The 445,545-nt window shown below is 41.9% G+C and overlaps 2 protein-coding genes and 1 long non-coding RNA gene across 6 annotated transcripts; 2 read left to right on the top strand and 1 right to left on the bottom strand.

Moving 5' to 3' along the window:
- Window positions 1–2,926: 2,926 nt before the first annotated feature.
- Window positions 2,927–10,593, top strand: LOC133132311 (uncharacterized). The gene is made up of 3 exons (XR_009709115.1): window positions 2,927–3,036; window positions 9,992–10,095; window positions 10,237–10,593. It is a non-coding gene; the product is annotated as an uncharacterized LOC133132311 (long non-coding RNA).
- Window positions 10,594–18,149: 7,556 nt separating this feature from the next.
- On the top strand, window positions 18,150–48,306 carry lig3 (ligase III, DNA, ATP-dependent). 4 transcript variants are annotated; one of them, XM_061248367.1, is made up of 21 exons: window positions 18,150–18,440; window positions 19,402–19,976; window positions 20,178–20,306; window positions 20,749–20,952; window positions 21,676–21,827; window positions 29,729–29,895; window positions 35,041–35,118; window positions 35,266–35,434; window positions 35,756–35,911; window positions 36,208–36,339; window positions 36,433–36,512; window positions 37,255–37,342; window positions 37,710–37,787; window positions 38,812–38,935; window positions 40,858–41,000; window positions 41,100–41,174; window positions 41,351–41,497; window positions 42,671–42,818; window positions 43,615–43,718; window positions 46,213–46,299; window positions 46,577–48,306. In XM_061248367.1, the coding sequence occupies exons 2-21, from the start codon at window positions 19,427–19,429 to the stop codon at window positions 46,808–46,810; spliced, it is 3,045 nt and encodes a 1,014-aa protein (XP_061104351.1). In that variant the 5' UTR covers window positions 18,150–18,440; window positions 19,402–19,426; the 3' UTR covers window positions 46,811–48,306. The 4 variants fall into 4 exon arrangements, with proteins under 4 accessions (XP_061104351.1, XP_061104350.1, XP_061104353.1 ...); XM_061248366.1 differs by having other exon boundaries at window positions 18,150–18,562; XM_061248369.1 differs by lacking the exon at window positions 18,150–18,440 and adding an exon at window positions 18,600–18,843.
- Window positions 48,307–66,597: 18,291 nt separating this feature from the next.
- LOC133133863 (double C2-like domain-containing protein beta) lies at window positions 66,598–322,488 on the bottom strand. The gene is made up of 9 exons (XM_061250126.1): window positions 321,997–322,488; window positions 221,038–221,117; window positions 139,267–139,341; window positions 123,875–123,984; window positions 96,068–96,194; window positions 86,361–86,518; window positions 74,656–74,737; window positions 71,368–71,464; window positions 66,598–70,027 (listed from the first exon to the last, which is right to left on the bottom strand). Exons 1-9 carry the CDS (start codon window positions 322,316–322,318, stop codon window positions 69,891–69,893), a joined length of 1,188 nt encoding a protein of 395 aa, XP_061106110.1. The 5' UTR covers window positions 322,319–322,488; the 3' UTR covers window positions 66,598–69,890.
- Between the last annotated feature and the right edge of the window lie 123,057 nt (window positions 322,489–445,545).

Below are 445,545 nucleotides of genomic sequence, written 5' to 3'. Positions count from 1 at the left end.
TTGCCTCCTGTTTTTCAGTGCACTCTTCCTCTGAATTTGCTGAGGAATGAGAAAATGACCTTCATCTCAGTGAAGAAGCAGATCAACCATTCTTAGTAAAAAGCAGGAAAGTTTATTACAGTCAGGAAAATGTTCCAAACAGCAATGGTGTTTGGGGTGTTTATAGGCTTACATTTGCATGTATTCAAATCAGGGCTCTACGCGCCCTGGGGCGCAGTCAATAAATTTAGGGGCACAGTCAAAGTAACATTTTATTGTACTGTAACGTTGCACAATAATTTAACATTGAACACAAAAACCCACCCCGCACGCACACACGCACACTCACTCACATACATACATACATTCATACATACATAGACTGCTCTGTCAATCACTGTCAAAGAGATGTCAGTCCACAATCAGCTCGCTAGTCAACGGTGACCATTTCAGGGGCCCAGCTTTTGTAGAATGGTCGCCTTGAACGTTTTGAAGACAGCCACTTCTCCACACATGTGCTGGGGTCAAAGCTTTCCAGAGAGGGTCCTTCTGTGCTGATTCTGATTAGATCCTCTGTTGTTGAGACATGTAGACTGCTTCTTGTGGAATTTTTGATGCGGTTTTGTGCCGAGAACCCCCTCTCACAATGGACAGTTGAGATTGGAAGGATCAGCATGATCTCCACGAGGTGCAGTATGTTCTGAAAAATAGCAACGTTAAAATTGATAAGAACAATAACCAAACCTGGCAAGTACACAGTCACAAAGATGGAGGATGGATAAATTGTGTGTTTTTTAAATTACCTTGTAGTCATCACAGTAGGGCTCTTTTGTGAGCAATGTCTGCCACAAGTTGCTGTAGCACTTGTCACTGAAGGTGTGTCTTACAAGGGCCTTGAGTCCCTGCCACTCTCCTTGAACCTCTTCTATCTGGCATCCAGATCTGTAAGAGTGCACAGCAAATGGTTCCTTGTCTGAGACCCACAAAGAAACAGCAAAAGAAATATTAGCACAATGTAATGTTAGTCAATCACCTTGTGAGAACCTCTCCAAAATGCCTCAGGAGGGCATCCACTTTCTCAGTACCGTAGTCCAGTAACTCATCTTCAGCATCTGGCCATGCATCGTGATGATATATCTTGAAGGAATGAATTGCAATGCAGGCTGGACCCTGGCTCTCGCTCTCATCATCAAGCAGGCTACCGAAGCGGGACTGGAGGGCCTCAACAGCAATGGTGATGACCGCACTGATGTTCTGCTTCAAGCTGTGATGACCGAGGCCAGGTTCCCTCAATCCAGACACATCTCCAGTCAATGGCATTCCCTATGAAGGCAAAATACAGGACAATCCTAAATATAATGTGGATTGTTGTAGCAGTCTCTTTTGTCTGATAGAACATGGATAAAAATGCACTCGCATCTGAGTAAATGATTTCTCTTAGTCATCATACAAGACTACAATAACAGCTCCATTTCTCTGCTTAAGTTGGGCAGGTTGTTTGGCTAATATCTTATCCTAACAAACCTGAAATGTGACCTCATCATCATGTTGAAGACAGGCTAGGAACTTGGATAGCATGCCACCTCTCTTAGGCCTAGCTTGCATGGCCTCTAATGCGGTCACTGTCTTCCTGAGCTCAGAAATGGCTTGCGGGAGAATGGGTTGTTCCTCTGTAGGGTGCAGCTCAAGGTGGTCAGCTCTTGAAACACATCAGCCAGAAAGTGGCTGAATGCACAGAACTTCACGGTTTTCATGTCCTTTGTTATCTAATGAGCAAGAAAATATTTTACATTTGAAAAATATCTTAACCCTTATCCGACTTATTCTGTATAAGTATAATAATGTATTGAGGAAACTCACCTTCTTTGCTCGTCCTTGTATGTCAGCATTGGTTGCTGACGATGCCAGGTGATCCATATGGTGATGGGTGACGGGGTACTGACCACTGTCCTCTGCCAGGTTCCCATCTTTGGCAGGTCGTAGGAAGACACTTAATGCTCGATGAATGTGTGGAATCCACCTTGTTCCCTTTACACTAGAAGGATTGCATACATGCACGCCAAGTTGCTCTCCAAGGGCTTTCAGCTCCCTTCTGGACTTGGGGCTAAAGTGATATGTCTTCCATACTAGATGGAGTTGATCATACACTTTAGCAACCATTGGATCTTTTCATTGCAGGTTGAGAATCGCCAACTCTAACCTAGTCATACAGAACACACAACACAACAAAAAATTGCCACCTAAATGCAAATCAGGGGAGTAAATATTTGTTAAATATATACATACGTGTGTGTGTGTGTGTGTGTGTGTGTGTGTGTATATATAAACTGACCTGTGTGGCATGCAATGGATTGGAACCACATGTTTTCCAGCATCCCTCTGGAGCAGAGCAATAACGCCACCATGGATCCCCAGATTCACGGAGGCACCGTCTGCACCGAATGCCACACATTTCTGCGTCCAGTCTCCATCTGAGCCGAGAGCATCAAAGGCAGCCTTTGTTGCACCTAGTGTACCTTCAATAATAACCAGATATGTGAGTTAGAGCAGGAATTATTGTTTTGTGTATTGCTCCCACATATTAAAATGATAAAAGAAATTTAAAAATAACATGCAATTGTAATTATTGATGTTAAATGAACTCAACACTGATTTCATGTAAAATAATATTTGTATATTTGTATTTTAAATTGACTAACGTTACATAGCTTAAAAGAACTCATTGGAATAACATTAGCCTACATATTTCTAATAACATTAGCCTACATATTTCTAACAAGTTTTACATAAACGCGGTTAGGCATAATAATAAATGTTAAAAGGTGACTCACCAGCTGCGTGTGAATGCTCCAGCATCTGCTGGCCTACCAGGCGATTTACAGGCTTCCCCTCCTGTATGACTCGGACATAAACGATCTCACATTCGGTATTTGATACGTCAGTGTCTCCATCAATAAGGACTGACGGATACCGAGCAGCTGTAACTTCCTTGGCCAGCGTCTCCCGTATGTCTTCGGCAATCTGCCCAATCATTTCTGCGCACCTTACATCGTTATCGTAAGTTGGATTGATATCAACCAAGTTTTTTTTGTGAAGCAGAATTTTGTGAATGGCATCTCTTCTTTTGCGATTAAATAGGCGATGTTGAATTTGATTTTTAACTGTCGGCGGGCATCTTCATTTTGATGATGAATTTGTTTATTGACTGCTGATTGAATTGTGCTTGCACTCGGCTGAGTTGTGTTAACGAACGCATCTCTGCAACGTAAGTGACGCTTGCTTTCGCTGTGTTTAACCACAGCATCTCGTTTGCAGTGTGGGTTGCCACTAACGAACATGGTAGCGCCGGCTAGCTGACTACCAGCCTTTTTGCAATATTTACATGTCATTTCTTTCCTGTCCTTATCGTATTCGAGCCAGGGAAAAGCTTTTATCCATTCCTTATTAAATTTGTATTGACGACATGCCCTACCAACAATAGCGCTGGCCGAGCTCTCTCTGACTGACTCATCATCACCGGCATCGTCACTGCCAGACTCCACATCGTTGGCTTGATTATTCGAGTCAAACCTCTCTTTCTTGGACAAGGAGGGCCCTGCACTCTCATCCTCCTTTTCCAACTCTGTATTCTGTCTCACAAAATAGCTCGCTATGGTTTTTTTCATTGTGAAAATCAGCTCATCCTAGGCGAGGCTACAGCTCTCTGTTTTGGCAGGACAGCGCTGCTACAGTAGTTGAATGATGCGCGAGCTGCGCGGGAACGTATTTTGGGATTTTTTGAGAGGTGAGGGTTTTTAAACCAGCATTATGATTGTGTGAAAATTCACAATTTCCCAAAGTGTATGTGCGTTGTTGAAGTACCGTTAATGTTTTAACGTAAAAAAAATAAATTAAATAAAAATCCCACTCGCACGCGTGTGAGCAGTCATTTTGTTTCACTCGCACATGACAATTTCCACTCGCAAATGCGAGTGAAACGCTCGCACTGTAGAGGCCTGATTCAAATATATCTACAAAACAAGTGTAACGTCTGATTGGTGGTAAGGAATTGAAACCTTGAGGAACCTTGAAACTGATTATTATATTATCATATGTGAAGTGGTCCAATACACAAATTCATCTGTCTCCCAACAGTCCCTCCTTTTTGACACAACATGAATTCCATGGTGAGGTCAATTTTAGTTAAACTCTTTAGTCATTGTTCAAGGTGGGGGCGAAACCTGTTTTAGGAAAAATTCCCCCACGTCCCCTTATGGGCAAACAAGATACTCCAAGAACATGACTCATAAGAGAAAACCCCTCGGGTTTCTTTATTGCTCACGAGAAGTGATGGGTACAGACATTATTGGTATGCCACGTGCAGCTGAATGAGGTATCAGCCCACAAACATAACAGCTGGTTCTGTTGGCATGTTTGGCGGTCATTTCTACTAGTTGCATGTTCATATCATTACTGTCCATGTCACAGCTCCCGTTGAGTCCTACAACAGCGATCACTATGATGAGTGCCATTTTTTCTTGCGTCAGGGTGCATCAGACTTGGTGTGTTGTCTTGTAGAGTGATTATCTAGTGCAGGAGTCCGCAGCAGCGTGGTCCGGAAGGTAGGCGTCTGCGGCGGCGTGGTCTGGCACAGGTGTCCGCTCCAGTGTATGAGGGAATGAGAGAAGAGAATACAACTTGAGTGTAGTATCCAAGTACCTCCCCGGTGAACTGAAAAATTCAATTTGGTTATGTACGAGTGTGTCGGCACCTGATTAATGAAGGCTGCAGGTGTCTATGGCAGCATGGTCTGGGTCAGGCATCCTGTAAACAAGGGGAAAGGCCAAAAGCCACAGAATCCAGGCAAGAAGAATATGCACACCTCCATGGGGACTTGTCATTGGAGGGTTGCGCCTTGGGTGTAGTGGCTGGGCATTTTGTTGACCAGTGTCCTTTTTCTCCACAGTTATAGCATACATCTTGATTCCCGTTTTGGTGATCATAAACACGCCTACTTCTCTCTTGGTCCCTTTCCCTGCATTGACAAGCGCAATGACCCTTTTTTCCTCACTTATTGCAGTGTACATTAGTGTCAGAAGAATTGTCACGCACAGCGGCAATGGGGTGTAAAGCGGAGGCATTTCTGCATGTCTGTTCTAAGCGAGAAGCCCACGCCACAATATCATTGAAAGAATAACCGGGGTTTATGCCGATTGCTAATACCTTCTCAATATGTGGGACAGCGACCGCTAATAACTGTTGAGTAAAGGCAGCCACATTTCTATTGGGGTCAGGGAAACCACTATACGTTTCAAATGCTTCATACTTCATGTCAGTGTATTCTGCAAATGACAATTTACCCTGTGTTATTGCTGTGAATCAATGCCATTTAGGTACACCTTTCCCCAATGCAATTTTTACAGCCCCGCCAAAATCATCAATCGCCGTTTGAAGCTCAGTGCGATTTGCCCAGGGGCCTGATGCCCATATTTCCTGTTCTGGCTTAATTTTGTTCCAACTCGAAGTGGGGCACTTAGCGCGCACGATCGAAAACATGTCTAAAGGATGTAATGACATGCTTTGTTGGAGCTAATTTAATTGTCGCCAAAATTGTAAGTTATCGTCATGTACATCAAGACTTGGTAAATCTTTGTATGTGGTCAACGTGAAGTCGCTGTTCATGGCCTCTACCTCGGATTTTCGTAACCATAGCGGCCATAGGAGCTACATCTGTATTTTTACCCTGATAATATGATTGATCGGTTATCGTACATTACATTACATTAATGGCATTTAGCAGACGCTCTTGTCCAGAGCGATGTACAACAAAGTGCATACCCATAACCAGGGATAAGTGCGCTGAAAGACCCTAGAGGGAAGTACAATTTCAACTGCTACCTGTACAACAACGATAAGGACCAAGGCCTATTTTTTTCCTCTTTTTTTTTTCTTTTTTTTACGAACAAATAAACAAACAAACAAAGAAGCAAAAGTGACCAAACTTAACTATCCAAATACTGCTTACCTAGCCAACTAAAAATACCGAGACACAAAGTAAATCACAAAGACAACAATTAAGGATCACAGGGAGGTACGTAGGGATGGGGAGAGGTGCTGCTTGAAGAGGTGCATCTTCAGTTTGCGCTTGAAGGTGGGGAGAGATTCTACAGTTCTGACCTCAACGGGGAGTTTGTTCCACCACCGTGGAGCCAGAACAGACAGTAGTCGTGAGCGTGAGGTGGAGGTTCGGAGAGGGGGAGGTGCCAAGCGGCCGGTGGAGGCTGAATGAGGAGGTCTGGCAGGGGTGCAGGGTCTAAAGATTTTTTGTAGGTAAGCTTGGGAAGACCCCTTAACTGCTTGGAAGGCTAGCACCAATGTTTTGAATTTGATGCGAGCCATGACAGGCAGCCAGTGGAGGGAAGTAAGCAGGGGGGTGATGTGTGAGTATTTGGGAAGGTTGAAGACCAGACGAGCTGCTGCATTCTGGATAAGTTGGAGGGGTCTGATGGCGGACGCTGGGAGGCCAGCCAAGAGGGAATTGCAGCAGTCCAGGCAAGACAGAACCATCGCTTGGACCAGGAGCTGAGTCGAGTAGGGGGTGAGAAAGGGGCGGATTCTCCGTATGTTGTATAGGAAGAACCTGCATGACCGGGTCACCGCTGCAATATTCTCAGAGAGGGACAGTCTGCTGTCCGTCACCACGCCGAGGTTCCTTGCATTGGGTGATGGCATGAGTGTGGTATCCCCGAGGGAAATGGAGAGATCCAGGTGGGGAGAGGTATTAGCAGGAATGAATATCATTTCAGCCTTGCCTGGGTTGTGCTTTAGATAGTGGTTATCCATCCAGCTCTGGATGTCACTCAGGGCAGAAACCTATGTATCAGATGGTGGGAACGAGATGAAGAGTTGGGTATCATCCGGATAGTAGTGATCACAGGGCCAAGGGAGCGAGTGTAGAGAAAAAAAGAAGCGGGCCTAGGACTAAGCCCTGGGGAACTCCTGTGACAAGGGGCCGAAGTGTCGATACCGTACCAGCCCAGGCAACCTGGAAGGAGCGACCAAAGAGGTAGGACTCAATCCAGTCCAGGGCTGTGCCACAGATCCCCGTTGCTGACAGGGCGGACAGGAGGACGGAGTGATCCACAGTGTCGAAGGCAGCAGAGAGATCTAGAAGAATGAGGACAGAGGAGAGGGAGGCTGCTTGTGTGGCATGGAGTGACTCACTGACGGAGAGGAGCGCGGTCTCTGTCGAGTGGCCAGATCTGAAGCCAGACTGATGGGGGTCTAGCAGGTTGTTGTTAGAAAAGAAAGAAGAAAGTTGAGTAGAAGCAGCTCGTTCTATGGTTTTAGAAAGAAAAGGAAGAAGAGATACCGGGCGGTAGTTCAGGATGATGGAGGGATCCAGGGTAGGCTTTTTTAGCAATGGAGTGATGTGGGCCCTCTTGAAGGATGCTGGAAAACAGCCGGAAGACAGGGAGGAGTTGACAAGGGAGGTGACAAATGGGAGAATGTCTGGTGTGATAGTCTGGAGAAGAGAAGAGGGGATAGGGTCAAGGGCACAGGTTGTAGGGCGGTGGGAGAGCAGGAGTTGAGAAACATCAGAGTCTGTAAGGGGGGAGAAAGTGGAAAAGGAAGGGATGGGGGGGAGGGCACAGTAAGGGGGGCGGTGGTTGTAAAGGATCTGCGGATGACTGACCTTCTCATTGAAAAAGTCAGCAAAGTCATCAGCAGCGAAGGAGGACTGAGGTGGAGGAGGCGGTGTGTTGAGGAGAGAGGAGAAAATGGAGAACAGTTTCCGGGGGTTAGAAGCGGAGTTCTGAATTTGTGTCTGATAGTATTTTGCTTTGGCGGCAGTGACAGCAGAAGAGAATACCGCCAGGAGAGACTGGTAAATTGTGAGGTCTGAAGGGTCTCTGGATTTTCCCCATTTCCTCTCCGCTGTGCGGAGGCTGCTCCTGGAGGTACGGAGGGTGTCAGATATCCAAGGACTGGGAGGGGATGTGCAGAGTCAGTGGGGAGTTCGAAGAAGAATTCGAGAGGGGGGAGTGAGGCGGTGACAGTGCCGGCAAAGGAAGAGGGTGAAAGGGAGTGGAGGTTACGGCGGGCTGAGGAAGTGTGGGTGGGAGGAGGGGGAGGAGGATGGGGAGGAAGAGGGAGGGAGAATGAGATGAAGTGGTGATCAGATGTATGCAGAGGGGTAACCGTGAAATCGGAGCATGAGCAGTTCCTCACAAAGACAAGGTCTAGGACATTGCCCGCCTTGTTGGAGGAGAGTGTTGCAGGGAGAGGCCGAAGGAGTGGATTAGTGGTAGGAAGCCTGGGAGGCTTCAAGGTGGATGTTGAAGTCTCCAAGGAGAATCAATGGGGTGCCATCCTCAGGGAAGGAGCTGAGAAGGGTGTCTAGCTCATCAACGAAGTTTCCCAGGGGCCTGGAGGACGGTAGATAACAGCGAAACTACAACACCTGGTTGGAATGATGCACTTACTGACTAAGGACAACTTTCGCGAGTCTAATATACGCTAGTGTCGCTCTGACACGCCTTTTTAAATCGCCTACAATTGCTCACAAGCAATATCAAATCAAAGCTAATCTACTGATAAATTCCACAGCTATTTAAGACAAACGTTCAATCACTCTACAGGTATGCAACTAGCAGAAGTGATTAACAGCGATCGAGACAAACAAACTGGCTCAAGCCCTATCCCTTGCTGTTCAAATGAGCAATTTAAAATAAATTCTAGAGGAAAATCCGCAGCAAAACTACAACACCTGGTTCGAATGATGCACTTACTTTTTATAAATTTGCTCTAATTGTCTACAGACATTTTGGTGGCCAAGTACAGTGGCATGGAAAGGTTTTTGCCCTTCTCTATTCTTGCATATTTGTCACAGTAGTTTGAGATCTGGAGACAAGGGAAACACTAAGGGAAACACAGTAAACACAAAGAACATATTCAAAATTACTGTTTAATTTATTTAATTAAAAATGATCAAACACCTGTATCACCCCTGTGATAAAGTAATTAACAAGACCTTTGGTTGCAACACCTTTAGCAGCAATAACTGCAACTGAATACTTCCTATAGTTTGATTAATTCAGACAAATTCATAGGTTTGGTATACCATGATCAAAGGAAATTCCAGAAGAGATGAGAAAAACGTTCTTGAAATCTATCAGTCTACAAAGGGCTACAAAGCCCCGCTGAACCATAGTGATAGGGATTTGGATAACTCTTGGAAGAGTGGTGAATCTTCCCAGGATTGGCCAGTCTACCAAAATTCCTCAAAGGGTAAATACTTTTTCAGAGGGGTGACGTGTGTTTGATAATGTTTTTCATTAAATAAATAAAACAATAATTTTTCATAAAATATGTTTTGTGTTTACCCAGTTTCCCTTTGTTGAATATTACATTTAATCAAATATATGAAACCATTCAGCGCAACAAATATGCAATAATAGCGAGAATATGCAGGAATGTGCAGGGGGCAAATACTTTTTCACGGCACTATTAACAAACCCAATCAGCTTGCTATCCCATGTTCTACGGTCACTGAAAATAGTTCCTTGTCCCTGGTGTCTTTGGATGTTTTCCTTGTAGTGTTGACCCAGGGCCATGCATTGAACAGCCTTATCCTGCAGCAGCGCATTTGAATAACATATATGGCCAGTAATACATGCAGTTTGTTAGCAAGCTCCATGTTAGCTACTCCATTTTTGACGATTTGAAACTCCGACTTACCGAAGACATTCGTTGTACCAAGTTGATTTTTGGTTTGGGTCTCCCCTGTTGTTTAACACTCAGCCTTTTTGAACAGAGACACTTTTTTTTGCTCCACAAAGGGAACTGTCATTGTCATGATAATTTAACATTTAATAAAGATATGTGATACGCATGTGAATTATTATTATTTATTTTTTTTGGTGAAGCACTGCTTCTCATTGAGAAACCTCCTCTGGTCTGTGGGCATGATGGGTACACCTACTATAATGATTTTAAAAGCTGTATTATCTGTATTGTATTTTGGCATTAGATGATTACTTGAGGGCAAGACAAAAGATGAGGGCATCTCTGCACTGTGAGACCAATGATTTACAGTCAGAACATGACGATGGGAACAGAAAAGAGAAAGTCGAAGTGAGTAAAAATTTCAGCTGGGCCTAAGTTACATGAGAACAAACAGAAGTAATTTGTTTTATCAATAAATTCTTCCTAATTCATAAAGATATGGATTAACATGTTATGTATTTGTCTTTTCCATATTACACACCACTTCAGTGATGACTCTGATAGCAGTATCAAGCCCCATTTGTTCCTCAGCAACTCATCTAAATCCTCAACCATCAAAGAGTGGATTTGAGGGACATACTTCAGCTGCTGATTTTCAGATGATTGTAGAAGCCCTTACTTTCAAGCCCACATTCAGGTTTGGGAGTGGTTACGACCCTATCCCCTGCACTCCTAAGCCTTTTACATTTTTATCCATCCAAAATGTTTTAATACATGCATTGGCATTGTCCCTCTGATTTGCAGTGGGCTCCAGAATTACTGGCACCCCTGAATGGCGATGTACAAAAAAATAAAAATTGTGTTACTCAAAGTGGCATGTGAAAAATACTGTACTTCATTCATGTTTTAATGGAACCAACAAACAAATTTAATAAAAAATCAATTTAAAAAATGTAAACAAAATCAAGGTTTCATAATTTGTTGTGACAGCACCCATAATACTTTGCTGTAATAGAGGTAATCTGGAAGGGAAATACTTTTCCACACCACTGTATATTTGTGGTGGGATGTGACTTGTCCACAGAACTGTTTTGGCCAAAAGATTTTAGAATGTAATTTCTAAGCTCATGAATAAATCTTTCGCCTCAATAAAAACACAAATTTCAGAAATTTCCCAAATTTGTTGTGTGCAGTTACTACTACGCACAGTGGCTTCAGAAAGTATTCAGACCCCTTCATTTTTTGCACACTTTATTATGTTGTAGATTGAATTTTAAATAGGACACAATTGCCATTTATGCCCATCAATCTACATTCACTAACCCATAAGAACACAGCCAAAACATGTTTTTAGAAATTTTTGTAAATGTATTAAAACTGAAATCTCATGAAATATGTAAAAATGGCAATCTACAACATAATAAAGTGTAGTAAATTCTGAATTTACTGAGGAATGAGAAAATGACTTTTATCCCAGTGAAGAAGCAGATCAGCCGTTCACAGTAAAAAGCAGGAAAGTTTATTATACAGTCAGGAAAATGTTCCGAAAAGCAATGATGTTTGGTGATAAATTAAATTAAATTAAATTATTCTGAATTTATTATAGCAACATTTGTCAGTTACCATTTCATTTACACCTAAAATGATTGTACCTCTAAGGTGTTTTAGAATAACATAACACATTAAATGTAAATGAATAGGTTATGTGGTTTGCAGCTCAGGTTCAAGAGGATTGGTTATTGATCATGTCCACATTTTTAAAATCTCTTTTAGCTGCTCAGCTTCACATTTTGACCCTTTTAGAGCACATGAAGCAAATGCCCTTGTAGCAAGATTGGAAAATTACATCATCCCAGGAGACAAGCCAGAGGAGATCAGCTTTCCCCTGAACAGCCTAGCTGAGGTAAATGATTTTGAAGAGTGGCTGATGGACCCAAAAAATGGAATGCTGAAACAAAATATGATAAGATTGGGAAATACTGTATACCTAGAGCATTAGAAATTACTTGTGTGGTATACAGTGCATCTGGAAAGTGTTCACAGCGCTTCACTTTTCCCACATTTTGTTATGTTACAGCCTTATTCCAAAATGGAATAAATTCTTTTTTTTCCTCAAAATTCTACACACAATACCCGATAATGACAACATGAAATGGGTTTTTTTGAAAGTTTTGCTAATTTATTAAAAATAAAAAACTAAGAAATCACATAAGTATTCACAGCCTTCAAAATTGAGCTCAGGTGCATCCTGTTTCCACTGATCAACCTTGAGATGTTTCTACAGCTTAATTGGAGTCCACCTGTGGTAAATTCAGTTGATTGGACATGATTTGGAAAGGCACACACCTGTCTATATAAGGTCCCACAGTTGACAGTGCATGTCGGAGCACAAACCAAGCATGAAGTCAAAGGAATTGTCTGTAGACCTCCAAGACAGGATTGTCTCGAGGCACAAATCTGGGGAAGGGTACAGAAACATTTCTGCTGCTTTGAAGGTCCCAATGAGCACAGTGGCCTCCATCATCTGTAAATGGAAGAAGTTCGGAACCACCAGGACTCTTCCTAGAGCTGGCTGCCCGTCTAAACTGAGCAATCGGGGGAGAAGGGCCTTAGTCAGGGAGGTGACCAAGAACCCGATGGTCACTCTGTCAGAGCTCCAGCGTTCCTCTGTGGAGAGAGGAGAACCTTCCAGAAGGACAACCATCTCTGCAGCAATCCACCAATCAGGCCTGTATGGTAGAGTGGCCAGTTGGAAGCCACTTAGTAAAAGGCACATGGCAGCCTGTCTGGAGTTTGCCAAAAGGCACCTGAAGGACTCTCAGACCATGAGAAACAAAATTCTCTGTTCTGATGAGACAAAGATTGAACTCTTTGGCATGAATTCCAGGCGTCATGTTTGGAGGAAACCAGGCACCGCTCATCACCTGGCCAATACCATCCCTACAGTGAAGCATGGTGGTGGCAGCCCCTGTGCTGTGGGGATGTTTTTCAGCGGCAGGAACTGGGAGACTAGTCAGGATTGAGGGAAAGATGAATGCAGCAATGTACAGGGACATCCTGGATGAAAACCTGCTCCAGAGCGCTCTTGACCTCAGACTGGGGCGACAGTTCAGCTTTCAGCAGGACAACGACCCTAAGCACACAGCCAAGATATCAAAGGAGTGGCTTCAGGACAACTCTGTGAATGTCCTTGAGTGGCCCAGCCAGAGCCCAGACTTGAATCCGATTGAACATCTCTGGAGAGATCTGAAAATGGCTGTGCACCGATGCTCCCCATCCAACCTGATGGAGTTTGAGAGGTGCTGCGAAGAGGAATGGGCGAAACTGCCCAAAGATAGGTGTGCCAAGCTTGTGGCATCATATTCAAAAAGACTTGAGGCTGTAATTGCTGCCATAGGTGCATCAACAAAGTATTGAACAAAGGCTGTGAATACTTACGTACATGTGATTTCTTAGTTTTTAATTTTTAATAAATTTGCAAAAATTTCAAAAAACTTCGTTCATGTTGTCATTATGGGCTGTTGTGTGTAGAATTTTGAGGAAAAAAATGAATTTATTCAATTTTGGAATAAGGCTGTAACATAACAAAATGTGGGAAAAGTGAAGCGCTGTGAATACTTTCCGGATGCACTGTATTTTCGTCACCATCCATACCGTTTCTATTTATTTTGACTTGTAACTCTTACTTTGACTGTGAACATGTAGAGTGGTCACTGCTGCCCTCTGCAATTATTTTAAACCTAGCCTATAGTTTCAAAGGCATTTTAAGTGAGAGATTTTTTCCTAAAAAAAATTTATAATTCAAATTCAGAATCAATTTCTTTTAAAAAAAAGATATCTTTTCTGGCTGCCATTGGAGGATCTGACACAAAACATGGAATATTTTGGCACACATTTTTTCAGACTGTCGCCAAATGTATTAACTGGAAAGGACTGAATGGGAAGAAGGCATTTGCAGTTGCGCAATGGTGCTCTCTGCTTCCCCCTCCTCATTTGACGTCAGTCACATAGACTCCCCGCCCTTCAGAAATCCCCCCAAAAGATTTGTTTTGTAAAACCCCACAGCTAACCCAATGACGGAATTTAGCGGGGGCCGAAGGGGGTTTTGCGTGATTGTCCTTCTGGCGTTGCTGGGAGAACATTAGTTGGGATAATTATTATCCTCCGTACAAGAACAGAGCACAATTATGTTTAAGAATATACTGGGTCCGTTGCCATGGGTCGGATATGGATTGACCTGCCCCATATCCCGCTTATAGCTGGCCAGAAACGGATCAGTGCAATTCTTAGTATTCTCCGTTCTCAAACGGGGCCGTATTGTACGCTTAGTGGTTACTATAGTTTTACTCGTTTATCTGACTCCATTTAAAATATAATTTAGAAATTTGGGTTTGCAACTTACGCGGACCTCGGGAGTGATTACATTCGACTTGTACCTGCGCCACCATTACTCAATAGATGCTCCCGGGATTAGCATTACTGCTGAAATCTCAGTTTGGTGGAGAACTCAGAGGCTGCGGGTCCAGTCAACACAATACATGCAAACCTGCCATGATAGTTGCGAGCCCAGGTTGGCGTAGCATTAACTGGGCTCCTTAGAGCTAATTTGGCAGGAACCAGCGCCGTAACGCCCAAGGGTTCCCTTCGCACCAAATCACAAGAGCCGTGCGTCACCCGACCCTTTAAGGGACAGAAATTGCTGGCCGCACAGCTTAGAACTACCACAGGTGTACCGCCCCGCCGATCGGTCGGTCTTCGGCCACCATTTCCCCCTGAGTATTCAGTTGTAACTTAGGCTGAAAAGGTACAAGATGAATTAGAGTCATGGAGATCACGCAAGTTCCAAACAAAATAGTTTATTCGCAGACAGGTAGGTTATTAGCTTTAGAATATCACAATCAAGTATAAAATACACAAATTAAGAATAGAGATAGAGTAAATAATCATACCTAGCCTGCTTGGACTACACACAAACACAGAGTATAGAATATGCCGTATGGAAAGTCGAATACGATCTTCCTGATACTTACATACACGTACAATATGCTGTGTGGGAAGTCGAATACGATCTTCCACTGCTACACATACATACATACATACATACATACACAAGACATGTTGTGTGGGAAGTCGAATACGATCTTCCCAGATTGGTCTGTCTCCCTTGCTTTTATGTCAAATCATACGTTTGAAACCAGGCGGCAGTGCCATAAATCAACCTGGAGGGGTGGTCAAATCTGGAATTTAGACCCCTACCGTTGGGGGTTGTTGAGTAGGGAAAATGAGATGATTACCAAGAGAGGACGTGTAGGTTTTCCCTTGGGATACTGAAACTATAGTTTATTAAATTCCATTTGGTATGAAATGTATCTCATCCGATTCCTTGATTTTATCAGATCACATCCATACCAAACAGATTACCCTTATGTTTTATTATGTTGCAGTTATCATGAAACTTCCCTCCTGATTATCCATTCCTGTTACCATTACATAAGACTTAATGCAATAATACAAGGATCACATGGGCAATGTTTTCAAGGTGTTACCGGGTCTATTTACTACAATAGCAGTTTTGAATATTTAATCCAAGAGAGCAGTCACCGGTGTAATGACAGCAGTGCCCAAATGAGGGCACTGTGGCATTGTCCGGAGTCTTCCCCCTTGGAAGTGACCAGGTATGGGGTCACAGGGAGGTCACCAATGTTCGGGAGGATTCTTTTCTCATGACCCAACTGGCCTTGGACCACTCATACATCTTAACTCCCCAACAGGTAGTCTAAACAACATTGAAACCCCAGCTCTCAGGCCCCTCACAAATGGCAGCCCTTCCTGACCTTAACCACTATGCTACAGGCCACCCCATCATATCTATGAATGCTGTAGTTGGGAGTTTTCATGATAACTGCATTATGCTGTAAATATGTCTTTGTGCCTCTCATGGTAATATACCTTTTGGATAAACCTGATTTGGGTGAATGAAAGGAAAGGAGACATCCCAGACTGTTTGGTTTCTTCTCCTTATCTCCGAAATCCAGGCCTTAGTTCTTGACCCTAAAAGTGAGTCACCCATCTATAATTTACAGCCAGGCCCACCAGGCAGGGGGCTAAAACACATGGCTTCTACAGAGACAGCTTTTGCCCAGTTTCCCTGAATAGTTATGATATCAACGGTAGACTGTTACAAAAACTAGACCATTACACCAGTCGCACTGAACCAATCAGAATAACACCAAACATCACTCTATTCTGACCTGGGATTATCATGAAACATCTTTATACCATCTCCAATATTCCTGTTCTGGAATGTGAGAAAAGGGGGCCCCCAGGGCCCAAGAAGGCGCCTCTAAGAATCCTTCTCTAGCTCTCCCCCACAGGCATGTGTGCAAACGGTGGGTGCTAACAATGTATGCTCCAGGAGGGGGAAGTCAGCAAGCTGACCAGCGCATGAGACCAAATGTTACTTATGACTGGCTTACAGTTTCACTCAAGTATAGACCTATGTCAAATCGCGGAAGCAAGTGCTGCTCTAACTTCCATTTCAGCTGGTCTTTAAGTGTCACTTATTCTCAACATAGCTATACATTCACCTCCATAAGTATTGTGAGAAGGCAAAACTCTTGTTTTTACGAATGTATAATCAACAGATCCACTCCTAGGGTTTAATGAGGTTACCTTTGCCCGTGACTGAAGTCATACAGTGCAGCTGTTATAATAGATATGAGAGCATTATCTGTGAAAGAAATAGAGTAGCTACACATCATTGCACAAAGCAGCTAATCAAAATATATCCATAATAAAAACAAATGTACTGTAAGGAAGTGTCATGTGTCCCAACATGCAACAGAAAGAGACATTGCTGCACATGCCATCCGCTGGTTCAACCTGACCTCTGACAGAGGAGGAGGACGTAAGGCTCGAGCCATGGCACCTGAGAATTCTGGGAAACTAGAGATCTAAGTCTGTTTTAATGTTAATTTGTTTTAATAGTTTTTTAAATATATAACGATTCTGTGATTTTTAAATTATCAATCAAATTTTTTTTTTTTACATTGTTCAAAATAGTTTAGCCTTCCGATTGGTTCAGTATGGGCCAGTATGGGTTGTACCTTTAAACTGTATTTGACTGAATAAATGTAAAAAATTGTACTAATTTGCCAACAAATTAAAATTACTCAATTTGTTTCCAATTAAATAACCAACACTGCAAAGTGGTATGTATTCTTGCCGACCTGTGAAGTCCCCCCCCCCCCCCCCCTTTATGTAAAGTTACTTGCATTTATCCTCAGGCATTCAGATTCTTTTGTTTTATGCTCATTAAAATGATGAAAATATACTGAATGGTGAATGCATTAGCAAGGTACAATAGGTAAGATTTTTGTGTTAAAACATTGTTACAAGACCATTCCCTTCCTATCCTTGAAAAAGGCTCACTGACATGTTGACTCACCCTCTGCCTGTGTTTATGTTCCTTAAATTCAGGTTTCAAAACGTACAGTTGACGGGCCATCACTCTGTACCAAAACATTGTACAGCTGTACAACAATTCAAGCTCATTGGTTGAAAATCGGTTCTAATTGCCACTGCAAATGGCGTGGAGACTTATTCTTATTCTATTGCTTATTATCCAAGTGAAGACTACATATCTAGTTATGAAACAATAAACTTTTCCACGATATTATAATTTTTTGAGATGCACCTGTGTGTGTGTGTGTGTATATATATATATTCAGATACATCTCAAAATATATAAAGATATATTCATATGCAGGCAAAACAGAATTATTCAGCAGACGCTCTATTATGTGTACAATGAGATATAGGCCTATATATTATAGTATACCTGTGTATACAATTGGGCCTACAATGGGCTAATTATAGTTTTGAGACCATTGATAATGTTTGGCCAGCTAATTATTCTTTGGATTTTATGTTGGGGGTATATGAGACCACTATAAAAACTATAACAGTCACTACAAATTCATGGGAATCAAGTCTGATACAATAATAATAATAATAATAATAATAATAATAATAATAATAATAATATTATTATTATTATTATTATTATTATTGTAATTAGTAGTAGTAGTAGTAGTAGTAGTAGTAGTAGAAATAGTAGTAGTACTGGTATTGGATACAAGAGTTTCTGTACCAAGAGCTTCTTCAAATTACATTATCATATTTTATTCAGGGGTTTTGATACAGTTATAAATTCCATTGCAGAGATGTTTATTAAGACAGCATTTATGAGGAATGTGTAAAGCGTTAAGTTGTGAATGTCAGTACTCGAACAGACACGAGAATAATTTGGTGTCTGTCAGACCATTCATGAATTGTATCTTGTAATAAATTATAAGATATAAGTCTCATAACTTCCTTGTGGGTGGTGACAGCTTTGAGCAAGTAGGCTCTTCGCTCAAATCAGCGGAAGTCGTTTCCCATAATGCATGCAGTCGGGAGAGAGCAACTGCGTCGCGGCCCTGAAAATTGAGCGCCTCGCTCACGTGAAATTTCCGCGGCTCCCACAGGCGGATTTCCAGAGCAAGTCGGACAACATTCTAACCGTCATGCAATGCGTTTTGAAAGGCGGTGGTCAAAACTGCGCAGGCCTAGCTCATCTCAAACAAGCCTGATATGTCTTGCGCCCTCCTACATCCCACAGTCCGATGCCTCTTCGAGAACTGCGTGAACAAAAGAGTAACGTGGCAAGAATTTAAAGGGAAACAAATACATATTGTAGCTGTAACGTTGGCGTATGTAAAGATTACACTATTAACGTAAATAGCTGGCTAACTGTCTTGTTTGCGTAATGGTGCCGGATAGTGGTGCAATTCGTCACCTTAAATAATAAAAGTACAATCGATGAACGGGACTGGTAAGGACAAACAAAGGAGAGAAACTGTCTATTTAAGCTAGCTAGCAAGCAACATGTAGTAGTTAACCATGTTTGGCTGTAAGTTATTAGCTTACTAACCCTTGCTAGGAAGAACAGACAACGCGTAACTAACTCTTATTAAATGCATTGTTGAAACAGTTCCGCGCTTGCTAGCTGTGACGTATCGTAGGATAGCATAATCATTCCAGGATCCCAGCGAGCTTGTAATGCTAATAATGTTACTAGCTGACGTTAGGTTACACTGAAATCGCAACGAGCTAGTAAGATAGGCGTCGAACTTGTAGTAAGTGTCATAGCTCTTATTTACCTGGCATACACCATACTGAGACTGACGCTGAATGTGTCGTTCAGTATTTTCAGACATATTAACTTGATGGCTGTAATGGGTAATGTTAGCTAGTGCTTCTTAACTGAGGACAGACACACTTGCTATCTAGCTAGATAGCTACCTAGCCAGATGGTTTGGCAACTCAATTTCTTCAGCTCTTAACGATTAAATACGTTGCAACCCTGGCCGTATGTGTGCTCCTGGACGTTTCATTGCGTAGTAACGTTAGTTAGCAGTGAATTATTTGTTTCGTTAGCTAGCTAACGTTAACCACTTTTTTTAGCCTGACGATACTCGGGTAGAAAACTAAAACAAAAAAATGTATTTAGTTACGACTGTACATTGTGTTACGATTGAATATTTACTCATTAAAACACATAATCGAAATATGTTGTTGGTTCAGAAGACAATAGAGTAACATTATATATACATATGTAAACATTTCTTCTATACAATCTAACGTTTGTGTCTCCCCCTCCCTTTTTATTAGATGACGACACAAATAAAGATCTTGGATGCTCCGACATTCCATTTACAGGGCACGACAAATATTGCTCATAGTCCCATTGAGAAAGCAGTGTGGGAATAAACCTTACTGGCGAACTCCTGAAACTTTTCACTTCTACCTGTGCACACGGTTGTTTTCGCTTAATCACATTGGTGGCATACTCTTCAAACCTGGGCACACTTATCAGTTCACCCAGGCACCTCAACTCTTCAGCTTCTCCATTAGACGTTTCCGAGCCTCCTTGTCCCAGTTCAGCAGCGATTGGACAGGAATGGCAGAGCAGAGGTACTGTGTGGAGTACGCCAAGCGCGGCACGGCTGGCTGCAAGAAGTGCAAAGACAAGATCATGAAAGGGTTGGTGCGTATAGGTAAGATTGTGCCAAACCCCTTCAGTGAGTCGGCGGGTGAGATGAAGGAATGGTACCACGTGAAATGCGTATTCGAGAAGCTTGAGCGTGCGCGGGCAACTACGAAAAAAATCGAAGATATCACGGACCTGGAGGGCTGGGAGGAACTGCAGGATGAGGACAAAGAACTGATCAATAAACACGTGGGAGGTAATGATGCTTTTTCTCATTGTCGCATCAAAATTAGTTTTTATTTCAATTCTGTGTGACTGCCAAAGTGAGATAAATATCATAGGATATTTTTTGGTGATTCCCTGATATTAAACTGATTTACAGTCACGTTTTCAGTTGTTTTTAGACTTGCTGTAGGTTTTGGTGGATATCATTTGTGTCTGAAACTCATTGTGATAGATTTGGCTGCGAAGACAAACGCCAGCCCAAAGAAGAAAGTTCAAGCGAAGCTGAACAACAGCGGAGGAATAACATCACCCCTTGCTGATCCATCTGTTAATGCCCCCAGGAAATTCTCTGGCTTCACTGGTTAGTAAGCAGCCCACACTAATTATGTGGTGGTTTAGCCATTTATTAGGCCCAAATGGTTTTGTAAACAGCCCAAGATACTAGCCTCGGTATTGATACAAAATTTATACTTTAGGGGGTGGAAATTTACCTAGAATGACTCATAAAATGAAACTGGAAATCAAGTATTTTCCCCAAAAATATCTTAACAAGCAAAATGACACACCGACATTCATATTGTGTAATTAAACCACAACATGTAATGTGTTCACTTGGGGATAAAGAAGTTGCCTAGTTCAGATAATAGCCCACTAGTGCTATTAATAGTGCTTTGAGTTAAGAAACAAGTAGTTTTAATGGGAAACAACCTGTTATGCCCTCTAATCACCACTGTCCTTGATATGGAAAGATCCCTTTGGTGATGTGTGTATGTGGAAATGTATTTGAACTTCTCTCCAATCAGCTACCAAAGCAGGGACCAGCCCAGGCCCCTCTCCTGCCAAAACCAGTCAAGGGAGCACACTGTCGGCCCAGATGTGTGACCCCACGCATAAGGACTGCTTGCTCAGGGAGTTCCGTAAGCTGTGTGCCATGGTGGCAGAAAAGCCCAGTTACAATGTAAAGACCCAGATCATCCAAGACTTCCTGAGGAAAGGCTGTGGTGGGGGTAAGTACATTCTGAAGACGCATGTGTGACCCAAGGGTTAAGCAATGAAACACCATCTCCTTAGAAACATGATTAGGGAAGCATGCTCGACATCTGCTTTGTTGGTGAGCAGAGTACTCATTTTAGACTAGTACCAGCTACGATTATTGGCTTTTGTTCTGAGCACAAGTTTTGTACTAGTAATTGGATCATTATCTGTGATCGGAGAATTAGCCTTCTTTATTTATTTTTTACATTGGCTGTAGTAGCTGTACATCAGTGATGAATGTGTAACAAAGTTACGAAGTTATGAGTAAAAATTACTGCCTGCTGCCATTTCCGTCATTACATTCTATTACATTACATTACTGGCATTTGGCAGGTGCTCTTATCCAAAGTGAAATGCAACAAATTGCATACCTATCACCAGGTACAAGTGTGCTGCAAGACCTTATAGCAAACTATCTTATAGCAATGTCTTTTGTCCATTGTAATTGTGTTATGTAATTACTATGTATCTTGTTACATGTTTTAACATTGTTTGCATGCCTTTGGTCCGTGCAGTTATATAATAATGGGAAGCTTTTTTTAAAACCTTTATAACCGACTTCCTGTACATCCCACCTTGCAAGTTTGAGTGTAATATACTGTGTGACACTGAAGCAGGACTGGTAGCCTTACTGAAAATCCAGTACACTTATGACAGACCTGAAGACCTTTGGTTTTCCGTCACTCTACCTACAGATAAGTTCAGGGGAGACCTATACCTGACCGTGAAGCTGCTTCTCCCAGGAGTGGTCAAGAGTGTGTACAACCTGAACGACAAGCAAATTGTCAAGCTTTTCAGTCGTATCTTCAACTGCAACCAGGAGGAAATGGTGCGGGACCTGGAGCAGGTTGGTATCCAGCTCTCAAGTTATCCTACTTTTTTTTTTTTGTGTGTTCCATTGTGTGTCAGTGTTTATAGATGTAAACATGCAACACTTTTGGCACCCAAACACCCATATGCGATGCTTGAATACCGAGCAATGGGAAGTCATTCCATCTAATGCTGAGTGATTAGTGTTTTTTGCCTACGTTTCGATTTCCAGTTTTGGAAAATGTCGTTTTTCTATTTCATTTAGTTCAGAATTTCACCTTTTATTTGCTCGTATTTGCACCTAGATGTGTTAAACTACTTAGAACGTAATAGTTATGTGGTCTTGAACCTTTGGTATCAGATCACCCAGTTTTTAGGTGAGCAAACGTACTGGAACAGGGAGTATTTAGTGGTTTCACTGAAACTGTATACTATTGCTTATTATCCAAGCGAAGACTACATATAAATCAATACACTTTCGGTAGCAATGGATATTTGTAAATTCAGGAAGCTAATAGCTAATTTGCTTGTTGCTACCGCTAACAAACTGGTATCGTTTTAGAACTAGACATGTAGCCTATTCTTTGCTTGGATAATAACCAATAGTATACAGAGTTTCAGTGATCGCAGAGTTGTCTGGAGTGCAATATGGGCAGCTGCCAGTTCATTTTCTCTCTGTACGTGTTCAATCATGCGTGTTTAACTAAACTTTTATTTGTCTCAAACTGTTAGTTAAACTTTGTAGTTTGTAGACTATCATATCTTAGTTGTATAGCCTGCTACTTACCTAGCCATATGTTGCTTGCTCATAATATAGTTGGTTAGCTAAAGTGAAAGTGAAAACCTCAAAATTAAAATGTAAATATTGTTGTGTAGCACACTAAAGTCAACATTTCATCATCATTTTCTTACTAGAACACTACGAAAAAATGGCAGGCTCTGTCGCGTTTGTCACTGTCAGCTTTCCAAAACAGTGCATGTGAACACTGAACTTTATAATAACGCTTTATAATTTTCCGTTATTCATAGACAGTGGGAAGTCAGTGTTGTGGCTTGAGGGTGTTTGTTGCTGCAATTCCTCTCTTGACCGTCTGCAATTACCTATTCTACCTTTAAACCAACTTTTGCCAAGCAACTTTTATCAATTAAGCCAAATACAAAAACTGTTAGAAGTGGTTGGTCCATCAGCATTAGAAAGGTCACTTAAGAACATGATAATCATCTCTGATCTTAGGGTTTAGTGGGCCATGGAATTACACCTTAAAAAGTTAAGTGAGCTATTGAATGCATGTGTGAATGTTGTTTGTTTAGTCAACCTGCTTCACCCAAGACTAAGGATTAAATACAATAGTGTCTGCTGCGCCTTTTTCAAGTTGCTGCAGCAAAGTCTTGATCTAAGTGGGCTATGGAATTATGAAAGCTGTCGTGAATGCCCTGTGTTGAATAAAATGTGTGACCAAGAAGTCAGTTCTATTAAATGATTGTTTATACAGTACTGTGCGTTTTAGTCAGGTGTGAAAAAAATGCTGTAAATTTAGAATGCTTCCAAAAATAGAAATGTTAAGTTTATTTTTATCTATTAACAAAATGCCGAGTGAGTGAACAGAATAAAAATCTAAATCAAATCAATATTTGGCGTGACCACCCTTTGCCTTCAAACCAGCATCAATTCTTCTAGGTACAATTGCACAAAGTCATGGATTTTGTAGGCATATAGTCAAGTATGTGATTAACCAATTACCAAACAGCTAATGATCATCAATTTAATATGTAGGTTGAAACACAATCATTAACTGAAACAGAAACCGCTGTTTAGGAGGGTTAAAACTGGGTGAGGAACAGGCAAACTCTGCTTCCAAGGTGAGGTTGCTGAAGACAGTTTAATGTCAGAAGTCAAGTCAAGTTTATTTGTATAGCACATTTCATACACAAGGCAATTCAAAGTGCTTTACATAAACAAAAATTATGACAGAGGAAAACGGCATAGGGGGAGAAAAAGAGCATAGAGAACAGAATCATAAAATAGACATATACAATAGACATAAGATGAGCATAAAAAAAAGACAATAAAAAAGTGTAAAAGTAGTGCATTTTAGCGTCAGAGTGCAGTAGTTTAGCAGCAGTTAAAGGCAGAGGTAAACATAAAGGTCTTTAGTCTATTTTTAAAGATAAGTAGAATTGGGGCAGATCTAAGATCTTCCGAGAATTTATTCCAGTTATGTGTGGCATAGTGGCAGAATGCAGCTTTCCCATGTTTTATTTTGATCCTAGGAACAGCTAGTAGACCGGTCCCTGATGACCTAAGGGCTCTAGAGGGTTCATAGTGTAGAAGCAATTCAGAGATGTATTTTGGGCCTAAACCGTTAAGTGATTTATAGACCAGTAACAGTATTTTAAAGTCTATTCTATGACACACTGGTAGCCAATGCAGGGACCTGAGAACTGGTGTAATATGTTCAGCTTTCTTAGTCCTTGTTAGAACTCTAGCAGCAGCTTTCTGAATGAGCTGTAGTTGTCTCAGTGCTTTTTTGGGAAGGCCTGAGAAAAGACTATTACAGTAGTTTAACCTACTAGAAATGAAGGCATGAATTCGTTTCTCTAGGTCTTGTTTGGACATATAGCCTCTAATTCTTGCAATATTTTTTAGGATGATAAAATGCAGATTTTCTTATAGACTTGATGTGGGAGTTAAAATTGAGATCAGAGTCAATAACGGCAAGATTTTTGACTTGATTTTTTGGCTTAAGAGATAAGGACTCAAGGTGTACAGTAACTTTAAGCCTTTCTTCTTTGGCACCAAAGAAAATTATCTCTGTCTTATCTTTGTTTAGTTGGAGGAAATTCTGGCGCATCCAGTCATTTATTTGGTCAATGCACTGACACAGTGAGTATATAGGAGCATAGTCACCTGATGAGAGAGTTATGTATAGTTGGGTGTCATCTGCATAATTATGGCAAGCAATTTAGTTTTTTTGCATAATTAGGCCTAGTGGGAGCATATAAAGGTTGAATAAAACAGGTCCTAAAATAGATCCTTGGGGTACCCCACGTGTCATACTAGTTTGGTCAGATGTGTAGTTGCCAATGGAAACAAAGTAGTTCCTGTCTTCCAGATAGGACCTGAACCACTCTAAGACCGTGCCTGATAGCCCAACCCAGTTTTCCAGTCTGTCCAGTAGTATTAAGTGGTCAACAGTATCAAAGGCAGCGCTAAGATCCAGTAACACTAGAATTGAAGTTTTGCCTGAGTCAGTGTTCATACTAATGTCGTTTATAACCTTAGTGAGCGCCGTTTCGGTGCTGTGATGGGGTCGAAAACCTGACTGGAGTTTATCTAGGAGATCGTTTGAGGTTAAGAAGTTAAGTTGTTGGTAGACAGCTTTTTCAATTACTTTGCTTATAAAGGGAAGATTTGATATTGGTCTGTAGTTGCTAATTACAGAAGTGTCAAGGCTACGCTTTTTTAGTAGGGGTTTAATAACTGCAGTTTTCAAGGACTTTGGAAAAATGCCGGTTAGGAGGGAGCTATTAACTATTTGCAGTAAGTCGGTCGCCAATCAGCTGTAAACACTTTTAAGAAAGCTTGTTGGCAGGGTGTCAAGGCAACACGATGATGACTTAAGGCCTTGTACAGTTTCCTCAAGAGTTTTGTGGTCAATGGCACTAAACTGGGTCATGCTTATTGAGCTACTTTTCTGCAGGTGCAGTGGTGTTACATCTTTTTTTAATGTGGAACCACTAATACTTTGTCTGATGTTTTTAATTTTATCTCTAAAGAAGACGGCAAACTCAATGCATTTGACAGCGGAAAGAAATTCAGGAGCTGTTTGTGGCGGGGGGTTAGTCAGCCTATCAACAGTGGCGAATAGAGTGCGAGCATCATTAATGTTTTTGTTAATAATGTCAGAGAAGAAGGATTGTCTGGAACTTTTCAATTCTAGATTATAGGAGTGAAGACTTTCTTTGTAGATGTCATAGAAAATGTGAAGTTTAGTTTTTCGCCATTTACGCTCAGCTTTTCTACACTCTTTTTCTTGGTCTTTACGGAAGCAGCATTCCTCCACGGTGCTTTTTTCTTACCAGAGATTGATTTCACCCTAACAGGTGCAACAATATCAATAACATTCAAGATTTTTGAATTGAAATTGTCTAGGAGATCATTAACAGAGGCTGAGGAGAAGGTAGGTGTCAGGGAAATAGTCTCCATAAACAGCGCACTGGTACTCTCATTAATGTGTTGCTTTTTAACGGTTTGCGATCTAATAAGAGTGTCAGGGGTGATCTTCATTTCAAGAAAGATGCAGAGATGGTCAGACAGAGCGACATCAATAGCCGATACAAACGATGACTTAAAACCCCTTGTGATAAATAAATCCAGTGTATGGCCCCAGTTGTGGGTGGGCCCTGAGACGTGCTGTGACAGACCAAAAGTGTCAAGTAAGTTATTCAGTTCTTTGGCATTGTTATCATTGGGGTTGTCTATGTGAATGTTGAAATCTCCTGCAATAGATATACAGTCATGTTCCATGGAGATTATGGACAGTAGTTCAGCAAATTCATCAAAGAAGCTATTAGAGTACTTTGGTGGTCTGTATATGATCAGGAGTAAAACAATAGGAAAACATTTCAGAACAGCAGCAAGATATTCGAACGAGGAGAAGTCTCCAAATGATACATGCTTACATTGAAGCATGTACCCCCCTTTCTTATCAACTCTGGGGGCATCAATGAAGCTAAAATTTGGCGGAGCTGACTCAGTCAGAACAGTCACTCTGTTATTCAGATCAAGCCAGGTTTCAGTGAGGAACATGATATCCAATTTATGGCTAGTAATCAGGTCACTGATTAGGAGAGATTTATTTGACAGTGATCTCACATTGAGCAGTGCAGCTTTTATAATTTTAGTGTCAGGAATTTGTGACGCCTGCTTTTCAGGCTGTCCCTGGGGAATAGATATTAGGCTTGATTTAAAAAAAGAACGTGCTGATAAGTGAGTCTTCGCAATCGGAAGATGTCCAGCAGTGCCATCAGCTCAGAATTGGCAGACACCAGTGGTACCCAGGTACACCCATCTAATGTGCAGAGAAGTATGGTCAGAAGTGGTTTTCATGGAAGAATTGCGGCAAAAAGCAATACCTCCGATGTGGAAACAAGGCCAAGCGACTCAACTATGCACGAAAACACAGGAATTGGAGTGCAGAAAAATGGCAGCAGGTTCTCTGGACTAATGAGTCAAAATTTGAAATATTTGGCTGTAGCAGAAGGCAGTTTGTTTGCTGAAGGGCTAGAGAGTGGTACAAGAATGAGTGTCTGCTGGCAACAGTGAAGCATGGTGGAGGTTCCTTGCAAGTTTGGGGCTGCATTTCTGCAAATGGAATTGGGGATTTGGTCAGAATTAATGCTGAGAAGTGCAGGCAGATATTTATCCATCATGCAATACCATCAGGGCGGCATCTGATTGGCCCCAAATGTATTCTGCACAGGACAACGACCCCAAACATACAGCCAATGTCAATAAGTATCTTCAGCGTAAAGAAGAACAAGGAGTCCTGGAAGTGATGGTATGGCCCCCACAGCTGCCTGATCTCAACATCATCGAGTCTGTCTGGGATTACATGAAGAGACAGAAGCATTTGAGGCTGCCTAAATCCACAGAAGAACTGTGGCTAGTTCTCCCAAGATGTTTGGAACAACCTTCCTGCCGAGTTGCTTCAAAAACTGTGTGCAAGTATACCTAGAAGAATTGATGCTGTTTGTTATTTATTTGACTTAGATTTTTCTTCCGTTCACTTCTTCTGTTCATGCATTTTTGAAAGCATTCTTATTTTACAGCATTTTTTCACTCCTGCCTTTTGCACAGTTCTGTATTTATTATGAAGTGGTTTTTATGTTTTTTTGGTTCATTACATTACATTACATTAATGGCATTTGGCAGAAGCTCTTATCTAGAGCGAAGTACAGTTGATTAGACCAAGCAGGAGACAATCCTCTCCTGGAGCACTGCAGGGTTAAGGGCTTTGCTCAAGGGCCCAACGGCTGTGTGGATCTTATTGTGGCTACACCGGGGCTCGAAACCCCAACCTTGCGTGTCCCAGTCATGTACCTTAACCACTACGCTACAGGCTGCCCTCGTTTTAAGAAGATTAATATATTTAAGAAAAAAATGTGACCTGCTCAAAAAATCTAATAACAATACCAAAGTTATCTTTCTACTCCAGATATCCCATTGTATTTGTCAGATGGTAGTTCTGTGAGTCTGGAAGACTACTGTCAATTGTTATCTTATGTATCAACCCTTTAAACCTATATTTTTCCTCTGAACATTGACTCTTCACCTTAAGACATGCATAAAAGCAAATAAATTTGAGTGAAGTCAGATGAAACCAATAGCTTCATTAACTTCTACCCACAAACGCACCTGGTTGTTTGCCAGATGGCTGCGGAAAGCTGGCTGGCCTCCAAACGACTCGAAACTCCATTGCTACCTCCTCATCTCACGTTTTTTACATTTAGATTTTAAGCAGCAGAAAGATGTTTCAACAATAACCCTTGAGTACCTGTGCAAATAAAACTAACATTATACAGAGGTCTGGGTGAATACTCTATTCCGAATGACTGGAATGTGTGCGTTAAAGCTCGCAAAATGCAAATAGTATAGAAGGCAACCACCGCTACATAGGCTTCGAGTAGTGTGTTCCAGCAAAAATGTTTTAAAGTCGTACACTAAATTATATGCACCACAAATGCAAATATTCAATTTTCTGCCATCATAAATGGATATCTGACACTTGAAAACAAATCAAACAAAACGAGTAACATGCCATGAGTATGCCTACAACTAGGGATACCCTAAAAACTCTGGTGAGAAACATAGGCTACTGTATATCGTACACGAAAGCCTATGTTCACGAAACAACCACTCAACTTAAAAAACTTAAAAGTTTTGACAGATTGCATGTATCCATCTGCTGAATTCAGTAAGCAACTATAATTAGATTACTTTAACTGGCTGCATACAAACTCACATATTATATATGCATACAGGTTCATCGTGGAAAAGTTAATTTTGTCCGTAATTTAATTCAAAAAGTTCAACTTTCATATTCTAGATTCATTGCACATAGTGAAATATTTCAAGCTTTATTTGTTCTAATCTTGATTACGGTTTACAGCTCATAAAAAATAAAATAAAATAAAAAACCCCAGTAACTCATAATATTACAATACTACATAAGACCAATCAAAAATAGGATTTATAATACAGAAATGTCGACCTTCTGAAAAGTATGTTCATGGGGAAGACTGTTGACTTGACAGTTGTCCGGAAGACACTCTGACGCTCTTCACATTGCTGTTCGCAGAATGCTGTATCAAAGCATATTCATGGAAAGTTAACTGGAAGGGAAATGTGTGGTAGGGAAATGTGCACAAGCAACAGGGATGACCGCAGCCATGAGAGGATTGTCAAGCAATGCTGATTCAACAACCGTAAACCGTAATCATCAAGATTAAACTTTTCAACGATATTCAAGTTTTCTTTAGATTTACCTGTACTTTGCAGGCAGTTTTTCTTTAATGGCTTCTAATCTATCTATAGCTTAGCTATGCTACTAAACTTGCTAGGTTGTTAATCTGCCTCGATTAGTCCTCTAGTTCAGCCATCCAGGCATCACAGACCTCAGGCTATTCAGTGGCTGATTTTGGTAGATTAACGCCATGTACAGTATATGCAGTTAAACTGCTCAACCAGTTTCCACCGAATTCTGCGGAAATTGGTGGCAGCATTTGTCCAAAAGACTAATGTTCTTTCTAAATGGGTGATGCACTTTGGCTTGACCTTGGTATATGCATTATCTCTGTTTGGAAGAAGGTTATCGCTAGATGCTTGGTCAGCCATTGAAGCATCATCTGTTTGTTTTTCTCTTCCACCACGCACAGGGAGACGTCTCTGAAACAGTCCGGATCTTTTTTGAGGACAGCAAGTCGTTTCCCCCAGCGGCAAAAAGTATCCTGACCCTCCAGGAAGTTGATGCCTCCCTGGTTCGTCTGGCCCAGCTCACCAAAGAAGATGATCAACAGAAAGAGTTGGAGACCATATCTAAACGGTCAGTTGAATGTATTCATATTCATATTTTATGATTGACAGCTGTTCGTATTGTGCGCGGAAATGAAAGTGCATGGTTGTAAAGTATGTTTTGTGTTTATTCAATTGATGTATATTTTATTTTGATTGCCAATTGAATATTATAATTATTCATATGCTATAAAAACACAACAGGAATCAACATTAAAATGGGTGATGTTTCATTCCGGAAATCCTGATTAATTAATGCTAAAAGGTACAATAGCTAAGTGAATTCTGGAAGGAAGCAGCTTGTAGAACTAGCTCAAATACATTCAATAAAAGTACTTTAAAGAAAAGCTGCCTACGAAATCATTATATGTAGCTACTCATAATCTGTGGTTGACGGTGCTAAAACTGCTGCCTTCCAGGCTTCACTGTGGGAAGGAAAGTACCACTCTTTTTGGCTCCTGTTTAATGTCAAACCATTTTCTTTTTACCTGCTGTGTAGGGCGTTACTTGAGAAATAGTTTAAAACAGCTAGGCTATATATTAACAGGCTTTACTGTTCCCCAGCTCTGACAATTCTCTGCTTACGCTATTAAATAAAATAGGTTTTTGACTTTGACCATTTTGTCTTCCATTAACAGAACTTCAATCTTTGCTTCAGAGCTATCTTTTTAAATACCCGAAATTCCATGTGGTATTTCAGGGGTGTCAAATTATGCCAATCACAAATTCTGTGAACACGCCTTTGATGTACGATTACTTGGTATTTAACAACATATACACGTGGATACGAAAAAAACCTGTGTCTACATGTTTGATAAATCCTGCAGAATTTGTTAGCTCGGTTCCGATCACATTACATTACATTAATGGCATTTGGCAGACGTACAACAAAGTGCATACTCATAACCAGGGATAAGTGCGCTGAAAGACCCTAGAGCAGGGGTGTCAAACTGAATCCCCAGGGGGCCGCAGTGTCTGCGGGTTTTTGTGGTTTCCTTTCAATCAGCTGCCAGTTAAGGCCTTGAGGACAAGATGTGTGGATACTTTAACCAATCAATGACTTGAATGAACCCAGAACACCCCAAAAACCAGCAGACACTACAGCCTTCCAGGACTGGAGTTTGACACCTGTGCCCTAGAGGGAAGTACAATTTCAACTGCTACCTGCACAACAAAGATAAGGGCCAGGGCCTATTTGAATTATTATTATTATTATTAATTTTTTTTTAAACAAACAAACAAACAAACAAAGCAAAAGTAAGACCAAACCCCTTAATTAGCCAAACACTGCTTACCTAGCTAAACTGAAAATACTGATGCACAAAAAATTCAATCACAGAAAGACAACAATTAAGGTTCACAGGGAGGTAGGGAGGGACAGCCAGTGGAGGGAAGTAAGCAGGGGGGTGATGTGAGTATTTGGGAAGGTTGAAGACCAGACGAGCTGCTGCATTCTGGATAAGTTGGAGGGGTCTGATGGCGGACGCTGGGAGGCCAGCCAAGAGGGAATTGCAGTAGTCCAGGCGGAACAGAACCATCGCTTGGACCAGGAGCTGAGTCGAGTAGGGGGTGAGAAAGGGGCGGGTTTTCTGTATGTTGTATAGGAAGATCCTGCATGACCGGGTCACCGGCGCAATGTTCTCGGAGAGGGACAGTCTGCTGTCCATCACCACGCCGAGGTTCCTTGCACTGGGTGATAGCGTAAGTGTGGTATCCCCTAGAGAAATCGAGAGATTCAGATGGGGAGAGGTAATGGCAGGGATGAATATCATTTCAGTCTTAGCTGGGTTGAGCTTTAGATGGTGGTTGTCCATCCAGCTCTGGATGTCACTCAGAGATACGGGCTGAAACCTGTGTATCAGATGGTGGGAATGAGATGAAGAGTTGGGTATCGTCCGCATAGCAGTGGTAGGATAGACCATGTGCAGTGATAACGGGGCCAAGGGAATGAGTGTAAAGAGAAAAAAGAAGCGGGCCTAGGACTGAGCCCTCGGGAACTCCTGTGGCAAGGGGCCGAGGTGTCGATACCGTACCAGCCCAGGCAACCTGGAAGGAGCAACCAGAGAGGTAGGACTCAATCCAGTCCAGGGCTGTGCCACAGATCCCCGTTGCTGACAGGGCGGACAGGAGGATGGAGTGATCCACAGTGTCGAAGGCAGCAGAGAGATCTAGAAGAATGAGGACAGAGGAGAGGGAGGCTGCTTGTGAGGCATGGAGTGATTCACTGACGGAGAGGAGCGCAGTCTCTGTCGAGTGGCCAGATCTGAAGCCAGGCTGATGGGGGGTCTAGCAGGTTGTTGTTAGAAAAGAAAGAAGAAAGTTGACTAGAAGCAGTTTGTTCTATGGTTTTAGATAGAAAAGGAAGAAGAGGTACCGGGCGGTAGTTCAGGATGTTGGAGGGATCCAGAGTAGGCTTTTTTTAGCAGGGGGGTGATGTGGGCCCTCTTGGACGATGCTGGAAAACAGCCAGAAGACAGGCAGGAGTTAACAAGGGAGGTGAAAAATGGGAGAATGTCAGGTGTGATAGTCTGGAGAAGAGAAGAAGGGGATAGGGTCAAGGGCACAGGTTGTAGGGTGGTGGGAGAGCAGGAGTTGAGAAACATCAGAGTCTGTAAGGGGGGAGAAAGTGGAAAAGGAAGGGATGGGCCTAGAGGGGGGGGAAGGGCACAGAGAGGGGGGTGGTGGTTGTAAAGGATCTGCGGATGTCTGTGACCTTCTCATTGAAGAAATCTGCGAAGTCATCGGCTGCAAAGGAGGACTGAGGTGGAGGAGGCGGTGCGCTGATGAGAGAGGAGAAAATGGAGAACAGTTTCAGGGGGTTAGAAGTGGAGTTCTGAATTTGTGTTTGATAGTATTTTACTTTGGCGGCAGTGACAGCGGAAGAGAATGCTGCCAGGAGAGACTGGTAAGTTGTGAGGTCTGAAGGGTCTCTGGATTTTCCCCACTTCCTCTCCGCTGTGCGGAGGTAGGGGATGTGCGAGGTGACTGAGACAAGGGGACAGGGAGTCAAAGGCGGAGGAGAGAGATTAAATGAGGGTGGCAGACGCAGAGTCAGTGGGGAGTTTGGAGAAGGATTCGAGAGGGGGAGAGAGGTGGTGGCAAAGGAAGAGGGTAAGAGGGAGTGGAGGTTACGACGGGCTGAGGAAGTGTGGGTGGGAGGAGGGGTAGGAGGATGGGGAAGAAGAGGGAGGGAGAGGGAGAGTGAGATGAAGTGGTGATCAGATGTATGCAGAGGGGTAACCGTGAAATCGGTCTAGCTGCAAAAAAAGCTTAGTAGGGTAGGATACTGCAACAGAATGGAATTCAAAAGTGGATATGGACAGGTCAGAGAGGGGGAGAACAGAGAATTTCCATGAGGGGGAAATTAAAAGACCAGTACCACCGCCATGGCCCGAAGGCCGGGGAGTGTGAGAGAAGGAGGATGAGATGGCAGCGGAAGTGGCGGTGCTGTTCAGTTCTCAGTTAGGGCAAGGAATTGTAGGGACTGGAGGGAGGCATATGTGGGGATGAAGTCAGCCTTCCGAGTGGCACACTGAGTTCCATAGTCCCCCTGTGACCGCAATGTCCTCACAGGGGGTCAGCGGGGGGTAGCTGAGGTTCGAGGGGTTCTGACGCCGTGGAAGCCCACGTTGCAGGGGGTGTCTTCGAGGGAGAGTGCAGACTGGGATGGGGTGAAACATAACATAAACTGGGACGTCGCTCTGAGCACACCTATTTCAATTGCCTACAATCGCTTACAAGGAATATCAAATCAAGGCTAATCTACTGATCACACATACATTTGCACACGGATTTCCAAAAATATTGATGAATGAGGCCCAATGTAGTGATCGGTTTTCTCACTACATTGGGCCTTAAACACTAGAGCCATTTTCACTTTAAAATTACTTCAACAACGTAAATGCTCTCCTCCCATGACCAAAATAGTTGGGGTTAAAGTGTCTGTGTTTTTTAAATTAAAAAATTAAAAAATCATCACAAAAATCCCTGTGCCAGCCAACTGGAACTGGGTACTGGTACCCAGCTGTGAATGTATCCCTCTCCTCCATTACATTACATTGCATTAATGGCATTTGGCAGATGCTGTTGAGCAACTGAATCAGTCCCTCCATTTTTCAGAAAAGCAAATGTAATAATTTTGGCCTGTGACTAATGCACTCCACGATATCTGAATGACTGGCTCTTTCATATGAATTCCTCAATTGAGTTATCAAACCAAATGTTGCATGGACAGTCCCCTCCCCTCATTTTGGGGTTCTTCATAACTCTCACAATGTTTGCTGTTGTTTTCCTTGGTCGACCTGTTCAATTTCTGTTGCTCAGTATGCAAATAAAAACGTACAGCATTTACATAAATGGCAGTGTATAGATCGGCAAATATACCACATTTTCTTTTAGCATTGCTTTCCCTGAGAAAAAATAAAACTTCACCCCAAGCCATTTCTGTTTGAGGTGAGCTGGAGGTTGTAGTTTGCAACTCCCGGTGCTTTTATTATTATTATTTTTTTCTTTTTCTCGACAATTAACTTTTCTATTTTCCGTATTTCTCAAGACTCGCACGTATGTTCACTTTGAGTTGTGACTGGTGATGATACCATCCCTTTATTTTGGCTATGTGTTTAAATAGACACTATAACATTACTAAATGTCCCCGCTCTCTGGAGTTCTTCTCCACTGGAGATTAACTACACATGCAACAGAGTGTTTGGGCTATGGGGGAGGGGCCGAGCTCTCCACTGTGAATGAATTGGGGTGTTCTGGATTTACAACACAAGACAACAACATTACTAAATGGAATGCAGCCCAAAAATCTTCCTTTAGTGTTTTCATAATTATTGGGATCCAAAATCTTAATCGAAAATAAAATGATTAATCGGCCAGCTGAAAAAGACAGCTGTGAAATGCAACATATTTCTCTGCTGTCCCCGTTCTCACAAAAGGGAACTTTTTGGTTTGCTCATACGTGATGTGCAAGTGTCCATCAATACAATGTTACAATGTTACAAATGTTTCTACAGTGTTTCCCAAATGGATGTTTTGTCAGTAGTTTATCTGTAAGAAAAGATGAGGCAGACTTATTATATTATCTGATGTGTATTTGGTTGTATTTTCCTGTTTAATCTTTTTGAACTAGTTCACCTCACTCCTCAAATTGTCATTGTCTTTTCTGTTCCAGATGTACAGGAAATGACCTCAAATGTATCATAAGACTCGTCAAACACGACCTGAAGATGAACTCCGGAGCTAAGCATGTGTATGTTCTCAAGGGATTGTCACTTCCTGTACACTGAAAGACTGCTGCACATAAGTATAAATTCAGCTCCTTGACATTGTTAGGCATTGTTTGCTATATTCTTGCTTTGCTCTGCCCTGAAAACTCTGCTTCCGTTATCCTTCACAGCTTGGATGCTGTGGACCCAAATGCCTATGATGCATTCAAGGCCTCTCGTAACCTGGGAGATGTGATTGATAGGGTGCTGCGAAACCAAATGGAATCATCCAATGGCTCCGGTCCCAGAAAGATCCTGAGTGTGGAGGCCACCCTGATGACACCTGTGCAGCCCATGCTGGTTGGTACATCTTTTTGCAATGCTCCACAAAAACCCATAAACCACATGGTAATTGGTGCTCTTAGGATCTTTAACTACTTTTTTTCATCACGACCAAAACAAATTTTGGCTAAGAATTCAAGCATCTATCTTTTAATTATTATTTTTTTAATTAGAGTAAAACCAAAACATGGAAAATACCTGAATAAGTTCCTGTGTTCGGTGTCTTTTCTCCTCATTTGTGACTTGAGTAGTTGCATGGTCATGTCAAGGACAAGGAGAAAAGGCACATTCAATCGAGGCGTTCAGTTTCTGTTCATTAAACAGTTCTTTTGCATGCAGGCGGAGGCATGTAAATCCGTCGACTACGCCATGAAGAAATGCCCCAATGGAATGTACTCTGAGATAAAGTATGATGGGGAGCGTGTGCAGGTCCACAAGAATGGAGATCACTTCAGCTACTTCAGTCGCAGTCTTAAGCCTGTACTTCCGCACAAGGTGACATCACGAAGTGGCTAGTTTGGCCCTTTCATTTACACCAGAACATGGTTTGAATAAGGCAGATTGCTCCATTCATTCTCAGAGTGATTTTATGCTCACCACCTTTGTTAACTGAGTTAATTCTATTCTTTTAATTTATTTCCTAAATTTTTGTACCCAACCTGAAGTTTTCATGATCTATTTGTGCATCATTTGCAATATCAAGGTTAAAGTAAGGTTCCATATTCAAAGTTCTGAATATGGAACTTCAAGGCCGAGAACAGCAGCTCTCTCATGCAATGACTTATTTTCAGGTGGCCCATTTCAAAGAGTTCATCCCGCAGGCGTTTGCAGGGGGTCATAGCATGATTCTAGATGCAGAGGTGCTTCTTATTGACACGAACACCAGCAAGCCCCTGCCCTTTGGGACCCTGGGAGTCCACAAGGTCAGGAAGTGGTTGGTTAAGGCAAATGATTGATTTACAAACTTTGTACAAAAGGTAAATGGATACATGATGTCTCTACTCTCTCAATTCCAGAAAGCAGCTTTCCAAGATGCCAAAGTGTGCCTGTTTGTCTTCGACTGTATATATTTCAACGGTGTGACCCTGATGGACAAGTAGGTTTCTATAACTGTTCCCCCTCTTTTGTCAGAATACATTAATTGCATTTGGCAGACGCTCTTATCCAGAGCGACGTACAACAAAGTGCAAAGTGCATACCCATAACCAGGGATTAGTGCGCTGAAAGATCCTAGAGCAAAGTACAATTTCAAGTGCTACCTGCGCAACAAAGATAAAGGACCAGGGCCTATTTGATCATCGGATTTTCTTTTTCTTTGTGTTTTTTTGGTTAAAATCGTAATCTGCAACACATAAATGTATGAAGAAACGGCTTACCTAGCCAAACAAAACATCCTAATACACAAGTAAATATCTCAGGTAAAGACAACAATTAAGGTTTACAGGGAGGTAGGGAGGGACAGGGAGTGGTGCAGCTTGAAGAGGTGCGTCTTCAATCTGCGCTTGAAGATGGCAAGAGATTCTGCTGTTCCGACCTCCACAGGGAGTTTACATAAGAAATTGTAGAATAAATGCTAATTCGAGTTTCACCGTTTTGATAATGGGTGGTCAGCTCTTAATTTCAAAATGTAAACACTGATTTGACATGTGCAAGGAAATGTGTTGATCTATGCCAATTGTGCCTCCTTTTCTATTAGTCATGCTCCTATTCATGTTGTAATAATAAAGTTAATTCAAGTTATGTGACTTTCATAAAGAATTCAAATGCATTTAAACATTTGAGGCATAATTTTGTTGAATATTTCACTGTTCAGTAGCTGTAATACTTGTGTCCACCAGGCCCCTGCATGAGCGAAGAAAGTTTCTTCAGGATAACATGGTGGAGGTTCCCAACAGAATTCTGTTTTCCGAGATGAAGCATGTCACTGTAAGTAAAGTCAGTTCACAAGTCTGGTAATGTAATGGTTTCTATTTCAACCAATAATGGAATGCTGTTGTGTATCTTCAACGGCTATGTAAACTTAAGGAATTTATATGAAGGGCTTATCAAGCACTTCAAATTTGCTTTGTACGCCATTAATTTGTGTGTTTAGTTGGTGCAAAAATCAAATCCCTCAACTTTAAATATAAAATACCTCAAAATATAAAGATACAATTACTCCTGTCGGGTATAACATTGAAGTAATTTTGAAGTAAACAGTTGAAAGCTTGATGTAGTGAATGAACCTTTGTAAACTGTATAAAGTAAGTGGGTACTGTGTTCTTTGTGCTTCCCACTGTATCTCTGGTTCTAGAGAGCTGCAGACCTGGCTGAGATGATCACTCGAGTTATCAGAGAGGGCCTGGAGGGGCTGGTTTTGAAGGATATCAAGGTGAGCTTCTTTCAGCCATCTCTCAAGTGCTGGTAGCGCAGAATCCAAAAACCCTCTTGAGGATAGACAGTGCAAGGCCAAGGCTTGACATTGCAGGAATTTTGAATGCCTGTACACTGTAATCTGAATTTACCATTCAGGGTGGTTAAGGCTTCAGTTTAAGTTTAGCTTTTGTTCGAGTTCAATTTCAAATCCCAGGAGATCAGTGACTGCTATTAGCTGCACCTGTGCACCAGCTTATTAATGCAAATATCTAATCAGCCAATCGTGTGGCAGCCACTTGATGCATAAAAGCATGCAGACATGGTCAAGAGGTTCAGTTGTTGCTCAGACCAAACCTCACAATGGGGAAGACGTGATCTAAGTGAGTTTTACCATGGAACTATTTTTAGTGCCAGATGGGGTGGTTTGAGAATCTCAGAAACAGCTGATCTCCTCAGACTTTCAATCAATCTCTAGTATTTACAGAGAATGGAATGGAAAACAGAAAACATCCCATGAGTAGAATCTGATGAGAAAGGTAAGAGGAGAATGGCCAGACTGGTTCAAGCTGACAGGAAGGTGACAGTGACTGAAATATGTAGAAGAGCATCTCTGGACACACAACACGTCAAACCTTGAAGTGGATGTGCTACAGCAGCAGATGACCATCAGGTTCTGCTCTCCTATCAGCTAAGAATGGGAAACTTTGGCCAATGTGGGCACAGGCTCCAAAAATTTGGCAGTTGAAAATTGAAAAAATGTATCTCGATTTGCAGATGGCATAAACAACATTAATCCATCCTGCCTTGTATTAATGGTTCAGGCTGCTGGTGTGGTGTAATGGTGTGGGGAATGTTTTATTGGCATACATTAGGCCTCTTAATACAAATTGAGCAATGTTTAAATGCCACAGCCCATCTTCTGGTCACTTCCATCATTTTTATATGGTTTTAACTCCATACTGGTGCCACGATGGCATATAATGACTTTTTGTGAATGTTTTTTTGTTGCCTTATACAGCCTGGTGTTTTTCTTTCCTTAGGGCACGTATGAGCCAGGGAAGCGCCACTGGTTGAAGGTAAAGAAGGACTATCTGAATGAAGGGGCCATGGCTGACACTGCTGACTTGGTGGTTCTAGGCGCCTTCTACGGCAAAGGCTCAAACGGTCAGTATGCAAGAAGCCAATTTTTTTATTTTTTTTTTATTTTTTAATTCTTCTATTCTGGTGAATCCCTATTAAGACTGACATTGTTTTTAATGATCACCTGACCAGCATGCAAGAGTACACGCATATACTGAGTTCTGTAATTATTTGGACAGAAACTATTTCTCTTCTTTTGGCTCTGTCCAGCACATTGGGTTTGAAATGAAACAATGAATATGTGGTTAATGTGCAGACTGTCAGCTTAATGCGAGGATATTTACCTCCGTATCCCTTTTTATACATAGTTCCCCCAATAAGATGTACATGAGATGACATCTGAATTTCAGCTTTTATGGTGAGATACAGTATTGAAATGTGACTGACAGGTTGTTCTTGTCCTGTTAGATTGATTGGTTAAACAATAAATAGTTATGAATATCTACTCGTGATTTTAGCCTTGGGTTTTGCCTGTGAAGACTGCATTTGTGTTAGAAAAGATGAACCAACATGAAGACCAGAGATCTGTATTTGGGAGAAAAGCAAGCCATTTTGAAGCTTAGAAAAGAGGGGAAATCGCTGGCTTACTGAGCAACAGACATCGAACAGGTTGACAAAGGAAAACAACTGCAGTTGACAGAAACATTGTGAGAGCTGTGAAGAAAAAGCCATAACATCAGTCAGTGACATCACAAACATGGGCTTGCAAGGCTGCTTCTGGAGTAGGCTCACTAATCTTTACTTATGATGTAACTCATGATGGTAGCAGCAGGATGAATTCAGACAACTTACGGAGAAATGTGTTCAAACTAATTGGGAGGAACTTCATGCAGCAAGACAATTACCCAGAACACACTGCCAACACAACAAAGGACTTCATTAGGGATGAAAAGTGGAAGGTTTTAGACTGGCCAAGTCAATCACCAGACCTTAACCCAAGTGAGCCAGACTTAAAAAATACTCCCTTTGCACCAATTGGGTGTAGTGCTACGTCATTCTACACCTTCTATAGGGTATGCATAAGTGAAGCTCTGAGACTATTCTCCTAGGTAATGTTCTTTGCTAGATTAAAAGCAACAGCAACAACCTCAGAATATGGCGTGTCTCCTATATAGATTGCAGCTTTCACACATGAGAATGTTAAGAATCAACAAATCCTCTCTGCATCTATGGGGATAGTCAGCAAATTGAACGTTTTCATTTCTGCTGGGCTGAACTATTTTAATTCGACAGGTCTCTCTAATCAATGGACTGTATCACAAAGCAGGAAAACCGATTTTGTCGTAGAAGTTCACCAAGTAAAATCCGAAACAGTGGTTCCAGTTAATCTTCCACTTTTGGAAGGGTTATGGGTTTTACTCTGAACTTATCCAGCAAACTCAGTTAGTCCTGCTCTGTGATTCGCTCCCACAATGTTGTGCTGTCTTTGACATACAGCTTCACTAAAATGTTTTAGTAATTTGTGGGGGCATATTTTACGGGACATGATTAATGTCAACAAATAAAATGGTAGAAGTAACCTTATTCCGGCCAAGCAACGCACACTGCTTGGCAACATTCGCTTGACTGAACGTATATTACCAAATATTAAGTGTTATTTATTTTCATTTACTTTAATACTCTCTGTTCCAATACTTTTGCTCACCTAAAAATTGGGTGGTCTGATGCCAAAGGCGCTATAAGTAGTTTAACACATCTATGTGTAAATACCAGGAAAATAAAAACAGTAATTCTGAACTCTTGTCTCATGTTCATCTATTTATCTCAACCCCAAATGTATTCAGTGTCTTACAAAAACAAAGGAATTGGCCTTGCTGTTCCATTATTTTTGGACGGTTCTGTAAAAGCATATAGTTTTCCCATATGTATTCCCAGAAGCAGCATATCCAAGGCTATTCCAGTGCCAACAGCTATTGGACTCTCAAACAATGCATTTCTCTCTACAGGGGGTATAATGTCCAGTTTCTTGATGGGCTGCTATGACCCGGATTCTAAGAAGTGGTGCACAGTGACCAAGTGTTCTGGAGGGTATGATGACGCCACTCTGGCCAGACTACAGAATGAGCTGGACATGATCAAGATAAGCAAGGTTACTAGTGTTACCGTGGATAGTTCTGGCATGGTGTGTGCATATTTTCTGATAATGACTAGGTGCACCTGTAATTTATGAATATTTGTCTATCAATAGGATTTAAGCAAAATCCCGAGCTGGTTGAACATAATCAAGAACTACTATCCAGATTTCATTATCCGAGATCCTGAAGTGAGTATTAAAACTCTTTTTCAAGGTACTGGCAGATGTGTTTTTATGCGTGTGTTACTTGTGTATCATGTTTTTATACTAGTAATAGTCTAGAAATATAAATTATTTAAAGGCACAGTTTATCTGCAGCAAGTGCTCCTCTGACCCATGCACATGCATATTTCTCACCTGCTTAGAAAGCCCCGGTGTGGGAGATCACAGGGGCGGAGTTCTCCAAATCCGAAATGCACACGGCTGATGGCATTTCCATCCGCTTCCCTCGCTGCACCCGTATCCGTGACGACAAGGACTGGAAAAGTGCCACGAACCTGATCCAGCTCAAAGTACAGTTTGCCCTGCCACAGTCTGCTGAGCATGTCATTACACATTCCTGCCATCCCAAATAGTTTATTGTACCCCACCAGATGAAATTGGGAGGGGGGGGGACTATGGATCGGTCTCCATCGATTGTTTGTTTTTGTTTGTTTGTTTGTTTGATTGTTTGTTCGTTCATTCGTTGGTCACATGGTAGTATTATGTGCCATTATTACTTGCTTCATTTTGGAAGCAGCCAAGAACTGTTTTCAATACTGAATCTCATCACAGGTCTTGCATGTCATTTATTTAGTTTTTAAATATTAATACATTTAGTTTAGCCATCATGAATTAGCCTTCATCGCTGTCTTATGAAGCATAATGTTTGTACAGTAACTTGGCTAATGAACACTTGTATTCCTGAGATGCCTACCAACTTTGTTATATCCTGAATTCATTCGTTTGATTGCTCGCTACCTTTGATAATGCAGAACATCCTTGGGGTAGGAATGTTGCTTAGCTTAGGATATATCAATATATGTTTAATGCCCACAACTTGTGACCATTTTTAGTTCTATTTCAATGTTTCTTTGGGGAATGAAACAAACATCTTATCGGCAGGTTGAAAGGTTTGATTTTTATTTTGGTTTAGAAAAACAACCCCAATGAGGTGGATTTCTTATGCTTTGCTAAATATTATACAAGCGCTAAACGTACAAGTGTCACACGAAAACGGTATCCTTCAATGCAAACTATTATCAATATATTATGGGTACCGGTATTTACAATAGGTTCATTGGTTCTTGGTTACAGTCTATAGTTAACTTGCACTCATGTTTTCTTGTTAGCCTACTCCCTACTTCCTAACACAGTAATGGAATGTTGTTAGTGGGCTACTGTATTAATATTAATCTGGCTAAATTGGTCGGATTCAAGTCATAAATGTGAACTGAAACTTAATCAGTGGCAATAGCTGGGGCATTCTTCTGCTATCTCAAACTATTATTGCAGCTCTAAAATCAAGGCTTGTTTTCCTTCTTTTCCCAAAAGCAATGATGACTAAATAGTAGTAATCCTCAGATCATTTCCAAGCACATATTGACAGAAATATTCACACACAGGTTCACGGGCAGTTGTATGACTTTTACTGAACCTCCATTGGAATAAGAATGTTCAAATCTGTGGCTTCTCTTCTCACAAAGGAACTCTACAGAGTTTCAAAGGAAAGGTGTGATTTTGAGATCACAGGAGGATCTTCAAAGGGCAGCAATGACAAGAGCTCCTCTGGGGGAGATAGCGGAGGAAACTCTCCCTCCACCTCCCAGGCAGCAGCCATGCCCAGCAAGGCTGGTAAGTGTCTTGTTCTCCAGATTGTTACCTAACCAAGGTTGTCTCGTATCTGTGTATAGGATTGGCATGGTTTCTAATTCTTCAGTTATCTCTTCCACATTTTTGAGTTTCCCTGGTTTTTGTTCAGTACCTTAAGTTCAGGTTGATTACATTTAGCTGTTAATTCAGCACTCATTTTGATTTGCCGTAATTATGATTTATAATTTATTTATCTGATATCCAAAACGGTTGATTAAACTAAGCCGGGGACAATCCCCCCTTGGGCAATGTGGGGGATTGTGCAAATCTTATTGTGGCTACACCGGGTTTTGAACAATTAACCTAATGCACCTTAGCCGCTACGCTACAGGATTAGTGAAGACGATCGGAAATCGATTTTGTCGCTGTTTATTTCAAAGCAAATCACCTGGTATTACAGGAGTAATTCAGGCATATGCAATGTACAACGGTGTGCCCCTGGTCAAAAAGCCTTTTACAATTAATATTAAGTGAACAGAAGTGAACCTGACCTCTAAATAGTACAAAGTTAATATTTACATTTTCAGAATTTAAAAAAATGGAAAAGGACCTGTGCAAAAGTTTGGGAACCCTATCAGTTAGTACGTAACTCCTCGGGCAAATTTAACAGCTTGTAAATGCTTCCTGTAGCCAGTCTTTCAATTCTTGCTTTTGGAATTTTCCCCCATTCTTCCTGGCAGAACACCTCCAGCTCAGAAAAATTCTGTGGCCTCCTTGCATTTATGGCATGTTTGAGATCTCTCCACAGATTAAAAAAAAAGAATTGTTTGTCATGCAGGACGTGGCAGTGCTCCCAAAGCAAAGTCAGTGAAAAAAGAGACCCCCTCCCCAGTCCCTGCAGCCAAGAGGAAACCTCCTCCTGAGGAACACAGTGCACGGAAGGTAGGTTCCTCCTGTTTATTTGCATATCCATCCAAATAAATACCCCCTCTCTGCTAACAAACTAGAGGTGGTTAGAATAAGCCTCAGGTGGCAGTTAGGTAATGGGTGTAGATGTTGAATAGCATGGGTATGAGCACGGAGCCTTGCGGGATGCCATTCTTGAGTTTCCGTACCCTGCTGGGTTGGCTAATGTTGGAGTGTATTCAGAAACTGCAGTTGCTCAGCATCTTTTTTATTTTTATTTTCTTTTATTTAACCTTTATTTAACCAGGTGACTCTCATTGAGATACCTGGCCCAGAAAAACAGCACAAAATTACAGACACGCATAATTACATCATAATACATCACATTAGTACAAATAAAGGAATCTAAAAATGTAAAAAGAAATTAAGAGGAAACATGAAGCGAAAATTATTTAGCGAGAGAAGCTCCTTCAGTTTCATTTTTCTTTGAAGCTCATTCCAGGCCAAAGGGGCAGACAACTGTGGAAGGTTTTTTTTTTTTTTTTTTTTTTGCCAAACTCAGTTTTTTTTGGTTTTGAGAATGAAGCTGGAAGTTGGCATTTTGTTTCAGGGTATTGAATGAACATAGTGCTTGTCTGAGATGTCACTTGCCTGGAAGCTGCCTTTGATGTCTTGACACACGTGTCACCTGGTCTGCTGTGGACTTCCTGCTGCAAAAACCAACTTGTTCTTTGGGCAGCTGAGGGTCGATTGCTGGCTCCTGATGCATCTGGTGGAGGTGCACCAGGATCTTGTACGGAACACACTTTGGGGCCATCATCAGGCTTGTTGGCTTCGCAGGGCGATTACCTTGGCATAGCACCATATCTTCGCCAACCTTGAGTAGTGGTGCCACCTGGCCCGTACAGCATAAGGAGCTGCCACCCTGGTGTTCTCCACTGCTGAGTACTGTGCCCCTGTCTGGTTTCTTAGCCCCCATGCCAAAAAGCTGGACGCAGCACTGAACCATTTCCATCTACCTGCGAGCAACCCCGGTTAGCCAACTGCCCGTACTAGCTGGCATCGTCCCTCCTGATGTGAGACATGACGCTGCCACATTGAAAGGCAGTTGAGTGACGACCACAACAAGGTTGTCATAGGGACCCCACAACACGTGCGCCTCAAGTCCCGGCACCCCTTCTCTGCATGCCCACGAGCTGCTACGCACAGCACCGGTAGATGTTTCCAAGGACGCCTGGCATCTGCTGAACCATCAAAGCTCCCAACAGTTCGTATGCCTCCCTTTAGATGTCCTGGGGCAAGACTGAGGACTGGCATCGGACGCGTCCTGCGACTCTTAGGCCATTCACACCGGCAAGGCTCCGTGACCGTTCTGGTTCCCGAACCTAATTTTGAACTGGCCGGCACGTTCAGACTGAAAATAAATTGGTTCAGAACCTGAAAAGTTGGGTCTCATTCATTCATTCAGTCATTCATTATCCTAACCTGCTTATCCTGAACAGGGTCGCAGGGGGGCTGGAGCCCATCCCAGCACACATTGGGCGAAAGGCAGGAGTACACCTTGGACAGGTCGCCAGTCCATCGCAGGGCACACACCATTCACTCACACACTCATTCCTATGGACAATTTAAACTCCACACAGAGAGGCCGACCGGGATTCGAACCCAGGACCTCCTTGCTGTGAGGCGTATGCATGCGTATGCATTAAGGAGATGAGCGCATCTTCCAGTGACGCTCCTAGATCACATGCATACTGCGGTTCTAGCCCCCGTGTGCCCGTTTGTTGCATGCGATGCATGTTTCCTAGGCAGAATGTGTCGTGTGCCTGAAAATAGTCTCAGAAGGCTTTGTACATCTGGCCATAAGTTTCTTTGCCACAGATTACAAAAATACACAGTTTACAGTGTTGAAATGGATTCATTGAAATGTCTAACACAAATATAAAAACAGACTAGAATACACACAAATTCTGTTGAAATGGGAACATAAATAAATTCTAAATTGGATTAATGCGTTCACCTTGCTCCTTTACCATCCTCGTATCAGACTTTTTTTTTTTTTTATCTTTGCTTTTGTCGATAGAACAATTGCTGATTTAAACTGGAAGTAACAAATTATATTGTATCATCAAATGAACGTACAACTTGAAATGCCTCACAACATAAGCTATTCCTCTCTGAGAATCAAACAACATGGAACAGTAATCTTAGCCTACCCACAGGACAACCAAATTGTACCAATAAATGCAAGGACTGTTTTTAATTGTTTTCACGTTTTTTCGTGCACGGTTTCAGCTTTGGCATTATGGAAAAACATTGAGGTGCCCCGGCCCATATTATTAATACAGGCAAACCCAGAATATTGCTGTAGAGACTCCCACTGTCACAGATTCACAGGTGTAGCTTTGGGTGAAGGGACTGGAGTTCGTAGTCTTGTCCTAGCGCCCTTTTGCATTTTACACATTGTCCTATGTTTACTGTAGCAAGAGGGAAGCATTTATGTTTTGTACCCTCTTGTATTTTATTTCAGATGAGAAAGACAGAAACCATACACAGCAATGGGCAAAGCAAACCGAAGACTGCCCCTTCCCAATCAGCAGAAAGCAAAAAGGAAAAGGTTTGTATTTCTACTTGACCTGGGTCAAACGGGCAATTTTGGATGGAAATGATTATCTGTGCTTGATTGAACTTGCATGTTTTGCACTTATTTCATAGGTTCCAATACACTAGACTCGTTTGGTAAAGCATAGAAAATAATTGAATCCAAAACAATTACGTGTTTGACCCAGGTCTGATTTCTGTATAGTATTAAACCAGTGATATCCTCTTTTGCTTTTTGAAATACATGGGGTAAATGTCATTGAGTCTGTATCTCTCCCTCCCATCTGCATCAGACCTTACTGGACATCTTCAGTGGGGTGAAGCTGTTCCTGCCAGAGTCCGTACAAGACTATGTGAAACTGCGGCGGTATTTTGTGGCCTATGACGGCGACCTGGTCCCAGAGTATGATGCTGCCTCAGCAACCCACACGCTGTCCATGCCTGAGGAAGACAGCCAGGCACAGAGAGTCACTGCCAACTGGATCTGGGAGTGCATCCGGAAACGAAGAGTGGTTCCACCTTGTTGACTGCTTCTCCCCCAGCAATGAGAACCCTAGGGGACAGGAACACAACCACGTGTACAACACAAACACAGCTGACTAGTTTCACATGTGAAAATTGAGAATTATAAACCTGTAGTCATCTATACCGTGAGGCAGTTTGAGATTGAAGTAGATAAGTACCAGTGTACGTAAACCGCTCGAGGGGGGGTAGATGGTAAATGGTAAATGGCTGGCATTTATATAACACCTTTATCCAAAGCGCTGTACAATTGATGCTTCTCATTCACCCATTCCCCCATACACTCACACACCAATACCATGCAAAGTACCAACCAGCTCAGAGCATTTGGGGGTTTGGTTAGGTCTTCCTCAGGCATAGTTCAACACACCCAGGCTGGGATTGAACTGGCAACCCTCGGACTGCCAGGCAACTGCTCTTAACCACGTGAGCCAATGTGCCCCCCTTGATGGAATTGGGTGAAGGTTTGTGATTCAGGAGTGTCCCCGCTTTGTAAAATGAAAAGATATGTTGCTGGCAAGCTAACGTCATATTTTCAAATTACATTTAAAGTATAATTAACTTTGTTTGGTTTGGTTGGGTATATTACAAGAATTATATTTAGATTTAGTTTTTTTTATTTATTTAATGTTTGTTTTAGTCTTGTGTTCGGACTTATTAGAGTAGCATACGTGATAATGTTGACCAGGGCCAAGGAGGCAAGTTGTAACAGTATAAAACACTCCCAGGTTTGCATTCAGGTCAAGTAGACCATTAGTTACTTTTGCATGATACAATGTATAGTTCAATGACATGCAACCATGATCTGTAAAAATCCATTCTTTCCCACCAGCAATTGGTTTGCTGATCACCTAATTGTAGTACACTGGAACTTGCTGCATGCATTTCTCATATTGGTAGCAGTTGGTCAGTAAGAACACCAACAATCTTAGGGCTATTAAAGGAAAGAGAACTCAGATGAAGTCTTTAAGGCTTTTTCGTACACATGACTGAGAGCCCAAAAGTTACACACCGCATTTTTTACTTGATTTTTATGAGATAAAATTAAACCCTGATCCAATATTTCTCTCAGCTTTGTGACATCAAAGGGGGAATTTGCATATTTAAAGTTTCATGTGCACAAACAAACCTGACAAGACCAGGTTGTTTTTTATGACTGCTGTTTTGTGACAAAAGTAACAAAAAGTATAAATTTTCATGTAGAATGGACTATGCGTGTACATCTGCTGGCACTCAATAATACAATTATTTAACGCATTTTGGACAGTTTTTTTTTTTTTTTTTTTTTTATTCCGAGGGGAAACATCAGTTGCAAGTTGTCAATGTCTGAACTAAGTACATATGTGCTGGGAGGGTGTGTTTTCCTTGGGGTGTACTGTGAAGAACCCTTGCCTTCAAGTGCCGATGTATGATCAACAATTACACTTGTCAAAAGAGTTTCTGTACTATGGGAACATTTTCACTGGTGTTTGGAAAACCAAATAAACATCTTAGTTAAAAATTTGTTTTTCTTTCCTATTTTTGCAAAAATAAATTGATGACGCTGGCCAATAGCAGGCAAGCAAATAAAGTGAGAAGTGGGGTGTTGAACTGCCATTCTACCAACCATTACATTTTTATAAAACTAAATCTAAACAAAATTGTATTTTGTTATGCAATTAATAGTTGTCCAAGACAGTCAAGAAGAGCTTTCTGCCCATAATGTTTTTTTATATCTGCGTTTAAACATCTTTAAGGCATTAATAGTGATTTGCCATGGATACAAACCGATGCATGACCAAAGATACTTAAACCATCTGTAGAAATTGATTTAATTAACATTTGTCAGATGTTTAGTGCATTCAGTCAAATCATTCACTAGACACTCCTAATGCACTTTTAGATTAGATCTTTTTTTTATGCATGTTAATTTATATGACCGAGTGTTAGAATCTAGTTCGATGAGCCAGAATGACCTACGAGTCATCAAAGTTTGCACATATTGGACCCCCAAGCCTACCTAAAGACCATATCTTCAAAAAATAAATGTTATTGGAAAGTTTTCAAAGTTCTACACAATTTCAATACTTTTGTTCCAAAATAAATGAATGTGCAATGTCGGGGAAGCAAGGATAAAGTATGCACACACACACACCTCTCCTCCTTTGTTGAACACATGCACACATCCCTACCTATCCTTAGTCAGCATTGTTCTCTGTGATTAGATTTAATAAATTATCTTATGAAACCCGGTGTCTGTTTTGGTGTTGCATGACATGAGAGCCGAGTCGATGAGTAATTTAATGAGACTAAATACTCATTTCAGTTATACACTGCTTCCCTTACATATTTGGCACCCAAGTGAGGACAGACGTATACGTTTCAAATAATCATCCTCACCATTTCGTAGAGCGTAAAAACCATACACAGCGGTTCCAACAAAACATATCCATGTCAAGACATTCAGCAATCTGAATACCGAACGAAAGTGCTATTGTGTGCTTGAACCTCTCACTTAACCTACATATAGAATATATTTTATGTGATTTAAATGAATAATTATCATTAAGAATGACAAGAATCAATAAATTCACCAAATTCTTGAATACGTCAGTCCAGTAAACTGGTGGAATCGACCAACAATTTAAAAAAAAACCCATCAGATCTTAAGATTAAATTAAGAAGCAGACCGTTGGAATGATGAATACAAATCATACTTTGTTGAATGTAGGCTCACTACTTCTATTTTACAAAACAGGACAATAGACAGGACATTGTAAATACCAGAAAAGACCTGATAAGCCAGACCTTGCCAGGGTATTGCCGCCTTCCACTTTCAGTGCCTCCGGCACAAGGTAAATCAGCTAGAAAACTGCTGCTTCTTCTCCAAAGATCCAAATTCTAACCCACAGACTACCTTAAATACCTTAGCCTGGCTACCCATGGATGCTTGCCCTGATTGGGTGATGCTGAGGTAAGGAGTGGAAGGAAGGGGGAGGTCATACTTCTTTATGGCAAGAACTAGACTACTTAGGAGGACAAAGCAGAGTTAAGCACCATTATTTTATTATGAAAAGATTCATGGTTTTAGTCTCTTCTTAACATCCCTGCTAAGTCCTATCCGACAATTGACCTCTCACTGATTGTTGAGGACTTTGTAGTATCCTCCTCCCATTCGGCCAAGAATCATGGGGTGACTCTTGATAACCGCCTCACCCTCGCTCCACATGTATCCTCCACTGCCAGAACCTGCAGGTTCTTCCTCTACAATATATGCCGTATCCGCCATCTCCTGACAGAGAAAGCCACCCAGCTCCTAGTCGAGGCACTCATCATTTCCCGCCTGGATTACTGCAACTCCCTCCTAGCCAGTCTCCCAGCTTGTGCCATCAAGCCCCTCCAGCTGGTCCAGAATGCTGCAGTCCGCCTGATCACCAGTCAGCCCAGGTCGGCTCATGTCACCCCATTCCTCATTGGCCTCCACTGGCTTCCTTTTACCGCACGCATCCGCTTCAAGGCCCAAGTGCTGGCATTTCAGGCTGCTAAGGGGACTGCCCCACCTTACATACAATCCTTAATCACTCCCAGCTAGACCATTCCGGTCTGCCAGCTCTGGTCATCTTATGGTTCCCTCACTACAAGCACCTGGCGGTCGAACTGCACGTTCACGCCTGTTTTCCGTTCTGATTCCTCAGTGGTGGACAGCAGAATCCCCCCCACCTATTTTGACTAAAAACACACCTTTTCAAACCTTAGCTTAGTCCTCCCTCCTGATTCCCCCCCCCCCCCCCCCCCTTTCTGATATCCCTCTTGTCTAACCCAAAAAAAGTGGCACTTACGATAACTGTATGTTTGTTTAGAACAGCGCTGTGGAAGAACCTATGCACTTGTAAGTCGCTTTGGATTAAAAGCGTCTGCCAAATGACTCAAATGTAAAATGTAAATGAGACTAAACATGAATGTGTTAGGAGGTAATCCCTCTCAGCTTTTGAAGACCTAAAGTTTTACTTCTGCTTCCCACAACAGAGGTCATATTTGTGGATAAATAGTTGTTAAATCTGGTCACAATCTCCGTCTACATATTCCATATAATAAAACCAAATTGCATTGTGTTGGTTTCCGCTTGAATTATACTCCGGTTTCCTCCCACAGTCCAAAGACATGCAGGTTAGGCTGATTGGAGAGTTTAAATTGCCCATAGGTATGAGTGTGTGAGTGAATGGTGTGTGTGCCCTGCGATGGACTGGCGACCTGTCCAGGGTGCATTTCGCCCAATGTATGCTGGGATAGGCTCCAGCCCCCCTGCGACCCTCTTCAGGATAAGCGGGTTAGGGTTTTCAGACTCCATTCCCAGCAAGATTTCAGGTATTCTACCCGGAGAGAACAGTACTATATAATTATGTGGAAGAGGCAACCAGGGATATGGCGAAGAGAGAGCTGTCAGTATCCATCATCAAGTCAAGAGGCACTTTTACACCAGATTCAACGCTTATGGTGGCAAGCAAACAAGAGACGAGGAGACCATGGAAGCGCCGACTTAACATGGGGATACAAGGAAAGGCTTCAGGCTTTTACACGCCAGGATAAGGACTAAACATGACTCAACTGTTGTTGGCTACAACAGCTGGCATTATGGGAGAGGTGTTGGTAAGATGTTCCACTTATCGGGGTGGTGGGATTTGACTTTGTTTTTGATAACTAGGCTACTTTTTAATACTGCACTTATTAAAATGGTTGGGTGATTATGTTTAGATGGTTAAAACTTACAGTATCATCTGTATCATGCGGACGAGACTCATACTTGTTAAGCCGAGAAGGAAGTAAGCAATACACTATATTTATTCTGATAACTAGGGCCTCTCTCCATACGGGGGGAGAGGCTATCCCTGAAAGCTCTTATACCATCAAGGCTCAGTCAGGGTTGTAACTGAGATCCCACAATTGGAAGTCATTTATTTGGTTTTCAAGCTTCATTGTATGTTTTTGTTCATGTTGGTTTGCTTTTGCACTGCTGTTGTTTGCCGTAAGTAATGAAGGAGTCGCTGATCCCTACCCTGCAGTCTACCTTTAACTGGGCCCTTAAGGAGGGCAAGATACCCCCTCAAGCAATTATATCGCTGATAAGAGGGTAAGGACAGACTTGAGTGTGGTCATTTTAGACCTGTAAGTGTCCTAAACCAGGATTATAATTTTTTTACGTACATATTGGCCAAAAGAGTAGAGAGAATTTTCCCACAAATAATCATCTTAGACCAGACAGGTTTCATTCACCAAAGATAAACACAAGATAACATTTGATGAATCCTACATATAATCAGACATATATTGGAGCAAAACTTCAAAAGATTCCAATGGAGGGAAGAAGGGTGAAACTGATGAAGGATTAAATGCCATGCATGAAATATGAAAAATTCTACAAGTCCTGGAGCATCTGTTGAATAAAGTTACATTTTTGGAGAATATGACATTTTATTCAGTGATGAATAACCTTTTCATTGCAATCCAAGTGAAATTAGTGAACCTGAACATAGAAACCTAATACTAATTGCTCATTTAAAATCAAAGATGTTAGGTGGACTGCTGAAGTTTGCCTCTGAAGTCTGCAACTGTTCAGTTGAATTTGAAGTTTTGAGCAAGTTTAAATGAATGTTTGTATTTTTAACCTCTTCTTTATGTCACCTCAGTTAAATATACATTTTTGTATTTAATTTTAAAAAATGGTCCTCCTTTTCTTCTTGTAATTTCTTGAAAAAGGGAGGTTGTGGTCGTTATAGTGTGACAAATGTTTTTGTAGAACCACATAACATGTATCTATTGTGTCCTATTTCTGTGTTGATCAAATTGTATTGTGTGTGTTAACGAGTTCCACCTGCCGACTATTTAGTGTAAATTCGATTGGTTGAAATGAGAAAGAGAACACACACAGTTATTGTAGTTAGCATGGTAAAAATAATAAGAATTCTCTACTCCTAGCTTCTTTCTTGCAAACCATTATACTTTTGAAGACTTGTAAGATGACATGGGGACAACAGGTTTTTTTATCACAGTTGTGCATTTGAAGAGCTTATGAGTTTTTCTCTGGCTGTTGAATACAGAGCAGTCCCAAAACGTGAACGTAAATGACGTAATGACGTCACTTCGTGATGACATATATGGGGGCATGCTCACGCAACCACATAGTCAGCACCAATAATATTTGGGTCGTTCCGGCGCTTTGGACTTACCACAGATCTGGCATACAATGCCTTGATAATAATAAACAAAACAAACAAAAATCTTTATTAAAAATATTTTATTTAAAAGCTCACATTAACCACCAAAATGAAAAAAAAAGACATTCACAACATACTACACAGGCATACTATACAAACAGTTTAGAATATACAAAATCTAAATGACAACTAAACAAAGTTTTTATCTTATCATTTTTGAAACAGGACTTCTAAATTATTCAAGATCAGTCTTTTCTTCTTCATCAGACACATTTGGTGTTGTTTTGGGAACTGTTCTGTAAAGTTGTCATACAGGTTAACTTTCATAGTGTCAGAGGATTTCAAAATGGACTTTGCCTGCTTGGTCTACTGGCTACCTCCTCGTAGCATCTTCTTAAATCATACCAGTTGCAAGCGTCACACAAAACACGCGTTCTGTAATGCAGATGCAATCCTCATCTTTCCAACGGTTGAAAAATTGGGGCATCGCCATCTATGGAAATGTGATACCTGCAGCCAGGACCCTCCTCACGGGAAGAAACCCACACACGGTGTAGAGAGCCTCTTGATATTGCGACAAAATCAAACAAACTCTTGATATTGCGGCAAGATCTTTCTTTGGACCCAACAGAACAGTTTGCTGCATGGCCCCAGCTTCCGATGAGGTAGGTGTTGAAATATTAGACATGGTAGATGGGTAAGAACTGGAACAACCAAATTCTGTATACACAGAGCTGACAGTAAAAGCATCAGCTTTATACACAACATGAAGAGCGGATTCGTGTGGCCACTTTTCACCGTATGTCAGCACTTGCGTCCCCAGAAACGTTACTTTTAAAAATCCCTCCTCTCCATACCCTCCCCGCTTCATTAGTCCCCCATTCGCCAGTTAGGGGTTTATCCAGTTGGCTCCGCCCCCAAAATTTGTATCGTTCTTTCAGCATTTGTGCCATAAATGAGGTGCCTTGATCTGTGAGAACACAATTCAGAAGTTGCATGGATAAATACATTGTCTTTTTGTTTTTTTCTTAGCTCAGTTTTATCGCTCATCTGGCCAACATATCTCCTGTTTGGTAGAAATATAATGCAAATAATTTCATCCAGACATATTTATGGAATCAAATATCCCTCGGTTATTCAATTCAATTCAATTCAATTTTATTTGTATAGCGGTTTTTACAAAGGGCCTTTGTTGCAAAGCAGCTTTACAGAATTAGAAACCGGGCCCCAAGAGTACGCCTAGGGCAACAGTGGCAAGGAAAAGCTCCCTGGAACAGGAAGAAACCTTGAGCAGAACCTGACTCAGTAGGGGAACCCATCTGCCGCTGGTTAACACCGGTTTGTAAAAACAATGGTTTTAAACAGAAAACCAGATTAAATAAAAGTTCATAAATGTCCAATAACTTGAAGCACAGATGGCAGGAACACCAATGGGTGGCAGTGTCAGGCAAGGGGACAGGCTTGGTGCTACAGCTGTGGCAGGAGGGAGTTGTGCGGCTGGTCTTAGGCTGGAGCTCCAGGCCAGGAGGGGGTGCGCAGGAAAGTTGGGCTAGCGCTCTGGGCAGGTGCCCAGAGCAGGTTATGAAGCTGTGATTGTTTTCTGACTAACATTGAAGTTTTTAACATTTTTTTTCCCGGGACAATACCTAAGCAAATGTGGTCTTAAACTTGAACTGGGAGGTCATTTAAGTACCTAACTAACTTAAAACATGCCAATATTCTTGTACGGGGTTTCCTACCCTTTCCAACACAGTATAATATTTCATATTCAGTTTAAGAATAAGTTAAGCAGCCAGCTGCGTGTATTTTTGTTTATGTTCCCCCCTCCCTTCTGGGGCAGTATACTGAAAACTGGATTTAAGTCATACTGTGTGTGTGTGCAAATTGAAGAACTATCAGAAAGCTGGTAGGCCTTCCACTCTCTTATTCTGTTTGATCAAATAAATGAGAAAGTTAAACTGAAGAATAGCTATTGTTGTTTTTTACTGGGATCTGTTTCATCAGACGATGCTCACCTGTGATATGTTATTTGTGAATTTTTCCCCGCACACCATTCAGAATTTTCTTGTTTTGGCTTTGAAAAACTCCTTTGCTTTAGCATCATCGTTTAGGATCATTGTCTTGGAGGCATTTGGTTGAACTGTAGTAGATAAGAGGCTTCAGAATTAATTAATTCAGCAATTGCACCATCGATGAAGACTTGCTCATCCTGCCAGCCGTGTAAATGGTTCTCGCTTGTCCCGACTGCGGACCTTCTCCACCCTAGCTCCCCAGTGGTGGAACAACCTCCCCATCCCCATAAGAACTTCCTACTCTCTGCCCATTTTCTGCTGCAGTGAGACTCTTCTCACTGTGCCATAACTCTTCTGCAGGAGTCCCCTAACTTATTGTCACTTGTTTTTCACCTGTCTATCTTTACCCCCTTGTATTTTTTTACTGTAACCTAGGACTTTTGAATTTCTCTGAACGGTTATTTCTCAAGTTGTAGTTGTCTTGGTATGGTAATTACAGGCTTGGCCTATCTCTATCTTATGTACTGGACATATGTTCTGGGCTAACAACCAATCCCATTTGAATTGTACCTTATCTGGCGTGTTCATTTGTTTGATGTATGACCTTGATATGCACGGTTTTGTATGTGTCTGCATAAGGAAATGTAATGTAATGCTGCTGAAAGAATATGGTATGGTAATAAAAATAAACATTTTTGCTATATCATTATATAATTTGTATTTGAGATCAACAGGCAATCAGCTAAAGGTACAATAGCTAATATTTTTGTGTTAAAACATTGTTACAAACCATTGGAAATCCCTTCCTATCATTGAAAAAGGCTCACTGACATGTTGAGTCACCCTCTGCCTGTGTTTATAGTCCTTAAATTCGGGTTTCAAAGTGGACATATGTTGGGCCGTCAAATGTATCAAAACATTGTACAGCTGTACAGCAATTAAAGCTCATTGTTTGAAAATCAGTTCTAACTGCTACAGCCAATGGCGTGGGGGCTTAGTTTGATTGTCCGCGTAGCTGCCCAAATTGCACTCCAGACAAGCAATCACTGAAACTCTATTGCTTCTTTTCCAAGCGGAGACTACATATCTAGTTATAAAATAATACCAGTTTGTTATTGGTAGCAACAAGAAAGTTAGCCTGACGAATTTACAAATATCCATTTCTGATGAAATATAGGCAATACGAACATGGTAGCGTTGTGCTTCAGGGGTATATTTGTAAATTCAGGAAGCTAACTAGTAATAGCTCATTTGCGAGTTGGTACTTATAGTGTCGTGGTTCCCCAGGCCGACAAAGTATCAGTCCAATTCCAAGAATACAATCCAATTCGTATAATCAGGAGTCTTGCAGCAAAGTGTTGAATAATAGGCTTTTATTCCATCAGATGGAATCCGATCACGAAAGCAGTGGTAATAGGCGGAGCACACACACACACATTGCAACATAGTTTGCGTTTGCGTGGGTTTCCTCCGGGTACTCCGGTTTCCTCCCACAGTCCAAAGACATGCAGGTTAGGCTGATTGGAGAGTCTAAATTGCCCATAGGTATGAGTGAATGGTGTGTGTGCCCTGCGATGGACTGGCGACCTGTCCAGGGTGTATTGCTGCCTTTCGCCCAATGTATGCTGGGATAGGCTCAAGCCCCCCTGTGACCCTGTTCAGGATAAGCGGGTTAGGATAATGAATGAATGAATGAATTGAATTAAACCTGTTGTGACCAGCATAAAACTTAATGGCGCATATATGATATCTATGCTACTACTTGCTTGCCGGAGTTACTTCAAAATTGTACTCACATGAGAGCAGCTTAACGAGGTAAGTACGTAATTTTGAGCTGAAATAATAGCATTATTGCTTGTACTAAATGAAATTATTTATAAATAGCAAATGCAACTTAAATGAACTTAATATTGGTATTGGTCTTCAAAAAGAAGACAAATTATATAAATTATTTAAACAACAGAATGACAACAGTTACACTCCCATCAAATCACACAAACCTTAGTGTGGGATTTCTCTAAACACAATGGTTGTTGTAATTAAACACTTCAACTTCTCAATGAAACATTTCCTGTTATTAACCATTTAACATGGGATTTCAGGCAAAACATTTAATACCTTAGTCTGCCTCAAGCAAAGTACAGGTCTTTCAAGGAACACCGTTTTAGTTGTGGGTTTCCCTTTTTTGTCAAATGTGGTGTTACTAACCAGCAATCTTAGTTCTCACCCTACCATCTCACCCTGGATAGATTTCTGTGATTCTGGCCAGCTTCTATGCGTTGCATGGTGCCAGATCATCTTGCAGAAGGACAATGTCGTTGACCTTCAAGTTCCTTCTGTTCTTGAGCCACTTTTTTCTTGGTTGTAAGTTTAAAGATTCTTTCTTCCATCGAGTCCAAAACTCATTGGCCAAATACTGCAATCCACCTCTTTTGATAGATAAAGATCAAGATAAAGATCTTCTCTGACAAATTGTCCAGGTGGGGGCAGAATGATTGTGGACTTCATTGTAAGGATGTGGTTCGGAGTTAAAGGTTCAGGTCCGGATGGGTCATTCAAATGTTCAGCGGTGAGTGGCCTGCTGTTAATGATGGCCATAACCTCATACAGGAATGTCCTTAAAGAGGTACTGTCAAGCCTTTGTGCTGACTGGTCGAGAATAGCAGTAAGAACACAGTAAGAGGCAAATATGGTTCTTATTTGCCTCTCCCTGACTCCGCCCATGTGACTTGCAGCTGGAGGGTTCATAAGAAATTCACATCCTAGAGCCTTCACTCTTTCTTGATCCATTCCTTTCATGAGTTCTGTAAACTCTCTCCTTGCACCAACAAAATTGGTTCCTTGGTCACATCTTAGTTGACGAACATTTCCTCTTATGGCAATAAACACTCTTAAAGCATTGATAAATGCATCAGTTGTCATGTCATCAATCAGCTCTATGTGTATGGCCCTTGAACATAGACAGGTAAGCAAAATCCTTCCTTCCTTCTTTAACATAGATTGGACCAAAACAGTCTATGCCAGTGTAAGTGAAGGGTGGGGTTGTTTCCATTCTATCTTGTGGTAAGTCACCCATTCTTTGTTCTTCAGTATGTCTTCTGTACTTTCTGAATTTGACACATTTGAAGATGTATGACGAGACTGCACTGCTGCATCCCAGGATCCACCATCCATTAGCTTGCAGTTCGTTCATCGTCATTCCACGTCCTTGATGATGTACCTTTTCGTGAAGGTGCTTCATAAGCAAAGCTGATATGTGGCTGTTCTTTGGAATATTGCCAGATGCTTCACGTGTGGGTGCAACGTGGCTTGACTTAGGCGTCCTCCCACCCTTAGGATACCTTCTTCGTCAAAGAATGGACTTAACTTGTACAGCTTACTGTCTTTGGTCTTGGCATCTACTTTCTTTAGTTTCAAGCTCTTTATCTCATCTGAGAATGCTTCTTCTTGAACTAGCTTGACGGTAGCAAGTTCTGCTTCTTTCCTTTCTTCTAGGCTTGTACTTTTGTTGGTTCTTTGCTTCACACCTTTGTATTCTTTGACTTGTCATTTCAATCTGGCTACTGCTCTTACTCCCCTTGACCAGTCAGAGAATTTCTGTAGGCGATCCAATAATGATCTGTCTTCCTTTGCCTTAGTGTTACACACAAGAGCCTTGCAGAGTTCAGGATCATCTTCTTTGATTTCTCCCACCTTGCATTCTCTTCCAAAGAAACCTAGGTCCTGTGATCCAGTTTGTGGTCTTAAGTTGCTCTGTAGTCAACCTTGAGAGGCATGATCTGCTGGATTGTCCTCAGAGGTAACATAAGCCCATTGTTCAGGCTTTGTACTTGACTTGATTCTCTGTATGTGGTTGGCTACAAACACTTGAAACTTTTTAGCGTCATTCTTTATGTAGCCTAGAACGACTGTGGAATCCATCCAAAAGAACTCTTGCAGATCTTGGATTTCTAGCTCATTCCGGAGCATGTCGCTGGTTTGAACTGTAACAACTGCTGCAGAGAGTTCAAGTGTCGGTATAGTTGTGACATTAGTTGGTGAAACTCTTGACTTTCCCATTACCAGACAGCAATGGACTTCGTTTGACTTGTTAATGGCTCGCAGGTAAGTACATACACCAAATCTGGAGATACTTGCATCTGCAAAATGGTGAAGCTCATACCTTTTAACATTGCCAAAACTTGGAGGTAAGAAACATCTTTTGATTTGCATTTCAGCCAGCTTGGGTAGGTCTCTGATCCAGGACTCCCACTGAGGTCTTAGGTTTTCTGGAAGTTCCTCATCCCAGCCGATCTTCTCTCTGCACATTTGCTGAAGTACTCATTTCCCCAATAGGATGAAGGGTGCCATGAATCCCATAGGATCATACATATAAGCGACGGTAGAGAGCACACCTCTTCTTGTTAGCGGATTGGGTTTTACTTGAACTCTGAATTTGAATGAGTCAGATGTGATGCACCACTCTACTCCAAGAGCTCTCTCCATATGCGGTAAACTCAAGGTCATGTCTAGATCTTTGATTGCAGCACGTTCTTCTTCTGGGATGGTTGCCATCACGTTCTCACTGTTGGAAACAAACTTGTGGAGTCTTAACTTGCCAGCGCAGCAAAGTTCTCTTGATTCTTTGACAAGTTTGATGGCTTCCTTCTCAGTTTGAACGCTTGTCAGACCATCATCTACATGGAAATTTCTTTGAGCGAAGCGTATGGCATCTTCGCTGAACTGACCTTGCCCTTGTGCTGCCAGATGTTTTAGGCCGAAGTTGGCACAGCCAGGAGATGAGGCTGCTCCAAACTCCAAAAGTAGACCTTCATTCTGTAGATTGATGGGGTGGTTTCCAAGTTGTCATTCTCCCACCATAGGAATCTTAAATAATCTTGTGTTTTCACATGAAACTGGTGGAACATTCTTTCGATGTCACACATGACTGCAACAGAACCCTTTCGGAAGCGACATAAAACACCCAACAATGTATTAGTCAAGTCAGGACCGGTGAGCAGATAGTCGTTGAGAGATGTTTCTTGAAACTTGGCAGAACAGTCAAATACTACACATATGTTTCCTGGTTTCTGTGGATGATACACTCCATGATGTGGAATGTACCAAGCTGAATGGTTGTTAATTTCTTCCTCAGGGACCTTCTCTGCATCGCCACGTGAAATGCTGTCTTCCATAAAGTTCACATGTAGTACCTTTGATCTTTCCTTAGTCTCCTTTCAAGACAATTCAAGCAGTGTTTTGCGCATGTCTTATTGTTAGGTCATTTCGGTCTTTCCTCTTTGAACGGTAATGGCATTTCGTAGTGACCATTGTCCTTTTGTGTGTTTTCTCTCAACTTCGACAGGAACTTGAGATCATCTTGAAACACAGGATCATCTTCTCCAGCTCTTTCTGAGAAGTCGGATCCGAGGAATCTTATGATGTCTGAGGGAGTCATTTCTGTTACTTTGTTTCATCTCACATAGTGTACTTCAGTTTTGAGGTTGACAAAAGGCTCCACACCTGGTGTTACTTGCCTCACTACTATGCGATGGGTGATTCTGATGGCATCGCCGTAGTCTACACAGGGATTTCCATGGCCAACAATACTCCATCCAAGGTCTATACGCTGTGCATAAGGCTGATTATCTTTGCCAAACACAACTTCCCTTGGAAGTAGGGCTTCTGAGCAATTGTACCCAATGAGCAGAGCTTACTTGAGAGCTTACTACTGTGGTTCTTGAGGTCATAGTAGAGAGCTTGAGCTTGATTTGTTCTTTGTTTGCTTCCAAAGCTTCAGCTACTTCACTTACAATAAAGGTTATGTCGCTTTGAGAATCTAACAGAGCATATACAAGGACTTCTTGTGCTGGTTGAGTTGTGGATGAAAGCCAGACAGGAATTATTGCAGCTGTTCACATGTTAGCTTCATCAAGTATTACTCTATTTGAAGAAGTGGCTGTGGCGGCCTGTAGCGCAGTGGTTAAAGTAAAGGACTGGGACATGCAAGGTTGGTGGTTCTAATCCCGGTGTAGCCACAATAAGATCCACACAGCTGTTGGGCCCTTCAGCAAGGCCCTTAACCCTGCATTGCTCCAGGGGAGGATTGTCTCCTGCTTAGTCTAATCAACTGTATGTTGCTCTGGATAAGAGCGTCTGCCAAATGCCAATAATGTAATGTAATGGTTGTTTCCTTGTGTTGTGTTGATTGAGGTTTTTCTTTATACCTTTCTTGACTTATAGTTGGCTTTTCTTGACTTGAATTTTGCTTGGCTTGTCTTTTTTCTTCACGTGAGAGCAGCTCTTTGAGTAGTGACCAGACTTGAGACAACCAAAGCATAGCCTTTCAGCTTGAACAAATTTGATTCTGTCTGAAACTGCTTTCTCCATGAACTTCCTGCATTTGTGCAAAGTATGCCCGTTCTTCTCACAGAAAAGGCATGTTATAGCAGTATCTTCATTGGAACTTGTGGTCAGTGTCTTTGCTCCAAAGCATTGATGTCTTTGGAATTTTGTTTTTTCAGCCTCACCTTGTTTCAGTGACTGCAGTGATGAGACAGGGTTGCAGGCAATTTTTGCTTCCCTTGTTATAAATTTGACAAATTGGCTGAAGGAGGGGAATTGGTAACTTTTTTCTTCTACTTCGATAACCTTCCGGTTCTATCTTGCTGTTAGCCAATCCGGTAACTTTGAAATAATTTTTTCATTACAGTCATTCAGAATTTCCAATGCCTTGATGTGGACCATGGCAGCCTCACAACTACGGAGAAAATCAATGAATTCTCTGAGCTCAAAGCTGTCCTTAGATCCCATCTTGGGCCATGTTTGGAGCTTGTCTCTGTATGCTTTTGCAATTGTAAATGGGTTTCCGTATCTCTCCTCCAAAATCTCCCATGCAGCAACATAGGCAGATTCGATTCCGAGTAGGAAATAGCCATCAAGTGCTTTCTTAGCTTGTCCACTTACATATCTACGGAGGTGGTATATCTTCTCCTTGTCTTGAATAGTCTTCTGGTCGATCAGTGTTTCAAAGGAGAGTTTCAGTCATTGTATTTCAATGGATCCCCACTGAATACTGAAGGTTCAGGAATTGGAATTCAGTTTGCATGTAAAGCGCCTGTCAGCAGCTTAACGAGCTGTTGTACTTTCATTTGAGGTGGTCACCGCTTGTGGTAGGGGAGACATATGCAGGGACAGAGGACTTGTGGGAACAGACACTTGGTTATCTGCTACTATCTCATGTTCTAGTATGTCTTTCCGCTCTTCTATGGCCTTCACTTGATCGTACACCTGCATTTTCGCTCGTGCTGCATTGAGATTTTTTGTACGTCGCTCTGGATAAGAGCGTCTGCCAAATGCCAATAATGTAATGTAATGTAATGTAATGAGACCTTTTACTGCCTCCAAATGTTTCTCAGTTTTTCCTCCAGAGTCCTTTGTAGAGCCGCATGCTCTTCTTCCTGTTGAGCTTTAATCATTTCACCTCGTCTGCTTCTCATTCTAAATGACGCTTTATGATCAGCTATCTTCTTTTTAGCTTCTGCATCTAGGCGCTGTATTTCCAATTGTTCTCTTTCTTGTTCTTGTAACACTTTCAGAACAGCTTGGCTTGCAGCAGCGTCAGTGGCAGCTTCTTGTCGTTTTACAGAAGACCTGCTTGAATGCTCTGAGGCGCCTTTCAAAATAGAAGCAACAGAACCCGATTTACAGGTGCTTGAGCCGAAGAGAGAGCCTGCTTCCGGCCAATCTTGTTCTTCTTCTTTTGGAATCCTTCCGTCCAGTCGACTTGAGGCTCTGGATACAATGAGCTTAGAAATCTCTACACACAGATCCACTCTTTGATGCGTGGCCTGGTCTGGAGTTGAGACTTTATGTAGTTCATCATAAACATGTTGGACATCACCAATGATATCATTAAGCAGATCATCAGATAAAGGCTCTGATAATTGTGATAATGGTTGCTTAGAAGATTTAACTTGTGTTCTCCATTTGTCGTAAATATAGTTAAACATTTGTTGAAGTGCTTTAATTTATTTGGCTTGCATTTCTCTACCCTTCTCTGTTACAGTTCTGGTTCTTTGACTTTGTCTTGGCTGCTGGGCTTCAGCACCACTCACTCGACTTTCAGGGCTGTCTTGGGAATTTGCACTATCCCTAACCTGAATTGTAGGCTCACTTGGTTCTGACATTTTTTATCACTACTTTAAATTGACCCAATTTCGTAAAAAGAAAATGTAAAGGTAAATAAACCATCTACATCAACTTTTAACACTTACTGAAATGTAAATGTCACTTAAATGTAAATACTTTATAGCTTAAACAAATCAAACAATATTTAAATTTACACTCTATATATATATAACACACTTCAGAACTCTTTGGCAACTTCAATATCAAATGGCAAATAGCTTTCACTTATTTTTTAACTTTGGCACCATAAGTCTCTATAAATTGCCAGCTTCAATCAAATTACATGAGCAAATAAGTCAAAACCACACACACCAAAGCTAGCTATCATGCACAGTCAAATCCTTTGGCAAACCTTTATGAAAGCCCTCTTCTTAGACCACTCTTGACTTATTAGTGTCCAAGCTCTTTAAAACTGCGTCTTTCTTCCTTATGTGCGTGTTTTTGGCTCAACCGACAGTTCTTCAATAACATCCCCTGCGCGTAGCTATATCGTGACAAGCTGGCTGGTCCATTGAGCTTGCCACATCATCACTTAATGCACACTCGCGTCAATGGACAGTACGAGTTTTCACTGTAACTCCCTTAAAGCACGGGCAGACACAAGTGGCTTTCTTGCTACTGGTTTATTTGAAGGCTTCTCTCCAAATCCACCGTGAAACTATACACAATATTGACAGGAAAATATTGAGACGATGTTAGCTTAACATAAAACAATAGCATGCACAGCATGTGAAATAACATTTATCAAGTAAAATACAGACAAACAAAACAACATACCTTGTTGGCTGCATGCTATAAAAGAGAATAGTCTTTAAGTCTTCCTTATTAAAGTTCACAAATGAAACCTGTTGTTTCAATAATTGCACTATTGCTTGTACTAAATGAAATTAGTTATAAATAGCAAACTTAATATTGGTATTGGTCTTCAAAAAGTAGACAAATTATATAAATTATTTAAACAACAGTTACATTGCCATTTTACAAAAAGAGCTATTTTCCATTTTCCGCTCTAGTTAGGTATCTAAGCTAGCCAGTAAGGGATCCTCTCTCTAAGGTGAAATGGAGTAAAGCTAACTTCTTGTTTCCTAACAGCTGGGTAGTTATGTTTTGTGTATTGTGACAGTTAGTGATAGCTACATTTTGTGATGGGTTAAAAAGAAAGCTGATGGGTTATTTGAGCCTTAAAAATATTGAAGCACAGTTCACTGCAGTTGCATACCGGGGACCGGGGTTCGATTCCCGGTCCTGCCAAAAGCCAAGTTTGGCTGGCTCATGTGGAGCAGCATAATTGGCTCCCTGCTCCAGAGGGAGGGACTTAGTAGATCGCTGCACAACAAAAAGCACCTCGGGCACCTTGGAATCACGGAAGACGAGCGAGACGAGACGGCTTGGCTACCAAATTGGGAAAAAAATAAAACTAAAAAAATAAAATAAAATGTTGAAGCAGTGCTGCATAATGACATTTATGACCATGGCCTTTGGTTGTTGGAGTGGGCATGTAGTGGGGTAAAATATCATGGATGGGCCCTGTTTAAGCCTAGCCTAGTACAGTGGAAAGGTCCCAGGAACCCTGGTTCAGGTACTAGGTTTGGCCCTCAGTGGAAAGGAGTTTTTTAACTTTTTTTACCTCCACCATAAAATACAAATTACAAAATACCTTTTTGAATTTCAAATATATATTTCAAATATATGTATCAGAAATACTGCCCATCCCTGAGTTTAGCAGTGCAGTTCTGTTGGTGAAGTCTACTGTGCACCATAGTCTCCGACACATTCACGCCTGCCTGCTGAAAGAGTGTTTCTGATCTGTCAGACACGTGTTTGGGGACTTGGGTACTTCGTCAGTCGTCAATTGTAGAGCTCTTCCTTTGCCTACAGCAATTACCATTTTGAAATCTGATAAAATGTAGGCTAACAACAGGAAAATGCCCAAAATGTTAATTTAGTAAAAGTAATAAAAGTAATTTTTCTTTGTCATTCTGTGTCAAAATCCATAACGCTGGAATTTCCCCTACGTATTTTTTGATCTGATCTCGCCGACAGTCCTGTGTTGTGAGGATAGTCTATCCAGGACCTGTACAATTATTAATATTTAAAAAAGTAAAGACCACCCACCATATTTCAAAATGCATGGGATCTATTCCTATACAGTGATACCTCACAGTACGAGTTTAATTCGTTCATGACCGAGCTCGTTTTATGATTTACTCGTTTTACAAATGAATTTTCCCCATTGAAATTAATTGAAATATAATGAATCCGTTCCAACTCCCAAAAACCACCCAAAAATCATTTTTTATGGGTTTTAAAACAGAAAAGGTGTAGTTACAAGAAAAATTCTAAAAACATACATGCGTTCCTTTCTCATGTTTATCAATGATTTCCTTCTTCTATCTATCTATCTTCTATTCTATCGTAATCAGCTTTTTCTTCTTCTCAGCACTGTTCTTTGCGCTAACCTTAGGACCCATGGGTAACACAACTAATTATTATAAAATAATAGCAAAAGATGCACAAAACAAAAAAAACCCACTGGGAAAACACAATAGGGATGCTTCCACAACGAGATATCCGCGTGAACTGAGCGAGCGGTGGCCGCGCATGTTGGGGGAGCATGTACGAGCTCAGCACCAACTAGCGGTCGCTGTATGAACCTCGCTCGTACTGTGGATTTCCACTCGTACTTCAAGACAAAAATTTGCACGAGCCTCGGCTCGTACAACAAATTACTCGTACACTGGTGCACTCGCACTGCGAGGTTCTACTGTATAAGTTTCACCACATGCAGTACCATGTAATTCCAGTGGAGGGGAGAATGGTGAAACTGATTCTCCAGTATGATTACATGCCATGCATTCTTAAATATGGCAGTTGGTCTTTTTAAAAAAAGATTTTATGTGAAAGATTCTTCAGGTCCTGGAGAATCTGTTAAGATAGACGGTCATGAACACCAGTACCCCCCGCCCCCCTCCCAATTTCATTTAAAAATGATACTTTTGAATGCAATTCACTTATGATTATATGCCTATTTAAGTACACATATCATATAATGACATATTAAGTAGTTAATACAGTTTGAAGCATTAGATCTTGTACAGTAAAGTTGACTGTAGTCTACTGCCAAGGTGAAACGCACAGGGCTATGCATGACTTTCAAAAGCATCAATCCATTTCACATTAGATGCCATGCATTCTTAAATATGGCAGTTGGTCTTTTAAAAAAATTTTATAATGAAAAATTCATGGCCATGCATAAAGATCCCACTCCCACATTCTTTTAATAACAGCGGGGCTCCGTAGGGCAGAAACATTTAAGTTATACATAACTAATACTACGACCTTGAGTGATGCAGGTTGACATGCGTGCCATTAAATAACTGACTGTTGGTAAGTCATTGGTATGAAATGAAATCCACCAAGGTTGGTTCTCTACTTTATTGAACGCGGATTTCCAGTTTTATACATACAAATAGCACACAATTTGTCATAGTAAAAAACACAATTTGAATACTCAAACATTAAAAAAGTAAACAAACCAAAACAAAGCAGAATTCTGGGTTCTGATAGCACATTTTTGCACTTTTATTTCAATAAACAACAGGACTTGAATATAGAAATTATCTGAAACTGTGCACCAGTAAGCTTGTGCTTGATGAAAATTAAACTGTAAAAATAGACATTCCTATAAAGTTTGATGTAAAGAGAGGGATGCATGCAGCCCTTTACAACCTCAAATGGACAAGATCTCCATTGAGCACAATCTTTATCCAGAGCAGGATAACTAACTAATCATAAATACACTAAACAATAAGCATTTTCCAAAATGACTTTAATAAATTAATAAAAATGGCTAGAGATCCAGTAGAAATTACCTCTCCAATTAGCATTAGTGAGTGAGCTTCCTGTTATTGTTTGGACGAATAATAAGCATGTTTAGTCTGCTAATTTTTTCCTCATTCTCCATGTTTGAGTTCAGCTCTGGCTGCAACAACTATTATCGACCATTAAATGAAAATACTTAAAACAAAGATGCACAAATTCAAAACTTTCTTACATACGTGTAAGCTACTTCTATGTGACTTTTAAACAATCTAACAAGCATGGTGCCATGTTGTCCATGTTGATGGCAAACTGGCATGTCTTCCACCAATCCCCATGCAGCCCTCTAAGTTGCCATCCCACTTGCCCCTCCCAGAAACCAGGATCTGCTATTTTTCTTCCCTCTCCTCCCCTGGGACAGCCTTTCAACTCAGCCTTGCACACCTGCCTTCACCATCACACAGCATAACCGCACACTGGCCATGTGTCATCAAGTGGGAAGTACTCACAATTCAAACTACAATGTCGGACAATAACGCAGTGACCAGAGTATTAATGTGCCAAATGTGTCATTTACATATTAAAAGCTAATATTGATCAAGGGAACTTTGTAAAGTGAGCGGTGCAAAAAATACAGTTACAAAAGAAAAGGCACGATAACTTGGCCATTTGGTGCAAGAGTCAGGTGAAACACTCGTATACTTTATTTTCTGTTTCAGAGAACCACCTAAATATGCAATTAATTGCCTGAGTGTTGAAAAACAAAACAGAGACAGATGTTTTTTCTTTTTTTCACATGCAGTCACATCTCCAATCAATACAGCAACTTGACGGGCAATGCGATAGCGTTCAGAGGTACAAAAGGTTTGTCCTAGAAGAAAGACTGACATTCTTGTAGCATCCAGAGTAGGTTTTTTTTTTTTCACAGAAAAAACAGCAGTATCAAACATATAGCAAAGTCAGTTCATGACAAACTGAGAACATCTGCATGCATTGTTTTCATAAATATAGAGGTTGAGTACAAAGGCAAACAGATTGCAAAAAAATTTCACAAACGTGGCAGCAAGAGTGAAAGCCTGCCTAGGTGAGGTGGTCTGAATGACATCTCCTGCAGGAAAGGGACAGGGCTGAAGAAAGGGGTGCAGTAGGATAGAGTGCCTGACCACAGTGATTGGCAGAGAAGAAGAGGTGGGGCAATCAATATGCCCACTGACTAATGACCTTCTGAACAAGCAGTGTCACCATTCCTGGTACAAGAGGGCAGGGAGAATTTGTTCGAAAATCTTAGGCATTCATAATTAAAACAAATATGACAATCCCTGCAATTTACAAGGATAATATAGTGGATGCCTATTATATCCTATTGCGTTGAATCATACAGAATGAGATTTAAATCTAAACTTAAAATCAGTGATCCCAAACATAAAATATTGAAGTATATTACACGGATGACCGGAACTGCAAAATTATTGTCAAAAATATGATTCTGTCTTTTATTACAAAAGCTTACATGGATAATAATTATTATTAGGCCATAGAGGTCAATGGGTGTTGAGGGATGGAACTAATTTGGGAGCTCTGATGATGAGCATTTAAAGTGCCATTTAAATTCTTTGCTTGTAACAGTTTAGTTCCAAGTTCAGACTATTGGAAAGGATAAAGCAACAGAAACTGTCTTTTAGTTTCTAATGATCTCTACCTACAGCAGGGTTGTTGTTCCACTGCATCACATGAAGTCATTGACATTTTGCTGCAGATTTTTAAAGGTCACTCACCCTTTCCCCCACACTTTAGTATCCACTTAAATGACGATTGGCTTTTCACAAACCCTGAAATGGCTACCTTTTACTGAACATTCTCTTTGTTAGAACAGCACTTAGGTGGACATTCTCTGAAACATTCCCCTGGAGTGACTTGCCAATAATGTATATTCACTTGATGAACTGACTGGGGTGTTTTACATTATACATTACTTAGAAAACATTTTAAACATATAAACAACAAGATAAAATATGATCTTTAAAAGCTTTAAAGAGCTTTGAATATTTGACCTCCAAATACTGTGGTGTGTCCATAGAATTGGTTGCCATACAAAATTAACATTTAATTTCTCAGTCTTGTGTGTGTGCATGTGTGTGTCTGCATGTCTTTTTGGAGAGCATAAATGAGTGTTGGCTCACATCCCACAATGGCTTACGTGCATAGCTACAGGTTATGTGGCATCGTGTTTTGGTAGCCTTGTGATTTTCAACATACTACTGACAAGTTCAGCACGACATCAACAATAAACAAATTCTTCCTATTTTTATCCATTCATTTTTTATATTCATAGTAATCTTACATTTTCCTTTAGTTTTAGTGAAGCATAATTACACTTATGTTGAAAACAAACAGCTAGGCAGAGAATCACTTGCTTACTCATTACTTGAGCTGGGTAGTCAGTAAGAAAAAACGTAGACAGCGTTCTAGCTCACGCACCTACAATTTCACACTTAGTGCATTGTGCCAGGAAATATGACATTATATTTTCCATGCAAGACATTGTGGGATGTGCGGCCAACATCCTCTGCTCAGACAGTAAGTTTTTATGTTTTCATCTTGAAACGCACTGTATGATTCCACTTCTTCTCTTTTCCCAGAGTAAGTTCATAAGTTCTTTTCCTCATTGACCCATAAGCTACATCATATTATGAGAAAGAACCCATTCTCAGACAAAACCTTGAGGTGAAAAGAGGCAGATCTGGTACCCATCTCCAAAATGAGAAACTGCTGGAATGTATTTGTCAATCAAAGCAGAGCTACACTCAGATCAGGCCCGAGGGCCATTTAGCCACAAAGGCAGGGGATTGGAGGTTGAGGGCTGGGGAAGAGAGGTGGAGTAGGCAGGGGTATCTTTAGTCACTGAACACAGATCCAGGCAGTTCATTGGTCAGTGTGTGCCAGCGCTCGATTTTCTTGTCCTTATTTTTGAGGCAGTCGAACCAGTGTTTCAGTCTCTCTCCATTGGCATTAATCCCCAGGGAAACTCCGCCTGCAATGTGAGACAAATTCCCAAGTAACAATGTGGATTGCGGTTTAGCTCAAGATAAAACTGTAGAACCTCTGGACCAGCTATTATAATCCATTTGTCTGCACTGCTTGAAGGAGGGGAACACTTTGAATAACCCCCTTAACCCTCCACTCCCAGGGAATAGTGTACTCAATCTTTTCTACCCCTTTACTTGGATTAATTAGTGCTTCTTAATATCACAGTCAGACTCATGAGATGCAGTGGTGTGCTTCAGCTTGAATGCAGAGAGACTGTCTTTAGAAGTAGGGTTCTCACGATACATGAAATTAAAGGGGAATGACTGGGACTCACCCTCATGACACATACACTATGATTGAGACAGAGAAAATCACTCCTTGTGAAAGGAACCCTTAAAGGGTAATAAACACTCAATTGTTTTTTTTGTAAAGCTGAGTGTCTTCCTTCCGTTTTATAGTTAAAATCATATTGTTTAAAAAAAAATGTAATAAAGCTGCACCAGTCCATTTTGTGCCAAAAAAAAAAAGAGCCATGCGCTGTCACCCTGACTGAAAAGTTTCATTTGAGCCACGCCCCATTCCATGATGTGGCGGCAGGTCAAAAAATTTTGACTTTGACTTGAGCAAATGAATTTCCCACCTTTGCCCCTCTTGTTGATAGGTAGGTCTATTCAAACCAATTTGCAGAAGGGGAAATGTTAGCTATGTGGTGATAGAGACATTTTCTGAAATAGATATGCAAAGCTAGACTACGTAAAGCAGCAAAAAATAAAAGCAACAATGAATTGTTGTGTATGTTACATACGTTCATTTTATAGTGCACCAAGCTAGAGCAGTATTTCCCAGATCCAAATTTTTTGTTTGCATTCTGATTTTGATTAATCTATCGCCCCTCTCCCCACACTTCCAAATCACCTTTTTTATTTCATGTTTCATTATTCTTTAAGTATTTCTAGCAAATTAGCCTGTACTCTCCCACATCAGGCTGGTTGATGGCCAGTAGCCTGTCACACATGCCCCTGTAGCAGGTGCTTGCCCAAAAGGGTGTCCGGACAGGAATTGCAAAATCATCTTCCTCTCAGTGGACAGACTGTTGGCAAAGGGACAGGTGAAAGCTGCCTGGATGGTTTGTGGTGTTGAAACAGAACTGTCTGGAGAAGGGAGGCTCCAAGAACCATGTGGACATCAGCAGGGAGGCGATTCCAAGCTAGACTTGTCAGCCCCAGCTATGGTTGTCTACTTTGTATGTGACCTTCATGGGGAACATAGTAGACCATGATATACAGTACACCATATCCACAGTCATAGTTTCACATGACCAAATAATCACTGAAGAAAGCCCACCTATGAAGTCATTGGACTTTCCAATGTCATAATCCCACACTGTCACCTCCAGGGTCTTTTTGCTGAGCTCTGCATACTTGATTTCATAGAAGAACTCCTGCATCAGAGGAGAGTCAACAAAAAAAAACAGATAAGTGACCACAGACACAAACAGTCAGGGTAAATGTTGGCAACAGCAAGTTAGTGATGCAGATATTGCATTGTGAACAAATAGATAGCAATCACAAAAAGGGAAGGAATAAAAAACGTCCTAGACATGTTAGCATCTCTTCCAAAATGTTGATACAGCTAGTTTATGTAAACACAACCCAAATTATGTTCGAGTGTTGTATGTTCAGTAATCCAATGGCTTAAACTATTGCAAGAAAAACCGGCAAGTGCATTGGGTGCATGTGGTCTTAGCATTTCAGGCCTCTTCCCTGAGTAGGATAATTGAATATCCAACCATATAGTACGTCTCAACAATAGAACTCATAATGAACTGTGAAAAGGCCAGTTTGCAGTGCTGGAGCATATGAAAGGAGCATAAAGAGAAAGTATGACTTGGAATGTAATGTGATCATCATTACTCTGAGCTGAGTTCCTGCACACTAAAAGTAAAAAAAGATGCTTGATCATTACTGTATGCTCAGCCCACTTAAGTAACCCACTGCAGTGTAACTCAGCATGTTTAGGGTGATAGAAGCCTGTATGAATTCTGTCTGCTGTATCTTGTGATACAGCTCATCCTTACTGGGACAATTCAGGTGAAATATATATCAATTAAGACATTACAATTTTGCCTCCCCCTCTCCGTTCTTCTGCCTCCCGCTCACTACAACTGTTTGTTCTGGCTCCACAGTGGTGGAACCAACTCCCTGTGGAGGTCAGAACAGCAGAATCTCTTACCACCTTCAAGCGCAGACTGAAGACACACCTCTTCAAGCTGCACCTGTAAACCTGTAAAACCTGTAAACCTTAACTGCTGTTGTTTTCTTGTGTGATTACACTAGGCTGATACCTTTTCTAGATTTGTTAGGCTAGGTATGCTGTTTATTGTTCAATATATTTGCATGGTGCAGTATTATTTAAGAATAAAAAAATAAAAAAATACAAAATTGATAATTGATTGATAATATTGATAATTGATAATAATTGATATTATATTATTTTGATTGATTTGATATGATATTATAATTGATAATACGCCCTAGTCCTTATCTTTGATCCTTCTAGGGTCTTTCAGCACACTTATCCCTGGTTATGGGTATGCACTTTGTAGTACATTGCTCTGGATGTCTGCCAAATGCCATGAATGTAATGTAATGTAATCTGTGCATTCAATGGACATGTTTGTGATTGGTTACACCGCTTATTCCCTGAATAGGCTACTGCAGTTTTGTGGCTCACTTGACATGGCAGGAATGACTAAATGGAATGCTATAATCGCAAGGTTTGGAACCTTTTACAATTAGCATATCACTGTAGGCCAAATCGTGATTTTGATTAATATCACCTATGAATAATTGTGCAACCGTAATCAACCAGCTGAGAAGCCAACTGTCCAATTACTCTTGGTCCATTAAAATTGGAGGACTATGTATAAAAACGGAAGTAATTTCAACACTGATCACCCGACCTGAATGTAAGTTTCCAGACATTTTTGGGACTTTTTCTAAACCATTGCCATGCTTGTCCTAGCTACAACAGGTTTTCATTTCAGATGACTCAAAGTCAGTATCAAGCTTCCATTGGATATTTGTACTGGACAATAGCTGCATTGTCAGGTATTGACCATTCATCATCTAAATGCCTGATGTTCTTCTTGATGAACTGCCTTGTGAGCATTACTAAGCTAGAAGTAATGCCAGCAGGCTGGTAGATTAGCCATGGACTTAGTTCATGAGCAAGATACTCAATGTACCATCTTTCTAAATTAACACAGTACTTTACAGGAGTTCCAGTCAGGTTTTAGATCTAATCACAGTACAGAGACCACTCAAAGATGGATAATGATCCTAGATCATGATCCTAGATCATCAGTGCTGATGCTAAGAAGGTTTCAGTTCTTACTCTTTTCGTTTTGAGTGCAGCTTTTGACAAAATTGAATATTCTAATCAATCGCCTTGAAAACTGGGTTTTCAATTTCTGGTATATTCATTTGCACAGCTATGCAGATGACACACAACTATACAATGCAGTTGAGGAAAATGATCCGAAAGCATTATGTTCCCTGACTACCCGTCTGTCTGCAATTAATCAATGGATGAGCAACACTTTTTGGAAGTTAAATGAAGATAAGACAAATACTTTTAGTCGGCCCCAAAGCCAAAAGGGATGCACTTTATAAGAGGTTAGGAAATTTGTCTCCCCAGATTAAATCAGACGTAACAAACTTGGGTGTCATTTTAGACTGATCTAAGTGCTAAACCACACATTAACAAGATAAACCACAATGTGCTTGCCACCTGAGAAATATTACCAAGGTACGGTCATCTTTATCAAGATAGTTAGTCCATGCTTTTAATTTAAGTATGCTGGACTATTGCAATGCTCTTTTTTTAAAATGAATTAAAATGTTTTATCCTGTTTTGTCTGCACTGCATTGGCTCCCTGTATCTTTTAGAATTCATTTTAAGATTTTACTTCTATTTTTACTTCTTTTACGTCTACAAAACTCTGAACGGTTTAGCTCCTCCTTACATTTCAGATGCGCTTTTGTTTTATGTCCCTTCATGAGCCCTCAGGTCATCTGCAGCTGGTGTATTAATTGTTCACCATGGCTCACAAAATAAAATTGGGGGTGCCACTTTTAAAAGTGTGTAAAAATAAACATCAGTCTTATTTATTTGTTGTGTGGATATATTTCCACAATCACAGTGTTTATTATTTAAATTGTGTATTATTTTATCTACAATGTCCTGTCTTTGTAATTATTTGGAATTGGCTTCATGTAAAGCACTTCGGGCTACATTTTATGCATGAAAGGTACTATATAAATAAAGCTTATTATTATTATCATTATTATTATTATTATTATTATTATTATTATTATCATGGAGGCACATGTATAAACCATACTGTGAGAGGTAGGAAGTTTCAAGGGCATTGAAGAGATAAGTAAGAGGCTAAGAAGATGGCTGTGGCTAAACTGACTATGTCTGGCTCTAACATACTGCATCTTATGGAATCATTGTTCAGCACTGCTGTCACAAGCACATGCAGAAATACACAACTCAACAAAGAGAGGAAAACAGGAGGAAAAGAAAAAAGAGGGAGTGAAAGGGGCAGAGTGAGAGAGATCTTACCTCATTAAATTCAGGGTTGAGAGTTTTCTTCTTGACAGCAGTCTTATGCTTTGACTTCTTGTTTTCATCAGGTTTTAGGTATCTGCAGACATGAAGCATAAAGGTCAAACTCCCAAAGACACAGTGATCTTGATTAGTCATGCCTTTACCTGTGCATGGTCTCAAGTCACATCAACAACCTTCAGTCTGTGTTCCATGGAAGCCCTTTGCTCATTATTGAATTAGATCACATTTTGCAGATTGAAAAATATTACAATTTCAAATGTGTAGGCATTACTTAATGATTATTTGCAGAGGCTACACAGAGTATTGCAATGACAATGAAGGGAAGACACTGCTAACTCAAAAATTTATGAGGACAATATAACCTCATGCAGTTTAAGCAGACTGATATAAGACAGTCACATGAAACAAGGTCTCTGAATTTGAGGCATCAGAGGCTTATGTTCTCAAACACAATACCGTGTTTATAGATAACTGAATTAAAGTGAATCTCACAACAAAGCCTGCCATATGCAGCACTGAGAAGCAAAGATAAAAACCTCAATTTGGCTGCATCCTTCATTCAAATCGGTTGACAACAAAGCAGATCGCAGCAAATAAACAGTGTTGTTTTTACTTGTGGATCCAGCAGGGGGCAGTGATGTACTACTGTGGTTTTTTAGTTTTACAGCAACACAAATAAGATACAATTTCAATTTGCAACTATGCTGTCAGACCCAGTTTTCACAATCCTTTATCCCTTGTGGAAACTTGTAAAGTATGAGCATCCTCCACCTTTACAACACCACAGAATGCCAATGACATAATGTAATTGTAACTAACAATAGTTACTGCTGAAGAAATGTCTGAATTCCTTTTACATGTACTAGGATGTGTCAGGCTCACACTGTTTATCTGAACTGAAATTCAGACTGCACTTGTCTGCAAATGTCAGTGGTTGCTTGCACGGTCAACAAAAAAGAGAGCATGATTCATGATCCATCTCCATTAGGTTAGGGAAGCCATGACTGGGTGAAGCTACCTGAAGTGGATCAACATCAGAAGTGTTGCTGACATGCAGCTGTGATCAACAGCAGACAGCTCCCCAGAAACACACCCTGCCAAGGTGAGCACAGCTTCTTCAACAGTCTCCCAACCTATGTCTGTCCTACCCCAGCCTGCACAGGAAAACGGTTGCCATGTTCTGTGTCTGTGACTGGTGGCTGGGATGAAGTGGGTGAGGGCAGAAGCCTTCTGGACATCACCACTCAAAGGAGAGGATTTATACAGCACTGCAGGGTGCAGGTTTTCTCACCTTGCAAAAAAAATCCAGTTTTCAATGGATGTAACTGAATGAAATTGTCAGATCTGAATAAAAACCTGTCGACCAGACACCGGAAATAGAGATTGAAATCAAGCATCTATCTGCATGCTCTGGAGAAGATGACCACCACTGCTCCTTGCTCAGGCAGAGGCAATTTGGTGTCTATGGCTGTTTATATGCCCCCATGTGGGCAGTGTCCCCCAACTGTCAGACTGTTGGAGCCACAAATTTAAAATTGCACTGACAGATTAATGTGAGTCTGCATTTACTTTTAGGTTTTTATATGTGCGTGTAAATTGTAATTAGCCTAATTCCCTTTCCATGGGCTTACAAGACACCCATCATCCGTCTCTGTATGCAGTGACAGGGTAATGGAGCCCCCTCCCCCATCACAGTGGCTTTTGCTTGAGAGAGTGTAGGTGGCCAGGCTTATTATATTGGGACAAAGAATCCAACATTTCTTACTGTTTACATTTTTCATCAGATAGCATTTGTCATGTAGAAATGGTCTATCGGCTATTAATGCAATGAATGTCTCGGAAGAAATGGATAAGACCGAGTGCTTTCTTGAATGAATAAGTGCATTGAAGGCCTTTACCCTTCATGGAATATACAGTGTTACACTAAAAAGTTATTGTCGCTGATGCATTTATAATATGGTTGGAAAATCTTTGGCATTTATATAGCAAACTATTTGATGCTGTACTATTGATGCCTTTCATTCATACACACACTTACACATGGTGATTGGCTGCCATTCAAGGCACCAACCATCTTGTCAGGAGCATTTGGGGGTTAAGTGTCTTGCTCAGGGACACTTCAACGCACCCAGGGCGGGATTGAACCAGGAACCCTCTGACTGCCGGACGACTGCTCTTACCACCTGAGCCAATGTCGCCCCAGCGGGAGCATGTAGAAACACTGCCTTACAATGTACGCAGGCAGTGCTTAGTTGTAGGCTACTCCTGCATGGCTCAGTTTCTGCTTGCTGACATGTGTCAAAACTAGCTACTATCTACAAGACAGTGATTCAATTGATGTGCATTTTCCATGCCGTTCACACATCATTAGTCGAGAAATACTTGCGGAAAAAAACATTAGCCTAGTCTATAGGCCAACTTGCATGGTGCTAAAATACAGATTTGTTAATAACTCTTAATTAAATTTTCTAATTGCCCTGCCACTCATGAGAAGTGCGCTGTTATTAAATGACTGTGTCAGCACATAGGTGTTTAATCTGTATTAAAGCCATAAAGCCGTTGATTTCATCCAGCTACAGGGATGTGCTAATGCTACATATTCAGCATACAACGAGAAGATGTGCATGAAGACGGGGAGTGAGAATGCTGCTGGAGCCACCTGCTGCCGAATGGCACAAGCGGGCTAGTTCAGTTATATATCATAAATGTTCTTAAGATGTAAATTAAGATGTAAATGAAAAATATATTTTCAAACATTATATAGGTTGACTGTAGGGACTCCATACACCTACAGGTTTCACTGCCTTGTGGGCTAAATAAATGTATCTGTGGTCCGTGGATAAACCAACAAGGTCTATCACATCAAAAGATAATCTAGGGATGTATAGTAATTAATTACTGGCTTTATCCAATGTTCTGGAAAGATATGCAAATTAACACATATTTTAAGTAGATAATGCATCATTTGCATATTTAAACATAAAAATTCAGAAAACTTTTAATACAAAAAAATAATAGTCTTTATGTAAGTAACCAGCTGAGGAAGTTTCATGGTGATATCTATTAGGTAAAATGTTTTACCCTTTTTAACTTTTCTGGTGGAGCCAAAAAAAGTCCCCTGCTATATTTTGCTCCCCTTCGCGTTATTTGCTCGTAGCTCGGGCTGTGGTTGGGCTGTGGTTGATAGAGACATGTTCGTTATGTGCCTGAGTCTCCTGAACACGTAGAGACCAACCCCGAGTCGATCAGAGCTTCCTACACTGAGCTATGGTAACTTTCCCGCACCTACTGCACAATACCTCCGGAAAACCGCAAAAATGAGGCATTCACCGGTAGGGGGTAGGTGCGGAAGAGTGACCATAGCTCGGCCTAGGAAGGTCTGATCGACTCGGGGTTGATCTCTACATGTTCAGGAGACTCAGGCGCATAACGAACATGTCTCTATCAACCACAGCCCAACCACAGCCCGAGGTAATAACAGGCTCATGTCTCTAGCACCCCCACAGCCCGACCTACAAGCGAATCATGCGAAGGGGAGCAAAATATGGCAGTTTTTGGCAAAACTCCGGTTTTGAACAAAAGCAGTCCATACCTTTAGGAGGTGATAACCACTAATAAGCTGCCAAACCAAAAGGTCTATCATATCAAAACATAATCTAGGGATGTATAGGACTAAAAAAATCACATCTAGAATTTGCATCTGGGAAGCCACACAGTAGGGATCCAAATGAGAGAGGGAGCCCAAGAAAGCATCGCATCTCTGTCAGGACTTCAAAGGGTTCCCACTTGAAATGGAACAGGAAACCCTGACCATTCTATGACCCTAAGACTCCTAGCCAGCCCTTTGCCTTGCCCTCCTAAGCAAGATAAACAGAGCACACTTGGAGCCCGGCTTCATGCATGTCATCCAGCGAAGGTGTGAGAGCCACTACCTGATGTCAAAAGTGGTGGGACAGTGATGGGGATTGTCAGCCACTCCGAGAGGGACTGGGACTGCTAGCCTTGACCTCAGGACAGAGATTAGGTGGGCGTGCTTAATGGAAATCCACTGGAAGTCTGGAAGATTATTGGCATTGAGACCCATATAAAATTATTTAATCGTAAATTATTTTAGCAAACTTGCTCATTGTCCACGTGATTAACCCCTTAAGGATTGGGCCGGTAAATGTTTTTTTTCTGTATTCATTCCTTTTTTCACGTTTATCGTTTGAGTTAAAACGGACAGTTCTAACTGCATAACCTATTTCAAGATGCCATTACTTTAGCAACAACAGTTCCATATTTTGTACAATGTGTGGGAGGGAAAACAAGTGTCGGGGGACCTTGGTTTCTGTGCATTTTGGAAATCTACATATGACATTACGATAGTGTCAGTGTCTTTTCATAGCAAGGGCCAGTGAACAAAATGCAAAAAAAAAGAGTTTCTAATTCTAAAAAACATGGAGAAACATTGATAGAATGTCCATTGTTTACTTAGAATTTCTCTGGAGGAATGATCATTGTTGTCCATTTCCCTGCTGCATACTTCTACAGAAGTACTTGTACATATGAATGCTATTATCTACATATATTTATATATGCTCTCTGGAACATGATGATGCCATGAACAATCGCTAATGCATTTGTGAAGAAAATTCCTTACCCCCATTCATGTGCAAGAAAAAACAGTACTTCTACTCAGCAAAGAACCAACTACAGGCATGTTATTAAAGTGACAGTACAAAATATAGTTTTCAATTCAAATGGCTGAATGGTTAGTCAGAAAACCAGGTGGGATATTTGGTTCCATAAATATGTATGTATAAAATTATTTGCAAAAAAAACTTATCATCATAACCCTGGGCGGACAGAAGAGATGGACGCAGGGAGGTCGGGAAATTTTGGTTTTCACTGGAATTTTATTTCTCTCACAGGAGCGGGGAATTGGTGTCACCCAAACGGGTATGAAAAGGAAGATTTCCTATATTATTTTCCTATAATACCTCTATTAGGCTATGTCCAGCCTCTTGCCCAATTATGAACTACTTCTTTCTTGTGTTCAGGTAATCGACACAGGCGACTTCTAGCTACAGTGCGTATGTAATGTTCTATAAGGCTTGTTTTTCCTGGCTGGGGTGATAAAACGTCAGCAACCTCTGTCACACAATCATCACACCTCTGCTTGTTGTTCCGGAGGCTGTCAAATGGGACCAGACAGGTTTTAGATGAGGAATTTCTGGTCCTAGCAAGGCAGGGTCAACCTCTCTCCACAATTTTAGAAAATTGAGATGGTAGATCTGACATGCCCCTCCTCTATCAGAACGAATAACCTCATTGTCTACACTCCCTAATCATCGAAAGTTCAAAAGGTCTTTGCCTCCTGATGAGTAATTTGGAAGTGGACGACAGGAGTAATACTGTGTCTCCTGAATCGAATCTTCACAATGGCGCTCCCCTGTGGTATTGTATATAAAATATGACATGATTTGTCCATATTCCGATCCCCTCAGCAGGATTAACGGTAGGTGGCCAGAAGTAAAGGGTTAATTTAAATTATAGAATGCAGATATGCACCAAGCTAGATTCCTGGCTGACTACCTTCAATCTAAACAACTGATATTAGGTTAAACCATTCTTAAACTGTGTTAGCTCTGCTCACCTTTCTTTTGAAAATTAGAAATTTGTTAGCAGCTAGTTATTTTCCCTCAGTTTGCTTTCTTCTTCTTTCCTTCTTCTTCTTTTCCATTTCTTATATTAAAATGTTTTATCTTTAGCTCTTCAATCTTAAATCTTAAATCTTATCATTTTAAATAAACATTTTCCATTTGGCTAACTACAGGGTGCCTTGCCTAGTATGTCTGGGAAGTTGGGAAATCTACATGGTATTTGGTTAATGACTAATTTTATTTGGCTATAGAAGGATATTGCTTCCTGAGGTAACTGGGTAACGATAGCTAGCTAGGTAATGGTGATGACTGTAGTGTACTGGTTAAGGTACATGACTGGGACCCGCAATCTACACAGCCGTTGGGCCCTTGAGCAAGGCCCTAAACCCTATATTGCTCCAGGGGAGGATTGTCTCCTGCTTAGTCCAATCAACTGTACATCTCTCTGGATAAGGTGTCTGCTAAATGCCGTTAATGTAATATAATGTAATGATGATCGTGATCATGTTGAATAATAAATAGACATTGTATCAAGCTCACATTTGCTATGAGTCATTTTTGTAACTGAGTTATATGTATTTTTTAAATATCATCACTAGCTAGCCTCCTAGCTGCTAGGAACTGTTTCTCCATTGACATGCATGACTTCCTGTCATTCTGTTGGTCGAAAAAATCCAACAAAAGTTCAATCGCATCCAAAGCCCCGGTTGGACACAAATTCTCCGCATTGTACTGGGTTGGAATATTTGTCATGGATGATGTGGTTTTTCAGTTTAATTTAAATTATGACAGGGTTTTGTTGTAAACAAATAAAATGGGCTTTGCTTTTACATTTTAATATTGTCAAAGTGCGTACATTAACTTGAAAATGAGAATACATTTTTTTAATGTACATTTAATATGGGCACAGATATGCTTCCATATATGTTAGGGATGTAACTTGAACTTGATTGCATTGTTTGGATTTAATGGATAATGCCTTCAAAACAAATCCAAGCAGAAGCCGTTTCTTTCACCCACTGATGAAAGAAACTCACTCAAAAATGTTTCTAAACTGCAGAGCAAGCCCATCTGTATCATTGAAAATCAAAAAATATGTTTCTGTTTTGGATACAGCGTGTACTAGGCTACAAATCATTCACATGTTTTACTGGCCAAAATAAGGCTGAGCTATATCACACTACTTTGGGTGTTTTCAGGAACTATATTCTCCAATTGCAATAATGTTAACAATTCAGAATCATCCATATCAACAACCTAAATAACACTACATACTAGCTAGCTAATATATTTAGGTAACTAACTTCATGACCAAGAGTTACCTGTAGCTGGTAACGTCACATAACATTGAGTTCAGTGTGACTTGCTGATCTTATCGGCGCTAGTACGATTAAGTTTCATTTTTTAGGTTCTAAAAAGAAAAATCACACTGTCTGGAAATTACCTGTCTAATGAATGGTTTTTAAAATTAAATGCATTGATCTCCAATCATTCTGTGGGTGCTCTATTTAGTTTCAACAGTGGACGCTCCTTTCTGCTGTTGTACAGGTACAGATACAATCGGAGCAAAAGCCTTACTCTTCATTTTTTTCACCCACTGGCTCAGAAATAACTGTAGGGGGCAAGCCCATCTGCATTACTGAAAATCAAAGAATATGATGCAGGTTTGGATACAGGGTGTAGGCTATGAATCATTTGCGTGTTTTACTGGCAACAGTAAGGATGAGGTGTATCACAGTATTTTTAGTGTTTTCAGTAACTTCATTCTGTGGTTGTAATAACGTTAGAATACTTGATAATGGTCTATATCATCTACCTACCTAGCAAACGGTACATACTAGCTAATATATTTTAGATAACTAACTATCATAATTAAGGTTAGCTGTAGGTTTCATCTGCATCTCAATTGCTGTTTTTTAAACTGTTGTTTTTCATCAGTGAATGTCACAATGTCTTGAGCTATATTGGGAAATGATAACCACAAAATATAATGTTGCCTTAGATATGTGCTCATACAAGAATTGACTCTTCATGCCTGAAACTGAAACTGTTTTAGGAACTGACTCCAGCCACTGCTAGAGATCATTCACACTTCTACTGCTGGAAGGAGGTCAAAATCTTCCAAGGTTTCATATAAACCCGTATCTTTTCTGGTGCATGAATTCCATTTGCAGCTATAATTACTGTTCTACGTATTCTCATCATAATGACTTTCTGTTAACTAAATTAACAATGGACAACTTTAATTAGTTCTGTATCAATTGATTAATTCCCATATGCATCAACCAAGGCATTTTCACATTTTTTAATTACAAAAAATTGGTTTTGAGCTTCATAAATGGGCTTCACATGGCGGCCTGTAGCGTAGTGGTTAAGGTAAATTTAGGTAAATGACTGGGACCGGCAAGGTCGGTGGTTCGAATCCAAGTGTAGCCACAATAAGATCTGCACAGCCGTTGGGCCCTTGAGCAAGGCCCTTAACCCTGCATTGCTCCAGGGGAGGATTGTCTCCTGCTTAGTCTAATGAACTGTACATCGCTCTGGATAAGAGTGTCTGCCAAATGCCAATAATGTAATATATAAATGATGTAATTAAACCGATAATATCAGCCCATTAAATGCATACCTAAGGACAGTCTGTAATGATCTACTAAAATGGCTAAATCATTGCTAAACCACACTTGTCTTACTTGTATTGGTCTTCATATTGGACCATCTCCCATTCCATGCTAGAAGGATCCAGGAGATATAATGAGTTAAGATTGACAATTGTCCCAATGAATACAGTAGTAATGGCACCAGTGTAACTCTCAGCCAAGTTATTAACTGCTGATGGGATTTAAATTCATGATACATTCGGATTTGGATTCACCCACAATTCATAAGTGCGGGAAAATGTCACATTTTCTTCACAAAAAACAGATGCATTGTATGCATGTAACATAATTGATCTTTCTGCATAATTACTCACGTTTGAATTTGAACCTTTGCGCCTTTTAGTAGCAACCATAGCAACACCCTATGCTGTATTTCATGCAGCATAGTTTGCTAAGACTACAGTTCCGCATGTTGTGGCCTTTGAGTTTCACTAATTCAGGCTCATCGAACGAAACAAAATGATTGCAACGAGCAAAATGTAGAGAATTAAAATAAAAGATGGAGGACCAACCACGTGAAATTTCAACAGACATTTGAAAACTCATACGGAAAGGTTTACTAGGTCAGTTTACTAGCACTGGAGCTGATCCCACCGCTGTTCACTGTTACCTTAACATAATTAAGCTAAACTGTTGTGTTGGCTAAATGACCTGTTTCAGACTAAGTATGATGTTCGTGTCACTGTCAATCAGCATAACAAAAGTGCATATCGCATTGTACCGATGTTGGATTGCATTTCAAATGGTTGATCTTGAAAAGTTTTGCAAGCTAGAGAACCACACGTGTAAGGTACAGTAACGTTAAAACAAACTTGTCCAGGTTGACTTGAAAAGCCCTGTACATTTTAATTGTCAACATAGTTCAAACAAGCAGCTGCATTTTCAGTTTTTCATCAAGGGTTGCACTATTTTTAAAAAAAACCTTTCAGAATGGTCTTTAAGATCGATATGCAAGCAGGACAGCAAGTGATTTTGAATGTCTTGTTAGGTGACGTTATGTGCTAGTTGCATGGACATTGTTTGGTATTCCAGTGTCATACAAATATGAACTGAATTTTCGAGAGAGCTTGTTTGTAACTGACATTAACATTAAAAGCTACCGTAGAGTTTGGCATGTACTGTAGTTGCATGCGGTTTTGAAATTATTTCTAATTTTACTATCGAGGTTTTCCTATAGCATAATGCAGATGTAGTCCCAAAATCATAGATCCCAATTTCTTGCATAAACAATATCTAGCCTCATTTAATTTTTTTGAATTATTATTTGAAGTAAATGCTTAACAGTTACCTTTCAGTTAAAAATTAAAAAGTATGAGTATATTCATAAACAAATACTGCAACGTGATTAAAATTTCAACACTTTGTAACTTTGTTTAGAAATAAAATTATGATTATTATTCCTAGTCCTAGACTAAATTTAATTGGAGATTATCTATACAAAGCTGCATTTAGTCCAGGATTAATCTTAATCTCTGTCCATGTAACAGGCCCATATTTTGTTATTGACCATCATCTTATATTTACCACCCATGGTAAGGCTTATATTACGTCACATGACTCACACAGAGTTCCTAAAAAATAGAATGGTTATTTACTTCATCTCATTTTTTGATATATCAATTACCTACCACACCAGACCTTAGGTTGTGGCAAGCCTTTGTCCAGCCATCTTGAAATATGACTGGATTAATATTCCATACCCGTTGACGTTAGTGCACAGATTGTAAAGCAGATTTTACAGACAGCGAGTATGTTTTTCTTAGAATGAGTTTGAAAGGGGCGGCACGGATGGTGCAATGGGTAGCACTGCCGCCTCACAGCAAGGAGGTCCTGGGTTCGAATCCCCGTCGGCCGGGGCCTCTCTGTGCGGAGTTTGCATGTTCTCCCCGTGTCTGCGTGGGTTTCCTCTGGGTACTCCGGTTTCCTCCCACAGTCCAAAGACATGCAGGTTAGGCTGATTGGAGAGTCTAAATTGCCCGTAGTTATGAGTGTGTGAATGAATGGTGTGTGCGCCCTGCGATGGACTGGCGACCTGTCCAGGGTGTATTCCTGCCTTTCGCCCAATGTATGCTGGGATAGGCTCCAGCCGCCCTGCGACCCTGTTCAGGATAAGCGGGTTCAGATAATGGATGGATGGATGGATGGAGTTTGAAAGGGTCAGGAATTAGCAAAGCTTATCTTGAGTAATAAAAAAAACAAAGACATACATTGTCTTATAAAACGAGCCTACTGTCACCGGCACCTTCAGTAAGGAGTTCTTGTGAAAACACAAAAATATGTAGGCTAAATTATCTAAAATCTCAATTATTAATCCACTATTCCTCAAATTGAATTCACAAACCTACCAAACTCATCCTGTAAACCTACCTACCGTAAAGTATGGTTCTCTCTGTGACACTTGTCACTTGATAGGGAAAAATAACCATCAAAATGATGGGGCGACATGGCTCAGGCAGTAAGAGCAGTCGTCTGACAGTCGGAGGGTTGCTGGTTCGATCCCCCGCCCGGGCTGTGTCAAAGTGTCCCTGAGCAAGACACCTAACCCCCAAATGCTCCTGACGACCTGGTCGGCGCCTTGCATGGCAGCCAATTGCCATTTGTGTGTGAGTGTGTGTATGAATGGGTAAATGAGAAGCATCAATTGTACAGCACTTTGGATAAAGGCGCTATATAAATGCCAACCATTTATGTACCAAATTCTGTTTTGGTAAGTCTATTGTTTGGCCTTCCTTATTTCCCAGCCTCATAATGGCTTACTTGACTTTCATTAGCACAACTCATGTTGTCCTCACATTTGCAAACAGTAGCTTGTTGACAGACTCCAAAGGCCATCAAAAGCATTGACTCAAGAAAGATATTGAAAGCATTCTTATACCTGAACTAAGGAAGCGATTTAATACACCTGATCACCCAATATTGAGGTAAATACCCTCAAATTAACAGTGACACTTTAATTTCAAATCCAATGTGTTGAAGTAGTAAAATAACAGAAATTGTACCACTGTCCAAATACTTTTGGACTGCACTATATGTTACATGAAGGTGAAAATTGAATAAAATAGGGAATACGTTGTTAATGGCCACAATTCTGGCAACTGTGGTCTTTAACACCTTTACCGAGGGATTCCACACTAGAGATCAACAGGCTTCTACTTCTGTACTATGTGCTCTCGGCTGAAGCTACTATGTGCAGACAGCACTGATCCAGGAAGTTCAGGATATGATGGAGCAGAGCATTGGTCTCTTGTGCCATGAACTGTTGGCTAATGGGATAGCAAGGCAATTACAAATGCTAGACCAAGTCCAAATAAAACTTGGGTTATTTAGAGTCAAGCACGGTTGACCTGAGCACTGTCTAACCACTGAAGTGCTAATAAGCACAGACAGTTATACTCACGTTTTGACGTAAGGGTCGGAGAATCCATTTGCATCCATGGCGGCCAAGTGGGCACAACGGACAATGCCCACGACCAGGCCAGATTTCTGGGAGCTGTACTTGAGGGAGATCATGATGCGACCACGCTCCTCCAGGGACTTGTCGTCAGTCTTGTCAATCTGTCAGGGAAGAGGGGAGGCAGAGACTGTCAATCAAGAAGGACAAGGGGATACCCTGCTGTGATGGATGTCAATCCCCCTTCTTTCTCAAATCATAAAGAAAGCAAATGACGGAAAAAAGGAGAGAGAGGATATTGTAGGGGTCCTCGCACGGGCTCCAAATTATGTAGGGTCCTTGCACGGGGTTCCAAATGATGTAGGGTCCTCGCACGTAGAGATTTTACTCTCTACGAAACCCGGGGCGCCAGTTAATGTTATGTAGCAGTATAACTGCGAAAAGTAATCAGTCTCATAAAATTACTGTTCAGAAATCAGAAATCTCTAACCACAAATTTAGTATTTTAATTAATAATTAACATAAACATAAACATACCGATAACCTGAAGGTTGGAAGTTCTTCGAAAGACTGCTTTAACTCGGCTCTGATGTCTATGTGATTCCAAAACGGACACCGGGGTTTAATAAAATATATTCATTAAACAACGTACAAACACAGAACAGATAAACTAACGGGAATTAGTAGGGGAATTTAGGGTGTGTGTGTGTGTGTGTGCGTGCGTGTCGCTTGAACAAAGGAAAGGTAAAAGTGGGAGTAGCTAGCTTGGGTAAGCTAGAGTTCTGGGTGTGTTAATGAGTATCCGTGTTAGCTGTGAGAAGAGCGACTACTTGTGTAGTTCACTCTATATATGCGCAAAAGACGACGAATCAATTCACGTACATACACGGCTAACAAATACATTCAAATGATAAGACAAAGCAAATATTGAAACACAGATTCAAAATAACAGTTAAGACTAAGCTAACACTGGCTATGCCTGCAAATGCTTGTTTAGTCTTACTGAGTCCATATGCATTGCTGGATCCAAAAGACTTGCTGTCCTTATAGGAGCCGCGATGGTGCTGTGAATGTGTGTCCTGGAGAGGTGCGCAAAGCTGGGACGTTGTTGTCCGGTCCGCTCGGTTACTGGAAGGATGTTCGTGGAAAAGTTTGTTGCTGTTTTTCTTTGGTGAGCTTTGCAGGGGTAAACTGATGTAGTGTTCCGCGTACACCAGTTTCCACTCGCTATAGGCCACAAAGTTACCGCGAGGTAACTGGGTGTGTCCGTAGTCCTGGTAGTGCGCTGTGCAGCATTCAGCCTCTGTCCGAGTCTCGGAGCAGATGAGCTGAAGCGAATGGCCAAAAAGGGTGCGTCGAAGAAGTGGGCGAAGAGAGTGAAGAGAAGAGAAGAAGCAGAAGAGAGATCCCAATAACGTGTCTTGCTCTTATACAGGAAAGTTTATTGCTCCCGCCATTACGGGATTGGCTGAACCAAGCTAGACGTCGGGGTGGACGTCGCGGAATTGTCCTGTGGGAATGTGGAAGTTGTAGTTTCTACATCCCCCCTGTGATGTCAGGATGCGGCTGAAGCTAGTGTTCCTTGAGAGCACAAAAGTCAGTTCACAGTCCACAGGTCAAGTACATTTGTTCGGTAACACAGTTCACAATTGACTGACAAACATCCAGGCATTTATCAACAATTAACTAAACTGGTATAAAACACATGATACAATGTGAAACACTAAGGTCGAACAGTGAAAACATTGTCACAAAACATAAGAAACCTTGGTGAAAGGGTTAGTCGTTTTGTTAGTTATTGGATGGCGTCCAGAAGGTGGAGGAATGACCCAGCCACAAAAATGTTCAGATGATGTAGGGGTCTAGGATGGAGAGGCTATAGCCTTTGGTAGTCTTGTTCAGGCTGACCAATTGTTCTAGTCCCTGGAGTCAGGTTGCTGACGAGGGTTGTCATCTGATATATGAGGGGACATTTTCAAATTAGGACAGCTTTCTGTATCCAAGTTTAACCTTATGGCTGTGTCATCAGGAAGGAAATGGAGAGGTGGTCTCATTTCTAAATGATGAGGTAAGCTCACAAGTGGTCATGTCGTACTTGGGGAAGACCTGGAGTAAGGCACACTGTGGTGTGGTCTTGTCGTACTTGGGGAAGAGCTGGAGTAAGGCACACTGTGGTATGGTAATATACTTGTAAAGATTACACTGTAGTTCCTACATGCAATACTTTACAATGGTTCAGTAGGTGTAGAAAGAAGCAATGAACGTTTACAAGTTATAACAGGTGTTGGATTTAACTCTACAGTACCGACTTACGATCTGCGTTTGCTGCTGCTACATGCAAATCTAAGTGGCTGTTGTAAACTACCAGTTTATTTTGCCACCCCCCTTTGGTAGGAAAGGTGTGCAAAAGAAAGTGGTCAAAGCTTCAGCTGGGAGTCTGCCTGTGAGGAGACCACGGCTAAAGATCAGTCTTATTCAACGTCTTTTGATGGAGGTTGAACAAGACCAGATAGCTCTTTGGAGTGGTTACTCAAGGCATACACACTACTGAACAAAGGTTAGAGGCTTTAATTGTCCTCAGAGGAACTGAAGAAGCTCTCTTCAGACAAGGTATCTTCCCTATCAGAGTCATGCTGGTGACTCTGAGGCTTGGGCCTACCGGGTCGGTCTTCTCTCTAATTCCGGCTGGAATCAGAGTGTGAGAAGCGACCACGGTGGCTCTTAACCGGGAACTTACTCACATGCCGTTGTTTTGAGCCATTAGACTTTAATGGGGCAACTTGGGAAGTGCTGGCGGGCTTGGTTGGAACAACGTGCTTAGCTGTTTCCAATACCTCGTTCCTGGGCACAATCCTTAAAGTGTCCCAGACCATTTGGGCTTCATTTCTTAATTCAAGGGTTGAGTGTTGGCCCCTTGAAAACAGTGAAACATGAGTTCGGACACAGGGGTGCAGGTTGTGCACAAAAAGGGATTTGAAGGCTTGATCTTCATCTAAGCCTGGTCCGTTTCTGCCCTGGAAAAACGCATGTTTAAGACGTTGGTAGAAGTCTTTTGGTCGTTCTGTAAGGCTATGTTTAACCTCCACAGATTTGATCATGGCTGTGGCCTGATCAAACCATGGCAGGTACTCAGCTACCAATGCTTCACAAACCTTAGGATAGCTAGAACGAACCTTAGGTGGAAGTTGTTCCATAAATGTATGGATCTCTCTAGTAGAGGTTTTCCATACAAGTCTTACCTTTTCTCGATCGGTTGCCCTGGGCAGATCCGAGAGACAGTTGTCAACTTCACTCAGGTAACTCTGAATGTTAAATTCAGAGTCCTTGGGGTCAAATGTGTGGACATACTTAACCATGGCCTCTAGCTCCTCAAAGCGAAGACCATGTGAAGTTGCACTAGTCTGCCTGTTTGGGGAAGGAGAGACTGAAATCACATTTGAATGTGAACACGTTTCACGTGGAACTCGACGTCCTCGGTTTGGTTTAGGGGGCGGAGCTGCAAAACAGTCATTATTCTCACAATCGTTGGCAGAATATTAATTGTCACTATCAGTGTACTGTACAGAGCTGTTACCTATCCTCTCAGTTATAAAGGGAAAGCTAGCGGGATTAGCGTTGCTTTTTGTGTGCCCAATTAATAACGCAGAATCTCCAATACCGTGTCCACGGGAGGGTTCTCTGACCTCCTCGCTAGACAGGTAAGCATGGAAGGTGCAATCCTGTACTTTCCTGACTGTTTCTCCTTTGCGGAGATGGACCACCATTGGGATGGAGTCCCCCCTTTCCCTCTCTAGGGAGGAGGTGGACAGACCATTGCAAGGGTGGTCAACAACACTGCAATCTGAGGAGACTGAGGAATCTCCATCAGAGCAAGCTGTGGACCTGGGATCTGACAAACCCGAATCGATTTGTGACCCTCCTTCCCCCGCCTTGTGGTGTAAGGAGGAAGCGGGAGAAGCTGGAGTTGGGCAAGCATGAGAAAGCAGGCTTACAGAAGAGAGTGGATGTGGTAGCTTGTGGCATCCACTCTTCAACTGAAATAATTCCTCTCTGTAAGAACAAAGATCTGATTCAGCTGAATGCAGATCACACAAGTATTCTACTGCTTTCTTGCCAACAGTTTGAAGCTCAAGTAAAACAATAATGCAATAATTGCACCACTCAGTGGCTTTAGGTGGTTTTGAATTGGTCATTTGTTTAGTTTTGGACGATTAAATCGGAAAACGCGAAATCGTGAGTATAGAAAAATCTATATCAAACAAGCCTAGTGTTGTCCCTAAAATTCTGCCTTCAAAGAATAAATAATAAACTGTCATTTCATCACCTCCTGGTGGCTGAGCTGAAGATGGAAGGATGTGGGGTATGGTCAATTAAAGAACCCTCCACCCTTGGCATAGAGGGGAGTGTGTTATGGCCCGCCATCCTGAAACTAGATCAGAGGTTCACGGCACAGATTTGGACAAGCCTACAGTATATTAGCCATCCATGGCTGGACATGGACTGTTTGAGAAGTGCTTTACAGGCAGTGGTAATTTTTCAGTTAAACAAAGAAAATGTCTAATTTGGGAGCCTGCGCAAAGCATGCATGGCCTGGCAATCTCCTGCCACAGGGAAAAGCACAGGCACATTTCTGACAACAATATGTATTGCCTATGTTAAGCCTGCTTTGGTTTTTTAAATATTCCCAATGGCGTAAGACCAAAAGAACAAAAAAGCATGAACAGTAGAGAAAAAGACTTGATGAAGTGTAAAGCCTTTAGCTTGGCAGCATAAAAGAACAGTTAAAAATGAGGAACAAGTGACCACTGCAGATAAGACAGAGAAATTGCCCTTATCAGTCAGGCACATTTACTTTTGAATAGAAGCCATACAAATCAAACTCTTTGAGGTTTTCTTACTTCCATCTGTGCTCATTGCTCATTCAGTGGTCTACACAAAATAGCCTCAGCGTACTCCACATTAATTAGAACTAGAAAAAATTCCAGGGAAATTTTAAGTGTGCTGCTGCTGGTGCCCATCCCTCACACAAACACAGACGTAACCCACAATTTGGTCCTCACAAAAATGGAGAACCTCATCTATACACTTGTGTGTGTGTGTGTGTGTGTGTGTGTATTTGCCCTTATGATAAGTTCATAGGCCACACACACACACACACAGATCTAAAACAAAATTTGGTCCTCAAAAAATAGACATCCTCATCTATACACATGTTCTGGGCAGTTGCTAGGGTGTTCTGGGCGGTTGCTAAGGTGTTCTGGGCGGTTGCTACGGTGTTCTGGGTGGTTGCTCGGGTGGTCTGGGCAGTATAAGGGTACAATTCCCAAGGTGGCGTTGTCTGGCTAAGTATGGGGTGCTCAACCACACCCACCCTCCTGTTACAGTTAGCACAACCATTAAGACATGGACATAGAAATAAAACAGTTAAAAACCTCGGTATTTTCATATAATGTGGACAGGATGGAGTCAGTCAGCTAACTAGCTAGTTAGTTAGCCAGTCAGCTAACTAGTTAGCCAGTCAGCTAGTTAGTTAGTTAGTTAGTCAGTCAGCTAACTAGTTAGCCAGTCAGCTAGCTAGCTAGTTAGTCAGTCAGTAAGTCAGCTAACTAGTTAGTTAGTTAGCCAGTCAGCTAGCTAGTTAGTTAGTCAGCCAGTCAGCTAACTAGTTAGTTAGTTAGCCAGTCAGCTAACTAGCTAGTTAGTTAGTTAGCCAGTCAGCTAATTAGTTAGCCAGTCAGCTAGTTAGTTAGTTAGTTAGTCAGTCAGCTAGCTAGTTAGTTAGTCAGTCAGCTAACTAGCTAGTTAGTTAGCCAGTCAGCTAACTAGTTAACCAGTCAGCTAGTTAGTTAGTTAGTCAGTCAGCTAACTAGTTAGCCAGTCATCTAGCTAGCTAGTTAGTCTGTCAGTAAGTCAGCTAACTAGCTAGTTAGTTAGTTAGCCAGTCAGCTAACTAGTTAGCCAGTCAGCTAGCTAGTTAGTTAGTCAGTTAGTAACAGTCACTTAGTTAATCAGTTAGTCAGACCGTCAGTTAGTTAGTTAAGCTAGCTAGCGCCGAAGCTAATGTTAACTAGCGCGACGAAGCTAACGCAAGCTAGCGCCGAAGCTAACGCAAGCTAGCGCAACGAAGCTAACGAAAGCTAGCACCAAAGCTAACGTCAAACAAATCGCTGTATCTTGAAAACTATAACTCACATTTAAAAAAACCGAGTGAACCGAGACTTCAGTGGCGAGATCGATCTATGAGATGTGTCGGTAGGATTTAGAATGCAGGAGTTGTGGCAGTTTAAAAATCGCCATATTTTATTTATTTTACTCTGCAGTTTACCACTCAGATAACATGGGATGCTAGCCAAGGCGCTAGCTATTCCGGTCACAGGCTGTGAATGCTGCGGGGGGGGGGGGGGGGGGGGGGTGAGCTGAGTGTGCTGGTTGCCAAGCAACCAGGGGCTCGTGCATGTTCTGTGTGTGTGAGAGTCTCTGTCTGTTAGAGATCTAGGAACAAACTTTTTTTTCTGACATGCTCGGGTTTAAACGCTTCTCTTTCCAAAACTATACGTCATATTTTAATGTGAGTGACAGGGTGAAAATATGAACAGTTTGATACATAATATGTCAAGGTACTGTGAAAAGTGAAGGAGTAGCGGCAGTTTGTGTGTACAACTTTGTGTAAATGTTTAACTGCGTACAACTTTGTGTAAATGTTTAACTGCTTACGGCCTGAATGCTAGTGGTGAAGCTAACTGGCGCTGGTGCCGAACAAATCCATGTATCTTCAAAAGTATAAGTCAGATCTAATTTATATTTTGTATTTTGAGCGACCCAAGACTTCAATGGCGATTCCGATCTATGAGATGTGTCTGTAGGATTTAAAATGCAGGAGCGGTGACAGTTTATAAATCACCATATTGTGCCTACTTTACGCGGCAGTTGACGCTGATAACATTGGAGTCAATGAGAGCTGGATCCGGCACCCTCTGCACTTTTGGGCGATTTATTAAAAAACCGTTGTTGTTGTTGTAGAGTAGAAGCTGTGGGAGAAAGATGAGAATTGTCACGTTTCAGGTCTGTCTCGCCATGTTTTATGTTTATTCATTTTGTATTAGTCTTGTATTGTCTTATCATGTATTATGTTAGCCTAGGTTCGTCATGTTGTTTAGTTACGTTTCGTTACGATTTATTTTCTTGTCATGTTTAGTTATGTCTCGTTACGATTTATTTTCTTGTCATGTCTAGTTATGTTTTCGTACGATTATATTACCTGGTTATGTTGAGTGGTTATCGTCTTAGTTTCGCTTTGTGTTATGTTTTGATGCATGTTTATTGTTACGTTAACTGGTCGTTGTTTATGCATACACTTTTACATGTTTTTCCGCAAACCTTGCGTTCTGCCTTTTCTCTCTCTCTCTCTCTTCCTGTCATTCACTCCCTAATTGTTTCCATTTGTCTATTTACTAAAACTACTAACGCTAGATCAGGATTGGGTAGAAACTAACAAACTAATCATGTGTTCATGTTGCCTTACGTTTCTCGTGCATGTCATTTACTAATTTACTAATGCTAGGGCAGGATAGGTTTATTACTAACGATTACTAATCTCCTTGTTAAACTTGTCATCTATCGCACCTGTTTTCTATTTCCTTGCTACGCTCTAACTAATTGTCTGCACCTGTCTACACCCGCATTTATAGCCCAGTCGCGCTACTGTTCACTGCGAAATTGTCTGCCTCTGTTTACCACGCAACTCTTGAGCATTTACTACCATTGATTACACGTTATGATCCAAGTCTGTTTACCGACCATTGTTTATTGATTTCTGTTTTGTGACCATCGTTTGTTTTTTGACTACGTCCTCGCCTACCGCTTTTGTACTTTTGCTTCGCTGATTGTTTCATGGTTTCGACTCCCGCTTCGCCCACGACTACGCCTCTGCCTGCCGTCCGTCTGTTCATCTGCCCCGCTGACAGCTCTCCTGCTACCGGACCTCCCTGCACGTCTACCGACTACAAGTTTGCCTCTTCCCTCGGCACCATGCTTTTTGTTTGTTTACTTTTTGTTTGGCTGGATCTACGTGTATGGACTTTGCTTGTGTTGAATACTCTCCTGGGATTCGTCCCGAATAAAGCCCTGAGGGGTCTTTATATTACTATTGTTTCTGAGTCGTGCATTTTGGGTCCAACCGCCACGCCCCGTCTCAGAACAATTTCGCCACTATGGACCCTGCTGACTCAACTGCCATGTTCCACGCCCTCCAGGAACAAGGAGCCATCGTCCGGCAGCATTCACAAGGAATCTCCGAGCTTCATCTGGAGATTCGTGAACTGTGTGCAGAGATGAGGAGGCTCGCCGTCGCGGTCCTGCCACAACCACGGGAGGAACCCACCCACCCACTTCCCCGGCGGTCAACCCCTTGGGAGCCTCGCAATTCCGGGAACCCCAACAACCCCCTCCGGAGAGGTTCGGTGGAGAACCTGAGAGGTGCAAGGCGTTCCTACTCCAATGCGAGTTTGTTTTCAAGCAACAGCCCCAGACCTACAACAGCCACGACCGTCGGATAGGCTATGTGATGGGACTGCTCAAGGGGAGGGCGTTGGATTGGGCTACGGCGGTGTGGTCCGGGGATTCTTTTCCTCTTCGTTACCCAGTCTTCGCCGATGAGATTCGGAAGGTGTTCCAACACGCATCCAGTGACCAGGAGCCATCCCAGAGACTGATTGCTCTGCGCCAGGGACGGAAGACCACGGCAGATCACTCCATCGACTTCCGCACCCTCGCACGGCTACTAGTTGGAACGATGCAGCATTGGCGAATCTCTTCCTGGCCAGCCTGAGTGAGACACTCCAGGACGAGTTGGCGCGACTGGACCCCATCACCCAGCTCGACCAACTCGTGCGCACCACGATCCGCCTGGACAACCGTGCCAGACAACGCCGGTCGGAAAGACCGATCCTTCCCGGCAACGCGTACCCCAGGCAGGGGCCGGTACCAAGATCTCTACCGAGGAACGAGCACGCCGCAGAACCACCGGCTCGTGCTTCTACTGTGGGAGGCCGGGTCACACCCAGGCTCGGTGCTCCTTCAGGACCAGGCGACCAGTAGAGGTGAGAGCAGTCGACAGGCATGAGGGTTCTGACAGAGACAACCATCGTCCCATGCTCACCACCCTGCTGATTCTAAGATACCACCCTGTCTGCTACCAACAATCATTCCACGATCAAAGTCACTGAAATCAAATTTTTTCCACATTCTGATGGTTCATGTGAACATTATCTGAAGCTCCTGACCCGTATATACACGATTTTATGCATTGCACTGCTGCCACACAATTGGCTGGTTAGATGATTGCATGAATAAGTAGGTGTAATCAAGTAAACGTGCTCAGTGAGTGTATGTATAATAAAATAAATAAAGCTGGGTGGTGGTACTACACACTGTATCCCACATATGCATACCACATACTTATTTTTTCTTTTACATAATAAAGGTGGGCTTATCCTACAAACATTTCTGATCTGGTGGGTGGAAAAAAAAAGTAAAACAAGACTTCTGCTCGGATTGTATCTATATGTGTTTTCACGGCATTATCTGTTCAATCTGAATAATGTAATCGTATTCGGTTATTTCCCTAGTAGTGTGCAGACTGCTTTTTCTCTCTTAGTTCTCAAGATTCATCTAGCAGTGATTACCCTATCCCTACCCACAGCCCAGACACTTACAGGCAGCTGTTTCTCCAGGCAGTTATAGAAGTTCTTAGTTTGGTTGGGCTTGAGTTTCTTCAGTGGGATCCGGGTCTCTCCAATGAATTCATTGTGGCGGAACTTGTCCTCATCGCACACTGAAATCCTGACAGGGTGAGAGAGAGTAAGAAAGATTAAGGAACATACAGTGAGCAAGATAAAGAATAAGTAGAAAGAGAGAGTAGAAAAAATGGGTGGAAAAAGTATGAAAAGGGCTGGTGGCTTGACAACCTGAGAGCAATGAAGGGATAGGATAATGTGGGAAAGAGCCACATGGGAGACATATCAATCATTTCATAAGCACTTGATCATTTGAAATGCTCTTCTGTGAGGGAGTTTAAGGCAGAAACTCAAACACCATACAGCCAAAATATACATGATATATTAGATATAAGGCTGCAAAGAAAGGCCTCCTATAGACATGAGCTCAAGCTATATCCTTCATAATTCACCCAAATCCTATATGTTGTTGCTTTTGTTGTTGTTGTTGTTGTTACTATTATTATAATTATAATAATTATTATTGTTAATATTATTATTATTATTATTATTATTGTTTTTTTTAATCTAGCAGAATTTCTATTTCTATTTAGTTTACAACAAGATATGGTTTCATGCAGGAGGAAAAAACATTTGATTTGCTCCACTGACCGATAGAGAATAGAGAGCACATTCACACAAGGGTACACTGCTGATATTCTTTTTTTAAATAAACTTTCTTTTGCATTGCATTCCCTCAGTGTGAAATTAGTTTGTCTAGGCTGTTTGGTATGACAACTGAAGCAAATTGATCCACAGAACAAAACAGCTTTTGTACATTTAGATTTGACTAAAAAAAAAAACAGCTTTTATTTTGTACATTTAGATTTGACTCGAAAGGGACAACCCTAATTCAGAAGCTGCAATGGAACTTTCCAGAGCAGTCACCTAAGGACAGGTGGCACAAAATAAAGAAATTATATATAGTTTTAGGCAGGTGTTAAAGGTGTATCAATTAACAAAAGAAAATTTAAATCATATTTGGTGTGACCACTCTTTGCCTTCAAAACAGCATCAATTATTCTAGGTATACTTGCACACAGTTTTTGAAGGAACTCGGTAGGTAGGTTGTTCCAAACATCTTGGAGAACTAGCCATACCATCACTTCCAGGACTCCTTGTTCTTCTTTAAGCTGAAAATAGTTCTTAATGACATTGGCCGCGTTTCCCGAACGTGTTAAGAACGTTCTTAAGCTAAGAACGTTCTTAAAGACCTTCTTAGGCCTCCCGAAAGAAGCAAACGCGTTTCCCGAAACACCTTCTAAGCCTAAGATGATCTTTTGTAAGAAGGGTCCGGAGCGTTTTTAAGAGCCTTCTTATCTCTTAAGAACGTTCGCTATCGGGAAACGCGGCCATTGGCTGTATGTTCGGGGTTGTTGTCCTGCTGCAGAATAAATTTGGGGCTAATCAGATGCCTCCCTGATGGTATTGCATGATGAAGTATCTGCCTATACTTCTCAGCATTGAGGAGACTGTTAATTCTGACCAAATCCCCAACTCCAATTGCAGAAATGCAGCCCCAGACCTGCAAGGAATCTCCAACATGCTTCACTGTAGCCTGCAGACACTCTTGTACCGCTCTCCAGCCCTCCGGCAAGCAAACTGCCTTCTGCAACAGCCAAATTTTGATTCATCAGTCCAGAGAACCTGCTGCCATTTTTCTGCACCCCAGTTCCTGTGTTTTCGAGCACAGTTGAGACACTTGTCCTTGTTTTCACGTTGGAGGTATGGCTATTTGGCCGCAGTTCTTCAATGAAGACCACTTCTGACCAGACTTCTCCACACAGTAGATGGGTGTACCTGGGTCCCACTAGTTTCTACTGGATGATGGCACTGCTGGACACCTTCTGTCTTTCATCTGCTGCACTAAATTTCCTTGGCCGAGCACTGTGTCCACGGTCCTCAACATTGCCTGTTTCTCTGTGCTTCTTCAACAGAGCTTGGACAGCACATCTGGAAACCCCTGTCTGCCTTGAAATCTCTGCCTGGGAGAGACTTTGCTGATGCAGTATAACTACCTTGTGTCTTGCCTGTGCTCAGTCTTGCCTTGGTGTATGACTTCTGACATTAAACTGCCTTTAGCAACCTCACCTTGGAAGTAGAGTTTGGCTGTTCCTCACCCAGTTTTAACCCTCTTACACAGTTGTTTCTGTTGCAGTTAATAATTGTATTTCAACCTACATATTAAATTGATGATCATTAACTGCTGTTTGGTATAATTGGTTAATCACACACCTGACTATACGCCTACAAAATCCCTGACTTTGTGCTAGTGTACTGAGAGGAAATGATGCTGGTTTGAAGGCAAAGGGTGGTCACACCAAATATTGATTTGATTTAGATTTTTCATCTGTTCACTCACTGGGCATTTTGTTAATTGATAAACAATAAACTATTAACATAGTATAAGCATTCTTACTTTACAGCATTTTTTGACACCTGCCTTAAACCTTTGCACAGTACTGTGTATATATCTATATATATTTACTTCTGAAGCAAATAAAAGCCTGGATATCAGAGATGATCATTAGAAAAAGTTCTAGGTACCCGAAAGCTTAAAAATGTATATTAATTAAAATCATATTTTATGAAGTAAATATAATCTGATCAGCAAAATAATTCATGTTGGTGCAGTGAGCCAACCCATGATAAATCAATTCACATTTACCCTTTTCATACATGTCTTCATCTAGTCTCAAATTCCTCAAATTGCCTAAAAGCACTGATATGAGTATAATGATGCATATTTAAAGACCTATGATAAAATAAACCTCATCTATTCTCCTGTTTGAAAATTGGCTGAAGACGATTAAAATGAAAGTGCTATTTTGGTCAGTGGAAATAGTTTTTAGCAATGTGTGGAACTGACCAACAGCAGAAGTCCTAAATTACTTACTGCATTCCTTTGTAATCATACAAGTGATGAGCTGTGCAATAACCTATGCTCACTCACATTTAATCACTATCAGTTTCCTTCATTGGGAGATTTCTCGTGGTGCTATTGTTGCGCATGATATCAAAGAATAGTCGATCCTATCATGAATTGATGATTGATTACATCTATCTTCGTTCCATATCTAGTTGACAATTGCCATGGCAATATTTTTTGTTCTTCTTATTGCCAGAAAAAACAGCACTGTGGTGAATTTTAAGCTCATTCAATCCATGAATATATTGGTCTCCTACTAAAATAGCCTGTGTTTTCACTATATTACAGTTGTGTTCAAGAAAATAGCAGTACAACATCAGTAACCTGATGAACCACTGTTATTAGTAGTTGTAGGAGCCAAATAGCCATTTTTGTTTATATTTAAAGAATAATCATTATAATTTCAAGACTTCCCATATTTTTTGTTATAGTTCTGATTTACTGATTTTGATTGACAGATGGCCACTGATTGGCAATCTTGGCCACACCCATAGGAATGGGGTGTGGTGCAAGTTAACAAAGGGAAGTGAGAAATGTTTGGGGAGGGATTGAGTCCTGGCTTTAGTTGAGAGCAAACACAGTTTTCTAACCACCACATCTCATCTCATCGCATCTAATCTACAGTTTATGTCCTAAACTTCTATAATCTTACATCTATCATCAATTTTCTCTTTCACACACACACACTTGACATTGTTTGTTCATAGTGCTGGCCTACAACGTTTTGGTAGGATTTATTTGTTTGGTTTATTATTTTCAAACAATGAACATGAGCATGGAGCCTGGATCTACAACAAAGGTGCGTTAAAACAATCTCTTCTATTGCTGGGGCAGTGGCTATAATTTTGAAACGGAATAGCCACTACATTAAGTTAGAAAACTTTTTGCTTTGGATTTCCCTGCACTACTCCTTGGACACGGGACATGAATGGAACAAAGCGATCAGCTGGAAATAACAGATGTAACTGGACTTCGGGACAATAGGTAAAAACAAACAATATTGGATGTGCAATGAATCATGCTGAAGCTATCATTGTATAAGGAATAAGGAATTGTTTGTTATTGGATGTTGCTGTTGTTTAAATCGCAGATCGCTTGTTTGATTGTTGGATGTCTCGCGGAGGACGCCGTGGTTTGAAATTGCGTGTTTGTATGTTGTGTGTTGCGCTGCTGCACAGCAGGGCGTAACGATAGCCAGCATCAGTGCGTCTGATCAGCGCTACTGAATGCATTTGTATGTTATTGCGAATTGTGCGTTGTGGCTTACGTAGGCTGCAGGGTTATTTCTACGTTTATTGCCGGCGCTATGTCTGATTTGAAGGAACAGCCGGAGGGCGGGTCTGAGCCTGTAGTGGAGCAGCCCGCTGAGGCTGATGAAGAGGAGGTAACTCTATTGAAACTGATTCACTCTTGTAGAGGAAAACTGGGAGTGTTATCACGTAAGCAGAATGAAATTCAAACTCTGTTGGATGATAAATATGGAAAACCTGCCAAAAACACCATAAAGCTGAAGTGTGAAGTGCTAGAGAGTGCACTGGAAGATTTTGTGCAGTTTCAAAATGCTGTATTAAAGTTAATGTCAGAAGAAGAAAAAGAGTATGACCAAATGGACTGGTTTGAGCCTAAAATAAAGAGGTTCAGAGAGTTTTTGAGAGATGTGGAGAGAAAGGTGGAGTTGGCTGCTTATGAGGAGCAGCTTTTAATGAACGTCATGAAGAGCTTCCTGATGTACAGCCAGAAGACAGTGTGTCACACAAGGGGTCTATTGTCCGAAGTACTACATCCTCAACCAGAAGATTAAAGGCACAGGCTGAGGCAGAGAAAGCAGTTTTATTGGTTCGTGCAGATATGCTTGAAAAGAAGCATCAAATGGAAATGGAAGAAGCAAGCCTCAAAGCAAAGAAGGAAAGATTGCAAGTGGAAGCTGACTTAGCTGAAACTGCTGCAAAATTAAAGGTTCTGGAAGAATATGAAGTTTCATCTCAAACGTCTCAAGTTGATATAAGGAAGACTCCTCCTGATGCCATGAATGCTTATCTGAAGCAAGCGGATTGGAAAAGGACAATTAGAACACTGGAGAAGTTTAACCCCTCAACACCCGCAGCCTCAGAAGAGCGAACACAAATAGAAAGCCAAGTTCAACACAGCATTCATCATGTAGGACCCATTTACACCAGCTCAGGTGGTGTTAGAACCAAGACTCATCAACAGCAACAACCTGTGATGTCTGCAGGTGGCGCCACTTTGTCTGGTATTGGTCTTGATCATGGAAATACAAATGAGATTTCTGAGCTCATTGTGAAGCAGCAGCGTTTGTCTTTGCTTCCAGTCAAAGCAATAACAGCATTCTCTGGTGAACCACTGCAATATCAGTCTTTTATTCAAGCTTTTGAACACTGCATTGAAAGCAAAACTGACAGCAACCAAGACCGACTGTATTTTTTGGAACAGTTCACAAGTGGGCAAGCAAAGGAACTAGTTCGTAGTTGTCTGCACTTAGAGTCTGTAATGGGATACAGGGAGGCCAGGAGGCTTCTATTGGATAACTTTGGCCATGATATGAGAATCACAGCTGCCTACATGGATAAAGCATTGCTTTGCAAAGACCATGTGTATTCTGTTCAGGAGACCAAACACTGGAGTTGTGTAGAAAATTTCAAGCAAGACCACACAAAGAAAAGGTGGATTTTCTCAAGTCCAAAGGTGTATGTTTTGGATGTTTAACATTGGGACACATGAGCAGAGAATGCAAAAAAAGGCTCACATGTGCCACCTGTCAAAAGAAACACCCCACTCTACTGCACATCAGGACCGAAGAGGATGGCTCTCACAAAGAAGTGAAATCTGCTGTTGAGACGCCCAAAGAAAAACTGAGCAGCGCTCTGGTTTCCACAATCGGTGACCATACTGGGGCCGGTAAAGATTGCGCTCTTTCCATTCTGCCTGTACAGATTAAACATGCCAAAGGGAACAAGGTTGCTCAAACATATGCTTTTTTGGACCCTGGTAGTACTGCGACATTCTGTACTGAAAAGTTGATGAATGAGCTCAACATCCAGGGTCAGAGAACAGGAATTCTTCTAAAAACAATGGGGCAGGAGAAACATGTAAGCAGCTACAAAATAACTGGACTAGAAGTGGGCAGTCTTCAAGATGACACATTCCTGAAGCTGCCAGAAGTATACACTCACTCGGAAATTCCTGTCACGAAGGGAAACATCCCCACACAGGACGACATCATGAAATGGCCATACCTCAGTGAAGTTCAGCTGACTACTGTCGATAAGGAGGTAGGACTGCTCATTGGACAGAATTGCCCAAAAGCTCTGGAACCATGGAAGGTTGTGAATAGTGAAGGGAACGGCCCTTTTGCAGTAAAGACACAGCTTGGATGGGTAGTAAATGGACCACTCAACAGCAGCCCCTGTGGATGAAAATGGACGGCCATATTTGAAGGCAAACAGAATCTCAATTTCCAACATCCAAGAACTGCTTGTTCAACAATACAATCAAGATTTTCCTGAACAGCGTCACAGTGAGAAAAGTGAGTTATCCGTTGAAGATAAACAGTTTCTCAAGAAAGCTTCTGACTCTGCTACATTAAAGAACGGACACTACTACCTCCAACACCCTTTCCGAAAGGATGATGTGAAGATGCCACAGAACCGTCACATTGCAGAACAACGTGCCCTTAACCTCATTAAGAAGTTCAAGAAAGACCAGGCGTTATAAAAGCTTCATGGACGGGGTCATACGGGAAGGTCACGCCGAAAAGGTTCCAGACAACCAGCTGCAAAGAGATGATGGACGGATATGGTATATACCACACCATGGTGTGTATCACCCACGGAAGAAGACCATCCGTGTGGTTTTTGACTGTGCTGCCACATACAGGGGCACATCTTTGAACAAAGAGCTGTTACAAGGCCCAGACTTATCCAACACGCTGTTTGGAGTTCTTCTCAGGTTTCGGCAGGAACCCATTGCCATGATGGCCAATATAGAGGGAATGTTTCATCAGGTCAGAGTACCACCCGAAGATGTCGACTTCCTTCGTTTCCTTTGGTGGCCTGATGGTGATGTAACCAAATCACTGGCGGAATACAGAATGACCGTTCACCTGTTTGGTTCGGTCTCATCTCCTAGTTGTGCAAGCTATGCCCTGAAGAAAACAGCGGAGGATAACCTGGGCAAGTACAATATAAAGGCTCTCGATACCATTAGGGAAAACTTTTACGTGGATGATTGTTTAACATTAGTTCCCAACGAGAGCCCTGGTCAAAGACCTCAGAGATATCTGCTTAGAAGGAGGATTTAGATTGACCAAGTGGGTAAGCAACAGCCGTGCTGTCCTGTCCTCACTGCCTGCAGAGGAAAGAGCAAAAGAGGTGAAAGAGTTAGATCTGGACAGGGAGAACCTACCTGTGGAAAAGGCACTGGGAGTCCATTGGAATGTAGAGACTGACACACTCTCATTCAGAACAGCCACAAAGACTCAGCCAATCACCAGAAGAGGTATTCTTTCTGTAGTCTGCTCTGTATATGACCCTCTAGGATTCCTTGCTCCTTTCATCTTGACGGCAAAGAACATACTTCAAGGGCTGTGTAAATCCAACTGCAGCTGGGATGAAAAGATACCGGATGTATTCGCTATACAATGGAAAAGATGGCTCACAGACCTGAGCCAACTCACTGATTTCTCTGTTGACAGATGTATAAAGCCAAATGGATTTGGTAAGATAAAGTCTGCACAGCTGCATCATTTCAGTGATGCCAGTGAGTCAGGGTATGGTGTTGTCACCTACCTGCGCCAAATAAACATCATCGGTGAAACTCACATCACATTCATCACAGGCAAAGCAAGAGTCTCACCGCTCAAGCAAATGACCATCCCAAGACTTGAACTAGCAGCAGCAGTCAGAATGGATGTAATGCTGAGAACAGAACTTCAGATTGTGCTGGAAGAATCTGTCTTCTGGACTGACAGCACATCTGTTCTGCGCTACATTGCTAATACAACAAAAAGGTTCCACACGTTTGTGGCAAATCGAGTCTCCGTGATCAGAGAATTGTCAGCAACTCGGCAGTGGAGGTATGTGAGCTCCAAGCAAAACCCGGCTGATGATTCCTCACGGGGCATGACCGCAGAGACATTCTTGAAATCTACAAGATGGATTCAGGGCCCAGAATTTCTTTGGAAGGATGAAAGTCTTTGGCCAGCACTGCCTAAAGAGCTGAGTCCCATTCCCTCAGATGACCCAGAGGTCAAAAAGGAAGTGGTGGTCAATCACATTTCAATGAAGGAGGAAAAAGATCCTACAAGCAAGTTTTTGGAACACTTCTCAAGGTGGAGAGATGTTAAGAATGCAGCAGCATGGATGCTGAAACTTAGACAAACCCTACAACAACTGAGCAACAAAAGAAAAGAGTTTACAGAAAAGCTCAAGAATGGTGATCGCAAAGAAACCGTTGAACAGCAATTGAACAAGTTCAAAGGAACACTGGAAGGCCAAAAGCTTTCAGTTGATGACATGACACAGGCCGAGAAAGCAATAATCAGTTACAGTCAAAGTCAATGCTTCCCAGAAGAAATTTCCGTTTTGAAAAAAAGAAATCCTCATGTAAAGAGAAGCAGTGCCATCCTCAGGCTAGATCCAGTCTTGGAGGATGGATTGTTAAGAGTTGGAGGAAGGATAAGCAAGTTAGCGATGCCACAGGAACTCCTGCATCCAGTCATCTTAACTAAAGAGTGTCACATTGCCAAGCTCATTTTGAGAGACGTTCATGAACGAGTTGGTCATGGAGGAAGATGCCATATGCTCTCTCGCCTGAGGCTGAAGTATTGGATCCTACATGCCAACACAGCAGCAAGAAAAGTCATCAATGAATGCATGTTTTGTCGTCGGCAAAGGGCCAAAGCAGGAGAGCAAAAGATGGCTGATCTGCCCAAGAGTCGTATCACACCAGACCAGCCACCTTTTACATTTGTTGGTACAGACTACTTTGGGCCAATCGAAGTTAAGCGTGGACGAAGCTATGTGAAAAGATATGGTGTGATATTTACGTGTTTATCCAGCCGTGCCGTACATTTGGAAATGGCTTCGTCTTTGAATACTGACTCCTGCATTAACGCAATCCGCAGATTTATCTGTAGAAGAGGTCAAGTTGTGGAGATGAGGTCAGACAATGGCACAAACTACGTCAGCTCAGAGCGTGAGCTCAGAGAAGCTGTTAAGGAGTTGAACCACAGCAAGATTGAGAACACCCTACTTCAGGATGGGATAAAGTGGATCTTCAATCCTCCTTCTGGGTCCCATCATGGAGGAGTGTGGGAGCGCTTGATACGTCAGGTAAAAAACATACTTACCTCTGTCATGAAACAGCAAGCATTAGATGATGAAGGCTTATAGACGCCACTTTGTGAAGTGGAAGCGATTCTCAACGACCGTCCAATAACAACTGTGTCAGATGATCATAATGACTTGGAAGCCCTCACACCGAACCATTTGCTTCAGCTTAAGGGAAAGCCAATCATGCCACCCGGACTCTTTCACAAGGAGGACTTGTACTCCAGGAAAAGATGGAAGCAAATCCAATACCTAGTTGATCTTTTCTGGAAGAGATGGATCAAAGAATATCTTCCTTTATTGCAGGAACGCCAGAAATGGAATATCTCAAGGAGAAATCTTGCTACTAATGATGTTGTGCTCATAGTGGATGACACTGCTCCACGCAGCTCCTGGTTGATGGCCAGAGTTATCAAACCGTTACCAGATGCAAAGGGTCAAGTAAGAAGTGTGCTACTGAAGACAAAGACGAGCACATTAGAACGCCCCATTAGTAAGCTATGTTTGCTACAAGAAGTGTTCATATAAAGAATGAACGTTATGAAGTTATGAAGAACCTTTAAGTTTTGGCTCCTGATTTAAGTGAGAATAATTGTTTTGTTAAGCACAGCCACAATTAGGGGCCGGAATGTAGGAGCCAAATAGCCTTTTTTGTTTATATTTAAAGAATAATCATTATAATTTCAAGACTTCCCATATTTTTTGTTATAGTTCCGATTTACTGATTTTGATTTACAGATGGCCACTGATTGGCAATCTTGGCCACACCCATAGGAATGGGGTGTGGTGCAAGTTAACAAAGGGAAGTGAGAAATGTTTGGGGAGGGATTGAGTCCTGGCTTTAGTTGAGAGCAAACACAGTTTTCTAACTGGAAATGCCCCTGAAATGGGTGTTTCAACAAGACAACAACCGCAAACACACAAGTAAGCGAGCAACATCTTGGTTCCAGACAAAAAGGATTGAGGTAATGGAGTGGCCAGCTCAATCCCCTTGACCTTAACCCCATTGAAAACTTGTGGGGTGACATTAAAAACGCAGTTTCTGAAGCAAAACCCAAAAATTCACAGGAACTGTGGAATGTAGTTAGTTCTTCCTGGGCTGAAATACCTGTTTCTAGGTGTCAGAATTTGGTTGACTCGATGCAAAGCAGATGCACAGCAGTTATCAAAAACAATAGTTATGCAACTAAATAATAGTTCATTCATTTAAATTGAAGTTAAATCTTGAAATTTTTCTTCAGTTTATATAGTTTGAAGAGAGTTTGAAGAGAAAAATATCGACACTGCCATTTTTTTTTCAACAGATTAATATGCCTTTTCTTTGGTTCCTGTAAAAGAATAACGCAGACTTGATAAAATTTGCTTAATGCTTTGATGTGGAATTGAATGTGTAATGTTTCCACCACATTTGAAATATTGAACTAAAAGATATTAAAAAATATTTGGACTTTATTCACTATTTATTTAACACACTGCTACAGGGGCGGCCTGTAGCGTAGTGGTTAAGGTAAATGACTGGGACACGGAAGGTCGGTGGTTCTAATCCCGGTGTAAGATCCACAATAAGATCCGCACAGCCATTGGGCCCTTGAGCAAGGCCCTTAATCCTGCATTGCTCCAGGGGAGGATTGTCTCCTGCTTAATCTAATCAACTGTATGTCGCTCTGGATAAGAGCATCTGCCAAATGCCAATAATGTAATAATGTCTATTTATTTGAACACAACTGTACCATTCACAGCACAGCTGTTCAGTTTGTTCAAGGTCTGAAACTACCTGTGGCAACAAGCGTTTAAAACAAGCTTCTGTTTATTAGGCAATAATAATAATAAATACATTTAGCCTATTTGCATAGTGCACTTCATTGTAGATCAATATATTTTCTGTGAACATGGGCACCTTTTCCTCCTCCTCTGCTCCTATCACCTGTGGGGTGCCTCAAGGCTCCATTTAAGCTCAGATTCTCTTTTCTTTATACATGCTCCCCCTTGGTTCTATTATCCAGAAACATAACATTGCTTTCCACTGCTACACTAATGACACACAGCTCTATCTCCCTCTAAACCCCAGCAACAATTGTTCGTTACAGAATCTTTTTAACAGCCTCGTGGACATCAAATGCTGGATGGCACAGCGAAAGAGAATTGAGAAAACAATTCTGACTGTCATTGTGTGCACCATCCCTCCCCGGCCCTTCAGTCAAAAAGTGAACATCAAAGAAAAAGAAATACATCAAAGGCATGTGCGTCAAGCATCAAATTAATGTTTGTTGGAATTAGGAGCTGGCCTGAATCTGCTGGCCTTCACTCTGCCAATAAGATGTCCAAGCACAAAGGAACAAACAACTAAAAGACAAACACAAACGAGAGGCTGATCTGTTGAGCAAAATCCTGAAATGAACCAAGTTTTTTTTACCATCACCAAGATGACACGCCTGCAGATGCAAAAATCTATCTACTATAGTCCATGAGCGGAGTTGTCAGTGAAGGTCAACTAACTAATGCTAACAGAGATTGATGCTAGTAAACATTGTTTAGCTTCATTTAATCAACCAGAGAAACAGCCTAGGCTGATATTGATAACATTTGATTACCTTGCTGAAACACAAATGTAAGCAATTTAATATCAGGATAAACTTCTGTCAGGTAGTACCACATTAGTCTGTTAGTCTGTCATTGTCCTTTCTGACACATAAGAGCTTTAGACCAGCATGAAACCACAGATGCCGAGCGACCACCAATGTTGGCTAATGTTGTCTAGCTTAATTTAGTCAACCAGATAAACTGCTTAGGCTGTTGATAACAGTTAATTACCTTGCTAAAACACAAATGTAATCAATTTAACCCTCCTATTATGTTTGGGGTCAATTTGACCCCACACCGTGTTTGGCATCTCTTAAAAACCAGTTAACCCTTTTTTACATTGATACTGTATGATTTTTCTAATTTTCTAATTCCAATAGTAAAAATGCAAAAACATAATGCTATGCTTAGTCCTGTACCAACTTGGCATACAAATGTGTTGTGCGGTGTTATTTCGACCCTCTGTAAGTGTATAAAATGTAAGAAAACATACAACCATTTCTTTATTTTCTGATTTCTTTGTGAATGATTCTGGTGGCACTTTCCCATACAGGTGCCAAACTTTCACTTACTGTTCCTTATGCTCTAAATTGAGATGTTTCTCACAGATTTTTCATATATAGTAATTTGGGAGACAATAAGAAGGCGACACACTACATGTCAACATTTTTCTATTGCAATATGTGTGTGTTTATTTCAACTGTTGGGCTCAATTTGACCCCAAATGTAAAACTGGTCATAAAATCTGAACATAATAGGGGGGTTAATCAATGTAATCAACCTCCAAGGAATTGCCACCTTAACACGGTAGAGAGCTATGTTGTCTGGGGCATTAGCTCCTGGTAGGGTCTCCCAAGGCAAATTGGTCCCGGGGTGGGCGATTCAGACAAAGAGCGATTCAAAGACTCACAAGCCACCGGCTGAGCGCCACTGTGTTGGAGTTTCACCCGGGGAACGAGAGGGTTGCTTCTTTGCGACTACGTGTCTCTGGGGGGAAAGCTCTGACTGTCGTTTGTGCTTATGCGGCAGTTCTTGGAGTATCCGGCCTTCTTGGAGTCCATAGTTCTACTGGGTGACTTCACTGCTCACGTAGACAACAACGGAGAAAGATGGAAGGGGGTGATTGGGAGGAACGGCCTGCCTGATCTTAACCCGAGCGGTGTCTTGTTATTGGACTTCTCTGCTGGTCATGGATTGTCCATAACGAACACCATGTTCGAGCATAGGGTGGCTCATGAGTCCACTTGGTACCAGAGCACCTTAGGCTGAAGATTGATGATCGACTTCGTGGTTGTATCATCAGATATGCGGCCGTACGTCTTGGACACTTCGGTGAAGAGAGGAGCAGAACTGTCAACTGATCACCACCTGGTGGTGAGTTGGATGAAATGGCGGGGAGGCTACACGGTAAACCCAAACGTGTAGTGAGGGTGAACTGGGAACGTCGGGTGGAGGCCTCCGTCTGCAAGATCTTCAACCTCCGGAGGAATTTCTTGTGCATCCTGCGGGAGGCTGGGGACATGGACCATGTTCATAGAATATAGAAGCAAAGTTCAGTTTGCTGGTAGTTTGAATTTGCGTGTCAACGAATAAACACAGATGAAGAAAGCCATGGAATAAGGGAATAAGCCATGGCACAGCTACAGATTTAAAACACACAGAAATTATTTGTCAACTATTGTACTGTAGCATTCAATTCCATGCAGTGTTTGAATTCCTAACCCTCCGAAATGGCTGCAGACTGCTTGCTTGTACGGCTGCAGCTTATGGATTGAATGTACACAGCGTATTGTAATATTTTGTGCAGCATTTGTCCAATGATGTATTGCTTTGTTTATTTTTAGATACAACATAGTGGAAAGCTACGTTCAGTTTGCTGGTAGTTTGCCGGAATTTGCGTGTCAACGAATAAACAATGATCTTCTGTGAATCTTAAGAAACAACATAACGTTACAATAAGCCATAACTCAACCAACAGCTACAGCAATGTGTTGATAACTCTAACACTGTAGCATTCAATTCCCTGAGGTGTTTGCATTTTAAACCCCCTGAAATGGCCAGTGTTTGCTCAAACTACTTAAGCTAGTTTAGAACCGCAATAATATGCCTGGTCATGGACGCTCATGAATGCATTTCTTTAAATCTGAGCTTACTATTTCACCTTCAGAAAAAAATATATTGGTGATCGGTTATCAATTTTTTGTAACCGTTTACAAAACAGTTTCAGTTAACCGGTGAAATGTTTAACCGTTCACACCCCTATTTTCTACATGGTGAAACCAAAATGTATAAAAATGCAGGGCACTGTATGTAACACCCAGTAAGAATGTACCTGATTACTTTGTTCAGGCTTGTTGCAGCATAACTGGACATGGAAGGAGTTGTTGGTAAGGGAGCTATGCAGGTTGTCATTCATACTAAGTATAGGGAAGCTGTTATCAAACTTTCCTAAACAGAATTGCAGGTCATTTAGGAATCAAAAAGACATATAATGGCATTTTGCACAGTTTTTTTTTAGAGGCTGTGGAATGTATGGAAGAGCTTGTCATACATGTCAGTTTACTTGTAAACGGAATCAAACGGCACCTGCCACTCCCCTTAACCAGCATTGGAGCCTGTATTCTCTTATTTGGTTTTGGACTGTGTTGGCCCTCTTTCAATTTCCCGATTTTGTTCCCAGTTATGGGTCTGTGTCCTCTAGGGTAGGTCGGATGGTCTTAGGCAGTCCTAGAACGTACAAAATATGGCTCTGCTGCAATAGAGGTTTTAGTTTTATCCCTAGTGGTTTATCCCTAGTGGAAGAATATATGTACAGTGAAAAAAATATGTTTACAATGAGAAATACAAACCAAGTAACTACACACAAACAAAAAAGATGCTTTCAAAACAATGGCACAGCTACACTCTGGCTCTTAACTCAAAAAACAAAACTCCTCTTTCTACCATAAAAGAAAGTCAGGGCTCCTCAAATGTTTAGCCCCTCCCCCAGGAACATACAAACAGTACTATTTAATATCCTCACTCTACATAGGTGATTGCAGCTTTTGTCTGCACAGCTACTGTTCAATATAATTAGTAATCACATAATTGGGATTACATCATCCCATACTTCAGACATTTATGTGTATGTTATTTTGAATTCGCGATTTAACTGTAAGGGTCCGAATATGGAGTGGATGTGTTGCGTGTGTTTGCCCTGGGAAACGTGAACTAGCAGCCGGGTATGCACCCCCAAACTTAGCGCACTCTATGGAAACAGTGGTTTGAATTGCAGAATCAAAACGAAACAAACAAACACAAAAATGATACGATTATGGGGGTTTGGTGTAGTGTGCCGCTTACAGTCAGGGACAGATCCCTCTCTCACAGTCTGTCTGTTCTGGCCCCACGGTGGTGGAATGACCTTCCTGTTGATTTCAAGCAGCAGTGTCTCTAACCACTTTCAAACACAGACTGAAGACTCATCTCTTCAGGCTGCACCTTTCCCTCCCTACCTCACCAGCATGATTAGCCTTGTATATGCCATAGATTATAATGGCACTTATATATAGTTATATATAGATAGTTTTAGATATCGTATTGTTGTGCTCTGGGTATTCTAGCTGCCAACCGTGGTATGCTAGTTCGTAAATTGATGTATTCTTCAAGGGTTTCAATTGTATCTGTATGATCACGCTAGGACTAGGAACCGTACTGTCCTCTAGGGGCCTCTTCACACTTCCTGTGTTCAATCTGTGCTTCATTGTACATCACTCTGGATAAGAGTGTCTGCTAAATGCTTTGTAATGTACTGTAATGTGTCAACCTACTTCATTATCCTGAAGCCTATCATTTACGTTCCATTACCAAAAAGTCTATTGTAAAGGCTTTGACCAACTTTATGAGTATTCTTGGCATATCTGCTCCAAACAGTTTGCTAGGGTGTTAAAATAGAAAATCCAGCACAATGCATCAAGTGCTTACCATACCCAAAGTCAGGGTGCCCTCGAGTCTTTTTCTCTGGACCTTGCGTTCCTACTGCATGGAGTTGGGCAGTGATTGGGGAAGATCATTTGCCATGGCTGATGCTTTCGCAGTGGGCTTCACCTTGTCTTGTGTATGTGAGACCGCTGGGCTAGTGAGTGGAGTTTTTGGTTGTTATGTGTGCGTTTTGAAAGAGCATGGTCATGGAGAAAAGCCGGTCGTACACGGGAGTTCATGCAATTTTCTTTGGTGCAATAAAGGACTCTGTTTTTGTAGCAGAAATGAGCTGAGTCGTTAAGTTAGGTGTTAAATAATTATCGGCTTCGGCCCTGGAATCGAAAAGGAAAAGTGGTTTGGTTCCCCTATGTCTTCCAACTATGGTTCGCAGACCAAAGCAGGAAAAAGTAACACCTTGAAAACAAATAACAATTTTTACCTGATTCATGTCATCTGTGAAGTTGCATAAAAGTTGAGGTCTAAAATAAGGAGCCGTTCTTGCTAAAGCAATGGTATCGTGAAATAGTTTATGTAAGGAATAATCCACAACAAGGTGGTCATTACATGGTTTTAAGGCATGTAATGTGCTTTACACAACCATGTAATGACCACCTCGGAGTGGATTATTCTGCTTATACCATGCTCTTTTACCAAGGATAAAAAGATAAGCAGGGGTCATCAATATCTTTGGTGAATTCACCCTCAAAATAAAACTTTTTTTGCTGGCACTAACTACTTCAGGCTGCCACTGTTTTAGCATGTTGCTATGGTTACATCTGTTGGTTAAGTTCTGATCAAAATAGAGAAGCTAGGCAGATGGTAAGTCCGGATTTGAGTATTGTGTTGTAACTGTGTGCTATTTATAGAAAAGTTCTTAAATATCAAAATCATCTTGGGCTACACATTACACAACTACAGTCAGGTCCATAAATATTGGGACATCGACAGAATTCTCCTCTTTTTGGGTCTATACACCACCACAATGGATTGCACAAACGAACAAGATATGCTTTAACTGCAGACTTCCAGCTTTAATATGAGGGAATTTACATCCAAATCAGGTGAACGGTGTAGGAATTACATTATTAATTATTGTGCCTCCCACTTTTCAAGGGACCAAAAGCAATGGGACAAACTAACAATTATAAATCAAACTTTCACTTTTTAATACTTGGTTGCAAATCCTTTGCAGTCAATTACAGCCTGAAGTCTGGAACGCATAGACATCACCAGACGTTGGGTTTCATCCCTGGTGATGCTCTGCCAGGCCTCTATTGCAACTGTCTTCAGTTCCTGCTTGTTCTTGGGGCATTTTCCCTTCAGTTTTGTCTTCAGCAAGTAAAATGCATGTTCTATCGGATTCAGGTCAGGTGATTGACTTGGCCATTGCATAACATTCCACTTCTTTGCCTTAAAAAACTCTTTGGTTGCTTTCGCAGTATGCTTCGGGTCATTGTCCATCTGCACTGTGAAGCGCCGTCCAATGAGTTCTGAAGCATTTGGCTGAATATGAGCAGATAATATTGCCCGAAACACTTCAGAATTCATCAGCAGTCACACCATCAATAAATACAAGGGAACCAGTTCCATTGGCAGCCATACATGCCCACGCCATGACACTACCACCACCATGCTTCACTGATGAGGTGGTAAGTTTTGGATCATGAGCAGTTCCTTTCCTTCTCCATACTCTTCTCTTCCCATCATTCTGGTACAAGTCGATCTTTGTCTCATCTGTCCATAGTATGTTGTTCCAGAACTGTAAAGGCTTTTTTAGATGTTGTTTGGCGAACTCTAATCTGGTCTTCCTGTTTTTGAGGCTCACCAATGGCTTACATCTTGTGGTGAACCCTCTGTATTCACTCTGGTGAAGTCTTCTCTTGATTGTTGACTTTGACACACATACACCTACCTCCTGGAGAGTGTTCTTGATCTGGCCAACTGTTGTGAAGGGGTTTTTCTTCACCAGGGAAATAATTCTTCTGTCATCCACCACAGTTGTTTTCCGTGGTCTTCCGGGTCTTTTGGTGTTGCTGACCGGTGTGTTCTTTCTTTTTAAGAATGTTCCAAACAGTTGATTTGGCCATACCTAATGTTTTTGCTATCTCTCTGATGGGTTTGTTTTGATTTTTCAGCCTAATGATGGCTTGCTTCACTGATAGTGACAGCTCTTTGGATCTCATATTGAGAGTTGACAGCAACAGATTCCAAATGCAAATAGCACACTTGAAATGAACTCTAGACCTTTTATCTGCTCCTTGTAAATTAGACAATGAGGGAATAACACACACCTGGCCATGGAACAGCTGAGCAGCCAATTGTCCCATTACTTTTGGTCCCTTAAAAAGTGGGAGGCACATATAGAAACTGTTGTAATTCCTACACCGTTCACCTGATTTGGATGTAAATACCCTCAAATTAAAGCTGAAAGTCTGCAGTTAAAGCACATCTTGTTCGTTTCATTTCAAATCCATTGTGGTGGTGTATAGAGCCAAAAAGAGGAGAATTGTGTCGAAGTCCCAATATTTATGGACATGACTGTATATCACACAATTTAGCCAACATAGCCAGCTTCTCTATTTTGTGCTGGTCATAGCTAGCCACTAAAGGAAAAGACTATACATAACTGAGAGTTGTTCATTTACAAACAACCATTTCAGAATGTCACATAGTAGCCAGCAAACTAGCAAAACATTAGAGCGCTTACAGCTATTAATAATATATGTAACATTACTGTACTGCACTACACAAAACCATTTCACAATTTGTAAACGCAAGTCGCGTTATTGGCATGACAAACGCGTAGTCAATAAAACAAGCCTTTTAATTCGTATCACATTGATGGCATTGGGGCTCTTCTTAAGTTGCAGCAAATTGCAGGCAGTGTATGAATTTAGAATGGTGATAAGGCTTGTGCGGCACTACCTGCCAAACGTTAAAGGATTATACAAATTTAATCACAACCTAGCATCCAATCAGAATCAAGTATTCACCAAAACTGTGGTATAAATAAATATAACCATTTGTTTTATTGCTTTCACTGTTAAAAATGATTGAATGGAAAGAAACACATTCTGGCCATGTGGTTTAAGAGATTAAACGGGTCCTACGTATTAAAATGACATTATCATAGCAATTTTAGGCATACGTCACTATGCGAACGTCATGAAATGTTTAGTTCCATCAACAAGGCCTGCAGTTAAAAGAAAGGACAATATTTAAAATAAAAGTCCCAGAAATGTGCATTATTTAAACATTTTTAAATGTTATATTTTTCATCCAAATTAAAAATAAAACCAGAAAATTCCCAGGTTAAAGTCAATAAACTGAAAATTATGAGCCTTATCTGTATTGATGTCGGTTGTTGTTTTTGGGTCGCCAGATGGCGCCCTTCCAAGGGTAGGGGTGTTACGACCCCGAGTAGGTCGTAGTACCTCCTGCTCATGTGGTTTCCTTTTCTTTTTTATGTTTTATGTTGCAGTTACAGGAGCTGGCCAGGAGTTTTGGGCAGGGGCTGACCTTGATTAGAAATGGGGACCGCCTTGGGACCCCCCTACAAATATCACCCCCAGGGCCACTGTCCTGGGGGGCTTTCTTATTCCTTTCCTCTTTTGTGCAGGGTAATTTTCCGTAAGTTGGCTTTATTTTTGTTACTGTTAATAAATTAACTATTTTTTTTTTTATACCTTGTGTTGTCACCCTTTTGTCATGACTTTTACCGATGGTTGTAATACTTGCCATAGCCTACTGTGCTGCATTTTTGAGTCTGTGGTGCCACAATCATGTTAATTTGGCTACTCTTAAATTCTACGACTCCACTGCTGTAGGCTACCCACAACTCTAATCAAAATATGTAACAGTCTTAAAAACATTTTTATAAACGTAAAAAAAGCTACAGCTATAATGCAGGATTTATTAGTAAAACAATTTTTTACTATTACTATTAAATAGGAGGAGGTATTTTGGCTGGGGCCAGGCAGGGTCCAGATCTGTACTCAAACAGCAGCACAAGCAAATAATCTGATAAAATCCCAGCATTTAAAAAGTGTTGGGTTGCAGCAGCTACAGAGCTCTGTGAAATACAGGCTTTAAAAGTTAAAATAATGACTGCAAGAAGTTCAACTTGGGAAATAAAAAATGCCTGCTGCCACCACCACAATTGTGCCACCTTTTGTGTGTAATGGAAATTTTAATTAATTTTTTATTCGTGGTTACCTACATTTTCACTTAAGTTTTGCCCTGGAACAGTAATTAATCAGTTTTCATGTCTTGTTTTTATTTTCATTACCATTTTCAAGCATTGGTCCTGATCATTTGGGTGTGTGTTACTGGTTCTAGATCAGTGCTTGGGGGAGGGTGGCCATGTTTCATCGACCTGTGACAAAATTAGAAGGTGCTAACTGGCCCCTATATGTCCTATTCCCATTTCAAGCAATAATACATTTACACTCTTACCCGTGCCTTCATAATGCAATCACTCTCTCTGATTCAACACAGGCTTGCAGTGCGACGACTGCAGAAGCCTGCCAATCTGTGCTGCAGACTCCTGTTTCATAGCGATACATAGACATCACCCACTCTTCCCTTTGTCTCTCCGGCATCACTCAAACACTGATGAGAGCTTCATGTGCAATCTGGTATCCTGATAAAAGATTTGCTCAGGAAGGGCAGGTGGGCAAACAGATGGGCATGGTCAGGGGGAAGCACTGAATCACACACGCTCCGGGAGGATTTCATATGGTCCGAGAAGTGGGTGATCGCAGGAAGTTCATTACATTCGATTAAACGTGAGGAAGATTATTTGGTGCATGGCAGCAGACCAGCTAATATCTTCCAGGTAGAGCAAATATCCAAACTAATTTCCAGAAAAATATGACATACAGCAAACCTATCAAGAATACAATATATACTAATCCTATCAAAGTTTAGCAGGTAGTTTAAGTTGTGCTTATCACCCAATAAAAATGCACATGATCGCAGAATTTTGTCAATAAAAATATAATTTGTTAAGGAGAATATATTGTCATATAGACCAATGTCATGTCAGCCATCATTGGTTTACATCAAAGACGGAAGTGGCTGCGAAAAGTCTGGCAGGAATAATAGAGAATAATGGGGGAGACTGGCTTACAGTGAAAATAAAACAAGCTTGTCCTGCCAAAATAGGAAGAACCAAAATCAGGAATGTTTTTTTAAAGGATAACTGAAAAAAATAATAATTTGAGGCTTAAAGGCATACTATTCAAGATTTTCACCTTGAAAATATGATGAACCGCACATATACTCAGTCATTACTATGATAGATTGGCAACATGTATCTGTGTTCACTTCTGCCCAATACCTTGCTTGTCTACTTGTATTTCTTATTCTGAAAACTCCTCGGGCGATTTCTGGGTGTGGGCCTTTTTATTTTTGTACTGTATCTGAAAAGCATGTGTCCAATACACTGAACTCATATGCTCCATGATCCAATAGAAGGAGGGCAAGTGGAGATTTGTAAGAGAATAGCCTTGGTGGCTAACCATTCATCAAGTGGCTGGGCAGCGTTTGGTAACATTGATCAGAAGAGAGTGGTTGTCCAGCTATCGGAGAGTTGTCGGTTCGATCCCGCCCTGGGTGTGTCGAAGTGTCCCTGAGCAAGACACCTAACCCCCAATAGCTCCTGATGAGCTGGTTGGTGCCTTGCATGGCAGCCTATCACTGTTAGTGGGTGTGAGTGTGTGTGTGAATTGGTGAATGAGAGACATTAATTAAAAAGCACTTTGGATAAAAGCGCTATATCCATTTACTCCAGACTCGATTCAGACTCGTTCAAAAATGACAAATGATGGTTTTGGAATGGCCACCACAGTCCCCAGACTTGAATATTATTGAAAATCTGTGGAGAGATCTCAAATATGCCTGACATGCAAGGGGCTGAAGAATATATCTGAGCTAGAGGTGTTCTGCCAGGAAGAATGTGGGAAAATTCCAGAGAACTGAAAGACTCTTGGCTGGCTACAGGAAGCATTTCAAACTATTATAGTCCCAAACTTTTTTATTATATAGAATTGAAATAAAAACTAATGTTGCTTAGTAAATTGAAGAAATGTGTCATGTTTAACATTGTACCATTGAGAGGTCATTGTAAAAGGCTTTTTGAACAGGGGTTCCCATATTTTTTGCACACCACTGCTGTTGTTGAAATTATATATTCATGTGATTATTTCATTATTAATTACTTATCATATTATTAATTGCTTATCCTTTACTAATTTCTTATTTTATTATTGGTTGCTTCTGCTGGAATGATCCAGAGTATATACACTTATTAAAGTATCATAACTTGCTTTGTGCTACTCAATATTATTTTCTGTAACTGTGTGAGTGGAGATGTCTCTCCCTGTCTGTACCATGGGCCTCCAAGGCCACGGCCATTAACTGTGTGTTCTGGATTATCTTGTCTTGGTGCCTGAGAGCCTGCAGAACCAAAAACATAATACCTCATGACAGAAGCTACCATGGGAATTATCTTCCTAGAAATAGGGAGTTAAAACAAGATAAAATAGATTATTCTCAGACGCGCAAGTTAATTGCACAGGCCCCTGCGTATGTCATGCTGGAATGTTTTGAGAACATGCATCTGCATGACGTACCTTGAAGGGGGAGATATGAATAAACAATCTATAGTAAGGAGAAGAGCGGTGGATTGTCTTTGAATATTGATTATCAGAAATATTAATGAATACTAATGAAGGGGCGTACATTTGTTGCGCTCTGTGCCTACATATATCCAGACAAAGGTCCTGGAACCTTTGTCCTTGTTTTTGCATGTAACTTGGACCCTATGCGCATAGTAAAGATCGGATTTTATTTACTGTCTCTGTCTCTCAGTGTTTTCTTACAGGAATAAATTAAAATTCCCACCACAACTGCAACAATACCCTGTGACAGTTCTGCATGTTGTAGCCTTTGGATTTAAAGAATTCAGGTTCATTGAGCCAAATAAAATGATTGCAACTTTTTCAGCATTAAAATAAAAGATGTGAGAGCAACCACATCAAATTTCATCAGACATTTGAAAACTCATTTGACATTTGAAAGGTCAGTTCAGCAGCACAGATGCCACCTCTGTTCACTTAGCTAAACTGTTGGCCAAATTGCGCATTTCAGACTCAATATAATGTTCGTGTCACCGTTTATTCAGCATCACGGAAGCACAAAATTGCTTATTTTGGAACAAAGTTGGCTTGCATTTATAATGGTTGATGTTGAAAAGCTATGGACCTTATTCACGCAGCTGCCATCTTTCTCTCATCTAATAGGAGTAACATTCTGTGCTATCACTGCAGAATTACGGGTTATCAGCTGCTCCAAGCACTTCCCATATTTTACCAACTCAGCCAGTTTCGTTTCAGATTATTCCAAAATGGCGTCTCACATGAATTAAGTGAATGCAAGCTAGGTAGAGAACCACTAGTGTAATATAAGAACAAACTTCTTCAGGTTGACTTGAAAAGCCCCTTCCATTTTCTTTGTCTACGTAGTTCACACAAGCAACTGTGAGTCGGACTCTAGCTCAGAGACTTGAGAATTGACTTGGACTCATCCCTCAGAGACTTGAGACTTGACTCGGACTTGCATTTGATGATGTGGTTAAAATCTATAAGTAGTAACATATATTCATGAACAAAAATATTTAAATCTTGTCTCATATATTCTTGTTGAATGACTTGGCACATTGCAATAGGCCATGAGTAGTTTAGAGCTCAGAGATAGGCAAAGTACAAGTCAACAAAGAAGGTACCAGGCTAACATTTGTTGGTGAGGGCGACATGACCTGGGCATGGACAGGCTGCCATCTTGACAGGGCATAGTCTGAAGACCTGAGATGATGGTGTGATTGTAGCTACCCATAATTAATGTGGATTTCAGAGTCTGGTGTAAACAGGAGTGTAGGGTTTAAATCTTTGTAATAGGTCAAAACCTCTTATGACACTGCATATAAAACTATTGATGTAATTGCCCTGCAGACTAACTCCGGTCTTTGGATTGTGATAAAGACTGTATTCTTTTGGATTACTTTGCCTCCAATCAATTGCTACCACAATGACTTATGAAGATCTCTGTTGATTAGCAAAGGTGTTATTCAATTCTAATCTAAATTCAGTTTTGTACATCAGCTGGCTAGTCATGATAGCTGGGCCCCACTGCACAGTACTACTGCTTATATTTTTTTGTCTTATTTCCTCTCCTGGGCTCCCAGACTTTCAGAAGACTTGAGTTGATAAAAATAAAAGCACCAATGAATTGATTCATTTGTAAGTATGCTTGCTTATGTTACAGAATTTCTTCCAGGCAGGCAAGTGCAAACTGAAATCCACTGTTGTTAGCAGCTGTGGCTAGTACTAGTATGCAGTAGTTTTGTGTTTCATTTGGCGCTTCTGCCTCCCGAGATCTGCCAGGCAGCGGTAAAGTAATTACTTGTTTGCAAACCACCACCATATGTTAGCGCACTAATCCACAGCGGTCTGACGTACTTGCAGGTTCCGACAGTAGGGGGGCAGCAGTGAAAGAGCTGAGTCTGTTTCCGGAAGTAATACAGTACCAAAATACTTGCCAGAGGGAAACAGACATTATGTTTTGTTTTCCTGGTTCCTTTCCTGGTCACAGCTAGTTAAGACATTTTAATATTTAACAAGCTATACACACAAAATGCTACTGAAATGCAATAGCGTTTCAAGGGGGTTTTCTGCAACCAGTTAGTGCACATGCACAAGAATGACATTAGTCAATAATTGCATGATTGTATAAGAGGCCGTCTAGGCCATATTATGCTGAGGGATGACGTTTTTTTGCTTGTTACCTCATTTCTATACTGAACCAGGAAGTTCAGGAATGACACAATCTAGATCCTTTTGACTGAGATTAACTACATTAAGCAAAAATTTACTTTGATTTTCTTTACAGGAATTGTTAAGGCACCATGATTTTGATACCTATGGTTTTTTGGTTTCAAGGAGGCGCAAGTGTGCCGTCATGCAAGGTATGCTGTACCTAACCGATCACAAAACGTCCAAATGGCCCGAACACTGTTTAAAGGGCATATTTTTTCCTCAGTGCTCAGTTTTACATGCACAAAGAAAAGCTGTATGGTCACGGTGTTTAGTGAAACTAATAGAGACATTAATGCAGTTTAAACTGCCTTGGATTGAGAGGAACTCATGCACAGAGACCAATCATTATGAGCCGGTGGAGGCACCGAAGCATGCTTGTTTCATTGAATGTTTTCCCCCTCTGCTCAAAACAACTTCACATGCATCATTAATTATTTTAGTCTTGTGAGTGCCCCGTGGAGCTGATAGTTAAATTTACATTTTGATGTTTACTTGTCACACTCACAGTGCAAGAGAGAAGTTGTTGGCAGTTTTGTAATGACGGATACAACAGAATGACTCAGGATGATTAGTATAACCAAGAAGTATGCTGTACTTTTATCTTAAGAGAAAGACAGAGATACTCTCTCCAAGTCTCTCCAACTGCCCTGCCCCTGCATGTGGATGAACAGTTTACTGTTCTGTGTCTTATTGGGGTACTATCAATCCAGGATCACTGTCATGGTTATGTGCACCCCTCTCATGACCTCTTTTAGATATGCTGCCATAGAGGTTGTAACACTCGCAATCACGCTGCAAGTCAATTGTGGTTTCATCTGTCCAAAATACCTTTTTTCCAGAACTCTGCTGGGTCTTTTAGGTATTTCTTACCAAGCTGTAACCTGGCCATCCTGTTTTTGTGGATAACTAGTGGCTTGCATCTTGCAGTGTAGCCTCTGTAGTTCTGTTCCTGAAGACTTCTGGGGACAGTAGTCACTGACACATTCACATCTGCCCCTGATGTATCAGATAAGTGTGTTTCTTTATTAGGGTGAGGATTCTTCAGTTATTACTGTAGAGGTCTTCCTTCGACTACCAGGTCCAAAGTCATTACTGAGCTGACAAGTGCTATATTTCTTCTTAATGATGTTCCAAACAGTTTATTTTGGTTACTGACTGTCTCTGGCTGGTATATACAGGGATGACAAGTGCAAAATCAATAAAATAGTTCATTACAACTAAAATATTTATTGCTGCAATTGTGGCTACCTCTAATGTTGGAATAGGAGAATAAATTATAATTTCAAGCAAATCTAAGAGGGTTTCCATGCAGTTCAACTCATTTTTGCTGTGGCCAAATTTTGCCAACAATCATAGTTCACGGTTCTCTTGATTTGCTTTGATTGGTTAATACAAATTATCCTAACACATAGAAATATTGAGTCTTGCAATTCCTCCCATAGAAGCTGTGATTCTTTAATCCAGGCTAGATGTAGGCAGCTGAATTTGCCAAGGTAAAGACTGGGGCCAAAACATTCAATTTTCATTCAAAGGAGACACAAAAGGGGTCCCTAAGGGAATGGGAGCTATCTGCCCTCTCCAGGTCTATTGCCGTTCTGGCTTCACCCTTTCATGCTCTTTTCTCTCTTAATTTCCAATCTTCTCAGATGGAATCACTATGAAGTCAACAGATCTGCTTGTTTGATGGTGGAAGCCAGACATAGTAATCCTTTCTTTATCACTATTATATCAGCACAGAGATGAGAGGGATTTTGGAGCTGTGTACAGGTTTGTGGGGCTGCTGCCAATATTCTAACGTGTTGTTTCTTCAATATAAATTAAGCCCTCCTATGGTTACTGCTGCTTCTGCTTGGGATATGCATTTTGTTAGGCATTTATTTGCATGGATGATAGGAATTGTTCTGAAGCCAAGGTCCATAAAACAGATTTTTGTTTCCATGGAAACTGGCAAAGACACTCTAAAGAAAATCTCCAGCGCAAACTGCCTGTGAATCATCAGGTTGGCTCACCTTAAATAACATACAGATGCATGAAACACACACACATGCTCCCATGTACAGTCACACCTGTACACACAATACACACAGCCACTAACACATGCCCATTAAAAATACCTCAACATACACACCTATTAACACACATGTACATATGCATAAAGGTCTCATGCTACAGTAACACATCTATCATTTTTAAATGCCAAAACCATGGCTCATTGCCTGGTCACCTTGCCTCTAGACATATATGTAACCAGTCATTATTATTCTCTGCTAAAAGCAGGTAATATATACTCCTCTGAAGGCACAAAGAGAAGAAAAGAATGACTAACAAAATCAGACTAGTGATATTGCAATGCAATGTCTCAATGGTAATTCAATTTCATACTCTTTTTCAATCTCATTTCACAATGAAGTAAAACCTGTGCACTCCACTCCAATTACTGTTATTCACCCCCCACCAAGCCAAATTAAATGGTTTTACAATAGGTAACGTCGACTCACAAGTCTGTCTGCAGTGTCAGCGATTTCACCTGACAAGCAGCCATGGCTCCCCACTTCTCTATGCAAATACATGCAGATTACAAGAGGCACAAAACAAAAGAACCAAATCTTTTCAGGCATACAGTGCTGCATTCTGTTGGTCAATATCTCCCTGGTCTCTCCCTCAATCTCCTTTGATGGAAGGATTTAATGAACCAACCATGTCCGGTCGACTTTGTCTCACAAGCTGCCCAACCAGGTGGGGATGGTCACCAGTGCAAAAACGGGTCACTCACAATGTGCGCTCCTAGATTGTGTGTGATGTTTTTCTTGCGCAAGGTTTTTCAAAACAGGGCACCCATGTTAAAAAGGGCAACCCCCCGACCTCAACCACACACCTTAAATGCTTTCAACTCACTCATAATTAATGAAAGAATGACTAGTATTATGTAGAGCAGCAATGTGTAGCAGGATGAGCATACTCTTGTAGTTTATGAATTCAGTTTCCAGTGTGTTGGTTTCACATTCTGAGTGCATGTATGTCTTTCAATGAAACGCCGTAAATAGAGATGGAGTACCTGAGTGTTTTTCGAACCATATCTTCATCAGTGATGCCATAGTAAGTCAAGGTCTCACTCCAGACAGGGTTTAGGGTGTTGCGCAAGGTCTTTGTGCGGAGCTTGTTGGCCTGAGACAATGAAGAAAAATAAGAACGTTAAAGAGAAAGAAGAAAGAAAAAGCAATATAAAAAAGGAGATAGACATACATAGCTATTCAAGTGAGTGTATGGAGTAATCAATTAGATTTATTATTATTGTATATTTATTTTACAATACAACAGACATGTTATGGAGGCAACAGCACAAAGGTTAAACTTGTTAGGATGCAATGGAGCCAGAGCCTCTACCTTCCTCGCACACACATCACAACTTCTTTTTTGCCCAGTAATGCCATGTTTACAATAAAAACACAAAAAAGTCCAAGCCACAGTACAGTAGCCCTTGACATCACAACATGTTTGATCATTTGTTCAATTCCAGCATGCTAAGAGTTACTTCTGCTACTCCAACAAGCAAACAATACAAGATATGTATTCTAGTTTTATGTATTGTAACTACATATGTAACTATGGTTCCTCATTAAAATACAACCCAGTACCCCCAACACTAAATATGAAATATGACAGGCATCTTAAAATATGCTGAGAGTCTAGTGAAGTAGACGGCATCAGGAGTACTGTACCATTTTAATAATTACTCATCAAAATTGGTGTATTTTTCTTTAGAATTTTAGTTTGATTAAGGATGATACACTTTCTGGGGTTTTTGATATTATTTCATTTTTAGATGTTTTTGTTTTTGACTGGCGCAGGAAGTTTTTTATGTTCACTGAAATATATTTCATATTTAGAAAATACTGAGAATTTGCCAACATGCTCTAAAGGGGCATGGTCTAAAGTAAGGAATAGTGCTGAATGACACCTAACCCCCCAAATACTCCTGATAGCTACTTATGTCATTAAAAGTTGGGCTAGTTGTCACGTTTCATGTTTGTCACGTCATGTTTCATGTTTAGTCATTGTCTTAGTTACGTTATTGTCATGTCACGTATTATGTTAGTCTAGTCTCGCCTAGACTGTTATGCTTTATTTCCTGTTACATTTAATTTTCATGTCATGCTACGTTTCATGTTTAGTTGTTATGATTTAATTGTTAGTCTTGTCTTATCACATTATATAGTTTATTGTCATTGTTTTGCAGACTTGTTATGTCACAATTTATGTTTGTTTCATGTTATGTTCTGTTCCTTGATTAGCATACACTTTTTTGTGTCTTTCTGCAAACCTTGCATTCATGCTTTCTCTCTCTCCCTTTCTGTCACTCATGCTTCCCTAATTGTTTCATTTTCCTGTGTCTACTTACTAATCTACTAACGCTAGATCAGGATTGGGTAATACTAACATTCTAACCATGTGTTCATGTTTTCCTTACATTTCTTGTGCATGTCATTTACTAATTTACTAACGCTAGGGCAGGATAGGTTTATTACTAACGATTACTAATTATCTTGTTAACTTGTCAATCCTCCACACCTGATTTCCATTCTCATGCTGCTCTCAAGCTAATTGTCTGCACCCATCTACACCTGCATTTAAGTTCAGTTCCATGTAATTTCTTTGCAAAATTGTTGCCTCCTGTTTGTCAGTGCACTTTTTAGCGGTGTTGGCAAGCTATTGTCTACCCGTTAAGAGCCAAGCCTGTTTATTGACCAGTGTTATTGACTGTTTTGTTGACCATTGCCTGCCTGTACCACAAACTTTGCCTGCTGTCTTTGTGTTTCTGCCTGCCACCCGCCTGTACTTCTCCCCCTGCTGACAGCTTTCCTGGTTACTGGACTTTTTGCATGGTGTACTGATTACGAGACTGCCTGTACTGTACATTGGTTTTGGCTGGATTTCACGTGTATGAACTTTGCTTGTTTTTTGACTACGCTCACTGGACATTCCCTGAATAAAGCCCTGACGGGACTTTATTACATCCCTTTTGTCTGAGTCGTGCATTTTGGGTCGGCACCCGTCTCACTAGTCCTGATATGGGAGGCTTGGTCTTATAATTTTTTGGGGCTACTAGACAGTGTCACAACACAGGCGATCTACCAATGCTAAACAAAAACAACCACTTTAAGTTTACGAAAAATCAATTAAATATTTACTGAGCAATTCCCTGTTCTAAATCAGCGGATCCAAAACTGCTTTCATTGAAGGAACAAAATGTGTTTACCTAGACAGTGCATCAAATTGTAGGATTTGCTATTTCTCAAAGATGTTAATGGAGACATCCACAGGGAAATTTGTGCTCTGTGTGAAACTACTAGAAGTGGGTGGAAACAGTGATTCAGCATAGTACTGCAGTATGATACAGTGGCGGCAAGTATTGATAATCTTTATAAATATATGTGTTATAATGCACATTCTTGTGAACTTATTTGTTTTGCATTCAAAATTAAAAGTTATTAGGAAGAGAGGTCCCCAGTAACCTATGTGGGTCAGACTGAATCTGGATAACAATCACTGCCATCCTGTAATAAACATGAGTTTACAGTAGGGCTTTCAGATAAAGTGATAGCCTAATGCAAAATATTAATAAAAAGTTATTAATGCATTAAAAAGAATACAAATGGCTGGATTTTTCCTTTGACCTCCCATAATCCCATTGCTGTGTGAAAGGCTATTTTCACTATACAGAAAAAGAGGTAGTCTGTCTCAGCGAGTGAAACAGTACTTGAAGTGGAACCGTACATAGAACCAGTCTGTTCCAGAACATCCCGTTTTTGTTCCAAGCTAATGTTGGATTCTGTTCACAGACATACACCGTTGGGTAAACAAAGATGTTTTATAACCCTCATTTTGCACCACACACGGAACAGCTTCAGTGCGTATCCAGCATGTAGGATGCAGCACAGCAAGCTGCACCATATTTTACACTGACTCTGTCCATTTTTATTCCAGTCCTATGTGGAATATAGTTTGTGTAGGCTATATACATCTAAACAATTACTGTAGCAACAATGTTTTGATTTAAGGTCATAGAGCTCTCATATATCTCCTAACCAGGACAATAAACTTTTCCTTGTCCATTTTTTGACAGAATAAACAATTAACAATAACAGGCATTTTTAAAGGCTGTATATTTTATTGTTCCCAAGGAACCACATAGAGTATGTCACTAATTAGCTGCTCAGAAGCTAGTGACAGTTTATTGGCAGATGTTATAACAGTTGCTATGAAGTTACAACTGGTTAACTCCAAGTCGGAGCTATAAGTGTATAATATAATAATAACTTACATTGAACTTACATGAACTTTCACAATAGTCGATACATACGACCAACTGGATATTAACACGAAAAAAGGGTTTCTAAAGACAAGTCAAATAATTTAACCGATTAGCATTCATGCTTCAAGAAATCAAACACACTGAGGGCCTTCTATGTTTCCAGTGTACTTTGGCTAGATTAACTACTATCGATAGTTTCTGTTGTATATTTTCTAATTCAACCAGCTCCTCTGCAAGTATAAAACAGGACAAGACAAAATGTAATGTACATTTTCAAAGTTTACTTTCTGGAGAAAAAAATTTAGTCGCTTAAATAACCATTGGCAGGATCTAGGGAACACGCAGTCATACGGTGATAAAACGTAAATGAGATCATGTACAGTAGGCTTTCCCCAAAAAACAGGTTCCACAATTATTGGCACCCTGGGCAAAGATGATAGCCATGAGTCTTTTCCTATAATTTCTAATACAGTTAGATAACACATTTGGAGGGATTTTTGACCAGTCCTCCAGAATCATTGATATCCTTGGGGTAACTCCGTCTTCAGTTAAGACCACATTTAAGCCTGGAGACTGAGATGGCCATTGTAGAACATCAGAGATGTGCACAAGTCATCAAATGCAAGCCTGAGTCAAGTCTCAAGTCTCTGAGCTAAAGTCAAAGTCAAGTCTCAAGTCTCTGAGCTAGAATCTGAGTCAAATCTAAAGTTTCCAGAATGGTGCAGCCTAAACAACAGTATGGCTATAGAAATTCATCACGAATCCTATGCTAATTGAAGATATATTTTGTATATGACATCAAGTGTGTGACAAATGAAGAAACAGTATTATCAGGGGCACACAAAAGATAGTGGTTATTTCTTTTATTTATTCATATCATATAACTACCACACCTGAGCCAATGTTTTGGCAAAGACTTTCTCAAGATTGCGGGAGAAAGGCTTACCAAAACCTCACGTCTGATGTGGTAGGTAATTGATATATCAATAAATAAGATACAATAAATAACCATTCTATTTTTAAGAACTCTGTGTAACTCATGTGACATAATGTAAGCATTACCATGGGCTGTAATATACAATGATGGTCAATAACAAAATAGGGGCCTGTTACATGAACACAGATTAATCTTAATCCTGTAATAAATGCAGTTTTGTATGGATAATCTCAAATTAAATTAAGGCTTCATCTGCATCTGCGCCTCAAGAATTCTAATTCTAATTATTTGTAAACTAAATTACAATTTATTAATCTATTATTAATATACATTTACTTTTAAATTTTTAAATGAAAGGTAACTGTTAAGCATTGACTTTTATCATTCTAGCTATTGTTTATGCAAGAAATCAGGAGCTATGATTTTGGGACTACATCTACATTATGTTATAGGAAAACCTTGAATCCTAAGGAATGCCATTGGACTATTGCATAGTAAAATAAATAAATCTTTACAAAACCTCATGCAACTACAGTACATGCCAAACTCGGGTTCTGTGGTAGCTTATAATGTTAATGTCAATGACAAACAAGCTCTCTCGAAAATACAGTTCATATTTGTATGACACTGGAATACCAAAAAATGTCCATACAACTGGTATGACAAGACAGCCCAACAATGTCCAGAGCCTTCAGCATCTCAGGGCGAATCTCATCCACACCCGGCGACTTGCCACTGTGGAGCTTTTTGACTACCTCAGCAACTTCCGCCAGGGATATAGGTGCAGACTGCCCCGAGTCTTCGGGCTCTGCCTCTTCCACAGACGTGTTGTTTGGGTTCAGGAGCTCCTCGAAGTGCTCTTTCCACCGCCCAACAACATCCCCAGTCTGGGTCAGCAGTTCTCCTCCCCTGCTGAAAACAGCCTGAGACAAGCCCTGCTTTCCCTTTCTGAGTCATCGGATGGTTTGCCAGAACTTCCTTGAGGCTAACCGAAAGTCCTTCTCCATAGCCTCCCCGAACTCCTCCTATACCCGGGTTTTTGCTTCAGCGACTGCCAAAGCCGCCGCCCTTCTGGCCACCTGGTACCCGTCTGCTGCTTCAGGGGACCCCCGGGCCAGCCAAACCCGAAAGGCCTCCTTCAGTTTGACGGCCTCCCTCACCGCTCGTGTCCACCAGCGGGTTCTTGGGTTGCCGCCCCAACAGGCACTGATGACCTTCTGGCCACAGCTCCTGCTTGCTGCCTCTGCAATGGAGGCTTTGAACATGGCCCACTCGGGCTCCATGTCCCCAGCCTCCCCTGGGATGCATGAGAAGTTCCTCCGGAGGTGGGAGTTGAAGACCTCGCGGACGGAGGCCTCCGCCAGATGTTCCCAGTTCACCCTTACGACACGTTTGGGTTTACCGGGTCTTTCCGGCAGCCTCCCCGGCCAATTGATCCAACTCACCACCAGGTGGTGATCGGTTGACAGCTCTGCTCCTCTCTTCACCCGAGTGTCCAAGACATACGGCCGCAGGTCTGATGATACGACCACAAAGTCGATCATCGATCTTTGGCCTAAGGTGCTCTGGTACCAAGTACACTTATGAGCTATCCTATGCTCGAACATGGTGTTTGTTACCGACAATCCATGACCAGCCCAGAAGTCCAATAACGAGACACCGCTTGGGTTAAGATTGGGCAGGCCATTCCTCCAAATCACCCCCTTCCAGGTTTCTACGTCATTGCCCACGTGAGCGTTGATGTCGCCCAGCAGAACTATTGAGTCTCCGGGTGGCACCCTTTCCAGGATGCCGCCCAGTAACTCCAAGAAGGCCGGATACTCTGAACTGCCGTTTGGTGCATAAGCCCCCAGCAACAGGTAGTCGCAGAGAGGCGACCCTCTCGTTCCCTGGGTGGAACTCCAACATAGTGGCGCTCAGCCAGTGGCTTGTGAGTATCCCCACACCCGCCCGGCACCTCTCACCCTCAGCAACTCCAGAAAAGAACAGAGTAACAAGAAATAAAGTCAGAAATAAAACCTCCTGTGATATTTAAAAATGCATGGCATCTAAATCAGTTTCACCCTTCTTCCCTCTGCTGGAATTACATGGTATTGCATGTGGTGAAATTTATGTTGGAATAGATCCCTTGTATTTTTAAATATGGCAGGTCTTTTTTTAAATATGAAAAATTATATAGCCGTGATCATGGTATGTACTAAGATATTTTAATCGTGAAAAAATTGGTTTAAGCACGTGGTTTTAATGTTATGGCTGATCCGTGTATGTTTTTGGCTTGTTGTACTTCAATTAACATAACTTCAATATCTGCTTCAGAGAAGCTTTTTTCTTTATTCTAATATCTCTTAAAAAAAATTTAAAAATTGTAAAAATTTATGCTAATCACAATTTATGCTAATTGTGCACGCGCCTTTGATTCATGATTACTTGGTATTTTAGCGTACAGTGTCTATGCGTCTTTCGTGAACACAGCAAACGTAGTTAGTTAGTTTCCGATCCCACATACATTTGCACACGGATTTCCGAATATATTGATAAATGAGGCCCACTGTGCGGTGCCAAGATTTAACAAGTATTTAACAAGTATTTAACAACTTATAAATTCACATATCCCTTCCCAACTTATAATTACATCGCTAGTTTCTTTTTTTTTCTGAAAATAAAAACTACCCTACAAAACCAGGGCGAAAATCACAACCAAAAATGAGTGCGTAAAGGCTAGCACTCCTACCCCGGACCGGGGAAAACCCAAAATAAAAGTACAACCCAGTATAAAAGACTGGGAGAACAAAAATAAAGACTCAGGAGTCGCAGCTCTGAAAAAACACACTAACCAAAATACAAAATACCGGGGACAACGTCCCTCACCCACGGACTCACACGAGCCGAAAACAAAAAGAAACAAAGAACAAAAGAACCTACAGGAAGGCGGTCGCAGTGTACACACACTAGCGCGCAGACCCCTTCCTTACCTTTTCTGATCACAAGGAGAACCCAGAACCAGCACAATACCTGACTCGTTAAATGCTGAGTCTACCATGTGCTAATACCGGCTTAGGTGGCAGAGCGAACAGTGACACCGAAGCGAAGACTGAGGGGAAATGAGGGCTTTAAATACCTTCAGGAGGTAGACATCAAGTAGGCACTAATGACCACCAGGTGAAAGTAATAAGCCCCCCTGGTGGCCACAACTAGTACTACCTCCAACCCTGACCGGACCCCGCTTCTAAGGAGCGGCCCCAGACGCTCCTTCAGCCCCCCACCTGCGGAACTCATGGATGAGTTCTGGGTCCAGAATGTTCCTAGTGGGAACCCAACAGCGCTCCTCAGGGCCATAGCCCTCCCAGTCCACAAGGTACTGTCTACCACTGCCCACGCGACGCTCAGCCAGGATGCGGCGCACCGTATAGGCCGTACCCCCGTCAACTAATCGTGGAGGCTGGTGAGCACCGGTTTAAGGCGTGAGATGTGGAAGGTGGGGTGGATCCTCATGGACCGGGGCAGTTTGAGTCTCACCGTAACTGGGTTGATCTTTTTAACAATACGGAATGGACCCACGTAGCGGGGGGCGAGCTTCCGCGACTCCACTCGCAATAGCAGATCGCGAGTGGACAGCCACACCCTCTACCCTACCCTGTAGGAAGGAGCCGACCGGCGATGTCTGTCGGCCAGTCGCTTCTGGGTAGCAGTAGCCCGTAGGAGTGCCGCCCATACTTTAATCCAGGTGCCTCGGCACCGCCAAACAAAAGCCTCCGCGGAGGGCACCTCGGCCCCCTTCTCCAGTTCCGGGAACAATGGCGGCACGTACCCAAATTGAGCCTTGAAGGGTGAGAACCCAGTGGAGGCGTTGCGCAGAGTGTTGTGTGCGTACTCGGCGAGCTGACGACTCCAGGACGTGGGGTTGGCCGCGGCTAAGCACCGAAGTGTGTTTTCAAGCGTCTGGTTTGTGCGCTCCGTCTGCCTGTTGGTCTCAGGATGAAAGCCCGAGGACAGACACACTGAGGCCCCTAACCAGGAGCAGAACACACGCCAAAACCTAGACGTGAACTGGGGTTCGCGGTCGGACACCACGTCCTGGGGCAAACCCTGTAGTCTGAAGACGTGGTCGACTACTAACCTTGCGGTCCCCGCCGCCGAAGGTAGTTTTGGTAGCGCCACAAAATGATCCCTTACTATGGGCACAGACCGGACATGCGGCCACAAACCCCCGAACCCCCGAACCCCAGCGGGCACAAAAAGGCAATGAGATGGACCCCCTCCTGGATCCGGCTTGAGGCGCAATGCTCCTCGCACCGCCGCCTCCACCTCCCAAACCACTGGCGCTACTATTTGCTCCTCAGGGATGATAGGTTGAGGAGTGTGCTCCCTGTCAGTGTTATCAAACACCCTGGAGAGGGCGTCGGGTTTCGTGTTTTTGGAACTGGGACGGTAGGTCAGAGTAAATGAAAAGCGTGCAAAGAATAGGGCCCAGCGGGCCTGCCGCGAGTTCCGTGTCTTGGCAGTCTGTATGTATTCTAGATCAGTGATGGGCGCGACCACCATGCTAAAACCTCTGATAAAACGGCGATAAAAATTTGCAAACCATAAAACCTCTGAACCTGCTTTATTGACGCAGGAGTAGGCCAGTTCTTAACGGCCGCTACTTTCGTTGGGTCCATTTCAATTCTCCCCTCAGACACAATAAACCCAAGAAAAGATACGGTATTCGCGCAAAAAATGCATTTCTCTGCCTTGACAAATAGGCGAGCCTCCAAAAGACGAGTGAGGACCTGGGTCACGTGCTGAATGTGTTCGGTGAGATTGTTGGAGAATATTAAAATATCGTCCAGGTAGACAAACACAAATCTCTCCAACATCTCCCTGAGCACATCATTCACCAGTGCCTGAAATACTGCGGGAGCGTTAGTGAGACCGAACGGCATGACTAGATGTTCGTAATGCCCGGTGTGGGTATTAAACACCGTTTTCCACTCATCGCCCTCGCATATGCGTACAAGATTGTACGCATTACGGAGGTCGAGTTTAGTAAAGACAGATGCAGATTGCAGGCGCTCGAACGAGGAGTTCATTAGCGGTAGGGGATACCTATTTTCAATGGTTATCATATTCAACCCTCTATAATCTATGCAGGGTCTCAGGCTCCCGTCCTTTTTTTTTCACAAAAAAGAACCCGGCGCCCGCTGGTGACGTAGATGGTCTAATAAACCCGTTAGCTAATGCATCGCGAATGTATTCGTTCATAGCCTTGCTCTCCGGTGCCGACAACGAATACAGTGACCCCCTAGGTGGAGACGTTCCAGGGAATAACTCAGTGGCACAGTCATAGGGTCGGTGCGGAGGTAACGTAGTGGCTCGCTGTTTGCTAAACACCTCCGCTACCTCCCTATATTCCCTGGGAACATTCTGCGGGAGAGGAAACGCAATCGCCCCTATCATCCGCCCCTCATCTCCACTGTCAGAGTCCTGCAAGGATCTCTCAGAGTCCCGGTCAGTGACATCACTGACCTCCCCCTCGTCCACGGGGGGACTCCAGTCACAGACGGAGTCCCATTCCTGACTCTCCGCCTGCTCATCCGACACCTGAGGACTAGCCTGAGGGCTGGGGAACCCCCTAGCCTCCTCCTCGCCCCCCTCGGAGTCTATATCGGTCTCTACGGGTGGAGTTGTGGGAGTGTGCGTCTGCTCAGAGTGATTGGCGCACTGTGCCAAAAATGAGTGCATAAAGGCTTGCACTCCTACCCCGGACCGGGGAAAACCCAAAATAAAAGTACAACCCAGTATAAAAGACTGGGCGAACAAAAATAAAGACTCAGGAGTCGCAGCTCTGAAAAAACACACAAACCAAAATACAAAATACCGGGGACAACGTCCCTCACCCATGGACTCACATGAGCCGAAAACAAAAAGAAACAAAGAACAAAAGAACCTACAGGAAGGCGGACCCTTTCCTTACCTTTTCTGATCACAATGAGAACCCAGAACCAGCACAATACCTGACTCGTTAAATGCTGAGTCTACCATGTGCTAATACCGGCTTAGGTGGCAGAGCGAACAGTAACACCGAAGCGAAGACTGAGGTGAAATGAGGGCTTTAAATACCTTCAGGAGGTAGACATCAAGTAGGCACTAATGACCACCAGGTGAAAGTAATACGCTCCCCTGGTGGCCACAACCAGTACTACCTCCAACCCTGACAGGGGGAAGGGGTGTGGAGAGGAATGTCCCAGGAAGAGACCCAGACTCTTTGCCCAACCTTGTCCTGAGGGGCGGGGCATTGATGGCGGTTAGCAAACCTCTTCATGAGGCTGACATGCCGCAGAAATGTGGAGCATGCCCTCTTCCAAGTGCGCCGTACTCACCAGGAGTTGAGCTGCAGGAACCCTCTACCTCTCTTTTCCTCCGGAAAGAGATGAGGATGGTAACCCAGGCAGCAGGCAAATGGAGACAGCCCAGTAGCAGAGACGGGTAGGGAATTGTGTGCATACTCAATCCATGAAAGAGACTCCATCCAGCCGGCAGGCGACTTCTCCACCATGGAGTGTAGGCTCTTTTCCAATTCTTGATTGAGTCGCTCTGACCATTTGTTTGAGGGTGGAAATCAGAGGATAGCTGTACCTTGGCCCCAACGACCAGAAACAACTAGTGAATTGGGGCCCCCTGTCTGAAGTGACCTCCAGGGGTAGGCTGTGCAGGCGGAATACATGAGTGACCAGTAGTTCCACCGTGGTGGAAGGTAATTTGGGAAGGGGAAGGATGTGGGCAGATTTTGAAAACTGATCAACTATGGTGAGGATGATTGTCATACCCTTGGAAGCAGGCTGACCCATTATGAAGTCCAGAGCTATGTGAGACCATGGGCAGTGCAGAATGGTGAGGGGTTAAAGTAGTCCCTGGTTCGTGGACTTGCCCCGGGACCACAAACCCAAGCAAGTGGACGGTGGGTTTGTGGAATTCACACTTCTCTGCTTTTACGTACAATTGGTTCTCCAGGAGACGTTGAAATATTCGCCAGACATGTTGGACGTGCTCTTCAAGAGTGGGGGAGAAGATAGACAAAGGCGAAGGAGGAGGTAATATCTCGCAGAACGTCGTTCACCAACGCCTGGAACACAGCCGGCGCATAAGTGAGCCCAAACAGCATCACCAGATACTCATAGTGGCCCTTGGGTGTGTTGAATGCTGTCTTCCACTCATCCCCCCTCTCTGCTGCGCACCAAGTGGTAGGAGTTGCGCAGGTCGAGCTTGGTGAAGTAATTGCAGCTCTGCAAGGAGGTGAAAGCAGTGTCGATGAGTGGGATGGGGTAACGGTTTTTAATAGTGATATCGTTCAGTCCACGATAATCGATATAGGGGCGGAGTGATTTATCTTTCTTTCTTTTATAGTCTCCATGGCCTTGGTTTCAGGGGCTGACAGGGACAAGAGTCGCCTAGAATCTGGATGCAGATTGATGGCACAATCGTAAGCGCGATGGGGCGGAGGAGAGCTGGCATGGGATTTACTGAAGACTTTGTGGAGGGTACGTTGGTCAAGTCAAGAGGCGCTTTCTCAGGACAGGACAGAGGAGTATGAGCTGGAAGCGGAGTGGAGACAGAAGAGGTGACAGCCCGGGCTCCAGCCTGTGATGGTGTCATGAATCCAGTCAATTTGGGGGTTGTGTTGTTGGAGCCAGGGATGTCCCAGCACCACTGGAACGTAAGGAGATTTATTTGCATGGATTCGGGTGCTGAGTGAGAACTGCCGCACTCCTGAGCATCGGAATCCCAGAAGGCAGTCCATTCCATTAGTAATGTGAGTTTCAGGAAATCTGTTAATTTTATACATTGCATGAACCTAATAAGTTGTTTTTCAAGATAAAAAAGTTATTGGTCTCATTTATCTCTCAAAAAGCTCACAACAGTGTTGTTGCATATGCATGGTGACTTCGCAATTTCCTAAAAACTGCTGACATGCACCACTCCGAGTTATATTCGGAATGTAACTAATGAGATGCTTTCTAAAACTGAAAGTCCAGTGCCTGTGATTATCTTATATCACCGCATTCTTGTGTTTGCTAGCCCACAATGCTAGTAAGTATTTAACCATATCACCTTACCCTGAGCCAAAAGTGGTCATGTTTGATATGGTTAGCTCTTAAAAATCATAACAAACATCAAAGGACAAGCTATCTCATAGACCTATATATTTATCTAGGTTGACAAAGTTTGTTTAGTATTTTCTAGTTTGTTTGGTACTGTAACACGACCCCCGAGGTTCTTCTTTCTACCTAAACTTTAGGCAAAACAAGTGCATACAGTGTCCATTGTATCATTAAAAATGTTATAATGGAATCAGTATATTAAGCTGGATTTTTTTCATGTCGCTTCTTCCATGCTGAGGGAGCAGCATAGCTGAAAGCTTTTTCACCAAAGCCAGTACGTCCTTTTGGAACATTAAACAAAATGAAGTCAGATGATCTCAATGCATATGAATTTGTGTTCGTCCACTCTAGCAAAGAACAGAAATACAGTGGGAGCTGACCAATTACAGCTTTATAAATCAAAATTAACTAATGGTATTGCCTACGGGCTGAGAGTGAGGGCAGTCCAGCTTTCTTATACAGGGTACAGTGATGTGTACAATAAGTAGAGTCAGTCAATTTTTACCGATTTAACCGCACATGCCCTTTTTTCAACAATGGTGCTTTACGGGTGCTTCTCGCTGATAGCTTAGCTTCGATCAAACGTCTTTGGACTGTAACAGCACTTTATTGTACAGGTAATTGTAGATCATTTAGCTGAGCATCCTACAATTTGCTGCACTTCTTTATACTTTTTACCCTCTCCAATCAACTCCAAATCACTTTTTAATCAAATGACGTTAAAACCACCCAAACATTTGCTTCCCTTCTTCCTTAATAAAAGACAATTAATGACACCCGTTTTTTCACAGAATGAATTAATTCTCAAATTAAACTCCATACTGCTATTATTTTGAACATGCCCATTTCAATGAATGAGTCAATTACTCAGAACAAGCAGCGTGCATGTCATGACAGTTGGGTCTGTTGTTTTTCTATTGTAATAGAAAAATGCTACATCTACAAGTAAAGTATTTGCCATGCAGAAATATCACTACTACTAATAACAGTGGTTCATCAGGTTACTGATGTTGTACTGCTATTTTCTTGAACACAACTGTACATGTTTGATTGTGGTTCCTTTCTCATGCTGATGGAATGATCCACCAATGAAGTCAATAGAGGCATCTGAATTCTTGATTGTAGAGAGATTCCCTCTGAAGAATTTTACATGTAAGGTAAATAAACTGGGTAATCTCCAGGTATACTGGGTTCAATATTCAGAGTGCTGGACCACTAATAGGGTAACTGAAAGTTTTAGCTTCAGTTATAATTGAATGTGTAACCTTCAATATAGTTAACTGCTGCTTAAGTAAAAGTGGCTGGACAAAGTGTCTTTAACCTGAGACCACAAAGAACTAAGCTACCAGAAGGAAGTTCACCCCTTCCAGTTAGCCTAGCTGGAATTGTGTCAATGTGGATATTTGGTGACACAAATCAGCAAATGCACTCGTCCCCAGGGCAGCTATGCTCGCCACAATACTGGAATCATGACATTTCTTGCTTACAGTTGTTTTTCAGACATATGATTGCCCATCATGTCATGTAGGGCCACAGGCGGGCAAGATTTCCATAACATCTGCTCAGTGAAGATGGTTGGTTTCTTGACGCATTTGGGGAGGATTAGTGGAATCAGAGCCATTAAGTTCCACAGGGTTATGTCGCTCTGGATAAGAGCGTCTGCCAAATGCCATTAATGTAATGTAATGTAATGTAATGTAATGTCAGAAAGGAAGCCTGAAGCAAGAAACTGACAAAAGGCCAACTTTACATTTATTGAAGTGAGCTGACCACACGATTGCATGGAATTGCATGTTTTCCAGAAGCTGAACATGAAGAAGCCTAATAAAAGGCGTACTTTATAGACAAAAACATCTACGCCCCTATTCACAACCCCACTTTAGTAGTGACCTTCTAAAAAAGCCATTTTAAAATCCACGAAACTAGGCATGAGCTCCCTGCCCAGTAGAGGAAATAATCTGGTAGAATCTCCCAAAAACAAAAGCAGTAGTACTGTGTAGTGGGACCCAGCCATCATGGCCCGCCAGCTGACATACAGAACTTAAATTAGTTAGCTAATAACGGCAGCTACCTACTGTAATTTTACAGAACATTAGACAGCCACTTGCTTAGCTAATGGTTAGCCACCAAGGCTAATCTCTTGCAAAGGCAGCTCACCACTGTAGTAGCCAATCCATACACGTCTCCTCATGCCCTCCTATTAGATCATAGAACATATTCAATGTATTAGACACATGCTTTTCTGATACAGTACAAAAATAAGGGCCCAGGCCCAGAAGCGGCTTGAGGAGTTTTTAGAATACTCGTAGACTAAAAACAAGTAGGTATTGGCTGAAGTGAACACAGACACAGCTTGTCAGTGCATCATAGTACTGACTGAGCATTTTGGTTTTGTAATATTTTAAAGGTGAAAATCCTGCATGGTATGGCAAGAAAAGTATTAAAAATACCTAAATACCAATTTCTTTATGGAGGTCTTACAAAGAGGCAAGCAGAAGGACGAGATGCCAGCAGAAATCCAAGGAGAAACATCTGGAGCATGTTACAGTATGGCTGCCACACATTATCTAACTCTGATAAGGATTGACATGTTAAAACAAATTCACATGTTAAAACGTCTCTAATTGATCAAAGAGAGATCACCCTATGACCGACTTAACACTTAACACTAGCATTTTTACATCCAGCTGGTGCAACCGGCCCCAGTAAATCTTTTAGGTCCAGAATGGCATAAACCAGAACAGGAGGAAGATATGAGGCACAGGTGAACAATGAAAATATCAGTCACATGCAACCACACAAACAATTAACCAACTAACCAATCCAACATAATGCTCAACCAAACAAACAACCAACCAATCAATCAATCAATCAAAAATGCAAGTCAATCAAATTATACTCTCTATATATCCCCTGTATGGATGAGATTCAGTAAAGTCCACAAAAGGATCACTGAAAGACTTCCTTATATATGTGACCAGCAGCTGCATGAGCCCAGAGGGCTAACCAGAATCTTCCCGCCTGCAAACTGTTGGTTCCATAGAAGGAGATATAATTACCTTACTGGCTCCTGGCAGCAGGTGCAGCTTAACATATGGATCTGATAGACCATTGTGATCCATTGGTTTGAGCCCCTGTTTGCAAAATAAAGAAATAGTTATTATAATGCATTTGTTAATTTCTAAAAGCACTGTAGTAAATACCAGTTGAATACCAAACACATTTCAGCTTTTGCAATCAGCAGCTTGACTGAACAACACACCTCAACAGAACCTCTCTCTCTCTCTCTCTCTCTCTCTCTCTCTCTCTCTCTCTCTCTCTCTCTCTCTCTCTCTCTCTCTCTCTCTCTCTCTCTCTCTCTCTCTCTCTCTCTCTCTCTCTCTCTCTCTCTCTCTCTCTCTCAGTTTACTGTAAGAAACTATATGAAATTGCAGGATCATTTCTTGATGCTCCATGAGCCATGTTTATGGTGGTCAGGTGTCACACAATAAGCACAATATGAACATGTGAATTTTATTCTTCCTTGTATGCATATGCAATTCTTGGACTGTAATTGTGGTTGGTTGTTGGAATGGAAACCAGCATACACACGGGTACTTCAGTGCCTAACCACTGAACTATCACATAAGAAAAGAGAAGACACTCTCCAGGTCCATATACGTTTAGGTTAACTTCCCTGCTGACTTCATGAAGAACAACAGGACATTTTGTAGATTTGATTTAGATAGGATGTGATTCTAATGGAGACAGAAGGTACAAATGCAAGGCATTTTCTTTCTTGGGCATAATGAAATATATTTTCCCTTGATTAGGGGAACTTGCTGAGAAAAGGAAACGTATCAGATTTATATCGTATTTATTTTGGTCTGAGATCAGGTTTATAATGTGAAAACATGATTAAGAATTGGAAAATCAAATCTGGCATTCTCTGTAATAGTCATTGAATGAACACACTCAGGCTACTGTATGCACACCCTCAGTTAAACACACACACCCACACACATAAAATAACATCAGACATCCAAATTGTCCTACGCTTTCATTCCTAATAAATAGTTTGTTCACAGACAACCTTTCAGACATGCCAGAGGTGAGTGGTGCCATTGAAGCAAACAAGTTGTCAAATTCAAGTGTATTTGATGATAGCAAACTATACCTGCTCTGATTTATGAAGAACGCAAAGGAGTACTGACAGATACACATTTTAAACAAAGTCTAATTATAACATCTGGGAACACTGGCATCTGAAAAAAGAAACTGCAATTATTTTGTGCCAGTCCAAATGTGCAATGCTTGAGGAAGCTTTTCACGATGGCAATTAATTAAGGGGAGAGTCGGGCATATTGTCACACTTTTCACTCTTTTTTTACATTTCTTGGGCGCAATACATCACAATGGAATAAATGTCATACCAAATCAAAGTCTCAGGCACATATTTTGTATTCACATACTTCATATCTTTTTTCAGTTCAGTTATAGACAGTTAAGTAGAGGTTACCGTGGGTAAGTTGTAACAATATGTGGGGTAAGTTGTCACATTGGAATTTTCCTGGATTGGATTGCCTGGTGTCTTATGTTTTTGAGTCTTTTTGAGTTTTTTCCCCCTTTCATTGTTCAAGTGTGAAAGTGTCGTAATTTCCTGAAGCCACAATTTTGATTCAACCTCCGTCTTCTTCCAGAATATGAAAATCAATTTCTTTATAAATTGATCTTTTCCATGCTTGGTGTCAGAACAACTCAGTTTTGTTTATATTCAATAAAAGCAACAACATTTGTTCAGAAAGAAAGTCACGGCACACATGTCACCTGTAATTATAGGTGGTATTTATGTGGAAATTACTGGTCGTAACATAACAGCAAGGTCTACTAAGGCCCAACATTTTATAAGTCTTTCATCCAGAGTGTCCTCACTTTTTGTACAGTGCCAGGGTGGTGAGGGACAGGCTAGGCAACGTGGTACATATTAAAGGCAAGATCACTGTTATGCCAGGGGGAACAGAAGAACCAAAAGCAGACAGGGGTGCAGAAAAAATGGCAGGTTTAATTGCAAACGCAGGGGCAGACAGAGCGGAGTCAAAAAACAGGCCAAGGTCAAAAACCAGGGGGTCAGTCCAACAAGGCAGAGGTACCGATATCCACAACAACCAAAGAAGAGTCCAGGGAAGCAGGCAGGGGTCAAAACCGCAAATCTAGATAAACAAGGGCAAGGACTCAGGAACAAGGGCAAGGACAAGGAAACAAGGAGGCTAGAACTGGGGGAAGGAATAAAGGGCTCAGGACAAGACGAACTAGCAGCATGCAACTGAAAAGGACAGGTATAAATACACAGGGAAATGAGACAAACTAGACAAGGCATGGGAGTGAGGGCAGTCTAACAAATAAACATCAAGTGAGACACATGAAAGGGTAATAGGACAATAACGAGGGAGAAACGAAAACGCGGACTGGATTCACAAAGACACACATGTTCCAGATGGATCTGGTGATCATGAGAACAACACGCCTTCTTCAAGCCATCTCGTCTCATAGCCTGTGACCATGACTTCAAGTCGATCCTACTAGCCCTGCCGAGTCCCTCCCTCGGAGCGACGAGCCAATTATGCCACTCCACGAGAGCCAGACCTCGTGTGCACCTGTAACAAACTGATGCCTGCATCAACGTCCGTTACTTTAACTGTACCACCGCCTGATAGTATAGTTATATACAGTTGCAATCGGAAATATTCAACCCCCCAAAGATTGTAAGGATTTAGAACTTAAAGCTTTTCTGAAGAGCTAGATTTTGCTTTGAATTACCTTTTTATCAGTTGAGTGATACATAAAATGAACAAGGAAAATGCATGATGTAGTATTCCTCAGTAACAGGATATTTTGTTAATATGGCCATGTCACGATTATTCAACCCCTATATAATATTGATGTTTTAAAAACCGCGTGCTAGTCTATATAGCCCAAAGTTGAGTTCAAACATAATTAAGCCTTAACAACCCTTAGTTTTCTTCAGATATGATGATCATCAACCCCACCCATGAATGTGTTCAAGGTCAGTTGCAACCATGGTAAAGACTAAGGAGGTCTCCCAAAAGCTGAGAGAAGAAATAATTTAATTGCACTAGAATTAGGTATAAGAAGAGTTCCCAAACATTGAACATTCTTAGAGACACTATTTGCAGAATCATACAGAAGTTCTGTATGTTATGACACGACAGCAAACCTGCCTGGCTGTGGGAGAAAGGCCAACATTTCATCTGTATATAATGCCAATCTCCTTGCTACTTTGAAATCTGGCTTTGATTTAAACTTTTTTTGAAGTGCTTGTTCTATGTTTTGCACATCCGGACAAAAAAGCAGTCAGTTTTGTCCTTGCAATTGTATACAGGCCACCAGGGCTATACAGTGGTTTCTTACTTGAGTTTGCCGATTTCCTTTCCAGCCTCGTTGTTAATTCAGATAAAGTTTTAAGATTAATTAAGATTTTAATATTCACATGGTTAGTGAAGGTGATCATCTCAGATCAGCATTTCTGTCTATCACTGAATCTATTGGCTTTGATCAACATATACATCAGTCCACACATTCCCAGAACCATACTCTCGATCTGGTCTTAACTTATGACACAGAAATAGCAAACATAGCAGTCATGCCTAATAATCCTGTCTTTTCAAATTTCACAAGTTTTTCATGTGTCACCAGATCCTACTTTCTACTTTAGTTGTAAGCTTTCCTCCAGGACTGCAAATGCTTTTATTAATGAGCTTGTTTGTGCACTGTGGGGATTTCCTTGGCTCCAGCCAAAATGCATACACAACGAGCATTAACTCAATTGATCAGCTGACTGACAACATAAATAACATACTTTGCAGAACCCTGGATAATATTGCACGTCTTAAGAAAAGAAAAGTTGGCCATAAGAAATTAGCACCTTGGTACAACATACTCATGCTCTCAAGCAAGTTTCACGCCAACTTGAGCGCAAATGGCGCTCTACGAAATTGCAGGTATTCCTCCATGCCTGGAAAGATAGCCTGCTAACCTACAAACATGCCCTCTCCACAGCACGTTCATCATATTTCTCTACCTTAATTGATGAAAATAGAAACAATCCTAGGCACCAAACTGTTGCCAGATTGACTAAGAATCATGTTGATCCCTGTGTCTCAATATCGTTTAGTAGCAATGATTTCATGAATTTAAAAATCAGGGACAAGATTCAAAGTTCTTCTGCCACCCCTCCTATAGGGTCTGTTCTTCCATCCACTCAACACATAGATGCACAATCCTCAGAACGACCGATGGCCTATCTGAACTCTTTTACTCCAATAGAGCTTGTTGAATTTAATACCATAGTTAATTCTTCAAAATCTTCTACTTGTCTTCTAGACCCTATCCCAAAAAAGCTTTTGAAGGAGCTACTACCAGTGATTGGAGCAACCACTCCGACATATTGTCAATGGTTCTTTAGCATCTGGACACATACCACAGACTCTTAAACTTGGAGTCATCAAACCACTTCTTAAGAAGCCAAACTTAGATGTGAATGATTTGTCCAACGACAGGCCCATTTCGAACCTCCCGTTTCATTTCAAAACAACTTTGTTCATTTCTGCACCCCAATCATATATTGGAAGTTTTTCAATTTGGTTTTAGACCCTTCCACACCACTGAAACAGCCCTGGTCAAAGTACTCAATGATCTACTCCTCGCTTCTGACAGTGGCTGCATCTCTGTACCTGTGCTTCTAGATTTAAGTGCAGCATTCAACACCGTTGATCACCTGATCCTGTTGGATAGACTTGAAAATCTTGTAGGCCTCCGTGGACAGGCTCTCTCTTGGTTTAGATCATATCTATCAGATCGATATCAATTTGTGCACTTTAACAATGACTCCTCTTATAAATCCAGGGTTAGATACGGAGTACCACAAGGATCTGTGCTTGGGCCCTTGCTTTTCTCTCTATATATGCTTCCCCTGGGACAAGTTATTCGCAAACATGGCATTAACTTCCACTGCTATGATGACGACACACAGTTGTATTTATCAGTCAAACCTGAGGAAGTTGTCCAGCTGTCAAAAATGGAAGCTTGTCTTCAAGACATAAAGAAATGGATGAATCATAACTTTCTTTTGCTAAACTCAGATAAGACTGAGATAATGGTAGTGGGGCCCAAGTCCTTCAGATGTAAATTATCTGATGATATGCCAAACATTGATGGAATTTGCATCACCTCAAGTGCTGTCATCAAAGACCTTGGTGTTACTTTTGATCCAGATCTTGCGTCTGATGCACATATTGAAAACATCTCTTGGGTTGCTTTTTATCACTTAAGGAATATCTCCAAAATTCGGAAGATACTGTCCCTAGATAATGCAGAAAAGCTAGTGCATGCTTTTGTTACCTCAAGATTAGACTACTACAATGCTCTTTTGTCTGGATGTGCAAATTCCTCTCTGAAAGGGCTCCAGCTGATTCAAAATGCAGCAGCTCATATTCTTACTAGAACAAGGAGATTTGTGCACATCAGCCCAGTGTTAGCTTCACTTCACTGGCTGCCTGTTAAATTCCGAATAGATTACAAAATACTACTTCTGACTTTTAAAGCCTTACATGGGCTTGCCCCTCTGTACTTAAAAGATTTACTTCATCCTTATACTCCCTCACGAATACTCCGTTCGCAGGGTGCAGGCCTCCTTGTTATTCCGAGAATAACTAAAAGTTCCATAGGTGGCAGAGCCTTTTCCTATCGTGCTCCTTTCCTGTGGAACAAATTGCCTGCTCATGTTCGGGGTGCAGACACTATCACCTTATTTAAGGTTGGATAAAAACATATCTCTTTTGTCTGTCCTATAGTTGAGGGGCAGGAGTGGGTGGCTGGCATAAGCTATAGAATCTCTGGTGGACTTGGCGGTCAGTGCTGTCAGTGGATCATTGTTGGTAATGCTTTGTTAAGTATAACCAGTCATAGTCTGATGGTGACCGTCTCAAGCCTGCCCTCATGGATGTGTTGGCCACTGCCTCTGTTTCCCTTAGCTACGCTGCCATAGCCTTATTCTGCCGGGGTTCTCCTTATCGCACGCAGGTACCTCTCCCTCCTGCTGTGATTGACCAATTACTATCTGGACCCCCTAACAATGTTACTTTCCTCTTCTCCCCGCTCTGCCCGGAGCGCTAGCCAACTTTCCTGCGCACCCCCTCCTGGCCTGGAGCTTCAGCCCAAGACCAGCTGCACAACTCCCTCCTGCCACTGCTGATTCAGCTGTAGCACCAAGGCTGTCCCCTTGCCTGACAGTGCCACCCATTGGTGTTCCTGCCATCTGTGCTTCAAGTTATTGGACATTTATGTACTTTTATTTAATCTGGCTTTCTGTTTAAAACCATTGTTTCTACAAACCGGTGTCAACCAGCGGCAGATGGGTTCCTCTACTGAGTCAGGTTCTGCTCAAGGTTTCTTCCTGTTTCCAGGGAGTTTTTCCTTGCCACTGTTGCCCGAGGCGTACTCTTGGGGCCTGGTTTCTAATTCTGTAAAGCTGCTTTGCGACAAAGGCCCTTTGTAAAAAGCGCTATACAAATAAAATTGAATTGAATTTAATTGAATTGCCTTAGCCATCTGTTCTGGACAACTAAGAAAAACCCCTGTGTTACTGCAAAACACCTACAGGATGACCTGATGGAGGCCAGGACAAATGTGTCAGTGGCAACCATAAGAAGAACACTAAACAATCAGAGACTTCATGGGCAGACTCCACGACGCACTCCACTCTTGACCAAAAAGCACATGAAAGGTTGATTCGAATATGTCAGAAGGAATTTGGATAGGCCTGGATTAGGGGTATGTCTGGTGTAAGAAAGGCAAAGCTTATGACCCGAGGAATACCATCCCCACGGTCAAGCATGGAGGTGGGTCAGTGATAATTTGGGGATGTTTTTCTGCTGCAGGCCATTTTGAGGAGGAAGGTGATGCCTTCTGTAGGGAAACTTTCTGTAGGGAAATTGAACCTTGGTGATCATTGGACTCTCCAGCAAGACAATGATCCCAAGCACACCTTCAAGTCAACCAAAGCTTGATTAAGGACTCTGTCCTGAAGTGGCCTTCTCAGTCCCTGGATTTAAATCCCACTGGAAATCTTTGGTGGGATTTAAAGAAAGCAGTTGCTGCATGGAAGCCATCAAATATCAATGACCTGGAAGCTTTTGCATGTGAAAGAATAGGCAAAGAAATATTGCCCAAATAAATATTCGGTGAAAGAATAAATATTCTTTCACTGTTTAATAAGGAGGCGGCACGGATGGTGCAGTGGGTAGCACTGCTGCCTCACAGCAAGGAGGAGTTTGCATGTTCTCCCCGTGTCTGCGTGGGTTTCCTCTGGGTACTCCGGTTTCCTCCCACAGTCATGCAGACATGCAGGTTAGGCTGATTGGAGAGTCTAAATTGCCCATAGGTATGAGTGTGTGAGTGAATGGTGTGTGTGCCCTGCGATGGACTGGCGACCTGTCCAGGGTGTACTCCTGTCTTTCGCCCAATGTATGCTGGGATAGGCTCCAGCCCCCCTGCGACCCTGTTCAGGATAAGCGGGTTAAGATAATGGATGGATGGATGGATGTTTAAGGCTTTTTGGTGTATATTTTCATTCAGTTCTACTCAAATCAACGTAAATGAGGGGATTGAATATTTCTGATTGCAACTGTATAAAGGTGCAGTAGTTTTCAAAGGTGAGGGCAGTTGCAGATTGAAGAGCTATAAAGTGGTGGGAAATTGTGAATGGAGTTTGAATGCTCTATTGCATGATCTAGCGATTTGTTCAATAGCATCTTTAGTTGTCAGTGAGGGGAAGGCAGTAAGATATAATTATGGCATTCAGATGAGAGAAAGATGCAGAGGATATGGCCAGATTTTGCGGTATACAAATAACTTTTGATTTAGAAGTCTGCTAATATTGTGGATATGTGGCTTATATGTGAGGAGAGAATCCAAAGTAATACCCAGTTACGTATAGTGTCGTGAGCCCCAGAACCCCGTGCCGAGCTCAGACCTCACGTTCCCACGAGCAGTACCCCACGAGGAGGTGTCTCGGAGACAAACTCTCTTTTCCTTTAAGTACTTTTGAACGTCCTGGAGAACTGGTAAATTCTACTGAACTTCCAGCCCAGTCTCGAAGTGGTGGTGTGACGCAACGCTGTTATATGATTTCCTGTATTCACTGTATTCCTCTAAAAGACCCTTTCTTTATTAATTCATCCTCTCTCAGATATGATTATAGTCAGATATACTTTATTATAATCAAAAGAATAGAGTTATACAGCTCACAGGTTAAATATCATCTTTCAGTTTGCTAATCACATACATTGCTTTATATTCTTTCAACCGTATACCGGTGCCTTTACGTGATTCACATAAGGTTCATATAACCCCTTTCCTTTTCTAATTCACCGTTCCACCAGATGTTAATATCAAGATACACCCTTCAAATATCCATCCTCTTTGGCCTTTACCTTATCCTATAACTCCCCCTTCAGGGAGATAAAAGCTACTCCTAGAATATTGTGGGCACGAACACCCCTAAACTTTTCTACTTTATTCCTACCTTATATTGTATCTTACTGAAAAATAAAAAACATAAAAATGAAAGGAAACTTATAACTTTTAAATCACCTAACAATGCTACCTTCTACCATATATAGTATCTTACTGAAAAATAAAAGACATAAAAATGAAAGGAAAGGAAGATAATGTTGAACTTCTATGTACTACTTTTCCTACTTTTACAAGTAATATAGATTATAATTACCACCCATGCCCTAAATATAGCTGTCTCGTTTTCCGCGCGATTTGATCCCTCCTCCTTGTTGTTGATGTGCTCTTTGAACAGCTGCATTGGTTTGGGAATCAGGGGCAGGATCAGGACCCGGACTTTCGAAAGACGTGACTTTGCTCCAGTCACTGGCTCCAATGCTGCAGATGTCCTTGGAGACAGCCTTCACCTGCACTTCGTACCGCGAGTGCCTGTTGTATGGGATGTGCACTGGTGTGTCCGGTAAACTATACTTCTCCTGCCAGTCAGAGGACCCGCTGCTTCTGTAGCGGTACGTGTACTTCCAGCAGTCTTCGAACACGTTGGGGGGGTTGCAGTGCAGCCACAGCATGTGGCTCTCCTCACTGACACTGAGGTTAGGGGGGGGAGGCTTCAGGTTCTTGCGTGGGTCCAGCAGGAAGGTGTTCTGTAGCGTGGAGGGACCCTGCCTCCTGTTCAAGAGGATGTGAATTTCGGTGAAGTCGGGCAGCTTTCCATGCAGGTGACAGCCTGTTTTATCCTCCCCGCTGTAGATGTACAGCTACCCAAGGCCTTCATTTCCATATGCTTATGTCAGTAGTAGAGCTGGAGGTCTCTGGTCCCGTCTGTTGGCCGCCAGGTGCAGTTCATGGCTCCAAGCAGGTCGTAAAAGCACTTAAACTCTTTCACCAGCTTTTCTGTATGATGAGGGATGCGCATGAACACCTCTTCGCTATCAGTCCTGTTGCCACAACTCTTGGGCTGAGTCCGCACCGCATACATCACTCCGTTCTCCATATCCAGACATTCCTGGTAATGCGTAGATTCCTCCGTGCGGGACTCCAGGTCGCCAGCCTGCCCAGCTGTTACTGTAATGTGGTATTGAACGCTACACGTACTGCTGTTCAATTTCCAGGTCAAGTTCAAGTTGAAGTTCAAGTCATTGGGGAATTGCAGATACACATCACTAGGCAGAGGGAGCGCGCCACTCCAGCTTGATTATAGTTGTCCTGCATTGCTCTCTCCTCAACAGCCCTTAGATATCTTGTTAAGCGAAATCCTAAGAGGCTTTTTTAATGTCTAAAAGCTCACTCCTTATATATCCTGAAACTTGTATAGAAGTGTACTTATTTTGGTAAGACATTCATCCAGAAATATCCCCATTATACTGAGTGGGAAAACACTAGCTCTTATGCAACTTATTTAATGAGCCTATTCATCACTGTTATCTGCCTCACTGTCATAGTCTCTCTTAGTCTCTTGACAATAGGTGTCTGTGATGTTGAGTGGATGTTGTGGCAAAATGATGGGGATATTTATGGAGAGTTGTTTTTGCCCTGCGATGGACTGCCGACCTGTCCAGGGTGTATTCCTGCCTTTCGCCCAATGTATGCTGGGATAGGCTCCAGCCCCCCTGCGACCCTGTTCAGGATAAGCGGGTTCAGATAATGGATGGATGGATGGATGGATGTTTTTGGAGACTAGAAACACATACACTCACTTTTCGTTGTATTTATAAACAGATGATTTGCATTGAGCCAATTGCATAGAGAATGTAAGTCAGCTGTTAATTTGGAATTTATTTGGGGTTTGCATCTGAACCTGAGAGAAAAAGTATCATCAGCATATAAAAGACAGTTTGCATGCTGACATACTGTGGGCAGATAATTTTTGTAAAACAAGAATAATAATGGTCTGTAAATGGACCCTTGAGGTACCCTAATTTTACATGGGGATGAAGTGGATTTGGCATGGGAAATCTGTACAAGCTGAGTTCTATTTGTTTGATGGGATAATAACATTTGGACTAAGGAAGTCGATAGGTTAAAGGTCTGGAGTTTGTTCAGCAGTAGTGTGTGATTGACTGTGCCAAATGCCTTTCTGAGATCTATGAATACTGAACTTGTGATATTCACATTATTTATGATGAGCGGATATGTTCAGTGAGGTAAAGGGAAGCTGCCAGATTTGATGGAAACCAAACTGGAAATCTGGAGGTAACTATTTCTTTCAAGATGTTCCATGAATTGATTTGTTAGATTTTTTTCCAGAGGTTTTGACATTACTGGTAAAATGCAGATTGGTATATAATTTTTTTTTGGAGTGGAGTAATTTTAGAGGGTTTCCAGTGTGAAGGAAAAATTGATTTGTTCATGCCTAAGTTAATGAGGTGATGGAGAACTGGAAGAAAACAATGTAGGTATGATTTAATAAAATTAGCGTTGAGATTGCAGATGTCTAAAGTATTGGAGTTGGGAGTGTATTGTATTTATAATTAATTAATGGGCAACTTCAGAAAAGTGGAACGAATGGGAGTTGTACATTTTTGCAGAATTATGAGTTACTTGGATATTTTAGAATTGTCGTTTGATGGAATGGCATACACACATTATAATCTGGAAAAGACTAGGAGAAACAAGGCGGGTGAACTGAATGACAGAAATGAATGAAGACTAGAAAGTGAGATGGAACAATAGGTATGAAAACAACACATGAAACAGAGAATGTTTGTTTGAGCTTCTGTAACTTTCTTTTAGTAATATTTGTTGTAAAATCCCAAAGGGTTAACTTTCAGAAGAGACCAGGCTTATGTCTGTGATCAAAAGGGCTCAAGAATGGTAGCCATTTTAATAATTTTTTTATTGTGTCAAGAAAAGGGGCGATACTTAAGGGGTTAAGTTTCAGCACTGTCAGAAAATATTTTCTGTCATTTTATTAATTTTAAAAATGTAAAAATAATTTCCCTGTTCTGTTATCTAATATAATATTTCAATACTTTCTGAAGTTTTAGGTTTTTGCCATAGTATCATATCATATTGACCATCATTGTAAGTCTCTGTGATGCTTTCCAGAGTAAAAAGCCTTAACATAGTTACAGTGTTCTGTCTCTGTCAGGTGAGGGTTTCCAGAAGTGCAAAGGGGTTAAAATGGGTGCTTTTGAACAGAGGGTGACAAATCACCTATATCTGATACACACTTCATCACATTGCAGGATCTAGCAAGACCCAGGATTGCTTTCACTATGGGGTCCCTGTGTTCCTTCTGTGGGAACATTGCAACCCTAAAGGCTGGGTCTTCCTGAATTTTAGCTCAGTAGTGTAGTGGCTGGTGGGGTCTTCAGTTAGCAAATCCAGTGGGCACATCTGATGTTTAACAGACATAGTTACTGCTAATTATCACAGACAGGGCTACAAGTGACAAAAAAAGGGGGAAAATGCGAATCACTTCTTGGTCCGCATTTATTGCTTTTCTGGTCAGCCTTTTATCAGTTTGATGCCAAAGAATGGGGCCAGCTCCTGGCATCCAAACAGTATAGCTCCCATCATTGAGGGAGAAATTAAACTACACAGAATAGCACTTTGGGTCATTCTCAGCAGAATTTTGCTTATCCTTAGGTGTATTGTATCCTTAAGTATATTTGTTGTGGCAATCTACTGTAGTGCAGGCATCAATGTGTCAATTGTATGTGCATTAGTGTGGGTATTTCAATTGGAAAGAAAATAGCATGCTGATAATGTACATTTAAAACACTTCAATTCTACTGCTGCAAGTGAGGTCTTTTGGCAGTAATATCATGTGCCACATGGCTATCCCGTGCCCTGTGGTTGTTTCCCACTGTCTTTAAAAATAAATATTGTGGTTAGATAAGACAAGCACTGGGCGACATCAACTGCCACGCATTCATTTTTTCTGTTTGTGGATGCAAATATCACATGCTTGGGGCAGCATGGGTTTGGCGTGTGCAGATCATACTGGTTTTCTCTCCACGTCTTCTTTATTCTCCAACCGATCAAACAAAAAGTCTCATTCCAGAATACGCTCAGCAACTTAATGCAAACTGCCCCACATTTCACATGGAGGCGATTGTATTGAACAGAAACAAGCCCGTTTTTTCACACTCATTCCTGTGTACGGCAGATTAGCTCTGTTACAAATTGCATACATCTGACAGTGTTTTCTAACCAAACAAATTGAATGACACAAAGAGGTTAAAATCATGTAAATCTGGTGACCTTACAAATTATGTACATGGAGAATACCATACATATGGAGACTACAGTACTTTATGTTAGATTTATAACTTGATTCAACTGATGCAATTAAATAAGAGGATAGCCTTGATGCCTCCTCTGAGGCAGGCAACTAATATGATAAAGTAATGGAAAAATTAGAGGAATGGTATCTCATTAAATATCAGGAGGCACTACATTCCTACTTCATTCATATTCTTTGTTACATTTCACTTCCAATCATTTCCATGATTGTCAATTGTGCCTGATAACATTAAGCCTGTCTACAAAGCAGTCTGTCCCTGAATTAAGGTCTCTGAATGGGACACAGCAGGTTAGATGCGCACCAAAACTAGCAAAAGGAGTAAGCACAAGAAAACTACTAATTATATTAATGTTCTACTCCCAGAGATCTTCTGCCGTCAACAGCTCAGCAGCTCAGTGCCAGCACTTGTATTTACCAATATGATCGTAAGAAATACACTTGCTCTTGGAGTTGGTCTGCTTATCCAAGTTATTTCTGCTTTTTCCTCAAATGTTGATACGCTATGCTAATATCAATTGTGCGAGGACACCCAGTTCTAGAATCCTGGCTATGCCACTACACATAACGTATATATTATTTTGAGATGCAATGGTTAGAGTGTGGGGATTTACAAATGCGCATATTGCTGAATATTGAAACGAAGCTAGAGAAGTTGCAGTAGACACGGAAGAAATGCACTTACTCATGACGTCCATTCATCCGTGATGAAACATGTTCCGTGATGGAAAATAATGTAAAAAAATAAAGAAGTAAATAGCCTATGTTTCTGTAGGTCATTGTATCGTGCTTTACAGTTGGCGTTCTCGCACATGGCATTGCCCCTCCCTTGCCAGGGAATAATTATCACCTTGTTTGAATTTGAATGAAATGGGCAGGAATTTGCGCAGGGCAAAACTCACATATTAATGAGTAAAGATTGAGAAATCGCAGTGGTCTTATCTAATTTAAAACGTTTTAAAACTATAAGTTATTTGTCAATAAGTGCATTAAGAAGTCAGGATTCTAAGTGTGATATCCTAAGTATTAATAATAGAAGTACTCTGTGTTAATGTTAAGAATGCAATAGTACTGCCTAATGAGTTAATGTGTTCAGTGATTAGTTGCCTACTGTTTAGATGTTGGCCAGTAGATGGCGCTCATAATACCTGGCATAGAGCAGTTCTATGGTAAGCTACGGTAGAAGAAGTCCAGACAGGTGTGTCTGCGTGTAATGCACAAGGCTGATCATCCGTTAAATGAAAGGTCACAATCCTACCACACGGAGTGGACATTCTTTTATTTGAAGATGTAACACTAAGGTTTTTGTCGATATGTTCGTTGCATCTGTATGGTAAAATCTCACAAAGTGAATCATCCAAATAGAAAGGAAAGTTGATCTGATCTTGTCCGACCCCAGAGGATTAAGCATTGTGCTTTATTTTAAACTGTAGCGGACATGGTTACTTTTTGCTTTTCACGCGACTTCTAAAATCTTGAATTTTACCATCCTATAACACTGGGCTACCTTTGACAGTTCAATGCGAGTTCTTGTGATCATTTCATTATCCCATGTAATGGTAAAAAACAAAACAACAAAAAAGCAAGAACAAAATGACATTTCTGAGCTTTCGGTATTCATGAGATTGTGTTTTTGAGAAACATGGGCATGATTTCATGACCTTTTTCCCATTAATGCATTTTGAGATGCCTGATTAAGCAATTCTGATCACAATGTGTGCTAGACCACCTCGCCAACTGGTTTGTCAAATCCGATTTTTGCTCGTCCACACCTGTCATTTAATGCAACCTCGCATGATTGGATATTTTAAAAATGCTAAGAAATCGGATTTAAAAGAGTAGTGTAACCGTAGGCAATGAGTTCTGGTGCTGAGCAGATGGAGCTTGCTGCTTCAAAGGCCATCTGGTCTTAGCAGCCTGAGGCTCCATTTCAGAATCACACTGCCTGTTTCTGCTTCTCTTTAAAAAGCAATGTCTTCTTCAAAGGTGATTTAGACCCAGTAGTGCTGGCAGATGTGTGTGTGAAAACAATATTTCCATTCTCTTTGATAGCACTCAAAGTTCAACGGTTTCTGAAGTCAGCGTATGCCTGTGTATGTGCCTGCGTATGCTTGTGTCAAAGCTTGTCCGTGCACATGTGTGCGTCAATATGATCTGGAAGTTAAAAAATAATCACAAAAATGGTGCGACTGTCTAATTACATACGTTACACATTCTCCCTGCTAACATGAATGGCAACATGAAGTGATTCACTTGAGATGCAATTGGTACTGTAGCTGATACAGGTGTACTGCATTTCTGACAGACAGGCTCTGGTTCAGTTAAGTGGAATTTAGTTGAAGTTTTTCAAGGCTTTTGGAATGGTGTGATAACCGTAGAGGGGGATCTGGAGGGAATGGTCCTTTAGTTAGGGGCAGCCTGTAGTGGCCTGTAAATGACTAGGACAGGCAAGGTTGGTGGTTCGAATCCCAGCCACAATAAGATCTGCACAGCCGTTGGGCCCTTGAGCAAGGCCCTTAACCCTGCATTGGAGGATTGTCTCCTGCTTAGTCTAATCAACTGTATGTCGCTCTGGATAAGAGCGTCTGCCAAATGCCAATAAGGTAATGTAATGTAGTTTCTGGGGGGGGGGGGGGTTGTTGAATTGTGAATGCATTTAGGGCAAATTAATATACTAATGAACCAAAACATGACCACTCATAGATGAAGCAAATAACATTGAATATCTTGTAAGTATGGTGCATGTCAAGGTCTGGGATGGATTAGATGGTAAGCGAACCATTGGTTCTCGTAGTCGATGTGGGAGAAATGGGAGTGACTTTGACAAGGGCCAAATCGTGATTGGCAGACAACTGAGTTGGAGCATCTCCAAAATGGCAAGGCTTGTGGGGTGCTCCCGGTCACCAGTGGTGATTACCTACCGACAGTGGTCCAAGGAAGGAAAAACCATGAACCGGCTACAGGGTTTTGGGCGGCAAAGGGGCAATTGGATCATTATCCGTGACGATATTATTATCATTATTAAGTCATTATCCATATTATTAAATAGCTGACTTTACCGATTGAAATGAGAAATTGTGCTGATCCAAATGAGGGCAGGGTTCACATATAACATAATATGTTTCAACAAAACATACACGCGCTTAGAAAAACTTGATTTTACAATTAGTTACCCAGTGTGTCCCTTCAAGTCATTTCAGCATGCAAGTTGCGGAAGACTAATCTGATTTCTGATTTAGAATATAATTTGTCTATTAATGCAAGCAACACTGGCAAGCCATTTGCCATGTCTGTGGCTCACAGGTCACAGTTGCGCTTTCCCTTGTGTATTGGTAAAAAGAAGAAAAACAATTCAGCTCCTTATCTGTTTTACTGGATTAAAGTTCTACATTGACATGTTTTTCTTTCCTTTGTGGGCTTTTGTCCCATGTAGGCAATGTCCCGGCATTGTCCCCAACATTCTACATACGATCGTAGGTGAATCAGATGCTCAGATTCATTACATTTATCAGTAACATTAGCTAATTCTACAGAAGACTCCGATAGTGGGCTATGTTACATTAGCAAATGTTGCTAGGCTATCAGTATAAATTCATTTGCTGGCTACTGCCGATACAATATCAACTTGTAATCACAAGAGCTGAACTGTATGATGAATAACATTTGTTTTATATCTAATATCGTAGTTAGATAAATACTAAGTAGTGTTGTGGCTGATTCCTATTGTACCAACAAGGGTATGAATACAGTGAATATACTTGTGTCAGGTCAGAGCAAATGTTGTGAATTAGATTGCTGATATGCATTGTGCTGTTCTGTATAGAACCAGTCAAATGTTTGGGCACACCTGCCTATTTTGATTAATGTTTTACCACGTTTTTATAAGTTTCAACATGTTGTAATTACACATAGCCCCCCCCTCCCCATTTTAGCACTAATGCCTGGTTATGGGTATGTACTTTGCACTTGTATGTCGCTCTGGATAAGAGTGTCTGCCAAATGCCATTAATGTAATGTAATGTAATATGGTTATTTTCAGATTGTCCTTGAAGCGATACTACACTCAGTGAGCACTTTATTTGGTATTTATTAGACTTAATTGTTTTACTTTTTGGTCTTCTGCTGCTGTAGCTTATCCACTTGCATTGCGTGTTCAGAGATGCTCTTCTGAATACCACTGTTGTAATGTGTGGTTATTTGCAGTACTTTCACCTCAGTGAGTATATAACTCTGCATTTGATTGGATCTTGATGGGCATTTGGGGGTGGGACTAGATTCAGCTGTAAATTATGCTGTACAGTATGGAACACATTTGTTTTGGCTTTAAGTCATCAAGGGTCCGAGGTATCAAACCAGCTTCAAACAACCATGTTGTAAGTAGATATACAGTAGATACTGCAAGCGTTGTTCCCCTGAGTAATTCTTCCATTGAGTTCAACAGGACATTTGTCAGGAGAAATGTCCCTTTGTCGTATCTACAGTATATACACTCACTGAGCACTTTATAAGGATCATGTTTACTTTACTACACCAACTTATTAATGCAATCTAATCAGTCAATTGTGTGGTGGCAGTGCAATGCATACAATCATGTAGATACGGGTCAGGTCTGGCCTTTGACCAGTCTGGCCATTCTCCTCTGACCTCTCATTAACAAGCCGTTAAACTGTTCCTCTTTTAATGTGCAAATGGCCTTTGAGCTCATGCACACAGTTCCTTTAGTTTTTTATATCACAAACTGAACTTACATCTACTGCCTTTTCACTATCACAAGCCCATGCCTCTTTTGCCCATTTTGTCAATTGGGCTCCCCGGTTGAACTTCTGAGCCCTTAATTCTCTCTCATCAAATATTATCAGCTTAAATTCCAAGATAAATATAGGCTAATGTATTATGCAGTATGTAGTATCGTCACTGGCTTTCCTCACATATGAATTTTGCTTGACAGCCAGGTGACTGACTGCAGCATGCAAACAGAAGTCAACTTTTGGCCTGGTGCTAGCTTTCGCGGTCTTTTAATTTATTAATTAAATTAATTTAGTGGGTTGTTGAAAATGCTGCGTATTATTTTTAAATTTCTCTAAGTATACTCTATACCCTCTCTGCCTTAGATTTAGTGTTATGTACTGGGCCTTTTCATTCTGAACGTTTGGATTGGAGATTGTCGCTTTATTCCATAATTTTAAGGTTCCATTTAAAACAGCATGAGAGTTGGAAACACACAGTTGGTGTTAGTTCTGACTTCAAGGATTTAATTGCCAGTGTAGAAAGTGACACTGTAATGTTTCCGTATCTGTCCTGTGTGTATTTATGTTTATTCTTGTTATTTATTCATTTTTGGTTATTGTTTTCCATTACAGTTCTCATTTATCATCCCCTGTTATGTCTGTGTCTGAATGTTTACCAGCCTAGTCACTCCCCTGTCTGCGTGTCCCACTATTCGGGTGTTTACGGTAGTTTTGGGTTTTCAAACATTCCTTCCAAACTCATGATTCTTACTTCCTGCTTTTCTTGGTAGTTAAATGTTGTAAAGCACTATTCTTACGAACTACTACTAATCTAGGTATTGTACAGTACTAATTTGATTAATACACTTACTGTCTGTCTAACTAACAAACTAACAATCACTTTTATTGGGTAGTTCACGTAACTAATTCACTCACGCAATCTCTTAGTTTTTCTGCACTGTTCTATAACTCCGCCTCCCTATGCTATCCCTAATTACTCGCTTAGTTTCAGCAAAGTGTTCTCTGTCTCTGACTATCACTACGTCTTCAATCTATGCAAATGTCTACTCCCTAATCCGGAGCCGTATGTTTTACATGTTTGGTTACGTGCATCCAGTCCGCGTTTTCGTCTCCCTCCCGTTATTATGTTATTACCCTATTATGTTTCCCCACCTGTTGTCTATTTGTTTAGCCCACCTTTTTCCCCAGCCCCGCCTAGATTGTCACCTTCCCTCATGTATTTAAACCTCAGTCTCTGTTTGAACCAGTGTCAAAACATTGATCAGTTATAGTGCCAGTAGTTATAGTTATAGTTATAGTGAGTTGCCAGTACGCCTATTTCTTGAGATTCATAAAGACACCCTTTGACCTTGTTTTTCGAGCCTGCCTTACCCTGTTGTTTTGTTTGCCCTTCGGTTTTTCTGGTTTCTGATTATCTGCCTGTTTATATTATATTGCCTGTTTTCTTGACCATTGTTTTGCCTGTTTTCTTGACCATTGTTTTGCCTTCTGTCTTTGTCTTTGTATTGGATCTCCTGGCTACAAAATCGGACTAATAAAAACTACGTTTTTGGATTATCCGCTGGTCTGCGTCTGGGTCCTCAGTGACGTATGTAACAGACACTCCCCCAGTCGCTAACTTAGTTTACCCTGATGGAGAGTGTGCCACTCAGAGTGCAGAAGCATTTGATGCCCCTCAGAGTGAGTGTGACATTGTGCTGTAACTGAGCTTGCTACAGGCTAATCTGACTGCCCTCTTCCTGAAAATGCAAACTGTCCTTAATGTATATAATATAGTGACACAGGAAATAGTTGAGCACTTAAATCAGTTATTTTCATTGTCACAGCCTCTGGTGAAGGAGGCACTCAGCAGTATATTATTGAAACATGGCCACACCATTAGCAATGCAACCCTTGATAAGGCTGTTGATGGCCAGTAATGTTTTTGCCAGGGGTGAAGAGTTGTTAACTTCTAAACGAAGGAAAAGATTTATTGAGAATTTATTGAAATTACCCTATTGTCCTTCCAGTGCCATATTCCATAGATCCCCATGGGTACACAGCAGTGTATGTACCAATCATTCAGATGTTTAAACACACTGATATTATGAGCAAAATCCAAGAATCAAATTTTTCTCAGCCAGGCCATTACATATCACATGAAGATGGCTCATATTTCCAAGATAATTGCTGTCCACTGGAGAGCTTAAACTGTCTTTACTTTAGCATATTAATGAGCTAGAACTAGTGAATCCTTTGGGCACGTCCCAAAAGATCCACAAACTCTGTACCATTTATTGGGTTGTTGCCAATCTGCTGAGTAAATACCATTCAGCTGGAAGTCCTATGCAAGGTGCCTGACCTTCAGAGGTATAGTTGTAGAAGTGTGCTAAGACCTTTGTTGCAAGATATTTGCACTCTTGAACATGATGGGGTATTTATTGAGTCCATTTGGCAGTCTGTTCAGGGCACTGTCTTTTGTGTTGCAGCTGACAATCTGGGAACCCATGCATTGGCTGTTTCAGTACAGAGTATGTCTGTAGATACTGTACAGCCACACAAGACCTGTTTCAGACACATGAGGTTGTACAGAGAGACCATAACCTTATTGTGCAGGGTTAATGGTAATGGTTGGAGCCAGTTTGGTGTGAAAGCAGACTGTGTGTTGTGCCAGAATTTGGAACATTTTCACCCAACCACTGGTTTTCCTCCTGATGTGTTTCATTACCTTTTTGAAGGCTTGTATCTGTTGAGTTGGCTCTTTGCATCAATAAGATAATACTTAAGACATAGCTCATTCTTGAGTATCTAAATGAGAAAATAGCTTCTCATTTAGATACTCAAGATGGACATGAAAATGCTACAGTGTGTAGATTACTTCCTTTGATGGTTGGTAGTAAAGTTCCAGAAGGCGGTGCAGTATGGGCAGTGATAATGGATTTGAAAGAAGTGGTAGAGCTTGTGTTACAGATGAAACTATCCAGTACATGTGATCTAAAATAACTGATCACTGACAGATTCTCCAAGAAGTCTTTCTGGGGTTCAGACTACATCCCAAGCATCACTATGTTGAGCACTACCCAGAGCTCACCAGACATAATGGGCCACTTGTACACCTCTGGACTATGCATTTGAGGGGAAACACTGTTTTTAAACACAGAACGTCAAGAATGTCCGAAAAACACTGGCTACCAAGCATCAAAATATAGTGGCCTCTTACCTCAGTACACCATCATTCTTCAAACCACATACATGGACATCAAGTGTTAACTCTATCCTGGTTGCAGCACTATCTGAAGTAGCAAGGGAGTTTGTTGAACAAGAGACCAGAAGATATATAGCACATTAAAGGTTACTGTAAATGGCACTGATTACTCTGTTGGTATATTTGTGTCTGTGGGAATGGATGGTGGATTCCCTCAATTGTGTTAATAAGTAAGATCTGTTCAATGTTAACTTTCTTTGTAGGAAGTATAAGGTCATGCTATGTGGAACAATAACTCATATGTACTTTCCTCAAGCAACCTCTCTGTCCATTCATTGTCAGACCTTAACCCTCAGGGGTCTGAGGGAAAAATTATGAAAACTGGTGACTGGCCCATCCTCTGAAATTTGTGATATTTTAATCATCTTTATATACAGTGATTCCAAAGTGGGCGGCACGGATGGTGCAGTGGGTAGCACTGCCGCCTCACAGCAAGGAGGTCCTGGGTTCGAATCCCCGTCGGCCGGGGCCTCTCTGTGCGGAGTTTTCAGCACAAACTCATCTACAATAATATGGTCAGAATCATATGTTGGTTGTTAATTGCTCTAGAATCACACAAAATATAAATAGTAGTAGAACAGGAATGCTGTAAAAACACATACTAATCTATTGTAACAAAAATGTTTGGATCACTGAAATTTGTTCATTTAGGTCTTGGGAATTAAAAGATGACAAAATATTGAAGCAAATCCAATCAGAAGTCTAAAAGAAATTATAAAAACCTAGTGTTGTCACTACTATTTTTCAGCACCAGTTGACAATGGGAGGGCTAATGACCTTTCTTCAATGATGTGGTATGCGGTCCTGCCAGGTAAGTAGGTTTTTCATACCTGGCCTGACCTCTCCCTACCTCAAAGACAAAGCCTTTCGACAAAGCAATACTCAGTCAGCCATTTTTTTTTGATTCAGGAATTTATTGGAATCACCACACAAACTACATACAATGAAGATGCCATTCACAAACACCTAAAAGTTTTGCGTGCCATTTTTCAAAACAGTTCCTGTTTAGCTGCAAGCACAGGGGGAGATCACACGTTGCACTTCCACAGAGTATTGTTTTTTCCCCAATGTCCATCCTGCAGAGCATGCATGTTTAGCAAAAATGCAGAGTTGTTATTTTGAAATGTAATGGTTTGAATCGTTCATAAATTCAGAAGAGTGGTAACTTACAAACATGCATTACTGAATATTCAGAAGAAAACAGAAAAGTTACAATCGTATTTACCAATTTGATCGTAAGTAATTCACTTGCTCTTGGAATTGGTCTGTTTAGTGTAGTTATTTCTGCTTTTCCCTCGAATGTAGAATCCTGGCTATGCCACTACACACCACGTATGTATTATTTTGAGATGCAATGGTTAGACTGTTACATACATGCATATTGCTGAATACTGAAATGAAGCTGGAGAAGTCGCAGTACACACGGAAAATGCACTGATATCCAGTCATCCGTGCCATTTTCCAAAATGAAACGTGTTCCGCGATGAAAAATGTTTACCTCAAAAGAAGTGAATAGCCTATGCTTCGGTATGTCAGTGTATCGTGCTTTATATTTGGCGTTCTCACACGTGGCATTGTCCCTCCTCTGCCAGAGAATAATTATCACCTTGTTTCAATTTGCGATGCCCCAGAAATTGCGATGAGTAAAACTCACATATTAATGAGTAAAGATTACGAAATCACAGTGATCTTATTCATCTCATTTAAACCATTTTAACTGTCAATATATGTCAATATGTTCAATGCGAAGTCAAGATTCTAAGGTTTCTGTCAATATGTTTGTTTAATCTGTATGGTAATATCTCACAAATTCAATAATCCAATATAAAGGAAAGTTGATCTGATCTTGTCGGTGTTGCCGGCAACACTGCCGACCCCAGAGGGTGTGAAGTCTGTCTTCAGAAATATTACACGCATCATAGCTGTTGAAACAATTTTATCATGCACACACTCTGGCTGAGTGCTGACAGTGATTTATTTAAACCTGTTACGGCGTGCAGAATCGAGCCGGAACTGGGCCACATATTATTAAGTACGCTACTTAATAATTGCCTACTAGTGAGTTTTTAAATGAACACGAGCCAGAGAGCAGTGTGTGTACATGTTTGTCTACATGGTCAACAAACTTTGGGGTAATATCCAATTTAACATGTAGTATTCTGCTGTGGGAGTCTTCATTGTGAGGCATTTTGCACCAAAATAAAATGAAAATACAGCTTTGTTCAGATACTTGCTTTTCTCTGAGACCATAAATATTCCCTAGCCTTACACACACCACGGATCAATCAGAAGACTGAAATGAAAAAAATACAACACCCCTAATGATCCCCAATGAACCTGCATACCCCCATTTATCAATATAATGCACCAATAAAAAACAAAATGTGGCATTTGGTCATTACGGATAATAATCCAAATGCTTGTGCAGCACTTGTGCTTGGAAAAATCTCATTCATTGCACCGGATACTCATTTTGTATGAGTACTTGGCTCACCCCTAGTCGTATTAATAGCTTATTTAATAGACATACCAACTAAATATTATATACTCATGTTAGATCACATGGAGAAAGTCGATCAACTGAAAACCAACTTGTGCCTGGCACTTTTGGTAAGTTTGCTAACGTCTGACCAACAGTTGTCGACCCAACATTGTTCTCCACTTTTGGGCCAACAACAGTGATGCCGTAAAATAGACCCTGGCCCAACGTATGCTTGCTATCTGGGATCTCTGCTCCTAAAAAAAAGTATGTACTACTACTTTTAACACTACTAATAATAATAATTAACTAAATTCTTTTGATGGGGGACAATGTTTCTTATTAAAAAAACTTTCTTCTGCTTTTCCACTATTTCAGGAGGTTGTGGAACATTTGGGGAACCCTCCATTATATCAATAAGCTTTCATCAACAATTCTGTATTTGGGACTGATTTCGGCTCCACTCCCTTTTTTGTCTCAGAAACGGTGTGATGGCAGAGAGAGCAGAGGCTCTGCCTTTTTCTGGGGTGGGCAGTGTGTCTCCTCTCTCTCACCTGGCCGACCCCCTCAGAGGAAGAAGGCTCTGATTTGGGCGGGGAGTAGCTGGAAGGACATGGAGCTTTAATGCTCTCCTGATTGCAATGTTGCTTGTTAATAGGCAGTTGATCATAATTATGAAGGAAGGCTAAGCAGATGGGCACCATGCATCAGAATATCTACATGCCAGCATCACGCACCTACTCATTCATACCAATTTATGACCCCTGCCGCTTCCTCCCTTATTGCTCGCTGTCTCTGGGTGCTCTCCTCTTCCACGAATTACTCCCCCCTCGTCCCCCATTCATCATGTTCTGCAATGAGAATTGGAGGGCAGGAATGGCCAGAAATGTGTTTGCAGGTTACAGTTTTTATGGAAAACAATAGTGGTCCCACAATAGCAGTGCTGGGTTCTATATACATAGTTCCCAACTTGCTGACAATCAAGTCATAAGAGTGAGTTACTCGAATGGGGCTGATTGGCTGCAAAAGCCTCAGCTGTGCAAGGGAGAAATAACTTGAATGTAAGTCGTTACAATTGGGCATCAATTTGTGAGAAAATTCCAAAAAGATTTTAAAAGTGGAAATATCTGCCATCATAGTTGTTTATCGACAGTACAGACAGTATTTAAGACTTTTTAGGTCAGTAACGGATAGTGCCACAGGATAGGGCCCTGTTATGACAGTTGTATTCATCCTTTGGCTTCAACTAGAATGGTTGGTTAAATCTGATTACAGTTCAGTAAGTCAGCTGACATAACACTTTATCTTCAGCTAGAACAAGTACCTAAATTTGGCAGTTGACATAAATTATCATGTCAACATGTGACATATCATCTCTAATTTTGGCACAGTCGTCACTTTTTTATGTTATTGGACAGTAAATGACATTCAGCCTAATGCCGTCTTGTAACAGCTGTTATGTCAGCCTTATGATGAAGGTTTCAAGTAAAGTATTACCAAAAACACAAACCTGTGTGGGGAACAAAGCAAAACACATCCATATAGTCTATCATATTGCTTAATCCAGGTATACATTTTCTGTTTCTAGTCTTGATTCTCGGTTTTTGATTGGCTTTGGCCAAGTCAGTTCTTGCCATTTGTCAACATGAGGACCAGCGTTGCGCTAATGAAATGTAATAATGTAATTAAAGTCAAGTAAGCCATTATGCGGCAGAGAAATATGTCAGGCATATGCCAAAAAATATGCTTACTGAAACAAACCTTTTAGAACATCATTAAGAATAAAGAGAGCACTGGTGTATATTTGGGATCATTGCAAGTACTGCTAAGTCTTATCAAAAAATACTGTTACTTTTTCATATGAAGGGCTTGTACGAGTGTGCAACAAAGGCACCTAACTTCAGACATTTGTCCTAAATGAAGATGTGTGCTATAATACGGTATAGTATATACAGTACTGTAGGTGGGTTCTGTGAAATAGATGGACAATGGGATTAACAGGAGCAAGGTTTGTCTACCATGTAGTCAGTACCTGATTGGGTAGACTGCAGTTCATTGGTTTTTGGCAAAACATGGCGGACCGTTCATAAACTTTAGCTTATTCTTCCGAAGACATTTTGTTGAGGAGGGAATGTGCATTAAACATGAACTCTCATACAGTTATCTGAACAGTTCTGTAGTCGTCAAATTAACAACATAGGCCTTTAAATCATGGTTATGTTTTGTTTCTGTTTATACATAACTCAGATAAACAGTTTTAAATATGGATTTCTTTGTAAGGAGCTCTTTTCCAAAGAATGCAGACTAGAGACAAACATGCAAAACCATCTCTAATAAATAAACTAAACATAAACAGCATTGTTTGCTGGTTTCAACATCCATGTAGAGTATGCTAATTTGAACCAAGTGTTTTTTGTCATGGAAATTAATGCAGATATTAATGATTTATGCAGTTATGTTTCATTTTTAGTACCATAGTAGCATTACAAAATGTCCCGCACATACTTTACTATTGTAACATTGGACAACATTTACGTTGTACACGAACCGTCGTTTGTGATCACCTCAAACATAAAATATTGTAAAAGACAAGTGTACGCTCTCTGAAGTGACATTTCACAGCTTTTAATAGGATACATTTGAGATATTGAGTAAGAAGTCAAATGTTTTACAATTGAGCTGGATCCCTATGATAACAAATGGCTTTTGTAGTTTTGCCATTAAATTAAAATAGTTGCTTTTTTACAAATTCAATCTCAAGACTTGAGTTTTCAGAGTCTATGCAGTTTGTTCTATAGGCTAATCATTTTCCAGTTGTTTTGATGCATTTGTGTTATGATTATTATTATTAAATGTGCCCACTGTTTAGCCTACATCCTTTACATGAAAGTAGCTGCCATTACTGGTCAGTTCCCCCACGTTTTCTTGAAGAACATTCATCTAGTCATAAACATTGTATTGTTGCTGTACTGTAAGGATAAAAGGGGAGTTAGTTACCTGTCGGAAGCTATGGAATTGATATTTTATTATTAGGAGATGGAGCAATTGCATATTCGTGTATGATCATACACTAGACCAGGGGTCGGCAACCCTGGTCCTGGAGAGTGTGCTGGTTTTTGTTTTCGCCTTAATACCAGCAACTGATTCATACCCAAGAAACCAGGTGAGGCGAGTTAACTGTGTAATCCACTGCTTTAATCGATCAGTTAAGTGCTGAGTAACGACAAAAGCCAGCACACCCTGCGGCTCTCCAGGACCAGGGTTGCACTAGACGTTCTAACAAAATTTACTTTTTATAAAACTTAACATTGTAAAGTTCCCATTAATTCACTGGAAACAAACACATTCTCACTAACATGTCAAGAACAGAAAAAAATGTGGGGGGTTTCATGGCTTGGGGTAGTACTGACGAACATATTGGGCATTTCACACCTCCGTGTCATAGCCTGTCTGTGGTTACTGCTTGAGAATAGACAAGCTGCTTTTTGTAAGAATGAAATTGTTGAGTTTACTGGCTAAATGTAGGGCTGATTAAGTGCAATGGCCCAATTGGGACAGTGGGCTCTTGAGTGGGCTCTCGGACCACCTTTAATGTTTAACATTGTTGTTCTAATTATCCATATGTGACCCAGCATTAGCTTCAGATACAGGTCTCGCACTCAGTCTTTTCACAGGGGAGGAGAAAAACATTATTTCAATGAGGTTAAAGAATGTCACCTCTAACAAATCTCCCATTCATCTAAATTTCTACATTCAAATTGTGTAAATATGTGAAATTCTGTGAAATATTGAGACTACTTGTTCCTCCAAGCTCTGATAAACGTACCAAATAGACTCACCATACATTATTGTGAATGCAGCAGAAACACTATCAATACATTTTGAAGAAAATGTTCAAGGTCGAGTCGTGTTGCTGCGATCTCACCCATTCTAAAACGTCTGGGAAGCCCACCTCGTCTTAAAACTAAACCAACCAAATGACTCTAGAGCAATTTACAACCAAAATATGATTCTGACCTACTTACTGTTGCCATATTACTGTAGCTGAGTTTGTGCTGAAAACAAAGACATGAAGCACTTTGGGTTGATTAAACACAAATGTCAGAGCATGACACAGTGACCAGTTTTCTTCATTTTTCCCTCAGACCCCAAAGGGTTAGGCGTGCTGAGACGTGGACGACATCTAAAGTCCAGGAGCAGTTAGACAGCCACATGTGAGGTATGAGGACTGCCACAGCTAAAGTCTAGCATGCTGTTGCTATGTCAACCAGCAGCCAGTGCATGGCCTCTCCACCTTGTCACAGCAGCGGACCTCAGCTATCCCCATCCATTGGGAGCCACACCCCATCTACAGAGCCTCCCACTACACTTGTCACTCACATTCGGCTCCCCCAATGGTACACCAGCCTCCTCCTGTGACATCTGCCACTGATGTTACTCCTACGTCTGCCGCTGAGTCTGGCCTTCAACAGGTGGTTCATATATTCCATGAAGTCCACACAATATGCACCGCAACCCTTGCTACTGCTGGCCAGACGAGGCCTCGTCAGCCCCAGCACTCACGCGGACCACCCAGTCCCCCATGTAGAGTGTGAGCATTCCACTTTTGTGCACTGTAGGTTCAACAAGCTGTATGCACTGTAGGTTCAACAGGATGTAGCGAGCTTACTGACGACAAGACTGTTAACATAGTTGGTTCAGAGAAATTGGAACAAGCCAGTGAGTTGTTTTATGCCTCAGTATCTGTCAGTGGTCAGTCTACTGTATGCTTGATTCAGGGAGTATGTCATGCACACTCAGTGTGGAGGCAGAATCAAAGCTGAGAGCTACTGGCACTTTCTTTCATCCTAAACTTGTGCCTGATAGGGTGGTGCTAGTTGGCTGTGGTGGCATTGTTACACAGCCTATTAGATATTAATGTCTATGGATTTACATTTATTGTGCCTACATTTGTTGTTCCAGACAGAGAGACAAACATATAATTTGGAGCAATGTAATCAGACGAATGATACAGAAAATTATGAAAAATACTGGGAGCTAATTTCTTCCAGGACCAGTGACCCTGACTGTGAGCAGTTTCTCCAGCTGATAAGCTGGGTTTCCTGTTGGTCGGACTGTGAACTGCCAGATAAGATTGGTTCTGTGAGGTTGAGGTAGGCTATCACCTTGCTGCCACAAAGGGAGTATTTAGTATGGGGGAAGTTGCCAAGTGATGCTCTAATTTCCTTGGGGAGTACAATCAATGTGGAGCCCACCACTGCCTTTTCAGCCCCCCAAAAAATCACTGCTGGGTTACATTACATTACATTATTGGCATTTGGCAGACTCTCTTATCCAGAGCGACGTACAACAAAGTGCATACCCATAACCAGGGATAAGTTCGCTGAAAGACCCTAGAGGTAAGTACAATTTCAACTGCTACCTGTACAACAAAGATAAGGACAAGGGCCTTTTTTTTTTTTTTTTTTTTTTTTTTTTGAACAAACAAACAAACAGACAACAGAGCAAAAGTCACCAAAGTTAACTATCCAAACACTGCTTACCTAACCAACTAAAAATACCGATACACAAAGCAAGTCACAGAGACAACAATTAAGGTTCACAGGGAGGTAGGGAGGGATGGGGAGAGGTGCTGCTTGAAGAGGTGTGTCTTCAGCTTGCGCTTGAAGGTGGGGAGAGATTCTATAGTTCTGACCTCAACGGGGAGTTCGTTCCACCACCGTGGAGCCAGAACAGACAGTAGTCGTGAGCATGAGGTGGAGGTTCTGAGAGGGGGAGGTGCCAAGCGGCCTGTGGAGGCTGAACGAAGAGGTCTGGCAGGGGTGTAGGGTCTGATGATTTTTTGCAGATAAGCTGGGGAAGACCCTTTAACTGCTTGGAAGGCTAGCACCAATGTTTTGAATTTGATGCGAGCCATGACAGGCAGCCAGTGGAGGGAAGTAAGCAGGGCGGTGACGTGTGAGTATTTGGGAAGGTTGAAGACCAGACGAGCTGCTGCATTCTGGATGAGTTGGAGGGGTCTGATGGCGGACGCTGGGAGGCCAGCCAAGAGGGAATTGCAGTAGTCCAGGCGGGACAGAACCATCGCTTGGACCAGGAGCTGGGTCGAGTAGGGGGTGAGAAAGGGGCGGATTCTCCGTATGTTGTATAGGAAGAACCTGCAAGACCGGGTCACCGCCGCAATGTTCTCGGAAAGGGACAGTCTGCTGTCCATCACCACGCCGAGGTTCCTTGCACTGGGTGACGGCGTGAGTGTGGTATCCCCGAGGGAAATGGAGAGATCCAGATGGGGAGAGGTATTAGCAGGGATGAATATCATTTCAGTTTTACCTGGGTTGAGCTTTAGATGGTGGTTGTCCATCCAGCTCTGGATGTCCCTCAGGCAAGCAGAGATACGGGCTGAAACCTGCGTATCAGACGGCGGGAACGAGACGAAGAGTTGGGTATCGTCCGCATAGCAGTGGTAGGATAGCCCATGTGCAGTGATCACAGGGCCAAGGGAGCGAGTGTAGAGAGAAAAAAGAAGCGGGCCAAGGACTGAGCCCTGGGGAACTCCTGTGGCGTGGGGCCGAGGTGTCGATACCGAACCAGCCCAGGCAACCTGGAAGGAGCGACCAGAGAGGTAGGACTCAATCCAGTCCAGGGCTGTGCCACAGATGCCCGTTGCTGACAGGGCAGACAGGAGGATGGAGTGATCCACAGTGTCGAAGGCAGCAGAGAGATCTAGAAGAATGAGGACAGAGGAGAGGGAGGCTACTCGTGCGGCATGAAGTGACTCACTGACGGAGAGGAGCACAGTCTCTGTCGAGTGGCCCGATCTGAAGCCAGACTGATGGGGGTCTAGCAGGTTGTTGTTAGAAAAGAAGGAAGAAAGTTGAGTAGAAGCGGCTCTATAGTTTTAGAAAGGAAAGGAAGAAGAGATACCGGGCGGTAGTTCTGGATGATGGAGGGATCCAGGGTAGGCTTTTTTAGCAGCAGAGTGATGTGGGCCCTCTTGGAGGATGCCGGAAAACAGCCAGAAGACAGGGAGGAGTTGACAAGGGAGGTGACAAATGGGAGAATGTCAGGTGTGATAGTTTGGAGAAGAGAAGAGGGGATAGGGTCAAGGGCACAGGTTGTAGGGCGGTGGCAGAGCAGGAGTTGAGAAACCTCAGAGTCTGTAAGGGGGGAGAAAGTGGAAAAGGAAGGGATGGGCCTAGAGGGGGGGAAGGGCACAGTGAGGGGGGCGGTGGTTGTAAAGGATCTGCGGATGACTGTGACCTTCTCATCAAAGAAATCAGCAAAGTCATCAGCAGCGAAGGAGGACTGAGGAGGAGGAGCCGGTGCGTTGAGGAGAGAGGAGAAAATGGAGAAAAGTTTCCGGGGGTTAGAAGCGGAGTTCTGAATTTGTGTTTGATAGTATTTTGCTTTGGCGGCAGTGACATCGGAAGAGAATGCCGCCAGGAGAGACTGGTAAGTCATGAGGTCGGAAGCGTCTCTGGATTTCCCCCACTTCCTCTCCGCTGCGCGGAGGCTGGCCCTGGAGGTACGGAGGGTGTCAGATATCCAAGGACTGGGAGGGGATGTGCGAGGTGGCTTTGAGACAGGGGGACAGAGAGAGTCAAAGGCGGAGGAGAGAGATGAAAGGAGGGTGGCAGATGCAGAGTCAGCGGGGAGTTTGGAGAAGGATTCGAGAGGGGGGAGTGAGGCGGTGACGGTGCTGGCAAAGGAAGAGGGTGAGAGGGGGCGGAGGTTACGGCGGGCTGAGGAAGTGTGGGTGGGAGGAGGGGGAGGAGGATGGGGAGGAAGAGGGAGGGAGAATGAGATGAAGTGGTGATCAGATGTATGCAGAGGGGTAACCGTGAAATCGGAGCATGAGCAGTTCCTTACAAAGACAAGGTCTAGGACATTGCCCGCCTTGTGGGTTGGAGGAGAGTGTTGCAGGGAGAGGCCGAAGGAGTGGATTAGCGGTAGGAAGGCAGCAGACTGGGAGGCTTCTAGGTGGATGTTGAAGTCTCCAAGGAGAATCAGTGGGGTGCCATCCTCAGGGAAGGAGCTGAGAAGGGTGTCTAGCTCATCAAGGAAGTTTCCCAGGGGCCCTGGAGGACGGTAGATAACTGCAATGAAAAGGTTAGTAGGGTAGGATACTGCAACAGAATGGAATTCAAAAGTGGATATGGACAGGTCAGAGAGGGGGAGAACAGAAAATTTCCACGAGGGGGAAATTAAAAGACCAGTACCACCGCCACGGCCGGAAGGCCGGGGAGTGTGCGAGAAGGAGAAGGAGGAGGAGAGGGCAGCGGGAGTGGCGGTGTTGTCAGGTGTGATCCAGGTCTCCGTGAGGGCAAGGAATTGTAGGGACTGGAGGGAGGCATACGCAGGGATGAAGTCAGCCTTCCGAGTGGCAGACTGGCAGTTCCATAGTCCCCCTGTGACAGCAAAGTCCTCACAGGGGGTCAGCGGGGGATAGCTGAGGTTTGAGGGGTTCCGACGCCGTGGAGGCCCACGTCGCGGGGGGGTCTTCGAGGGAGAGAGTGAATGGGGATGGGGTGAAACATAACATCACAAACGGGGACGGAGCCGCTCTGACACGCCTATTTAAATGGCCTACAATTGCTCACAAGCAATACCAAATCAAAGCTAATCTACTGATAAATTCCACAGCTATTTAAGTTACTTAAGACAAATGTTCAATCACTCTACAGGTATGCAACCAGTAGAAGTGATTAACAAGTAATAGTGGGGTTCCCAGGATAATCCTGAACCCCACACAGAACTCTGTAACACTGCACTCCAACGCCAAGCTAGCTGATGTCTTCCCTTGTGTCACTACAGGGGTTCAGCTTCTGCTGACTTATCAGGATGTTTTCTCAAAGGACAAGCGTCACTGTGGGGAGGCAAAAGATTTAATCCACCGTTTTCACCTTTCAGATGATCGGCCTTTCCGTTTACAATACCGCAGAGTCCCTCCAGCACATTATTACAAGCTGAGGTAAGTACCGAGTGAGATGGAGATGAAAGGCATCATCCGTAAATCCATTTGCGAATACGCTTCACCCCAAATCCTAGTTTGGAAGAAATCAGGTGACCTAAGGATATGCACCAATTTTTGCTGGGCCAATGCTAAAACGGTCAAAGACACTCATCCACTACCTCATCAGGCCAACTGCCTTGCTGCTCTTAGTGGGAACACCTTCCTCAGCACAATTTGACATCTAGGTTCTATTATGTTCCGCTCCATGACTTTGACAGACTGTACACGATTAAATCTTTTCTTGGTATGGTGCTGCTTTACCAGCACTTTATTCCTGGCTGCTCCTCGCACGACCCCTCTACACCTTGACAACGGGACAGAAGAGGAAGGCTAGGAGATCCGGTGGCTGCAGGAGAGCGGGAACCTTCCATGAGCTTACCCCCAGGATTGGACCCCTGCTTGTGAGAAAGTGTTTGAAGGCTTTAGGTTCATAAGTTCACTGTCTGGACTGACAACAATCCTCTCACATACATCTTAACCAAAGCTAGATGCCTGTGAACAGCATAGGGTCTCCAAACTAGCCCCCTACTCCTTTGAGATAAGATATATTCCAGGCAGGCTGAATGTGGTGGCTGATGCTCTAAGTAGGGACCCAGTTGTGAAACCCCTGAGTCATCGCTTGGCCCACATGGCCACAGAACTTATACGACGAATTTGAACGTATAAAGTCATAAATAAGTGAATACAATTATCCCCTCTCGAAAGTTAGTAGCTAGCTAGTTAGCTAGTAGCTAGTTTGTATAAAAAGTGAAAGAAAACAAACAAAAGTAGATTTACTATAGAGGAGCCAAGTGGGCTTAATATATGTACAACGAATACAGCAAGGACTTTTACTAGAATGGGGGAGTGTACATTGTTTGTAGTTTGTCAGCACTACGCAGACTACCAGCAGACGCTACTTGTGCATGTCAAGTCACTTCCACAACATGCAGGAAGGCGAGTGGTTGATTTAGGCAAGTACCACGTTACTACTAGCTTGTTAACATTTAGAAGTTGTTCAGAATTTATCACTAAATTGGCTGAAGTTAACACTAGACAGATTTGCCTTTCACAATCTCTCTGATCACTATTTCTGTCACTCAGGCCACGTAAGTAGCAAGCTATTTATCGGTGCTCCACCAAAAGTACGCAAGACAATTGATAACATTTCTAAATCTACTGTACCAGTAGTGCCTTATGGCGCTCGATCCAATGGAGGTGGCCTTGAGCAGCTTCAGCCAAATCTACTTGTACACGTATGTGGATTGTGCTCACAAATCAGCCCGGTACTTAACATATGCTCTTCTCTAGGCATATGAGACAGGTGCACATAGAGAGCGAGCAAGTCTTTGACACTGAATGGCAAAGTAATGCAACATGACTCGAAAGGTTCTGTGCAGCTGAAATGCTTTTGCTGTGTTTTGGCTTTATAAGAATGTATGCTCTTATTTTGGTTAATAATGTCTATAAACCGTGAGAGGGAAGGGTAAAGATTATCGTTTCGTAATACGTTTGTCTAGTGTTTGAACTTGCCGTCTCTCTCGCTCTATTATATAACCTAATAAATTGCCGGTCACAATCACCGCATCTCACAATCCAGGGGTGTCACACAAAACAGAGAAACACAAACATATGGTGGTAGAAAGGCCGGCACTTTTTTACTACCTTTGCTATGTCTTTACCACCTCCAGTATTACAGCCATGATTTCTGCACCCACGGCAACCCAATTCCATACAGATTTTAGGAAAATAAATCTGTAAATATATTATTAAAGACACACTGAACAGAAGTTAGAGCAGCACTAGCTTTCGCGATGTGACGTATACGCGAGTGAAGCGGCTCTTTCGGGGGGAATTTTTGGAGGGTGGGGAGTTGGTCTGACTGCTGTTAAATTAGGAGGGGGGAACAGAGCTGTAGCCCATGGCTCTATGGAAGAATACATGCCGCTGCGTGAAAGGGCATTGATTGGAGGGGAACGGAAAATTTACATTAACTTTATCTAAATACACGCCCGCTGGTACACAATGACGGCAAATGTTGTAAAATCTTGTTTTTCAGGAAGTTGATGGAAAAAAAACATAGGTGTGAAAATACACTAGTATTAAAATGTTATAATGTTTTTTTTTAATATGTTTGTATAGTCATGAAGAATTGACTACATTGAGGAAAAAGTGAATTTTGATTTCAGCATGTCTGTAAGGCCTTTCTAGTGTTAAGCTGCCAGCCGTTTGTAACCATCTCTTGAACAATGTGCACATTTATTCTTAATATGTTCATGGCTGATCCAGATCTGTCCCAATATTAGACATTTTCACACTTTTGCAATTCTTGGTAACTGAAATAAAAATTTTGAATTCTGATTACATCTTTTTATTTTATTTTTTTTAACTTCCTGTGATACTGTGGTCCTCTCAGACTGAATGAACACATCATGCGTGGCCAAATTCGCTCAGAAAACATTGATTAATGTAGTGAATGACTGAAATACAGTTCTGAAATAATAATTCACACCGCAGATTTTCAGCAGATTTTCCTCTGGAAACCCTGCAGAAAACCCCCAAAAAGTCCACAGATTCTGTCTGGGCCAAGTCATCGCCTCTTGGAGCTGTACTCCAAGCTGTTGGAGCAGGGTTCTGATGTGGAGGATATGCGTGTGCAGGATGCCTTTCGTGTCACATGCCAGCCTCAATCACTCCAAAGACTGTCATTGACTGCTGCAGTATCTATGTCAGAGGCTGAGGTCTCCTCCCTGCTCTCATCTCACGATGACTGGGAACGTGCCGCATCTCTGGCTGACCACCTGAGGACATTGACCCCTCCTGGCCAAGTCATGCAGCCCTGCCTGTCACTTGCTGACCGTCAATCAGTCCCATCAGCAACAGGACCATATCATATCAGGCCATTCCACTAGATCAGGTTAAGTACAGATTTTTAAATTGCTATTTTGAACAACTGAGATGAGAGCTTTGAGCTAGTTTGTTTTATCGGTGTGCTTTTAATCACTGAAACTGGTATTTGCATGGGTATTTGTCACTAGATTAACTTTAATTTGGTATTCCTTTTTAGCAATTTCGGCAATAGAAAACCAACGAGGCGTAGCCTATATGTGTGCCTAGAGCGACGCTTAACCATATTAGCTTTGGAAAACTAGTCATTAGACAGTGAGTCCATTATTTCAACCAGGTGTATTGGTATCGCTGCAGTTCCACTAGATCAGGTTAAGTACAGATTTTTAAATTGCTATTTTGAACAGCTGAAGTTAGAGCTCTGAGCTAGCTTGTTTTATCGGTGTGCTTTTAATCACTGAAACTGGTAGGCTACCTGGTGTAAGTGATTGTTTAATTATTTTGAAAAAAAGAAGAAAAGTCCTTATCTTTGTTGTACGGTTAGCAGTTGAAATTGTACTTCCATCTAGGGTCTTTCAGCACACTTATCCCTGGTTATGGATATGCACTTTGCACTGCCTAATGCCATAACTATGTGAGGAACTGCCGCCAATGTATCCTTCGTAAAACCAGAGCCTGCCGCAAGAACACCATTCGAAAGTATTAAGACCTCTGCTCCATTGGAACGTGTGTGCATTGACTCCTGGTCAGCTGAGGACAGCAAGAACAAGGCTGTGGATGTGCTTATAATCACTGATTATTTCACAAAATTGGCACATGCATTTCCCTGCCAAGACCAGACAGCTAAAAGAGTTGCAAAGAAGCTTTCGGACAACGTTTTTTGCATCTATGGAGTACGTGAAGTCTCTAGTTAGTGACCTGGGCTCTGCCATGTTCATTGCACAGAAGAACAGTGCTGTCAAGCAAAGACATCAATCAGAGAAATATAATAAGAAGATGAAAGGGTTGTCCCAGTCCCTTGGTGACCAGGTGCTCTTAGCCAACAAGGGTGTCAGAGGTAAATGCAAGCTTTCTGATAAATGACAGCCTGTTGTCTACACTGTGGTGGCCTCAAAGCCTGCTCTCCTCATCTATCGAATCTGAGACTGAGAAGGACATGACCGTGTGGTGCATCGCAATCTGCTACTCCAGGCCAACTTCCTGCCTGTTGATGACTCCGACATTGAGAAAGCAGTTTCCACCTCCCTACCTTCTGGTAGTGTAGCCAGTGCCTCTCCAGCATCTGACATACATGTGACTGAGGTAATGGATATAGTCACAGCAACAGTTCTGCCCTCCTTAACTGGTCCCCTCTCCTGTGTCAGTGAAATTGATGATGACTGCACTGCTTCATGGATCCGTGAGCTGTCCTCTCCTGTTTGCCCAAGTTCACACTGGATTATGTTTTGTCATTTTATTTGCTGGAATTGTACACTTTATTTTCATGATATTCTCCCATTTTGCGATAGGCATAGGTGCTCGGGGTGCATAAGGAACTCCACCTCGTCTACAAGGAATTGTGGGATTTTGCTAGGCGCCAAGCAGGTCTCATGTCACTTCAACTTTTTTATATAGGTTGCAGGTATTGCTGACATATTCCACTGTGTTGTGGACTTGTTTTCCTATGAGTTAATGTTAAAAGTGGGGAATTTCTGTTTTATTGGACAGATTGTGTTGTCATGAGCCCGGACCCCGTGCCGAGCTCAGACCTCACGTTCCCACGAGCAGTACCCCACGAGGAGGTGTCTTGGAGACAAACTCTCTTTTCCTTTAAGTACTTTCGAACGTCCTGGAGAGCTGGTAAGTTCTACTGAACGGTGTGACGCAACGCTGTTATATGATCTCCTGTATTCACTGTAGTTTTCCTAGTTGACTCAATTCCATTCAATTATAATTATGATTAAGCATTTTTTATTGTTGTCAAGTAAATAGAATTGTACAGTTCACAGGTTAAATATGATCTTTCAGTTTGCTAATCACATACATTGCTTTATATTCTTTCAACCGTATACCGGTGCCTTTACGTGATTCACATAAGGTTCATATAACCCCTTTGTTTTTCTAATTCACCTTTCACCGGACATTTATAAAGTTCACCCAGCAAATATCCATCCTCTTTGGCCTTTACCTTATCCTATGACTCCCCCTTCAGGGAGATAAAAGCTACTCCTAGAATATTGTGGGCACGAACACCCCTAAACTTTTCTACTTTATTCCTACTATATATAGTATCTTACTGAAAAATAAAAGACATAAAAATGAAAGGAAACTTATAACTTAAAATCACCTAACAATGCTACCTTCTACCTTATAAGTTAAATATAATTACCACCCATGCCCCAAATATAGTCGTCTCGCGCCGTCCCGCCCTCCTCGTCAAGCGAAGTCCTAAGAGCCTTTTTTAAGGTCTAAAAGCTCACTCCTTATATATCCTGAAATGTCTATAGAGGTGTACTTATTCATCCAGAAATATCCCTATTATACCGAGTGGGACAACACCAGCTCTTGCAACTTATTTAATGAGCCTATTCATCACTGCCTCACTGTCATAGTCTCTCTTGGACTCTCTCCCCACTTTGACTTCATACAAGCCAGCAGTAAGTGCCCTCCACCATCTCAATACATTCTTCAGGTGCTCTTTCTTGTGGTGCCTTAAGGGATCTATAAAGGACATCCAACTAATAGCCGAGTGTAATTCATCCCCCAACTCCTCTACAGTCAGTCCTTTGAATCTATCCGACAAATTGTCAGTGCTATAATCAGGGAGGCCCTTAAAGCCTCTTAATCTTCTTTCGGTATTAACATCCCTCCCTTCTTCCTTATTTTTCCTACATTTCTCCATCTCCTCATACTCTTTTATTTCCTAATCGTCCACATTGTTTTCCTCATCTTTTTGCTTTAACCAGGCCTAATGTTCCTCCCCTGTAGGAGCAAGCCCACACTTCTCAATCAAGAATGTTATTATATTCACCGATTCTGTGAAAGCCAGACCCCCTGGGTCACCAATCGCGCGTTCGGCATGTTGAGTCTCCTCTAAGGTCATGCTGGAACACATTCTATGCATGGCCTCAATCAGACTCAGTCAGAGTTTAGCCTTGCTCCTTAGTACCCTAAATCTAAGTCCTCCGACTTCAGACTCCTCTGCTGACAAGTAGGGCTGCACATTAGCTCTGAACCACATATTTTTCTTCTTACGGGTGTTCTTACTACCACCTCAATGGCGTGTGCGAGGGGTTAACAATGCATTCCTGCCTAACCCATCTTCTGTCAATCTCTCATCAGGCGGGCCTAGGGCCGGGTCCTCGACAGTGTGTACAGTGTAATTCTAGGGGGTGAGTGCAACAGAGCCATTGTTCATTTACAGTATATACTGTATTTAATTACACTAAATCTGTCATTTTCATTGCTATATATACAGCTTCTCCTTTAAGCCCACTGAACTATGGGATGATATGACCACTTCCTGTGTGCCCCCTTAACTACCACTCTCCCCTTTACCTCTTTCCTTTATTCATTTCCCACTGGGAAGAGGTAGGTGCCATGCTCCCTCCAGTGTTATCATTCTAATCAATATAATTATTTACTGCAATATAAATTATTTAATTTTGCCATCCATGACACCATGTAGTGGAAATGCACCTGTTAAACCATAAATGCTCAACACGGTTTGCATTAAATGTTTTATACCTAGATCGCAAGCTAACAAAATGGCCTCGTGTTAGCTAACCCCTTCTCCCTCCCTTTCCCTTATATCATTACCATATGCAGGAGCTGGACTCTCATGGGCCATGTTTTATTTGGATGCTGTGTCTGCTCTTTACTGTCAGGTATGTCTATTTTCATTCAGTTCTGTGAGCAATTTTGTGTTGCTACCGTATTCTCCCGTATGGAATTGTTTGCTACCAAGCTGTACAAGGCTATGTATTGGCTTATGCAAACGTGCATGGCCCAGCCTTTATTAATTTCCCCCTGGGAAGAGGAGCTGGGCACTCATGGGTGATCTTCTATATGGATGCTGTGTCTGTTCTTTTCCTGTCAGAGTCGGAGAATAAAAAAGTTCCAAGATGAATAACAGAGCTGGGTTACATTTACAACAATGAATAAAAGGATCAACAAGGATAACCAAATCCTCAAGGACACAATTAGATTTAATATTTTCTCACAAGCCAGAGAGCATTACCAAATCACATAACCTCATAATGGGTCTGTCAGACCATAATTGTACTTTACTTCCAAGGATGGTAACAAACCGCAGATTTAAGATCTCTATGCCCAGAATGCAAAAGTCCTGTGTCTATCGCATACCTAAGAGCAACTTTCATGAATTTCACAATTAATTGACCAAACTTAAATGGGACGATTTGATATCTTCAGATGATCTGGAACTGATGCAACTACAATAAAACACATAAGTGATAAGTATGAAAGGACATTTCAGAATAAATCTAAAAACCTAAAAACAATCTTCCTTCCATTTTATGACGCTTTATGGGAGCCGTTGAAAAGCAGGGATTCAGCATTGAGAAAAGCACTGAAATCAGAATGAGACATAGATCTAATGATATTCAAGTGGTTGAGAAACAAGGTTATTTCAGAGGTGAGGATAACATAATCCAACATTTACTTCAACATGATAAATGAGGCCTAAGGTAACAAGAAACAAATCAGGATAAACATTAATCACCTTATTTGAAAGGGATGTACAAAATCCACAGGGGATTTGTAACTTAGGGTACAAGGAAAACTTAGTTAAGGATAGCTACACTACCGCCACCATCTTTTTGGAGTCGGTACAAGAATTGGGCAGACATTTTACAACAAGAGAACTGAATATCACCCCAAACAATGACAATTGAAAGGTTTTTCATTTGGTTCCAGCAACTGAGGGAAATGTGAATACAATTATGACACATTTGAGGGACTCTAAAGGCAAAGACGCATTTGATCTCAACACATTTGTGAAAAAAACGCTAAGAAATCTTAACTCCTCCCCTAACACATCTGATCAACCTCTCTGTACTAGAGAACACATTTCCAAATGCATTGAAAACAACAATTGTCACTTTAGAGTAAATCATTCCACTGTAAACAAAACCTGCTACCTCCTAGAGCAAATTAAATTAATGCTCGTTAAAGGTGGAGTGGTAAATGCTGTGTTTTTAGACTTAGGTAGAGCGTTTGACACAGTCGACAATGTGTTAATCTACAAGCTGTCTAAAAAATGTTTTTCCCCTGGTGCACTGAAATGGATGATCTCATATTTATCAAATTGGACACTGTGTGAAAATCAATAATGTGCTCTCATCATCTGACAAATGTGTAATGGGAGTGCCACAAGGATCAATCCTGGGCCCCTTATTCATAGTATTCGATGACGTCACGCGACCAGTGCTAAAATACTAACCTCTGTCAACACATGCAGACAAAATATCACGAATGACAACCAGAACCAACCAATATCAACATCAAATATATAGACACCTTAGATAAACTACCACGGAGACAATATGATAATTGTCTTATCAATGGATTAGATCCATAAGACGTGAACATAACAAAACTTGACAATTTCTGCTTTGCCTTGGGAAATAGGGTAGGGAAGATATAAATGTCGCTGAGGTGGCTGATTAATCTTACAACACATGTATTGCAGCCACAGAGCTGTTCAGCCAAATCACAGATAAATCAAGAATACTACCAGAGTGGCCAGTGTGCTAAGAAGGGTCTGGCAGCAGATTGAGGCCACCCCCGCTTCCTCCAGCACCTCCCTTTCATTCAGGTGTGGGTTAACGGTCAGTTTAAGGCATAAAGGCAAAGTCATACAGTTAGGTTATGCATCGACATATAAATATGCTTTATTTGCAATGTAAATATTAACATCAATTACATTTAAGCAGTTGATTCCTTTTCTACTGACGATCGTAAATGAATCACATGCTCTGATTTATAATGTTACGTGCATTAGTAACGTTAGCTAATGTTGCTATCATAGCTAACATACCAGACACTGGCTGCCCCCAATACAATATCAACTTAGCTAATTGCAATAACTGAAATGTATGATGAAGACAATTTATATTATTTCACCTAGTTACATAAACGCTCAGCTAGCTAATCAGTTTGTTCCTATTCTATAGAAGATGATAGAAGACTCTGATCTTTGAATTAAGTCAGTAGGCTATGTTACATTGGCAAATGTTGTTAGGCTATCAGTATATGCTGGCTAGAGCTGAGCTGCACTGTATGACAAAGAACATTGGGACATTTGAAAGTGGGAGGATGAGGGGGTGGGAAGAAATGGAGGAGTTGGAGGTGTCCACCACTAGACTCTGTTGGTTTATTCTGACTGGCCATAATAAGTTCCTCCTGGCTTGGCTGAAACTCCACGTATCCTCTCCCTCATTCTCTCTCACCACTGGGATTCTATAAAAACACAACTGCCTACTCTTGTTACCATCAGATTTATTATAACAACCATTTTTCTTTGAAAATGGTCAGCATTGATCATTCTACATGTTTCTATTTCTACTCCACATTGTGGGAGGCAGTTTCGTGTGAGTGAGTGGTTAGTATCCGTACAATATGGCGCCCAGCTATTCAAGTAATGTCGTCGGAATACTATGTATTATTTAGCCTTGATATAAATGACCTTCCACAGCAGTGTCATGGTGTAAATGTTCAAATGTATGCCGATGACACTGTTGTGTATGTACATGCCAAAATGCCAGAGCTCTACAGTGGCTTGATCAATTATGTCTTAGCCTAAATGCCAGCAAAACTGTAGGTATGTTTTTTCTTGCAACTCAAAATTTTCATTAAAAGGGAAAAAAATAATAATAACATAGTCACCGAATTCAAATATCTATTCTCATGGATTCTAACCTTATTTTAAAGGAACACATCAAGAAAATGGTAAACACAATTAAATACAACTTGTTGAACTTCAGGCTTAAACTCAACTGTCTTTCCACTGATGCTGCAAAAATGTATATGCATGCTTTGAAAAAAATAAAAATAAAAAATAGCACCCAGAGCAATCTTTTTCATGCAAACAGGAATGCTAAAAGTATCTTTAGCCAGTGTCTTTCACTGAAATCTGTATTAAAAAATGTCAGACATCCTGTCCCACTTACATTATTCAGCATCTAAGTCATACAGTTTGAATGAGGGTGATCCAGTTTATAAATTTTTTCACAAAAGAGGCTGACATATGGGCAAATGCGACTGTGCTTTTATTTTAGAAAGTGAGAACAGTAGTAAACTCATTGTTTATTTCTCAATTATTGCATTGTTGTTGATATCATTATGACGTTATGCTTGACTAACCCCAGTGTGTCGATCAGTGTTTGTTGGAGTCCTAATGCTGGAACCATAATAGCCATGCAGCTAATGTTTGTAGTTGCCAAGTCAACAAGGTTTTTTTTTTCCAATTAGTTTGATTTCTATGATGCACAGCAGCTACTTAATCAACATCTTAAATGCAGCCTCTGTTCAGGGTTATAATAGTTTTGAATTTTTCATTTTAGTTTAGTTTTATTTCGTTTTTACTTTTTCCCCTCCAATTCAGTTAGTTTTAATTAGTTTTTAGTGTGGGTTTGCTAGTTTTTATTAGTTTTTATATTTTCAAAAATGCTTAGTTTTAGTTTAGTTTTTATTAGTTTTAGTTTTAGTTTTTTCATACTTTGGGTTATTTGTCAGGTTCAGGAGTTAAAAAGGTCAGAGTGAGTAATGTATAATAAAATTCAAAAAAAGATACAAAATGAGGGTGAGTTAACATGACTGCCTTTTTATTTTAGGGTGAACTACTCCCTTAATGAATACAGTACATATAAAGTGCATTACAGATGGACATTGTGTGTGTCACTGTGAGACACATCTTGTAACCACACAGACAAACCAACAAAGATGTTCACTCTGAACAGCCAGATAAGGTGTGAACGATCTGAATCAAAAGCATAAATGAAAAAATGTCAAAACCTCTCAACAGATGAGACAGTGTGTGTGTGAGTGAGAGAGAGATGGGTGTACTTCAGTCAATCAACAATTTTTTGTTGATTTTCAGGAAAACACGTTGCTCCAGAGATGTGGTTGCTCTGTTTCTCAGTCCAGATGACAAGAGTCCACACACAGAGAAGATGCGCTCCACAAAGGCTTGTGAGGCAGGGGCACTAACGAGATCCAGTGCCACAGGGGCAAGTTTTGGATAGACAGCCTCTCTTGATCTCCTGAATTGCAATGGTGTCTCATTGCACACGCCCTGTTTAACATTATCAACATACCTCTTCATTTCAGTCAACACACTGTCTGTCACATGATCAGGCTGATTTGTCAATGACACATTGACCTCCATACAAGATGCAAGGAAGCGGTATCTCTGCAGGACAGTAGGAGGAGATTCTGCTGCAGTTTGAGTGGCAATGACAGTATCTTGAGAAGTAGTGGCTGGGTTATACTGAGCTGCCAGGTTCTCCACTAAAGACTGTGCTGCCCTCCTCAGTGGCACCATGTCTGGTGTTTGAAGAATCAGTGAAACACTTGGATCCAACAGGCAGGCTGCTGCTGGTGTGGCATCAAACTGTGGGGAATCAGGGCTAAGAATGGCTGCAAAACGATTTCGCAAGGATTTCAGCAGAACTTGAGCTAACTGTTTCCCAGGAGCAGTAGTCATCTGCAGGTGTGCCTCCAGGTTGAGCAGGCATGGCACTACTTGTGAGAGTGACTGGCTGTCACTCTGAAGCTGGTCTGTGTGAATGGCAAAGGGCTCAAGTAGCTTGACCAGGTTCTCCAGCTTAGCCCAATCGCTTGTGAGAAGTGCGTCCATGCCCAACTCCTCCAGTACTTGGTTTACTTCAGTTCTGATCTCCAGCAGTCTTCTCAGCATATCAAAAGTGCTGTTCCAGCGTGTGCAACAATCTCTGACCAGAGTTTTGCCACACTTTTTGATCATTGCTTCATTTGCCACTGATGATTTCCTCACAGTGTTTACCAGCTTTCTTGCTCTTGATATAAGCGATTCAGCATTCGGGTGCTTCATGGCATCTTTCAGGGTGAGCTGTAGGGTGTGGGCCAGGCATGGCATTCTCTGGAACTTGTTCTCCACATCATCTGGCAGGTCAAGTTCTTAGCAAATCAAACAGAGAGAACAGACAACCAAATAATGTATTATCATCAAAAGTAAAACACACAAAGGAATAGTACAGTTTAATAAATAATTATTTATGAATTAGGACTTTTCTGTGGTAACCCTTGGTTTTAGAGCAGGGATGATACTTTTTTGTGATCTTTAATTTCTTAGACTATGAGTGTCTTAATTTTTTTGACAGGATAACCTGGTGTTTAATGTAGTATATTTATGTCAATGTAACAATTGTACTTTTTAAATTTTAACAGATATATATCACTTGGGTTGTGCATTTTTAGATTTTGAATAGGGTTACATCAGTAGAAAACAGGCTTCTGGCTAATCAGGGTTCAAGAGATCATTTTCCAGGACATTTTCAGTGGTGATCTATCCAGTACAGTACAGCAGACAGGCATCACTCTCTATACACTATTTCTCTTACAGTTGTGGGACATGCCTTGCTGAAAATAAATAAATAATTAAATGAGTGAGTGCATAAATGAATAAAATAATAATCATGGATATTCATCCTGCAAAGTGGTCTATATAAAACAAAGAAAATGTCATGCTCAAATAACTGCAATCAGGCAGATACATATATGTATCTATAGGGATGCGTTTAGTGGATTTAATGAGGGATAATTTTTCCTGGACATTTTACATTTTCTGTCATTTTCCAGGTGTTTTCCATGACTATATCCACATTATTGATGATAATTTATCAATAAAACTCATTATTTTGTGAAAGCACCAATAGTCATCCTTACAATATTGTCTCAGTGTTGAGATGTTCATCTTAGCCTTATCACTTTAGCCCTTTGCTCCCAGCTGAACAAGTCAGCACTCACAACCAATATGATCAATAATTATTTATATTAACCAATATAAAATTCACTGTCATGGAAGATATTTCAGCTATATCATTCAGGCCATTACAAAGTACATGTATTTAATTACTTTGTACATTAAATGTGTTCTACTGTGATATTGTCATTATTGTGATATGAAATTATCCATATCATGATAGAATATTTTGAGCATATCACCCAGCCTTACCTTACAATACTGGTTATATCATTGTGACATTTTATTAAGACATATTTAGCAATATAACCACACTTACCAATGTCTCCAGTCTCTCCAATCTCCTCATCCTCCTCGTTTGTCTCCTCTGATTCAGATTCGATCCACAGTTCATCCAGGCCGTCTCTAGCATCTCCTGGTTGGTCCCGTGAACCATCTGTGGACTCCTCTCTTTGCTCTCGGCTTCTATCCCTAAGCAGCCGTACAGCTTTCAAAATGTTGGAGCCGTTGTCTGTCACAATGAGCAGCACCTTGTCTTCACATATATTCCATGCATTTAATGTCTCATCAATGCAGCGAGCAATTGCCTCTCCAGTGTGTGGGTGCTCTATTCGGTGTAGGTTCAGCAGAGCATGGTAAACTTGGCCTCCGGGTGGATGATAAAAACATGCTGACACACCCATGAAAGACGCTGTTAACCCTCTCTTGCTCCAACCGTCCACACAGAGGGTCAGCTTCCTCACGTCGATTAAGATCTCTTTTAATTTATGCTTTGCCTTTTCCATTTTAGCTCCAAAAAGGTTATTCACTCTTGCAGCACCGGGGGATTTGAACTTTGGTTCGAGTAAAGTGCAGAACCCTTTGAAGGTAGTGGAGTCACACAGCCGTGTCGACATCCCAGTCTCAATAAACATGTTAACCAATGCATCTTCCCGCTTGTGGTGTTCCTGTGTATTTACTAACCAGCAGCTGTTTGGTCGTCGGTGAAAGCAGTCCATTATAGTTGTCTCCGTCCCCGTGCCACCTGGCCGGGATGTTGCTTCTCTTTCGGGGGGCGGCGGGCTACTCACAGATGCTAGCTTGTTGAGGTACTCGAGATTAGCCGCTTTGTGCGCGCTTCTTAAATGGACTTTTAGATTCGTGGGGTTTTTCCCCTTGAGCAGCAAGCCGCATATTTCGTCTGTTTCCACTACAAGACACTTGCTTTTATCTCTCTCCTCGTCATATTCGTCATATTTGCCGCTTTCTCCCAACTTTTGCTGCAGCCATGAGTTGCTGCTGTGTAAAAGCAGTGACGTCACGGACAGTAGGGCGCATTCAGGTGCTGCGGCTGCCAGCTGGAGATAAACAGCCAGAGCGGAATAAATTGATCATACCAAGAGGCTTATATTTAATTGACATAGACGAAAACGAAGGAAATTATATCTATAATTTCAGTTCGTTTTAGTTAGTTTTCTAAACACGCAATATAGTTTCAGTTAGTTATCGTTTTTTTCTTTTAATTTTCGTTTTTATTTATTTCAGTTAACGACATTGTTTTTTCAATTTTAGTTTTGGTTATTTAGTTCATTTTCGTTAACGATAATAACCTTGCCTCTGTTATATCCCTCAACTTATTCAAGATTCAACTCGGTATTCAGTAGTTTGCCTCATTCACTTACCAATGATTTTACTGCCATGATAGATAGAGGAAGAGTAGTTTGGGAGCAAAAGAGTAGGGGTGAGCCAACTACTCAGACAACACGAGTATTCGGTACAAGATTTTTCAGAGCACAAGAGCTGTACAAGCACCATTCGTGATTGGCAGGAATTGGCATGTATCATTTCTTTTTTTCATTGATGCAGTAGCTGTACATCAGTAATGAATGTGTAACATTAATTTCATACTGTTGCATGATAGGTCAGTAGTATTAATTAGCTGACTTTACCTTTCGTAATTAGACAGCGCCATGTTGCTGATCCGAAGGAGGCGATGGTTCCTGTACAATGTTGCACTTAAAAAAAATCAACAAAACCGGAAACGTCCTGAATACATTGCACAGTGAACAAACTTTATTTTATTTTACATAAATTTTACAAATTAATTATCTAGTGTGTCCCTTCAACTCATTTGAGCATGTAAGGTGCGGTAGACTAATTGATGACTGATTTAGAATAGAACTTTGTCTATTAACATAAGCAATGCCGCCAAGCTGTTTGCCATATCTGTGGCTCACTGATCACAGTTGCTGTCTCTACCTTTTTGCCCTTTCCCTTGTGCATTGGAAAAATAAAAAAGCACTTCAGCTCCTTATCTCTTTTATTGAACAAGGGGATTAAAATGCCATCTCCATCTCCATGGAAGTTTTCTGTCATATATACTCACCGAGCACTTTATTAGGACTGTTTTTACTTTATTACCTGTGAGCAACAGTTCTGCAGACAGAAACACCTTGTTAATGAGAGACGTCAGAGGAGAATGGCCAGACTGATGAAAGCGGACAGTACGGTGACAGCAATGCAAATAACCACACATTACAACAGTGGCATGCAGAAGAGCATCTCTGAACGCACAATGCATCATAACTCTAAGAGGACAGGTTACAGCAGTAGAAGTCAAAAGAAGTCTAATATGTACCTAATAAAATGCTCGGTGAGTGTATATCCTGTAGATCACTGTAAATTGAAATAAAATAAAAAATGGTCACAATCCACCTGGCAGTCAATGCAGCTGCCCAGACATTTCTTGAAATTAATCACAAGGTTCTTTTAAATAAGTATTATTCCCAAATCTTTCCCTGAGCTGGTGTTTGGAGGAGAGGAGCTAAAAAGTCCTGGAGCCTGGAGGTATTATGGAATTGTAACGTCAACAAATGGATAACAGACAACAGGCAGCCTAAGTGTTCATTTAATCGTGGAAGTCTATTGCCACTTTACTGCATTTACTGTAAGTTCTGAATTTAATGTTTTTCTTTCTTTTATGGGCATTAGCCAGGTATGTCCTGGCATTCTGCAGTAGCAAAAGTCGTTGTCACCCACATTAGGTTTTCAAACTACTCTGGTGTATGTTGCCATTAGCTACCGAATAGAAATTATAGCCTATATTTATCTCAGAATTCAACAGTTCAACTGGAGACAATCTCAGTTGATAAAATGGCAAAAATGGGCTTGTGATGATAAAAAAGGCAATTCATGCTGGTTTCGTTTGTGATATAAAAAACTAAAGGAACCAGGTGCATGAGCCATTTGCACATTAAATTCAGAACACGGTTTGATCGCAAGACCTTTGGAGGTTTAATAAAGAAAATTACTGTGTTTATTGTGTGCAGCATTTTTTCTTCATTTTTATAAAGGGTGCCATTAATTCTGGAGCTGACTGTATAGGCCTACTTCAGAAGAAAAAACAAAACATTGTTTTCTAAATGTTGTAAATGAAAATACACAGACTTCTGAGGTGGTTCTGTTGGTTCGCTCTCTTGTTCCTCAGGTGTGCCAGTTCTAGCCTACATGCCTTTCCACCTAATTTTCATTTTATTTCTCTGCAACAATTACAAAAAATTCAAGGCCCCTGGAAACTTAGAAGTAACCATGCAAAGCATTGGGACTGTTCAAAAAGCTGCCAGGTGAAACCCTGCCCAATTCCGGGTTAGGTCACAACCACCTACGAGTACGGATATGGGCAGGGGGACCTGTGGCATAGGTGACATACAGTTGTGTTCAAGAAAATAGCAGTACAACATCAGTAACCTGGTGAACCACTGTTATTAGTAGTAGTGATTCTTCTGCATGGCAAATACTTTACTTGTAGATGTAGTGAAAAACAAGAGACCCAACTGTCATGGCATGCATGCTGCTTGTTTTGAGTAATTGACTGATTCATTGAAAGGGGCATGTTCAAAGTAATAGCAGTGTGGCTTCAGTTGATTAGAGAATTCATTCATTCTGTGAAAAAACAGGTGACATTAATTGTCCTTTATTAAGGAAGAAGGGGAGCAAATGTTTCACACATCGTTATAAAATATATTTCCTTCTCAATTGTAAGTAAAATGGGCCGTTCCAAACGTTGTTCAGAGGAACAACATCATTTGATTAAAAGGTTGATTGGAGAGGGGAAAATATATAAAGAAGTGCAGCAAATTATAGGATGCTCAGCTAAAATGACCTCAAATGCTTTAAAATGGCAACAAAAACCTGAAACAAGCGGAAGAAAACGAGCAAATACTGTTAAAACGGATTGAAGAATAGTCAGAATGGCAAAGATTAAGCCATTCATCAGCTCCAGAAAGATCAAAGATCATCAACAATTACCTGCAAGTGCTGTTACAGTCAGAAGACGTTTGATCGAAGCTAAGAAGCCCCTGTAAAGCACCATTGTTTAAAAAAGAGCATGTGCAGAATCGGTTAAAATTCAGTTAAATGGAACACATCGATTGGCCCAAAGATAAATGGCGTAACATTCTGTGGACTGATGAGAGTAAAATTGCAGCAGTTATAAAAAACAATGCTTATGCAACTAAATGGCTAGTTGTCAGTACAGTAGCCTTTGATCAGGCTGTAGCCAGTGTCTTTTATTATTATTTTTTGTCTGCCTGTGTGTGCATGATTTATACATACAGTCCCCTCTAGAAATATTGGAACAACAAAGCCCTGTTTTTGCAATACACTGAATACATTTGGGGTTGAGATAAAAAGATGAACATGAGACAATTAAATGTGCTAAACTACTTCGAACATAGCACCTTTGGTATCAGACCACCTCATTTTTAAGTGGGCAAAAGTATTTAAGTAAATTAAAGTAAATAACACTTAATATCTGGAAGCATATCCCTTGCTTGCAATAACTGCATCAAGCTTGTGACCCATTGACATCACCAAACTGTGGAATTCTTTTGTAATGCTTTTCCAGGCTTTTACTTACTTTCAGTTGTTGTATGTTTTAGGGGGCTTTCAATCTCCTCTTTAGGACATGGAAATGCATACTCAATTGGATTAAGGTCTGGTGATTGACTTGGCCAATCTAAAACATTCCATTTTTCTTCCTAATGAAGTCCTTTGTTGTGTTGGCAGTGTGTATTGGGTCATTGTCTTGCTGAATAATGAAGTTTCTCCCAATTAGTTTGGACGCCTTTCTCCATAAGTCGACAGATGTTTTTGTAGACTTATGAATTCATCCATCATAAGTTCCATCACCAATAAAGATTAGCCCACTCCAGAAGCAGCCATGCAAGCCCAAACCATGACACAGATGAGCATGAGCAGATCTCTTCTTTCTCCATAATTGGCATTTCAATCACTTTGGTAGAGGTTTATCTTGGTGTCATCAATCCATAAAACTTTGACTAAGTCTTCTTTGAATGGTTGGCTGAGATACCTTACTCCTGCCCTGACTGGTGTTTTGGGGTTTTTCTTCAGACCACTCACAATATTTCTGTCACGAACTGCTGTTGTTTTCCTTGGTCGACCTGTTTGATGTCTGTTGCTCAGTACGCCAGCGGTTTCTTTCTTTTTCAGGACATTCCAAGTTGTTGTACAAGCTATCCACAATGCTTGTGCAATTGCTCTGATCAATTGCACCTCTTTTCTAAGCTTCAAATTGGCTTGCTTTTCTCCCAAAGACCACTCTCTGATCTCCATGTTGGTTTATCTTTTCTAACACAAGTGCAGTCTTCACAGGCAATATGCAAGGCTAAAACCAAGAGTAGACATTCATAACTATTTATTGTTTAACCAATCAATCTAACAGGACACATCTGGGCAACAAGTAACACCTGTCAGTCATATGTTCCAATACTTTTGCTTGCCTGAAAATTGGGTGGTCTTATAAAAAAAATGTATCACCTTTTGTAAGAAATCTCAATTGTATACAGTGTACAGCAAAAACAAAGGAATTGACCTTGCTGTTCCAATACCTTTTGAGCGGCCTGTACTTGAGGTCTACAAATCAATTTTGCCCAGGGCTCCATCATTGTCAGGGCCGGACCTGGATACAGATACAGATAATATAGTTGGTCGAAACGATAAAGGTACAGATACAGATAATGCAGTACTTGTTCACCCATAAAAACACTTTTCGCCAAGTATTCAAATGCAAAGTTGTGGGATAGCTAACTGGCAAGAAATAATTACCTTTTGATGAGGGCTATCAAAATTTGTGGGCAGTCTTTGAAGTATTATTGTTGTATCTCAATAGGGAGAGCAGTTATCAGGGTTTTGAAGTTGATAATGGGTAGAGTCATGAAAATAATAAGGGAAGTAGAAGAATGAAGAATGGTTTAAAGCTAAATTATTGGTTAAACTTGAGATACGTATTCTTTCATATTTTCACAAAATTATCGTTTAAAACACTATCCTAATCAAACCAATCAAAATTCATAGCAAACACTGGGTTAGAGTTAGACTATACAAATATTACTATTTATAACATAAAATATTACAACAAAATCTTTAATGTGAGATTTCTCAAAACTGTCTTTAACATGCTATGATGAACTGTGTCAATTTCCCTGTTCCTACAGACATAAGTGCATGGAGATGCAAGGAGGGGGGGGGAGGGGTTTAAGAAAGGAAAGAACACCATTATGACGTGCTTTTCTTTACCCATAATGTTTTTGTGTGTATTTCAATCAAATTTACATTAATAATAATGGCTATTCATAGAACTTTGTGGTCAGACTTTGAAACTTGGAAGTCAAATTTTCAGCAGTCTATAATGTCATTGGTGTTAGTTTCTTTTAGCACATACATATATGACTGCATTAAGTTTACAGTTAAATTGAATACATTTTATATTTATTCTTGCTCATTATTTGTGTCCCTCTTGTTAGCGCTCACATATGGAATACAGTCGGATAGGAAAATTGTTTATACATTTGTGTAATAACCCAATGTTTTATAGGCTCATTTTCAGAATAGAATTTCACTGTTATTTCTTCTTAATTATGGTATGGCGGAAATAGCTAGCTTTCATGGCATGAAGAATAAAAATCAAATATTCACATTGTGCTATATTGCAAACTATTAGCCCACATAAAAAGTAACAACATCAATAAATCAATAAATCAATAAGCTCCTCTTGGTTGTTTAACACATTTCATTTCATCCATATTAAAAAAAAAAAAACTTGTATTAAACTAACACAATGCAGGTTTGACATTTTCTAAGGTTTAATTATTCCTTAAAAAAAGGTTCAGGGATTATGTGTCCCCTCGTTCATCAATTAACAACTTGTTCACCACAGTATGTATTTGTTTGCAATATATCAAAGCAAGCATTACTTGAATCCAGCATAATAAGGTTGGAAATCACTGGTTTGTGTCACATTTCATGTTTGTCATGTCATGTTTTATATTTAGTTATTGTCTTGGTTATGTTATTGTCACGTCACGTATTACGTATCACCACGTTTTTATGTTTCATGTCATGTTATGTTTCATGTTTAGTTGTTGTTATGATTTAATTGTTAGTCTTGCCATGTCATGTTATTTAGTTTATTGTCATATTTCGCAAACTTGTTATGTCACAATTTATGTTTCATGTTACGTTGTACTGGTCATTGATTAGCATACACTTTTTCATGTCTTTCTATAAATCTTGCATTCCTGCTTTCTCTCTCCCTTTCTGTCACTCACACCCTAATTGTTTCAATTTCCCTCACTAATCTACTAATGCTAGATCAGGATTGGGTAATACTAACATTCTAATCATGTGTTAATGCTACCGTACGTTTCTTGTGCATGTCATTTACTAATTTACTAATGCTAGGGCAGGATAGGTTTATTACTAACGATTACTAATTACCTCGTTAACTTGTCAATCCTCCACACCTGATTTCCATTCTCTTGCTGCGCTCAAGCTAATTGTCTACACCTGTCTTCACCTGCATATAAAGCTCAGTTTCATGTCTTGTCTTTGCAAAATTGTTTGCCTCCTGTTCATCAGTGCATCGCTTTAGTGGCTTTTGGCAAGCCATTGTCTACCCGTTATGATCCAAGCCTGTTTACCGACCAAAGATTATTGACTTCTGTTTTGTTAACCATTGCCTGTCTGTACCATCTTTGTTAACCATCTTTGCCTGCTGTTTTTGTACTTTTGCCCCGCGGTCTTGACTCTTGCGCCATCATCGACCCTGAGCCTGCTTACCGCCCGCCTGTACTTCTGCCCCGCTGACAGCTTTCCTGGCTACCAGACTTCTTGCATGGTGTACCGATTACGAGACTGCCTTCTCCTTCGGTACTGCGCTTTGGTTTTCTGGCTGGATTTTACGTGTACGAACATTGCTAGTTTTTGACTATGCTCTCTGGATATTCCCCAAATAAAGCCCTGATGGGACTTTACTTCACTATTGTTTCTCAGTTGTGCATTTTGGGTCCAAACTCCCCACGCACTCGTCTCAGTTTGTATACCATTCTGCATGATCTGAAACTTGTCTGAAACTTGTCCCTCCCACAAGTTCCCAAGACAATAAACCCAAAATAAAAAACAAACGCTATCACTGTTTTCTGGTTACGGAAAACAGGAAAATGAAAAAAGGCCCCCGTTTCAAATAACTTTAATAACAAATGAATTAATGATACAGCGACCCATCATATAGTAATTTTTAAATTACAAAAACAAAAGAGCACATACTGTAGCCTACCAGAGCGGGATCAATAACATGCACCTCAAAAATCTCTTGTTCTTTTCAGTTATTATGGAGAAAATTAATTCCAATAATTGGACTCATGACAGCTGTGGAGTGGAGTGCTCACATTTGCCACCTGGTGGTGGTTGTGTGAAAAACAAACCATAGACCACTATGGATGCTGTTATAGACCGAAATGCAATGTGGCTGCCCCCTACTGTCGGAACCTCAAAAGTATTTTTCCTGGCCGACGGTAATCTCAAATTAAACGCAAAACCACTGTACAACAGGACAGGACCACTCGTAAATGTTCTACCTACCTGTGCGATACACCATCCAATGACTTTGGTGGCATTTGATTTAACTTGATAAGATGCTTCCACAATACCTTTTTCCAGAACTTGAATTCGAACTCGAATAGGCAGGAATTGGTACTTGTACCTGGCCATCCTGTTTTGCAGATAACTAGTGGTTTGCATCTTGCAGTGTTCTATATCTGTGAACTCATCTGTGGACAGTAATTACCAACACATCCAGGCCTGCCTCCTGAACAGTGATCGATTGGACAGATGTTTGGGTTTTCTTCATGATGGTGAGAATTCTTCTGACATGAATCATCATCTGTCTTTTTTGGCCAACCAGCCCCTTTGCATTTAGCAAGCTCACCGTTGCTCTTTTTCTTCTTAATCATGTTTTAAACTGTCTATTTTGGTAAGCCTAATGTTTGGCCCATGTCTCTGACAGTTTTTTTTTCTTATTTCTCAGCTTCATAACAACTTCCTTGTCTGTCATTAGCACAACTCTGGTCCTCATGTTGAGAAACACCAATAACAGGCTACAAAGGCGATCAAAAGTCTAGAATCAGGGCAAGATACTGAAAGCTTTCTTATACCTGCACTAAGGAAAGTACAGGGTGGCCTGTAGCATAGTGGTTAAGGTACATGACTGGGACCCTCAAGGTCGGTGGTTCGATCTCCGGTGTAGCCACAATAAAATCCGCACAGCTGAGCAAGGCCCTTAACCCTGCATTACTCCAGGGGAGGATTGTCTCCTGCTTATTCTAATCAACTGTACGTCGCTCTGGATAAGAGTGTCTGCCAAATGCCATTAATGTAAAGTGATTGAGTGCTCCTGACTAATCAGAAAATGTCTGATTACTTTTGGTCCCCTAAAATGGGGAGTTTATGTATAAAACGATCATGCAATATGGATACCCTTCAAAGGTGGCAGTCTTCATTTTAATCTCATATGCTGTGCTGGAATACAAAGCCAAAAGAATATAAATTGTACCACTGTCAAAATATTAACGGAATGCACTGTATGACATCATCAAGTGATGTATAGCGAGAGGGAATACATAACCAGGGAAAGGCCTTTCCTGCCTGCAATACAGCTGAACAAAAGGTCATAGTAGTGTGCGACCCAGGTTCTGCTTTCTGCAAGGCACTGTGAGCACTGCCTGAGCTGTGGGCTGTCCTCAATCTCAATAAAGTTGGCCTACACTCCCTCCCTAATTCGTATGGCAAGCTAATGCTGTTTTATAGGCTATGCATATTTGGTGGAAAAGTTCATTGTTTATACTATATGGAGGGGCGACATTGGCTCAGCTCAGTCATCTGGCAGTTGGAGGGTTGCCGGTTCAAACCCGCCCTGGGTGTCTTGAAGTGTCCCTGAGCAAGACCTAACCCCAAAATGCTCCAGATGAGCTGACTGACGCCTTCCATGTGTAGGGACTACAACTTCCACATTCCCACAGGAAAATTCTGCGACGTCCACCACGAATGACGTCTAACTTGGTTCAGCCAATCCCGTAATGGCGGGAGCAATAAACGGTCCCGTATAAGAGCAAGACACGTTCTTGGGATCTCTCTTCTGGCTCTCTTCTGCTTTTTCTGCCTCTTCTGCTTGTTCTCTTCGACGCACCCTTTTTGGCCAGTCGCTTCAGCTCATCTGCTCCGAGACTCGGACAGAGGCTGAATGCTGCACAGCGCACTACCAGGCCTACGGACACACCCAGTTACCTCGCGGTAACTACGTGGCCTATAGTGAGTGGAAATTGTTGTACGCGGAACGCTACATCAGTTTACCCCAATAAAGCTCAACAACGAAACAGCAACGAACTTTTACACCTGGAAAAGGACCAGCGGATCAGAAGACAACGCGCTGCTAAGACGGGAACACCCCAGCCTGCGCATCTCTCCCGGACACCATTCACAGCACCATCGCCGCTTCTACAAGGACAGCATGTCTTTTGGATCCAGCAATGCGTATGGACTCAGTAAGAAAACAAACATTCAGGCATAGCCAGTGTTTAGTTTAGTCTTAACTGTTTTTGTGAATCTGTGTTTCAATATTTACCATCCAACCATTGTAATGTGTTTGGTTAGCTACATATATATGTACGTGAATTGATTAGCCATCTTTTGGGCATATATAGAGTAAAACTACGCAGTCCCTTCTCACAGCTGACTCTAACTCATTACCACACCCAGAACTCTAGCTTAATCAAGCTAGCTACTCCCTTTCCTTTGTTCAAGCGACACGCGCGCTTTCGCGCGCCACACACACATACCCAACTAAATTTCCCTACTAATTCCCGTTCGTTTATCTGTTATGTGTTTGTATGTTTGTTTAATAAATATATTTTATTAAACCCCGGTGTCCGTTTTGGAATCGCATAGACATGAGAGCCGAGTTAAAGCAGTCTTTCGAAGAACTTCCAACCTTTAGGTTATCGGTATGTTCAATCATTAATATTGGTTATTTTAATTAATTAAAATACTATATTTGTGGTTGGATATTTCTGATAACAGTAATTTTATGAGACTGATTACTTTTCGCAGTTATACTGCAACACAACGTTTAACTGGCGCCCCGGTTTCGTAGAGAGTAAAATCCCTGCGTTATTTGGCGGCCCGTGCAAGGACCCTACATAATTTGGAGTCCCGTGCGAGGACCCCTACACATGGCTGCCAATCGCCGTTGATTTGTGAGTATGTGTATGAATGGGTGAATGAGAAGCATCAATTGTACAGCGCTTTGGATAAAGGCGCTATATATATGCCAACCATTTGCCATTTACTAATGGCTAAGCAAATGTATCCAGCAAAATACAGAATTATCTTAACATGGATGGATAGTGGTAAACCAAAGTATACATAACACTGCATTCTGCATGGTAATAAAAACTAGTTCTTGCTTTATTTTTTTGGTTTATGGTAATAAATGTTTCTCAACAGTGTGCCTTATGTTCAGTATTTTGTCTATAACAGTCTTAAAAGTAGTCACACTTCATATTAATTACGTTGGTACTGTAATCTTCAACGGGAATCAGTCATTTTCTAATCAGTGATTTTTTCAGGAAACCAGATTTCAGTGGTTTGAATCTTCATTTTCTAATTGAAAGTCACAACACAGCACTGCAAGCATTTGTTCTGACAGAGCAAATGAAAAATGTTGAGTTAAAGTGCATTATCTTCAAATGATGACTCAAGTATTCAAAATATACAGCTTTGAAAAGGAAACGGGGTGTAAAAAGGAAACAGGGCTAAAAGCAGGACTCAAAACAACATCTACACCTGCTACATGTAGCAACACATTGCAGCGGTTTTGGTTCAAAAGAGTCATTATTCTTACTGAAAATGTAAAGGCCACAGCGGTACAGTAGTTGCGGAGTACAGAACCAAATCAATGTGCAGTGAGCTTCCAAGATTTATGGAGCTCACTGCATATTCAAATATATTCCAATTTAGGAATATTGAAATGTCATATTTGGCTAATATAGTGTCCTCATATACAGTTTGCATAATGGAACATAACCAATCATAGGAAAGCTTTTAAATATTGTTTCATAGATTGTCAATAACATCAGAGAGGAATAAAATAAACAGGGTCATTGGAGGTTTAATATACAGGAGTTACCCCAGGGCAAGGTGTGAGGGCAGGGTAGGTTGTTGGTGATGGGGTGAGGGAGAACATTGGATATTAAAGGAGGGGACCTTAGGACTGGCCTTCTTACCTTCTTATACCTGGGGATGGGGAGCTATACTCCAATGTGATTGGACAGGTTCATGCAGTGAGAAGGAGTGCATGCAATACAGCAAGGCCAGCAGAAAGAGAGAAGGAATAAAGAAAAACAGAACAAAAAACATGATTCAGGGAAACAAAGGAAGCTTCTTGCAAGAAAGAAGGAGGAAGAAAATGTGCAGAATAGCAGCTTATAACCCAGTTTCCTGTGTCTGTGGGGTGTTAGGACATACACACACCAAACATGAGAACACGACATGACTCTCAAAAGGCATCCTCAGCATTCATTAACTGTAAAAAACGTTGCAAGTCATAAACAAGTGAATACAACATTGTTCCCTCTCGCAAGTTAGTAGTAGCTTGCTATTTAGCTAGTAGCTAGTTTGTATAGAAAGTGACAGAAAACAAACAATAATGTTCAAAAGTAGATTTACCATAGAGGAGCCAAATGGGCTTAACTTATGTACAATCAATACGGCAACGACCGGGCAAATGAATGACTTATACTAGAATGGGGAGTGTACATTGTTTTGTAGTTTGTCAACACTATGCAGACTACCTCAAGTGGATTGTGCATCTCAAGTCACTTCCACAACATGCAGGAAGACAAGTAGTGCCTTATGGTGCTCAATCCAGCAGAGGTGGCCGTGAGCAGTTTCAGCCAAATATACCCCCTACATGGGTTGTGCTCACAAATCAGCCTAGTGCTTAACATGTGCTCTTCTCCTTCCTCCATGGTGCAAGGCTGTGACTGGAGCGAGAAAGTCTGTGATATTCAACGTCAAAGTAAAGCATCCTGGCTAGAAAAGTTCAGTGCAGCTGGAAAGCGTTTGCTCTGTTTTGACTTTATAAGAATTTATGCTCTCATTTTGGTTCATAATTTTTCCCTTTAAACCATGAGGGGGAAGGGTGAAGATCATCTCTTTCCAGTGATAATCACTGCATTTCACTCCCAATCCAGGGGGGTCACACTGCGTATGAAGATTTTTTTGTGTGGGTGCATGTTTTAGCTTTTAAGCTTTTGTCCCTGACTTTGTATTTGTTTTCCAGTACAATCTAGAATGTCTGGCCTCTGCCTCTCCAGTCCCTATCTATTTCTCTGTCTCTCTATCAAATTAGCTTTACTGGCATGATGTAGCTAGATATATTGCCAAAAATAATAAACCAAGAATATATGTATTTCATACATTGTGGCATCAAAAGGGGACAGGTGATGGATGTTCGCTATGTCCCCTTCTGCTGCCAGTAGGACAGACCGCAACACAAAATGGCTACCGGTCCAAGGACTCAATCTCCAAGTGACTAACAACAGTCAAGAGACAGGTGCAGGTGCTTGGGCCACCTGATTGCTGCTGGGGAGAGGAGCCTAAATGGAGAATGGCAAAACAAAGCCAGTGAGAGGAGAACAAAGAGGGGGGAAGTGCACAGGACGGAGGCCAAAGAGACTATCCAAACTACCCAAGAGAATGGCCTTTTGGAAGGAAACAGTATTTGTTTATTTGAAAACTTTGAAGAAATAAAAAGTACGCTTTGAAAGAGGACTTTAAATAGAGAAAGGAAAAACTTTTATTATTTGAGTTATACCATGTTTTCAAAGAAGCCTTTGGTTGATAGTTGAGAGAATCATTAAACTCTTCCGTTTTTCATTCAAATCCTTTTTTTGGTGTCCTTGTCTCCACTGCCACACCCTGCCCCGCACAACACAGCCTTTCATGACATCACAACATTTAAAGCATAATAAACTGCTTTGACTATTTGACTATTGAGGCTCTAATGTGCTTGCTTTCATGTATATGTGCTGCTGCATCATGTGAATTAGTTAACAATAAATGTAGCATTGAACTATAGTAAAATTAACATTTGTCCTATATTCTGTTAAGTACATTAATAATAACAATAAGACATTTCAAACCAATTCAGAAAAGAAGATTAATAAAACAAAATGATCAAAAGGAGAAAAAAATAGAAACCTATAGTGTGGGTTTGGGGTAGATTAGGGCAGTGGTTCTTAACCTATTTGTGCTGGTTTTTGTTCCAACCAAAGTTGCAATCCCAGAATGACTTTACGTGCTTTTCATATCTAGAGGAATTATTTACCCTCTTAACACATATCACATCTGAAATAGCTACGCATCATATGAAGAATATAAATCCTATTCTGTCTTTATTGTGCCATATTGCAAAAACGTATGGTAACACAATTTTAAACTGATCAGATTTGGAGAATGAATAGGGTCCTAAGGAAATTGTTCAACACATGTCTACTTAAACCTATTAAAACAATGTAGATTTGGGTTTACCAAATTATTAGTGTTAGTGGCCATGTATCCACACTTTCACCAGTCAGTAACCTATTGATTTACCCTAGTCTTTAGTTTGATTTGTTAAATAATGTTACCTCTATAAGTAATTGTTTGTAACATAGCATAATGAGCACATCATGGACATCAAACTGTTATTCTTCATGGAGTGCTTTGATCTTTCTTATGTCATGTGGCTTAAGAGGGTAAATATACCCTCTAAGCATGAAAAGCATCAAATTAAGAAAAATATTTGAAAAAGAAGCATGAAGAATATTAAGAAAATAAATAAGAATAAAAATTATGTGCTTGGAACGAAAACCATCTTTCTCAAATTGTTTCATATTGAAAGGAAAAGTGCATCTTTGTCTCAACCTGGAGGTTGGGTAATTTCAGGACCAGCTGACAGAGGAGACTGTTGCAATTAGAGCCTAATTCTGCCCTGCTTGAATTTGTTTGAATTTGCAATATAGGCTATTTCAGAATTAAACATACATGGTTTCTATCACTTATTTATTGCATTTTGTGTACTCTGGTTTACTGAGGGGGCGTCACGGATGGTGCAGTGGGTAGCACTGCCGCCTCACAGCAAGGAGGTCCTGGGTTCGAATCCCCGTCGGCCAGGGCCTCTCTGTGCGGAGTTTGTATGTTCTCTCCGTGTCTGCGTGGGTTTCCTCCGGGTACTCCGGTTTCCTCCCACAGTCCAAAGACATGCAGGTTAGGCTGATTGGAGAGACTACATTGCCCATAGGTATGAGTGTGTGAGTGAATGGTGTGTGTGCCCTGCGATGGACTGGCAACCTGTCCAGGGTGTATTCCTGCCTTTCGCCCAATGTATGCTGGGATAGGCTCCAGCCCCCCTGCGACCCTGTTCAGGGTAAGCAAGTTAAGATAATGGATGGATGGATGGTTTACTGAGTGGACCCCATGCTTCACACACATATTGTGCAATAACCAAGATCACACTGTCCAAAATTCTAATTGGACTTCATGGACTGACTGACTAATTGCACTTCTATTATGTTAATTTAAAAAGGCCGGTGCTTTTTTACTACCTAGAATTTCTACTACTACGACTACTATTAAGCATTACAGCATTGATTTCTGCACCCACAGCAGCCACATTCCATACAGATTTTAGGAAAAGTAATGGACAGAGGAGCATATTGCATTTACAGTATTGGAGTAATTAAAGACACACTGAACAGAAGTTAGAGCAGCACTAGCTTCTGCAATATGACATATACATGAATGAATGGTTCTTTCGGGGAGAATTTTTGGTGTGTGGGGTGTCGATCTGACTGACGTTAAATGAAGAGGGGGAAGCGGAGCTGTAGCCTATGGCTCTGGGGAGAATAATGGGGTGTGGGAAAGGATATCAATTGGGGAAACAGAAAATTGCCTGCTGGTACACAATGATGTCAAATCTTCTTTAGCAGGAAGTTGATGGAAAAAAACATTGGTGTCAAAATATGCGAGTATTAAAATGTTATATATTTTTGGGAATATATACAAGACGTGTATGTATGGTTATGAAGAATTCACTAAATTGAGGAAAAGTTAATTTTGATTTCAGCATGTCTTTAAAGTCCAAACGCCCAATGGCCTGTCTAGTGTTAAGCTGCCAGCCGTTTGTAGCCATCTCTTGAACAATGTGCACATATATTCTTAATATGTTCATAGCATTTCCCATGTGCATTTTGTTCAGTCAGTTTTCAAGTTCAATTATACAGTGGTGTGAAAAAGTGTTTGCCCCCTTCCTGATTTCTTATTTTTTTGCATGTTTGTCACACTTAAATGTTTCAGATCAAACAAATTTAAATATTAGTCAAAGACAACACAATTAAACACAAAATGCAGTTTTTAAATGAAGGTTTTTATTATTAAGGGAGAAAAAAAACCTACATGGCCCTGTGTGAAAAAGTGATTGCCCCCTAAACCTAATAACTGGTTGGGCCACCCTTAGCAGCAACAACTGCAATCAAGCGTTTGCGATAACTTGCAATGAGTCTCTTACAGCGCTGTGGAGGAATTTTGGCCCACTCATCTTTGCAGAATTGTTGTAATTCAGCCACATTGGAGGGTTTTCGAGCATGAACCGCCTTTAAGGTCATGCCACAGCATCTCAATAGGATTCAGGTCAGGACTTTGACTAGGACACTCCAAAGTCTTCATTTTGTTTTTCTTCAGCCTTTCAGAGGTGGACTTGCTGGTGTGTTTTGGATCATTGTCCTGCTGCAGAACCCAAGTTCGTTTCCGCTTGAGGTCACGAACAGATGGCCGGACATTCTCCTTCAGGATTTTTTGGTAGACAGCAGAATTCATGGTTCCGTTTATCACAGCAAGTCTTCCAGGTCCTGAAGCAGCAAAACAGCCCCAGACCATCACACTACCACAACCATATTTTACTGTTGGTATGATGTTCTTTTTCTGAAATGCGGTGTTACTTTTACGCCAGATGTAATGGGACACACACCTTCCAAAAAGTTCAACTTTTGTCTCGTCAGACCACAGAGTATTTTCCCAAAAGTCTTGGGGAACATCAAGATGTTTTCTGGCAAAATTGAGACGAGCCTTAATGTTCTTTTTGCTCAGCAGTGGTTTTCGTCTTGGAACTCTGCCATGCAGGCCATTTTTGCCCAGTCTCTTTCTCATGGCGGAGTCATGAACACTGACCTTAACTGAGGCAAGTGAGGCCTGCAGTTCTTTGGATGTTGTTGTGGGGTCTTTTGTGACCTCTTGGATGAGTCGTCGCTGCGCTCTTGGGGTAATTTTGGTCGGCCGGCCACTCCTGGGAAAGTTCACCACTGTTCCATGTTTTCGCCATTTGTGGATAATGGCTCTCACTGTGGTTCGCTGGAGTCCCAAAGCTTTAGAAATGACTTTATAACCTTTTCCAGACTGATAGATCTCAATTACTTTCTTTCTCATTTGTTCCTGAATTTCTTTAGATCTTGGCATGATGTCTAGCTTTTGAGGATCATTTGGTCTACTTCACTTTGTCAGGCAGGTCCTATTTAAGTGATTTCTTGATTGAGAACAGGTGTGGCAGTAATCAGGCCTGGGTGTGGCTAGAGAAATTGAACTCAGGTTTGATAAACCACAGTTAAGTTATGTTTTAACAGAGGAGGCAATCACTTCTTTTCTTTTTTTTTTTGTGTTGTCTTTGACTAATATTTAAATTTGTTTGAGGATCTGAAACATTTAATTGTGACAAACATGCAAAAAAATAAGAAATCAGGAAGGGGGCAAACACTTTTTCACATCACTGTAAGTCTGTCCCAATATTTAACATTTTCACACACAGTTTTGAATTCTGGGTGACTGAAATAAATTCTGACTACATCAACTTCCTGTGGTTCTCTCAGGTTAAATGAATACATTTTGCATGGCCAAATTTGCTCACTACACATTGATTAATGTAGTGAATAACTGTTGTACAGTTCTGAAGGGAGAATTCATCCCACAGATTTTTTACATTACATTTACATTACATTAATGGCATTTGGCAGACGCTCTTATCCAGAGCAACGTACAACAAAGTGCAAAGTGCATACCCATAACCCATAAAATGTGAGGTCTCTGGATTTTCCCCACTTCCTCTTGCCACTTTCCTCCTGAAACCAAGAAAAAGTCTAAAAATTCGTCTGGGCTTACTCATGACTTGTTTATAAAACAAGGACGTGTTCATTATTACTTGATTATCATTTCCCTCTGGTTATCTACCTATTTAAACCTGTCTGTTTTGTTAGTTCTTTGCCAGATTGTAATATGAGCCATTCTCGCCAGTGCGTTCGCTGTCTGATCTGCCTTTGTTTCGACCGGTTTTCTGCACCTCAACCACTTTTCGGATTACCCTTCTGTTCGTATTTCACTTGCTGTGTTTGGACGTTGATTGGATTCCCGGTTTGGATTCTGGATCACGTTTTGGTTTATCTGCCTTCCTTGACTGCCTTTCTGTTAACAAACGACTACGCCCACATTTTGTATTACCTGTGTTGTACCCGTTTGCTTGGTTATCGAACCTCCAACTGGATTATTAACCATGAACTGCCTTGTCTCTTACATTCCTGTTTGCCCATGCTTGAGCATTGCCTGTTTGACCTGCCAGTCATTCAATAAAGACTTATAAGATGTCCTTCGAGTTTGTGATCGGTTCCTGGGTTCTGCACTCTGTCAACCGGCCTAAAATGCTGATCACTCCTCATTGGTCAACCTGCAAACCCGTTAGCCAAAATGAGAATTCACTGCTGTGTTAAACTTTCCCCAGACAAGCTTCATGTTCTAGAATTATTAGTAGGCTAATGTTAGTACTAATCTTTGGGAGAGACTGGCAAATGTAGACTCTGCAAGGGTACCAATTTCCTCTCAACTGATGCAATCGACTTTGCTTGCAGTGCCAGTGGCTATGCTGTTGCTTGAATCGTCAGTGCTACTGAATAAACTGATACAATGTATCAATGTCCAATTGGTGCTATTTGATTGCTCACATATTCCACTGTTATTTAGTGCATTGCCGAAAAACAAAACTTGATTGATAGATATGTAATAAACCTGGTTCATTCCTAGACTAGACAAATTTGGTCTAATGTCAGCCAACAGAAAAAAGGCATAGACTACACTTTATTTAAATACAACAATTTCTGACCGGAAGAACCAGAACTTCTAATTGTATTGCTCATGTCCTTCACAAATGTTGTTGGCAGCTAACTTTAGCTAATAAACACCAGGTGCTGATTGGCGGTCTTATAGAGAAACACTGGGATGATAACTTTACAAACATGAAATGATGAAATGTTAAATCTGACCTTGCCTGTTGTAAAACTAGTCTGCTAGTTTTGGCGGTAACGTTACATTAGTAGGGTTTCCAGTAACGCTTGCAACCTAGTTTGCACTGGTTATTCATTTTAGGGCATCCTGTAGCGTAGTGGTTAAGGTACATGACTGGAACCCGCAAAGCCAGTGTTTCGATCCCCGGTGTAGCCAAAAAAAGATCCGCACAGCCGTTGCGCCCTTGAGTCTGCCAAATGCCAGTAATGTAATGTAATGTTAATGATGTTGCCTAGCTAATTTTAGTTACAAAGTCAGGAGGGGTTCTGGCATCTGACATTAACGTTACATTAGCCAGTATCATATAAATAAAACATTTATTTTTATATTCCAACATTGACTTTACATGTTCGGACCTTGGGTAAATTACACAGAAAACACTCCCTGCTATTCACAATCCTCAACCTTATCCATCCAAAACTAAGTTATTTGCTGTTGTGACATTATGACAATCTATAGGAGCAAATTCTAGTCAACAGGTCCCATCACTAATGTTTGTTGGCTAATGAACAACACAGCAAAGGCACACAGACGACGGCTTAACTAATAATTCTATAACATGAACCATGTCTGGGGTCTGGGGAAACCCAGGCTGCCTCACTCGCTGAGAAAACTTAGGAACAAAAAAATACAACTTTCTAAATCCCAAAGAAGGTCAAAGGACACTTTAAAATCACTCATTTTGTTTTACATTGGTAGGCTACTAGCGCGAGATGATGATAACATTATGTTAATTTGATTACAAAGTAGAGAATGGTGATCTACAAACGCAGAGTAATTTTAAAAGATTCCATTTAGCAATTTGTATATCGTGGATATTGGAATGGCTGGAACACAAACTGACCCGTAGAGGCAATAGACTGGATCTGTCCTTGTATAATACAGTATAAATATATAATTTAAAGCATATTAAAGCACGTTTGCCTGAATGTGACCATCCATAAAGCACACAAGCAAAAATAAATTGTTCTGAATGGCAGCAAACTTACAGTGCATTCAGTAAGCAACACTCTGTACTCAAGCACACTGGATTTGAAATTAAATGAGTGAATGTGAGGTTAAAGTGCAGACGGTCACCTTTTATTTGACACCTTTAATTTGTAAGTGAGTAATGACTGCTTTCCTCAGAATTAGAATTAATTAAATGGACAGTTTGGTTGTTTGGTTGTTCTTGGTTGTAAATCTTGTAAATGAAGGCCATGGTTAAATATGCAAGTATGACCCATTCCAGATATAAACTGAAACATTTAAAGATAAGACCAAGGGCAAAAAACATTTGACAAAAATAATAAAAAAAAGGTTTAATTCCATAAAGTCCTATTGCATTAATATGCTGCCTGGAGGTACAATCAAACATCAATTATCTCAGTTTAATATTTAAATAATAAGCGTATTAAGTATATCATTCTACATCTAGTGTCAAAATATGTTGCTATTGAAACATTTCCCATTGAGCCCTATCCATGCTACTGACCTATAATACACAGAAAACCACAGAAAAATTAACTCCCTCTCTCTTGTTAGCGCATTTTGCTAATTCATGGAATGCAATCGAAAGGCAAATTGTAAATGGATTGAAAGATTTTATCCAAAGCACTTTTTCGCTTTTTTTTTTGGATCTTTCATTGAATTATTTTGGAAAGAATCTAATCTGTACAGAATGTTAGACAGGTGCAGAAGACTTTTGCACAGTACTGTATTTTGTAGTCAAAATGAAGTATGGATATTGGCCTAAAGCTACTACATAATTCCTTATCTTTGCCTTCTTTGGGGATTGTCTTTCCATGAAGGGGGGATTTTGTTCTTCATGGTATATCTAAATGATGCTAGCAATTGGGGGCCCAATTCCTGTCTAAATGTGAATGGAAGGCCATCACTACCTGGTGACTTACTATTCTTAGTTCTACTAATCGCTTCCTCCATTTTTTGTTTTGTAATATCTAAGTTCAATAATCTATTCTGTTTTTCCCCTATCAATGGTAGATCCAGTCCCTCTAAAAATGTTTAATACTCTCTTCCTTGGTTGTGTATATAGTGTCCTATAGTAGTCTTTAAATACCCTCTCTATTTAATCTGGCTCTTTTAGTAAATCATTGGTTTTGGGATCTCTAATCTTATATATAGTAGTTAATGTTTGTTGTACACTAATCCGTCTGGCTAATATTCTATTTGCTTTGAATCCCCCTTCATAATATGCCTGCTTTACAAACCTAACTTTCTTCTCTACTTCTGTTAATAATATCTTATCTATCTCACCTCTAATGTCTTTAACCTTCTTAAGTGTCTCTGGGTCGTTCATGTGCTGCTTGTGCTACTAGTTTCCCTCTTATTACTGCCTTCTGTTATGTTCCTGAGTTCTGTCTGTTAGTTTATCATTGTTTATTATTGTTATTTTTGTATTTATTATTTTTCATTTTCATGTTTGGTGTTCCGTTTATACTCATTAGTCTTTGCACTCATCTTCCCCTGTGATGTCTGAGTCTGAATGTTTACGAGCCCGAGTCACTCCCCTGTCTGCGTGCTCCACTATTTGGGTGTTTATGGTAGTTCCGGGGTTCAACCTTCCTTCCAATCTTGCATTCCTTATTTCCTGCTTTCTCTCCATTTCATGTTTGTAGATAGCACTAATATACTAATCCCCCAACAAACATAGAATCTGTACAGTACTAATTATACTAACACACTAATATGTTTGTCTAACTAACAAACTAACATTCACTAGTTTTGGGTATTTGAAATTTAAATCACGTGACTAACTTACTAATGCGTCTCCAGTTTCAATTGTGTTCTGTAGCTCCGTCTCCCTATTCTATCACTGATTACTTGCTTAGTTTCAGCAAAGTATTCGCACCTGTCTCTCCGTATCTCTACATCTACTGATTCTGTGCAATTGTCTACTCCCTATTCCGGAGCCGTTTGTATTGCATGTGTGTCTTTGTGAATCCAGTCCGAGTTTTCGTTTCCCCCTCGTTATTGTGCTATTACCCTTTCATGTGTCTCACCTGATGTTTATTTGTTAGACCACCCTCACTGCCATGCCCCACCTAGTTTGTCTCATTCCCCTGTGTATTTATACCTGTCCTTTTCAGTTGCACCTTGCTAGTTTGTCTTGTTACATTATTGGCATTTGGCAGACGCTCTTATCCAGAACGACATACAACAAAGCATTTGGGGGTTTCAAAACTAGTATCCCCCTTTCCCCTGTTGGTGGGTGGGAGGTAAGGCCTCTCCTGGTGAGAGGGCCCCCCCTAGTGGCAGAGATCTCCCCTGCGGTGAGTCTCCCCAGCTCACTATAATTGTCCAACATTCATTACATTACATTACATTAATGGCATTTGGCAGACGCTCTTATCCAGAGCGACGTACAACAAAGTGCATACCCATAACCAGGGATAAGTGCGCTGAAAGACCCTAGAGGGAAGTACAATTTCAATTGCTACCTGTGCAACAAAGATAAGGACCAGGGCCTATTTGAATTTTTTTTTTTTTTTTTTTAAACGAACAAATAAACAAACATTCAAACTAATTTCCAGCACTCCCGGCCAGCGCTCGCTTTGTATACAAATCCTATATATTTTTGTCACACGTGATTCTCTGTGTCCTTCAGCTTAATGCAGTAAATGAACAGGCCCTTAATATAGACCACTGCACTAGTCCTCATTCACTATGTAGTCTACATGCAATCGACGTGTAGTACTTGGCAATTAATCAAACAGCACAAACAACTGTTTAGTAGAATTTCTTTCTTTCTTTTTTTTTTAAACAGTTTTGGGCAAGTTTAAATGACTTGGCTCGTTTGTATTTTTAACCTCTTCATGCTTTATGTCACCTCAATTAATAATGTAATGTAATAAAATAAAAAAACTGTCCACCTTTTTTTCTCGTAATTTATCAAAAATTGGAGGTAGTGGCCGTTAAAGCGAGAAAAAGTTTCAAACACCTGCGTGTATCACGTGAAATAGCCTGAATTTGTAGAACCATATAACATGTAGTCATTGTATCCTTCTTCTGTGTTGACCATGTATTGTGCACGGACTCTTTTCATTGGCGTTAAAGAGCTCCACCTGTTTAGTGTAAATTCAAGGTCAAAGGTCAATTGGTTGAGAGGTTGGTTGGGAGAGAGAACATGCAGTTATCATAGTTAGCTCGCAAGGTAAAAATAATAATAATACTCCTAGCTTCTTTCTTTATAGTTCTGAAGACTTGTATCATGACATGGCGACAACAGTTTTTTATAGAAATGATCATTTGTGAATTTGAAGAGCAGTCCGCACCAGTAAGATTTGGGTTGTTCTGGCACCTGTTACATGCAAACCTTAGACAGTTTTCAAAGTGAAAAAGTAACCGTCTCAAGTGGAATTGTGTTCATCATTTCCTCAATATGCTTCAAATGTATGTAGGATCCACATTTCCCACAATCCCACAGGACAATTCCGCAACGTCCACCCTGCATGACGTCTAGCTCGTTTCAGCAAATCCCGTAATGGCAGGAGCAATAAACTTTCCCTGTATAAGAGCATGGTAAGCTCTCGGGAAGAGCCTCTTCTCTCTTCTTCCCATTTCTTCTTCGACTTTGGCCATTCCCTTCAGCTCATCTGCTCCGATACTCGGACAGAGGCTAAATTCTGCACAGCGCACTACCAGGCCTACAGACACACCTAGTTACCTCGCGGTAACTTTGTGGCATATAGCGAGTGGAAACTGGTGTACGCGGAACGCTACATCAGTTTACTCCTAGTTTACCCCTGCAAAGCTCACCAACGAACAACAGCAACTAACTTTTCCCCCCGGAAAAATGACCAGCCAACATTTTTTCCAGAACCAAACAGACCAGATGACAACGCGCAGCCCACGGGAACATCCCAGCTCTGTGCATCTCTCCAGTACATCATTCACATTACCATCGCCGCTTCTATAAGGACAGCACGTCTTTTGGATCCAGCAATGCGTATGGACTCAGTTAGGCAACAAACATTCAGGCATAGCCAGTGTTTAGTTTAGTCTTAACTGATATTGTGAATCTGTGTTTCTATATTTGCCGTCTTATCATTGGAATGTATTTTGTTATATATATATATATATATATGTACGTGAATTGTTTCGCCATCTTTCGCACATATATAGAGTAAACTACGCAAGTAGTCTCTTCTCACATTTAACACTGACACTAACACGCCCACTTTTACCTTTCCTTTGTCCAAGGGACACGTGTGCTTATGTGCGCACACACACACACACACATACCCTACTAACTTACCCTACTAACTTCCCGTTAGTTCACATATGTTCTGTGTTTGTACGTTTGTTTAATAAATATTTTATTAAACCCGGTGTCTGTTTTGGCATCACATAGACATGAGAGCCGAGTTAAAGCAGTCTTTCAAAGAACTAATCATTGATAATGGTTATTTTAATTATTAATTAAAATACTCAATTTTTAGTTAGATATTTCTGATAACAGTAGTTTTATGAAACTGATTACTTTTTGCAGTTATACTGCTACATAACATTAATTGGTGCCCCAGTTACGTAGAGAGTAAAATCCCTATGCTATTTGGCGGCCCGTGCGAGGACCCTACATGTATAATGATATAATGAGTGGATTCTCAAAGCTGTTCATAATGTCTAAGTAGAGCTACATATTGCATCCCAGATAACAAACATACGTCAGCCCAATGGTGGACAACAAAGTCAGGTCAATGACAGTTTGTCTATCGGGCCAACGTTGGTCAGACATGGGAAAACTGACTATACTTTAAATGCCATCATTTTCTGTTTGTTGTGCACAATCCATCACTCATGACATCAGTAGGCTATAAAAGAAGCTGACAAGTGTTACACTCAGATGTATTATTCTGAATAACTTGAACCAATTATCTGAACCCAGCAGGTAAAATAATGTGGTGAAATCAGGTGGTGTACTGCACCATAGGAGCAAAAACCTGCAGACACTGTGACCCGCAGGACCTGAAGTTGAGTAGCATTTTGCCAGTGTAACACTTAAGCGGTTCGTAAGTGACTATCAGCCAAAATCAACAATTATTGATCAATTCCTCAATTTTCTCACTCTTGCTGCTCCAGGCAGAACTTGGATGGAATATGGGCATTGCTTTACAGCGAATACAGTAAAATTGTCACACACTGTGTGACTCCCGTGGGAGGATAGACGAGCTGGACACAACAAGTTATTGAAAGTCCGGATTGACCCGGTGTTTTTTAATTTATACAGGAGCGGGGACGGGAGATAAAATAAACAAAGTAAACAAAGTCTTCACCTGTCATCATCAAGGGATCATAATTTCTTCACAAAAAAATAATAAAGGCAAACTAATTTAAAATAAACTGTTGCATTTTAGCCCCAGCTCTCTCATACATGGTTCCTCAGTCTCAGACACCTACTGTGGACAAGAGCACACATTTAGCAGCCTGGACTAATTTCTCCAGTTGGGTGACGATTTAACCAGTAGACATTGTCCTCAGATTGCCCTGCTTCCTTCCCACAAACCGGGCCCTTGATACAAAAATAAATAAAAGTTTATATAAAATGGAATAAAAAAGAAAAAATATTATTAATATAATTTATATAGAAAATAATAAATAATAAAACAATGATACAATTATAAAAAGATAATTTAAAAGCCAAAGTAAATAGGTAGGGTTTTGAGCTTGCTTTTAAACATTCACACAGAGCCTGCTTCTCTAATGTCCTTAGGTAGGGTATTTCATACTTCCATACAGTGGGTAAAAGCTGCTTTGCTTTTTTTGTGTAGTACCCTGGTTTAAAAAACCAGCATCGGAGGAGCTAAGGGCTCTTGCTGGGTGATAAAATATTAGGGAGTCAGAGACAAAAGGAGCTTTGTATACGAGTAAAATAATCTTTAAATCAATTCTAAGATAAATAGGGAGCTAAAACAGGAGTAATATGCTCTGTTTTCCTGGTTTTTCTTAAGAGTCTTGCAGCAGAGTTCTGAATAAGCTGGAGTCTCTCTATTGACCTTTCTGGAAGGACAGTGAGTAGGGCATTACAGTAATCCAACCAAGAAGAAATGAAAGCATGAATTAATTTCACAGCATCCTGCTGTGCTAAAAATTGCCGTAATTTGGCAATGTTTCTCAGGTGAAAGAATCCGGTCTTGGTCACTTTGCTGTAAAACTAAAATTACACCGACTTAGTCCAGTGAGGCCAGGTCTCCAGGTCTGTTAATAGTGTGTTCCCACATTTGTGAATGTATGTAAGTGAGGTCAGTAGTGTTTATACTGCGTAACCTAGCAATGCATATAGTGCAAATGAAAATAGACGACGAACGTGACTGTATTTCAATAAAATTAGGTTTTCAGTACAACTACAGATGACTCATGGACATTGTATTGCAATCATGTTATATTAAGGTACAATAGTTAGATCCATGTTAAAAGGTTAAAAACCACTAAATTGCTTAGCTAGCACAGTGTTGCTGTCAGTAAGATGTAAAACAATTGTCATATATAAGCCATTTCAACTTCTGAAATCACAAGTTGATATTGAGTCCTCCATGTTAGAGGGCAGTAATGATGCCTTCTAATCACATATTTGTGATCTTACACCTTTGGGCCAGTTCTGGAGTGATCACGTATTTGTACACACACACACACAAAAGGGTTAATAGAAGTCAAACAATTGGTCAGGGAGCACAGGGAATTTGCCTCAACAGAAATGTATAATGGAGTGTCATCTGCAACTGTGAAAGTTGCCATTGTGTTGACAGATGACATCATCTAATGGGAGCAGGTACAGAGAAAACAGAAGGGGAGAGCTTGCTTGTGCTACACCAAAAGGTAGGTCATATCTTATGAACATGATTGCCAAGCCTAACATAAAATCTTCTCCCCGTTATGTAGGTTTGAAACCAGTTGATAGTGCTTTCTGAGAGACCAACCCAGTCTTATAGGTGACTGATTAAAATCAATGGTCAATGATGCCAAAAGCTGCATGCAAGTCTAAAAGAAAAATTATTGACACTTTGCTTGTATCAACAGCAATTATAAGATCATTTATTACTTTTACCAGAGCCATTTCTGTGCTGTGATTGGGTTTAAAGCCAGTTTGGAACTTCTCCAGGGTACTGTTTTTGTACTGAGTTGATTAAAACTCTCACTTTCTCAAGTACCTTGCTCCTGAATGGTAGGTTTCAAATAGGCCTGTAACTACTAAGGATATTATTTTCTACTGAGGGTGGAATGTAGTTATAGATACACACATGGGCTGATTTTGTTGACTGACACCAACATACCATCCAGTTTTCAATAGGAATCTATTTAAATTTTGGTGACCTCTTTATCATTATCAGTTAAATATGGGAAGAGGATCACCCTTCTTTTGCACAAAAGAATGTCCTTGCATAAAGATTCTCAAGGACCTTGTACTGATGGGATCTCTGAATAGTGTATCTTCACAGCCTTCATTAGTAATCATTAATTCTACATCAAGCTGGCCATTCCAGGACGTTCACGTGCAATCCAATCCTAAGCCCTACCCACTGTAGCGACCTTTGTCAAAACATTCCTCAGTTTTCCGTGCAATTTTTCAAAACAGTTCCTGTTTAGCTGCAAGGGGGACATCACACTCTTTGCACTTCCATAGAGTGTTCTGTTTTTTCTGTTCTGCACATTTTGCAAAAATGCAGAGGTATTATTTTGAGATGTAATGGTTAGAATTGTCCTGATGATAATCAGATGTCAGATGAGCACAGAAAGAAGTTGTAATACAGCACACGTATTTACTAATATGATCATAAGAAATAGCTAAACAGACCAACTCCAAGAACAAGTCTTAGTTATTTCTGCTTTTTCCTCAAATGTAGATACAGTATGCTAATATCGATTGTGGACATCCAGTTCTAGAGTCCTGGCTATGCAATAACACATCTCGTATGTAGTATTTTGAGATGCAATGGTTAGAGTGTGGGAATTTACAAAAAAAAAAAAAAAAAGTGAATAGCCTATGCTTCCGTATGTCGTTGTATTGTGTTTTACAGTTCTCACACATGGCATCGCCCCTCCCCTGCCAGAGAATAATTCTGATCCAATTCTGAATGAGATGGGCCGGAATTCGCACAGAGCGAAACTCACATATTAATGAGTAAGGATGAAGAAATCACAGTGGTCTTATTCATTTAATTTAAAACTTTAAAAAACGATTACTAGTATGTGTCAATAGGAGCATTCCGATGTCAAGATTCTAAGGTTTCTGTCAATATGTTTGTTGCATCCATATGGTAAAATCTCACAAAGAAGTTGATCTGATCTTGTTGGTGTCGCCAGCAACACCACTGACCCCAGAGAGTTAAACTACCCATTTTAAACCGACTAATATTTCAATCGAAATAGGATAATTTGTTCTGATTTAATGGTAACATGAGGCATTATTTGGCAATCTGCCTGTTAATCCGATGAAACATAGGCCAAAGAGCTCAATGTAAACAGGGCTATTGACACCTGCTTTGATATGAGGGGGAGGCGGGGCCTTGCATAATTTGAGGGCCCTACACAATTTGCATAGTGAGCATAAAGAGCTGCCTGGCTCTGGTTGTTGGGGAAGCGAGGATTAATTCAAATGCGTTTAAAACAGCTATTTTAACCGGCAACACCCTTGTTTAAATGTACAGCACTCTGAATATAGTTAAACTGTTAAAACACCTCACTTAACCAACATGTAAAATATATTGATTTGATTTGATTTCATAATTGATATTTTTTAAAATAATTACCAATTAAATAGCTAAATTCTATAGCTCAGAGTCTGGCAATAAATTTAACTCCACCCATTTCATCTCTGCAAAGGGATGGAAATGTTTAGACTAAATGCAATGCATTTGATTTCTCAAATTTTGCTGATGCTTAATACAACCCATAGTAATGCCTTTCAATGTAGTTTGCAGCCATTCACAGATTTACCTTTAGTCAGTTAACTTCCCGGTCTAACTTAAGGTAAACTTATCACACAACCTGGGGCAGATACGGAGGTAACTTGCAAATCTTAGCTAAAGGCAGCTAAAGCTAAAACATAAGATAGACTCATGATGTTAGCTGACAAGTTTATACAGTTGTATTTCATATTCAACATGCCACCATATGGGTCAAGCTTCTCTGAGGTTGAGCTGTTTGGAGACAGAATAACAAATTCCTGCCCCCACCTGCGTGGAATCATACCTATGCAAATACAGGTGAGAGTCCACCACCTCATTCTCTTGTGGCTGTGAGACTGTGTGTGCTCTTTGGGAGCACTTTGTTGAGAGAGCTAGTGTTGCCGAATATATACGCTCTTCTCTGAACAGGAGTGCTTTGTTGTGGTACAAACTACACGGAAATGATTCCAAATGCCAATAATGTTAAGTCCCGTGTTTCTTTGACTCAGAGCTTGTGTGTCATTTCCCATTTGCATACCTGTTCGATCTATTTTTGTTAGCAAGGTAATACAAAAATAATGCACACCTACATGATACGTTTCGACCAATCAGAATGCTGTATTTGCCCTAGGTGGTTGGTTATTTTTCAGTGCCGTGGTATAAAATAAAGATAACTGTCTGTGTATTGTATCCTTTACCCTGACTCACCAGCCCACCATGCACTCTAAAATGCATTGTTTTAACATCATAAAACATCTATGCTACACCTGAGCATTGACTTGATTCTGAGACAGGAATAAATAGAAAATCATAATCACTGGATAAATTCTTACTCCTAATTCACTACACAGTACAATTACACTATATTTCGGGAGCACAGATGCCAAATTATTTTATTTTAGCAGTGTTCATCAGCATCCTTTGGTGCAATTTCACAAACCCTCTGTGATCTGGTGAGTAGACCATGTCTGTGTGTGGATGCTATGTGATTGTTGTGGAGAAGGACTGATATGCATCTGCCAGCCCTGCATAATCTGTAATCTGTCATGTGTAACATCATTGGCTGCACCGCAGAGATGTGCTATTGACGGCAAGCTCCATTGTTGAGATGGCAGAAATCAATGGTTGGCTCTGAATAGCCACAACAAGCCCAGACAGACAGGCCTCCACTGCATGACTGACAGCTGCTATGATTGCCATTGTGTTACAGCTGATACAGTTCGCTCTGCATTTCATGTGAGAGGAACAAAAGCATATTTGTTCATTTGCGTGTACATGTGTGTGTGTGCATTCAGAAAGTTAATGTGTGCTTGTGTGCTGAGATGCACTAAACAAAGGTAAGGAAATTTCCCCGATGACTGTAGTAATCCAGCTGTACACTCACAACACACATGCAGGCACACACACACAGAAAGCACACACATGTCCTCAGGTATCACTCTCAATTGCATGCACAAAGACCCTGTCCATCTTTCTGGTAAAAAACAAAAAATAATCTCATCAAGGCAACAGCCTCAGCATCTCTCCCTTCTTCTCCCCTGCTCCCTAAACTCCATGTTATCTCTCTCCTCCAGGAGCTTCCACACTTCCACATTACCGTCTCAGGAATCTCATCTTTCCAGGGCCGCTGTCATGGTCTTGCCCCGGCTGCTGGAAATCACTGGAGCAATTAAGTCTCATCCAAACATTCTGACTCAAATGCTGATGAGGAGGGAATGCATTTGCAGACTGTGTCCTGCACCAGTCAGTTGGGCAGCTAAAGGGAATTCATGGCTTATTTCTGTCACCCTGTTTGTCTCTCCCATCTGAAGGGATGCTTGCTGTGGTGGGAACTTTAGAAACATATCAGGTGCCATGTAACCCAAAGCTGCAGTCCTCAATCTGGCATTGAATACTGGCTTGTTTGTTTTCGGAAAGCAGCAGCTATGTGTTGACTGGCAGCACCTCCAGGTAAGGTCCTCCAGTGAAGTGTCCCTTGGCTTGGTTCCTCAATGCAATGCAGTTAGCCCTGTGGACTGACATATGCCCCATATTGGGACAGTCCCCTCCGCATTTTCAAAATCCTTTGATCTTCCATGGCAATGGAAGCAAATTATGCGTTCAAGCTTTGACCATTAATTCCACTCTTCCTAGGAATGCCCATGTTGAAGACACAAAGCTTTGTTTCAAAGTTACTGTGCTGCCAGTGTCACTCACCTCAAGTGTTTATTATGGCAAGGGGTTTTATTTCCAATGGAACAAAGCCTTTATCCCTTAGATCTCTTTATTAAAAATAAACACATTACTTACCTATCTCTAAAGATAAAAAGCTAGAGCTCCAGAAACCAAATAAGCAACACATGATCAATGATCATCCAAAATGGCCACCTTTTACCTGACGCATCATTTTCAGATGTCTGTATCAGGTAGGGATAGGAATCTGACAGTATGATTACAAGGGTAACCAAAGAATATGTTTTTTGTAAACTATTCATACAATAAAAACAAGTCATCTAAACAAAATAATGGATATGAATGTATGCTGGTGATATTCAACAGAAGAAAAATTTGGGAATATTATGAATAATTTCATGAAGATATTTATGCTGCAAATTTGTGGAAATTTAACAATACTTACACTACTCAGTCATATTAATTATTATAATGTACCAGACTGTAATGTAATATTATAAAACCCATTTCTGCAACAACAGATTCAACTGGTCCTGAGTTGCCCTTGACACACCCTCCACAAGCCCCTCCAGCACTGCCTGCACAAGAGCCTCCCCCTGAACCATCCCCTGAACCCTATGCAGGCGAACCTGGACCCTGTCGGTCATTTCTCTCCCAGTGCTCTGTCGTTTTCAAGCTCCAGCTCTCCACCTCTCCTCTCCTGACTGATCTGTCTGGGGAGTCGATCTGTCTCACCAGCTGGAATACTGAAGCCGTGTACGACGCCTTCCTCAATGGGCTTTCCAAGGTCATTAAGGATGAACTAGCTACCTGTGAGTTACACACCAGCTTTGAGGCCCTGGTGGATTTTTCCATCTGGATCGAGAACACGTGGCACAGCGTCGCAGAGAGATTAAGCATAATCCCCACATCAACTGGGCCAGTAATACAATTTTGGGCTGGAGCCCATTCTGCCTGAACTGTGAGGTCTCTGTGAGGCCCAGACTCTTGATCCAGCTTTTATACTCCAGGAGGAATTTCCTTACTTGGCTGCCATTACACCCAAGTACCTGGATCGCAAGGCAGTGTTCAGCAAGTGCTTGCCTACTTCCACATCGTCCCTATGACTGTGCCATTGAGCTCCTACCTGGTACCATGCCAAATAGAGGTAATCTGTTCTCCCTGTCCCTGCCTGAGAGCAAGACCATGAACAAGTACTTCCAGGAGTCATCATCCATAACTTTAGTACCTTTTGCCGCTCCCCTTACTGCCCTGACTTTTACATTACATTACATTATTGGCATTTGGCCAATAGACACTCTTATCCAGAGCGACGTACAACAAAGTGCATACCCATAACAAGGGATAAGTGCGCTGAAAGACCCTAGAGGGAAGTACAATTTCAACTGCTACCTGTACAACAAAGATAAGGACGAGGGCCAATATATATATATATTTTTTTTTTTGGAACAAAGAAACAAACAAAACAGAGCAAAAGTGACCAAAGTCAATTATCCAAACACTGCTTACCTAGCCAACTAAAAATACCAATACACAAAGCAAGTCACAGAGACAACAATTAAGGACTTCTTCTAAGCTGAGGTTTTCCTGGTCTCCGGCAGTGAAGGAGGCATTTTCAGTTGAAGAGATGATTCACCACTATGCCCATCTTGATTCAGCCTGACACTGCCCACCAGTTCCTTGTGGAGACAGATGACTCTGATGTTGGATTTGGTGCTATCCTGTCCCAACGTTCAGCAGAGGATGGTAAGCTGCATCCCTGCATCTTCTACTCCCACAGACTCACTCCCACTGAGCACAGCTGCAAGATTGGCAACTGGGAGTTGTCGCTGTCAAGTTTGCTATGGAGGAGTGGAGGCAGTGGCTCGAAGGCTCCAGCACCCTCTTTTTGGTATGGACTGATCACAAGAACCTTGAGTATATCCATTCTGCCAAGCACATTAACTCTCTCCAAGCCTGTTTGTCTGTTTTTTCTGCCCGATTCAATTTCAGCCTTTCCTATTGCCCTGGCTTTAAGAACGGCAAACCAGACACCGTCTCCAAAAGATTTGGAGACATTTTTGTATTTAATAAAAAAAAGTAATATATTACTATAAGCAATTTACTACTTTTTACATAAAACTTGATCAAGGCTGTCTGAGATCAGAAGCAAGGAGCCAACCAAAGTCTGCAGAACAACTGTGGCAAGTTCTCCAACATGCATGGAACAATCTCCCTGCTGATTGTCTTATAGAACTGCAGGACAGGGTAGGCCATCTCAGAGAAGTGATGCAGTTTTAACGCCGAAGGGTGGTCACAGAAAATATTGATTTGATTCAGTTTTTAACTATTCTCCCAAATTACTCAAATGTAAAATGTATAGTATGGTTATTTTTTACCTTTCATTGAATTATTTTTATAAGAATCTTATCTGGACCAAATGTTATACAGGTGCCAAAGACTTTTGCACAGTACTGTATTCTAAAAGTAAGAAATACTGACACGTTTTTCAAGTATTTCTTGATTTTATTAAACAAGATCAGTGAAGATCATAACACAGGCTACCAAGCCATTTGCAACAGTAAATGAGTTGGTATGAACGATTGCTGAAATGATGCTTAATTATTAAAACAACAATGAATTCACATGAATGATATCACTTACTAAACTAAGTAAGCGATTTTCTTTAGAGTAGAAAATGGGAATTTGGGGTTTGCAACTTTCTCTATGGTTATTTGCATTACCCAAAATTTGAAGTTGATTTTCAGGCTACCTATATATGTAGCCAAAAAATAATAACAACATATCTTGTTGTTTATCGGGCTATTTGATATTGAGCACAACTGGATGATATTTGTGAGGATATGCTTGTCATGATCTGTGTTTTCTGTATCTGTATTCTGTCTAAGTCCCCAGCATTTCGCCTTTTGTTTCCCTCTGTGACTACTGTAGGTTTCACCTGTTTTCACTTCCTGATTATCATGCACACCTGATTATCTGTCAATTTAAACCTGTCTGTTTTGTTAGTTCTTTGCCAGGTTGTATTGTACTCCTGCCATTTTCTCCAGCAGTTTCTCTGTCTGATCTGCCTGTATTTTGACCTGTTTTGTGCACCTCTAGCACCGCCTCTTGGATTACGCTTCTGTTCGTTTTTTACCCGCAGTGTGGTTTATCTGCCTTCCCTGACTGCCTCTCCGTTAACAAACTTCTGCATGTGACCACAACCACATTTTGGATTACCTGTGTTGTACCTGTTTTCTTGGCTACCGAACCCCTGCCTAGATCTCTGACTATGAACTGCATTGTCTCCTACATTCCTAAGGGAGGAGATATGCAATGAGACTAAAACATTTATTGGCTATTGGTCAGGGAAATCTTGCTCTCATGAAGGACCCTCTTCCAATTGCTATGATAATAAATTGGACTCTGCCCATTTAATCCCCACATTGGAACAGATGGAAATGTTTAGACCAGGGATGAGCAACTCCAGTCCTGGTGGGATGCGTAAAGCCTGTATATGGATTTTGCTGGCCCAATCAGCTAATTAGCCATATGAACAATGACTGATTCACTCATAAATTAGACTACAATAAAATGCTACAAGACAAGAACACTTATCAGCTGTTGTCTATATCACGGAATGTGGCTATAAGTGACAGATCATGTGAATGATTTGGCTGATAAAATAATTAAAAGCAGAAATTGGTCTGAAATCCAGAAACCGATACGGCCCTCCTTGCCAATCCCTGATAAATTGTTATTGCAATGCATTTGCTTTCTCTAATTTAATACATACCATAATAACCCCATACAAAGTAGTCTGAATCAATTCACAGATTTACCTTTACAGTCCCTTTAAGGATTAGATAAGACAGTGTGTTGTCCATAGACTGCAGGAATGGCTACTGAAATGTGGGCATTTTCAAGGATCTCATTAAAAACAGTTATTTAATATAACTTTATCAATGTCTTTGCTGTATTTTTGATCAGTATACCTTTCTTTCAAAAACATAGTTTCTCAGAGAAGTCCAAACTTTTGAATGGCAGGGTGAAACATTTTTATTTTTATTTTAAGAGGGGTTGAGTACTGTTCCTTGTTCGTGTCAATATGTACAATCAATTCTCTATGAGAAACCATATTTAGGTGCAGTGCCCTCTTTCTGTGTCCTAGAGTGATTTTCCGATTATGTGCATGAATGACACATCTATAGTTTAGGCTGTACCTTTTGGATATTATGTCATGCACTCTTGAGTGTCTTCATTAACCTGAGCACCAGCTATAATTAGTCTCATGCAAACACCAATAATATTTTAGTCTTTACCTGCTGCAGAATTCCAAGCAGTGGATTAACTGCAGTATTGTGATTTGTGGAAGCTTAGTAAACCTGTGGAAACCTTCTCAACATCAGCACAGGTGTTTGGACCAACCGAGGGACTGTGTCATTCACAGAGGGACAGTTTCTTCAGAACGACAGGGGTACATTTATATTTCCAGTGATCAGATGATGCATAATTTAAGGGAATTTAGGGAATCTGTGGAAAATAATTTTCTAATAGGCACCTAGCTGCTAAGTTTGGTTGCTGTAGGCTTTACAGTTAGGGTGGAAAAATAATAATAAAAACCAGACCACACAATTGAGGTTCACAATTTTGGTGCAGCTGACTTCACTAAGGGTTTACTAATCCTTCTCCTGTTTTGCCAGTAAACTGTGGACCTGGCATTGGGAGTACTGATTTGGCTAGACAAAGCATAAGAGAACCTAAAAAATAGCAAGGCAGCTCAGTTCCAGTGCTACAATGGAAAGGGTATACAGAAACCTTAATTGTTACTAATGCATAAATTTGTGTAGGCAGCTGAACACTACAAGTGTACAAGCTGAGTTAAATGCATCACTATATGTTTTTCTTATGACTGTGTACAAAAGTGAAATGGTACAAGCCCATACCTTAGCTTTGTTGATGGTACAGTGGAGGGCATTGTTCTCCTGGTCATACAAAAGGCTGAAGTCCAGGGTCCCCAGAGTAGCTATAAAACACAAAGAGGCAGACTCAGAAATCAGCTTGATACCCCACACTTCTCAAAGCCAACAGGAACAACATAGAAGAGAGAGTTTGATAATATGATAAATACAAAAGAGCACTTCACCAAGGTTGCCTTCTAATTTTTAGGTAACTTTTATAGCTACAGGGGCTATTTCTGAACCACTCTCAAATTAGTCAAGAGAAACCCCAGTCTGATTGAACAGTTTCCAGACCAATGGATCACATGCACTGTGCCATCCATCAGATGTGAAGCAGGCTTCTCCTGAGCGTCTAATTGCACTTACATAATCGTACTAATGAACCTCCCAGCTAAGCCAATTAAGACTATGACTATAAGATTTTTTGCAGGTTCTATAGGTTTGCCATATCAGCTTTATTATTCCCACGTCCCACAGCAAATTCATTGTTTTGCATTGCATCATTTCCAAAAAGTAATTTCAGGTAATTATTATATTATGATTATATATTATTATAGTATGACTTAGTATTTAACTTGGGAATTCCTTTTGTAATATAACTATCTTATTTAAAAAAATTTTCAGATTTTTCCCTTTTTCTCCCAATTTGGTAGCCTCGTCTGATTCAATTGGAGGTAGTCGTATTAGATGTACCGCCCGTACCCCGTCCCCCGGCGGCCCAAATGAGAGCAACACGCCTTCTTCAAGCCGTCTCGTGCCCGTTGCCGTGATTCCGAGGCGCCCGAGGTGCTTATTGTGCGGCGATCTAATAACCCTGCCAAGTCCCTCCCTCTGGAGCAGCAAGCCAATTATTGCTGCCCCACATGAGCCGGCCAAACTTGGCTTTTTGGCAGGACCGAGAATCGAACCCCGGTCCCCGGTGTGCAACTGCAGCAAACTGCAACCACAAGTCTGCTGCGTCTTAGCCTGTTGCACCACCACGGCTCTTAAATACTATCTTCTGACATAATAATAATAATAATAATTATTATTATAATTATTATTATTATTATTATTATTATTATTATAATAATAATAATAATAATTATTATTATTATTATTATTATTATTATTATTATTATTATTATTATTATTATTATTATTATTATTATTATTATTATAATATGGGGGCACGGATGGTGCAATGGGTAGCACTGTCGCCTCACAGCAAGGAGGTTCTGGGTTCGAATCGCCGTCGCCCGGGGCCTCTCTGTGCGGAGTTTGCATGTTCTCCCCGTGTCTGCGTGGGTTTCCTCCAGGTACTCCGGTTTCCTCCCACAGTCCAAAGACATGCAGGTTAGGCCGATTGGAGAGTCTAAATTGCCCGTAGGCATGAGTGTGTGAGTGTGTGAGTGTGTGAGTGAATGGTGCGTGTGCCCTGCGATGGACTGGCGACCTGTCCAGGGTGTATTCCTGCCTTTCGCCCAATGTATGCTGGGATAGGCTCCAGCCCCCCTGCGACCCTGATCAGGATAAGCGGGTTCAGATGATGGATGGATTATTATTATTATTATTATTATTATTCCGGATACACGGATGGGTGCAGTGGGTAGCACTGCCGCCTCACAGCAAGGAGGTCCTGGGTTCGAATCCCCGTCGGCCGGAGCCTCTCTGTGCGGAGTTTGCATGTTCTCCCCGCGTTTGCGTGAGTTTCCTCCCACAGTCCAAAGATATGCAGGTTAGGCTGATTGGAGAGTCTGATTGGAGAGTCTAAATTGCCCATCAGTATGAGTGTGTGAGTGAATGGTGTGTGTGCCCTGTGATGGACTGGCAACCTGTCCAGGGTGTATTCCTGCCTTTCGCCCAATGTATGCTGGGATAGGCTCCAGCCCCCCTCCGACCCTGTTCAGGATAAGCAGGTTAGGATAATGAATGAATGAATGAATGTTATTTTCCTGGATTCTGTCTGTCTGATTATATTGCCTGGTTATTTATGTCAGTTTCCTGACCTATGTCTGATATTATGAACATTGATTATTGCCTATCCCTTTTGTACTTCTGCTTTAGTGTTTATTGTCAGTCTTGATTTATTTTGTATATTTTGTTATTTTCCATATTTACATTACTTCTGTTCATGTCTGATTTCATTGTATTCATAGGTTCACTGTCTGATCCCAGTCTGTGTCAATGCAAGCTTCCGTTTTTACCCGAACACTCCCTGTCCTGTGAGTAACACGACTTTGGCTATTTTCCTGACTCTGGTTTAACACTTCCTTCTCATCTCACTTTCTGATTTCCAGCTACAGTCTATCTGCGTGTAGATATTTACTAATCAGTACTAATTAACACTATCACTGTTTGTCTTTTGAGTTTAGCTAATACATTCATGTTGTATATATTTACTAGTATTAACCACGCTTTTTGGGTTGGGTGATTATTTATTTGTACACATAAAATAACAATATTAATGATTCCCAATTCTGCGCTTTCCTGTAACTCCACCTCTCTCAGTATTGTTGTGCCTTGCTGCTCTTGCTCGTTACCTCGTTACCCTATCCTGTTCTTACAAATCTATCCTCACAATCCGCCTGCTAACCCCAGGTCATGTTGTGTGCATGCAGTTTTGTTCTACCCTATGTCTGGTCTTGCGTTTGCCCCTCGTTATGTTACCCGATTCCCTCGTGCAGTTCCCCTATGTTAAATGTTTAGTTCCGCCCACTCACACCAGCTCCTGAATAGAATGTTAATTTCCCTGTGTATATATATCCCAGTCTGAGCACTCATTCCCCGTCAGATCGTTGATCCTCATTCTGTGCCAAGTTCCAACCCAGTTTGTAGTGAGATTCTTGAGACACCCTTTTTTTGTTTGCCTGTCTTGTTTTGTTGGTCTTGACTTTTGCTACGTCCAGTGATTATTCTCCTGCCTATTCCTTTTGTACTTTTGCTCATCTGATTTTTGGCTATGACTTCTGCTTGTGTTTTTGACCATTCTTTGGCATCTCGTTTTGGCACTGTCTGAACCTCTGATACCTGGCTACGAACTTGAACTGTAATAAAGATCACGATTTTTGCTCATCCCAGGGGTTTGCATCTGGTTCCTTTACCGGTCGTGAGAAATAATAATAATAATAATAATAATAATAATAATAATAATAATAAAAACAATATTATAACATTTTATTTATATAGCACATTTCAAACACATAGTACCATTGTCACCAGTACTCTTGATGGCCACTAGAGGCCGTCTCTCTCCCTTTCCTAGTGTTTCCAAGTCTTGTCAGTGTTAATTGATTGTCATCATTAGATTATTGTTACTCAGTAGTCTGCATGTGTCTAGCTGATTAAGGATATTATCTTCATGTGTCTTTGTTCATGTGTCTTTTGTCCCGGTTCCTTTGTTTCTTCGCTGAGTCTTTGTGAGAACTTCCCTTTGTTCCCTGCATTTTCCCCCACTGTTCCTGTGCGTTTGCCCAGTAAAGATTTCTTATTTTCACATTGTTCCTGCCTTGTGTATGTCATATTGTACCCTAGTTTATATCAGTGTAGGCTCTGCTAATGTTTTTGGTGGGATAAGCTGTACTCTGTTGAAAAAATAAGGACTGATGAAAAAAATATTGTTGCAGTATTGCAGAAATGAGAGGCCAAAAAAAACGCTATGTTGGAGTAGTGAGCGAACTACTCACCAATTTTGGAAGTGTTTTCCGTGTCACTGGGCACATCGGTAGACACACTTGAAGTTGAAGATGGGGAAGTCTCCACCACCTTGAGCTTGTTGGGCGAGTGCCCAGAGTGCTATCCACGTCGCCAAAAACATTTTTCTCATGGGGCACCGCTTTTTCTCATGGGATTGCGCACCTTTGTATACTGCTACCACAGTTTCATTATCTTCAGGTGACATCGCTCTCCCAGCCTCTCATACCCTCTTTGTCTCATCCTCTCCAAATGTACCTGGATAGTGTCTGTATTTTTGTGTCTGTTTTTTTCTTGTAGCATTTTTATTTTTGCCTCTGACCATATTTCTATTAAAAAACTTTGTCTTCTCCTCTCCCCATGTGCTACCGCAACTCATTTTTCCGTCTTCCACTTTTTCTCTACGTTGTTTCCTGCTCTGACGGAAACCACCGGAACTTCCTGTAAATGGTCCGAAATTCCGACCCACCCAAAAAAACATTTCACTCTAGAAGCGAACTGAACCATGGTCCAGTTTGATCCGGACCAATCTTTTCGTCGGACCAAATTTTGTGTGTTTGATCCAGACCTTGGTCTGAGGGAGGATTCACACCTGTAAATTTGGTTTGGATCAAACTTGAAAGTCTGAAAGTCGGGACCAAACAAGGTAGGTGGGAAAGGGCCCTTAGTTAACTTAGCTAGACTAATGTACACTTACTGTGTTCTGAAAATCACTTAGATTCATGTGACTTGTGAATGTAGAAACATAACACTACCTTTCCAATAGCCAGAAATATGGGCTGATCAGTCTGCATTTCCTTTAATCTACACTGTATGCTGAAATGAATCGCGTATGTGACTCATACTATGTTTTTATGAAAACAGAAGGAATTGGAATTTACTCACACACACAAAAACCAAAGTAAGTAGGCTACTATAAAGGAGATGGGCTGATTGGTCAGCATTTCCCCTAGTCTACAGTGATCCATATCTTGGTAACTTCCACAAAATAAAAAGTGGGACAATAACGTGTGTTTTGAGACGCACAGTCATGAGAGCTGTTGCATTGGTGAGCATGCATCGACAATAAGAGAGGCTCCCAGGCTTTCCAGGTCCTGCCAAATTTCCATTCCAAATCTGCTCAAAATATAATGTTCAATTAGGTGTTTTGAATGGATAAAATAGATCATATTTGTTTTCTATATATCTATATATATGTTTTCTTCATTTTCACTCCCAGTGAATTTTTCAACTGTGACTGGACTTTCAAAATAGCCCAATTTGGCGTAAAAACACCGGACCTGGCAACACTGGAGGCTCCCTTTTCGCCAAGCAAAAAAACTTGGGGGACATTCCAATGTGATCATGTTTCATATGGAGTTCATTTTGTCAGAACACCTAGGCTAGATGCCAATAGACGGCATAGTAATGTTTGTTGTCTATTCAAAACGGGCTAAAACCTAGTTAATCATTCTTACAAGTGTGTCTGATCGTGTCTGTGAATTAATAGGCTAACTAGGTAGAACACGTCCTTTACTTTAAGATGATTGGATGATTCATATTTTACAGGACTGCTGGTGTAGCAGGTTGGGAAATTTGCAAAAGAAAAAAAAAGAAAATAGGGAGTTGGTTATTGAGATGCTGTCACAACGTGACAATGGCAAACAAGTTATATTTTACGATACTTGATACTTGTAAACTGGTAGACATAATTCAGAATAAGATATTTGAAAAGGGTTATTCAAACTGTCTTGTTTGAGTGCTGTTACAGTATAGTTAGTTACAGTACAGCAATATTGTTGTGAGATTTATTCAGAAATTTACACTATTCAGTGAAATGGCATTGTGATAATTAAACTGAGGCTAAGAGTAAATACACAATAAACTGAGTGCTTTCCTTCAATATCTGTTTCAGGTTATATTTTTAATTGCAGACCACCTCAGATCACATGCCTGAGATGGGTAACACTGGCAACACTAAATCAAACTACGGTTAGCTGCTGTACAGTCATTCATGGACAACAAGCTGAAAATGCAATCACTAGGGAGTGGGCGGGGCATAGGAATTGTCAATTAACATATACATAATTTTCATAATACATACTTAATTTGCCTAGACACAGCTGATGCACTGGCAAAGAAGAACACAATACTTTAGAAATGAGAATGTAACAATCTTTGTTATGGGTCACTATGGGTCCAAAAACCAGAAAGCGGTGCCCTTAATGCATAAAACCACTTCTGTCAGACTCACATACTTTAACAAGCCACATCTCCAAAACTAGATATTGAAGTTATAGTTTGCATTCCCTGTTCTATTCCAGCCCTTTGTGTTCCAGCATTCAAGTATTGTTGCCCTGTCTTTCCCCTGGTTCCTGTGCTTTCATATTGTCTTGTTTTCATTTTTGGATGCCTGGGTTTACTGCTTTTGCTCAGTAAAGTTATTTCACTTAGTCATCGTGACAGCCATTCAATACGCATTACGGAAAATAAATCAAAACAAAAGTATAAACAGGACAAAAATAGAAAATACACGATATAAAAATAACAAAACAATAAATAAATCTAAATACTGGGAACAATACAATGGCGAGAACAATTTAAATCAATAGAAGTTTCAGGCAGGACCTTACAGTTCCTTGCTCAACGGAGAGAATGCGGTATTGGGGGACTTGGTTCTGGGGTGGAGCACTTACAGGTTTGACGCGTTGTGTGTTCAGAGATGCTCTTCTGTATATCACTATTATAAAGCGTGGTTATTTGCGTTACTGTCAACTTCCTGTAAGCTTCGACCAGTCTGACGCTTCTCCTCTGACCTCTCTCATTAACAATATGTTTTTGCCTGCAGAACTGATGCTCTCACCTTTCTCTAGGTGACACTAGAAACTGTTGTGTGTGAAAATCCCTGCAGTTTCTGAAATACTCAAACCAGCCAGTCTGGCACCAACAATCATTCCCTGGTCAAAGTCACTTAGATCACATTTCTTCCCCATTCCCACATTTGGTCTGAACAAAAGATAAATCTCTTGACCACTTCTACATGCTTTTATGCATTTAGTTGCTGCCACATTGACCGATTAAATATTTGCATTAACAAGATGGTGTATAGGTTGTCGAGGACCCGGCCCTAGGCCCCCCTGATGAGAGATTGACGTGGGATGGGTTAAGAAGGAATGCATTGTTAACCCCTCGCACACGCCATCGAGGTGGTAGTAAGAACGCCCGTAAGAAGAAAAAAATATGGTACAAGATAAATGTACAACCATATATGAATACTGAGGAGTCTGAAGTCAGAGGACTTAGATTCAGGGTTTTAGAGAGCAAGGCTAAAGGCCTGACTGAGGCCATGCATAGAATGTGTTCTAGCATGACCATGGAAGATGCTGAACAAGCTGAACGGGAAATTGGTGACCCAGGGAGTTTGGCATTCAAGGAGATGATAGATGTGATAACATACTTGGTTGACACGTGTGGGCTTGCTCCTACAGGGGAGGAGCACAAGGCCTGGTTAAAGCAACAGGATGAGAAAAACAATGAAGATAATTGGGAGATCAAAGAATATGAGGAGATGAGGAAAAATGTAGGAGAGATAAGGATAATGGAAGGGATGTCAATACCGAAAGAATATTAAGAGGCTTCAAGGGCCTTCCTGATTATAGCACAAATAATTTATCGGATAGATTCAAAGGACTGACTGTAGAAGAAGTTGGGGGATGATTTACACTCAGCTATTGGCTGGATGTCCTTTGTAGATCCCTTAAGGCGCCACAAAAAGGGGCGCCTGAAGAGTGTATTGAGATGGTGGCAGGCATTAACTTCTGGCTTGCATGAGATCAAGGTGTGGAGGAAGTCAAGGAGAGACTATGAAATTGAAACAGACACCCGTGATGAATAGGTTCCTTAAAAAAATACAAAAAAGCTAGTGTTTTTCCACTCATATGTAAAGATGGTGGAAATTCCCAAACCGGAGGGCCACATGAGATAAAGTATTGGGGAAATTTCGGTATGAGAAAATGACAGTTGGAAAAACAGAAATAATGAATATGGTCATTAAAAAACAAGTTACATAAGAGATAAATGTCTTCCCGCTTGAAATATTGGGGACATTTCTTATCAACAAGGTACACTTCTGTATGCAAAAAAGATATATAAGGAATAAGCTTTTAGACCTTAGGGTAGGATCTTAGAATTTTGCCTCACAAGATATCTACGAGCTGTTGAAGAGAGAGCAACACAAGACAGCTGTAGTCAAGCAGAGGGAGCGCGCCACTCCAGGATATGGATATGGAGAGAGGAGTGACGTACGCGGTGCGGACTCAGCTGAAGAAAGAGCCACGCAGAACAACTATAACCAAGCTGGAGTGGTAATTATAATCTATATTACTTGTAGAAGTAGGAAAAGTAACACATTATAAGTTTCCTTTTATTTTAATGTCTTTTATTTCTCATTAAGGTACTATATAAAGTAGAAAAATGTAGAGAAGTTATCATAGTTAGATAAATATAATATTCTAGGAATAGTTTCTTTTAAACGTCCAGAAGGGGGAGCTATAGGATAAGGCTAAGGCCAAAGAGGATGGCTATTTGAGGGGTGTACCTTGATTTTTAAACATCATAGGTGGAAAGGTAACTTAGAAAGAGCTAAAGGGGTATATGTAACTTGCATGTGATCAGCAAACTGCAAAATATGATATGTACACTGTAATGTACACTGTAATCTGTATAACTCTATTCTTTTGATTGATTATAATAAAGTATATCTTACTATAATCATATGTGATAAAGATTCTTTAGAGGAATACATTGAATACAGGACATCGAATACCAGATTTGCATCACACCCTTCACTTCGAGACTGGGCTGGAAGTTCAGTAGAATTTACCAGGGCTCCAGGACATTCGGGTACTTGAGTTCGTCCCCGAGACACCTCCTCGTGGGGTACTGCTCGTGGGAACGTGAGGTCTGAGCTCGGCAAGGAGTCCGTGGCTCACAACAAGGTCTACTGAATAAATTGCTCACCGAGTGCACTGTGTGGATGCTGGCTGTATGACTTTGTGGCACTCAGGCAGGGCTGGTGTTCCAAAGGCAGCAGGAAACTACTGTGAGATTAAAGCAGATTTGTTTTTGATTAACTTCAAATCTTTAATACATATGAAATGCTGGGGATGACAATGAGCCAGGCCCATGTTCCTCTGCAGCGAATCAGCTCAGCAAAATAGTTTCTTACCCCTGCAGGCACTGATGCTTTAGCTGGCCCATGCCAGTCTATGGAAAAATAAAACCCATTACTCCACACCATACATTCATATAAATAAACTTAACCCCAGCATTTTTGCAGAAATCATGGTACTTGTATGGTGTGACACTGCCAAATGAGGAGGTATGAATGCAATTCAGTTGTCCCTAGTTCCACTGTGCAGCTTGATTTATCTGCTCCTCCAGTCTGTATTTTCTGTCAATCACATCTCTGAGAATATTGGTGTTGCACATTTTCATAGTTTTCATTTCAGTGGTATTTTCACCCTGGGTTTTGACGCACCTGAGCTGTTTGATAATTTTGTGATCGTGTGCCAAATTGGGAGCAGAGCCTCTGCTAGGGGCACATTTCACTTTTGGTGCAGCTTATTCCAATTTCCGGTCAGATTAGTCTTCCATTTGTGCACCCCCTCACCACCCATCTGCTCTGATTGCGTCATTCATTCATAGCCTATTCAAATTACAGTCGATGGTTTTGTGGATCATATGCTGTCACTTTTACTTTAATATAAACCCCAGAATCAGGAAAAATGCATACTTTATTAATGTATTGTCTTTTTGTTTGAATTTTTATGATTTCATGTCATTTTTAATTGTTCATGGCTATTCTTGCATTGTGGTCCGTGGGGTACTGTACACCCGGCTTTTTCTTACACCCGGCTGTAATAAGAAAGTATAAAGTTGTGTTTATTGTCAATCTTTTCATTTTAATTGACTGTAGTTAAAATGATAGCTACAGTACTGGCAACAATTTAATAATGGATAGAATGCATTTCTAAACATGTTGAGTTTGAATATTAATGAAATTTCAATGCAATCTGTGTTTTTGGCATAATATATGTAATAAATGTAATATTATATAATTTGATCAAAAGGTTTCCTTACAATCTTATCTGCTACAATAAGGGAAATTAAAGTGACAATACTGAATGTAAGATTCTCATTTCTTGATTGGTTTAGTAACAACACTGATCCCTTGTAGCCTTCATATCAACTTCCAGTTCCATTTGAGCTGGAAGTGAGCTGCACTTTACAGTAGCACAACAAGGATCATCAAGTGGACACTAAAATGCTGAACATGTGACATGTGATTTTAGGAAACAAAGTTTATTACTAAGGGAAGCAGGGAAAGGGTTAAAAATATGGGATTTGCCACTGCTGTCCCCTAGTCATGAACACAGCGATACAAGCTAATATTTAACAAATTGTTTTGAATCGCAGTGGTGAAAAACGCTTCTCACTGTATAGCAAAATAAACTAGGGCTGCCTGTAGCGTAGTACTTAAGGTACATGACTGGGACCCACAAAGTCCCTGGTGTAGCCACAATAACTTCCGCACAGCCCTTGAGCAAGGCCCTTAACCCTGCATTGGGGAGGATTGTCTCCTGCTTAGTCTAATGAACTGTAAGTCGCTTTGGATAAAAGCGTAAGCCAAATGACATGTAAATGGACATGTACCTCATTCATTCAAGATATTACAGAAAACTAGATGAATGAATTACACAAGAATTTATCATTCTATTCTCAATGTCTGCAACTAAATTGGGAAGACATATAACATCTTACCATTAGCTTTACATGTAGAGATGCCCTTTTGAAGATTCAATAGTCATTTATGGTCTTGGACAATCCGATTTGGAAAAACAGACTCATTTGCAAAGCCTGTCCATCGTCTGAACTAGCTGTGCCTAAAACTACACTTTTTCTTTAGTTTGTTGAGGGGCGTTACAATTAATTATAATTTCAGTGACACGCCGCTCATCCAGTAGAGTACAGTAAGTACTTTCCAATGATATATTGTGAGCTTCCCATTTGAGCTTCCATACAGCTTTAGAAGCTGGCTAAACATGAGGTACCTTTTTTGTGTGTGCATTATGCATTCTTGGCTGGAAGGAAAAAGGTACGGGGTTGTAATTGTCGTTAGCAACAAAATATTGCTTGTATATATATATATAAATATGTCTTGTTATAGCTAAGGCATATCCTCGCCTATCTAATATGAATTTGGAGAGTGAATCAGGAGAGAGAATCGAGAAGAGAAGCGCTTTTTGAGCTGGATGAGCCTGCTGTGTACACAGCACAGACTGTATTAACGTTATTGTTTTCACTCTTTGAATTATAGCTAGCTAGCTACGTTAATTTTTATGCCACATTTTGATCAACAATCGATACACTTTGCTAACTAAACTGAGCATATGTAGCTGTATTACATGACAGTATTTGTTTTGGGGATTCATCTAGCTATGAAAATTAGATTTTGTTCCCTGACCTGGGAAAGCTTAGCTACTGTAGATTGAAAGAGGGCTAGCTAGCTAGGTTTTGAAATAGCTGGTAGCTTACTGGTTCACCAGTTCAGACCAGATGCATACCGTTTGTGAGGGGTGAGCGAGTACGGCATTATCTGTATCTTTATCTGTTCAACCAACTAAATTATCTCTATCCGGGTAAGTGGGTGGAGTTTTGTCCGGTTTCGTTTAAAGAACGTACTACACTGCGATTTTTAAATTGCAGTAAATTGCTTTGTAAAGCACCTTTACAAGGAGTCATCTGTCACTTCTGTACTCCATTCAGGGACTTTGCTATTCAACATTAGCATGTCTGTTTATGAATCAAACACCCTCTTCAGACCGGCGTCAGCCGTGTAGTGTCAAAAAATGTAGTGTCGTGTAGTGTCAAAAAATGAAATTATTATTATCTTGACGAGTGTCACGTCACTTCATGCGTCAAACTGTGCTGCTGCTCGCCCTGTTTCTATTTGAGATACGACACTCCAGACATCCTTGCACAAGTCAATCCTTTGCCAACTCTCCATTGCTTTTTAGAAAGAACATGTTTTGTCAAACCACCAGAAATAGTAGATAAGAGGCTTATAATGAATGCTAATCAGCAGCTAGTTAATAAGCTAGCCTTCCTAGCTGGTACAGTTGCATGTGGAAGAGAAATTCGTTTTTAAAGACTGTATAGCCTACTCCTGTGTCCTGCCATTCACTATAACTGGCTAACATTAGCTAGCCAGCTAAATAAATGGCATTAAATATAGACCATTTAGCTAAGTGTATGTAGAGGGCAATCTTCCCCCTACTTAAATCAGCACAGTGACCACAACATAAAAAGTTAACAAGATAACAAGATTTTTCCCCAACGGTTTCATTTTGGCGAGGCCTAGTATTAAGAGTAATGGGCTTATAGGTATATTGCCCAATATTTAAAATTCTGTTATTGCTGTTGATTGCCATTATCACGGTCGTATGATAACTAGCCAATGTTGGGAGTCAATAAAAAGTGAATGCATAAAGAATTAGGACAGAACTGACATGCCCTGCGAGTCTTGAATTTGCTATGTTAAAAAATTCAGGTATTGCATCAAAGCAGGTTTTTATCTTTTCAAAGTGTAATAAGTAGAAATATATATTGTAATTTAGTAATAATAAACTGTTAGACTATTTTCCCAGTTTCAAAGTCTGACCACAAAGTTCTACGAATAGCCATTTATCATTGGAAATTTGACTGATATACACACAAAAAACGTTATAGGTAAAGAAAAGCATGTCCTCATTTAAAGCCTGTTGCTATGGTGTTTATTGACCTTTAACTTTGTTCCCCCATTGTTGTTAAGATAATGCTATCCACACACTTATGTCTGCAATAACAGGGACTTTGAAACTTTTGAAACCACACTTTCAAACAGGAAAAGAATCTTCATCCACACACAATATTGATAATTAGAACTGCAGGGTTAAACAATACAGGTGGTCTGAAAATCAAGAGCTCACTGTCCCAATTTGGCCATTACACTTACTGCACATAATCTGCCCTCCAGATAGCCAGGAAAACAACAACCAATCACATTCTTACAAAAAGTATCTTGCGTATTCCGATCTAATGATCACTGACATATGCCACGGAGGTGTGAATACATTCCTTATCTACTTATCTCTGTTCTTGATATGTTAATGAGAATGTGTATTTGAAGCAATGCAGGGTTAAGGGCCTTGCTCAAGGGCCCACGGATCTTATTGTGGCTACAGCAGGGATCGAACCACCGACCTTGCGGGTCCCAGGCATGTACATTAACCACTACGCTACAGGCCGCCCTTTTGCTGACTGGTAACGCATTCGTCTAACAAAAATCTTTGGACGAGTGACAGGCCGGGGTTTAAATCCCACCTCAGACTCAGGCAATCTCTCTCTCCTTACATAACTATTCCCATAGTTTCCATGAATTGAAAATGAAAGATTTATTTTGGATTTTGAAGTCTAGGTTGTGCCATATTGGAGTGAATTTTCTCAGAGATGGAGCGAACCCTGTGATTGTATTGACTTTCCACCAAGCTGTCAGGGTTATTGAGATGTAGGGACTACAAGTTCCACATTCCCACAGGAAAATTCTGCGACGACGTGGCGGGAGCAATAAACGGTCCCGTATAAGAGCAAGACACATTCTTGGGATCTCTCTTCTGCTTTTTCTGCTTGTTCTGCTTCTTCTGCTTCTACTCTTCGACGCACCCTTTTTGGCCATTCGCTCCGAGACTCGGACAGAGGCTGAATGCTGCACAGCGCACTACCAGGCCTACGGACACACCCAGTTACCTTGCGGTGAGTGTAAATCAGTTTACCCCAATAAAGCTCAACAACGAAACAGCAACAAACTTTTACACCTGGAAAAGGACCAGCGGATCAGACGACAACGCGCTGCTAAGACGGGAACACCCCAGCCTGTGTATCTCTCCCTATCCATCCTCTCACCATTCACAGCACCATCGCCGCTTCTACAAGGACAGCATGTCTTTTGGATCCAGCAATGCGTATGGACTCAGTAAGAAAACAAACATTCAGGCATAGCCAGTGTTTAGTTTAGTCTTAACTGTTTTTGTTAATCTGTGTTTCAATATTTACCATCCAACCATTGTAATGTGTTTGGTTAGCTACATATATATGTACGTGAATTGATTCGCCGTCTTTTGCGCATATATAGAGTAAAACTACGCAAGTAGTCCCTTCTCACAGCTAACTCTAACTTATTACCACACCCAGAACTCTTGTCGTGAGCCACGGACCCCTTGCCGAGCTCAGACCTCACGTTCCCACGAGCAGTACCTCACGATGAGGTGTCTCGGGGCGAACTCAAGTACTGCGAACGTCCTGGAGCCCTGGTAAGTTCTACTGAACTTCCAGCCCAGTCTCGAAGTGAAGGGTGTTATGCAAATCTGGTATTCGATGTCCTGTATTCAATGTATTCCTCTAAAGAATCTTTATCACATATGATTATAGTAAGATATACTTTATTATAATCAATCAAAAGAATAGAGTTATACAGATTACAGTGTACATATCATCTTTTGCAGTTTGCTGATCACATGCAAGTTACATATACCCCTTCAGCTCTTTCTAATTTACCTTTCCACCTATTATGTTTAAAAATCAAGGTACACCCCTCAAATATCCATCCTCTTTGGCCTTAGCCTTATCCTATAGCTCCCCCTTCTGGACGTTTAAAAGAAACTATTCCTAGAATATTATATTTATCTAACTATCATAACTTCTCTACATTTTTCTACCTTATATAGTACCTTAATGAGAAATAAAAGATATTAAAATAAAAGGAAGCTTATAATGTATTACTTCTATGTATTATTTTTCCTACTTCTACAAGTAATATAGATTATAATTACCACTCCAGCTTGGTTATAGTTGTTCTGCGTGGCTCTTTCTTCAGCTGAGTCCGCACCGCGTACGTCACTCCTCTCTCCATATCCATATCCTGGAGTGGCGCGCAGAGGGAGCGCGCCACTCCAGCTTGACTACAGCTGTCTTGTGTTGCTCTCTCTTCAACAGCTCGTAGATATCTTCTGAAGCCAAATTCTAAGATCCTACTCTAAGGTCTAAAAGCTTATTCCTTATATATCTTTTTTGCATACAAAAGTGTACCTTGTTTGATAAGAAATGTCCCCAATATTTCAAGCGGGAAGACATTTATCTCTTATGTAACTTGTTTTTTAATGATCATATTAATTATTTCTGTTTTTCCAATTGTCATTTTCTCATACCTCAAAAGAAATTTCCCCAATATTTTATTTCATGTGCCCCTCCGGTTTGGGAATTTCCACCATCTTAATATACGAGTGGAAAAACACTAGCTCTTATGTAATTTTTAATGAACCTATTCATCACTGGTATTTGTCTCCCTGTCATAATCTCTCCTTGGACTCTCTCCAAACTTTGACTTCATACAAGCCAGAAGTTAGTGCCCTCCACCATCTCAACACACTCTTCAGGTGCCCCTCTCCGCGGCGCCTTAAGGGATCTACAAAGGACATCCAGCCAATAGCTGAGTGTAAATCATCCTCCAACTCTTCTATAGTCAGTCCTTTGAATCTATCCGATAAATTATTTGTGCTATAATCAGGAAGGCCCTTAAAGCCTCTTAATATTCTTTCGGTATTGACATCCCTTCCATTTTCCTTTTTTTTTTCCTTTAGCCAGGCATTGTGCCCCTCCCCCGTAGGGTTGGGGTATTCTCAGTCAGAACTTTAACCTTGCTCCTTAAAACTCTAAATCTAAGTCCCCCGACTTCAGACTCCTCTACTGACAAGTATGGCTGCTCATTATCTGTGAACCACATATTTTTCTTCTTACGGGCGTTCTTACTACCACCTCGATGGCGTGTGCGAGGGGTTAACAATGCATTCCTTCTTAACCCATCCCACGTCAATCTCTCATCAGGGGGGCCTAGGGCCGGGTCCTCGACACTCTAGCTTACTCAAGCTAGCTACTCCCACCTTTCCTTTGTTCAAGCGACACGCGCAATCGCGCGCACCCACACATACACGCCCTAACTTAACATACTAACTTCCCCGACTAATTCCCGTTCGTTTATCTGTTATGTGTTTGTATGTTTGTTTAATAAATATATTTTATTAAACCCCGGTGTCCGTTTTGGAATTGCAAAGAGCCGAAGAGCCGAGTTGAAGCAGTCTTTCGAAGAACTTCCAACCTTCAGGTTATCGGTATGTTCAATCATTAATATTGGTTATTTTAATTAATTAAAATACTAAATTTGTGGTTGGATATTTCTGATAACAGTAATTTTATGAGACTGATTACTTTTCGCAGTTATACTGCTACACAACGTTTAACTGGCGCCCCGGTTTCGTAGAGAGTAAAATCCCTGCGTTATTTGGCGGCCCGTGCGAGGACCCTACATAATTTGGAGTCCCGTGCGACGACCCCTACAGAGATTACTGGGTTCTTGAGGCAATTGTGACTGACTGAGTGAAAATCAGTTATTGCAATGTCATTGTATTCTGTTCTATTTCCAGCCATGGGGTTTGTTAATAATTGGGGAGTAGTCATTTTACAAAATATTTAAGGTGGTTTGCCAGGTAATAATGTCTGAAATTATTTTTGGTAGTATACTCATTTTAACTGCTGCTATTCTGCGAATTAGAGAAATGGGCAAGAGATTCCAATGGTTCAGATTGTCTCCAGTGGATTTTATTTACCAGGAATTAAACGGCATCTAGCAGCTGGGAGCAGAGATGTAAATGGTAAATGGCAGGCATTTATATAGCGTCTTTATCCAAAGCGCTGTACGATTGATGCTTCTGCATTCACCCATTCATACACACACTCACACACCGACGGCGATTGGCTGCCATGCAAGGCCCCGACCAGCTCGTCAGGAGCATTTTGGGGGTTAGGTGTCTTGGTAATGTTTGATCTCAATTCTGAAGTCTCGCAATCTCAGAGCTCATGCATCCTTTCACAGAGCTCAAGCATCCTCTCTCAGAGCGCACGCATCTCAGAGCTCAGAGCTCACACATCTGAATAAATAATAAATGGTAAAACCATTTCACCACATACAATACAAAAGCTATTTGTTAAATTGTGCCCCTTACAAAGGAATTCATATTTAAAACTGTTTACATGAGTTATGTAGAAATAGAAACAAAACTTAACCAAAAATGAACCTATGTCTGTGTTGTTCATTTGTTCATTTGATTACCACAGAACCCTATGGAGAGTATTTTGGTGAGTATTTACTTCCTGAAACAGACATTACAGTTCTAAAATGATAATGCAAGCTCCTCATGATGAAAAAGTCCAAGGGCACTGCTGCCCCACTACAGTCAGAACCTGCAAGTATTTCAGACCACTATGGATTAGAGTGCTCACATTTGCCACGTGCTGGTGGTTGTGCAAACAGTAGTAGTTATTGTGGAAAAAAACTAAAAATATATACAAATTTGCTGCTGCCCGGCAGATCTCTCAAAGGGGGGAGCACCTAATGAAATAATAAACCACTGTCTGATTTGTATATGATGTGTTTATACATCACTGTTTCAGTGCCAAACATGTGCAGTGCTGAAACGTTCAATTTGGTCTCATCTGACCACAGCGCCTTCATTCAATCATATTTTAAATGACCAAATGAGCAAGTCAATGACCCAAAGTCACCTGTTGGCCAAACTTTTCTTTTCTTACTAGAACACTATGAAAAAAGACGGCTCTGTTGCCTTTATAATAGTCAGCTTTCCAAAACAGTGCATGAGAACACTGAACTGTATAATAACGCTTTATATTACGTGTTATATTCATAGACTATGTGAAGCGTAAACAGTGTTGTGGTCATAGACAGTATAAAACATTTTTGAGTGCTAGGAGTCTGAAATTACCTATTGTACCTTTAATGTTTGATTTTGGTTTGTTCCATTGAAACATTAAAAGGTTCAGTATTTTTCAAATGTTTAGCATATCTCAGTAGTATTTTATATTCTCAAGTATTGTTTGTGCATTGCCAGTATCTCCATATCAGAATGTCACATGTTGCACATTTTCCACATTCTCTATGATATTTGTGCATTCATTTATGATCACTCCAGCTTCTGGTGGCAGCTGGTAATTGAGGGTGTGGACCAATTAGATACTTTGGATGATGCAATTGTTAGGAGCATTTTTAGATCGCTAGTTTGCATTAGTAATTAGCAGTTTATATAGGCGTGCTCAGAGCGACGCTATATAACAGTCGAATTGTTTGCAATTCGGCAGAAAAGTGCATTTTTTCCACTAGCCGTGTGTACTCGAATACCTCCAGGGAACTTAAGTATTGGTTCTGTGTTTTTTGCGTGTGAGCAGTAGGTTATAAGGAAACCTTGTTAGTCTATCAGCAGTTGTAGATTTGTTGTCAAATTACTGCGTTACTTAGACCAGGTGTGTTGCATTTTCTGTCATTAGTTAGCAAATCTCGTGTGTTTTTCACCAGCCGCCGGCAGTTTCGCTCGGTTCTGTTATTCTGATTAGGTGATCAGAATCAGTTAGATACTTTGGACGCTGCAATTGTTAGGAACATTTTTAGATCGCTAGTTTGCATCAGTAATTAGCAGTTTATATAGGCGTGCTCAGAGTGACGCTATATAACAGTCGAATTGTTTGCAAATAGGCAGAAAAGTGCATTTTTTCCACTAGCCGTGTGTACTCGAATACCTCCAGGGAACTTAAGTATTGGTTCTGTGTTTTTTTGCGTGTGAGCAGTAGGTTATAAGGAAACCTTGTTAGTCTATCAGCAGTTGTAGATTTGTTGTCAAATTACTGCGTTAGTTAGACCAGGTGTGTTGCATTTTCTGTCATTAGTTAGCAAATCTCGTGTGTTTTTCACCAGCCGCCGGCAGTTTCGCTCGGTTCTGTTATTCTGAATAGGTGATCAGAATCAGTTAGATACTTTGGACGTTGCAATTGTTAGGAACATTTTTAGATCGCTAGTTTGCATTAGTAATTAGCAGTTTATATAGGCGTGCTCAGAGTGACGCTATATAAGAGTCGAATTGTTTGCAATTCGGCAGAAAAGTGCATTTTTTCCCACTAGCCGTGTGTACTCGAATACCTCCAGGGAACTTAAGTATTGGTTCTGTGTTTTTTGCGTGTGAGCAGTAGGTTATAAGGAAACCTTGTTAGTCTATCAGCAGTTGTAGATTTGTTGTCAAATTACTGCGTTACTTAGACCAGGTGTGTTGCATTTTCTGTCATTAGTTAGCAAATCTCGTGTGTTTTTCACCAGCCGCCGGCAGTTTCGCTCGGTTCTGTTATTCTGAATAGGTGATCAGAATCAGTTAGATACTTTGGACGCTGCAATTGTTAGGAACATTTTTAGATCGCTAGTTTGCATTAGTAATTAGCAGTTTATATAGGCGTTGCGCTGCCCTCTCATCCTCCTTCTCCTTCTCCTTCTCACACACCCCCTGGCCCTCTGGCCGTGGAGGTGGCACTGGCTTGCTGATCATCCTTCTCCAAACTACCCACTGATTCCGCATCTTCCGTGCTGCTTTCCTCTCTCTCCTCAGCCCTTGACTCTCTGTCCTCTTGTCTCCCGGCCTGCTCGATCCTCCCCTCCCAGCCCATGGGTTTCTGACCTTCTACGTTCCTCCAGGCCAAGCCTACGTGCAGCTGAGAGGAAGTGGAGGAAATCAAAAGACCCGTCGGACCTGTCTTCCTACCAGTCTCTCCTGGCGGAATTCTACTCCACTATCACCACTGCCAAAAGAAATTACTACCAAACAAAAATCCAGAACTCCACTTCTAACCCTCATCAACTGTGCTCCATTTTCTCCTCTCCTCCGCACACCTCCCCCACCATCTCAGTCCTCGCTCACTGCTGATGACTTTGCGGTATTTTCGCGACCACCACCACTTCTATGCCTGCCTCCATTTCTGTGTCTGCCCCCTGTTTCTCCTCTTTCTGTCCCCTTACAGATGCTGATGTGTCTCACCTCCTGCTCTCCCACCGCCCTACTACTTGTGCCCTGGACCCCATCCCCTCAAACCTCTTTCAGGCAATCATGCCTGACATCCTCCCATTTGTCACCTCCCTTGTTAACTCCTCTCTGTCCTCTGGCTGCTTTCCCTCATCATTCAAGAGGGCCTACATCACCCCGCTCCTAAAGAAACCCACTCTTGACCCCTCCTGCATTCAAAACTACCGTCCGGTATCTCTCCTTCCTTTTCTATCCAAATCCATTGAACGAGCCACCTCCAACCAACTCTCTCGCCACACCTGCTCTTCACGCTCACGACTGCTGTCTGTCCTGGTCCCACGGTGGTGGAATGACCTCCCGGTGAATGTCAGAATGGCAGAGTCTCTGACCTCCTTCAAGCGCAGACTGAAGACCCATCTCTTCAGGCTACACCTTTCCCTCCCCAACTCACAATCACTGTGATTGGCCTAAGACCGTAATGGCACTTATGTATAGATATTGTTACTGGTATAGGAATTTTTTATTGGCTGTTGTTGTATTCTAGTTGCCAACAGTGGTATGCTAGTTTGAATGTTGATTGTACTCTTCAAGGGTTCTGAATTTCTGTATGTTTACACTAGGACTCGGAACTGTACTGTCCTCTCAGGTCTACTTTTGCACTTGTTCTTGTGATTGATTTGCACTTTGTTGTACATCGCTCTGGATAAGAGCATCTGCTAAATACCATGTAATGTAATGTAATGTAATGGACCTACGATGGTTTCTGGTGCTAGCTAGAAAAGAGCTTAATGGAAAGCCATCCATGCACTGTACGACACTAATAGTGCCTCTGTTCAATAATATTAGATAATGTCCGAACAACACTTGCAGTCAAAACACGTAAATGAGCCGTCTTGTCATTTTGTTGTTCTGGCACCACATTTTTTACAGTTTTGTACATTTTCTCACCCAATTACAACACATCCTACTCTTAAATGGTCTAGTGCCTTTTCCAAAAAGAGGGTTCTCATGTGCTACAGTTGTTATTAAACTTTTTGGAAACGAGGGGTGGAGAGGGAAAATGTCTAAATCCTGATATTTTTATGTTTTATAAAGGCTACAATGTATAACTATGTATTAACTGTATTTTAATGCATTAAGACAGTGTGCCAAACTTCTGTGCTGAAACATTCAGACTGCATCTTGTAACAACTTGATAAGGGGAGGCTGGGTTTTGGGCTTCAAAATACATTGGGCAAAAGGTGATGTTGACTGAGGTATAAGAGATATTCAAGTGGGAATAACATGTTTACGAGAAAAGATAAGGTATGACATCAAGCCCAGGCTTCTGAGTACTTAATGAGCAATCGATGTGATACACATACCCTTTGATAGTAAACATCTTTAGAAATCTTAAGCACTGTACCTTGGACATTGCCAGGCTGGTGAATGCTTACACAGCTTAAACCTGTCATGTGTTGAGCGAAGAGACAGGTATAAAAACGGATTGCATTTTCGGGAAAGTGTCAGTAAGCACATTCTTTATTGGCTTCAAGTGACGAATAAAGTTTTAAAATACTCTGTGTTGAACTGGGTTCTTCACCCTCTACTGAAATAGGAATAAGAGGATATTTCGTCGACAGGCGCCATTAAAAATGAACAGTGAAAAGTTAGCTTGTCTGTTAGCTGGTGACTCTATAATGCAAGACATGATGCAACTACAAGCACGGAACATACAATTATACATTGCCAGAGCCATATGGAGTCAAAATGGCAGAACGGCAAATTAGCTTGACGTCACTCTGCTGCTTCCTGACGTCCAGGAACGTGAATAGCAGGCAGTGTTTTCTGTGTCATTTAGTTGATTAGTTTGCACCGCCAAGCTTACAAAACAACAATGCCTGAACCCTTTAATGTCCTCGGCAAGTAAAGAGCCATGGAAAACATGCTCTACCAAACGGTCAAGCAGAATATTAAAGGGTTATTAATGTAATGTTACCTACAGATCTCAACAGCTAGCACATCCTGGCAAGAGATATGACATCTTCTCTGTTAATTCTCTTTCACTGCCCGTTGCTACATTAATTACATGGATAGCTATCATAGCTAGCAAGATAGGCAGGGCTAGCTAGTAACTGGCTTTGATCATGCTATAACTTTAGCTAATTTGAACAGTAAACTTAGCCAAACTTTGTCTCCTATGGTAAATTAAACTTTATATGCAATTCACTTATAATTAAGTGTTTATAGACAAGTTTATACAGTTTAAAGCATTTTTAATCATGAAAACACTGATTTAAGCAGGTGGGTTTCATGTTTTCCTGATTGGTGTATATCACACGCTATATTTACTTATTACAGACATCTTTATATTTGTGGTCACACTAATGCAGTATTCTGCATTATATAAGCAGGAAAAAAAATAATTATCTTGTGTGTTCAAGTAGATATTTTAGCATGTTGTAGTTAGTATCATAATATTTACATGATCCTGCACAGCAAGTAATAGAAAGTAAAGCACATGCATCTGTCACGTTTCAGGTCTGTCTTGCCCTGTTTTATGTTTTATCATTTGTCTTAGTCACGTATTGTCTTATCATGTATTATGTTAGTCTAGGTTCGTCATGTTGTTTAGTTTGTTTCTTGTTACGATTAATTTTCTTGTCTAGTTATGTTTTGTTACGATTATTTTACCTTGTTATGTTGAGTGGTTATCGTCTTAGTTCGTTTAGTGTTATGTTTTGATTTATGTTTATTGTTACGCAGACTGGTCGTTGTTTAAACATACACTTTTACATGTCTTTCCGCAAACCTTGCGTTCCAGCTTTCTCTCTCTCTCTCTTTGTCACTCAATTGTTTCTATTTGTCTATTTACTAAAATTACTAATGGTAGATCAGGATTGGGTAAAACTAACAGACTAATCATGTGTTCATTTTACCTTACGTTTCTTGTGCATTAACTAATTTACTAATGCTAGGGCAGGATAGGTTTATTACTAACGATTACTAATTACCTTGTTAAACTTGTCATCCATCGCACCTGTTTTCCATTCCCTTGCTGCTCTCTAACTAATTGTCTACACCTGTCTACACCTGCATTTATAGCCCAGTCGCACTTCTGTTCGTTGCGAAATTGTCTGCCTCTTGTCCGTCAAAGCAACTCTTGAGCATTACTGTCATTGATTACACATTAAGATCCAAGCCTGTTTATCGACCACTGTTATTGTTTTCTGTTTCGTTGACCATCGCTTGTTTTTGACCACGTCCTCGCCTACTGTTTTTGTACCTTTGCCTCACTGTTTTTTTTATGGTTTTGACTTCCGCATCGCCCTCGACTACGACTGCCTGCCGCCCGCCTGTACTTCTGCCCCGCTGACCGCTCTCCTGCTACTGGACCTCCCTGCACGTCGACTGACTGTCGTTTGCCTCTTCCCTCGGCACCGTGTTTTTTTATTGTTTGTTTTATTGGCTGGATCTACTTGTATGCTTGTTTTGACTACGCTCCTGGGATTCGTCCCGAATAAAGCCCTGACGGGACTTTATTTCACTATTGTTTCTGAGTCGTGCATTTTGGGTCTAACCACCACGCCCCCGTCTCAGCATCTCTTTCATTGCTTTCCTTTTTCTGCTAGTTTAGTGACAATGGGACAAGCCAAATGGTAGCAGATTTTTTTGCAAAATCAGCCATCACAATGCTTCCGGACAATTACCGTGACTTACCGACAACTATTTCATTTTTGAATCTGTCTGGAAAAGGCGGAAAAGAATGTTGTTCAAGGGGTTCAAGGCTTGTTGGCTACTTCAATGAAGCTCTTGCTACTGTAACGTTTACGCGTAAGGGCCATGCTTAAACTACACACAGTCTTAAACAACTTACGGTTCTCATTTCTTTTTTAAATGGTCAAATACAAATGATATTAGTCATTAATAGTAAGTTCATTAATACAAGTTCAAGTTATTTACCATAGTTCAGATATACACTATGTACTTATGTAATTTGGCAGTGATTACTGCTTTTAGTTTTTCTGATTACTGAAATTAGCATTAATAACTAAAAAGTAACAAGACGCATAATTGGTACATTTAGCACATAAGTACATATAGCAACAAAATACTTATCCAATTGATTTCTAGACATGTCTGCATTATTCAAAGGGTTCCACCTGGGAGGCACTGCAGAACAATCAATACTCCTTTTATCTACCCCAATTGAAATGCGCATGGCAAACTGTAATTAAAACACAATATCCCATTAACGGTCCTTTTTCAGCCACAAGATATTTTGGTTATTGACAACATTTTTCTATGCTGTCAATCACCTTTCTTACAAAAAAAGACCATTGTAAAATACCCCCTGTTCTCCTGCTAGTCACCAGAGGATACTTGTGCTGAATTGTTGCACAACAACAACACTTGATAAATATGCACAAAAAATAGTTATTGACATAAACTTTAAACTTTTCCAACCTGTGTAAAGTAGTGTGCTTTATTAATAATTCAATGGAATCAACAAAAGTTTTAAATCAAAAAAATATTTCTGCAAAAAACAGGTTCCATAATTAAAGGCACCCCAGGTTTAATACCAATACGCAAACACTCCTGCAAAGATGACAGCCACAATCCATGATTCTGATTATTCTCCTATCATTTATGATAAGGGTACCATTTTGCAAGTGGATTTCTTAATATTTGTATTAAACTAAGTAGTTAGCTAGGTCACTAAACTAACACAAAAAGAGAAGGAATGGTCTAAAATCCATCCAAATGTGTTATCTACCCTTATCATAAATTATAGGAAAATAATCAGAATAGTGGTCCATTTTGCCGGAAGGAAGCAGGGCTATGTGAGGACCACGCCTACTAGATAAGTCTGTACACACTTGGACTATATTGTGAATTAGTCCGTTGCTCTTTCTGCAGTGCGTGTCTGAGACCAGGGAAACCGCAGGGGAGCAGAGAGCCGTGCAAGCAGAAAAGGCTATGGAGCATAACCCCACCCCGTCCCCTGACCCCCATTCCCCTAAAGTTCAACCACGTCCAGTTCCCAGTCTCAGGTCTGGTGAGTGTGCCAGAGATGTCAGGGCAGGGTTGCATGGCCCATCCCTCCCCCATTCTAGCAGCGTCATAGTATCTCATACCTGTAAGTGTGAAAGGGGATATAAATCCAGGTGTTGTTGGATCCCAGTTGCTACCGCATCCTTGTGCACCAATGCCTGGTTCCACCAGAGGCTATTGAGAGACTCATGGAAGTTGGCATCTAGTGTGTGCACGGGGATGTTCATTGTCAATTGCAGGACAAAAGCATAGCATAGTACCCACACCCCCCTTCCGCTGATTCTGGGATATAATTGGCCGGGGTTTTGAGAGATGGCGAGGGTGATGCTGAATTGATAAAACCGTTTCATCTTGTCTCAAACCCAAGTCCAAAAAACAGGTGAGGTCATTCCTGCGGCCTCCATTGCTGGTTTATCCCAGATTTCTCTAGTTTCATTAGCCCCTTGACGGACCTCACTCGAAAGGGAGCCTCAGATCCAGTCCAGTGGACGCAGCAGTGCCAGGTGCCGTTTCTGAAGATTAAAGCAAGCTTATGTAGTGGTCCTTTCTTGATTAGTCCAGACTTCCCTAAATCTTTTCTCCTGCAGACTGATGCCTTGGATATAGGACTGGGGACGGTGATTCTCTTGTATATATGTTATAGTCAAACATATGGCAACTATATACTCTTATTTCAATAAATTTACTATCATGTTTCCACATTTTTTATTTTGTAATAAAATATTTCCTGAAAAACACTGGTGCCAAAATTAGAATTATTGTAAATAAAATCAAACAAAGTGAAATTGGCAATACAATTTTGCTTAATTTAGTTAATCTCAGTCTCAGGAACTATATTGTGTCATTACATCACTTCCTGTTTCACTAGAGTATATAAATGAGGTAACAAGCATACAAAATCCCAGCATTAGCATGGGAAGAGCCAAAGAACTGCCAATTCAGAAGACACAGATGGCAATGGATACGAAAAATACATAAACGGTTAAACATACCACTTAGCACTGTAAGGGTCATGATAAATATTGAATTGTTGCCAGGAAGAGGTGAGTGCATATGTGACCTGCTCTATCAAAATCAGTCGTATTGACCTCAAAACATAGATCCTGAGACTGAGATTAACTAAATTAATTCTTAGAGGTGACAATTTTGGCACCATTGTTTTTCAGGAAATATTTGATTACAAAATAAAAAACATTGAAACATGAGAGTAAATTTATTGAAATAAGAGTATATAGTTGCCATATGTTTGAAAATAACTTTTATACAGGAGAAAGTAATGAACCGTTTCACAATCTGTTTGTTCATAATTGAAACTAGTCGTTAAACAGTGAGTGCATTATTTCCGTTCCCTGCTAAATCCTCTCCCCATCTGGATCTCTCCATTTCCCTCGGGGATACCACACTCACGCCGTCACCCAGTGCAAGGAACCTCGGCGTGGTGATGGACAGTAGACTGTCCCTTTCCGAGAACATTGCAGCGGTGACCCGGTCTCGCAGGTTCTTCCTATACAACATACGGAGAATCCGCCCCTTTCTCACCCCCTACTCGACCCAGCTCCTGGTCCAAGCGATGGTTCTGTCCTGCCTGGACTACTGCAATTCCCTCTTGGCTGGCCTCCCAGCGTCCGCCATCAGACCCCTCCAACTCATCCAGAATGCAGCAGCTCGTCTGGTCTTCAACCTTCCCAAATACTCACACGTCACCCCCCTGCTTACTTCCCTCCACTGGCTGCCTGTCATGGCTCGCATCAAATTCAAAACATTGGTCCTAGCCTTCCAAGCAGTTAAAGGGTCTTCCCCAGCTTATCTACAAAAAATCATCAGACCCTACACCCCTGCCAGACCTCTTCGTTCAGCCTCCACAGGCCGCTTGGCACCTCCCCCTCTCCGAACCTCCACCTCACGCTCACGACTACTGTCTGTTCTGGCTCCACGGTGGTGGAACGAACTCCCTGTTGAGGTCAGAACTGTAGAATCTCTCCCCACCTTCAAGCGCAAGCTGAAGACGCACCTCTTCAAGCAGCACCTCTCCCCGTCCCTCCCTACCTCCCTGTGAACCTTAATTGTTGTCTCTGATGTGCTTTGTGTATCGGTATTTTTAGTTGGCTAGGCAAGCAGTGTTTGGATAGTTCACTTTGGTCACTTTTGCTCTGTTTGTTTGTTTATTTGTTCTTAAAAAAAAAAAAAAAAAAGGCCCTCGTCCTTATCTTTGTTGTACAGGTAGCAGTTGAAATTGTACTTCCCTCTAGGGTCTTTCAGCGAACTTATCCCTGGTTATGGGTATGCACTTTGTTGTACGTCGCTCTGGATAAGAGCGTCTGCTAAATGCCAATAATGTAATGTAATGTAATGTAATTTCATCCAGGTATGTTGGTATTGCTGCAGACCGTTTCGCTAGAGCAGGTTAAGTACAGATTTTAAATTGCTTTACTGAACAGCTGAGGTTTGAGCTTTGAGCTAGTCTGTGCACTGCTAATCACTGAAACTGGTAGGCTACTTGGTATAAGTGATTGTTTAATTGTTTTGATAGCACAGGTATTTGTCACTTGATTAGCTTTGATTTGGTATTCCTTTTAAGCGATTTAGCCAATAGAAAACTAACAAGGCATAGCTCCCTGTACGTGTCGGTGTGTCTAAGCCAACCAAGAATAGGAACACCCGCATTTCATGAGCTTGAAAAGAAGGAGGGTAACCTTGCCCTCAGAGAATGAGATGACAGTATACACTCTATACTCTACAACACAGGTGTCAAACTCCAGTCCTGGAGGGCCATAGTGTCTGCTGGTTTTTGGGGTGTTCTGGATTCATTCAAGTCATTGATTGGTTAAAGTATCCACAGGCCTTGTTCTCAAGACGTAATTGGCCTTAATTGGCAGCTGATTGAAAGGAAACCACAAAAACCCGCAGACACTGCGGCCCCCTGGGAGTTCAGTTTGACACCCCTGCTCTACAATATACACTTTAATGCTGGACCTATCAATTAATCACACTAGTTAAAGGTTATATGCTATGCACCTCGCCAGGTGACTGCGCCAATGCGTTGTGCAAAGTTGATTTGAGGTAGGTGGGCAGGTGGAAAATAGGCAGGATTATGCTCACTATATTATCAGTGAGTGTGGTGCACCTTCATTCATTCATATCCAATCAAATTAACTCTTTTGATTTCCATTAAGGTCCATGCATATAGCGCAGGTTAGATTGGCAATTTCCATAGCCTAGAATTCCATATCCTCCAAATAGAATGGAAGATGAGGATACGGCAGATGTTTCTCCCAAAAAGTTATTTTGCGGTTAAATTTGAAGTTCAAAAGTTATTAAATGGACTTTTATGAATCTCATAAATAAGATAAATCTGTTTGAAAATCCATATCCAACATACAGTGCATCCGGAAATATTCACAGCGCTTCACTTTTTCCACATTTTGTTATGTTACAGCCTTATTCCAAAATTGATCAAATTAATTTTTTTCCTCCAAATTCTACACACAATACCCCATAATGACAACGTGAAAAAAGGTTTTTTGAGATTTTTGCAAATTTATTTAAAAAAAAAAACAACTAAGAAATCACATGTACATAAGTATTCACAGCCTCAGAATTGAGCTCAGGTGCATCCTGTTTCCACTGATCAACCTTGAGATGTTTCTACGGCTTAATTGGAGTCCACCTGTGGTAAATTCAGTTGATTGGACATGATTTGGAAAGGCACACACCTGTCTATATAAGATCCCACAGTTGCCAGTGCATGTCGGAGCACAAACCAAGCATGAAGTCAAAGGAATTGTCTCGAGGCACAAATCTGGGGAAGGGTACAGAAACATTTCTGCTGCTTTGAAGGTCCCAATGAGCACAGTGGCCTCCATCATCCGTAAATGGAAGAAGTTCGGAACCACCAGGACTCTTCCTAGACCTGGCTGCCCGTCTAAACTGAGCAATCGGGGGAGAAGGGCCTTAGTCAGGAAGGTGACCAAGAACCCGATGGTCACTCTGTCAGAGCTCCAGCATGCCTCTGTGGAGAGAGGAGAAGAAGACCATCTCTTCAGCAATCCACTAATCGGGCCTGTATGGTAGAGTGGCCAGATGGAAGCCACTCCTTAGTAAAAGGAACATGGCAGCCTGTCTGGAATTTGCCAAAAGGAAGGACTCTCAGACCATGAGAAACAAAATTCTCTGGTCTGATGAGACAAAGATTGAACTCTTTGGTGTGAATGCCAGGCGTCATGTTTGGAGGAAACCAGGCACCGCTCATCATCCTATAGTGAAGCATGGTGGTGGCAGCATCATGCTGTGGGGATGTTTTTCAGCAGCAGGAACTGGGAGACTAGTCAGGATTGAGGGAAAGATGAATGCAGCAATGTACAGAGACATCCTGGATGAAAACCTGCTCATCTTTCAGCAGGACAATGACCCTTAGCACACAGCCAAGATATCAAAGGAGTGGCTTCAGGACAACTCTGTGAATGTCCTTGAGTGGCCCAGCCAGAGCCCAGACTTGAATCCGATTGAACATCTCTGGAGAGATCTGAAAATGGCTGTGCACCGACGCTCCCCATCCAACCTGATGGAGCTTGAGAGGTGCTGCAAAGAGGAATGGGCAAAACTGCCCAAAGATCGGTGTGCCAAGCTTGTGGCATCATATTCAAAAAGACTTGAGGCTGTAATTGCTGCCAAAGGTGCATCAACAAAGTATTGAGCAAAGGCTGTGAGTACTTATGTACATGTGATTTCTTAGTTTTTTATTTTTAATAAATTTGCAAAGATTTCAAAAACTTCTTTCATGTTGTCATTATGGGGTGTTGTGTGTAGAATTTTGAGGAAAAAAATGAATTTATTCCATTTTGGAATAAGGCTGTAACATAACAAAATGTGGGAAAAGTGAAGCGCTGTGAATACTTTCCAAATGCACTGCATTTTCTTTTGTTACAATATTGTTCTTATTTTTTTATTTATTTTGGTCTTAATTACAATAACCTAAATGTTTATTATGGGCTAGTTTTAATTCCCCATGAAACCTGTAGCTCAATGCTTTAAACACGCTATTCTATAACCCGGGAAGATCATAACACATGGGCCATTCCGCTGCATCAGTGCCTTTTCCATCCCCAGGACATTACATGCAAAAATATGCATGAAAAGTATCTGTATAATACATTATATTATCAAGCAAAGTGTCCTGCACTTTGTCCTAAATTGAAGATACATCATGTAAAAACCTTCATAAACTAACTAGAACACCCAAAAAATAGGATTTTAGCCTGTCCCAACTCTCTAACAGTATACTTCAAATATAATATAATATAAATATAATGATTAGAATCCTTCAGAAATCTTAAAAAAAAAAAAAAAGAAAAAAGTGTATTATTGTGTGATACTCCCTCTTTGGCTCACTGCACCCCTTTTGGGTTGTTTACCCAACTGTAAGTGACCGGGAGACCGGGAGCTGCATGGAAATCTCAGTTTTATCATACGGAAATTGCACCACCTGAAGATTATCAACACTTTCCATCCTGATGAACTTCTAAAATCTATCACATGCAACACGGAGTGCATAAAGTGCATGTATGCAAGAATGACCCCAATGGCAGAACATCCAAAGTCAAGTTTAAGAGGCACACCTACAACATCAAAAATCAGTTTACCCACTACAGGGCACTGAAACAAGGCTTGAAAGCACATGAATGCTTAATTCATGTTGACTTTTCCGAAAATTACCTCTGTAAGTACGGCACAGAAATACAGGTGGTCCACTTTGGAGCATCACACCAGCAGGCAACATTGTGCATACAACCACAGACAGAAGGGCCCACCAGCAATCTGGCAGCACTGGACACCAGTGCTTGATTATGTGCAGAGTGCAGAGGTCTCCACTATCCATTTTTCCTGTTTTGTATTGAGCTGTTCAGAAGAGGATTCACTGCTGGAACTTCTTTGAGGCAAGCCACGGCAAGGGTGCCCCGGATGAAGTGGGAGGGGCCCTGAAGAGGACGGCTGACAGTCTTGTCAGCTAGGGAACAGAAATCCCTGATGCTTCGGAGCTGTTTTCTATGTTGAGAAAGACAGATACAACAATCAAGTTATTTTTTGTGGAAGTAGAGGAAGCAGTCGACACAACAGTGTCAGAGATGCCCAAGGATGTGCCACCAGTTCCATCTACGATGAAGATGCATCTGGCAGTAACCCTAGGCCAGGGGTCGGCAACCCTGGTCCTGGAGAGCCGCAGGGTGTGCTGGCTTTCGTCTCCACCTTACAATAAGCAACCGATTCAGACCCAAGAAACCAGGTGAGGTGAGTTAACTGTGTAATCAACGGCTTTCATTGATCAATTAATGCCAAGTAACAACGAAAGCCAGCACACCCTGCGGCTCTCCAGGACCAGGGTTGCCGACCCCTGGCCTAGGCCATGGAGAGCTGACCTACAGGGATGTCAGCTGCTTGTGCACAGCAACATCTGACCAAGAAGTCCGTTAAATGATAAAGTGGTTAATTAAATTTGAAAAACAACAAAATGTGAACTGCTCTATCAAAGCAGTCACATTGAGCCCGAAACTTATTTTGAGTTTTAGAAAATATGCAAAGGAAGACAATGTAAGCTTTCTAAAGATACCAAAGTTATCTCTCAACTCCAAATATCAAGGGAGTTGTGTCCTGTTGCATTTTGTCGTGAGATGGTACCATAGTTAAATGAAGCTGGGAGACTACTCACACTGGGCTAACAAAACTCCGGGGCTATTATATATAAACCCTTATGCATAAACCCTTTAAAACCATATTTTTACTCTGAATATTAACTCTTGACATTTGGTCATACGGACCATGAAAGCAAATGCATTTTTGTGTAAAATCAGATGAAACCGAACAGCGCTAGCGGAAGCGCAGCCGCCTCAGGAAATATAATGAACTGATCACGTTTGTTGATTATTTTTTCTCGTTAACTAGATGGACTCGTTTTCCAGTGCTAGTCGCGAGTAATTTCGTTGGCTGTGTTTGGCGTTCTCTAGCTCATGCACAAAATGGCAAATCGTCTCTGCAGTTCACTATGTTGTTGTTAGAAGGGCCGTTATCTTCTTCACAAAGGTCTGTGACAACCATTCTCAATTGGCAGACTTATCTTTACTGATAGGCAGAGTAGTCTATCCAAAGTTGCGATAAGAGCCTGACCGGGCCCCCAGATTGAGATCTTGTTTGCTTCCATTGTGTTTTAGAGCTGTCTGTCAATTTATTCAACCAATAGAACAAGTCGTTCTTCTTCCAAACAAGTCCTGCCTCCAAGAGGATCCTGCTATGGCGATGCGTAAAACTGGGGGCCGCATTATTGCTTTCCACGTGTTTCTCTGTGAGGCACGGTCATTGTAGCTTTTTCGCCTTCATGCCTTTATTTATCTTATATAGCCACCCTGATTAGTTGGATTATTAATAAACAGTTTCAGTTTAGTTTTACAGTCTTTTTTTGCATAGTAAGGGTTCATTGATAGGTTTTTGAGCTGTTTGCCTAAAGCAAGTCTATGGACGAATGGTGATCATCTCATTGAAATGTAAGTTCTTTTATAATACTTATTTCATAAATGCATTTAATTTTGAACGAGCTGGTAAAACTGTGTGGCCATTGCAAAACCAAGCGTTGTGTCATCGCCATGTTGTTTACGTTAGCCCTTTAAATTCAGTGAATCAAAAAAGTGCTCCTTGCAACTGTATGACACTAACTACAGCCACATAAACATACAGTGAATTGTTTTGTTTCATTATAAAACTGCCATGATGCTGCAAGCCGTGTTCACTAGCCATGTTCACTATATCCTGAAGAATTTGTGGAGAGGTAGCTTGCTAACCGATCACTGTGACTAGCTTGCTAGCTAGCTTATGAGAAAACAACAATTTTAGATATAACCAGCTAATGTTATATTTACTGGCGATTCATAAATGTTTTGTTTAAATGTTAAGTTATGTGCCTTAGATATCCAACTATACCTATTTATAAAACAATCTCCCTTTTACAATGGAAAGTTAGCAAGCCGAAGCACCCTTGCAGTTTTGCAATATGCTCGTCGCCATCTTGTTTGGCACTTGAAATTCAGCGAATAAGTGCTCATTGCAACTGTATGGCTGGGGAGAGAGTGTTTATTGTTGTTGATTGTTGCCACAGCAGTTCATTGGCATCCATGGTCTAGGTTGGTGCAGTGCGTATAGTATTGTTTGCTCTCCTGAGGGCACGTTTGGGGTAAATTATTTGTGTAATAAATGGTTTTTCTCCCTTTTCTTTCCTCAGCAATTCCATGCTTGTAGGCTCTTCTTTGTGCTCTGTCGCCCTCTCCTCTGCCATCCATGAATGAGGGAATTCCTCCATGGCAGCCCAGTGCTGCAGGTCCTTCTCTGAAGAGGATGTGCAGACAGGGTGCCGGTAAGGGGTCTCTCCCACAGTGATCTGATGCTCAGGTGGCAGCACAGCGAGGAAGGGGCCCATACCAGGCCGTACCAGGGTGCAGAGACTAGGAGACCGGTGCCCCTCCAACTCGTCATCCAGCTTATCCCCTCCACCCAGAGGTGACACAAGCCCACCTGTGCAAGGGGGGAGGTGGATGGATGGCAGAAAGCAGGATCAGCAGCCATTAGTCCACCCGTTCTCTCTGGCCAGGACACCTGGGGCTCAGCTGGGCTTTAGCCAGGAGTACTCACCCTTGGAGCTATTCCAGTTGACCTTCTCACTGCACATACTTTGCAGTAACACCAATAAGAAGGCTCAACAGGGAATAGACCAGGGAATGAAAACTCCTTGGATCCCACTGGAACAGGATTATTGTAGCCATATGAGGTGATTCAGCTTGTCTTTCCCCCACACAGTCTGCTGTAGAACCAGGCCTGAGGCAATCTTCTGGGTGCTGCACATCAGTGACCCTAATACAGATGAGCAAAATAATGCACAGAGGGGTATGACCGCCTTTTCCAGTAGTAATATCTTTTTGTTTGATTCCATCTCTAAAAATTAACTTTTATTGTCAAAATCTCATTATTATTTATTGTAAAAACTTTCCAAATAAATCATATTGACACTTTTTTAGCATTTGACACATTTGGCACAATTCGGCACAATTTGGTAACCAAATGGCCCGCCTGAAGACAACCACTGTAAAACTTGGATGGCTTCAGATATTGCCACAAGGTAGTCTGCATTCAGAAATAGGCGAAATAAAATAATTTTGTAGCTGATCACGGAAACATTGTAGTTCTTGAATTCATTTTTTACATTTTCTGTACATAACTTGCTGTAATTAAGCGTGACATTGATTTATGTACATTCTGGGTGCAAGTCTTAGCTTTAATAAAAGTTCTGGACCATATTTGTAGCCTGTGTAGGTTGTGAGAGAGCATTATTTGACACTAGTGAAAATGGGCGAAATTGGCCTAAGTTAGTCATAGACTGTGAGGTAACACCTAATAGTAAAGTACAATAAAAATAAGGAAAAGGTTCCCCGGCAAACTGCCAACATAAAGCTACCCTTAAACAAGGGAGTGCGAATAAGAAAACAAATAAAGTGGGGGACTTTACACATGTCCAAGATCAACCAAATAACCCTCCGCCTCACGCTCCTCTAGTAATCCCAGGAGCGCACATCCAAGGTGAGTAACAGGTAGATAATGAGACTGCCTATTCAAGGGCAGCCCGTCCTGGAGCGGAGACCAGACCTTTGGCTAGCATCTACCTAACTTGACATGGCAAGAAAGCTGTATACCCAGCAAACTCCACCTCTAGCCCTACTAGCAGTGTTAGAGCTACCAAAACGAGGTGAGAAGGGAATAGGTACAACTTCCTATCCGAGTCCAAAGCTACGGCCCATTCCTACATCACTAACTGTATGGCATACACCACTACAGACCGTGCAACACTGTGTGGCTTACAATCCTACACACAGTGCATGGATCAGCACTGTGTACAGAGTGTCTGCAGTGCTACACACAGTATATAGTATGTTCAGAGGCACACACAGTCCCAAACATGCAGGAAACAATAAGGTGTTCAGACTGCCTTATACCTCTACCAACAGCAGAGTGTTCATTTGTGGCATTATCACCCTATCCACTCTGCTGTGTTCATCATGGTTTCAAGAGTGCACTCCCTGGATAACGCTACCATAGCTTTGTAACCAACAGAAAAAAAAGAAAAAAAGCCACCCAGCCTTCCATACTTCTACCGGAGAGGAAACAGTTCATTCACTCTCCTAATCACGCCAGAGCAGCCAATCGTATCCGCAGCTTAGCGAATAACCTAAAAGTGAAAACAAACTTAGACCGAATAAGGCTCTTGCCTCCAGCTCTTTATTATGACAGAGCAGTGCTAGGTGAACACCGAAAATACACACGTAACTGCAATATTAAGCGACAGTCAGGCGAAATAAAGAAAACTCAAGCCCAAATTAAAGGTTTCTGCATCTCTAATTGAATAAGAGTAATGCAGTTCCCCCAAGGACTTGTTCTTTCTATGTGTACATGACTAAATGAAAAGAGAAGGTAAAAAAAAAAAAAAGGTAAATGCGCAAAGCAGACTTATAAATAAAAGCATTCGATTAAGTTCAACGGCACCAAAATTTTTCTGTCGTAGCGTCCATAAATGGCAAAAGTCAAAAATAGGATTGTTTTAAACCTTTAAAAGTTATACATTTTCTGAATCGTCATTAATTTCTCTTGGCGCTATCAGTGATTCGGCATGATCAGAGTTCAGTGCTATGTAAATTAGGTTTGAAGGATACAACACAGTTATTTGCTACTTAAAAGTAGACACATGCTCGAGAGCGTTAGCATGATTGAAGTCTGACATGTCTATTGTCAAAATCCATTGAAACTATTAAAAAGTAACCAGGGACTTTGGACTTATAAGGCTGGACATACCGAGTATCCAGCGAAAATATTGACCTGGCTACAGTCACAATTTTGACAGTTCAAACTGCCAGCAACTGCAATGTATGAGCGTGTGAAGTAAACCAGTAAAAGCTATTGTTGCGTCACCATTTTCGAGCTCCATAAATGTAAACAATGGAATGGTCAGTGAAATCTGCCTGTTTTTCGGTGCCGTCGGGGTCCAGCATTTAACATTGATGCAATGCTGGTAAAATTAGTGCTTAAAAGCCACAAAAACAGTCATTTCATCACATTAAAATTCCACCTAAGCAGAATTATTGTCCACAACATGTTAATTTAAGGTTAAACTGAGATTTGAATCATCATATTCGGTTGGTACCGGGACGGTCGTGGGTACCTATTCAGGGGTTTTCCACCCACGTGGCGCAACATGCAGGAGCAGGGGCGCCACATATTCCCCCCCTCAGCTCCAAGTCCCGGGCGGGAGCGTCTGCCCCTAGGCCATCCTCTCTCCTGGACAGCGCATCAGCATTCTGGTGCAGCTTCCCAGCGCGATGCTCCACCTTGAACCGGTAGGGTTTCAACCCTAAAAACCAGTGGGTCACTCGGGCGTTGTTGTCCCGGTTAAGGTACATCCACTTTAGAGGGGCATGATCGGTCACGAACAAGAACTCACGGTCAAGCAAGTAAAACTGTAATTTACCTTCCGCCCATTTGATGGCGAGGCATTCCTTCTCGACTGTGGCGTAGTTCTTTTCAAGCTTAAGGAGTTTCCGGCTGATGTACGTCACTGGATGCTCCACTCCGTCATGGATCTGTAACAGCACTGCTCCAAGGCCCACTTCCGATGCATCTGTTTGCAGCACAAAGGGTTTTTGAAAATCGGGGGTGATTAATACCGGTTCCTCCCCCAGGGCTGTCCGTGAGTCCTGGAAGGCTTCGGTGGTGAGGGGGTTCCACTGGACCCGGTTGGGCTGCTCCTTCTTGGTGAGGTCGTGTAGGGGGCCTGCTCATGCTGCGAATTCGGGAATAAACTGTCGGTAGTACCCAACCAGACCCAGGAACATTCTCACCTGCTTTTTTGTGGCCGGTTGGGGCCAGGTGACAATGCTGTCGACCTTGTTCGCCTGGGGTTTCACCCATCCCCTCCCGACTGTGTGGCCAAGATTAGGCTGCTTTCTCCAATCCAAGCCGGCACTTCGTAGGGTTAGCCATTCACGGTGCTGTGTATGACGATATTGTCCAGGTAGGCTGCCGCATACTTCTGGTGGGGCCGCAACACCTGGTCTATCAATCTGTGGAACGTGGCTGGGGCTCCATGCACGCCAAAGGGGAGTACTGTGTACTGGTAGAGGCCCGTGGGGGTCGCAAAGGCCGTCTTCTCCCTGGCACAGGGGGTTAGGGGGACTTGCCAATACCGCGTCAGGTCCAGGGTACTAAGGAATCGAGTGGGTCCCAGCCGCTCAATGAGTTTGTCCACTCTCGGCATGGGGTACGCGTCACACAGGTATAGAGATATCGTTCAGTCGGCGGAAGTCATTACAGAACCGCCAGCTCCCATCCGGCTTTGGGACCAGCACCACAGGACTGGACCAGGCACTGCGGCTTTCCTCACTGACCCCGAGGTCGAGCATCTTCTTCACCTACTCCTGTCCTGTATGGTGTGTCTGCGAGCTTCCGGGATTCGGTAGGGGCGTAATTTCACTGTCTTCCCTGGTTCGGTGCTGATGTCGTGGGCGATTAGGTGGGTGCGGCCGGGCATAGTTGAGAAAATGTCCCAGTTCCGGTCTACCAGCTCACGTACTGCTTGCTTCTGTCGGGAGTCAGCTGTTCTCCAATCCTCACATCAGGGGTCGGTGGTGGGACACACTGGGTGGCGAGGGCTAGGGTCGGAGCTGGGGGCGGCTCAAACCACCTCTTCATCAGGTTAACATGGTATATCTGGAGGCGGTGTCGTCACCCCGGTTGTCTCACCCGGTAGTTCACTGGTCCCATGCGATCTACGACCTCATACGGCCCATGCCATCGGGCCAGAAATTTACATTCGCTGGTGGGGACTAGGATCATCACCTTGTCTCCTGGGACGAATTCTCTCACCTGGCCTCCCCGGTTATACAGCCTGGCCTCCCCGGTTATACAGCCCGGTTATACAGCCTGGGTCGGTGCGAGCCCTTGCTGCGTGCACAGACTGAACAGGCAGCCACAAACTCCCGGACGTCCTTTTCCATCCCGCGCCACTAGAACTGCCTGGACAAAAAATCCCTGGTGCGGTGGACCCCGGGATGCCCTGCCAGCCGTGAGGCATGTCCCCACTGCAGCACCTGGGACCAGACCCCAGCGGGCACAAAGAGGCAGTGAGGCGGACCCCCTCCTGGGTTCGGCTCTAGTCGTAACGCTCTCCGCACTGCCGACTCAACCTCCCAGATCACTGGCGCCACGATCTGAGCACCAGAGAGAATGGGTTCAGGAGCGTGTTCCCTGTCAGTCTTATCAAAACCCGGGAGCGGCGTCTGGTTTAGTGTTTTTTGATCCTGGACGATACGTCAAAGTAAAAGAAAAACGTGCAAAAAACAGCGCCCAACGGGCCTGACGCGAGTTGCATGTTTTAGCAGTTTGGATGTACTCCACACAGTGAACGGATGCTCTGCCCCCTCCAGCCAGTGGCGCCACTCCTCTACGGCTAATTTGACAGCCAACAGCTCCCTATCTCCAACGTCATAATTTCTCTCGCCCTGGGACAGCAACCGAGAAAAAAATGCACAGGGATGCACTCTCTGGTCCTGGGGAGACCGTTGCGACAGAATGGCGCCCACCCCCAGCTCGGAGGCATCAACCTCCACAATGAATGGGAGGGACGGGTTCAGAGTTATTAGGATAGGCTCTGAACAGAACCTTCTCTTTAACTCGACGAACGCCGCCTCCGCACGGGGAGTCCAAACAAAGCGTGCCGGAGCAGTGTTTTTGGTGAGCGCAGTGATGGGCGCGACCACGGCGCTAAAGTTCTGAATAAATCAGCGATAAAAATTGCCGAACCCTAGGAATCTCTGCACCTGCTTAATCGATTCAGGGGTGGGCCAATTCCTCACAGCTGTGACCTCCGCCGGATCCATCTCGGTTTTACCAGTTGAAACAATAAAACCGAGAAAAGACACTATTTGCGTGAAACACGCATTTATCAGCCTTGACGAAAAGGCGAGCCTCTAAGAGACCCGTCAAGACCAGTGTCACGTGCTGAATGTGCTCAGAGATATTGGTGGAGGAGATTAAAATATCGTCCAGATAAACGAGCAAGAACTTCTCCAACATCTCCCTGAGCACATCATTCACGAGCGCCTGAAATACTGCATGGGCGTTGGTGAGGCCGAACAGCATGACCAGATATTCATAGTGACCTGTGTATGTGTAAAAGCCTTTTTCCACTCATCGCCCTCACGTATGTGTACAAGTTTGTACGCATTACGGAGGTCAAGTTTAGAAAAAACGGATGCCGTCTGCAGGCACTCAAACGCTGAGTTCATCAGCGGCAGGGGATACCTATTTTTAATGGTAATAGCGCTCAGTCCTGTAATCAATGCAGGGCCTTGAACGGGGTCTAACGAAACCCATTAGCTAATGCGTCGCAAATGTATTCCTTCATGGCCCCGCCCTCTGGCACAGACAGCGAATAGAGTGCACCCCTGGGCGGGACTGTACCCGGATATAGATCTATGGCACAGTCATATGACCGGTGCGGAGGTAACGTAGTAGCCCGTTGTTTACTAAATACCTCTGCCACCTCACTATATTCCCCCGGCACATTAGATGGCAGCGGGAACGCAATCGCCCCCACCATCCAATCCCCACTGACTGAGGTCTGGAATAGGCTTTGAGTCCCAGTCCTCTCCCTCGTCAATAGGGCGATTCCAGTCACAGACCGAATCCCATTCCAGACTCTCCTCCTGCTCCTCCATGTGTCCTAACGTTAGGGCTGGGGAACCCTCTAGCCTCCTCCTCGTCCAACTCGGATCCTATGTCAGTCTCTACGGGGGGAGCTGAGGGAGTGTGCACCTGATCCAAGTGGTTAGTACATTGCGGACCCCACCAGGACACCGGAGCTCCGGTTTCCCCAGTTTATTTGAGGCTGGTGTTTGGCTAGCCACACATGGCCCAATACTAACCGGGTATGCCGGGGACTCTACCAAAAAGAAATAAATGCCCCAGAAACGGGATCCACATTACAACCCACTCTGTCACGTGACGTACAACCCCGGACCCCACGGGCATCCGTCTCTTTTCCAGTGACGTCATGATCAAACACTCATACCATCTCTTGCATGAGGAGCTGGGAGTGACTCATTAGCAGAGCCTGTGCCCAGATCAGCGGATCTGCCCAGGTCAGAGCTGTCCCGGTCAACAAAGATAAAATAAATGCAACACGGGAATCCTCAGTAGAAAAGCGTGAGGGTTATGCTTTAAAAAAAATAAGGCCCTGAGAGAGGAACCCCCTACATTTACCCGCCTCTCCACCATACCTCAGCGGAAGCTGCAGCTTAGGCTCCCTGACCGCAGGTATAATGGGTTGGTAAGCAGATAAGACAGGTTGGGGAAGAGTGGGTGGTTGGGGGGTGTCAGTGGATGGTGCTTGTGCCTGTGATGAGCGGAACTCGCTCGCCAATTGCTGGAAGCTATCGGCGAGCCCCAGCAGCACATCCTGCTGCTGACCTAACCTGGCCAAGATTTCATCCTGGCGCTGGAAAACCATTGTATGCTGCTCGGCAGTAGCAGTCTGCTGCGCATGCAACGCATGCAACCCCTGCTCCTGCCTAACCAGAGCAGCCTGCTGAGCGGCTACCACCGCTTCAAGCGGGGAATCCCCCACCTCGATTACCGCACTAGTCGCTGGTCTCTCCATGTTGGCTTTGGTGCTCTGTAGTGACAGGGACTGGTGGAGAACCAGGAGCAACTAAGGATAATACCAAAATACAATACCGGGGACAACGTCCCTCACCCAAATGCTCACATGAGCTTGAAATAAAAAATAACCTTTTAGGAAGGCATCAGAAGTGATCACCTTCCTTACCTCTTTCTTTTTACGGGAGACAGAAACCCGAACCAGCACGACACCTGACTCACGAAACCTGAGTCTACCGTGTGCTTTACCAGCTTGGTGCAAGGGCGAACGGTTGACACCAAAGCACCGACAGACTGCCAGCGAGTGCTTTAAATACCCACAGGAGGTAGGCTCCCCTGGCACTAATGCCAGGTGAAAATAATGAACCCCATGCCCCCTGGTGGCCACAACCGGTCACTACCTCCCAACCCTGACAACCACATAATTGTCTGATTAGATAATCACTTGAATATGTAATAAAGTGCTCAGTGAGTGTATGGAGGTGAGTCATTGATGTTTTGGAGATATTTTGCTGCCAGTGATCCAGTACTTAAGATCAGTGGCATAATTAATTTAGCAAAGTACAAGGAAATCTTAAAATGTGGTTGTCTCTGCTAGGAAGCTGAGACTTGGTCGTAGCTAGATGGTCTTGACCTTTGCATACATCAAAATTCACACAGACATGGTACTTTTCATTATTGTTGTCTATCGCCCTCCAGGTCCCCTGGGGAGCTTCTTGGATGAGATGGACATCCTGCTTAGCTCCTCACCGGACAATGGCACTCCCCTTATCCTCCTGGGTATTCAATGTCCACCCAGTCCACCTTCCTTTCCCTCCTGTCCTCCCAAGGCAGGCAACCTTCTTGACCTAGTTTTCAGAAGGTACTGCATGATAACCAACCTCAGGGTAACACCCCTCCATATATCTAACAATTCCTTCATCTATTTTTCTCTTCCACTCTCCTCTAACACTCATTGACCCCTCCCACCATCCACTGTCACCTGTTGGAGCAACCAATACCACCTGTTGACCTCCAGCCTCTCCTCTGTAATCCTCTCCTCCCTACCATCTGTGGAGTGATTGGCTGTCTCCCGAAGACACTACCTTCATGTCTTCTCTCTCATCTTCCTTTGACTCTCTGTGTCCCCTCACTACCAAATCCACTTGGAACTCCATCTCCAGTCCTTGGCTTCCTGATGCTCTATGAGCTTCCTTCCCTGCCATCCTATCATCCTTCTCCCTGATTTTAACCTTCTCCTCTCTTCTCCTCACTCATCCCTCACAGCTGATGACTTTGTCTCCTTTGAAAAGATCTGCAGTCCCTTCTCCTCATCCATCCCTGCTGACCCTCCTACCTTTTCCAACTCCCTATCCTCATTTTCTCCCCTCTCTGTCTTTGACACTTTGAAACTCCTCACATCCCACCACCCGATTTTCGGTCCTCCCAAAAAGCCCAGTTTGGCCGGCCCGGTCCTGCCAAAAAGCCGGCTCTCGTGGGGCGGCATAATTGGCTCACTGCTCTAGGGCAGGGACTTGGCAGGGTTAGTGGGATCGCTACATACAGCGCCCCAGGCACCTTGGAGCTACGGTTTAATGAATCAGATGAGATGGCTTGGAGAAGGCGTGTTGCTCTCAGGGTCGCAAGATCCTACTGGGCCCCCTAGGGACGGGGTCGTAAGGCAGTGTATCCCCAGCTAGCACTAATTAGGGTATAATTGGCTACGAAATTAGATAAAAATTTTATAAAGGAAAAAAAAGAGATAAGCTTCCTCCCTCTCTGGTCATTCCTACCAGGTGACCTGGAGGGTCTCAGTTCTTGGTCCTCTCCTTTCTTCTCTATCCACCATGTCTGTTTATTCTGTTATCTCTTCCTACATTCTTACTCTTACTTCTTACACAGGTCACCACACAGATATCTGCCTGTGGCTGATATCGTCATCTCTCATCTGGATTACGGCAACCCCCTCCTGGCTGGTCTCCCATCTTATGCCATCAAGCCCCTCCAGCTGGTCCAGAAAGCTGCAGATTTGATGCTTTTAACTTGTTGAAAAATGTATACACTGGTAAGTTGCTTTGGATCAAAAGTGTCTGCCAAATGACTACAATGTAAACTGTAAAGTACGAACAAAAACCTATGGCTGTCATCTTTGCCAGGGGTGCAATAATAGTGCAATTATTGCATTTTTAAGGGTGCCATACATTATGGAGCCCTCCTATATACACACACATATCACTGAATGAAAAACAGTGTATGACAAAGTCTGACCAAAACATATAGGGAAGCAAGAGCAAAACAGTGTATCACATGGCTGGGATGCATCATTCATCATCTGAATGTAAAGAGAGATTTATTTCTTAACATCTTCTGTGATACATTCCTTGTGTCTGGGAATATTTATGGACAAAAATTGGCCAGATTAAATCACACTATAAAAGAGCTGCCACATACAGTATTACATGAACACAAATTATGATACATGAGAAGCTGAATCCTGAGAAGGGTGCGGGAGACAGTTGCGCTTCTCTGAAAGCCATCATTAGAGCAATGTCTCCTGGGGGTGGGGGAGGGGGTTTAGAGCATTAGTAAAACTGAGTGAGCCCAGTAGCATGAAAACACCAAAGATTCACAGGCAGGACTAAGAGACAAGATGGACATTCTGGACATACACCAGATACACCAGTTGACGTTCTGAACATTTTCTGAAGTCTAACTGGTAAGCTAACAATACCATGATGAAGCCAGGGAAATAAAACCCATGGTTTGACAGTTGGGGAATATTGGACAGTTGCAATTCCATCTGTTGGGACAACACAACATTGGTAAGCCTTTTTAATGTGCCACACATAAAATAACTGTGGCCAAATTGAGAGAATATAGTGTACAACCACAGAACCTGGGCAATGTTTTCATCTGCATTGTATATACAGTTGTGTGTGTGTGTGTGTGTGTGTGTATATATATATATATATACAGTGCATCCGGAAAGTATTCACAACGCTTCACTTTTTATGTTACAGCCTTATTCCAAAATTGATTAAATTCATTGTTTTCCTCCAAATACTACACACAATACCCCATAATGACAACACGAAAAAAGGTTTTTTGAGATTTCTGCTAATTTATTAAAAATAAAAAAATTAAAAATCACATGTACATAAGTATTCACAGCCTTTGCCATGAAGCTCAAAATTGAGCTCAGGTGCATCCTGTTTCCACTGATCAACCTTGTGATGTTTCTACAGCTTAATTGGAGTCCACCTGTGGTAAATTCAGTTGATTGGACATGATTTGGAAAGGCACACACCTGTCTATATAAGGTCCCACAGTTGACAGTGCATGTCGGAGCACAAACCAAGCATGAAGTCAAAGGAATTGTCTGTAGACCTCTGAGACAGGATTGTCTTGAGGCACACAACTGGGGAAGGCTACAGAAATATTTCTGCTGCTTTGAAGGTCCCAATGAGCACAGTGGCCTCCATTATCCGTAAATGGAAGAAGGTCGGAACCACCAGGACTCTTCCTAGACCTGGCTGCCCGTCTAAACTGAGCAATTGGAGGAGAAGGGCCTTAGTCAGGGAGGTGACCAAGAACCCGATGGTCACTATGTCAGAACTCCAGCATTCCTCTGTGAAGAGAGGAGAACCTTCTAGAAGGACAACCATCTCTGCAGCAATCCACCAATCAGGCCTGTATGGTAGAGTGGCCAGACGGAAGCCACTCCTTAGTAAAAGGCACATGGCAGCCTGCCTGGAGTTTGCCAAAAGGAACCTGAAGGACTCTCAGACCATGAGAAACAAAATTCTCTGGTCTGATGAGACAAAGATTGAACTCTTTGGCGTGAATGCCAGGCGTCATGTTTGGAGGAAACCAGGCACCGCTCATCACCTGGCCAATACCATCCCTACAGTGAAGCATGGTGGTGGCAGCACCCGTGCTGTGGGGATGTTTTTCAGCGGCAGGAACTGGGAGACTAGTCAGGATTGAGGGAAAGATGAATGCAGCAATGTACAGAGACATCCTGGATGAAAACCTGCTCCAGAACGCTCTTGACCTCAGACTGGGGCGACGGTTCATCTTTCAGCAGAACAACGACCCTTAGCACACAGCCAAGATATCAAAGGAGTGGCTTCAGGACAACTCTGTGAATGTCCTTAAGTGGCCCAGCCAGAGCCCAGACTTGAATCCGATTGAACATCTCTGGAGATGGCTGTGCACCGACGCTCCCCATCCAACCTGATGGAGCTGGAGAGGTGCTGCTAGAGGAATGGGCGAAACTGTCCAAAGATAGGTGTGCCAAGCTTGTGCCATCATATTCAAAAAGACTTGAGGCTGTAATTGCTGCCAAAGGTGCATCAACAAAGTATTGAGCAAAGGCTGTGAATACTTATGTACATGTGATTTCTTAGATTTTTATTTTTAATAAATTTGCAAAAATTTCAAAAAAACTTATTTCATGTTGTCATTATGGAGTGCTGTGTGTAGAATTTTGAGGAAAAAAATGAATGTATTCCATTTTGGAATGAGGCTGTAACATAACAAAATGTTGGAAAAGTGAAGCGCTGTGAATACTTTCCGGATGCACTGTGTATATATATATATATATGTATATACACACACACACATACAAACACATAATCCGCTCCAGAATTATTGGCACCCCTGCTAAAAATGAAGGCATATAATGAACAACACAGATATATATATATATATAGTATGATGAAACATAAACATATGGGAAAACAATATAATTTTATTTCAATACATTTCCTCTCATATTTCAATGTTTTTATTTTAACTTTCTATAAAATATCCCTCTGGCAAGTGCAGCTTGGTTTGCGGAAAGGAGGCAGGGCAATCTGAGAACCACGTAAAGAGCTGGCAAGCTACCGATACCAAGCCTGCTGAAAAGCTGTGCAAGAAAGGCACATTCTTTTTACAGTTGTGCTGATCTACCACTCCCATATCCAGGAAGAACTTTTAGAATCCCACAAAAACAATATTCGGATACCAATGGGTTTAGAAAAAATTATATGGACTTCACCAGGTATAAGGCTCCCTGGTGCACTGTAATTGCATGTACTGCCAGCAAGACGGTCTTTCACCTCGTTACTCTATCCTCCCACAAGTTGCCAGCCAGTGCTTACCGAAATAAGGCTGATGGGAGAAGGAAACCATATAATGAACAGGCTAATGGATGATCAGAGTCAGACAAACAAAACACACAATTTGTGGGCTTGGAGAGCTGCCCCTCCTTGTCTCACTGTTAATCACATATGCATACTGCCTTGGCCCATTAATCATACATGCAGTTTCTGTTGTTTGTTCCACTAATACACCGTGGGTTATAGAATCATGTCTTCTACAAGCCTAATTAGGGCCCAAGCACCGTAGGGTGCGAAGGACCCTATTGTTATTGGAAGGATTATTATTATTATTATTATTATTATTAGGGCCCAAGCACCGTAGGGTGCGAAGGACCCTATTGTTATTGTAAAGATTATTATTATTATTCTTTTTTCTATAGGCATATCTTGCATTGACGTTCAATGTTATTTGGTTTAAAAAAAAAAAAGGATTGTAGCATTTTAAGGACTAAATACAAAACAGCTGTTCGGAAAGTTAGCTTGAAAACCAAGAATCCTTATTAAGGAATTCGAGCCGTTTCTATTTGACTTCATTCGATTGAAGTGAATGCCGTAACGCAATTAAATGGAATTTGCGTCGGAATACACATAATAGCCTACACTGTCAACGTGAAATAAAAATATATAGAGGTTTAAATCGATCCTATATTGCGACCTTTGTTTTGATGGCTGGTGCAACGGGCATTTTCGGTACCGTTTACCATAATCGAATGCAAGCATTTATATCATGACACTGACCAAGTACAGTTAAAAAGCATATTTTAAGCTCCCTTGTGGAAACAGTGAAGTTGTCTACACAATCTATTCTAATCACAGACTAAGTGCGTCGCTGTAACTCCCCCCCATTTCTGATACGGGGATTTCATTTATTGGCAAAAAATGGTACTTTTATTTTTGGTACTAAGTGATTTTTCAACGATAGGTTTTTTTTATTTTTATAGCGAGCCAGTATGCATAACGATGTATGATTTACAGCTGCAGCCTACGTGACAAAATGTAATGACAACACCCAGCCCGACGTTTCTTTGCATCTATTTTCATAATATGAATTGAATAACTAAAATAAATATTAAACACATTTAAAGACTTAAAGACAGGCTTTAACTGGCAGGAGAGTATCATATATTTAAAAGATAAACACATGAAGTCAAAAAGAAACGTTAGCGTCTGAGGTGTCTCTGCTCGAACGCTGTGTTAACATGAGACCGTTATGTTCAACAACGGTATCGCATGCAGGTCGTTGCGAGATGACACGCACGGGCTAACAGCAGCCAGCCTGTCCACTGTCTGTGTGAGTCAAAAAACAGGTCAGCTACGTTGGTTTACATGAATAGAAAACCTTCAGTTAAATCACCAGCTATGTTAGTTTATTAGGCTTGTCATTAAACACGAATTAAGAGAACATACAATTTTGCTAGGAATGGTAACTTAATATGAAAATACCGTATTGAGGGCAGAGAGTTGGCATCTCCTTTAGATTTGGCTGAACAAATGTGTTTCAGGCAGCATAATTACCGGTGAAATGGAAAAGAATGATGCTGGCTAACTAGACGTTTAACGCAATATTATCCGACACTTCATAGAGAAATTATTTAACCAAGACAAAAGGAAACATACAAATTTTTGCCAATAGATGGCACCCGCGTATAAGCTGGAGTATAGGGTAATGGTTAAACCTGTGGACTAAAATATGCAAGTTCCGCGGTTCGATCCCTGCTGAAGCCACAATAAAATGGAATAGTTTCTTGAAGCCAATGGTTTTATTTTGAGTGCATATTTATAGCCTAATGACTTTTCAAGCATAAATTGTGCCTCCCGGTGTAAAAACTATGGAAATTAATTAATCTCTGCTCTCCATACAGGACTATAGCATGTTATCACAATGTTCAAGCAAGAAGTTATTTTTGTTTCATTCCACATTGTCTGATGTGGCTGAAACTTCACACATGTTCATTTTTGGAGTGTAATCTCATCCATATACCAATAAAGGCTCAATGGCATAGCGCCACCTGCTGGCAACAGGAAGTGTGGCTTAATTTCATTGCACATCGTCTGATTTTGCTGACACTTTTTTTTTTTTTTTTAAGATATTTTTTAGGCCTTTTTCAGCTTTATTGGACAGTATAGTATAGAGAGACAGGAAGAATAGGAGTGAGAGAGGGAAAGACAGGCTACAAATTGTCGGACGGTCGGATTCGAACCGCCAACATCACGGCTCACAATGAGCATGTGGTCAGTGCTCTACAGGCTGCGCCACCGAGACACCCCTTTTTGCTGACACTGTAGAGATATGTTCCATGTTGGATTATAATCACATCCATGTTCCAATAAATGCTCAATGTCACAGCGCCACCTGCTGGCAACAGGAAGTGGCCTTAATTTCACTCGACATCTTCCGCTGTGGCTTAGAATTTAGAAATAGGTTTATTATTGGAGTGTAATCAAATTCAAAAACCATACATGGTTCAATATTATAGCGCCGCCATCTGGCAACAGGAAGTGAGGTTTATATCATTGATGCATTCCAATAGCAGCACCAACATCTTCATTGATCAAAGGGGAATTCCTGTGCACACAATACGTTGTCCAGGAAGGTGATTATTTCCAAAGTGTGTACATATTGTGAAACATGTCATTGGCACAACTATGCCACCAAGGCGGTTGCGGCCATGGTGCTTGGGCCCGTTCATTGCTGCTTGCAGCTATATTTCTTTCTTGTGTTTGATTATTTCTGACCATTGTGGTATGACCTGTCTCCCAAGGGACTTCATTGATCTTGAGGTAGGGTGGGGTGTACAGTAGCTTACATGGTGCCTCCGAGCTCCGCTTCATTTCAAAGCGTTAATCCTGGAAGCGGTCTTTTATACCTTGCATCCCAACAGAGCAAGGGACCAAAAGATGCAGGGCCGGTAGACTAATCTGTCAAATGATGTGATATGCTGGGGAGGGCATTGGCTATTTCAGTGGTGGGAGCCAGTGACCACATTTATCACTGAGAAGCACAGGAGTCCCCTAGAGCCATGGATTGTCCAGGTACTAGATTGCCTTGCAGCACAGGATGGTGCTGCAGCACAGGATATTTCACACTGAAGTGAAATATCATTCTAAGAATTGGAGTGTTAAGCCTATTGTTTGTTTGTGTATACCAGGCTGTCAATACTTGTTCCACTGTGGAAAGCCGGTGAAAAAAATAAAATAAAATCTTTAAATTATGTTCAAATGCAACAAGTGCAAGCTGTTTTTTACTGTGGAAACTCTCCTGTTACAGACTGTACTGTCTGGGGCTTTGTGTCAAATCAGGCACTGGTGAGAAAAAAAAAAAAAGAATGGGTGATTTGCCTGTCTGAAACTTCCCTGGTGTGCTTAATCTCCAGACATTCAGGACTTCTGTCATTTTGTAGTTAGGGGGTGGGGGGATAAATCTATATGCAGTGTGCATGCTGCTGAAAATCAGAATTCACATGACAAAGAATGTGGAAAAATCAATTAAATGGGCAAACCCTGTGAGCACCTGCTGTGCTGCCAAATGTCTGCAGAGCTAAAACAGCCAGGGAACCATTTTAGTCGTACACTGAACACTGGACCTGCTCTTACCACATCTGACTTTTTGAAGTGATGGCAAGATGGCTGTGTCTGACACTTTGTGAGTGATCCCCTCACCCCTGTGAGTTCCTTAACAGAGGCACGGTCATAAAAATGTCCGAACCACACTTGTATTCAAAACACGAAAATCAACAGCCTTGTCGTTTCTCCGTTCTGGGACCAATATACATGAAAAAATATTTTGGTAAGGCAAACATGCTATTCCAATTAATCCTGAAAATCTCATAAAAATCAGTTTGGTAGTTTTTATTTAAAAGATGAGTGAAAATATGAGCATTTTTTAGCATTTTTTAAAGCGTTGACCAGTTTCTCACCCAATTAGAACACATCCCACTTTTAAACTGACTAGTGCCTTTTGCAAAAAGCGGCTTTTTATGTGCTACGGTTATTAAAATTGAGAATGAGGCCCCATTGAAAATAAACGGTGAAAAGTTAGCTTGTCTGTTAGCCAGTGACTCTACAATCTAAGGTGTGGAGCAACTGTAAGCCACACGACTCACGGAACATATGATTATACATTGCCAGAGCCAGACGGAGCCAAAATGGCAGTGATGTCACTCCAGCAAAGAACTTAATGGCTCTGCTGCCTCCTTACGTCCAGGAATGTGAATAGCAGGCAGTGTTTTCCATGTCTTTTAGCTTGTGTGTAACTCAAAGGCATAGCCTACTTTGCTATGTCGATAGGCAAAAGCCAAACGAGACCTAATCCGTATCATTGTTTTCTCGTCGTTTGTAACTTTACAATGCCAATAATGTAATGTAATGCACATCCCGGTCCAGCTTCGCAAAGAAATATCAAACACCTTGAGCTAGGTTTTGAAACAGCTGGTTGACCAGTTAGACCAGCTCCATAGGCCAGTGCTTCCCAACATTGCCAGGTGTGCCGTGGAAAATTATCAAATTGCGCAAAAACATTTTTTTTATTATGTATTATGGAAAATGATTTGCTCCTGTGTTGCAGACAAACTGCATGGATTCAGATCCAAGCTTGCCTTCAGGTGACAGCATATGGAAAGGGGCTCTCAAAATGTTTCCCCTTGCTCACACTGGACATTCAGACAGCACTGCTGCTTTATGTGAGGTCGTTTCTAAACATTTGAAAACTCTTGAGGAGAAATTTCCCTTTTATTTCCCCTCAGCTTCCATCGAAGTGTTTGACTGGGTACCCATATTGCTCATCTGCGATAGAGAACTCAAATAGCTTGTCATTGCAGCAGCAAGAGCAGCTCATTGAAACGAGACAGGACAGAGGTTTGAAAATTACAGTGAGTGATCTACCTTTGGACAGTTTTTGGTTGACTGCTGCCAAGGAAGGTGGCACGGATGCTGCAGTGGATAGCACTGCCGCCTCACAGCAAGGAGGTCCTGGGTTCAAATCCTGGTCGATTGGGGCCTCTCTGTGTGGAGTTTGCATGTTCTCCCCATGTTTGTGTGGGTTTCCTCCGGGTACTCTCCCTCCCACAGTCCAAAGACATGCAGGATAGGCTGATTGGGTGTAAATTGCCTGTGGGTGTGAATGAATGGTGTGTGTGCCCTGCGATGGACTGGCGACCTGTCCAGGGTGTATTCCTGCCTTTCGCCCAATGTATGCTGGGATAGGATCCAGCTCCCCTGCGACCCTGTTCAGGATAAGCAGGTTAAGATAATGGATGGATGGATGCTGCCAAGGAGTATCCAGCCATCGCAGACAGTGCAATCTCAGTGTTGCTCCCATTTTCCACAACCTACCTATGCGAGCTCAGCTTTTCAAGTCTGACTTAAAAAGACTGAGACCAAGAGCTCTATCTGTCGTTGTCATGAATCCCTGCCAGGATACCAGAAGCTCAAGTTTCACATTGAAAGTGAGTAGCCAAATACTTATAATATGGCCTCCTTGGTAGTAGAAGAGACAACTGGTACTAGTAGTATTAAGCATTATTATATGTTTGTGCCATTTTGTTACATTTTAGAGGTTCATCGGATAGGGGTGTGCCGTGGGATAATTTCATGGTAAAAAGTGTGCCTTGGCAAAAAAAAGGTTGGGAAACACTGCCATGGGCCAATCCCAGAATTCCAATATGTCCGTTCTGAACAGTTTTATGTTTTTGGCTATTCTCACGCTCACGCTTCCCTAATTGTTTAATTTTCCCTTGTCTTTTTACTAATCTACTAACTTTAGATCAGGATTGGGTAATACTAACATTCAAACCCGTGTTTACCTTGTGTTTCTTGTGCATGTCATTTACTAATTTACTAATGCTAGGGCAGGATAGGTTTATTACTAAAGATTACTAATTATCTTGTTAACTTGTCAATCCCCCACACCTGATTTACATTTGCATGCTGCTGTCAAGCTAATTGTCTGCACCTGTCTACACCTGCATATAAGCTCAGTGTTCATGCCATGTCTTTGTGAAATTGTTGCCTCCTGTTTTTCAGTGTTTTTCCAAGCCATTGTCGACCCGTTAAGATCCAAACCTGTTTATTGACTATCGTTATTGACTTCTGTTTTGTTGATCATTGCCTGCCTGTACCACAAACTCTTGCCTGCTGTCTTTGTGCTTTTGCCCCATGGAGCGGACTTCTGTCTTGACTCTTGCACCGCCCTCGATTTCAAGACTGCCTTCTCCCTCGGTACTGTACTATGGTTTTGGCTGGATTATACGTGTATGAACTGTATGAACCCCTGACTGGACTTTATCACATCTTTGTTGTCTGAGTCGTGCATTTTGTCGTAGTTTCCCCAAGTTACGGACCGCAGTTACTGTATTTCAGCTTAGTATTGTATCTCGTTCTATCAGTCACTGTACACAACACACTCATATCTTTGTAAAGCATTACAATAGCAGAGTATTCCTGGGGGAAAATGATGGTCGGGCTTGCCCTGAAAAGACACAGCTACAAACTAATTAGATTGATACACGTTCTGGTTTTCCTGGGATTGTTCTTTTTTGAGCAATTGCCCCGGAAAATGACTATTCTTTCCCTGGACACGAATTGTCCCAGTTTTTTGTGCTTTTAAATGTCAGAGTTCCAAATAAAACCGGATTTTTCTTCTGCTATTCTGTTTTTTTGTCTTTACGTTTAGACATCCAAAAATGCTTTAAACTGTATAAACTTGACTATAATGTACTTAACTATGTACAATATTTCATTATATGATGTGTACTTATGTAAACAGATAATCATATGTGAATTGCATTCAAAAGTTAAATCTTGTAAGCTCATTGGGGGTGCATTGTTTTGTTATTTAAATATCTTGGCACGTACTGGTGTTCATGATCACGTCTTAACAGGTTGGAGCATATAAGGACCTGTACAAAAAATAAGGACCACCCGCCATATTTAAAAATGCATTCATCTAATCCTACATCAGTTTCACCCTTCTTCCCTCCATTGGAATTACTTGGCACTGCATGTGGTGAAACTTCTGTAGGGTTGCGTGAGCATATTAAGTTTTCTTTCCAGCTTGCCATAGCAACATTGCCCAAAGTAAAAAAAATGATGAAAACAAGAAAGTCAGTTTCATTGGGATCGAGGGTCTGTTGTTTTTTTTCCATTTACTTATGGTTAAGGTTAGGATTTGGGGAGGGAAATCTGATCCTAGATCCTATGGGGCAATTCACCCCAGAGCGCAAAAGAAAAAAAACAAAAACATGATAGCTCCATCACAAGATAATTTCAATAGCTGCTGACTACACAGGTTAGCTAAATATAGGTTTGCTCGTTAGCTACGTGTCCAACCAACCACAGGAGACAAAGTTTGGCTAACTTTGCTGTTCAAACTAGCTAACGCTACAGTATGATCAAAGCCATTTAATAGCCATTTATCCATGTAATTAATGTAGCAGTGGGCAATGAAAGAGAATGAACAGAGAAGATGTCATGCCTCATGAAAGGATGTGCTAGCTGTTGATATCTGTAGGAAACGTTACATAAAGGCAATGTTGTAATCATAGCTAAATTAACGCAATTAGCTAGTAATGTTAATGTTACTTTACCACCAAGCTGATATAGACTAGCTAGCTAAGCATAGAGCCAGCTAGCTGTCCCAACAAGACACACCGATAGACAATTGATGTCTAGAATAGCCACAGACTAACCAGAGATGCAGCTTTTTCTGTTGTATAGGATGTTGTATAGGAAATCAGATCCTAGAGCAGCAGGGCAACTTAACCCTGAAGTATAGATAACTAGATAGGTGGGTAACACATACATAAACATATATTTATTTAAGTTGAATAGCTTGATTATAGCTTTGTACTGTTGTATCGCTAGTGACTAGTACCTAACAAGCTAGCTAGCTATCAATAGCTGATGTTAGCTAAGCTAACTGCCATCTTCAAAGAGGTCAGAAATAGCCTATCATGTCCCATTAGCCAGAAAGTGCATACTCCTTAAATCCACTACCATCCTCCTCCACTCACCCACAAAATCAGGCACTGGCCATTGAATCCTCAGCAGCCTGCGACCACCATATCCTGTTTTTTTCAGCTTTTGCCAACCATTATGACATTCTCTCTCACTTTAAAGGTAGATCTTAGGTTGAATTTAGAATAAAGATGCCATCGTCCTCAGCAATATTCATCTGGACCAGTCTTTCTTGTCCTGGAGTGTCTTTTGCTATAAGATTCACCTTTACCGTACAAGCTCATTGTCATTAGAAGGACTTAATATAAAAGAGACACAGGCTAATTTTGGCTTACTAATAACGAAGATAGCTTCCAGAGATCATTCATAATCTTCCCCACAGGCCCAGAAGGATAGTGGGTTTAAGTAGGTAAAACGCAATTTAAAAAAGCAATTTTGTGAGAAATGATTTGATTATTATTTGAACATGGTGGTGAAAGTAATACAGTGAGCACTTTATTAGGTATTTTAGACTTAAGTCTTCTGCTGCTGTAGCCTATCCACTTAAGAGATTTTAAGCATTTAGTTGCTACCACATGATTGGCTGATTAAATGTTTGCATTAACAAGCTGGTGTATAGGTCTACCTAATAAAGTGATCACTGAGTGTATGGATATCTCCAGCTTGGATATTCTGACATTAAGTGCTGAAGCTAATATATACTTGCCATGTGTGCGTGACTGTTGGACAGCCTTGCAGATTCTTTCCTAGACAGACCGTGCCCTCTGTTATATGTACCCAATACTTTCATTTGTTTTGATTTCTTAACACAATGAAGTAGACACCATCGTCATTACCAAAGTCCATTGGTAACTTTTTTGTCTTTTGGTACAAAATTGGAACAGGGCAACACAAAATGTGTCTATGGGGACTATACACACAGGGTGGGGAGTACATTCCACAAATCCATGCTGCATTTTCTGGTTGCACCAGTGTGAAACGGCTTTAATAGCTACTATCCAGAAGGTCCTGTTCTGCCATGTTTTCAATGCATGGAGATTAAACTTGGAACTGGGAGGAGGGTTTAAATTACTTCAATTGAGTTCAGCTGGTTCAAAAGATGCATTGATTAGTCTAATCAAGAACATCAGTCAGGCACAGTAGAAAGCTTTCAGAAAATACACCACAGCCCTCAAGGAAACTGATTAGGTTGCCATACTAAATCCAGAATTGGCTAATGTAAAAGACTCCAAACTTTATGAACCATAAACTCAAGGAAAAGGAAATAGAGCCATTGGTAGAACCCAACCCTGTTAGTCACACCTTATGAAGGGAAAAGGTAGACTTCAAAATTGATCAAGGTTTCTCCATGAAACCAGGAGAGAAATCACCCCTCGGAAGGGAGACATCCAATATATGAACAGTGGGCTACAGAATTATTGCCACCCTTGATAAATATTCAGAAAGATTCTGTAAACTAAAAAATAATGCAAGCTTTACTTTCCAACATGTGTAAAGCAGTGTGCTTTATTAATGATTCGATAGAATCAACCAAAGTCTTACACTTTTCAATAAAAAAAATATATTGGCTGGTTTAATACATTAAAAGTTAGAAAACTTCACTTTACCTCCCTCTTCAGGTCAGACCACAGGTTCATCATGGGATTTAAGTCTGGAGACTGAGATTGTTTTGGTTGTTTTCACTTAACCATTTCTGTATGGATGTTGATGTAAGCATTGAGTAATTGTCAATCTGCTGGACAATCTACCTTCGACCAAGTCTCAGCTTCCTAGCATAGGCAATCAGATTTTCACAGGAAGGAGGTCCTGGGTTCGAATCCCGGTTGGCCGGGGCCTCTCTGTGTGGAGTTTGCGTGTTCTCCCCGTGGGTTTCCTCCAGGTACAAGATGAACATAATTGCCAAATTCACTTTTTGATTTTATTTACAACAATTATTGGAGGTGCCAATAAATTTGGCACCTGTGATTTTCATAAAAAATGAGAATACTAAATAACATTGAAACATGAGAGCAAATGTACTGAAATAAAATAGAGTTTTCCTGTATGTTTTAACATGGAAGATCATTATCCATGTTGTTTATGGATTCTTAATAATTCTCCATTATTATTAATGGTGCCAATAATTCTGCAGCCCACAGTATAAGCTCCAGACCTAATGACACAAGTGCAAGGTGGGGCTGTCTGGGAAATCCAGTTAAGCTGAGGTCTGACAGTCAACAGCCCTTTATCTTGGCTGTGCAGGGAGGGAGGGCACAGCACATAATGTTAAGCACAGACTGATCTGACAACCCCTTACCAGGACAGAGCACAAGAAGTAAAGCTGTGATTGCTGTGATCAATTGGCAAGTGAGCTGAACAAAGAGTATTAATTTCAGTTTGGATTTAATTCAGTTAATCAGGCAGTTTGAAAATAGGCACTCACATTAATTTTGTAGCCTGGGGTAATTCCTTAAAATCAGATAATATACCCAAATAAGGAGCTAAGTATTGAGCGGGTACAAAATAATTTTTTAATGCACCATCTGCATTTAAATATTATTTTACGACATAGTACTTAACTGGAATACCAGGTTAACTTTAATAAGAACACAATGGACCATTCTTCCAGATTCTGTAATAATTCCCCCATTTGATGGCTATTTTTCTGTCATAAAATGCCTGAAATCACAGCATTTTCCTCCATGTTGCAGCCAGTCTTGTTCATTCAGTCATAGGTTGGTATTTTTTGATGATCAATCAATATTGTCCACTTTTCAGCATGTGGTTGAAAATAATTTGATTTATATCTGTGGGTTTAGCCGGACAATATTACATTACATTATTAGCATTTGGCAGACGCTCTTATCCAGAGCGACTTACAACAAAGTGCATACCCATAACCAGGGATAAGTTCGCTGAAACACCCTAGAGGGAAGTACAATTTCAACTGCTACCTGTACAACAAAGATAAGGACGAGGGCCTTTTTTTTTTTAACTATCCAAGTTAACTATCCAAACACTGCTTACCTAGCCAACTAAAAATACCGATACACAAAGCAAGTCACAGAGACAACAATTAAGGTTCACAGGGAGGTAGGGAGGGATGGGGAGAGGTGCTGCTTGAAGAGGCGTGTCTTCAGCTTGCGCTTGAAGGTGGGGAGAGATTCTACAGTTCTGACCTCAACGGGGAGTTCGTTCCACCACCGTGGAGCCAGAACAGACAGTAGTCGTGAGCGTGAGGTGGAGGTTCGGAGAGGGGGAGGTGCCAAGCGGCCTGTGGAGGCTGAACGAAGAGGTCTGGCAGGGGTGTAGGGTCTGATGATTTTTTGTAGATAAGCTGGGGAAGACCCTTTAACTGCTTGGAAGGCTAGCACCAATGTTTTGAATTTGATGCGAGCCATGACAGGCAGCCAGTGGAGGGAAGTAAGCAGGGGGGTGACGTGTGAGTATTTGGGAAGGTTGAAGACCAGACGAGCTGCTGCATTCTGGATGAGTTGGAGGGGTCTGATGGCGGACGCTGGGAGGCCAGCCAAGAGGGAATTGCAGTAGTCTAGGCGGGACAGAACCATCGCTTGGTCCAGGAGCTGGGTCGAGTAGGGGGTGAGAAAGGGGCGGATTCTCCGTATGTTGTATAGGAAGAACCTGCAAGACCGGGTCACCGCCGCAATGTTCTCGGAGAGGGACAGTCTGCTGTCCATCACCACCCCAAGGATCCTTGCACTGGGTGACGGCGTGAGTGTGGTATCCCCGAGGGAAATGGAGAGATCCAGATAGGGAGAGGCTTTAGCAGGGATGAATATCATTTCAGTCTTGCCTGGGTTGAGCTTTAGAAGGTGGTTGTCCATCCAGCTCTGGATGTCCCTCAGGCAAGCAGAGATACGGGCTGAAACCTGCGTATCAGACGGCGGGAACGAGACGAAGAGTTGGGTATCGTCCGCGTAGCAGTGGTAGGATAACCCATGTGCAGTGATCACAGGGCCAAGGGAGCGAGTGTAAAGAGAAAAAAGAAGCGGGCCTAGGACTGAGCCCTGGGGAACTCCTGTGGCGAGGGGCCGAGGTGTCGATACCGAACCAGCCCAGGCAACCTGGAAGGAGCAACCAGAGAGGTAGGACTCAATCCAATCCAGGGCTGTGCCACAGATGCCCGTTGCTGACAGGGCAGACAGGAGGATGGAGTGATCCACAGTGTCAAAGGCAGCAGAGAGATCTAGAAGAATGAGGACAGAGGAGAGGGAGGCTGCTCGTGCGGCATGGAGTGACTCACTGACGGAGAGGAGCGCAGTCTCTGTCGAGTGGCAATATGACTGACTGACAAAAATAAATAAATGTCTGTTACAATGTGCATTATCAATTAATTCAAAATAAATTCAAAGAATGCAGGTGTGCAGTCTGGAAGAAATTAAAATGACTCACAGCTTAGTAAGGTAAACACTGTTGTTCTGATTTGACATTTACACCTTTCATATGAAAACTGCCACATGAGGTAATGGAAAAGAAACAATGGCAATAGCATAACAAAAACAAAAATGCAAGATGGTTAATGGCTAGAGGTTAATGGCCTCTAAATTCACTGATGTTTGAATGACAGCTTCCACCCGCATTGCATTGCACCTGTACAGTCCAGTCTGTAACATTTGAACAGTTTGCACAATGTCTGTTCTTTTGGCTCTGTAGTCCAGCACATTGGATATGCAATTAAACTATAAATGTGAGGTTAAAGAGCAGACTGTCTCTTTAATTTGAGGGTATACACTCACAAGCACTTTATTAGGAACATTTTTACTTTATTACACCTACTTATTCAAGCGATTAACTAATCAGCCAATTGTGTGGCAGCAGTGCAATGCATACAATCATGAAGATACGAGCCAGGAGCTTCAGTTAATGTTCACATCTGTTTATGTGTCTATCTGCGGGTGTCCATCGAGGCTGTCGGAGAGCCTGATCATTGTTTTTGCTGCCTGCCCTCACTTCACTGCGTAGGATTCCACTGGTCCACCCACCCTAGTTCCCCCATGCGTTTCCCTCCCATTCCTGTCCTCTCTCCTCTCCCCAGGTCCTAGTCAGATAGGAGGTTTGCTTCCCGCCAACATGGCCGGAATATCTCTAACCTGATCTTCCCTCCCAGATCCAATGATGTTTATCTCGGAATGCCATTGCACTATTGCATTGTAAAATTATGAATCTTTTCAAAACCGCATGCAACTACTGTACATGCCGAACTTGGGTTCGGTTTAGCCGCTATGCTCAGCTTGGTTTTGCGGCCATGTTCAAAACAATAAGACGCGTCGGTTATGAATAGGCAAATCGACAAACTTACATGGTCAACGTCATCGACGACGTCGACTAATCGTTGCAGCCCTATTTTCATGGCTGTCATTCATTTTCCAAATCGCTTATGCAGAATGACAAAACTATTGTATGCACACATCCTACATTCTGGCATTATGCAGAATACTTTACATCACAAACATTGATGAACATATTTATTTTCAGCAAAAACAGTTCCCTATCATGCAATATCACATCATGAGTAAAAACAATGTTTGAAACCAGAAAACATTTGGTAAATATTTCATAGAGCCTGTCATGGTGAGGTAATATCTATGGTGTCCACCAGAGGGCTGGTGCTCATTGGCTTCACCTGGCTGTCATTATTGGCAGAGGATTTTTCCCCCTCCGTAAGAGTATTTAAGGCCAGTGCCGGCAGTCTACCAATGCTTTTGTGTTCACTGTGCACTCTGACACAAAGCCGGTAAATGCACTTGGTAGACTCTGTGAGACTTAAGAGTCCGGTACTGTGCTGGTGTGTGTGTTTCACTGTTACGAAACTAAAAGATTAAAAGGTAAGGAAGGCGTTCAGCTGGGTTGTGTTCGCTGGCGCCTTCCTCTAAGGTTTTGGTTTTCTTTTTGACTCGTGTGAGTCGGAGGTTGGGGGACGTTGTCCCCTGGTATGTATTTTTGGTTTGCGTTTTGGTCCCGAGCTGCGTCTCGAGGTTTTTATTTTCGTGCCTAGCCTTTTTCCCCGGCTAGGTTGTATTTTATTTTGTTCCACAGTCATTGGAGGCACCTAAGCCAGTGGTGCAGTTCGCCCTGTTTTTTAAGGGTTGATTTGGTTTCTTATAGCCGTTTTTTGGGGCTTTTCTCTTTTCCTTATTTGGTTCAGTTCTGTGTGTATATCCCATTCCCGCTGTTCTCTGGGATCTAGTGACGAACCCGTTCTCGTGTTCGTTTTAGAGGGTTTTCCTCGGTCGCATCTGGCTCTCCGCCCAGCCTCACCCTTACAGAGCCTGGTTCTGCTGAATATGTCAAAGATATATCCAGTATGCCCTTTTTATGATGCATCAGAGAAGGTTCTCTGCAGTAATATTGGCAAGACTGTTTTTTTTCTTTGCAGGAGCATGACATTGAAAGAGTGAGTTACATTAGATAATGAAAGTAAGGACATTTGTGGAGTGCAAAAGAGTATTCAAAGTTAATGATTTCAAATGTTCTGCAAATGCTTAGAGCTTCGTGTCCTATCAGTGTCCCTCAAAGCTATTTTATGACAGTGGTAAATGTTACAGTAAGTGCAGCTTTTGTAATATAGAACATGGCTGCATTTCTATAAATTAGACCTTTCCTTTTCATTACTGCTTCCAAATCATTTGCCTGTGGGGAAATCCAGTTTGGGTATTCTGGGACCTAATAATATGTAAATGCCGTGTCAGTCTAGAGAAAAATATCTAATATATTACATATGGTATAATATTATACTCTTATTCATTTCTGGGGTGTTATTTAAGATCGAGGTGTGCCAACTGCAAGTCTACATATTGCAATTAATCTATTGTACTGGGAGAGACACAGTGCAGTTACTTTTTCTTACCAAGTAACTCATGTGGAGCACAAGATTGAATCTCATTTAATTATAAAAATTCCAATAAGCCCAAGCCCTGATCCCTAAATTTAAAGCAAGGCGTAGCACTACTCCTAGTCGTACACAGTGGACTTGCCCACACGAACACCTAAGCCCAAAATCCATCTATTATGTTACTGTATGCAACTACAGTGGACACATACATGTAAGAATGCGTTCATGTAGGTAATAATAGAGGAAAATAAGAGTCAAACAGTATGTTTTTCTTAACATTTTCTTGTCACTGACCCATTCTTTTTTTCTTGGTTGTTGTTTTTACAGACAGAATGAAACATCCAGCTGTTATTTCTGACCTGGTGGTTTCAGAAGATGACATGGGTAGCAGCTGGAAATGATTGTGGATGCAGCAGAGGCTACGGCAGCTACAGATTAAGCCTCTACACTCCTGTCCTCACGTTCCCCCAAGGCTTAGCTGCGAGGCTGGTGAGCTGCAGATTGTTTAACCCATTGTGTAAAAAAGATCCAATTATACAAAAAAGTCTGTGTCGTACTGGTGTGGTTATTAGCCATATGAAATTAGTTAATCTTTGGGTTTTTGATTTTCTAGAGCTGTGTTCAGCCTGGCTGGACATGGTGCTCACAAGAGTAAAATGGGCCAGTCAATCCTGATGGAGTAGGGCCAGATAATCACAGCGATCCTCTAGAGGCGTCAGCACTGGATTTGTGTGTGGCCGGCGTGAGAGCTGGAGGCGAACTGCCATGAAGAAAGGAGAGGCCAACATGAAGAGAGGAGATGCCACACATTCAAGACTGACCCACCATGGCCCTAAGGCTTCCTTGCATGTGGGCAGCCAGGACCCTGGGAGGTCTCCTGAAGTGGCCCTCATCCCCCTATGGTCACTGATAACAGTAATCAAACAGTGATACACTAGAGAGAGAGCGGCCACACATTCAGCTAGGTATGCCACAGTACTTTTAAAAACCTAAGCACCAAAAAACAGGGAAGGTTCACGGGAACCAACCAAACCAAGAGAAACAATATAGGTCCCTGTCTGTCTGTCTGTCTGTCTGTCTGTCTGTCTGTGTCGACCTCCATACCGGCTCAGTGCACGTGTCAAAATGCTACACTACAAAACACTAAAGCTCTGAGCAGTGCCAGGAAGAGACTTAAATAGCCTTAAATAGCATTCGATAAACCTTGGCAGAAAAATGGCATAATGAGTGTGGCTTCTCTTTCTTGTAGGACAAATTTCTGGGTTCTTCAGAAACAACAGCTAACAAGGCCTCTTTTGCCATAGAGCCTGGCTAAACTCACAGTCCATGAATAACATTTCATTTTCCTTCACAAGGACTTAGCACATGTTCTACAAGTGCAGAAATGACCTCTCACAGACTGCCCACACAAAAATCAGTGTCAACACTTTTTTTCCCCATGTTTAAGGAAGACCCCCAAATATTTACTTTTCAAGACAATTTTAAAGGATTAACAGGTTTACCAAGTTTGTTTGCCAAAAATAAAGGCCAGTATATAAAAACAACCACAGTATACTGCCAATACTGTAGTGTATATACCGTGCTGCAGTTGATACAACTAATCATGAAATATTGATGATCACTTTTGGCACATTAGCTGTAGGCAAAAATATATTTCAGCAGCACATTCATTATCTGTTGCTAGGGATATTTTACTTAATATACTTTAATTTTCATTCTATTTTCTTGTGGCACATTATCATTGACACGAACTGAAACCTGCAGCATGTCAACTGTAAATACAAGCCTGCACCTATGGTGATTTCCTGTTTCATTTGGCGGTTTGCAACTGCGGCAAGAATGTTGCCCGCCAGGAAAAAATACTTTCAAGGTTCCAACAGAAGGGGCAGCTGTCATTATCATCCCAAATTCTGTAGAATTGCAGCCTGAATCTAAACTCTTTATTATTACTTTTTTGAATAGTCACATATTAATTTAGAACACTGATCTTTGTATTCAGTGAATCTTCAAAAATAAAATACTGTTTATGAGCAAGCATGTTTTGTGTTCATATTCATTTAAATATGGATGTGATTTTTTTTGTATTACAATCCAGTGAGGTTACCTTCCGCTGTTATGGTAACCTGACTGACAGGCTCATCAAAGACTTAACGTTGCAATGTAGGCCTACCACTACACTTTCAAATAACAAATAAAAATGTATCAATATTGTAAAAACCATTGTTTGGAGAAAAGGGTTGTGGAATTGTTTGCTCATAAGAAGATACAAGATAATGAAATTTCCTCTATGATATATATCTATATATATACATATATATATATATATATATATATATATATATATATATAATATAATGACATGTTGCCGCAAACAGACACAGAAAGAGCATGACTAAAATATTACTTCACTGGTTTCATCCAAGCGCTTACCATTTAAATTAGCTAGCGAATGGTAGCAAAATGGAGCTTAAGAACTGTGTGTGCACGTGAACTCAGCAATACATTTCTCACAGAAAACATAGTTTGTCCACTTTTTAACTTCACAGCAGTGGTGATAAAACTTAAGAACTAGTGTGATAGTGTGTTGTTGGCTTTAACTGGTCCCCATATGAGGTTAGTGTGATAGCTAGTAGGGGTGAGTGAGTACTGCATTATCTGTATCTGTTCAACCAACTATATTATCTGTATCTGTATCCATAATCGGAAGTGGGCATGGTTTAACCCTCAATTCTTTCAGAATTGGCAGTCATTTCTGTAGTCTGTAGGGCCTTGCTATTCAAAATTAAAATCAATGATTTCTTTTAAAATTTACAGTGATATCAGAGACGGCTTCTACTGGATAGGAGGAATGTTGCTACCTGTTCCTCAGTTGTCCCTTCATGTTCAGAACTTCTCTCCAATGCAGGGCCTTTCACCGCCTGGAGAAAGCTCCTTGGTTTGACCTTCAAACCTGAGATGATCATATCATTCATCCTGGAATATTGCTCCAAACTATCCAATCTATTTTCCAGGAAAACAATTTTCTTCTCTTGTTCCATGCTTCGTTTTTTGAGCTGCTTCACCTCCCCCATCAGCTCTGTTAAGATGGCCTGTTGCTTCATCATGATCTCCACATTAGAAGACATCATTTCAACTGATGCCTTTAGCTCCTCCATGTCCTTTTGAAGTGTTTTCAAAGCCATAGTGCTGGCTGGGGCCTGCACTTTTCTTATCACCGTTTCTTTCCCTCGGACCAAGTAGGTTTTCCGGTCGCCATCTTTAAAGGGCCAGGTAGGCGTTTGCTCACTGCAGAGAGGCCTGTCTATTGCTGATAGTTTAGAAAATAGTCCCACGTCAAGTCTCCTTTAAAAGTTCTCCATATGCTACAAACATTTGCCCAGTGGATTGTTTTTCTGCTGTTCCTCCCCGAAATACCTACTTTTCTGGATGGAAATCAAGATAGATAGATAGATTTATCTTTGCCACTGTGAGTGAAGCAGTGCGATCTGAGTATACAGTTGCTATGTAAATTACGTTACAGCATAACAGCATTGTTATTCGCTACCTAAACTTACACTACACATCTGTCAGTTTGTTACATAAATAAAATAATGCAAATAAAAATCACTCAAATAACATACCATAAATCACAAACACTTGTGTGACCAGCGACCACACTCCCGTCCAGATCCTCGGGCAGCTAACATTAACAGAGGCAATACACCTCATTCAATACACTGGGCTCACATGGATTATTGGTACATTTCCAAATAAGTAATGTCGGAACTAAACTGCCCCATACCTTGCTATCGGGTGACTATGACATACACAGTACAGTCAGCCTAAAGTAGCCGGCTCGGCTACCAACCACAACCTAAGGTTAATGTTACAATAAACTTGCTTATTTCAATTCACCATTTTAAGTGCTATGAATGTAGTCCTTGTTCATTAAAACACTGCCACTATGTGGAGTAGAATCAGAAACATACAGATTATTCTGTTCACCTTTTTATACCATTGTTATAACAAATCCAATGGTGACAAGAGGAGGCATCCATCCATTATCTTAACCCGCTTATCCTGAACAGGGTCGCAGGGGGGCTGGAGCCTATCCCAGCATTGGGCGAAAGGCAAGAATACACCCTGGACAGGTCGCCAGTCCATCGCAGGGCACACACACCATTCACTCACACACTCATACCCACAGGCAATTTAGACTCTCCAATCAGCCTAACCTGCATGTCTTTGGACTGTCGGAGGAAACCGGAGTACCCAGAGGAAACCCACGCAAACACGGGGAGAACATGCAAACTCCACACAGAGAGGCCCCGGCCGACAGGGATTCTAACCCAGGACCTCCTTGCTGTGAGGCCAAGAGTAGGCAGTTGCGTTTTTATAAAACCCCAGTGGTGAGAGATAATGAGGGAGAGGATACGAGGAATTTAAGCCACGCCAGGAGGAACTTATGGCAACAGTTCCTCCTACCTACACCTCCTCATCCTCCTACTTTCAATCATCCCAATGTTATTCATCATACAGTGCAGCTCTTGCAATTCCAAGTTGATATTATATCGGTGGTGGCCAGCATATACTGATAACCTAGCAACATTTGCTAATGTAACATAGCCTACTGCCTTGTTTAAAAGATCAGAGTCTTCTATCATCTTCTGTAGAATAGGAACAAACACCAAACTGCTTAGTTAGCTGAGTGTTTATGTAACTAGGTGATATAAAATGAATAGTCTTCATCATGTGATTCATCCACGATCGTTTGTAGAATAGGAATCAACTGCTTAAATGTAATTTGTTATGTTCCTGTGTTCTGTGTGTTAGTGTATCATTGTTTAGTATTATTTATTCTTGTAATTTATTATTTTTCATATTTCAGGTCTGGTGTTCTGTTCATATTCATTAGTCTTTGCACTCGTCTTCCCCTGTGATGTCTGAGTCTGAATGTTTACCAGCCCAGTCACTCCCTTGGCTGCGTGCTCCACTATTCGGGTGTTTACGGTAGTTCCGGGGTTCAATCTTCCTTCCACTCTTGCATTCCTTACTTCCTGCTTTCTCTCCATTTCATGTTTGTACATAGCACTAATATACTAATCCCAACTAACATACAATTTGGACAGTACTAATTATACTAACACACTAATATGTTTGTCAAACTAACAAACTAACATGCACTAGTTTTGGATTTTGTAATTTAAATCACTTGACTAACTTACTAGTGCAGGGGCCTCATTTAGAAACGTTGCGTAGGCACAAAAGAATGTGTACGCCACTTTCTAAGCAAACTTTGGCATTTATAAAAAACGAACTTGACGGGAAAATGTGCGGTCCTCCACGAAAACTCTGACCCATGCGTACGCACATTAAGTGGAGAAATTAGAAACTGTGCCTTTAATGCTCGTGATGTAAGACCAGGAAAACGGGAAGTGAAACAGGATTTAAAAAGGTATAAAGATTTGCCGGGAGTTGTGGCTGGGTATGGCTGCTGTAAGGACGTGCTTCGTCCCTGTTATACTTATTAAAGTGTTGTGTTGTTGAATCTCGCTATACGGGTTCTCTCCCTTCCTAAGTGCAACACAACATTTGGCGACGAGAGAAGTCGAAAATGATATACAACAGATACCACTGTGTAAAATAAATCGAAATTGATTGTTGTTGATTGTACTCTTAAAGGGTTCTGATTTTCTGCATGTTTACACTAGGACTCGGAACTATACTGTCCTCTCAGGTCCTATTTGCACTTGTTTTTGTGTTTAATTTGCACTTTGTTGTACGTCGCTCTGGATGAGAGCGTCTGCTAGATGCCATGCAATGTAATGTAATGTAATGTAATGAAATATTACCTCTCACGTATCATATACAAAAAGTTAATTTGCAAAAACGGATAAAAGCCTCTCTTACAATGAATAAACAAACAGCTGTTTGATTGATGCTCCCTGGAGTGCCCAAAAAATATGATTTAGGATGATAAATATAAACGGAGATGTTGTTGTAAAATAATCCCTCAAATATGTAGACGAATTGTTAAACAATACTTCATGTTATTAAATGTATTCTCATAAATAATATTGTCAACAGTCGGACAAATTGCGCTGCACTGATGCCGTTTACAATGTGTCAGTCGGGCAGATACGAGCATAGTTTCATATATTGTTATCATATTCATATATTATGTTCTATAATGTGTATATTGTTATACTTTTTTGTTTGTTTTATCTCTTAATTTTGTAACTGTGTTTTCAATGGTGCTAGACAAATAACGTGTATTATTATTATTATTATTATCAGCGTTTGCCATTCAGTCGTCTTCGTGAAATGCATATTCATTAGGGGTGTTTCACTGCCTATTTATAGGCAACTGTGGGCGGGACATGAAGCTGGCAAAGTTGCGCCACATTTAGAGTTGATTTATAAAGGAAAACTGGCGTGGGACGTGCGTATGCACTGTTTTATAAATCAGAATATTTTTTTGCGTACGCATGTCCTAGGTTTCATGCTTACGCAACCTTTTGACGTGAATCCTAAGCACAGTTTTATAAATGAGGCCCCAGGGGTTTTGTGAGAAAAAAGGGGTAAACCTAGGACAAATTGCAACAGAAACTATTTCAACTGTTTTAGTCTCATAAATATGTTAGTTATAACATATCAAAAGTTCTAAGGAATCCCCATGGTGGAAACTATTGAAAAATGCTGAAATAGGTGGTCACAATTTCTCATTCACGCCCATGTTAAAAAAATGATGTATGCATGTTTTCTTGTCTGATGTCCACCCAAAAGGTTCAGTACTGTCCACAATCAACCAGAAACTGTGTTGGATGCAGTACAATGCTTGTGCAAAAGGAAATTCTTAACCCTTAGAGTGCCATTGCTGTATGTTATGCATTTTATGTATTTTTATGCATTTTCTGTATGAAAGGTGCTATACAAATAAAGTTTATTATTATTTTAAGTTTGTCAAAAATGTTTTTGATATCAGACCATTTACTTTTTTGTATTACTAAACCCAAGCTTCCATAAGTGGGTCAAAAATAAGAAGCTTTGATTCTTAACTGTTGGTTAAAATATTGAGAGTATTTAAACAATTGAGTGATCTGCAAAATTCATGTGAACAGGATTCATTGCAAAAGATTATCGAGCTGAAGGTTACAAAATGTGTAATGAGTGAAGCTCATTAGCGGTTATTTGTCAGTTATTTATTCATCTTCTGTTCATGATTTTAGCACCATTCAAAATGAGTGAACCTCCAAGATGTGCCATCTGTAATGAGCCAGCAGAGGAAGGAGAACAACCACTATCCACCCTTACTGAAAAGGGGAGTGACACCATCAACAGGGCAAGTACATCTCGAGAGGATGACCTCCAGACATCACCTGGGCAACTCGTTCATGAAGAATTATACAAAGCAACAAGATATAGTGAAAGCACTTAAGCAGAAGCAACAAGAAAAAGAATGTCATATGGAAGTTGACAGGCGGGTTCTACGCTCAGCTGAGGATGAGTTCCACTATGACAGAAACTGTCTGTTCTGTGGGAGGTCAGCGCATGTTGGGACCAAGAGGAAGAATTCTGATGTGCCTGTATACCAAGTGAGGACGATTGAGTTCAAGAGCAAAGTCTTGAAATTGTGTGATGAAAGAGGAGATGCCTGGGCAGCAACAGTGAAAACCCGTGTGCTGCATGTGCATGACCTGCATGCTGCAGATGCAGTGTATCACCAAATGTGCAGCGTCAATTTCAGAACCAAGAAGCGAATGCCAGATCATCAGACCAGCGAAACTGGGTCCAAAAAAACTAAACTAGGTCGACCACAAGACCAAGAAAGAGTAAACACCTTTCTAGAAGTTGGGAACTTTCTTGAAGACAATAATGACGAACAGATCACAATCACTGATCTTGTTAGCCGAATGGAAGACAATCTAAAAGGATCAGACCTTCAAGCTTACAGCTACAAACACATGAAAGTAAAACTGGAGGAACATTTTGGTGACCGGATAATCAAAACTGACATTAATGGGAAGGCAAATGTGGTTACCTTCAGGAGTACAGCCAAAGCAATCTTTCAGGACTTTTATGCTCACAGGGAAGCTGATCCCGAGGCAGAGAAGAAGAGGATAATTGAAACTGCTGCCAAACTTATCAAAGATGACATCAAATCAGTGGAAACATCCCATGAAGTATATCCTGACTGGGATGTACTAAAGTCTGTTTCTTCCAGAAAGTCTCAGGGTTCTACTGAAAGGGTTGCTTGTAGGCAAAAACATTGGCATGAAAATTGCCTCCATCGGACAGGCAATCATGCAGGCAGCCAGTCCAAGAGTGATTCTGACGCCACTGCAGATTGGGCTTGGTGTCCAGCTCCACCACCACTTTGCATCACGCTTCCTAATCGATACTCTTCACCAGCTTGGATTCTGTTGCTCATACGAGGAGGTGCACAGATTTATAAATAGTGCTGTGATGTCGCATGGAACTGACATTCCTGGCTTCTCTGGTGGGTTTGTCCAATATGCAGCAGACAACGTGGACCACAACATTCGAACCATGGATGGCAACAACACCTTCCATGGAATGGGGATCATTGCTGCCATAACACCAGCTACCAAGAGCAGCAATCCCATCCTCAAGGCAAAGGTCACCCCAAGGGATGTGATCATGGTGGGGAGAGTTCCAATCCTGTTCCACAGGGAAGTAAGTCATGGAGTAGCTCAAGTGACCTACCGGAAGCTTGTCACTATGACGGCACAAGACCCAACGGCAGACCTAGACATCATATGGAAGACAGCCATCCTGTTTGCCTCACCAAGGCCTGCATGGTCTGGGATGATGCAGTTTGTACAGCATGGCACTCACCCAGGCAAGTCATCCTTTGTCTTTCTTCCAATGATTGACATGAGCCCCAGTGACCCTACATGCATCTACTCCACACTGAAGTTTATATGTGACCATGCCCGCCGCCACAATGCCATCCTGATCATCACTTTTGATCAGCCACTCTGGTGGAAGGCCCTGCTGATCATCGAAGCTGAGCCGGAGGGAAGCGACATGAGCAACATAGTCCTGCGGCTAGGGGGCTTCCACACCAAAATGAGTTTTCTGGGGTCCATTGGGCATCTCATGGCTGGTACTGGGTTGCAGGAAGTGATGGAGCTTGTCTATGCAGCCAATGTCGTGGTGTACATGATGACAGGGAAGGCGATTGCACGGGCTGTGCGTGCACACCTCCTTATCGATGGCATCCTCAATGGCCTGATTCTGTCTGATGCACTTGGTGTGGATCTCCCTCTGCACCCTGGAGAGGCAGAAGATGTGGCTCCCCCTCTGCACCCTGGAGAGGCAGAAGATTTGGCTCCCCCTCTGCACCCTAGAGAGGCAGAAGATGTGGCTCCCCCTCTGCACCCTGGAGAGGCAGAAGAGTGTGATATCCAGATATCATCAGAGGAAGAAACCCCAGCTGGAAATGGAATAGAAAACGCTGATCTGGATGAAGTTGCTGTCCTCTATGCACAGTTGATGGAGGGATCAGTGTCTGCAGAGGAGGCTTGCAATGCTGATGTGATACTCAGAATAAAGGAACAACTCAAAAACAAAACCAAATCTGTGAAATCCTCTAGCAGGACTGCTGCGCTCTGGTTGCAGTACATGAATATGGTAGACATACTTCGAAAGTTTCTGAGAGCGGAACGTACTGGGAATTGGGCATTGCACCTTGAGGCAATATCAGAAATGCTTCCGTTCATGGCAGCATCTGGGCACAATCTCTGCACAAAATCTGCTTGGATCTATGTGCAGCGAATGTTTAGGCTCCAGGTGGATCATCCAGACGTCTACAAGAGATTTGTAGAGGGATTCCATGTGGTCAGACGAAGTGACCGGCTATGGGCTGGCCTGTCAATAGATCTAGCTATCGAACAGGTGCTTATGAGGAGTATGAAAACCAGTGGCGGCCTTACGAGAGGGCGAGGGATGACAGAGCTGCAACGTGTGACATGGCTGCTCTCCATGCCAGCTTGCGCTGAAGTTAACAATGCCATGCAAGAGCTGACAGGGGTGAACCACAACACTGGCGAGCAGAACACGGACATGACAGACGCAAGACAAGCACGTGACATGAAGGACACAGTCACAGTTCTGAACTATTTCAAAGAAAGACACCCCTTCTGCTCAGATCCAAGCTTGCACAGTATCTCGACTGGGGTCCATGCACACCCTTCTGTGAATGTTGATAAAACAAAGGCCATCGGAAACACCATCTTGGCCAGCATGGATGGACAGACTACTGCTGAGTACACATTCAAAAAGAGGGATCAGGTAATCACCATGAGTATGAAATCCTCAGTGAAGATTGATGGCAAAGAAGTGCAGATGGATCCTCAACTACTTTTCCAGCGACTCACAATTGCTGCAAAAGCTTCACAAGACCTGGCATCAGTGTTTAAGTATGAGTTGTGTAGTCATCCTCCAGCACTGTTTGACACCTCCCTGCTGCTTCGACAGCCACAGAAGCCGGTGCTAGCAGATGCCATCTGGGCGCTCCACACACCTGATCTTCCAGGAGTCACAGGCCATGTCCAATATGTGCTGGATGGTGGAGCACTTGTTCAGCGCATCCCGTGGACCCGTGGATCCACTTATATGGAGATCTGCAAGCGGTACAGCGAGTATGTCACAAGGAACTATGGAGAGGCAGTTGTCGTGTTTGACGGTTATCAGGGCACATCCACCAAAGACATGACACACCACAGGCGAGCAGGTGGGAGGACTGGAACAACCATAACCATGGATGAGTACATGCCTATTACAATGAATAAAGATGAGTTCCTTGCAAACAACACAAACAAGCAGCAGTTCATCAACATGCTCAGTGGTCACCTACAGAAGAAGAACTGTCAGACATATCATGCCCCAGGAGATGCTGATCTCCTTATAGTGCAAAAAGCAGTGGAGTCTGCAACAGCAACAAACACTGTACTTATTGGTGATGATACAGATCTGCTCGTCCTCCTCATCTACCACGCCAACCTCAAGTCACATGATCTGTTCTTTAAACCTGAGCCAAAGAAGAGCACAAAGAATCCATGTGTCTGGAATATCAAGTCTGTCAAGCAGCAGCTGGGTCCCAGTGTGTGCACTCACATCCTCACATCTCATCCATGCAATAGCTGGGTGTGACACTACATCCCGCCTTTATGGCATTGGGAAAGGAGCTCCCCTCAAGAAATTCAGAACCAGCAGTGACTTCCGTGCACAAGCTACAGTGTTTGACACACAGTCAGCTTCTACAGCAGAGGTTGTATCAGCAGGAGAGAATGCTTTGCTGTGCCTGTACAATGGGAAGCGTGGGGAGGGACTTGACTCACTACGATACAAGCGCTTTTGTGAGAAGGTGGCTACTAGCACTTCTCATGTACAGCCACAGAGTCTGCCACCTACGTCAGCAGCAGCGAAGTACCACAGTCTTTGTGTGTACTACCAAGTGCAGCAGTGGAAGGGAACTGTAGATGAACTCCTGCCACGAGAATGGGGATGGAAAGAGAGTGATGGGAGGCTCGTCCCTGTCCAGACTGACTTACCACCAGCTCCACAGGAACTCCTACGGGTCATCAGATGCACCTGCAAGACAGACTGCAGCAGCCTGAGGTGCACATGCAAGAAGCATGACATTGAATGCTCTGTTGCATGTAGCAACTGTAAAGGATCGGGGTGTGCAAATTCATGCCAGGCTGCATGTGATGACGATGAAGATGATGAAGATGAGCCACACAACTTACACTGATGATGACCAGCAATGGTCAGTGGAGACACGCCTCAAGATTTCTTAAAAGTGAAGCTGTTTAAGTTTATGTTCGTCAGTGCCTACATTAGTGCCAATTTGGCAGTAACAAATATTTTGAAATATATACTTTACAGTAAGTGTTATTTAAATAAACTTATTTTAAAATTATCTTAATCAATGCCAACATTTATATGGATTAGTGACAATTCTTGGTGTTTTGAGTGATGTTGACTTTTGTAATTAATAAACAGGTTTTCTGTTCAATTTGTGTGAGGTTCACCCATTTTTTCTCACAAAATGTGTATACTATTAAGAGTTTCCTTTTGCACAAGCATTGTACTGCATCCAACACAGTTTCTGGTTGATTGTGGACAGTACTGAACCTTTTGAGTTGACATCAGACAAGAAAACATGCATAAATCATTTTTTTAACATGGGTGTGAACGGAAAATTGTGACATCACCTATTTCAGCATTTTTCAATACTTTCCACCACAGGGATTCCTTAGGACTTTTGATGTGTTATAACTAACATATTTATGAGACTAAAACAGTTGAAATAGTTTCTGTTGCAATTTGTCCTATAGGTCATATCATATAATGCCTGCACTATACTAACGCATCTTCAGTTTCAATTCTGTTCTGTAACTCCGCCTCCCTATTCTATCACTGATGACTTGCTTAGTTTCAGCGAAGTATTCGCACCTGTCTCTCCTTATCTCTACATCTCCTGATTCTCTGAAATTGTCTACCCTCAAGTCCGGAGCCGTTTGTTTTACATGTGTGTCTTTGTGAATCCAGTCCGCGTTTTCGTTTTCTCCCTCGTTATTGTCCTATTACCCTTTCATGTGTCTCACCTGATGTTAATTTGTTAGACCGCCCTCACTCCCATGCATCGCCTAGTTTGTCTCATTTCCCTGTGTATTTATACCTGTCCTTTTCAGTTGCACGGTGCTAGTTCGTCTTGTCCTGTTCTGTTCCCGAGCCCTTGTTTCCGTCCCCCAGTTCTAGCCTCCTTTGTCACGTTTCAGGTCTGTCTCGCCATGGTTTATGTTTATTCATGTTGTCTTAGTCACGTAGTGTCTTCATGTATTATGTTAGTCTAGGTTCGTCATGTTGTTTAGTTATGTTTCGTTACGATTTATTTTCTTGTCATGTCTAGTTATGTTTTCGTACGATTATATTCCTGGTTATGTTTAGTGGTTATCGTCTTAGTTTCGCGTTGTGTCATGTTTTGATTTATGTTTATTGTTACGTTAACTGGTCACGGTTTATGCATACACTTTTACATGTTTTTCCGCAAACCTTGCGTTCCGCCTTTTCTCTCTCTCTCCTTCTGTCATTCACTTCCTAATTGTTTCTATTTGTCTATTTACTAAAACTACTAACGCTAGATCAGGATTGGGTAGAGACTAACAAACTAATCATGTGTTCATGTTACCTTACGTTTCTTGTGCATGTCATTTACTAATTTACTAATGCTAGGGCAGGATAGGTTTATTACTAACGATTACTAATCTCCTTGTTAAACTTGTCATCCATCGCACCTGTTTTCCATTTCCTTGCTACGCTCTAACTAATTGTCTACACCTGTCTACACCTGCATTTATAGCCCAGTCGCGCAACTGTTCACTGCGAAATTGTCTGCCTCTGTTTTCCACGCAACTCTTGAGCATTTACTGTTTTGATTACACGTTACGATCCAAGCCTGTTTACCGACCATAGTTTATTGATTTCTGTTTTGTGACCATTGTTTGTTTTTTGACTACGTCCTCGCCTACCGTTTTTGTACTTTTGCCCCGCTGATTGTTTCATGGTTTCGACTCCCGCTTCGCCCACGACTACGCCTCTGCCTGCCGTCCGCCTGTTCATCTGCCCCGCTGACAGCTCTCCTGCTACCGGACCTCCCTGCACGTCTACCGACTACAAGATTGCCTCTTCCCTCGGCACCGTGCTTTTTGTTTGTTTTATATTTGTTTGGCTGGATCTTCGTGTATGGACTTTGCTTGTGTTTACTACGCTCCTGGGACTCGTCCCGAATAAAGCCCTAACGGGACTTTATTTAACTATTGTTTCTGAGTCGTGCATTTTGGGTCCAACCCCCACGCACCCATCTCAGAACAATTTCGCCAAAATGGACCCTGCTGACTCTACTGCTATGTTCCACGCCCTCCAGGAACAAGGAGCCATCGTCCGGCAGCAGTCACAAGGAATCTCCGAACTTCACCTGGAGATTCGTGAACTGTGTGCGGAGATGAGGAGGCTCGCCGTCGCGGTCCTACCACAACCACGGGAGGAGCCTTCCCACCCACCCACATCCCCAGCGCTCAACCCCACGGGAACCTGCCAATTCCGAGAGCCCCAACAACCCCCTCCGGAGAGGTTTGGTGGAGAACCTGAGAGGTGCAAGGCTTTCCTTCTACAATGCGACTTCGTGTTCAGGCAACAGCCCCAGACCTACAACAGCGACGATCGTCGGATTGGCTATGTGATGGGGCTACTCAAGGGGAGGGCGTTGGACTGGGCTACGGCGGTGTGGTCCGGGGATTCATTCCCTCCTCTTTACCCAGTCTTCGCCGATGAGATTCGGAAGGTCTTCCAACACGCATCCAGCGACCAGGAGCCATCCCAGAGACTGATTGCTCTGCGCCAAGGACGGAAGACCGCGGCAGACCATTCCATCGACTTCCGCACCCTCGCGGCGGCTACTAGCTGGAACGATGCGGCGTTGGCAAATCTCTTCCTGGCCAGCCTGAGTGAGACGCTCCAGGACGAGTTGGCGCGACTGGACCCCATCACCCAGTTCGACCAGCTCGTGCGCACCACGATCCGCCTGGACAACTGTGCCAGACAACGTCGGTCGGAGAGACCGATCCTTCCTGGCAACCATTACCCCAGGCAGGGGCCAAGTCCTCGACTGGAGGAGCAGCAGTCTGAGGGAACCGAACCCATGGACCTGTCCCAGGCCGGTACAAGGATCTCTACCGAGGAACGAGCACGCCGCAGAACCACTGGTTCGTGCTTCTACTGTGGGAGGCCGGGTCACACCCAGGCTCGGTGCTCCTTCAAGACCAGGAGACCAGTGGAGGTGAGAGCTGTCGACAGACATGAGGGGTCTGACAGAGACAACCATCGTCCCACGCTCACGACTCTCTTAATTCTGCCCGACAGAACGACCCGGATTAACGCGTTGGTGGATTCTGGAGCGGACGCCAATCTCATTGACGAAGTTTTGGTGTCTGAACTGAACATCCCCACCCTCCCTCTACCCCACCCTGAGAACGCGCGGTCGCTGGATGGAAGGACCTTCTGCCGCATGACGCACATCACCATTCCCTTACAACTGATCAATTCTGGGAACCATCGGGAGATGATCCAGTTCGGCGTCATCCATTCCCCTAATGATCAACTGGAGTTCTAACCAAGTGCAAGCATGGGATCCGAAGTGCCATCTGTCCTGCTTGCGTTCCGCCCCACCACCAGCAGAGGGAGTGCCAGCTCTACCACAGACTCCCAAACCCTCCCTGGAGAGGGTCCCCTCTCCTTACCATGACCTGGGCACAGTGTTCTCCAAGACACAAGCTCAGTCTTTGCCGCCTCATCGACCCTACGACTGCGCCATCGAGCTCCTCCCTGGTTCGTCACTTCCCTCAAGTCGCCTATACAACGTCTCCAGACCGGAGAGGGAGGCGATGGAGAAATACATCCGTGACTGCCTGGCTAACGGACTAATTCGCCCTTCTTCCTCTCCCGTCGGTGCGGGATTCTTCTTCGTTCAGAAGAAAGATGACTCCCTACGCCCGTGCATCGACTACAGGGAGCTGAACAACATCACGGTGAGGAACAAGTATCCTCTGCCCCTGATGGACTCCGCGTTCCACCCACTTCACGAGGCCACCATCTTCACCAAGTTGGATCTCCGCAACGCTTACCACCTGGTCCGTATCCGCGAGGGCGATGATTGGAAGACCGCCTTCAACACCTCTCTCGGACACTTCGAATACCTGGTCATGCCATTCGGCCTCACCAATGCTCCTGCTGTGTTCCAGGCCCTGGTGAATGATGTTCTTCGGGACTTGTTGGGTCGCCATGTGTTCGTCTACCTGGATGACATCTTAATCTACTCCACCAATGCCAAGGATCATGAATACCACGTCAGGCAAGTCCTACAGAGACTCCTGGAGAACAGACTATTCGTCAAGGCGGAGAAGTGCGTCTTCCACTCCGACACAGTTGAGTTCCTGGGGTTTATCCTTGAGAGGGGACGGATCAGGGCGGATCCCAAGAAGATTCTGGCAGTTACCAACTGGCCCACACCCACCTCACGTAAGCAGCTCCAACGCTTCTTGGGATTCGCCAACTTCTACCGAAGGTTCATTAGATCCTATAGTCAAGTGGTCTCTTCTCTAACCAAACTCACGTCCCCTGCGGTGCCATTCCGGTGGAGCTCCGAAGCTGAGACGGCCTTCACCAAGGTCAAGAGACTGTTCTCTTCCGCTCCCATCCTGGTACACCCTGACCCCACCCGCCAGTTTGTGGTCGAGACGGATGCTTCCGACACAGGGGTGGGAGCAGTGCTCTCTCAGGTGGTGGCCGCTGACAACCGACTACACCCCTGCGCCTTCTTCTCCAAGAAGCTGTCCCCGGCGGAGAGGAACTATGACGTTGGGAACCGAGAGCTGCTAGCAGTCAAACTGGCATTGGAGGAGTGGAGACATTGGCTGGAGGGGTCCGAGAAGCCGTTCATCGTTTGGACCGACCACAAGAACCTGGCATACCTCCAGACAGCCAAGAGGCTGAACTCCCGACAGGCCAGATGGGCACTGTTCTTCGGGAGGTTCAACTTCTCACTCACCTACCGCCCGGGTTCTAAGAACGTTAAGCCTGACGCCCTTTCTCGCCAGTTTAACACCTGTCCTGAGCGTGAGGTTCCAGAGAACATCCTTCCGGCCTCCTGCACCGTTGGGTCCGTCACCTGGAAGATCGAGTCGGTGATCCAGAGGGCTCTACGGGATGAACCCGATCCTAGGCCCAACCCCGGATTACGCCTATACGTTCCCGCAGCCGCTCGGACACAGGTGCTGCAATGGGCCCATTCATCCCTCCTTTCCTGCCACCCCGGCTTTACCCGCACCTTGGCGGTGCTGAAGAGGAGATTTTGGTGGAGCTCCATGATCCCTGACACCAGGCGCTTCATCAAGGCATGTACCACCTGTGCCAGAAGCAAGGCCTCCCACCAAGCCCCTGCTGGTCTACTCCAACCTCTGCCTGTGCCCAGCCGACCCTGGAGCCACATCGGCGTGGACTTCGTTACCGGACTTCCCCCTTCCGAAGGTAACACCACCATCCTCACTGTGGTGGACCGATTCAGCAAAGCGGCACACTTCATCCCCCTGGCTGGATTGCCCACCGCCCAAGAGACCGCAGAGGTTCTGGTGAGAGAAGTATTCCGCATTCACGGACTTCCCTCGGACATCGTTTCTGACCGCGGCCCCCAATTCATCTCCCAAGTTTGGAAGGCGTTCTGCGTGGCCCTCGGGGCCACAGCTAGCCTCTCTTCGGGCTACCACCCTCAGTCCAATGGCCAAACGGAGAGGGCCAATCAGGACCTGGGGGCCGCTCTACGCTGCGTATCGGCAAAGAATCCAGCCAGCTGGAGCAAGATGCTAACCTGGGTGGAATACGCACACAACACCTTACCCTGCGCCGCCACCGGGAAATCTCCGTTTGAGGTTTCGTTGGGCTACCAACCTCCACTGTTTCCTGACCAGGAAGCCGAGATCGCTGTTCCCTCCCTCGCCATCCACATGAAACGGTGCTCCAAGGTTTGGAGGGATGCCAAGGCCGCGCTGCTAAGCACGGCAGATCGTAATCGGCGTTTTGCTGATCGCCACCGCACTCCAGCTCCGGCCTACAAACCAGGTGACTCCGTCTGGCTGTCCACTAAGGACATTCCCCTCCAAGCCACTTCCCACAAGCTGCAACCCCGCTTTATTGGTCCCTTTAAGATCCACAGAATCATCAACCCTTCCTCTGTTAAACTGTCACTCCCTGCTTCCCTTAAGATTCACCCCACATTCCATGTCTCATGTATTAAGCCTGTATCCTCTCACCCCATTTGTCCCCCCGATCCCCCACCCCCTCCCCCCCGCATCATTGATAACCACCCTGCATTCACTGTGAAAAAGCTTTTGAACATTCGTAAGAGGGGCCGTGGTGTGCAATACTTGGTTGACTGGGAGGGCTATGGCCCTGAGGAGCGTTCCTGGGTCGCTCCCAGTCTCATTCTGGACAAATCGCTCATCAGAGACTTCCATCGTGACCACCCTGATAAATTCCAAGGACCGCCAGGAGTCGGTCGTTAAGGGGGGGGTCCTGTCACGTTTCAGGTCTGTCTCGCCATGTTTTATGTTTATTCATGTTGTCTTAGTCACGTAGTGTCTTCATGTATTATGTTAGTCTAGGTTCGTCATGTTGTTTAGTTATGTTTCGTTACGATTTATTTTCTTGTCATGTTTAGTTATGTTTTCGTACGATTATATTCCTGGTTATGTTTAGTGGTTATCGTCTTAGTTTCGCGTTGTGTCATGTTTTGATTTATGTTTATTGTTACGTTAACTGGTCACGGTTTATGCATACACTTTTACATGTTTTTCCGCAAACCTTGCGTTCCGCCTTTTCTCTCTCTCTCCTTCTGTCATTCACTTCCTAATTGTTTCTATTTGTCTATTTACTAAAACTACTAACGCTAGATCAGGATTGGGTAGAGACTAACAAACTAATCATGTGTTCATGTTACCTTACGTTTCTTGTGCATGTCATTTACTAATTTACTAATGCTAGGGCAGGATAGGTTTATTACTAACGATTACTAATCTCCTTGTTAAACTTGTCATCCATCGCACCTGTTTTCCATTTCCTTGCTACGCTCTAACTAATTGTCTACACCTGTCTACACCCGCATTTATAGCCCAGTCGCGCAACTGTTCACTGCGAAATTGTCTGCCTCGGTTTTCCACGCAACTCTTGAGCATTTACTGTTTTGATTACACGTTACGATCCAAGCCTGTTTACCGACCATAGTTTATTGATTTCTGTTTTGTGACCATCGTTTGTTTTTTGACTACGTCCTCGCCTACCGTTTTTGTACTTTTGCCCCGCTGATTGTTTCATGGTTTCGACTCCCGCTTCGCCCACGACTACGCCTCTGCCTGCCGTCCGCCTGTTCATCTGCCCCGCTGACAGCTCTCCTGCTACCGGACCTCCCTGCACGTCTACCGACTACGAGATTGCCTCTTCCCTCAGCACCGTGCTTTGTTTTTTTGTTTTATTTTTGTTTGGCTGGATCTTCGTGTATGGACTTTGCTTGTGTTTACTACGCTCCTGGGACTCGTCCCGAATAAAGCCCTAACGGGACTTTATTTAACTATTGTTTCTGAGTCGTGCATTTTGGGTCCAACCCCCACGCACCTGTCTCATCCTTGTTTCCTTGCCCTTGCCCTTGCCCTTGTTCCTGAGTCCTTGCCCTTGCTCTTGGTTTTCTGGTTTTGACCCCTGCCTGCTTCCCCGGTCTCTTCTTCGTTTGTTGGATTTTGTACTTCTGCATTTTTTGGACAGACCTCCTGGTTTTGACCCTGGCATGTTTTTCGACTCTACTCTGTCTGCCCCTGCTGTAATTAAATCGCCATTTTTCTGCACCCCCGTCTGCTTCTGGTTCCTCTGTTCCCCCCAGCATAACAGTAATTGATGTTAATATTTACATTGCAAATAAAGCATGCTTGTATGTCGATGCATAACTGTATGGCTTTCCTTTCATATCGTAAACTGACCGTTAACCCAAACGTGAATGAAGGTTTGGGAGGTGTTGGAGGAGGCGGGGGCATCCTCAATCCGCCGCCAGAGTCCCTCTTAAATAAATCGTAAAGAGAGTGTGTTCTGATCACTTAATTCAAGGTAGAATCTAGCCAGACCAAATGTATTAATGCCTGTGTTGTTAACCAACGTTAACGTTACTCTCACGTTTTTAAAGCAGGGTAACATTAGCCGGCTTGTTACTTGACGTTATTTGGCTGGTTAACATTAGCAGAGAGACATCCTTAGTACACTGGCCACTCTGCTAGTAATCTTGATTTATCTGTCATTTGGCTAAACTGCTCTCTGGCTACAATAAATATGTTAATCGGCCACCTCAGCTACATTTATATCTTCCCTTCCCTATTTCCCAAGGCAAACCAGAAATTGTCATGTTTTGTTATGTTCATGTCTTATGGGTCTAATCCATTCATAAGACAATTTCATATCATCTCCGTGAAAGTTTATATATTTATATATTATACATTAAATATAAAGGTGTCTTTAAATTTGATATTGGTATTGGCTGGTAGTCATTCGTGATATTTTGTCTGCCTGCCTTGACAGAGGTTAGTATTTTAGCCCAGTGGTGCACTGTGTATCCGTACAATATGGCCACGGTTCGTTTGGGTGACGACATCGAATAGTATGAATACATGCATGTAGCAACAACAGCAATAAGCCAAAAGGGTCCACTCAGATAAGTGTTTAACATTATAGTACAGTAGTTAAATGTAGGCAAAGAATGGCTAGACATCAAGAATTTTCAGTCGTCCATTAAAGTGTGTTCAGATGACAGGTAATTTCACCAAAAAAGTCGGTAGAACATCACAAGCTCACTACATTAACATTACAGCAATCAAAAAAGTCCACCGAAACATCATCGCAAACAACATCAACAAACAAATCAAGCCGATGGCAATCGGCCACACTTCACAGCAGAATCCCAGTACCTAGCTAGCTGGCTAGTAAGCGCGTTTAAAAGTGAATCACTAAATCATCACCAGACAAAATGTACAACCTTACCTCAGGCTTAAATAATAAGTCTATGTCTAAAGTCAGCTCTGTACCATAGCTTGTTTGAAGCACGTGGCTGTGTCTTCCCCGCCGGCTCTTGACAAGTGAGGAACATAACAGCAGGCAGTAGGAACCAGGGAGATACTGGCCTGTGACAAATGTTAAGCATTCATCACTGATGTACAGCTACTGCAGCCAATGTAAAAAATAAATAAATAAAACAGGCCCCCATTACGGATAATGAATCCAAATTACTCGTTCAACATTCGTATTTGGAAAAAAGTCAATACTCGTTACGAGTATTTGTATGAAACAAATACTCAGCTCACCCCTTCTAGACAGCAGGCGGGCCACTTTAAAAATGAATAATTTTAGTGTTTAGTGTTGTCATGGTCAATATATCTGATAAAGACAATATATTTAGGAAATGCAACATGCTATTGACACTGATATGTAACATAAAAGTTTGCCAATTGTTGTTTGCTAATTTAAGTTTTCTATTCTAGCTCGAAATGCGTGTTTGCCAGTCTCGCATTCAAAAGCAAGGGGGGTGATGTATAATCTGGCATCTGCTTTTTCTCTCGCTGGCTAACCTTAATAATTCAAGTTGCTTCATTCACAATTACGCTCTACCACAAAAATCTAACTAGCGATCACTACAATATGTAAGTAAGCCTATGTGTAATTCAAAGGCATACTTCACTGTCTTGACCCAGCTAAGCTAGCACCAGTAATAAGTTAGCCACGTTTTTCATTTAAAAATGCTCTCTGTCAGTGACAAACAACTCTGTTTATCTGTTTACAACTTCGCTATGTGCCACTTAGCTGACCCTCTCTTTCCGAAAATTGTATTAAACTTTTTTAGTTAACCTTTACGTTACATTGTAAACATGCTGGGTGGACGAGGTCTGTACTGCAATGTTGTTGGATATTGTTAACATTATCTCATCAGTACAAACATTAAGTTAGCAATAAAGTAAACAAATTTTTGTCATACAACTTAGCTAGCTGACATTAGCTGTCCCTGGTGTAAAATCCAGTTATGCCCGGCTTGAGATACAGCTACCCAGCTGCTTCAAAACATATCCTGAGTTGGGTATGTTGAGTGTGGAGCATGGTCTAACTGGTAAACCAGCTGTAACAGCAGGGGTTGATATTCGCTTGCAAAGCTGGACAGGGAGGTAATGTTACAAGCGGATAGATATATTGCTAACAGTTTGCTAACAAATGTAAAATGCAATGCAATGCAATACAGTTAGCAAGCAACACACTGGTTAGACAAAGAAAAAAAAAGCTAGCGAGCAATCCAAGATATTCTTTGGACTATATTTTCTCAAAGAATCATGTAACTATGTATACAAATCCAATATAGGTCAGCGTGCATTTAATATACGGCGAATCAATGCATACATTGTTTAATAGTCACCATAAATTGCCGTAGTATGTTTATGTTGCTAATAGGAATACATGCCTTCAATGGCTGCCAGACTTTGTTGTTTTTTTAGCTCGCCAACCCTGTCAACTCGCTTCATAGGACACAACCCCAGCTCCATGCTCAACTTGGCTTGACCAACTCAAGCTATATTTTGAAACAGATGGTAGTTTATAATTTCAAACTGGTCATAGCTCATAGATTTCAACCAGGGTTGTCTACATTTTGAGAAAAAGAGACTTTGAGAAATTGCACCTTACAAAAAATCCATGTTTAAAACCTTTTATCTGAATTGTGTATAAATAAAAACAAAACATAACCATGATTCAAATGTATTTTTACTTCTGGAAGCAGACTTTTCAGCTCTTTCATGATAACGCAACCTCCTCATGATGAAAAGGGCACTGCTGCCACCCAACTGTGGGAACCTGCAAGTATTTCAGACAGCTGTGGATTAGAGTTCTCACACATGCCAGCTGGTGGTGGTTGTGCAAACAACATGCAATTACTGTGGAAAAAAACCTAAAATCTTACACCATCTGGCAGAAGTGCCAAATGTAAAGGTTTGTGCACTTTTTGTTTAAAGGCATTGTAGGGGTCATCTTAAGCCTGAGCAGCCACTCAGGCACACTTTTTTTCACCTGTAGATAGGCAACAAGTACCACTGAACATGACATCCTGACTTGTGTGTCAGTACAGATATGAGTGCAGGATACAGCAGGTCAGACTAATTGTTTGCAGGAAATATCCACTGGAAAGCAGGACTGTGTAAGGACAAACAGTCATTTGAAACATACATATCCAAACAGAAAGATTCCATGGAATATATATAGTGAAAAGCACATAAACATTAAAGATAGACTTGCTTCTACACTACTCAGGACTACAGGAATTAATTTCCATCACCAAGCCTGTCACTCACATTTCATTGAAATGGAAGCAGAAGGAATGTCTATGAATGAAAAGACAAATAACCAACACCCTGCTGCTGCAAATAGCAGCTTGCAATCGACTTTCAGCACTGGTAGGCATTAAAGGTACAATAGGTCATTTCAGACTTCTAACAGTCAAGAGAGGAATAGCAGCAACAAACACCTTCAAACAACAACATTGTTTATCCCTCCCCCTTCACTGTAAACGTGCTGACGTTGAAATGGCATTGGCTGTTGCAATTAGAACCCATTTTCTACCAATGAGCTTATGTTTTGCTAATGTTTTGGTCCAGAGTAACGGACCGTCAACTATATCTTGGAAACCCAAATTTAAGGATTATAAACACAGGCAGAGAGTGAGTCAACATGTCAGTGACCCTTTTCAAATGAAGGGATTTACAATGGTCTTGCAACAATGTTGTAACACAAAAATCTTACCTATTGTACGTTTATGCAAGAAGAGAGTATTTTTTAAATTGAAGACCAAAGATTATGGCTGTACCTTCTTGATGGAATACACATACACTCAATGAGCACTTTATTAGGTATTTATTATACTTATTTTATAGACTTTTTGTAGACTTCTGCTGCTGTAGCCTATCCACTTCGAGGTTTGATGTGTTGTGTTTTCAGAGATTCTCTTCTGCATACATATGTAATCTGTGGTTATTTGCGTTACTGTCACCTTCCTGTCAGCTTTGTCCAGTCTGGCCATTCTCCTTGGACCTCTCTTATTAAGGCATGAAGGCATTTCTGTCTGCAGAACTGCTGCTCACTGGATGTTTTTTGTTTTTTGCACCATTCTCTGAAAACTGTGAAAATCCCGGGAGTTCAGATACTCAAACCACCCTGTCTGGCATCAACAATCATTCCACGGTCAAAGTCACTTAGGTCAAATTTTTCCCCCATCCTGATGGTTGATGTGAACATTAACTGAACTTCCTGACCAGTATCTGCATGATTGTATGCATTGCACTGCTGCCATTGGCTGATTAGATAATCGCATGAATAAGAAGGTGTACAGGTGTTCCTAATAAAGTGCTCAATGAGTGTATGAGAACACCATTGGATGGATAAAAATAGGCTTGCCTGGAGGCAAGGAAAGCAGGATACAGTACTTTCCACTGATTATGAGACGACAGCTTGCAGATAGGACTTTAATAGGATTCTATGGACAGCCTGGTCACAACTGGGTTACGGTCTCATTTTCCTCCTGCACATGGGTTTAGTGTAGAGAAATAGACCTTTTATGAAACAAGCAAAGTGAAGGGTACCATCTGTTTGCAGGAAACCACAAAGCTAGACAGCAGAACGATTATGCTCAAAACGGTCCCAAAAAAATAGCAGAATAGGCAGAATCCTCTGGCCAGTTAAGATCCAAAACGGCTGCCAGCGTAGAATCCTCCACTGATGTCTCTCAGGAGTACCCCTCATGAATATACAGTGCATGCTGTAAGCACTGGGACAGTGGCACAATTTCTGTTGTAAGCCAGCACATTGGATCTGGTCTTAAATAATATACACTCAGAGAGCAATTTATTAGGTAGACCAACTTGCAACTAAATGCAGAAAAGCATGCAGACGTGGTCAAGAGGGTCAGCTGTTGTTCAGACCAAATGTCAGAATGGGGAAGAAATGTGACTTTGACCATGGAATGATTGGTGCCAGACAGGGTGGTTTGAGTATCTCAGAAACTGATGATCTCCTGGGATTTTCACACACAAATGACTCTAGTTTGCAGAGAATGGTGCAAAAAACAAAAAATCCAGTGAGCAGCAATTCTGTGGGCAAAAATGCATTGTAAATGAGAGTTCAGAGAAAGGCCAGACTGGTTGAAGCTGACAGGAATGTGACAGTAACACAAAAAAAACATGCATTATAACAGTGGTATGTAGAAGAGCATTTCTGAACACCTTTAAGTGGATAGGCCCCAGCAGCAGAGACCAATAAGTCTAAAAAATAAGTCTAATAAATACCTAGTGTGTTCATAGGTATTTAAGTGTTCACTGAGTGCATATGCAGTTACAATCACTTCATTGTATGTCAAAGAGATAAGTGTCTGCTAAATGCCTGTAATGTAATGTAAAATTTACACTCAGCTGTGATTTGAAGGTATTTACCTCCATATCGGGTGATCTGTGTAGGAATTACAGCCCTTTATATTCCGATCATTTCAGAGCACCATAATATTTGGGAAAAATGGTTTCACAGGTGTTTCTGATTAGTCAGGTATGTTCTAAATTTATATAATGGAAAAAAAACTTGTGGTGGAGGGGTTTTTTTGTCCCGGTGATCCAGGGAGCTACGTTGTCGGGGGCACTGTTAGCCCCCAGTAGGGTTTCCCAAGGCAAATTGGTCCCGGGGGAGGGGCCGGACTAAGAGCGATTCAAAGACTCCCATGACACGGCCACACAAAGACCCAGTTACCTCGCCCGGAAAAGGGAAACCGGGGCCCCCTGCTGGAGCCAGACCCGGGAGGGGAGCTCGTCGGCGAGCGTCTGGTGGCCGGGCCTTATCCCATGGGGCCCGGCCGGGCACAGCCCGAACTGGTCACGTGGGGTCGCCGCCCTGTGGGCTCACCACCTGCAGGGGTCGGCATCGGAGTCGGGCAGTAGGCAAAGGCGGGGATCCGGGCGTGCTGATCCTCGGCGTCGCAGACTGGTTCTGGGGACGTGGAACGTCACCTCTCTGGTGGGGAAGGAACCGGAGCTAGTGCGGGAGGCGGAGCGGTACCAACTAGATATAGTTGGGCTCACCTCCACGCACAGTACTGGTTCCGGAACCAAACTCCTGGAGAGGGGCTGGACTCTGTTCTTTTCTGGAGTTGCTCAAGGTGAGAGGTGCCGGGCGGGTGTGGGGATACTCACAAGCCACCGGCTGAGCGCCACTGTGTTGGAGTTCCACCCGGGGAACGAGAGGGTCGCCTCTCTGTGACTACGTGTCGCTGGGGGGAAGGCTCTGACTGTCATTTGTGCTTATGCACCAAATGGCAGTTCAGAGTATCCGGCCTTCTTGGAGTCACTGGGTGGCATCCTGGAAAGGGTGCCACCCGGAGACTCCATAGTTCTGCTGGGCGACTTCAACGCTCACGTGGGCAATGACGGAGAAACCTGGAGGGGGGTGATTGGGAGGAACGGCCTGCCTGATCTGAACCCAAGCGGTGTTTTGTTATTGGACTTCTGTGCTGGTCATGGATTGTCGATAACAAACACCATGTTCGAGCATAGGGTAGCTCATAAGTGTACTTGGTACCAGAGCACCTTAGGCCAAAGATCGATGATCGACTTTGTAGTCGTATCATCAGACCTGCGGCCGTATGTCTTGGACACTCGGGTGAAGAGAGGAGCAGAGCTGTCAACTGATCACCACCTGGTGGTGAGTTGGATCAAGTGGCCGGGGAGGCTGCCTGACAGACCCGGTAAACCCAAACGTGTAGTGAGGGTGAACTGGGAACGTCTGGCGGAGGCCCTTGTTCGCAAGGTCTTCAACTCCCACCTCCGGAAGAACTTCTCACGCATCCCGGGGGAGGCTGGGGACATGGAGTCCGAGTGGGCCATGTTCAAAGCCTCCATTGCAGAGGCGGCAAGCAGGAGCTGTGGCCAGAAGGTCATCGGTGCCTGTCGGGGCGGCAACCCAACAACCCGCTGGTGGACACCAGCGGTGAGGGAGGCCGTCAAGCTGAAGAAGGAGGCCTTTCAGGCTTGGCTGGCCCGGGGGTCCCCTGAAGCAGCAGACAGGTACCGGGTGGCCAGAAGGGCTGCAGCTTCGGCAGTCGCTGAAGCAAAAACCCGGGTATGGGAGAAGTTCGGGGAGGCTATGGAGAAGGACTTTCGGTTGGCCTCGAGGAAGTTCTGGCAAACCATCCGACGACTCAGAAAGGGAAAGCAGGGCTCGTCTCAGGCTGTTTTCAGCAGGGGAGGAGAACTGCTGACCCGGACTGGGGATATTGTCGGGCGGTGGAAAGAGCACTTTGAGGAGCTCCTGAACCCGAACAACACGTCCTCTGTGGAAGAGGCAGAGCCTGAAGACTCGGGGGAATCTGCACCTATATCCCTGGCGGAAGTTGCTGAGGTAGTCAAAAAGCTCCTCAGTGGCAAGTCGCCGGGTGTAGATGAGATTCGCCCTGAGATGCTGAAGGCTCTGGACATTGTTGGGCTGTCTTGGCTGACACGCCTCTTCAGTGTCGCGTGGAGATCGGGGACAGTACCTGTAGAGTGGCAGACCGGGGTGGTGGTCCCCATTTTCAAGAAGGGGGACCGGAGGGTGTGCTCCAATTACCGGGGTATCACACTCCTTAGCCTCCCTGGGAAAGCTTACTCTAGGGTACGAGCCATCAGGTCCCTGTATAACCAAAGTGAGAGCTGTGTCCGCATTCTCGGCACAAAGTCAAGCACGTTTCCGGTGGGTGTTGGACTCCGCCAAGGTTGCCCCTTGTCACCGGTCCTGTTTGTGGTATTCATGGACAGGATCTCAAGGCGCAGCCGAGGTGAGGAGAGTGTCCGGTTTGGTGACCTCAGAATCGCATCTCTGCTTTTTGCAGATGATGTGGTTCTGCTGGCTTCATCGGACCGTGACCTTCAGCACGCACTGGAGCGGTTTGCAGCCGAGTGTGAAGCGGCCGGGATGAGAGTCAGCACCTCCAAGTCCGAGGCCATGGTTCTCTGCCGGAAAACGGTGGATTGCTCCCTCCGGGTTGGGAACGAGTCTTTGTCCCAAGTGAAGGAGTTCAAGTATCTCGGGGTCTTGTTCACGAGTGAGGGTAGAAGGGAGCGTGAGATCGACAGGCGGATCGGTGCAGCGTCAGCAGTAATGCGGGCGTTGCACCGGACCGTTGTGGTGAAGAAGGAGCTGAGCCGGAAGGCGAAGCTCTCGATTTACTGGTCCCAACCCTCACCTATGGTCACGAGCTTTGGGTAGTGACCGAAAGAACGAGATCGCGTATACAAGCGGCTGAAATGAGCTTCCTCCGTAGGGTGGCCGGGCTCAGCCTTAGAGATAGGGTGAGGAGCTTGGACATCCGGAGAGAGCTCAGAGTAGAGCCGCTGCTCCTTCGCGTCGAAAGGAGCCAATTGAGGTGGTTCGGGCATCTGATCAGGATGCCTCCCGGGCGCCTCCCTTTGGAGGTTTTCCGGGCTCGTCCAACTGGGCGGAGACCCAGAGCCCGCTGGAGAGATTATATATCTCTCCTGGCCAGGGAACGCCTCGGGATCCCCCAGGAGGAGCTAGAATGCGTTGCTGGGGAGAGGGACGCCTGGAATACCCGGCTTTTCCTACTGCCCCCGCGACCCGACTCCGGATAAGCGGGTGATGATGGATGGATGGGTGGATGGATGGAAAAAAAACTTAGACACCTGTCCAACGGATCATAAACACTCTTCATGTGGCAGGCATGGATGTGCCAGTGACTACTGGCTGCAGAAGACTTGACAAATATCAGTGAAGACCAGAATTGAAGTTTGGAAGATCCATTAACAACAACAATGTTTTGGTGATGATTCTGTCACTTTTAATAGCCTCTCCCGCAAGGCAGGGATACAGATGACGATGAGCCATTCCCAAAATGAATGCTGACTAGTGCAGAGTCCTCACTGGATGTACTGACCAGGAATTAGGGTGGCTTATAGCGTAGTGGTTAAGATACGTGACTGGGACCCACAAGGTCGGTGGTTTGATCCCCAGTGTAGCCACAATAAGATCTGCACAGCCATTGGGCCCTTGAGCAAGGTCCTTAAACCTGCAGTACACCAGGGGAGGATTGTCTCCTGCTTAGTCTAATCAACTGTACATTGCTGTACATTGCTCTGGATAACAGCATCTGCCAAATGCCATTAATGTAATGTAATGAATTAAATTAATCAAAATGACATGAGGCCATATTGCTCGCGAGAAGAAAAGAACCACAATGATTGGCTTGCTTCTTGGCACTGCTCTGTGTACCCTGGCTGACGGTACGCAAGATTTTCTTAAAGTTGCCTGTAGTTTTATGGTAGTCTGCCAGCTAGGCAATGTGCTCCGATAACCATAAGGCTTGCTAAGCACCGTGAGCCACAGCTAGAGGACGTGAGGTAGATAGTATCTGTGAAGGTAGCCAGCTTGGCAATGTGCTCCTATAAACATGACGCTTGATAAGTGCTGTGAGGCAATTTTGCCGAAAAAGGCAGTAAGTACATAATGTCCACTCACAGTGGCTTTCAAAGTATCTGTGAAGGCTTGCCAGCTTGGCAATGTGTGAGACCTTTTTCCATAAAATGGTAGTGAGCCACTGCCAGTGGATGTGAGGTAGATCATTTCGAATTATCTGTGAAGGATCCAAAAACCATTACCGCTGCCAAGTGCCATGAGGCCTTTTTGCCAAAAAGCGTGAGCCACTGTTAGTGGATGTGAGGTAAGTAATGCTAGGTACCTGTTTTAGGATAATATAATCTGTTCTCTGTAAACACCACTATTTAAATTCACATTTAATGTACCACACGCATGCTTGTTAACCCCTTAAGTATTACCCCTTTTCTTGAGACAAGCTTGAAAGTGAAGCTTGATCGTTGAAACCAGGACATGATAGGACATTGAAACCAGGACATGATAGGATACATAGGAACACCTTGAGAAAACAAAATGAGAAAAGCCTCCAAGCTTAAGCAGGCCTTTCATGTAGAGCTAGATAGACTATTTATCACAGGTGCTTAAATTCCTGAAATTGGAATCGGGGGCGTCAACAATATTATTTTGCAGTCTGGAATCAGCTTGCCACTAGCAATGATTATTAGTAACGGTGCCAGGTTAGGCATCACATTAGGGCATGATATTACCGGAAATGGATCCACCTTTATTGATAGCTTCATTGTCGCAGTGGAATATGATTATGAGCAACAAGAGAATTTAGAATCCCAGCAAACACCAACATCGGCCATTCAGATGCATGAATGGGAATCATTTTAAAAGCATGAGCTATGAATGCTTTGGCAAGCCAGGCTCCATGACCTTTATTAGCTGAGTGTCATGGTCGCCTGTTACGTAACATAGAGAAAATAGCTTGAGAGAAATCATGCTTTTCACACTGAGGCAGATTTCTGAATGGGAATAAGACACATCAACATTACACTGTGTTTTGAACCCATACTAAACACTTTTCTGTAACACTGTCACGTCCCATGTCTCTGTGTCATGATTCACTTCCTGGTTTCTTCTATGTGTTTTCTGTGGATTCTGCTTCACATTTTCCTTCTTCCCTATTATCTATGCCCCCCGCACCATATTTGGATTTCCTCTGTTGCAATTGCCTCACCTGCTCCTTGTCTCGGCAGCAGGCCTGCATATAAGCTCACGTTTCTTTGTTCTGTGCCAGATCATCTTGTGCCCTGCGTCTGCATTCATTACTTTCCAGCATTTATCGCCTGCCTGTCCCGTACCTGTTTTGAGTTCTCCAGTCCCGTGTCGTCCCATCCGGCCTCTGTTCTCCTGCCTGCCCTGCCTGTCTATGTCCAGCCCTGCTTCAGTCCACCTGCCTGTCTACCCCTCCTTGTCCAAGCCCTACTCCTGCCCTTGGCCCTCCTGCTCTCCTGCCCTGGTGACTGATCTCCCAGTTTTTACTTCTGCCTGGTTCTGGACTTCACCCTGCCCTCTCTATATTTCTCTGTTTGCCTGGATTCTGACCCCTGCCTGGACTTGGTTACTCTCTGCCTGATCTGTATTGCTCTGATTGCTATTGTCTGTTTTTGTGAGCACCGAATAATGGTGTCTGCTTGGTTCCGATCAGTTCCCTCACAAATACTTTATTAAATGTGTTTAGAATTTCAGTTAAAATCTTGCACTGCCAGGTCAAAATAGGCAGTGCCTCCCCCCAAAGGAATGGCGGATTCAGAATCAGACAGTAGTAGCAGATAATGGGCATTGATATACCATGTAAATACTGGTGATTGGCTGACCAGCAAGTGCGTCTCTGCGATTGAACTTTCGTTAACCTCCCATAGCTAGAGGCTACACTGCAAGATGTAAACCACTAGTTAACCACAATAACAGGATGGCCAAGTTAAGGTTTGCTAAGAAGTACCGAAAAGGTCTCGTGGACAGATGAGGCCAAGATTCACTTGTGGTGGCAAGAGCAGAGTGTGGAGGCAAAAAGCAACTGCCCAAGATCCAAAGCATCCTCCTCATCTCTGAAATGTGGTAGCGGTGTTATAGTTTGTGGTAACCATTGTATAAAAGTGTTATAGAACTGGAACCTGTGGTATATCGTGGATATTGGCACAGCTAGGGGGTGTAATGGTTTGCGTCGTGCCTAGCCACCCCACTAGCTGTGCCAATATCCATGATATACCACAGGTTCCAGTTCTATAAGGCTTTTATGCAATGGTTACCACATTTATTTTTCAACTTTCATCTTTCAGACAAGACAGACTTTAAATTAATGGAACTATGTTTTATGGTAAATATATTCTTCAACTGAACAGTAGTTTATTGGTTAATGTTAGCCAGCTAGCTTGCTAGTTCACGTTACACCAGACCACACAACAGTCATTTGTCTTCGTTGTAGACGGTTAGCTGGACACTGCCAGATAACGTGCAGTCATTGAAATGACTCATAGCATCGTTATCAGTCATCATTTGCTTCGCCGGGGTTTGGTGGTCTTGCTGCTATTTTGATCCAAGGATGTTGCCTTAGTTGTATTTTTTTCCAATCCTACTCCTTTCCAAATCCCAAAGAGGGTCAAAGGACACTTTAAAATCACTCATTCTTGTTTTACTTTGGGAGGCTACTAGCGGAGAGATGATGATCATGTTAAGTTACGTTCATTTCGGTTACAAAGTAGATGACAGTAATCTACAAATGCGGAGTAATATTAAAAGATGTGTGAACATTCCATTTAGCCGTGCGTATAGTGTGGATATTGGCATGGCTGGAACGCAAACTGACCAATACCGATAATGGACCGGACCTATCCATTGTTTAAACTGTATTGTAATGGATATCTTCATCTAGGACAGTTGTCTGTAGTTAGTTGCATTCGATTAATTAAATGTGGCACACTCATACAGGCCATTCGTCTGAAAAAAGGAAGATAAATTTATCATAATAATATGAAATTGTTCTTACCTGAGGCCCAATGATCCCAAACGCATACCAGTGCCTCTCTTTTCTTTTTTCCAAACAGTGTATTTTGGTAAGCATATTGTTTGGCCTATATCTCTGACTGTTTAGTTGATATTCCTCATAATGGCTTCCTTGACTTTCATTGGCACAACTCCTGATGTTTGCAAACACCAATAACAAATATCAGAGGCAATACAAAGCCAAGAATCAAGACTAGGTACTGAATGCTCTCTTATACCAGCACTAAAACACCTGACAAATCAGAAACACCCGTAAAGTGATTTGTCCCAAATATTATGCTGCCATGAAATGGTGGGACTATGTGCAGTCATTATTTGCTGGTGTACAGAGCCAAGACAACAGAAAGTGTGTCACTGTCCAAATGCGTACATGGCCTGTACATTGTCGCTGTCACTACATAGATTGTCACTGTCCATACATATATACATGCATACAACATACATATATGTACACAATATGTACAATACTATTCAGACCACCAGATGATTGTCCTATGCTGAGGGATTCAGTCGGTCATGGCAAAATATATCAGAAAATGTTTTGTTGCCACTCACCAACCCCTCATCCCCCCTGCACACATACACACCTTTTTTCATCATTAAAATGTGTCTATATTTTAATGACAAACCAAAAGTTCCCAGCATTATTTAATGTAAAACAAATTGCATAGAGTTCTGTAGAATACAGTTCTTTTTTTTGGGGGGGGGGGGGGGGGATTGCAAAATGTTCAGAAAATAGGCAATATCAGGTCAATGTCAAGCCCATTACTTTGTGTACTGTTGACTTTGTGTACTTAAATTAAACCTGTAACCGTTCTATGGAAGTCTAACCCACAGAAATCATATCTAACCATCTTGAACTGAAAGGCCTCTGACAGAAATAAGAGCAAACCTATTAAATATAATTTGTTTTCTAAGCAGTTATTTCAACAAGACATTTAGGAACTGAAAGCGAAAACTGAAAACAACAAATTCCCTCTGTGGCATATCTAAAGTCTCTCTAGTGCCCACATGTGTAGCGTACCATTAGCTACTTCTTATTGTTGCATACTGACACTTCTGTGTGAGGGAGTGGGCTTCGGATGACCAGGCATGACCCGTGAAGGGGAGCTTTTGTGAACAGTGAGAGAGTGCGGTCAAAGAGGCTATTGCGACCATGAAGGGGATCTTAAAGTTATCCACAGGCCGTGAGGTGACAACTAGTTTAATAAAGTGCAACTAAATAAGGAAAAGGTTCCCCGGCAAACTGCCAACACAAAGCTACCCTGAAAAGGGGGCGAGAACAAGAAACAGAAATAAAGCGGGGGGCTTCAGACACACGTCACCCAAGCAACCCTCCGCCTTGCGCTCATCTGAGGCAAGGAACAACAGGTAGATAACACGACTGCTAAACTCAAGGGCAGCCCATCCCAGAGCGGGACATCTACTAACTTGGTGATGTGGCAGGTAATGACGAAAGATGTACACCCAGCGAACTCTGCCTCTAGCCCTACTAGTGAGAGAGCTATCAAAACAAGGTGAAAAGGGAATAGGTATAACCCCCTATCCAAGTCAAAACCTGCAGGGTGTTTCTGCATCGCTTACAGTATGGCATACAGCGCAGTACTGTGTGGCTTACAGTCCTACACACAGTACTATGTTAAGTAGAATATTCTAAATGACATATGGCTGCAGTGCTACACACAGCATTGTGTAGAGTAGGATGTTCAGAGGGACACACAGTCCTAAACATAGCGCAGGGAACAGTAAGGTGTTCAGACTGCCTTATATTTCTACCCACAGCAGTGTTCATTGTGGCATACACACTGTGTTGTGTTCATTGTGGCTTAAGTAATACAGTCTTCTGGATTACGTTACCCTACGTTACCCTACCCTAGGGACAACGAAAGTAATTGCACAAAGCTAGCTTTGCCTCCCATTCTGCTGGTGAGGAAATGGTTAACCCAAGCTCTAGAAATAGTGACAGAGCATTTAACCATATACGTGGCTTTGTGAATAACAGAAAAGTGACAAAACAAACCAAGACCAAATTAAGCTCTTGCCTCCAGCTCTTATAGTGACAGAGCTACTAAACCAAGGTGAGCACAGAAAGTACACACTACATCACTGCAGTACCATCATGGAGAACAACCCTAGCCCAGGGCGAAAACTCTAGCCAAAATGAAAGGGTGTATCTGCATCTCTATTTGAATAAGATGAACAGTTCTCCTGCTAACATGTACCTTGTCTTTTTTTTTTCTTACCTTAGCTTTTTCTTTCAGTTATTTTCCCAAAGTAAAAATGAAAGTAAAGGCGCAAGGCAGACTCCACCTCCAGCTTTCCTAAAAGGGACGTAGCTGATAAAGCTAGGCAATACAGAATTTCAGGTAGAGAGATCAAACTGCCGAAAAGTCAGGCAGCGGGTCTCCGAGCTAATAACCCAACCAAGAGTGGCAGAGAAAGCCAATTTATAAACTTGGTTCCATAGCTACAGGAAGATTCCTTTTAGTCCTGTCTTCCAACTACCATATACCTTGCATTGTGAATAACTAAGCGATGAACAACATTCACCACCCACCTCTCCCTGCAGCTCGACTAACACTAGCGAGCTGAAAAACTGAGGCAAGAGGAAATTTCAGGTAGAGGGCAGCGGGTCTCTTGGAGCTGTAAATGTACACCTCCCGATACATTTACAGCTGTTTGTAAAACTGTAGATCGACTTGTAAAATGTCTTTCATGACTCAACAGTGTATTTCTGTGAACGGAACAAACAAACATAACGTGCATTATAAAGTATACAGGACAGTTGTATTATTTGTCTTATTCTTATTTTCAGCCTTGTAATGGTTTCCTTGACTGACATTGGCACAACTCTGGTCCTCATGTTGACAAATGGCAATAACAGACTCCAAAAGCAATGAAAAGTCTAGTATCAAGACAAGATACTGAAAGCTTTCTTCCTGCACCAAGGAATCGATTGAGTACACCTGTCTAATCAAAAAGAGCTGAGAAGCCAGCTCTTCAATTACCTTTGGTCCTCTAAAATGTGGGGACTGTATAAATCACCCGATATAGATGTAAATACCCGAAAATAAAAGGTTAGTCTAAAAGTTGTGAGGAGCATCCCCACAACTTGTATCTATTTAAAGAGGAAGTCATCATTATTTCTGACAGATTTGTCCCCATCTCATGGCTTACTGTTAAAATAATAAAGCAAATTATTGTATGTATTTAGCCATTCACAGAAGGGAAAATTAAACACTTTATAAACAAAATGAACAAAATGTTATCTTCCTATTCATAAACACATTAGCTCATTGGTTCTTTGCACAGATGGCATTGGCAATTAGATTAAAATATCATGCACAAGCTCTCAAAATAATTACTTTATTTGGATTTTCAGAGATCAGATTTTTCTAAAGGGAAAGTGATAAGCTGGGAACCAAGATATCACTGTGACTTATAAATGAAATGCAGTTCTGACACAAATTATAGAAACACATTTATGTAAAGTCAACAAAGCAAAAATGGAAGAAATAATTGTGTTAAACAATTCATAGCTATCACAGCTTCTTATATGTATTAGTTCATTCCAACATAATTGAGCAGTGGGAAAGTTACAGTTACAAATTTAACAATCAGCTTGAACCTGTATCCTAGAAGAAAAAAAAAAGTTCATTTCCTTAATTCTGTTTGTATTACCTTGTTTCAAATAATTATGGCCACATAATGTTGTTACCAACCATGGTCAAGAAGACAACTTTTTAGTACATTTTTGCCGATAAAAGAAGAAGACAAGAACAGGATAGGGCACAGAGTTTTAAGAATAAAGAAACAGAAAGGGCACAGAGAAATTTAAAGAGTACTGTATGTGAGAGGCTCAATATCACCATGATAACTATATCCATGTATCTATCCCATTTAATTAAATTTTTTAGCATAGAAGACACAGAAGATTAGGGCCCTTGTATAAAATGAGAATTTAGTACAACAGTAATCTGTGATTATCCGGAATATGATGTCCCATAAGCTTTTAAAGTTTGATTCTAAGACTCATCTCTCAAACCACAATACACTTTGGCTATAAATTGAAAAGAAATTTAACAAGTGTGACATTTCTTTTTTGCAATCTCTGGCATATTTTAAATTCATGTCAGGGACAAGGAAATTAAAAACATTACTCTTACTGTTATTTACACAAATTATGCTTTCATCCCACTATAATGTAGGATATTTACTGAAGCATTTCAGTATCAGCACAGCACCTTCCTCAGTGGTAAAAAAAAAAAACAGTGCGACACCTGGGAGCTTACCCTGCACCTGGGAACAGGTCCTTAACCACTACACTGCATTGCAACCATCTTAAATAAATGCTTCAACAAGTGACACATCTTGTTACCAGACCAAATCTTTCTGACAATTGCCCTCTTGTCCTCTCACAAGCTTGATAACTTGATATGGAATTGTTGCTTTGCTGTGCTACCTCTAAAGGCATTTGCCTCCATCATGTCACATCTGACATCTTTGGATCAATTAAATTAAATGCTGGGTTGTCCACATGGCAGAATCCAATTTCATTCACCATGGGTAACAGTGACAAATGACAAATGTGTGTATTTTACATTCTATAGTACGCTATTAATTTGCCTCTTTCCACCATCTCACTGTTCACTTTCACAGCTCATACTGTAGACACTCACTGCCCATGTGGGTTGTAGTCATGTTCAACTGCTCTCAGCTGAATATCTAACAGTCTACCACATAATGATGCCCTGAGGACATGTGATCTAACCACTACCTAAAAAACCTTGTCCCTTGGCATTGTGCACAGGATCACCCACATCCAGTCTTGGATGTTGCATCATAGTCTACACAATGAGACTTCAACTGTACATGCAAATGAAATGCATGTGTAGGAGGTAGGATTTATATCAGACAGAAAATACTTGGTTTTGAATCTGATATTGCAAGTCTGAGAGAGAAAGCTCAGTTTTTAGAGATCCTTAACAGAAGTTATCTTTGGACAATTCTTGTATAACAATTACACCATTTACACTTGCAGTCAAAGCACATCTGGGACTGAAAATCAAAGGCATGTGTCATTATTTTGCTTTGCTCAACTGCAGAAAGCAGTATTTAACCTGTTTTAACATGAGGTCTTAAATTACATACAATATGTTGATATTTATTTTTTATGATAAACAGGTGATCCTCTAATCAGTTGAGAACTGGATAGTATTGGGTAGTCCCAAGTAAAGGTGGAATACAAGTGAATGACAGATTCAATGTAAGCTAAAAGATGAGCCACAAGTCTCTGTGTTCATACTAAAAGAAAAGCCCCAAACAATTTAAATACCCCACTGCATTCAATTTATCTTTAATGGATCAATAACTTTCAAAAGCCAAGAAGCCTACCAGCAACTGTCTCCCAACTGCATTGCATTGAAATTGGATACAGAATTAATTCCATTTGCAAGGATCCTTTTAAATGAGAAATGATTAATAATAAAAAATGAAGGCCTGCCCACAATAGAGTACAATAGAGTTTTTTGCCACCAGAAATCCCCTACTGATTCTAAATTACACACTTTCTGTCTTCTCATAAAATCAGCAATCTCTGCTGTTCGCTTGTGGGCTTCCCAGCCTATTACTCATACAGGCAAATCTAATGTAACATCCCTGTAATTCAGTTGTTTGTGTCTCACATAACAAACAAAAAACAATTAATTTTCTTCTCAGCACTGCTAATGCATGACTTCAACACAATGTATTGGCTTAAGGAACTGCCTGCCCCATGGGAACAACATGTTGCATTTGTGTCACTTAATAAATGCACTTTACACATACACTCAGTGAGCACTTTGTTAAGTACTTATTAGACTTACATGTTGTGAGTTCAGAGATGCTGTTCTGCATACCACTGTTGTAATGCATGGTTATTTGCATTACTGTCACCTTCTTATCAACTTCTACCAGTCTGCCCCCCTCCTCTGACCTCTTTCATTATCATTGTTTTTAGTTTTTCACACATTTCTCTGCAAACTCTAGAGACTGTTATGCGTGAAAATCCCAGGAGATCAGCAGTTTGAGATTCCAGTCGAAGTCACTTCGATAAGATTTCTTCCCCATTCTGACATTCGGTCTGAAAAACCTCTTGACCATGTTTGCATGCTGCTTTGCATTTAGTTGCTGCCACATGGTATTTGCATTAACAAGCCGGTGTACAGGTCTGCCTAATAAAGTGGTCACTGAGTGCGCCTCCCCAGCTTTGTTCCTCTCGTCTCTTCTTGACAGTCACATTTGAAACAGTAAAATCCATATGTCTTCATGCTTGCTTTTTGTAAATGTCATCCAGATCATAGGGAAAAGTTTAAAAAAAATGCTAATGCAACACTGTGAACTGGAAATATTTCCAGAAGCTTTTATTTTCTTGTCTCCTAATGGTAGCTGAAGCAAAGTGACCTAGCAAGACACCCAGATTTTTTCAATGCCCACATGCATCAGCATTCTCTTCTAGATTTTAGTATCTAAAACACCCACAAAACGTTCGCAAAGTGCAGTGATGTGCGTTTTTTGAAAAGCCCCTAACCCCGCCCCCATAGCCCAATTTCCCCTCCCCCTCCGCCTCCTCTGGCCAGCTCTCATAAAAACACGAAGAGTATGTGTGTGCACATTTAAGATGATGCACACTTACCACAGGAAAGGACAATACCACTTTAAATCATATCTTTAAAAAATGTACACATAAGGTTCAACTACCGATTTAAATAAGCAGCCTTTTGAAGTGTAAATTCAAGGCAAAAATGGAAATTGGACAAAAATGAACTGGAAATTGAAGGCCACTATAAAAATATAGAAACTCTACAGTAATCATAATTTTTGAATGGGTTTTATTAATCAGCTGAAGAACTTATTTAAAATAGAAAAAAATCAGTACTTCAGACACATTTTACATGTACCTTTTCCTCAAGTACATACATGAGGAAGTTTCAGGCATCACAACATGCTAGTTGTTTATTATTATACATGGATAAGGAGGGGATACTTTCAGAAGAAATACTCCCTTTTATCAATTACAGTTTGCGATCTACAGACTTATTTTCCATTGTTTTGTCCATACAAGTGCACAGAAATCATGTAAAAGCAGAATTGCAAAAAAACATGTAATATATGCCTCACTAACATTACATGATAAACCTATTTGTATCCTTTGCATATGTTCATACAACATTTTTGGACCATAGCACATAGCAGAACAGCATTCGAGCAGAAACAGAAGTGCCTGTTGCACAACACTGTAGCCTCCAGTATAGGCGGCCGAGTGACTGACACCTGCTGAAGACAGGGCTGCAGCCATGAAGACAGGACACCGTGTTCGCTGAAGAATTGCAGCAACATCAGAGCTCTCTTTGCTGCACCGAACACACACAGGAATAAAAGATGAAGTAACAACTTTTAATAATTTGGAACTGGTCAATCCTCCACATGCTCTCCAGCTTAATACCGAACGCCATCAAGCTTTGGTCAGGGCTGGTACCTCATCGCACAGGTGGTAGGCGGTTAGTGGCAGTTAGGGTGGGGGGAGGAGGTCTGCCTCACCTTCTCTGAGCCAGCACTGCAGCAGAGCTGTTTTCATCCATCCTCATTTATCGCAAATAAGAGCCTATTGGTCCCAAACTGGATCACTTGGTTGAAGGTTTAGCAACTTAGCTAGTAACTTCTGTCCAAATGCATGGTATAACCCTCCCAGCCAGCAAAGACAGTCTTACAGAGCACACTGGGAGTGGAGAGTAGATGCTAGAATACGACAGGCTGCTGATTTTCTGGTCAACCATCTCATCGATGAGAGCTGAGCTTTCCCCTCTAACTACACTCATAGCATGCTAATGTTCAACATTACAACTGCAAAGGCTGTAAATCAGGTTACAAGAAGCCTGAAAACTGAAAAGGAAGAAGGTAAAATTCAATTCTATAACACTTGAATGTAGCATTATTGTCCAGATTTTTTTAACCTCAGCTCTTGGGAATGGATAAAAAAAATATATAATAATGATAATAATCTGATCTATCTAAAATGCATTTTCCCCTCTCTGAATGAAGGAGTGCAATAACTAATAAGAAAAGCACACCGACACAATTGATTCTGCAATTGCGAGGCTAGCAATTCTGCATACTGACAATTGATTCTGCAATTGCGAGGCTGGCAATTCTACTGCCAATCATCTGGAGGCGTGTCATCTAGAGATCTGGCGATCACAAACAGCAGCAGGTGGCGCAGATATAAATTGCCAATGCGTAAAAACCAACTTCGCCAAGCTGAGGGTTGGACCGTAAAAAACCCTGATGAAGCGTAAGCGGCTGTGGGGGAGGGCTGTCCCTGTGAACTTGCCAGCTCTTCCTCCACGTGGAGGAGATCACACTGACCGCCACAACAACAGTTGGCTTTTGTCAAATGACAGAAGCACAGACAGCACAGAATGATAATGAAGCGGGGTGGTGTTGGAACGGGGTTGGGGGGCGTACTCACTGGAGTCGTCGGAGTCATATCCCTCCACGTCGGGTTCCTCTTCCTTCTTGCTGGGCGGGGGCGCGGCAGCCCCAAAGGCCCGATCCAGGTCTTCATCGTCGTGGGCCTGGACGGAGGAGAGGCCCTCTGACTGCTGGCTGGCGGAAGAGCGCAGGGAGCCAGCACGGCTGAGGGTGGAGGGAGCTGTAGGGGGGAGACCCCGCGGGTAGCGGGGGAAGTAGTCCGAGATCTGCTTTATGGGCTGGATGGGACCAGGACAGACATCAATGGCCATGTGCTCCTGGATGCTGATGGTCGTCTTCTCGCCTTTGCGGAGTGTCATGCATGCAGCCCTTCTTCCTTACGCCCAAGCGACCCAGACCCACCGAGGGAAAAAAAAAAAGCAAATGGAAATCTGTACAACTAAACAAAATGGGAAAAGTAAAAAAAATGTTAAAATAAAAAAATGGCAGAAGGCTAAAAGGTTTGTTTTTTTCTTCTGTCCTAAACGGTTGAAACAGAGACAAGCCCCCCCCCCCCAGACACTGGCTCCGTCTGCTGCTATTGCTCCTCTGACACCCCCCCACAAGCCAATCGCATTGGGCTACATGGAGAGACTGCGTGCTCCACTGCTGTTCAATGTAACCATGCTGTCTGCCTCGCAGTGCTGTCTGCATCCAGAGCTCAGCCGCCCAGACCCTGCCGGCGAGAGTGTGTGCCTGTGTGAGAGCGAGAGAGGGAGGGAGGGGATTAGAGGGAAGGAGGAGGGACCATCCTATGTCACTGCATAGCAACCAAGCGGTAAACAGGGAACAGTCGGCACGGGTTCTTAATTATACTATTAGTCTCCTCCATCTGTCAGTGAGAGGATCTGCTCCCTCCGGTATGGGGTCAGACTCCAGGGTATTCTCATACCAACCTCTCCCCAGTCAAAGCCGCCCTGCACATGCGCTCTGCTTGGCAGAACTCCATTCACAACAGCCCGCCTTGACAGGCACTCTCAGAGAAGGCTGACAACAAGTGCCTCGCAGGCAGTCAAACAATGACTCAAAAGAACGAGTGTGTCAGTTCACACACACTCTGGATGAATCGACCAGGGTGGGAGTCAGAGATTTTATGGATGTTAGCCGTTTGCGGGCTGTTCAGTGGCAGATGGATAGTGGATATTATCTCAGAAAGAAGTCAGGATAGAATTGAGGTTGTTTACCAGATTTTCTACTTTCAAGCTGCCATTCAACCCTGATGCATAGAAATGTGAAACTGAGCGGGCTAAGTCAACAATGCAGGCACAACATAAGCTGCGGGTATAAAAAGCTGCAAAATCCGCTGACATGTTCTGAGGTAATGGCATCCAATGAGCCGGTCCACTGTGTGTTTCCATCTGCATCTATTCGGTAGTCACAATTACTTCCACACTGAGAAGAGGTGGTAAAGCATTTGCTGTAGGTAAACAATATAGGAATTGTTTACCACTTCATAATCTCTTTTGTTTCTCAGTGGAGGAAACAAATATTGCTATAATTAAAAGTTTTTAATGGACCAGGAAAATAAAGAAATAAATATATTAATAAATAAATACATGGGGCTGGGGTGTTTCTAAGCCAGACTGTGCCTGGAGGAAACAAGACCGTCCTCTCTGCCACCCACTGAATCAATAGCCATGATCAATGCTGTGGTCACTTTCTCCACAGATACTGTCAGCAAGGAGAGAACTTCTTTCCCCGAGATAAATTGATTTTTTCTGACACCTTAGTTAAATAACATGGATGCGAATTGAATAAAAGAACACAGAATGAGTCCCCTTTTATTTCAAAATATAAAATCCTTTTTTATTTTTCTCCAAGATGATCATTTCGACATTTATTTTAAATTTCCAATGATGAAAAATGAAAATGATGGGAATGCAAACAGGACAGTAAGGATCACTTTAAGCACTGAATCCTGGAAGAAGAACCGTGATCTATCCATAGAATGCCATATTACAATACTTGAAAGCATGAAATAGGAATGCTCCTCACTTGGAATCAGCCAATGCATAAATCCCTTAATCTGTGGGAGCATTTTAATGTTGTTGGTTTCCTGCTGGGCTGCACATACTAAGAGATGTACATTACTCACCCAATGATGTAGATCTCATTAAAAATTTGCAGTCCCTGGGATCTACATCCATTTGCTCACCAAAGGGCATTCAATATAAATTACAATGGCTTCAGAAAGTATTCTGACCCCTTCACTTTTTTCACACTTTATTGTGTTGTAGATTTAACTTAAATGGATAAAATTATTCCCATCAATCTACACTTAACAACCCATAATGATGAAGTGAAAATCTGTTTAGAAATCTTTGTTTATTTATTAAAAATCTGAAATCTCATTTACATAAGTATTCAGACCATTTGCTGTGGTCAGGTGCATTCGGTTTGCTTTAATTATCCTTGAGATGTACCTAGAACTTGATTGGAGTCCCCCAGTGGCAAATTGCATTGATTGGCATAGGAAATAGTTTAGAAAGGCACACAATTGTGTATATAAGGTCCCATAATTCACACTGCATGTCAGGACAAAAACCAAGCCATGAAGTCAAAGGAACACTCTGTAGACTGCCATGCTAAAATTGTGGCAAGGCATAGATCAGAGCACAGGTATAAAACTATTTCTAAAACACCTGTGGTCTCAGGAGCATAGATGGCCTCACTAATTGTGAAATGGAAGAAGTTTGGGACCACCAGCACTCTTCCTAGAGTTGGGTGTCCGGCCAAACTGAGCAACCGGGCTAAAAGGGCCTTCTTCAGGGAGAAGCCAACGGTCTCTCTTACACAGTTTGGGAGTCCTCTGCAATGATGGCAGAACCTGCTGCAAGGACAACTCAGCAGCACTCCACCAATCACCTGGCTAATACCAACCCAATGGTAAACCATGGTGGTGGCAGCCCTGAGTGGCCCAGCCAAAACAAAGACTTAAACCCCATAGAACATCTGTGGAGAGACCTGAAGATGGCAGTTCACAGACGCTTCTCATCCAATCTGACAAAGCTTGAAAGGATCTGCCAAAAAGAATGGGATAAACTGCCCAAATCCAACTGTGCAAAGCATGTAGAGACTTACTTACAAAGCTGTAATTGGTACCAAACAGGCTTCTACAAAGTACTGAATTAAGGGTCTGAATACTTAGATTTCAGTTTAAAAAACTGCAAGATTTTGGAAAAACATGTGTTCTCTTTGTCATTATGGGTTATTGAGTATAGATTAATGGGCAAAAATGGCAATGTTATCAATTTAATACTAAATCAACAACACAATAAAGTGTGCAAAATGTGAAAGGGTCTAAATACTTTCTGAAGCCACTGTATATAAATGTACAAGCAGCGTATAAGGCCTTCATAAACACATCAAAATATGCTAAACTGTCAATTTCCATGGGCACATAGAATAAGCAATGTTTTTTTTGTTTGTGCTGGTGCCATGTTTCTTTACCCTGTAACAGGCTGAGTAAGTCATTTGTAGCAAGATTACCCATGATCCTGAGGTTGTTTTTTGCACAACCACCACCTGGTGGCAAATGTGAGCACTCTGCTCCACAGCTTTCATGAGCCACCACTGCCTATTTTTACCTGTCATTTTAAGTTTATTTTAATGTTCACCTATTTTATATCATTTGCATTGAATTTTTGTATGTACAGTGCTGTCTGTATTTGGAGAGTGGCATTTTTTGTTGTTTTTCTTTGTAATCTAGCAAACAAATATAACAATCACTATTATTAGTGCAGACTTTCAGCATTCATTTCAGGGTTTTCACATCCATTTTGGCTGAACCATGTAGGAATTACTTAATTAATCAAATTAACACAAACTGAAGTAAGGTTTTTATTTTATTTCAAATTCAATAAGTACAGAGCCAAAATAAATGTGGCACTCTCCAAATACTTAGACTGCATTGTAGGTCAGTGGTTCCCAAACTCAGTCCTGGACTACCCCTTTGTATGCTGGTTTTTGTTCCAACCACAATTGCCATCAAAGAATTTGAACAAGATGTTCATCTTTCTTAATTAGGTGCTTTTCATCTTTACAGGAATAATTTACCTTAAACCACATTATGTCAGAAATGGCTTTACAATGGCATCATATTAATAGTCATCGCAACATTCTCCCAACAATTGAAATAATGGATAAAAAGTTCATTAATAGGCTCCTAATTGGGTAGTTCAGCATGTGTTTGATTGTATTGGTATTTTTTTCCCTTAAACATATCAACACAACTCAGGTTTGCCTTGTTAATAGCTCCTTTGCCCTTGAATTCTTATCTTCCAAGATGGTTAGTTTTGGTAGCCAGGTCTGCATACTTTCACCAATCATCATATGTTATGTAATTTCTCTGCAAAATGTATGCATTTTTGCAATATAGCACAATAAGCACAATATGAACATGATTTAGATTCTTAAATTAAATTAATAATCAGGAAAATGAATTCCCCTAAACACATGTGTGAACCATTAAAAGTTGATAATTTAAAAAAACAAGCTCACTTGTAGAGCATTATGAATTCTGAATTGGAAGGAAATCCAATGTAAGGGGAAGATGACACAGCACTGTTTATTTGAATCCACATTGTTCAGGAAGGCTGATTTCACTCAGAACCAAAGAGGTTGCACTCATATGACCAGTAAATAATGTGAAGTGACAAGAGGGCAAAGGTGTCCAACACTTAGCTTTCCTCCTGGAACTGCACACTGTAACCAGGGTAACGGATGAAAATCTATGCAAAAACAATATTCTGAGTCCGGTAAATGTCAAAAGACTATGATGAGAACATGAACATGATTATTGCATTTTCTCATGGTTGCTTTGTTTGGGAATCGTCTGTCAGTTACTGTAGGTGAGCAGCGATTGGGACAAGTCATTTCTCTGTGGCGATTCCCAGTGAGATGCAGTTTCTGGAAGAATGAGTAATCTCTGAACCATAAATAAAAAATTATAAAAAATTATACTGGTTTCATAAAGTCATAAAAAAGCAGATATTATGTGCTTAACTCTTTTAGCCCTAAGGTGATTTGCGGTTTTTCATTATCCTCAGCTTTTTAGAGATTAAACAGGTTTATGTAATAACCTGTAATGCAGCCCCTCATTTTGTTCATAAGACTCCCTATCAGGAAATGTCAGGCTTAGGTCTGGATATAATATAAATTTGTTGATAGGCTTATTATTTGAGTATTATTTGAGAAATTATTTCTTCCTAAAAAATGTTTTGGAGTATAGCGCCGTACAGTTCAGTGTACAGTGGGCCCCAGAATTATTTGGACCTTTAATAAAAATTGAGAAAAAAGGCTGCATATAATAATGGATAATGATCTGTATTTTATGTTCAAACAGATGGGAAAACTACATTGGTGGTGCCCGTCTCTGCGTTCCCACAGAACTGCTGCCCACCTGTCTGGCACCAACCATCATTCCATGTTGAAAGACACTTAGATCACATTTCTTTCCCATTCTGACATTTGGTCTGAACAACAGCTGAACCTCTTGGCTACATCTGTATGTTTTTATGCATTTAGTTGCTGTCACATGATTGGCTGATTAAATATTTGCATTAACAAGCTGATGTGCAGGTCTACCTGAAAGTGTACCATAATAATATGTAAATAACTATTCAACAACAGGTTACCTATTGGGTGGATGTTCCCACGAAACCTCTACAGCCGACCTCCACAGGGTAGATGTCAGCTGACCACCCTGCTTCTCTACACTCAGCTGTCAGCTCAGTTTACTTGTCCTTCTTCCTCTCAAAAGCTGCCTCCATCCCTCCCTCCCACAGAACAGTGAGCTCTGCCATGATCACTGTTCGGGGCTGAGGTGGACCATAGGATGATGTCTGGACGAAGAGAGGTTGTAGTGATCTCTATTGGGAACTTAAGCTGTCAATCGAGGTCCACTCTCAAGTTCCATTCACACCCAGGTGTTTACAATGATCTCTCCTTCCGGGCGATGTTCTGAGCCCCAGCTCCCTGTCCAATGAAATCAGCTGCTGTGATGCTGGATGGTGTTTGTTTGCCTCCAGCCTGCATGCCTCCAGCACTTCTGCCAGCTTCCACAGGACTTCCATGGCGCCACCTGTACCGACCCTGAGCCAGAGCTATTTTACAACTGGACAGAATGTGCTGCAGGCTTGGATTTGGGGCACTGCAGAGTTGGCAGTTCTCATCGGACCCATACCACAGACAGGGAGAGTGTCGTAGGTGGCCCTAATGAGGAAGCTTAACCTAGCTTGAGGCATCTTCCACATGTCAGTCCATCTTATGGTCCTGTCGACCACTCCCTCCCAGGTCGTCCAACATCCTTGCTGCCGCTGACTGAGTGCCTTGATCTTATATTGCTCCTCCTCGGTCTTCACCACTTCTGAGACTGCCAGTTCCTTCCTTGTGGCTTTTGACCAGAACTTAGGCGCTGTTCCCCACCCCAGGCTGGCTCTCCCTGTCTGTGTCCTGCCAACAATCTAATGGTGCCTCAGCCTGCTGATGGCCTGGTCAACAGCCTGTTCAACCCTCCACTTGCGTCCTGTTCGGACTGGGGCCTTCTCCTGTCTGTAGCCTAGTTTGATTGACTTTGGTGGCAGCTGGAGTGTGTTCCTTCCGAAAAGGCCTGTGCTGGAGAGACTCCAAGGCAGGCCTAGCCACCGGATGACATTCTAGGCCTTGGCATCCATGCTCAGTACTGTGGATGTGGTGATCTTGCACAGTTTCAGGGGCCACATCAGGCACTGGTAGAGGGTGAATTGGTAGCACCAGACCTTCAATTTCCCTGGGAGATGGCTTTTGTCAATCCTTTCCAGGCCTTCGGAGTGCTGTTTCATGACAGTGGCAGCCATATATTTGTCAGACAGATCGGCTGTATACCACCACCTAAGACTTCAGACAGGTTGCTCTGCTAACAACGGAATCCTTTCTCCATCCACTGCGAAAGAGATGAGGTCGTTCCAGGCTCCTTTCCAGATTGAGAGACTGCGAGACAGTTTGATTCTCATTCTGGCCCATGCAAGGAGTTCTTAAAACCTTTTTAGAAGCCAGGCAGTACAAGCCGCTATTTGCAGAAGGCTTGTTACATCATCCATGTAACTCCGCAAGGCTGGCAGTCGTTGACCTGACTGTGATTTCACTCCTCGCCCTATTTGCCTTCCGCTGATCAGAATGATTTAAAATGCTGCTGTAAAGAGAATAGGAAAGTATGAGGGCGAGGGTGAGTGGAGAGCCAGATGCGACCGTGAGAAAAAACCCCTATATGCGAACACGTGGGCGTGTACGCTATCAGATCCCGGAAGGGAAAGACACGGGGATGTACAAATACAGAGGGGAATGAACAGAAACTAACCCGAAGGCGATATTTAGAATGGAACAGAAAATAAGCCAAAAATGGCTGTAGGAAAATAAATCAACCCTCTGAAAAACAGGGCGAAACACCAAACCCAAAATAAGTGCTTAGAGGCGAGCACTGGGACTTACAATTAGAGAAATCAGAAATAAAAATACAACCTAGCGCAAAACTGCTAGGCACAAAACAAAACCCATGAGACGCAGCTCAGGAAAAAGACACAAACAAAAATACAGTACCGGGGACAACGTCCCTCTACCACCGGCTCACACAAGCCCCAAATAAAAAGAAAGAAAAGAAAACCCTTGAGGAAGGCGTTGGTGAACAAACACCACAACCGAACGCCTTCCTTACCTATTTTCAGTTCAGAAACACACCAGCACCATACCTGACTCTACCAGCACAGAGTCTACCTGGTGTATTACCGGCTTTGTGCTAGAGCGAACAGTAGACACAAAAGCACTGAAAGGTAGTCAGTACTGGCCTTAGTCAGTACTCTCAGGGGAAGGTAATTCCCCTGGTGCTAATGAGGAACAGGTGTAACCAATGATCCTTGGCCCTCTGGCGATCACAGCAGGAATTACCTCCCACCATGACAGGAGAGATTGTGCAACCCATTGCGATGCTCTTCTCGAGTTGATGTCAACCAGTTGGAGCCTCCTGCATCATATAGCAGAAGTTGCTGAAGTAATTGGACACCAGGTTCTGGATACTGCCAACTCTCATGCTTTCGGCGTGAGACGCACGCATTTGCATGTGCGTGTGAAAACAGGCAAATGCGTGTGTCTCACGCCGAAAGCGTGACAGTTGGCAGCTATGAGGAAGTCTGTCATCTTAGCTCGTAATGATGAGTGGACTAGCAGTGATAGTGACAACGAAAACTCCGACAACGACATGGCACCAGTAGCGCCACAGTTAAGAGCTTTAACACAAAGATGTATAGCAGGTGACATTCAGTTCAGTCACAAACCAACCAAACCCCAAGACATTGACAAGTGGTCGCAGGATTTAAAACATCCGCGTGTCGCCGGCATGGACACCTAGGCTAAAATTAATCGTTTGAAAACAATTTATTGTCTACATCCGTGTGACGGTGTACAGCTGATGGCCACGGTGATAACCCCCACAGAGGTTAACAAACTTAATTCATCAATTTTCGTATTCTCCAGTATAAATGGTCCTCTGAAAACGACTTTTATGCAAGCATTGTTGCCAGAAATAAGATCCGCCACCAAGCTTTGCAAACCCGACTGGCAAAATGAAACCATTACATTTTATCAGCTATTATCGGCAGCTAGAAGGGTAGAATTGGATACGGAATGTAAGATCCGTGCTTTGAATAGTTATGGACATAATCGCGCAGATGGTAGATGCAACAATAACTCGTAATTGTGGGAAACCTGGACATTTTTGGAGACAGTGCAGGGCACCAAAGCGACACAGAAATAATGACCCCTCCACGCGTTATTATGCAGAGGGGGATACAGAGGATTTAGACAAACATTTTGCAAGCTTGAATGACAGTCAGAAACAGGCCATTCTTTCTGCGGTTCCTTTAAATGAGAGGGCGCCTCACTGCGACACATAGCTGTAGCAGTGAGGCAATCAAAAGATGGACTTTATGTGTGTGCGACCATTAACCGTCAAATAGACATTGATTTCCTTATAGACACTAGCACTGAACTCACTGTTTTACCTGCTTCATATGCAAAGAATAATATCTTGCGGCGGCCTGTAGCGTAGTGGTTAAGGTAAATGACTGGGACACACAAGGTCGATGGTTCTAATCCCAGTGTAGCCACAATTGATCCGGACAGCCGTTGGGCCCTTGAGCAAGGCCCTTAACCCTGCATTGTCTCCTGCTTAGTCTAATCAACTGTACGTCGCTCTGGATAAGAGCGTCTGCCAAATGCCAATAATGTAATGTAATGTAGCAGACCGTGTACAACGATGCTATGGCGTGGGGGGGCAGCCTGTGACTTTGCGACAGACGCAGCCTGTGCCCATTTTAGTAGGGCCTGCAGAGATAACGGCTAATCTATGGGTCGGAGAAGCGTGTCAGCCCTTACTGGGCCCAGTGTAGCCACAATTGATCCACACAGCCGTTGGGCCCTTGAGCAAGGCCCTTAAACCCTGCATTGTCTCCTGCTTAGTCTAATCAACTGTACGTCGCTCTGGATAAGAGCGTCTGCCAAATGCCAATAATGTAATGTAATGTAGCAGACCGTGTACAACGATGCTATGGTGGGGGGGCAGCCTGTGACTTTGTGACAGACGCAGCCTGTGCCCATTTCAGTAGGGCCTGCAGAGATAACGGCTAATCTATGGGTTGGAGAAGTGTGTCAGCCCTTACTGGGCATGGATGTTAAACTTGAGTCTTGAATTTTCTGACGGTAAAGTCATGTGGAATTTAAGACAGCTACAAAAAGCAGATGTAGCTAAACACCCAATTTGGGCGGAAAGTAAAAACGACTGTGGTCTTCTTGATATGGAACCAGCGTTACTCACTGGGACATCTCTCCCCAACACGCGACAGTACCCCATTAGCAGGGAGGCTATCGATGGTATTAGACCTATAATTAAAGAGCTTGAAGAACGTCATATTTTGGTCAAAACTCAGAGTTGTTCAAATCGTCCTTTGTGGCCCGTGAAGAAAGCAAATGGTAACTGGCGTTTGACTGTTGATTTCAGAAAGGCAAATAAAACAATTGACAAGCTGACACCTTTGGTAGCAGATCCCTCCACGATATTCAAACCTGAGCATTGCATTTGATATTGAGTGATTGATATGGTCAATGCATACTGGACCGTATCTTTAGCTACAGAATGTCAGGACTGGCTAGCCTTTACGTTTGATGAACAACAATATTGTTGGACACGCATCCCCCAGGGAATGCATTCAAGTGGTACCATTTTCCATGGAGGCGTTACATAAACAAATGCAAGATTGTGCTGACAGAAAATAAGAAATGGGATATCCTATAGTTTTTGGTTTCTTCGATACTGCCGCATTCTTTTCTCTCCTGTCTGATTCAGATTGGAGACGACCAGACATCCCCAACACTGTGATGTCATAAAGCAGTCGACTCTACCCTATGGCAAGACAAGGAGGCCTCCAAGAAAGGAACAGTCATCACTGCACAGTCTTGGAGCCCCGAAAATAACAGCAAATCCTTGCCGTGAATGGGACCAGAGACCGAAACAATCACAGACATACCATACATACCAATACAAACTGGACATATACATACACCTATACCAATTCAAGTTTTATCCTTATGTTATTATTTACTTCACATTATTTATTTATTCCCCGTATTTCATTTCTGTTTTTCATTTTATTTGGGCGGCACGGTGAATTATGGAGTTTGCATGTTCTCCCCGTGCCCCCGTGGGTTTCCTCCGGGTACTCCGGTTTCCTCCCACAATCTAAAAACATACAGGTACAGACTATTTCACAGGGCTTTTCTGCAAAAGAGCATGTGTGCTCAGTCAACCTTATTATTATTGCATTACATTTCATGGTCAGCATACATCACTTATTGTGTCACACCGATGTATATTTAATTTCTATTTCTGTACTCTCTTGAAATGATGGTTGATCATAGATGTATATGTGATCATATGATCAGAGGGGGAAATTGTTAGATTTCGGTGTTTTCAAGATATAATGAGTTAAAATGTTTTACATGCAAGTTCTGCTCCTATTCCCACACCTTCAAATGCATGTCCCCACAGTCACCCTGTTTCCCCCACTCTATATAAATTTCCTTTCCTGGCCTGGATTTGAGGTCTAGGTGCCGACAACCATTTGTCTGTGGCCTAACCAGGAAACCTATCAATAGATATTATCATATCTAAAGGAGTGCTTTGTCACAAAGGATGAAGCACTTCCTTTCAGATAGTTTCCATTGATCAGATACTGCATATGAACTGTGTCATTCCCAGTAAGGATTTGTGTAAGATTGGTGAAAGCTCAGGAGAATGTACACACTACCTGGAACCACGAATAAAGAGCTGAACTTGTCTTACACCCTCAAATTTCAAGTAACGACTCTTTCCTGGAAACGCAACTCGAAGTACCAGCAGCAAACATGTCATAATTAAGAAGAAACAAAAGCGTTGGTAACGGAGTATCTTCCATGGTTTGATCAGGTGACAGCCAAATCTGTGGAGGTTAAACATAGCTGCACAGAACGACTAAAAGATTTCTTCCAACGTCTTAAACATGCATTTTTTTAGGGTAGAAATGGACCAGGCTTAGATAAATGGTTGGCATTTATATAGCACCTTTATCCAAAGTGCTGTACAATTGATGCTTCTCATTCACCCACACACCCACACACTCACACACTCACACAGCAATTGACTGCCATGCAAGGCACCAACCAGCTCGTCAGGAGCATTTGGGGGTTAGGTGTCTTGCTCAGGGACACTTCGACACAGCCCGGGCGGAGGATCGAACCGGCAACCCTCCGACTGCCAGACGACAGCTCTTACTGCCTGAGCCATGTCGCCCCACAGATGAAGATCAAGCATTCAAATCCCTTTTTGTGCACAACCTGCACCCCTGCAACCAAACTCATGTTTCATTGTTTCAAAGGGGCCAACACTCTGGGACACTTTAACGATTGTGCCAAGGAACGAGGGGTTAGAAGCAGCCAAGCACGGTGGTCCAACCAAGCCTGCTGGCACTTCCCAGGTTACCCCTTTTAAGTCTAATAGCTTAAAACAACAGAAAATTAGTAAATTCCCAGCTAAGAGCCACTGTGGTCGTTTCTTACACTCTGATTCCAGCTAGAATTGGAGGGAAGACCAACCCGGAAGGCCCAAGCCTGAGAGTCACCAGCATGACTCTGATAGGGAAGATCCCTTGCCTGAAGAGAGCCTCTTCAGTTCTCCCGAGGACAGCTAAAGCCTCTGATCTTTGTTCAGTCATGTGTATGCCTTGAGTAACCACTCAAGAGCCATCTGGTCTTGTTCAACCTCTTTGACCACTTTCTTTTACACACCTTTCCTCCCAAATAAACTGGTAGTTTACTGCTACTCCTTGAGCAAGACACCTAACTCCCAAATGCTCCTGACGAGCTGGTTGGTGCCATGCATGGCAGCCAATCGCCGTTGGTGTGTCAGGTGTGTATGAATGGGTGAATGAGAAGCATCAATTGTACAGCACTTTGGATAAAGGTGCTATATAAATACCAGCCATTTACCATTTGGATTACTGACCCTGGATTGTACCATTACTATTCTTCAATTTGGCACTGTGTTTTCTGATTACCTGGCTTTCACTGACTGAAATAAAGAACATTATTGAATATCCCCTTTGGGTCTCCAGAACCGTACATAACAGGAAACAACAAATAAATACACAACTTCCCCGTATGTGACTCATACCAAGTTTTTATGAAAACTGAAGAAATTGTGTGAATAAATAGGCTAAATATGTAGAATGCATCTTTTATTTTAAAATGATGGGATTATTTCACAGGACTGCTAACAACACTAAATAAAACTACCATTTGCTGCTGTACAGTCATTTATGGACAACAAGCTGACAATGGAATATTGCTAAAATGCATTAAACTTACCATGTCACATGGTCTTTCAAACACAGGGACATGGTGTAGTCATTTCTCATTTTCTCTAGAAATAGTGGTCCAATTCACAGAGTGTTTTAGTGTCTGGGATAGTCAATAAGCAACCCTAATCATAAACCACATTCCTCAGGACAAAAACTACCAGTATGGTAGTGTTCTTACATTATGCTTATACAAACAATCTGCAGCACCCTCGCAAATTGCGCTATTGCCTCTTAATTTGTCTATAACAAAAATGCAATACTTTAAAATGATAATGTGGCATGGCCTCCAATTTCCTAATCTTTGTTATAGGTGGAACACTGCCTGTGTTACGCCTCTCACCTAAAGCTCATGCCTATATTATGCAGCTCGTTGGCACCCACAGACCTATGTCCTGCCCTCAATCTCTCAAGAACCTCCAAATTAGTGCCTGATGGGCCAGTTTTTACACCTAGGCCACTTCTTGGTGAGAAACTGTGACAACTGTGGAAGGCTGATTTCACAAATGCACTGTCAGATACATATTATAATAATCCATATCTCCAAAACGGATTGGCATATCTTGACAAGTGATACCTCATTTTGATTTTCATCTCTGATATTCTAGTCTCACATCAAATTAAAAAAGAAAAATGAGATCTGTGCAAAGATAAGCCGTTTATTTCTTGTAGTATATGGATTTCCAAAATGCAGAGAAGGTGAGGTCCCCCCCTATGCTTGTTTTGCAACCCACGTTTTAACCAAATAAGGAACTGTTTGTCATCTTAAAATATGTAGGTTATACATGAACCATGAGATTTAACGCTATCAAACGGTATATTCTTTAACCATAGTGATTGAAAATTGCACTGTGGAAAAGGGAATGAATGCAAAAAATCCCACTCACAGGTTGTTGCAACTTAAGTGGTTAAACTACACGGTCTTAGAAAACATAGGTCAACACCATATAGAACACAACACTTAACACAAAATTGTTGTAGTGATTACACTATTAAGTAGACTCAAAATAATCGTTGGAAAATTCTTGGATTTAATAAAATTTGTTAGGTTGGGGCTGGGCGGAGAGCCAGATGCGACCGAGGAAAAACCCTCTAAAACGAACACACGAACGTGTTCGTCACTAGATCCCAGGAAACAATGGGAATGGGATGTAAGCAACAGAAACTGAGCATAAAAAGGCTATAAGAAAATAAATCAACCCTCTTAAAACAGGACGAACCGCACCACTGACTTGGTGCCCCAAACGACTGTGGACCAAAAAATGAAATACAACCTAGCCGGGGAAAAAGGCTAGGCACGAAAATAAAACCTCGAGACGCAGCTCGGGACCAAAACGCAAACCAAAATACATACCAGGGGACAACGTCCCCCAACCACTGACTCACACGAGTCCAAAGAAAGAAAAAATAAAACCAAAACCTTAGAGGAAGGCGCCAGCGAACACAACACCAGCTGAACGCCTTCCTTACCTTTTAATCTTTTTTGTTTCTTAACAGCGAAACACACACCAGCACAGTACCGGACTCTTAACTCTCACAGAGTCTACCATGTGCATTACCGGCTTTGTGTCAGAGCGCACAGTGAACACAAAAGCATTGGTAGACTGCCAGCACTGGCCTTAAATACTCTTTAGGAGAGGGAAAACTCCTCTGCCAATAATGACAACCAGGTGAAGCCAATGAGCACCAACCCTCTGGTGGACACCTTAGGTGTTACCTCACCATGACAAAATTATGAACAGTGATTACACAAAATTGACCGTTCCTAAGCCCCCCCTCCCCCCAACTCTAGTGAACTTGGTCAAAACATTCCTTCAAGATGGCGCTACCCATACCATTAAGCTAATTACTGCAATACATTTTGTTGTTGAAAGATTGTTGCTGGAGATACCATTTCTTCAAGCCGACAGCAAGCCTTACATTATGTTTTTGAGCTCCTCATTTGCGCCTCCAATAAAAAACAGCTCTCTTTGAAAATGACAACATACATTTCAATAATGAATATAAAAGGAATATAAAGTCAGTGAAATGCCGTATTGGCTTTCAGGTGAGAACCGGATACATTTGGTTGAAAAGTGAAAGCTTTACTAGACAAATTGGACATATCTAGCCTGGCTATATCCTGGTAATATAAGGGTTATTGGAATATAGTCTGTGTAAGTATGTCAAGATTCTGGCTTTTGCTCAGAACTCCAGCTACCTACTGGTAAAGAGTATCTCTTGAAAATGTGTATATGGATGGAAGACATCTAGAGAAGTTTCTGCTGGAAGTTGGTGGGATTCGACGCAGTGATGTTTGATAGGCCATATTTCAATGAAACATTAAACCATGACACTGACATTCATTGCAATGACTAGGTAGTTCCTTCATGTCCTGGCAAAATTTCTAACGTGGCTCTCTCAACCTGTCACCTAATCACCCCCTGATTTAATTAACTAAAAATCATTCTCTCCCTCTCTAATCTGTGGCATGTGTTTGGTGCAAAACCTTTTTAGCCAGGATACAAGGGAACCACCTAGTCATTGCAATGAGTGTCAGTGTCATGGTTTAATGTCTCATTCGAAAGATGGCCTCCCAAACATCACTGCGTCGGGGCTTATTTGAGCAGAGGGAAGAATGCCGCCTACTTACAGCAGAAACTTCTCTGGATGGCTTCCATCCATGTACTAACCAAGCCCATAACTGCTGAGCTTCAACCATGGTAGGAGTAAAGTGAATGGTGGCATCCCTGCTGGCCACACCACCATTTACAAATAATGTAATGTAACTACAGATTATTTGTGAATGCTTAGTTAACATGATAACTAATTGTTGATTTATCATTTACATATGTTTTATCAATGATCAGTTCATATTTTATAGGTGACTGACAACACATAAGAACTGATTTATTAATCATTTACAAATGTATTTAATAATTATTGGTTAGAGTAATCTACAAATCATATGTACATGTTTAGTTAAAATAATTTTTACCATTAAATTTACACATGCTTTATTCATGGGTAGTTCTTAAAACATATTACCTATGTATGAATATATTAATAATTTAGTGTATTTAAATTGTTAATGATTAGTTCATCATGAACTAATAACTTATGAATGATTTATAAGGGATCGTTATTATAAAGTGTTACCGATACATTTAAAACATTTTCTTTTTTTGTGTAGAAATAAATCAATCAGATCCAGCGAACCACAACCCAAGACCACTCATTATGTTGGTAATTCATAAATATACATGCTTTTTCTAATTTCATGACTGACTGTACATTTTATAAAATTGTAATATTTCCTCAAAATTCTACATTTCGACGATGAATTGTCCACCGACTTAACATGGGGAGACACAATGTTAACATGAATAAGGCTAATCTGAAGTTATACAAATGAACATGAGAATCACAAGACCGTTATGTTCAGCTACAGGTGGGCAGGCAGTAGATGACATTTATCACACTGACAGTAGGCTAGTAGCAGCAGCCAGTTATCACAGACTGTCTAGTACCAAGTAATTAATGAAAACAAAGTACAGTAAATAATTGGATACAGTAAAGCGAGGGCAGCCAAGAAGAGACCAGCTAGGTTGGCGAACATACACAGAAAACTGGGTTCAAACCATGGGTTGAGTTCAGCCGAATCTCAGCTGCTTCACAGTTGGATCTACCATGCAAACATTTAGAAATGAGAATTGATAAATCTGTCCGATTGTTTTCTGCTACATTTCAATACAGTCAATACTTAGCGCTACTGTAATGCAGAGTACCTAATGTATACCACTAAAATGAGCACAGTACCAATCAGTTATGTCACAATATCTAAAAAAGTACGAAAGTAATTCAAATACTGTATTACATTATATTGATCAGTTAAATGTTATTCCTGTATATTGCTGCTTTTGTGTTTTAACAGGGTTAGGGGATCCACCAATCATCTACCGCATTGCCCTGTGGAGTGGTGCCAGGTCCTCCTTGTAATTGGCAGCTCAGCGGTTGGGGGCTGGGCAGAGGGGACTTCATGAGCTGTGCAGGGAGACAGTCACTTTCTTCTATGGGTGCAACAAAATTGTCAGTGTTAGCTGGAGTGAGGCCTGTTTCCTTTATTAAGGGTTGTTTGCTTTATCACTCACTAATAAACCATCTTGTTCGTAAGGGAACTTATGTGTGGACAGATGTTTATTCTGACAGAAATGCTACAATACTTTCAATATTTGACCGAGGTCTGTTCTGGAGATTACACTCCAGTGTTTTCACATGCAACGCTGACCATAATCTTTTACTGATGGCCAATTTGACATATTTGAGAGTCGCAAGGCTCCCCTGCATAATAAAAAAAGAAAACAATCCTATGTTCAAAAATATAAAAATAAAACAAAAACAAGTATATTTGGATTAGTAACAGAGTAATATACAAACATGATTTTGCAGTAAGCACAACACTCAGCACTGGTGTGGAGTGTTGCAGGACAAAAAGTTGACCCACAACATGAATGGGACTTGAGCAGAGTCTGTAAAACCCCATGCTAACCCAACGACGGAATTTAGCGAGGGCTGAAGGTATCAGCGTGCTCGTCCTTCTGGTGTTGCTGAAATAATACTAATAGGGTTAAAAATTAGTGGCCCCTATGCAGACAGTCTAGATCAGCCAATAAACAAACCACGATAGTACCACTCTGCCTTCCGCTCTTTACTGGTCCGGGCTGACCCAGAATCTCCACAATAGGGCCAATAGATTCACCTTCGTTTATCTGACTCCATTTTAGAATAATAATTTAGATTAGTTATCCACATTAGTGGATGTCGTATTTATAATTTTGACTTGATCGCTATAGGAATCCTGTACTGAGATTTACTCTCCGAACAGTCCTCTGCTGGTACCACCGCATGTCACATCGCGCGTAATGTGCACATTTCACAAACTGACTAGCTATCTGTAGTCATCAGAGGTCGCAGGAATAGCTACTCTTGGGTATATCTGTTTACAGCCTAGGGACCCAAGCAGACCAACCTAGCTACGGCTGTGCTCGACATGAATGAACTACCATGCGGAGGCGAGGGATTTACCAACTTAGGTCTACGGGTGCTATACGCCGTGATACATTAAGTGGAAATAATCATCCTCCGTAGACCAGTTCGAGGGGGTAAACCAAGCATTCCCTGTATAACTTTGAGTGTCAGTAAGTGAAACCAGACAGATCAAGTTTTAACAATTTTATTTTACCAGGCAGGTTACATACACGTAATTGCATACTAGTTCCAAATCAAAAAACATTACAACGGAAACCAAATTACGGAGTCTTAAAAGTCATACCTGGTAATAAAAGCTACATACGGGAGTCTGGCTACAGACACCCTGTACGTAGAAATTACGTGCACTGTGTGCACGGGAGGCTGATTGCATTCTCCCAGATTGCTTAGTTTGCTGTCCTTAAATCCAAAATCTGGCCTTTGATGTTAACCCTAAAAATGGGTCACCCATCTGTAATTTGGAGCCACGCCTCTCCAGGAAGCGCAGGGGGGTTGAGGCACATGGCTTTCACTGGGGCAGGGCTCCACACAGTTTCTCCTGGTTGGTTATGATGTACAGGGTTTGCTGTTGCAGAAATAAAACCATTGCACCAGTCGCACTGAAACAATCAGAATAATACCAAACATGAATATTATCTAAACTGACTTTGTCATGAAACATCCAATGGTGTACACATCATTTAGTGACTGAGTAAAGAGGGAGAGAGCAATGAAGGGGGGTTCAGGAGAAGGTCAGGGCCTAACAGGCCGTGCCCTCTGAAACCTTCCCGTGCCGTAAAGGATGTAGCCCCGTCGTAACGAGTTTTACGGCTGGAGGCCTGAGTCGTCCCCCACAGGCTCCTGTCCGTATGGGTGCGGAGATAGTGGGGGTTAATGGTGCATGCTCCTTAAATTACTTTACAGCCACATTTTGCCACAATACCAGAGGAAGCCAGCAAGCTAACCAGCCCTGAGTGATAATGCCAAATATTAATAATTTAATACTCTTACATGCCCCACTCAGACCTTAACAGTTTGGGCGTTTATGCAAGAATAAATTACACAAACTGTGAGGTTGAGCATACATAAGACAGGAAATCTACACAGACTGTGACACTAGAGGGAAATAGAAGGGGAAATTCACTCAGACTGTCTGGAACCCAAGCAGAGAGTATGGAGCATTGGAGCTGACTACCCAGGAAATGTGCACACTTATGATAAGACTGGCTCAGTCCAGAAGCTTCTTATGACGGGGTGGGGGAGGGCAGAGGTGGGTGAGAATGGTGGAGCAAGGTCATAGACAACGCCGCTCTTGAAGAAGGGGAGGAGCAATGAACCGGTGGTTCTCATGCCTGCAGGATGACGTTGTGCCGTATGCGTGTCAAATGACAACCAACCTGTCACTAAGGGCACATATGCACAAACAGGGAATGAATATGAATCACAATTAAGAAAAAATGCACAAGAAAAATGTCTGGGACTTATTCTGGGAAGCCATCACCCATCTCCTTGCACCCAACTGTGTTGCTGAATCAGCACAGATGACTGGGTGGAACAGATACTCCTTTAATAGACTTATTTTGTGGAATGCCCGAACCTGACCCTAATCTGTTATGATGGATTCCAGAGAGACCATTACGGGCATAACAACATTTACCGTTTCTTGTTGCAACAGACTGTAACTCCTCTTTAAACATGATAAGATGAGCTCTGCTTGGATGAGACACATTCACATTCAAGCGCACATGTACACGCTTAATTGGGGGTATATTCACTGTATGTTTGCAATGGACTAGGATTTGTTCCAATGCATTGGAGAGGTGCTCTTCCTATGATGATTGTTGGCACATTGATTAAAGTCCTTTCTGCGGATGAGATTTCCCTCGAGGGACTATAATTAGAGGGCCATGTGAAATCTGTGCAATCTAAATAACACCCACTTTAATTTGCTTCCAGTTTCTACGCTGTTTGTATTCATGCCAAATGGAGGCCAGCCCACTGTGTTTCCTTCAAATGGATTCCCAAGATCGAGCCTATATAATTTAACTCAGACACTACAACTCCATGTGGCTCCATTTATGGATAAATAGGCAGTCATTCAAATACAGTCATACAAGCTACTGCAAAAAAATGGGTTTGAAAGAGAAGAGAACATTTTCCACTGGACATGCAGTGCATGCATAAAAAGCAGATCAGGACTTGAAGATTACAGTAGAAGATTGAATAAATTACAGTTTTATTAATCAACTTATTTGTGATGTAGGAGATGGAGATGCACAGTGGTAGCTTTCACTGCCTTTAAATTTCAAAGCTTACAAAACCCGGGATATGTGCAACAGGGTTTTGTAACTTTGGCTAGTGCACATTTCAATTTGTCCATGTTCCAAAAGGGGCTTTGGAGGGATAATGTAAAAAGGATTTTTCAGGAGGCACTGTGAAGCAGAAACCAATGTGGTTTTCACAGAGGGGGCTTTGATTGTTAGATGATGACAGTACAAGCAGAGGCCTGCTGCCCCAAACCAGGGCCATGATAACGGATCCGGGCCAAGTAAGTAAGTCAGCTTTATTATCATTCCAGCCCCACCCAGTGCAGTTTACAGAGGAACATAATTGCGTCTCTCTTGGTCCTTGGTGCAATATACACAATATGCACTCACTGAGCACTTTATTAGGAACACCTACTTATTTATGCGTTTATCTAATCAGCTAATTGTGTGGCAGCAGTAAAATGGATTAAATCATGCAGATATGGGTCAGGAGCTTCAGTTAATGTTCAATCATCAGGATAGTTAATCATTTATATTATTGTAATTTATGGACCGAATAATGATGATCCAGTATTTTTCAAAAGTATCCTGGATAGCATTTTTAATGTGCAAGATAAAATTCCATCATGGTAGGGAATTATAATACGATACAAAATAAATCGATAGAAAAGGTAATCATTCTGACAAATATTACCCAAAGGCATACAAATAATATCAAATTATTTGGCAGATATCAAATAATATGAGCACAGTAGACCTGGTCGATATTTGGAGATTAAAAAATCCAGATAAAGACATGAAGACGACGTAATCAAGCCAGGCGTACTGATTATTTTTAAATTTATTTTTCCCTTGTTCCAAATGGAGAGGGAGAATTAACCACATTATTGTTATTCAACCAAAAAACTACATTTTAAAGAAGAGATAATGATTGGCACAACCCGAAAAAGACAGGAAATTCACAGAAGTACTGTGAACATGATCTTGACCTAGGCACTGACAAGGCTTCCAACACACAATGCATTAATGCCTGCTATGGGGTACTGTAACCATGGTGGTCTACTTCAAACAACTTCATGTACCACTGGACAGGCTGCTGAGGATTCAATCAAATATTCTCTTTGAATCAACAACTAAATAGATTATTTTCAGAGGAATGCAGGAGTTGATTAATTTCAGATTCTCAAAATCAATTAGGTATGTATTTTGCTGCTATATGTACTTAAAATGTACCAATTGTGTCTTGTTACTTTCTAATAAATAATGCTCTGTAAAGTAAACTAAAATAGGTCATCACTGCCAAAGTACATAGTGTATATCTGAACTAATTGTAGCCATGAAAATGTTCAGACAATTGTTACGTCCCAGTGTTTTGGGATGTATAATGCTGTTGCTTTTTGGCTGTTTTGGGCTGGGTACTGCTGTGTTTGTGTTTCCCTACAGGTGGAGGGGAGTATGCATTCCGTTGCCGTGGTGACTGAGTAGAAGGGAGAGCTGTGTTTTCTTTTCTTGACTTTAAAAGCCACAGGCGATAGTAGTTAGCAAACATGGAATTTAATCTGGAGAGGTTTTTAGATGGTCCTACCTTAGAGCAGCTGGACAGCTGTAAGAAAGCTGATCTCCTGGAAGTCGCGGACTGCTACGGGGTTGACATAGTTCGCTCAGGGACGAAACAGTCTATTAAAGCCAGAGTTAAGGAAGAGTTGCTAGAACGACAACTGCTACCTAGAGGTGCTGATGTCGGGCAATCGTTCCGTAGTGAAACTGACTCGTCTCCTGTTAAACCCGAGTGCTCGGATGTTGCGCTTCAGCGCCAATTCGAGCTGGAAATGAAACGCTTAGAGCTAAAGGGGAGAGAGGCTGAGGTGCGCTTAAAGGAGCTGGAGGTTGAAGCTATAAAGGCTGGTTGCCCTGCTGGTAACAGAGCACAGCCAGCTGAATTTGATGTGAGTAAGCACATTAGGATGGTTCCCCCATTCCATGAGGCAGAAGTGGAAAAATACTTTCCCCTGTTTGAGTGTGTTGCTATCACGCTCAAGTGGCCAAAAGACGCCTGGGCGTTGTTGTTACAATGCGTGCTTGTGGGTAAAGCTCAGGACTCTTATTCGTCACTGTCGTTAGAGAAAAGTCTTAACTACGAGGAAGTGAAGGCTGCTATTCTCAGGGCATACGCACTGGTCCCGGAGGCTTACCGGCAGAGGTTTAGGCGCTTTCGGAAAGCGGACAGCCAGACCTTTGTCGAGTTCGCCCGCGAAAAGGAGAGCTTGTTTGACCGCAGGTGCACCGCACAAGAGGTTGAAACGTTTGAACAACTCCGTGCTCTAATGGTCAAGGAGGAGTTTAAAAATTGTTTACCCGAACGTGTCACCACCTATTTAAATGAGCAGAAAGTTACTCAGGTCGAGCAGGAGGCAGTTTTAGCGGATGAATTTACGCTCACGCATTCAAGTTCGTCTGCTGGGAAATCTCCGCTACGTCATAACGACGTCGTTCCTCAGAGGGAATTCCCTAGCAGATCGCTCGTTTCATCGAAGGCCAGACTCCCGTTTCTAGCATGGGGCAGGAAACGTGGGGAGATAAGGGAAAGGTGGTGTGCCACTTTTGCAAGAAGCCTGGCCACAAAGTGGCTCATTGTTTGACCAGGCTGAGGAGGAATAATTCCTCAAAGGGAGTCTCCTTGGTGAAGACCTCTTTGCCAGTGCTGGGGCACGATGAGACTTCGTCAATGGAGAATAATAGTCCGCTTAAGGATTATGCTCCATTCATTACAGATGGTTCTGTGTTTTTAACTGGTGAGCCTGGTTCTCAGAGGCCAGTTAAGATTTTGAGGGATACTGGTGCAGTGCAGTCTTTCATCTTGGAGGATATTTTGCCCGTCTCTGAGGAATCCTCCCTAGGCACCAGCGTCCTTGTGCAGGGTTTTGAAATGGGCCACTGCATGCTGTTAACCTGAAGTCGGACCTTGTGACGGGTCGCGTCGTGGTGGGCATGCGACCCAGCTTTCCGGTGGATGGAGTATCTTTCATTCTGGGGAATGACTTGGCTGGTGGCCGTGTTTCAGTTAGCCCAGAGGTGACGTCTGTCCCCGTTATCGATCACCCTGATGAGCTGGCACAGGAATACCCTGACGTATTTCCTACGTGTGCAGTCACTCGTGCCATGTCTAAGCGACTGGCGGATGACCCCGATTCCTTTAGGCCTAATGGTGAGCTGGAGGAAGATTGGGTGGCTGGCGATCTAGGTCTGAGTGACTTGTTTGCTGTAAAGCCAGAACCCGATGAGCAGCCTCCCCTTCTCACTGTGGAGGATGAGAAACAGGCTGAATGTGTTGAGGGGGTTAGTAAGCTGTCTCTATCCCGAGAGCAGCTTGTTAAGGAGCAGAGGAAGGATCCAGAGCTTTCTTCTCTCTTTGAAAAGGCAATTCCTGAAGAGGAAGTTACCTTGGTGCCAATGGCATATTTTATAAAGAATGGAGTGCTTGTGCGTAAGTGGAGACCCTTGGACGCTTCAGTTCTTGATGATTGGCGCGTCAATCAACAGATCGTGGTCCCTTCTGCATTTCGCAAACAAGTGCTTAACTTAGCTCATGATAGCTGCCTTGCTGGACATTTGGGCGTCAATAAGACCTATGACCGTGTCCTAAAGCACTTCTTTTGGCCTGGTTTGAAGAAGGATGTTGCTAGGTACTGTGAGACGTGCTCTATGTGCCAGGTTACAGGTAAGCCAAATCAAAAGATTCCGCCGGCTCCATTGTACCCTATTCCAGTGGTTGGGGAGCCGTTCAAAGGGATTCTTGTTGATTGTGTGGGTCCGTTGCCACGGACGAAGTCTGGTAACCAGTACCTGCTCACCATAATGTGCGCGGCTACTCGTTTTCCCGAGGCGATACCTTTGCAGAAGATAACTGCGCCGGTTGTTGTTAAGGCGCTCATTAAATTATTTTCCCTCTTTGGTCTTCCTAGGGCTATTCAGTCTGACCAAGGAAGTGCACAAGTGCTAGACCAGCTAGCAATTAGGCATTGTCCCTCCAGTGCTTACCATCCGGAGTCACAGGGGGCGCTTGAGCGGTTTCATCAAGTGTCTTTGCTCCTCCCGAACAGGAGGAGGGAGATGTGCTTGTACCCCCGAAGAGTATGACGGAGGGCAGGTTGCAGAATTCTGAATTTCTGCGCAAACTTGAGGTGCAGCGGTCCCATCTGTCTAGTACTGAACGTGCAGACATCACTGGACTTATTCATTCACACCCGTCTCTGTTTTCTGATGTGCCTACCCGCACTCACCTTATAGAGCATGACATCGACGTAGGTGGCTATTCCCCAATTAAACAGCACCCTTATCGTGTTAACCCAGAGAAACGAGCACAGCTTAAGAAGGAGGTGAACTACATGCTACAGAATGGCATAGCTGAGCCTAGCTCAAGCGATTGGAGTTCTCCCTGCCTGCTCGTTGGCAAACCCGATGGCACTTTTCGTTTTTGCACAGACTACAGGAAAGTAAATACCGTCACTAAACCTGACTGTTACCCTTTACCTCGAATGGATGACTGTGTTGACCGAGTGGGTTCGGCTGCTTATGTAAGCAAGTTTGACTTGCTTAAGGGTTACTGGCAAGTTCCCCTGTCAAAACGTGCAAAGGAGATTTCTGCTTTTGTTACACCAGATACTTTCCTGCAGTATACGGTAATGCCTTTTGGTATGAGGAATGCTCCTGCTACATTTCAGAGGTTGGTTAACCTTGTCGTGTCTGACCTGCCGGGTTGTGAAGCGTATCTAGATGACCTGGTCATTTACAGCGCTTCTTGGACCGAGCATGTAAAACAGATAGGAGATCTTTTTGACCGTTTGTCTGCTGCTAATTTAACAGTAAACTTGGCAAAATGCGAGTTTGGCCAAGCAACTGTCACGTACTTGGGCAAAGTTGTGGGACGCGGACAGGTACGTCCGGTGGACTCAAAGGTGGAGGCGGTAGTTACATTCCCAGCACCCAAGACCCGTCGAGAATTGCGAAGATTCTTGGGTGTGGTAGGTTATTACCGTAGCTTTTGTAAGAATTTCTCTGCGGTTGCCTCACCGTTAACTGATATGCTCAGCACTAAAACAGTTTTTAATTGGACTGAGAAATGTCAACGGTCATTTGAGAACGTGAAGGCCTTGCTGGTCAGCACACCTGTTATCTCCACCCCAGATTTTACACGCCCATTTAAGCTTGCTGTGGATGCAAGTGACTGTGGGGCTGGAGCCGTCCTGGTTCAGGAAGACGCTCACGGTATTGACCACCCAGTATGCTACTTTTCTAGGAAGCTCAATCGACATCAGCGTTTATACTCCACAATAGAAAAGGAAGCTTTAGCCTTGGTTCTTGCATTACAACATTTTGATGTTTATGTAGGTTCCTCTTTACGCCCTGTTGTGGTACAGACTGATCATAACCCACTAGTTTTCCTTAACCGCATGCGTAATCAGAATCAGCGTCTCATGTGTTGGAGCTTATTTTTGCAGGCTTATGATTTGGATATTCGGCATATCCGTGGAAGTGAAAATGTTGTTGCTGATGCGTTGTCCCGGACTTACGAATGTGACAATGAATAGGGAGATATTCATTGTCTTAAGGGTGGGGGTGTTACGTCCCAGTGTTTTGGGATGTATAATGCTGTTGCTTTTTGGCTGTTTTGGGCTGGGTACTGCTGTGTTTTTGTGTTTCCCTACAGGTGGAGGGGAGTATGCATTCCGTTGCTGAGAGACACACTTGGACGAAGAGGATGCAGCATCTCGTCACGTTGGAGACCGGACCAGATGCAGCCGTTGCTAAGAATGCCGGCGGTCGTCGCGGAGCAACACATGCCAAGAAGAATGCAACTATATAGGAGCTGCACGCTGTCAAGAGCGTGTCTACATCAATTCACATGCAGCTGGAAGCTACGCCGCTTTGACCCCGTTACAAACAAGTTGTCTGTGACTTTAAGAGACCGAACTTTGGAGAAGTTTCACCCCGTTGTAGAACAACTTAGACGGTGAGATTTCCGAATCATGGACCTTTGATTAACAAGGATATTATTAGTATAGGACTCTGTTTAGCGTTGTAATTATTAAACATTCTCTTACTTCCTTATAACGCTGCGTACTGGTTACTTCTTTCTGAAGGGTTTGTGACAGTGAATGTTACGCCGTAATCAACTCTCTTTGTTATTGAAACATCGGTGAGTACCAGGTCGTAACACAATGTACAATAAGAGAGAACATCACAACAGAGAAGATTTGTACATGTTTTGTAGAATTTGTGATTTGATTGATTTTACTTTTAGTAAGGCAGTAAGAGCAGTCGTCTGGCAGTCGGAGGGTTGCTGGTTCGATCCCCCGCCTGGGCTGTGTCGAAGTGTCCCTGAGCAAGACACCTAACCAATAAATGCTCCTGACGAGCTGGTTGGTGCCTTGCATGGCAGCCAATCGCCGTTGGTGTGTGAGTGTGTGTATGAATGGGTGAATGAGAAGCATCAATTGTACAGCGCTTTGGATAAAGGCGCTATATAAATGCCAACCATTTACCATTTACCATTGAGGCTATATAATCTCTCCAGTGGGTTCTGGGTCTGGTTCTGGGTCTACCTCGGGGTCTCCACCCAGTAGGACGTGCCTGGAAAACCTCCAAAAGGAGGCGCCCGGGAGGCATCCTGATCAGATGCCCGAACCACCTCAATTGGCTCCTTTCGACATGAAGGAGCAGCGGCTCTACTCCAAGTTCCCTCCGAATGTCCAAGCTCCTCACCCTATCTCTAAGGCCCAGCCACCCTATGGAGGAAGCTCATTTCGGCCGCTTGTATCTGTAATCTCGTTCTTCTATAGGTGACCATAGGTGAGGGTTGGGACATAGATCGACCAGAACTCCTTCACTTGTGGCAGTGGCTCATTCCCAACCCAGCAATCCACCGTTTTCCAGCAGAGAGCCATGGCCTCGGACTTGGAGGTGCTGACTCTCATCCCGGCCGCTTCACACTCGGCTGCAAACCAGTACGTGCTGAAGGTCACGGTCCGATGAAGCCAGCAGAACCACATCATCCGCAAAAAGCAGAGACGCAATTCTGAGGTCACCAAACTGGACACTCTCCTCACCTCGGCTGCACCTTGAGATCCTGTCCAATAATATCACAAACAGGACCGGTGACAAGGGGCAACCTTGGCGTCCCACACCCGCAGGAAACATGCTTGAATTTGTGCCGAGGATGCGGACACAGCTCTCACTTGGTTATACAGGGACTGGATGGCTTGTAACAACAGCCCCAGTACCTCATACTCCCGCAGTACCCCCCACAGGGTTCCCTGGGGAACACGGTCGAATGCCTTCTCCAAGTCCACAAAGCACATGTAGACTGGATGCAAACTCCCATGACCCCCCCAGCAACCCCGCCAAGGTAAAGAGCTGGTCCACTATTCCACGGCCCAGACAGAATCCACATCTGCCTGAACTACTCTGATACTCTGAACTGCCGCTTGGTGCATAAGTACTAGTTGCATGGACATTGTTTGGTATTCCAGTGTCATACAACTATGAACTGTATTTTCGAGAGAGTTTGTTTGTAATTGTCGTTAATATTAAAGGCTACCATAGAACCCGAGTTTGGCATGTACTGCAGTTGCATGGTTTAGAAATTATTTATAATTTTACTCTGCAATAGTGGAATGGCATTCCTTAGGATTTGAGGCTATCCTATAGCATAATGTAGTCCCAAAATCATAGCTCCCAATTTCTAGTCTCATTTTTGAATGATTAAACTGTTAAAAACAGTTACCTTTCATTTAAGAATTAAAATAGCATATTAATAAACCAATACTGCAACGTGATTCAAATTTCAACATTTGTAACTTGGTTTACAAATAAAGTTATAATAATTATTCTTGAGTTGCAGATGCAGATTAAGCCTAGACTACATTTAATTAGAGATTATCCATACGAAACTGCATTTAGTCCAGGATTAAGATGAATCTCTGTTCATGTAACCGGCCCCTATTTTGTTATTGACCATCATCTTATATTACAGCTTATGGTAATGCTTACATTATGTCACGAGTCACAGCGTTCAGCATTCTATTTTTTATCTTAATTATTGATATGTCAATTACCTACCACACCAGAACTGAGGTTTTGGCAAGCCTTTCTCCAGCCATTTTGGGAAAGGCTTTGCCAAATGTTGGCTCAGGTGTGGTAGAAATACTTATTTAGTTGATTTCTAGAAATTAACTCCTGTGTTCCTCTGAAAATAGTCTATTTGGTTGTTGATTCAAAGAGAAGATTTGATTGAATCCTCAGCAGCCTGCCCAATGGTACATAGGATACCTCCATAGTTACAGTACGCATAACAGGTATTCATGCATTCTGTGTTGTCAGTGCCTAGGTCAAGATCATGTTCTCAGTGCTTCTGTGAATTTCCTGTCCTTTTCAGCTTTTTCACCATTATGACATTATCTCTCACTTTAAACATAGTTTTTTCGTTGAATTTCCAGACTTTCTTCACCGGAAAGTAATGTAATCATATCTATATGTGACAAGGCGAGTGAGACTCGCTGTTGTCCCCAATGGTGCAGTAATTGGGGTGGGGGGAGTGGCACTGGCAGGATCTCATCTGTTGAACCAATCTCTTGGCTCCCTACCTTTTAAATGTTTTTCCTTTCTCTTCCTGTGATCTCTCTGATCGATTTCCTGTTTCCTGTCTCGTCCTCTCCTCATGTCTGCCTGCCTTACCACGAGAGGTAAGAAAACATCTATTCTGTTTCTCCCCCTGATAATATTGTGTGGGTTAGGAACACCGCAGACTAACGCAATGCTTTGGTTGCAGCTTGCTGTCCTTTGTCTGTTGGGTAATTCGTCGCGATTTAGCTGCGTCCCCTGATTTCGGTAGGTGGGCTATATTTGTATAGCTGTAATTACTTGGCATTCATCGACAGTAACGTTGTATTCTCTTCTAATTAATTTATTAAGATGCGTCTGTTTGCGGAGTCTTCTCCGAAAATAACAACTCACGCACCTTAGAATTCCACGGATTATTTGGTAATGTACCGTTTCGCTGTATGTATATTCCGATTGGATTTTAACTATAAAATACCAGATTAACAGTGACTCTTTCTTCACTTTGTAGGTGCAACAGTCACTGCTGTTTTGCCTCGGTGCTGTTTTGTTTGAAGTCGAGCATGTTCGCTAGTGTCCTGTGTTGCACGGCTATAGACTAGTTGTTGGCCGGACGACCTAAGGTGCGTAGCGGCTGGTGCGTGTGGTGTGTAGCCTATATTACACCTCCGTGCCTGGAGTCTTCTTGGCGTGGCTTCTTAGAGGCGCCTTGTACCTTTTCTTTATTTTCTTTATTTTCATGTATTGAAGCAACTGGTATAGGTAGCCTGTAGTTAGGTTATTAATTGGACTCCTAGGACTTGTCTCTGGTTGTACGGTGGGCTTATTGGTGGCGGGGTTAGTCAATAGGGGGACCCTCCTCACGTGTTATAATAGAGTGTTAGTGTTAATGGCACCTGGATCACATATAGTATCACCTTGTTTGCAGTAAGGCTTGCTGTGAGAGAGCACTGGGTGGTAACTACACATTGGGAGCCCTGAAGGTGAGTATGCCCCATCCCATCAGCGTCGTCACCCACCATCCTTAAACTTTACATCAATCTATTTTATTCCTATTTATTCTGGTAAAATTGATGTTCAAAATAAATATATTTTTATACGAATATGAGCATTTATCTTAACCTCATTATTGCCTTCCAGCATCAGAATTGATTTAATAAAGTAATTGCATTTAACTTAGGCCACGTCTCTGTCTTGTTATTAACAAACTAGACTGGGTGTACTTCAGGTTGAACCTTACATTTTTGCACCCGGTTACATATATAAACAGTGGTTACCCTGACCGATGAAAGTAAAAATAACTTGAACTATTAATGACTAATATAATTTGTATTTGACCGTAAATGTCACAGCAGCAAGAGCTTCAATGAAGTAGCCAACAAGCCGTAAACCCCTTGAACCACATTCTTTTCTGCCTTTTCTGGACCGGGTCAAAAATTCAATGGTTGAAGTTATGGAAGTTGTCCGGAAACATTGCGATGGCTTATTTTGCTAAACTTTCAGCTACCGTCTGGCTTGTGCCATTGCAAGTGGATTTTAAAAAGTTTGTTTAAAACCAACTTATTAGCTAGGTCACTATGCAAGCCCAAAATAGAAGATGGTAAATGGTTGGCATTTATATAGCGCTGTACAATTGATGCTTCTCATTCACCCATTCATACACACACACACACTGACAGCGATTGGCTGCCATGCAAGGCACCGACCAGCTCGTCAGGAGCATTTGGGGGTTAGGTGTCTTGCTCAGGGACACTTTGACACAGCCCGGGCAGGGGATCGAACCGGCAACCCTCCGACTGCCAACCCTCCGACTGCTCTTACTGCCTGAGCCATGTCGCCCCACAGATGAAGATCAAGCAGTAAACTACCAGTTTATTTGGTAGGAAAGGTGTGTAAAAGAAAGTGGTCAAAGAGGTTGAACAGGACCAGATGGCTCTTTTGAGTGGTTACTCAAGGCATACACATGACTGAACAAAGGTCAGAGGCTTTAGCTGTCCTCGGAAGAACTGAAGAGGCTCTCTTCAGACAAGGGATCTTCCCTATCAGAGTCATGCTGATGGTGATAAAGAAATATAAGAAATATTAGACAAATTACATAAGCTAAAGGCAAATAAGGAAGCAGGCCCAGATGGCATATTCCCAAAGGTACTCAAAGAGTTAAGTGAGATCATTTTTAAACCACTGGCAAGTATTTTTATCATGCCTGACAAACCTCTTGGCATTCTTTGAGGAAGCTACCAAGTGTTGTGATGATAGCAGGGTTTATGATATTGTATACCTAGATTTTCTAAAAGCATTCGATAAGGTACCACATGACAAACTCGTTATCAAAATGAGGACGGTAGGAATTGTAGGAGCCATTTCGAATTGGGTTCGGAATTGGCTATGGAAAAGGACACAAAGAGTAGTAGTAGGAGGGGCCTTATCCAAGCAGGGTATTGTGGGAAGTGGAGTCCCACAGGGATCGGTGCTGGGGCCACTGCTCTTCCTCATTTACATAAATGACCTAGACATGGGCATTAAAAGTAACTTAGTTAAATTTGCAGATGATACAAAAGGTAGGAGGTTTAGCTAATAGTATAGACTCTACTATTGTAATCCAGGAAGATTTAAACAGAATCCAGATGTGGGCGGAAATCTGGCAAATGAAATGCAATACAACTAAATGTAAAGTTCTACACGTGGGAAAGAAAAATATACGGTACAAAATTGGATAGTGCCCAAGTGGAAAAAGACTTGGGGATCATAGTTGACCAAAGTGTCACGTTTCAGGTCTGTCTCGCCATGTTTTATGTTTATTCATTTTGTCTTAGTCTTTTATTGTCTTATCATGTATTATGTTAGTCTAGGTTTGTCGTGTTGTTTAGTTTATTTCTTGTTACGATTTATTTTCTTGCCATGTCTAGTTATGTTTCGTTACGATTATATTACCTTGTTATGTTGAGTGGTTATCGTCTTAGTTTCGTTTTGTGTTATGTTTTTATTTAGGTTTATTGTTACGGAGACTGGTTACTGTTTAAACATACACTTTTACATGTCTTTCCGCAAACCTTGCGTTCCGCCTTTTCTCTCTCTCTCTTTCTGTCATTCACTCCCTAATTGTTTCCATTTGTCTATTTACTAAAACTACTAACGCTAGATCAGGATTGGGTAGAAACTAAACTAAACAAACTAATCATGTGTTCATGTTACCTTACGTTTCTCGTGCATGTCATTTACTAATTTACTAATGCTAGGGCAGGATAGGTTTATTACTAACAATTACTAATTACCTTGTTAAACTTGTCATCCATCGCACCTGTTTTCCATTTCCCTGCTACGCTCTAACTAATTGTACACCTGTCTACACCTGCATTTATATCCCAGTCGCGCTACTGTGCACTGCGAAATTGTCTGCCTCTAGTTTACTACGCAACTCTTGAGCATTATTACTGATTGATTCACGTTAAGATCCAAGCCTGTTTTACCGACCATCGTTTATTGATTTCCGTTTCGTTGACCATTGTTTGTTTTTTGACCACGTCTTCGCCTACCGTTTTGTACCTTTGCCTCGCTGATTGTTTCATGGTTTCGACTTCCGCATCGCCCTCGACTACGACTCTGCCTGCTGTCCGCCTGTACTTCTGCCCCGCTGACGGTTCTCCTGCTACCGGACCTTCCTGCACGTCTACCGACTACGAGTTTGCCTCTTCCCTGGGCACCGTGCTTTTTGTTTGTTTAGTGTTTGTTTGGCTGGATCTACGTGTATGGACTTTGCTTGTTTTGACTACGCTCCTGGGATTCGTCCCGAATAAAGCCCTGCCGGGACTTTATCTAACCATTGTTTCTGAGTCGTGCATTTTGGGTCCAACCCCCACGCACCCGTCTCACAAAGCCTTTCGAGTTCAAGTCAATGTGCGGTAGCAGTAAAGAAGGCCAATAGGATGTTAGGATACATAGCCAGGAGTATTGATGATAAATCCAAGGAAGTTATGCTCACCTTATATAATACTCTAGTTAAACCACAATTGGAGTACTGTGTGCAGATCTGGGGACCGCACTATAAGAAGGACATAGAGGCACTAGAAAAGCTTAAGAGAAGGGCAACCAGATTGATTCCAGGTATAAAAGATAAGAGTTACGAGGATAGACTTAAGATGCTTAATCTCTTTAAGCTTAGTAAAAGGAGGCTAAGGGGGGATTTAATTGAGGCTTTTAAATTCATTAAAGGGATTAACAAAGTGAAGTATAGGGGATTCTTCAGGTTGAGTTTGGTTAGCAGAACGAGAGGACACAAATGGAAATTGGCTAAGGAGAAATTCTGTACAGATATTCGGAAGTATTTTTTCACACAGTGTGTGGTCAATGTGTGGAATAGCTTGCCAGCGCAAGTAGTGCAGGCAGAAACACAGGGGGTTTTCAATACCAGGTATGATACAGTGTTAGATTTTATTTAGCCTTTAGGCAATTTAGGTAGTAGGTACACATAGGGGTAGGACAAATGTGAGCATTGCTGGGCTGAATGGCCTGTTCGCCATTACCTTATGTTACCTTATGTTATGTTATGTTACAAGATCACAAGATCATTTCAATAGCTGCTGACAACACAGGTTAGCTAAATATATGTTTACTAGCTAGCCATGTGACCAACCAACTAGAGGTGACACATTTTTGCTAACTTTACTGTTCAAACTAGCTAATGTTACAGTATGATCGAATAGTTACTAGCAAGCTCTGCCTATATTGCTAGCTATGATAGCTATCCATGTAATTAATGTAGTGGCGGGCAGTGAAAGAGAATGAACAGAGAAGATGTCATGACTCATGCCAGGATGTGCTAGCTGTTGATAGCTGAAAATCTGGCGATAACGTTACATCAAGGCAATGTCGTTTTGTAAGTTTGGCGGTAACAACTAGTCTGCGGTTGTTGGTTTAATGTATATGCTTTACTTAATAACATAGCTCGTTATCTAGAAGTTGCCATCATAGCTAAATGATCCTATTTAACATTACATAACTAGCTAGCTAACGCAATTAGCTAGTAATGTTAATGTTACTTTACCACCAAGCCAATATAAACTAGCTAGCTGAGCATAGAAGCATAGAACTAGGTAGCTATCCCAACAAGACACACCGATAGACATTTGATGGCTAGGATAGGTTTTTTTGCTGTTTTTTGTGGTGTAAGTTTGTTACACATTTATGTTTGTGAGGACCTCTGCTAGTTGGTCTGCACATGCGTTGAGCACAAGACCAGGTACAGTCCCCTCCAAAAGTATTGGAACAGCTAGGTAAATTCATTTGTTTTGCTATACACTGAAGACAATTGCGTTTGAGGTCAAAAGATGTGCATGAGATGACAGATTTGAATTTCAGCCTTTATTTCCTGGTATTTTTCTCTAGATTTGTTAATCTACTTTGAACATAGCACCTTTGGTATCAGACCACCAAAGTTTTAGGTGAGCAAAAGTATTGGAACATGTGACTGACAGGTGTTTCTTGTTGCCCACATATGTCCTGTTTGATTGATTGCTTAAACAATAAATTAAGACTTCAGATGCAAAAGTCTCTAAATTCACCTGACATCTTGTTTTAAATCAGCCATTTTTACTAGGCTTCTATGTCATATTTATATGTCAAAATGACATTTTGTCCCAAAATTTTACTCGGCACAGAAGAACCATGAGCAGACTCCGGGATAAGAAATATGGCAGGCTTTATTAATAAACGGGGCAGATCCAAACCATAATCGAGGGACAGGCAATGGTCAAGATCCAGGCAGACAGGTACATGCGGGGCAGGCAGACCGTAATATTGAGACCGGCAGAGTTCAAAAACCAAGGAGACAGACCAAACCAATGACAGTACAAAAACAAAAACCAGGCAGAGATTAAAAACAGAGAAAACCAGACAGAATTACAGGGGTGAAGGCTCAGGGTAGAGGAGGCTGGAACCGGAGACAGGAAAATACAGGGACAGACAGGGAAATACAGGATATGATGAACTAGCAACAAGAACTGAAAAGACAGGCTTGAGACTTGTTTTTGTGCAGAAACCTAAAAGTCCACTAGTTCGGACAAGGCGTAGGAAACTGTTGGAAAATGACCAAAGATGCAACTGGAAACAACATAAACGATGAAAGCAGAGTTTAAAACAAGAAAATATCCATGAATGTACCAAAGATTTATTGATGACAGTCAGATCCCTAGCCCCCAAAAATGTCCAAATCTAACTTTTTAACCCATATGTGCCTGGATTATGTTGAAAATGTACTTTGCTCCATCAGATAATCAACATTGACAAGTAAGAGTATCACAATAGGTTCTGGTTTAAAAAAGGACTACAAAAAAATCCTGTCAGTCAAGTCCCAACAGTCCCTATGCCCCCACCCCCACCACGAATTAGACACCTGCTTGGGATGATTTGATGACCCATCTTTGAGGACAAGCATGCATGCAATTGTATAAATGCCATAAGTCAGATTCAAGTGGGCCAGAGAATTTTGTAAGACTTTTAAAAAAATTTAATCCAAAAAAAGGCAAAAATGTGTCTGAAACAACTCAATTTAAAAAACAAGTTATGTGATTTTACTACATTTTGAATCCAGTCCATGAAACAGCACAACACAAAGTGCCTTGCAAAGAGGCAGGATGTTAGATATTGTTCTTCATGTTCATCACTACTATCCTCAAGGTCTTGTACAATATCCTGCTCTCCAGCACTTGATAGGATGCCCTCATATAAATCTTGAAGGACTTGTTGTACTCCCAACTCATCCAACAGCTTCAAGACATCAGTTTTCTTTGCCTCTTTAACACAGTTCACATCAGGTAGTAGAGGAGGATTTCACTTTTTCCCTGGCTTCAGCATGGAATGCTGGCAAAATTCTCTTGTCACGTTTTATGCTTGTCATATCATGTTTCATGTTTAGTCATTGTCTTAGTTATTTTGTCATATCACGTATTATGTTAGTCTAGTGTCGCCACGTTTTTATGTTTTATTTCTTGTTACGTTTCATTTTTCATGTCATGTTATGTTTCATGTTTAGTCTTGTTATGATGTATTTTCTAGTCTTGTCATGTCACGTTATATACAGTTTGTTTCTTGTTTTGTCATGATTTAGGTTTGATTCATGTTATGTTTTCTCGTTCATTGTTTAGCGTACACCTTTTTCGTGTCTTTCCGCAAATCTTGCGTTCATGCTTTCTATCTTTCCTTTGCTGTCACTCACGCTTCCCTAATTGTTTCATTTTCCTGTCTACTTACTAATCTACTAATGTTAGATCAGGATTGGGTAATACTCACATTCTAACCATGTGTTCATGTTCACCTTATGTTTCTTGTGCATGTCATTGACTAATTTACTAACGCTAGGGCAGGATAGGTTTATTACTAACGATTACTAATTATCTTCTTAACTTGTCAATCCTCCACACCTGATTTCCATTTGCATGCTCTCAAGCTAATTGTCTGCACCTGTCTACACCTGCATATAAGCTCAGTTCATGTCATATCTTTGCAAAATTGTTGCCTCCTGTTTGTGAGTGCACTTTTGAGCGGTTTGCCAAGCTGCTTTCTATTGTTGAGTGCTTTCTTGCATCTAAACTTATCGTACTGCATTACTGTATTGAGCCAGGCCTCCCAATAAACAATTAATTTATACAAACAGACTTTAAAAATAATGGATCAGAAACCAATGTAATGGCATCACAGTATTTTTAATAAAGTATAATTTGCTCAGCTTTCATAGTTTTTATTCATTCTTCCTTCATTAAATAGATTTTTAAATGTGTGAACAGTCTAGCCCCATCATACACATGACTGGATATTTATTGCATTTCTTTTTTTGGTAAATAACTACCATTCTTTCATGTCAATGTTATGCATTGAAATTTATTTTAATTGAAAAGCTTAAACGGGGACAGAGTTTGCAAATTAGCTTTGGCTAGAAAAAAAAAAAATCGTTTCATTTCACACATCGTTTCATTGTGCACGCTGACCCTGAACACAGCGTTTACATGCTCAGTCCGCAATACCCATAAATGGGAGAATATGGTCACCATCGGACATAATGGATAACCAGTAAGTAAGCAAGTGTGTGTGTGTGGCTATATTCAGTGGTGACATGTTATGATAGTAAAAATAATTTTTAGTCATACATGCAATCAGTGAGTGAGTTAAGGACAATCACTCTTCTAACACTTTTAAAATAAGGAAAACATATTTTGTGGTCAAACACTATGAAAGGAAATAAATAAGAACATTTAAATAATGATTTGTGGTGATCAAAAACAATATATAATGAATTCCTGGAGTATACATTCATTAATTTAGCAAGGAACTACACAGCCATACATCAAATGGCATTGTAAATTAACACGGGTCCTTTATGTTGTCAAAATTGGGGTAATAAGACCGATATGATTTTTATTCAAAACCTAAGAAAGGAAAAATAAATATGATGATTTGTGAGCATTAAAAACAAGATATTTAATTAATACCTTGAATATCAAATGAGATAATAACAAATGAGATGGTAATTCAATAGTGGTAACAAAGAGACTTTGAGATATGCATCAAATTACAAAAGGGTCCATTTTGTCCCATGTTGTGAATTTTAGGGGTAGTCATACATTCCTGTTTCCACAGAAAATCAACGAAGCAGTTGGTTAGAAGTCTTTAAATGAGCACAAAATGTAGTCATATTAAAATCACAGCAATTTTTTTGAAATACCAGAAAGCTTGGCTTACCACACAGAAAATGGTTTAAAAGACAGATTTTTTATTAAATTGCAATGGCTAACAGCTAACATCATTAGACTAGAAAATGAAATCGTTAACAGTGCTTCAACATGATGTTACATTACATTACATTACATTATTGGCATTTGGCAGACACTCTTATCCAGAGCGACGTACAACAAAGTGCATACCCATAACCAGGGCTAAGTGCGCTGAAAGACCCTAGAGGGAAGTACAATTTAAATTGCTACCCGTACAACAAAGATAAGGACCAGGGCCTATTTTTTATGATTTTTTAAATTATTTTTTAAATCAACAAATAAACGAACAACAAAGCAAAAGTGACCAAACTTAACTATCCAAATACTGCTTACCTAGCCAACTAAAAATACCGAAACACTATGTATTTACACAGAGACAACAATTAAGGTTCACAGGGAGGTAGGGAGGGATGGGGAGAGGTGCTGCTTGAAGAGGTGCGTCTTCAGTTTGCGCTTGAAGGTGGGGAGAGATTGTATAGTTCTGACCTCAACGGGGAGTTTGTTCCACCACCGTGGAGCCAGAACAGACAGTAGTCGTGAGCGTGAGGTAGAGGTTCGGAGAGGGGGAGGTGCCAAGCGGCCTGTGGAGGCTGAACGAAGAGGTCTGGCAGGGGTGTAGGGTCTGATGATTTTTTGTAGGTAAGCTGGGGCTGACCCCTTAACTGCTTGGAAGGCTAGCACCAATGTTTTGAATTTGATGCGAGCCATGACAGGCAGCCAGTGGAGGGAAGTAAGCAGGGGGGTGACGTGTGAGTATTTGGGAAGGTTGAAGACCAGAAGAGCTGCTGCATTCTGGATAAGTTGGAGGGGTCTGATGGTGGACGCTGGGAGGCCAGCCAAGAGGGAATTGCAGTAGTCCAGGCGGGACAGAACCATCGCTTGGACCAGGAGCTGGGTTGAGTAGGGGGTGAGAGGGGCGGATTCTCCGTATGTTGTATAGGAAGAACCTGCATGAACGGGTCACCGTAGCGATGTTCTCAGAGAAGGACAGCCTGTTGTCCATCACCACTCCAAGGTTTCTTGCACTAGGGGATGAGGTCACTGTGGTATCCCCGAGGGAAATGGAGAGATCCAGGTGGGGAGAGGTATTAGCAGGGATGAATATCATTTCAGTCTTGCCTGGGTTGAGCTTTAGATAGTGGTTATCCATCCAGCTCTGGATGTCACGGCGCGGAACGAGATGAAGAGTTGGGTATCATCCGCATAGCAGTGGTAGGATAGCCCATGTGCAGTGATCACAGGGCCAAGGGAACGAGTGTAAAGAGAAAAAAGAAGCGGGCCCAGCCAAGAGCCCTGGGGAACTCCTGTGGCAAGGGGCTGAGGTGTCGATACCGTACCAGCCCAGGCAACCTGGAAGGAGCGACCAAAGAGGTAGGACTCAATCCAGTCCAGGGCTGTGCCACAGATGCCCGTTGCTGATAGGGCGGACAGGAGGATGGAGTGATACACAGTGTCGAAGGCAGCAGAGAGATCTAGAAGAATAAGGACAGAGGAGAGGGAGGCTGCTCGTGCGGCATGGAGCGACTCACTGACAGAGAGGAGCGCGGTCTCTGAAGCCAGACTGATGGGGGTCTAGCAGGTTGTTGTTAGAAAAGAAAGAAGAAAGTTGAGTAGAAGCAGCTCGTTCTATGGTTTTAGAAAGAAAAGGAAGAAGAGATACCGGGCGGTAGTTCAGGATGATGGAGGGATCCAGGGTAGGCTTTTTTAGCAATGGAGTGATGTGGGCCCTCTTGAAGGATGCTGGAAAACAGCCAGAAGACAGGGAGGAGTTGACAAGGGAGGTGACAAATGGGAGAATGTCTGGTGTGATAGTCTGGAGAAGAGAAGAGGGGATAGGGTCAAGGGCACAGGTTTGTAGGGCGGTGGGAGAGCAGGAGTTGAGAAACAGTTAAATGTTAAAAGTGAAACGGAACAATTACTACTTTTCATGGTTATGGATCATACATGTTGTTGACATGGGATTTAATAAGACAGAAGAGACCCTCAGGTGATTGAGTTTGATCATCTGCCCACTGTTCAGTTTATTCTTGCCAAAACACCTCTGCTGGTCTTTAAAAATAATGATTGAATGCAATTTGCTGACATTATTATTTATTAAAATGCTAAAATAGCAATTATCTACGATCGCTCCACCTACATGACTATGATGTGTTGCCGACTGGATCTATTCGCCGATGAGTGTTTCATGTTCTTCATATCTGTCCATTATATATGTTCATATCAGTTTTTTCCTCAGGTGAGATGGGAATGCTCACAGCTCTTGGCTATCAAAGCCTGTCTTGATGACCACCTTTGCAGTACTGGTTATACCTGATTGTGGTTGTTTCGTTTTGTGAAGCCAGGCTTGGCAAAGAAACCCTGGGTATATTCAGCTCCCTTCATAATACACCCTGGTCACACAGATTAGGCTACTGATAGACAACAATTCCATCCAATCAGATCAGAGATGAGAATTTCATCCAATCAGAGAATCATATTACGCCTAAGGGCCCGTTGTGGCTTCTCATGGAGCAACCAAAAGTACACTATGGAAACTACCTTAAAGGTAGTTTAAGTGTGTGTGTGACGCACAGGATTATGGATATGAGTGGAGGGCATCCTCACTGCTCACACACGGGTGGCTGAACGAGTCCTGAGTAAATAGTTTAAATATACTAAACTATATTGTAATTGTGATTCCATTACAGAGCTACTCTGCATAACAAGCCATGAGTGCTTTGAAGTATGAATAAAGATGTGCTATGGATGGCTACTGTGAGTCTGCAAGGACAGTATCAAGAACTTTGAATCAAATAACATCATTACTAACCTACAATTGTGTTTGAAAGAAAGTGTAGTTCCTGGCATGAAATGCTTTCAACTTCTATTAGCATCAGCAAATAAGAAGCACAATGGAGCCAATCTGCAGTCCTTGTACTAGTCATTTTGAGTCGCATGTAATTTGCTTTCTGATGCACTACCTCATTTTAAATTTCTTTGCTTGAGGCTCAAACTAAGGTCAAATATATGCCATTTCACAATATACTTTGGTAGATTTTACGTACAGTATCTGTCTCGCTCGTGACGAAAAATTGACACTTAATGCAGCAATGGCGAGCAACGACGTGACGTTATGTTCACTAGATGCTTTGCGAACTTGCAAATATGGCAATCATTTGTTCTCCACATTCTGAACCTGAAAGTTAAATGCTTTATTCAGGATGGGACAATTATAGGAAAATTAACTTTCAGAATGACACTTTTGTTGACATTCCAGGTATTATAATCAATCATGTAGGCTTAACCCTTAAAGTGTCCAATCAACTGTACGTCACTCTGGATAAGCAATGACCATGTGAACATTCAATTCAATTCAATTCAATTGTATTTGTATAGTGCTCTTTACTATGCAGGATTGTTATGACGCAGCTTTACAAAGAGCCCACACCTTAATTTTCCCAGGGTAAATGGTAAATGGTAGGCATTTATATAGCGCCTTTATCCAAAGCGCTGTATAATTGATGCTTCTCATTCACCCATTCATTCACACACTCACTTGGGGCAGGATGTAGGTAGCTATGGATGATTGGCTTGACCCTGGAGACATGAAATGTGGGGTGAATACGGCGAAGGGGGGCAGGGAGCTTGAGGCGGACTGCGGTGGGGCTGATGACTTTGGAAATGGGAAAGGGACCGATGAACCGAGGGGCGAGTTTACGGGATTCGACCTTGAGGGGTAGGTCCTTTGTGGCGAGCCAGACCCATTGTCCTGGGCGGTAACGCGGGGGGTGGGAGCGATGTTTGTTGGCTTGGGTCTTCATTCTGGCTGAGGCGCGAAGGAGGGCTGAGCGGGTGCGCCTCCATGTCCGGTGACAACGGCGGATGAAGGCCTCAGCCGAAGGTACGCCCACCTCCTTCTCCTGGTCTGGGAAGAGGGGCGGCTGGTATCCCAGTGAACACTCGAATGGGGACTGACCAGTGGAGGACGAAATATGGGCATTGATAGCGTACTCAGCCCATGGTAACTGCTGGCTCCAGGTGGTGGGATTCTGGGAAGCCATGCAGCATAGCACCGTCTCCAGTAGCTGGTTCGCCCTCTCAGTCTGGCCATTGGTCTGCGGATGAAACCCAGAAGACAAACAGACAGATGCACCAAGAAGTTTACAGAAAGCTTTCCAAAAACTGGATGTAAACTGGGGTCCCCTATCGGACACCACTTCCACTGGCAGCCCATAAATACGTGCTGCACCACTACCTGGGCTGTTTCTCTGGCAGAGGGAAGGTTAGGCAACGGAACGAAGTGGACTGACTTGGAAAAACGGTCGAAGATGGTGAGGATCGTGGTGTTCCCATCAGATGGGGGCAGACCAGTGATAAAATCTAGGGAGATATGGGACCAGGGTCTTCTAGGGACAGATAGGGGTTGTAGCAGACCGGCAGGCGGCTGAGTGGAATTCTTATTTTGGGCGCAGACAGAACAGGCTTGAATGTACTCCTTGATGTCCCTCTCCATCGCAGGCCACCAGAACCGTCGGCCAATGAAGGCCTGTGTTCGTCTGATTCCAGGGTGACCGGAGAGCTGGGATGAATGACCCTACAGAACCTGTGGGCGGACAGAGCTAGGAACATACAGACGGTTAGTGGGGCATTGGCTGGGCCCAGCCTCACTAGCTTGGGCTGCAGCCACAACAGACTCAATCTCAAACTGTGCTGCTCCTACAACACAATGTGAGGGGAGGATGGTGTCAGGTTGTTGGGGTTTTTCTGAGGGGCTGAATCTCCGTGACAGAGCATCCGGTTTCTGATTTTTATGACCAGGACGGTAGGACAAGGTGAAGTTGAATCTGGAGAAGAACATGGACCAGCGGGCTTGGCGGGGGTGCGAAATGCCCCATCGGCAGCAGGGGATCAGGTGAACTTAACAGAAGGTGAGGTCAGAGCTGTGAGGGGAGCTGCCACCGTGCTGTAGTCCCGAATGAAACGGCGGTAGAAATTGGCAAAGCCCAGAAAACGTTGTAGCTCCCGGCGGTTAGACGGCACCGGCCACTCGACCACAGCTTGGACCTTACCTTTGTCCATTCGGATGGTTCCAGGAGAGATCACGGAGTCTGGGCTCGAAGGAGACAGTTAGACAGACAGAACGGGCTCCAACCCACAATTCTCTTGTTCGTCTAGTCTATGTGGTGGTTTTGTTTGGATAACCAGGGGTAGCCAAGGATTATGGGACCATGTGGAGAATCAATTACATAAAACATTAGCAGTTCGTGATGATTGCCCGACAGGCAGAGACTCACCGGAATGCTGGTTTGTGTGATGTGGGCCAACCGCTGACCATTCAACGCGTTGGCTACTAGAGGGGTCCTGAGGTCCCTTGTCGGCAAGCCCCAGCGATTCACACAGCCGGAGTCAATTAAGTTCTCCTCGGCCCCGGAGTCTATTAGTGCCCCCACCTCTTGTCGTTGGTCGCCCCATTCCAGGATGACAGAGAGAAGAGGACATTGGCCGGGAGAGGGTTGTGCAGATGTTCCGCTCACCAGTACCCCTCTCCCTACTGGTGAGCGTTGGCTTTTACCGGACAGGATACCGCAAAGTGTCTGGGTTGTCCGCAATACAGGCAGGAACGGGAGTTGATGCTCCTCTGACGTTCGGCCGGGGTCAGACGGGTGCGGCCTACCTGCATTGGCTGTGTTCCAGAGGGTTCGGGAGAAGCCGGGGAAGCTGGTTGGTCACCTGGAGAGTCTGAGAACCGTCGCTGTGATTCCCCAACGGCTCGCAGACGACGGCGCTGTTGGTGCCTTACGTCTATCCGGATGGCCAGTCTGATGAGGTCCTCGCAGGTGTGTGGCAGATCATGGGAGACCAGATCATCCTTAACCTCATCAGACAGACCATTCAAAAAGGTGTCAAACAGAGAGCCCTCATTCCACCCAGTTGACATGGCCAAGGTTTGAAACGCTATTGCATAGTCAGATACCGACCTGTGCCCCTGCCGCATATGTAGTAACTCATGCGCTGCCTCATGTCCGTGCTTGGACTGGTCAAAGACTCTCCTCATCTCGACTGAGAACTCCTGAAAGTCACAAGGGGATACTCCTGCCTCCCAGAGGGCGGTTCCCCACTCTCTGGCCCGGCCCGACAGCTGAGTAATCACATAAGCCACTTTGGCGCGGTCAGAGGGGAAGGTGGTAGGTTGAAGTTGGAAGATGAGCGAGCATTGAGAGAGGAAGGAACGGCAGGTGCCAGGCTCACCAGAGTACCGCTCAGGAGGGGGTAGTCGGGGTTCACGGGTCGGTGGCGCGGGCGTGGCTGCGGCTGCTGATTGGGTACACTGCAGTGACTGGATCCGGTCGGTCAGGTCTCTGACGTTTGAGGCGACGGCCGCTAACTGGGACTGGTGTCTTCCCAGGACAGTCCCTTGCTGTTCAAGGACGGCTCGCACCCGATTCGGGTCTGCTGGGTCCATCGTCGCCAGATCGTACTGTCAGAACTCGCAGACAAGGACCCAGATGCAGACCGGATGTAGCAGGCAAAAAGAGAATTATTTATTTCCACCAGGAACAGACAAGGCAGTCACAAAAATCCAAACTCAAAAAGTCACTCCAGAATTCAAAAATCTGAAATCCAAACTCAGAAAAATGACAGAACAAATATTAACAAAACACTAACTCAGAAAGCTACCATAAACAGAAAATCTAAGATTTATCAAGCGCACATGGGAACAGAGCAAAAACGGGTAGAATCTCTCACCAAACATTTCAGGCACGATCTGGCAAGGGCTGAACAGAAGGGAAGAACTTAAATAACAGAGGGAGGCTACTAAAGGCAGGAGACAATGAGGAACAGGGAGGAATCAATCAAAACAATGTGTATGCAAATGAACAGAAGGGGGCGTGGCTAACAGAGGCAGGTGAGGGCGGGGTTCAGGACAAAGAAAACACAAGCACATGGCAGGGCAGACAAACACAGGCAAATCCATACAAATAATACAGACATGAAAAATAAGTTACAAAAAATAAAGATAATAAACAATGATACATGAGTTCAGACCCAAATCATGACAGATTTGCTATGTAGGTGAGATTTGAGCCTAGACTTGAGCCCCTGAGCCTCGAGTCTGCTCCATGAATTTCAATGGGTAAATAGTTCCATATCTACCCACTCGCAGAATGAGGAGGAGTATTTTTAGGAACGAAGGTGAGACGGTAAACAGGCTTGGATCTTAACGTGTAATCAATGACAGTAATGCTCAAGAGTTGCTTTGACGTACAAGAGGCAGACAATTTCGCGAAGAACAGAAGTGCGACTGGGCTATTAATGCAGGTGTAGACAGGTGTAGACAATTAGTTAGAGCAGCAAGGGAATGGAAAACAGGTGCGATGGATGACAAGTTTAACAAGGTAATTAGTAATCGTTAGTAATAAACCTATCCTGCCCTAGCATTAGTAAATTAGTAAATGACATGCACGAGAAACATAAGGTAACATGAACACATGATTAGTTAGTTCTACCCAATCCTGATCTAGCGTTAGTAGTTTTAGTAAATAGACAAATAGCAACAATTAGGGTGTGAATGACAGAGAGAGAGAGAGAGAAAGGCGGAACGCAAGGTTTGCGGAAAGACATGTAAAAGTGTATGTTTAAACAGTGACCAGTCTGCGTAACAAACATAAATCCAAACATAACACTAAACGAACTAAGACGATAACCACTCAACATAACAAGGTAAAATAATCGTAACGAAACATAACTAGACATGACAAGAAAATAAATCGTAACAAGAAACAAACTAAACAACATGACGAACCTAGACTAACATAATACATGATAAGACAATATGTGACTAAGACAAAATGAATAAACATAAAACATGGCAAGACAGACCTGAAACGTGACAGAAGGGTTTGTTGAGGAATGTATAGGAAGGACTGAAGTACATGTCCAGATGTTAGAGAGGCATTGATAAGATTAAGCAATGCTGTACCAATTACAGGATACAGTTGTTTTAGGGATCCTGTTGGTCAAGGCTCTAGCAGACAGATGGAGTTTTTAGAGGAATTAATTAAGGAAGAGAATTAATTGAAATGGCCTAAAAAATATATCTACTTTATCAGAGACTGGAAAGTGTCAGGTTCCGCGTTTTTCATGTTCTAAGATTTCTGTTACGATCTGTTTCGCAGGACAGGATTCAGGCTGGCTTTGTGTTTTGTTTATAGTTCTGAACCGCTGTGTATCAACCTGTTTCTGTTTTTTTACTTCGTCTTTTGGATACCGATTCCATCTGATTTGCCTGGTTGTTTTCAACCCTTCGCCTGTGACCACGCCTATGTTTTGTATTATCTGTATTGTACCTATTTACTGGAGAGTTGACCCATTGTCTGGACTATCAACTACAAACGGCCTTGTCCCTGCTGATTCTGTTTACTAGCTATCAACCTCCAACCGTTTAACCTGGCAAAGTTACAATAAAGACTCTGAGCTGAATCTGGTGGTCCTGCGACTGGGTCCTGTTGTTCAGATTCCTGACAGAGAGGCTATTCTGGGGGCAGAGGTGAAGGAAAGATTTTGTATTGTCTCTTATCTTTACGATTTTGGTGTCAAAGAAGTTCATAAAGTCATCAGTACTATAAATAGCCAGAAAGTATGGCTCAGAAGATGCATGGCTCTCAGGTAACTGGGATTGTTTTTATGTTCTTCTATTAGGGTAGAAAACAACAATTAGCCCATACAACAATTAATTTGTTCTTTTCAAATTTAAATAAAACCACAATATCGCACATACTGGATAAAGATGAATTTCATGAAGTAGACAAATGCATTTTAATGCATAAGCATCTTGATTAACTGAGTAAAAGTAAACCAAGGTAAACGGCATACCAATGTTTCTAATAAATAATGGGTTCCACATCCTGAGTTTGAAAGAAGACATAATCCACTGCACACTAACTGACTCTGGGAAGCATGACAAAAAATAACCTTTAAAAATACTGGACTAGTAAAATGCAAAGATAGCCCAGACCTGTATTGAATAGATCTTATGCTCAATTTAGTCAATTGTAGGAGTAGTAGGAGTAGTAATAGTGAAGAAGTAATAAATGCACATTGGAAGTAATTTACAACAGCCTGTGAGCAGGGAAATAGCTTAATTACAGAGAATACAGGACAGAAGTAAACTGAGTACATTAAATGAGGCGTGAAAGGAAGAAAAAAACAGCAGTTATCACTGGCAAATTATCTCTCTGTATGCTGCACAGTTAGATGGGAATGTTGAGAGTTCAAGTGAAGGAAAAATTGTATATTGTGAAAGCAATCAAATTCTGCTCACTATGTATCCATCGGGCCTGGTATATTAGAATTGGACAGAAATCACTGGAGACTTGGCAGGGTGGGGGAGAGCTTTCACTACCATAAGATAGTGATTCATTGCAAAAGAAATCCATACGTCTTTTTAAAAAGAGAACCAGAGAACAGGAGCAATTTCTGACTTCAAATGACAAAATAATTCATGGAAACCCCACGTCAGCATCAATAGAGTGTAGAGCTGATAGTTGTGATAGTTTGCTGATTAATATCAATGTTTGTTGATTCAGTTGGTGCTACCCACTTCCTACCCTGGAAAGTGCCAGAGATTCCATTTTGATATCTTGAGCCACAAATCAGACCAGGCAAGATATTATTCTTCAATTTCCATAATTTTTGGACGTCTGACAAGCACCATCAAGGCAGAAAACCTGAAGCTGAGGCCAAAACCAAAGGAAACTATGTTGAATAAAATGTATTATACATTTTTGTGGAAAGCTTGTGATTCTGTTCTTGGCAACTCCCTACAGCTTGTCTGGAACCAACCTGTCTGCTTCAAGAGCAGGGCCAATATTGGCATTCCCCCAATACTATTAGGCAAGGCAATGAATTTAGGGGGGGCCGCTCCCTAAAACGCCTGGCAAGTGGCGCATATAGTGTAATCAAGAGTAACTGAGGGTGGAAATAAATAATGTTCACAATAAATCTGTATGATTTCATGTAAATGTAGTCTTTATCTGGATGACAAAGACAATGTAAATGTCATGGAGTAAACGTTACTACCCTCCTCTGTGTATCACCGGATAAATATAATATGTAAAACTTAAGCCATGGTGGTCACCCCTAGCTAGATAACAGAAATAAAGATACGGTAATGCAATCTAACATTAATTAAAAAGCACTGACAGAAAATGCAGAAGCCTAAAGAAATATCCCAAAAATCAAGAACCCAAGACTCATTTGTTACTCAAATGTGGCACTAACAGCAGTGGCTGCTTCTAAGTCTCAGGTTCTAAGGTAAGTGATGGGATTTAATGAAGTGTTAAATCAATCAAACTTTGTTACAAGACCATTGCACATCCCTTCCTATTATTGAAAAAGGCTTGCTGCCATGTTGACTCACCCTCTGCCTGTGTTTATAGTCCTTACATTTGTCTTTCAAAATATACAGTTGACAGACTGACAACACTACTGACTATACCAAAACATTGTACAGCTGTACGATAATTCAAGCTCATTGGTTGAAAATCAGTTCTAATTTCCACAGCCAATGGCGTTAGGGGGGGGCTTTAACCAGGCAGCAGCAACATCAACAATGGCGTTTTCTACCAACAAGTGATCCTTAGATCTTACATCTCCTGTGGTTAAAACAAAGAAAATGAGACCAATGAGTGTGTAGCGACAAATCTCAGGGCAAGACAAGGGTGAACATTGGTACAACTTTTTTGAGATGGAGAACACTGCATGACTGAAAGAGATTTTGGAGAGATGCAGATCTGGCTGGATCGACATCCCTATCTACCCTGTCAGCAAGCTAGCTTCTTGTTTCAGTGATCACTTGTCTGCTGTGCAATCGCTCCTATGTTCGTATCAGTGGCGGCTGCTGGTCAGAATGTTTAGTGAAGCAAACCCACCATCACCACTGGAGAAAAATGCTGCAAAAATGCTGTGTTTTATGCAAGCCTATACGCTGTTGGAAACATAATGTCATTAGCTAAAATGCTTTTTTATAGTCACTACAATATGCCGGTAGTTGGTTCTTTGACCTGAAGTTATACTGAATTTTCTTACAGAAAGGAGAGAGAGCCTATACAAAAATGATGTTTTTAGAATGAGAAACTATTATACACTTGGTCCGCTGTACCTTTGCTGTGAGAATGACAGTGACATTACCTTAATTCTTGTAATATGTGGATTTCCAAAACACAGAGAAGGTGAGGTCCCTCCCATACTTGTTTTCCTACCAACATGTTACAAAATAAAAAACTGTTGTCACTAAAGCATTGACATCTTAAAATAGTTCATACATATAGAACCAGGGTGGCACAGATGGTGCAATGGGTAGCACTGCCATCTCACGGCAAGGAGGTCCTGGGTTCGAATCCCAGTTGGCTGGGGCCTCTCTGTGTGGAGTTTGCATGTTCTGTGGGTATGAGTGTGTGAGTGAATGGTGTGTGTGCCCCGTGATGGACTGGCCAGGGTGTATTCCTGCCTTTCCCCCCAATGTATGCTGGGATAGGCTCCAGCCCCCTTGCGACCCTGTTAAGGATAAGCGGGTTAAGATAATGGATGGATGGATGGCATATAGAACCATGAGTTAACACTTTCAAACTGTATATCCTGTTACCATAGTGATGGGAAATTACACTGTGATTCCACAAGTTCAACATCTTGAATTTTTTTTATTTCTAGTTTTTTGCCAGTTAGGGGTGCCAATAATTCCAGAGCCCACTGTATGTGTTCCATTCCATGTGTAGAACCTGTCATGTTTGTTAAAAAAAATTTCAAAGCCATGATTTTCAATGTGTGCTAAGTATTTTCATTGACTCCTAAAATAGGTCCAATACATACAAAAAACAAAGACACTATAGATTCTCTGAATTCTCCTTCAAAATTCCTCAAAAGGGAAAATTTCCTGGAACTCTACAACCCATCTTGGTGCACAAACCAAGGTTACTAAAACAATGCAGGGTCATTTTAATTATTTTACATTCGGGCTTACTCCTTTCATACATAAACATGAACGATTTTGTTAGTGAATCAAGCATTGAATAATTTTGGATAAGGGCAGAGGAATCTTTCTCAAAACATTTATCATGTGCCCCAAGATTTTGTAGGCATATAGTCAGGTGTGTGATTAACCAATTATACCAAACAGCAGCTAATGATCATCAATGTAATACGTAGGTTGAAACACAACCATTAAGTGAAACCGTAACAGCTGTGTAGGAGGATAAAAATGGGGTGATGAGGAACAGCCAAACTCTGCTTCCAAGGTGAGGTTGCTGAAGACAGTTTAATGTCAGAAGTCATACACCATGGCAAAACTAAGCACAGCACAAGACACAAGCTAGTTATACTGCATCAGCAAGGTCTCTCCCAGGCAAAAATGTCAAGGCAGAAAGGGGTTTCCAGATGTGCTGTCCAAGCTCTGTTGAAGAAGCACAAAGAAACGGGCAACGTTGAGGACTGTAGATACAATGGTCGGCCAAGGAAACTTAGTGCAGCAGATGAGACACATCATGCTTACTTTGTCGTGAGCCACGGACCCCTTGCCGAGCTCAGACCTCACGTTCCCACGAGCAGTACCTCACCAGGAGGTATCTCGGGGACGAACTCTCTTTTTCTTTAAGTACTCCGAACGTCCTGGAGCCCTGGTAAGTTCTACTGAATTTCCAGCCCAGTCTCGAAGTGAAGGGTGTGATGCAAATCTGGTATACGATGTCCTGTATTCACTGTATTCCTCTAAAAGAACCTTTATCACATATGATTATAGTAAGATATACTTTATTATAATCAATCAAAAGAATAGAGTTATACAGCTGACATGATATATATCATCTTTCAGTTTGCTGATCACATGCAAGTTACATATACCCCTTTAGCTCTTTCTAATTTACCTTTCCACCATGATGTTAAAATTCAAGGTATACCCCTCAAATACCCATCCTCTTTGGCCTTAGCCTTATCCTATAGCTCCCCCTTCTGGACGTTTAAAAGAAACTATTCCTAGAATATGATGTTCATCTAAACTCTAAAAACTTCTCTATATTTTTCTACCTTATATAGTACCTTAATGAAAAATAAAAAAACATAAAAATAAAAGGAAACTTATAATGTATTACTTCTATGTATTACTTTTCCTACTTCTACAAGTAATATAGATTATAATTACCACTCAAGCTTGATTATAGTTGTTCTGCGTTGCTCTTTCGACATCAGTCCTGTTGCCACAACTCTTGGGCTAAGTCCGCACCGCGTACATCACTCTGTTCTCCATATCCAGATCCTAAAGTGGCGCGCAAAGGGAGCGCGCCATTCCAGCTTGACTACAGTTGTGCTGCGTTGCTCTCTCTTCAACAGCCCATAGATATCTTCTGAAGCAAAATTCTAAGATGCTTTTTTTCTTTCTTCTCCTTCTTTTTTCCTGCTTTTTTAATGTCTAAAAGCTCACTCCTTATATATCCTTAGCTCGTATAAAAGTGTACCTTTTTTTGATAAGAAATGTCCCCAGTATACCGAGTGGAAAGACATTTATCTCTTATGCAACTTTTTTCTCATACCTCAAAGGAAGTTTCCCCAATACTTTATCTCATGTGCCCCTCCGGTTGGGAGTTTCCACCATCTCAGTATACGAGTGGAAAAACACTCGCTCTTATGTAATTTTTTAATGAACCTATTCATCACTGGTATTTGTCTCCCTGTCATAATCTCTCCTTGGACTCTCTCCAAACTTTGACTTCATACAAGCCAGAAGTTAGTGCCCTCCACCATCTCAACACACTCTTCAGGTGCCCCTCTCCGCGGCGCCTTAAGGGATCTACAAAGGACATCCAGCCAATAGCTGAGTGTAAATCATCCCCAACTCCTCTACAGTCAGTCCTTTGAATCTATCCAATAAATTATCAGATTATAATCAGGAAGGCCCTTAAAGCCTCTTAATATTCTTTCGGTATTGACATCCCTTCCGTTTTCCTTATCTTTTTGCTTTAGCCAGGCATTGTGCTCCTCCCCTGTAGGGTTGGGGTATTCCCCGACTGCTCGCTCAGCATGTTGAATCTCCTCCAAGGTTATGCTGGAACTCATTCTATGCATGGCCTCAGTCAGAACTTTAACCTTGCTCCTTAGTACTCTAAATCTAAGTCCCCCAACTTCAGACTCCTCCGCTGACAAGTAGGGCTGCTCATTATCTCTGAACCGCATATTTTTCCTCTTACGGGCGTTCTTGCTACCACCTCAATGGCGTGTGTGAGGGGTTAACAATGCATTCCTTCCTAACCCATCCCCCGTCAATCTCTCATCAGAGGGGCCTAGGGCCGGGTCCTCGACAACTTCCCTTCACAAACGGAAGATGTTCAGTAGTGCTATCAGCTCAGAATTGGCAGAAACCAGTGGGACCCAGGTACACCCATCTACTGTGCGGAGAAGTCTGGTCAGAAGTGGTCTTCATGGAAGAATTGTGGCCAAAAAGCCATACCTTTGATGTGGAAACAAAGCCAACGACTCAACTATGCACGAAACACAGGAACTAGGGTGCAGAAAAATGGCAGCAGGTTCTCTGGACTTGAAATATTTAGCCGTAGCAGAAGGCAGTTGTTCGCCGCAGGGCTGGAGAGCGGTAAAAGAATGAGTGTCTGCAGGCAACAGTGAGGCATGGTGGAGGTTCCTTCCAAGTTTGGGGCTGCATTTCTGCAAATGGAGTTGGGGATTTGGTCAGAATGAATGGTCTCCTCAATGCTGAGAAGTACAGGCAGATACTTATCCATCATGCAATACCATCAGGAGGCATCTGATTGGCCCTAAATTTATTCTGCAGCAGGACAACAACCCCAAACATACAGCCAATGTCATTAAGAACTATCTTCAGCGTAAAGAAGAACAAGGAGTCCTGGAAGTGATGGTATGGCCCCCACAGAGCCCTGCTCTAAACATCATAGAGTCTGTCTGGGATTTTACATGAACAGACAGAAGCATTTGAGGCTGCCTAAATCCACGGAAGAACTGTGGCATCTTGTTCCAAAGATGTTTGGAACAACTGACCTGTCGAGTTCCTTCAAAAACTGTGTGCAAGTATACCTAGAAGAATTGATGCTGTTTTGGGGTGGTCACACCAATTATTGATTTGATTTAGATTTTTCTTCTGTTCATTCACTTCTTCTGTTCATGCATTTTGTTAATTGCTAAAAAATTAACTATTAACATTTCTATTTTTGAAAGAATTCTTATTTTACAGCATTTTTTCACACCTGCCTAATGGGTGTATAAAAAATACATGAATATTTTAAACTTGGGGGCTCAGTACAGATCACTAATTTTTCATACCCTAAGCAGTTTTTTTACTTACAAATCAAAACTAGACAGAGCAGCCAAAATTATAGAGGAAGCCTGGTAGGTAAGATAAATTCCATTTGTAATAAGGCTTTAATTTTCTTGCATTCTGACAATGCCACCGCACTTAAACAAGTAAATCAAAGTCTTCTTATTAATGAAATTGTACATTGGCAACCACTTAGTGGTTACCTTTGCAGGTAATTAGGGAATGCTATGAAAATACGTATTTGTTCCTGATTATGTAAATATTACCACTGTGAAACCAATAACTCACAAATTATATGAATTTTTGCATTGCATTTACATTTGCCTGAGGTTTGCATTGCATTTACAATGTATTAAATGAATGGAGGTTCCTGTAGAGCTCAGGGCTGTGTTTCCTGAAACCTTCTGAAGCTATGTATAAAAGCCAATGTATAAAAATTGTTTATGAGACCTGCCTGTTTTTTGGAATCTGCTTTTGGATCAACCTTTGTACTTTTGCCTATGTGGACTGACCCCCTGGTTTTTGGGGGTCTTGGCCTGCTTTGGATCACGCTCTGTCTGCCCCTTCATCTGCGCCTCTGTCTGCTTTTGGTTCCTCTGTCCCCCTGGCCGTAACACTTCAACCTAATTGCTTAATTCAAAATCCAACGTGCTCGTGTACAGAGCCCAAAAAAAACCCAGAACTTGTACCACAGTCCAAATACTTATGGACTAAACTGTAGTTATCTTAGTTGCACCCAATGTATCATACTCCCCCATATAATTATTTGTAATGTAATGTAGCTGGAGCTTTTCAAGGAGAGGAGCAAGCAGTGTCTCTCAACACTCAGTCATACAGTGGGGTGCAAAAATGTGGTGCACCCCTGGTTTAAATGTCTGTTCGAATGAATCTGTATGTGATCAAAAGCAAACCTGGTTTGGTACAGAGTTAAACAAGACATTTTTGCAAGATTGCTTTTATAAAAATAAAAAAAAGACTCTTTGCAAAAGTTTGGGAACCCTTTTGGATTATTCTTTGTAAAAAAAAAAGAAGATTACTAAGGCCCAGACCCAGGTGATTTACTCATTAGGGCTTTGTAGGATCCTTGCAGGGCCACCAAATAACGTAGGGATTTTACTCTCTACAAAACCGGGGCACCAATTAATGTTATGTAGCAGTATAACTGCAAAAAGTAATCAGTCTCATAAAATTACTGTTATCAGAAATATCTAACCACAAATTTAGTATTTTAATTAATTCAAATAACCAATATCAATGATTAAAACATACCAATAACCTGAAGGTTGAAAGTTCTTTGAAAGACTGCTTTAACTCGGCTCTCACGTCTATGTGACGCCAAAACAGACACCGGGTTTAATAAAATATATTTATTAAACAGACGTATAAACAGAGATAGGGTTGGACTAACGGGAGGTTAGTTGGGTAAGGTATGTTAGGATGTGTGTGTGTGTGTGTGTACGCAGGTAAAAGTGGGAGTGTTAGTGTTAGCTGTGAGAAGAGCGACTACTTGCGTAGTTTACTCTATATATGCGCGCGACGGCGAATCAATTCACGTACATATACGCCTAACAGAATACATTCAAATGATAAGCAAAGCAAATATAGAAACATAGATTCACAATAACAGTTAAGACTAAACTAAACACTGGCTATGCCTGAATGTTTGTTGTCTTACTGAGTCCAAACGCATTGGATCCAGAAGACGTGCTGTCCTTGTAGGAGCCGCGATGGTGCTGTGAATGCTGTCCTGGAGAGGTGCGCAGAGCTGGGGTGTTCCCGTCTCAGCCGTGCGTTGTTGTCTGGTCAGTTTGGTTGCTGAAAAGATGTTCGCTGGTCCTTTTTCCGGGTGGAAAAGATTGTTGCTGTGGTTTTCAGGGGTAAACTGATGTTGCGTTCCGCGTACACCAGCTTCCACTCGCTATAGGCCACTAAGTTACCGCAAGGTAAACTAGGTGTGTCCGTAGGCCTGGTGGTGCGCTGTGCAGAATTCAGCCCCAGTCCGAGTCTCGGAGCAGTTGAGGTGAAGAGAATGGCCCAAGAGGATGCGTCGAAGAAATGGGAAGAAGGGGCGTTTCCCAAGAACATGCCTTGCTCTTACACGGGGAAAGTTTATTGCTCCCGCCATTATTAAGCTAGACGTCATGCAGGGTGGACGTTGCGGGATAGTGGGAAATGTGGTTCCTACAGCTTCAATGAGCCAAGTGAGTATAATTCTAAGGATTAACATTTCTGTAAAAAATTGCATTCTTTTATGAATGGATGTTATTTTGTCTTTCTGATGTCTAATTGCACATTACACATGGTCATCATTGTATGTAATAAAATAATACTCCAATGTGACTTACAGTTGATTAGATGAACCAGGGGACAATCCCCTCTGGAGCAAGGTTGCGCTAAGGGCTTTGCTCAAGGGCTCAACAGTTGTGCAGATTTTGTGGCTCCACCAGGGCTTGAACCACCAACCTTCCGTGTCCATAACCACCAGGCTACAGGCTGCCCCGTCAACTCAACTCAATTGACAGTGTAAGGAGCTTAGTTTTTGTTAAGTTTAATGAAATGAAACTCTTCAGCTGAAGAAATGATTTTACAGGCTCTGCTGCCTGTGTCTGTATGCTTGCATCTGAGACTGACTGACCTATTGCTGTCTGTGGAGCTGGATATCCTCACAATAATCTATTTAAATGTATTCATACAATAACTGTTCAATGAAGTCTACAATCTGTTTCAATATTGTCTCTACTCTCCCTTCCAATAAAAATAAAGACAGCATTATGCAGAGAACTACAAAATTGAGAGAGATCACGCTTAATAGGCTATACATACATGTATAGAAATACATATTTCATAAGCTACCAAAGATATGTTGACTGTGACACGTTGCATTGGGCGGCTAGTTACTGCATATTTTGCTCCCACAAAAGTAGCTGGCCTTTGCCAGTGCATTACTCGGCTATATAGCCGGCTACCGGCAATTGTGGGACTCACTGGGAAGGAAGATGGATTCCACCAAATATCATTACATTTTAGAGGCTAAAGTTCAAAGGTCAGTCCAGAAATTTAAGTTGAAGAGAGGTTGGGTATTCCAGTAAGACAATGATCCAAAGCATACCTCAAAATCAACCATGAAGTACCTCCAGGAAAGGGTTTCGGAATGGCCACCACAGTTCCCAGACTTGGATATTATTGAAAATCTGTGGAGAGATCTCAAACATGCTGTACATGCAAGGTGGCCAAAGAATATTTCTGAGCTAGAGGTGTTCTGCCTGGAAGAATTGGGTAAAATTCCAAAAGTGAGAATTGAAAGGCTTAGCGAGCTAGAGGAAGCGTTTACAAGCTGTTATTTTTTATTATTGTTATTGCCTGAGCAGGAGTTACAAAGTACTAACTGATTCCCAAACCTTTACACAGGGCCTTTCCCCTTTTTTATTATCTTGTGTCATGTTTAATGTTATATCATTTAGAGGTCAGGTTCGCTTCTGTTTGCTCAGATATTCATTGCAAAAGTTCTTTTTGACCAGGGGTGCCCAAATACTGCAAAAGTCTGCTGGTCATCCAGCGGGTCCTCCTTCGCTCTCTATTAGAGAAAGGAGTTCCATTATGGTGTTGTGCTGTGTAGAACACGGTCCACAATGATCAATGTGTAACTCTGCAGAGTACTTTTTTATTCAATGCATTGTATATATGTCTTTGAAAAATGAATCATGGTAAAATAAAATTCTGGTAATTTGTTTTTACAAACATTCATCTTTATCTTTCCTGTTTTTTTCTGAAGGCTTTATAGATAGATATGTCAAAATTGTATTTATTGTCAATACATTTGGATGTTTAATGAAAAAATTCAGGAGACCCTAAATGAACATGTTCAAAAATGTCAGTGTGTGTCATGTTGTCTGTGATGTATAGTATGGGCTTATTTTTAAATAACATCTGAGTCATCTGGGCTACACTGAGTTAGGAGGAAGCATCAGGAATCAGATGACCATCAAGGCAAACCCTTAGCCTTGGCCTCAAATATCCTTACATAAATCATGCAATTTAAAATGGGTGATGGGAGCAGAGAAATCCCTGCCAAGGGCATGCCATTTTCACATCTGTATCGCATATGCATTAACAAACAAATCACTAACAAGGGTTTCCTTTCAGTTGAGCTCCACAAAGTTGTCCATCAAGTTGTCCTTCCGAATTAATCCATTCATATCTTGTGACATGTATGCAGATTCAATGACAGTAAAATTCAGTCAGAAAAATATCCACACATTTTCACTGCACAGGGCTCTTAATGGTACAATAGGTAATTTTGGACTTCTAATGGTCAAGAGAGGAACAGCAGCAAGAAACACCTTCAAACCACAACACTGTTTATCCCTCCCCCTTCTCTGTAAACATGCTGAAGTTAAATAATTGGCTGTGGCAATTAGAACCACTTTTCAACCAATGAGCTGGAATTATTGTACAGTTATACAATGTTTTGGTACAGTGTCGGCCCGTCAACTGTATATTTTGAAACCATAATTTAAGACTATAAATACAGGCAGAGACATGTCAGTGAAGTTTTTTCAATGAAAGGAAGGGATTTACAATGGTCTCGTAACAATGTTTTGACACAAAAATCTTACCTATTGTACCTCTAATACAACCAAACAGCCAAAGATGACAACATGAAAATTAAGAGACAGCTCCCCTAGATTGTAGTGCGGATAACTTGGTAAATTAATACGCTTCCTGCAGAAGTAGTGGGAGTGGGTAACGATGAAAGCACAGATTGCTTCATTCACAGCTGTTGAGAAGAAAAGGAGTTGAACCACAGATCATCTCATCTTTGCAGTCTGAGCACAGCAGATGAGTCAAAGCCATGCAGTCACTCAAAGCTTAAGTCATCACATGCTCAAGCTACAAATGTGCTGTACAAAACTGCTTGGGAATGGAACTGAGATCAACACAATCAGATGAGACTGGACCTAAAGGCTTTGCGTAAGCTGTTTGTTCATCTGACAAACATTATGAGGGACAGACAGAGAGGTCTGTGAATGCACAGTGGAAGCAGTTGAATGTATGAGATCCGAGGACAGATTTGAATGACTGTGTTTTTCTGATCATCAGAGACACTCATTCTAATGTGAATAATCACTGTACTGTCCTTTCTGAAAACTATTTTTAATTGGTCCTTGCAGTCTGAAGGACAGGGTGTGTGTGTGTGTGTGTGTGTGTGTGTTTGTGGGTGGTGGGGGGTGGATTACATCAAACACTGCAGCATACAACTAATAATCACAATACAACAGATGGTGAAGCCTTCAGAAAGAGAGCTCTGAAAACATGCAATGACTTCAATCCATTTGCATTGGAATGAGATGCCACTCCATATCCAGACATTAATCCTCTGTCCCTATAACTCCAGATCGCAAGCATTTTTATTTTTTTGCCTGACATTTATAATACATTGCTGTTATTGGGTGCTTACCGACTATGAAGAGACCACAGGTGTAAAGGTCTTCTTGTCTTAGTCAAACTGATAAATTGCTGTAAGTGTATAGCACATGAATAGCGTTTTTGTTGTGAGAGGGTCCAGTGAGTCTAATACCAATCAGTAAATATGCTGCCTGCTAGAATGACAGATATAAAAAAGACTACCTTTTCAGATATCTACCTCTTGCAATATTTGAAGCAAATAGATCTTCTTTATTTTTAATACTTTGTACATTTAAAGTCTGTCACAATAAACAATGACAAGAGCAGAATCTACTGGCCTCAGTCCTCAGTTTAAAGTATACAGTAAAATATGTCTCTTACTCTATAGGTTGCATGGCTATCAGCCCAGTGTGTACACTACACAGCTGTGTAGACAGAGGCAAGAATCCCATTTCAGTTGCCATGGAAATGCATCTTTTGACCTATGTTGTCTGCTACATTGTTTCAGACTGACCATGTGGAGCCTACTAGTCCATTTCGCTCCCTCTCATATCTAGCTGTAAATCTCTTTGAGCTGCTTTCACACATGGAACGTAGAACTTTGCCATAGTATATTTTTCGGCAATACAATTGGCTTCTTTAGATTAAACAATGAACAAATATCTGTTATTTGAACAGGCTGATACCAAAGAATATCTTAAGACACAGGCCAACTTGGCACATGCCCAGGGGCCTACAACAAAAAGGGGCCCAATAAAAGAGCCTCAAATTTTAAGAAATATAAAAGGCTCATCGAAGCAGACTGGAAGGTGAAAGTAACGCAAATAACCACACATTACAACAGTAGTATGCAGAGGAGGATCTCTGAATACACAACGCATCAAACCTCTAAGTGGTTAGGCTACACCAGCCAAAGACTTAATATTTTCTAGACTTAAATCGAATAAATACCCAATAAAGTGCTCAGTGGGCCTCATTTATCAATATTTTCGGAAATCTATGTGCAAATGTATGTGTGATTGGACATAAACTAACAACTTTCACCAGATTTATGAAACAGGCATAGACACAGCTTTTTTTTCGTATCCATGTGTGTATGCTCATGAATACGAAGTAATCGTACATCAAAGGCGCTGACACAAAATTTGTGATTAGCATAAATCGATGCCCGTAAATCACAAAGAGACAGTGGAAAAAAGAATCTGAAGCGGAGATTGAAGTTCTGTTAATGGAAGTACAACAAGCCAAAAACATACACTGATCAGCCACAACATTAAAACCACCGGCTTAAACCAATTTTCTTTTCACGATTAAAATTGCTTTAAACTGTATAAAATTGTCTATAAACACTTAATAGTGCATTGTTGTTATTTTAATATCTTGGTACTACTGGTGTTCATGATCACGTCTATTTTAACAGGTGCTCTAGGACCTGCAGAATTTTTCATATAAAAAAAAAATAAAGACCCACCATATTTAAAAATGCATGGGACATACAGTATTCTGACATACAGTACGTTTCACCACATGCAGTACCATGTAATTCCAATGGAGGGAAGAAGGGTGAAACTGATGTAGGTTTAGATGCCATGCATTTTTAAATATCTGGTAAGATAGACGACATCATGAACACCAGTACTTACCAAGATATTTAAATAACAAAATAGAGTTGGGGAAGACAAAAGCCTAGCAATTGTGGTTGTAAACTCTCTGTCAAGTAACACGCACTATGCAACAGGTAAAAAAAAAAAAATTGCCACTCCTTCCCACAGTGAAGCCTGCAAGGCAGCAGTTTCAGCTCCACAAACTGTAGATTATGTGCACATATTATTACTTTGCTAGCAGCTTTTCTTTAATGTATTTTTATGAATTTCCAGACTTTCTTTACCAGAAAGTAATATAATCATATCTATATAAACAGTGGTTACCCTGACTGATGATGTCTTGTGTTTTCAGAAAGTAAAAATAACTTAAACTAATATAATTTGTATTTGACCATTTAAAAAGAATAGAGAACCATAAGTTTAAGACTGTTACCTATCAAATACATAATGGCCCTTACACGTAAATGTCACAGCAGCTTCAATGAAGTAGCCAACAAGCCTTAAACCCCTTGAACCACATTCTTTTCCACCTTTTCTGGACCGAGTCAAAAATGAAATGGTTGAAGTTATGGTAATTGTCTGGAGGCATTGTGATGGCTGATTTTGCTAAACTTTCAGCTACCGTCTGGCTTGTGCCATTGCAATTGGATTTTTTAAAGTTTGTTTTAAACCAACTAGTTAGCTAAGTCACTAAGCAGGCGCAAAAAGAGAAGAGGTGAAAGTGATACATGCACTTTGCTGTCTATAACGGTCTACCCAAGACCATGTAAATATTATGATACTAACGACAACACATGCTAGATGCTGAAAGCTGATCAGCTGAGAAACACATTCAGATATTTAGTGACCACTAATATAACGATCTAATCAGATATAATCAGTAAATAGTGTGTTACATACACCAATCAGCCGCAAACATTAAACCCTTAATATTTAATAATATGATGTGTATTTATGTAAGCAGATAATCATAAGTGAATTGCTTTCAAAAGGGACATTTTTAAATAAAAATTGAAATCTTGTTGGCTCATTGGGCCGAGGGGTGCATTGTTTTGTTATTTAAATATGTTGGTACGTACTGGTGTTCATGATCACGTCTTCACACGTGCTCCAAGACATGTTGAATTAAAATAATAAAAAGACCACCTGCCACATTTAAAAATGCATGCCATCTAATCCTACATCAGTTTCACCCTTCCTCCCCCCATTGGAATTACATGTCACTGCATGTGGCACTGTAGGGTTGCATGAGCATATTTAAGTTTTTTCTTTCCAGCTTGCCATAGCAACATTGCCTGAAGTTAAAGAAGTTAAAGACTTCTTTTCATTATGATCGAGGGTCTGTTGTTTTTTTCATTCACTAACAGTTATGGTTAAGATTTGGGGAACTTGGGGATTTCAATAGCTGCTGACTACACAGGTTAATGAAATATATGTTTACTAGCTAGCCACGCGACCAACCAAACATTGGTGACAAATTGTGGCTAACTCTACTGTTCAAACTAGCTAATGTTACAGCATGATTGAAGACAGTTACTAGCTAGCTCAGCCTATTTTGCTAGTTACTATAGCTATCCATGTAATTAATGCAGTAGCAGGCATTGAAAGAGAATGAACAGAGAAGATGTCATGCCTCATGCCAGGATGTTCTAGCTGTTGATAGCTGCAAATCTGGAGATAACGTTACATTATGGCGGTGACAACTAGTCTGCTGTTGTTGGTTTAATGTATATGCTTTACAGGACTTAATAACATAGCTAGCTAGCTAGAAGTTGCCATTATAGCTAAATGTTCCTATGTAACATTACATAACTAGCTAGCTAACGCAATAAGCTAGTAATGTTAACGTTACTTTACCACAAAGCCCATATAGACTAGCTAGCTAAGCATAGAGCTCGCTAGCTATCCCAACAAGACACACCGATAGACATTCGATGGCTAGAATAGCTACAGACTATTTTTGAAAGCGTCAGGAATAGCCTGTCATGACAATGAGTGCGTCCCATTAGCCGGAAAGTGCATAATCCTACTCCACTACCACCCTCCTCCACTCTGTGCGCCGGAAATATATATATGCTATATATAAAAACACAGCATTAATAATCAGTAATCCCAGTCCATCCATCCATCCATTATCTTAACCCGCTTATCCTGAACAGGGTTGCAGGGGGGCTGGAGCCTATCCCAGCTTACATTGGGCAGAAGGCAGGAATACACCCTGGACAGGTCGCCAGTCCATTGCAGGGCACACACACCATTCACTCACGCACGCACTCATAGATTCAGAATTTGCACTTCTTGAGACTAAATTAAAAGACAATCACAATAAATTCACACAGACACTGAAACAAGAAAAACTTCGTAAATTCCAACGTGATGTTAATGACTACAAAGACAATAAGGTGTATTCTTGGCAGAGATTTACAGCTCCACGTCACCGGGAACCCCAGCGTAGAGGACCCCGCACTGTGTCGTTCAACTTTACCAGCGAAGAAGAGGATTCTGTTGCACCAGTAGCACACAACCCTACTCCTGATTTTTTAGACTACCCACCCCTAACAAGGGGAGACGCGGACAAACACCCTACCAACAGAGGCCACAGAGGAAGAAGAGGACGAGGAGGGGACGCTCACAAGTACAACATGAGGAGTCACGGTCAACAGAGACTGTAATCAATTTATCAGGTACACCACTCCAGGACATTCAGACTAAAGTTCTATCTATGGGTCTTTCTTTTTCCCCTACTATTTCTTCTAATTTATTTGATATAAAAATCGATTTGTTTCGCTTCTATAGGAATCTACATTTGAAGACATGGTACAAAGTGAATCCTTTACCTGTGTATACCCCTCAAGAAGGCCGCTCTTCCTCTACCCCTTTTAAATCTAAATCTATTTTTTGTCCTATTGTGCAAAATTCTACTTTGAACACATTCGAGAAAAAGGTGAGACGGGTGCGTGGGGGTTGGACCCAAAATGCACGACTCAGAAACAATGGTAATATAAAGACCCCTCAGGGCTTTATTCGGGACGAATCCCAGGAGCGTAGTCAACACAAGCAAAGTCCATACACATAGATCCAGCCAAACAAAAAGTAAACAAACAAAAAGCACGGTGCCGAGGGAAGAGGCAAACTCGTAGTCGGTAGACGTGCAGGGAGGTCCGGTAGCAGGAGAGCGGTCAGCGGGGCAGATGAACAGACGGACGGCAGGCAGAGGCGTAGTCGTGGGCGAAGCAGGAGTCGAAACCATGAAACAATCAGCGAGGCAAAAGTACAAAGACGGTAGGCGAGGACGTGGTCAAAAACAAACAATGGTCAATGAAACAGAAATCAATAACGATGGTCGGTAAAACAGGCTTGGATCTTAACGTGAATCAATCAGAAAATAATGCTCAAGAGTTGCGTAGTAAAACTAGAGGCAGACAATTTCGCGAAGAACAGTTGCGCGACTGGGCTATAAATGCGGGTGTTGACAGGTGTAGACAATTAGTTAGAGCGTAGCAAGGAAATGGAAAACAGGTGCGATGGATGACAAGTTTAACAAGGAGATTAGTAATCGTTAGTAATAAACCTATCCTGCCCTAGCATTAGTAAATTAGTAAATGACATCCACAAGAAACGTAAGGTAACATGAACACATGATTAGTTTTGTTAGTTTCTACCCAATCCTGATCTAGCGTTAGTCGTTTTAGTAAATAGACAAATGGAAACAATTAGGGAGTGAATGACAGAAGGAGCGAGAGAGAAAAGGCGGAACGCAAGGTTTGCGGAAAGACGTGTAAAAGTGTATGCATAAACAACGACCAGTTAACGTAACAATAAACATAAATCAAAACATAATACTAAACGAAACTAAGACGATAACCATTCAACATAACAAGGTAATATAATCGTAACGAAACAACTAGACATGATGAGAAAATAAATCGTAACAGGAAATAAACTAAACAACATGACGAACCTAGACTAACATAATACATGATAAGACACTACGTGACTAAGACAACATGAATAAACATAAAACATGGCGAGACAGACCTGAAACGTGACAATGACCCCCCCACTGGCTTTCTTGCTGATTTGACTGAGTTTACTCTTAATAACAATGTATTTTTGTTTCAGGATAAACTATACAAACAGATGAAGGGCTGCGCCATGGGGGCATGTTTTAGTCCATCCTATGCGGGTTTGTATATGGGTAAATGGGAGGAAGATGTAGTGTTTAATGCTAACAATACCTTCTTAGACAAGATCATTTGGTGGGCCCGCTATATAGATGACATTATTCTGTGGTGGAATGGTACTGAAGAAGAGTTGTTATCTTTCCATGATTTTCTTAATAATGCCAACACCAACGTGAGGCTCTCGTTGGAATATCATGAAGATAAGATTAATTTTCTAGATATTGAAATCAGTAAAGATGACAATGGTTACCTCAATACTTCTATATTTAGAAAGAATATACATAAGAATACTATACTCCATGCTAACAGTTTTCATACCACTACTTTGATTAATAATATTCCCTTCGGTCAATTTCGAAGGCTACGCAGGATTTGTGATGATGACAACGATTTCAAATTGAAGGGAAGAGAGATGTACAGCCGGTTTAGGGAACGTGGTTATTCTCCCAAGGTATTAGACACAGCTCTTTCCAAGGCTAACTCCCTTGAACGACACACACTTTTAACTAGGAAGCCTCTGTTGACTACCAAGAAAGATCGGATTTACTTCTCTACCCGTTTTAGCACTGAGGCTTTTGGTATACGTAACATCATCAGAAAGAATTGGGGATTAATCCAGTGTGATGACACATTACGGGAGGTCTTCCCGGACCCCCCTATTTTTACATTCAAGAGAGCACCTACCTTGGGAGACAAACTAGTTCATAGCCACTTACCTGCCAAAGAACGTGACACATGGTTGCCTAGAGTACCTAACGGCACTTTTAAATATGGCCATTGCAATCAGTGTGACACCGTAATAAAATCTAACGGTTTCACCCATCCTATAACACAAATGTTTTACTCTACGAATCAGTTTATCAACTGTAAGACCACACATGTAATTTACATTTTTTTATGTTCGCTATGTAATGCTTTTTATGTGGGGCGTACTAAGCGACGATTACAGGATCGGTTAGCAGAGCATAAATATGCTGTTAAAATTAACAACTTTGATTATGCTATTGTGAAACACTTCAATGACGCTCACAAATGCAGATCTGTCTCTTTTTCAGCTTTTGGTATAGAACATGTCCCTTTGAACATTAGAAGAGGTGATAGAGAGAAAATACTGAATCAGAAAGAAAGCCGTTGGATTTATAAACTCAAAGCTATGGAGTTCCCGGCCCTAAATGATTCTGTAGATATGGTATCTTTTTTATAAACCCCTTAGATATGGGCCCTTTTTTAGTGTATTCTTTGTCTTCTTTCTGACTGTATTTCTCCTCTTACTATATGTTAATACTGTTACATGGCATAATGAGCAGGATAGTATTTGAATTTATATAGTGATTACTATTTTTACTATCCTTTATAGCAGTTCTATGTATTGTACAGCATTTCTATATATTGTTTGTTTACTGACCTCTAGTGTTTTCTGTTTGTCTTGCATTCAGATTTATTCCTGAGCCCTCCCACTTTGCACAGCTGTGGTCAATCACCTTAATGACACCCTTAGGTGTATATATACTACTGCTGTTTGTTCTCTCTTCTCATGTCTGCCCTGATGAAGGCCACTATTTGGCTGAAACATGTTGGCATTTTTTAGTGTTCAACTATGAACTAGCCTTTTCTAAATAAAGCTGTTTTTTTACTTCATTGGAAGAGTGCCTTGGATCCACTTCTTTTGCTCTTTTAACTGGATGGTTTCCCCATGTTTTTGGACTAAAGAGCACCTTCCTTTATACTTTTGACTTGAACGCCATAGCCCTCCTCCTCTTCTGTTTTTTATTGTTACAAGACCATTGTAAATCCCTTCCTATCATTGAAAAAGGCTCACTGACATGATGCCTCTGCCTGTGGTTATAGTCCTTAAATTCAGGTTTCAAAGTGTACATTTGTCAGGCTGTCACTCTGTATCTAAACATTGTACAACTGTACAACAATTCAAGCTCACTGGTGGAAAATTGGTTCTAACTGCCACAGCCAATGGCGTGGAGGCTTATTCTGATTGTTCTATAGCCAGCTAGTTACATAGCCAAATAATATAGTTTGTTAGCTAAAGTGAAAACTTCAAAAAGACAAAACGTATAGATAGTGTTGTGTAGCAACACAAGTCAAGGTTTCATGAAGTCACCTGTTCAGCGAACATTTTCTAACTAGATCACTAAAGCTCTGGTGTGTTAGTTTACAAGATTTCCTGTCACTGCCAGCTTTCCAAAACAGTGCACGAGAACACTGAACTGTATAATAAGGCTTTATATTACGCGTTATATTCCTAGACTGTGGGAAGCATAAACAGTGTTGTGGTTTGAGGTTGTTTGTTGTTGCAATTCCTCTCTTGACTGTTAGGAGTCCGAAATTACCTATTTAACCCTTTAACTAAATGATAAACAGGTGTTAAGTGCTGCGGAACAGATTACGAGAAACCGCTGGGAGAAGACAGGAAGGAATGCATATAAGGAGTGGGGGGCGGAGACATGAAATGGGGAGAGAGGTGACATATACAGCAGAAAATATTTGCTGAAGTGGCGGAGCAGTCACACAAAGAAATACATTTTTAAAACTGTAAATAGAATAAAGTTATATGAGATCCCATGCCCATAATTGAGAATAAACAGCATGCACACCTGAAGCAACAGTAGGCTAACAAGTCCTTGAATATTTTTAAATAAAAGTAAAAAAAACAATTGCCTAAATAAAGAAAACCAAAGATATTCTATTGGAACAGCCTATGAATGAATTATCGGCTATGCATTCTAATCGCTTAATTCGGTGAATCACAGAAAGAAAGAACATGCTTGTTTGTTTTTAATTTAAGAGAACATTGCTATAAATAGGGCTCAAATTACATTACTGAAATAAAACATGGTTACTGTTGTAAGGTTGAGGACTGGCGGAGAGCCAGGAGCGACTAAGGGTAATCCTTGTAAGCGGTCACGCGAACGTGTCCGCCACTAAACCCCGGGAGGTAGAGGAAACAGAAAATAATTCGGAGACGGCTCCGACCAAAAAAAGGAAACTGCCCCAATAAACGGCTAAGGAAAATAAAGCAACCCTGAAAAACCAGGGCGAGAACAACCCAACCAAAATGAGTGCTAAAAAGCGAGTACTGCAAACCCCAGACCGGGGATCCAAAAATAAAAGTACAACCTAGTATAAAAAACTAGATAAGCAAAATAAAGAACCTTGAGATGCAGCTCAGGAAAACGTAAACCAAAATACATTACCGGGGACAACGTCCCTCACCCACAGGCTCACACAAGCTTGAAAACAAAAGAGAAAAGAGAAAAACAAACAACCTATAGGAAGGCGTTTGCAGTGTACACAACACTAGCAAGCAGAACACCTTCCTGACCTTTTCCTTTTAACTGAATGTGAAAACCAAAACCAGCACAATACCTGACTCATATAACCACTGAGTCTACCGTGTGCTTACCAGCTTGGTGACAGAGCAAACAGTGAACACCAAAGCGTAGTCAGCACCTGCTTTAAATACCTTTCGGAGGTAGGCTCCCTTGGCACTAATGAGGACCAGGTGAAAATAATAAAGCCCCCTGGTGGTCACGACCGATACTACCTCTCAACCCTGACAACTGTGTGTCCGTTTTTATTTTAAAGTTTGTTTTAGTTGGTGTACAGTATGTTATAGCCTTTCCAGTCTCTTACGAGTACCTGACATTGATGTTACCATAACAGAGGAAGGTTACATTACACTACATTAATGACATTTGGCTTATCCAGAGCGACGTACAACAAAGTGCATACCCATAACCAGGGATAAGTGCGCTGAACGACCCTAGAGGGAAGTACAATTTCAACTGCTACCTGCACAACAAAGATAAGGACCAGGGCCTATTCGATTTTCCTTTTCTTTTTCCTTCAAACCGCAACATGCAAATGTATGAACAAACCCCTTAACTAGCCAAACACTGCTTACCTAGCCAAACTAAAACATCCTGATACATAGAAAGTAAATCACAGAAAGACAACAATTAACAATTAAGGTTCACAGGGAGGTAGGGAGAGACAGGGAGAGGTGCTGCTTGAAGAGTGCGTCTTCAGTTTGCGCTTGAAGATGGGAAGAGATTCTACAGTTCTGACCTCAACGGGGAGTTCGTTCCACCACCGTGGAGCCAGAAAAGACAGTAGTTGTGAGCATGAGGTGGAAGTTCGGAGAGGGGGAGGTGCCAAGTGGCCTGTGGAGGCCGAACAAAGAGGTCTGGCAGGGGTGTAGGGTCTGATGATTTTTTGTAGGTAAGCTGGGGAAGACCCCTTAACTGCTTGGAAGGCTAGCACCAATGTTTTGAATTTGATGTGAGCCATGACAGGCAGCCAGTGGAGGGAAGTAAGCAGGGGGGTGACATGTGAGTCTTTGGGAAGGTTGAAGACCAGACGAGCTGCTGCATTCTGGATAAGTTGGAGGGGTCTGATGGCGGACGCTGGGAGGCCAGCCAAGAGGGAATTGCAGTAGTCCAGGTGGGACAAAACCATCGATTGGACCAGGAGCTGGGTGGAGTAGGGGGTGAGAAAGGGGCGGATTCTCCGTATGTTGTATAGGGAGAACCTGCTTGACCGGGTCACTGCCGCAATGTTCTCAGAGAGGGACAGTCTGCTGTCCATCACCACGCCGAGGTTCCTTGCACAGGGTGATGGTGCAAGTGTGATATCCCCTAGGTCAGGGGTCGGCAACCCTGGTCCTGGAGAGCCGCAGGGGAGCCTAGGACTGAGCCCTGGGGAACTCCTGTGGCAAGGGGCCGAGATGTCGTACCAGCCCAGGCAACCTGGAAGGAGCGAAAGAAAAGAAAGAAGAAAGTTGAGTAGAAGCAGCTCGTTCTATGGTTTTAGAAAGAAAAGGAAGAAGAGATACCGGGCGGTAGTTCAGGATGATGGAGGGATCCAGGGTAGGCTTTTTAGCAGTGATGTGGGCCCTCTTGAAGGATGCTGGAAAACAGCCAGAAGACAGGGAGGAGTTGACAAGGGAGGTGATAAATGGGAGAATGTCTGGAGGAGAGAAGAGGGGACAGGGTCAAGGGCACAGGTTGTAGGGCGATGGGAGAGCAGGAGTTGAGAAACATCAGAGTCTGTAAGGGGGGAGAAAGTGGAAAAGGAAGGGATGGGCCTAGAGGAGGGGAAGGGCACAGTAAGGGGGCGGTGTTTGTAAAGGATCTGCGGATGACTGTGACCTTCTCATCGAAAAAGTCAGCAAAGTCATCAGTAGCGAAGGAGGACTCAGGTGGAGGAGGCGGTGCGTTGAGGAGACAGGAGAAAATGGAGAACAGTTTCCGGGGGTTAGAAGCAGAGTTCTGAATTTCGCTTTGGCGGAAGTGACAGCAGAAGAGAATGCCGCCAGGAGAGACTGGTAAATTGTGAAGTCTGAAGGGTCTCTGGATTTTCCCCATTTCCTCTCCGCTGCGCGGAGGCTGGTCCTGGAGGTACGGAGGGTGTCAGATTTGACACGCCTATTTAAATCGCCTACAATTGCTCACAAGCAATATCAAATCAAAGCTAATCTACTGATAAATTCCACAGCTATTTAAGCTATTTAAGACAAACGTTCAATCACTCTACAGGTATACAACTAGAAGAAGTGATTAACAGCAATAGACACAAACAAACTGGCTCAAGCTCTAACCCTTGCCGTTCAAATGAGCAATTTAAAGTCAAACGTTACCGCTTCTAGAGGAAAGTCCGCAGCGATACTAGAACACCTGGTTAGAATGATGCACTCTCGGCATTGGGCATTGAGCATGCATCACACAGGGAGATATCGTTCAGCCGACGGAAGTCGTTACAGAACCGCCAGCTCCCATCAGGCTTGGGGACCAGCACCACGGGACTGGACCAGTCACTGTGGCTTTCCTCAATGACCCTGAGGGCGAGAATTTTCTGCACCTCCTCCTGTATGGCGTGTCAGTGGGCTTCTGGGATTCGATAGGGCCGTAATTTCACCATCTTCCCTGGTTCAGTGGGCTTCTGGGATTCGATAGGGCCGTAATTTCACCATCTTCCCTGGTTCAGTGCTGATTAGGTGGGTGATTAGGTGGGTGCGGCCGGGCATAGTCGAGAAGATGTCCAGGTTCCGGTCCACCAGCTCACGTAGCGCTTGCTTCTCTCGGGAGGTAAGCTGCTCTCCAATCATCACATCAGGGGTTTGGTGGTGGGACACACTGGGCGGATAGGGCTGGAGTTGGAGCTGGGGGCGGCCCGTGCCACCTCTTCATCAAGTTCACATGGTAGATCTGGAGGCCCCGGGTCGTTGCCCCGGCTGTCTCACCCAGTAGTTCACTGGTCCCGTGCACTCCACGACCTCATACAGCCTATGCCATCGGGCCAGAAATGTACACTCGCTGGTGGGCACTAGGATCATCACTTTGTCTCCTGGACGAATTCTCTCACCTGTGCTCCCCGGTTATGCATCATCATGGGCCAGATCTGTGCCATCCGCCGGTCCATTTGCTCCACGTGCTCGATCAGGCTGCGGTTTTGGGTTGTTTGTTGCTCCCAGGCCTCCTTTGTCAGGTCCAGTAATCCCCGGGGTCGTCTGCCATACAATAGTTAGAAAGGGGGGAAGCGAGGAGATATAGTAAGAGCTGGTCCCAGTCCCTACCATCAGTATCGATCATCTTCCTCCGCATGGATTAATAATATAAGGAACATAAGGAATAACTCCTTGGCGACCGCCTTTCCTGTCGCAGTCCTGAGCGGGACAGCTTCTGGGTAGCGGGTCGCATAGTCCAGTATCACCAGGATATACCGATGTCCCCGGCTGGACTTCGGCAAGGGCCCCAGGATGTCCTTCGCAATTCTCCTGAAGGGTACATGGATGACCGGCAGGGGGATTAGTGGGTTTCGGAGGGTTACCTTTGGGCAGCTGAAAACCAGACACGGGAGTCAGTGATTATCAGAAAAAAATGAATCTTTTTTTTTTTCCTGTTCTTTTCCGGTTGTGTTATCGGCATAAGAATGGCGAGAAAAGCCATGGGAAGAGATAACCGAACCAAGAGACATGCTGGATAGAGAGAAGAACTGACTCCAGTTTGTAGGGGGTGTGGGTCAGAGCCTGAGCCCCTCCAAGTCACCTGGTAGGACTGACCAGAGAGGTAGTGCCATGTGAGTGCAGATCCTGTGACACCCATCCCAGCGATGAGAGCAGAAAATCTCATGGTTGACTGTATCGAAGACGGCCGACAGGTCAAGGAAGATGAGGACAGGGGAAGGAAAAGGATTTGGGTCTAGCAGTGTGGAAAACCTTGGGTTCCTGTGTTTGAACTACACTTTGCTGTACGTTGCTATGGATACGAGCGTCTGCTAAATGCTTTGTAATGTAATGTAATGTAATGACCGTGAGTTAGGCGGTCTCAGTGGACTGGACTGGTTAAGATCGTGAAGATTGTTCTGGAGGAGATAAGTTGACAGTTGGGAGCAGACTGCACGTTCCAGGGTTTTAAATAGGAAGGGAAGAAGAGAGACAGGCCGGTAGTTGTTTGGAGTAGAGGGGTCAAGAGTATGTTTTTTGAGCAGAGGATTGACTCTGGTCCACTTAAGGGAAGAGGGCATAGTGCTGGAAGAAAGGGAAGTTATTAGAGAGGGGAGAATGTCATTAGAAATGGATTGTAGAAGGGGAGAATGGATGGGGTCAAGAGGACAGGGGTGTGCATTGTGGGACATTATCTACAAGTGGACTCCAACCAAGTTCTAGCCCCATCTCAAGGAAAATAAAAGCAAACCGGATGCACCTGACCACAATTTGGAGTGCCATGGCATTGGGACGTAATACTCAGTTTTAGATTTTTAATATATTTGCAAAACATTTCTAAAAAAAAATGTATCACTTTGTCAATATGGGTTACTAAATGTAGATTAATGGGCAAAAACTTTACTCATCCTATAAAAGTGTCAATAACTTGAACTATTTACTGCACACATATGTTTGAAGAATTAAATGAAAGAAGAGGCTTGAGAATTTCAGGAATTTCAGAATAAATTTGTCAGAGCATGTACATAGATAAAAATAAAAACATAAAAACCTACAGATACATAAAACACATTTTTATAGTTTAGCACTGAATCAATTTCTATGTCAAGGACTAAATCAGAACTCTTTTATATTTGTCCAGAAACTTGTTAGTCAGAAAACAGTCGTAGCTTCATAACCAGGAGGGATATTCGATTCCATAAATATGTTGGCTGGACGTGCAATAAATATATGGTTGTAAACCATGAGTGTGGCAAGGGGGAGGCTGGAGTTTTACTCCCCTCTATTGCAAATAAGAGGCTAATCTAAACTATTGTTCTCGCTCATGGAATCTTTTAACAATCTTGCATTGCCATTGCCAACCGTATTTTGAACAACAATTGTCCTTATATATGATACATTGACTATAAGAGTAGGACTGATGGCCCGAATACCAACAGATTTAGCTGAGGGCTCAACTCTTGTAGTCCTACATGGTTGCCATGGTGAGAGTGTGGGCAGGGACAAAACCTTGCCTTTGGTCTTTCAGGACCCTGCTGAGGCACTGACTGAATGCACCAAAATGAAGCTGTATGGTGAAAATGTCAAACTAAATTATTTTCCCTGAAGAGAAAAACAAAACACGCTCATGAGAGAAACACAGAAATATACATTTAATGTTACTCTCCACTTCCAAAAACAAACTGCAAAGTATCTAGATTCATATTATGCCCATAGAGACAGGCCCAAGTACCCAGGCATGCAAGCACATACAAACATATAAACAGATATGCACAGACAGATTAATGTAAAACATATGAATAAAGAAGAAAATATCTTAGAAGGTACTGAAGCATGACAGTCAGTGGAAAAGGTCAGGACAATGATGAAAAAATACATTCAGCATAATTCGGCATAAGTCTACACCATTTCACCACATGTAATAACTTGAGAAATACAATGCAATCAGCACTTTAGAGAGTTTTTATATCGCATTCCAATGAATCAGAAAAAAGTGTTGTCTGTTGACACTTTAGCACCCAAGCAAAAGTCACTTGGAAAGATGAGAGGCTTTCAGTCAGGTAATAGAATCCTCTCAAACTCATGTAAGGTACCATGGATTCAGGGGCACAATGCAAGCAAAAAAGTACAATTATTCTTTCTTTCTTTTTACACATGTAAACATTACTTGCAACAAGATTACTAGCTTGTAGCTAGTGTCACTTCTGGTGGCAAAACATGCAATTTCCCTCTCCCTTCGGCTGTATTTATAGTTCTGATTCGTAAGTAGGCTGTTTCTTCCCGTTCAAACAAATAAAGAGAGACATTTCAAAGTGACCATGAATGGTGCTAATCTATTTTCAGAATGCGTGCTTGGATGGATAGGAGACAGCTAATGAATGTAAAACAATGCAACGTCCATTAGCTGAAGTTAGCAATAACGGTGACAGTTGTGGCTTGTGGGCTGGTCAGCAATGTCCTTCAGCGACTGTAAATTGCAAAGTTTGCCTATGTGTTAACATAACAAACTAACATTATCACCTGTTGTTTTTTAATTAAACACAATATTACGGACTCCTAAAACAATGAAACATCAATTTACTTCCTGACTGACTGAACGGCACAGAACTCCATTCACTCAACTCAACCTGCAGAATGTTGTAACTCTTCATTCATTACTTGGCTACTGCTAGAGACAGACAGCAGAAGAACAAGCAAAAGATGAGGCTGGGGAGGGGGGTCTGAACCACTGTGCCTGCTCAGGCTCAGACAATCTTATGCACCAGAAAACTTGATGTTTTGTGTTGTTTACTAATTTTTCTTTTTTTTACCATTTTGTTTTAATCATCTTTCACATCCAACATTTACATGTAAATTGACTAAGTTTCAAATATGAATTAATTCAAGGCTTCATTATGTCAGAAAATATGAACTAAAATAAATTAGTTTACAGCAGAAGCAAATGGAAGGAATACATTCCTCTATTTGGATTTTTATTCAATCCAGGAAAAAAAAGAATTAAGAAAATGAAAGCACACATGCTAACATTTCTGCTTTTTGAACAGATAACAGATACTGTAGGCTGGCTTCTATGAAAACAGTTAAATTAAAGTCATCTTAAATTTTACAGCCTGTCTCTTCAAAGTGAGGTTAAATAACCACAATGAAATGTTAAATCATCAATTGTTATTTTAATGACTTACTGTAGCACCCATTCATAAGTGTCAATCAGGATTGTGATTATTTAAAGAAATTTCAGAAAATAAAGCATGACAAAAGCAACCTTCAGAAATATGCGTGCATCACTGTCATTGAGAGATTTCTCAATGAGATTTTCTCTCCATCAAGGCACCTCCACAAAAGCAATAACATATTCCCATTAAACTGAATGTGAAATTTTCAGTGTGATTAAATGATTTATATCATGCTGAATAATGCACAGGCATTTATGCTGTCAGCGAGTAAATCCACAGGCCATTAAGAGATGAATAGCAGCAAGACATACCTCGTCCTGCCGGGTGGCTCTGCAAATCCACTGGATTCACCTACATACTTGCGATCAAACAGCAGTCACCACCATACTGAACATGCTGCTAAAGTGCTTTATCAAGTCTTTTCTTCTTTACAAAGGCTTCACCCCTTTTCCTCCAAAAGATACCTTCTTTGGTAGTGGCCAAAAAGTTCAATTTTGGTTTTGTCAGTCCAAAGCACATTGTTCCAAAAGTGGCTTCTCAATGTTTTATTTTCCATACTTCAGACGCTTAATTTTGTGTTGAGGTTGTAGGAAAAGCTTCTTTCTGACAATTATGGCCATCTAAGTCTATGTTGTTTAAAGCTTGTTGTATTGTTGTCCTGTAAACAGCTCGACCTGTGTCTGCTACTCTTTCTCGCAGCTCTTTTACAGTGATGTGTGAGTTCTTCTGAGCATTTCACACCCAGTCTCAGGCCATTCTATCTGAACATTTTCTTGGTCTTCCAGACCTTATCTTGACTTCAACTGTTCCATTTATCTTCTATTTTCTAATAATGTTTCTGACAGAGAATTGGTAGTTTGAAACATTGAGCATTAACCATCTTCATTCTGACATCCTTGGACAACTGTTTGGAGTTACTTCAGAATAAAAAGTTCAGCCCTGGAATTATATTCATCTTGACTCATTGAAGCCCTAAAAAGTAAATCAACTGCGCCTGGGCCTTAGTAATCTTTTTTTTTTTGAAGTATCAAAGAATAATTCAAAATGGTTCCCAAACTTTTGCACAGGGCTGGTTTTTCAACCAGGAATTTTTTTTTTTGACTAGCCCCGAATGTTTAAGTGTTTTCCCTATGTGCAGTTGTTTGCTAACTTCACAACTTACTGATAAAAACATAAGCACCGATTTTGTTCACACTCCTGTGATAGACATTGCGTTCAGTCAATGAGAGTGTAACTGTGGGCAGGCTGTCTGAGACTACTCCAGCCTTTTAATGTTTCTCCCTATGGTTTCCCTGTGATTCAAGCAGACTCAATTCCGGAAGTTATGCTGCGTTCCGTTTTCCATCGGAGATCGGACATTTTAACTGGGAAATTCCGATCACCGATGGCAAAATCTTCCGACCTCCAAGCATTCCAGGTCCGTGACACTAAATGTAAACAATAAACATGCCAAATTTGACCATGAATTGGTGGTGTTTATGTGGCCAGTGTATAACCACATGAACCGCATTCTGCACTACCCCAATGGCAGAAATTATACCATTCATTACCTGTGCTCCAGTCTAGCTACATTGGTAGCTAATCTGCAAAAGTCAGTAAAGGGTATAATATTTCCTTGTTTTCACGTTTTGTTTTTTAAAATATATATTTTCAGAAATAACGTTTGTGCATAGAAGATAACTTTCAGAGATAATTTGCCCTAACCAGCGAACTAATAACATTGGCAACATTGCTTCACATCAGTTTGCGTGTCTGAGGTGTCAGTGCTGTGGATTTTTGAATCAATACTGGACTGTGCTTTTTGAATCAATACTGGCTGATGCTTGTTTCGACTCAGTCATAGTGGTTTAATAATACATAATACATTTTAAAACTTCAGTGCAAATCCTTTTTTTACACCTTCTCACAACATTATATTACTGTGAATGTGAATGCTGTGATATACTACAGAAAAACTTTTGAGCAAGTTGAAGCTGTATCTGGCATTGGGTGTAATGTCTCCACTGGGTGGATTGTGGCCAGTAAGTAAATGCAGCCTTATCACCTTGGATTCCTGCAATCTCTGTCTCGCTGCTGCCTGGTTGTTACCATGGAGACAGAAGTGAGATTCCATTGACAGTGAAGAGATCATTACATTGAAACACTCCGAAGACAAAATGATTCACTTTTTTATTAGTATCTCCATCAAACACATTGAATGGAAGCTCAGCCATCCACACCTGCACACTTCAAAAGCAGGTCTGAGCGGAGGGGAGGCCGTTAAATTCCAAATTCACAACACACCTGCATGTTAAACGAATTGCAAATATGTTTCTTTGCAAAACTAAAAACAGCACAGTCCTGGTTCTTTTATGTTCTTTTAAAACAAAGTATATTTTTAAAGGAATAAATAATTTGTCTGACCCCTGACCCCATGTCCTTAAACTGTACAGTTCTTTTAAACAGTGACATTTTTGTTTAATCATAATCTGAATTTGGTGTTACCCACAACCAAAAATATGTTCTGAGCAACCACTTGCTTACTGTATATCACCTGCAATTCAGATGCCATAAATGCACATGCAGCTAACATTATTACATTTTACATTTACATTTTAGTGATTTGGCAGATGCTTTTAATCCAAAGTGATTTACAAGTGCATAGGTTCTTCCATTACATGACATTATTGGCATTTGGCAGATGCTCTTATCCAGAGCGACATACAGTTGATTAGACTAAGCAGGAGACAATCCTTCCCCGGAGCAATGCAGGGTTAACCTGCTCAAGGGCCCAACGGCTGTGTGGATCTTATTGTGGCTACTCTGGGATTAGAACCACAGACCTTGTGTGTGTGCCCCAGTCATTTACCTTAACCACTACGCTACAGGCCACCATTTCCACAAGTTAAAGCATGACATCCATAACTAGTGAAATACACATGAAGGGCTGTTCTAAACAAAAATACAGTCATCGTATTTTTCACTTTTTAATTTTTTTAAATTTTTTTGGGGGGTTAGACAAGAGGGATATCAGAAAGGGGGGGGATCATGAGGGAGGACTAAGGTACAGTTTTAAAAGGTGTGTTTTTAGTCTGCATCGAAATAGGGGGACGGATTCCGCTGTCCTGACAGTGGTAGGCAAGTCATTCCACCACTGAGGAACCAGAATGGAAAACAGGCGTGAACGTGCAGCTAGACAGCCAGGTGCTCGTAGTCAGGGAACCATAAGGTGACCAGAATTGGCAGACCGGAGTGGTCTTGCTGGGGAGTAGGGAGTGATTAAGGATTGTATGTAAGGTCGGGCAGTCCCCTTAGCAGCCTGAAATGCCAACACTAGGGCCTTGAACCGGATGCTTGCGGCAATAGGAAGCCAGTGGAGGCCAATGAGGACTGGGGTGATATGAGCCGACCTGGGCTGACTGCTGATCAGGCAGGCTGCAGCATTCTGGACCAGCTGGAGGGGCTTGATGGCACAAGCTGGGAGACTGGCTAGGAGGGAGTTGCAGTAACCCAGGCGGGAAATGACGAGCACCTGGACTAGGAGCTGGGTGGCTTTCTCCGTCAGGAGATGATGGATATAGTGTATATTGTAGAGGAAGAGGAAGAACCTGCAGGTTCAGCATACCATTTCGTTTCAAGTGTCCCCTTACATAGGGTACATAAAAGTATATGCTGCTTATGCCTACGTCAAGTTTATTTTTAAGGTAGAGTGTATATAAGCTATACATTTTCTCTGGCCGGTCCTCCCAGGTGCCCCTCGCCCCCTTGTTACAGGAGTTCCCCAGGGCTCAGTCCTCGGACCCCTCCTCTTCTCCATCTACACGAGATCCCTTGGCCCCGTTATCTCTGGTCATGGCATCTCCTATCATTGTTATGCCGATGACACCCAACTCTTTCTCTCCTTCCCCCCATCAGACACACAGGTCTCTACCCGTATCTCCGCCTGCCTGAGAGACATCCAGAGCTGGATGGGCAACCACCATCTAAAGCTCAACCCAGGTAAGACGGAGGTGATCTTCATCCCTGCTTTAACCTCTCCCTTCTCTGATTTCTCCATCTCACTAGGGGATACCACAGTGACCTCATCCCCTAGTGCAAGAAACCTTGGAGTGGTGATGGACAACAGGCTATCCTTCTCCAAGAACATCGCTACAGTGACCCGGGCATGCAGGTTCTTCCTGTACAACATCCGGAGAATCCGACCCTTTCTCACCACCTACTCCACTCAGCTCCTTGTTCAAGCAATGGTCCTGTCCCGCCTGGACTATTGCAATTCTCTGCTGGCTGGCCTTCCAGCATCTGCCATCAGACCCCTACAACTCATCCAGAATGCTGCAGCCCGTCTGGTATTAAATGTTCCCAGACATTCACATGTCACCCCCCTGCTCAGCAACCTCCACTGGCTGCCTGTTATGGCTCGCATCAAATTTAAAACTTTGGTGCTCGCATACCAGGCAGTTAAAAGATCAGCCCCTGTATATATTCAATCCCTTATCAAGACCTATACACCAACAAGACCCCTCCGTTCTGCCACTTCGTGCCATCTGGCGCCTCCCCCTCGCCACACCTGCACTTCACGCTCACGACTGCTGTCTGTCCTGGTCCCACGGTGGTGGAATAACCTCCCGGTGGACTCTCTGACCTCCTTCAAGCGCAGACTGAAGACCCATCTCTTCAGGCTACACCTTTCCCTCCCCCACTCACAATCACTGTGATTAGCCTTAGACCGTAATGGCACTTATGTATAGATATCGTTACTTGTATAGGTATTGTTGTTTTTATTGGCTGTTGTATTGTTGTATTCTAGCTGCCAACTGTGGTATGCTAGTCTGAAAGTTGATTGTACTCTTCAAGGGTTCTGAATTTCTGTATGTTTACACTATGACTCGGAACTGTATTGTCCTCTCAGGTCTACTTTTGCACTTGTTTTTGTGTTTGATTTGCACTTTGTTGTACGTCGCTCTGGATAAGAGCGTCTGCTAAATGCCACGTAATGTAATGTAATAATGTAATGTTTAAGTAGGCTAATTTGCGAAACTACTTCAAATAGGCCCATTTTAAGTATTGGCTACATACAGTGAAGTATTTAAGAATCAGCTCAACCAGCTACAGCTGGATGTGGAGGCAGTAAGAGCATCTCCAGCTCCAATGAGGGAACGCTCTCCGGCAAAGATGGGGCTTGTAGGCCACATTCATCACGGCCTACAGTCTATCCGGAGCCTAAGCTGGGGCAGCGAGAGGAGAACGATAACATTGCACACTACCTTACCACCTTTGAGCAACTAGCAGAGGTGTACCGGTGGCCTAAAAGTGAGTGGGTCATCAGGCTGATTCCTCTCTTGACGGTGAAGAACTTCTTGTTTCTTCTTCTTAATTATAATTATAAAGAAAGAGTCGTTACTCGAAATTTGAGGGTGTAAGACAAGTTCAGCTCTTTATTCGTGGGTACAGGTAATGTGTACATTCTCCTGAGCTTTCTCCAATCTTACACAATCCTTTTTGGGAATGACACAGTTTATATTCAGTATCTCAACAAATGGAAACTATCTGAAAGGAAGTGCTTCATCCTTTGTGATAAAACACTCCTTTAGATATGATAAGGTAATTTAAATAGAGTGGGGAAAAACCGGGTGACTGTGGGGACATGCATTTAAAGGTGTGGGAATAGGAGCATAACTTGCGTGTAAAACATTTTAACTCATTATATCTTGAAAACACCGAAATCTAACAACGGGCTGTGCTCGTAGTGCCTTTGTCGCCATGAAACCTGTACACAACCTGTATTATGACCGGCTGGGGGCAGTCGTTCTTAAAAAATATGACGTTGGCACTGAAACTTACCAGTTGCAACAGTTCCATGCCATGGAGACCAGCCTGGAGGAGTCCCCCCAAGAGCTATATGTTCGGTTGAAGGACTTTTGCCATTGGGTGCAGTATGACCGGAGCACCAAAAATCAAGTGATGGAGATGGTGATCTTGCAGCAGTACTTGCGTGTTCTCTACCCGGAGGTCAGAACATGAAGGAGCATAACCCAAAGACAGCAGCCAAAGCAGCAGACCTGGTTGACATCTTTGTGGCGGCACACAAGGGACCAAGAACTTACCGCTATGTGGGACTGATGGAGAGGACGTTCAGGGTAGGTCTGATGGTCCTGGTAGGGGTGCTGAAATGGACATGACCCATGGTTTTAGAGGTAGCCTAAAAACCATTAACCACACAAGCTACAAGAAAAGAGGTCTCGCCCATAGTTGACATTCCTACTCACTGTAGGACTAGTTCCCAAACTCTCATACCCTGTATTACTGGGCCAAGATCTACCTTCGTTAGGAGAATTGGTGTAAGATTCAGCACGGTGTATGGTGGTGACCCGGGCAGCGGCAAGAAAGGCAAAAAACAGCCCAACAAAACAGCCCCCCTTATCTTCTATCTCAGATTCAGCAGAAGCACTGTGAGGCCTTTCCTTACAGTAACATAGAATTGGAGGTAGAGCCTGTACTTACTCCAGATGAGAGGTCGGCCCAGCAAAGAGGAACAGTGGAGAGGTTAGTGGCACATACGGTGCAACAGCGGGAGATCTTGAATGTATTCAGTTTGACTGTGACCTAGCCGACTTGCAGAGATCTGACCCAACCCTCAGTGAGCACTCTAAGAAAGCGGAGAATGAGCTACGGTTCAGAATCAGACAGGTGGAATAAACAAAACTCGGAAGTCGGGGGGGAAGCAGGTCGTAACAGGTATCAATCTGAAAGCGCTAGAAGGTATATTACAAACACATAACAATCCGGTGACGAGACATACAAACTGAGGGGTTAAAATAAGACAGGTAACGAGAGGGAATGGCAATCAGGTGTGAGAAACAATCAGGAAGTGAAACAGGCAAAACGAATGAAGTGACAGGGTGACTTCGGTGTGCACAGAGGTAACAAAAACACGGAAACGCTAAGAGACAGAATACAATACATAAAAAACACGAATCCTAATAGGACACCCGGTGCCCCTAGTATCCATCTCTGGGTGTCCTCTAAAAAAGTCTCTGATCAGGGGAGAGGCTCTTTGCTATATCACTTGTCTGGAGTGCCCCGCCATTAGCTGTGGCAGTTACAATCAATTTTAAACCAATGAGCTTGAATTGTTGTACAGCTGTACAATGTTTTGATACAGAGTGGCAACCCGCCAAACGTACACATTGAAACCAGAATTTAAGGACTATAAACACAGCGGGTGAGTATCAGTCTTTCCCTTCCTATCACTCTTTTAGTGATAGGAAGAGATTTACAGTGGTCTTGTAACAATGTTTTAACACCTACATTTTACCTATTATAATTTAATTAATTAATCTACTCATTTGGTATTCAAGGCATTCATTATTTATCATGTTTTTCATTATCACAAGTCATCATATTTATTTTTCCTTTTTCCTTGTTTTGAATAGAAAACATTTTTGTATTACTACTCCATATTTTACAACATGGGTCATAAAGGACCCATATTCATTTTTAGTGTTATTTGATATATTGCTGAGTGGCTCTTTGCTATATCTCTGATATGTAATGATACAGAAATTAATTGAATATCTTGTTTTGATCATTAAAAATACTCTTCCCCATTTTTTCTTAGATGTGAGTGTGCATGCCCAGGCTTGAGCATATGTGCGTGTGTGTCTGTGTCTTCAACATCAGGTTACAAGCCACCACCAAATTGACCCACCACCCCCACAGTGGAAGGCGAACAGCTAGCCACCATTCCTACCTTCAAGTACTTGGGAAACATAATATCTGACAACTGCATAATGGATGACGAGTACCAAAACCGCCTGAAACAAGCCTTTTGGTCATCTAAGAAGAATAGTTTTCCTGAACAGCAACCTCAACTGCCACACCAAAATACTGTAGTGGGCAATCTGCATCTCAACCTTACTGTATGGATGTGAGGTATGGACCATCTATAGTTACCATCTCAGAAGCCTGAAGGCCTTCCATATAAGATGCCTTCAGGAGATCCGTAGCATCACTTGGAAGGACAGAGTGCCACACATAGAGGTGTTGGAACGGGCAGGCAGTTGATGGTGGTTCAGGGTGGATTCCACACTGCAACTGTCCTGTACAGCCACTGCTGGTGGCCAGAAGAAGCGGTTCATGGACCAAATGAAGACCACACTGAAGAGATGTCTGATCAACCCCTCTTCATTAGAAGAACTTGCTTCCTGCTGCACCCTCTGGCACTCTCACTCCTGTGCAGTTTATGGAGTGCAGCATACACACAATTGCATAGAAAAGCTTACAAAGAGGCATACCAATAAAGCGACCCCAACATAAATAATTTTGAAGTCATTAAATAATGATTTGTGATGTTCAAAAACATTATATAATTGATGTGGCGTATTGGGACTGTCACTACAGAGGATTGCGGCCTACCAGTTCAGGCCAGGGGGGTTTGTATGGGAAAGCTGCATTGTAGCAGTAGTGGGTCTAGGCCCTGGGGAATAGGCTAGTTAGGGATGCCAAGTGGTTGAACAGGTACACATACAGTCAGGTCCATAAATATTGGGACATCGACACAATTCTCCTCTTTTTGGCTCTATACATGAAACAAACAAGATATGCTTTGACTGCAGACTTTCAGCTTTAATTTGAGGGTATTTACATCCAAATCAGGTAAACGGTGTAGGAATTACAACAGTTTCTATATGTGCCTCCCACTTTTTAAGGGACCAAAAGTAATGGGACAATTGGTGGCTCAGCTGTTCCATGGCCAGGTTTGTGTTATTATCTCATTTACAAGGAGCAGATAAAAGGTCTAGAGTTCATTTCAAGTGTGCTATTTGCATTTGGAATCTGTTGCTGTCAACTCTCAATATGAGATCCAAAGAGCTGTCACTATCAGTGAAGCAAGCCATCATTAGGCTGAAAAATCAAAACAAACCCATCGGAGAGATAGCAAAAACATTAGGTGTGGCCAAATCAACTGTTTGGAACATTCTTAAAAAGAAAGAACGCACCGGTGAGCTCAGCAACACCAAAAGACCCGGAAGACCACGGAAAACAACTGTGGTGGATGACAGAAGAATTATTTCCCTAGTGAAGAAAAACCCTTTCACAACAGTTGGCCAGATCAAGAATACTCTCCAGGAGGTAGGTGTATGTGTGTCAAAGTCAACAATCAGGAGAAGACTTCACCAGAGTGAATACAGAGGGTTCACCACAAGATGTAAACCATTGGTGAGCCTCAAAAACAGGAAGACCAGATTAGAGTTTGCCAAACAACATCTAAAAAAGCCTTTACAGTTCTGGAACAACATCCTATGTACAGATGAGACAAAGATCAACTTGTACTAGAATGATGGGAAGAGAAGAGTATGGAGAAGGAAAGGAACTGCTCATGATCCAAAACATACCACCTCATCAGTGAAGCATTGTGGTGGTAGTGTCATGGCGTGGGCATGTATGGCTGCCAATGGAACTGGTTCCCTTGTATTTATTGATGATGTGACTGCTGACAAAAGCAGCAGGATGAATTTTGAAGTGTTTCGGGCAATATTATCTGCTCATATTCAGCCAAATGCTTCAGAACTCATTGGACGGCGCTTCACAGTGCAGATGGACAATGACCCGAAGCATACTGCGAAAGCAACCAAAGAGTTTTTTAAGGCAAAGAAGTGGAATGTTGTGCAATGGCCAAGTCAATCACCTGACCTGAATCCGATTGAACATGCATTTCACTTGCTGAAGACAAAACTGAAGGGAAAATGCCCCAAGAACAAGCAGGAACTGAAGACAGTTGCAGTAGAGGCCTGGCAGAGCATCACCAGGGATGAAACCCAGCGTCTGGTGATGTCTATGCGTTCCAGACTTCAGGCTGTAATTGACTGCAAAGGATTTGCAACCAAGTATTAAAAAGTGAAAGTTTGATTTATGATTGTTAGTTTGTCCCATTAGTTTTGGTCCCTTAAAAAGTGGGAGGCACATATAGAAACTGTTGTAATTCCTACACCTGATTTGGATGTAAATACCCTCAAATTAAAGCTGAAAGTCTTCAGTTAAAGCACATCTTGTTCGTTCATTTCAAATCCATTGTGGTGGTGTATAGAGCCAAAAAGATGAGAATTGTGTCGATGTCCCAATATTTATGGACCTGACTGTATATGCAACCTCCTTTATAAGCCTTAGGTTGACCTGAGTCTCTGTCAGTCAGGCCCTTTTCTGTCATCGTTTTTACTATATCTACGATCACTGGTTAATGAGGTCAGGACCTCTCTGTTTTTCACTTATAATCAGTAATGAAATGTACAGATAGGTGCTGGGACCTCAAGGCCTTGGGCATGAAGTCACTGGGGCCTGGGCACCCAAGGAATAATACTTAGAAATGGGTACTTGCCATCATGGTGGGTAGTAATTGGTGGGTATATTCTAATGGGAGTGACCAAGGATTGTCAATAAAGATGAATGTATCATGAAGTTTTTTTTAGAGTTCTCTTGGACTGCCCTTGAGAAGCTCTCCCTGTGTACACTGGTAAATAAATTGTCACTGATAACACCTGCTCTGGCCGGTTCATGTCTTGGGGTTCCTGAGACTGTTCCTGGGGAGTTGGTCACCACATCAGTAATGAATTCCTGGGATATGAAATGATTCTATAATGTATTTCAGTGATTTAGCAAATACAGCCATACATCAGATATGAACACAAGTAATTTATGACCCATGTTGTCAAATATGGGGTCGTAATACTGTTATGTTCTGTTTGTTTCATTGTTTATTATCGTTATTTTTGTATTTATTATTTTTCATATTCATGTCTGGTGTTCTGTTTATATCTTTATTATATCTCTCATATGTTTATGTCTTTGCACTCATCTTCCCCAGTGATGTCTGAGTCTGAATGTTTACAAGCTGAGTCACTCCCCGGTCTGCGTGCTCCACTATTCGGGTGTTTACGGTACTTCCGAGGTTCAACCTTCTTTCCAATCTTGTATTCCTTACTTCCTGCTTTCTCTACATTTCATGTTTGTAGATAGCACTAATATACTAATCCCAACATAGAATTTGAACAGTACTAATTATACTAACACACTAATATGTTTGTCAAACTAACATTCACTAGTTTTGGGTATTTGACATTTAAATCACTTAACTAACTTACTAATGCATCTCCAGTTTCAATTCTGTTCTGTAACTCCGCCTACCTATTCTATCACTGATTACTTGCTTAGTTTCAGCGAAGTATTCGCACCTGTCTCTCCACATCTTTACATCTCCTGATTCTGTGCAATTGTCTACTCCCTAGTCCGGAGCCGTTTGTATTACATGTGTCTTTGTTTTTGTTTTTTTTTAATTTATCCGATTTTTTTCCCTTTTTCTCCCAATTTGGTAGCCAATTGGACCCCGTCTGATTAAATTAGAGCTAGTATTAGATACACCGCCCACACCCCGTCCCTCGGCGGCCAACGGGAGAGCGACACGCCTTCTTCAAGCCGTCTCGCCTCCCAAGCTGTAACTGTGATTCCAAGGCGCCCGAGGTGCTTGTTTTGTGCAGCGATCTACTAACCCTGCCAAGTCCCTCCCTCTGGAGCAGCGAGCCAATTAGTGCTGTTCCACGTGAGCCGGCCAAACTTTTTTTTTTTTTGGCAGGACCGAGAATCGAACCCCGGTCCCTGGTCCCCGGTGTGCAACTGCAGCGAACTGCAACCGTCTGCTGCGTCTTAGCCTGTTGCGCCACCGCGGCTCTACATGTGTCTTCGTGAATCCAGTCCACGTTTTCGTATCCCCCTCGTTATTGTGCTATTACCCTTTCATGTGTCTCACCTGGTGTTTATTTGTTAGACCGCCCTCACTCCCACGCCCCGCCTAGTTTGTCTCATTCCCCTGTGTATTTATACCTGTCTTTGCCAGTTGCACCTGGCTAGTTCGTCCAAAACAAGGCACCGACCAGCTTGTCAGGAGCATTTGGGGGTTAGGTGTCTTGCTCAGGGACACTTCGACATAGCCCGGGCGGGGGATCAAACCGGCACGATTGTGGCTTGTCAATATGTATTTTAGCAAATTCCAGTCTGGCTTTTTTGTTTTTTCTTTCAAAAGTGGAGTCCTCCTGGGTCTTCTGCCAAGAAGCCCACTTTCACTCAAAAAGCAATGGATGGTGCAATCAGAAACTAATGTACCTTCACCTCGGAGTTTAGCTTGTATCTCTTTGGCAGTTATTGTTTGTTCTTTTTCTACCATTCGCACTATCCTTCTATTCAATCTGGGGTCGATTTTCCTTTTGCAGCCACGCCCAGGGAGGTTGGTTACAGTTCCATAGACCATATACTTCTTAATAATATTAGCAACTGTTGTCAGAGGAACATCAAGCTGCTTGGAGATGGTCTTGTAGCCTTTACATATAATATACTTTATTTATTTTCTTTCTGATCTCCTCAACAACTCTCTCTTTTGCTTTCTCTGGTCCATGTTCAGTGTGGTGCACACAATAATACCAAACAGCACAGTGACTACTTCTCTCCATTTAAATAGGCTGAATGACTGATGAGACGTGTGATATTAATTAAGTTAATTAATCAGTTTGAAATATTACTATAATACAATTTTTGTAGAATAAGCAACAATTAATATCTTTTCACAGCTTCTTTGCTTTATTCTATGACATACCAAAGGCATGCAAGTATACATGACAAAATAGCTTTTAATTTCATCACTTTTCAGGAGGAAGGAAGCATTATTTCAATGGGCTGTAAGGGTACCAACAAATTTGACCACATTTGTATAATTTTTCTGTTGGAGAAACAAATATAATGATTTATGATCACCAAAAACAAGATAATGAATACCTTGAATATCGAATCAGTAGATTAATTCATTAAAAGAGGTAAGAAATGCTAAGGTAGCGATGCATCAAATTCAGTAGTAAATTAATACGGGTCCATTTGGCGAAAGCAAAATGTATAAAAATAGTCTGTGCTTTGACCACGTGTGAATTGTTTCATAACAAAAAGAGAAAATCAGAAAAAGCAGAAAGACAAGGTGACCCCAAACCATTGAACGGTAGTGTCAGAGAGTTGAAACCCTAATCTGGGAGAGAGAAAACCCTTTGTTTGAGCTGAAAATCTTTTCCCCTGGTTTGGACAACTAATGCTGAAAACAAAGCAAGCTCAGCTATGAGATTTGCATGTGGAGTGTTGAGGAGTGGGTTCCCAATTTTAACAAGCCTTGGGGTACCACATGCAGGGCATAACAGCAGTACTGGGGCCCAGAGAGATCACATGAGCACTCCAAGAATTGCTTGTCCATTAAGATGACCCAACGCTGCTATTATCCTCTTGATTGATATTTTTTCCCAGCACACCTGAAAACTCACAGTGAACCATAAATGAATTTTCTGTGCCCCATGAAAAACTAAGCACAGCAAATTAGAGATACAACAAATAATCATTTGTTCAATCATTAAGGTTCCCAGACAAATTGTTTGATGCAATGATGGTACCATTGCAGGTACCTGGTCACAGGCTGCACAGGCTACATTTGAAATGAAGAAAACATTGCAATATTACCGTCCATAGCAGTCCAAATTCAGTAACCTGATGAACCACTGTTATTACTAGTAGTGATATTTCTGCATGGCAAATACTTTACTTGTAGATATAGTAGTGTGATAGAAAACTGTCATGACATGCATGCTGTTTGTTCTGAGTAATTGACTCATTCATTGAAAGGGGCGTGTTGAAAATAATAGCAGTGTGGAGTTTAATTAGAGAATTTATTCATTCTGTGTCATTAATAGTGCTTTATTAAGGAAGAAGGGAAGCAAATGTTTCACACATTGTGATAAAATATTGCCTTCTGAATTGCTAAGTAAAACAAGCCGTTCCACACATTGTTCAGAGGAACAATGTCATTTAATTAAAAAGTTGATTGGAGAGGGGAAAACATAAAAAAGTGTAGCAAATTATAGGATGCTCAGCTAAAATGACCTCAAATGCTTTAAAATGGCAACAAAAACCAGAAACAAGCGAAAGAAAATGAGAAACTACTGTTAAAACGGATCAAAGAATAGGCAAAGCTTCAGCCATTCATTTATTTTTTAAATTTTGTAATCAGGGACAGTGCACATTAGTCAACATCAATATCACAACCAATGTGCCAAGGTTAGCTGTAAGAGCTAATTTGCACCTGTAGTCCCTGAGCAGGAGGATGATTGAGAGGTAGATTAAAAATTATTCATACAAGACACAATATAGCAAATATCAGACAATATAACTCGGTGTGATAAATGACATACCATTAAAGAAAAAATAAAAAAAATAAGACATTATACTAATGGTATCCTTACTCAAAACGTAGATAAAAATTACACTGCAATATTAACATACATACCTTCTGAACAGATACTGTATGTGCCCTATATTCAAAACAAATTATCCACTTGGAGACATTATTAATTTGTACAGATTAGCTTTGATTTTAAATAATATTTCAATTTTGTTTTAAAAATGTGGTAATTGGTGCAGATTCTGATGGCCATAGGGAGTCTGTGTGGAACAACACAGTCTCCTCTCGTTACTGACCTTGTTAACCACCAGTCCTTAATCTTAATTGCAATGTAAACACTTAGAGGAGGAGGAGTTAGTCCATTAAGAATTTTAAATATAAGGCACATATCTGTATATTGTTTAAAGTTGTCCATACTGAATAAATTATACTTTGAAATAATGTGACAATGATTTTGTCCAGGACATTCAGTGTCTGTTTGTAAAGTGATTCAACTGGTCTTAAGATAGTAACTCCTGTTTGAGACCAGCTAGTCAGGCAATTAAAATGAGAAAGTATCATCCCATGCATGTATAATTTGGCTGCCTGCAGTCAAATATAATTATAATTATAATTATAAATTTGATAATCCAAATGTAACTGTTTTAACAACTTTGTTCACATATTTTTTAAATGTTAAATGAGAATCCAAAATGATGCCAAGGTCTTTAAAATTATCCACAGTCGTTATGTGCTTCCCATTTATAGTCACATCTGGGTATGTAGTACCTCTTAGAAAAATACATGCAGTGTTCAGGTGCAAGCAAGAGTCAGTCAGCCACCCAGAAACACTGGTCATAGCTGTTGTTAATTTCTGAGCAATTTCTGACCTGCTTTTCAAACAAGAACAAACAAGACTGTATCATCTGCATACATTTGAGTATCCACTTGTGGACAAATAAGCAGCAAATAATTAATGTAAACACTGAACAGAAGAGGTCCCAGTATTGATCCTTGGGGAACTCAGACTGACGATGCCCCATATTAACTTTTTGGCCTCTGAGTCAAATAGGATTGTATCCAATTAATTGCTTCACTAGAAATATTATATGAGGACAGCTTAGTTAGATTTACAGTATCAAATGCTTTTTTTAGATCCAGGAATACTGCACCAACTTCACCATTTAAGTCCAGTTGTGATTTAATACATTCACTGAGACAACAAATAGCTGTTTCAGTTGAATGGTTATTTCTGAATCCAAACTGCATCTGAACATGTTGCTCTTGTTAAAATGAGATCATCAGCTCCCGAAAATCAAAGATGATCTACAATTGCCTGTAAGTGCTGTTACAGTCAGAAGACGTTTGATCGAAGCAAAGCTATCAGCAAGAAGCCCCCGTAAAGCCCCATTGCATGTGCAGAATTGGTTCAAATTTGCCAAGGAACCCATCGATTGGCCCAAAGAGAAATGGCGTAACATTCTGCTGCCTCGGAGTAACAGCCTAATTGAGACAAGATGGCTTGGAGAAGGTGTCACACGATCCTACTGGCCGCCGAGGGACGGGGTCGTACGGCAGTGTATCCCCAGCTAGCACTAATTGGATTAGATAGGGTAAAATTGGGAGCAACATCTTGGTTCCAGGCAAAAAGGATTGAGGTAATGGAGTGGCCAGCTCAATCCCCCGACCTCAAACCCATTGAGAACTTGTGGGGTGACATTTCAAATGCAGTTTCTGAAGCAAAACCTAAAAATTCACAGGAAATGTGGAATGTAGTTTGTTCATCCTGGGCTGAAATACCTGTTTCTAGGTGTGTTATGTTCCTGTGTTCTGTGTGTTAGTGTATCATTGTTTAGTATTATTTATTCTTGTAATTTATTATTTTTCATATTTCATTACATTACATTACATTATTGGCATTTGGCAGACACTCTTATCCAGAGCGACGTACAACAAAGTGCATACCCATAACCAGGGATAAGTTCGCTGAAAGACCCTAGAGGTAAGTACAATTTCAACTGCTACCTGTACAAGAAAGATAAGGACAAGGGCAATTTTTTTTTTTTTTTTTTTTTTTTTTTTAAACAAACAAACAGAGCAAAAGTCACCAAAGTTAACTATCCAAACACTGCTTACCTAGCCAACTAAAATACTGATACACAAGTCACAGAGACAACAATTAAGGTTCACAGGGAGGTAGGGAGGGATGGGGAGAGGTGCTGTTTGAAGAGGTGTGTCTTCAGCTTGCGCTTGAAGGTGGGGAGGGATTCTATAGTTCTGACCTCAACGGGGAGTTCGTTCCACCACCGTGGAGCCAGAACAGACAGTAGTCGTGAGCGTGAGGTGGAGGTTCTGAGAGGGGGAGGTGCCAAGCGGCCTGTGGAGGCTGAACGAAGAGGTCTGGCAGGGGTGTAGGGTCTGATGATTTTTTGCAGATAAGCTGGGGAAGACCCTTTAACTGCTTGGAAGGCTAGCACCAATGTTTTGAATTTGATGCGAGCCATGACAGGCAGCCAGTGGAGGGAAGTAAGCAGGGGGGTGACGTGTGAGTATTTGGGAAGGTTGAAGACCAGACGAGCTGCTGCATTCTGGATGAGTTGGAGGGGTCTGATGGCAGACGCTGGGAGGCCAGCCAAGAGGGAATTGCAGTAGTCCAGGCGGGACAGAACCATCGCTTGGACCAGGAGCTGGGTCGAGTAGGGGGTGAGAAAGGGGCGGATTCCCCGTATGTTGTATAGGAAGAACCTGCAAGACCGGGTCACCGCCGCAATGTTCTCGGAAAGGGACAGTCTGCTGTCCATCACCACGCCGAGGTTCCTTGCACTGGGTGACGGCGTGAGTGTGGTATCCCCGAGGGAAATGGAGAGATCCAGATGGGGAGAGGTATTAGCAGGGATGAATATCATTTCAGTTTTACCTGGGTTGAGCTTTAGATGGTGGTTGTCCATCCAGCTCTGGATGTCCCTCAGGCAAGCAGAGATACGGGCTGAAACCTGCGTATCAGACGGCGGGAACGAGACGAAGAGTTCGGTATCGTCCGCATAGCAGTGGTAGGATAGCCCATGTGCAGTGATCACAGGGCCAAGGGAGCGAGTGTAGAGAGAAAAAAGAAGCGGGCCAAGGACTGAGCCCTGGGGAACTCCTGTGGCGAGGGGCCGAGGTGTCGATACCGAACCAGCCCAGGCAACCTGGAAGGAGCGACCAGAGAGGTAGGACTCAATCCAGTCCAGGGCTGTGCCACAGATGCCCGTTGCTGACAGGGCAGACAGGAGGATGGAGTGATCCACAGTGTCGAAGGCAGCAGAGAGATCTAGAAGAATGAGGACAGAGGAGAGGGAGGCTGCTCGTGCGGCATGAAGTGACTCACTGACGGAGAGGAGCGCAGTCTCTGTCGAGTGGCCCGATCTGAAGCCAGACTGATGGGGGTCTAGCAGGTTGTTGTTAGAAAAGAAGGAAGAAAGTTGAGTAGAAGCGGCTCGTTCTATAGTTTTAGAAAGGAAAGGAAGAAGAGATACCGGGCGGTAGTTCTGGATGATGGAGGGATCCAGGGTAGGCTTTTTTAGCAGCGGAGTGATGTGGGCCCTCTTGGAGGATGCCGGAAAACAGCCGGAAGACAGGGAGGAGTTGACAAGGGAGGTGACAAATGGGAGAATGTCAGGTGTGATAGTTTGGAGAAGAGAAGAGGGGATAGGGTCAAGGGCACAGGTTGTAGGGCGGTGGCAGAGCAGGAGTTGAGAAACATCAGAGTCTGTAAGGGGGGAGAAAGTGGAAAAGGAAGGGATGGGCCTAGAGGGGGGGAAGGGCACAGTGAGGGGGGCGGCGGTTGTAAAGGATCTGCGGATGACTGCGACCTTCTCATCGAAGAAATCAGCAAAGTCATCAGCAGCGAAGGAGGACTGAGGAGGAGGAGGCGGTGCGTTGAGGAGAGAGGAGAAAATGGAGAAAAGTTTCCGGGGGTTAGAAGCAGAGTTCTGAATTTGCGTTTGATAGTATTTTGCTTTGGCGGCAGTGACATCGGAAGAGAATGCCGCCAGGAGAGACTGGTAAGTCATGAGGTCGGAAGCGTCTCTGGATTTCCCCCACTTCCTCTCCGCTGCGCGGAGGCTGGCCCTGGAGGTACGGAGGGTGTCAGATATCCAAGGACTGGGAGGGGATGTGCGAGGTGGCTTTGAGACAGGGGGACAGAGAGAGTCAAAGGCGGAGGAGAGAGATGAAAGGAGGGTGGCAGATGCAGAGTCAGCGGGGAGTTTGGAGAAGGATTCGAGAGGGGGGAGTGAGGCGGTGACGGTGCTGGCAAAGGAAGAGGGTGAGAGGGAGCGGAGGTTACGGCGGGCTGAGGAAGTGTGGGAGGGAGGAGGGGGAGGAGGATGGGGAGGAAGAGGGAGGGAGAATGAGATGAAGTGGTGATCAGATGTATGCAGAGGGGTAACCGTGAAATCGGAGCATGAGCAGTTCCTTACAAAGACAAGGTCTAGGACATTGCCCGCCTTGTGGGTTGGAGGAGAGTGTTGCAGGGAGAGGCCGAAGGAGTGGATTAGCGGTAGGAAGGCAGCAGACTGGGAGGCTTCTAGGTGGATGTTGAAGTCTCCAAGGAGAATCAGTGGGGTGCCATCCTCAGGGAAGGAGCTGAGAAGGGTGTCTAGCTCATCAAGGAAGTTTCCCAGGGGCCCTGGAGGACGGTAGATAACTGCAATGAAAAGGTTAGTAGGGTAGGATACTGCAACAGAATGGAATTCAAAAGTGGATATGGACAGGTCAGAGAGGGGGAGAACAGAGAATTTCCACGAGGGGGAAATTAAAAGACCAGTACCACCGCCACGGCCGGAAGGCCGGGGAGTGTGCGAGAAGGAGAAGGAGGATGAGAGGGCAGCGGGAGTGGCGGTGTTGTCAGGTGTGATCCAGGTCTCAGTTAGGGCAAGGAATTGTAGGGACTGGAGGGAGGCATACGCAGGGATGAAGTCAGCCTTCCGAGTGGCAGACTGGCAGTTCCACAGTCCCCCTGTGACAGCAAAGTCCTCACAGGGGGTCAGCGGGGGATAGCTGAGGTTTGAGGGGTTCCGACGCCGTGGAGGCCCACGTCGCAGGGGGGGTCTTCGAGGGAGAGAGCAGACTGGGATGGGGAGAAACATAACATCACAAACGGGGACGCTAGCGTCGCTCTGACACGCCTATTTAAATGGCCTACAATTGCTCACAAGCAATACCAAATCAAAGCTAATCTACTGATAAATTCCACAGCTATTTAAGCTACTTAAGACAAATGTTCAATCACTCTACAGGTATGCAACCAGTAGAAGTGATTAACAGGTAATAGACAAACAACCTGGCTCAAGCCCTAACCCTTGCTGTTCAAATGAGCAATTTAAAAAAATCTACGTTACCGCGTCAAGAGGAAAACCCGCAGCGATACTAAACACCTGGTCAGAATGATGCACTTACTGACTAAGGACAACTTTCGCCAGTCTAATATACGCTAGCGTCGCTCTGACACGCCTATTTAAATGGCCTACAATTGCTCACAAGCAATACCAAATCAAAGCTAATCTACTGATAAATTCCACAGCTATTTAAGTTACTTAAGACAAATGTTCAATCACTCTACAGGTATGCAACCAGTAGAAGTGATTAACAGGTAATAGACAAACAACCTGGCTCAAGCAGTAACCCTTGCTGTTCAAATGAGCAATTTAAAAAAATCTACGTTACCGCGTCAAGAGGAAAACCCGCAGCGATACTAAACACCTGGTCAGAATGATGCACTTACTGACTAAGGACAACTTTCGCCAGTCTAATATACGCTAGCGTCGCTCTGACACGCCTATTTAAATGGCCTACAATTGCTCACAAGCAATACCAAATCAAAGCTAATCTACTGATAAATTCCACAGCTATTTAAGTTACTTAAGACAAATGTTCAATCACTCTACAGGTATGCAACCAGTAGAAGTGATTAACAGGTAATAGACAAACAACCTGGCTCAAGCCCTAACCCTTGCTGTTCAAATGAGCAATTTAAAAAAAATCTACGTTACCGCGTCAAGAGGAAAACCCGCAGCGATACTAAACACCTGGTCAGAATGATGCACTTACTATTTCATGTCTGGTTCTGTTTATATTTGTTAGTCTTTGCACTCGTCTTCCCCTGTGATGTCTGAGTCTGAATGTTTTCTAGCCCAGTCACTCCCTTGTCTGCGTGCCCCACTATTCGGGTGTTTACGGTAGTTCCGGGGTTCAGTCTTCCTTCCAATCTTATATTCCTTACTTCCTGCTTTCTCTCCATTTCATGTTTGTACGTAGCACTAATATACTAATCCCAACTAACATAGAATTTGTACAGTACTAATTATACTAACACACTAATATGTTTGTCGAACTAACAAACTAACATTCACTAGTTTTGGGTATTTGTAATTTAAATCACTTAACTCCAGTTTCAATTCTGTTCTGTAACTCCGCCTCCCTATTCTATCACTGATGACTTGCTTAGTTTCAGCGAAGTATTCGCACCTGTCTCTCTCTATCTCTGCATCTCCTGATTCTCTGCAATTGTCTACTCTCTAGTCCAGAGCCGTTTGTATTACATGTGTGTCATTGTGAATCCAGTCCGCGTTTTCGTTTCCCCCTCGTTATTGTCCTATTACCCTTTCATGTGTCTCACCTGATGTTTATTTGTTAGACCGCCCTCACACCCATGCCCCGCCTAGTTTGTCTCATTCCCCTGTGTATTTATACATGTCCTTTTCAGTTGCACGCTGCTAGTTCGTCTTGTCCTGTTCTGTTCCCGAGCCCTTGTATTCCGTCCCCCAGTTCTAGCCTCCTTGTTTTCCTTGCCCCTGCCCTTGTTCCTGAGTCCTTGCCCTTGCTCTTGGTTTTCTGGCTTTGACCCCTGCCTGCTTCCCTGGACTCTTCTTCGTTTGTTGGATTTTGTACTTGCATTTTTGGACGGACCTCCTGGTTTTGACCCTGGCATGTTTTTCGACTCTGCTCTGTCTGCCCCTGTTGTAATTAAATCGCCATTTTTCTGCACCCCCGTCTGCTTCTGGTTCCTCTGTTCCCCCCAGCATAACAAGGTGCCAGAAGTTGGTTGACTCCATGCAATGCAGATACGCAGCAGTTATCAAAAACAATGGTTATGCAACTAAATATTAGTTCAGTAATTTAAAGTGAAGTTAAATCTTGAAAAACTTCTTCAGTTTATACAGTTTGAAGAGAGTTTGTAGAGAGAAATGTCGACACTGACATTTTTTTTAACAGATTAATATTCCTTTTCTTTGCTTCCTGTAAAAGAATAAGCAGACTTGAACAAATTTGCTAATGCTTTGATTTGGAATTGAATCTGTAATGTTTCCACTACATTTGAAATATTGAACTGAAAGCTATTAAAAAATATAAGCATTTTATTCACTTTTTTTAACACACTGCTTGAGACGGGTGCGTGGGGGGTTGGACCCAAAATGCACGACTCGGAGGCTTTATTCGGGACGAATCCCAGGAGCGTAGTCAAAACAAGCAAAGTCCATACACGTAGATCCAGCCAATAAAACAATAAACAATAAAAAAAACACGGTGCCGAGGGAAGAGGCAAACGACAGTCAGTCGACGTGCAGGGAGGTCCAGTAGCAGGAGAGCTGTCAGCGGGGCAGAAGTACAGGCGGGCGGCAGGCAGAGTCGTAGTCGAGGGCAATGCGGAAGTCAAAACCATAAAAAAAACAGCGAGGCAAAGGTACAAAAACAGTAGGCGAGGGCATGGTCAAAAACAAGCGATGGTCAACGAAACGGAAAACAATAACAGTGGTCGATAAACAGGCTTGGATCTTAACGTGTAATCAATGACAGTAATGCTCAAGAGTTGCTTTGACGGACAAGAGGCAGACAATTTCGCAATGAACAGAAGTGCGACTGGACTATAAATGCAGGTGTAGACAGGTGTAGACTATTAGTTAGAGAGCAGCAAGGGAATGGAAAACAGGTGCGATGGATGACAAGTTTAACAAGGTAATTAGTAATCGTTAGTAATAAACCTATCCTGCCCTAGCATTAGTAAATTAGTTAATGCACGAGAAACGTAAGGTAACATGAACACATGATTAGTCTGTTAGTTTTACCCAACCCTGATCTAGCATTAGTAGTTTTAGTAAATAGACAAATAGAAACAATTAGGGTGTGAGTGACAGAAAGAGAGAGAGAGAAAGCCAGAACGCAAGGTTTGCGGAAAGACATGTAAAAGTGTATGTCTGCGTAACAATAAACATAAATCAAAACATAACACTAAACGAACTAAGACAATAACCACTCAACATAACAAGGTAAAATAATCGTAACGAAACATAACTAGACATGACAAGAAAATTAATTGTAACAAGAAACAAACTAAACAACATGACGAACCTAGACTAACATAATACATGATAAGACAATACGTGACTAAGACAAATGATAGAACATAAAACAGGGCATGACCTGAAACGTGACACTGCTATTTATTTGAACACAACTGTATCTATGATATCCACATCTACAAACAATAATGCATTAATTCATAAGATAAAACATATACCAGGCCAGCATTATTCAACAAAATCTAGTTTCATGTCAGTTCTGATCAATAATATAAACAGGTAATGCTTGTAGTAAAAATAGTACACACAAAAAAAAACTTGTTCAACAATAAAGAATTAACATGGACATTAACATGGTGCTCGGTGTATTGACTTCAATTCTATTCAAAATATATTTCTGACAGCTTAAAAAAAAAAAGGAAATTCTGGGCACTCACTCGATGCATGTTGGAGTATAAGAATAAAATAAAATGATTCTGACACCTAACTCCTGCACAATATCTTAAAAAATCACTGTACAATTTTCAGAAATGTGTACATTTATTGAGCTTATCAAAACACTTTCAGGAAGAGCATGGCTAAAATAAATGGCTTAAGCATTAAGAGTCATTGCGGTATACAATTCCACATCAGAAAAAAAAAGTAGACACTGAGCGTTATCAAAACTGAAAGAGCACAGAAAAAAAGAGTAACAGAATGCACTGAGGAGAATTCAGCTCAGTCCCTGAGCAGCACTGGCATTTTTTTCAGTGGAAGAGTTCTCTGAATACAATCATTTGTTGCAAAAAAACATCAATATTCAGTAAATTATTGTAATATTAGCCCTGTGTATGTGTGTACCATGCACACTATATTGATTGAAATGTCTTTAAAGGCTGAAAGCTTATCATTATTGCATCTACGCCATAAATTATATATCATAGTATATTGCATTCATATTCTTTAACCCTTTCCACTTTGCCCCCCGAGATGGCAATTTCCACCTATTTTGTACTAGTCCTATCAATGTGTCAATATCTTAAAAACTATTTACTGTACAGACATGGCTGAAGACATAAATTAAAGAAGAGTCTTATACCATTCAGAAAGTTGAGACATAACAAATTTATCTCAGAGCGTATACATACAGTGTACACAAAAGTTAACACTAAAATAAAAACTAAAATTGTTTTTTATAGTTTAGCACTGAATAGTCTAAGTCAGAACTACTTTATATTTGTGTACAAACTTTATGTCAAAATTTGGTAAAAATATCGACAGGCTTTCAAATTTTTCCCAAAACTGCACTGCACTGGAAATCTCTCCAAATACAGAACATTTGCATATATTTTTGTCCAGACATATGAATGATCTATTAAAACAGATTTTGTAATACAAAATCTAAATAAAATTAACCTTTGTGTGTGTTTTATTCACATATGTCGGCCAGACTTGGAATAAAAGTAAGCTAATAAACAATGTGTTTATTCATGAAACTTCTGAATTATTTCTGAATTATCATTTTTTTTGTTCTTATTTTGAAACATTTTTGATGTTGAGAAATAGTATGAAAGATGGTTATTGTCTGTAATAGTCTGTAATATCAGATGTCGATGACTCGACCACAAGGGGGCAAAGTGGATAGGGTTAATGGCATCAAAGCCCACTATTGTTACAATGGGCAAATGTATCAGGTAATACCTGGCATACCAGCATATCAGCATAACTGATTTTTTCCAAGCTGTTTGTAAAACGATTTCCTACATGACCTGATGTATGTTTTGTGTAGTTATCAGATGATATTGTTACCACAGGACGCTAAAACATACGGCTCTGGATTAAGGAGTAGACATTTGCATAGATTAAAGACATAGTGATAGTCAGAGACAGGTGCGAACACTTCGCTGAAACTAAGCGAGTAATCAGGGATAGCATAGGGAGGCGGAGTTATAGAACAGTGCAGAAACACTAAAAGATTGCGTTAGTGAATTAGTTACGTGAATAATTCTAACTACCCAATAAAAGTGACTGTTAGTTAGTTAGTTAGACAGACAGTAAGTGTATTAATCAGATTAGTACTGTACAATATCTATATTAGTAGTAGTTAGTAAGAATAGTGCTTTACAACATTTAACTACCAAGAGAAGCAGGAAGTAAGAACTGCGAGGTTGGAAGGAATGTTGAAATCCCGAAAACTACCGTAAACACCCGAATAGTGGGACACGCAGACAGGGGAGTGACTCGGCTGGTGAACATTCAGAGGCAGACATAACAGGGAATCACAAATGAGAAACTGTAATGGAAAACAATAACCAAGAATGTATGAAAATGAATAAATAACAAGAATAAACATTAATACAAACAGGACAGATACAGAAACATTACAGGTTTCGGTTTTTAATGAATGTTAAGATTAACCAGATAAAGATTTAAGCAGAGATTTAACTGCATAACAGTGTGCAAAACTGTAGTAGTTGTGCTTCAGGTGAAAGTCTTTGTTTCAATGTACTGCAAGTAACGAGTAACAGATAATTTCACTGGTCTAACAGATATGGAAACGGGTACAAGTAATGCACTCCTCACTCACCTCTAGTACATACTGCTTAGTTTGCCTAAACGCTAAATAGTTTCTAGCACCGTATCAAGTCTGGCCTTGAAAACCCCCAGTGTTTCTGCCTCCATTCCATACCCTGGAAAGAGATTCCACATAGTTTCTCTCCATAATTCCAAATCTCTGCGCAGAATTTCCATTTGTGCTCTCTCGTTCTGCTAACTGAATTCACCCTGAAGAATCGCCTATAGTTCACTTTATTAATCTCCTTAACCTCTTCAGGGTTTTTTTTTGCATTCATTCCTTTCTTCGGGATGCAATTTTCAATCACTACAGAATAAAGGATATACCGTTTGAAAGTGTTAAAACAAGATTCTATCTGTATAACCTATTTTAAGATTTCTTTAACAACAACAGTTCTTTAGTTCTTTTATTGTGGGTGGTAAAACAACCGTGGGGGGACCTCACCTTTTGGAAATCCACATACTACAAGAAATAAGGTCATGTCATTGTAATTTTCATGACAAGGGTCGAACGGACCAAATGCATAATAGTTTCTCATTCTAAAAATGCTAACTCAGAGAAGCATCAATAGAATGTCCACTGTTTACTTAATTTATCTGGAGGAATTATCATTGTCCGTTTTGGCGGTGTATACTTTTGTCAAAGTACTTGTATATAGAGATGCTATTATCTGCATTTTGTATAGGCTCTCTAGGCGTACGACCACTTTTGACCAGGATTGATAATATAGTTGCACAGAAAATTGACCCCCATCCGTGTTCAAGAATTCAATATAACTTCAGCTCCTCAAAGAACCAGCTATAGGCATGTTTTTAAAGTGATGACCATAAAGCATTTTTATTAATGACATTACGTGTCCAACAGTGTATAGTTTGTTAGGCTTGTATAAAACAACACAGCAGAGTGAATATTTCTGAGGAAGACAGTGAAAACACCATTGACAACACAATAGATTGCATTTTCAGTGATGTTACCCAGTTTTATATCAGTGAGCATCAAAATATTTTATTATTCAGCATGCTTATAAATACAGAGCCAGCCTGTTTTTGAATAAATGTAAGCTGAATAATAAATAGCATATGAAATAACAAATATGGAATGTGAACTTCAATCAATGGATCTAAATGAATGGCTGGCATAAGCTATAGAATCTCTGGTGGACTTAGCGGTCAGGGCTGTCACTGGATCATTGTTGGTAGTGATGTGTTAAGCTGAACCGGTCATGGTCTGGTGGTAACTCTATCAAGCCTGCCTTCATGGCTTTGTTCTGTTTCCCTTAGCTGTACTGCCATAGCCTTACTCTGCCGGGGTTCTCCTTATTGCATGCAGGAACCTCTCCCTCTCCCTCTCTCTCTCTCTCCCTCTCTCTCTCTCTCTCTCTCTCTCTCTCTCTCTCTCTCTCTCTCTCTCTCTCCCCCTCCCTCTCCCTCTCTCTCTCTCCTGTTGTGATCGACCAATTACCATCTGAACCTCCTAACAATGTTACTTTCCTCTTCTCCCTGCTCTGGGCACCTGCCCGGAGCTCTAGCCCAAGACCAGCTGTGCACCTCCCTCCTACCACTGCTGATTCAGCTGTAGCACCATGCCTGTCCCCTTGCCTGCCATCCCGCTACCTCATCTCTGCTTGGAATTAATTTGAATTGGACATTAATGTACTTTTATTCATCCGTTTTACTTAAAACCATTTTTTCAACAAACCAGTGGCAGATGGGTTCCTTCAGGTTCCGCTCAAGGTTTCTTCCTGTTGGCCAGGGAGTAAAAACTTGTATAGTTTAGTCAGCTGAGTGCAGTATTTTAAATCTGCCTATTGCACAATGCAAATGCTAATTTTTGGTGATCTTGTCCTAAATTGGAAAGGGGATTTGTCCAATGTTGTGACTTTGCTCCATTGTGGTTCTAAGCTCACCAGGCACAGCACAATAATCTGTATCCAGTCAAAAACTTTTCAGTGAGAAAAAGATAATTGGAAGACAAACCCCAAAGGTTAACCTTTCAGAGAATACCAGGATTATGCCTGTAGTCAAAAGGGTTCAAGAATAGTAATTTTATTACTTTCGGTATGTCATTTTCAAGCTTGTGCCAAGAAAAGGGGGGGGGGGGGGTTAATGAATTTAAAAGCCTCAATCAAATTCACCCCAGGTGACCTTTAAGTCTACCATCAATATGTCTTCCAGCTGCAAGATTTCCCAGGTCTCCCATACAAATTCTAACCAAGCCCAACCATGATGAGACTCAGAGGTTTGACATGACAATTAAGGCTACACAGTTCTTTCAGTGCACCCTGGTGTAAGTGTTATCTGTGTTAGATTCCTCCATTTCTCTATGAACATATATTTCAGCTCCTGATAATACATACTGGTGTGATGCAGTATGTTTTCATGTCATCTAGAAAGCAAGTGTGGCCTTTAACGACAACAACCCAGTTCCATTATACTACCATATGTTACGATTACGCCACTCCCATCTATTTAACGGGGATGGGAGAACCCACTGATACTCTACAGCAGGGCTCTCCAACCCTGGTCCTGGAGGGCTACTGGGTCTGCTGGTTTTTGTTTTCACCTTAAAATCAGCACCCTGCTGAGACCCAGGGAACCAGGTGAGGTGAGTTAATTCATCAATTAGAGCAGTTGATTACAGTTAAGTGCAGAGTAACAATGAAAACCAGCAGACCCTGTAGCTCTCCAGGACCAGGGTTGGAGACCCCTGGTCTACAGTAAAGATCCCTCCCCACACTAGGGTTATTCAAATAAATGAAAGGATTGGAGGCTGATGTATCAAAAGCAACACAGTAATACTTTATTTATACCATTCGTTCAGAGTAATTCAAATATTTGTTGTGTAAAGGCCAAACCTTTGCTTACAGCAGTGTATTAGGGGTACATACAGGAGTTCTCATCAAGACAAGTTTATATGCAAGATTCCAATGAATAATGTTGGGCAGCACCCCAATGCTCAATATTGACAGGCAACCCACTTTTGATCCACAATAAGTACAGGGCTTCCCAGTGACTCAACACCCCAAGCACCACAACCAAGGTGACACCAGGTTAACCATAAAAGGCTTGGTCAATACACACCAATCGTAATCACACCACACGGGTGGTCCCCGTAACACATTGAGCATCGAGCCCTGCCCACTAAATATGAGAACCCAAACAAAGCCAAATAAGATTTAGAATAAGTAATGTAGTAACAAGTAAAGAACATGAAGATAATCAGTTAGATAGACAATTGTCCAAAGTACACCTGCCCACTGGCACCTCCCCTTGTCCCAGCCTTGATATTGCACACTGCTCTCATATAATGGTTGATTACAATAGTACAGCCCACCCTTGGTACTGCACACTGCCCAAACACAACTAGTTGCATCAATAGTAAAACATCAATGATTAAAAGAGCTCATTTTCATAGACATGATATAAATAAACATATACAAACTTCACATATGGGAAAACAGTGGCTAGCTGTTCAAACCAAATGACAAAAACGATGAGTGGCGGGGTTCATTCACAAGCCGGCTTCCAGGCCATCCGCCCCCCCCGCACGCAGCAGCGATTAGGCAAACGCTCTTAACACCAGCACGATCTGTTGAAAGACATTAGATATGAATATTCTCAGCGTGCACAGCAGGGCACCGTTTCAATGCTTTATTTATCATACATCCCTTACTGCGATTACGAGGGAATCACTAGCGGAGATTTAAGAATCGTTCTATTTACCTACGAATTCCACGAAACAGACCATAACAAAATCACATTACGGCCCATCCCAAGGCTCACATCAAGACCACACACTTTACATACCCTCGTTAAACCCAACATAATGCCTCCGTACTTCAGTTACCGGTGACTGCACACGCACACCCTTTAACACACGGAACGCCAATGCCCGGATTGTCTTCGTCCGTCGGTAATCTACAAGAACCCACATACTTATAAACGACGTACTCTATTATAAGGCAGCTAATGCTAGCCTAATATAACAGCATGCCAAACAATTCCAATTTACCGCACTTTCCACTCTGCTCCCCTGGCTAAGCAGCTGACTGATGACGCAAGAATCCTGCCCCTATGCACACCTCGTCATTTAAGCCCTTACTATTCGCCCCTGGGTCCTAAAGTCCCACTGGCTACACAAGTAAACATATGCCCCTCAGAAATACACCTGTCCTTTTGTTGTACATTTATTTGGATAATGTGTCACAGCAAGGAATGTGGATGGAGACTTTTAACACTTAACTATAAAACACAAAAAGCGTGAGGTAAAGCGTTGTAGCATGAAGTTCAGAGATAGTGCATATGCATTGAGGCCATCAGAGTTTGTGCCAGCAGAGGGGCTGGGTATCAAATTAGATGCTTGCACAACAAGCTACTTTTAACAAGAAGGCAATGCTTTGTACTGTTTTACCAAATGTATACCAAAGTGTTGGGGGACCAAAAGTGACAGTTGGCTTTTCAGCGGTTTCTGATTAGTCGGGTATATTCAAGCTCTTCCATAGTGCATGTATAAGAAAGCTTTCAGAATCTGTTTTTGCTTTTGATTGCCTTTGGAGTCTGATATTGGCGTTTGTCAACATGAGGGCCAGAGTTGTGCCAATGGCAGTCAAGGAATCCAGTATGAGGCTGAGAAATAAGAAAAAGAAACAGTCAGAGACATAGGCCAAACAATATGCTTACCAAAATAAACAGTTTGCAACATCATTAATAAGAAAGAGAGCACTGGTCATGATAGGCCAAGGAAGACCTCTACAGTTAGACGAAACCCAAACACCTGTCCAGCTAATCAGAAACACTCTTCAGGGGCTGTTTTGGATTTGTCAGTGACTATTCTCTGTAGATTACTTTGCATACAGAACTACAGAGGTTACACTGCAAGATGCAAACTACTAGTGAGTTGCAAAAAGAGATGGCCAGGTTACAGCAGGCTAAGAACTATCCAAAAGAACCTACATAGTTCTGGAAAGAGATCTTATGGATAGAGGAGACCAAGATTGACTTGTACCAGAATGATGGCAAGAGCAAAATGTGGACACTAAAAGGAGCTGCCTAAGACCAAAGACCCCCATCTGTGAAATGGTTTTGGCATGTACAGCTGCCACAGGTGCTGGCTCACTTGCCTACATTCATAATCTAACTGCTGATAGTCTGGCATGTACAGAAATATCTTATCAGCTCAAGTTAAATCACATGCCTCCAAATTCATTAGAAGGTGCTTCATCTCATGGGAAGGCAATGATTCCATACATACACCTGTGCTTGCTTTCTTCTTAATGATGGTCCAAACAGTTTCAACATTTCTTTATCATTGTTTAATTTCAAATCAAATATGCTAGAATACAGAGCCAAAAGATTAGAAATTGTTCCACTGTCCAAATACAGACTGCACTATATTATTTCTATTCATCTTCTGGACTCCATGCTTAACAATACTAATTCTGGTGTAATCCAGTGTTCCAGATGTAGTTGCTGTACTGTTTACTGATGTAAGTTTTCAGTGAAATGTTTGTATTTTCTGAAAGCCTCAAAAGACTTAAATTGATCGCCCTAACGCTAACATTAGTCTGCTCTCCATCAAGGTACATCAGATATCTCTGACAACATGCTACAGCCATATACATACTGTATGTCTAAGATTCAAATTGTTTAAGATTCAAACCTCTCAAAGAATTCATAATCTTAGAGGAGTGCACTGTAAAGTCTATTGGGAAGTTTGCAAATTAATGTTCCAATGTGTTCTATTTAGGACCATCTTGTATCACTCTTTCAACATAGGTTTTGTTCTCGTATGAATAATGATGCATGATTTAAAAGTATAGTGTCATTGTTTTCCATTTCAACAATAATTCTGCTGTCTGAAACACATTTCCTCAGGCAGATCTTAAGGAGACACCAGTTATCTGCCATCAGCACGGTATTTTCGTATTATCTTGCAAGCAATATTGCATAGTTACCTAGCTGGAATTAGCCAACACTGTCACTGCCATTTTTCTGTGTAGCTAGAGCTTGCTGGCTAGCCAAGTTAATTTGGTTTGGTTGGTTTGATTGGTTTGAGTGTCTCAGAAACAGAACCGTCTCTAAAGTTTGCAGACAATGGTGTGAAAAACGAAAAAAACATCCAGGGAGCAGCAGTTCTGCAGGCAGAAACACCTTATTAATGAGAGAGGTCAGAGGAGAAGGGCCAGACTGGTCAAAGCTGGCTGGAAGGTGACAGTAATGCAAATAACCACACATTACAAAAGTAGTGTGCAGGAGAGCATCTCTGAACACACAAAGCATCATAACTCTAAGTGGATAGGCTACAGCAGTAGAAGTTAAAAAAATGGAATAAATACCTAATAAAGTGCTCACTGGGTGTATATTTCTGAATTACCCACAGTGTTGTGTTGTGTCGGGATTTGTTGGATTTATTTTAGCAGAAATGTTTTATGCAAAAAAAATTTTTTTATTCAGAAATGGGACAATGTAGCAATGCCAAAATCAGTAGTTTGTGAGACCATTGCCAATGTAGTTGACCTGCGAAATGGCATCAAGATTGGTATTTAAATAGGTGAGATATTGGGGTTAAAAATGTGCTACTCTGAATGGAAGTGCCAACCATCGCAAGCCTACCATGCTCACTATAATATCCAAGTGGGGCAGGTGGGGTCTTCCAAGTGACTTAGGGGCCGATTCATACCTTTTTTCTTTGCCAAATGCATAGCTAAAAAATTCATGGTGATTCAGAGAAAAAAGTTTTCATATTCAGTATTCATTTACTGACAATCAGTTTCTACTCACACATTTGGCAAAGACAGTGGGTTTTGACTACACAATTACAGAAAAACTGCGAATACCCAGCATAGTCAGTATTTCAGAATACCACAACATTTTCAATGACAGCATTTTGAAATATGTTCCATGTACTGACCCGACACCATTTAAAAATCAACAGTGGGTTTCTGAGTATACTAAAGTGATAGCATTCACAAATTTCACAAAGTTTATTTTCATTGAAAGAACCATTTTAAAAGAGCTATATGAATGGAATGAATTTGGATAAAATTATAATTACGTCAATTAATCATGTTTCTTCAATGACACCCACCAAGTGTTCCATCAACTAAATTAGCCCCTTGATAATAAGAACAATCAGAGGTAATCATTCATCCAGAAATGCCCACACTCCACAACAAGTACAACCAGAAAATCAGGATCATCAGCAAAATGAATACTTGATGACATGACTTACAGCTCAATAATTACCAGTGGATAGGGGTGTATTATGTATTTGATGCAGGACTCACTGCAAAAAAAGCTGAATGGTGAATGATATGAAAGTGATTTTTTAAAAAGAATGTAAATGTTTATATAAAAATCTATGTGACACATGTCCATTCTCTGCCCTATGCAATCACCTGAAATAGAAACAGATTTGTAGATCTAAATGAGCGTCTATGAATGTGGATGATCCCGAGGCCCTGTTTTGAACCAGTTTATTAGCATGATTTCATGTAAACTAGGGTTGGGCAGTTTCACAATGTTATGGTATCCTGTGATAATATAAAATCCTTACGGTCTCCATGTCAATACCATCTAAATAATTATTCCACAGTTGCTGTATGTTACATTCAAAACTCCTGTATGTTATCTTTTTGTCCTAACAGCCCGCTGCGGTCAAACAGGGAACAGACTATGATGTTTTACAATGTAGGTGTAGTTCAAATTGCCTCAAATCGACTAGAGGTGCGTTCAAATTCAGCGAACAACTGAAAATGTTTGCGGCTAATTTTTCTTTTTAAACGGTGGAAGTTGAACAGTTTTAACCTGTTGCAGGCAGAAATGCCATGCAGCTTCGCCCTACTGTTGGAACCTCGCAAGTATTTTTCCCCGGCCGGTGGCATTCTTGCCACAGAGGCAAAACAGCAAATAAAACGCAAATTCTCTGTATTCGCCTACATATATTACTTAACTCTTGAGCACTCAGCCTTATTTTCACTTTTCTTAAAGACTGAAAGAACTTTCCCCTGCACCATGATAGACTACATCTAGAAAACAGCATAACATGCTAATCCATGTTTTACACGGAATAACTGTCATCTAAAATCAAATTTGCCAATCTAACTGCAATAAAAATGGCGAGACTGTCTCTTGACACAACTTAAATCCGTAAACACTCTTAACCTAAACGCACATGATGAATCATAAATACCTGTACATGTTAACAATGTGTAGCAGACCCAACCATAACCCTGATATGCACACAGATGTACAAAGAGTGGGTTTGAAGAAAACTTAGGGCCACAAGGGTCAGTTGGGATGGGGGATAGGGATGGGATAGGTTGTGGCTTCAAAGCTAGAAAGTAGCCCATTTTTATTCCTTACTTGAAGAGGTAGCCGACACTTTAAAATGCAGCCTAACGAATACTGACTGCCAACTCTAATGCAGAGTTCCTTTTTACCAAACTGTAAACAGAGTAGCCCAGCCAACTAGCAAGAAAACTTTTATCAGAACTTTGGCAACAAAACAAATAAGAAATCTTGGCCCACTGAGAAAGAAGATGCCCTTTCCTAACCTACCAAGCCACTTGGAAGTCAGCGAACAAGATATTCTACTATTGGATCCTTCCAGCACCGAAGTTCCCACTCGGCACAATTACATTCTTCCTGCCATGGACATTACCCCTGCTCTGTGGAAAATCCATCTTGAAATTATAAACTAGAATCTGTTTCAACATATAGTTTGAGCTAGTCAAACCATGATGAGTATGAAGCGAGATTACATGGTTGCCAAGCTAAACAAAGCACTAACCCTGGAGCACAACTGGCTAGCTTAAGCTAAAAGGGACGTTTTTACATGTACACAAGCTTATATTCCAAAAGCAATATACCCAATATAGCTCAGGGTTTGCCAGGATATAACTAGCTACACTATATGGCCAAATGTATGTGGACACCCCTACTAATTATTGAGTTATACAGTTTCAGCTACATCCATGTGCATAAAATCCAGCACATGAAATCTACATACAAACATTGGCAGTATAATGGGTTGTACTGAAGAGCACAGTGACTTTAAACATTGCACTGTCATTGGATGCCACCTTTGCCACAAGTCAGTTTGTGGAATTTCTGGGCCTCCTAGATCTTCCCCAGTGAAATGTAAGTGCTATTATTGTGAAGTGGAAGTGTCTAGGTGCAACAACAGCTCAGCCACGAAGTGGTAGACCATGCAAACTTGCAAAGCGCAGCCGCTGAGTGCTTAAATGCTGTGTGTAGAAATCGCTTATTATCTGTTCCATCATTCACTACAGAGTTCAAAACTGCCTCTGGAAGCAACATCAGCACAAGAACTGTGCGTCAGGAGCTTCATGAAATGGGTTTCCATGGCCAGGCAGATGCACGCAAGCCTCACATCACCACGTGCAATGCCAAGTGTTGGCTGGAGACAGTCTAGAGCAGGGGTTGTCAAACTGAATCCCCAGTGTCTGCGGGTTTTTGTGGTTTCCTTTCAATCAGCTGCCAATTAAAGCCAATTAAGGCCTTGAGAACAAGGAGTGTGGATACTTTAACCAATCAATTACTTGAATGAACCCAGAACACCCCAAAAACCAGCAGACACTACGGCCCTCCAGGACTGGAGTTTGACACCTGTGGTCTAGAGTTTCAAATACCTGGGAGTTTACATCAGCTATGACCTGACATGGTCCACCAACACAACAGCGACAGCCAAGAAAAGTATTCAGAGGCTTCTCTTCCTGAGGTGCCTGAAGAAAGCACAACTCCCACTACAGCTGCTGGTCAACTTCTACAGGTGCGCCAAAGAGTCCATTATAACATACTGCATTGTAGCATGGTACTCTGGCTGCACTCTTGACAACAGGAAGGCCCTCCAACACATCATCAAAACAGCCCACAGGATCATCGGCTCACAACTCCCATCTCTGGAAGAGATCCACAGAATCCACTGCAGCTGTAAAGCCATGAACATCTGTAAAGACTCAACCCACACCGGACACAGCATCTTCACCCTTTTGCCATCTGGCAAGCGTTACAGAACTCTATGTGCTCACACGACCAGGCTGAAGAACAGTTTTTACCCATATGCTGTCACGCAGTAAGTAAGTGCAAAGACATTTTAGACAATTGGGTGCTTCCAACTTTGTGGCAACGGTTTGGGTAAGGCCCTTTCCTGTTCCAGCATGACTGTGCTCCTGTGCGCAAAGCGTGGTCCATAAAGACAATGTTTTGACAAGTTTGGCGCAGGGTGGCACGGACGGTGCAGTGGGTAGCACTGCCGCCTCACAGCAAGGAGGTCCTGGGTTTGAATCCCCGTCGGCCGGGGCCTCCCTGTGCGGAGTTCGCATGTTCTCCCCGTGTCTGCGTGGGTTTCCTCCGGGTACTCTGGTTTCCTCCCAAAGTCCAAAGACATGCAGGTTAGGCTGATTGGAGAGTCTAAATTGCCCATAGGTATGAGAGTGTGAGTGAATGGTGTGTGCGCCCTGCGATGGACTGGCGACCTGTCCAGGGCGTACCCTACAGGCTATATAAGAGCTGCCCCATCGTGCTGAAGCTCCTGTGGAACCCGATGAGTCGATTGGAAGGCCCAAGCCATCCCATCAGAGTGGAGCAGAGCAGTGACCACCTTCATCCCAAAAGAACAAAATTCCCGCAACATCAACCAGTTCAGAGGAATTTTCCTACTGAACGTGGAAGGGGAAATGTTCTTAGTGTTGGGGAAATGAGTAAACAGCTATCTCCTAGAAAACAAAAACATTGACACCATTCCCCAGCTGCGTGGAACACTCATCTGGGACCAGATTCCGACAGCCAAGCGTGAAAAATTAGACCTCCATGTTGTCTGGCTGCATCTAGAAAATGCCTATGGCTCTGTCCCCCACCTGCTCATCACCTTTGCCCTAAAGTTCTTCCACATGCCAACCTGTATCCAGAACCTGGTGTCAAATTACTACACTGATTGGCATCAACTCAAGAAGGGCATCACAATGGGTTGCACAATCTCTCCTATCCTCTTTACAGCAGCCTTTGAAGTCATTCTGATCGGCGGAAGGCAAATGGTGCAAGGAGTGAGACCACAGTCAGGCCAACGACTGCCAGCATTGTGAAGTTATATGGATGATGTAACAAGCCTTCTCTAAACAGCGGCTTGTACTGCACGGCTCCTAAAAAGGTTTGTAGAACTCCTCGCATGGGCCAGAATAAGAATCAAACCAAAAGTCTCGCAGTCTCTCAATCCAGAAAGGAGCCAGGAACGACCGCAGTGGATGGAGAAAGAAGGCAGAAGCAATGCCTAGCAGGTAGCCTGTTACCTGTGCTTACATCTTGTTAAAAAAAAGAAGCTTTTCTGATCATTCATGTGTGTAGACAAATAGATATGCAGATGTTTTGTATTTGGTGAGATGTGGGGACACTTGAGAACATCTGGTTAATATCTTAGCCATATTTTGTAAACAAGTTGACATAATGTTTGTACACAAATATAAAATATTTCTGGGTTGCTCCTTGACTCAGAAATTGAGATATTCGGTACTAAACTATAAAAACTAGGTTTTTTGTATTTAATGTACAATATATACATGCTCTGATAGAACAAATTTATGTCTTAATCCTCTGAATGGTACAGTCCTCAACCATGTGAGTACAGTCAATAATTTGAGATATTAACTACGTTGGATAAAATACATTTGTTCACTTAAACATTAAGTTAATGTTTGTGCTGATGAGCTAACAACATCCACGTCTGTAACAAGATAGAAAAATATGCCTTTGAATTACACACAAGCTTACTTGCATATTGCAGTATGCGCTGCAGTATGCATCTTGTGGTAGAAAGGAATTGTGAATGAAGCAACTTGAATGTATGAACATTAGCCAGCTAGACTCTGCTAAAAGACTATAATGTAAAGTAATGTAATGCAATGCAAATAATTGGGTATAAATGAGAGTCTTGTTCTGCAAAAATTGAATATAAACAAAAGGGCTGCAGCATGTTGTCAAAGATCTGTGCTGAAACACCTTGATGGAGAGCATGGTGTAATTTCCTGTCTTTTGAGGCTTTCAGCAAATGCATTTCTTCGAATGGCATATTAAAATGTTATGAAATCATAAATGTGGATAGGAAAATGGTGTACACATTTATGATTCAAAGAACAATAACGCATTCTCAGAATAAACTGGAAGGCTATTAATTTGACCTATTTAAGGTAAAATGATTCCCCCATAGGGAGTGGCTGAAACTAGTTGTTGGATTTCTTTCGACATTGATTTCCTTCAAGAATTATATCCATCATCATACTTCATGTCCACCCACTAGTCCAAAACCACTCTCAATTTTTATTTTTTAGAAATGTTTTGTTGGTGGTGGAATTTCAGAATCCGCATGGCCCTGGAACTAGTCCTTGTACATCAGAGATGTACACTTAGTGAGCACTTTATTAGGTATACTCTCAACAAGCACTTTATGAGGAACATCTTTACTTTATTTAACCTACTTATTCATGCGATTATCGAATCAGCCAATTGTGTGGCAGCAGTGCAATGCATACAATCATGTAGATACGGGTTAGGAGCTTCACATCAACCATCAGAATGGGGAAAAAATGTGATCAGTGATTTTGACCGTGGCATGGTTTGAGTATTTCTGTAACTGCTGATCTCCTGGTATTTTCACGTGCAACAGTCATGTGCAAAAAAACATCAGTGAACGGCAGTTCTGCGGACAGAAACGCCTTGTGGATGAGAGTGGGTCAACGGAGAATGGCCAGACTAATCAAAGCTGACAGGAAGGTAACAGTAATGCAAATAAGCATGCATTGTACACCTGGATTTGTGCAGTTCATCCCATTCTTCCTGGCAGATCCTCACAAACTCCATCAGATTGGATGGGAAACGTCTGGGAACTGCCATCTTGAGGTCTTTCCACAGATGTCCTATGGGGTTTAAGTCTGGGCTTTGGCTGGGCCACTCAAGGATAGGCAGAGAAATGTTCCAAAGCCACTCCAGCATTGTCTTCACTGTATTTTTCGTGCTGAAAGGTGAACCATCACCCCAGTCTGAGGTCATGTGCACTCTGGAGCAGGTTCTCTTAACCCTCTGGGGTCGAGGGCAAAATGAGGAAAACTGGTGACTATGCCATGCTCTGATATTTGTGTCATTTTAATCACCAGTGATTCCAAAGTATTTCATAACATTGTTTTTCACACAAACTCAGCTACAATAATCTGGCAAAAGTAAGTAGGTCAGAATAATATGTTGATTGTAAATTGCTCCAGAATCACACAAATTGTAAACAGTAAACACATTTGAACATGTACAGAACTGCTGTAAAAACATACACTAAACAATTGTAATGAAATTTTTGGATCACTGAAATGTGTTCATCTAGATCTTGGGTATGAGAAGATATGAAAATATTGTAGCATATCCAATTAGAAATATAAAATGAATCACTACTGTTGTCACTACTATTTTTCAGCTCCAGTTGACGATGGGAGGTTTAATGCCCTTTCTTCAATGAATATTTGAGGTATGCAGTCCTGCCAGGTAAGTAGGCTTTTCAGACTTGGCCTGACCCCTCCCTACCACTAACTCTAGTCCTGGAGGGCCACAGTGTCTGCTGTTTTTTGGAGTCTTCTGGACACCTGTGGTTCATTCAAGTCATCCTTTTTCTCAAGGCCTTAATTTACAGCTGATTGAAAGGAAACCACAAAAACCCGCAGACACTGCGGCCCCCTGGGAATTCAGTTTGACACCCTTGCTCTAAGAAAAAGCCTTTCCTCAAAGCAATACTCAGTGAGCCATTTAGAAGAATAATTTTTTTGATTAAGGAATTTATTGAAATCACCACACAAAAGATTAGATTCAACTTTGTCACTGCACAGAGTATAAATAACATGACAATGAAATCTGGCAGAAATCGGAAAGATTAAAACCCCAATGCGTGCATTGTACTCAATTATAGGCGGGGGGCATGGGAAGTTCTTGAAAATCCAGACACCATCTTGCTTCACCCTCTGTTGAATTGTGTCCGCAGTGAAGGCTGCATGGATTGTGGAACAAACAGACCCCTCATGTCCGTCTACTTCACAAACATCATAGGACCATCCCTTATCCACTTCAAGGCTCCTCTTCTTGACTTCTTAGTCAGAGCATTACAGGCAGTGTGTGGACAGTCCTTCCTGTTGTCCCTATATGTCCCATGAGCACCAAAGTTTTGTCCATACAAGTCCCTGAAGAGCTTTGGGCGTATATAAATTGTCCATGTACACATTATATCCAGAAAGTATATAAAGTTCACAAGTGACATAACAGTGTTATATGAAAGTCCTTGTCCTGTCTGAAAGCTGTTATTTCCTGTGTAAAAATCCACAGTATATCCATTGCTTGAGAACCTTTCATCCACAGCAATAGATAGAAGATAGAAGGCTTGGCTGGCTTGCTGAATTGTCTCCATGAGAGGTCTGACCCGGAAGAGCTTGTCCTGCTGTGGTGTTCCCCGCTTCCTGTCATTTTCTTGATCCTAGTCTGGATCACTCATGTCTACATTCCAGGAAATAGACCTGTATCTGTCCCTTGACATTATGGTTGCTGGGAATGTGACAGAATTTTTTCCTGCCGCCAGTAATCTCTGATTTGGTCCAGCTTTATCATGGCCATGTCAAGTATTAGTCCAATGTACTTGAAGAATTCCTGTACTCCAATGTCAGTCCACATGTACAGTCAGGTCCAGAATTATTGGCACCCTTGATGACAATTTGCAAAAAAAAACCCAGTAGAAAAGTAGACTGTAGAAAACAAATACTACCATTACTCGGCTATATTGTAATTTTCCAACATGTGGAAAATATTGTACTTTATTAATGATTCAATGGAATCGACCAAAATTACACATTTTTTAAATTATACATTTATTTCCCCCCCAAAAAAAGTTTTTAGTACTTGGTGCAGCCTCCCCTGGCAAGTATAACAGCACTGAGCCTATTTCTATAATGTTTAATAAGGTTGGAGAACACATTTGGAGGGATCTTGGACCATTCCTCCATGCAGAACCTTTCAACATCCTTCATATCGTTAGGTTTGTGCTTATGGACTGCCCTCTTCAATTTTAACACTTCACATGTTTTCGATAGGGTTGCAGTCCGGAGACTGAGATGGCCATTGCAAAACATAGATTTTTTTTTCATGGAACCATTTCTATGTAGATTTTGAAGTATGTTTGGGTTCATTGTCTTGTTGGAAGGTCCACCTGCGGCCAAGTCTCAGCTTCCTGGCAGAGGCAACCAGGTTACCAGGCTAAAATGTCCTGGTATTTGGTGGAATTAATTATGCCATTGATCTTAACAAGAGCCCCTGGACCACTGGCAGCAAAACAGCCCCAAAGCATCAATGATCTGCCTGAGACGGGTGCGTGGGGGTTGGGCCCAAAATGCACGACTCAGAAACAATGGTAAAATAAAGTCCCGTCAGGGCTTTATTCGGGACGAATCCCAGGAGCGTAGTCAAAACAAGCAAAGTCCATACACGTAGATCCAGCCAAACAAACAGCAAACAAACAAAAAGCACGGTGCCCAGGGAAGAGGCAAACTCGTAGTCGGTAGACGTGCAGGGAGGTCCGGTAGCAGGAGAGCTGTCAGCGGGGCAGAAGAACAGGCGGACGGCAGGCAGAGGCGTAGTCGTGGGCGAAGCGGAAGTCGAAACCATAAAACAATCAGCGAGGCAAAGGTACAAAACGGTAGGCGAGGACGTGGTCAAAAACAAGCGAGGGTCAACAAAACAGAAATCAATAAACAATGGTCGGTAACAGGCTTGGATCGTAACGTGTAATCAGTAGTAAATAATGCTCAAGAGTTGCTTTGACAGACAAGAGGCAGACAATTTTGCAGTGAACAGTAGCGCGACTGGGATATAAATGCAGGTGTAGACAGGTGTAGACAATTAGTTAGAGCGTAGCAAGGAAATGGAAAACAGGTGCGATGGATGACAAGTTTAACAAGGTAATTAGTAATCGTTAGTAATAAACCTATCCTGCCCTAGCATTAGTAAATTAGTAAATGACATGCACGAGAAACGTAAGGTAACATGAACACATGATTAGTTTGTTAGTTCTACCCAATCCTGATCTAGCGTTAGTACTTTTAGTAAATAGACAAATGGAAACAATTAGGGAGTGAATGACAGAAAGAGAGAGAGAGAAAAGGCGGAACGCAAGGTTTGCGGAAAGACATGTAAAAGTATATGTTTAAACAGTAACCAGTCTCCGTAATAATAAACATAAATCAAAACATAACACAAAACAAAACTAAGATGATAACCACTCAACATAACAAGGTAATATAATCATAACAAAACATAACTAGACATGACGAGAAAATAAATCGTAACAAGAAATAAACTAAACAACATGACGAACCTAGACTAACATAATACATGATAAGACAATACAAGACTAAGACAAAATGAATAAACATAAAACATGGCGAGACAGACCTGAAACGTGACACTGCCACCATATTTGACGGTAGGTATGAGGTGCTTTTCCTTGTATGCATCCCTTTTTTGACACCAAACATGCCGGCGGTGTACACGGCCAAAAAGTTACATTTTGGTCTCATCTGACGATAGCACCCTGGTTCCAGTCATAGTTCCAATGACTTTTCATAAACTCCAGACGCTTAAATTATTTGGTTGCTCTCAGTAAGGGATCTTCATGCAACCCTTCCAAAGAGCCTGTTGGTATGGAGGTGGCGTCTTATGGTTGATTTTGAGACTTTGTGACCCCAAGACGCAACTGAAGTCTGCAGTTCTTGAACTGTGCTCCTTGGGTTCTTCTTTGCCTACCTCAACATCTTCCTCACTGTGTGTGGGGGCAACATGCACTTCCATCCTCTTCTTGGCAGGTTTGCAACTGTTCCAGATGTTTTAAACTTTTTGATTATTGCCATAACAGTGGTTAGTGGCATGTTTAACCATTTATGTATTTGTTTGTACCCATTACCTGACTTGTGTAGGTCAACAACCATCTGTCTCTTTTGTTTGAGTTCTTTGACTTTGCCCATGGTGATGGCTGACGAGGGATTTAACATTTTTATACCCGAGGGAAACAGGAAGTGATGGAAGGCCACAATACAGTTCCTTAAGACTGAGATTAACTTAAATAAGTAGAATTACTGCAGATTTAATCTTTATACACCTACAATACCTACAATAATTTTGACACCTACATTTTTCATTAAAAATTACTCAATAAAAATAAAATAGAAATTAGACTATTTGTATTAGGATGAAAGTATATAGTTTTCCCATATGTTTGGACATAAAATATAGCTCATTACCTGTGTTTTATACAGCCTTTTTTGCTCATTTTCATTAAGGGTGCCAATAATTCTGGACCTGACTGTACTTGCTCCCTTTTGCTATGGCCTTGGCAGCATGCTTGTTTGTGGTGTTGCAGAGTGTCTTGACAGCATCCATAGAGAAAAATAAGTGTAGGTGTGTGCCGTACTTGCACTCCAGGTAGTCGCGTTAGATGGAAATGCATCACCGGTGAAACAACATCAGCAACATTGTTTGTTTCCCATGACAGCACCCGTAGAGTTGCTTGTGAGCCTGGTGTAGGCCCGCTGCAATGCCTACGTGGCTTTTTCATTGGCGGTGAGCTGGGCTGTGCTTCCTGATCAGCATCTCTGTAAATATATATAAAAAAAGGGTTAGGAAATGCTAATAATACAAGCTATCAATTATACTAAAACCACATTAGCTAAATGAAATTAGAATCAGGTATGTATTATTTTGAGATGCAATGGTAAGAGCGCTGGAATTTACAAAAGCACATTTCTGAATATTCAATTGTCAAAACTCATGAAGTTTATCATCACCTACTGGTGATGTACTTTGTGTTTCTTCTGCATCTTTATCTCTGAAAATAATATAAAGACAAAATTGTCTAAGACAGAAATGCAGATTTCTTATTTTGCTACACACACTAGAAATGTACTTACTCATGAAGTTAATCCTCAGCTGGATCCTTTCACTGTTCAAATTGACACCACTCTTTGTCAGTGTCGGCTTACCAGATGAGTTGTTTGCGTCTTCTTCCATCTGCTTTCCCAAAAGGCATGCAAATCCTGTCAGTGCCATTTTCCGTAATGAAAAATGTTTACCTCAAAAAAAGTGAATAGCCTATGCTTCTGTATGTAATTTTATCAGTGCTTTACAGTAGACGTTCTCGCACATGGCATCGCCCCTCCCCTGCCAGAGAATAATTAGCGAAACTTGCATATTAAAGGAGTAAAGATGAAGAAATCGCAGTGGTTTTATTAATCAAATTTAAAACGTTTTAAAACAATTTATATTGTGTCAATTGGTGCATTGGGAATTCAAGATTCTCAGGTTTTTGTCAATATGTTTATTGCATATGAATGGTGAAATCTCACAAAGAATAGATCAAAATAGAAAGGAAAGTTTATCTGATCTTGTTGGCGTCACTGGCGAAGATCTCGACCCCAGAGGGTTAAAGGAACTCTGTATTTGGCACCACTATGCTTCACCGTAGGGATGGTATTAGCCAGGTGATGAGCAGTACCCAGACATTCTTGGAGTTCTGCCCAAAGTGTTACATATTGGTCCATCAGACCAGATAATATTTTTCCTCAGAGTCCTTTAAATGCCATTTGGCAAACTTCAAACTCAAGAGTGGCTTCCGTCTAGCCACTCAACCATGATTGATGGAGTGCTGCTGAGATGGTCGTCCTTCCAGCAGGTTCTCCCATCTCTGTAGAGAACTTCTGAATCTCTGATAGTGACCATTGGGTTCTTGGTCACCTCTCTGACCAAGGCCCTTCTTGCCTGGTTACACACCCTGGGAACACTCAAAGATCTGCATCGTCAAAATTTTATTGCAGAGGTCTACAGAGAGTCCCCTGGACCATATGAATTGGTTTTTATCCTGACATGCAGTGTGAATTGTGACCTTAAATACGCAGGTGTGTGTCTTCCTAAACTATGTACAATCAATTCACAGGTCAAGTTCTAGACATCAACAATAATTAAAGCAAATAGGATGCACAGGACCACAATTTTGAGTGCTACAGCAAAGCAAGGTTTTGATTTAGATTAGCAAAAATGTCTAAAACCACTAGATTGATATATTATGACCCGCATGAATTGAGGCCCAGTGAGATTTGCCTCTACCTCACCTCACGGCATCAAGCACTGCACCACCCACCACTTGACTGCCCTTTTCTCCCTTATGTGCGGGTGTCACTGTAGAAGCTTTTTAACCAGTTATTGGTCTTCTGCTGCTGTAGCCTATCCACTTTGATGGTTTAACACATTGTGTGTTCAGAGTGTGTTCTGCATACCACTGTCGTAATTTGTGGTAATTTGCATTACTGTCACCTTCCAGTCAGCTTTGACCAGTCTGGCCCTTTTATGCATTTAGTTTCTGCCACATGATTGGCTGACTAGATATTTGCATTAATGAGCTGGTGTGAGTGTGTTAATTTCACTGAACATTTTATAGAAACCATGTTGGCAAAGTGCATACAAAATGTCAAATCCAAAGTTCATGTTTCAATGCTAATCAATCTATTTAAAGACCAAAATATTACAGTGCACCCATCATTGTGTGGCTTTACAAAATGAATTCATCAAAATGAGTAAGCAATTCTCAGGTACCTGCAAGGGAGTGGAGATGGAGGACCAGAACAGATTGATAATGAGCCTTAAATAGAGTAGAGACCGCCTACCAATAATAGATAATTGGTTTGGTAATTAGACTGCACCTGGATAACAATTAACCAAGGCCGCAATCTGCATGCGTGAGCCAGAAAAACAGTACAGCCTGGAAAATGAGTTGGGGAAACCCTGACAGATATCCTCAAAAAAAGAACAATATAGACTGAATGCAAATGGATGAATAGGAAAACCATGCGTTTACATAGCCAGTACACCACTATACATCGATTAATAACAGGGTGCAAAAATGCTGCACTATAAATGCGGAACAGAGAAAGTGAAACCCTTTATTACCCTTAAATGTATATTTGAGAACCAATGCCTTTTTATACATATTCACCTATATGTTCAACAATATGCTAAAAAGGCATATTGGTAGGAAAGCATGTTATGCAGTTGCTTGACATTTATCTGCGATTAATGGCATGTTACTTTTGTCAGTTGCAGTCAGATGCTGCTTTACACTGATTTAAATCCAGAGCTGTTTTAAAGTCATTCAGCGCAAGTCCAAGACAAGTTGCAAGTCTTTCAGACCAAGTCTTGAGTCAAGTCTCAAGTCTTTCAGGTCAAGTCTCAAGTCAAGTCTCAAGTCACAAATCAAGTCTCAAATATTATTTTGTGGTGTAGGTGGCCCAGTCTATGTATAGTCTTTCAACCATTAGCTAGACACATGCGCGCGCACACATATACACCAACACATTTATTTATTTGAGGGTTAGGGTTAGGTTTAAGTTATGGCGTATAAATACACTTTTTCACTTCAAATGCCCGCTGTATCCATAGCCACTGCCTATTTATTTATTTGTGAATATTTTAATATTATGTCATCTGAACTACACATAATTAATTGTCTTGACAAGTTGGTCAACAAGACTGGTTAAGTTTGCATTGAATGTCGCATCTGCCAGCTCCCGATACCCCTGAGCAGTGCCAGATATTTTTAGGGGATGAATCTACATTTCATTCATTCATTCATTATCCTAACCCGCTTATCCTGAACAGGGTCGCAGGGGGGCTGGAGCCTATCCCAGCATACATTGGGCGAAAGGCAGGAATACACCCTGGACAGGTTGCCATTCCATCGCAGGGCACACACACCATTCACTCACACACTCATACCTACAGGCAATTTAGACTCTCCAATCAGCCTAACCTGCATGTCTTTGGACTGTGGGAGGAAACCGGAGTACCCGGAGGGAACCCACTCAGACACGGGGAGAACATGCAAACTCTGCACATAGAGGCCCCGGCTGATGGGGATTCGAACCCAGGACCTCCTTGCTGTGAGGCATGAATCTACATTTAATATGGCTAATTTCATGCATACAATTACCAGTATTTCACATCTACTAAACTTAAGAAAGAAGGTAAAACACAAGGTACACAAGGGAAAAGTGAAACACACTAGATTTCTTTATATTTAACCCTTTTGCGCGTACCATCACAAATACGTGATCACTACAGAGCTGGCCAAAACGCGTACAGGGAACAGCATTATTAGAATGATCACTTCATAATGTTGTCAAAATGGGTTTCTGCCGTCCAACATGCCTTCTGAATAATGTCACAGAGGTGTGCCTAAACCCTGTCAGTATATTCATTATGGCAGAAGAAATCAATTTAAGGAGTTGAAATGGCAGATAAATGACAATTGCTTTATATCTTACTGACAGCAACACTGCGCTAGCAAACATGATTCCAATACAATGCCCAAGAGTTGTCTGTTGTTGTACTGAAATGCAAAATTTTTTTATTACAATACATTAACGAGTCGCACTTGAGTCGTATATACACAGACTCCAGTCTCGACTCGGACTCGTCCAAAAATTACTTGAGACTTGACTCGGACTCCTCAATAAGAACTTGTGAACAATAAGAGTCTGCCAAATGGCATCACGAAAATGGCAAAGTGAATAATGTCACAGCCAATTATTATTTTTCAGTTATTCATATGAAACATATTTACTTAAAACAATGCTGTTTAATGCGCCACATTGTGCGCCTTTTGGTAGCAACCATAGCAACACCATACACTGTATTTCTTGCAGCATAGCTTGCTAAGATAACAGTTCTGCATGCTGTGGCCTGGCCTTTGAGTTTAAATAATTCAGGCTCACCAAGCCAAACAAAATGATTGCGACTAGCAAAATGTGGAGAATGAAAATAAAAGATGTGGGAACAAGCACGTCAAATTTCAAAAGACATTTGAAAACTCATATGGAAAGTTAAGTCAGTTTATCAGCACCGGAACTGATCCCACTGCTGTTCACTGTTGCGTTAACATAACTTGCATTTCAGACTCAGTATAGCTAATGTTCATGTCACTGTTTAATCAGCAAAACAGAAGCTGATTTTTTCTTCACTGCCAAGTGGCGATGTTGGCTTGCATTTCAAATGGTTGATCTTGAAAAGTTATGCAAGCTAAAGAACCATGAGCATAAGGTACTGTAACAATAAAACAAACTTCTTCAGGTTGGCTTGAGAAGCCCCATACATTTTCATTGTCAACATTCACACAAGCAGCTGTGTTTTCAGTAAAAAGGCCATGTAATGGGATTTTGATCTGGAGCCTGATCAAGGGTTGCAAAACTTTTCAGTATGATCTTTAAGATCGATATGCAAGCAGGACAATGGGTGATTTTGAATGTCTTGTTGATGACGTTATGTACTAGCTGTGTGGACATTGTTTGGTGTTCCAGTGTCATATAAATATGAACTTGTATTTTCAAGAGAGCTTGTTTGTAATTATTGTTAACATTAAAAGCTACCGTAGTTCGCCATGTACTGAAGTTGCATGCAGTTTTGAAATGATTTATAATTTTACTATGCAATAATGCAATGGCATTCCTAAGGATTCGAGGTTCTCCTATAGCATAATGTAGATGTAGTCCTAATATCATAGCTGCATATAATTTCTTGCATATCTTCCCTCATTAGTTTTTTAAAAACGATTAAAGTAAATGCTTAACAGTTACCTTTCATTTAAAATTAAAAAGTACAGTATATTAATAAACCAATACTGCCACGTGAGTCAAATTTCAACACTTTGTAACTTTGTTTACAAATAAAGTTATAATTAGACGGAGATGCATATTATGCATAGTCCTAGACTACATTTAATTGGAGATTATCCATACAAAACTGCCTTTAGTCCAGGATTAACCGGCCCCTATTTTGCTATTGACCATCATCTTATATTACAGCCCATGGTAATGCTTACATCATGAGTCACATGTGTCAAACAGAGTTGGTTATTTATTTTATATTATTTATTTAGGTATCAATTACCTACCACACCAGACCTGAGGTTTTGGCAAGCCTTTCTCCAGCCATCTTGAGAAAGTTGGCTCAGGCGTGGTAGTTCATTGATATATGAATAAATAAATGAAATAACCACTATCTTGTGTTCCTGTGATAATACTGCTTCTTTAGTTGTCACACACTTGATGTCGTATACAAAATATGTCTTCTACACTTCTGGTTTCTATATCTTCAATTAGCATAGGAATCATGATGAATTTCTATAGCCATACTGTTGTTTAGGCTGCACCATTCTGGAGACTTGAGACTTGACTCGAACTCTAGCTCAGAGACTTGAGACTTGACTTGGACTTGCATTTGGTGACTTGTGAACATCTCAGATAAACACTAATGACGATCTCACAAATATGGGTACAGATTTGATCCTTGTCCAGCACCATCAAGAGTCCAAGTAGCATACATGTTTGCAAATTTAGTGTTTAACATTTTACAAAAAACATTGCACCAAATAAACTCTTTCCAACTCTTTATGTCCTCGGTGTAAGCATTCATTTGTTTATGTGGCCGGTCACACTTGCTCAACAAACATATTTTGACTAAATTAGTCCATATGATTTGATGAAAATAATTAACTAAAGACTCTACAAATGTTGAAAATTTGCAGCTGGCTTAGTTATATCATGCAGTTGAACCCTTCATGCCTGCAACACACAGCTTAGCTATTAGTGTTCTTGTATATTTAGCAATATTGAACAGATGAAAGTTAGACAGTCAATGCTGGGAAAATTGAAGATAAAGCTAGGCTTTATATAAAATATTAACCACATGTACTGTGGTTACAGGGTGAGGAATTAAGATGGCTGGGTATCCGCTGATGTGGGAGCAGTTTGGCAGTTTGTGTGGCCACTGAAAATATTTTCGAATTTACACGTGAAAGGTTGAAGAAATAAAGACCACCTGCCATATTTAAAAATGCATGGCATCTAATCTGACATCATTTTACCCTTTTTCCCTCCATTGGAATGACATGGTACTACATATGGTTAAACTTATGTTGGCATAGATCCCATGCATTTTTAAATATGGCAGGTGGTCTTTATTTCTTCAACCTTTCATGTGTAAATTCGAAGATATTTATTTTTTTTAAATATGAAAAGGTCCTAAAGGTCCTGGAGCACCTGTTAAGATAGGCGTGATCATGAACACCAGTACATACCAAGATATTGAAATAAAACAAT

This window comes from Conger conger, chromosome 7 (assembly GCF_963514075.1).
Source record: "Conger conger chromosome 7, fConCon1.1, whole genome shotgun sequence".
Classification (NCBI taxonomy): domain Eukaryota; kingdom Metazoa; phylum Chordata; class Actinopteri; order Anguilliformes; family Congridae; genus Conger; species Conger conger.
Note: the sequence above shows the minus strand (reverse complement) of the source record. Positions and strands in the feature narration are given on the sequence as shown.

Excerpts from the sequence above, each read along its gene's own strand:
- LOC133133863 (XM_061250126.1), bottom strand. The coding sequence starts at position 322,318 with ATGACACTCCGCAAAGGCGAGAAGACGACCATCAGCATCCAGGAGCAC. Across the intron at positions 74,738-86,360 it reads TCCGACCCTTACGTCAAAAC|ATACCTAAAACCTGATGAAA; the intron begins GTGAGTATAACT and ends TCATGTCTGCAG. Across the intron at positions 71,465-74,655 it reads TCAACCCTGAATTTAATGAG|GAGTTCTTCTATGAAATCAA; the intron begins GTAAGATCTCTC and ends CCTCTGATGCAG.
- lig3 (XM_061248367.1), top strand. The coding sequence starts at position 19,427 with ATGCTCCGACATTCCATTTACAGGGCACGACAAATATTGCTCATAGTC. Across the intron at positions 19,977-20,177 it reads GATCAATAAACACGTGGGAG|ATTTGGCTGCGAAGACAAAC; the intron begins GTAATGATGCTT and ends TCATTGTGATAG. Across the intron at positions 20,953-21,675 it reads GAGGAAAGGCTGTGGTGGGG|ATAAGTTCAGGGGAGACCTA; the intron begins GTAAGTACATTC and ends CTCTACCTACAG.